Here is a 527,193-nt window from a genome sequence, read left to right as displayed (position 1 = left end):
CATGAAAGCAAGGAACATACTTGTTCTCATTGGGCATTCAATAATTATTTGATGTAGGAATGCATAGATAAATAAATTTGCTCAGTATTTTGAACACTTACTAGACATAAGTCTGGACTAGACAAAGAAGAGAAAGAAGTTAACAAAATATTGTTCCTACATTCAGGAAGCTAACAGGGTAACTGGGGAATTAGAAAAATAAAAGATAATACCAAGGAGCACATGCTTATTTTTTATTACAAAAGGCATAGAATCGCCAGAGGAGCTGGAAAAAGCAAGTTCTGAGGGCCAGCCAAGTTGGTGGGAGAAGGAATCAGGCCTTAAGAAAAAAATATAATTTGGTCAATTAACATCATGAGCCCAGAAAATAAAATGCTTACATCAAGTTCACATATCTGTTTGGTAGAGGTAGAAGTTTATTCCAGAGAAATGTATTCGGGAGCTAGATGGTAAAGAGCCTTGAATCTAGTTTGTAAGGTAGTCTAAACAATTGGGAACAGGCAGTAAGTGAGATAAAAAGTCTTTATTAGATTAAGTTTCAGAAGATGTGGGAGATTAGGGAGCAAAGAGTCTAATTAGGAAAAATTATATCCATTTATGCGTAAGTGTGAAGATTATAGATTAAGGTGATAACAAGGTAAGTTAGGGACTATTCTGAGAAAACAAGTAAAGAACAATAGAATTAAATTACTCCCTGTAAAAGAATCTTTTAGACCCTAGAGGTCATTAACCAGTTCTGCCTTTTTTTATAATTGTCTTCTTTAGTGCTCTACATAATAGCCAATGTATTATATCAAAATGATGGAACACAAAGATAACCCCTGGATAACAACCACATGACAACAGAGTTGGAGACATCTGGTGGATGGTTTAATTTGGGATATCTTGAGTGAGTGTGGGATGAAAAAAAACATTCAAGTAAGCATATCCAGATAGAGATTGATAACAAAGCTCTGTCCCAGGAGAATATTCAATATATGAGAGAAATATTTGGAATATAATAAGGAGATAGTGTATCAATCATCAAGTGTTTTTAAGGACCAATGAGCTATATTAGTCCATTTTGTGTTGCTATGACAAAATACCTGAGGGTACCCATAACATAAACAAAAGAGGTTTATTTTACTCACTATTATAAGGGCTGGAAAGTCCAAAATTGGATAGCTATATTTATTTTGGCCCCTGATAAGGACCTCACTGACCTGATCTCAAAATACTGGAGAAGCAGAAAGGAAAATAGCCCTGTGCAGAAGGGGCCAAGCAGGGGCCAACATGCTCTTGAGAGAACAGCTTGTTCTCACTTTTGAAGACCAGCATAATCGCTTTCCAGCCAGGACCCCCATAACTTAGTTACCTTCTGCTAGACTGCTCCACTTCAATACCACCACACTAGGAAACAAACTTTTAACACAGGAAGTTTGGGGGACACACTCAAACTAAACCATGAACATTTTGCTATACCCACGATTCTCAAACATTGTTCCAGAGAAGGAACATCTAGAAAGTTTGTTAAAAACTGAATATTCATGAGCTTCACCTCCAGAAATTCTGACTCTTTGGACCTGGGGTATGGCTCAGTAATATGCATTTTTACCAGCACCCAGGTGGATCTGATGCAGATAACTAACCCTTTGAAAACACTGATTGATAATGCAGGGAATGTAAATTAAATGTGTGAAATAGTCTATTCCTTCCGAATAGCCTCTTCAGGAGACAAATAGGGCCCAAACAGAGAAGTCTCTTAGGAACAATTCATCAGTTCTTGGTATTACCTCTTTGGGATCTGTCTTCAGTGCAGTCTTAATTGGTAAACTGAAGCTGATGGAATATGATGCAATAGAATTTCCCTTTGTACCAGATAAACATGTAAAGACTGTGTGAAAGTACACAGTCCTTATTAGTTTCTACTGGCAACATCTATTGGGAAAGCAGAAGAAAAAAAGAGGAAGCGTGGCAAAACATGCACACCAAAAAAAAAAAAAAAAAAAAAAGAAGAAGAAAAGGAAGTCAGACAACTTAGGAGACATGCAAATAGAAAAAAAGAATATTTTAAAAATGAGAGTAAATATAAGATAAAACTTAAGCCCAAATAGTTAAAAAAAATTACATCATGTTATTAAATATACTAATCCTATGAACCACAAAAATGATCAATGAAAACATGGTCTACTAGTGAAGGAGTTAAGATTGAAATGGAGTTACCAAGAGGATGGAACTTCCTGGGTATATTTCTCAAGTGTCACATATAATATATACATATAAATAATATAGAAAGGTATATATTTATAATATTTTTGGGAGATAAGTCTGCTGGTTTCCATCTTCAGTTGGTCCTACCCTTTGGTAAACAGTCATCCAAAAGGATAAGCTTAAAAAGCTTATCTGCCTGACTCACCTGGAGGGTTTGCTGCCTGTTTACCCAGGTTGCTCTGCTGTCCAACCAAATCTCAAACAATTGCTTTCTGTTTTGTTTTTTAATTTAATGTGGTTGCTATATTGAAACAAATTAGTGATGTGAAATAAACTAAACTTGGTGTTAAAAAGCTAAACTGAAAAAAAAAAATGAGAAAACATTATTTTTTGTGTGTAAATGAACAAAATAGAGATGTTTTTGTGAATCCAATGGTAAAATAATGCATCTGGCAGAAAATAATCCATAATATATTCATAAAACGAAAAGCTCCAATTTACTCATTTAAAAACATGTAGCTGGGCACAGTGGTACATGCCTGTAATCCCAGCAGCTCTGGAGGCTGAGGCAGGGGAAATCACAAGTTCAAAACCAGCCTCAGCAATGTCTGGGTACTAAGCACTCAGTGAGACCCTGATGCTAAAGCAAAATAGGGCTGGAGATCTAGCTCAGTGGTTGAGTGCCCTTCAGTTCAATCCCCAGTACCCACCCCCCCAAAAAAAGTAAAAAAAATTAAAACAGACTATAGAGAACTATAATATTGTAAGCTTATTATTTGAAGACAAACCCTTTTTCAAAAATGTCTGTCCTACTGTTTTCACTGTATAGTTTCATCATTTCGCTTTTTATAAAATTACAAGCATTTTTAGAGAAGATAAATAACACTAGTACTCTAATAAATCAGTCACTATATTTTTTTAAAAGAGAGAGAGAGAGAATTTCAATATTTATTTTTTAGTTTTCGGCGGACACAACATCTTTGTTTGTATGTGGTGCTGAGGATCAAACCTGGGCCACACGCATGCCAGGCAAGCACGCTACCGCTTGAGCCACAACCCCAGCCCACTCACCATAGTTTTAAAAATTAATTTTCCTTTTTACTTACTTTGCATGTTGCTGCTAGCAATTTTAGTCAAGGCAGTTGCAAAATATAGCTGAAACTAATCAGAAGTATTGTAGCAATAAAGGATAATAGGCAGAGCTGTATGAATGTGAGCACAAGTTACTTAATAGAGCTAGTCAGCTGTAAAAAAAAATCCCAGATTAGGAAAAGTCAACATTAACTGAAAAAACATTTTCTTGTTTTCTATACAGTGAACATGTACATATTTTATGAACATGTAAGAAGGTTTGGATCCACTTAAAGATTATAAGCCAAAAGGTGCTATCATGACGTGGTATCAAAGGAAGAGAAAAAAAAAATCACCTCACATTAAGACAGAGGCAAATGACATCGTTGGTCTTTTGTTCCATGGGTTCAACCACCTTTGGACAGAATGTAACCTGAGTGATCTGGAAAAAAATCTAGAACAAGAATCAAGAAATGTTTAAAACGGTATGTTATTGATTGTAATTTGCATTAAGAAACCTTCCTAAATCATAAGAGATATTTTTCTACCCAGACCCCTGAGAATTTAGGTGAAGTTTCTAGGAAATCCCACTGTAATAGTTCCACTAGTCTCTATATCACTTCTGAAGTTAATCTTTATACTGTGTATTTTGGGCTTAATATAAAATAGTCAAGAAGAGACAACACAATGAAATGATGAAGCCTAGGGTCAGTGCTGTGTGGAAAAGGAAGTGTTCATTATAAACTAACTCTAGTTCCCAGCATAAATCTTATACTATTCGTACTTTATTGGTGTGTTCATGTTTAGTCATGTCAAAAAGATTGTTTTTTTTTTTTTAGTTATAGGTGGAAACAATGTCTTTATTTTATATTTATATGGTGCTGAGGATCAAACCCAGTGCCTCAGACATGCTAGGCGATTGCCCTACCTCTGAGCCACAATCCCAGCCCAAGATTATTTCTTTACATGAGCAATTTGTAAGTTTGATGGTAGGAAACCCACCTGGTGGTAGAGAGAGATGATGTACAGATTTGTTTAAGGATAGGCATGGTTATCAGAGAGAATGAGTTTGAGTATGTTGAGGCCTACACAGATTGCCTTCCAACCCAGTGCCCCTGGACTCATGCCCACGTCCTTGGGGAAAAAAGATTGAAAAAAAAAAGGCTTATATCATTGAGTTATGTAAAAATTGGGGCTGCTAAAGTAGCACTAAATTGTGAAACTGGATTTAAAAAAAAGACCTAGGATGAAAAATGGAAAAAATTTGAACATAACAATGGTAGTTAGATTTATGTCAGCTTAAAAGAGAAATAGTTTCAATAGTTAAACTTTGAAGGTAATGTCATCTAAAACAATCATTCTTCTGATGATATTTTTCCTTCTATTTTCTGATTCATGTAATTCTTATATTCTTAATTTGCTTTATTCAGATACAAGTATTTCTTTCCCAAATCATCAGTTCTCCCATACAGAGCCTGAGCATCTCTCATTAAACCAGTTCAACAGCATTTGCACTAACTAATTTGTAGTGAGATAATAGAAACTGATATTATCTCATTTTCAGTTTGAAAAAAATTAGGTCAGAGCAATAAAGCTGGTGGCTAACATCTTGGCACTCCACCTTCTGTACAGTGGCTGAGGATTGCTGAATCTGACTCTTCTCTTTTCAACTGATACAGGTGTGTATCCTAATTTTGAATCAATTGAAGCAAAGTTACAAATAATATACCAGTTTTCCTTTGTGATATCATACTATATGACTCTCAAACACTTGGTTTGTATCAAGATATAACTAGATGTGGGTAATACTTGTGATGAAAGTACAAGTTGAATTCTATACGGAAGATCTAATGAAGTGTTGCCATCTACTGCAGTACCAATTACAACATGTTATTTTTCTACTGTTGGCATAACAAATTATCACAGATTTAATATCTTAAAACAACAGAGTTTAGCCTTTGCTGGTTTCTCTGTCAGAGTCTCATATGACTGAAATCAGAGGGTAGCAAGGCTGTATTACTCTATACGTTCTAGGGGATAATCTGCCTCAAGATTCATTCAGAGTATTGGATTTGAGTTCCCTATGATTGTAGGATTAAAGTGTCTATTTTCTTACCTACTGACAGCTAAGAGCCATTCTATCATTCCTTGTCTCCCTGCCCCACTTCATTGGCAACAACAGTGGGGAAGCCAGTCATACACCACATCTCTCTAACTTTTGCCTTTTTCTCAATTTTTAAGAGCCTATATGATTACACCAGGCACACTCACATAATCCAGGATAATCTCCTGGTCTTGAAGCCAGAAAATTCCATATACAAAGTCTCTTTGACATATAACATTCATATATTGAGTTCCAGGAATTTGGGCATGAGTATTGTTAGGGGTGGCATTTAGTCTTTCTATCATGTGCAGTGCAGAATATATATTGCTTGATGAATACTCATTGACTAGGTAATATGAAGTACTCTTTGGCTTACCCATGCAGTAGAATAATAACCTTTTTCATCCCTTTGAGTGGTCTCTGAAGAGATAGCCATCCCTCAGTGTCAGTGGAATGATTGGTTCTAGGATCCTCTAAAAGTACCAAAATCCACACATGCTCAAGTCCCCTATATAAAATGGCACAGTATTTGCATAGGACCTATGCATATCCTCCTGTATACTTTGTCATCTATAGATTACTTTTAATACTTAAAAAATGTAAATGCTGTATAAATAGTTTTTATGCTATATGACTTAAGTAATAATGACAAGAAAAAAATTCTGTGCATGTTCATGTAGACATTTTTTTTAATAATTTGAATCCCTGGTTTGTTGAATCTATGGATATGGAAAGCCAAATATACTAAAAGAAAAAATGTGTTCCTTTTCTCACGAGTCATCTCACCCTTCAGATGCTAAGTTTGAGCAACTGCACTCTACACATTACATTTATTAAACATTGAGTAATAACAGCAATACAGATTTATATTGATAGCTAATTTAGATATTCATTTCTGGAAATCATGATTATTTCTTTGTATATCATGCAAAAATTATGTCCTACTTTTTTGATGGAGATATTATTCTCATTTTTATAATATTTAATGTATTTTTATATTATAAGAGATTCTTTCACCCAAGTAATGAGTCAAAAGTCTGAGGAACTTTGAAACTCTTGTTCATTGACCCAGCATATAGTTTATTCCTTTCATTCTACTCTGTACATCAACACAAAAATAGAATTCATGCTAAAATGAAAAAACTCATTGCAATTTCTGGTTCAGGATTGCATGTTTACCTCTTTCCTTCTGAAAATTAAAGGAATAATATCTTTTAAAAGAGTAACAGCAGCATAAACCAGAGGAGACCAACAGTGATCAAGAAAAGTAAATATACATATGTGCATACATATATGTGTATATGTATATATGTATAAATATATATATAATATATGTGTGTATGTCACAGATAGTATACTAATGAACAACTCAGAGTAGAAGAGATCATAGTCCAAAATGTATTGATTTATTGCAAAGCAAAAAGACTTTTTCCCCAATAAAACCCCAAGTGTGATAAAACCCTCTACCATTAATTATAATTATGTGACTTTGGAACCTTTGGTCTAGTTAAGTTCTTCCCCATTCATCTGTGTATTAGAAGGCTATTAGTAATAGTATTTGCGCCTAAGCTAAAAAATAAGAAGAGCTCTCAAAAGCAAGTGAATCATGGGTGCTGTTTAGCTTAATCCCCAGTACTGCAAAAGCAAAAAAAAAAAGGCATTATCTGGATAAGGATAAGTAGGTTTCTAACATGGGTGAGGCTATGGAAAGACATGGGCCAAATAAATCCTGAGATAATTCTGAACTCACGTGATGGACATAAGGTAAGGGGAAAAAAGAAGAAAGATGGAAATTTAACCTTCACTACATAATTAAATGCCATAGAGAATATCACCACTTGAATGAAATCTTTGTCATTTGTGAGAGTCCACCACTTATCTGCTTGCTTCAGTGAGCTAGTCAGCTTTTTTGGCTCTGATCAAAAAACAAACAAACAAAAAACAAGAACAACTTAAAGAAGAAAAGTTCATTTTAACTCATAGTTTTGGAGGTCCAGAAATGAGGTAAGGCCTATAATCGCCTCCACTTACTCCAGAAGAAAGGGAGTAGGTACTTAGGCAGTGCTAGCTGCTTGCTCTCAGATAAGGAGAAAGATGTTGGAGTCTGAGAAGTGACTGGGAATCTGGTGGCTAGCGTTTTCACGGAGGTATCCAAGAATGGAAAAAGCTGTACAAAGAGCTCATGACATCTGAAAGGCTTCTTTCTCAAGCCTTCAACTAGTAACTGAGTGCTGAATGGTACTTTCCTGTGAGGACACTACTTGAGGCTGGAGAAAGCATCCCAAAGCTCACACAAAATATCTGAAATGTGAAGGTTTGTGGGTTGCAGCAACTAGTGTATGAAATTCTGATTCACAAAAATTTCAACATGCTTTTCAAATTCCTAGCAAGAACTGAAAAAGTAAAAGGAATAAGAAGTATTAGACATAAGAGACTGTACTGTCATTAGTCAATAAATAAGGAGCAATTGTCCATTTAGAAGAATAAGTTAAATCCCTACTTCACACCATGCAAAAAATATAGCCAAGACAAATCAAAGTTTCAGATAATAGCTATTATTTTTGAGCTTTTTTTCCCCCTGGAACTGGGGATTTAGACCAGGGGAGTTTTACTACTGAGATACATCCCTAGCTCTTTCAGTTTTTAATTTTGTGACAGGGTCTTGCTGAGTTCCTGAGGTTGACCTTGAAGTTGCATTCCTCCTGCCTTAGTCCCCCTAGTTGCTAGGATTATATATGCATGCATCTTAAAATTTTGCATTGCACTTTGCTCATTTTCATAATCTTATAATATTAGTATACTACAATGCTTAGGTTATAGTGAGTATAATCACAGGCTTTGGAGTAGGGTAGGAGAAGGCTTGCTTACATTTGTGTCATTCCCCCACCCTCTTAGTATTTCAATCTAAAATCAGATTATTCTTTCTTATCTCTTCTGTTTATTACTCTATCAGCCTTTTAAATCTGCAGTGTTCATCTTTATTTTGAAGAAGTTAATGTTTATTCCTTCATCATATATTTTGTCCTTTTTCTTTCTGAGATTTTTATCAGTTGGATTTGGCACTAGTATTTCTATCTTCTATGCCTCTTAGCTTTTTCCTGTGCTCTTCACTTTTTCTTTTCTAGGAGAGTTTCTCTATCTTATCTCACTAAATTGTTCTATGGCTGGATCCATCAGTTGTTCTCCTATTAACTATTGTACTTCTACTAAATAAACTGATAAATTTGGTAGATAACATCCAATAATTATTCATTCAAAAAATGTTCAGTGGTTTAGTCTATGTGTCCTTTAGGAATAATATTCATTCATTCTATAAATACTTGTTGGGCATTTAATTGGGCAAGTATTACCATTCATCAGCTGCTATATCAAGCTGTATACTGATTATAGAAGTTTCCTGCCTCATGGGCTTCATGTCATGCTTGCTATTAGCACTACCCCAAAATGTATATTTACACAGGCAATAAATTTCTTCTGTCATTGTAGTTAGCATGTAAGTTATCAGTATATTTCAACTAGACTGTCAGATTCTTGACTATGTCTTTTCTAGTCTATTCCCAGTATTTGGCAAAGTACCAGGTATATAAAAAGCAGGGTTAATATGTTTTTCCTGAATAGATGTTGAATTAATATACTTTCATATTTTAAAAATTGTCATAAAGATGAATCCAAATTCTTATTTAATTTTGACTATTCTGTACAACATCATGAAGATATTTTTTAGTCTAGGATGAATGCATGACTCAGAGAACTCATTACTATCCTCTTAATATCATGATTCCATATTTTTGGTGGGTGACACCATTTAATACACTCTCAAACATCTCCATAGCAATTAAAGTTTCAAAAATACACCAAAAAGATGTATTTTTGTTCTTGTTAGTTCATATCCTATGTGTCACCTCAGACTAGGAACCCTAGTAACAATCTGCTTTGGAAGTCCTTGTTTGCCTTCTTCCTTCATGGGAATTCTTAAATGTAATCTCCAGATTAATGTTATTCATTGGTAATTTTTTTCTGTCATGAATCTACTGCTGTATGCAATAATGTATGTATCATTAATCTATTGCTTCATAACAACCATTCATAAGCCTTAAACAACATCCATGCACTTAATTCATGACACTACGGTTTAGCAATTTCTACTGAGCTCAGATGGGAAATTCTTCAGGTCTCACTTGGATTCATTATTTTATTCTAACTGCAGGTGCTAAGTAATACTGCATATATTTGTCTCATTATTTTATTCTGAATATTAACCTAAGGTTAAATGTAAAATGTAGAACCCTTAAATTCAAGATGTCACAGAGTAGGCAATACCAAGAAAAATCACTGGTGAAACTGTGGAATAAAAGTTAAATCTGGACTTAATAAGGAGAGACTTGCTTGAAAAAGATTATTGCAACAGGGCCAAGGGACTGTTGTAACAGGGGAAGGAAACTATCGCAATCAGGAAAATGCTTTTTATTTTTTTCTGAGCATTGAACCAGGGGGCTTAACCACTGAGCCACATCCCCAGCCCTTTTAAAAAAACAAAAATTTATTTAGAGACAGGTCTCGCTGAGTTGCTAAGTGCCTCACTAGTCCTCTGAGTCTGACTTTGAACTTGTAATCCTCCTGCCTCAGCCTCCTGAGTTGCTGGGATTACCGGTGTGTGCCACCACACCCAACACAATCAGGAAAATGCTTTGCTGTAGGCCTACAAGTGACTTGAGAGTCAAGCAAAACCTTTTGCTTTTATAGCTAGAAATAAACAAAGATAGAAAGAAGCAGATACCAGTAAGTAGAATGAATGGGTGGTACTTTCCGATGGTAGATGAGAGAATATTTCACCCTAAGATCCCTTTGTTCTCAGGAAGGGCTGGTGATGGGACAAAGTGCAGGGGACTGGAGGAAACAGAGAGTTTAAGCAAAATTTTACTAAGGAACATCATACTCTTCTGACTGACCAAGGTTTTTTTTTGTTTTGTTTTTTTTGTTTTGTACAAGGAGGCTGGAATTGCCTCAGGGTCTGCAGGTCCTGGTGGACAGAAAATGTAATTTAGGAAACTAGATGCTTAGTGCTCAGAAGTGAAAAGGTGTGACAGACTGGGCTTTAAAAGCTGAAATTTTTAGTAGAGGCCTGGGAGTTAGGACAGCCATGAATTCTTGGATTCTTAACTATGTTTCCAAGGCTTCCTTTCAAATGCAAGTGATTGGAGTGAGTTCAAATTACTGTGTTTTGCACATACCCCCACTTTCCACTGTTTAAAAGCTTTACTCAAAAGCAATGTGTCCAAAAAGGTGTTTGGCTTCTGGCTTCAGCTTTAAAATGTAAAGAAATCATTACTCTCTTTCCTTACAACAACAAAGCTATTTTGGCAATCTACTGCCTTCAGCAAATAGAAATAAGTATTCATTATGCCAGTCATCATTTTATGTCCTCGGAATAAAAAAGTGAATAGGATACTTTCTGTCCTCATGAAGAGTTCGTTCTAGTTGAGATGCAAACTTTTTTTTTTTTTTTTTTTGTATTTATGAGGGTTCTTTAAATATTGGGGAAAATGGCTTTTTATGAATTGCAAATTGCTTTTCCCTGCTTTATAGACAGCATTCTTGTTACTGGTTTTAATGAAAGTATTTCTACAGTATTTCTTTATATCGCTTTTTGTTGTAGATGGATATCAGGTAGACACTGAAAAACCTGAATATGTTTTGTTTCTGAGCTGAAAGAGCTTCTGTCAAGAACAGTTGTGCTGGGCCAAATACTTCCTCCACATGTAATTTATCATGTGTTTTTCTCTTTCAATCTGCTAGTTTAGCAAATTTTATCTTTTTTTCTTCCTAAAGTAAACTCTGTCTGATCGTCATCATAATTTTTAAAGTATACTACTAGTTCAATCATCTCATATTTCGAGATTTTTGCATCTATGTTAACAATGAGATTGGTCATGTTTTCTGTTTTGCTATTGGTCCTATATATCTAATTTGGATATCAATTTAAGTTCACAAAAAGGGTTAAATAACTTTCCTCCTCATTTCTCTGAAAGTCTAAAGGAGAATCAGACGTTATCATCTTCTTTTTTTTTTTTCAAAGTACCTTGGCATAGCTGTTCAGTTTATTTTTCTATAATTTATTTTGATAATTTAATCAATAATGTATTGTTTCTAAAATAATTTCTTAGATCTAAATATTAAAATTTGTTGACATTAAGTTGCTTATGATTCTTAAATCTCTACCAATTCTATATTTTGTGCTGTTATATCTTCCACTTTTCATATATGCTTTTATTATTTGTGTATTTCTTCCTTTTCTTTTTTTCTTGGTTGTTCTTGCTATGAATTTGTATGTTTAATTGAACACCGTTCCCCAGTTAATGTCTGATGTGAGTCTCTTTTCCCTTAGTCTATTAAATAAAGAATCAACACCTACTTTATTTGTGTTTATTCTGTTATTCTTCTGAAATTATCATTTATTTATTTTTATTCCTTCTGGTCATAGTAAAAAATATAATACTACTTTAATGTCTACAGAGGACAATTCTATGATGTAGCATGTTTTTTTTATGTCTTATTAGTTTTGATTATGCCACACTTCCTTTTTTTAGAGGGGTGGCTAGTTTATCCTGTATCACTGAGTTGCATTTTAATTCCTTCAACTCATGGGTTATTTATAATATAATATAATATAATATAATATAATATAATATAATATAAAGCTGTAAATATAATATACAACTTGGTAGCATATATGCTCATCTTTTGTTATTAGTTTCTAATGTAATTGTATTATGATCATAGAATTTGTCTGTATAAATCAGTTCCCTGGAATCAGACCTTTGTGTTCTAGCACATGCTTATTGCTTTCAATATTCTGTGTCTTTTCAAGAAGAATATATAAACTCCATATATTAGATGTACTGTTCTATATTAGCATTGTATTTTCAAGTCTTTTACATATTCTTCCTGAAATTTTAGTTTATTATTAATATTTTTTGAGTTGTTGAGGATTGAACCCAGGTCCTGGTGCACGCTGGTAGGTAGTAGCTTTACCACCGAGCTCCACACCCAGCCCCTTCTTACTAAAATTTCATATGCTTGTGCTATCAGCTTCTCAAATCTTTCTTTTTGTGATTTTTATCTGTTTTTGCTTTACATATTTAAAAGGTATAATATTTAATTCATATATAGTTTCCCATTATAATTTCTTCTTGGTGGGCATTGTTCCTTTTACAATGATGTAGTATCATTTTTATTGCTGTTAAGTAGTCTCTTAAATTTAAATTTTTCTGTTAATAATATCTAACCCCAGTTTTCTATTAGTTATTATTTCCTTTATTTTCTACTTTTCATATTTTTTGTACTTCATAGAAAGCATGTAGATGGCTTTAAAATTTAATATGATTGTCTCTTTCAATACGTTTTAAATCCATTTGTATTTATAGTGATTATTAATCTTTGTGGATTTATTAATTATGATAATGTTTTAATTTTAATTTATTCTTTTATTTATTTCATTCTTTCCCCTCTTCTTTCCTATGTTGCATTATTGGAAAAAAGATATTTCTCTATCTTCCTGAATAAGATAAGGATGAATTATATTTTATATACATTCTCACTGATTTGTCCCATTTTCCATGTTACTGATAATCAGAAGCCTAGTATCACTTTCTTAAAACACAAAATTGTTCACTATGATAATCACTCATGGCCGTAGCCATTGTACACTTTCTGAAGTAGGATAGAAAAAATATCTAGGTAAAAAGCAGACAAAGAAAATAGAAGGTAAATATAACTTTAATCTAAAAGCCTGTTCCTCATATCTTCATTCCTCAGGACAGTTTTCTCTCCCAGTTTTGTCACTTCTAAATTTCTGGGAAATATATGTATCTTCACTAATAATCTGAAAGTTACTAGAAATTCACACACTTAGGAAAATTACCCTGTGCACTGTTAATGAACTCACTAGTACATGTATTTTTAGAACAGATTGAATAAAGGGATATGCAAGCCCTATGATATAGGGTACTTTCCCAGATATATTGGGTATTTTCTCAACATGATCTATTGATAATATAATGGAGAAGATGTTAACCTAAGGATCTTGAGAATTGCCAAACCACCATAAACCATCTTGTAATGACAGACTGATGTCATCTCTACATTCCTCCCCATGCCCACCCATCACCAAGTTTCCTTTAAAAGAAGAGCCTGAGAACTCCAAAATCATCTCTGATTCTCCACATGGGCCATATTATCTCTCAAATGTGTAGTCCTTGCTTTCATAAATAAATCTGTGCCTCAAAATCTGATGGACTACAATTCTTTTCTTTTACATATGTCAAGGACCCTGTCATCCTGAATTGAAGTCTTCCTCTCTGCGACATTCTTATATCCCTTCTGGTGTTAGACCAGGATGCAAGAAAAGACCACTGACTCCAATTAAAATCAAATTAAAGCAAGCTTATTATTTCGACTGGCCGGGCTGCCTCTCCCTCCCAAAACGGCGGGAACAAGACAGCACCCCAGCTTTCCTGCAGCCCAGCTTTATAGCCCAGAATGTTACACAAAGGGGGGTTACAGATAACAGAACTCTGACAAGCATCACACACATGGTAGTTTACATTTTTTGCTGGCCCCAACATCAGAATTTATGAGGACCATTAGAGCCTCAGAGAGGGTCGTTGTCTGGCCAGGGAAGGCCAATATTTATGAGGTGTCACTAAGTTTCAGAGAGGGCTGCTATCTGGTCAGAGAGCCAGGCATGGGTGAGTTCAAGGCACAGGCAGGCATTCCAAGCAGGTTCAGAATTTGCAGTAATTTATAGTAAAGCTGAAATTATCTTTTCATGGTTTTGTGGCGAGATGCCCAATTTTAAGAAAAGATCAGGTTGGGTCTATCACTGGTGATAGTGCTTTTTTTTTTTTTTTTTTTATTCCAGACCCCAAGTCTGAAGCTTCATAGGTAGATCTCTGCCCTTCTGGTCTGTTTATGAATCAAAGTAATGCTTATCTTGTTTTTAAGCTCATCTAAGTCCTTTAAATTTTTGTGCACTTTTTTCATTGCCATGTGTTTGCAGAAAGGATGTAAGGGAAGCTTCACCATGTGAATCTCACAACTCACATGCCCCTACTTGACCAAAAGGTTTTCAGACTCATATTTGAGACAACATATGTAGTAATCTGTGTACCAGTGTATTTTGATATTCCCTTTCACTACAATTCACTTCAATATTAATTTATAGCCTTTCAAATTGAATATTAAAGAATTCAGCCTTCAGCTTCTACATCCCTAATTTACTTTTCAGACTTCAGGTATCATGCTACCTTGTAAGAAATTCTTCAATAAAGACAAATATATAACAAATATTAAACTGTTTACTATTGTTGTTATTATTATTATTATTGAAATAAAGCTCAGAAAGTTCTATTTTTTAGGATAGAGAAGTATAAAAAGATTGGGAAAAAGATGATATCTCAACCTGATTAAAAAAAATTGAGTATCAATAAAGGTTTGATTGTTTCACACTTTCCAAAGGAAAGATGGCAGGAAACCCATATTTTACAGCCCTTATTTTACAGAAAAGAATGATAATTTCTGGTTGTTATAAAGGAATAATTTATAAATTTGGACATTCTGACTGCAGTAGGCAGAAGAGAGAATGGACTGAAATGTTCTATTAATATCAAAGGAACACATGTGGGTGTTCATGACACTGCTGAGCTGATGATGCAAGAATGACTTAAATGACTGCTAACTTGGAAGGCAGAGGCTATTGTGTGAGTTGAGAATACTCTAGGACCTTCATCACATTGTACTGGAATACTGGGGCCTCATGGACCTGGAGAGGAACTCAGACTGCTAAATCAAGCATTCAGGTCCTAGAGCATGGGTGTCATTCAGAAAGAAGATTGCCATTGTCCCCAACTCCATTCTAAACCCTTGGCTCAGAAATTTTGCCTGGGAGGAAAAGTAGGCTATAAAATAAATAACTTTTAATCTCTTCCCAAAGGAACTGATTACAAAAACACATAGGGAAGTTAAAGTCTAAGGGCAGTTGGGAGGATATTTATGGATTTAATGGAAAGACAAACTAGACTGGAAACTGGATGGCTTATAAGAGAATTAGGGAGTAAAACAGCTGGAAGGAGTCCTCATGGGTCAGAAAAAATATTGGATATTGACCTCACAAACTATTCCTGCAAGCTGGGTGTAGTGGTGAATGCCTGTAATCCCAGTAACTCTGAGGTAGGAGGATCACAATTTTAAGACCAGCCTCAACAAATTAGCAAGGCCCTAAGAAATTTATTGAGACCCTGTCTCAAAATAAAAAATAAAAAGGGCTGGGGATGTAGTTCAGCAGTAAAGAGCCTCTGGGGTTTGATCCCTAGTTTTAAAAAAAAGGAAAGAAGGAAACCATTCCTGAAAAGGAGTCTTATTTGATTGAATACATTTGTAGAATGATTGATGCTCCCAGGCATTGTTGAAAACAATAGAGCAATCATCCAGCAATTAGAAGAATTTTAGCAGGGATGGCAGAAGACAGGGATAGAGAGGAAGAGAGCAAATGCCATCCCAGTGTGAGAGATTGTACCCAAAGCTGCACCTCTCTAAGGAGCAATCGTAGATTTAGCAGTATGTGTTTATAGGGGGTATATATGTGTATGAGGTGTGTGTATCTGAAGAGCAAAGATTTCATTAAAATAATCAGTAAATAAATAAATTCCTAAAAGATGGTGAGGTAATGCCATGATATGACTATGCCTTGTCCTCTTTGAAACTCATGTTGGAATTTTATCCTGTTAGGCATTAGCAGGTGTAATCTTGATCTTACTATAATAATTAAGAGTGTAGTCTTCGGAAGTGATTAGGATTATATAAGGTCAAGGTGGAGCTCCATGATTTGGTACTGGTGGCTTTATAAGAAGAGAAAGTGTGAGACAAATTAAAAGGGATTATTTCTCTGGCTAATTTATTCAGAGTTTTTATCATGAAGGGATGTTAAATTTCATCAAACTTTTTTTTCTGTATCTATCAAGATGATTATATGGTTTTTGTCCTTCATGCTGTTGTATGTATATCAGAGTTATTGATTTGCATATGTTGATCAATTGTCCCTGGGATAAGTTCCCATTACATGGTGAATAATCTATTTAACATGATGTTGGATTTGATTTGCTAGTATTTTGTTGAGAATTTTTGCATCTGTTTCTCAGTAATATTGGCTATTGCTAGCTCATTTCCTTCCTTCCTTCCATACCTTCCTCTTTCCTTCCCTTTCCTTTCCTTCTTACAGAATAAGTTTGGAAGAATTCCCTTCTTTTCAACTTTTTGGAATAATTTGAGAATAATTGGTATTAGTTCTTTTTAAATGTCTGGTAGAATTCAACAACTTGATCGCAAGAATGAGGGTTGAAGGGGAGGTCTTTGTGCTGTCTGTTTCCCAGAACACTCCAGTCCATTAACATTGATACTTGACATCCTCACTAATGTTTAGGATTTTAGCTGTTTAAATAGGTTTGTAGTGGAATCTCCCCCACCCACACACACTACCTCATCTCTCTTTCTTGCTCTTTCTCTCTCTCTCTTTCTCTGCACAAGGATATACTAAAACCTTTTTGTAATTGCTTCTTTTTTAAAAAAAATTATATTTATTCAATCTGCTGTTTACTTTATTTATTTATTTTTTTATGTGATGCTGAGGATGGAACCCAGGCCCTTATGTGTGCCAGGTGAGCGCTCTACCACTGAGCCACAAACCCAGCTCCTGTAATTGCTTCTTAATTTGAGAATTTTTTAAATCAATTTTTTGGGATTTTTTATATAAGCAACAATGTCATTTGTAAGTAAAGGGTTTTGTTCTTCCTTTCCAATCTGTATGCATTTTATCTCCTTTTACCTATCACTATACCTATTATAGATGTTGTAGACCTTGAAACATCTACAATAGTGTATTTTTCTATTTATTCTTTTAATTTAATCCATTTTGGGGCTTCTGTGTGTTTGTGTGTGTGTGTGTGTGTGTGTGTATTTGGATATAGTGTTGTAGATTTATATACCTTTAGGATTATTGTTTGCAAAATCATCTCCTTTGTTATTATGTATTTATTCCTGATCATTTTCCTTGTTCTAAACTCTGCTTTATCTGAAATTAATGCAGCTACTTTAGCTTTCTTTTGATTTTTTCTAGCATGTTATACTCTTCTTTATTCTTTTGTTTCTTACCTAAGTCTTTAACTTAAGGCAACATATATTTGAGTCTTGTTTACTCATACACATTGGTAGTCTCTATCTTTTAATTGGTATATTTATATTGTAAGAGTAAAAGAAATTGAAGTTAAAGTGTAAAAAACCGGGTATTGTAAAGTTTCTAAGCTGCAAAGCCTGAGTTAAAATGTAAAGGACCAGGTATTGTTAAGTTCCTATGCTACACCCCCAAAACCTGAAATTCCTGTAGCTGTTAAAACAATTCCCGGGACTGCCCAGTAAATACTCCCCCTGACCATCTAGTTGTTTAATAACCTAGGACCCTGTGCAGCTTGGCACGTAGGCATCTCAGGGCCTAAACCAATCAGTTTGAATGTACCCCCCCTTCCCGCCCGACCTGTTCCCGCCAATGAATGTGCTAATCAAGTTTGAGAGTTGTTGTTCAATTTTCCCGTGCCTCATGATGATTTGTTCTGATGTATGCAAAGCCCCAGCCCTCCCCAAAAAGTGTACTTAAGCACTGCTTAACCTCTGCTCAGGGCTCTGGGCCGCTCTCCCTTGTTGAGTGAGCCTGGAGCCCCAGCGCGCTGGATTGGATCCTCAATAAATCCCCTTTTGCTGTTGCATGAGCCGGTCTCTTGGTGGTCTCTTCCTCCAATGTTCGCCGGACCCTTACAATATAATTCACATTTAAGTAATAATGATAAGGTTGAATTAATACTTGTCCTGTTTTTAGTAGTTTCTGTTTATTGCAATTGATCTCTGTTTCTGATTTCTCTTAGATCCTCTTTCTGCAGTTTTAACTGACCCATTTTATATTATTACATTTTATCTCTTAACATATCAATTAAACTTCTTTTAAAAGTCTTTACTGGTTGTCCTAGAGTTTACAGTATATGTTGTTAGCTAATAAGTCCCTCTTAAATTGTACCATGCGACTTCACACAGAGTGCAGGTATCTTAGTGCATTCCCAATTCCACTGACATTACCATCGCTCATTATATTTACCCAGGTGTAACAATTACCCAACATATTATCACTATTATTGTTTTTAACAAAGTTATCTTAATTACCAATAAGTGCAACAAAAAATTTCATTCTACCTTCATTGATTTTGTTTTCTCTGATGCTCTTTCTTTGTTTATGTGGCCTATGTTTCTGACCTATATCATTTTCTTCTCCTGGAAGAACTTGTGTTTAATATATATTTCTTAAATGACAGGTCTGCTGGTGATAAATTCCCTCTGTTTTTATTTATACAAGAAAACCATTATTTCATCTTACCTTTTAATTTTACTGGATACAAAATTCTAAATTGTTGGAAGATTTTTTCTTTCAAACCACTCTCTTGCTTTCATGGTTTCTGATGAGAAACCTACTTTAACTCTTTGCCGCAGTCTGGCTGGGCACAAATAACTGAGCCGCCACAAAGCACTTGTATGTTCAAACAGGAAACTTTATTGCCCGAACTCCACCAGCACTCCACGCACACTCCCCGGGAACTCTCTCTCCTCCACCGGGCTGCGAGCGCACTCACTCTCGGATCCCGTGAGAACTCAACGGGAACTCCAAAGTAGCGGGCGCCTGAGGCAGCAAGAGCTGCCCTATTGCCGGACAGTAAAGGTCATAATTGAATACACAGCTTAACATAACCATCATTATCTCAATGGCTCGCTGTGGACACCTCTCAACCACTCCCTTCTAGCAAAATGCCATGTATCATCCCTACTCGGCTATGGCCCTCAACAACTCTTGTCCTTCTTTTCCTATATATAAGGTGTTTTTTAAAAAACTGTATTTATCAAAACTTTGGTTTTCTGCAGTTTGAATACTGTTGGGAAAAGTATAAACGGCAGCCATACCCCAGAGAAAAAACCCCAACATGGCGCCTAAGGACCTCTTCTTCCTACCTTCTTCTTTTCTGCAGTGGCGCGAAAAGTTCCCGCCCGTGTGAACTCTCCCGCCGGCGCCAATTTCAAATCTCGCTGGCAGGGAACCTTAGCCCCAATGAGAACTAATTCCTGGGCTACGGAGCTGATATCTGGAAGAACTTGCCAATAAACGGGTTGCCTGCCATTTATCTAAGCCCTACCATCTCCCCCTTAGTTCTATGTAAGCACACAGCTTTTTAAAATAAAATTGGAATTCTCCCGGCAAAGTGTCTTTGCATGGGGAATTCTTTCATTCTGGTGCCCCGTGTGAGGATACAGGTGAGCTCTTTCCAACAAGAGCCCCGTCCCCCGCTCTGCTGAGACACTCCGCCCTGGTCCGCTCTTTTCAGACGCCGGCTTCCTGCACTCACCACTGATCTGACCTAGGTAAGCGTCCCCTGACCCCGGCTCGCCAACTCCCTTTGGGCTAATGCTGGTTTTGTGACAGTGATCGTCCGGCACACTCCAGACGCCCGGTAGGGGGGAGGGAATCCCCCCCACTAAGACCTTTACTGGCCGCAGTGGACCCTCTGGTGATCTGTTTCCCTTTGGGGCGTGAGGCTTCTGAGTTTACCCGAGAGGCTCTGTGGTCTTTCCTCCTCCGCTGCTGCTGCCAGCTAGAGTTGCTGTTTCCTGCGGGGCTGCTGTGTCTGGCTGAAGCTGCCTTTCTGCTCGGGGTAAACTGAACTCCCGGCCTGGAACTGTGTTCTGCCAGAGCCAGAGTTCTGTTTTCATTACTGACTTCTTCCACTGTGGTCGAAAACTTTCCTGATGTCAGGTTGCCTGTGGCTCCGACCCCATTGGGTCTCACAGATAGCACTTCACTGATGACGACCGGGTAGTGCCCTCTGATTTCCTCGCGACGGCTGGTCATTTTGGGGACGCCCACCTGACCCCTGTTCGCCCTGAGCCTCCTGGAAGCCGCTCCAGCCCGGGTTTTCTCTTTGTCTCTCTCGCTTACTCTTATTCTCTCTCTCTCTCTCTCTCTCTCTCTCTCTCTCTCTTCCACCTCTCCCTGTGACTATGGGCACCTCTTCGTCTGTACCTGAAGCCTCACCTCTCAAATGTTTAATAAAAAATCTGGCCACACTCTCCCTCACACCAGACATCAAGCCCAAACTTCTAATCAAATTCTGTACCTAAGATTGGCCTACATATCCACTGGATAATGGCAATCACTGGTCTCCAGAAGGCTCCTTAGATCCAAACCTCCTCCGGGACCTTTTTAACTATTGCCAGCGTCTGAAAAAGTGGAGGGAAATTCCCTGCATTGAAGGTTCTAGCCTTCTCGCACAGCACCCTGCTCTCTGCTCCTCCTGCCCTCCCTCTCAGGTCCTCCTTGCTTGCAAACCCCTCTCTTCCCCTACTTCTACTCCTGACTTCGCAGATTCTTCCTCATTAGACCCAGCAGATGAACCCCCACCTTATCCCCCAGCCCCATCTGCCCCTTCTCTCCCGCTATACCCTCCTCTTCCTCTGCCTGATTCCACAGATCCTCAGCCTTCCGTTTCATCCCCCTCCCCTCCGCCCTCTTCTGCCTGCTCCACCTCCTCCTCCTCCACAGAGACACTCCCTTCCCCTCCCTCTCCTTCCTGTCTGCCGCCTGCCTCTTTCAGTCCTCCTGTTACCAGGTCTAAGGGACTCCTTCCCACCCCCAAGACAATCGCACCCCTTCATGAGGCAGCTGGTCCCAAGGGTGTCATCAGAGTCCACGTGCCCTTCTCCATGTCGGACATTACTCAGCTAGAGAGGAAGTTAGGCTCATTCACCACTGACCCCACCACTTACATTCGGGAGTTTCAATGGGTCCTGCAAGCATATAGCCTCACTCATCATGACATCTACATGCTCTTGGCCAATACACTTCTCCCCGAGGAAAGGCGACGGGTCTGGGAGCTAGCCCAAGCCCATGCTGATGAAAATCATAGGACCAATCCCAACCACCCCACGGGCCCTCATGCTGTCCCAGAGCAGGATCCCCTGTGGGATTACAACACCCCTGAAGGCTTACAGTCTCGTGACCTTTTTACATCCTGCCTCTTGGCGGGCCTGAAAAAGGCCACCCACAAGGCTGTTAACTTTCAAAAGGTGCAGGAGGTCATTCAAAGGAAGGAGGAAACACCTTCAGAATTCCTGGATAGACTAACCAAGGCCCTTCAACAGTACACAAACCTCGACCCAGAAACCCCTGATGGCCGTCATGTCTTAATGACATATTTTCTGGCCCAAAGCTACCCTGACATTAAAGCCAAGCTTAAGAAGCTTGAACAGGGCCCTGCTACTCCTCAGACCAAAATCCTCGCTGTCGCTTTCAAGGTTTTTCATGGTAGAGAGGATGAAAGCGAACGCCGTAGGCAGAGGGCTGAAAACGCCAAATTCCAAATGTTGGCCCAGGTCATTCAGAGAAGGCCATCACCACGCCGTCCCAATAAGACACCCCCTGGAGCTTGCTTCAAATGTGGTAAGGAGGGACATTGGGCCAGGGATTGTCCTTCGCCGAGGACACCCTCCACCCCCTGCCCAAAATGCCATCAAAGGGGACACTGGGGGGTAGACTGCCCAACAACCCGGAAGGGAGGTTGGTCAGCCGCCCGACAACCCCAGCCTCTCCTGGGCTTGGCAGAGGAGGATTGACGAAGCCCTGGGCCTTCCCTCCCGACTATTACCATCAAGAAGCAAGAGCCTAGGGTCACCTTCCTGGTGGATGGACGCTTCATTACCTTCCTCTTAGATACTGGTGCCGCTTTTTCGGTCTTGAGGTAGTATTGGGGTCCTACCACACCCTCAAAAACTCCTATTGTCGGGGTAGGAGGTAAACAGATTTTCCCTCGAAATCCCCCCCCTTATCATGTTATATGCAGGGATCCCTTTTGTCCTTCACACACTCCTTTCTCGTTATGAGCCATTGCCCCATTCCCCTTCTGGGAAGGGACATACTCTCACTATTAAAAGTCACCATTCACATATCACCCCACACCTCTCCTACCTCTCATTTCCTCATGATGTTCCTAGGGGCAGATACACCTCCTTCACGCACTCTTCCACAACTATCTAAACCAGTTAACCCTGAGGTTTGGGACACAATTACACCCTCTATGGCTAAATGCAGTCCTATTCATATTGTCTTATGGGACCCTTCAAGATATATTAGTCAACCACAATATCCACTCACAACCACAGCCCTCCTCGGATTAGAACCCATCATCCAGGATTTATTATGAAAGGGGTATCTTAGGCCTACACACTCTCCTTTCAACACCCCCATTCTGGCAGTTAAGAAACCTAACGGGTCCTACAGGCTGGTTCAAGACCTTCGCCTTGTCAACTCCTCTGTGGTCCCCATCCACCCGCTAGTGCCCAACCCTTACACCCTCCTCTCTCAGATCCCTGCCACTACTACCCACTTCTCGGTCCTAGATTTAAAAGATGCATTCTTTTCTATTCCCTTGTCCTCAGAATCTCAGGATATCTTTGCTTTTACGTGGACTGACCCTCACACCCGCCACTCTCGTCAGCTTACCTGGACTGTCCTCCCACAGGGATTTAGGGATAGCCCCCATCTCTTTGGCCAAGTTCTTGCCCAGGACCTCACATCCTTTCACCCCACCTGTCCTGACTCTACTCTCCTTCAATATGTCGATGACCTTCTTCTATGTAGTCCCTCTTGGGAACACTCTCAATCCCACACCGCCCAGCTTCTTAATTTCCTAGCAGACAAGGGATATAGGGTGTCTCCCCACAAGGCCCAGGTTTCCCAGTCTTCTGTCACCTATCTTGGTTTTCGCCTTACACCCGGGAAAAAGGAAATAACACTGGATAGGAGGCAACTCCTCTCTGATTTTCCAGTGCCCCATACGAAAGCCGAAATACTATCATTCCTAGGACTAGCAGGTTATTTTAGGGCCTGGATCCGAAATTATTCTCTTCTAGCCAAACCCCTGTATGACCTAGCAAAGGGACCCCCTAGTGAATCTCTTGCCTCCTCCCCCAACTACCACTTCCACAGGCTTCAGCAACTCCTCTTAAAGGCACCTGCCCTTCACCTTCCTGATCTTTCAAGACCATTTCATCTATATGTCCATGAAAAAGGGGGGCAAGCACTTGGGGTCTTAGGTCAAAACTATGGGCCTACATTTGCACCTGTGGCATATTTGTCCAAGCAACTAGACCCTACCATCCGTGGGTGGGCCCCTTGCTTAAGAGCTCTGGCTGCTGGACAAATTTTACACAAAGAAGCCTCTAAGCTGACTTTTGGGGCCCCTTTAACTATCCACTCCCCACATCATTTAAAGGATCTTTTAGCTTATAAGGGCCTTCAAACCCTTCCTCCATCCAGAGTTCTGTCACTCCTCACTTCCTTTCTGGAAAACCCTAATATTACTTTCCTCCCCTGCTCTGCACTGAACCCTGCCTCACTGCTCCCAACAACTCCCACGTCTGACACACCAACTCATAATTGTTTGGAAACCTTAGATGATTTCCTCCCCTGTCATTCTTCCATTTCTGAGGGACCACTCACCAAGCCTGACCTTATCTGGTTCACTGACGGCAGTTCCTTTAGGCAGAACGGCACTCATTACTCTGGATACTCTGTAGTTTCAGCCACTGAGATTATAGAGGCCAAAGCTCTGCCTTCAGGAACTACCAACCAGCAGGCTGAACTTATAGCAGCCACTCGTGCCTGCCTTCTAGCACAAGGCAAATCCCTCACCCTTTATACTGACTCAAAATATGTCTTCCATATTTTATTATCACATGCTGCAATATGGAAGGAGCGAGGCCTACTTACCACCAAAGGTAATGCGATCACTAATTCGGCTCTTATAACCAATCTGATAGAGGCCTCCCACTTACCCACCCAGTTGGGTGTTGTCCATTGTAGGTCCCATCAGAAGGACGGCTCTCTTATCACTGAGGGCAACGCCAAAGCTGACCAAGCAGCACGAATGGCTGCTACCACTTCCAATTATGGCCCCCCTGGGGGACATATAATGGCCACTTTAGACAGCTCATCTGAAGCCCCTACTTCTTCCAGTAAGAACAAGGATCTTTTCAAGTTCCTTCATACTCAATTCCATTCCAATTCTCAGTCTTTGACCCTCTTTTTACAGAGCTTCTTCTCCCTCACCCCCTCTGACAAAGCCATGCTACAAAATATAGCCTCTAATTGTCAGATCTGTCAGTGGACCAACCCTCATACTCCTTTAAGGCCCAAACCTTTCCCTTCCCACCAAGCCCGGGGAAACATTCCCGCTGCTGACTGGCAGGTAGACTTCACCAACATGCCCACAGTACAGCGCACTAAATATCTCTTTGTCTTTGTGGACACTTTTTCTGGTTGGGTTGAGGCATTTCCCACTTCCAATAAGAAGGCTTCCACTGTAGCTTCAATCTTACTGACAGACATCATCCCCAGGTTTGGTATGCCCACTTCCTTACAATCTGACAATGGCCCTGAGTTTATTTCTAGGATCACACAAAAGGTCTCTCAAGCCCTCTCCTTCAAGTGGCATTTCCACTGTCCATATCGCCCCCAGGCTTCAGGGAAAGTGGAAAGGGTAAATCGTACTCTAAAGGAAGTCCTTACCAAATTGACAATGGAATTAAACTTAGACTGGGTCAAACTCCTTCCCTTGGCTTTGCTTCGAATCAGAGCTCTCCCTAAGAAACCATCTTTACTGTCTCCCTTTGAGATAATGTATGGAAGACCTCTTATACCCCCTGGGTTGGTCATTACACAAGGACCTCTCACGCGAGATTTGTCTTTGCCTCTCTTGTTTCATCTCCGCTCGGAACTCTGGAAATATCAGGACTGGCTTCTTCCGGACCCAGTCTCCTCTCCAAACACTCCTCCCTTAACACCTGGGAGTCTAGTCTATTATAATACCCCAGAGGAGAAAGGGCCTCTTGCCCCAAAATGGGAAGGCCCCTATCCTGTCATTCTCTGTACCCCCACCGCCGCCAAACTCTCCTTACCAGACAACCGTCTCACTCCCTGGATTCACATTTCTAGGTTGAAGCCATATCACCAGGAGGCCCCACCTGCTGACGACAGGACCACCCCAGAGGAACTCCAAGAATCACCTCCTGAACCTCCCCTTTACTCCTGCTCTCCACACCCATCTCACCCCTTTAAGTTGCGGCTCACATGGTGTTCCCCGCAGCCCAATTCCTCTTAAAGAAGGCACAATGAGCTCTCCCAACACCCTAGTCTTCTCTCTCTGCTTGTTTTTTGTGCTCTGCTTATTTTCTGTGCTCTGTCGGGACTGGTCTTTACCCTCCTCTCCTACCATGTATTTATTCACTCTTCGGGAACGATACTCAGAACATGGCATGCACAAGGTCTGCGCAGTGGATGCAACTACTTGCTTCATCCACAACTGCACCTCTATTTCCCTAAAATTGTCACCTTCTAGGACCTTCGTCCCTGGTAGCTGGAACTGGCCTTTCATTTGCTTCCTTTTTGATCAAACCAAAGACTATTGTCATTGGTTGCCTGAGATATATAACGGGTGCCCCTATTGGTCATGCAGGTTCCATGATGAACGTGGTAGCTATTCTTACCACTCACTTGGTTACCCTGAAGGGTGGACTTCTAGTTACCTAAAGTGGCATAAAGGCTCTTCATCTGATAACAATGGATGGTATACTTTAGATATACCTGACCCCAAGGCCAAACGTTGGGATTATGTTGAGTTTGCTGTCTATGCTCCGACAACCTCAGCCAGACCCACAGGGTGGATGACTGTTGGCCGCACCCTGATTACGCCACCTAAGGCAACCATCCAGGTAGTCGAACACATTAAGGAGTCAGAATCAAAACTTCGAGATCTTATCCATAGCCCATCCAAAGAGGATTCAGAGCCTTCAACCCCCTCAGGTCCCCCTCCCACATGGCTCAATTTGCTACACCAAACTCTTCGATTATTAAACTCCACCCCTCTTTCTGTGCCTACTTCTCAGTGCTTTCTCTGTGCTTCACTTAGTCGTCCACTTCTAGCAGCGGTCCCATTAGCTGCAGGAAATATTTCAGCAAAAACCTACAATTTCTTTAAGAAAGGACAACCCCTACATGTGACACGTATCCCACTGTGGGAAAGTTATTCCACCAATACTTCATTTCCTTTCATCTGTTTCCACCTGCCAACAATGAATCCTTTACCCATTTGTTCCTTGAGCTATAGCACCCCATCGAGCCCTGCGTTTATGCAACCTGGACATTTCCTCTGGTATAACGGGTCTTTAAGTACCTCAACGATCAATGTCTCTGGCACCTGTTTCTTGGTTACTGTAGTTCCTCAGCTGTCTTTGTATACTCCCACCGAATTCCGAAAGTTGGCCCTACCTTCCCGCACCCGTAGGGCAGTCTTTCTGCCGGTTCTGGTAGGCCTCACTTTAACAACCTCAGTGGTGAGTCTCAGACTCTCTGGTGGAGCTATAGGTCATGCTCTATGGGCATCCACTGACCTGCAACAAAAACTGCAGGAAGCACTCGATACCACTGCTGAGTCTCTGGGCTCCTTGCAGCGGCAGGTTACTTCATTGGCACAAGTGGCTTTACAAAAACCGAAGGGCAATTGATCTTCTCACTGCAGAAAAAGGGGGTACATGCCTGTTCCTCAGAGAGGAATGTTCCTATTATGTTAATGAGTCTGGGCTAATAGAAAAAAATGTTGTTAAATTGCAGGAATTCTCCACCCAATTGCTCAAACCCACCTCCTCCAATCCCATAACGGGGTTCTTCCAATCCTCTCTTGCCACGTACTTACTACCTATCTTGGGGCCCCTTATTGGGATGCTCCTTTTTTGTGCTCTCTTGCCTGCATAATGAAGTTCCTTCAAACCCAACTGCAAAAAATTTCTAATCAAACTTTCAACCAGCTTCTGCTTAGGCACTACCAGCCTCTGATGACCGATGAACCCCCAACATCTCCAAGAGAACAGTTCACTCAGTGCTGAAGCTCACTACCAGGCACGATGGAATGCAACGGACATCAGACAGCGGGAGACAACGAGCTCGGAGTACCTCTTAATCTGCCATCCTGGATTCATGAGTCTTTATGTCCTTTTAAGCCTCCTCATGGCCCTTGGCCTCTTCTCTGTCAGTCCCCCAACATGGAACTTCTGCCAAAAATTGACCTTTGCTTTAATTTTTATCTTCATTCTGTTTTTATTCGCTCTGATCTTCTTCAGGTGCTGGTGACGCCATGTCCAGGCAATGCTTCCAGTATTTCCTAGAGTCTCTGTTACAGGACCAGTGGCTGATACCAACAATCTCCTCCATCCAGGACTGGTTCCATGCCATCGACAACTTGTGGCTTCAGGGAACTTTCATAGACTTCACCCCTACAGAAGTAGCTGTCTATAGCCACTGGGTTTTATTTCTGGCTGCCATGATATCCCCAGACCTGCCCCCCGAGCATTCCTCCACTTCCCTTTCTAGGCCCCACAGCGCCCCCACACAGCAGGAAGCAGCCGGATCTGACCAACGACGCCCCACTTCCTAAGAAAACAAAAAGGGAGGAATGTTGGGAAAAGTATAAACGGCAGCCATACCCCAAAGAAAAAACCCCAACATGGCGCCTAAGGACCTCTTCTTCCTACCTTCTTCTTTTCTGCAGTGGTGCGAAAAGTTCCTGCCTGTGTGAACTCTCCCGCCAGTGCCAATTTCAAATCTCACTGGCGGGGAACCTTAGCCCCAATGAGAACTAATTCCTGGGCTCCAGAGCTGATATCTGGAAGAACTTGCTAATAAACGGGTTGCCTGCCATTTATCTAAGCCCTACCATCTCCCCCTTAGTTCTATATAAGCACACAGCTTTTTGCAACAAAATTGGAATTCTCCTGGCGAAGTGTCTTTGCGTGGGGAATTCTTTCAAATACAATATGCTGAAATATAGGGTTTTTTTTTCGTATTTATCCTGCTTGATGTTCCCTGAACTTTCTGAATTTGTGCTTTAATATTTATCATTGATTTTGGAGAATTCTTGGCCATTATCACTTCAAATAATATACATATGTGTGTGTATGTATGTGTGTGTATATATATATATGTGTGTATATATATATATATATATATATATATATATATATATATATATTCTCCATTTTATTTTTATTTTTATTTTGGTATTCCAATTACACATATTTTATGCTACTTGAAATCATCTCATAGTTTGGATGTGGTCAAAAGACAAAATTACAACAAATTTAGTTGTAAGTCTAATTGGCCCTTGTATGCAATTCATAAATTAGGGTAGTCTCCATTCTATAAAATATAACAATAACTCCCACTGGGCAGTGGGTTTATGAGATGGGAATAAGTAAAAAGAACAATATAAAAATTTTGATTGGTTAATATTAGGTTATTTCAGGTTACTTTTTTTAAGAGTTAAAGCAAAGGGGACTCCCTTATTATGCTGATTCATATAGATTGGAATCTCTTGTTTTCAGAAAAAAAAAAGCAAAACAAACTCTACTATTAGGGATCTATCTGCTTCCTTAAAATTTCAGTTTGATTACATGGCATTTAGATGTTTCACTTTATTTATTTATTTATTTAGTTGTTGTTGTTGATGATGATGTTTTAGTTGTAGATGGACACAATATCTTTATTTTATTTATTTATTTTTATGTGATGCAGAGGATCAAACGCAGTGCCTCACACATGCTAGGCAGATGTTCTACCACTGAGCTACAACCCTAGCCCCAACTCTTTTTTTTTAAAATTCTTTTTTCTCTCTACATTTTAGTTTGCAAAGTTTTTATTGACCTATTTTTAAGCTCACTGATTCTTTCCTTAACTATGTACAAATTAATGAGACCTTAAAAGGAATTCTTCATTTCTGTTATAGTGTTTTTTATTTCTAGTATTTCCCATTAATTCTTAATTCTATCACCCTGCTCACATTGTTTCTGCATATTTTCTACTTTTTCTTTCTTTCTTTCTTTCTTTATTTATTTGTTATTTTTTTTAATTGGTTGTTCAATACATTACAAAGCTCATGACATATCATCTTCCATACATTTGATTCAAGTGGGTTATGAACTCCCATTTTTTACCCCAAATACAAGTTGCAGAATCACATCGGTTACACATCCACATTTTTACATAATACCATATTAGTGACTGTTGTATTCTGCTACCTTTCCTATCCCCTACTATCCCCCCTCCCCTTCCCTCTCATCTTCCCTCTCTACCCCATCTGCTGTTGTTTAATTCTCTCCCTTGTTTTTTTTTTTTCCCCTTTCCCCTCACAAACTCTTATATGTAATTTTGTGTAACAATGAGGGTCTCCTTCCATTTCCATAGTTTCCCTTCTCTCTCCCTTTCTCTCCCTCCACTCGTCTCTGTTTAATGTTAATCTTTTCCTCATGCTCTTCTTCCCTGTTCTGATCTTAGTTGCTCTCTTTATATCAAAGAAGATATTTGGCATTTGTTTTTTAAGGATTGGCTAGCTTCACTTAGCATAATATGCTCTAATGCCATCCATTTCCCTGCAAAATCCATGATTTTGTCATTTTTTAGTGCTGCGTAATACTCCATTGTGTATAAATGCCACAGTTTTTTAATCCATTCATCTATTGAAGGGCATCTGGGTTGATTCCAAAGTCTAGCTATTGTGAATTGTGCTGCCATGATCATTGATGTGGCAGTATCCCTATAGTATGCTCTTTTAAGGTCCTCAGGGAATAGACCGAGAAGGGCGTATCACAGGTTTTAGCATGTTAATTATAGTTATTTTAAATTATCTGTCTGGTAATTCCAAAATGTGTTATATCTGAGTGTATTTCTGTTGCATTTTCTCTTCAAATTTCTTTCCTTTTAGCATGGCTTGTGATCTTGTTATTGTTGTTGAAATTGGACATGTTGGATTAGGTAATAAAAATTAGGTAGAAGATCTTTTTTCTACATTTTTTTTTAGTTGTAGGTGGACACAATACCTTTATTTTATTGATTTATATGTGGTGCTGAGGATCAAACCCAGGGACTCACACAAGCTAGGCGAGCACTCTACTGCTGAGCCATAACTCCAGCCCTGGGTAGAAGATCTTTAGTGTGAAATTTTATATTAATCTGGCTAGATATTGGGTTATGTTCACATTTGCTGTAGCTATAGGTGTTAGAAACTTCAAATTCTTGTATGTCTTTGTTTTAAATCTCCCTTGTTGTTATTTGGCTTCCCTAAGACCTCTTTGGAGAGGGTTTGTGCCTAGGAACCATTTCAGCTATAACCCACTGTTATCGCACTCAAGGCCTGTGGGTGTGGTATAAGGTATGTGAAGGGCAATTTCTTCTTGAAGATTGTGATTAAATTTTAGCTTTTTAATGGGAATGTGTCAATGGACTATGAGCTGCACAAACATTTCTTGGTGTTTTTCTTCCTATAAGTGAGACAGGAAGGGTGAATGGGGCAAGAGTCACAAATTGCCTTTACCACAGGTGGGATAGGTTTAGTGTACTTTTCCTTTGGAAAGTATGCCTTTATTGTCACAATTCTCTGGATTACATGGTTATTATTCTCTCTTCCCCCAATCCTGCCAGAATCACAGGGGATCTTGCTTGGGTTATTCCCCTGAGAATATAATGGGTTTTCTGGAGGTAAGCCTAATGAAAACATGGAGGTCCCTCCAGGATCATGGCACCTTGGAGCCTCTCGCTTTCACATCAGCCCAAACTTAGACTCTGTCACTTCATCACAATGACTTTATAAATGTTTCTACAAGTTCTGGGTTCTGGGTACTTTGACTAATTGACAATAGAAATGAAATCAAGTTACTTGAGTATGAATACACAGGAAATGTCCCTATTTTGTGGCCTCCACTTAGGAAGGGAGGCACAGTTTCAACAAGAAAGTGTCTTTCTTTCTAGTGAAAGATTTTTACTATAACTAAAAAGAGATATTTATATTTAGTTATAGTACTTAATTACTATAACTAAAAAGAGATAGCATCAATAACTACTTGCAGGGGGGTTATAAATGGTGCCCTGATGAGCTAAGTTCAAGAACCCTAGCTCTAGTGATGCACCTGGTACTGCTTCAGGGTGAATAAATGAGGCTCATTTGGTATCTGACAAATAGTAAGCTAATCTGGGACCTTTCTGTGACTCTCAGGTTATGAACCAAGCACCAGGAGTGCATATATCCTTTGTCCCTACTATCTCATTACCAGATTATGGTTGTGAAAGTTTCTAATTCAGGTCAGAAGTTTTAAACTGGTTTCTTTGGGGGATGTGATTTGTACTGCAACCACCCTTCCCTGATAGGTCCAAGGAGAATTGATTTTTTGGATTTTTCTTCACTATAGAAATAATTACTTTCATGCTTTTTACATGTCCCAACTGGAACTGGAAGTGTGGGGAGGAGTGTTTTATTATTGATATTATTTAGAATGGCTGACCCATACTGCTAATAAAAATATATTTATTTTTAGCAATTTTTAATTTACTTTAAGGTCTCTGTAGATAAGGTATTTCTTATTGAATTTTTTTTGAAAACCTGTCATTTTTCCTCTTCAGCTTTTTGTACGAACTACCATCTACCTGCTTTTCTTCCATCCTATTCTCATCACTTACCCTGTGATTCCTACTCACTCTTTAGGTCTTAAGTCTCACTTCTTCAGGAATATGTCTCCCCAAAAGAAGTGATAAATGCATAAGGTGATGAAATGCTAAGCACTCCGATTGAATTAATATACAATATATAATATATTGAAACATCAAATTATACCCCATAAATAATAGTGATTATAAAGTGTCAATATATTTTTATTCTTTGTTCTTCACATTGAAAGTTAAATTTAAGCTTATATTAATTTTTTTATTCTAGATTATTTTGTCACCCTGTTTGCCACCTTTTTAAATATTTAACTCCCTTGAAATTACTTCTTCAACATCATTCTTGTGAGGGCAGGTATCGTTTCTCTATTTCTACCATCTAACACAATTACTGACACATGTAGATACTCAAGAATAATTTATTGCCCAATATGGTGGGACATTCCTTTAATCCCAGCAACTCAGTAAGACTGAAGCAGGAGGATCGTAAGTTCGAGGTCAGCCTCAGCAATTGAAGCCCTGTCTCAAAATAAAAAATAAAAAAAGGGCTTCAGGGGTATATTAGTGGTAAAACAACCCTGGATCCAATCCTTGGTATTGGGGAAAAAGAGTAATTTTGTTAATTGATACTTGACCGAAAGGAGTAAGCCAAGAATTCTATATCTAAGTTGTCTCCAAATTATAATGAGCAATAACAGAAATAAATTCTTCACCAAAGGATAAAATAAAATAAAAAATTGTGTATAACTGAAGAAGATCTAGTATAAACAATTAGTTGTCAACATGAACTTCAGTAAAAGCAGAAACATTTTAAAGCAGACTGCAGTTATGATTATTTAAACAAAAACTCCATAATACAAAAATAATAATTTGGGAATAATTATATAAAATCTTGGAGCATGACCAAAAATTGAGAGTTGTCATGCTTTTACGATTTTGTTTCTGAAACTGAGGAATATATATATGTGCATTAGTCAGGTTTTTCACTTCTGTGACCAAAGACCTAAAAAAATTTTTTTTAAGGAGGACAAGTTTATTTGGGGGGCTCACAGTTTCAGAGGTCTCAGTCTATAGATGGCTGAATTCACTCTTTGGGGCTTGCAGTAAGTCAGGACATCATAGAGGAAGGGTGTGGCAGAAGAAAGCAGCTGGGAACATGGCACTGAGAAGCAAAGAGAGGAAGAGATTCCACTAGCCACATACAAAATATATACCCCCAAAGGCACAATCCCAATGACCTATCTCCTCTAGCTACACCATACTTGCCTTCAGTTACCACTCAGTTAATCCCTATCAGGGGATTAATTCCTGATTTAGTTAAGACTCTCATAACCCAATCATTTCACTGCTAATCCTTCTTATACTGTCTAACATTCAAGCTGTCAAGGGATACCTAGTATCTAAACCCTAACAATATGTTTATTTAAAATTTTAAAGTTTATAATTATTAAAAATTAAAAATCATAGTATAGCTTCCAAAATTCTTTGTCAGAAGATGGGATGAAGAGCAAACAAATTAAAGAGAAACTATATAAAAGTTATAAATCAAAGAAAATATCAATGAAGAATGAAAAATGTTACAAAATAATACAGAATTAAAACTTGCTTTGTATATATATTCACACATAAACACATACATAACTTAAAATGACTAAAATCATTGGCTGAATAAAGAAACAATCAAATAAAGAAATGTAAAGCAACTATATGCTGTTTATAAGAGAAATATTTTGTGCTGAGAAGGGTATAGGGGAAAAGGAACACTTAAACACTGTTGGTGTGATTGTAAATTAGTACAACCACTATGGGAATCAGTATGGTGGAACCTTAAAAGACTAGGGATGAAACCATCATCTGACCCAGCTATATCACTACTCAGAAATTTTCCAAGAGAATGAAAGCTTGCATACTATAGTGATACATGCATATTCATGATTATAGCAGTGAAATTCACAATAACTAAGTTATGCAACTAGCCTAGGTATCTGTCAACAGATGAATGGGTAAAGAAAATGAGGTATATATAAAAAATATAGAGATTTATTCAGCCATAAAGAAGACAAAATTATGTTATTTTTAAGAAAATGGATGGAACTGGAGAAAAACATGTTGAATGAAATAAGCCAGGCTCAGAAAGTGAAGGATCACATGTTTTCTGTCATAAGTGAAAATGAACATAGCTGAGAGAAAGAGTACAAAGAGGACTAATGAAAAACAAACAGACAAACAAACAATCCAGTTCAATACAGTTAAGGAAAGGTTTTGGTGGGGAGGAAAATAGGAAGAAAAAGGACAATATTAGGAAAAGAAATTGATCAAATTAAGTGCATGTGTGAATATGTCACAATAAATTCCACTATTCCATAATGCACTAATAAAAATAAATAAATAAGTAAAACATTTAAAAGAGATTTTTACAAAGATTCAAATTAAAAATATGAGTGTAAAATGCAATAAAAGAACTTACAAATGTTGGGGCTGTAGCTCAGTGGTAGAGCGCCCGCCTCAGATGTGTAAGGCCCTGGGTTCGATCCTCAGCACCACATAAAAATAAGTAAATAAAATAAAGGCGTTGTGTCCAACTACACCTGAAAAAAAATGTTTGAAAAAAAAGCTATTAAAAAAAGGAACTTATAATCATAATGCTGGAAAAACGAATTCATGATAAAAAGGTCATTTATGATAATTCAGGATATAATCAAAATGAAGATGTTACAAATATTTGAGTCAAAAAATTCTTTTCAGAAATATAGAGAAAATGTATAAAATATAATATTAATAGAAAAATGTTTAACCTCACTATCCTTGTGTGATAGAGAAAAAATATGTAGAGCGATAGGGAGACAAGCAATGAATTAATAAGATTGTTTTAGTTGGTATACTTTTCTTCAGCTCTACACCTAGCAAACAGATAGTGCAGTTTCTTCTAACTCATAAAATATTTATAAATTTTCTCCATGTGGTAGGTCATAAAGGAAACCTTGAATAAATCCAAAATATCAAAAGAATAGAGACCATATTCTATAATTATAATTAAAAATAAAATAATGTTATTTATGAGAGTGGTTGCTAGAAGGATTCAACGAATTGCAGATGAAAATTTTCTTTATATCCTCCATGTCTAAAAGGTGGACTCAGAAGACAATGTATACCTATAATTACTTTCATTAGCAAAGGGGAAATAATTAAAATAAATCCAATTAATATTGATCTTAGTTGTTGGGAAAGAACAAATAACCCTACAGAAAAAAAAGGAACAACTAAAGATAAAAGTACTAATAAATGAGGCAGGAAAAAAGAGTAAATATATAATCTTATTTCTTGAAAACAAACTTTATTAAATAGCTGATCCTCTCAAGAAGGACAGAGGAAATGTAAATACAAAAAACTCAGGATGAAGAGGGAGAAATCACAAGAAACTGAGAAAAGTGAAAAAATATAAGCAATACTTTGCAACTCTGTTAATAAATTTGATAAACTTGTAATGGTATTGAAATTTATATGCTATGATTTAAGTTTTATAAATCTATAGCATTTTCATTTTCTATAAGTGATCTGAATATTTCCATGAACTTAGATCCAAGTGAAAAATGGGAAATTGTATAAATTTACTGATCAGAAAGAGCTCACTCTAATTGTACATAGAAAATGGACCAAGAGTTTCATTATCTATCACTATTGCTTGGATCTTACATGTCCCCCCAAAACCCATATTTTAAATGCTTGTAAGGTGGTGAAATCTTAGGAAATTTCCTCATACAAGGAAATTAGTTCATTGGGGGGCATTGAAGGAAATATGGGGACCCTATGCCCCTTTCTCTCTCTCTCTCTTTCCACATGCCAGGAGTAGTGCGCCCCTTCTCTACCACATGCTCTGGCCATGATGTGTTGTGCCCCTACAGGCCTAAAGCAACAGGGCCAAGTGACCACGGACTAAAACCTGTAAAACTGTGTGCCAAAATAAACATTTCCTCCTTCAAGTTGGTTCTCTTAGGTATTTAGTTGCAGTGATAGAAGTCTCACTAACATTCCTACTGATTTCAGTATTGGGAAAAAGTGAGTTTTAGAGGTTAGTCTAACATCATACATATGAACTCAAGGTACCTCCCTCATTTCTTTAAGGATTATTAAGCTTTCAATTATACCTGATCACATCTGGGGCAAAGGGGTGGACAAAAATTTAAAAAACACTCAATATTTGCCCCCAAAGTTTGTTTTTTTCTTTCCATGGGAGGTTGAATTTGCTGGTTTTTTTTGTTGTTGTTTTTTTTTTTTTTTTTTTTTTTTTTGCTTTGTTTTGTTTTGTTTTGGTACTGGAGATTGAACTCAGGGGCACTTAAACACCGAGCTAGATCCCTAACCCTATTTTGTATTTTGTTTAGAGACAGGGTCTCACTTGCCTTTGCTGAGACTGACTTTGAACTCGTGATCCTCCTACCTCAGCCTTCTGAACCGCTGGGATTGCAGGTGTGCACCACCGTGACTGGCAATTTGCTATTTTAAAGCTTAAAAGACTATAGTTGGAAAGTTCAAATTCCTTTCCCTCACTACCAAGTAAGAGACTCAAAAATGAGATGAATTTAGTTATAGAAAAGTAGAGACCAATAATACCAGACTGTCATTAGGGCAAATGCTTCTATTGGAAAAATCAAATGTATATATATAAAACTGTCCATGCAAGACAATCGACAGTTACAGAACTGAGATACAGGGCAGTCTAGAAACACCAGCATCATGTTTTGCTCCTCTTAAATTGGCAGTTGATAGAATGAACAGTGTTTGGGGGAGTTAAGAGGACCAGAATCAGAGTTTGGGGATATCTTGATTCTTAAACTTGGAATAAGGTGATCCTAGACCACAAGAACCAAGAAGAAGAAAATTAAGTATTATCATGAGAAAAATAATAGCTGTAGTCTTAAATGTGTCTATAAATATGTTTACAAATAAAACATTGAACACTGGTGGGGAGAAAATTATATATTCTTTTGTCCACCTCAGATAAGTCTGTAGATGAGACACACTCCTGGCAGGAAAGACAGATTAATGAGAGAAAGAAAGCAAAGCAAAACAACAACAACAACACAACAGAACAAAACAACAAAAAACAAGCCTGTTTACCAATGTATGCCATGCCCATCAGATGGGAGAAAAGTAACTCAGCTCCCTGGCTTAGGAGCCTGCTTAAATGGCATTTTAACAAAGAGGAAGAACTTAGAATAGTGAAAAGATAAGAGAGATCAAGTATAGCTATCAAAGACAGGGAAGGTCTGTCTTCTAATGAAGTAAGGTCTGCTCTCAGATTTTACTGGTGTCTGCTGGTGCTATCTTTGAACTGATAAGCAGCTATCTCCAGTACTGAAGAATTTATGTCTTGCTGTTAAGCAAACAAAAGGCAGGAAAGTGCCCCCCTGTGTTTTAATTGTAATTAGCTCAACAATCTTTAATATTTTGGGAAGAAATATTTTGGGTTTCTTCAATATAATAAAACAAAACTAGCAGACAGTGGGACAAAATAATTTTGGAAAACTAGCAAAAAGAAATCAACATATACAAACTCTTAGAGATGTGAATATTGAAATATTTTATAGCCTATCATACAATCTAAAAAATAATGATGCTGACTATGATGAACAGAACAGCTAACTCAGAAAAATTTGCCAGAAAATTAAAAGCTGTAAAAGGTGATATTTTGCAATATCTTTTAAACATTTGAAGAGATGATAGCTGATATTTTTTAGAATTGATGAAAGACATCAATACATAGAAGTCCATCAAATCCCATGTTAGCTAAATAAAAAGACACTTCACAGAGAAATTGCATAAATCAAATCAAATGGAAAAAAATCTTTGAAGCAGCTAGAGAAAAGAGGCTGATTACCATAAAAAAGGTAACAGTTAGACTTATAGATGACTTCTCAGAACAAAAATGAAGGTCAGAAAATAGTGGGATGGTATTTTTGAAGTGCTGAAAAAGTGACAGCTAAAATAGAAGGCTCTGCCAACTGACAATAGCCTTTAGATATAGCAATTAAAATATAGAAATTTTCAGATCAACAGAAACTGAATGATGACACTAAAGGAAATTCTGCTAGGTATTCTTCCAATTGAAGGAAAATCAGAGGCAGAAAAATAAATAGAGCCAGACATGGTGGCACATGTCTGTAATCCCAGTGATTTGGGAAGCTGAGATCAGAAGACCCAAAGTTCAAGGTCAGCCTAGCAATTTAGGGAGGCCCTAAGTAACTTAGTGAAACCCTGTCTCAAAAAATAAAAAGGGCTTGGGGTGTGGTAAACTGCCCATGGTTTAATCCCCACTATTTAAAAGAAATGAAAAATGGAGAACATTGAAAGAGGTAAATTTAAATTAAATTGAATAAAATGATAATAAGGCTGTTTTGTGATGTTTAAGCTGACTTGCCCTATGTTATCTGTCTACCTACTTATCTGTGTTAGTCAGCCTTCTGCCACTATAACAAATACCTGTGATAACCCACTTCTAAAGAGATTAGGTTTAAAGGCTGAATGTTTTCTCTGATATGTGGATGCTAACACACAATGAGGGGGATAGGGAAAAAGAGAAGTACTTTGGATTATACAAAGGGGAATAAAAGGAAGGGAGGGGGGATGGGAGTAAGAAAGTTAATTTAATGAATTGGACTTTACTTTCCTATGTTCATATATGTTCATATATGAATACATGACCAATGTAATTCCACACCATAAACAACCAGAAGAAAGAGAAGTTGTACTACATATATGTCTAATATGTCAAAATACATTCCACTATCATGTATAAAAATAAATTAATTAAAAAGAGATTAGTTTTATTTTCAGTCATAGTTTTAGAGGTTCCATTCCATGGTTAGTTGACTCCATTGCTTTTGAATTTGTGGTGAGGCAGCCCATCATTGTAGGGAACATGTAGCAAAACAAAATTACCTCATGACTGTGAAGCAAAAGAGAGAAAGAGGAAGGAACAGGATCCCACAATCCCCATGAAGGGCATATTCCTAATGACCCAAAGACCTCCCACTAGGCCTCAGCTCTAAACATTACTACCACCTCCCAAGAGTGCCAAGCTGGGGAATCAAGCTTTTAACAAATGAGCCTTTGGGAGATAATTAAGATCCAAATTTGCCGCGTCCGGCCAAGGGAGCCGAGTCCGGCGAGGGACGGCGAGGTTAAAAGACACACAGGACACCAAGGTTCTTCATCCAGGAGTCAATAATCTTTATTGCTAACACACCTTGTTTTATACCCCAAGCAGCAGAAGTGGAAAACTACCCAAAAGCAGGAGGGAGGGGGGAGAAATTTAGTTTCAACATCTATTATTGTCAGGTACCGAAACCTCCCTTAACAATAAGTCCATCAGACCAGAAAAGGTCAAGGCATTCCCGTGGGATACATATGTCTCAGACGGACAAGCAGGAACAGAAAAACCGCAAGTTCGCCATGGCCTTGTGAGCTGGCCACACTGGCATGCAGAACAAACTAGTGGAGGTAGGGCTCCAGGGGCCAGGGTGGACCTGCTGCCAACAAGTCCCCCTCTTTTGTTTTTTGCATGCCAGTGGGAATCAAGTAGCCCCTGTCTTAGGTCGTTCACAGCCCTTGCGATGCTTACCCGTCTCTGGGAAGGCCCCGATTCCCTGTCTTAGGTCGCACAGCAAGCGTGAAAGTTGCCCATCACTGGGAACTACAAGATCAGCTCAAGGTGTTATGACCTATCAAGACATTATTGCGGTGAACGCTTAACCGTCTCCACCCACGGGACCCATGACCGTCACCACCGAATGGCAGATGTGATTGGACCGAGAGATTAGACAGCAAAGATCCTAGTACAGGAAAGCAAGAGGGAGAGGTATGCATAGAGAAAAGATATGGCAGGAGTTCTTCTTTTAAGGAGGACACTCATCTTCGGATCGGTCTGAAGTATATCTCAGAGAGGCGATCATCCATCTTCAAGCGTTGATAGTGAACCTGTATCGGCTTAGAGGCTAAGATATTAATTTGATCCTTAATGAATTGTACTATCTTATTTACAATGCAGGGTCCTATTGCCACTACTAGAAGGAGGCCTAACAATGGTCCCAATAAGGGAAGAAGATAAGGCAAAAATCCATTAAGTCCAGTCCAGAGAGGGTTCTCAAATAATTCCCTCCTCCTTTTTTCTAGGTCTTCTTGGAGTTGTTTAATTTTTGTGCAAACTATGCCAGATTTGTTAGTATAAAAACAGCACCTCTCCCCAAGGGCTAAACAAATTCCCCCTTGATTGGCAGTAAGCAAGTCTAAACCCCGCCTGTTCTGAAGAACTACTTCTGCTAGGGAGTCTATCTGGTCTTGTAAGTCTTTAATGGTTCCCGACAGGGTTTGCACATCATCTATAAGCTGTTGAGATAGGCGGCGGTAAGAATGTATAGCCGTACCCAATCCTGCCGTGCCTGTACCCACAGCAGCGGTTATTCCAAGGCCAACAAGGAGTGGTAAGGCCTGCACAGCTCTCTTGTGTCTTCTAACTAAGATGTCTAGGCTAGGAATGGGTAGGGGTTCATCTCCTGAGATAATCGTGATATCAGGAAGCAGTAATGCCAGAACACAACCACCAGTCCAATTTGCTGGGAGCCTGGGAAAAGCTAAATTTCCACCACACATAAAGACTGTACCATTAGGGGGACAAATGGGCGGAGTAGGTGAGGAGTAATTCTTTACTAATGAGCAGTTTCCAAAGGAAGAGACTCCAACATCAACATCATAGGTATTATTTTGCATCATGCCCAGAAGGCATGACATAAAACCACCTAGAGGCTGTACCTTAAAGGGTAGCCCAGATTGACATGTGTTGTCATCATCAATGGTATAATTGATGGGAACCGCCAATGGCATGACTGCACCTGCCGTCATGCAGAGCCAGCAATCACCAGCAAGGGTAGGGTTGGAACTGTTAAGTAAAGAAAAGGTAGTTTCTAGGATATCTAATGTATTGGCATCTAAATCAGGAAACTGGGATTTGGGCAATATCAAGGGGTTGTATGTAGGCTTAGGGATCTCTGGCTTTAAAAGCTTAATCACCTGAAGGTGTTTGATAGCATCAGTGGGTCCCCCTCCGTCAGAGATTCCGATAGGGGCCTGCATGGGCCAGCAGGAGGGTTTACCCACGACGCCCTCACATCCCGCCTCCGTTAACCGAGTCGTGATGCCTTCCCCTCCCCGGTCACCAAGAAAAGGAATATAATTATAAGTGGTCCCCCATTCTCCACGGGTGTTAGTTAGGATGGCCTCAAAATACTGTTTTCCTTGATTATTAACACAAATTGAGGCCGATGTATAACAGGAGATGTGCATTGCCGGGGTATAATGACAAGTGGTGGGACAGCTTCCAAGAGTCTCGGTCGGATTAGGGACAACAAGTCCGGGCTTATTAACACATACCCATTTTGGTTGCTTAAATCCTCCGATGTTTTCATTGAGTTCAGCCGCCATGTAGGCTACTTTAGTCCCACAATCAATGCTCTGGATATAACCAGAGGGGGCCAAGTGCCGGGGCCCTCCCTTACACTCACAAGGGGCTCCAAAAAGATATTCATGAATATTCCCAGGTGGGGGGTCAAGCCCTCCTTCAGCAAACCTGTCCAGAAGGAATGCCACAAGCGGGGTCCAGCTCATGAGGTGTGTCTCGGCACTCACTTGAAGGGGTGAGAACAACAGCGGCAGGATCAGCCATCTTGGGAACTTCATTTTGTCTTGAATTTTCATTCACCGGTTTGGTGCAGCGCTCCGGGATCCAAATGGGCTTCTCAGTTCCTGGGGGAAAAACACATACAGCTCCCCTCACTCTAGCTAAGAGTGGAGCCGGGGGTTGCCACTTTCCGGTGGATAAATCTTTCCACCTTATTTGAGCATCTTGTACAGTGGGAGGGGAAAAGTGGCGTTGTGCAGCCGTGCGCCCTCCAGTGTCAGTGAGTAAAAAATTTAAAGTAAATAAGGTTATGCTTAGAAGTGCTTGTGGTCCCTGACAATTCCGGTATATCTCCCCCTCTTTTGTTTTTTGTAAATAAGTTTTTAAATGTTGATGGGCTCGTTCCACGATAGCTTGTCCCTGTGGATTATAAGGGATTTCAGTCTTATGATTAATTTTTCATTGGGTGTAAAACCGTTGAACCGCCTGACTTACATATGCGGGACCATTATCGGTTTTGAGGCATCGTGGGGTGCCCATGGAGGAAAAGGCTTTTAGAAGATGACTGATTACGTCCTTAGTCTTCTCTCCAGTATGTAAGGTGGCAAAAATGAAGTCAGAATATGTGTCAGTGGAAACATGTATAAAGGAGAGCTTACCAAAGCTAGGGAAGTGTGTAACATCAGTTTGCCAGACATCATTAGGTTGTAGTCCTCTTGGATTAACTCCAAGGGAAGGAGAATGAATAAATGGTGTACAGGTTGGACATAATGAGACAATCTGTAAAGCTTGGTCTCGTGAACATCCTGTGTGGAAGCGTAAAGACTGTGCATTTAAATGAAATTTGTTATAGAATTGTAAGGCCTTATCATATTTGGTCGTCACACAGGAAAGGCCAACAGCATGAGTAGCAGCGTCTGCTTTTGCGTTGCCCTCTGACAAAGGTCCAGGGAGCCCTGAATGGCTTCGGATGTGGCCAATGTATAAAGGATCTCGTCTAGCCCAAATGAGAAGCTGAACTACCTGTAGTTGTTCTGTGATGGTGGATTGCTTTCCAATATATGATGTTGTTTCTATGACTAGAGCCAGATTGGCTACATACAAGCTGTCAGTATATACATTAAGAGGAATAGAACTATAGACTTTGAGAGCTATGATTAAAGCTTCAACTTCCGCCTTTTGGGCCGACTGACCTGACACAGGTTGTCAGAGAATTTGAGATCCATCAAAAACGACAGCAAATCCATTTTTGGCCCCATCTGTATATATAGTTTGGGCCTTTGGAATAGGTTCCCTTTTTATAATCTTTGGGAAGATAATGGGACACCTTTTAAAGCTCTCCAAAAGTCTATGTTTAGGGAAGTGATTATCAATCTGACCCTTGAAGCTGTACAGGAAAAGACACCAAAGGTCATGTTCTTGTTGTAACTTGTGTATCATATCTTGAGTGTAAGGTTGAATAAGTATGTCAAAGGTTTTTCCAAACAATACATCACCCAAATATTTAGCCTTCCAAATTAAGTTAATAACTAGCTCATAAAAGGGAGTCAATACCCGGGGGTTAGAAGCCGGCAAGTGGACCCAATAAATGGGACCCGTTTGCCAGAACACTCCTGTGGGAGTAATTTTAGAAGGTAGAACTATAAATGACAAGGGCAGAGAATAATCTATCTGCGTAATCTGCATGTCCTGCAGAGCCTCTTTTATTAGCCTCAGTGCTCGTAAGGCTTCTGGTGTAGGTACTCTACACGACGTAGGAGAAGGATCTCCTCGCAAGAGGTCATACAGGGGTTTGAGCTCTCCAGTTGGAATATGAAAGGATGGGCGCAGCCACTGTATTTCTCCGAGGAATGTCTGCCACTGATGTAAAGTTTTGAGCTGATTTATCTGGAACTGGGGTCTCTGGGGAAAGATTCCTATGTTATTAATGATGTATCCCAAATAATTGTAAGGGTGTTGAAACTGCACCTTTTTGGGTGCTATGACCAGCCCTGTCCCTTTTAGAAGGGATTGGAGGACTTCATAAGATTGAAGAAGACTTTTTTTCTTGGGCCCTGCCAGTAAGATGTCATCCATATAATGAATGAGGTAGAGCTGTGGGAACTGCTGTCGAAAGGGTCGCAAAACCTCAGCTACAAAATATTGGCACATTGTAGGACTATTAGTCATCCCTTGAGGTAGGACGGTCCATTCATACCGTTGGTAAGGTTCCCTAAAGTTTGTGGAAGGCAAGGAAAAAGCAAAACGCTTTCGGTCTCGTGGGTCTAAGGGGATAGAGAAGAAACAATCTTTTAAATCTATGACAATAAGATGCCAATCTTTTGGGATTGCAGTAGGAAAGGGTAGCCCTGGCTGTAAGGGTCCCATGGGTTGCATAGTTTTATTAATAGCTCGTAGGTCCTGAAGAAGTCTCCACTTCCCAGACCCCTTTTGTATAACAAAAATAGGGGTATTCCAAGGGGAGGTAGAGGGCACCACATGTCCTAACTTAAGCTGGTCTTGAACTAATAGGGAAGCGGCCTGTAATTTGTCCTTAGTTAGGGGCCACTGTTCTACCCACACAGGGTCATCTGATAACCAAGTAATGGACAGTGGAGGTGGCCGCACTTCAGTGGCCCCTAGGATAAATTTCCCAGTCCTCTCCGGTCTCTTCCCCGCCGGGTAACCTGTTCTGCTGGATCCACGGGTGATATTCTGCCCTCATGTCTCTTTCTTAGTCCCCTTCCAGGGATCCATCCCAGGTCTAGCATTGAATCATTAACAAAGTCATTATTTCCTTTCAAAGTCTGGGTAGTGAGAATAGCCTCCATTTGATGAAGCAAGTCCCTCCCCCAAAGATTCGTGGGGAGTCCAGTCACCACATAAGGCTGGAAATGGCCACTATGTCCTTCACCATCTCTCCATTTTAAAAAGGAGGCACTTCTTTTTGGTCGGGTCCGTCCTATCCCCTGTAATAGGGCTGAGGGACTCTGGAGGGGCCAGGCAGGTGGCCATTGTTTTTCAGAAATGACAGAGACATCCGCCCCCGTATCTAGTATTCCCTTGAAAGCCTTGTCCTGTATCTCAATGGTCAGGTTGGGACGCGAATCCAAATAAGCTACCCAAAAGGCCTGGGGAGTTCCAGTGGAGCCAAAGCTGCCGTCGCCCCGGGACCCACGGAGGGTGTGCCCAGGAATGGAAGCTAAGGGTAGCAGCAGCAATTGAGCTATACGCTCCCCGGGGGGAAGAATAACAATTCCTTGGGTAGCTTCTACTACTATCTTTATCTCTCCCTGATAATCAGCATCAACAACCCCCGTAAGAATCTTCAAGCCCCACTGAGTTGCGCTACCTCGTCCCAACACTAGTCCCACCGTCCTCTCTGGCAGGGGTCCAAAAACCCCAGTAGGCAGCATTTGAGGTCCCATTTGGGGAGTTAATACCGCTCGGGAGGTGGAACTGAGGTCCAGTCCTGCGCTTCCTGGTGTTCCCCTGGGGAGTTCCCGGATAGAAAGGGGTTGGTCAGTGGGAGGCGGCGGAGACGCCCACTCCCTGGGGCACTGTTTTGTCCCTGCACTGCCCCGTACACTTTGGCTTCCGGGGCCGGGGCGGGCCCCTGCTCCCGTTTCCCGACGGTATTGGGTTACCCTGGATGTCAAATTTTGACCTGCACTCACTGCTCCAATGATTTCCTTTATGACATCTAGGACAAATTCTAGGCATCCCTCTGCCAGCACCCTCGCTCCTTTCCGGGCAGTTTCTCCTTATATGTCCCTCTTTCCCACACTTAAAACACCCCTTAGAGCGGGTTCCCCTGTTATCAGATTTTTGCATTCCAGTCTTAAGGGCAGCAGCCAAAACCTGACCAGTAATATGAGGCCCATCTATATCTTTGCATGCTCGAATCATGTCATCTATACTTTTGGCCCAGGAGGACTTAATAGCATTTTGGCAGTAAGTGTTAGCGTTTTCATATGCCAGTTGTCTAATAAGTGGCATAGCCTGTTCCAGATTAGGGAATATTTTTCCAGCCGCCTGCATTAGGCGGGCTATAAAGTCCGAATAAGGTTCAGAGGGTCCTTGAGAGATCTTGGAAATTTTTGCTTCAGTCTTAGAAACGGGCAGGGCTTTCCAGGCATGGACTGCAGCTGAGGCTATTTGAGCATAAACACCTGGGTCGTAATTAATTTGTTGGCCTATGGTGGCATACTGCCCAGTTCCTGTCAACATTTCGGCATTTCGCTGTTGATGGCCCGCATTCAGGTTAATCTGAGCCAGCTCGCGGCACCTTTCATGATATTCACTTTTCCACAATAAGAAATCCCCTCCAGATAACACAGCCCTGCAAAGTTGCTGCCAATCATTGGGTATCAGTTGACTGGCTGAGAAAGACTCGAAGAGGGTCAATGTGAAAGGGGCATGAGGTCCATAGTTAATGACCGCCTCCTTAAGCTGTTTTATGTCCTTGAAGGCTAGGGGGACATGGGCTCTGGCCGGCTGTCCATCAGCATCGGCGTTTTCAATCATTGGAAAAACCTGAGCCGCTCTAGAACCCCAGTGGACCCACGCCCATCTAGTAGGGGCGTCCTCATTCCAATCAGGATTATAGGGAGGAGGTGCGGCAATTGAGGGGGCCCTAGGCACCCTCACATTTGCCCTTTTAAGGCGATGTTCTAATTCCTCTATCTCCCTTTCTAATCCCTCCTCTTCCTCAGAGAGAGAACTGAGGTCCTCAGGATCGTTTTTGGGCTTAGAAATCTGGAGGCGTTTCCTACCCTCCGAGCCCGAGTCCTCAAGGGGACCCTCATCCTTCAAGGATTCTGCCATTTGCTCTTCCTGCACCTGATTAAGGGCCTGTTCACACTCAGCAAGCTGATCCTTGATCTTTACTTTATCTGTTAATAAAGCATCCTTTACCAACCTCCATAAGAAAAAGGTGGCAACTGGGACACTGTCCGAGCCCCGGTCCCTCAATAATTTCTGAAGGTCATGCCTCACCAGGTCCCAGTCACTATTATTAAGAAATCCTCCTGTCAGAAACCAAGGACAAGCCTGGGCAATAATTTCAACGAATTCGGTTGCAGTCTTAGTTTTTATTCCTGTTCCTTGTGTATTTAACAGCTCTTTCAGTTCGTTGGCCAGACGAACCTTTGCTGTTGAGTTACCCATGGTACGTACCCTGTCTCTTTAAAATATCTTTAAACCAATCCTCCCCCTTCTTTCTTAGAAGGTGAGCCCCGTCCGCTTACCCCTGCTTTCCGGATCTCGGTGGGAACCTCCAATTGCCGCGTCTGGCCAAGGGAGCCAAGTCCGGCGAGGGACGGCGAGGTTAAAAGACACACAGGACACCAAGGTTCTTCATCCAGGAGTCAATAATCTTTATTGCTAACACACCTTGTTTTATACCCCAAGCAGCAGAAGTGGAAAACTACCCAAAAGCAGGAGGGAGGGGGGAGAAATTTAGTTTCAACATCTATTATTGTCAGGTACCGAAACCTCCCTTAACAATAAGTCCATCAGACCAGAAAAGGTCAAGGCATTCCCGTGGGATACATATGTCTCAGACGGACAAGCAGGAACAGAAAAACCGCAAGTTCGCCATGGCCTTGTGAGCTGGCCACACTGGCATGCAGAACAAACTAGTGGAGGTAGGGCTCCAGGGGCCAGGGTGGACCTGCTGCCAACACAAATTATAACTATCTATCAGTCTATCTATATATCAATTTGTCTATCTATTTTCTATCATTTATCTATCAATCTTTATTTATGATTGTGATTTATAAAAAGAAATACATATTTGGTCTTCATTCCCACTTCCTGTCTCAAAGCTCCTAAAACCAAAAGTGATAAGCATCTTTTTGTATGCTAATGAGATGTCAGATTGTTGGTAGCTGAAGATAGCTTCAGGAAGGGGACTGGTTCCCAGGGGGACCAATCATGTAATTATAGGGTTGGAATTTTCACCCCCATACCCCAAATTCTAGGGAGGGAAGAGATTCTAAATGTGAATTGATTATCAGTGACCAATGACCTAATAAATCTGCCCATATAATGAACCTTTCATCAAAACAAAACCCAAAGAATGGGGTACACAGAGTTGCTGTGTTGCTAAATAGGCCAAGGTGCTAAAAAGCTAATGTACTTGAAGAAGAAATGGAAACTTCGCATCATTTCCCATATATTTTGCCCTATGTATCTCTTCACCTGGCTGTTTATCTGCATTCTTCCATAGGCCATTCCTGAGCTGGCACACCCTGCCCTACCTCTTGGAACACCCCTCATTATGCTCTATCCCCTCAGACATGAGATAAGTCCTTGGCTCTGGCTGTTCTTAGGCTTCTTATGATCCTTGGTAGAAGTTCTCTGTTTTTCAGACTAACTCCAAGTAACACATTACTACATACTCCTCAAACTGGACCAGGCATAGCAAGGAGGATGGAAAAGATTAGAATATCTGTGAAATATCTTTCTGGACCATCCTTTTGACTATAAGATTTGGAAGAAACAAATTTAAGTGACTTCTAAGAAGCATCTCCCCTTCCCACAAATATGAAAGAAATATAGTGAAGAGCAGTTAAAAGAAGGTCCCCATGTTAGGGCACAGGTCTGCAGTTTTCCCAGGCTAGTGCATGGGGTTCCTGCCTCCAATTAGGACCTACTAGTCTCTCTTCTTGTTTCCTAGGTGGCTCCAGGTCATCCTCTATATTTAAGCCCAGCAAATTTTTTTTTTTTTTTTTTTGCATAATGATTTGGATGCCATGGAATTTCTGGATAATCTCTTGACTTGAACCCCACTCAGAGAACATCATAGTCGTTGGCACATATTCATCCTCCTCTACGTAGTATCCTCTAGGCTGGGTGTGCTGTTGTCACGTAGTGGTATGTGCTTGTTGCCCAGCTCCCATTCAAGTTGTTTGTTCCCTACACCTGGCCAGCCTTCTATACTGTGTCATCTCTTGCACCATGTCACAGGGCTCTATGGAACTCAGGATCTTTATATTTCATATAAAGTACAGGGAGTGTGGCTTGACCTCTTTAAATTCTTGAGTTTTATTCCTGGCTCTGCTGCCTACGTGAGATATTGGATCAGCTTTGCTCTGTTTTGAACTGCATGCATGCCAGATTTTTCTGGCTGACATGACACAAAGTTGTCTTATGATAAAGTTCACAAGAGTGGGTACTTGGCAGCCCTGGTTCTTACCACAGAGATGAACTTGGTTCTCAGCATTGAGCTTTCTGGTATAGAGGAGTCCCCTTTGGAGTACACACCTGGAGGCAGTGGCTTCACCTGAGGCTCCATTATACTGCTGGTGCTGTAGATGAAGGAGGAGGTCATTGGCCATACTAAAGGCTGTCCTGGGTGGGGGTCCTTATCTGCAGGTCAGAGATTATTTTTCTTTTCTTTCTTCATTTTTGCCTTCCTTCCTTTCTTTTTTCTTTTTTGAATCTTTGTGGTCACAGAGCGCCTTGATGTAAGGCCTTAATTCCTCTTGCTGGCCCATGTTTATATATAAATGCTTCAAGGTGTTCTCTAAATTGCTTCCCTTACTGGGTTTGAGAATCAGGAAGTTCTTATTAGTTTTCACATTTTAAGGATACGAAGAAAGGAATGATGTACATGACTTTCAGTACTTGTTCCTACAGGTCTTAGAAGTACTCCCCATCAAAAGGTAGGTATTATGGTATTAGAGGAAGACTCTAGACCCTGTATGTCCATAAGGTCATCGTATCATTGGCCCAGGAGAAGTTCCAGAGAATAAGGGAGAACTTCCATAGAAGTTGTCCAGTTTATGGCCAACAGTGAACCTTTTTCTAAAATCCAAAATCTAAAAAAAAAAAAAAAAACAAAACAAATTTTCAAAATCTGCTGTATTTATGTAAAGGTTGATATCCAAAAGGAATTTTTATGACTTTTGTACCCTATGAGTAATATTCCTTCTGGGGCAAATACTACACAGAAGACTTGAGAAATTTTTCTTGGCCCTCTGTCTTTTATTTAGTCCTTGTCTAGTAGACAATTGAATACCATTCCTCCATTAGCATCTTCTATGACCAGATGAAGTGTATTCTGGCTCTCAGTCATCTCAAATTGTTTCACTCTGTTGTAATTAATTAAGTAAAATAATTGCAATGAACAGTAATTCATTCCTGGGAAAGATGTGTAGAACAATGCTACAATAGTAAAATTACAGATGGCATTCCTCTATTCCCTATGCCAGTAAATAAGATGTTGTCAGTATTTCTGTGTTAAGTATAATACTTACTAGAAGTAGATTTACTTTGAGTGAAGCTTCAAATGCAGTCTCCCACTGAATTTGCCAGGTCTGGGCAATGTGTTCATATGATAATATATTTTTGTAAAATTTGCAAAAGTAAAATGTCTAAACACCATCAGATCAAATAAGCATTATTTATTTCTTGCTGGTTTTCCAATATTTATATTTCCACTATTATCAGTAGACATTGGAATTCCTATGGTATATTTATAATTTATTATTATGAAAAAATCCCAACCCAAAATATAAAACAATAAATTTTTACTATTTTAAAAGTCTGTGGGTGGGCAATTTTTCTTGGGTTCTGCTGGAAGTTTCTTTTGGTGGTCTTTCCTGTACTCACTTGTAGGGCAGGTAGATGGTAAGATGCATAGGAGAATGCGGAGTCCCTAATGGATTCACTCACTTGCCTGAGGTGGTGGAGGAACTAGGCTGGGCACATGTTTCCAGTATCTAGCAGGAGAGCATAGACCTCTTCACATGGCAACCATATTCCTTCATTCCCTTTGACAATACCATACTCTCTTTGTTTACTATAACCTTCATTTTACCAACTTTGTTCTTCTTTTCAGAATTGTTTTGGTAGTTGCAGTTACTTTTTATATAAATTTTAGTATTTATTTGTTTAGTGGTATTGGGGATTGTACCCAGGAGCACTGTATCTATAAGCTAAATTCCTAGGCAACCTCCTTTAAAATTTATTTTGAGATAGGTCTTGCTTAGTTGCCAAGGCTGACCTTGAACATGTAATTCTTCTGCTTCAGTTTCCCAAGTTACTAAGATTGCAGGATGTCTAATCACATCTAGCTTCATATAAATTTTAGAATAAGCTTGTCAATATCTACAACAATTCTATTGGGATATCTATTAGTATTGTGTGGTCCTTATGAATCAAATTGGGGAAATTGGTACCTTAATAATTGAGTTTTTCATGAATGTGTTTATCTTTCCAATTATTTATAGCTTTGATTTCTCTTATTGATGATTTGTAGTTTTCAGCATATAGAACTTGTTCATATTTTGCCAGATTTATTCTTAAGCGTTTCACATTTTTGTGATGTGGCAATATCATTTCAATTACTTTAAAATTTCAATAGTTCATTGTTAATATAAAGGAATACAATTGACTTGATATTACTTTGGGCCCATGACTTTGCTTAGTTTGCTTATTATTTCTAATAACTGTTTTGTAGATTCTTTGGAATTCTCGATACACAAAAATATTACATGCAAATAAAGGTAGTTCTTTGTCGCGACCCCTCGCTGGCAAGGGAAAACACGACACAGGATTCTTCTTTCAGCAGTTTATTCAGGCCTTGTTTCATGTATCATCTTCTAGCGACCCCCCGCCGAGCGCCCAAGCATAGCCTAATAAAGCCTCCCGCATACCAATCTTAAGCCGCCACATGGATCTTTCTCATAGGGTGGTCAGGGATTGCGCGCCAATTCTCCATAAAAGGAGTTGTTTATCACAGGCCACAGTGGAAGCCGGCGCCATCTTCTAATGGCGGCCACGGTCTATTGGAACGGCTCACCACAGTTCTAGTTCTCTCTTTTCAATTTGTATGACTTTTATTATTTTTTCTTGCCTTATTGCAATGGACAGGATTTTCTAGATGATCCTCAGAGAAAGCATTGAGTCTCTCATTCTCACCATAATGTAGAATAGGTAGTAGTAGGTATAGATATCTTTAATTAGGTTATGGAAGGTCAACTGTATTCTTTGCTAAGAGTTTTTATCATGAATGAATGTTGAATTTTGCTGAATGTTTTTTTTTTTGTAGCTAATGAAATGATCATTATTTCTTATTTAGTCTGTTAATATGTTGCTTATACTGATTGTTATTTGAATGTTGGAATAACTTTAAATTCCCAGGATGAACCCTCATTTGGTTGGAAAATCATACCCTTTTATTTACTGCTGGTTTTAAATTTGGATTAAAATTTAAGTTCCCATCATGTCTGTTTTTTCATTTACCATCACAGATGTGGATTTTAATTTGGCATTGTTTTTTGGAATGTCCTTGCATTTTCTCATTTCAGTTATCTTTCTTTTCCCTTTACCTTGCTTTATTTATTTTCTCTTATGTTTCTATCTCCTGCTTTATCTTATAGCTTGTTATGGAAGATATGAAATTAGTTTCTTAAAGAGAATATTTTATCTTATCATGAGTAGGTTAGTGTGTATAATCATAAATGTACATAGGAAACATTTATCTTATGCAGGTGAGCTGCATTGGGCATTAGATCTTTGTTTAAGAAGTGGGTTTTTTGATTTATTAAAACATGATATAATATTTTTCTGATGTAGTGTGATATGAAAAATTATATCCCTAGATATACTAATCATGGCACACTTCTGTTTTCTATTTCTCAATGATTTCATGTAGACTTACTTAGGTAACTAAGAATGAGTGGATGCACTCTACCACCAAATACTCTGTCTGTTTTCTGCTTATTTGAGCTCTAGAGAATGTAGTTGTTGAGTAAATATAGAAGAGAAAATCAAAGAGTGTCAGATAACATGGCTGCTTGTGATTTGGGCTTTGACTAATATAGTTGGAAAACCATAATTTGTTTGGCTGGTTTTTATATTTCTTATATTTGAGAGTTGGAGACATGTAGTCAAAGCCTTTTTCTCCCTTTTTTGGGCCTTTCTATGTTTTATTCAGATTGTGGAAAATGTGATGTATAGTTCAAAAATTTTTCTTAATCAATTTTGATTAACAATGTGTCTAAATAGAAATTCCCCTTGGACTTGTAGTAAATTCTTATTTTTAGTTTATAACATTGTGGTGAGTTTTTTTTCTTTTCATTGTTATTATTTCTGTGTTATCATGGATTTTGAATGGTGAATTGAGTGTGAGAAATTATGTCAGGCAAAGTTGGTATATTGTCATTCAGAGAAACATCCTGAAAAAAAATCCTCAGGTTATGGAATAACTTATTGAAGTCATAGGATTGTAAGTGTAAAATTTTATATTTAATTTAGTTTTGTTTAGTGTTCAATTTTTCAAGGTTACATGAGGTTTTAAAAAGAATTCAGTACAGAGCTGGGGTTGTGGCTCAGTGGTAAAGTGTTCATCTAGCACAAGTGAGGCACTGGGTTTGATCCTCAGCATCACATATAAATAAATAAAATAAAGGTATTATTGTATGCATCTACAACTAAAAAAAATTTTAAAAATTCAGTACAAATGAGGCAATGAAAGTGTCATGTAGCATAAATGCTGATTTTATGGTGGTGAAGCATTGATATAAATCCAAAGTGAGGCTGGGCATCTTGTAACTGAAGGGAAGTAAGTAGATGTCCCTGGAGCTAAGGGATGTGATTGCCCAAAAGCTAGTTGTTAAGGTCAGTAAGAAAGGAAGTGGGATTAGATAATGAATGAGATGAATAGGGAGACTAGACCATTTATTGAAGGCATCAGGAATACGACATGACCTGTAAGTACTGGTGATAAGGGTGGTAAAAAGCTGTCACGAGTTGTTGATGGAACAATTTGGAGAAAGAAACATCCAGGGCTTTATCTCTTCTATTTGCTTGGTTACTGGGGCAAAAAGAATGCCTTCTTCTTGGAAGAGATCAGTGGGGTGATTGAATCATCAAAGTCAGCCATGTTTCAGTTGAGACAGCATTTGTGCAAGTTTTGGGACTCCAGAGGACACTCTGTCCACAATTCAAGAAACCCCATGATGCCTCTGTCCCCGTAATGCCCCTGGCTCCAGGTTACACCCACGTCTCTGAGTCAGTGGAATCCTGCACTCCATTCCGGTCCTCTTGTGACTCCATCCGTGGGGATTAGACTTTTTTCCATTTCTTTAGCATGAAGAAATTTACTCAGTCCCATGAAGTGCTCTATTTTTGTCCAGCCTGTTCTGATTGTCCCCAGCTAGCTTTCTTTTTCTGAATCCCCAGAACCTCTCTCATTTTTCCCCCGGGAGCCACTGGGTTGATTTAAATCCATCTGCAAAGTCATTTTATAGTGTGTTTTCTTCATTTGCAATATGAATTGCACCCTCTTAATTTATAATAATTGGAAGATTTCTCTCTCCCTCTCTTCTTTTTCCCCTCCCTTCTTTCTCCCTTCCTTCCTACCTTTCTTTTTTATCTAGTAGAGGGTCAGCCATATCTCTTGGCCTTTGTTCAGGAAAGAAAAGAGAATAATAAAACTCTATCTGTTGTGCTTTCTAATAAGTTGAGAATTCATATAGTGATGCACTTTAAAAATATTTTCTCCAGCTTTATTTATGAGCATGTCCTTCAAGAGACCAGGATTAAAGTCTTTTTTCTTTTCTTTCCATCAATAATGCCTGGCAATCTGTCATAGAACAGTATTACATAGATTTGACTGATTAATCATTCCCAAAGTCCCACTGACTGCTCACTGGAAGACTAATGAAATGATTAATGAGTTTGGTCTTTTCACATGTCAAAGTTAAGGTGACCATGCTATAATTTTGAGGGTTATGACTTTATATTCTTTAGTTGCAAGCCCTGCATGTGTCATTTCTCAGGTTTTAGGCTTCATAGCTGTCCTCCATGTGTTTAAAAAGATTGTTTCTATGGTAAGTTCAGGACCTGTCTTAAATATTCCTGGATCTATCCTACCAGGGCATGCTGATCTAAAAACATCCACTAAATTTATCTTTGACTCATTTATCTCCTGTTCTGGATGAACTTTGTATCCTCTTGCACAGGTGATTGGAACTGTTTATTTGACCACCATTTGACCTTTTTACATGCTTCACACTCAAATTTAGCATTAGGAAAAAAATGAGAGCTCTAAGGTTCTCTCCCAATTCTGACAGTAGATGATAGAAATAATCAGAGCTATTTGAAAAACCTGGTAATGATGCACAATAACGGAGTATATATTAATTTTTTGTGTATTTGTAATCTTCCATCACCATAGATTGTTTAGAAATTGGCCAAGGAGGCGTCGTAACTTTACTTTTTATACTAAAAGATTTTACAGTCATGTCACCTTATGCTCCCTGTAAATCTAACTCAGAAGTTTTCCTAACTCTGGATTTCTTTCTACTTAAAAGAAACTAAACTTATTTAACAGTTTATTTAATGAACTGCCTTCAGTAGAATGAAGCAAAGTATCTTTAATTTATTCTTTTTGTCTTGTTCTTTATACCCCCTAGTATATAATTTATTTGTTTTTTCCTCTTTAATGAAAAACAGTATTGACAAATTTAAAAAGCCCCAAATCTTATTCAGTTTAAAATTTATTTGTCCTCAGCTGAGGCTTGTCTCTGCTTGGGAGAGAAAAGGTAGGCAGGGAGGGACTTTTTTGACCTGACATTTTTTGATTGCGTTTTCCACCTAATAAAATATTAGAGTAGGAGAGGGAGAGGTAAAGGGCAGGAAAGTTCTGGACCTGGGATGCCATAATCTGGGGATGAAGACATCAGGGGAAGGAAGAATCTAGGACTTGCCTTTGCTTTCCTGGGCTGATTCCTTTGATTTAGTGGCTTCCTCTCCAGAGACTTTCATCTGTGGCTCCTGGCAGGAGTGACACTGTTTCCATGTGACTGACTTCACCCACTCTGCCTCTAGGGCATTCCTCCATCCTCCTATTGTTCACCTGCCTCATTCTTGGCAGGACATTTTGGTGGACTAACAGCTGGCCAGTTGACTTGCCTATCAGCCAGCATCATTCTACAGATTTCTATCTGCTCCACAAAACCAGACTTTTGCTTTCAATGGTTGTGTCTCTTGCTACTGGTACAGCCTTCTTTTTCTTCTATAGGCAGTTCTAGTACATTTACCTTTGCTTTTTAAAAGTCTAAGCATATATTTTAATAATTATAATTATTAATACTTATTAATTGTGTGAATTAATGGAATTCACTGTGGTATTTCCTTACATCATATTATCATGAATTGATCATGTCTACCTGCTTTTTTTCTACCCTACCCTTTCCCCCTCTGTCTTCTTTCCCCTCTGTTCCAGGCCTTCCCAATCTCTAAGAGATGAGTTTCTTTTCTACTTCCAGGTCTTGTTACTTGTCTTTCTGTGTCTGGCTTATTTCTCTTAACATCATATTCTCTAGTTCCATTCATTTTCCTGTGAATAACAAGATTTCCTTCTTCTTTATGGTCAAATTGTGTATATATTCCATTTTCTTTATGCATTCATTTGTTGTCCTGAAATTAGGCTGATTCTGTATCTTGGCTACACTAAATGTGGGTATGCATGTATCTCTGTTGTGTGCGACTTCATTTCCTTCAGATATATACCTAGAAGGAGATGGCCAGATCATACCTAGCTTTATGTTTAGCTTTTTGGGGAACTTCTGTACCTTTTTTTTTTTAATAGTGGCTGTACTAATGTATGTTCCCACTTGCAACATAAATAGTTCCTTTTTTTCTCCACATCCTCACCAATCTTTGTTTTCTAATGTTTATCTTTTTTTGTTAGTAGTTATTTTTACTATAGTGAGAAGGAATCTTCCTGTAGTTTGTTATTCAGTAATTGGTCAGATAACTTGCCCCTATGCTCCACAAATTCCAGAGAATGGATACTCACTTTTCAAAGAGTCCTTTTGCAACCTCCCTCAATTGGCTTGAGGTGAGTGGAAGTGTGAGGGAACTTGCAGCACTCTAACAGAAAGTCTCCTTAGGAGCCTTTCCACATGCTCAGGGCACTCTTAGACAGAGCTTAGACAAATTGGAAGTTAATGACTGAAAAACTAGTTTCCCTGTGTCTTCAGATGTCCACTGGAATGAAAGTGGCAACAGAGTGGGTATTTTTTTCTGTCATGGTTAGTGCTATGCCATTGGTTGTAGAAGGGTTCCTAACCCATAGTAGGCACTTGGGAGATATAGCTGCACATATGCAGGAATGAGTGAAAAGGCAGTGTGGCACTTTGCTTTTGTGAGTATATGAGTCATTTTTATGTTGCTCTCAGACTTTGGGATGTCTATGGAACTAAAAACAGAACAAGAAATCTAAAATGTAAAACCCTACTAGGCATATCTTCTTTAAAAAGTGATCTATACAAAGAGAATAAATCCAAAATTTGTGGATTATCTTTTAATGATGATGTTAAAAAATACACGCATCCTTCAGAGAGCAAAGGCTATATAAAACTTAGAGATAGAAGCTTAGCTAATTTTAGGCCATCTAGAATGAATAGAAAATTCATTTTATTTTAGTAATTTGTTCCACTCATATTCAGTTTATAAATTTCAGCTTAAACCTTGAGATTCTATAAAGAGTGAACAAAAGTGAAAATTACTAATCTCTGTGGCTCACAGATGAAGAGACCCTTTTGGACCAGCCTCTGACAATGCTCCTTCCTTAAATTTCTCTGATCTGTGTCTGTGCCTTAAAAGCACAAGTGTTAAAACTTTTTCCCACTATGGATCTTGTTGGAAGTCAAGACTGAATTAAGTTCTACTTTTGGGAATCCAAACATCAGCACAGATGATTCACTAGTGGTGTCACTGGAAAATATCCCTAAAATTATCTGTACAAGTGGCTATTTGAAGCTACATATGAAGGATTTCACAAATGAATTACTTAGTAAGAATCACAAATATAGACCTTGAATGGCAAATGATTCTTGTGTCACGGGCCAGCTTTAGTCAATTGGTAGTGATTTTCAGAAAGTTGGGCTGAGGAGTGTTTTGCAACTGAATTCAGTCCCAGTGCTGTGTGGCTGATGAGATCCCCTGGGAGAGAGCCCATTCCAGTTGCTATATTTCTCATCTGGGTAAAATGAAATGTCAGAGACTGTTCAAGTTGCTAATTATTAGGAAATGTGCTTAAAGATGGTTAGGTAATTTTATCCCCTTTTCATCTCTGAAATCACTTAAAAGGTTAAAGAAAGAGTAGAAGGCATCTTTTTTCATGTAAGTAGGAATCACAACCCTAATGATCATGTACAACTAACATTTGTATAGTCAGATGAAACAAAGGGAAAAGTGAAACGAATCTATATCTCTCCGTTTTTGAGCAGTTTAGAGTTCCCCAAAATAGATGACTCAGACTTGAAAAGCATAAACAATACCCTTAACTGGAATGGCAAAGTCTTAGATGTAGGTAGATTTAGGATGGAACCTGAATTTTATTCTACCCTCATAGAGTGGTAGGAGAGTCAGGACTAAGGAATTTGAAAACAAAGCTACCATTTCATGAGGAAGAGTAGTGCTATGACACAGTGAAGAGATGAAAGTAAGTGACAATCTACTTTGCATCTGCTGGTCATTGAGCAAAGCATGTAGATGGTGTGGCCACGAAGAAAGCACTCCATTTATGTGGAGCACGGCACACTGCAAGCATGGAGATGTACTGTGGAGCACCCAGCATGGTAGGAAGTGTCTGAGAAGAATGTAGTTGTGGACTTACCTGTTTTTCTAACTCACCTCATGGCTTGTCTTCAGCAACCTGGAAAAGGTTTGGAAGTGACTGTCAAGGGCTTATACTTAAAAACAATAAGTATAGAGAGGAACCAAATACAAAGTTGGGGATGAGTCCCATGGGAAGAAGACATGTTATAAGCTGAGCATTTCACGTAAGTATTCGATATCAACAAGATTTTAAGTGTTGAGCCAGGTGTGGTGGAGAACGCCTGTAATCCCAATGGCCTGGGAGGCTGAGGCAGGAGGATCACAAGTTCAAAGCCAGCCTAAACAAAAGCGAGGCAATAAGCAACTCAGTGAGACCTTGCCTCTAAATAAAATACAAAATAGGGCTGGGGATGTGGCTCAGTGGTCGAATGCCCTAAGTTCAAACCCTAGTATCTGCCCCTTCAAAAAAGTTAATACAAAGAATAAAGAATTGAAAATTGTTAAAACAATATGTATATGACAGGTGTATCAGTAAGAGTCCAGTCAAGAGATAAAAACCAGACAGCAATTGGAACTAGGAAAATTTAATATATCGAATTATTGACTACAACAAGAAGTTAGAGTAATAGGGAGTTAGTTGCCTAGTCTCTGCTAGAGCAATGACCTCACAAAATACCATAGATTTGAGGGCTTAAACAATAGAAGTTTATTTTGATTTAAATAATTCTGGAAGCTAGCAGACAAGATCAAAGTATTGGAAGGGTTTCCTTATTCTGGGGCCCTCTCTACCTCTACATATCTTTCTTATCCATGAGTTCACATGGTCTTCTCTCTGTGTCTTCCTGTCTTTTTCTTTCCTTGTGTGTCTTGGTCTAAATTTCTTCTTAAAGATTAGGGTCCACACTTAAAAACTTATTTTAACTTAACTAACATTTTAAAGATTTTCTCTCCAAACAGTCATATTTTAAATACTGGGGTTAACTATGGAAATCAGTATGGACGTTCCTCAAAAGATTAGACATGGAACCACTGTATGACTAAACTATACTATTTCTCAGTATTTACCCTGAAGAGTTAAAGGCATCTTATTACAATGACACATGCATACACATGTTTATAGGAGCAAAATTCACAATAATCAAACTATAGAACCAGCCTAAGTGTCCAACAACAAAAGAGTGAATAAAGAAAATTATATATATGAATTTTACTTAGCCATAAAGAAAACTGAAATCACGGCTTTTGCAGGAAAGTGAATAGACCATCATGTTAAGTGAAATAAGTCAAACACAGAAGATCAAGGGTCCTATATTTTCTCTCATATGCAGAAGCTCGAGAGAAAAAAGGAAAACAAAGATGAGGATGGATCTTGAAAATCAAAAAGAGATCAGTATAGGAAAAGAACCAAGGTGTGGGGAGGAGTGAGGGAGGAAAGGGGAGTCTGGGGAGCCATACTGGCCAAATTATATTGTTATATTGTATACATGCACAAATGTGTAACAACAAATCCCATCAATATGTACAACTACAATTTTTAAAAAGTGAGGGAGAAAAAAGAAACTCTGGGGTCAGGACTTCCACCTGTTCTGTTCTTTTAGGAAAGAATTCAGCCCATAACAGCTAATAATAGCAGATATGGGTTGCAGCTACCACCCCTAGAGAAGAGGTAGATTACTCAAGGAAGATAGGTCACCAGGTTCTGGAAAACCTCTCTTTCCTTTTGCCACCATTTTATTGTTGAATGCCCCCTAAGGGCCATGTGTTTAAAGGCTTAGACCCCACGTGGCCATATTGGGAGGTGCAGTGGACCTTTAAGAAGTAAGGCATAGGGGGAGGTCCTTAGGTCATTGGTGGTGTGCCCTCAAAGGGAGTTGAGGTACCCCAGTCTCTCAGTCTCTCATTGCTTCCTGGCTTGAGACATGAGCATATGCTCCAACGTGGGCTCTTGTTTTGAAGTGTCACCTTTGCCAGAGGCCCAAACCATATTAAACCTCTTTTTTTACTTCAAAAGTGGCCTGCGTCATGTATTTCATTAGTGTGATGCAAAGCTGATTCAAACCTCTCCTCAGGTCTGTGATCCAGACTTTGCAGAGATTGTGTTGTGACTTATTGGAAGGTGAAATTTGCTGAGGCTATGAAACAGTCTATGAGGAGTTACTGGTCTGGCAGAGAGCATTCTAGGGGAAGTTTCCCTTGGGAAGATGCCATGTGCTGCTGGTCCAAGGAAATTGCTATGTGCTTTTGGCCACTGAGAGGTGTTGCTACTACAGAAACCATGTGTGCTGCTGGATCCAGACAGAATCTGCAAGTATGGCAGGAGGCTGCCCAGAGGAACACATTGGATTCAGGATGAGAACCTTCTTTTTAGCATCTCTCCAGTGTCCTTCATTAACATTATGTTAGCTGTCCAAAGAGAAATATTTCAGGGTCTAACTTCATTCTCACAGGCAACAAAGGTCAATTTTATGTGGAAATGTAGTAAATTAATAGCTGGCACAGGGGGTATATCCAACATATTTACCACTAGTATCACTGAGAGAAATTGGCAATAAATAGTACAGAAGATACAGTAAGAGGAGATGCTTATATCCTGAACCTGATAGGGAGAGTCCCTCAGGATCACCAACAAGCTGTGCGTTATTTACCTATGTACTGCATTGAATGAAAACTTTTGTATACAGAAAAATTCTATAAAATTGAATAGGTTATTATTTAAGAAAAGCACTAGTTGTATTTACAAGGCATGCAAAAATGTGGTTGAGGAAGTGGTAGATAGGTTCTCAGACTTTGTAAGTCTTGCCTTGGGCAAGACCCTGACATTGGGGTCTTCAAGGTAGTGTGTCTGTATGGTATTAAGGGATACCAGGTTGCAAACACCAAGCTAAATCCAGTTACTGAATGTCTCTTTTTCCCTTTCTTGAAATTGTTGCAATGAATATCCCTCAGTAAAGTGATATATTTCTATTTATAGCTCTAACTAAATTTAATGACTGTATTACTATGAGCAAGTTTCCGATTATGTTTGGGTACGTAAACCCCTTTCTCCACTCTGTTTCTGTTACCTAGAACATTATTTAGTAGATTATTAATACATATTTGCTGACCAAAATACTTATCAAGTTATGGTTGATGAAAGGAGATATATAGAAAACTCTAAAATTTTGCTTATTACTCAATTCAATTATAATGTTAAGTAGATACTAGATACTAATAGATTTTTGGGAGGGGTTAGATTTGCATGTTACTTTATCAATTATATGAATGTGTTTACAACATTGAATATTAGAATAGAAAAATTTCCACAGACACAGAAGACTTTGAAAGAGTTATCGTAGAATCCTTTGATCAATTCTAAACAAATACATTTGAAAATGTCATTGAAATAGATAGCTTTCTAGGAAACTGTAAGTCACCAAACTTGATAATAGCAAAGATATGAAATATAAACAGATTGATTTTCTTAGAATAGAGAAAGTTGTCTAAGAGTTACTCAGTAAGAAATACCAAGCCAAGAGATTTTTTTCTAATAACTTTATTTTTTTATGTGGTGCTCAGGATCAAACCCAGTGTTTCACACTTTCAAGGCAAGTGCTCTACCACTGAGACACAACCCTATCCCAAGCTCAGAGATCTTTACAGATATTTCTGGACCTCTTAATGTTATTTTAGCTCTTCCAATGCATAGAGAAGGAAAGCTTTCAAATATTCTCTGTGACACCAGAAAACAGTTATACCAAAACACGTTAATGATGGAAAGAAAACTGAAAAATGTGATTTTTGAATATCAATGTGAATACTAACAATTAGTTAATGGCATCCATTAATATAGAAAACAATATATGGGCTGGGGTTGCAGCTAGTGACAGAGTGCTTGCCTTGCACATGTGAAGCACTGGGTTCGATCCTCAGCACCACATAAAAAATAAATAAACAAAATAAAGATATTGTGTTCATGTATAATAAAAAAAAATTTTTAAAAACCCCAAAATATATTAGGCATAGGAATGAACAAATGGCTCAATATTAAGAAATCTATTGATTTAAAACATATATTAATAGTTAAAGTAGTGTGTCTGTAAGGTATTAGGGGATAAATAATTGTGTTATAATTCAATATCCACTCCTAATAAAAGAAAAACAAGTAAATAATAATAACAGCAAGTTGCATTAATTCCCATTTAAAACAAAGGAACATAAAGTTAATCAGTTACCCAAGGTATATAACTAATAAAGATAGAACTTTGAACCTAGATATCTTTTTGCCCAGAGATGACTTAAGCCTACATCCTTACACACAGCCTCAGTGCTCCCCAGCCTTCTTTGGGTGCTGTGCATATAGAAAAGGAAAATATTTTCATGAAATACTGGGAAATTAATCAGGCTGCTTGCAGAGGCAGCTGGCTTAGCTAAGTCTTGGGCGACCTCAGGCCCATAGCTAAGCTGCCCTAGGGGCCACAGGGACCAATTTTTTGGCACCTCTTAGCTTGTGAAGGCTTGCATAGTGCACACTGCCTCTAGAGGATAGCAAAGTGTACAGATAGGCTCAGAATAACACAGGATTACATGTGAATTTCCAAATCAGTGGGACTATTAGTTTGGTATTAGACTATTAGTTTGGTATTAGATCAACTTTATTTCCATTTAGGGAAAAATAATATAGATGAATCTCTACCAATCTTTAAATTGTAAAAATAAGTGTTTCAAAAAGAAGAAAGTATTCAAGAAAAACATGTGCTTTCAAAAATCAATAATTTGGGAGTAAGGAAGAATTTTCTAACCAAGACATAAAAACATAAAGGCAGAAAAAATACTGATAAGTAGCTATATATCAAAGAAAAGAGAAGCTTTCTGAATAGCAACAAATATTCTAAATGGAGTAAAAAGACCACTGGAAAAATTACAATATATATACATACACATATATGTATATGATTATATGTAAACATATATATTTATATGTATATAAACCACTCCAGGAAAATACTAATTTTCTTAACATAGAAGAACTTTTACAAGTCAACAAGAGATAGTCATGCTATAAAAATAAAAAGCCAATAATATAGACATTTCACAGAGAAATAAATGTACCTGACTGTATACTCAACTTTATTCACAATTAAAGAAATGCATATTGAAATTAAAAAAAAAAACAAGAGAAGTATCATTTTTTACGTATCAGATTGTTGAAAAGTTCAGATTAAAAAGTTGACTAATACAAGAATGTTACTGAGGATACAGGGATACAGTGTACTTTCCCTGTATGAGCACAAAATGGTACAAAGTACATTGTGGAGGGCAATTTAGCAATAACCACCCACATAGCTTCTTATCTAGGAATTTCAGGAATTCATCCAATGGGTGTGCACCCATATAATCAAAGAGATGTGTGTGCAAAATATTACAGCATCATTTGTAATGAGAAAAAATAAACACCCTAAGTGTCCAGCAATAGGAGATAATATATGTGGCTTTTAAGAATCATATAATAAAGATAGCTTAGTGTTAAAAAATACAGAACAAGTCATATCTATACATTTGTATAAAGCAAAGGAACAAGCTAAATAGCTATTAAAACACATATACATATGCAACTGCATAGGACTTATGGAAACATAAGAAACTCTTAATAGAGGCAATTTTGAGATATAACTGGCCAAGGGTCTGTAATGGGAAGGAGCTCCCTATTATTCCATTTTAAGGTCCCTCGCCACCACTCTGCATGTACTATTTCATTTTTTTTAAAAAAAATAACAACAAATTACTCTTTATAATACTGATCATTTTAGGAAGTCTGGAGGGGTAAATCATCTTGCTGACCTTTTCTAGAATGGCCGCTTCTCAAATAAAGCATTCCATAAAGTACTCAAAGACTCATTTATATCTTTGTGGTTTTATCCAGGTTGTTATGGCTTCTGTTCTACTTAACCAAGGATGCATTTGTGAGACTCAGAAACAGACTCTAGTACTAGAGCAGACTCCATGCCCCAAACATGTTTCCCCTCAGAGTTACAAAATAAGCTCACTTCTGGTATGGATTTGCAGAGGAAGATTTACCATATATGGAGGGTGAGTACAAGTGCTAACGAGGCCAGAAAGAGAGAGGTGAAGAAAGTCTACATTTGGTGTCTTTATCTGATCCTTTTGCTGTCAGCCCAATGGATCCCATTTCCAGGACCCAGGCAGGGATTGGCCATTGGATTGCAGATGCTGGGCCATCCTTACTAAGGAGAATTTAAATCTGGAATGGCATGGTAAGAGGAGTAATGGGTGTACTTCTGGGAACACAAGTACATAGTGAGATAGTCACATCCCATGGTGTGACAAAGAAAGAACTGAGATGGAGAGGGACATGAGCATTCTGAAAAAGCAAAATGTATCTTAAAACAGCTGTTCGTGGGCAAGTCCTTTTGCCATTGAAGCCTCTTATGTAGAACATAGGCATGTAAAACAATGAGTCAACCATTTAGTCTGAATAAGTGGCAGTTTAGATAGTGTCATTCTTTCTGCTTTCTGACATTTACCCAAGTGCAAGAAGCACAAACATACCCTAATAAGTGTCTTCCCTGTTAAGTTTTCTTCAGGTAGAGCACTTCCTCCTCCTTTTAAAAATCAAATAATTGGTTTATTCATTTTCCTGTTTCATAGATATTGATTTATTATTCAGCTATGTGCCCCATAACCACTCTTCACTCTGAGGACATTATTTGGAGTTGGGTCACACCTTGGGTTTGGAGTCTGAAATTGTAGGTGCCTCCCCCCCCTCACTTTGTGACTTAATTTAGGTGTTACATGACTCAGATAGAACTGGTTTCCTTTGTGCTACTACAGCAGGTGGCCACAGGTAGCATTGATTTGTAGGCTGGAGGTCAAATTATCCTGATAACAGCAATTGGATCCCAACAGAGTGTTGGTAGTTGGCTGATAGTTATAGTGGGGCAGAGAAGAGTTATTGCTAATGGAGGAGTTACTTGTAGGTCTCAGACAAAAAGGAAGGCCTGTGTAGTCAGTGTTTGCTGCTGCAAAGAAAAGGTGAGGTAGTCATCATGGCCAGAGAAGACAGCTGCCATCAGTACCATGGTGATGATTTTGGAAGAGTGTCTTTTCTCAATGAGGACAACAAGGATGTGACCAGGAAGAGTTTAGAGGAGATCTTTCCTCTAAACTAGTTGCAAGTTGATGAACTATATCTTGGTGTGCAGGTCACGCATGCTGACAACAAAGAAAAAAGCAGCAAGGGCATCTCAATTACTCTTAGGGAGGTGAAACTGATTACTGTTGCCAGACACTGAAGCAATGAGAATCAATAGGCACCATTACTCAGAAAAAGGGAAATTTCATTGTATATGCACAAAAAATTGGTGTAGGGTATTGGATTTTGCCTCAGCCTGGGCTGGAATCCTTGGGGGTGCAAGGGGTCTGCTGGCTTTGGTCAGTTTTCCAGGACATGCCAGTGTGACAGTAGTGGCCAGTATCTGCCTTGGAAGGAGGAGGTCCCAGGAAAAGGAAGATTTTTGGTTTTAAACATCCAAACTTTATAGAATGTATGTGTGTGTGTGTGTGTGTGTGTGTGTAGTTTTCTATTGTTTGCACAAATAACATTATAATATTATGTAAAATGCTTAAACACAGCTTCCTGATCACTGAGTAATTTAGTTAACAATTGCTTTGAATGTAGTAATATAAAGTTTGCATACTATAGTATAAACTTTATATTTGAGCAACTAGCAAACTGTAATAAATACATTTGTTAAATTTTATCATGTGTTCTTTCTTTATTCTGAGATGATGATAATTTTTCCTCTTTTGTTAATGTGGTGAAACCCATTCATTGATTGGTTTTCTGAAGTTGACCTAATGATGCATTTTGAGGATAAACCTCTTTGATTATGATCATCTTTGTTCTATTTGGTGGGTATCATTGGCTAGCACTGTGTAGAGGCTTTTTAAATTCTGTGTTCATAAAAAAATGTTAGCCTTCAATTTTCATTTTTAAAAAATGTGTTTTTGGGTTTTGGTATCAGGCCTCATAAAACAAATTGGTAAAATTTCACTTCTGTTTTATGTAAGATTGGTATTCTTTCTTCTTTGAATATATGAAAGAATTCACTTGTGAAACCATCTAAATCTAGAAGGGTTTTTTTTGGGCTTATGTGGGAAAGTTTTAAATTAAAGAATGTATTTTTTAAGAGTTGTTTCCATCTTTTTCTATTCTATGAGGTTCTATAAGAATTATAGAGCAAAATGTCTAAATTTTGTAACCACTTTAGAAGAACTAAAATGTTAGCCAAACTGACATACCAAATTAGGCCTTTTCTACTAGAACAAGTAGGAATAAATGAAATTAATTTTGTACTTCCAGGGGCCATTTTCCCTAGTCACAGGTGAGAAGACTGTTTTTAGAAGAGAATTTTTGAGACAAGCAGAGTCCACATATGGAAGGGAAAGCAATCTGATTATATTGTTTGGACCAACAAGCCATTTGATGTCTATAACTAGTTTTATCCCTCAAGTTTTGTAGTACACAGCCAATAGGTCCTTTTAAAAATTGTATTTTGCTTTAAAGATGGAGGAGTAGAGAAAGGCTGCATTCATAGTTGCTCCATGACTTGGGATTCAAGCAGCAGAGTACTGCTTCTCAGCAAGATGAGTGAAGGAGTGATTTCACTAAAATTCAATAGTGCAGACAGAGTATCTTAGCGACTCAGACATCTGGGTATATTGAACAAAGAAAAAGAGAACACTGGAGCTGAGCTGATTGTGGCAGTGGCAGTGGTGCTGGTTCACCACAGAGGAGGGGAGAACACATAGAGAAATACAATGGATAGGTTTGCTATGGGAAAAACCTGAGATCATAAACATGGCCTGAACTTAACTGATTCAGAGACTGCTCTGTGAACTAAGTTCAGGCCACTGCTCTGTTTCTTGAGGGGACTGGAGAGCTGAGGTAGAGTCATTTGAGGGACCTCTCTGCAGCTGCTGCTGGGGAGCTGGGAGATCAGAACAAACATTGCCAAGGTATCCTGGCAAGTACCTGCCATGTGGCCTAGTGTGTACTTAGCAGAATGTGAGTGAAACTGGCACAGAGAAGATTGTATCCAGGGGAATTCAAGTTGGAAAAGCAAATTTGAGCCTAACTCACTTCTCCTTTGAGTCTGGCAGCTCATGTGACTAGCTGAAGCAGGTTGGAAATCTGAATAGCTGGGTGTGAAAACTCTCAGGGACTAAGTCTGGGAGGGCTGCTGGGCAGCAGAGTATGTGGAGGATTGACTTCCTTGCCCCATGAGTAGAATTTTGGGGAGGCTCCTGAGATTGGCATCTGCAAGGCCCTAGGGGTGTGTTGATCTAATTTCACCAGAGCAAACACCACCCAAAAAAGCCCCTGAGGCCTGATTAGACCTAAGCCCCACCTGCTTGAACTCCACTCATAGAACTCTGCAGAAGCTTCACCCTGGGAGTGCATGGATTGCTCTATGCAGACAGAACTCCAACTGACAGTACATTCCACTCCATTCTACCTCATAGTGGTGAGAAAGGAAGCTGAGTTATTTCAACCAGTGTCAATCTTAGGCCACTCCAATTGGCAGCTTGGTGAGCAACACAAAAATAGGGAAGGAGTTTACAACCCCCAGCCATCTCATTCAGTATATAACCCAAGAAGAAATGGAAAGAAAGACAGTTAAGCATAGACAAGGACCATACATTCTCATAAACTATTTTGACCACGTCAGTAGAGAGGATTGCTTCATTTTTCATTAAGAATTGGCCCCCCCTCCTTGGTGTGTGTGTTCTTGCTATGCTGATTAGTTCTTGGATGTGTATACACATACATATTTGTTTCTATTTTCCTCATTTTTAGCATTTTTAGTGTAGTTGTTTTAATCAAGCAATTCTACGCTAAAGAAGCAATGCTGAAGGCATCACAATACCTGGCTTCAAATTATACTACAGAGCTACAATACCCAAAACTGCATGGTATTGGCATAAAAACAGACACATAGACCAATGGTATGGAATAGAAGATAAAGACAAACTACAGTCATCTGATCTCTGACAAAAGTACCGAAAACAAGCACTGGGAAAAAGAGCGTTTTTAACACACGGTGCTGGGAAAAACTGGTTATTCACATATAGAAGAATGAGACTAGACCCTTATCTCTTACCCTGCACAAAAGTCAACTCAAAATGGAAGAAAGGCCTAGGAATTAGACCAGAACCTAAAAAACTCCTAAAAGAAAGTGTAAGGGGCTGGGAATATAGCTCAGATGGTAGAGTACTTGCCTCACATGCATAAGGCCTGGGGTCCAATCCCCAGCATCACATACACACAAAAAAACTTCTAGAAAATGTAAGGTCAACACTACAGCAAATAGGCACAGGCAGTGACTTTCTCAATAAGACCCTAAAAGCTCAGGAAATAATGCCAAGAGTTAGTAAGTGGGATGGCATCAAATTAAAAAGCTTCTGTATAGTAAAGGAAATAATTAGGGCTGTGAAGAAATAACCTATGGAATGGGAAAAAAATCTTTGCTAGCTACTTTTTGGACAGAGGGTTAATATCTGGAATATATGAAGAACTCAAAAAACTTAACACTCCAAAACCAAATAACCTTATGAATAAATGGGCAAATTAATTAAATAGATACTTCTCAAAAGAAGAAATACAAATGGCCAATAAACATACAAAAAAATGTTCAACATCATTAGCAATTAGGGAAATGCAAATCAAAACTACACTGAGATTTCATCTCATACTAGTCAGAATGACAGTCATCAGGAATACAAACAATACATGCTGGAGGGTCTGTGAAGAAAAAGGACCACTCACACTGTTGATAGGACTATAAATTAATACAACTGCTATGGAAATCAGTATGAAGGTGTCTCCAAAGATTAGGCATGGATCACCCTATGAGCCAGCTATATCATTTCTCAGTATTTATCCTGAAGAATTAAAGTCATACTACTAAAATGATACCTGCATCTCCATGTTAACAGCAGCATAATTCACAATAGCCAAACTATGGAACTATCCTAGGTGTCCACCAACAGATGAACAGATCAAGAAAATGTAGTATGTGTATACACACACACACACCCCACACACAGTGGGGTTTACTCAGCCATAAAGAAAGTGAAATTATGTCATTTTCAGGAAAATGAATGGAACTAGAGATTATTATCTTAAGCAAAAAATGCCAAACTCAGAAGGTCAAGGATCCTGTGTTTTCTCTCATATATGGAAGCTAGAGAGGAAAAAGCAAAAGAAAGTTGGGTGTTGGTGGCGGGGATCTCAATCTGCGTTCTTGTATTTTCAGCCTCACCATGTGGAATTATGAGCTGTGGGAGTGGTAGAGAGGTACTTCTTCCTTTCCTCATTAGGTAGGAGGTGAAGAAAGAGGTGTAGGTGTATAGACAATGTTCAAGAAATACTTTTTGACATAAAATGAACGGAAAGTAAAATGAAATGTGTTGTCCTTATTTCAGAGTCTCAGTGGGGAGCACGTGACTTTGATGTCCTGAATAATCAGTTTGAATGTATTTTACCTTTAAAACATTAGAGTGTATGGCAACTAGATTCACCAGAAGTGTATTGAAATTCTATGTATTTTCTAGCCAATATTTGGTGCTGACCCAGTAGCTCGTGTTAGGATCACATCCTTGTGTAAAATATAATTTCAAGTTACAATATTCTTAACTAGAATATTTTGGGGAAGGTTATTGCAAAATCTGAGAACTACATTATTCTTCTGTATCAGAAGAATCTCAGAGATTGTGTCCTACAAAATAATGAGGAGTGACATAATCAGAGATGTCAATGATTAGTTGTTTCCTAAGAATAAATGAGCTGTATATTCATCTGTCTTGGTGAATAAATAGTCAATAGCATTGTACTTCATGACTTTAAGGAATATACTACCCACCTACATTTCTAAACACCAAATGATTTTAAAAAATTATATCAAGGACTCCAATTTAATTAAATCTCAAAAGCTTCTGCTCAAAATTTCTTTATCATTTAAGAGTTACAGAAATTCAGTGAATTAATAGTTAAAAATAAAGTTTTAAAAGTAAATCAGTCAGGGATGTTATATCATTCTTCAAATTACCTCAACGGATAATATAAATTTTTTTTGTAAGTACATTTGGTATTTAGTATTTCATTTTTAGAAAATAAAATTTTACGTGAGTATGTATTGGACCATTGTGTTATAAAGAGCAAAAAGAAATCCATGTGTAACAGACTGAGCATGAAGATGGCTCCATGACATGGATCCTGAAGCAGATCATTGCATTACTCATCCTTAAATGTCAATGAAGAGTCTATTTCCAGATAATGACATTTACTGGTTTGGAAACTATTTTCACCTTAATATTAAAAAAAAAAAAGATTATTACTTTTGCTAAAAGTCTCTTAGAGGTCTGATGACATTCACTGATTGAATTTGAAAGAATAAGGAGAGATGTTCCCTCTCTTGCATTACGCATGTGGGTTTTAAAATTAGAAAGCTCTGGCTTTAATTCTCAGGCCTGCAAATAATTGGTTGTGTGTGCATGGGGGGAAGTAACTCAACTACTCTGGGTCCAGGACACTAACCTCAGAGGTTAATGTGGGCAGTAGTGATGTTGAGCCTTAGGAATTTATCATAGTGTCTGGAACAAGGTATTCCCTCAATTAGAGGAAACTCTCAAACAGGGTGGTAGAAACTATCAGGTCTGTGTGCAGCTCTGAAGCAGAATGGTTTCTGAGAGAACTCTTCATCTATCTGATAATAGCCACAATCCCACCACATTCGACTCTTTCTGAAAGATGAAGGTTATTTTAACATGGATATAATATTGGGATTTATTTCAGTAAAAATGAGGATGAGGTAAATATAGAGAGAGACCAAAGAGCGACTGACATATGTCTGTGGAGGAAATTCATGTGTATGTGTGTGTGAGTGTGTGTAGAGGGTTTGGAGGATGTGAAGCAGGCAGGTTATGGCCAGAGAAATCAAGCTTCCTTCCTCCTTATGAAATCAGAGAGCATTTCACATATGGTCAGGATTTGTGTGGTTGTGTTTTTTCTTTACTCAATACACATCCAAAATGGGGATTTCCAGAGACTACTAGAAAGTGAAGCATTCAGAAGATAGCCTTAGTGTCATGAGAGCCGTCACAGTGGACAGGAAAGGGATGAGTAAAGGTGAAGGGAAGGGTGATTGGCCTACTTCTTTTACTGATTAGGACACTGGTATCGATTCTGTGTTTTGAAATCAAGATTGCATATATAATTCTGTGCTAGTAGGGTTGTCAAGGTATGTGCATGAAGAGAGAAGTTCAAACAGACACTTATTTTCTACCCAGTATCCTTTTACCCTTCATGGCCTGAAAACTCCTACTTCATTTGGGGCACTAGTGTGAAAATACATTTTTAGCAGACCTTGCAGGTGGGATGGCTGTGTGATACAGTTCTGACCCATAAGGTGCAAGTGTTTCTGCAGGTATATCTTGGAAAGCTTTTACTTTCATAATAACAAAGGACAGTGTTATGGTTTGGATGTGAGGTGTCCTCCCAAAACTCACAATGCAGGAAGGTTCAGAGAAGAAATGATTGCGTTGTAATCAATCAGTGAGTTAATCCCTGATGGGATGAATTAAAGTGGTGGGGTGTGGCTGGAGGAGATGGGAATTAGGGGATGTCTATAGTGTATATATTTTGTATCTAGAGAGCGGAGTCTCTGTCTCTCTGCTTCTTGATTACCATGATGTGAGTTGCTTCCCTCTGCCACCCACTCTGCCATGATGTTCAGCCTCATCTTGAGCCGTGAGAAATGGAGCCAGCCTTCTATGGACTAAGACCTCTGAAACTATGAGCCCTCAAATAAATTTTCCTTCCTCTATAGTTTTATGGTCAGATTCTTTAGTCACAGCAGTGAAAAAGCTGACTAAAACAGAAATAAGTGACTCTTATTATCCTTCTTGTGTTTTGTTCTGGCTTTGATGGTGATGTGTGGAGACTTAGCTTTCACCTTGTGATCATCAGGTGTTCAACAGAAGGATCCAGGGACCCAAAAGCCTGACTCCATGCAGGCACCATGGAGCACCAGAGCCAAGAACAGTCACCTCCCCTTGGGCTTTTTGTTTTGTGAGAAAAGTAAAATCCTTTTGGCTTAAATGAGTATCAGTTCTGACCCTGATTATCAAACACATGTATAACCAACAGTATTGATTAAAAGGTCATGAAGTTACTATTTCTTTTCTTTATTTCTTTTTTTAATAAAGAAATTGACTTTTGTTGAGATGCAACTAACGTACCATAAATTACCAATTTAAAATGTACAGTGTGTTTTTTGATACATAGTAACAGGACTGTGCAATCATTACCACAATCTAATTTTAGAACTCTGTTCTCCCTCCAATAGAAACCCCTTATGCATCAGCAGTCATTCCCTGACTCCTTCTTCCTTCTCTCCTAACTCCTCTGAGTCCTGAGCAGCCAATACTTTCTGTTTCTATAGATTTTCATGATTCGTACATTTCATATGAATAGAATAATACAGACTGTGGCTTTTGGTATCTGGCTTTTTTATTTATGTTTTTATGTTATTTTTTTATTTAATGTTATAGCATGGATTAGTAACTCATTCTTTTTTGTGAATGAATAATATTTTATTGTTAGATCCATCACACTTTATCCATTCATCAGCTATTGACATTTGGGTTGTTTCCATTTCTTGGTTGTTATAAATGGTGCTTCTGTGGACATTCTGTGGACATGCTTCTGTGTGTGTGTGTGTGTGTGTGTGCGTGTAAATATGTGTTCATTTCTCTTTTGCATATAACTAGGAATGGGTTGCTGGATCATAAGATAACATTTTGAGGAGCTGCCTAACTGTTCTCTAAATAAGTTTTCCCATTTAACATTCTTGCCTATAATACAGGAGTTTTCAAATTTCTCTCCATCTTCACCAACACTTGCTAGTATTGGGCTTTTTGATGATATCCATCCTAGCAGATATGGGATAGTAGTTTGTTGTTTTGATTCGCATTTTTCCAATAATTAATGATGTAGGGCATTTTTTTCATGTAATTAATGCTTATTTGTATATCTTTCTGGAGAAATATCTATCCAAATCCTTTGCCTATTTTCTTTCTTTTTTTTTTTTTTTACAAAAGTGTTGAATGTTTTATGAAATTTTAAAAGTTTTACATTTGTAATATGGTAAGAAATAGGAGTGCCACTTCTCATGTTATCCTTTCATATTTAGTTAATGCTGCAGTTTTTATTAAGGAGAAACTGGAAATCCATATGCAGCAAAATGAAATTAAATCCCTATCTCTCACCATGCACAAAACTTAACTCAAAATGGATCAAGGATTTAGGAATAAAATCTACATCTAATAGAAGAAAAGTAGGCCTATCTCCATTATGTGGGATTAGGCCCCAACTTCCTTAATAAGACTCCTGGTGCAAGAATTAAAATCAAGAATCAATAAATGGGATGGACTCAAACTAAAAAGTTTCTTCTTAGCAAAAGAAATAATCTGTGAGGTGAATAGAGAGCCTACATCTTGGGAGCGAATCTTTACCCCTCACACACCAGATACAGCACTAATCTCTAGGGTATATAAAGAACTCAAAAAGCTAAACACACAAAAAAAAAAAAAAAAACCAAAAACCAAATAACCTAATCAATAAATGGGCCAAGGACCTGAAGAGAGACACTTCTCAGAACATGATGTACAATCAATCAACAAACACATGAAAAAATGTTCATCATCACTAGCAAATAGAGAAATTCAAATTAAAACCACTCTAAGATTTCATCTGACTCCAGTCAGAATGGCAGCTATTATGCATACAAACAACAATAAGTGTTGTCGAGGATGTGGGGGAAAAGGCACACTCATACACTGCTGATGGGACTGCAAATTGGCGCAGCCAACATGGAAAGGAGTATGGTGATTTCTTGGAAAATTGGGAATGGAACCACCATTTGACCAGCTATCCCTCTCCTTGGTCTATACCCAAAGGACTTAAAAACAGCATACTACAAGGACACAGCCTCATCAATGTTTATAGCAGCACAATTCACAATAGGTAAACTGTGGAACCAATCTAGGTGCCCTTCAATAGATGAATGGATAAAAAAATGTGGCAGATATACACATGGAATATTACTCAGCAATAAAAGAGAATAAAATCATGGCATTTGCAGGTAAATTACTAAGTGGTCACTTCACCCCTACCTGCAGTTCCAGGCAGCCTGGGCTCTGACCAACATTGCTTCAGGGACTTCAGAACATGTCTGAGCTGTTGTGGAGGGCACCATCTCATCCTTGACTGAGCTCCTGTCTTCTGCCCCTGTGACTGTGTGTGAGCAGGCTCTTGGTAACATAGTATGTGATGACCCAGAATTCAGAGATGTCATTATCTCAAGCAATGCATCCCACATCTGCTGGTCCTGGTTTTATCAACCATACCAATCATTTCTGTGGAATGTCACATGGTCCTTGTTCAACCTGTGCTGAAACAAGAGGCCATATTCTTTCAAGAAAACAGTCAAGCAAATGCTGTCCATCCCCTCCTACCTCTTACCACATTGTAATAGGGAGATTTTCTCAGATACCCACTGGGTTGTCCTACTTCACCAATGGCTGCAATGAGCACACCAGCCAAGAGGTTGACCCAGGAGTTTCTGTCCAGGCTGGTAGAGCTTATCACCAGCTCAAAACTCAACATCTTGACCCTTTCTCTCCATACCATGGGGAATGTTGTCACAGGTATAGATCACAGACCCAACTGGCCATCAATGCAGGCATGCTGAATGTGTTAACCCACCTAATGAAGCGCCTTGAGCGTTCTACCCAAAAGGATGCAGCCTGGGCTCTGAGCAAGGTGGCCACTGGGGCCCATCTGTTGCAATGTTTGATCAGTTCTCTGGATATAGGTGGTGAGAGGATTGGAAATAAGATGAAAACACAAATATAGAGAAAGGGGGACCCAGTGGGAAAGCCAGCCCTGATGAGGCATGACTGTCACCAGAGCAGGCTCACAAGTTTATTATATAGGTTTAAAAATCAAAAAGATTTTTTGTGAGAAAGCTTCTTCAAGATAAACAAAAAAGAGGTTCAGGAGGGGAGCAGCCCAATTAAAGGTTATCAGCTCATGCTCAATCTCTTCTGCTTCCAGGCAGCTGATGCCTCAAGGCTCTGAGCATGTCCATATCTATTTACCTCCGGGCAGCTAGAGTTTGAACCCAGAGGCACAGAATTTTTCCTCTTAACAGGCGCCACCCCGAATGGGCAGTTTTCTTGGCACCTTTGCATCAGAAATTCCCAAGGGGGGCATCCACTGTCCAGGACAGTCCAAAGCAATGATTTATTCACTGCTCTGACACTCATCAGCACATCTGGCAGCTGATGGCTTTTAATCTGCCTCCTCAGTGGCTCTGTTAAAAAATGAGGATTCAAAGTCCAGAAGGAATCTGTCTGGATGGTGGCCGACTTTGCAATGGGGGGCCACTGTGGACCAGTTGTTCCCACTTGTCCACTCTGGAATCTTGGGGCCACAGTTGAATATACTCATTATCCCAATTATGGAAGATTACTCTCATCATCCTCAGTGTCATCTCTTACAGGCTCCTGGTAGAGAAACTGTTTGAGAAGGAAAGCCTATGTGGTAGAAGAACTCAGAAGGTCAACAGAATTAAGGCTTTACAACTTCACCAGGACCATCAGATTGGCCAGACTGCTCTGAAAATCTTTTTTTTTAATATTTATTTTTTTTAGTTGCAGTTGGACATAATACCTTTATTTTACTTATTTATTTTTATGTTGTGCTGAGGATCTAATCCAGAGCCTTACATGTGCTGGGCGAGAACGCTACTGCTGAGCCACAATCCCAGCCTATGCTCTGAAAATCTTTGAGAGACATTTTGGTGAGAAAGAAGATGATGACACAGTTTCCCCATCTACCTTTGCACTAAACCAAAACTGTGAACACATGAAGTACTTAATAAAAAACTGCAGCATTAACTAAATATGAAAGGATAATTTGAGAAGCAGCACTCCTATTTCTTACCATATCACAAATATAAGTTTTTAAAATTTAATAAAATGTTCAACACTTTTTAAATTTATTTTTTATTTATATATGACAGTGGAATGCATTACAATTCTTATTATACATATAGAGCACAATTTTTCATATCTCTGGTTGTATATACAGTATATTCACACCAATCCATGTCTTCATACCTGTTTTGGATAATAAAGATCATCTCATTCCACCATCAAAAATAACCCCATGCCCCCTCCCTTCCCCTCCAACCCCCCTGCCCTATCTAGAGTTCATCTGTTCCTCCCGTGCTCCTGCTCCCTATCCCACTATGAATCAGCCTCCTTATATCAAAGACAACATTTGGTATTTGGTTTTTTTTGGGATTGGCTAACTTCACTTAGCATTATCTTCTCTAGAAGAAGATAACTCTGGAAAAGAGTTCTGCTTTGATAATCAGTCTGAGAGAAGGGCTTCTTTCCTGGAATCACATTTTCCTGGCTGCCCAGATGACATGAAAACATAGGACTGGATTGGAGCTATTCACATCTTTGATTATTTCAATCAGTGTGAGGCTGATGCCTTTGGCTGGTTTTTCAGAAGCTCGGTTGGGGGAAAAATGAGGGGTATTCCTTCTCTTTAACACTTATTCATCTTCCTTGGCCTTCCAGAGATTCAGACTGATTGCTATCTCTGTTGCCACCTCACAGATACATCTTTGCCTTGATACTTGAATTTTCTTAGTCCCTCTTCTGGAGCATCTAAGGTAGGCATACTGACTGGAAGAAAGAAACCACCTGGCAAGGGACGGCTTTTTGCCCATTTTTTAATTGGGTTGTCTTTTATTATTAAGTTGTAAGAGTAGTAGCGATTTAAGTCAGCAATAGTAGCTTTTTCTAAAACAATATACTTTAAACAAAGTAGAAATTTATACAATTGTAATTTTAGTATTTTGAATCAGTCACAGGAGGTATTACATTCTTATTAATATATAGGTCTAACAATTGACTAGTACTAGTATATCATTATTAATACACTTAATTCTAAATCTCTTATTAATTTTAACTGGTACAATTCTCAGTTTAACCAACTCTGGACCAAGTAGAATCAAATTGCTGGATCTTTCCAGACATGTGTCTGGTGGCTTGTTGTCCTAGCCAGTGCCCCAAATGTTTATCTTCTGCCTCAGGATTAATTCTCACAAATTAAACTTATCAAGGCCTTTTTCTCTGGCTCCCACGAAAGTCCTTTGAGTATATGACTTTCTCCTTTAGTGACAGTCAGAATTCACTAGAGTAAAACACTAATTTACTCCAAATCCTCAGACTTGCTCATTAACTATCTTCCATAGCAATGCTGTAGGTGTAAGCATACTCTAGTGATGGCATGATTTTATCTTATCAAGACTTAAGCTTGGGACACAATCTAAGAATATAACAGACAATTTAAAAAAATATTTATAATTGCAACAAATTCAGTTCCTAGTCTCCCACTTCTTTATTTTGTATACTTCTCTGTGGCTATTTCAGATTTCTGTTTTCCCCCAAATTACTTCCTCACCATCTTCCTATGATTGATTCCATCAAATTTTCCTCCTACCTCTTTGGAGACACACAAGCTGTCTTACAGGAGCTCCCTTAACTTCCTGTCTCCCCACCCCAAGAGAACTACCTATTTCTGCCTCTACCCATGCTTGGTCCTGCAACCCCCATGGAGGTTTCCTTTCCCACGTGAGACTCAACCCTATGCTTCTTAGTTCCTTCCATCTACCTTTGCACTGACCTTTGCCGTCAGTTCTGCCTGTTCCTCTCTTTGTAGACACCTTCCCACTAAACTTGAAAAAATACTCATCTTGTCCCATCTTATAAAAACAAGACCTTTTGAATCTCCCATGAGCTCTAATTGCAAATCTAGATCCCTGCTTGCTTTGTGAGCTAAGGCATATGTTTATTTCCTCATCTCCCTTTCACTCCTTCTACCCATTGCATGTTTTCAAATTTTGTTGGAAATGATTATACTGAAGTAAAACTTAAATACAAATAGTAAATATTGGGGCAAAGAAGATGGAATCATATTCTAGGCAAATAGAATAGTGTGTGTGGAGGCCAGGTGTTGGAACCGCAAGTGGTTAAATATATTCACTCTGTAAAATGCAGGAGAGGGAGCACTTAGAGATGAGTCTGTTGAGGTGAGTAGAAACCAGAAAATAAAAGGCCTTGTAATGTGTAGACCCCTATCCTGTGGGCTCTGGCAGCAAACCAAGAGAGATTAAAAAGGGAAGTTACCTCTATGCAGCATGCAGGGTAAGAAGGAGCCAGCCTGATGTGGGTGTAATGAGACAGGAGATGGCGAAGGAGATCCCAGAGAGAGAGGATATTTTCCATGGAACCAGGGTAAAGGCAGTGCAAATAAGGGAAGTAGGCAGATTTGAGAGGCATAGGAGGTAGATGGGGATAAGACTTTGTTACCCATCAGAGAAGAGCAACACAAAGGTGAGAATGGAGTAAATATGATACAGGGTTATGAAATGGTTGGCTCAGTGCATCATGATGCCTTCTTTGACACAGGGAACAGTAGAAAATAGGCTGTGAAAGAGGTAAAAAGTTCCTGTTAGGACACATGATCTGCTTACAGTTTCTCTGGGATGTTTATATGTTTATGTTGAGTAGATATTTGTGCACATACTTGGTCCTTATGAGACAGCTGTAAGCTAATACTTTGGATGTCTGAAAATGGGAAAGGCTAATGATACCAAGGAAGAATGTGAAGTGAAAAGAAAAGCGCCTATTTCAGAACTCTGAAGAACGTCAGTATTTGAAAGTCAAAGCCTGAAAAGGTGACTGACAAGGGACACCCAAAAATGTAGAAGGAAAATAAAATTTCAGTGGTAGGGAGCTGTTTTTAGCATCAAATAATTCGGAGCAGTCAAAGAATTGACGTATGTCTATGAGATTTAACCAGAAAGTTTTCAGTGCTTTTAATGATAATAAATTCAGGAATTTGCTCACACAGCTAGTTAATTGCAGACCTGAGAGCTGAAGCCAGATCTAACTTTAAAACCCATATGTACATAAGAGGGAACCTCTCATTATACTTGACTTTCCAATTCAATCTGCAAATGTCATCAGATCTCCAAGAAATTTTTAATAAAATAGTATTTTTAATATGAAGATGGAAATAGTTTCCAAACCAGTAGATGTTATTATGTCTGGAAATAGCTTTATTGATGTTTAAGAATGAGTAATGCTACAATTTACTTCAGGATCCATGTCATGGAGCCATCTTAACACTGAGTCTATTACACATGATATATATATATATATATATATATATATATATATATATATATATATATATATATTGCTATTTCAAGCACAATGGCCCAAAACTGATTCACATCAAAGTCTACAGCACCAGGGAAAAATGGAGAGTAAGGGAGGTCTCCACTGCCAGAGGAGAGGATGTCGTAGCAGAGCCTGAGTGCAGTGAGGAGCAAATCCATTCACATGTTCAGGGCCTGGTATTTCCTCAGAGAGAACCTTCTTAAATGCAGAGGTCCTAGGATAGAAGTGGCCCATTGTGGGGAAGGTGGAGCAGAAGGCCTTACAGCTCTGGGATTGATTCTTTGTAGAGCTGTTAAATGAAAAGATGCAATTTCCAGGCTGTCTTTTTGTCCCTTTTTCAAATCTGTCATTCAAAAAAAATTTTTTTGTAGTTGTAGATGGACAGCATGCCTTTATTTTATTTTATTATTTATTTTTATGCAGTGCTAAGGATTGAACCCAGTGCCTCACACAAGCTAGTCAAGGGCTCTGCCACTGAGCTATAGGCCCAGCCCTCAAATCTATTTTGAAATGGAAATATTACTTTCAGAAAAGGTATAAGTAACTTTTTCCCTTTGAATCATTTGGGGTAAGACCCTGTCATGGCCAATCACCCTCAATTGTAATGAACTTTTTTTTTTTTTTTCAGATAAAGATAGGTTCCAGAGACAACATTAAAAAAAAACAAAACTATATATTATTTCCTCACAAATTTTATCATTGATTATATTATATATAACTAAGAAAAACAATATTGTTTATTCATTAAAATAGATAAAATGAACAAATAAATACAATAAATTAGTATTTTAATACTTACCAAAAGTTGGGAGTACAATATAATACATTTTATAGATACTCAATAAATATTTGTTGAATGGTTGAACAAATGAATTAAATTAATTTATGACCTTAGTAAGATTTTATACTACAGTTTTAGTTCAGAAAATTTAAGAATGCAAGATCTTTGCTGTTCTAATTGTAACATCGCATAATTCAGTGTTATTATTACTTTATTTTTATTAAGAAATATGTTAGAATGATGGTGTATTTTTATCTTAGTGGCTCTTAATGATAATAAGACATTTATTTATAATTGTATTAGGCTATATATCAATGGAGGGAGCATGGTAGTAAATGTTAAAATACTATTGATGAAGATTTGAGTCAAGAACTTCTTAAAAATAAGAAAGCCTTAAATGAAGTTTTTAATAGTAACTCATGTGTCACCAACAGGTATTATTTGAAGATGTGGTTAAATGTTCTGAATAGCTCTGATTCAAGTATCTTAATGGTGCTTCTAAATGATTAAATATGTTTCTATAATTTGTCTTCCATTTGCAGGTTTAGTTCAATTTTAAATTTTAAATTCTTCCTTTACTCAAATAAATCAATATGAAATATTTGTGGTTCTAATTTGAAACACAGGATTTTAGGTTAAGGCTACACAATCATCTAAGTGAACTACTGAAGTAACTGAATAGATTGGAAATGTGCATTTCATGTGATTATCTTATTGACTGTAATATCAAACCTATATTTTAGAAGACAAGCAATTATTTCACTTATAATGACATGGGCATTGGGGTATTACTCTTCTCAGTGATGACTGTAATGGCAACTGTGACATTTCCCATTGCTGAATAGTCGAATTTTATTTATTTACTAACACTCACTATTTTGAGGCTTTGCTCTGCTCAAAGCATTGATTTGAATACTTCCCCACCTGGCTCTATGAAGTAATCTCCATGAATATTTGTTTCTACCAAGTGAACACAACATGTGATAGGCTCCACCAATCCAGGCATGTCTGGGGGCTGCTAACCACCTCCACCATAGTTAGAGGGCCCATTCTTGAGGGCTGTGTATCATTACCCCATATGTTGATGCAATGAGGAGAAAGAAGAAAGAATGAAAAAATAGAAAATAAGTAAATAGCAAAGGAAAAATTAGCTAGTAATAGAGAACCCATTCTGCTCTTTACTGATTACAGCTCCTCATTGTCTGAAGGATATTTTTGTGCCAGTCATGAATGTAGTTCTCACTCTTTTTTTTTTTTTAAATATATATGACAGCAGAATGCATTACAACTCTTATTACACATATAGAGCACAATTTTTCATATCTCTGTATACACAATATATTCATACCAATTCATGTTTTCACACCTATACTTTGGATAATAATGATCATCACATTCCACCCTCAATAATAACCCCATGCCCCCTCCCTTCCCTTCCAACCCCTCTGCCCTATCTAGAATTCATCTATTCCTCTCATGCTCCCGCTCCCTATCCCACTATGAATCAGCTTCCTTATATTAAAGGCAACATTCGGCATTTGGTTTTTTGGGATTGGCTAACTTCACTTAGCATTATCTTCTTTAATTTGTCAACAAAAATGTACAACTTTTCTAGATGGTTTCTAATGGCTCCCTGTTTTGGAACTGCCACGTTTCACCTATTGATGATGCAAGTATTGTACCATCTCAACAACAGCAGTCTGAAATTAATCCACCAGCTCTGCTTTGCAGTAACTCAGCCTCTTGGATTAGCATCATTCTTCTCATGTGTGTGCCTACCACCTAAGGCTGCTGTCAGGTTTAAGTGATTCATGTGTTGAGGGATTTTGAACAATGCCTGGCACATAGCAAATACTAACTAAACACTAAGTAATAAGCTCTAAGTATATTAAGTAAATAAGCACCAGATGTTACTTGTGCTAAGTTTACTGGTACCAAGTAAAACACTTTCCAGTTTCCTGCACATTCAGTGGGGATTGAGTCTGCAAGGTTAACTCTTTCTTGACTTTTTTCTATTTGTTTCTAATTCCCATCCCAACTTGACTAGGTGTTTGAGACCATGTTTGGAGGCCATATTGTGACTAAACCACACTCACGTCTGACACCAACATTAGCAGAATGAATTAGTGTCAGTGCACATGATCCTCTGTGTTTTTGCCACAGAGTAACTCTTGCTCTGTCTTCTGTGGACAGCAAGCCTACCTGGACCCTGGAATAAGTGGTGCAACTCCTAATAGCTATATGTCTATCCCACAAACATCAGATTTATATTTCCAAGGGTTTAAAGAAGTACAAATATTTTTAAAATAAAAGTAGTTTGGAGAAAATGTAAATTCATTATTATCATTGTAAAACATTTGAACCTTGTAGGAAAAAACCTGAGCAATATTTAGGAAATGGACTCAGTCTGTCTTGGGGAACAATGGTTCCTAATCTCTTTGCAGCAAGCACAGCAACTTTAGTTATGTTTTGTATCAGGAAATGTTATTGCTCCCTTTTTACTTTAGGAATTTAAAAGAAAATCCTAATTAATTTAGTTTTAAGCATTTTATGATACCCTTGGGTATAAATGGGAATAATTGACTTAGGTATCAAAAAATGAGCCTTTGGGATCACTGGCCAATTTTTTACTTAACAGTCATACTTGCTGTCGAAATAACCCCCAAACAATGCACCAACCACACTTTCATCTATGGATTTCATTCCTCTCTGTACCCAGTAAGTTACATTGAATAACAATTTGAATTAAAAAGGACATTTTTTATTAGTGCATTATAGTTATACATAATTGTGAGATTCATTTTGGCATATTTATAAATGCATATAACATAATTTTCTCCATTTCAAACCCCAATGCTACCTCCTTTCTTCCCTGCCTCCCTCCTCTTGATCTCCTTATTCTACTCTATTGGTCTTTCTTCTGTTAGTTTATTTTTCAAATTGGTGTATTGTAGTTCTACATAAAAGTGGAATTCATTGTGATGTATTCATATGTGCACATAGCATTGCTGGGTCAATTTCATCCCTCCACTTTCTCATCCCTCCTCCCTCCCCCATGATCTCCTTCCTTTACTTGCCAGCCTTTATGGTTATTTGTATTCTTGATGATTGGCATTATAACTGGAGTGAGATAAAATCTCAGTGTACTTTTGATTTGCATTTCCCTGATAGTTAAGGATATTGAATATTTTTTCATATATTTGTTGACCATTTACATTTCTTCTTTATAGAAATGTTTGTTAAATTCCTTTGCCCATTTATTATAGAGGTTTTTTGTTGTTGTTGTTAAGTTTTGGATTCCTTTATATATATTCTGGATATTAATCTCCTGTAAAAAGATTTTTACCATTCTGCAGGCTTTCACTTCACAATCTTAATTTTTTCCTTTACTGTGCAGAAGATTTTTTTTTTAACTTGAAGCCATCTCACTTACTGATTCTTGCTTTTACTTCTTCAGCTTTAGGGTATTATTAAGGAAGTCAGTGCCTGTGCCAATGTTTTGGAATGTTGAACCTTGTTTTCTTCTAGTAGTTGGAAAGTTTCTGGACTAATTCCTAGGTTGATCCATTATGAGTTGATTTTTGTGCAGGTTGAGAGGGATCTAGTTTCATTCTTTTATATATGGATAACCAATTTTCCCAGCACTGTTTGTTAAAAGGCTATCTTTTCTCCGATGTATGTTTTTGGCACCTTTGTCAAGGATCAGATGACTGTAAGTGTGTGTGTTTGTCTCTGTGTCTTCTATTCATTGGTCTATGTGTCTGTTTTTATGCCAGTGCCATACTGTTTCTGGTACTCTAGCTCTGGAGTATGATTGGAGATTGTCTTACTGCTCACTGTTGCTTTGGCTGTTCTGGGTATTTTTTTTCTTCCATATGAATTTTAGGGCTGTTGTTTCTAATTCTGTGAAGAATGTCATTGGTATTTTGATGGAGGTTGCATTGAATCTGTATACTGCTTTTGGTACTATGGCTATTTTAATAGTATTAATTTTGCCTATCCAAGAACATAAGTCTTATCTTCTGCCTTCAATTTATTTCTTAATTGTTCTACAATTTTCATTATAGAGATCTTTCATCTCCTTAGTTAGTTTTATTCCCAAGTATTTTTTAAACTATTGTGAATGGAATTGTTTCTGATATCTTTTTCAGCAGATTCATTATTGGAGTAAAGGAAAGCTATTGATTTTTGTATGTTGATCTTGAATTCTGCTACTTTATTTGATTTATTTATGAGCTGTAGTAGTCTTCTGATGGTGTCTTTTGGGGTGTTGTAGTTATAGGATCATGTCATCATCAAACATATAATTTACTTCTTTTTTTCCTATTTGTATTTCTTTATTTTCCTTTTCTTGCCTGATTTCTATGGCTAGAGTTTCAAGTACTATATTGAATATGAGTGGTGAGAATGAACATCCTTGTCTTGTTCTTGATTTTAGAGGAAATGCTTTCAGTTTTTCTTCATTCAGTATGATGTTGGCTTTAAGTTTGTTTTGTATAGGCTTTGTGATGTTGAGGTAAATTCCTTCTATTCCTAGTTTTTTGAGTGTATTTACCATGAATGGGTACTGAATTGTGTAAAAGGCTTTTTGTGCATCTTATTTATTTATTTATAGTAGAATGCATTTTGACATAGAGTACACAAATGGGAGCACAACTTCTCATTCCTCTGGCTATACATGTGCAGAGTCACTCCAATGATGTAATCATGCATGTATATAGGGTAATAATGTCTGTTTTTTGTTTTTTTGTCATTTTGCCATCCTTCTTATCCCCAGAGCCCTATCCCTTCCCTCACTATCCTCTACACAAACCAAAGTTCCTTCATTCTTCCCTACCCCACCTACCCCATTGTGTATCCACTTATCAGAGAAAATATTTGGCTTTTGGTTTTTTGGGATTGGCTTATTTCTCTTAGCATGATATTCTCTAGTTCCATCCATTTGTCTGCAAATGCCATAATTTCATTCTTCTTTAAGGCTGAGTAATAGTCCATTGTATATATGTGCCACATTTTCTTTATCCATTCATCTGATGAGGGCATGTAGGTTGGTTCCATAGTTTAGCTGTTGTGAATTAAGCTGCCATAAACTGATGTGGCTGTATCATTGTAGTATGCTGATTTTAAGTCCTTTGGATATAAACTTAAGAGTGGGATAGCTGGGTCAAATGATGGTTTCATTCCAAGTTTATGAGGTATCTCCATACTGCTTTTCATAGTTGTTGCATCAATATGCAGTCCCACCAGCAATTTATGAGTGTAATTTTCCCCCCACATTCTCATCAACACTTATTATTGCTTCTATTTTTCATAATTGCCATTCTGACTGGAGTGAGATGAAATCTTAGTTTTGATTTGCATTTCTCTAATTGCTAGAGATGATGAACATTTTTTTCATATGTTTATTAATTTATTGTATTTCTTCTTCTGTGAAGTGTCTATACAGTTCCTTAGCCCATTTATTGATCAGTTATTTGTTTTTTTGGTGTAAAGTTTTTTGAGTTCTTTCTATGTCTTGGAGATTAGTGCTTTATCTGAGGTGTGTGTGGTAAAGATTTTTTCTCATTCTGTTGGCTCTCTCATCACATTATTGATTATTTCCTTTGTTGAGAAGAAACTTTTTAGTTTGAATTCATCCCATTTATTGATTCTCGATTTTACTTCTTGTGCTTTAGAAGTCTTGTTAAGGAAGTCAGGTCCTAAGCCAACATGATGAAGATTTGGGCCTACTTTTTCTTTTATTAGGGTCTCTATTCTTTTGTCTAAGTCTTTGATGCACTTTGTGTTGATTTTTGTGCAGGGTGAGAATTAGAGGTTTAATTTCATTTTGCTATATAAGGATTTCCAGTTTCCCAGCACCATTTGTTGACTAGGCTATTTTTTTCTCCAATGTATGTTTTTGGTTCCTTTGTCTAGTATGAGATAACAGTATTTATGTGGATTTGTCTCTGTGTCTTCTGTTTTGTACCATTGGTCTACATGTCTATTTTGGCACCAATACCATGCCATTTTTGTGACTATTGCTTTGTAGTATAGTTTAAGGTCTGTTATTGTAATGCCTACTGCTTCATTCTTTTTGCTGAGGATTACTTTGGCTCTTCTGGGTCTCTCATTTTTCCAAGTGAATTTCAAGATTGCTTTTTCTAGTTCTATGAAGAATGTCATTTGGATTTTAATAATAATTGCATTAAATCTGCATAACAGTTTTGGTAGTATGGCCATTTTAACTATATTAATTCTGCCTATTAAAGAGCATGGGAGATCTTTCCATCTTCTAAGATCTTCTTCAATTTTTTTCTTTAGTGTTCTGTAGTTTTCATTGTAGAGGTCTTTCACCTCTTGTTAGATTGCTTCCCAACTATTTTATTTATTTATTTTTTTGAGGTTATTGTGAATTGGGGTGGTTTTCTTAATTTCTCTTGCAGTGGATTCATTGCTTATGTATAGGAATGCATTTAATTTATGGGTATTGTTTTTATATCCTGCTACTTTGCTGATTCATTTATTAGTTGTAAAAGTTTTCTAGTGGATTTTTTTGGATCTTCTAAATGTAGAGCCATGTATTTGGCAGAGATGACCATATGATTTTTGTCCTTAATTTTATTTATATGGTAAATTGCATATATTATTTGCATATGTTGAACCAACCTTGCATCCCTGGGATGGAACCAATTTTATCATGTTGTACAATCTTTTTAATGTGCTTTTGAATATGGACTCCTAATATTTTTATTAAGATTTTTGCATTAATGTTCATCAGGGACATCGATCTGTAGTTTTCTTTCCTTGATGTGTCATTATCTGGTTTTGGTATGATACTGGTTTTATAGAATCAAGTGGTTCCCTTCCTATTTCTTGGAATAATCTGGGGAGGACTGGCATCAGTTCTTTAAAGTTGTTGTTGAACTAAGCTGAGAATCCATCTGGTCCTGGGTTTTTCTTTGTTGGTAGGCTTTCAATACTGCTTTAATCTCATTGCTTGATATTGGGTCTGTTTGTATCTTCTTGGTTCAGTGTAGAGAGGTCATATGTGTCCAGAAATATGTCAATATTTCTTAGATTTTCCAATTTATTGGAATATAAGTTTTCAAAATAATTCCTAGCAACTCTCTGGATTTCAGAAATGTCTGTGGTGATATCTCCTTTTTCATTTATAATTTTGTTGATTTGAATCTTCTCTCTTTTTATTTTGGCCAGTAAAAAGGGCACTTTTATGGGCATTCCTTTTGTGTTACAAGGCACATAATGAGCAGAGGAATAACAGAGGGAAAGCACAAGATTAAATGTGGATGTTTTTCTATTCAAAATCACTATTGTTAGGAGTCATGGAATTCTTGTTTAGAGTACAGTGGAAATAACTTATCTCATTACTGAGTAGTCTGTTGGAGACTGAGTTTATGGAGAGGGAATAGAGAAGTGAGAAGGAGTGGGATTCAAATGACCGACGTAGTACTATTACTTGTCAGTTCAAGGGGTGAGCAAAAGCATTTCTATTCCTGCTACCATAAATTATATCTAACTATTCAAGCCTGATTCTCTAACCAGGGCACAGAGGAGGTCAGCCTGACATAAGCCCATAGACAAAAGACTTGTGCAGATTTATTTAAAGTTGGGAAGTTCTGTTTTGTGTTATTTCTTTTTTTCACTTTTTCCAAATTCCCCCTGCAGTGCCATTGGGAATCTTAGATAGGTCCCAGGAACTAAGCTTGATATGATGAAAGTAAACTGAAGCTCATGATCTAATAAATAAGTTTATCATGGCTAATGACATGAATTTACATCAGAATTTTGCAAATCTAGCTGCTTCTATATGTGATCTATATATTTCTATATGTGATCTATGTATTTCTCCTGCCATCACACAGCACTAACCAAATATTAGGCTCCCTTTTCTTGTTTAATTCTACTTGGAACTTGAATGGTATGTCATTCTAATTCATTAATATAATAGAGGCTTACTGACACTGTGCTAGTGTGAGTATGTATGTGTGAAAAGTCTTAAACTATCAAAGGCTGACACCCTTGAATATCTTCTGCTCCAGGAGAGGAGCTGAAGCTTCATACTGGTAACTCTCACACAGGCCTAGAAACTCTGATTCTTCAGCTGGACTATGACGATGTATAGGAGGAGGAAAGTGTAGGTATTCAAGTTGGAAGATACTTTAAACACCATGGAATGGGGCAATGAAAGTCAGGTGTTTATAGGAAAAAGTCCACTCATACATTCCATAAATGATTATAGAGAACCTGGTATGCAACAAACACTGTTCTCGACCCTGAGATCCAGCACCAAGAAGGTAAAATCTTCACTTGCATGAGACTTACGTTCTGAGAAGTGAGGGAGGGTGGTGAACAAATCAATTACATACTTTTAGATAGAGACCAATATTATGAAGGAAATAAAGCAAGGTATTTGATTACATGAGTGGGGTGGACAATCTTAGGCAGGGTGGTCACGGAGGAGTTTGGTTTGACTGGAGAGTAGGGTTTGAGTAGGATTATGGAATGGAAAACTAGAAAGTGGAAGGCTTTGAAGCATGCTGAATGTCAGGTCTGGTTAGCTCTTTGGGGCATTTCTAGAAGATACTATGTACTTTAAGTGTTGAAGGCATGAGACTGTTGCTAACTTTCCTGACCAATGGTCTTTTCTAGAACTGTCTCTAGAGGAACAACTGCATCTATGCTTGACAGCTAAGTGGAAATGGTCACTCTGCATTTTAATATTGCTTGGTTATGTTTTGTATCGAGGAATGCTATTGCCTCATACTTATTTCAGACATTTAAAGGCAAATCCAAGTTAATTAGTTTTAAAACCTTTATCTTTGGAGTAATTGGTGACACTTGGAGTTTGGGATTGTTATATCTTGAGTCATTTAACTTCACTCAATTTCTAAATGCCTAAGGCTCATCCAGATAATCTTTAAGAATATTTTCTTTGTTGCTCATGAAATGTTTTCAAATCACATTTAGTTTGAGTTTATTATTTTTTTCCTGTGTTTCACCAAAATTACCTCACTGAAGTCAATCTACACAAGAATCTCCAAGCTTCAATTACTTTTTGGTTGTTTTTGGGAAAATAAGGGTCATTACTTTGTATCTATACCTCAAAAACAAGAAAATAGTGATGATACCCCCACCAAAAATTGCAGCCAAATAGATTTATCTCAAAAATTAAAGTAATATAATTTTTCATTCAATGTAAATATAGAACATATTAAATTATAAGGAGACTTTTTTTCATGTGACTATATGGTTTATTTAATCCAAACTATGATAAGAGAATAGACTGAAAGTTTTAAACACATGATCTGCAGTGGAAACTCTTACTTTAATAAGTGATATTTTTTTTATTGGTTGTTCAAAACATTACAAAGCTCTTGACATATCATATTTCATACATTAGATTCAAGTTGGTTATGAACTCCCAATTTTACCCCAAATACAGATTGCAGAATCACATCGGTTACACATCCACATTTTTACATAATGCCCTATTGTAACTGTTGTATTCTGCTACCTTTCCTATCCTCTACTATCCCCCCTCCCCTCCCCTCCCATCTTCTCTCTCTATTTTTGATACAAAAACCATTAATTGAATTCTATTAGCCTTATTATAATTCTAAAATATATACTTCCTTACCTTAAAGGCCTCAGTTCACAAAGTTTATAGGATAGCTATCAGAAGTATGTCTTATGAGAAGAAAAGAGTTTTCAAAAATTAAACTGAATAGCACCAAAGAAATAGGCAAGATTGAGATCACTGGCTGATAAATGTGTCAGGAAGGAAAAACTTGAGAGTGGAGAGGAGGGACTTGGTTGTGGATCATAGTAAAGATTAGAAAAACAATAAAATATAAAAGCAAAGAAAATGGGCTAGGAAGGGATTGTTTCAAGACTCAGAAAGGACACACAACCCCAAGAGGTCAAGCTGCATTACCATACTTGTTCTAATAACTTTGCCCATTTTATAGAAACATCACTAATAAAACTAGACACTTAAGTATAAGAAGTAAAAACCCTCATTGCTTTACATGAAAGTATAGGGCACACTCTTAAAAAGCAATAGACAAGGTTGACTTTACAGTTGCAAGTAAGTTTGAGTGTGGTTGCCAAATTACTGTGCTAATTAATTACCCTATTTAATTTTATTCAAATTATGAAGTATTTTCTCTAAAGATTTTGTAACTGGTAGGTGGATGGTGGAATATTATTCATCTTTCTGTTACTATAACAAAATGCCTGAGATAATCAACTTAAAACTGGAAAGGTTTATTCCTCTGTGTGTATATACCACAATTTCTTTATCCAGTTCATCTGTTGAAGGGTACCTAGGTTGGTTCCATAACTTATCTATCATGAATTGAGCTGCTATACACACAGATGTGGCTGCTATAAACACAGAGGTGGCTGTGTCACTGTAGCATGCTGATTTTAAATCCTTTGGATATTTGCCAAGGAATGGGGTAACAGGGTCAAATGGTAGTTCCATTCCTAATTTTTTGAGGAATATACATACTGATTTTCAGAAGGGTCGCACCAACTTGCAGTCCCAACAGCAATATATGGGCATTTCCTTTTCCCCATATCCTTGCCATCAGTTGTTGTTACTTGTATTCTTGATACTTGCCATTCTGACTCGAGTGAAGTTAATTCTGTTTTGTTTTCTCAAAATTGTAGAAAGGGAAAATAATTCTTAACTGAGATCCTTTCAAAATGGGAAGTTCAAGAATATTGGTGTGTAAAGGTATAATGACCACCACCACCACCACAACACAAATAAGTATATTGTAACATAAGAATATTTTCCTTAATTCACCCTTTTGTTCATTCAGACTCTGACTGAATTTTCTTGAGGATCTTCTACTCACTGGGATTTTTTTGGGGGGGCTCTGGATAAAAGGGTGAACTTTCAGGCCAGCAGGAAATGCAGGCTATGAGGAGTGGATTAAAATACAGCACTTTGGGGTTGGGGTTGTGGCTCAGTGGTAGAGCATTTGCCCAGCAAGTGTGAAGCACTGGGTTCAATCCTCAGTACCATATAAAAATAAATAAATAAAATACAGGTGTTATGTCCATCTACAAATATGTATGTACTTATGCCTAACATCTCTAAGGTGGCAGCTACAGGGCCTGTGTGATAGCTGCCACCCTAGAGATACGCACAAGTGTTCTTGGAACACTTGCAAGGGCCACCTGTCCTAGATGAGAAGACTCATGCTGGTCTCTGAAGGAAGTGGCCCATGAGCTGAATGAAGGTGAAGAGGAACAAGCTGTGGAAAGGCAGAGAGTTCTAGAAATCATTGCATGCCTAGAAGCAGCTTGTTCAAAGATAGCCACACTTGAGTGACACCTGAGAGAGGGACACGTGGTGTAGTGAAGCTAGAACACAGTGCAGGACAAGAGGTAAGGCCAGGACACGACTCCGAATGCAGTTCTAATTTGGTACTTTTCCCTAAAACCCCTCCTAAAGCTTTGGGAGGGTTTTGATCAGCAGATTGGCATAACCAGGGCTGTTTTTTGAATGACAGTGCCAGTAGGAGTGTGGCAAACGAACTGAGGGTGTGGTGTGAGAAGCCATGGTCCAGGGTCAAGTTAGAAGCTATTGTAATAATCCAGCGGGCAGTGATGAGGTCCTGAGCTGGACTGTCAACGGCTTCCCAAAGACATGAAAACAAATGTCTTACACAATCCTGGGCCAGATGCTGAACGAGTTATTTAGAAGAAAGCAGATCATATCTGCTTGTAGGCAGTGCTAGTTAATTTCTTCTATTAGAAAAACAAAGAGAAACAAAACCTGTCAATACAACTTCAAAAACACATTTTAGAACTCCTCAAGAAGAGAACAATAGATAAGCAGACATGCACTCATCTGTGCTTACAAATAGTGTACTCCCTTTTCAGGAAACTAATTAGAACCAAACCCATACATCTTAATCATCACATGTGTCCTGTCATCTGCCAATGTATTTTCAAGTCTGTGCAGGTATGACCTGTGCTGTGATGAACGAATGAATTGGAAAGATCAAAGTTATTTGATCTGAATCTGTGATTTATAATTTTCAAGTCAACATAAGAGAAAATAGCAGGCATCAAACATCCATGGATGCTTGTACCAGGTCACACACTGTAATTCTATCCCAGCACAAGTTTCCATGGTAAACAAGGCAAGACTTGCCAGTAGTTCACAGGTTTCCAAAAAGCAGCTATGTCCCTCTTGGGAGAACTTTGTAACTGGAAAAGAAAATCTTTACAGATGAAATCTCCAGCAAAATAAAGTCATAGACTGTATTTCTCCAGAAAGCCTTTTGCCAAATGTCTCATCACTGAGTATAATGCTGGCTGGGACCGTCCTCTGGTAGAGGTGGTAAAGTGCTCCTGCCAACACTTATTTTCATTTGCTCACAACTTCCTAGAAAAAAAATAATCTTATTTTGAATTAAAATTTTCCATGTTTCATCCAAGTCCAAAGGTGACTTAAATTTTTTTTTGGAAAGTTGAATTAAATTCAAGTGAAATTTATAAAGTTCTGTCATTTGGGGAGCTATGTGTACACAAAGATCTCACTGGGTAATACAGTAAAACGTAAAAAATTACATTTTCCTTTTTTTGTGACTTTGAAAGACTAATTCCTTCTGACTGTTACTTCTGCAAGGATTTAACCCTGTTAGGGTCAGGAAACCAACCATTTAAAAAATTTATTCAATCAGATTTTTTTTCTATGAAGAACTCAAAAAGTAAGACTTTAAGTATTAAATCCACTAGTAGTTTTTCTAAATTTAGGTTTTTTTTTTGTTTTTTTTTTTTGTGTGTGTGTGTGTGTGTGCCTGTGTGTTTGGGGAATATGAAGATGAAAAGACAGTCCTTAGTCCCAAAAGATGTATATTTTGGTAGTAGATCAGTGAAGAAGTAGAGTAGTAAAAAGGCAGTGATGTGCTAGCAGGAGTATAATAATGTGACATGCCATGCAGAAGTGGGAGAAAAAGTGCACCGGACAGTACAGTTCATCTGGGTCTTAAAGAATTGAGGGGGCAAAGGTCAGTGAGTTGGGAAGAACATTTCAGATTAGAGATGAGGGTGAATGCAACCTTAAAGGTTAGAAATGAGATCAAGCCTGGTGCAGTGACACATGCCTACAATCTGGGCTACTTAGGAGGCTGAGAGGCAGGAGGACCACAAGCTTAAGGCCAGCATGGGTACTTTAGCAAGACCTCGTCTTAAAATAAAAAATAGAAGGAACTGGGATGTAGCTTAGTTTAGAGTGCTCTTGGGTTCAATCTCCAGTACTGCCAAATAAATAAATGAGACTAATGAAAGTGGCTGGAGTGGTATGGAGTATTGGATAGGAGAAAGGAAGGAATAGGAAATGGAGTTGGAAATTTAGATTGTTTCTCAGTGGGTGTGCTACTAATATTTGGGAAGACTGTCCCAGTCTTATAAAAGCTGGTAGTGCTCCCAATCATGGGGATAATTAGAAATAATTCTCCCCCAACATTTTTAAACTGCCCTCAAGGTGAGTAGTATCATCCTGTAGAAACTGATTGAGGGAGCTACCAAGTTTTGGGGCAGCCTTAGTTCTGTAGGTGGTGAGGAACTAGAGAGGTTTGGCTGGAGAAAGGGCATAGTTGGACCCATGTGTCAAGAGGAGGGACAATTGGGATCATAAATTTGTTCTATTGCAAATATCCAGGCAAGAGCCAGTGAGTGCTTGAACTAACAATTTCATGTCTGAAAACATTAGTGTACATTCTTTTAGCTATTCTTTTTGCCTCTGAAACTCCATAGCACTGCACTGCAGAACTCTGTGCTGTGGCTGCTTTCCTGTTTTTTTTTTTTTCTCTCATTCTCCAAATTAATATCATGTGGTAAATTCAGTATTACAAAAACAAGATTCTTAAAGGGTGATCATAACACCCATTCAACAACACACTTTCTAATTATAGAACAAACCATGTGAGGGATGGAGAGCCCTAATTAAAAAAAAAAGCTACTTCTATGTTTTCTTTTAGATAGTAGTTGGATTCTTTTACTGCTTGACTATTTTTACCCCCTTTTAAAAGGATGACTGTTGACAGTAGATTGAATGATTTTGAATCGCAGATGTCAGAGCAGTGGAAACTCAAAGTGAATAGGCAGATGGAGCCTGTCAGAAGCACCATCACTAGCCAAAACAGAAGACAGTGCCCAAGTCAAGGGAGGCAAAGAGATGGTTCCATCAGTCTGATGTATGCAGGAAATCTAGCAGACTGGAGGTGAAGGCCAGAGGAGCATGGATACCCAAACCAGTACCAGGCTGCATGTATCAAAGGGTGTCTTAACTTAACTCAGTAGCTGTGATTGCTTCCTGTGGTGTGTCCTCTCCCAGCTGATGCAACATCGCTGCTTTCCCATTTTCCAGAGGAACTTTGAAAGGAACCCTACTGATAGAAGATAAGCCACAGACATGTTATACTAAGAGTTTTTCCTTAAAAAAAAAATTCTCTTTAGGAAACTTTCAGGTGTGTGTGTGTGTGTGTGTGTGTGTGTGTGTACACATGTGTGTGTTTTGAGACAAAATGAAATCAATAGACAGACTTCTCCAAATCTCTTTTATGGGGCCAGATTCCTGTTAAAGGTTTGTAGAACTGGCTTAAGTTCCCACCCAGATTTTCTGTGGCTATATATTCCCATTAGGTTCCTTATGAAAACTTGTTAATTTTGCTCTTCATTGAGGAACATACTGAAAAAATAATGACAGTGATGTTTTTAATTGTTATGGTGTTTTATATGTTATAAAGCTTTTTTATATACATTGTCTCATTAAGCCCTCAGAAAAGCAGTGAGTTTAAGGGACTAACTCAAGGTCATTGCACACAAAATCCAGAACTCAAGTCCAGGTCTTCTCATTCCAAGTCTGTGTTGTTCCCTCATCTTCAATGATTGTGAAGAGGGCCAGAGACTTCTGAGCAACAAGATCTCCCAGGTTTGACCTAAGTCTGCTGCTTCAAAAAATGAGAGTCAAATCCATTACTAGTTCCTAGCACTGTCTTAGAAGTGCTGGCACTAGCCTTTGTGGATCATAGCCCTCAGTGACAGAGGATGACAGTGGCCTCACTCCTGGTGACCCTTCCTCTCTATATTATTGCATCCAGTGACTTGCAACAGCTGGTCTTTCTGCTGATTATGGTACCTCCTAGTTGCTCTTGTCAACATCTCTTAGAAAGTCATGTGGGTCATTCCAGTCTCTTCTTTCTGGAATAGTTACTTTTCAGGCAGACAGCTCAGTGTCACAATCTCAATAACACCTGTAAGGGCAGATCACAGCTCTAGTGCTCGACTGCTCTTATCAAAACTTCTTCAGATTGGCCTCCAAAGTGACTTGTGGAAGTGAGACTTCCACAAAGGCCTGCAACTTCACACTGCTTCCTGGGATTTTCCGGACACTGAAACAGAGGTGGGTCCATTGGGTATCCATTGGTTTCCAGTGAATGCCTTGATTCTTTCTTTAGAAGTCACATTGTGGCCCATAAATTTTCTCTCTACTTGCTCAGTTTTCTCTTATTATACATTTATTTGACACAGGTCCCAGATACTTATTTCCATTTTCTGACAGTGACCCTGTTTGTATATAAATTAAAAAATCAATCTGCATAACCACTTAGCAATAGTAACAGAGTTAAATTTATTTAGATCTACCATGTATCCAAAACCTATTCAGAAAGCCTTCTCTTGATTTATAATTCTTGAAACACACTCCTGAGTAAAGTCCTATTACCACTCCCTTTTTACAAACATGAAAACAAGGCTTACAAAGTCAAAAGAGAAAAATTGCTCAAGAGGTAATCAATAGGAGATCTGCCTTCGGGTAGTTTCTGAATTCCAGAAATTTCTAGCAGATATGAAATTTATATCACTTTAAAAAATTTGTATGTATCCTTTATCTTCCTGTAGAATGCCACTTTATCTCTGAGGGCAGACTTCTTAAGCCTTTTGCATGATCTGGGCTGAGCTCAGGCTTCTGTAGTAGACACTTCCATCCTTACCCAACAGCTCTTCCTTCTTCCTCACTGAAGTCCTGGATGTTCAGATGACACTAGCAATCCCATTCTCCTTTGTATGAGGTAAAGGGGAGGCCTGTGACTCACTTCTGAATGAGATTCATCCTTCTCTCTTGCTGTGGGTAATGTTGAATGAGGATGGGACACCTAGGGATCAGGACTCCTGGTCATGAGATTAGAAGCTCAAGAACAGAAATGAATATCCTGCTGATGGCACAGTGGTACCATGAAAAAGAAACTTGGTCTTTGTTAAAGGCATTGATCCCAAAATTACTCCTAGGATGACCTCTGGCTTTATCATGAAGTCCACAGTAAATGTGCATGTATTTATGCTGAGACTTTTTGAACTGTGATTAATATGTGCCCGTTCACAGATCGTTTGTTCCTGTTCTATAAAGAGATAAGAAAATAAATGGAGAAAAAGAGCTTAGATCTTTTGACATGTTGCAAAATCAAAACTGGTGACCAGTGGACTTATATCATTCAATAGGGTATTGACTAGGGCAGGATGGATTGGAAAACAAAGCCACAAAGACAACAAAAACAACTCGTCCTGCACCAGAGATAGCTTGGTGGACATATCCTTACTATAAGCCAAGAATATTCTTAACTTAGAGACCTCATCAGAAGATTGTGTCCATATGGCTGACATGCTCTTAAATTTTAGCAGATTTATTATGTCAAGTGGTAGATAACCAGGCATAACAGGCTTTCTGCTTAAAGGCTGTTTTAGTAAGTGACCTAATGCGATTGATTGATTCTTCTGTGCTTGTCACACTCTAAGAGAAAACCAAGTCACGTGAGGTAAGCAGGCTACGCAGAGTGCTCTCTCATTAAATATAATGAAAGTGTAAGTTTGGGAGCAGGCAGCCTAGGGCTCTCTCACACTATCCTTTAGAGATCTTTCACACTCAACTAGTCTGTTATTCCCCACTCCTCTCCTTCTTGTTGCTATCAATCTGACACTATTGATCTTCAATAGGGTTCCAAGACACAAGTTTCCAAAAAGCCTTTTGAGATTTGGGGGCTTCAGGAAATCACTAACTTCTCTGATCTCCATTTCCATACTTGTAACATGGGTATAATGTAACAACCCTAATATAAATAACAACAATAACAGCAATACCTAATGCTTACTGTCTACTTATTCTGTGCTTAGTACAATTTTAAGGCCTTTATAGGCAATATCACTTTTAATTCCCTTAACAATCTTGTGATATACATGTCACAATTTTATCTCTGCCATATGAATGAGGATTGTGACTCATGGTTACACAGCCAGTAAAAGAGTCATGATTCAAACTCTGATGGGATTGCTAGAGCTCTCTCCCTGACCATTATGCCGTAGTTCCTATTGTAAATGTAACAAATTATCAATATTATATACTGAAAATATTGCATCAAAAATACTTATACAGTGATTTTTGTCTGTGTGAACTGCCCATTCATATCACTATGCATTAATATTTCATGTGTCACTGCTTTGGCTTGATTATGTCCTTGGGAGTTCATGTTTTGGAAAGTTAGTCCCTAATGCAGGAGTTCTGAGAGGTAGTGGGACCTTTAAGAACTGATTGGGTCATTAATATATCTTTTTCTTAATTTTTTTTCAGTACTGGATGGAACCCAGGGCTTTGTGCATGAGATAAGCACTTTACCACTGAGTGAAATCCCCAACCCTTTTTACTTTATTCTGAGTCAGGATCTCCTCAAGTTGCTGAGGCTAGCCTTGAACTTGTGATTGTTCTGCTTCAGCCTCCAGAGTAGCTGGCATTAGAGTTGAGTACCCTTGCACCCCACTTGATTAGGTCACTGAGAGGAATGAATCCATTCTTAGTGGAATGGGAGTAGCCACCTCAGAGCAGGTGGTTAGATGTGAGGCTGAGCCTGTGTTTTGCCTCTTCTGCTTGAGCCCACTTTCCTTCTGTTTTTCCACAGTGTGGTGACACATCACAAGATGGAGCCACCTGATCTTGGACTGCCAGCCTTCAGAATTGTGAACCAAAGTAAACTTCTTTCCTTTATAAATTACCCAGCCACAGATATTCTTTCGTAGCTAAGGTATGGACTAAGCTGTTGGTAATGAGCTGCTTTAGAGCAGGAAGGAAGAAAGGAAGGGAAGAAAGAAGAGAGGGAGGGAGGAAGGAAGAAAGGAAGGAAGGAAGGAAGGAAGGAAGGAAAGAAGGAAGAAAAATCAGCTGTTCCTGTTCAGGAGTTTCCTAAAAGAGATCTTACTTATCATATTGACATTAGTAGATTAGAAGATGTGATGGGGGCTGGGGAAATAGCCTAGCACGCACAAAGCCCTGGGTTCCATCCCCAGCACTACCAAAAAACAAAAACCACTAAAAGAACATGTGACTAGCTGTGTATATGTAGCCCTTTTTCACCTTGGTCATTTGGGAGCCCTAGGCAGTGGGAAGATCTCCTGTGTTCCTTGGTCATCAGCTGGTTTGGTGAAGTCCAGGGATGAGTCTAGGAAACATGCAGGACTAGAAATCCGAGAGCTGGCCTTTGGGGCTGGCTCTTTTACCACCTGACCAAGGACAAGTCACTTAACCCTTTCAAGTGTTATCTTCTTTTGAGGTGAGGTGCAAATGAAATAATCAAGGTTCAAGTTGCTAGTACACTGTAAAGCTTTGTGAGCATGGTTGTTATTATTTTATATTTGTATTATTGCCTAATCCTAATGTTGACACTGTGGTATATTTGGATAATGTAGCATGTCTTGGTGAAAATTTTACTGTCTCAGAGACGAGCCATCTAGGTTCCAGCCTTACTCCATCTCCAACCTGCTGATGTTTTCTTATATGAAAAATGAGGGGTGTGTGTGGAGGAGGTTTCTCAATGACCTCTAGGACCTGTGCAGTCTGCCTGTCAGAAATATGGGGACACTTCCTTCAGGTATTTGCCAATAGGCTTTGCTGCTGTCATGCTTCTGCATTGCTGGATCCCATTTTCAAAAGACACCAGAAATCTGGTTTTCTGACACATAGAGAGCAGATTACACAACTGCAGGTTCTCAAGGTAGCACCTGGACACAGTTCAGCTGTCTGCCAAGGGGAGCAGCTTGCCTGTAAGTGTGGAGAGCGTGCCAGGTACCTCACTGGAGCAGACACCAAGTAAACATGCTGCTGCTAGGACAGGCCAAGGTTGGTAGTACCAGCTCTGTTTAGAATATCACAGCTTTAAAAGTCAGTGAGGGAATGAGGACACTGAGGCTGGGAGAAGATGCCACCCAGATAATTAGCAGGCAGCAAAGCTGGATCCTAGTTCACCTTTCCCAAGCTGAGTTCCTTTATTGTCTCTCGAAGCCTCACTTACAAAGCTGACATTATTAAAATAATCCTGAGGGGTTGCCCAAAGAAATCATCACAAAATATCAAAAGAACACAAAAAACATTGAAATATGCAGATGATTTATATATTTTTTACTCACCTTATTTAAGACATGCATAGTTTAGCAATATTTTAAACAGCATATAATTATGCATACCTAATTTCTGAGAATTTTACATCACCACAAGGATAATATTATTAACTCAAACTGATGAAAATTTGTATTTGGAAGATTTCCCTTTGGAGCTTCTGTTTCATAGGCATCTGAGGCAGGTATCTTAAAGGAACCATATGTTCATATGGAGCAAAATGAAAACGCTTATCCCAAATCAACCATAGGGACATGTAGAGTGAAAAACAATGGCCAGGAGAATGGAGTGCCAGACACAGCCAGGCGGGAGGCTGTGGTGGCTGTTAGCCATGGTGAATCTATAATGGCTTACTCTGAAAATGAGCATTTTGTTTGAACATTTAAAGTGGAATAAGCTGAATTATAGCCACAGTTATAGTAATTTTATTAGTAGTAGTACTGTCAGTCCTTCGATTTTGCCTTGAGACTACTTTTGCACTTCTCTTCAAGTAATCTGGATAAATGGCAAAAGGACAGTGGAAAAGAAAAAAACCTTAATAAACATAAAGCAGAAAAGCTTTCAATCATATGAAGAAGTATTATAGATAATGTTTTTTAGCTGCTAGAGGAAGGAGAGTCAGATGAGATATCAAAAAATTATCTAATTACAATATTCATTGAGAATTGGGTGACAAATTAATAGCTAACATTTATTGGATTCTTATATGCCAGGTGTGGTGGTAAGTGCTGTTCATGAATTACACCATTTAAACCTCACAAAAAATTCCACATGGTAAGTACAATTATTATCTTCATTAATAGTTAAGGAAACTGAGGTGGAGAGATGTTTGGTAACCTCTCCATGTTCACACAGCTAGAACAAAGATGAGAAAATACTGTTTGTTAGAGACCCAATAGCTGCTTCCTCCATTTAGTTTTTTTTTCAAGAACACTACTAACATTTTTCAACATTAGGGGACCGGCAGCTCTCTCATGACAACAGGTGCCTTCTAGTTGGTCTAAATCAATCATGGCAAAATCCTCTGTGCTGAATAAATGTTTTAGTCAAGAGAATGAAACAATTTGGTGCATGAGATATGAAGAAAAATGCACTGTGGGGCTTCTGCAAAGTTTATCCTGGTCCTTAAAAGAACACCTTACCCTACTGTCTCTGGATGCTGTGGTGTGAAGCTGTGGCATGGAGTTCTTGAGGCTTCAGACAAACATGGAGGGAGAACACCAAAGAACAAAGGCTCATTCTGAAGACAGCAGCCTAGAGAGATGTGAGGACCCCGACACTGACCCATCCAGACCCCACCCTGTCTCAGAACCTCCCACAGAACTAACAGAATATCAGATATTCTTCAGCTAAGCTGCTTTTAGCTGCTTTTTAGCTGCATGTTGCTAAATGTATTCTCATTTATAAAGTCAAAACACTAGAATTTGAAGCCACATCTCTCAGATTTCAGAGTCTGTGTTCTTAACACTACAGAAAACCGAGGGAGACAAAATTGTGGCTTTAAAAGCAAAGAGAAAATTAGGGAAATTTGGTAGATGAATTTAAGCAGATTGCTTTGGATAGTATGGACATTTTGACAATAACAGTTCTTCTAATTTATTAACACAGAATATCTTTCCATTTGTGTGTCTTCTTCAGTGTTTTCTGGTTTTCAGTGTACAGATCTTTCACTTCCTTGGAAAAATCTATTTCTAATAATCTTATTTTTTGTAGACATTATAAATGATTTTCTTTTCTCAATTTATTTTTTGGATACTTTGTTACTAGTTCCTGCTGGTTTTTGTATGTGGACTTTGTATCCTGAACTTTACTGAATTCATTTATTAATTCTAAACATTTTTGATGAAATCTTCAGGGTTTTCTATACATGAGATAGTGTCATTTGCAAACAGTGACAATTTGGTTTCTTCCTTTCCAATTTGAATGCATTTTATTTCCTTTTTTTTGCCTAATCACTTTGACTGGTACTTCCAGTATTATATTGGATAGACCTGGTGAGAGTGAGCATTTTTGTCTTGTTCTTGCTCTTAGAGAAAAGCTCTCATCTTTTTATTATAGAGTATGCTATAATATAGTATAGTATTGCTATTGATGGCCTTAATTTTATTGAGGTATATTCTTTTTACACTCAATTTTTTGAGAGTTTTTATTATGAAAGTATGTTGAATTTTGTCAAGTACTTTGATATAATTATATGGCTTTGGTTCTTCTCTCTGTCAAAGTGGCTTATGTCATTTATAGATTTTCATATGATAAACTATCCTTGTGTCTCTGGAATAAATCTCTTTTGACCATGATGAATGATCCTATTAATGTGTTGTTCAACTTGGTTTTCTAGTATTTTGTTGAAGAATTTTTCATCTATGTTCATCACAGAACATCTGTGTTCATCACATGTTGATCTTAGTTTTCTTTTTTTGAGCATTTTTGTTTGGCATTAGTATCAGGATAATGCTGGCCTGGTAAAATTAGATGGGAAGTATCTCCTCTTCCATGTTTTTAAAAGAGTTTGAGAAGGACTGGTGTTAGTTCTTCTTTAGATGTTTAGTAAAATTTATCAGTGAAGTCATCAGGTCCTGGGCTTTTCATTGATGTTATTCTTGATTCAGTCTCCTTACTTATTGATTGTTTATCCTATCATAGTTTTATGTTGATATTTTTTTTATCATTCAGTATTGGTAGGTTGTATGTGTCTAGTAATTTATCCATTTCTTCTAGGTTATCCAACTTGTTGATATGTAAATTTTCATAATAGTCCTTCATGATCCTTTGTATTTCTGTGGTCTCAATTGGGATATCTCTTCTCTCTAAAGATTAATTTGAAAAAATGCTCACCATCTCTAGCAGTCAGAGAAATGCAAATCAAAACCACCCTAAGATACCATCTCACTCCAGTAAGATTGGCAGCCATTATGAAGTCAAACAACAACAAGTGCTGGCGAGGATGTGGGGAAAAGGGTTCACTTGTACATTGCTGGTGGGACTGCAAATTGGTACAGCCAATTTGGAAAGCAGTATGGAGATTTCTTGGAAAGCTGGGAATGGAACCACCATTTGACCCAGCTATTCCCCTTCTCAGTCCATTCCCTAAAGACCTAAAAAGAGCATGCTACAGGGACACTGCTACATCAATGTTCATAGCAGCACAATTCACAATAGCAAGACTGTGGAACCAACCTAGATGCCCTTCAATAGACGAATGCATAAAAAAATGTGGCATTTATACACAATGGAGTATTACTCTGCATTAAAAAATGACAAAATCATAGAATTTGCAGGGAAATGGATGGCATTAGAACAGATTATGCTAAGTGAAGCTAGCCAATCCCTAAAAAACAAATGCCAAATGTTTTCTTTGATATAAGGAGAGTAACTAAGAACAGAGTTGGGAGGAAGAGCATGAGAAGAAGATTAACATTAAACAGGGGTGAGAGGTGGGAGGGAAAAGGAAAGAGAAGGGAAATTGCATGGAAATGGAAGGAGACCCTCATGGTTATACAAAATTACATACAAGAGGAAGTGAGGGGAAAGGGGAAAAAAAACAAGGGGGAGAAATGAATTACAGTAGATGGGGTAGAGAGAGAAGATGGGAGGGGAGGGGATGGGGGATAGTAGAGGATAGGAAAGGCAGCAGAATACAACAGACACTAGTGTAGCAATATGTAAAACAGTGGATGTGTAACCGATGTGATGCTGCAATCTGTATACAGGGTAAAAATGGGATTTCATAACCCACTTGAATCAAAGTGTGAAATATGATATGTCAAGAACTATGTAATGTTTTGAACAACCAACAATAAAAATTAAAGGAAAAAAAAGATAATTAAAGTATGTGTTCTGTGTACAAAAAAAAAAGATTAATTTGAATTCTTTTTCAGGAAATTCATAGATCTACTTTTGTTTGGGTTGGTTATTAGAAACATGTTTTCTTCCTTTGATTGTTTTTTTCTTGATTCTTCATGTTTCTCATAGTTTTGCTTTGTTGTCTGAACATTTGAAGAAGCAGCTATGGACTGATTTTGACAGTGAAGATTGAAACTGACCCTTGGGGAGCACAAAAACCATGTGAAAATAAATGATTGGCTGGTGTTTTAGGCAACTTTTTTGTTTCTTTGACCAAAAGTCCCGACAAAAAAGATTTTAGGAGGAAAAGTTTATTTTGAGGCTCATGGTTTCAGAGGTCTCAGTCCATTGATAGCTGATTGGGCCTGAGGCAAGGCAGAACATCATGGTGGAGGAAAGTAGCTAAGGACATGGCCACAGGAAGCAGAGAGACTAAGCTCAGCTCACAGAATATATACCCCAAAGGTATAGCCCCTAATGACCTACCTCTGCCAGCCACATCTTAACTACCTGCAGTCACCACTCAGTTAATCCCTATGAGGGGATTAATACACTGATTAGTTAAGACTGTCATAACCCAATCATTTTACCTCTAAACTTTCTTGCATTGTCTCACACATGAACTTTTGGGGGACACCGAATGTCTAAATCACAACAGCTGGGAACTCCTAACCTGAGAGAATAGCATACAGATTTAGCCTCTCACAATTGGAAAAAAAATGCAAAATTTGTTTGGAAATTCATTTTACAACCCAGAATACACAAGATTTCCATACATAAGTTAAGAGTGAAGGTAAGATCACATTTCAAAATTATAAAATACCATCTGGGTGTGGTGGCACATGCCTAAAATCCTAGTGGCTTGGGAAATTGAGGTAGGAGGATCACAGGTTCAAAGCCACCTTTAGCAACTTAATGAGGCCTTAAGCAACTTAGAGAGATCCTGTCTCAAAATAAAAAATAAAAAGGTATGGGAATGTGGTTCAGTGGTTGAGCGCCCTTGGGTTCAATCCCTGGTGCCAAAAAAAAAAAAAAAAGTGTGTGTATGTGTGATATATATATGAAATAATTCACTGTGACAGTGTATCATCAATAGAAATATCAATGGCACTGTCAAATATGTGTATGCATAATTATAATGACACAAAAGAAGGAATAAGATAAAGCATAAGAGGATTATTAAAAAGATTAGGCATATTTAAAAAATTATTAGAACTTATAGAAATGAAACATGTAGACATTAAAATTAGTGCATAGATTAAACATTAGTTATAGCTAAAAAAATTTATGTAGTAGAAGATAAATCTGTGGATATTATTTGGAAAACACTGAAAAGAAAAAACAATTTGGAAAATATGAACCATCAAGAGACATTGAGCATATAAAAAGTTGAAACAAACATCTACTATGAGTTTCAGTTAGAAAGAATAAAGAGAGGGTGGAGAGGTAATATTTAAAGATAGATCAGATAAGATTTTTTTAGAATTAATGAAAAACAGAGTCCTGTGATTTAAGAAGCACAACAAGTTTCTTGGCAGAATAAGCAAAATAAATCCACATATAGACACATCTTAGTGAAGCTACAGAACAACAAAGGCAAAAAATAACATAAAAGAAACTTTAGCATTATGGAAAAGTTGCCAATAATGTGATGATAATTTGACTGGCTAAAAACTTTTCAAGAGGCAATAATAGAAGTCAGAAGATAGTTGAATAGTATCCTAAACAACGTTAAGAGAAAACAAATATTAACCTAAATTCTATATCCAGCTAAACTGTCTTTTAGGAATCCCCAATCCCCAAACAATATAACAATAAAATCCACAAATAACTTTGTGAATTTAGCAAAAAAATAATTTTGCTGCAGAAACTGCTAAAGGATGTGACTCAGGAAGAATAAGATTGGACTAAGAAGAGAGGTATAGGAAGGAATGGTGAGCAGGTGAACTGCTATGTTCTTTCTATTGCTGCTAAGGGTCCAATGCCTTCATTGAGGTTAGAAGTAGAACACTTAGCATGGAGATGAGGTAGGGAGACATGTTCCTATTCATGCAAATTTATATCTGAGCATTCATAACTCATTTTCCCACAAGAGCAGTGTAGGTTCTCATGCTGGCCCTTCAAGGCCTATTGAACTCAGATACTACCAACATATAAAACTATCTGATGAAAGAAGTATTTGAGTCTACAAAGAATTATCAGCAAAGAAATCAAGGGATTCCTTAATTACCATGTGTAAAGTCTTGGGGTGCTGACAGTAGCAGTCAAGGGATTGGGAACAATGAGTTTCTAAAGGAAATTGTACATTTTTGCAGTTCTCCTGGATTCAAATTATAATGTGCTTTTCAGTGGTTACTGACAATAAAAATGGAAGAACAAAAACCTTGGAAAAATATGTTGAAAAGGGCTGTGATTGCCAGCAGCCTTTGGGTTTCACAGAAAGGGACCTTTTAAGCAAACATTTCTTTAGCCTCCAGGCACAGCTGAGTTGTCTGAAACACACTTTAGTGTCAAATCCTTTTTCTGGAACTAAACTCATTGGCAGAGCAAAGATCAGATGATTCTGTAGACATGCAAAACTTAGAAACCTTCTGGACAGAAGACATGCCTGAGTCCAGCGCAGTGGGCACTGAAAGTTGAGAGAAGGGCAAGGAAACAGCAGATGTTCTGGGTTGGAGCCAGTGGTCTGTGGCAGACAAGCCCATAAACCTCTATGAACTTGTCCCACATTAGGATGGAACATAGATTCAGGGCAGGTACAGCTTAAAGGGAAATCCCAGGACAGCTGAAAATGGAGACATTTTAGGAAGGGAGAATCAGGCAAGTAGGAAAAATTAGTTGCCCTACACCCACCTCCACACCCAGAAAGAGATGAAACATGAACTCTAGGAATACTACAGGGAAAATGTGGGTCTGAGACCATCCAGTTATTTTGTAGGAAATATCAGAAATGAACAAAGTGAAATGATAGCAGAACCAATGGCTATCAAGTTAGTGAGTCCAATAGAAGCTTAAACACACACGCACACACACACACACACACAGTTTTGCTGCAGTACAGTTCATCTTAAACTTTTAATAAGAATATGAGTATTATTTAATATGGTATAGTCAAGGAAATGAGATATCAAGAAGTCCTTAAAATACACTGCTTTTCCATAAAGGATTTCAATTTAATAAAGCCTAAATTTAAAAGAATAAAATAGTTAATATTCTAGAAAGGTGCTGACAAGCTTAATTAGCCTTTAATTGGGGAACAGAGATGTCATAATTAAGCAACTTGGCAGAATGAGAGCTGAAGAGCTGGCTTGAAGGGTTATGTTAATTTGAAAAGTAATTTATGCAGTATGATAATCTTACCTCCTGAGCGCCTCTTTTTTTTCCTTTTCCTTTTTTTTTGATTCAGAAAACGTGGACGATGGATTATTATCCTTTCTTCCTTTCTGTCAACATCACCACTGCTACATCATGGAGATAGTTTTATTATTTTTTCTAATGAACCCTTTTTTCTAGCAAGAGTATTAGTTCAAAAATCCATGGAGATACATCAATTCACTTTAACAAAATATTTATTGAATATCTATGATGTCAGATGACATACCAGGGGCTGCAGCTGCAAAGATGGATTGATGTAAAGATGAGCATGGGAGGTGGCAAGTGATACAGTCAGCTCAGCATTACTCTGGATGAAGGCAGGGGCCAAGTGGGACACAGTATATTGTGCAGTCTGAGGTTCATTACTAATGGAGCTGAATGCTGAGGATGGGAGTCCTCAGTACTGGCTATATATTAGAATTACCTGAGGAGGTTGAAGAGATACATTTACCTATTATATTGTTATTATTATTTAAATTTTTTTTTAGTTGTTGTTGGACCTTTATTTACTTATTTGCAGTGCTGAGAATCGAACCCATTGCCCTACATATGGTAGGCGAGCGCTCTACCACTGAGCCATGACCCCAGCCCTATGTTGTTATTATTATATTATGTTATATGTTATATTATTACATTGTTATTATATTGTTCTTGTCTCCTGGATTCTGAGTTAATTATCTGGGTGGGGCTCAGAGCAAGTTCTTTCTTATAGCTTCCAACCTTAACAATATTGGCTTAACAATGGGCCATTTTATTCCAAAGCCTAGTTTCAAACCCAGTGGTGATAGGCCTAAATTTTCTCATTGCTAAATAGGAACAATGTCAGCATTTGCCTAAAGTAGAAATTTTCCTGGCAGCTTGCTTTCCACTGGAACTCATGGTGCCTGTGGGTCTGCCAGTTCCATGATCTACCTATCTCTAGTGGGGTAGGATGCTCAAGCCTGGCCCATGAGTGTCTGGTCTGTTTGTGGTGCCTAAGACCAGCAAGGCCATTTATAACATTTCCAGGATTGGGAGGAGAGGGAAAGGCAAGGAAAGCAAGAAGGTGGGAGTGAGCAATGATGTTTCTTTTCCTTTTTGACTGTCTTTGCAGGTGTGTTAGATTGGAGCTTCCAGCAGTTAATTTCCCAAGGTATGTCAAGAGTGACTGTAAATGCAGCCAGCAGAGCTGAGAAATAAGAAACATGACAGAATCCTGGTAGCATCATTTGATCCCTTGGTTGCAGCCATTTCTGAAGCCAGGAATATCTGTCCCTGAATTTGCCGGTTCTGCAAGAAATTCCCTTAGTGGTGAAGTTATTTTGAGTTGGTTTCATATAATTTGTTACCAAAAGTTCTAAAAATAAATAGCATGAGGTTTCAGTGAGGATAAACGATGAAATCATGCAGGTAAATCACCGCTCCTGGAATATAATATCACTCATAGATGCTGGTCACCTTCTCAGTTATCGCCATCACTGCATGATCTTCTTCCCCGTAGTGTGCTCTTCTTAACTGAACTGGTGAATGGAATGCAGTTTACAGTGTTTTCTTCTTTCTCTAAAGTTTATTAGAAACAATTAAAACCTTTTTGACACTCTCTATAGTGTATTTACAATTGTTAGCCAGGCTCACAGTTTCCCAAAGGAATAGGGTGGCTGCATCCTTGGGCCTTGCATATGCCCAGACGTCCCAGTTTTATGATGTGGCAGGCAGAGGGCAAGGTACTACTTAAAGGACATCTGGTGTTAATATTTTCACCATAAGTTGAAAAAATTAGCCTCAGCACCCCTCTGCAGTCCACCCGTGTGCCTGCTGCCTTGTTTCTTCTCTATGTTCCTCCTATTTGCTTCACTATTCCTTACCTTTTCTTTGTCTTAGCCTAGTTTCCCTTCAAGACTGCGATCCAGTCCCATGTTCTCTGTAGAGATGTTCTTGAACTTTGAACTGCTCCCCCCACTTTCCTGAGCCCCCTTAATGTCCTGCTGTGGGGTTTACTTCTGAGCATGCAATTGCTTCATCTCCTCAACAAGACCTTTTGGTAAGAAGATGAAAGCAGCCATGCCTGGTAACCAAGTTCCTGCCATCAGTTGGCCTTTGGTTATCCAGGAGCTTTTAACTTCACCTCTGTTCATGAGATTTCTTTGCTTGCAATTTTGGAGTACGTCGGGCCCCTATCTTCTGAGGTGGCTGAAAGGTTTCAATGGTTTGGTCACCAACTCCACTTTGTTGAATTTTCTGTTTGTTCTTTTTGTTTTTACTCTTTTTCTTTTCTCTTAACTCTTTGCAGATCACATATCTTTCCTGGAGAAGTCCTTTCATCATTCCGTCTGTATATTATTCCTGATTGACTTCAGAAATCCTCCCTCTTTTGCTTTCGGGAATGCTTTCAGCCCTTTGAATTTAACTCTTCTACTATACAAAGGTTTTCACTGGCTTTCCTTTATGATTATCTTTTCCTAAAGAAGGCCATTAAAGCACAGCCCCTCCATCCCATAGGACTTAGACTTCAGGACCCGCGCCAGTACTGTCCATCAGTGATTCATCACCTCCTCTTCTCCCACCATCCACGATTCCCAGTTCATATTTACATATACAAAAAATTTCACGAGGTTCTAGAGATGCCTTTATGTCCTATTAGTGTAGGCTAAAAGTGTGTACTTTTTGGAGAAATAAGATAGGTGGAGGTGTGTGAGGATAGCACAAAACAGGACTTTCTTGAGGCACAAGTGGGCAGCACTTGGCAGGGTCAGGAGATTAACTTCAAAATGGGAGTTTGAGAATATGTTTTTGTTTTGTTTTGTTTTAAGATAAGGAAGAAAAAAATATGGAAAGAGGCAGAACTAAAATGGAATGGACCATGTGTCATTGGGTTGGAGGTAAAAATTTTATGTATATCCATAAGTTTATACTTATGGATATACATAAAATCAGTGTAAACATATTCATATATGTGTGTGTTATTTTTATGTAGTATCTGTAGTGTATATTTGTTTATACATGTGCATATATTTTCTAGTTCTGCCCAATGAAAGAGACTGGAAGCAGCATTACCCTAGAAGCTTCTAGCCCAGATCTTGATTTCCAAACATTATCTCTACTTGAAGAAATGCTAGACTCTGGGACTGGGTCAGAGAAAGTAGGCGACCTTAAAGTGGCTTGCTGTGTAAGAAAACAAACAAACAAACAAATGATGGAGACATGGCAAGGGCACTGAAACAGCTGGAAGGACTCCCATGGACCAAATCTAGAAGTTGTATCAAAATAAGCTGATGGTTACAGAGATACTGTACCAAAGAAACAGGAACTGGTGACTTCTCATTGATATACATAAATGGGGAGAAGACAAAGCCCTTCCTTATAATTGAGAGCTAGAGACTGTAGAAGAATGATGGCACTACACAATCACTGTGGACAACCATCAGAGGAATAATTAATTTATACGAGAAACATCAATGAATACTAAAACTAGTGGGTAAAAGTAGGGCAAGAATTGAGATTTTTGTATGGTCTCAAATTATCCTCCCACAAAATATTATTTAATTTCAAAGATGAGTAATAATGTTGCTGTGGAGAAAGCTGGAAGGCACTGTCTCAAGTGATCAAGATGAAGGCTAACGGTTACAACTCTAGCATTGCAGTTTACAACTTTGCAGTATGTCTTCTTAAGTCCCCCTGTATATGATATGGAAAGTAGGTGGGAGTGGAGGAAGAACAGAGTTCAGGAGGCTGGCCAGAAGTCTGTTAAGATGGTAGTGCTGAGAAGGCATAGCAGTGCAGGCATTGAGCAGTGAAAGGGGTGGGGACTTTTGCAGATAGAATTGAAAGAGTTTGGAGATGAATTGAAAGGTAGGAGAAAGAGGATTAAGGACAATTTTTTAAGTTTTGGCCTGAGCATGTAGGTAGCTACTGAGGCTACCTAATAGAATGGGAAGGTCTAAAACAACAGTAAATTGGGAATGGGGGAATGGAAACAGAGTTCTGTTTTGACTATGTTTAAGATCCGTATGTATCTTTGTGCTATGATAGTGTAACCACAGAGTCCAATGGGCTTCTAACACAAAATACCTTAGACTAGGTGATTTATATAAGTAGCATAGATTTACTGTTCACAGTTTTGGAGGTTGGTAAGTCCAAGATTAAGGAGGCGACAGATTTAATGTCAGGTGAGGGTTTGCTCTTTGCTTCAAAGATGGCATCTTCTTTCTGCAGCCTTACATAGCAGAAAGGGCAGGACAGTTCCCTTCAACCTCTTTTGAAAAGGCACTAATCCCATTCATGAGAGTAGAACCATTATGACTAATCACTTCCCCAAAGACCCATTTTTTGTTAATATCACTTTGGATAGTAGGTTCCAAAACATGGATTTTGGGGGTAGACACCAATATTTATTCCCTATCAGTCTATAATGGAAATCTATCAAACTATCTAATATATCACTCTAGGGTTTCTAGGACAGGTAAGAGCTAGAGACATACTGGTGACATTCAAATCCAAGAGACCATGAAAGGTCCCTAGAGAAAGTGTACACACAGAGAATAATGAAAATTCAAGTCAGAGTGCTAGGCACTACAGCATCTAGGATTTCCAGCAAAGGAGACTGAACTAAGAGAACATCAGAAGAGTTTGTATCACAAAAGCCAGGGGAGCAAAATAGAATCAGGTAAGATGCAACAAAAGTAATGTCCTTTGACCTTGTTAACACAGAAGTTGGTATTTATTCACTAAGTTATGCTGAGTACTTGTCGAATGCCAAGTATTCTATTAGGCAACACAGGAAAAGAGACAAGGAAAAGACAATTAGACTACAATAGGAGAAGTGCTATGATAGTGTCAACCACAAAGTCCCATGGCAATTTAAAGAAATATGCCTAAGTCAGTCTTGGAGTGGACAGCAGAGTGTGGAGGCCTCTGTGAGCTGTTCATACTGGTGTTGGATGAGTAGAGAAGTGTGGGAAATTTGCTTTGAGCAGAGGTAACCCATGTAGAAAGGCTTGGAGGCAGGAGAAAGCACTGTGCAGAACCACAGACAGATCTGTTTAGGTGGACTGTGGCATGCACGTGGAGGAGTGGAGGAGAATGAGGTAAAAGACCAGGAGCCAGATGATAAATAACCCAATAGCCTTCAGGAAAGTAGAGAACACAAAGCCAATTAATGATGGTGGAAGATGTGGAGAACTACCAGGTTGACTCTGGTTGAAGGTCATCTTGTTCATGCCACCTTTGGTTCTTGTAGATTCATGCTCAATGTTGTGGGAAGTTGTCCTTGATCACAAAGCTAGGGAGTAGCTTCCTGAACAAACTATTAAGGTTAATAGAGAAGTTGTCAAGGTGACTTGAAGGAGAAACCAGAGGCAGAAACACCAGTCTGTAGCAGAAATACAGGCTTAGAGTAATAAGGGACTAGGAAAATGTCAAGGGGAGTTATCTGGAAGAAGCTGCTTCTTAGAACTTTGTAAGAGCAATTCTCATAAAACATTAAGAAAATAATATTAAGAACTTTTCACTTGGTTCTGAAGTCTTTATACACTTGCTAAGCCATCATAGCATCTCTTATTTTTAATGTATATAGTGCTTTAGTGAATTGCAAGCATTTTCAGTTGATCCTGAGGTTGGCATTGTACATCTATTTTTAATAGCAGTGAGGCTGAGGGAGGTTTTTAGGTCAAGGCTACACACTAGTAAAAAGTTGTGAACCCATACCTTATAACTTTGAGTTCAGTGGATCATTTTGCTTCCAAGAGATCCTGAAATAGCTTCCATCTGGAAGGCTTGGTGATTGAGTCCAGTTAGGAGCATCAATCTCCAGATGTCTGCACAATGCAGACATTCTCCACCAGAGGGTGCTCTTGCCCCAAGAGAAAATTGGCAGTTCTTCCACAGTTTAAGGGCACTGCTGAAGCATGTCTTTCCTGAAGATGTAGCTTTCTTTAGAAATAATGGGATTGCAGTAGCTCAGGAACTGCAAAGTACAGAACAATGACCTGTAGCTTCCCACAGCTTGTGTCAGAGAGGCCAGATTTGGCAGGAAGGTGTTTAATTCTCTATAAAATAATCCCAGATTATGTCTAGGTGGAGGAAAAAGAAGAACAGACAGTTCAGAAATGAGGTTTTTCTGATGATGTTCAAAGATGGAAGAAGCACTTCCTGTGATTCCAGTGCAGGACATATTTCCATAAACTGTAGGGTTTTCCCCAGGAGAGATTCTTAGTTTACTTGTAGTTATAATAGTGGAAGTTCTGATTTTGCCTTAATAGGACAATTTCTTTTGCAAAGTTATGAGCATAATAATGTTAGCCTTCTTTTTTTTCTTTTGTGCACAGGTTCATGCATTATCACTTTGTTTCTCTCTCACCTTTTCCCTCCTTCCTGGCTTCCTTCATGCATCAAAGTTACTTTAGTAAAGGATACAAACTCATTCACCTTATGGCTAAAAGGTTCTATGGAGCTATGTCCAGGGGACCTGGGTGGTAGGGAACTTTGGGAGTATCAGTATTTTCTCCCTGGAGTTTTAAGAAATCCTTTCCTCGTGAACAATCTTGCATTTGATTAGCACCTTATAACTACTGTGAGAACCCCCTTGTAGTGTCATTTATTGCTTTAAGAAGGAAAGTGTAAAAATTGTATAATAATCTGGTTTAGAAAACTTGAAAAACATCTCCCCTACTCTTTATTCTCTCTTCTCTTCATTATCTACTCTCCCTTGACCTCTAGGAAGGCAGTAGGAGTAATCCAGGGTCTAAACAACTGAGATGGTTCTCTCTCTCCCCCTACCTGCTTCTCCCTCCAAGCATGGACTCTGACTTTGGCTAGTACAGAAGTGGCTTCCACCCAGTTAATGCTTACTTTCTGGATGCCCTTTTAGGACTCAGTCTGGGAGTCTAGGTGGGTGTTTAGGTCATCAGATTCATTACATGTGTCCTTTTCAGTGCTTCATCTCTTGAAAGTCTTCCATGGCTTTGCCCTGGAGGAGAATTTGGCCTAAATAAAGAATTTATACCCTCAGGAAGAAAGGATGTTGTTAATAAGAAGCTGGAGACCTGTGGCAATCTCCCGAGTAGACAGTAGGCCCAGGTATTACTCCTGTTTGAGAAGATTTGAGAAACCTAGCCTGCTTTTGTCACTGGGTTCCACTGTCTCTTACCTATATCAGATACTTTTCTTTGGGGCCTGGGGCCACAGTGTCAAAGCCATGGAACAAGCCATTTATCCATTCTGGATTTGGGGCAAGTTCTGGTTCATGGGTCATTCTGTTGATATGAGCTGGAGTGGTGGTAGCTCCTCTTTGGGTAGACTGGGGACCAAAGGTCCTCTTGTGTGGTCTGTCCTGTCCTGTTTCTCTGCAGTAATGCTGTCAATAGCAAATGCCAAGGATGCTGTGATGGATGGGGCCACTGAGATCTCATTATTCTGCCTCTGTAGTTGTGTCTCTTTGATCCTTTAAGGTTTCTTAGTTTTTAGGAATCATCTATTAAAATGAAGCTCCTCCAAGGAAAACTTGGATTAGCACTTGGCAGTCGCTGTTGAAGTTCTAATTAACAATTTAGCAGGTATTAAAGTAAAGAAAGTTCTCCTCTGGAAGAACTTCAAATATCATTCACTTTACAGATGAGGAAACTGAAGCCAAAGAGAGAAAAAAGAGTCACTTAAGGTTAAATGTCTGGACAAAAGCAGAACCAGAGCTTCAATTCAATTATTTTCAACTTTTAGACAAATGTATTTTCTTCCCTGTTACCTGTGAATAAGACTGGGTGGGTGGGTGAAGGTGAGAGAGAGAAAAGGAGGTCAGAAGGGAGGAAAAGAGCACTTACAGAAGTGGTGATTAGCAATACAACATTAGCTCAAGGAGCAGGTACTGGGATTCTAGGCACTGAGGTAGTCATTGCAGGCATTAACCATAAATGCAACTTGGTTGCTTTTCTCCTGAATTCATGGTCTAGAGGCTGAGGTGGGCAAAGAAATCAACAATTAAACTCAGTGTGATGGTAGAAATGAGAGCCATGGGTCTGCTTTGGAAGGATGGTATATTATTAGGATCCTCTTGATTACAACCAACAGAACTCTTGGCTTAAATCAATTTGAATAAAAGAGATACATTATTGATTCATGTGACTAGAAGGTCCATAAGTTAATTCTAGTTTCAAACATAGCTATATTTGGAGTCTCTAAAGCATTTGTCAGGACAGTATCTCTCAGCTATTCTTTCCTATGTGTTGACATCATTTTCAGGCAGTCTATCCCCAAGTGACTCCAAGGATGGATGAGAGTTCTGTGATCTTATATCTTATCAGTTTAGCAACACTAACGGAAGAGGACATTTTCTATTAAGTTGATCTAGTTGGACTGACTTGAATAACATGCCCATCCTAAAGCAACTAGAGAAGATGTGTTACTTTTAGTGGCCAGGTCCGTGTCTAGTACTTATCCTAGAGCTAAAGAAATGAGATTAGTTTCACTCATGCAACAGGGGTTGATTATGGAGAATGATTCCTTGTGATAGTGCAGAGTTGACACAGACTTCTTCACCAGCTGGAGGGGATGTGGAGAGGAGGAATGGGATTTTTCTGTTTCAAAATCCAACCAGATATGTAGTACAGCACAATTCTGATGCCAATCATCTGGAGTTAGCCCTTGGCAGTCACTGTTGAAGTTTCTAATTAATGATTTAGAAGTATTACAGTCAAGAATATTCTCCTCTAGAGCATCTTCAAATATTATTCACTTTACAGATGAGAAAACCAACTCCACAAGTTAAAGGATCAATCCTCTGCAAGACTGCCCTTATTTCTGGTTCCACCTGCACTCTGGGGATCCCTGGATCACCTGCATATCTGACTGACTAGGTATGAATTTGGGGGATTTCTATGACACCTTGCTGAAATAACATGTAAAATTCACCAAAGAGCTATGCTTGTGATTATAGTTTTACTATAATGGATGCACTCAGGGTGAAATCTAGGAGGAAATGTAGAACTTCCTTGGTCTGTCATAGTGGACTCAGTATGTGTTACTTTTCTGGCACCTTAGTGTATTCAATGACCAGAAACTCCATGAGCCTCAGTGTCTGAGTTTTTGTTGGGTTTTCATTGCATGGACATGTTGATTAAATCATTGGCCATGTGATTGAACTCATTCTCAAGTTCTGTTCCCTTCCTTAGACGTCCAATGACTGAAAGTCCCAACTGTCTTCTGATGACCATCCCCATTCTGCAGCTATCTTGGGGACTACTATAAGTCATATTGTTTGCATGACAAAGACACTCTTACCACCCAGGAAATTACAAGGGTATTTGAGTTTATCAGAAATCAAGGACCAGACGAATTATAACACAGGAGTGAAGAACAGATTCCTATTGAGGTGATATCTGAGGTAAGTCTTCACACTGGCAAAGACCATGTCTGTGTGAAATCACCAATGTTTGAGGAAGAAGAGTAGTTTTAAGGCTCTGTAGAAGTAGTGTGAGGTCAGAGAGGGGGCTAGAGTTAGACAGTGTCCATTATCTGGCAGGGCTTTGTGGGTCTACGTTTATCTTGTGTGAGCTGTAGGAAGCTATTGAAGGATTTGAATTTCAGTATTAAGTCTGTAGCTTAGGCATGGAGGATGCTAGGAAGGTAAGCAAGATGGAAAGTGGTGAGGATACTAAGTAAGTGAGAAGTTCAGGTTCCAGAGATATCTCTTTATTATTTTTTCCGGGGACAGTATTATCGTCCTAAGGTGGCTATAACAAATTGTCAGAAACTGTGTGGCTTTAAACAATAGAAGTTTATTCTCTATGGTTTTGAAGGTCAATGTCCAAAGTCAAGGTGTTGGAGAGATTGGTTCCTTTTGAGGGAGAGGGTATCCCATGCCTCTCTTCCAGCTTCCAGTGGTGCCAGTGGTCTTCACATTCCTTGGCTTTCAGATGCCTCATTCCAATCTGTGTTTGTTGTCACAGGATGTTCTCGAGATTCTATATCTAAATTTCCTCATCTTATAGGGACAAAAGTTTTTGTATTAGGGCCCATATTAACTCAAAATGACCTCATTGCATTTGTTTAGGCACTATTTTCTGCAAAGATACTATTTTCAACTGAGGTCACATTCACAGGCACCGGGGTTGGACTTCAGCATATATTTTTAGGGGACTTCAACCTATATCTCAAGTGCTCCTGAACACAGAAAACAAAGTGATGGGTTTTTCTATAGTTTTGTTGTATCATAGCTGTTCCCTTGGCCTCATTCACACAAAGACCATAAGCTCTGATAGCACTCTGGGTGACGGATCTTTTAGTTTGTTGGCTGGGCTGAATTGCCCTTGCTACTGTCCTGGAGAAGACTCTGTTTCTTCTTTCTGCCAACTACATTCTAAATTGTACATTGCAGAATATGAATGCAACCCTCCCCTGCATTAATCCATAATTCTTGTAGCACTCCCATTCTCTAGAGAAACTAAAGAATAGATGATTCTGCACCCAATGAATGTTACTGGAATCTGTTACTGGAAGAGAAATGGTAGTAGGAAAGAACCATAGGATAGCTTTACTGTCTGTTCCTGATTTCTCTTTTTCCTTCTCAACCAATACAACAGATGGACCACCTCAATCCAGTGTTGTCTTTGCTGTATTTAGGTTGTATCACTTGTGATAAAAATGTTTTTCTAATCATGTCTTATACTAAACAATCCATGGCGTATTGAAGTTACAAAATTGGTAGTTTAATATTGATTGAATCAGATATTTACATGTGTAAGCTGTATCGGGGGAATCGCTTAAACATGTTTAGGGAGCTAATTTGTTAAATAGTACTTCATTCCCTCAAAGAGACCAGGTGCACCCAGGCAGAAGCTAAACTGTTGAAGTCATGGATGTTCAGGTATTTGCCAAGGGGTCCAGATTCCCTATCTCTCTGGAGCCAGTATTCTAAGATTGGACCTGGTTGGAATTTCTGTAGTTCTTTTTTTAAAAAATGTTTTATCCATGTTCCTTCTTCTATTTGAATATGGATTACTATGAATTAAGGCAAGGGAGTTAAAAACTTTAATCAATTATTTTAGAGTTGAAAGAAATAAGGTCTATTTAGGGGAAGTGAATTTTCCAGATTCACTTCACAGAGTGGGTAACGCATCCTTGTTTGTCCTGGACTTCCTTCTTTTTTAAAACTAAAAGTCCTAGGTCTTGGGAAGACTCCCTCAGTCAGCCTATACCTTAAACAAGACCATAAATTCCTCCATGGCAGATAATCTGTATTTATCATCTTGCCCCTTCTTCTCCCCCATCACAATGTCCAGTGTACACTTTACCAAGTATTTGTTGTCCAAAAGAATGTCAACCAAGAAATCAGACCTAAAAGCAGCAAAGAAAGTTCACCCAATTTCCAGTGTTTGATTTTATCCCATTAATGCCCCGAATCCTGAAGAGACTGAGAAGGTCAAGAGGGAGAGAGCAGTGAAAATGGAGGATGCAAACTCAGAGTGCTATTTATAGTCTAGGAGGAGGCATTGGCTGAGTTATTGGTTCTTGTCCAAGGATCAAACAGTTCCAAAATTCCAGAGGAAGCCCCTGGAAAGGAAATTTTCAGGAGAAATCACTCTGTAAATTTCCTTAGTGAGATCAAAGCAAATGTCCATTGGTGATGTCCTGTTCCGTTTCCTTTCACCCCTGGAGATCATCTCTCTGATGCAATTTACAGACTGTGATCAACCAAATACTTGTCACAATTTCATAGCCAAAGTATATTTACATGCTTGTTATTATGGCAACCATCAATAATATTACTTAAACTCTGTCTAATTGAACCAGATGAATGGGACGTATAAACACAGACAAGGACAGTCATATCAGATGTCAACATAGAACAACATAAGCACAGCAGTTTGTATGCTGGTTTTCACCTTCCAGGGGACCCTAGCAGCCACATCTGTCTTGTCTTGCCTGAAACACTCACCAAGTAGTAGCTGGGAAAGTGCGTACACAACAGGAAGGGGCCTACTTTGACCTCTGAAGTGAAAAAAAGAAAGATAACTAGCTTAACATGAGTTCAGGACTCCTTGGAACCAGGGGTTCCCTGTATGATATTAGTACATTGTTCACCAATTATGGTCATGATAGAACATATTGTCTACAAAGCTTGTTCTTATTAAGTGTTCTCTTTGTAGATGTTGATGACTTAAGTAGTGGTTGATTTTAGCTAGAGGGTCAATGGACACAATAGCCTGGTGATCTCTTTATGTACTCAGATTATTCTTTTGTAAAATGGCAATCTACCTTGTGGGCTGTTGTAATAGAAAGAGAGAATGTATACAAAGCTACTGGCACAGTGCTTAGCCAGTAAAATCTCGTGGAAGGATACATTGTGTAAGTTAGTTTGAATTCCATCTTTTCTATTCCAGCAGTGTATCATTGGACAAACTCAGATGAGTTTCCTTACCTATATGAATGGCACCCATATTATATGATTATTGTGAGAACTAAGTGACATTATATACCCCAGGTGCTTTTTCCAGTGTTTAAGCTTTGAGCAGGAAGGACTTGGTAAGCAGCAGTGGTTGGTGATATTACTAGTCATGGTAGTACCAGCACTATGAACCACCTAGGGATGGGAAAAGCAGTTGCAGCAAAAAATTGGAACAGTTTTTCATTAGGTGTTGGGGATAGAGTGGGGTTTTACAATTAATAATTATAGTTTTTCTCTTTCTATCTTTGGTAAGTATTGATGCTATATACCCAAGGAATCTTTGGTAGATTCCTAGTGTACTTCAGTGACAGATTGGAAGCACTACTCTTTGAAACTCTATCTACAATTATTAAATTTCACTTTCTAGGTAGGAATTAGTGCTATAAGTCACCAGATTATATTATCATTTCTTCTACACTCAAAGCATATTCTCGAATGTCTAGTTTTCCCCTCCTGCTTCTCTGTGCTGTCAGTCCCCACCTTTGCTCTTCCCCTTTTTTGCCTGTTCACTCACCAAGGCCAGCATTCTGCTAATATTTACTGTTGAGCACTTGGAAAGCTTTACTACCAGGATGGGGATCCAGAAGCCCCTTTCCTGATACCCTGACCCTTTGCTCCTGGTCATAGAAAGATCTTTAATCCTTAATAACTCTCTTTCTTCCCACAGTCTTTCCTTTGCTTGATTAAGACACCTGTTTTTTTAAGAAGATCCTTTGTTTGTAACTTCTTATTTCTTTTGTCAGCCCTCACTGGAAGGGTTCCTAGAGTTCATATTTCTACTAAAAATATGTTCAAGATAATTTCAGTTTTCTCCAGACATGCTCCTCAAAACTCTTTTAATCTCTATCCACTGCCTAGTTCCAAAGTTAGTTCCATTTCCCCAGGTATTTTTATAGTATTTGTCTTAGTTATCTACACATAAAAATTATCCTCAAACTTAATGACTTTTCACAACAAGCCTTCATTATGCCAAGTTTCATGAGTCAGAAAGCTGAGTGTGGGTTAGTTAGGTACCTTTGCCTCAAGATCTCTCATAAGCCTATCAGCAAATTTTTAGCTAGTGCTGCAGTCCCATCTGAAAGCTCAGCTGTGGTAGGACAAGCTCACTGTCATGCATGTGGTTGTTGACAGGACTCAGTTCTAATGGTCTGTTGAAGAGATGGCCTCAGTTCCCAACTGGCCGTGATTCAGAGATCTTTGCTGATTCCTTGCCATATAGATAGCCTCATGAGTCAGGTAATAAGGTAGCACAAGGCTTCAATCAGAACGAACAAGAGAGGGAGAGTGTTTGGGATGGAAACCACATTCTTTTTAACCTAATCTTGGAAGTAACAGGTGAATATATTGGTTGTATTCTGGATTAGAAGTGAGTTACTCTCAATCTTCCAAGTAAAGAGAATTACTGTAATGTGTATACTAGGATGTGGGGATCAATGAAATCATCTTAGAGACTGGCCACCATAGACAGCCATCTTGTGCTATGAGGAAGGAGAGGGAAGAAACAAGATGCACACAAAAAATTGGAGATTAGGTCCCCAATCTGCCTGGACTTCTGGTATCCCTCCAGTTCCTACTTATGGTCCTTCTGAGAACCAACCTCATTACTTGCCCTTGGCTTCCATACATTTACTCAATATATTCTAATTTTTCTTTTTTTTAAATGAGCCTGAATGATTTCTATTACTTGCTACTGAAAAAGCCTTGACTGACACAGGATAGTACTCCATCAGCTCAGGTCTAGTCCATATTAGATTCTCAAACCACAGTTGCTGACCTAATTAAGCAGATCTTTGATTTTTTTTTCTAGGATATTTCCTGTGGAACTATGGCATTCTCTTAAACATAATGAACACCAGCAAGAGTACCTCTTATTTCAATGTTTGGTGTCAAACACAGCTTCCAAGGGATAGGATTTCACACAGACTGAAGACTTAGGCCAGGGCCTGGTGGTGTGAGTTGTTTGTTGTATCTGTTTTTATTCAGTATTACAGTGTTTGTGTGAGGGGTAGACTCACTGCTGTGGGCCTTCACATTCCATGCATAGACCATAGTGCTGAGGGGAGATGACAAGGCTGTAATAACTAGGGAAAGGAATTGAAGGCTGCCCACAATGCATTCCTTGCTCCAAATAGTTGGAGGCAGGGGCTTTTATCATTAGTCTCAGCGTGGTCCAATGTGTTTTAGCGTTTCATTCTTTCAGTTTTTCACCACTACCCCCTTGCAAAGGGCCTGGCTCTGTGGTAATGTGGACTGACTATGCAGTATTCAGAATCCCATGTTTTGGCAAAACGTGGAAATTCCTTTGAGGACAACCATGGCTCATCATAGGGGATAATCCTTTCAGGAATTCCATGTCTGGCAAACATGGCCTTCAATCTGTGGACTCTTGTGGTAGATTGGTATTGTTCAGGCTTTCCAATCCTGAGATTTTTATTGTAGTTATCCTCCCTAATGATAGAGTCTCCATTACTTTTTCTTCCAGATAAACATATTGGTGCCAATGTTCTGCTGTGGTCTGGTTGTGGAGGCTTTAGATATCATTAGCTTTTAAAAATATATACTATACACCTTTCATGCGAGATTGCACATTTGCTGATGAGTCAGCCTATTTACTAATGAAACTACTGAATTGAAGGAATGGGCTGCTGATGGCATTTTGGATCCTTATTGGGACCACGACAGAGTTAGAAAACTTGAAGAGACCATGGAGATTATCCAATTCACAGTCCCCAGTTCAGTTGACCTTAATGAATTCAATGCTTGAACATAAGGTTTGGGATTCTTGCCTTTGAATGTACCACTTGTAACTTGAGCTAGTGTCTCAATTGCTAATTGTACTTATTCAGTCAGGAGAAATACAACTTAACTTTTCAATGAAAATTTTGAGTCATTGTTTATTATTTCTACTAATATTATCTTTCCCCGAAAATTTAGAGATAGGAGATTCACAGTTACTTAGGAGCCAAATGTAAATTAATGTGGCCAGGTTTTCCAGACTCACCAATTTTTTGCATTCTGTAATATTGAATGACAGTATTTGGATCCCCTGAGTTATGTGACTATAGGAAGTCTAATTCTCTAAATATTGCTGGAAATACTTGGTTTGCAACAGAAATGATTGCATATCACATAGTTACTCATTTGCTTTATCCCACAATACATACACAACAGTCTCAGAATAATAGCACCAGGCTTTCCACCAACAATGTAATTTGGATTCTATTTTTGAAGTTCCTTCAGTCTTCCTCTCCATGTGGTTCCGTGACCAGCTGGATACACATTTAGGTTTTTAGTTTCATTTTCTTTTAACATTTTTAGAAATGATTAATTTTTTTTACAACTATGTACGTGATTCCAAGGTTAAATCTATAAAATATGATGTATTCAAAGAAATCCTGAATGGCCCTGCCTAGTCTACAATATTCTTCACTCTATGTAATTAATTTTTAAAATTATGATTCATCCTTCTACTTTGTTTGTTCTGCAAATATATCATATAAATATTCTTTATGTAGTTTAAATATCCCTCTTTATTTTTATTTTATATATTTTATTTTACAAACATATACATGGAGAGAGACAGGGGGAGACAAAGTGAGGAATTTTGATAAAATTTGGTTTAGAATGTGAGCATCTATGTTCATGATAGATATTTACTTTTTTGATGCTACTTTTGTTTAGTATTGGAATCAGGGTAATCTGGGTCTTATATGATAAAAGGGGAATATTCTCTTGTCTTCAGTTTTCTGATAGAGTTTGTATAAAACGGGTATTGATTCTGTGATGTTTGGTAGATTTCAACAGTGAAACTATGATAGCTGAAATTTTCTTTGTGGAAAGGTTTTAGAGTACAGATTCAATTTTTAAAATAGATATATGACTATCTAATTTATTTTTTCTTTATTATTCCATGTAATCTAACTTGTCAAATTTATTGGCATAAAGTTACTAATGATATTTCTTGTTATCTTAATATCTATAGGTCCTATAGTGATGTCACCTTTTTCACTCCTGATATTGAGAATTTTTCCTTCCCTCTTTTCTTCCTTAGAAGTTTATAAATTGTATTTATCTTCTTGAACTACTTATTAATTGATTCTGCTGTTTTTCTCCTATACATTTGATTAGTTCTTATTCTAATCTTTATTACTTTTTATTCTGCTTACAATAGGTTAAATTTGATCTCTTTTTTCCAGTTTGACAAGTTGGAAACTGATGTCATTAATTTGAAAACTTTGTTTTCTAATAAAGGCATTTATTACTATAAATTTTCCTTCAATCTCTGTTTGACTGCTTCCCACAAATTTTGAGAATTTCCTTTTCAGCATCATAAAATTTAAAATACTTCTTAATTGACATTTTTTGGGATTCTTTGACCCAGAGTTTGTTTAGATATTTTCTATTATATAGTTTTATATGTTTTATTTCTAATTTAGTTCCATTGTGGTTTGAGAACATTTGTTGTATTACTTGAATTTTTGTAAGCTCATTGAGCCCAGTTTAATAGCTTAAGAGTATGATTTATATATGCAAAAATTTCATACACTCAAAATGTGTAGTGTTGAACTGTTTCCTAAATATCAATAAGATCAAATTGTTTTAAATGTCATTCAAATCTTCTATATACTTGATGATTTTCTTTCTACTGTTCAATCCTTATTAAGAGATAGGTATTGAAATCTCTGAAATTATGGATTTGACTTTACAGTTCTATTGGTTTCACTACTTTTATTTTAAAGCTTTGTTATTGGCAAATGATCTTTTAGTGTTGTTATATTGTTTGAATGAATTGATCTCTTTATCATTGTCAAGTGAACTTTATGCTTGGTGATATTCTTTGATCTGAAAACAACTTTGTTTGCTATGGATGTAGCCATTCCATCTTTCCTTTGATCACAATTAACATACTCTATTATTTTGTCTTCTTATCCTTTTATTTGTATTTAAATGGATCTTGATAGGTAAACAATAGTTGGGACTGGCTTTTTAATTTGATAATATTTGTCTCTTTTCAATTCAGTTTTTGTGATAATTGAGGTAGTTGAGTATAAACTACCATCTTGCAATGTATTTTCTGTTTGTCCAATCTGGTTTTTTGTTCCTTTTCTGTCGTCTTTTGGATTGATTGCTTTTTATGATTCTATTTAATCTTTAATCTTTTGGGTTTCTTATCCTTAAATCTGTCTTTTTCTTTCCTTTTTTTTCAGAGATTGATTTAGAGATTACAGTATATATTTTTAAAATGTTTACCCTCAAGTGATTTTACACCACATTGTATATACTATAGAACCTTAGAACAGCATATTTCTATTTCTCCCTTTCAGAGCATTTTGCTATTGTTTTCACATATATTTTACAACATATATATATATATATAAAACACATATGTTATAAATTTTATGACACATTGCTTATCTTTTTGTTTAAATAGTCAATGATATTTTAAAGAAGTTCTAAATAAGGATAAAAGTAGTCTTTTAATTTACTCACATAGTTTTCATTTCCAGTATCCTTAATTCTTATAAAATCTACATTTCCATCTGTTATCATTTACCTATGCCTGAAGGATTTTTTCAGATTTTCTTCTGGTATAGTCTATTAGTGATGAGTTCTTTCAGCTTTTAAAAAATGATTGAATATATGATGTTATTACCTTGTCTTTTGCAAGATATTTTTACTGGGTATGGAATTCTAGATTGAAGTTTTTTCTTCTCCCTCAGTTCTTCCGTGTTGCTCTACTGTCATCTGGCTTACATTATTTATGGTGACTCTGTTCCTTTGTATATAATGTGCCATCCTTTTTTAGGTGTTTTTTATTTCTGGATTTAAGTGATTTGGTTATAATGGTCCTTGATGTACTTTCCTTAATGTTTCATGAAGTTGGATTTTTAAAAAATATTTTTTAGTTGTAGTTGGACACAAGACTTTTATTTTATTTATTTTTATGTGGTGCTGAGGATCGAACCCAGCATCTTGCACATGCTAGGCGAGCGCTCTACTGCTGAGCCACAACCCCAGCCCCTCATGAAATTGGATTTTGTCAAACTTTTCTGAACTGTGGTTTTAATTTTTTTTATTAAATTTGGAATTTTTTGGCCACTGTTTCCTTCAAAGCTTTTTTGTTTCTTCCCTTTATGTTACCTGGGGTCTTGACTCACACACATGTCACTTGAAGTTGTCCTATATTTCATGGATACTGTTATTTTTGAAATTTCTTCTTCTCTGTATGTTCTTTTTTTAGACAGTTTCTATTGCTTTTTTTCTAGTTTATTAATATCTTCTTTTTTGAAGTCTAATTTACTTTCATATCTATCCAGTGTATTTTCATCTCACACATTGCATCTCTAGAAGTTTTATATTATATTTCACATTTTTAATGTCTCTACTTACCACAGTTCGTGTTTTCTCTAGCTTCTTGTCATAGTGAATATAGTTAAAATTTATAGTGTTCTGGCAAATGTTTAACAACTGATTCTCTGGGAAAAGAAAATAACAAACCTATAATTTTTCACATTTGCCTTTATCTGTGTTTTAAATGATCCCTCCATGACTGACATGTCATCATTAAATGTATGTTTGGGAGGAGATGCACAATGGTAGCACACTATTACACAATATCTTCAATGATACAATAACCTTAAATGACCTCAGCACCATAGATTATGCTAAATGCAGTAAAATAATAGCAAGTGATGAGTGTTAGTATTTATTGCCTTTTAATTTAATATAAGCTAATTATGAATTTATATAATTTAATTTAAAATAATGGCTCTGTTTAATAATTGGCTTGCAAAATACTCAATTATTTTGAGTAATTGAACAATTGGTTCTTGTGAGCCAGTGTGACATGACATTAACACATCATTGGAAAATAATCATTTTAATATCTTAGTCTATTAATTCTATCTATGACATCATTCGGTTAGTATTCTCCCCCGTCCCTTATTGCAGGTCTTCCCCTTTTTCTAATATCTAGAAACTCTGATTCGATAGTGGTGCATTGTAAATTTTACTTCATTGGTACTGGGTATTTTGGTTCCTTTGTAAAAATCGGCTCTCAGAATTCTAAGACACCATTTAATTTCTTAGAAACTGTTTGATCCTTTTTGGTCCTGATTTAAATTTTTCTTATATGTCCAGAACAGCATTTGGTATAGGGTTAATTTTCCCCAATATTGTGGCAAAAGTCTTTTGACTATTTTACCGAATGCCCTGTGGATTTAATTCTCTATGTTGACTGGTGGGAATCAGAATTACTAATGAACAATGGGTTGCAAAAGACATCAAGGAGGAGATTAAACAATTATTAGAGGTGAATGAGAACACAGATAACAACATGTCGAAATCTATGAAGGCAGTACTAAGAGGAACATGGAGTTCATTCCTTAAAAGAAGAAAAAGTCAACAAATAAATGACTTAACATTACATCTCAAAGCCCTAGAAAAAGAAGAACAAATCAACATCAAGAGTAGTAGAAGACAGGAAATAATTAAAATCAGAGCTGAAATCAACAAAATTGAAACAAAAGAAACAATTTTAAAAATTGACAAAACAAAAATTTGGTTCTTTTTGAAAAAATAAATAAAATTGACAAACCCTCAGCCATACTAACAAAGAGAAGGAGAGAGAAAACTCAAATTACTAATGATGATGAAAAAGGAAATATCACAACAGACACTACAGAAATACAGAAGATGATTATAAATTATTTTGAAAACTGTACTCCAATAAAATAGAAAATATCAAAGACATTGACAAATTTCTAGAGTCATATGATTTGCCCAAAGTGAACCAGAATTATATACATAATTTAAACAGATCAGTTTCAAGCGATGAAATATAAGATGCCATCAGAAGCCTACCAACCAAGAAAAGCCCAGAACTGGATGGATACACAGTCAAGTTCCAGAATACCTTTAAATAAGAACTAATATCAATACTCTTCAAGTTATTTTAGGAAATAGAAAAAGAGGGAGCACTTCCAAACTCATTCTATGAGGCCAATATCACCCTGATTCCAAAACCAGGCAAAGACACATCAAAGAAAAAAAAAAAAAACTTCATACCAATATCTCTATTGAACGTAGATGCAAAAATTCTCAATAAAATTCTGGAAAATCAAATACAAAACATATGAAAAAGATAGTGCACCATGATCAAGTGGGGTTCATCCTAGGGATGCAAGGTTGATTCAACATACAGAAATCAATAAATGTACTTCATCATATCAATAGACTTAAAGATAAGAAACACATGATTATCTTAATAGATACAGAAAAAGCATTCCACCAAATACAGCACTCCTTCATGTTAAAAACACTAAAAATACTAGGGATAACAGGAACATATCTCAACATTATAAAAGCTATCTATGCTAAGCCCCAGGCCAACATCATTCAAAATGGAGAAATATTGAAAGCATTCCCTCTAAAAACTGGAAGAAGATGGGGATTCCCTCTTTCTCCACTTCTATTTAACATAGTTCTTGAAATACTGACTGGAGCAATTAGGAAAAGAAGAACTCAAATTAGCACTATTTGCTGATGATACGATTCTATACCTAGAAGACCCAAAAAATTCCATCAGAAAACTTCTAGAATTGGTAAATGAATTTGCTACTTTCAGCAAAGTAGCAGAATACAATATCAACAACCACAAATCAAAGGCATTCCTGTACATCAGTGACAAATCCTCTGAAAGGGAAACTAGGAAAACTACTCCATTTATAGTAGCATAAAAGAAAAAATACTTGGGAATCAACCTAACAATAGAGGTGAAAGACCTCCACAATGAAAACTACAGAACACTAAAGAAAGAAATTAAAGAAGACCTTAGAAAATGGAAAGATCTTTCTTGTTCTTTGATAGGCAGAAATAATATTGTCAAAATGACCATACTACTAAAAGCATTATACAGATTTAATGCAATTCCAATCAAAATCCCAATGAAATTTCTCACAGAAATAGAAAAAGCAGTCATGAAATTCATCTGGAAAAATGAGAGACCCAGAATAGCCAAAAGAATCCTTAGCAAGAAGAGTGAAGCAGGTGGCATCACTATAGCAGACCTTAAACTATATTACAACTATATCACAGAGCTATATTAACAAAAACAGGATGGTATCGGTATCAAAATAGACTTGTAGACCAATGATACAAAATAGAGGACACGTAGACAACCCCACATAATTACAGTTATCTTACATTAGACAAAGGCACCAAAAACATACATTGGAGAAAAGATAGCATCTTCAACAAATGGTGCTGGAAAAACTGGAAATCCATATGCAACAGAATGAAATTAAACCCCCTATCTCTCACCATGCACAAAACTCAACTCAAAGTGGATCAAAGACCTAAGAATTAAACCAGAGACCCTGTGCCTAATAGAAGAAAAAGTAGGTCCTAATCTCCATCATATTGAATTAGGCCCCTATTTCCTTAATAAGACTCCTATAGCACAAACATTAAAATCAAGAATTAATAGATGGGATGGATTCAAACTAAAAATCTTCTTCTCAGCAAAAGAAACAGTCAGTGAGGTGAATACACAGTCTACAGCTTGGGAGCAAATTTTTACTACTTGCATATCTGATAGAGCACTAATCTGTAGGGTATAAAGAACTCAAAAAACTTAACACCAAAATAAACAAATAACCCAATCAGGCCAGGGCCTGAACAGATACTTCTCAGAAGAGGATATGCAATCAATCAACAAGTATATGAAAAAATGTTTGACATCTCTAGCAATTAGAGAAATGCAAATCAAAACTACTCCAAGATTTCATCTCACTCCAGTCAGAATGGCTGCTATTATGCATACATACAACAATAAGTGTTGGTGAGGGTGTGGGGAAAAAGATACACTCATACCCTGCTGGTGGGACTGCAAATTGGTGCATCCAATATGGAAAGCAGTATGGAGATCCCTTAGAAAAGAGAAATATTCAAAGGACTTAAAAACAGCATACTACAGGGACACAGCCACATCAATGTTTATAGCAGCACAATTCACAATAGCTAAACTGTGGAACCAAACTTGATGCCTTTCAATAGAAGAATGGATAAAGAAAATGTGATAAATATACACAGAATATTACTCAGCAATAAAAGAGAATAAAATCATGGCATTTACAGGTAAATGGATGGAGTTGGAGAATATAATGCTAAGTGAAGTTAGCGAATCCCCAAAATTCAAATGCTGAATATTTTCTGTGATATAAGGAGACTGATTTATAGTGGAGTTGGGAGGAGGAGCATGGGAAGATTAGAGGAACTCTAGATAGGGCAAAGGAGTGGGACGGAAGGGAGGGGGCATGGGGGTAAAAATGAGTGTGCAATGAGATGGACATTATTACCCTAAGTACATGTATGAAGACCAAATGGTGTGAATATACATGTACTTTGTATACAACCACAGATGGAAAAATTGTGATTTATATGTGTGATGTGAATTTTTATGCATTCTGCTGTTATATATAGCAAGCTAGAAAAATTTTTAAAAAATTTCTTAAATATTAAAAAAATAATTACTCCCCAAGAACCCCAAGAACTGTTCCCTATGAGTCATCTAATCCTTTATGGTGGTTTTTTCCCTGGTTTGAGCAGTTTTCTCACATGAATGGAGTGATTAATACTCAGATGAAGACTCAAGAGGGATTTTCTGCACATCTTTAGATCCATTAGTCTTAATTCCTGAAAATATGTATTCTTTTATTTATAATTCTTTTCTGAATCCTATGTCCTCTTTTTCAAGGTTTTCAATTATGATATATGTTGTTTTTTCAATCCTCCCATCATTTCTTAAGTTGATTTTTAGCTCATTTTAAAATATTAGTTTATAGTTTTCATCTGTTTCATAGACATGACCTTTTGGCATGCCTTTGTTTTCTGAAAGGATTTTATTTTGCTCTTTATTTCCTTTTTTAAGAATTATAACATTTTATGGGATTGGACCACAATTCTTGTTTGTGGCTCATTTTAAGTGAAATGAGTTTTTCTGTACTTTAAGGATGGTGGGATGGGCCAAGGTAGCTTTTCATACATCAAGGGTCAGAAGTTTCCTCTTCTATTGTTTTCACGAGGTGAATGACAAGTGGCCTCTTGCTCTCTGAGATTTTTCTCCCCTATACTGGCATGGCTTCTTGCTCTTGCTTATTTTCTGGTTTAAATAAACTCTTAGGGATTTCTTTTCTTTGCTGGGCTTTATCCTGGATGGGCATTTTAGTTTTAGGAATTCATTCAGCCTAGATGATTCAGCTCCTTTATAATTTATGGTGTACTCCTTGCACTTATGCTTCAAACTGAAACAGCTACTGCTCTCGGATCAGCCCATTACCCTTTCCAGTGGGTACCTAGTGAAGACTCAGAAGATCTCATGTTCTTAGATGTATCAGATATTGCCATTTCCCTCTGATTCTTTTGTGCAGATGCTGCTGTCATGAATACCTTGTAGTTGCTGATTTTTTCCCTCTTTCTTTCCCTTTATCCCTTGCTCCCTCCGTCTTTCTGTGTGATTTGTGGAAATTTTTATCATCATTCTGTGGTAAATTGTCAAGGAGCACTTGTTTAGCTATGTGTGGTAGGCAGAATAATACACCCACCCCCAACACCCAAAGATGTCCTTTTCTTAATTCCTAGAACCTATGCCTATGCTTGCTTACATGGTAAAAGGGACTTCTATAAAGGATCTTGAGATAGGGAGATTGTGCTGGATATGCGATTGAACTCATGTAATTTCAAGGTATTCAGTGAACGAGGTAAGAAAGCAGGAGAGCAAGAGCAGGTAGAGCAACGGGGGAAGCAGTGTTAGAACACATTGATGCCAGAGCTTGACTGAGCATTGCTGGCTTTGAAGAGGGTGGAGGGACATGGGTACCCAGTAAAGGGAGATAGGTCTTTGAAACTGTGTCAGTCATTATATTTTACTACACCACTGGGTAAGCATTATGTGACTGCTGCAAAAATTTATCACAAACATCGTTGTTTAAAAGAACAGACATTTATTTTCTCACAGTTCTGGAGGTTGGAAGTCTGAAATCCAGGTGTCCACAAGATTAACATTAATCTCTGCCTCCATCTTTACCTGACCTTCTCTCTGACATTTTCTCTTTGATTTCTTATTAAGATACCTGTCACTGGTTTTAAAGCACACCAATTTAGGATAACCTCATCTTGACAACTTAGTTATATTTGTAAATGCCTTTTGTCCAAATAAATTTATATTCTCAGAATCTGTGGGTTAGAACATGGGCATTTCTTTTATAACTTTCTGAAATAATTTTATTGCATTATCATTTTTTGTTGTCCATATGGAGCAGTGTGATAATCTCATACATGTAAACAATGTGTAATGACTGAATCAAGACATAGTAGGGTGACTATAATTCACAATAACTTGTATATTTTATGTATATCTTTTTTTTAAAAAAACTATTTTTATTTATTTGACATGATTTTTTTAGATGTAGTTGGACACAATATATTTTATTTATTTATTTATTTTTATGTGGTGCTGAGGATCAAACCTAGTACCTCACACATGCTAGGCAATGCTCTACCACTGAGCCACAACCACAGCCCCTTGACTTGGTTTCTTGAGAAGTTTGGGTTCTCCACACAACTGAGTAAAAGGCACAGAGGTTTCCCACTTATTCCTTGCTTCCATATAAGTATATTGTCCTCCATTCTTTTGCTGCTTAGGGCTGCTATAGCAGAATGCAACAAACTAGGTAATTTATAATGAACAGAAATTTATTTCTTACAGTTCTGAATGCTAGAAACAGTTCAAGATTGAGGAGCTGGCATTAGGCAAGGGTTTTCTTATTGCATCATGGCATGGTGGATGAGCCTACATTGACACATCATTATCACCCAGTCTGTAATTTACATTAGGCTTCACTCTTGATATGTTCTATGGGCTTGGATAAATTTATAATGTCATGTGTCCACCTCTGAAGTATCATATAGAATATTTTCAGTGCCTTAAAAAATATTCTTTGCTCTGCCTACTCATGCCTCCTTGGTTTTGACTTCACCAGAATGCCATTTGTTTGGAACCATGCACTACGTTATAGCCTTTTCAGAGTGGCTTCTTTCACTTAGAAATATGTATTTGGGTTTCCTTTATGTTTCTTCATGGCTTGATAGCTCTTGAAGCACTGGATTACATTTTTATCTAGATATAACACAGTTTATTTATCTATCTATCTACTGAAGAACATCTTGGTTGCTTCTAAGTTCTGACAATTATAATTAAAGTTGCTATAAACATCTGTGTGCAGGTTTTTGTGTGGACATGTTTTCAGTTTCTTGGGGTAGATACCAAGGAACTCAATTTTTGTATCATTTGGTAAGAGAAGGTTTAGTTTTGTAAGGAACTGCCAGAATTTGGTATTCCTAGTGTTCTGGGTTTTGGTCATTCTGATATGCATGTGGTAGTATCTCATTATTGTTTTAATTTTTGTTTTCCTGATGACTATAATGTGGAACATCTTTTATATGCTTAATTTTCATCTGTGCATATTCTCTGATGAGGCTTCTGTTCAGGTATTTAACCCATTTTTAAAATTGCTTGTTTGGGTTGTTTGTTTTCTAAATGTTTAGTTTTATGGGTTCTTTGAATGTATAGGATAATAGTCTTATATCAGGTATGTGTTTTGTGAATGTTGTCTTCCAGTTTGTGGCTTGTCTTTTCATTCTCTCAGCGGTATCTTTTGCAGAGCAAAATGTTCAATTAATTAAATCCAGTTAATAAATTCTTTATTTCATAGATCATACCTTTGGTGTATATCTAAAAAGTCATTGCCAAAATTAAATTAATCTAGATTTTCTCCTGTATTAGCTTATACTTTTAAAGTTTTACATTTTGCAGTTAGGTCTTAATTAATTAATTTTGAGTTAATTTTTGTGAGGTGTAATATCTATGTTTAGATTTAATTTTTTTTGTATTTGGAAGTTATCCTAGCACAATTTATTTAAAAGACTATCTTTTATCCACTACATTTCCTCTGTTCCTTTGCCAAAGTTTAATTGAACATATTTCAGGTCTCTCTATGTTATTCCATTGATCTGTTTGACTGTTTTTTCACCAGTACCACTTCCTTGATTGCTATATCTTTATAGTAAGTGATGAAGTTGGGTAGTATGAATCCTCTGGCTTTGTTCTTCTTTTTCAAAATTGTGTTGGCTGTTCTGAGTCTTTTTCTTCTTTGTATAAAATTAAGAATTTGTTTTCCAATGTCCACAAAATAACTTGTTGGGATTTTGGTTTGAATTGTATTAAACATATAGATCAAGTTTGGAGGAATTGACATTGTGTGTATAAATACATATATACATATATGCATAATATATATAAATATTATGCATATATATGCATAATTTATTTTGTGGGTTAATTGAATAACACTTTTATTTTTTTATTTTATTTACTTACTTTTTAATTTAAAAATTTTCATCTTAAGAGCATCTTCTTTTTCTTATTTTTTTATTGATTTAAAAAAATAAATGACAGCGGAATGCATTATAATTCTTATTACACACACACATACACACACACACACACATATATATATTTGCTTATTTGTTTCTTTTTTTGTTTGTTTGTTTGGTACAGAGGACAATATTGTGTCTTCTTATTCATGGATATGGAATGTCTTTCTGTTATTTCATTTTTATTTATTTTCTTTCACCAGGATTTTATAGTTTACCTTGTGTAGATATTGTACATATTTTATACCTAAGTTTTAATTTTTTAGATGCTAATGTTAATGGCATGTGTTTTATATTTCAAACCCCACTTGTTCATTGATGGTATGTAGGAAAGTAATTCTTTTTTGTATACTAGTTTCATATCCTGCAGCCTTGCTACAATCACTTATTAGTTCCAGGAGAGTTTTTTTTTTTTAATTTGTTAGTTCTTTCTGTTCTTCTACATAGATGACAATGTCATTTGCAAACAAGGATAATTTTATTTCTTCTTCCCCAACACCATCCTTTATTGACTTTTCATATCTTTTTGCAAAACTTTCATATATTATTGCAAACTAAGGCTTCTAGTACAATGTTAAAAACCAATGGTAAGAGGGAACATCCTTGCTTTGTTCTTGATCTTGGAGAAGAGCTGTGAGTTTCTAACCATTAAGTATAGTATCATCTCTAGGTTTTTTGTAAGTATTTTTTGTGTCAAGTCAACTGTTCTTTTCAGTGCCCACAAACCGTCTATTACAACTGCCTGAAATAGTTATTTGGAAGAAGGAAATGCCTTCTGTTTGTCAATAATGCTTCTACTCCTGAAGATCAATTATTTGGCTGGGCACCGTGGTGCATGCCTATAATCCCAGTGACTCATGAAGTTGAGGCAGGAGGATCGTGAGTTTAAACCCAGCCTCAGCAACTCAGTGAGGCCCTAAGCAACTCAGCAAGACCCTGTCTCTAATAAAATACAAAAAAGGGCTGGGGAATATGGCTTGGTGGTTAAGTGCCCCTGGGTTCAATCCATGGTACCAAAAAATGAAAAAGAAGAAGAAGAAAAAAAGATCCATTATTTGATGTCCAGTTTATACTGTACAAATTTTAAATACTTTTTTAATATTCTTGTGAATATAGCTAATGATGATACACTGGGACTATTATTTGCATAATTTATTTTGTGGGCTGATTGTATAACACTTTTTAATTTTATTACTTTTTAATTTTTGAAATTTTCATCTTAAGAGCGTCTTTTTTTATTGATTAAAAAAAATGACCATGGAATGCATTACATTTCTTATTACACATATCAGCACAATTTTTTATATCTCTGGTTGAATATAAAGTATGTTGACACCAATTCGTGTCTTCATACATGTACTTTGGATAATGATGCCTATCACATTCCACCATCCTTATTAATCCTCTACCCACTCCCTTTCCCTTCCACCTGTCTTCCCTATCTAGAATTCATCTATTCCTCCTATGCTTCTCCTGCCTACCACACTATGAGTCAGCCTCCTTATATCAGAGAAAACATTCGGCATTTGTGTTTTTTTTTTTGGTGGGGGGGGGATTGGCTAACTTCACTTAGCATTATCTTCTCCAGCGCCATCCATTTACCTGCAAATGCCATGATTTTATTCTCTTTTATTGCTGAGTAAAATTCCATCGTGTATATATGCCACATTCTTTTTTTTAAATCCATTCATCCACTGAAGGGCATCTAGGTTGGCTCCACAGTTTAGCTATTGTGGATTGTGCTGCTATAAACTTTGATGTGGCTGTGTCCCTGTAGTATGTTGTTTTTAAGTCTTTTGGGTATAGACCAAGGAGAGGGATAGTTGGGTCAAATGGTAGTTCCATTCCAAGATTTCCTAGGAATCTCCATACTGCTTTCATATTGGCTGCACCAATTTGCAGTCCCACCAGCAATGTATGAGTGTGCCTTTTCCCCCACATCCTCACCAACACTTTTTGTTGTTTGTATGCATCATAGCTACCATTCTGACTGGAGTGAGATGAGATCTTAGAATAGTTTTGATTTGCATATCTCTAATTGCTAGAGATGATGAACATTTTTTCATGTCCTTGTTGATTGATTGTATATGCTTTTCTGAGAAGTGTCTGTTCAGGTCCTTAGCCCATTTACTGATTGGGTTATTTGTTATTTGGTGTTAAGTTTTTTGAGTTCTTTATATACTCTAGAGATTAGTGCTCTATCTGATGTGTGAGGGCTAAAAATTTGCTCTAAGGATGTAGGTTCTCTTCACCTCACAGATTGTTTGCTGAGAAGAAACTTTTTAGTTTGATTCCATCACATTTATTGATTCTTGGTTTTAATTCTTGCACTATAGGAGTTTGTGCACCATGATCAAGTGGGATTCATCCCAGGATGCAAGGTTGGTTCAACATACAGAAATCAATAAATATAATTCATCACATCAATAGACTCAAAGATAAGAATCATATGATCATCTCAATAGATGCAGAAAAATCATTTGACAAAATATAGTACCTTTACATGTTCAAAATACTTGAAAAACTAGGGATAACAAGAACACATCTCAATATTGTAAAGGCTATCTACACTAAGCCTCAGGCCAACATTATTCTAAATGGAGAAAAATAAAGGCATTCCTTCTAAAAACTGGAACAAGACAGGGATGTCCTCTTTCACCACTTCTATTCAACATAGTTCTTGGAAAACTGGCCAGAGCAATTAGACATACAAAAGAAATTAAAGGGATATGTATAGGAAAAGAAGAACTTAAATTAGCACTATTTGCTGACAATATGATTCTATACCTAGAAGACCCAAAAAGCTACACTAGAAAATTTCTAGAACTAGTAAATGAATTCAGCTAAGTAGCAGGATATAAAATCAACACCCATAAATCAAAGACATTTCTATATATCAGTGACAATCCTCTGAGAAGGAAATGAGGAAAACTACCCCATTTATAATAACCTCAAAAAAAAGATACTTAGGAATCAATTTAATGAAAGAGGTGAAAGATCTATACAATGAAAACTACAGAACACTAAAGAAATCAAAGACCTCAGAAGATGGAAAGATCTCCCTTGATCTTGGATAGGCAGTATTAATATTATCAAAATGACCATACTTTCAAAAGTACTATACAGATTTAATGCAATTTCGATCAAAATCCCAATGGCATTCCTCATAGAAATAGAAAAAGCAATCATGAAATTCAACTTGAAAAATAAGAGATCCAGAATAGCTAAAGCAATCCTTAGCAGGAAGAGTGAAGCAGGTGGCATCATTATACCAGACCTTAAACTATACTACAGAGCAATAGTAACAAAACAGCATGGTATTGGCACCAAAACAGACTGGTAGACCAATGGTACAGAATAGAGAACACAGAGACTAATCCACAAAATTACAATTATCTTATATTAGACAAAGATGCCAAGAACATGCATTGGAGAAAAGATAGCCTCTTCAACAAACAGTGCTGGGAAAACTGGAAATCCAATGCAACAAAATGAAATTAAACCCCTATCTCTCACCATACACAAAACTCAACTCAAAGTGGATCAAGGACCTAGGAATTAAACCAGAGACTCTGTGTCTAATAGAAGAAAAAAGTAGGCCCTAATATTCATCATGTGGGATTAGGCCCCAAGTGTTTCTTAATAAGACTCCTGTATGACACTTTTACAAAATTAATTACTGATGCTGTTTATCACATTTTGGGATCTTTATAAGGAAAATCAATATAAACCAGCTTTTCTTTCAAGCATTTATCAAGTTGTCCTTTATACTGTTCTCCTTAGGTTGAGGGGTAGAGATTTGAAATCTGGATATTTTAAAATAGATTATTAGACTTTTACTTTCTATACAGCTCTAGAAAAGTAATTTGGAGTCACTTTAAAAGATTAGGAGGTGAGGGAAGGGGATAGCACTGGGAATTGAAATGGAGAAAACTATATTATACACATTCATTAATATGTCAAAATGAACTGCACTCTTAAGTACAATCATAATGCACTAAAAACAAGCTTAAAAATTGGGCATCCTACTGAAACTCTAATTTCTGGCATCTGGGATCAAAATGGGAAAACATAACACCTGGAATTTTCCTTAGGTGATTTTAGTTATGGTATTTTAAGAGGTGACAAAGTAAGGAAAAATGACCAAAACCTTTAAGTTTGGGTGTCTTCTTTTAGTTTCATTCCTATCTAATGGTATAGTTAACAGTATAGTTAACGTCTAGTCCCAAGAAATAAACTTGAATCTCATATTATATAGTTAACTTTTTTTGGTGACAATTTCATTAACTTAAAAGAATAAAGGAGCTGGATTAACTCTAGAGAAAATTAACTTCTAGAAACTATGTCTGATTTTTGCCCAGTTATGATAGATCAGCAATGGAGTGTGTTGGAAGTAGACTAGAATCAGTGTGTAGACTTTTAAATACGAGTAATAGAAAGGCATGGATATAATACTAGATTGTACTCTCCTGTGGTTTTTATTTTAAAATACCTTTATCAGAAAATCAACACATAATATGACTATTTTTATGCCCTCATAAATAAAAATCTCAGAGCAAAGATAAAATTAAACATTAAACTGGTTGTTTTAATGACTTTAGATGCCTATTATTCTGTATGCACTAAATTAATTTAATTTCTGGTAGTCACATATTTTTATTGGTCTGCGCTCTAGAGTCCAGAGCCTCTGTGTTTAATCTTCTGGGTGCTTCTCTGAGAACTTGGAAATGGCCTTCTCAAATAGCTGCTTGATTCTGACTGATTAACTCAGAGTTCTATCTCTTCCTCCTTCTTTTGTCCCCCACACCCTTTTATTTATTTGTTTAGTAATTTATTTATTTTTGCCTAATGGCTTCTGTTATGGTTTAGATATAAGGTATCCCCCAAAAACTCAAGTGTGAAACAATGCAAAAATGTTCAGAAGTGAAATGATTAGGAGAGGTATAACCTAAACAGTGAATTAATCCACTAATATGGATTAACTTGGTGGAAACTAGGCAGATGGTGTGGCTGGAGGAGGCAGTTCAAGGGGGTATGACTTTGGGGTGTATATTTTGTCCCTAGTGAGAAGAGCTCTCTCTGTGACTCCTGGGCCATATCCTGACCTGTTTCCCTCTGCCATGCCCTTTTGCCATGATGTTCTGCTTCGCTGGGGCCCAGAGCGATGGAACTTGTTTGTTGACCATGGACTTGAACCCCTGAAAACACAACCCAATATAAACTTTTCCTCCTTTACATTGTTCTTGTAAGGTCTTTTGGTCACAGTGGTAAAAATGCTGGCTAAAACAGCTTCTCTACTTTTTTCTTAATATCTTTATTTTATTTTCATGTGGTGCTGAGGATGGAACCCAGTGCCTCACATGTGCTAGGCAAGTGCTCTACCATTGAGCCACAACCTCAGTCCCTAGCTTCTCTGCTTTTTGACTAAACTACTGTAAGTGTCCAGTCTTTTTTCTTGTGAACATTTTAAAGCCATCAAACAAAGTATCATCATATCATGCAAGACTAAGTAAAAGATAAAATGACTAAATAAAGGTTTGAAGAAACACAATTGGGAACAAGAAAAATACAAAAAGTTTATTCCTTTATTTAAGTGTGTACCAGGCAATATTAATATAGACTATCTAACTCCTATTTTTTTCATTATTATCTATTCAAGAAAAAAATATTAAAACCTGAAATGTAGAATAAAGAATTAGAACCCGAGGTGAATAAATAATAGCAATAGGGCATCTGACTACTTTAAATATGTTGATCTTTATACCACAAGGAAGTAAAAACATGGATAGTATGTGTATTACTGCTACTGATAATCTTCAAGAAAACATGGCAGAGTGGAATGCCTTATTCCATTTTATTCTGCTATAGTAGAATATCAGAGACTGAGTAATTTATAATAAACAGATATTTATTGGCTCATGGCTCTGCAGGCTAGAAAGTTCAAGATAAAGGACCAGCATCTAGTGAGGACTTTCTTGCTATATAACATGGTGTAAGGCAACACATGGGTTAGAGAGGGACAAAAGAAGGAAAAACTCCACTTTCTATAACAACCCACTCCACAATAACTAAGTAAACTTGATAATGACATTAATCTATTCTCTTTCCCTCATAGCCTAATCATTCCCAATAGGTCCCATCTCCCAATACGGTTACACTGAGTGTTGAGTTCTTTTTTCTTTTTTCTTTTTTTTTTTTAAGAGAGAGAGAGAAGAGAGAGAGAGAATTTTTTATTATTTATTTTTTAGTTATTGGCGGACACAACATCTTTGTTGGTATGTGGTGCTGAGGATCGAACCCGGGCCGCACGCATGCCAGGTGAGCGTGCTACCGCCTGAGCCATATCCCCAGGGTTGAGTTCTTAACTCCTGAACTTTTGGGAACACATTCAAAAGTAGCACAAGAGGATAGCCCAAAACATCTCACCTTTCAGGATGGCAACTACAGATTTCAGGAGCTGTAGAGCAGAGATGTTGAAGTTGAATCATACAACCTTCCAGGTGGGCCTGTCCAATCCCATGTTAAAGCATGGTGGATTAGTGGTGCCTTAATGCTGTGGCAGCTCCCGGATTCTGTACTTCAGCCCAATACCAGAGCCTCTTGGTTTCCATTTGCCCAGAAGGGGAGCTAGAACTGTTACATTTTAGAATGAACTGTTAAATAAATAGCTTTGGGAATTTAGAAAAGACATGCCATTTTCACTAGGAGTCAGGACAAGTTCACTGGTAAAAAGTCATGTTTTACTGTCTTAGGAGTTTACAGAAGGATTGTATTCCAAAACGATACCCAGAGTTGTGGAATTGTAGATCTGATAGGGATCTTAGAGATCATCCAGATTAAATTCCTCATTCGTAAGTGAAAAAAGGAAGATCAGAGAGAATAACTATATGACCTAATGTGGCACAGCAGGTTTGTAACAGGCAGAGTAGGAATAAACTCAAGACTCATTCTGCATTCTTTCTAGCACATCGAGCTCTACTCACATTTTCTTTTTTGACAAGAGCAAGTATGAACTGAGTGAAGAAGCACAGTTAGGTGGATTTATAGTTGGTAAAATAGCCATATTCCAAAAATGTTTACCAGGTTTATGTCACTTTGACAGGATATCTATAAAGATATACTTCAGGACTCTGGCTCTGTCACTGTCATGTTTTATACTTTAATTACTGAATTATAAAGAAGACATGCACACACACAAAAAAACCTCTTACAAAAATTTCAGATGTCGCAAAGCTAAGAGGAGTAGCTAATACACTGGATGATAGAATGAAGATTCAAAAGACTCTTGACAGATTAGAACAATGAGATGAAACTAGTAAGATAAAATTTAATAGGGGTAGGAGAAAAGTACTATAATTAAGTTAACAAAATCAGCTGTGTCAATTCAAGATGAGGGTAGTTGGTTGGAGTTTCAGATGAATGTAAGAATAATGTAGGCCAACAGTGTCATGTGGCTGCCAAAACAACTTCTTGCAACCTCACTCTGACTTATGAACGCCACTGAATCCTGATCAAGGTTGCAGATACTCCTTGCACTAACTATATGTAGCCTTCAGACACCATGTGAGACTTTGGGGGACATTCCAGATCCAAACTATGACATTTGCTTTTATTTTTTCCTTCTCCTGTTGAGCAAGTAGTTAGTGTCTGGAATATAGCAGTGAAAGGAGCATATGCTTATGGAGGGTCTGTTCCAGAAACTATCCTGGCCCACTCTGAGATAACATTGTTAAGACATGCTCTGCCTTGCTATTGACACTCACAGGGTGCTGCTGTGCTCCTCTTGGCCATGCATTGTTAGCTGTGTGCCCTCACTTCCTGTGGTGTGACACTAGGCACCTTGGCTGTGGATGCCATGGAGGAGTTGAACCTCTGTTCTCAGCCTCCACTCCACTGATATTAGATAGAAGCTCCTATCTCTCTCTCTCTCTCTCTCTCTCTCTCTCTCTCTCTCCCTATCTTGGTTCTCTGCAGCTTTGGCTGGTGAGGAAACTTGTTCCCACTCCTGTGTCTTTCATCTGTAGACGTGTCCTTTGGCACAACTATTTGGCTCCCTCTTGGTGAAGCCTTTCATTTCCATTATCCAGCCCTCTTTGGAGGTAATTTTCTCATATAAAATGCACGTATTTTTACTGATTCATTTTTCTTCTTTTTGTTTTCATGCAGCTCTTTCCTGCCTTGGATGTACAGATATCTCAGTGGACTGGCTGGGGTAGATGGAGAGTGTTTTAAAGATAACCTCATTTTATACCCAGAATAACTGTTTCCTTTCTTACAATCAGAGCCTGATACTAATTCTATCCCTCCCAGGACTTCTCCCCACTTATGGTAACTTTGGTGTCCTTGTGGCTTTTTAGAGCATGATTTCCCTTGTGACCTCCCCAATCTATCAGAAATGTCTGTATTTGTCTAGACTTCAATTATGGACACAGTTCAAGTTCTTTCCCTGGGGGTCCTGGGCTCCATACCAGTCAAGGGATGCAGCTAGATACAAACATTCCACTGCAGTTACTCTTGATGGCCTGGTGCACACAGATGACCTCTGAACAGGAGGTGCCTAATTCTTGGCTTACAAGTGCCATGGTGGATTATCTGAATCTAAGCCAGAATGCACTGCTACATACAACTTCAGAGTTCTAGAAAGTGGATCTGTGCAATAGGGAGGAAGCTGAACCTGCAGTCAGGAGATCTGGGGACAGTGGTATGCTGTGGACAGTCTTATGCTTTGGACTTCAGTTTCCTCTGTTGTAAATGTGGGAGTTAGACTGGGTTATCTCTAACAGCTCTTTCAGTCCTAACACTTAACAATTCTCGATAGCTATTTGTGTTATCTTTCCACACTCTTTTTTACCATGACTTTAATTGGGTCTGGCATGAATTCCTCTGAGAGACAATATTTCCAAAACAGTTTGCTGCTGGAATGTCGATGTCACTTTTCCAGGGTTGAGACATATGCATTTCTTTGTGTGACCTCTTGAGCCCAGGATAGAATTTCCCACCATAGTTTGCCTGGAATTGATCAAATGCTTCAGGGCGGCCCATCCGAGAGAGCTCCTTTGCAACAGACTCTTGGCAGCAATCATTGTTCACCTTGTGCACAGGTAATGTGGAATTCTAGGAGGAAATTAGTTGCCCTGAGATGTTCCTGAATGCATTTCCTGTCCCTAAACTAGATCCTGAATTTATCAAGCAACAAAAATCAAAGAGCAATAGGAGAAACTGGTACACTCTCCAAACAAGAGAGCCAGTGGTTAGAGTTCCCAAAACGGTTCCACAGGATCAAATACAACTTGTGCATGATGTGTTTTAACACTGGTGGAAAGCCTAGGAACAGTTCACATGGCTGGGGAGAACTGTGCGAAGGTATCTGTGTTGCTATTTCTTAAGGGTAAATGAGCACCCAGCAAACACTCTCAAATGGAAGATGATCAGTGTTGCCACTGAATCCAACAAACTCTATAGACCTCAGGAGGAAGCACTTCACCTTCGTGTTTTTAATAATCCACTGACTAGCAAGTATGCTTGTTCCCCATCTCCATTCAGAGGAGGCATCAGACAGAGAAATAGTACAAAGTTGCCTAAATGTTAACCTTCTCCAGTATCCATTGGGCATAGTTCTGGCCACTCTAATATGTTCCCTGTCTTTGTCATACTTCCTCTGCCTTGGTTCAGGCCCTCATCATTTCTAATCTGGACTACTATAGTTGTCTTTTAATTCCAGTAAGCTCCAGTTCAATGGTGCAAGGGGAAAATGGGACTCAGTGCAAGATCTGACATTCTCGGATCCTTACAGAAGTGCATTATAGATATTCTCATTCTCCTGCAAGCATCAAATTGACTGAAAAATAAGATCCATTAAAAACTGTCTAGCAGTCATATGTCAGAAAGTCAGAGAAGGAGTGAAGACTCAGACACTGTTGGGCCTGAGAGTACTTGAGATTTAAAGAAAGGTACCGTGGGGCTGGGGTTGTGGCTCAGCGGTAGAGTGCTTGCCTTGCATGTGCAAGGCCCTGGGTTCGATCCTCAGCACCACATAAAAAATAAATAAAGATATTGTGTCCAAGTACAAGTAAAAAATAAAAAATAAATATTTAGAAACAGAAAGGTACCATGAAACCATGCATGCTACAGTGTCTGCGTTCCTGGAAGTCCCATAGGTTTGAAGAGAAGGTGTGGAGTTAATTGGGTATGGCCACAGAGCATGTGGCCATACTTCTTGCTTCTATACTGCTTGCTTCTTTTTCCTACCTATTTCTCAACATGTTTTCTTGACCCTGGGATTGAGCTGTATAGGTCTCCTATACTCCTCTACCTCAGAGGCACAAGCTCAGTTTACCTATAGCTTAGTCTTCTCCTTTAGTTCACCCTTTACTTTGCTGTGGAAGTGATTTTTTTAATGAATATTTTACTGTTTATCTCACTTGATATCCTTCCATGGTTCCCACTGCCCTTAGGGTTCCATTCAAACTTCTTGGGATAGACAAGGTTGGCTGTGATCCAGCTCTTGCTTACCTCTTTTGCTTTTCGTTTTGCCTTCTTCCTTCATGCATGCTTGGCCTTCTGTGTTTATACAGCTCATTCCAGCTCATCCCAAGAGTCCCCTCCCCAAATGCTATTCCTCATACCTCTTCCTACTCTCCATTACTCTGATCTCAGTGAGGTTCCATTCCTTACCCCTGTGGGTCCCATAGAATCCTGAGCATGTGTCTATCACAGCATGCGTTATTTTGTAGTGCAATCATTTTTCACCTGGTTGGAAGCTTCTTGAGGCCTAGACTTCTCTTTTATTTTTATGTTTCTTACTTTAGTTGAAACTGGCCTGGAGTATATGATTAATTATCATCTGTGGTGTGTGAAGTTGAAGGATTTCCTAACAAGGATACTCTAAAGAAGATTTTAAAACCAAGCACAAAGCTTAATTAGACAACCCAAAGTCCTTAACTTCAAGATGTTTGATTTTATGATATATTGGGACCTTAAGAGATGAAATCCTCAGAAAGTAGCTGCTTCTGTAGACCAACACTCATTTTTATTATTTGGGTGTTATATTAGATAATTTTGACATTTTTTATGGTCAAATGCAGATGAATCCTATTTTCCTAAGATTCTTCTAATTCAAACACTTTACTTAGATAATTTAGTTCCATTATCTCTGTTCAAACAAGTGGCTCATATTTATTACTCCATGAGTTCTTATGGAATCCAGAGCCAGTTTCCATCACTGCATTCTGCACACTCTGTTGCAGCTATCTCTGTCTGTACCTCCCAGGAGGGATCAGGCAGGACTAAGAAGACTGAGATGGAGATAATACCTGCAGTGGGCCAGATCTAAGGACCAATGTTAAAGCTTTCCAGGAGTCAGAAGCCCATTCAGCAATCCGATCATGTCATGGATTTACTACGTGTCATGACAAGGCAGTGGGATAAACTTAGGCAAAGGGTCTAAAATCAGGGGAGAACAAATCACATAATTTAGGGCCAGGCAAGTGGGATGGGCTAAAGACTGGGCAGAGAGAGAGAGGAGGAGCTAAGAAAGACTGGGTGCAAGAAGGCCTGCCAAAGCAGAGGGAGAGTCGTGGAGGGGAACCCTGATTCTTAGTCATTCTAGCCTGTCAGAAGATTCTTGGTATGCTTTGTATTAGCAGATACTAGTGTCACTGTTAATTCAATCTAGACCTAAGCATGGTATTTACTCTTGGCTGGAGGCAATCTGAGGCTGGCAAAGGAGCAGATATTAACTATTAGCATACTCTGCATTTCTGGTTTGACGGTTTTTGTACTCTTCCTGAGTATAAAGCTTAACTAGACAACCTCTAAAGTCCTCCTAGGTCTTAGATATTTGTCTTCTATTAAATGAATGAATTCCTTCAATTTTCTATCCTCAGACACCCTATCACACCTAGTGTAGTACTTTACACATGGTTGGTAATTCAGCACATACAATGAATTGAAAGAGATAGAGTTATATTATGAATGCTTCCTGGATATAATTGAGAGGCTCCAGCAATTCCCCAAATGTTCATTTAAGCCATGTGTAGATTTGCTGAGTTCCCCTGCCCGCCCTGGATAATTTAATGTTTGAAGTCTGAGTGACTCTGGAGAATAAGTGTTGCTCTGAGAGATGTATTGAGATCTCTGATGAGACAAAGAAAAAGCGAGTTTTCCTGGGACAAGCTCCCTGTGGAACATCTGCTTACTAAGTGAGAGTATCAGGTGATGTGTTCATAAATACATCAATAACTGGCACCAGTGGAATACATTTAACATTCAATACAACTAGCAGATCTTACTGAAGAATCAAGTGCTGAAAACCCTGAAAAACTTAGGAACTCAGTATGCTGAGTTGGCTTCCTTGATTAAGTACCTTTCTGCCTCAGGATATCCCCCTTTGCAGCTGGGAGGATGTTCTCAAAGGTGTGGCCGTAGTTGGAGGTGCTGAGTTTTCAAAATCTTATGCAATATTCACTTAAGATTTAATATCAGATGTCATCCTGGCAAATGAATTCTGGAGTCTCACAGTGGAAGCTTGCAGCTTCTGTGTTTTTTTTTTTGAGTGTGTGTTTTGTTTATTTTTTCCCCAGTGAACCTGTTTTTACACCAGCTGAAGTCAAAACATTCTTCTACTTGCTTGCCTCTCCTAATTGCTTTTAGTTGTTTCATCTTCTTGCTAAGCCAAGAGAATGATCAAAATCTGTTGTTTTCTAGGGTTGATTGGTGGCCCCCCTATGGGGAATGAGGTTGAGATAAGAAAATCAATTTTCAAAACTGTCTTCATTTAATTATAGTTTGATATAGTTCTTCAGTTTACTCATAAGGGAAATTAGTTTTCACCTGATAGGTTTTGCTAACTACCTTTTGCCCTGCCTTGTATTAGACAAATTTCCAAGTGGATTTGGAGTAAAAAGTCTTGGATTGGCATCTCAGCACCAACATTCATTAGCTATGTGAGTGTGGGTAGTCACCAGAGGCTTAGATTTTTTTACTTATAAAATAATAATAAAACCTTTGCTTTGTGTGAATTAGATGAAAAACTCTATGTTGACATGTGTTGAGCCAGGTGCGGTAGTACATACCTATAATCCCAGCAACTGGGGAGGCAGAGGCAGGAGGATTGTGAGTTCAAAGCCAGTCTTAGCAACTTAGTGAGGCCTTAAGCAACTCAGCGAGACTCTGTCTCAAAATAAAAAAAAAAAAATAAAAAGGGCTGGAGGTGTGGCACAGTGGTTTAGTGTCCCTCGGTTCAATATCTGGTAGCAAAATAAAACAAAACAGTGTTGAAAGCAGTGTTATTGTTACCTACTTTTCCCCTTTATTACTTCATGAAACATTTTGAAGCTTATTGCCCCTACTGTTTTAAATTTTTATTTGCAAACCTTTATGTAAAATGCAATAAATTATAATGAAAGACAAATAGAAAATAACAGTCATCACCCGCCCCCCCCCCCCCATCATCAACTTTGTAGTACAAGGTATATAGAAATAAAAACAGTGTCAGGCCAAGAGGAAGCCTTTCTAGGACTTGAGAGAGCAGCTGAACCTGTGGTGCTAATTGGAATGCACATGACCAGGGTTGCTCATTCATTCTGCAGGGAACTCCCCACTTGGGTATGATTTGAAGGACAGTGAAAAACATTTGTGTCCTACAATATAATCTTGCTAATGGCTTCCAGCAGAAAGTGGACAAAACCACATGAAACTGGTATTTACATTCTTTGTTGGGACATCCATCTGTCTTAAGGATCTGGGAATTTGGGAACAATGTCAGAAATGAGATTTGGAATTTCAATGATCAACAACTTTTTAACAATGAGGTTCCAAATCTGACCTCTGTTCTTTTGGCATCTAAGGGAATAGGCGTACATAAGGGAAAGCTGAGAGAAGATCATCGATACGTAGAAACCCTGTGGTGGAACATCTGTCTGCACTCATCCTATTGATTAGGGATTAATTATAGTGGGCACCCTGCTGTCATGGACAGTCATTGGGAGATCGAGAGGCCTGGACTCTACTTTTGTCTTTGCCACTAATAAACTGTGTTTTGACTTTTGGTCCTTCATAACCCTGGGGCTCAGTTTTTATATCTTTAAACTAAAAGGGTTGAACTAATGATCTCTCATTTTCATCTTCCAGAAATTGTTATTGAGCTCCTCCTTTCTGTTGAGTACCACACTAAGACATCAAGGTATAAAATAGATACAACACAGACCCTGTCTTCAAATCTCACATAGACTAATAGGGCAGACGGGAGAGAGACAAATGGATGTAATGAAGGAATGCCAGCCTCCAGGACAGTGTCCCTTGAAGTCTCTTTCAATTTCAATATTCTATTATTTTGAATGCCTCTTTTAAAATACCACATATGGCCTAGAAGTGGTAAGTTTTTAGCAAGGCATAGTTTGACCTCCTTGAAGTTTTGTCAGAGTCCTGTCATACAGTGACCTTCCTGTTAATTAGTGAAAATAATTTCCCACAGTTCTTCACTGCCTGTGTTTCACATAGTAGGACTTTCTAACCTAAAAAGGAATTATTTTAATGTACTAGACTCATATTATTCACATCATTATAGCATCCCAGATTCACCAAGATATGAAAATACAAGTGATAATAATGATTATCACTAATGTCACTATTAATTATTCATGTTAATGCCATCGACTGAGGTCATCCTAGAATTCCCAGGTAGATTTAGGAACTTCTTCTCCTGTCTTACCATATCATTACTTATTTCTCCCTCTCCCCACTTTCTCGCCTTCCCCACAAGGTTATTACAGTTTTGATGTCTTGTTTCCTCCACTCGACTATGAGCTCTTCTAGGGCCCAGGCCTCTTACCGCTGTTAGCACCCTGGCACTGAGCAAGGTCTCTAGGCACAGAGTAGATGCTCAGTACATGTTAGCTGAATAAAGAATGAATTTGATTATCCTTACTATAGCTCTCTAGACAACAGGAACTTTAAATAATAGTTCCTCATGAAGATTCAGCCACATTCTGCCGCTAGGTCCTTAGGCTTTATTGCTCCACTGGATGCTGATGGACTTTACACATCTGTTTGTGTTTAAAGAAAGGGACTCTAGTTGAAGTACAGACTCCCAGATTTGGCTATTTTTTTCAAAAGCATTTCTTTTTTTCTTTTTTTTTAATATTTATTTCTTTTAGTTGTATGCAATGCCTTTGTTTTTTTATTTTTTTTATTTGTTTTAGTTAGTTATACATGACAGTAGAATGCACTTCTATACTTTGATATATCATACATAGATGGGATATAATTTCTCATTTTTCTGATTATACATATTGTAGAATCACATTGGTCATACAGTCACATACATACATAAAGTAATAATGTCTGTTTCATTCTACTATCTTTCTAATCTCCACATCCCCTACCTTCCCCTCCTTTCACTTCCCTCTACCTAATCTAAGGTAATGCTATTCTTTTTTTTTTTTTTTGCATTACAATTCTTAATACACATATATACCACAATTTTTGTATCTCTGTTTGTATATAACTTCTGTTGACACCCAATTCAAATCTTCATACATGTACTTTGTATAATGATGTCCATCACATTTCACCATCCTTCCTAATCCCCTGCCCCCTCCTTTTCTCTCCTACCCATCTTCCCTATCTAGAATTCATCTATTCCTCCCATGCTCTCCCTCCCAATCCCACTATGAGTCAACCTCCTTATATCAGAGAAAACATTCTATATTTGTTTTTTGGGGATTTGATGACTTCACTTAGCATTCTTTCCCAACACCATCCATTTATCTGCAAATGCCATGGTTTTGTTCTTTTTTAATGCTGAGTAAAATTCCATTGTGTATATGCCACATTTTACACTGCTGATGGGACTGCAAATTGGTGCAGCCAATTTGGAAAGCAGTATGGAGATTCCTTGGAAAACTGGGTATGGAACCACCATTTGGTCCAGCTATTCCTCTCTTCGGACTATACCCAAAGGACTTAACAACAGCATACTACAGGAACACAGGCACATCAATGTTTACAGCAGCACAATTCACAATAACTAAACTGTGGAGCCAATCTAGATGCCTTTCTCTTTTTTGAAAGAATGCATTATCTCCTTGACCTGATAAATGCACCTCACCTTGGTCCCCTCCTTTGCCCATACTTCTTTGGGCTTTCACATACATGCATCATGAAGCGCCATTTGGGGGCAGAATTTTATGAAGAGGATGACACCTGAGCCATTTAGGTGGCAAAGAGGTGAAAGAAAGTCTTCCACTTTCTTTGATTGCAAAGAGACTCACAAAGAGAGCAAAGGACTCTGAAGAGTGAATGTGATGCCCAGGGATACCCAAGTAGAAGTGGCAGAGGGAGGGGCTGGATATGAAAATCTGAAGGAAGAGTTTGAATGCAAAGGCATCTCTAGCTCAGTTGCCAGATAATCAAATGCTCCTTTGGTTCCCTGATCTTATCCATGAAATTTCTATCTGGATAAAAGTGTACTTTGTTGGTGGGACACAAATTTATTCCTTTAGAATTGAATTTTTGGTGTTTTGTGTTCTTTGCCCCTAGTGCTCCATGTGTTCTGAATAATCCTACCTTCTCTGCAATTCACAGTAGTGAAGATATATTAAGAAACATTAGCTTTCTACCTTCTCTACTCCCCACACCACCTGCCCCCAACTGGGATGATGTCAGATTCCTGTTTTGTTGTGGACATAGCAAGCCACTAATATCCACATTAATCTTGATTTTGTTGACTTCATACTCTTCTGACAACATGTAACATTCTGTATCTTGTTTAATTCTACAATAGAAGGACAGTTCTCACTGAGTCATTTACGCACCATATTTCAACTACAGAACATTTGATTATGCTTTTAATATACACATGGTGCCATGGTGCCATGGATGCCCATGGTGGGTCAAAGGCTATGCTCTTAGGAGATCATAGACTGAAGGAATGAACTCTCATGATTAGGGAGAAAAATGTGAACTCAGAGAAGTAAGCAGACATATTTAAAATTCATCTTAGAGTAGGAGGTAGTTGAGATTCAGTTAATCATGCAAAAGTATTTATTACATGTCATGGTGCACAATGTACTAGGTGCTGGGGATAAATTCAATCCCCTAGTGGAGCTTTCAGTATTGAACCATGACTATGAGTGTGAAGTGGATCATGAAGGAGGATATGAAGGGAACACATGAGAGGTGCAGGAGACAGAACAGTGGAACTCTACCAAGGGGTCAGGGTGGCCTCCTTGTACCAGTAATAATAAACCAAGGCCTGAAGGGAGAGTAAGAGTTAGTCAAGGTAGTAGAAGGGACAGTTCCTAGAGGGGGGCACTTTGTAAGCAGCAGGATTGGAAGCTGAATGGGAATGGTATGCTAGAGGAACTAAAGTCTAATTCAGCGGAAGCCTAGGGAGTGAGGATAGGTAGGTAGAATGATGGACACTATTCCTTTGAAGACAGGGAGGGATTTCTCCGTGACTAGGAGATTTTTCCCAGTCATGGAAATGGCAGGAAAGAAACCTTATACTTTATAGCAAGGTCCAGGGACTAGTAAGCAAAGTGGGGAGGATCAGGGCAATTTATGGAAAGGAAATGGATTCATATGGTTGGGAGATTTTAATGAATATTTTCATTGTTTTAAGTATTGGGACAGGTTTTGATACATCTTGAAGAATTAATCTTGGAACTATGTGATTGAGGAACTATGTGATTGATACTTCCTTTATCATGGAAACTAGGTAATAAACTCTCTGAGGGAAGAATCACATCTTTTTTTTTTTTTCACTACTAAAGCCCCTAAATTTAACAAGTACCTGGATCAATGCTGGCTTTCAACAAATGTTTGTTGAATGATAAATGAACAAATAAGAGGTTGAATTATTATCTAAAAAATTATTATTCACCTTTGTTTGACTAGATTTGCTTTGTCATTCCCCTAGCATTTCTTGGAAACCCCTGGAAGCTCTGTAGGTCTCCCTTCTTTGCTAAGCTTTGTTCTAGAACTAATCTCATGCACAGCATTGGACCTTCCTTCTAGGTCTGTTTCCACCCTGACTTGAATCCTTAGACCACAGTATGAGTGGAAATGTCCTACATGGAAAAAAAAAAGCTCTGTGGCTTAGGAGTTTAACTTAATAGTGAAGAACTGCTTTTCCACCATGACTCTTCATAACTTCTCTAAATGTTATTACCATCTCTAGCTGTCAGAGAAATGCAAATCAAAACCACCCTAAGATACCATTTCACTCCAGTAAGATTGGCAGCCATTATGAAGTCAAACAACAACAAGTGCTGGTGAGGATGTGGGGAAAAGGGTACACTTGTTCATTGCTGGTGGGACTGCAAATTGGTGCAGCCAATTTGGAAAGCAGTATGGAGATTTCTTGGAAAGCTGGGAATGGAGCCACCATTTGACCCAGCTATTCCCCTTCTTGGTCTATTCCCTAAAGACCTAAAAAGAGCATGCTACAGGGACACCGCTACATCGATGTTCATAGCAGCACAATTCACAATAGCAAGACTGTGGAACCAACCTAGATGCCCTTCAATAGACGAATGGATAAAAAAAAATGTGGCATTTATACACAATGGAGTATTACTCTGCATTAAAAAATGACAAAATCATAGAATTTGCAGGGAAATGGATGGCATTAGAGCAGATTATGCTAAGCGAAGCTAGCCAATCCCTAAAAAAACAAATGCCAAATGTCTTCTTTGATATAAGGAGAGTAACTAAGAACAGAGTAGGGACGAAGAGCAGGAGAAGAAGATCAACATTTAACAGGGATGAGAGGTGGGAGGGAAAGGGAGCGAGAAGGGAAATTGCATGAAAATGGAAGGAGACCCTCAGGGTTATACAGTAGAGGGGGTAGAGAGAGAGGAGGGGAGGGGAGGGGAGAGGAGGGGAGGGGGGATGGTGGAGGATGGGAAAGGCAGCGGAGCACAACAGACACTAGTATGGCAATATGTAAATCAATGGATGTGTAACTGATGTGATTCTGCAATCTGTGTATGGGGTGAAGGTGGGAGTTCATAACCCACTTGAATCAAAGTGTGGAATATGATATGTCAAGAAATCTGTAATGTTTTGAACAACCAACAATAAAAAATAAAAAAAAAAAGAATGACTCTGTTAATCCCAAATTAGATTATAAAGATTATCAGTCTTTTAAGAAGATCTTAATGATTTAACTCATTATGTTGGTGGGAACTAACATTTTCGAAGTAACTTAAGTGTTCTTGGAGTATACTTATCTGGTTTATGGCTTCACTACTTTATTCCACTTTAATAGTATAACTATTCTTTAAATTAATTAGTTAATTAATTAATTTGTTCTAATTTGTTATTCATGAAAGCAGAATGCATTTAGATTCATAGTACACATATGGAGCACAATTTTTCTTTTCTCTGGTTGTACACAAAATAGAGTCACACCATTCATGTGTTCATACATGTACTTAGGGTAATGATGTCCATCTCATTGCATCATCTTTCCTATCCCCATGTTCCCTCTCTTCCCCTCCCTCATCTTTGCCCTATTCAAAGTTCCTGCATTCCTCCCATGCTCTGCCCCCATCCCCATGGATCAGCATCCACATATTACAGAAAACATTCAGCTTTTTTTTTTTTTTTGGAATTGTCTTACTTCACTTAGCATGATATTCTCCAACTCCATCCATTTACCTGCAAATGCCATGAGTTCATTCTCTTTTAATGCTAAGTAATATTCCATTGGGTATATATACTACAGTTTCTTTATCAATTCATCTATTGAAGGGCATCTAGGTACAGACAAGGAAATTGTTGTTCTAAGATAATTTGCCCAAGGTCACAAACTCACAAATCGTGAAGACAGGATACATACTTTATTCTTTAAGGGTATTTTTTCTTAGTGTTTTAGCAAACATTAGGTTTGGGACCTTAGACACCTTATTTATGATTCTTTAGTTTCTTTGTAGCTATGGAAAATGACAAATATGTTAGAACTAGTTCTCATGACTATGGATTTAAGTTTATGACTTAAATACTTATATTTAAAGGAATGGATCTACAGTGGTATAACTTGAGGTGTTATAACATACTTATTAAAGTAATATACCTATGTAGCAGGGCATTTTCATGCTGTTCAAATTTTATAAAGAAGTATATTATAATGGAAGAAGTATGAATTAGGAGCTAGAAATAAAGAGCAATCCACTAAACTCTGTGTTTCAGGAATGCTTCATAAAATTAGACCTGCCATTGTTGCTCCACCTCCTCAAAAAATTGTTGTGAGAATTAAGATCTAACATTTTTTGGAAGACTTTGTAAAACATGTATGATAATGTGTGCTACCAGTTCTTACGGCTAACTGTAAAAATTCATAAAAATAGGCCATGTTAATGTAAGGAATACTTGTTGAAATAAAGAGCTCAGTTGATAAGGATTTATCATGAACTCACAATTTCCTGATGGCTGGCTGGTCAGGTTACTTGTTTGTCTCTTTGTTCACATCAGGTATAATAATAAATGATGCTCATATTCTTTAGGCATGATGTGTAGACAAATGAAAAACAAATTGGAAAACACCTTTGAGGAAGGCTGTGTTATAAAATTATGAGTCTTTTCAGATTCTTCTTGCTATATACAACATATGTATGTACAACATTACCCTTTTAAGGAGAGCTTTTCACCCTCCTTTCATATGTTGAGTGATGATCTGATTCCTTTCCTCTAATAGACCAGAAGGAGAATCAGGATGGAGTCACAGATGTGCTGAAGTAGCATCTAGAGAACAATTTGGTCTTCCATCAAGCACAGCAAATAGAATAAAATGCATGAAACAAAGGAGGCAGAAAAAATATACTTAATTTTAGTATAAGAATTACACAGGAGAGGAGGTTGGGACAAGATGAAATGCATCTAGGAACTGAGTGGGGAAGGGCCTTGACAGGGAGGGCAAGAAGTTTAAATTGATTTTGGAAGCCACTAAAAAGCCAGAGAAGGGGCTAATTGCATTAGAATAATGTAATAATAGCATAATGAGCATAACAGAATGTTACTATGTTGAAGGGTGAGCAGCAGCAAGTGCTAAGTGCAGCATATTCCTATAAAACTTCAATTTGGTGTCATTGTTTTGTAAAAAACTTATTATTTCTCTTCTTCCCTCTCTCTTTGAATAAACTTCCTGTCAGAAAATGATTCGCAAGTATACTGCCATGATGGAACTATAGTAAATTGAAAACATGGCCCTAGATTGGAAACCCTGTAGCAGATGGATTTTAATCAGATAAATGTCCAAGGAAATGATGTCTCCACACCTTTGCAATTCTGATGGGCCAAAGCGTATTTTTCCCTGGCTTCTTTTTACCCCGGGTTCATGGGAAAACTGTAAAAACTGCAATGCAGGATGTTTGAGGGCTTGATCCAAAGCCCAAGACCTCCTGCATCACTGGAACTCCATGTGTTGAGGAGCTCTTGTTCAATGCAGGCAGACGCCTTGCCTGTTACATCTGTCCTGTGTACGAATGCTGGCGCCAATCCCAGGGCTCCTTCCCTTTCCAGGAAGGAGATCCAGGCTGGTGGCACCTTGCTGAGGACATGAGCAAGGCCCCACCCTCCTCTCTCCTGTGGTGGTGAGCCCTTTAGAAGAATGTTGAGGTTTGGGGCCTCCACCCCGAGGTACCCAACAGTAACTTCAAGGAGCTAATTAGTAAAGTACAGTAACAAGAATAAATCCCAATGAGCTTATTAAAAAAATGGAACCACAACTTTGGCAAGGGCAGGAACTATTGTCTGGAACTTGTTTGTTGATTTGCAGAGAGTTACAGGCCTTTATACATCTCCCTCCCTCTCTCCTTTCAGAACAGAGAGATTTAGCAACAAAAGATAGATTTTCAAAGCTTCACACAGCTGTGATTTACACTCCACTTTGGAGACTGTCCGGATGGCTTCTTGTTGGGATTATAAGGGGGACCAGCCAATCTCTGTTCTAATGGGCCTCCTGGGACTTCTGCTGTGGTGTGTGTGGAAAGTGGAAAAGCTCTGATCCAATCTCCATCTCTTGCAAAGTCTTCTTTGTAATTACTTTGGACTTTGTGAAACTTTCCTCCTACCAAGAGCAAAAACTGGTTTCAAATGCTGTAAGCCTTCCATCCGGGTCTCATCACCAACAGCACAGAATTGCCATCCAGTGGCCTTTGTTTCTTTGCTGGGATGAAGATAATGTTTTCAGAGCATCTACAGAATTTAAATACTTTTGGAGACTCCAGAAAATCCAAGTTCTTCAAGGATTTACCTTCTCAGGAAGGGTAAGGCTTAGAGATACAGTTCCTAACTGGCTAGTTCTGTACTGTTTTCCTATTAAGAATGCTCAGGTTGGAGGTGAAAATCACAGGCAAAAAGTGACAAATCACATGTGAAAATACTACCTCAAAGTGTTTGGTGTTATCTGCTAAAACTGAATACATACCTCCACTAGGACACAGCAGTTGCACTTGTGGGTGTGCACCCAGAAGAATTGCACCAAAGTACCATGCTCAAGAATGTTCACAGTAAGATTATTCATAATAGTCGAATCCTGGAAATGTCACCAATGCCCATTGACAGCAGAAAGGGCAAATTGTGGTGTTTTTACACAAGGAATAATATACATAAATTAGAATAAATGATCTACAGCTAAATGCAATGACATCAATGAATTTCCACAAATAATGTTGCACAAAAGAAGTCACGCACAAAAGAATCCATGCTGTACGATTCCATTTATATAAAGTAAAGAAAAAGACTAAACTAATTCATGGTGTTAGAAGTCAGGAGAGTTTTTGCTCTTGGTGTGTGTGTGTGTGTGTGTGTATGTGTGTGTGTGTTTGTGTATGTGTGCAGTTACTAGAAGAGAGCATAACGGGGGCTCCTGCCGTGGCAATTAGACATGCTCAGTTTGTGAAAATTCGTTAATCTCTCTATATATGCACATTTTTTCAAATATATTAAATTGAGTAAGAAGGTAAAAGGAGTTACAGGCTGTTTTGTCATTCTGTTTTGTGATTGCTTAGCTAAACTCCAGCCTTCAAGAGTCCCCTAGGAAAGGTATTGCTGTTGATTGCTGGAAAGAATGGAGTTGGTGGCTAGCTTACTGTAAACCTGTCAGCATTTCAAACCAAACAACAAATGTATGCAAGAGTAAAACTACAGGTTTAAAAATCCCTGTTGACTGGTATCACCACATCACTCCACCACAGGTGCTCTATACCTTTGGCCTGTGTATAATTAGAGGGCACCAGGTGGGCTCCCATAACCTGACAGGAAAGAATGATGGCTGTCTGCTCAAGAGAGCATCCCTGGTAGATGGGTGGGATCAAATGAGGGGATCTGTCCTTTGTGGCAGGAGGTTTTCTGACTGAATTTGGTGATCTCCATATATCTTCTCTGTCATCACCCTTGGTGAAACCAGATTCTCATCCACTTGTTATAAAAAATTCTCTCTGGAATTGTTACTCTCTGCAGGTTCATTTGAATTAACCTGAAAGACAAAAAGCTTTCTGGGTTAGGCTTATCCACATCTATACTGAACAACAAGGAGTTTTTTCAGCATGCCAAACATCTTATTGAACCACTTCAGTGCAGAATAAAATATTATTCCCACCTTTAAGCATCTTGGGATGGGAATTAGACTTGTGTTCAATCAACTTATAAATATTGAGTTCTGCTTGTCAGATGGAGCTCCTGTATATACTTATTTCTCCATTCATTAGCAGATATTTTCTGAGTACTTACCATTCTGGAGGCACTGGGGCAGGGGATCAACACACTGGGCAACCTTTCCTCTTTCCATCAATGGACACTGGCCTAAGCTTGTGTTTTCTCTATCACATCAGTAAAATTGGAAGAAAAATCACATTTTAAATGATAAAATAGTAACAAAAAATTGGTTCTGAGACACATACACCAGAGTTTGATTCCTGGCTCAGGTACTTAACAATATATGATCTTTGGCAAGTTCCTTACTTTCTTCAAGCTTCGGTTAAGACAGGAATAATAGTTGTAACTGTATCATAGCTCTTTAGGTAAGGATTAAATGTATTATAATGACAATTTCATCATACTCTGGATTCAACTGGTAGCTGGATTTGAGAGAACCAGAGGCTTGTTTCTTGAAGTCCATTCAGTGGACACACTTCCCTCTTCCAGATCTCAGATCCCTGCCCTGGTTCTTCCTGGTACACAGGCTTCCAATGACTCACATTCCCTCACCCAGGGAACTGCCCTTGATTTACCAGAGCTACTCAGTTTATGGATGACTAGTCAATGATGACTGGTCAATGGGTGACTTTGTGGAGTCACAGGCTTAAATCCCTGGTCATTCTGAGGTCATAACTCATGTTCCCAGTCTCCTTGTGGGATTAGGTCCACTTTTCCTGCTCACACCCTTGCTTGAACACTGCTGATTCTCATCTTGCTTACTTCATTTTCTCACCAGTTTCTCTTGAGAACATTTCCTTAATAAATTACATGTGTAGGAGCCTTCATTTCCAGATCTGTTTAAGAAGGACCTGGCTTTTAAGTCCTAATGGCCCTAAAATAAAGTAAAAATTTTAGGAGGAAGTAGTTGGATTTAGGAGAAAAGATACAGTTATTGGAGGGAGGGGTATGTATAGATGGATGGCTGCTTGTTTTCCTATAAAGTAGTTCCCAAATGAAATCAAGGTTTTACAAAAAATATTCTGGATACAGCCCCAATTGTCTCATTCAGCAATTGTTGGGTTACCTATTATGTGTCAGACACTATACAAATAAGCTGTGTCTTATAGCTAACCAACAGAAAATGTGAAATAATAAATATTGTTTTAAGACATTAAGTTTGGAGGTAATCATTACATAGCAATAGGTAATTTATAGAAATAGCAAGGAGGCCCATTTGGAAAGAGTGAAGTGGTCTGGGGGCATCGAATCTCACAAAGATGCTGATTGATGGGTCTGATTCTATAAGGTTCAGGTCTGGGCAGCTACATGACTTTAAACAATCTGCAGTGACACTGTCATGTAGCCATAATTGCACACCACTGAGGAGAGGAATTTACTCAGGGCACAGTGACAACACTGAAATGAAGGTTCACTGTATCCCAGGCCAGGTACCTGTCTTCAGAGTGAAAGCATGCAGATGACCAGGGTACATCCACATCAAACATCAGAAAAAAGTACTAAAGGTTTAATTGATTTTTAGATGATTCGTTTGTAATAGTCCCACTGAATGTGGAGAGCCCATAAATTTGAAGATCTTTTTCTTTTCCTTCCTTCCTTCCTTCCTTCCACAAGAAAACTTTCTTATTAAAGTACAATGTGCAGGAAAGAAAAAAAAATACTTCACTTCCTTTTTAATATTGACATGTAATATTTGTATATATTTATGGAGTATAGTATAGAAATTCAATACACGTACAAGATATGTAGCAATCAGATCAGGGTCATAAGTCAAGACAAAAGGACAAAACAAGAGCCCTGCCTTGTTTTCCATCTCCTTCTTGTTCTTGCTGCCACTTTCTTTGTGCAAAAAATTCTCTTGGATGGAAGATCCGTTGAAGTTTACTGTACCAATTTCCTGACCATACTGCAAGGTCACCCCATTCCTAGATCTCTGCATTGTTTTTCCAGCTTCTCTTCATCAGAACCTGTAGTTAACATCCCAAGTGCTCCCTGGAGCTAGGTGGAAGCACCCACCCTCTGCCTATGGCTTAGGGTCTTTGATGAGTCCTTTAAACAAGGTACATTTTCCCAGTTTGAAATTCAAAGAATCTGTATTTTTGTGAATGTCAACAAAGAGTTTTCAAGAAAGGAGAAAGGATTCTCTTGCAGGGTATCATAAGACTTAGTAGATATTACTAATAATGTCATTGTAGTAGCAATAGTGATACTAATATTAATTGACATTTACTGAAAACCATTAAGAATTGCTTTTCTTTATGAATTTGCCATGGTCTCTCTAATTCTGAGGCATCCTTTGCCCAATTATCTTTCTGAAATAGTCTTTAAACACTGTCACCCTTAACCTTGATAATTTTAATTCATCTTTCCAGTTTCATAAAAAATGTCACGACCTCTGGGAAACCTTCCCTAATCACCAGCGACTAGATCATCTAACATTCAGTTCTCCACACATTATGCTCAGTGTAATTCAGTGTTCCTGCTTTTCAATTCTCTCTCCTGAAAGATTCTGACACCTTGGCAGGGGAGCTTGCCTAGTTTGGTTCCTCAGAGCCAACCAGGTGGCCTGGCACAGTAGTTGATTGAATAATATCTGGTACAGCAATGGGTTTCTTTTAGTTTGGTTGACAGGCTGCTCTTTACATACTTATCTTTGAAAATCTTTTAAGATTAGTTCCTATTGGGCAAGAAGAAAACTTGTAGCTCCAAATAATTAAATGTGCCAAGTTCTCATAGCTAATAACTGTCGGAGTTAGGATGGGAACCAGGTGTGTCAGACTCTAAAACTCTTAAACATGATGCTAGCTTCCTTTGTAGCAGGTATTGGGACATTGGGGAAGGTAGTATAATTGACTTAGATTTTATAACCATGTGATAGAGGAATGTTGACCCTTGTCTCTTAGCTCAATGTCTTGGCTTATTAAATCTCAATTTAACAGGTCCAATGTAGTCATTGCTATATTTTTTTCTTTCCATTCAAGATGCAGCCTCATGGAACTTAGCCCTAACCACTATTGCTGATTAGTATTCTTTTATTCGTTCCCTTAATCACATCCAATAAATGTTTGGAATAGCGCCTGACAGAAACTGGGGCCACAGAGATAAAGGGCCACCCTGACCTCAATGAGTTTGCATTCTGGTAGAAGGAATCAGAAATAAATAAGTATAACATATTGTTACAATTTGATAGTTCGTCCTTGGTAAGTTTTTCTTACTCTGTATTTGTTCTTTCAACTAGAAATAGTATTTCTGCTTTTCTTGATGGAAACTCCTCCTTTCCTACTGGTTCGTGTTATCAGATAGGGCTGATCCAGAGGTGGACAGGCAAAGACACAGGCCTGGCCACCCAGGGCCTCCTATACTATGGTCACATCAGTTCTTTCAGGAAAGGTTCGTTTCAGGATAGGATAAAATAGGCCTGAGGACTCCACTGCAACTCTGAAGAAGCTTCCAGGAAAGGAGCTTCTTTCTTCTTGCGTTGCTAGAAAAATAAGATGTACCTGGAAACCTGACTCCAGGAGAAAACCAGTGTGAGATGGAAGCCAACCCAGAGGAAAGCAGAGAAAATAGGTGGAGGAAAAGACATATTCTGGATGATGTGTCCTGAGTGCTTCTTCATTCTTATTATTTTTATCTAAATTGCTTTAAGTTTTGTTTCTATTAATTAAAATATGAAGAGATAGGAGATAAAGGGCTAGGATAGGGATGAATGACCTGGAGGAGGAACAGGAATAAAAGACCATGTTATCTTTCAGGATCACGGAGGTGAAGAAGTCACCCAGAGTTATGTCAAAAATTTTTAGAAATTAACAAATGCCCATGAACTGCTGAGTCAAATTTGGAAAAGAAGAGGAAATGGGAATTCACTGTAACATATATTGAAACATACCATGAACACATATAGTAGTAAAAACTAATGCATTATGATTAGAAGAACAGGAAAATAAATCCACATGACAATATAAAGAATTAAAAGTAGACCCATGTTTATTTGGAGAAGTAGCATATGAGAAGTGTGACATCACAAATAGGCATATAAATAGGTTGTTTAATATACAGTGTTAGGGAAATCAGGGCACCATATGGAGAAAAATAAAGTCAGATTCCTATAAGACATTAATTAATTTTCCAGAAGGATCAAACATGAATGGAACCATAAAGATAATGAAAAAAAGAACATCTTTGTGAGTTAGGAGGGAGGGAGTCCTTCGTGAATAAGACCCAAAGCACAATTCACAAAGCAAACAGCTCACGTGTGTAATTACAACCAAATTAGAGGATTTCTTTTCAATGGAAGTGCCGTAGATCAAATTAATATTCTGGCTACTTTGGGAGAATATTTTTGCATTAATCAAAACAACAAAAATGGATTCATATCTAGATCAGAAAAGTCATTGTTATAGTTCAGCCACACAGACTGGCAAGCTCAATAGAAAATGGACAAAGAATAGGAATGGGCAATTCACACAGGGGGAATCTGAATTTGAAAACAAATACACTCAAACTCAGAAATCAGACATAGGAAAATGACAATAACAGTGAAATGCCATTTTTTAAATATTGATGAGAAATATTGGTAAGAAGCAGGGGTTGCTAGAACTTTTATATGCTGCTGGTAAAATATACATTTGTGTAGCTGGTTTAGAGAATAACCTGGCAGTATCTGCTGAAGTAATGCCTGTGTATAGGTCCTATGTGTGAGCCAGAGCCCCCAGGCCTGAGTATTTCCCACACATTACCAGAGGGGTATGCTTAAGGGGACTCACAAGAGCAGCAGAGTTGGAAGCAGAGAGTTAGAGGCATGAACATGTAGAACAAATGAAAGAAAGAAATAGAGTATTGAAAATTTCAGCATAATACCATTTTAAGTAAATTTAAAACATGAACATACACCATACTACTATTTATTTTTTGAAGGTAAGCCCCACCCCAACACATACATACATCAGTTCTAACACATTAATGTGGGTGCCTTTAGAGTAAAGGAAGGTGTATAAAGTGAAGGAATGAGGGACATAGGAGTGGGATCAGGTATAAAAAGGGAGTATAAATAGAAAAACCTTTATGGAATGACAATGACAGCTTGCTATGAACTAAAGAACATACTCAGTTCAACTCTGTATTTCAGGTTAAAAATAAAATTATCTTTGAGATAAAAATTTGAAAGCGCCTTAGGTGAGCAGATGGTCAGGAGTACGTCACAGAAGTTGTAATCTCATCTTACCTGAAAGCACCACCATGTGATCTGGCCAATCTCCCTGTGACAGGAAGATGATGTCATACTCGCCAACTACCTTTCTGTTGTAATCAGAGTGACGCTGGATCCTGTTTATAAGTCATTCTCCATGTTTTGCAAAGTAAAGCAATGAGAAGTTGGTACTTTTGCATCTAAGATTAGATAGAAAGCAATTTCTATCTTTTAAGCAGCAAACAAGTTGTTGGAAATCATATATTTATTGCCTAAAATTGTTAGCCTGAAATTGGTGCTTCTGTCTTTGTAATAATCCTCCCTTTGGGGTTTCCTGAAATATCCAGTGGTAAGCAAGGGTTGGTTGGCCTTGTGTTTGAGTTGTACTGTCCTTGCCTCCAGGTATGATCTAAGAGTCACAAGTCAGGGGGACTCTTAGGTTGTAAATAATAGCTGACACCCCTTTCTGATTTTTGTACCCCTGGACCCAAACAAGCATATTCTCAGAGGGCACATAAAGCTTTTCTCTGCATGATGCATATCCAAAGATAATACCCCTTTTCAGCCTATGATATTGTAAGGGTCCGGTGAACGACAGAGGAAGAGACCACAAAGAGACTGACTCATGCAACCGCAGAAGGGGGTTTATTGAAGAATCCAGCGCGCTGGGGCTCCGTGCTCACTCAACAAGGGAGAGCGGCCCAGAGCCCTGAGCAGGGGTTGAGCAGTGCTTAGGTACACTTTTTGGGGAGGGCGGGGGCTTTGCATACATCAGAGCAAATCATCATGAGGCGTGGAAAAATCAAACAACAATTCTTAGACATGATTAGTACATTCATTGGCTGGAACAGGTCGGGCGGGGGTGATAGGTCAGTTCTAAATCGGGGTGCACATTCAAACTGATTGGTTTAGGCCCTGAGATGCCTACGTGCCAAGCTACACAGGGTCCTAGGTTATTAAACAACTAGATGGTCAGGGGGGATATTTACTGGGCAGTCCCGGGTATTGTCCTAACAGCTACAGGAATTTCAGGTTTTGGGTGTAGCATAGGAACTTTACAATACCTGGTCCTTTACTTTTTAACTCAGGCCTTGCAGCTTAGAAACTTTACAATACCTGGTCTTTTACACTTTAACTTCAATTTCTTTTACTCTTACAATATAAACTCTACAAACACACATGTAGCATGAAGTTCAAGGATCAGACAAACTATTAAAAGTAGATCCTCAAGAAGTGTTCAGGGAGGACAGGCCTAATATTTCTTGTTCTCCACTGTATCTCTATGCCTGATTTTGTACCTGCTACATAGTAAGTAGTGAACACACATTTATGTAATGAGTGAATACATGATAAACACATACATACATACATACATACACACACACACACACGGCATACCTACTTGGCTGTGGTCTGCAATTAATTGGGACAATTAACTTTTTATTTTACATCTACATTTTTAATTTGAAGTTGTGTGTGTGTGTGTGTGTGTGTGTGTGTGTGTGGTGATGGGGATCAAACCCAGGATCTTGCACATGTTAGGCAAGTGCTCTACCACTGAGCTACACCCACAGCCCTCTCCCTCTTAAAATTAGCCACACAATCTACTCTCCTTTTAATGTATTGATATCATGTGTAACTTGCAAGAGTGGAGGGGAAGAATAAAAAAATGATAGAACAACATTCATGGAGGAGAAGCTTATGGTCTAACAGGGCAAACACAGATGAGGAAGACACTGGAATAACATTGTTTGACAACTTATAAGAAAGAGACAGGGAGGATCCATAAGCAGTGGAGAACTGCCACCCAGCTCACTGACAGGAAGCCCAGGGCCTCACAGCATAGCTTGGGCTCTGGCGGGTGGGAGGGGGTTGTTGGGAGAGCTGGCCCTGGGGAAGAGTCTTCAGGAAGTTCTGCAGGGGGAAGCAGAATGTGTGCATTGGTGGAGGCCTCCCTGTGCTAAACAGCTGCAAATGAGAACTGGCTTCTCTGAGCCAAAATAGGCGCAACACTTCCTGGGGTCCAACTGAGCTTCTGCAGACACAGCCTTGAAGGAGTGGAAAACTCCATTCCAAACCCAAGGAGGTCCAGAGGATGCCCATATACGTGAACAGAAAATTGTGGCAAAAAAGCCAATAATAAAATGATGGAAATCCTCAGCTTTGCGTCCAGGGAAATCTTGGTTTAGCAATCACTAAGCAAGTGGAACCAGCTCAACCAACGTCAGCAATTTGAAGACATCTGGTCTTTATTTTTGGACTTTTGTACACTGAGGAGGATTATGGTTATATGATGTAGAGGCCATTTAGTTTTGTCAATCTACAGAATTTCTTATAATAGGAATCCCTCACACTTAGAATAGAATCTTGCTCTTCAAAGTCTCCTTGAGATTTTCAGATATTAACTCTTTGTCCCCCAGAGTGACTTTCTGACCTCAAAAGAGATTGTCTTGGTAGAGAAATTGAGTCATAGGGGAGATATTTATTTTATCAAAGGGTAATCTAATAGTTGATGGAACCCTCAGAGCTTCAATTTCCTGTGACTGTCAAAAAGAATTCTCTTGCCCCACCAACCCCTTTGACCTTCAGTTCTTCCTCTCTTCTTGGCCCCTCTTCTGGTTTGTTTGTCTGTAACCATCCCCAAGCCAGCATTAGGAAAAGTCCTTCATGTAGTCAAATCACTGGAGATCTGCATTTACTTTTCATCTGCCCTTCACATTGGTGGGCTAAGAACCTGGTGCCCCTCCACCTGAGGGTGTCTTCCAAGGTCCCTCACTTTTTTTTCACCCTTTCACCTCTCTTATTCCTGACCTTCCCTGCTTCCTCCATTAATACCTGTGTTGGGTTCCACTGCCTGGGGCAAATCATTTGCAACAAAGCTGTTAATAGCCTAAAAATGGCTCAGGGCTTCTTCCTGCCAGTTAACAATTGCATTTTCTTTAGGAATTCCAATGTCAAAGAAGTCAACTGAGGATTTCTGCACCTTGGCAGTCTCTCCTGCAATTTTCTACCCACCTGTCTGCACACTGAGACCACCTTTAGCCTTAGACACCTGCTCACATGTTGTTCTCTTGAAAACTGGATGGGCTTATCTCTCTTATTCTAGAGGCTTCCAGTTTATGTGATGTTTTCCAATTTATTCTAGAAGCAAATGGCACAAGAAAAGGCAGGTAGCAAGAAGAGGAAAGGATTATGATTGAGTAAAGGACCAGGCCTCTGGGCTGAGGCACTCAGCCTGTGGAAAGGCCCACTAGGCACCAGTGATATTGTTGTCCATTAAAAAAAAATCCATAGGCTTTTTAAAAATGCATTTCACCTTAATATAGCAGGAACAGGCACCTGGTTGTACAATTTCTGAGGATCTACAAGCTGGCTGGGGTTAGTCGTTTGAGGTGTTATTTTTTCTGTGTTTCCCTGGGAGGCGCTTGTGCTGATTTTCCTGCAAGTGACTGTGGGCCACAGGGGCACCCCACCCCCACCCAGCTCCAGGGGTGAATAGGTTGGGACAGCTCTCAGCTCCCCCTCAGGCTCTGTCTGGACCACCTTGTCCCTCAGAGCCTGGGTTAGTGACCCCACAGATTAGTTTTGGCAGCTCATTTTCTTAGGTGCTGGATTTCTTGATATGACTATATGGCTTCCCCCTTCCCCACCCTATCCCCAAGTTTGAAAGGAGGAAAATTGGTTCTGTCTGAGAAAGAGAAGGGTGAGTGCAATCCTCCTCATTACAGAAAAGACTTCTTGACTAAGTGGGCAAAATGGGAAATGTGACTTTTTCTCTCAGCAACACAACATGCTTTCTGAATGATCAGAATTTATCATACTTTGAGAGGGTGTTAATCAGCTTCTTGTGCTATATATCAAACACCTAAAATGATAAACTTAAGAATAAAAGGTTTATTCTGGCTCACAGTTTTGGAGGTTCCTGTCCATGGTGGGTTGGTCCTGTTGCCTCTAGGACTGTGGTGAGGCAGCACATCGTGTCGGGAGCGTGTGTGTAGCACAGCTGCTCACCTCATATCTGTAAAATTCGAGAGAAGGGGAGAAATGGGGTCCCATAGTCACTTTCAAGATCACATCAGCAATGGCCCAAAGACCTCCCACTAAGTTCCACATCTTAGTTTCTACCACCTCCTGATAGTGCCAAGTTGGGGGCTAAGACTGTAACACACGGACCTTTGTGAGACATTTGAGATCAAACTGTAGAGAAGGAAAATCATAACTTCAAATGGAGGCAAGAATGTTTATAAAGTATTCCCCTGTACCTTTCTGTTCCACTTCTCTTCCTTCCATAAATATCAATTGGGTACTTACTTACTAAGGTGCCAATGTAGATATTGGAAACACACTATAAACAAAAGTTTCAAGGCTCTTTTTTGGAGTGGGGAATGTGTACCAGGGATTGAACTCAGGGGCATTCCATCACTGAGCCACATCTCCAGCCCTATTTTTTATTTTATTTAGAGACAGGGTGTCATTGAGTTGCTTACATGCCCTGCCTTTGCTGAGGATGGCTTTGAACTCATCATCCTCCTGCCTCAGCCTCCCGAGTTGCTGGTTTTACAGTCTTGTGCTATCACGCCTGGCTTCAGGTTTTTTTAAAAAAACTATTTTTTGTGTATGTGTGTGTGCATTTGGGGTATGTATATGCGAGGGCCAGACAATAAACAAATGAATGTTGAAATTTTTTTATACTTCTGTGGCGCAAGCCAGGCAGGTACTTACTTCACAAATAAGAGGTCCAAAACTTTGGAGTAGTAACTTTTCAGAGGAACCAGTTTTATTCATTCATCTAGCAAACAGATTTATCAACTTTTGTCTGTCTTAGACGATCTCCAAGGCTTTTGAGATATAAAGATGATTAGGGTATGAATCTTGCCCATGCCAGGGATAACAGAATATGGAGAAGGAGTTAATTTCATTTTGCTGCATATGGATTTCCAGTTCTCCCAGCATCATTTGTTGAAGAGCTTTTTTTTCTCAATGTATGTTTTTGGTGCCTTTGTCTAGTATGACATAACTGTATTTATGTAGGTTTGTCTCTGTATCTTCTATTCTGTACCATTAGTCTACAAGTCTATTTTGGTGCCAATACCATGCTGTTTTTGTTATTATTGCTCTGTAGTATAGTTTAAGGTCTGGTATAGTAATGCCATCTGCTTCACTCTTCTTGCTAAGGATTGCTTTGGCTATTCTGGGTCTCCCATTTTCCAGTTGAATTTCATTATTGTTTTTTCTATTTCTATGAGGAATGTCATTGGGATTTTGATTGGGATTGCATTAAATCTGTATACTGCTTTTAGTAATATGGTCATTTTGACAATATTAATTCTACCATGTACAAAACTCAACTTAAAATGGAGCAAGGACCTAGGAATTAAACCAGAGACCCTGAGCCTAATAGAAGAAAAAGTAGGCCCAAATCTTCATCATGTCAGATTAGGCCCCAACTTTCTTAATAAGACCCCTATAGTGTAAGAAATAAGATTAAGAATCCAATAAATTGGATGGATTTTAACTGAAAACCTTCTTCTCAGCAAAAGAAACAATCAGTGAAATGAATAAAGAGCCTACAGTTTGGGAGCAAATTTTTACCACCTGCACATCAGATAGAGCACTAATCTCTAGGACATAGAAAGACCTAAAAAAACTTAACACCAAAAAACCAAATAACCCAATCAGTAAATGGGCCAAGGAAATGAACAGACACTTCTCGGAAGATGATATACAATCAATCAACAAATCCATGAAAAAATGTTCATCATCTTTAGCAATTAGAGAAATGCAAATCAAAACTACTCTAAGATTTCATCTCACTCCAATCAGAATAGCAGCTATTAAGAATACAAACAACAATACATGTTGGCAAGGATGTGGGGAAAAAGGCACACTCATACCTTGCTGATGGGACTGAAAATTGGTGCAACCAATCTGGAAAGCCTTAGGGAGATTCCTTAGAAAACTTGGAAAGGAACTACCATTTGACCCTGCTATCCCATTCCTCCATTAAACAGCATACTACAGTGACACAGCCACATCAATGTTTATAGCAGCACAATTCACAATAGCTAAATTGTGGAACTAACCTAGATGCCCTTCAGTAGATGAATGGATAAAGAAACTAAGGAACTGTGGTATATATACACAATGGAATATTACTCAGCAATAAAAGAGAATAAAATCATGGCATTTGCAGGTAAATAGATGGAGTTGGAGAATATTATGCTGAGTGAAATAAGCCAATCCCCCCAAACCAAAGACTGAATGTTTTCTCTAATAAGTGAATGCTGATCCATAATGGGGGTGAGGGGGAGCATAGGAGGAATGGAGGAACTTTGGATAGGGCAAAGAGGAGGGAGGGGAAGGGAGGGGGAATGGGGGTAGGAAAGATGGTGCAACAAGATGGACATCATTACCCTAAGTACATAAATGAAGACACAAATGATGTGACTCTGTGAACAACCAGAGACATGAAAACTTGAGCTCTATATGTGTACTATGAATTGAAATGCATTCTGCTGTCATGTATAAAAAATTAGAATAAATAAATTTTTGAAAAAAGAGATGTTCCAAGGGCTATAAAAAGGCAAATCACACCCTTCCATAAGCTTTTCAGCTCCCCCAAACCTCTCCTCTCTGGAGGAGTCCAGTTTTCTATCACTTTCTTAATAAATAATTAAGAAAGTGATAGAAACTTAAATAAATCTTGCTACATTTGCTTAAAAACAAAGAAGAAGAATGGGGAAGGAAACACATACATAGACCAATATATTCCAATCTGATTCTTGCTATAATGGAAACTTTGCTTGCAAAATACAGACTTGGAAGAAGAGTCTTCCTGAAGGAGTCAGGAAAGCAAGAGAGCTGGCTTGGGACACATCCCCTGCTGGTAGCAGTGTGCAGAGTATGTGCTGCAGAGCATACATCCATGAACCAGGCTCTTCAAGGTGTGGCTTATGGCCTGGTTTAAAAGTGTTCCCAAGCCACTAGAAATCTTATTTTCAAACAAAGCAACAACAAACAACAAAAATCAGGACCAACTTATCATTCCAAATGAAAAAACAGTTGTTTATTGCACTCTGGGCCAGCCTTCTGGCTGGTGTGTGATGAACCAAAAGCAAAGTAGCCACTAAGTAGCGAGGTAAATGGTAAATTCCCCAGGTCTTATTTATCAACATAAAAATGCCCAGAAATTCCTCTTAGAGACTACTGCCTCCCCCTTCATCCCTCCCGGATGCCTCCTTACTGTTCGAAGACCACCCTTACCTGAAGAACATGGATTTCCAACCTCAATGATACCAGTGTGGAAGGAGCTACTGTACCAAATTCAGGAAACCTGGTTTTGTGCCAGGGACCCATCTTTAGTTAAAATTCTGGTTTTGGGTATGTCACTTAGTCTCTTGATATTTCTGTTTCCTAGGCTATAAAATGGGGTCATAATACCTGTCCTTATATCACAGGTCCTTGTGAAGATCAGAAGGGATGTGACATGTGGCAGTGATTAAGGAGCACTCTCCTGTGTAGTAGGGGCAGTTATTACCATCACTGCAATGTGCCTGCCCACTATGCCTGTGGAAAATGCTGGGCATTTGCTGACTTGGTTGTGTGAGGGATGTTTGACTTCTCATCTTCTCTATTTTCAGAGGGCTGAGATGCTCCCCTGGCAAATGAGGCATCAACCTTTCTTCCCATTATTCCCCTACCCTCAATTGTCAGCTTGCCACTTACAGGCTTTGTTCTGCAGTCTAATAAATTGTAACAAATGGTCTCTGTTTTCCTTATAACTGAAGACCCAGGCTGCCACTGCTTCAGCTGGCAACTCCAGTTCTCCTGGGCCTCGGCCAGGCCTGTGCAGGAAGACCATGGGGGGATTAGGATGGGGGTTATTCACATCCTCTGCAGACACCTTCTCATGTTCAGAGTCTGCTTGGCTGCACTGAAAGCAGAGGGAGTGCAGAGGAGGGGTGTGTACGGGGTGCAAGAAGGAAAGGGGGACAGGGAGGATTCTGTTGCTAAGCTTAGAGGGATATAAGAGCAGAAGTGGGTTGAGGGGGAAAGTGGAGAAGGGAGGATATACTAGTCAGAGCAAACATCTTATTGGAATAGACAGAAGGAATGATAGTTCTTCTATATTATCCAGGACAAACACAGAGGCTGTAGAACATGATCTAACAGATATATTGATGAGAACTACAGGGCAGAATAGTCTGGATATACACTGTCTGGAAAAATTCTGGATGGAGGGCTCTTTTCTGTCTCTAATCTCATACTCTCCCTTACTTTAAATCTTGGTGAATGTACTTTTGCCAATAGGCACAATTGGGAAGTTTGTATTTGGGACTCTTCTCTCTATCTCTCTTTTATTTTCTTTTGATGAGTATTTACTGAACCCCCTACAAGGTCTGGGGTCACAGCCAGCCTCATGGGTCTGGGACACAGGACCTGACGTGTGTTTAATGTGCTACTGTTGCTATCTTGAAATTTATAATATTTCTTGAAAAAGGAGTCCTGAATTTTACTTTTGCACTGGACCTCATGAATTATTTACCCAGTCCTGTGTGGGGTACCATATGAAGTGTTGGGTTGCAAAGATGAAAAGATACAGGCTTTTCCTATACTCTTCCCTGGCTGCCACCAGCTCCCTGCAAGGCACTTGAGGTGCCAGATGTAGCTTTTGCATCTAATGGCACAATCTTAGCTCACTGGGAGTTTAAAAAGTTTCTTCTAACTCCCTGTAAAGCATTACAAATTACACAAATATGTTTCTTTTTAGGAGAGTTGTGATAAGAGTAGTATTTTATAGAAATTATTATAGAAAATTAGTAATATGTAAAAAAACTATCAAGAGGAAAATATAAAATCATCCATGATCTCATCTCCTATATGCAGTGCTCATCTCTGGATGGTGAGATTGTAAGTGTTTTCAATTTTAATTATTTATATTTACACTTTTAAACAAAAGTAGAATAAGAATACTCAGGCAATTTTAGGATCCCTCCTTTTCACTTAAAATTGCATTTTTGCCATTTCCCGTGTCATAAAATGACTTCTAGCACATGGATGTGCTACAGTATATTTTCTCTCTCCCCCTATTGTGGTTGTATTGAGGTTGTTTCCAATTTTTTGCTATGTTAAATATCATTTGGATGAACACCTTTATATATAAATTTTTATATGCATCTTTGGTTATTTTCTTTTTTTAAATTTTTAAAATTTTTTATTGTTGGTTGTCCAAAACATTACAAATTTCTTGATATATCATATTTCACACTTTGATTCAAGTGGGTTATGAACTCCCATTTTTACCCCATATACAGATTGCAGAACCACATCAGTTACACATCCATTGATTTACATATTGCCATACTAGTGTCTGTTGTGTTCTGCTGTCTTTCCTATCCTCTACTATCCCCCCTCCCCTCCCCACCCCTCGCCTCCCCTCTTCTCTCTCTACCCCCTCTACTGTCATTCATTTCTCCCCCTTGTATTATTTTTCCCTTTCCCCTCACTTCCTCTTGTATGTACTTTTGTATAACCCTGAGGGTCTCCTTCCATTTTCATGCAATTTCCCTTCTCGCTCCCTTTCCCTCCCACCTCTCATCCCTGTTTAATGTTAATCTTCTTCTCCTGCTCTTCGTCCCTACTCTGTTCTTAGTTACTCTCCTTATATCAAAGAAGACATTTGGCATTTGTTTTTTAGGGATTGGCTAGCTTCACTTAGCATAATCTGCTCTAATGCCATCCATTTCCCTGCAAATTCTATGATTTTGTCATTTTTTAATGCAGAGTAATACTCCATTGTGTATAAATGCCACATTTTTTTTTATCCATTCGTCTATTGAAGGGCATCTAGGTTGGTTCCACAGTCTTGCTATTGTGAATTGTGCTGCTATGAACATCGATGTAGCGATGTCCCTGTAGCATGGTCTTTTTAGGTCTTTAGGGAATAGACCAAGAAGGGGAATAGCTGGGTCAAATGGTGGCTCCATTCCCAGCTTTCCAAGAAATCTCCATACTGCTTTCCAAATTGGCTGCACCAATTTGCAGTCCCACCAGCAATGTACAAGTGTACCCTTTTCCCCACATCCTCACCAGCACTTGTTGTTGTTTGACTTCATAATGGTTGCCAATCTTACTGGAGTGAGATGGTATCTTAGGGTGGTTTTGATTTGCATTTCTCTGACAGCTAGAGATGGTGAGCATTTTTTCATGTACTTGTTGATTGACTGTATGTCCTCCTCTGAGAAGTGTCTGTTCAGGTCCTTGGCCCATTTGTTGATTGGGTTGTTTGTTTTCTTATTGTCTAATTTTTTGAGTTCTTTATATACTCTGGATATTAGGGCTCTATCTGAAGTATGAGGAGTAAAGATTTTTTCCCAGGGTGTAGGCTCCCTATTTACCTCTCTTATTGTTTCTTTTGCTGAGAAAAAACTTTTTAGTTTGAGTAAGTCCCATTTGTTGATTCTAGTTATTCACTTTTGTGCTATGGGTGTCCTATTGAGGAATTTGGAGCCCGACCCCACCGACTGTAGATCGTAGCCAACTTTTTCTTCTATCAGACGGCGTGTCTCTGATTTGATATCAAGCTCCTTGATCCATTTTGAATTAACTTTTGTGCATGGCGAGAGAAAGGGATTCAGTTTCATTTTGTTGCATATGGATTTCCAGTTTTCCCAGCACCATTTGTTGAAGATGCTATCCTTCCTCTATTGCATGCTTTTAGTCCCTTTATCAAATATAAGATAGTTGTAGTTTTGTGGATTGGTTTCTGTGTCCTCTATTCGGTACCAGTGGTCCACCCGCCTGTTTTGGTACCAGTACCATGCTGTTTTTGCTACTATTGCTCTGTAGTATAGTTTGAAGTCTGGTATCGCTATACCGCCTGATTCACACTTCCTGCTTAGCATTGTTTTTGCTATTCTGGGTCTTTTATTTTTCCATATGAATTTCATGATTGCTTTCTCTATTTCTACAAGAAATGCCGTTGGGATTTTGATTGGCATTGCATTAAACCTATAGAGAACTTTTGGTAATATCGCCATTTTGATGATGTTAGTTCTGCCTATCCATGAAAAGGGTATATTTTTCCATCTTCTAAGATCTTCTTCTATTTCTCTCTTTAGGGTTCTGTAGTTTTCATTGTGTAAGTCTTTCACCTCTTTTGTTAGGTTGATTCCCAAGTATTTTATTTTTTTTGAGGATATTGTGAATGGAGTGGTTGTCCTCATTTCCATTTCAGAGGATTTGTCGCTGATATACAGGAATGCCTTTGATTTATGCATGTTGATTTTATAGCCTGCCACTTTGCTGAATTCATTTATTAGCTCTAATAGTTTCTTTGTAGACCCTTTTGGGTCTGCTAGGTATAGAATCATGTCAACTGCAAATAGTGATAATTTAAGTTCTTCTTTTCCTATTTTTATGCCTTTAATTTCTTTCATCTGTCTAATTGCTCTGGCCAGTGTTTCGAGAACTATGTTGAACAGAAGTGGAGAGAGAGGGCATCCCTGTCTTGTTCAGATTTTAGAGGGAATGCCTTCAATTTTTCTCCATTCAGAATGATGCTAGCCTGAAGCTTAGCATAGATAGCTTTTACAATATTGAGGTATGTTCCTGTTATCCCTAGTTTTTCTAGAGTTTTGAACATAAAGGGATGCTGTACTTTGTCGAATGCTTTTTCCGCATCTATCGAGAGGATCATGTGGTTCTTATTTTTAAGTCTATTGATGTGGTGAATAACATTTATTGATTTCCGTATATTGAACCAGCCTTGCATCCCAGGGATGAATCCTACTTGATCATGGTGCACAATTTTTTTGATATGCTTTTGTATCCGATTCACCAGAATTTTATTGAGGATTTTTGCATCTAGGTTCATTAGAGATATTGGTCTGTAGTTTTCTTTCTTTGAGGTGTCTTTGTCTGGTTTAGGTATCAGGGTGATGTTGGCCTCATAGAATGAATTTGGAAGTTCTCCCTCTTTTTCTATTTCCTGAAGTAGCTTGAAAAGTATTGGTATTAGTTCCTCTTTAAAGGTTTTGTAAAACTCTGCTGTATACCCATCCGGTCCTGGGATTTTCTTAGTTGGTAGTCTTTTGATGGTTTCTTCTATTTCCTCAATTGATATTGGTCTGTTTAGGTTGTCTATATCCTCCTGACTCAATCTGGGCAGATCATATGACTTAAGAAATTTATCTATGCCTTCACTATCTTCTAATTTATTGGAGTATAAGGATTCAAAATAATTTTTGATTATCTTCTGTATTTCTGAAGTGTCTGTTGTGATATTGCCTTTTTCATCCCGTATGCTAGTAATTTGAGTTCTCTCTCTTCTTCTCTTCGCTAGCATCGCTAAGGGTCTGTCGATTTTGTTTATTTTTTCAAAGAACCAACTTTTAGTTTTGTCAATTTTTTCAATTGTTTCTTTTGTTTCGATTTCATTAATTTCAGCTCTGATTTTAATTATTTCTTGCCTTCTACTTCTTTTGCTGTTGTTTTGCTCTTCTTTTTCTAGGATTTTGAGATGAAGTATGAGATCATTTATATGTTGTTTTTTTCTTTTTTTAAGGAATGAACTCCAAGCAATGAATTTTCCTCTTAGAACTGCTTTCAATGTGTCCCATAGATTCCGATATGTTGTGTCTGTGTTTTCATTTATCTGTAAGAATTTTTTAATTTCCTCCTTGATGTCTTCTATAACCCATTGATCATTCAGTAACCTATTGTTCATTCTCCAAGTGATGTATGCTTTTTCCTTCCTTCTTTTATCGTTGATTTTCAGTTTCATTCCATTATGATCAGATAGGATGCATGGTATTATCTCTACTCCTTTATATTGTCTAAGAGTTGCCCTGTGACATAATATATGATCTATTTTTGAGAAGGATCCATGTGCTGCTGAGAAAAAAGTGCAACTGCTTGATGTTGGGTGGTATATTCTATATATGTCAATTAGGTCTAGGTTATTAATTGTGTTATTGAGTTCTATAGTTTCCTTATTCAACTTTTGTTTGGAAGATCTGTCCAGTGGCGAGAGAGGTGTGTTGAAGTCTCCCATGATTATGGTATGGTGGTCTATTAGACTCTTGAACTTGAGAAGAGTTTGTTTGATGAACATAGCTGCACCATTGTTTGGGGCATATATATTTATGATTGTTATGTCTTGTTGGTGTATGGTTCCCTTAAGCAGTATGTAGTGTCCCTCTTTATTCCTTTTGATTAACTTTGGCTTGAAATCTATTTTATTTGATATGAGTATGGACACTCCTGCTTGTTTCCGAAGTCCATATGAGTGATATGATTTTTCCCAACCTTTCACCTTCAGCCTATGTATGTCTTTTCCTATCAAATGCGTCTCCTGTAGGCAGCATATTGTTGGGTCTTGTTTTGTGATCCATTCTACTAGCCTGTGTCTCTTAATTGGTGAGTTTAAGCCATTAACATTTAGGGTTATTATTGAGATATGGGTTGTTCTTCCAGCCATATTTGTTTATTTCTGTTACTAAACATGGTTTGTTTTCCTCTTTGATTATTCCCCCCCCCCACTTTACTGTCCTACCTCCCACTGTTGGTTTTCATTGTTATTTTCCATTTCCTCTTCCTGTAATGTTTTGCCGAGGATGTTTTGAAGAGATGGTTTTCTAGCTGCAAATTCTTTAAACTTTTGTTTATCATGGAAGGTTTTAATTTCATCTTCCATCCTGAAGCTTAATTTTGCTGGATACACAATTCTTGGTTGGAACCCATTTTCTTTCAGTGTTTGAAATATGTTATTCCAGGATCTTCTAGCTTTCAGAGTCTGTGTTGAAAGATCAGCTGTTATCCTGATTGGCTTACCCCTAAATGTAATCTGCTTCCTTTCTCTTGTAGCTTTTATAATTCTCTCCTTATTCTGTATGTTGGGCATCCTCATTATAATGTGTCTAGGTGTGGATCTCTTATGATTTTGCACATTCGGCGTCCTCTAGGCTTCTAGGATTTGGGATTCTGTCTCATTCTTCAAGTCTGGGAAGTTTTCTCGTATTATTTCATTGAATAGATTGCTCATTCCTTTGGTTTGGAGTTCTGTACCTTCCTGTATCTCAATGACTCTTAAGTTTGGTCTCTTAATGTTATCCCATATTTCTTGGATGTTCTGCTCATGGTTTCTTAACAGTCTTGCTGAGCTGTCTATGTTCTTTTCCAGTTGAAATACTTTGTCTTCATTGTCTGATGTTCTATCTTCTAAGTGTTTATTCTCCATTGAGTTTTTAAGTTGGTTTATTGCTTCCTGCATTTCTAGGATTTCTGTTTGTTTGTTTTTTATAACCTCTATCTCCCTGTATAGTTGATCCTTTGCTTCCTGGATTTGTTTGTGTAATTCATTGTCGAAGTGATCTTTCATTGTCTGATTTTGCTGTCTAATGTCTTCCTTGATACTCCAGATCATCTGAAGCATGTATATCCTGAATTCTTTATCTGACATTCCATCTGCTGCAGCTGTTACCTCTTCTAAAGTTGAGTTGACCTGCATTGCTTGTGGTCCTTTCTTTCCTTGTCTTTTCATACTGCTTGCGTTTCTTTCTGCTTGGTGAAACTGTTGTGTTTTTGAAATGTTTTTTTTTCCCCTATATATTTATATTGCTCTTGTATAGTTGAAAAGTCTCCCTTGCAGGGTCGGGCGGCGGTCTGCCTACCTTGCAGGCACGGGCGGCGGCTCTGCTCTCTCCTTACTCCAATTGGGGTGTCGTGACTACCACGCCGGCAGGTCACTGGGTCTGTTCTGGGCGCGGGCAGCGGCTCTGTACTGCCCCTACTCCAATTGGGGTGACGAGTGTACCACGCCGGCAGGCCACCGGGCCTGATCCGCCGGTCGGTTGCAGGTCTGCCTACCCTGCAGGCGCAGGTGGCGGCTCTGCTCTGCCCCTACTCCAAATGGGATGACGTGTCTGTCCACCGGCAGGCCACTGGGCCTGTCCCGCTGGTCGGTCGCAGGTCTGCCCACCTTTCGGGCACGGGTGGTGGCTCTGCTCTGCCCCTACTCCAATTGGGGTGACGTGTGTACCACACCGGCGGGCTCCTGGGCCTGATCCGCTAGTCTGTCGCAGGTCTGCCTACCTTGCAGGCGCAGGCGGCGGCTCTGCCCTGCCCCTCCTACCACATCTGCAGGCCGCTGGGCCTGATCTGCAGGTTGGTCATAGGTCTGCTCACCCTGCGGGCACGGGTGGCGGTTCCACTCCGCCCCCACTCCAATTGGGGTCACGTGACCACCACACCTGCGGGGCCTGATCCGGGTGCGGGCGAAGGCTCTGCTCTGCCCCTACTCCAGTTGGGGTCACGTGTGTACCACGCTGGCAGGCCGCTGGGCCTGACCCGCCAGTCTGTCGCAGGTCTGCTTACCTTGCAGGCGCGCGCGGCGGCTCTCTTTGGTTATTTTCTTAGGATAAATTTCAAAAAGCAGAATTCCTGGTTAAAGGGTACAGAGTCACATGACCTGCAGAATCTCCCAGGAGACTGGAGCCATCTTCATTTTGACCAATGGTGGACAACAGGCCTGACTTCACAGATCTCCTAGTACTGCCTATTTTTATTTTATGACTTGGTTGTCTAAGTTGACATGTGACAGGATTTCTTTGATTATCTGTTAGATTTGGTATACTTTCCCTATATTTATGGGCCATATATGCCACCTCTTTTAAAAATTATCTAATTATAGCTTTTGCTCATTTTCCTATCAGAACATTTCTCTTTCTCTTAGTTATCTATAAACTAGTTACCTGCTAACTTCTCTTGGATTTTTAAAAACACATTAGGATATATGCAGAATTAGTGACTGATATTGAAGCATATTTAACATGTTATTTCTGCTAAAGGATATTACATTTAACAATTCTTTAAATATGGGAGATTCTTTTCTGTTTTTGGCTTTTTTGGAAGGGTACTTTGGATTGAACTTGGGGCACTTGACCACTGAGCCACATCCGCAGAGACAAAGTTTCACTGAATTGCTTAGTGACTTGATTTTGCTGAGGCTCGCTTTAACTTGTGAACTTCCTGCCTCAGTCTCCAAATCTCTAGGATTACAGGCTTGTGCCACAGTGCTTAGCTTAGCCTTATTTTAAATTAACAAATAATACATATAATTATGGGCACAATATGATGTTTACATTGGGTAAATACATGTATACATTGGGTAATAATCAAATTAATCCAATTAACATATTCATCACCTCAAATATTTTTTACTTTTTGTGGTAAGAACATTTAAAATCCTCTCAGCCTCTTTAAAATATAAAATATATACTATACAAATGTGCATATAACATACAAATCTATTTTATTTTTCACTATAGTCACCATGCTGTTTAATAGATCAGAATTTATTCCTTCTACTGCAAGGAATTTATTCCTTCTACTGTTATTTTCTATAATAATAATTTAATAGAACTTAGTGAGATCCTATATGAGAATGAGTTATTGCAAAGAAAATAAAATTCCTGTAATTGCAGGAATCACTGCAGGGACTGAATGAATATCAGATGATGGAGAGGGGATTCTTGCATTGGGAAAGAGGTTGGACTCACTGGATAATGGCCAGTCATTTTGACACTCTTTGTAACTCTAATGGTAAAATTTCAAGCACCATTATGTGATTGTGAACGCCCTTTCAATTCTCTATGAGTAGTTACTTGTACCTACACTTAGGCTTTCCTGGGTCAAGTTAAATTATCCCATTAAATAATCACATATTATCTGAGACAAAATGACATTAAGTTTCAAATACTGTGGTAAAGAGGTCTACACTTAAATATCTTCAAAAAAGGGAATCAAAGAAGGAGGAATTTTTTAAGGGTTGTGGAATCAGGAAAGGCCTTGTGGAGGGAGTGAACCTTGACTGAGCCCAGTCTGCCCAGTGGAGGGGCCTGCGATTGGCCATGGGCAAATGGCCCTGTGTGTTCACTGCAGCACAGACTATCTGTTAAATTGAGGCCAAAGGGGATTGATCATCTTGGGAGGACAAATATTCCTTGCAACACAGAGTGAAAAAAATAGTTTCCAGAGCTAAGGGCAACTCTAATTGGGGACTCCACAGTGAAATTTTGGTGTTAGGCTCCTCTGTTTTGTTTAGAAATCCTATATTGTATTTTTGTAGCTCTGAGACTATGTTAGAGGCCCAGCCATCCTGGAATAAATCCAAGAGAGATGAGGGGTTTTTTTTCCTCTTTTTCTTTCTCAATTGTTTCCGAGTTTTTATTCTATTTTAGTTTTAATTGACATATAATTGTGTATATTTATGAGGTATTATGGGATGTTTGATCTATAGATACATTATAGAAATATTCAATCATGCTAGTCAAGAGATTCATCACTTCATCAACTTATCATTTTTTTGTGGTGAGAACATAAAAAAACTATTTTGGAAACTTTGAAATGCACAAAACATTATTATTAACTCTGTGCATATATAACCAAAAATCCTCCAAATTAACTGCAACTTTGTACCTTTGAATCAACATTTTCCCCTTCCCCATCCCTCTCCCTTACTCAGCCTCTGGTAACCACCTTTCTAATCTCTGTTTCTGAGTTCTACTATTTTCCAGATTCCACACATGAGTGAGAGATCACACTGTGTTTGTCTGTGTCTCCTTTTTTCACTTAGCATAATGTTCTGTTCCGTCTACATTGTTATAAATGATAGAATTTTCTTCATTTTAAGATGATATACATACATACTCTGTATGTACATTACATTGTCTTTATTATCCATCCATTGATGGAGATTTAAGTTGCTTCATATGTTGGCTCTTAAGAATGATGCTGAAATGAACACAGGAGTGCAGATCTCTCTGCAAGGTATTGATGTCAAACACTGATAGAAAAAATTGAAGAAGACACAAAGAAATCAGTGTATCCCATTCATTGATCCCATTAGAACTCTTACAACTCCTGAACCCCATATACAATGCATTGGAGGAATAAATATTATTAAAGTATCCATGTTACCTAAAGCTACCTATAGATTCAATGCAATTCCTATCAAAATTCCAAGTCAGTATTTCATAGAAGTAGAATAACAATCCTAAAATTTGTTATGGAATCAGAAAAAATCACCAACTAACAGAAGCAACTTTAAGCAAAGAAACAAATATGGAGGCATCACACTAAACATTTAAAAACATTTTGATTTAAAAACATTTTATAAAACTATTAATCAAAAAAGTATTATGGTACTGTCCTAAAAACAGACTTTTTGATCAATTGACCAGGATAGAAAGAAATAAACTCAAATATTGCAATCAATTGATTTTCAACAAATGCACCAAGGTCACACAATAGAGAAAGGGCAGTCTCTTTCATAAACAGTGTTGGGCAAACCCAGGTATCCACACGCAGAAGAATGAAATGGGACCTTTATCTCACACTGTCTACAAAAATCAACTCAAAATAAACAAAAAACTTAAATTTAAAACCTGAAGCTGTAAAGCTAGTAGAAGAGAACAGGGGGGAAAGCTCCACAACACTGGATTGGACAATGATTTCTTGGGTCTTAGAAGTACCAGCCAGAAGTCAGCATGACGGGAGCCTAGGACAGGCTGACACTGAAGAGCTCCACACAGAAAAGACCATCAGAACGAACAGATAGCCCATGGTGGCAGAAAGTATCTGCAAACATATATTTGATAAGGAACTGATGTCCAAGATACATGAGAATTTAGCTCAACAGCCAGGAAGTAGGCATGTTGAGTAAAAAATGAGTAAGGGACGTGATGGACATTTCTCGAAGGAAGAAGTTTGAATGCCAACAGGTATATGATAAAAGTTCAACATCTCTCATCATCAGGAAAATGCAAATGCAATGAGATTTTGTCTCATTCTTGTTAGAATGGGTATTATTAAAAAGATAAATTGATGGTGGTGGGGAGGTGAAGAAAAGGGACCTCTTGTTGATAGGAATGTAAACTACGACAGCCTTTTGGAGAACAGCATGGAGGTTCCTCAAAAACCCAAAAATAGAACTCCCATATGATCCACCAATGCCACTGCTGGGTATTCATCCAAAGGAACTGAAATTAATATGTTGAAGAGATGCTGTCCCCTGTCTGGGCTTTTAATGTCCTTGTGAGGAACACTGATGACAATCAATGTTCAGCTTAGATCAGGAGCAGCTATGCTACAGGGGACTGACTTCAGTTTCCCCATTTGAACATTTTTTTTTTTTTGAGAGAGAGAGAGAGAGAATTTTTTAAATATTTATTTATTTTTTTTTAGTTTTCATCGGACACAACATCTTTGTTTGTATGTGGTGCTGAGGATCGAACCCAGGCCGCATGCATGCCAGGCGAGCGTGCTACTGCTTGAGCCACATCCCCAGCCCCCCATTTGAACTTTTGAGATGCTGCTTTCACAGGTGGACGATTCTCTTTGTCCCAAAGAAGGGTTCTCTTGTAAGGGCAGGAATCTTGGCAATAGGCTGCTGAGTGGATTAGAGTCAGGGTTCACTTTAGTGTTAGCAGAGCAAGGTGTGGATGAGGTTCAGGTCTGGGATTCAGTACTCAGTTGAATCAATTAACTTCACTCTGTTTCACAAATGGTCCTAAGTTTTACTTCCTAATCTGATCTGTCAGTTTATAAGTCACAAGGATGGGGGCAGAGGTGTAGGTACTTCAGCCCAAACTATATTGTGAACTATGCCTTGCAATTGATATGCTGTACACACAGGGTGTCTTATGTATCCATTTGATAAGTATTTGTGCAACTACTATATGGGCCCAGGAACTGAGTTTCACAGACACCTTTCCTCTGTAATGGTATCCAGTGGAATTGATAAGTATGTGAAGGACAGCATTTGCACACAGAGACCCAAGTGGGGTGGTCGGGGAGGATGAGAAGTATCAGGGGTGTGAGATCAAGGCTGAACAATAGAAAGTGGGCACAATGCAATAGACAGGAATCATCTCCCACAGCTAGGGGGTGCATGTGTTTGGAAGGCAGCCATGTCAGTCAACTGAGGCAGTTCTGCTTTCAGCTTGTCATGGATAGCTTTCCAAGTGTGGGTCCCATCTCTTCTTTCTTACCACTTTTTCAACACTGAGCAGCGTGGTGCTGAGAGCTCCTCACCTAGTCCAGCTCCAACCCTCTGGTGTGTGAAGTTGACTAGGAAAGAACCAGGAACTACCTGGCAGGTGCAGAGCAGCAGCTCCAATGGTCTCTCTTCCCTTCCCACCTTTGTCTCTCATATGAAAGTATGCTTTGTTTCACAACTTGCTGTTCACCCCACAAGGGTTGGCATGCCCTTGAGGTGTCTGCTTTCCTTCTCCCCTCCTGGGTCCCGGTTCACCCTTTCTTTCAAAGAAAGTTTCCCTGTTGGAGGGATATATGAAGAATGTTAGACTTGTTGCTTAGACTTCTTTTTGCCCTTCATAGGTACTGTGAGACATATATCTTTACTAAGTACCTTAATCAATAATAATAATATAGTAATGGATCATAAGCTACCTATCAGGTACACTACAGCCTGTGATTCAAATGTATCATCTCATTAAACACAGTCTCATCAGGTAGACAAACTGTTATCCCACCTTAGGGATGAGTACAGTGAGAGTAGAGAAGTTCATACCTTATCGTAGTTGGTAACTGGAACAAGTAGGGTTCAAGTCCAGGTTGTCTTCAAACTGTTTTTACATGCCCACTGGCTTGCCTCCACATATTTTGGAGCTCATACACACCCAGCAGCATGCCTGTGAAGGCACCACAGGAGGGGAGTGCTGTGGGTCTCAGAGACCAATGCTTCTTTCTGCTTTGATTTCCTTGATATGCTTTTTGTCCAGAAAACCTTTTTTTCTTTCCTCAACTCTTTGTAGTGCCCTCTTAAACCTAATTGCTTGAGAAGTACTTTCCAACTGGAAAAAAAACTGTCTCTGATCTTTCTATTGTCCACCAAATGCGCTTGTCCCTCCTTCTCTCCTTTGCTTGTATTTTCTTCTTGATTTCTGTGAGTGGGTATGTGAAGCCTATGGGTGTGGTACCCATATGTACGCTAAAACACTCTAGCGTCTGTGCCAACACACTCGTGAATGATATGTGGGAGATGGTCCAGAACTAGTTGCATTTAGGGGAGAGGTAACCAGAGCAGTTTTTTTTTTTTTGCTAGACTGTTACTGGGGTGGCACCTGGGAAAGTGCTCTTTTGGGATTCTGTTAGCAGTTGTGTACTTTCTGCCCAGACTGGAAGAACAGCTCCAGTAGAGAAGGAAAGGAAACCTGATCAATGGCACATGAGAACATCCACAGGGTTAAGTGTCCCCAACTCTTTTGTACAAGAATGTTCTCACCTCCCAGGTATGGAAGGTCCCAAGACACTTCATACGTTCCTCAGATGTCCAGGGTGCACGTCATTCTGGAATGCATCAGAGGCTTTCCCACAGCTGCAGAAAAGGCTGATTCCAGGGCTACAAGCACACAACTCCCAGCCACGTGCTGCACTCTGAAGTTAATCCCCATTTGGCATTGATCTTCTTTAACACCTCTGCAAAGGAAGTTGCCAGCTATTTGATAGAAAAATTTATGGGTTTGATGAGGGAGTTCTTCCTCCAAAATACCGTCCAGAAAACATGAAAAGTTTCTCTGACAGGAGACACGACTTTCAGTTTAGTTGGATTCCCAAATGCAAATGCTAACTGAAATTCACAGGAATATACAAACAAGAAGTGGTCCAGCACGTGAGCAAGAAGGTCTTAGATTTAGTGGCAGAGGTGAGAGAGGATGCAGGGGTCGGGGAAACCTCACGTACACAACCACAAGGTTGAGGAGGAGACCTGGCGCTGGGGGTAAGCAGCCTATGTAACTTCTCATTTTGCTCAGGTGGGCATCCATTTCTGCCAATTTCCTCCATCCACTAGAGGTTACATTGAATAAGGAGTAGGAATTCTCACCTCCACTCCATCCTCCAGTGGACAGCTGGAGAAAAAAGGAAAAAATCTCCTTCCTTCAGTTTCCCAGTGCTGGAGTCTCCACAACCATCCACCTTTCTAGACCTGGAGGTTGGGAAGGCCGACAAGAGGGGTGTGTCTAGACCTGGGGACAGGAGATTGATGGAGCTGGGGGATGCCAGTCGGAAGGCAGGTTCACCTGGGCCTCAGGGAACAGTCCTAGACAAAGAAAATAGAGCCAAATTGAGAAAGCAGTGCCTTCCTAAAGAAACACTTCGTGTCCCTGCAGGCAACAAAAAGGAGAATTCAGAGAAATGTTCAACCCCCAATAAAAATGGAAAAAAATGTGAAATGAAAACACCATCATTTTTAAAACACAATTCCGAGAATACTTTGCACTTATCAGCTTTGCGCCAGCCCTCTCCAAGTGGCGTCTCCTCTAATCGTGGCTGGATCTGGTTTCTAATCTGGGGACCACTGTTTTGGGTCATTGAATATTCCTTTTTTAAAGTTTTGGGCAGAAAGAGAACAAGAACTGGCCCTGTGGTTTAGTTCCAAGTCCCCAGGGGCTTCTTGGGTCAAGTAGCACGTCTTCAGAATGTGAGGGAGCAGTTGACTCTAGGGGCTGCCTTCTCTGGCTTGCAGATAGTGGGTGGTGGCTTGTGAACATGATGTGCCTATTGGGTGGGAATCATGCCTTATGTCAAGAAGGACACGGGAATGGAAGTGTTTGTTACCTGGAACAGCAAGAACCCTCAGGGGCAGTGAAACACAGCCACACTCTGGGGAGGAGGTCCATGGTGAAGTTTGAACTTGACAGACTTGGCCTGAGGGATTTCAGGTGTTCCTGCCTCAGTAGGTTCTTTCCCTCTAAGACAGTTTGATTTTCATTCCCAACTCTTATTTGCTCTGTCTTTTTTTTTTAGAGCATTTATTTTTTAGTTGTGGGTGAACACAATACCTTTATTTTATTTTTATGTGGTGCTGAGGTTCGAACCCAATGCTTCACATGTGCAAGGCAAGCACTCTGCCACTGAGCCACAACTCCAGACCCTGTCCTGTCTTTTTTTTTTTTTTTTGCTGTCTTGTTTTTGTTTTTTCAGTGCTGGGGACCAAAGAACCCAGGGCCTCATATATGCCAGGCAAACACTCTATCACCATGCCACATCCCCAGCCCTTTGCCTTATCTTTTAAGCACAACACGTACAAAACTTGATGCATTGTTATGTGGCAAGTAACCTTTTAACCATCACTCAGATTAAGGAGCAGAACTTAATCATTCAGGTTGGAAGTCCTCTGCATGGCCTTGCAATAGCAATTGTTTCCGCTGGTGAAATTATTATACTGACTTCTATAGAAATCACTTTCTTCTATTTTTTTAACCACCCAAGTGGCATTCCAAAATGCAGTAGTTTTGTCAATACTTAAATCTTTTTTAAAATATTTATTTTTTAGTTATAAGTGGACACAAGATCTTTATTTTATTTTTATGTGGTGCTGGGGATTGAACCCAATGCCTCACACATGGTAAGTGAGTGCTCTACCACTGAGCCACAACCCCAGCCCAATTCTTAAATCTTTGATATATTTCTAAAGTCTCTTTAAGCCTACAGTTTTCTGCTCCATATTTTTCTTGTCCTACAATTTTTTCTGTTGAAGAACCCAGGGCTTTTGATCTACAGTTTCTTGCAGTCTAACTGTGCATCCTCTATGTGTGGTTTGACATATTCTTCTAGCCTCTGTATTTCTTGCAAACTGTCAGCTGGTTGGAGGTTTGAAGAGACACCAGGTCTATCCTCTGACAAGATAACAGGTGGTCCATCAGGAGGTATCTAATATCTGCTTGTCTCTCTTTGTTACTTTGGCATATATTGAAGCTGAATGTTTAGATTTACAAACTTATTGTGGGCTACAAATATTCTATTAGTTATTTTTCTTTTATTAGTTAGAATATTTCTATGAAAAAGCATTCATCTATTATTTCATTAACCAGTACTACAATTCAGATAAGAAAGGCAAAGCAAATTCTTGATTCTTTCCTTTTATTTAATAGTTTTCAAGGTAATGAATGTTTCCTATCACCTCTCAAAAATTAGTTTTAATGATCATAAACTCATGTATCCATGTATTTGTACACATATTCAACATATTTGATTTGTTTCAAGCCACTGAAATATTATCTTTATGAACCTAATTTGCTTCATCTTTGGTTAGCAAGAGCCTCTTGCATTGGACTTGAATCCTTTTGATGTGATGTTAGTGGTTTTGACAGCTTTCTTGCTCTCTCACCTGACAAGATGTTCTAGGCTCATCTCATAGACTCCTGTCCCACACCTGCAATCTGCCATTTCTTTAAGAATCACTGGTTTCTTTGAGTGGGAAATGGTATTACAAAACAACAATCTAGGCCCAAAGTATGTTTATTATTACTGTATAGTAATAATAAACTACTGGTCATAGTTCCTAGGACTCTCCAGTGGACAGAGCTACAGAAAGCATTCCCAAAGGTAACTAACATGCCTCATGGATTCATTCAGATACCTCCAATAGAAATTCTCACTATAGGTTTTATGAACACAGAAGACTGATAAGGATAACCACCACCACTAGAGTTACTTACAGTTAAAATTTTTTTCATTTGCTCTCTGAATTTATCTTTATTTTTGGTGACTTTAATTTTTTATAATTTGAATATTTTTTTAGAGTGGCTTTAGGTTTACAGAAAAAGTTGAGTAGAAGGTACAGAGATTTCCCATATAACCCCCTCCTCCATGTACAGTTTCCTCACTCTCAGCAATTTGGAAATTTGTTGTAATCCAAGGGCCAGTGACACATCATTGTCACTCTGGGTCCACAGTTTGTGATGGGATTCATTGCTAATGCTGTACTATCTATGGATTTTGACCAAAAAAAAGTATGTATGCATCTACATATCTACCATTATAGTATCATGCAGAATAGACTCACTGCCCTAAACCATTCTGGTTGTACAAATTCATCCCTCTCCTCCAACCTCTGTCAACCACTGATTATTTTATTGCTCCATAGTTTTGCCTAGACAAGAATGTCAGACTTGGGATCATACAGAAATATGTTTATTTTTTAGATCAGCTTCTTTCACTTATTAATTTGGATTAATATTTCCTGCATGTATTTTCATGGCTCAAATACTCATTTATTTTTTAGTGCTACATAGTGTTCCACTATCTAGATGTGCCACAGATTAGTCATTCACTTTCTTTTTTTCCTGTTTTGTATTCTTATTTCCTCCTTATAGTTAATGCTCTGCCTGCCTCCTTCCCTGATGTGGATGGGGAGATGAATTGTGGTGTGGACCTAAAATAGAACTGGGAGGTAATTTCTGTTCTGTGTATGGGGGTTAATTATTATATTAACCATTAACTTTCTGAAGGACATCTTGGTTGCTTCTAAGTTTTGAAAATTGTGAGTAAAGCTGCAATAAATACCTGTGTTCAGGTATTTTACATATTTTCAAGTTTGGGTAAACACTGAGTGAGACTGCTGGATTGCATGGTAAGATCATATTTAGTTGTGTAAGAAAATGCCAAACTGACTTGCAAGGTTGCTGTACCATTTTAAATTCCCATAGTGATGGGTGAGAATTCCTGCTTCTCTGCATTCTGCTTAGCATTTGGTATTGTCACTGTTTTGGATTTTGACCATTCTAATAGGTTTGTGGTAGTATTTTATTGATTTTGGGGGGGTACTGGGGATTTAACTGAGGGGCACTCAACCACTGAACCACATCCCCAGCCCTATTTTGTATTTTCTATTTCGAGACAGGGTCTCACTGAGTTGCTTAGCTCCTTGCCATTGCTGAGGCAGGCTTTGAACTTGTGATTCTCCTGTCTCAGCCTCCTGAGCCACTGGGGTTATAGGCGTGCACCACCACACCCGTCCTTCATTGATTTTTAACTTGTGATTCCCCAGTGACATATGTTGCTGAGCATCTTTTCATATGGTTATTTGCTACGTGCAAAGTTTCTCTGGAGAATTATCTATTCAGGTCTTTTGCCTGTTTTCTGATCTTGTTTTGTTTTTGCCCACCTATGATTATGTGCCATGCTTAGGGTCAGTGTGTTAAGTTAGTCAGTTGCCCACTGTGTGTGAGCCTAAGCTGTTTCCATTGCAGACTTTAGATGCCTGATGAATTGGTAGAACAGGTGACTAGAAAACTGTTTGCACATTTCCTGGGAGTGAATCCATTAGGACAATTCTAAGAGCAGTGAAATGAGTATTATTTCTGTTGACCACATGTCTGATTTTTATAGAGGGGTTTATCTTTATATAAAAACCTTTTATTTCATTATTTTAATAGACTTTAATTAAAACTGCCCCTAGCATTAAGGATAGACAGTGCTGTGATGCATAAAAAACTAGCATCAAATTCCAGGGGCTTCACAACAAGACTTATTTTTTGCCCACTCTGTAAGTGAAGGTTGGGATGGGCTTACTGGTTCTATCACTGAGGACCAGACTGAAGCCCTCTTGTGGTTGCACTCTCTGCAACACATGGCCTTACAATCAGTGCGAGAGTCTCATCGACTCTTCTGTCTTTGGGACTAGAGGTGACACACACCTTCCCTGTCCACAGTCCTTTGAAAGGCATTTGTCACACAGTTTCCTGACTGAGAGAGCCCTAGGAAAGGTGGGAAAGTAGCAAGAATTTTTGGTGATTTCCATCTCATCCGCTACACTCTATCAGATAATGTGAGCACAGTGGTGGTGACGGCAGTGCCTTGTCTGAGACTGGAGTCCAGCAGAAAATGGCAGCACCCAGCAGACCTGGAAGGGCAGCCCTGCAGACATCAAGAACAGTGGGAACGAGGAGCCACAGAGCCTATCCAAGACTCACATGCTAATGGCAAGCTCCATGATTGTAACAGTCCTTAAATAAAAGCTACAGTTGCCAACTCTTGAACTGGGTATAGTATAAAACTGTGAGGCAGCTGCTACCAGAAAATATGATGTTTTTCAAACTTGAGCGGCGAAGGAGGAAGCCATAGAAACCACTGTGACCTCCCATGATTCTGGAAATACCTGTGCTGTCAAGATTCAGGATTTTGCATTTGGAAAAAATATAATTTATAAATGGGGAAAACAAGAAAGATAGAAAATTGCATGCATGTGATAAATATATATTTACACCAAACAACTAGGTTAAAAACTAGACACCTAAAAAAAGGGAAGATAATGGAACCGATTGGAACTGGTAATATTTTTCTTTTAATTTTTAAAACTTTCTATATGGAAAATTAACACAGTATAAATTTATATAACACACAATACCTGTAAGCCATCTTATAAAACTGTTCCTGGGGATGGCTCATCTAAAACAAGTGCAGTGGGTTTCCTATGGTGAGAAAGCCACACTGTCATTAGCTCTGGGCTGGCATAGAGTAGGTGCTCAATAAATATTTGTTGAATGAATGAATGATTACATATGTGTGTGTATGACTTGGCTCACAAATAACTAAAAGCCTAGTATAGGTGAGGAGTTTTTAATGGAGTGTTACTGAAAATGAAAAGCCCAGATTCTCGGCTCTTGGCCCACCATCAGTTGTTACTGGCCTCAGTGCATCCTAATAGGAGAAAGGTCTGCAGTGGGGAGAGTCGCTGACCTCTTTTAATAAGCTGTAAGAACCCCTTGTGCTGTCACTCCATCCTCCTGATGCCCAGGGATAGCCCTGAGTTGAGAAGTTCCTGTCCTTATGGAGTCCTCCAGGATTAAAACTGGTCACAATTTTGTCAGGCATATTTATTTTCAAAAACTCTCACCAGACAAGTTAAAAGGATTGAAAAGGTCATCTGGTAATATCTTGACTGGGCCAGGAAAACAATCCAACATCTTATATTCTTTTTAATAGAATTTAGCAACTTTAGTATGTTCTTTCACTCTGTTTTTTGGAGGATGGGAGAAGGAAGTGGTTTAAGGATGAGGGAAAGAGTCATGGCCATTTGTCCACTTAGTTTGGAAATTCTGAAAAATTAGAGTGGTTAAATGTTAAAAGGGAATAAGCTGAATTATCTTTATTGAAATGCCTAAATAGAATCTATAATAGAAATGGGAAACAGAAACCAAAAGTAATTACTAGGCTTGTAGAAGTATGCAATTTTCAATGTTAGTAGGGTACTGGCTTTTCTGAGTTATATGGTGCTGTGACTTTCAAAGACTTTTGTAGATTGTGGATAAAAGATTTATATCACTTGCATCATTTCTCATGTCCTGTGACATCATTTCTGATGATCAGACCCATGTCCTTTTAAAAGAGTTACAGAAGGTTAAGTGTAGAAAATGCAGTCTCAAGAAGGCCTCTATCTCATTTTGCCACTATTCCAAAGTCTGAGTCATCTAGTGAGATGAAATGTGGTTCAGAAACTACCTGCAAGCACTTGTGCTTAATGTCAAGAATGTACATTCCATGACAGCGGGGACCATGCTGCTGGAATAGTGTTCAGCACACAGGGGCTTCCCACTGTTTGTTGTTGACTGAATAGACTTGGTTTTCTGCCATACCTGATCCTAAGAACTTAAGAGCTAAAGCTCAAATCCCCTCCTAGATAAGGAAAACAGACTGTGATTGCCATTTTCTCCTACAGCCAGTGACCCTGGTTCCATTTAACTTGCTTCATTGTGATGGGACAATGACAGAGATAAAATCTGGATGGGCAGCTCAGCTGTAGGAGAACACAAGACCAAAAGCTGTGTCTGAGGAGGTCCAGAAAAGCACCATTTGGAGTGGAAATCAGGGTGGCAATAGTCACAGTTCAGGAAGGGAAACACCAGACGCCTAATTCCAATGGAACAAGTTAGAAAACAGTGAGCACTGGCATGGGAGATGAGAACTGGGAACTGTAAGTGGTTCTGGTGAATTTCAATGACTGTTCTTTATGGAAAGGCTCTTGTGTGCTCTGGATTTCTAGATGGGGGTGCTTCACTATCATATGGAGGGTGCTTCATGTGCCCACATGGTTATGAGCAAGGAGCCATTTTGGTTAAAATGGAAATTGTATTTCTATTCAGGAAGAGGTATCTATCCCTCTTCACTTTCAGACTTCTCAGGCACAGAGCACTTAATGCTTATGAAAAGAAACACTCCTCTGCCTCAGGGAGAATGGACTCCTGCTGGGGAATCTATTCTTCATCCAAGCCTAAGATGCAGCTTTCAGAATTATGTAAGCAACAGCCTTTGGAAGAGTTTGCCATGCTCTTGACTGTGGTAATAAGAGCCTTGAAAGATTTCGTTCAGAAGAAAGAAAGGGAACTGCTCTTCTGCCATGAAGGCTTAATTCTTGGCCCCATTCCTTGAACTGGTTTCTTCTAGTAACACTTGTTGGACAAAATATGATTCTTGAGACAAAAGGACTCCTAGAAATCAAAGCATATTTAAAGTTTGCTGAAATTAATGAGTGGGAGCCAAGGACTCTGGAGCAGTCAAAACAGATGCTTGGAGCCTCAGGTAGCCTCAGACTGTAAGTGGAGCTGCAGGCATGTTGCTGTTCTTGGGCACCCAGAGCCAGTAGGCTGGTGCTTCTCAATGCATGGTCATAGAAGGGATTCTGTGGGAGGACTGATCTGTGCCTCTTTCCTGCCTGGACTCAAAGACTCCCAACCTCTCGTGATTGCTGAAATTGGTCCCATGGATGAGCTGCTAAGCCAGAACTTGGACCCTCACTTCAAGGAGTCTCTTCATTTCAACTGTTCTCTTGGCTCAACTGCAGCTTGAGAACCATGGCTAGGTTGACTTTATCAATGCAATTTGGGAAGATTTACAGATTCCTGTTTTTTTTTTCTTATATATATTAAAGGTGGAACTCCTAGAATTTGTTATTTTTAGAAAATATTCTGACGGGAAACCAGTTTGAAAACAATCGCTCCTTGTCCCTCTGTGGACACTTGGATTTTTAACTGGTGAAAACTACAGTCAGGTCTTCTTAGCTTGATGCCATTTTGGTAAAGCTCTGGGGACCTCAAAGCCCTCTGAATGGTTTCACAAGAACTTCTGCTGGGCCACAATCACTGATTTCTTCCCCCAGGCACTTTCCTTATCCTCTTCAGCCTTTTGAGGGCAAATCCACAGAAAAGCCTTCTCAATCCCAGGAAAGGGAATCAGCCCTAACTACTCTTAAGAAAGGGAATCAGCTCTGCACAAGGAAAACAGTTTTGATTCCTTTATTTCTGCCACCCAAATCTAACGTTTTCCCCACTTCCTCTTTCTGTGACCTCCATCTATGCTGGTACTTCCCTGGGAGAGCCAAAGGGAAGGTGAGCTGGGCTTGTGAGGTTACCTTTGTAAAACTGTGACTTTCAAACATTTTTATTTGTGATTCAGAAAAAAATTCATTTTATATTATGATGCATCATTATCCTTACACACAAATCTAAGAAGTTTCAAGGGTCACTATTTGTTCTTACCACATGTGGTATATGCCATTCTTGAATCTATGTTAGTCTATTTAATACTAAAAATGCTGGCTTACACATACAAAAGTATTTTTATGGCCCCTTGAGGGGGCTCAGTCCAATATTTGAAAAACACACACTACTGTAAGGATCCCAGGCTGAGCTTTATCTTCAGCATGGATGTGAAAAAAACAAGCAGCAGTGAAGAATTTGAGCTATTTACAAGTTCTCAGCTTAATTGTCTGCCCTTAAAGACTTGGTACAATGACGCTGCCTCAATGAGTAGCTCTTATTGCCGATAAGAAGAAGCTGCTGGCATGAGCACCTTGGCTAGGATCTAGAGCTGAATATTTTGAGTAGGAAGAAACAGCTGCCAGATTACAATGGGATGAGCCATCAAAGGTGCTTAATTTTCTTTTGATAAGAAGACACTGAGAAATCTTTGTTAAGAATCCATGTTGATTTCATGAAACCATTCCAATGGTATATATTCAGTAATTCTTTTAAAAGTGACTTGAAAGCAACAAGGAGTAAAGAATACTTGTTAAGATCATAGACTCAGGAGGAGTCCGGTAAACGTCAGTTTGCTTCCTGGTTCAGTCACTGATTGGGCAAGTTACTTTCACTGTTTCAGTTGTCTCCTCAGTAAAATGGGAAACACAGAATCTATCTACCATTAGAGAGCTGGTGAGGATGAATTGAAAGAATATAAAATGTCCAGAACATAAAATGTCTGCATTGCAGACAGTCCCAGCGCCATGTGGTGATTTGCGTGGCAGCAGATTCCAGACATGGGTTCCACAGTGGACTCAATGTTGCCTCAACCAGGCTTGATAATGTGTGGACAGGAACCTTATCTTGACCTTCAGTGTTATGCCACCATATTCTCGACCAGTTGGCCATGCAAACAGAAGATGGCCAGCAAGGCTGGTACATGCTCCCCACACTCAGGTTTTCACTCTTGGGTTCAGAGAAAAGGTGCAGTCTTGTCCAATCCTTGATGAAGCCTTTCCAGCTGATCATGGAGGAGGACTGAGTCCTCATTTATAATGATATTTTATATTATACTATAAACAGATACATATTTATGTGTGGATCACCTGTTTATATCACACTATATACAGATACATATTTACATGTGAATCAGCTTTTTATGAAATAGAAGTTGGACTTTGCTGACCAAAGTGGAGCTGGATTAAGTTGCACTGACATAAGATCAAAGTTCTAATGGGCTTTGGGGACTGACATCTAGATCTTTATATAAATCAACTGATGAGGATATTTTCTTGACAGGGACTTGACAAGAATTCCACTCAATAACATTTTGGAGACACCAGTGATATTAATTGTAGCAATATCAGTTACTACTATGCCTATAGGCAATTACTATGTGTTCTACACATTTTTACATATATTAACTCATTTAATTATTATTGCAACAGATAGGATAGATACTATTATTTCCATTTTGAAGATAAGATAATGTGCTGAGAGGTGAAGTAATTTTCCCAAGGTCACACAGCGGGTGCAGGAAAGCATGAGCCAGACTCAATAGGAATAAAAGCAGCATTAGCAACAGAGATAGATATTGGTTCCAGCTGGTGTCGGTAGATAAATGGTGGGTAGTGACATCTTTTAAGGACTCACCAGAGTCATAAAAAAAGAAGGTGTTGGTTCTTGTTTGGCCTTTGCAATTGTGGGGATGATTACACAGCAGACCCTGCATACCAGTGCCTCCAAGACATACACCCTGACTTAGTATTGCCTGAGGAGGGGGGCTATGGAGACAGGTGGTGAGCTCAAGACTCTGAGGGATTCCTTCAGGTGTGTGCCCAGCATTTCTAGAGTGGGCTGCTTAGAGAAGTGTAATGAATAAGGAAAGTCCTCTGTGGTCTCCTCATTCTTCTTTTCATTGTTAGCCTGTCTACATTATTCAGGACCTAATAAGGTTGACCTTGTTCCCTGTGTTGAGTTTAGGAGCTTTCCTTCTCCAATTTCTGGGGACAGGAAGCCTCAGAATGCAAGATAATAAAATGTATGATAGCTTGATTTGCAGCATTGACTGTCATTGCTGTATTCCCTAAATTTATAGCACATCTACCTTAAAGCATAGAAAGTTTTAAAAACAACTTTCACAAGCTTAGATTTGAAGATTTCGCCACGGAAGAGGAATACATAGGGAAGTGCCCGTGGCTCGGGGCCCTGTCTACCTCCTCTGGACCTAGGGCAGGGATTCCAGCTGGCTGGCCACCTTCGAGGCCTCCCCTCCATCACTGGTGCTCATTGGCACCAGCGTGGGAGGGATGCCAACTGGTGGGGAGGAGTGTGTGGAGAGCAGCCGTCTCCCCAGTCCTGCTGCCCACACCTACCTCTCTGGACCTGTGACTGGGCCTCCTCAGTTTGCAGCTTGGCTTGGCAGTACTGCTCTATGCAACAGTCTCCAAGAAGTCTCTGTGCCTCCCCAGCAGCTGGGGCACCCGAAAGGGCAGGCTGGATAAGTCTCAGTAACACAGAGCAGCCCCAGGGAGAGGGCCGCTCCATGGCTCCTGGGCTGGCAGACCTGGAATGAGTTGGCAGGCCTAATTCCAGTCCTGAGGGACAGGTACCCACATCAGGAAACCACCATCCTAACTGGCCCCATTTTTGGCAGTCTGAACTGAGAGTCTAAGAAGGGAAAGGAGAATGTAGAATTCCACCCCACCTCAAGCGCAGGCCTGTGGGTGGCGGGGAATGAAGGGGGCAAGCCTGAAGGGCTAGGTGAGGAAGGGGACACAGAGGAGATATCACGTAGCCCTTGAGTTGCCAGCTGAGCAGGGTCTGTCTTTGTAGCATACATCCAGGCCCTCATTTATACACCCACAAGGGGCACTCAAGTTTGGCAAGAATGCATGGAGGAAAACATATTTTTCTCCAGCAGTAATTTCATTCCATGACACTGGTTAGGAACCCCCTCCATCCGCTCCATTCCTCTCTCACACTCTTGCCAGGAAGGAAAATCCTATGTCCACACCTGGAATCATTGACCAGACGAAAACACTAAAACCACTCACCCGCTTGTGCACACATTCTCCAACTTCCCAGAGCAACCACTCTAGACATGGCTCCTGGTTATGCCTGTAACGACCTCTGGGAGACCTCCCTCTGTGTGACCCACTACACCCTGTGGTGCTTTCCCCTAGCCCACCTGCCACCACCCATCCCATTAATGGAGCAGGATTAAGGAAGAGTGGAGCATTTCTGAAAATAAGTCTGAACCAAAGTGACGGAGGAGGAAGAGAGGCTTCTGAATATTGGATTGAGACTGGCTCCAAGGATATTGATATTCCCATAAGAAAGCAGTTAGCTTGCCCACTACTTTAGATCCCATGAATATTTCATTGGTTGATTTAAGCATTGAGATTTTAAAACACACACACACACACAGCACATTTTTGGTAACAGGGCCCTCCTGCTGTCCTATGGTGCCTGGGCCTCTGACGTGGCTCTGGGTTAATGCCATGTGGTAGTTTTGAGACAGTCATCTGTCTACCTCACAGGGATCTAAATTTATATCTAAGCGGGGACATCTAGTGTGGCCAAGACAAGGTTTCCAGAAGATAAACAGTGGCTTAACTTGCATTTGTGACTCACTGAGGAAGTGCTGACCTCCTTGGCTGCCCACTGCTGGGGTGGCCAGTGTCCTATGAGCTTTCCACTTGCAGCTGAATTAATGAAGGGGCAAATTGGCTTTGATTATTGTATTTGGGGGTATGAGAAATATTGAGGCTATGACTTATGTAACTCTGACCTTGGACAAGATTGGGTTCTTACAAGTTTCCTAATTAGTACCAAAATAAAGAGTTTTCACCCATTCTCTTGAACACAATGTTATATCACTTTGATACTCTGAAATTCTCTTTTTTCACCATGAACTTCTCATATCATAAGGGGAAGAGAGTCATTCAACACCATCCAGAAAAACCTTTCAGTTATACCAAAATCTATAGGTCTAAATCCTTCTCTTCTCTAGGCTGCATAATGGCAGCTTTTAAGTGTCACATGTAAATGTCAGTTGTAACAAATGCGGCTGCTTTCCTCAGAGTAGGGTTTGTGGAGTGGAAGGAAGTTTTGAGTTGGGAGGCCTGGCATATAGACCCAGCGTGGTCATAGGCTTGGATAAATCCCTAAGCTCATCACTTGGTTTTCATTTTCCAGTCACTAATTGACTGTTACTATTTTACTCATGACTCTTGGTTGCAAGTGAAGAACATTAAATTCCAATTGGCATGAAGAGAATAAAGGTTATTATCTCGTATAACTAAAACGCCCAGGGGGTGGCTTTAGGTCCAACTGAATCCAAGGATTCACACAAATATCACAGGAATTTGTTTTTCCCCCAGCTCTGCTCTCTGTGTTGGCTCCATTCTCAGGCAGACTCTGTTCTGTTGGTGAGCTGAGGATCATCTTGCCTATTCTCAGCTTTGTGTCCAATGGGAAATTATTCTTATTCCTGGATGCTCCAGTGAAAGTCTTGGGTGTGAACACTTTTGGTCCAATCTAGGTAATGTACTCATCCCTGAGCTTGTCACAGTAACGAATAGATGTGGCACTCTAGCCAGGCTCAGGTCACATGCCCAGCTCTGGGGCCAAACCTACACAAACCATTTGTGAGGAGAGAGAAGGCTGAACGGCATTCTTGGGGAAGTCAGTGTCCTTGTACCATGAACTGAGGGGAAGACACTGTGCCAGTAAGGTTGACATATGACCTTTTCAGGGTTATTGAATGTCCTTCATATTGCTGAAACACCATAGTCAATTTTTGCTCCTCTCCTTACATGATAATCAGCACCATTTCACACACAGTTCACTCCTGCCATCTTGCATTGGTTTCTTCATTTGGATTTGGATGTTCCCACCCTTTCCTGTTTGTTCTTCATAGACTCTTCCTTTGCTGGTTCCTTTCACTCCCTGGCTGTGTCAGTCAGGGGCCCAAACAGAAACTATACCAGAGATTTGAACAGAAAAAAATAGAAAACAAAGAATTGTCCTATGCTAGTATATTGTTCTTACTAGGGTATTACTTTATGCAATAGTAAAAAGTGGTTAAGAGAAGGGATAAAGAAGACTCTGAGGGACAAAGAGATAGAGTGAAAGCAGCTGCAACTTCTAGGATGAAGGAAATGAACAGGAAGGATTCCTTCCCCAGCTCTAGCTTTGAAGGGGCCATGACTGCTTCAGGAAAGGGAAGCCTACCAGAGGTGGAGAAACTTGCCAGAGAGCGCAGCACTGGTAGAAGCTGAAGGTGTGGCCTGCAGCTGGCCATGATGGCTGGCGAGGCGAGGGCTTCCTGTTACCTGAACCCAGTCCTCAATAAATAGCACCATATCAAACCAGCCTCTCAGTAAATTGCAGCTGTACACTTGAACCTGCTCAGGCCAAACACTGTCGTCAATTTTTCCTTCTTTCATTTTCCATATTTAACCTGTCAGTAACTTCTGCTGATTCTACATACACAGTGCCACCAGGACTGGACCCCACCACTTCTCCCTCCTTGGTCCAGGCCACCATATCTCTCACCTGGACGATGGTATTACCCCCTAGATGGAATCCCCAGTTTGCTCTTTCAAATATTTCTTCTGTTCCTTTCTGTTTTTCTTCTCCTTTGGACATTCCCCGTTGTATCACACCTTTTGCAGTGATCTCATAGGTCTTAGATATTCTGTTTATACTGGTGATTCTTTCCTCAGCCCAGTCCGGCTACAAAGAACCCCTCCAAGGATATTCCTAATTTCTGTTGTAGACTTTTTTTTATCTCTAGGATTTATTTCTGGCTCTTTCTTAGAATTTACAATTCTCTGCTTGTATTACCCATCTGTTGTGCTATTTTATCCATTAGAGTCTTTAGAATGTTGATCACAATTGTTTCAAACTCCTGTTCTGATAATTCTAACATCTCTGCCATATCTGAGCCTGGTTTTGATACTTGGGTCTGTCTCTTCAAACTATGTTTTTGCCTTTAGGTGGATCTTATAATTTTTTCTTTTTTAAAATGATAATTATTGGTGCATATTAATTGTATAAAATAATGGGTTCAGGTGTATCTGCGTAAACTCCCTTTGAAGAGGACCTCAACTCTAGCATCACTCAGACATCCCAAATCTCCATCTCTGCCCAGGGTTGTCTTATCACTATGTAGTCTCGAGTCCTAAGAGAGCTGAGGGTCCCATTCCCTTCTCTGCTGGAGTTCATTTTGACCTCTGCAACCATGGTCAGGTAGTCGTCAGACTCTAAGAAGCAAAAGGATGATTTCCCAAAATGAAAATCCTGAATCATGATTACAAATTTAATTATGAGAAATACTAGAAATACTAAATATTTTGGAAGAATTGATTATTGTTTCAAATTCTTATTATTTTTCCAGTCCCTGAGACTCTGGTTTTGGTCAAAAGTACTCAGACACATAAAGAATCAAGCAAGAAAAAGCCAAGTGGTTGGCCAGGGCTGGGGTCAGTAGTCACAGAATAAACACGACTTAACCCTGCACTCTAGTAGCCAGGCCTGGTGAGATGATTAGACTGGGTTCTTTTCCCAGGAGTTCATTGTTTTTACTCTAATAAGCATTTATTAAATGTGAGTATGTGCAAAAATTTTACTGGGACCAGGTTGAGGTAGAGGTTGGGGCCAAAAAGAAATAAAATATTGTTCCTGCTTCCCAAGGGGTTCAGAACCAAGTAGGATTCAAATGCATTCAAATAACACAGAAGTTAAGGACAAAACGGGCTAAATAAGGGAAGAAGTAGCTGGGTCAAGCTTGGCAGTATGCAGCCTTTATATTCCAAAGGAAACACCAGGTTAGGCAAGAGCCCACGTCTAAATTCAACAGAAGCCATGAGTATGGGAATCTAACTTGAAATTTCAGGCAGGTAAGCGGAAAGATATGGAAGGCATTGCTTTTAAATCCTGTTTTAAGAGTGAGGACAAACACACCTTTGTAGTTATTAAGCCTTTACATTATTATTGCATTCATTCTTTTCAGTATGATTCTGTACTGCTCTTTCTCCAACTGTACCGTGTCAATAGAAAATAGACCCAGGTCATTTCCAGAGTAACTATATATTCATAGGCATCTTCTCTGTTACTTAAAATAAGAGAACAGTAGTACTGGTTTGAGATTAAGTTCTTATTTCCTAGGGATGCTATAGCTTTATCCTATAATGCACAAATTGAAGTGTGGACTATAATGAGGTTTGGGGATAGGTAATATCTATCTATATGTAGAAAGATAGGTAATATCTATCTATATTACCTATCTATATTACCTATATTACCTATATATCTATATATTACCTATATTACTATATTATTATATTACCTATATTACTATATTACCTATATTACTATATTACCTATATATCTATCTATATTACCTATCTTTCTACATATAGATAGATGTAGATATTATATACATAGATGTTGGTTTATAAAATGTATAAAATTAACTTAGAGGTACAGAAAGAGGAAAAATGGTCAAAATATGGGGACCTCTGGATACAGGGTTATGGTGGAGAGAGTATAAAAAGAAATGACTCTGAAATTAGCTTTGAGTGCAAGTCTTGGCCCAACCACTGAGTTCTGTGGCCTTGTTCTCTGAGGTTCAGTTGCCTCACCTGAGTATTTGGGAGGAAAAGATGATCTACTTTACATAGGTATGGTGGAAGGCCACAGGAAGCACTGTGTGACACTACCAATTATTTCTACTCCTCTGGGGATGGAACACGGTTGTGCAAGAGGAAGGACAGAAATCTAGCAAGACCAGTCTACTGGTATAAGGGACCCAAGGGTTCAGCTTCTCTATCCTATCTCTCCCTTTCCATCTTCCCTTCACCTTCTGCCATCCCTGCCCTCCCCATTGCAATCCTCTGTGGATTGCACTAGGATTTGGGGGAAAACACTGAAGTGGGAATTTGAACCTAGCATTGGTAGAACACCAGGCTCTAGTGTAGTTCTTCCACTATGAAAAACATTGTCAATTCTCTGGATCTCAGCTATCATCAGTACAAGGAGGCTAGGCTCCATGCTGTGAAAGGCAGTTTTTCAAGCTATGAGCCACTGCTCTCATTTTACACAGTGACCAGTGTGTACACATGAGATGTATGTGTGTGTGCACGCACACACACATACACACAAGCCTCTGCATTCACAAATGTAATGGAAACATCAGTTTCACAATGTAATGGTTACCACTACTGTGTGTGATATATTCTGATATTTTCTGTCCTGCTCTGTCTGAATCTATGTCATTAAAGCATTGCATGCCTTGGCCAAGTTAATTGATTTCAAAAGCAGCCATGGGTTGGGATTGGAGTTCAAATAACACTGGTCTTAGCACCCTCCCCTTTCTGATATATGGGATTCGAATGCCTAAAGATGCATCCCAAGAGCTGCAGTCTCCAGAGCCTTGATTCAAATTTCCTTTATGAATACTTTATAGCAAGTGGCTTTTACTCAGAAGTAGCATGCTTTGGAGACATCCCCATATTGATCCTATTGGCTCTCTAGGGAGGCTGTTGACACATCCCAATTCGCAGGTGAATGACCTTAGTCTGCAGTGGTTGTATACTTTGAGGTCCCATGGCAGATACTGTAGATGGCTGGAGGAGGTCTCTGACTAAATCGTTTCTGTCTACTCTCTCTAGAGAAGGACAGGGTCATGTTAGACATATTTGCTTTGCAGTCTAGACATTTAGGTCTCTTTTTAATGATATATTTTTGGTGCCAAGACATGAAAGTGTTGAGAAATTGGTCAAGTCCCAGGTCCACTAGTGCCCTCTTTGTAATTTGAACTTTATATTGATCATAGCGTCTATGGCATTAAATGACACTTACCAGTTTATGTATTTGTCTCTCCACTGAACTATTAATTCCTTAAAAGCACAAACTGATTTTCATTTAGTGATTTATCTCTAGATTATTATCAAAGGGCCTAGCACACAGCACGTACTCAATAAGTGTTTGTCAAATCGATTTAAGTAAATTTGTGAAGCAACTCCAGACAAGAGCTCCTTCATCTTGACCTTGTTCTGTGCCAGCTGGACCAGACACAAGAATAGAGGGTCCTTGGCATTAGAACAGGGACTTATTGGGCTATATTACTTTTAGGTGAATCTCTTTGATATCCTGTCTATTTTCTTTGATTCTCTTCTTCCATTAATGATAATATTTCCTCTGCTGATGTACCAGGACCCCTCTGTGCCATCTTCTGTCTCTCAAAGCACTTAATAAACTAACTCATAATATGATTAATGTAGTATCCTTTCTGGGACATTTAATAAAAACAGTAAGTATCAATTCAAGGAATGGTAGACTTTGGATGTTAGATCTCCACGTATCAAGTAGCTTGATAATGGAGGTGTTTTAGGATAGAACTGAGCCAGTGGGAAGTGCCTGACTGTACTAAGGCTCTTTAACACAAGCACTTCTCTATTTGTCTATAAAACCATCCCAGATTATATCTGTGTGATGCAGATGCAGAATCATAAATCAGACAGCCCATTGTACGTTTGGCATGATTTTGTCCTTGGTTATGTATTTCTATGTTTTTTCTTCCACATATTTCCTATGTGTTCATTTTTGTTCTCTAGGGATGTGGAAAGGCTGCCTCAGTCAGAGTTTACATTTGTCTAAGGTGACCAGATCTCAAAGAAGCCAGTGTAGGAATAAGACTCCATCAGGATTCAGTGATTCTTAGTATTAAGGGAAACAGGCCACTTGACTTTCCCTTTGACAATAACTCCACAGCCTTGATAGGAGCCCTGAAGTTTACTTGGACTCCAAGATTTTCAATGCGAAAAATATAGTTGCTTTTTTGTTCTTTTGGGGGTTTTTGATACCATACATTTTACATTAAAAACTAGAGACTATCCTACCTCCTGCAGGGTATCTGATAACTATGTGGTGGTCTCCACAGCCTGAAACATGATTCACAACATGATTACAAGTGCTGGCTCTGCCTGTGACTTCACCCACAGGCTATATAGGTCTTGGGAAGTGAACATAGCTTTGTTCTTATGTCAGATATTCACTACATGCTGGCTAAGGCCAGGCACTGTGGAAAGGCTGAGATGCAAACATGTATGGGATAGTTGCAGCCTTTAAGGGTTGGACAGTCTAGTGGGAGGAATACAGACTGTGAAGATACTTCTGAAGTAGGGCAGACATAATCCTTGTGGATTAGGTAAGATGGGATCCTGGTGTGGGAAAAGTTAGTTACTTGGGGAGAAATTGGGAGCTGCTGTCATAGAGGAGGGGATATCTGTGCTGGACTTGAACATAAGTGTAGAGTTAGGGGAGGGAAGAAGACACTTGAATGAACAAAAACACAGTTATGAATGACATGTTTGGGAAATATAGAAGCTGAATGTACCCACAGCACAGAATGAGCAAGAGTTGATGAAACAGTGGAAAATTAAGTTTAAAAAGTAAGTAGAAAAAACAAAAATCAGGGGGCTGGGATTGTGGATCAGCGATAGAGTGCTTGCCTAGCACGTGTGGAGACCTGGGTTCAATCTTCAGCACCACATAAAAATAAATTACTGGAACAAAGGTATTGTGTCCAACTACAACTAAAAAAAATAAATAAATATTAAAAAACAAAAGAATAAGTAGTTAAAACTAATGAATGCCAAAGGAAGTTATTTGAATTGGTAAGACATATACCTCAGAAAAATAAAGATTTTTGCTTTTTTATATACACAGTAAAGACCAGCATTTTAAGTAACTGTTATTAGTTACTTAAAAGATTAGTGGTTTTATTTATTAATCTATTTATTTATCAATCTATTTATTTACATTTTATCCATAAACCTTTTTCCATATTTTATTGGTGCATTATAGTTATATAATGGTGGGATTTTTTGTTACATATTTATAAATGCATACAATATAACAATATAATTTGGCCAATATTTTCCCCAAATATTTTCCCTTTCCCTCCCTTCCTTTCTCCCTGGGTCAGTCCTTTTCCTCTACTGATCTCTCTTTGATTTTCATGAGACTCACCCCACTTTTCCTTTTCTTCTTCTTCTCTAGCTCCTACATATGAGAGAAAACAATTGACACTTGACCTTCTGAATTTGGCTTATTTCTATTAACATGATGTTCTCTAGTTCCATCTATTTTTCAGCAAAAATGCTGTTATTCCATTCCTTTTTGTGGCTGGATAGAGCACCATTGTGTATATACACCACATATATTTTGCTCCTGTTAACATGCTTCTGTTTTGAGAAATGCAAATGTTCCCCAATTTTTACTCATTGTCCTTTGACTGATTTTATGTCTGGTTTCATCTGATTTTATTGAAAGAGGAAAGTGACATGCAGAGAGATGAAATTAGTTAACAAAGGTCACATAAGAAACTGACAGAACTGAAAATGCGAAGAGGCCTCCCACCCCTCAGCCTTGCACTTGACAGCAGAGGTCAGGCTCTTCTCTGTACCAGCTCATGGTTGGATGCCTGCAGGAAACTCCTGAACACCAGGCATGGAACCCTCAGTCAGAATGCCAGTGGTCAAGTGAATGGAATAGGAAAACACAGGGGTAGGACATGAAATGACAAAGGTCTCTGAAACAGAGTCACTGATGCTCACGGTACATGGGGAGTGCGGAGAGCGGGGCCTCACCTAGGCTGTGCTGGGAAGGTTGAAGAGCTGGCTCAGAGCCATCTTTCCTCTTCTTTCCCTGCTCCCTCTTAGCCCAGGTGGGATTTCTCTCTCTTCAGTGGCACTGTAGGTTCTCCAGTAAAAGTGAAGAAAATTTTTATCCATCTTTACAGAATATATAATAATAATAGCTCTTTTGAAAAAGATGATAATGATAGTATTGATCATATTGATGAAGCTCAGAGAAATTAAAGGATTTACCTCAAGTTACATAGTGAATGGCAGAGCTAAATCTGGGTGGCAGTCTGCTCAACTCCAAGGTGTGCCATAATCACTGTGCTTCCTGCAACCTACAGGAGCTTCCAGAAGAGAACTCCCTTTCTTTCTAAGCCTGACAGATCTAAGATCTGCCCACACCCTCCACAGCATCAGTAACTTCTCAGAGGAGTGAAGGGTAAGTGGGGCTGGTGCTATGGCTGCCCTTTTGTGTGGAAGAGCTGTATAGAACTAAAGATTTGATAGTTCAGACACCTCTCAGACAGTAGTAGTACTAGTACTAGTAATAGTAGCAGCAGCAGAATCATAACAATACCTTAAATATGCATCAAACTTTAAGGATTTCAAAGCATTTCATTTGCATGTTCTCATTATAACCACTTGGCTTGGTGGATGGAATGGGTATTACCCTTAAGGGAACTAAAGATCAGCTTCAAGGTTGAGAAGGAAGTTGGAAAAACTAAATGGACTTCAATATTGTTTATTATAATCTACAATTGAAAACATTTTCTGTTGTGAACCAGAGTATTGTAATGTCCTTTGATCTATTCTATTCTTCTGTTCTTATTCCATTTCATTCCATCCCATTCCATCCATCCATCCCATTCTATTCCACCCTATTCCATTCTATCCTATTTTATTCCACTCTATTCAATTTGACTCCATTCCATTCCTTTTATTCAGAAATGTTGGTCACAACCCAATAAATTGATTTAATGACATGCTAATCACTGTAACTCTAAATTTGAAAACACTGGGTAAAAAGTCTCTCCTACTCTGATGTGTTATGGTTTCATGATACGGTAGAATATGGAATCATGAGTTATTCACTAATTTGAATATAAATATCAGAACAAGATTAGGCCCTGAAGTGAAGTGAGAACAGTGACCTCTTGCCCTGCTCCAATGCTCCCTCAGATGTGATTTTTAAGTCCAACTACTTTTTTTATTCCCATTTATTTTACACACACACACACACACACACACATACAGACACATATAAACACATATATATTCTAATTAGTTACACATGAAAGTAGAATGTATTTGACACATCATACATGAATGGGTATAACTTCTTATTTGTCTGATTGTACATGATGTAGAATTACACAGGTCATGTAATCATCAAGGCACATAGCGTAATCATGTCTGATCCATTCTACTATCATTCCTATCCTCAGGCCCCTCCCCTCCCTTCACTCCCCTCTGTCTTGTCCAAATTACCTCTATTCTGTGCCCCCCCCCCACCATTGTGAATTATCATCCACATATCAGAGAAAACATTCCAGGCCAACTACTTTTAAATCTTTTCCCCACCTGATATTTTCCCCTACCCCACCTTCTAAGTAATGTTCTTAGAAATATAGTTTGTAATTTGTTGGTTTTAAACTTTAGCTAATGCATTTCTGTCTACTAATCATCTCTTATTAAAATATTGGGCCAACAACTTGATATCAAGATAGCAGTTTTATGGCTCCTAAAGTTTGTGGGAAATATGGCTTAGGTATAAATTCATATTACCAATCTCCTAAACAAAACAGACCTTTCCCCCATTTGCCCCCCAGATACAGACAACACTGTTTCCCTTCTCATGAAAAATCTGTAGCAGAGGGACAGAGAAGAATTCATATTCCTCATAAGCAGGAAAACAACCAAAGAGAGTGGGAGAGTGCCGCAGTCTGGCTGGGCACAATCAGGAGCCACTTGTCAAAAGAAACTAACTTTATTTTTAGAACCACACACGCCAAACAAAACAGCCTCTCAGGAAAAACCCTCAGAGCCTCAACTGCCACCACCAGCTTTCCACAAGCCTCTCTCTCCCACACAAGCTTCTCTCCACCTCCCACAATCCTCCTGCTCTTGAGGCCGATTGGCTGGGTCACGTGGGCGGAGCCAAAAAAGTCCCCCAATGAGCAGCTCCGTGGTCTGAAAGGGCAGGGAAACAGCCCAATGAGCATCACCGCAGAGGAGCCAATCAGCTAGATGTTGCTGGGGCCGCTGTGAGCCAATCATCAGCCGGCAGCTGGAAGTTTGCTGGGGCCCCTTCGGCTGTGGCTCTCAACAGGAGAGGAAGGAAGTATTGGATATATAGATATGCTTTGCTCTTGTCCTCAAATGTACTGTTCATAGGCTTCAGTCCTTCCTTGGAGGGAAGAAGGGGAGAAGCAGCTCTGAAGGCTCTGCTGGTCATGTCATCCACAAGGAAACTTGCTGCATGGGAAACGTGCTCAGGCATGCATCTCAGTTCTAAACAGGTCAGGAGACATCTGGATCCAAACCAGAAAGTAGAATTTTGAGCAACTGGTTAAAGGAACCAGAAACATCTTAGTTGAGAATTTTATTTATGAATTTATTTATTGCCACAAGCCTGAATTATATTGCAATTGACTTGTGTTTTACCACTCAGAATCTTATTACCAGATACTCAGGTTTGGGAGACCCAATTGTGAACATTATTGCAAAAAATCATGTTAAATTTTAAAAAACACACAAATATGAAGACAAAGCTATTGATATGATGAAAATGAATTAGACTGAAACTTAGATTGAATATTCCATGAATGCTAAGCCCATAATTTCACTACATACTTACCCATCATCTAACTTGGGGTGTGGAGTCTGCTTGGCACCATTAAATGATTCCAGTGTTGTTATTAAGGCTCAGACTAGAAATGTAATCCTGTGACCGACAATGAATTAGAGCTGTGTGTTAGGATTGTATCTGAAGCCACAGAACTAATCTTGGAGTCCTACAGAAAGGTCTTACTGCAATGGGAGGCTACACACAACACATAGGCATAATAGCATTAAGGGCTTCCAAGTGCAACTTGAAAAATTGGGTATTCACTTAACTCCATGGCCTATGCAACAGATGAGATTGCCAACAGAACAATATTCTGTTGCATTTTTCTGACCTTTCAGGATCTAAATTTGCAACCTGCATCAGCAAAACTTTTGGCACTGAATTCTATTGAAATCAAAGAGCTAAATTTCTGCCTCTTGTTACATGAACAGTTCTTGCTGACGTCAATGAGAGTTGTGCATGCATAACTGAGGGAAGATTTTGGCCTGGGCCATCGACATATGAGAACTGGCACACTAGGCTCACATCAGAACTCTCTCACTGGCCTTCTGATAACATGATCTACTCATCCCTTACTGTCTCCACATTGGGATCTGAGCCTTACAGTTTCAAGCATCATCTAACACAAAAATCGAAGCCAAATACACATGGAGAGTAGATGGGGTATAAGCCACGTGAGTGGGTCACTATTTAACTGCACATTTTACAAACAGATTCTGGGTCACCTCCTCTTGAAGTTTACTCAGCTTCTAATTTAGGCAGCCCATGAGATAGCCAAGGAATCATAACCTACTTCCACCTTACTGTTTGATTTCTGCCCTTAAGATTACACTGCCTATGCTAATGTCAGTCTCCTGCTGCTGGTATAGGAGATGCTACCAACGACATTCTGTGCCTGGGGCTGAGGAGGCAGCCCACAAAGTATCTAATGGATAAATGGATTTTTGTAAGGCAAGAGACAATGGTTTGCGGTTACAAAGTGTGTCAAGCACAGCACTGTCTTATATTTATTAAATTATTTAACCCTCAGCAACCTTACCATGTAGATTTATTCTTTGGTAAATGAGAAGACTATAGTGAAGTTAAGAAACTCAACAGATCTAAGTGGTGGAGCTGGGATTTGAATCCAGGACGTCTGGCTCCAGAGGTCAGACTGTTGTTCACTCTGCTAAGTGGCCTCAGTTAAAATATAGGTATTGTTTATCATTAATTAGTTATTAGTAGAGTAATGCTTATTGATAGCCAGACAATCCCACAGAGAAAAGAACATTTACTAATAAGAGCTTGCCAAGAACATTTACATGGTCTTCATTGTTTGAAAAAGGTTTTCTTTTTTTTGAACCAGAAATTTTTTCTAATATGGGAAGTAATATTGTAATCTCCCAGACTAACCAAGTGTTGTAGTCTTGATAGTTTCAGTAGTAAGGGAGATGAATTTTGCAGTGAATTTTAGAGACAAATTTTACATACAGCACATTGAAACAAATTAACAAAAGTTACACAGCCCATTATCCCCTTTAGCTAATTTTTCATTTGGGTGCCTGGGTGTGTGTGTAGTTTTTTATTTGTTTGTTTGCTTGCTTTTTAAAGTTAAATGTACCTAGGCTATGCTTTGGCAATGTTAGAAAGATTCTCATTACTGCTTTTCTTTTTGGTACTGGAGTTTGAACCCAGAGATGCTCTACTACTGAGTCACATCCCCTGAAAGGTCTCTGGGTTCAAACCCCAGTACCAAAAAGAAAAGCAGTAATGAGGGTTTCACTAAGTTGCTGATGCTGCCCTCAAACTTGAGACCCTCCTGCCTCAGCCTCCATAGTCACAAGGATTCCAGGCATGCACCACCACACCCAGCCTCATAACTGCTTTTTTTCTTTGGTAAATTGTAATTTTAAAAAATTGAAAAACAAATATACAACTTGGAATGGATTTGAGGCAAATTGTGCCATAAGCAAATTTTCTTTAAGTGACTAAACAAAGTTTAAAAAGCAAGTAACAATAAAAGAAAATGTTTCTGGTACAAGACCAGCAGTACAAAAAAATAGTGTATGAGTACCTGGATAATCCACCTGTTTTGCAACAGTGCAACTCTCAAGTGCACATTGTTGACTGTCCTCAGTCAATGCAACATGCTGGCAATTCCTAAAAAAACCTATTTTTAAAAAAGACATAACCCACATGTTCCCTCATTTGACCAACTCCATCTAAAGTTTGGATGTACAGAAGGGCTTAGATATATTCAGAGTAAGCCACATGCAACATGTTACTTAATCAATTTTTCTAAAATAAGGTTTCAGGACAATGACAGTAAGATAGGGAAGAAAAAAAGGAGGAATGAAATCCTAATTACTATAAGGGCATTTTTTTTTTTTGACAGTAGGGGAAACCTTTTATAGATAAATTACAGACAAAGAAAAGGCAAATAAACGATTTTGTACAAGAAATTTAACACATCCTGAACAATGTCTTCACTGTGCTGTCATCATTTGCATAAACTCTTCATAGTTTACTTGACCATCACCATCAACACCTGCTTCCCTGATCAGTTCATCAACATCTTCATCTGTTAACTTCTCTCCAAGTTTTGTCTTTGCGCTGCGAAGCTCTGCTGCACTAATACAGCCATTGCCCTCCTTATCAAACACATAGAGTGCTTCTCTAATTTCTTCTTCACTGTTTGTCTTTCATTTTTCTTGCCATCATTGTCAGAAATTCAGGGAAGTAAGTTATGCCATTACCATCAGCATCACTTCATTAATCATGTCCTGTAACTCTGCTTCTGTGGGATTCTGCCTAAGAGACCTCATTACAGTTCCTAATTCCTTTGTTGTTATAGTTCTATCACCATCCTTGTCAAATAGTGAAAAAGTTTCTTTGAATTCTGCAGTCTGCTCTTCAGTCAGTTGGTCAGTAGTGCTGTAAGCACTACCGGTTTCCAAGACCTGACTATACAACCACTTTTGTGGCTTTCTTGCTCCACTCTGACTCTCATAGCTGCTTTTGAATTTGGGTGGTAGCCATTTTCTCCTTTATAGGAGCATATCTACAAATACATATAACTTTATATATAAATATTCACTCTATATGGAAGTTCAAGAGGCAAAGCTGCAACCAGAAGGTGGAACCATCTTGCTCCAAATCTTACTGGCAAGAGTGGAAAGAACATAATCTTTGTCTAAGAACTAATTCAGTCTCTGTAGAGGAATTTCCAGCTCTGGCTTGGTTTTTGTGTTACCCAGGGTGCACCTTCAGGAGGCTGGTGGCTCAGCAGTAAACCTGCTTCTAATGCGGGACCCCTCATTGTCTGACTTAAGTAGGAATCCCTTACTTTGTCCTCCTGCAATCTGATCCCATCTTTCTCTGTAGCTCAGCGTGCTCTTATCTTGCAGACATTGCTCATGGCATCAGGCAAGTGAGAGGCAGTAGATTCTAGGGAGACATCAACTTTTACTGCTTCCCATGATGCAAGGAAACAAGAAAGGGAGCATGAGAGAAGGGCAGTGGGGGTATTATTTTAGCAATCCTGAATTTGAGAAGATGGTAAATTTCAAGTCTTTGGTCGAGTGAGGAATATGATTTGTCTATGATGACATGACTCATGAATGACAGAGCAAGAACAAGAATCCAGGGTACTTACCCCCCAAATCCTACTCCCTTCATTCCAAACATCCTAAAACACAGAATAGGGCCAGAAGCTTAAAAAACTTCCACATATGAGACATATGTAAAACATAGGACCCTTCACTTTCTGAGTCTGTTTTATTTGGGCTTGTGTTTCTTTTCTTTTTTTTTTTAAAGAAAGAGTGAGAGAGAGGGAGAGAGAATTTTTTTAATATTTATTTTTTAGTATTTGGCGGACACAACATCTTCGTCTGTATGTGGTGCTGAGGATCGAACCCGGGCCGCACGCATGCCAGGCGAGCGCGCTACCGCTTGAGCCACATCCCCAGCCCTGGGCTTGTGTTTCTTAAACTTCTATCCCATTGGCAGGACATGTAACACATCACAACAGAAATAACATAGAAGAGACAATGTGCTTCTTCATTGTCCCTTAAAAATATGTCCAAATTCCAATTAAATTATATAGTTCTTATATATTTTCTCTACTTTTTTGTTTAGTTTTTCTTTTTTTAAGTTTTTTGAATTGATGCATTATAATTGTACACAAAAGTGGGCTTCATTGTTACACATGTGTACGTGAACATAACATAATCTGGTCAATTTCATTCCTCAATCCTTTCCCTTCCTCCACCCTGTCCCTCCTCCTCTGGTCCCTTTCCTCTACTCTACTGGTCTCCCTTCTATTTTTATGAGATCTGCCCCTCCTTTTCCTCCCTTTTCTACCTAGCTTCCACACATGTATAATAGAGGACCCTTCACTTTCTGAGTCTTGTTTTATTTCACTTAACATAGTATTCTCTCAGTTCCACCCATTTTCTTGTATATTTGCCTCTACTTCTGTAGAATCCCTTTTGGAGAACATTTTCTGAGCTTGTTTTAATAATTTCAGAGTCAATCTATAAGACTCATCTTGGGCTTCTTCACCTAATGCAGGATTTATCTGTTATTCCATAATGATGGTCATCAGCTTCTATTTACATCCTTCCCAAGTTGATGCACCTTTTGTCTCACAGTGTATACTATATAATGATTAAATAGTTCCAGTTACTAAAATATGTATAGATTATACTAAAAACCTGTCTCTCAAGAACTTTGAGTCCCTAGATCTAGTTTTACTTTCTAGAGCAGAGATTTCAGACTGAGGTTTCATGGGTATCTCTTTCAAAACTGTGTTTTGTTTAGGCTCATTTTAAAAAATAATGAATCATTATTGAAGAAATTGAATGATTTCACATTAAAAAAGGGTTTCTGGCTCTTGTTGAAAAAGAAGGACCTTGCAATGCTGCACCCACATTCCTATAGGGCAGGGCTTAGCTGGAAGTGGGTGGGTGCTGCCTTCTTTAGATGGACCATAAGTTCTGTTCTCCACAGCCCTCCACTCCCTAGGGGTATCCACATCTTGAGGCTGAGTGTTACTTATTATTTATTATCATGCACACAGTGTTGTTTTTCTAGCATCTAGTTAGCTTCACTCCCTTATGTTACCTTTCTGAGTCCTAGAGGCATGTATTACATTAGTGACCCCTGAAACTAGGCAGCCTGGAGCAAATTGCTTTATCTTCTACATGAAATACTTTTTAAAATCTACTCTGTTTTCAGTTCTCTTTTTCTAGGTACAAAGCTTTAGTTCCTTCCAGCACCATCCCTTCTCTGGACTCTCTGTGGGCACCTTTTGAAACAAGGTACCCAGAATTGAACACAGTGATGGAGAAATAGAACTATTATTATCCTTTTCAAAGTTAAAGGTGTCTTTGGAATCTGTAAGTTGTGTGTGCAAGAAGTAGGGTAGACATTGCCTATTTTGTTTGCAATAACATCTTCTTTCTTCTGGACATAGTTCTCGCCTCTTCTCTGGGACCTATTCCTGGTCAGGCCTACTCTGGGAACTGCTAACTGCTATGAGACCCTCTCTCCTTGATCAGAATGCTATTGCCACAAGCCACAACAGAGTTTTTCTGAGGACTTTTGTAGCTGGAGCTTGCAATATGGTTTTCTAAGACTGTGAGGATATAAATCTGAAGCTACAGATCAGCCTCCCAGCTTGTTAGAAATGCTGGTCAGAAAAAACTACCACACAGAGAGAAGTGGAGAGAAGAGTTTCAAGGACAAATACCCAGTAGCATCATGAAAGTCTCTGGTACCAGTCATACCTTGGGCTATTCTTTCTACATTTTGGTTATTTAAGTCAGTGTATTCCCTTTCTTTCTTTCCCTCTTTCTCCCTATTCTTTCTCCCCCTTTTTCATTCTCTCCTTCTTTCCTCCCTCACTTATTTTCATTTTCTTGATAAAAATTTTCTTATGCTAATGCAAATTGTCTTTCTCCAGCTGGCACCCAAGCAACAAATTCTAGGTAACATATTGGGAGCTTCTCAGGTGACATGACTATGTGAACAATGGCTATCTGGTTAAAAGAGCAACTCATCCCTCAATGGGGTAGGCCATTCATTTCCTACAATTTCTACAACCACAGCAATTAGTTCAGGGCAACATATTTTGGGGAAATAATTGTATACTAAAGTGACTTCAACTATGTTTTCTTAATCTTTATATTTAGCATATACTAAGTTAACAGTAAACAAGGTTTCAGTTTGTTTGGCTGGGATTTTGAGGTACATGTCTAGTCATGCCATGGTCCCAGAGTATATATTAATCACCTCAATTCTTGCATCTTCAGGTTCTGCCTCATACTTTTTCAAAGACCTACAAAAACCTTGAAGACAGTTTATTGCATTTTGGGAAAGTGATTTTAAGTTTACCCTGGGGCCAGGAAACATACATTTAGGTAGATATTAATGAAGAGAAGGAAAGCACTGTTTGCTTCTGACTCTGCTTCCATGGAGTGTATCCGTGATCCCTGATTTTGATTTCCAGCCCAGACCTGTCTTGTGGTTAGGGAGGGAAGACAGTGTTGGCAGCCCCCTTCAACGGCTGTCCTCTACACCACTTCTCCCATCACACAAAGGTCCTGAGGCTAGAAAGACTGATTTGAAGAGGAGAACTTGCTTAAGGTCGGCCTCATCACAGGCTGGCCTTCCTGGACAAATGGCCAACCCATGCTTTTAATTTATTGGGCGACTAATAACCTTTTGGGTTTGAATAGGTCACCATCCTTCTCCAGGCTCATGGTAACTGAACAAATACTTGCAGCATTTCCCTGAGTCGGAGTCAATGATGGGTCTCTGTGTGTATGTATGTATTTGGAGATTATCATGTTCTTTCAATAATAAATGAGAACACCGTGCTCTAGGTTTGAAATATTTACAGCTCTTTGCAATTTAATTAGAAACAAGAATCCTAAGATAAATGAGTGTGTGTGTCTAGGTAGATAAATGCACTCAAGTCAAAGGAGAGATGACACTTTTGAAAATTTTCACATTTAGAAATATGTAAATGTATGTAGAAAGTTGTGAAGCTTCACTAACTCAGTAAAAATAACTTTCTGTATTATGCTTCTTTGCTCATCCCCAAGTTGGATTTTTTTTCTATGCATGTTTCCATTTCCAGTTTTTTATGTTTCAAGAATCAGAAAAACAATGATTTTATGGGTAATATAAGAACACAATTTTTTTTCTAAACAAAAGGAAAAGTGACTTTAGATCACTAAAAAATTCAATTTCCTGATATATTTTATTTCTAATTACTTTTTAATACCACAACAATTTGCAAAGGAAACTTAAACCTCCAAATTTATGTACACCTATGTATAACCTATCATCTCTGATTTATGAGCTTAGTACTATTTTATAATAGTAATTGTAATTTGGGCCTCTTTATCACAAATCTCTTTTTACCATCATGAATTAAAAAAAATTTCTGGCTGAGATTAGAGGTACATTCTGTAGTCATGCAATAAATCAAACATAACCAGATCTTACTGGAAGTAATGACTCAATACCAATTTCCCCTAACCTATGTGATAGCATAGACCCAAACCATGGTTACTGTTGACGTCAGCGATATTAATTGGCTAATGCCTAACATGTCTGTTTAACGTGGCCTTGAGAAATCATCCTGAGGCAGCTCATTTAAAATATTGACTAATATGGCTTTGCTTTGCTAACAGTCTGAGCAAATTGGTTTTCCTTTATTATATATTAGTACCTGGAACACTGCTTGGTTGGCATTAACTGATTGTTGTCAACCCTACTCATTTATAAATGTTAACCATAAAAAATATATATGTGAAATAAATAGAAACCCATTCAGAGGACTGAATCCAAAAGTTAAAAGCACAGAAGGAGCAGCAGCAAAGCAAATTCCCAAAGTCTTTTCTGATTTTATTCTCTTAAAAGCTAGTGACTTCTAACAAATACATGTCTAGTTTTTAGTTATGCCCCTTACTAATTCATTTCTATGACTTTGAATGGTAATTGCAAACAAATAAGGAATAACAGGTCTTTATAAAGAATATATTATTACTGCAGAATTCTTCTAGGTGAAGTAGCCCTGTCTTGCTTCATCCCCATTTCCATCCCTCAGGCTACTTTTTCTCCAAAATTCATACTCTTATATCTGTCCAAACTGATGAAACAAACAAACAAAAAAACCTACAGGAACTTAAAATGGGAGCAAACAAGTTAACAATGAACTACTATATCCCTTGACATTTATAAGCCTTTTCTCTCTGGCTAATGTAATTTTCCAGTCAGAAATGGGGAAGCCTTTCTTGAGGTTATGTCAGTACAAATGGTTGTAGAGGAGCCCGGAGACTCCATTTCATTCTTTGTAAGAGTCAGAAAAGAGTGATTGCTTCCTTGGCTTTGTGGCCCTGCTCATTCCTTAAGTGGTTGAGTAAAACACAACAAGACGTCTCAGGAGGGGAGCTCTCTAATGGGTTTCCTGTGATCCAGTGCCCCAGGCCCTCCCCTCCCAGCAGGTCGCCATGGCAATGCCACACTCTTCAGTCTCTCTCTGAATCTTTTGTGATAGTGACGCCAACTTCTCATTTATAAAATTAATGCACTGTAGTTCAGCCTCACGGTTGCTAATAAAAGACCACCTCCTGTGGTATATACATGGGAAGAAGTGATGCACTTACAGTAGTGTAAAAAGTGGCATCTGGGGTTGTTCTCCGTTAAATCAGCAGGACTGATGCTTTTTCAACAATGTAGGTATGACCTACTAAGCAATAAGAAAAGCCTTGCAAGTTTTATTTTTCATTTTTCCCCCTACCCTCTGACTCAAGATATATTATCTGTCAGCACATTTATCCAGAAGTCAGATAGCTCATTTGAGACCATTGGAACAAAATGGAGATGCCCCCAGAGAAGTTCATATTCACACATCTTTAAATTGAAATGGTGTAGGGGAGTCCATATGAGGCATTTGGTATGGGACAAGTAACCTTTACATAACTCTGAGCACGGAGATGGAGCTAGTTGTATTCTCATCCATTCTGTTATACTTCCTCTATCCAGAACTTCCTTCCCTGAAGTGGTTAATACAATTGGTACAATCAATTATTGACCAGATTTTTGAGGGGAAAAGATTTATTTTGTTGGGTTATGCCAAATAAGCTTGTACATATTTTTCTTAATAGTATCCTTATCCTGCCCTGCTCTACTCTGAATGAAATATATTGCATCTGGTCAAACTTACAGTGAATAACAACCCTGATGGTAAGACTACAGTGTCATCTCTCCAGTTAAAGGCAGGTAAGCAGTATGGAAGACTTGTGCATGGCATGGTTGATCAAGTTCTTTTTCTTTCAAACAACTTGTTTCACATCCAGTTGAAACACGACCTCTTCTTAAAGATTCTAAAGTTCATTTGTGGCTTGATTATCAAGAAGGGTTTCAACATTTAATTGCTTTGAAGCAAAGTGATATAATATGATCAGATATCTTTGGAGTCCATGTCCCATGTTTTTCTTCCAAGCTTGTTAATAAAAGTGGTGTATATCCTGAGTATGAGACTCCAGTGCTTTACACAAAACTAGGGAATAAATACATTGTATTATTTTCATACTATTGTTGAAACAAATTGCTGCAAATTTAAAACAACACAAAAAATATATCATCTTCAATTCCATAGGTCATTAGTCTACATTGGTTTCATTGTACTACCCTGGGCTGAAATCAAAGTGTTGGGAGGCTATGTTCCTTCTAGGGGCTCAAGGAAGCATCATTGTCCTTGCCTATTACAGTGTTGAGAGGCTGCTGACATTCCTTGGCTGTCGGTCCTTGTCCATGTACAAGGCCCGCAGTGGCTGGTCATCAGTCTGACAGTGACTCCTCTTCTGCCTCCCATTTCCATTTTTGAGAACCTTTTGATTACACTGGGGCCACTTGACTTGGATCATCTAGGACAGTCTTCCTATTTAAGTACAGCTAAACAGCAATGGCAATTCCACTTGCAAACTTAATTTTCATATAAGGTAATTTGTTTTTGTAGTTTGCACAGAACATATTGACAGATGACAGGGATTAGGATGTAAGCATTTTTGAATGGCCATTCTTCTGCCTCCTTCCTAAACAGAAGAATTTCAAGAATTTTCAAAAACTTTAAAACATATCCATAGATGTATCTCTGAAAGTTTCTGATTCACACCAAAAAATGAGAACTGCTTAGTCAATGTTTTCATTATTTCAGAGTGGGATAGACTTTATTCTTGAGTATAGGTGTCATGACTTGAATACTGTGAAGGAGGAATTCTGGGATAAGTGGTTCTATGTTCACTGTAAGATGTAGACATGGGATTGACTCTTGGCATTCTGAAGTGTTTCCATTTTCCCTCGCACAGAACGCAGATGCTGCAGAATGGCTCTTCAGATTAGGAAATAGAATAGTTCATCAATAGCAGTTTTCATGAGAGAAAAACCTGATAGAAAAGTAATAGCACAAATAAACATTAAGTCCTGCTTGGTTTCTGTTATGGGTGTGTTATGAGTTAAACATTTCTGTGTGGGACAAAAAGTGCCCACCTGACAAAGCTACTTGACAGTTTAATTTCATGTTTTTTTCTTTTTCATCAGGGAGATCTCTGGAAATGAGGAAGAACTTCTTAAAGTAGCTCTGCAAGTTCACTGTGGATTGAGTCTCTGATTTCCACTGTGGTCTTTCTGTAAGTGCCACTGTCCTTACTCTCTGTGATATACTGGAACATTTTGGGGAAATTGGTCCACGGATATCAAGCTGTCAGCATATGCTAATACAGGGATTTTTAAAAGTCATTAAGAAAATAATGAACACCTTTGAAAAAATTTAAATAGTTGAAAAGGGTGTCTCTCAATCCAGATTACAGCATTAATTTCCAGAAAAAAATATTTTTCCTGAATATTATTTTAGAAATATCAATTTCCTAAGCATTTTTTAATTTTTTTGTTTTAGTTATACATGACAGTAGAAGCACTTTGATACATCATATATAATGGAGTATAATTTCTCATTCTTTTGTTTACACATGGTGTAAGAATCCCACTAGTTTTTTGAGTTCTTTAAGATAATGATGTCTGATTCATTCTAGTATCCTTCCTACTCCCATATCCCACTTCTCTCCCTTCACTCCCCTCTAGGTAATCTAAAGTAACTCTATTCTTCCCTAGCTCTCTGCCCCTCCCCCCACCATTGTGAATTAGCACATTATCAGAGAAAACACTTGGCTTTTGGTTTTTTGGGATTGGCTTGTTTCGCTTAGCATGATATTCTCCAGCTGCATCCATTTACTGGCAAATGCCATAATTTCATTCTTCTTTAAGGATGAATAATATTCCATCTAATATATATATTATATATATATATATATACCTTTTTTAATCCATTCATCTGTTGAAGGGTACCTAGATTGATTCCATAGTTTATCTATTGTGAATTGAGCTGCTATAAACATTGATGTAGCTACATAACTGTAATATGGTAATTTTAAGATTTTGGGGTGTAAACCGAGAAGTGAGATAGCTGTGCCAAATGGTGGTTCCATTCCAAGTTTTCTTAGGAATCTCCATATTACCATCCATAATGGTTACACCAATTTTCATTCCCACTAGCAATGTATGAGTATCCCTTTCCCCCCACATTCTTGCCAATATTTATCGTTGTCTGTATTCTTGATAATTTTGAATGGAGTGAGATGAAATCTTAGAGTAGTTTGATTTACATTCCTTTAATTGCTTAAAATGTTGACCATTTTTTCATTTATTTGTTGATCAATTATATTTCTTTGTGTGTGTGTGTGTGTGTGAAGTGCCTGTTCTGTTCCTTAACCCATTTATTGATTGGGTTATTTGGTTTTTGGTGTAAAATTTTTTGAGTTCTTTATGTATGCTGGAGATGAATGCTCTAAATGAGGTGCATGTGGTAAAAAGTTTCTCCTATTCTGTAGGCTCTCTCTTCACATTATTCATTATTTCCTTTCCTGAGAAGAAGCTTTTCATTTTGAATCCATTTCATTTATTGATTCTTGATCTTACTTCTTGCACTTTAGGAGTCTTGTTAAGGAAGTCAGATCCAAAGCCAACATGGTGAAGATTTGGGCCTACTTTTTCTTCTATTGGGCACAGGGTATCTGGTCTAGTGCCTAAGTCTTTGATACACTTTGAGTTAAGTTTCCTGCAGGGTGAGAGGGGTTTAATTTTATTTTGCTATATGTGTATTTCCAATTTTCTCAGCACTATTTATTAAATAGGCTATCTTTTCTCCAGTGAATTTTTTTTGGTGCCTTTGTCTAGTATGAGATAGCTGTATTTATGTGGATTTGTCTCTGTGACTTCTATTTTGTATAGTTCGTCTATGTGTCTGTTTTGGTGCCAACACCATGATGTTTTTGTTAATATGGCTCTATAGTATAGTTTAAGGTCCGATATTGTGATGCCTCCTGCTTCACTCTTCTTGCTAAGGATTGCTTTGGCTATTCTGTTTTTTTATTTTTACAAATGAATTTCATGATTGCTTTTGCTAGTTCTATGAAGAACATAGTTGGGATTTTAATTGGAATGGCATTAAATTTATATAATGGTAGTATGGCCATTTTGACAATATTAATTCTGCCTATTCAAAAGCATGAGAGATCGTTCCATCTTCTAAGGTCTTCTTCAATTTCTTTCTTTTGTGTTCTGTAATTTTCATTGTAGAGGTCTTTTACCTCTTTTGTTAGATTGATTCCTAAGTTTTTTTTTCTTTAAGCTATTGTGAATGAGGTTGTTTTCCTAATTTCTCTTTCAGTAGATTCATCACTGTTGTATACGAACTCATTTGATTTATGGGTGTTGATTTTATAACTTGCTATTTTGCTGAGTTCATTTATGATTTTTAAAAGTTTTCTGGAGGATTTTTTGGCTCTTCTAAATATAGAATTATGTCATTGACAAATAATGATAGGTTGAGTTCTTTTTTTCCTATTCATATCCCTTTAATTTCTTTCTCCTGTCTAATTGCTCTGGCTAGGATTTCAAGGATGATGTTGAATAGCAGTGGTCTTGTTCCAGTTTTTAGAGGGAATACTTACACTTTACTCCACTTAGAATGATGTTGCCCTTGGGTTTAGCATATATAGCTTTTATGATGTTGAGTATATTCCTACGATCTGTAGTTTTTCTAGTGTTTTGAAAGGGTACTGTATTTTAGCAAATATTTTTTTCTGCATCTATCAAGATGATCATATGATTCTTGTTTTTAATTCTATTGGTGTGATGAATTATGTTTATTGATTTCCATATGTTGAACCAACCTTGCATCCCTGGGATGAATCATACAGGATTGTGGTGCACTATCTTTTTAATGTGTTTTTATATGTGATTTGCCAGAATTTTACTGAGAATTTTTGCATCTATGTTCATCAGGGATATTGGTCTGAAGTTTTCTTTCTTTGATGTGCCTTTGTCTGGTTTGAATGTCAGGGTGATATTAGCCTTATAGAATAAGTTTGGACAGGTTCCCTCCTGTTCAATTCATGGAATACTTTGAGGAGTATTGATGTTAATTCTTTGAAGTTCTTGTATGGCCATTTTGGCAATATTAATTCTGCCTATCCAAAAGCACAAGAGATGGTTCCATCTTCTAAGGTCTTCTTCAATTTCTTTCTTTTGGCTGAGAATCCGTCTGATCCAGGGTTTTCTTGATTTGTAGGCTTTTGTTGATGTTTTATATTTCAATACTTGTAATTCATCTGTTTATATTGTGTCTGTCCTCTTGATTCAGTTTGGGTAGGTCGTATTTTCTAGAAATTTGTCAATGTCTTTAAGGTTTTCTACTTTATTGGAGTATATATTTTCAAAATATTTTCTAATGATCTTCTGTATTTTAGTCATGTCCACTGTGATATTTCCTTTTTCATCATGTATTTTAGTAATTTGAGTTTTTTCTCTTTTTCTCTTCATTAGCATGGCTAAGGGTTAACAATTTTATTTATTTTTTCAGAGAACCAATTTTTGTTTTGTCAATTTTTCAATTGTTTCTTTTGTTTCAATTTCATTGACTACAGCTATGATTTTAATTATTTCCTGTCTGCTACTGTTTTGGGTGTTGATTTGTTTTTGTTTTTTTCCCCTAGGGATTTGAGTTGTAATGTTAGGTCATTTATTTGTTGACTTTTTATCCTTTTAATGAATGAGCTCAATGAAATGAACTTTTCTCCTCTTAGTACTGCCTTCATGGTGTCCCAGAGATTTTGATATGTTGTATTGGTGTTCTCATTTATCTCTAAGTATTTTTTTTATTTCATCTCTGATTTCTTCTGTTATCCATTCATCATTCAATATTACTTAGTCTCCATATGTGAAAGTAACTTCTATTTTTATTCTATCATTGATTTCTAATTTCATTCCACTATGATCTGATAGGATTCAGAGTATTGATTCTCTTTTATTTATTTTTTTTTTGTATTTGCTAAGAGTTGCTTTATGGCATAAGATATGGTCTATTTTAGAGAAGGATCCATGTGCTGCTGAGAAGAAAGTATATTTGCTCATTGATGGATGAAATATTCTATATATGTCTGTTAATTCTAAATTATTGATTGTATTATTTAGATCTAGAGTTTCTTTGTTTGGTTTTTATTTGGAAGATCTATCGAATAGTGAGAGAGGTGTTTAAAGTAACCCAATATTATTGTTTTGTGGTCTATTTGATTCTTGAAGTTGAGAAGAGTTTGTTTGATGTATGTAGATGCTCCATTGTTTTGGGGCATAAATAAAGAAGGGTTTGTTTGATGTATGTAGATGCTCCATTGTTTGGGGCATAAACATAAAGATTGTTATGTCTTGTTGATGGATTATTTCCTTAAGCAGTATAAAATGTCCTTCTTTGTCCCTTATGATTAACTTTGGCTTGAAGTCCACTTTATCTGATATGAGTATAGAAACCCCTGCTTGTTTATACTATCCATATGAATCATATGTTTTTTCCCATCCTTTCACTTTCAGTCTGTGGATGTCTTTGCCTGTGAGGGGAGTTTCTTGGAGACAGTATATTGTTGGGTTTTGTGTTTTAATCCAATCTGCCAGTCTATGTCTTTTGATTGATGAGTCTAGGCCATTAATGTTCAAGGTTATTATTGAGATATGATTTGTGTTCCCAGTTATTTTTTTCTATTTTTTTTCACTTAGTTTCTTCTTTGATTGACTATTCCTTTAGTGTTGTTCTTCTCTTTTCTGGTTTTCACATTTTTTTCTTCAATTCATCCTCACGGAATATTTAGTTGAGAATGTTCTGTTGTGAATTTTCTAGTTATGAATTCTTTTAACTTTTGTTTATCATGGAAGGTTTTAATTTTATCTTCAAATCTGAAATTTAATTTTGCTATAAAATTCTTGTTTAGCATCCATTTTCTTTCAGAGCTTGAAATATATTATCCCAGGGTCTCCTAACTTTGAGGGTCTGGGTTGAGAAAGCAGGTGAGATCTGAATTGATTTCCTCTTATATGTAATTTAATTTTTTTCTTTCACAGATTTAAGATTTTATCTCTATTCTCTGTGTTAGTCTCATTATAATGTGTCTTGGTGTGGGTCTGCTGTAATTTTTGTACATTTGGGGTCCTGTAAGCCTCTTATATTTTGTTTTCTATTTCATTCTTTAGGTTTGGGAAATTTTCTCACATTATATCATTAAAAGATTGTGTATTCCTTTGGTTTGTATCTCTGTTCCTTCATCTATTCCAGTAGCTCTTAAATTTGGTCTTTTCATGTTTTCCCATAATTTGGATGTTCTGTTCATGATTTCTTAATATTTTCTCTCTGTGGTCAACTCTTTTTTTCAAGATTGTATATTTTGTCTTCATTGCATGATGTTCTGACTTCTGAGTAATCTAGTCTATTGGTGATGCTTTCTATTGAATTTATAATTTAGTTTATTGATTCCTTCATTTTGAGGATTTATGCTTATTTTTTCACAATCTTTAACTCTTTATTGAAGTGATTTTTCACTTCCTTATTTTTTCTTTCACTCCTTTACTTCACAGATCTGTTTAACTATGTACATTCTTAACTTCTTCTCTGACATTTGTTCTACCCTGTTGTCAGTGTATTCTGTCATTGGCGCATCTTAGTTTGTTTGGGGCACTGTATTCCCATGTTATTTCATGTTGTTTATGTGTTTTCCAATCTAGCAATATGGACATAAGGCAGCACAAATTCTACTCTCCAAACCTGGGGTGTCCCTGAAGGATTCCAGCACCTTGCCTTCAAGTAGGGAGACCAATATCAACAGCACCCAATGCAAACAAAACACAGCTCCAAACCATCTAGATCCTATCAAAACTTCCACAGTTTTCTCACAACAAACAGAAGCAATGGGTTCAATTACTGTCCACACTAAACACAGCAAATTTGTTATAAGGGTTCACAATTTCAAATGTTGGACAAAGAGAAAATAGAAGTGATGTAGGACATGATGTTTATGAGGGAGCAGGAGAGATGCCAGAAGCAAAAATCCATAGTAAGGTGGAAGAGGAATTGAAAGAGACTCATTGTTATAGGGAGAAGAAAGAGAGAGAGAGTCCAGGAAAACAGACAAGTAAGAGGAAAAATATATATATTAAAAAATTAAAAATAGAAGAATACACATCAAAACTGCAAAATACCATCCATTAACCACAGTTCTCAACAAACTGATGTATGAAATACCTGGTCCCCAAAATAGTAGAGATGTCAGAGAAGATAAAAATATATATATTTAAAAACAAAACAATAAAATGCAGTGGAAAACTGAACAACTGTTTGCTTCAGAGTTCAAAGTTTTCTCAGTCCTGTCTCTGATTCTTCATGGGATTGCCAAGCCCAGACTGGTCCTCACAGACCCAGTTACTGATCTGGGCTTCAGATATTCAGGCTTGGCCATGTTGCAGTCCCAAGATCTCAGTGCCGTTCCAATTTGCAGAGAGACCACCAAGGATGCACTTACATAGAGGAGCCACCCTGAAAAGAAGCTGCAAAATGGCAGTCACCAGCACACCCAACAGGAAGGCTCCAGGCACAGCCAATCCTGTAGGAACTCTGACACTGGACCTTCAGTTCCCTGACAGTGTCCCCAATTAGAGGTGGTTATGCCCTGAGATGACAGTGGTAGCAAACGGCCCCCTTACGACTGGCAGATGTTGGCCCCCTGGCCCTCCAGGTACTGACCAGTGTCCAAAGATGGAGGTGGCTGCCTGTAACCAAACCTGTAGGCATTCTAGCAGTGGATCTCTGGGCAGGGGCAGCAGCAGATCAGCAGTGGGTGGTGGGTCATCAAAAGGGGTACTTGGAGAACTGACTGGTGGCAGAAACACCAGTGATAGTGGTGCCCAGAGAGAAGACCTCCAGGTGCTAGTGGCAGCCATGCTAGGAGAAAAGACCTCCAGGGGATAGTAGGAGGGCATTGGGGTAGCAGTATCTGCTTTCCTATGCATTCTTTTAGAATATTTCCAAGCACACATTTGCAGATATACAAATATATTCTTTTCTTTCCTTTCATGAAAGTACATCATATACACTAGCGTGTATCTTATCTTCATTCAATTAGTATGTTTTGGAGGTCTTCGTATATCAGCAGGCGTAGCTGCCTGCTATCTTTGGTAATGGCCTTGGTGGTTATCTCAGTGCAAGACAGTACAGTTTCTGGATGAAAGCCACATTTAGATGTGTTGATTTACTTCCTATTGCTGTCTAGCTCTTTTGTAAGAACTAATCCAAAATAGAAGATGACATTCTGTGTATAGGAGTACCAGAAGTTGTACAAACATGCGTAATGTATTTTGGCCTCTTCCTGTGGTTCTCCTCCCTGTAGACAGATTTTATATTCTTGGTTTATTTAAGTAATGTGTGACCATGTGAGTTGCTTTAGCCAATGCAGGATAGGCAGATTGTCATTTTCAAGGCAGAAGTTCTAAGGGTCATGTTATGGTTTTCCATGTCTATTTTCCTCAGTCATAAAACTAAGTCTCAGAAGGGAAATACTTCTGCTGAGTAACAGCATGAAAATGGTATGGCTGACTTTTAATCCACCCATAATGAATAGATAGCATGTGTGAGAATAAAACTTGGTTATTTCAAGTAACCACTATTGGTTATAAGAATGATCTTGCCTATCCTACTTGATGTTGGAAGCAACCTAAGGAGTTGCCAAAGAATGTGAAAATATTTAACAAAACAGTTCTTCCTGTTGTGAGATGGTTTTCCAGTGACCTTTTCTTTCCTGATTCCTCTTCCAAAATGTATTTAATCAAATAATTTTTTAAAACCAACCAAAATAATATAACATGATACTCATTGACATCTATAACATTTTCATTCAGTTTAATAAATTCTTTTAAACTTTCCCAGGCTATTTTGTCCCCAGATCAAAGAAATAAATACATTCATGCTTGTAAAACAAACAAGCATGCATTGGGGCTAATGGCAGAATAACTGGGTGCAGATTTCCCCTCTCAACAAAAACAACTAAAAAATTGGATAAAGTACATGAGGCAACTTTTTTGAATGGCAGAAAGCAGGCAACCTGCAGCTGTGACCCCTGAAAGTAGAGAAACAAGTGAAGTAGGCCTAAGATTTCCCAGCTTTATGTCTGAAGGCGCTTTCTATTCCTAGTTCAAAGGTAAGGATCCCAGGCAGAGCATTGCAGAATTGCTCAATTGCAGAGATAAAGAGAGCGGTTGCTGAGGACCTGGAATTATTGGGACCCTATTGGAAAAGAGGGAGTCATAAGAAAATAGGCCCATATCTTTCACAGGGATTCCCATTGGTCTGCTGCTGAATACTTAGCAGTGTACACAAAGGGCAAAAATCCATGTGGTCAGTCAAAGCATGAGGAAGGTGCTATAAGCTGAAAGATTTCCAGAGCTCATACATGGCTGCAAGGTGTCCAAGTTCTGAGCAGTTGGAATGGAGAGAATTTGTTAAAACGTTGGGGCATTTGGTGGTAACCTCAGAGGGGCCATGCCTTAATAGGTTAACATATCTTTGGGTAAAGGCTGCTCAGGACCCACTTTATAAAGCTTAAAAACAACCTTCAAAAAGACCTAGCTGACTTTAAGCAATGCAATTTGTACCAGAATAAAGCTCAACACTCTTTAAAGGAAAACCACAAAATCCAGCATTCAAAAAGAAAGTTCAATATTCATTTGAAAATTAGTAATCATCTGAAGATAGAAAAATATAAACCACATCCAGTAAAAAAGTGACCAGTCACTATAAGCATCCCTAGGATGACAGAAATGATGAAATTAGCAAATAAGAATATTTAAAACAAATACTATAAATATATATAATTATTGAAAGAAAATTATAAACATATCAATGCTAAAAATTAAGTATATAAATAAAAAACTTTAATTTTTAAGAATAAAATACCTGGAATGAAAAATCACTGTTTGGAATTAATAGCGGATTAGGTAGGAAAAAAAACTGAATTTGAAAATATAATAATGAAAACAATCCAAAATGAATATATTTGGAAAATAAACTAAAAAAATAATGAATGGTGCTTCAGTGACTTTGGAAACATTTTCATTCAGTCATATATATTTATATTTCCAAAAGGATGGAGGACAGAAAAATATTTTAAAAAATAATGACTGAAAATTTCCAAATTTGGTGAAAACTATAAGCCTACATATCTGAGAAATTCCAAGAACTTTGAGCAGTATAAACATTGAGAAACCCCTTTAACACATCATAACCAAATTTATAAAAGTAGTGATTTAGAGAAAAACCTTAAAAAGTAGGCAGAGAAGGTAAAGCATGTTATGAACAGAAACAAGGGTAAGTGTTGCCACAGTTTTCTCATCTAGAAAAATTTAAATCTGAAAATTTAAAAGGTGATAGTAGAATACTACCTTTTAAAGTGCTGAAACTTAAAAAAAAATTCAAACAAAAGAAAGTATCCTGTCCAACTAAAATTCTGTATTAAATGGAGATTAAATAATGGCTTTTAGGCAAAAGCTGAAATAATTTGTATCCAGGAGATTTGATCTATAAAAAAAATTAAAAGACGTTTTTGAGGGAGAAATTTAGAGATACAGAAGGAAATAAAGATCTCAACAAATTGTTAATATGTGGGTAAATTAAAAATATTTTTAGATTAATTCAAAAGATAATTCACTATTTGAAGCAAAACTAGAAATACACTGTTTACAATAAATGCAGATGTAAACTATATAATAGTATAATAAATGAGAAGGAGGGATTGGAAGAATACTCATGTAAGTGTTATATAAGCATCTAAATTCAAGCTGTGATAAGTGAAAATATAGATTTCAAGCTCTTTAGCAAACTCATATACACACAAAACTAAATAGCAGAAAGGTAGAACTAATTAGCCAGTAGCAGAGAGAAAACCCAGTTGTAAAAGATATAGTATTTAATTTGATTCCAAAAAAGGCAGAAAAAGAAGAACAGAAAGAGTCAAAGGGACAAAAGCAATCAACTATCAAGGTAGTCAATTCAAACTTAACCGTACAATGATTATTTTAACTGTAAACTTTCTAAACACTTCAATTTTAGGACTAACATTACCAGAATGAATAAATTAGTAAGAACCCACAGTTCCTAATCTTGCTTTATGTTGTCTATAAAAAGCATACATTAAATGTAAGGCCATAAATGTATTAAAAGTAAAAGGATAGGAAAAGATATAATATCCAAACACTAATTGAGTAAGTGCCAGAGTTGCCATACTAATATTAGAAAGAATAGATTTCAGAATAAGATACAATTATGATACCAAAAACATTTGAAGAAATACAAAATGATCAAAATTCTCAACCAACTAGAAATAGAAACATTTTTTTTGTACTTCTGATTTACAGGGCATCTACAAAAAGCCTGTGAGCATCAAACTTAATGGGAAACATTAGAATATTTTCCACTTAAGACTGTAAACAACTCAAGAACGTTTGTTTTCATAACTTCTATTCAACGTTTTAATGTTAGTGCTAGCTGGTTGTGATGGTCATTTTTATGTGTAAACTTGACTGGGTTAATGGATGCCCAGTCAGGTGGTAAAATAATGATTTCTGGAAAAGGTAAGTAATCAGTAGGCTGAGTAACAAAGACTATCCTCACCAGGGTGCATCCTCAAATCTATTGAGGTCTTGAGCAAAATGAAAAGGTGGACAGAGTGAGTTTATTCTCTGCTTGAGCCTAGGACATCCAATTTCTCCTGGTCCTGGAAAATGGCTCTCCTGGTTCTATGGCCTTTGGGCTTGGACTGAGATGTACACTAACTGGCTTCCTTGGTACCCAGGCCTTCAGGATTAGACTGTAATCATACATCAGCTTTCTTGCTTTTCCAGCTTGTGAACAGCAGCCTGTGGGACTCATTACCTTCCATAATTATGTGCACCAATCGCTTACAATAAATCTATTTCTGTTTATCTGCATACAATCTATTGGTTCTGTATATATATATATATATATATATATAATCTCATATATATATATATGTGTGTGTGTGCATATATATGTATATGTGTGTATATATATATATTGCAATAAATATTGCAAAATATATACAATTTTGAAAAAATAAAGTAGAAAGACTTGCATTATCTGATTTTAAGTATTACTACAGAGATGTGGTATTCAGAATATTGTGGTATTCATGTAGAGATGGTTCATGAACAAAATAGAGTCCAGATGAAGAACCCCACATATACGATTGACAAAAGAACTGAGGAAATTGAATGGGAGAAAGAGAAGTCTTTAAAAACGTGGTGCCAGAGCTATTAAATATTTATATGGAAAAAAATATTGTATCAAAAACATTAACTCACTTGAAGTGGATGATAGTTCTTAACATAAAAGCTAAACTATAAAACTTCTAGGGTAAAACAAAAGAGAAAATCCTTTGTAGCCTTGAGATATTACAAATTTTTTGACATAGAAAGCATAAAACATAAAAGAGAAATGATAATTACCTTTATCAAAATAAAATATTTTCTTGAAAAGGCACTTGTGAACATCCATAAATCAAAGGCATTTCTGTACATCTGTGACAAATCCTCTGAAAGAGAACTAGGAAAACTATCCCATTTACAATAGCCTCAAAAATAAAATAAAGTACTTGAGAATAAACTTAATGAAAGAGGTGAAAGACTTATACAATGAAAACCACAGAACACTAAAGAAAGAAATTAAAGAAGACCTTAGAAGATAGAAAGATCTCCCTTGCTCTTGGATAGGCAGAATTAATATTGTCAAAATGATCATACTATCAAAAGCATTATAAAGATTTAATGCACTTCCAATAAAAATCCCTATGACATTCCTCATAGAAATAGAAAAAGCAGTCATTAAATTCATCTGGGAAAAATGAGAGACCCAGAGTAGCCAAAGCAATCCTTAGCAATAAGAGTGAAGCAGGTGGCATCACCATACCAGACCTTAAACTATACTACAGAGCCATAATAACAAAAATGGCATGGTATTGGCACCAAAATAGACTTGTAGAACAATGGTACATAATAGAGGACACAGAGACAAACTCACATAAATACAGTTATCTCATACTAGACACAGGCACCAAAAACATGTATTGGAGAAAAGGTAGCCTCTTCAACAAATGGTGCTGGGAGAACTGGAAATATATATGCAGCAAAATGAAATTAAGACCCTCTCTCTCACCATGCACAAAACTCAATTCAAAGTGGATCAAGGACCTAGAAATTAGACCAGAGCTCTGTGCCTAATAGAAGAAAAAGTAAGACCAAATCTTCATCTTGTTGGATTAGGCCCCAACTTCCTTAACAAGACTCCTATAGTGCAAGAAATAAAATCAAGAATCAATAAATGGGATGGATTCAAACTTAAAACCTTCTTCTCAGCAAAAGAAACAATCAGTGAGGTGAATAGAGAGCCTACAGAATGGGAACAAATTTTTACCACATGTACATCAGATAGAGCACTAATTTCAAGGATATAGAAAGGACCCAAAAACTTAATACCAAAAAAAAAAAAAAACCCAAATAACCCAATCAGTAAATGGGCCAAGGAACTGAACAGATACTTCTCAGATGATGATATACAATCAATCAACAAATATATGAAAAAAATGTTCAACATCTCTAGCAATTAGAGAAATGCAAATCAAAACTACTCTAAGATTTCATCTCACTCCAGTCAGAATGGTAACTATTAAGAATACAAACAACAATAAGTGTTGGTGGGGATGTGGGGGAAAAGGCACACTTATACCTTGCTAATCAGACTGTAAATTGGTGCAACCATCTGGAAAGCCATATGGAGATTCCTTAGAAAACTTGGAATGAAACTCCCATTTGACCCAGCTATCCCACTCCTTGGTTTATACCCAAAGAACTTAAAAACAGTATACTATGGCGATGCAGCCACATCAGTGTTTATAGCAGCACAATTCACCATAGCTAAATTATGGAACCAACCTAGATACCCTTCAATGGATGAATGGATAAAGAAATTAAGGAACTGTGCTATATATATACAATGGAATATTTCTCAGCATTAAAAGAGAATAAAATCGTGGCATTTGCAGGTAAATGGATGGAGTTGGAGAATATCATGCTAAGTGAAATAAGCCAATCCCCCAAAACCAAACACTGAATATTTTCTCTGATATGTGGATGCTGATCCATAATGGGGGTTGTAGGAGCATGGGAAGAATGGAGGAACTTCAGTTAGGGCAAAGGAGAGGGAGGGGGAGGGAGGAGGCATGGGGGTAGGAAAGATGGTGCAATGAGATGGACATCATTACCCTAAGTACATGTATGAAGACACGAATGGTGTGACTTTACTTTGTGAATCACCAGAGACATGAAAAAATGTGCTCTATATGTGTACTATGAATTGAAATGCATTCTGCTGTCATATATAACAAATTAGAATAAATAAGTACATTAAAAAAAGAAAAGGTGCTGTTGAAAATGAAAATTCAAGCTATAGGTTAGGAGGGAATACTTGCAATATTTATGTCAGAAAACTACTTGTACCTGGAATATATAAAGGACTCTTATAAGAATAAAAATTATCCATTAAAACATAGCAAATATTTTATACCACTTCATAAAAGAGGACATTTAAGTAGCTAATATCTTTGTCATGTTAATTAATATCATTTCTCATCAGGAAAAGCAATTAAAACCATAATGGCATTCCACTACAACTCTATTAGGGCTTAAAAAAAAAAAAAGACCACATTAAGTGTTGGCAAGAAGAACATGGAGCTTCTGAAACTATCATACATTGCTGGTGCGAATGTATAATTATACAACCAACATGGAAAACATTTTGGCAATTTATTGTAAAATGATATACACTTATATGACTCAGTAATCTTAGTTCAAGAGAAATGAAAACAAAGATGTGTAGATGATAGTTCATATAACAGTCCCAAACTCATATTCACCCAAATATCCATCCATCAGGTGGTAAATTTTGATATGCCAGGGGTGGAAAACCTCTCATCAATAAAAAGAAGGGAACTACTTCCAATACATGCAGCAACATGGGGGAAATCTCAAAAGCAGTATCCCAGATCAAAGAATGTGGACAGGAAAGAATGCACACTCTAGCACTCCATTTACAAGAAGTTCAAGAACAGGTAACACTAATCTGTAACAACAGAAAGTGGATCATTGGCTTTCTGGAACAAGAGGTGGGGGAATTGACTGCAAATGAGCATAAGGGAGGCAAAATATTCACAATATTTGGCAGACTTTCCTTTTAGCTGCAGTAAAATAGGGAGAATTTAAATATGGACCACCTGGGATTATCTGAGATAGTGCCCATAAAACACTGAGTGTCGTATTTGGTTCTTGACAAGTCTTCAATAACTCTCAGTCAACAGCATCATTATTGCCATTGGGGGAGAGGGACTTATGAGTATTTGTAGAGCAGGACCCAAAGAAAGGAGCCATTATTTCTGATCAGGGTGGTAAGGATAACATCCCAGAAGAAGGGAGAGTTGAACTGGCCTGAGGGATGAGAGGGAGTTTGATGGCCGGAAACTATAAAAGGGCATTCTCATTGGGTAGGTCAGCCTAAAGTCCCTACATGATCTCATCCAGGAGGACTGTGATCATCTGGATGTTTTGAAAACAAAGAGCCCCTAGCTCACAATGGTTGTGACCACAGTGAAAGGACAATTAAGCCGAAGCCTGTCCATGGACTTCCTGATAAACCTAAATGGATGCTCAGACCAGTGACTCATCAACAGGACAAACTACATGTACCTTTGGCATAAATCCGGTGCTTTCTGGTTTATTTTTATCTTGCTTCTGTAACCCCTCTTTGTTCCATGATTAATATCCAGTGCACTGGGCAAGACAGGCTTAGAGATGTAATAAAATCCATTTTGGCTTTTTTACTTATGCATTTTTGTGGCCAAGAAAGTGAGTTTGTTATCTCCCCATCTGCTTTTCTTTCTTCTGGAAAAATGTTCTTCAGTACAACATGGAATAACTGTCACTTCTGCACCTCGGTCCACAGTGGACATATGAGTAGAATTGATATTGACTGAGCCTTGCACTAGGCACTTGAAGGCTTACTCTCATTCAGTCCTTACAATGGTCCCCTGATGGAAATATAGTTATCCCATTTTATGTAACCAGGCCAAAGTTAGCTAGCCTAAATGGGAGGTGTTGCTCTTGGTGACTTTCACTTTCACTAGCAACATGTCTCAGGATAAACCATGATTGGGAAGAGCAACTTGTGGGGAAGGCAAATCTCCAAAGACATTTCTGCCTCTGCTCAACCTAGATTTCCCTCAAGTACTGGTTCATGGCTATGTTTATCACAAATATTGCCATGATTTCTATTTCTATCACTTTAAGTTAAATAGATCTCAAATCTCTCCTTTATGACAGGCTTTCACATATCTGAGGAAACTTTAATTGTGAATGTCCTCATAGCTTTCCTCTGTCCCCCTTCTCCTTTACTGTTTGCTATTAAGGCAAAACAATTTCCATTATGAGACAAAGAAAACTAAGAGACTGCTATGGTTTAAGTGCTGTGTCCCTCCAAAATTCATATTGAAATCTAAGCCCCAGTGCAATAATAGTAAGAGTTGGGGCCTTTAGGTGTTGGTTAGGTCATGAGGGCTCCACTCTCATGAATGGAATTATGCTTTTATGATTGGAGGAAGCAAATTTGGCTCATCCATTTGAGGACACAGGGTATATCCCTCATGGGGGAACACAGCAATAAGGCACCATCTTGAAAGCAGATAGCTGCCCTCACCAGATGCCGAATCTATCCATACCTTGATCTTGAAATTCCCAGCCTGTAGAATGGTAGGAAATAAATTTATACCATTTATTAATTTCCCAGTCTGCAGTATTTTTTTTTACAGCAAGAAGAACAGAGTAAGATAATGACAGGTAAGATAAAAGATGCACCCACTCATCTCACTATCCCTAGCAATCTGATTGGCTTTCAAAGGCTCTAGGTGTGTGAGTCATTCATTTGTATGAGTGGCTATGTGAATGGTTTATCTACTTTCAACTTTATTTCCTTCTTTATTAAAAAAATGTATTACCTGCTTTCTCAAGTTCCTTTTCTGTGATTTCTGGCACAATCAAAACTTGTGAAAACTCTTCAAGATTAGTAAATTTCAGTGTGAGAAACTTAACCCACACTCTGTGTTCAATTTCCATTCTTACCAAATTCTCATATTTATGAAGCCTCTACCTCGCCTTCCTTCATAAGCCAGGAAAAGGTTTCCATTAGTTAAAGTGCCCTTTTTTTCATATAAAAGTTAGTGCCATGATGGCGGTCCCCTTATCTTTCCCCTCCTGCCTGGCTTTGCCTGATGGTGGCATTAATTGGTCCACAATCAATCTGCTAAAAGACAGCAAATCGGGAATGGCAGGTGGAAGGAGGAAAACATGAATATTAATTAGCTAAGATTCCAAACTGAAGCCTTTTAATTATATTAAAATGCATGGGCCTGCAGGCAGTAAGCTAGTTCCTGCTATAAATCTGTCGACAGGCCATTACCTCAGCAACGTCAATGCGTTTTAATGAATGAATATATACATTTCAAGTGGGGAGAGGAAAATACTTTTGTGTTAATAAATATTAAAAAGAAAACTATTGATGTGAGGAGATACCCATGACAGCCCTTCTCAGGTTGAAGGTGTTTAGGAAAGGCTGCACCCGCTCATCCCGACTGTGGAAGGAAAGCCTGTGCTGATATAAGGACCAATTTAATTGTGAACAAATGACTGAGCCAGGGCAGCCAGGGACTCTGTAGCTCTGGGACTGGTATGTACAGGACTTCAGGAAGCTGCACTGACTTTTCAGGTCACTTCAGATCCACTCACAACAGGAAACACGGAAGTCAGGTGCCTTTCTTTGGTACTTGTTAACATGAAGAAAACATTTAAAGGTTGAAAGGTGACTGGCCACCATAACGGAAGGAGCCATAAACTGAGGAGAGCTTAGAATTCCAAGGCAATAAAGATCTGGAATTTAAGAAAGCAAACTTTGGCAGGTCTAGAGTCACCTTGAAAAGATCCATGGAAAAGGATGTCAGGAAGGGGACAGAGAAGGAAAGCAGCTCATGGGTTACTAGACTCCAGGGCAAAGCAGAACTGTTTGCAGAGTTCAACCTCTCTTATTTTAGAGAACTGAAAACTGAGTCCCAGAAGGGAGGTTTGGCAGTGAAATCCTGTTTTACTCCTTACTTACCTACCTGCTCACCTATTTACCTATTCATGTACCACTTCTTTCTCTAAAGTATTTGAGGCCTTCCACAGACCTCCTGACTCCGAATCTGAAGGATTTTCCAAGACTTCTTGCTGCATTTATAACTTTACATAAAAATGCATTTGAGGAGATTAGGAGTACCACATCCTGTGCACACCTCACAGGATCAGGAGAGTCACATAGTGGGGGCTAAACAGTTCAACCCAAATGCAGGGAATTGGTAAGGGCCACACAGATCCATCAGAGTGTCAACAACAAAACTTTGCTACTTTTGTAGGGTTGCCTTTGATTATGGAAAGCTTGGAAGGCAAAAAGAACCTTTCTGGGAGACATCTGAATAGGCTCAAGCCTTGAAGTTTGATGTTGGTAATTTCGACAAGAAGATAAACTAATACTTTTAAATACAGGTAGAATAATTCTATATATTTGAAATCCCTCCAGGGTCCTTATGATTTTGAAAAGCTTCATGTGGGTTTTTGAAGGGTAAACTCAGAAACCATCTACAAATGGATACACTCCTGTTCATGAACCTACCCACGTGTGGAAGTGTGCATCTAAGGGTTGGTGGGGAGAAGGCACAAGGTGGTTCCATCATCCAGTGAGACTGCATTCTCAGAATACAAACACCTGCCTTTGGCTCAGGAGGAATTCGGTAGAGCATGTGATGACTTATCAAAGGATACTTCCTTCTGGAAAAGCCATGCAAGGGGTACCTCAAAAAAAGAGTAATAAAATACTACTGCTAGATTATAGTGATGCAGATGTTCACACACATTGTTCTACAGAGCAGAGACCAGGCGGGCTTAGAATAACTTTGAGATGCACTTAACTTAGCATCATCACTGTGAGGCATATTAATATAACTTCTTTGGTAACATAAAGAAGATGAAAGAAGATGCTAAAACAGCAGCAGAATGTTAAATATCCTTTCAGTTGAATTCAATGTGGTCTTAACTTTCCATGTGCCAGATGTGGGTTTAGAATCTAAGACAATCCTACCCTTTTTCAGCCTTCTCCTCTTGGGAGACACATGCTCAGGCAAATTCAACATCATGGGGTAAGTGCAGTAGGAGGGATGTGCGCAGGAAACAACTGAGCACAGAAGACCAGCACCTGGCCTCACCTATGGAGTCATGGGAGGCTCCTGGAGAAGATAGAGTCTGAGCATGAATTGGACAGGTAAAGAGACAGTGAAGAGGAGAAGGAAGGAGGCGGGGTGGGTGGGGAGTACGTGACCTTCAGACCTAACAGCAATAGCAAAGGTACACGGCATGAAATGCTCTGCTTTTCCTGATCTATACCATTTTTCTCCTTAGAGGAAAACTTATTTTGCTTTCTTGCCTCAAGATAAAGGTCCAGGGTTATCTGAATTAGAAAATTGTTTCTCCATGAGATGATTATAGGAAAAAAAACCAATAAAACAAAACATTTAGCAATCTATCATTCACTGTCTTGAATTGCTTCTATTTTCCTACCTAAGTGTTTGGAAGATTTGGCAGTTGATAATCTCCAGGAAGTGGAAACAACATAAATGCCCATCACCTGTCTGGATAATGAATTGCCATTAATCAATATAAGCCAAGGTATGGTGATTTATTACAAACTACCCACACTTGCTGATTCTATCTTTTCCTTTTTAATATTCATAACTAGATAGCAAAGCTGACAGTTGACAGTTGGCTGGAACTAACAATAGGAAGTAACTCTTTCTTTCTTCCTTGGCTCTTCTTGTCTGTCCTTCTATAAGGTAAGGAAGGAAAAACTTGGCTGGGACAGCTGTATCTTATCTCTGCTCAACTTGTTTAATCAGTGACTGTCCTTGGGCAAAGTCCTAGCAATTGGCCAAGGTCAGATTTTGACTGACAGGAGAGGAGACAAGAAGAAAGCCATCCCTCTGCAGTCTTAGTGGCCTTTTGGCTCACTCTAGATATCTCACATCCCTCTTCTTCCCCACTCCACTCTGCCTCCTATGTCCTGCACCCCGCAGGCTTCTTGCTAGTCTTGGATATATACAAGGCTGGTCAGAGTCTGTACAGTGTTAAGGATTTGTTTTGGAAGGTGGGAAAATTTCATTTTTGGGGATCTCAAAACTACCTGAAAACTCTAGAGCCACCCCCATTCAGCTGAGTTTGAAATTTTGACTCACTGGAAGTCTTTCTAGAGTTTTCTGAGTTCAGACAGTTCAGCTCCACTTTCAGAGAGTAGAATAGTTAAGCTGAGGGTAGATCTGGGGAACTTTCAGGGGTTTATGGCTATCCTGGACACTTTGACCATCTTGTCACCTCTGTGCTAGTATTGTATGAGGAGCAGACACATTTTAGAGTGAGCCCCTTATCAAAGATGGCATATGCATATCTTTCTGATTGATGTTGAATTCATGTTTTTTTTTTTTTTTCCCGTAAGCCAGTGAAATTAAAGCTACAAAAATACAGACCCTGTGATAAATGTGCTGGTCGCAGAGGAAGGGTGGCTGACTGAGAAGCAAGGGAATCTGGGCAGGAGACTGCTTGGCAGGGGATGGTCCTGTGACCAGATTCTCTTCAGGTGGTTAGGGAGCCAATGGAAATAGACCAAGTGGTTCTCACAAGACTCTCCCTCTGCAAGAAGCTGGCATCAGAGAGATGCTCTGGGATTTGATGTAAGAAAACACAGCACTGGAGTAAGTGTGTGTGTGTGTGTGTGTGTGTGTGTGTGAGAGAGAGAGAGAGAGAGAGAGAGAGAGAGAGAGAGAGAGAGAAGGGTGGTGGTGTGGTGAATTCAAGATGACCACAACTTAACTTCTCCTCTTCTCCTCCTTTCCTCTCCACTCTTCTCTTCTCTCTTTTCTTCCCTTCCTTTATTGCCATTCTTCCCATCAGAAAGTGGAGTTTGTTTTCCCTCCTTTGGCACCCTGGAATGTGGCAGAGATCATGCTGTGTGCCTCTTGAGGCCAGGTCTCTTCTCCTTTCACCTTTCTGGGAATGCTCCTTCATGGACTCAGTCACCACGCTGTGAGGAAGCCTGGGAAGCCACGTGATAAGATCTACTAGAGGAAAACCAAAGCCCCAGCTGTGAACTCTGAGGGAGCTCACACCAGCCCCCAGCACTAATGCCAGCTACTGTTAATGAGGCCTGGCTTGATCTTCCAGTCACTCTAGTGCCTCACCTGATAGCAAATGCAGGAGAAGAAATGCTTGGCCAACCCTTAGGATCATGAGAAGTAAGTCATTGTTTTAAACCCCTGAGTTTTGTGGTGGTTTGTTATTCAGTATTCGATAACCAAAATGTTTGGAGTCCCACACTTTGGAAGGAATAATTTAACTGGAGTGCAACTTTGGTCAGGAGTAGGGGCGGCTGCCACTGGAAGCTTCACCTGTGGTAAGAGGTGGTTCAGTTGACAGTGGGGTGACCACTTTCAGAGGGCAAATGGGGAAGGGAAAAAAGTGATGACCACCAAGTCCTCATTCTATACTATGTGGGGAATGTCCCTGAGAAACTTCAGGGGGGATTTGCACAGACTTTGATGTCAGTGAAGGTGAGATCTTGAGATTCCACATTAATGAGTAGACATCAACTAGGGAACCCTAACCTATGCAGGTTTGTTGGGTCTTCTCCTTAAGATCTAACTCAGATTGGTTCAAACCTCCAATTCCACATTCTGTGAAAGACTCTCAAAGATCACTGTGAATTTCTAAGAGAATTAGTTTCTCCTCATTAGTCCTACATCCAAACTCTTGCTTCATCTTTTAATGGATGGTCTTACCCTCTCTTTTATTTGGTTTCTGTTTTATATAATATCAACCTAGACACAAGCCTGAAATATTCCTTTAATTTCCACAGTTTCTACTCATAAAAGCAATTTTTGTGATTAGCAGATTTTAATAAAGAATTCTGGAGTGTAAGAAGAGAATTTGCTATTGTAGAAACATGACCTTCTAACTGAACCTGAGACCATACTCATTCTCAAAACGTCTTTGGTTGCCCTGCCACTGAAGAATGTCCAAGCAATAACTGTTCAACTACTTACTGAACGACTATGCCATGGTTTCTCTCTTAGTAGCAAATAAACAAATAGAATTTCCTTTCCTGCTCTCCTGTTTATTAGTGTCAATGTCTCTTCTCCATCTTGAGCAGCTCATGGAGATATTCACTCAGCAAAAACAGTTCTCCCCGTAGCAGTTTTGCTGCTGGCAGTTATAGTAATAATACAGCAGTCTTCCACTGTCTACTGAACTCAGATTACTATGGTTCCTGCAAAGGTGCCTCCTGTGGCTCCCTCTTCCTCTCTCTGCTTTTCTGAATATTGAGTAGAGGAAAACCAAACAATAAGCCTAGGTCTGTGACTTATCTCTGCATCTGTCCCTTTTTCCTTCTAGAGGGTGGGACAGTGCCCCACCCGGTGCCTCTTGGGATGCTGCTTTCTCTCCAATCCTTCTATCTTGCCTAGGTGCAGAGGGAAGAGTTTTTGTAACTCCCAACACAGGGCCTGTTCCACTCACACCAGACTCCTCTCCTAGATCTGGGGACAGTCAAGATGGGACATCCTTGAGGACATAGACAAACCATTGGAGTGGGTGGGTAGCTTCTTAGGATTAGCAACTTCTCAGCATGACATGAAGTGCCCCAATGGATTCATTGAGTCAAACCCATTAGGCAAAGCTTCCCCCATTCATGGAGCTCACATGACTCATTCTTCCTATGCACAAGCCTAGTGTGCCTGCTTCTCTATGGCTAGGGTGGGCTGAATGTCTCCTGGCTTTCTAGAACACCTTATCCAAACCACATAGACTGGTTTTGATCTAATGAGGCCTGGCCTTTTTTTTTTTTTTTTTGTGAAGTCTAAACACATCTGAGGAATGACTGCTACTATCTTGGATAATGGCTGCACTTCCCACTTCCCCCACCTCTCTGCTTTCTCCTCTGAATGCCAAGGAAGTCTGTTTTCTAGTCTGAACAGGACTACTCTCTTAGTTTGGGGCTAGATTTCCCTTAATTATTCTCATGGATTGCTGGGAGCCATTAGCCAAGTAGGTATGACAATTTCCTTGCCAGCGTACCCCGTGTTGCTTAGTGGAAGGACTCGTGGAAATAGGACATTTTGCAGTGACATTGCGTGTAGGTGACCTTGCTCAAGGACCAGGGCGGTTCCAGGTTTAGGGTGTTCCCAGTTTAGGATAATCGGGTTTAGGGTGTTCCTGGTTTAGGATAATCGGGTTTAGGGCATTCCCAGTTTAGGACGTTCCAGGTTTAAGATTATTCCTGCTGGGAATAGGGCGTATCCTGCTGCCTGAGTTCCCCTTGATGGATCACAATGAAAAAGGGCCCATCTGGGAACCAGGGATGACCTGCTATCTCTAGTCCCAAAAGATGAGAAGGTGACAAACTCCAGCCTGTCTCCACAGCAGAAGCCTGATTCCCTTGGGTTCATCATGATTTGTCTTCCTTCGAAAGCTCTGACACTTGGGAAGCTTCTGACAAAAACCATTCATGTTTGGAGCTCCTATTTCCATTTGCTAAGGGATAGGCCAGAGGTGGTGAGTGGTCTGTTTCACTTAGAAATTAATTCACCCACTGTTTGTATTGGTTCTTTTTAGTTATATATGACAGTATAATATATTTTGATGTAATTATACGATCATGGAATATATCTTATTCCAATTAGGACCCGATTCTTGTGGATGTACATGATGGTGGGATTCACTATGGTATATTCATATATATAACATAGGAAAATTATGTCAGATTCATTCTACTGTCTTTCCTTTTCCTCCCTCCTTCATTTCCCTTCGTTCCCCTTTGTCTAATCTACTGAATTTCTATTCTTTCCCTCCCCATCTTATTGTGAGTTAGCTTCCATATATCATCGATCTTTGGCTTTTGAGGACTGACTTATTTCACTTATCATGGTAATCTTCAGATCCACCCATTTACTGGCAAATGTCATACCAACAAATAAATGGATAAAGAAAATGTGGTATATATACACAATGGAGTATTACTCTACCACTTTGAAATGTTTTTTGGCCTAATTGTTGTAGAAACCTAAGAAAGTCCTGTATGAATGAGACATATAATCTCTTGTTGAAAGAGCTTACAATTCAGTAGGAGAAATACAATAATTGAAACTCACAGGTAACCAGGCTGATGCTCCGATGGATAGAGAAAGCTAACTGAATAAGTGTCACAAGGGCTATCTATGGCGTCATTTGTGGAATTATGTTCCCCCTTTTGTACACCAGCAAGTGGTTCCTCTCTCCCCTTCAAATTCCATGAAGTCATGACCTGCAATCCCTTTCATACAATTGCCTGGCATCCTCTCAGGTGATGTTTTAGGCCCTTTAATACATCCAAAGCTCCCACCAGTTTCTACTTGCTTTCTGTCCTTTACTCTCTGTTTTCTTATGCATGGCCATTCCCTTTCAGAATTCCCACACTGTTTTTAGCCTTACCTTTGAACATCCAGCATGTAGTGCTTTTCATATATTTCTTTCTAGCACTGGTGTTTGCACACAATTTATCAGTCATTATGGCTCAAAACTGTTGTCTATGAACATAAAACAAATGGCAAACAGAAAGAGGATTTGGTGATGCAACTACTTCTCTTGGAATGCACTCAGCTCAAGGTAGCATGGCAGCCCATCTCTATCAGGGAACATTTATGATATGGTATGTTAACTCTTAAGTAGCCCAGAGTGCTAGGGCCAGGCTGCTATGCCAGTAGCCATGGGCTGACACTCAGGCTATGAGAAAAAGAGCTATGTGGCTAGCAAATTTTAGTAGATTTTTTCCTTGAAAGTATTTCAAAGAAAACAAGCTTAAACAAGTCAACACTACAAAGGAGGTTTTGCCTATATCACATCACAACTACCTTGGAAGGAGCTGGTTTCTGGACGGTTGTATGCATCCTCTGTAGGCAGTCTTATCAGGAGAAAAACTTTTACTGAATGAAGGCACTGAAGTTTCTGGGTGATTTAAAATAAATACTGTGGTCTTTCTCCAATAACACATTTAGTTATGCCCAATCTCTTTCTTGAGTGGACATAGGTAACCATTTATTTTGGAATCCTGAGTGATGTGGGTTACTAGTATTCATGTTTTCAGAGGTAGCTCCATGCTCAGGAGGTTATAAAGCCTGCCCAGTGACTTGGAGCAGGAGAGAGAACTTGAGGCCATGTTTGTCTCACTTTTTGCTGCTTCCTCTCCTTGGTGACTACTGGGAGGGCTTACAAAGTCTCTGAGGGTGCATTCCTCACAATAACCATGCAGAGAAAACAGTCTCTGGAGTCCTCCCTCTTGCAGGTGGAGTGTTCCAAGAGTGTATAATCTCCAGGAGATGGCTGCTATTTAAATTCTGGGGCTATTGTCCACTCTGGCAATGACTTGTATAGGTTCAATAAACCCCATCACTGTATCCTCATGGACATACAGCTACATTGCATTGTCCAGCATCTCTTGCAGTTAGATGTGACCATGCCACTAGTTCTGGCCAAGGGGACATGAGTAAAATCAATTCTCCTGCTTCCATGTTCTACTTCCAAGCCTAATGATTGAGCTTCAGTTTAATCCTTTGGGCTCTTTCTCTTTTCCCATCTGAGGCTGAATGTAGCAAATTTAAGAGTCCTCCAAGATAAAAGAACAACATGGAAGGAGAACTACCTTGGAAGGAGCTGGTTTCTGGAGGGTTGTATGCATCCTCAGTAGGCAGTCTTATCAGGAGAAAAACTTCTACTGAATGAAGGCACTGAAGTTTCTGGGTGATTTAATACAACAGTGGTTCTCCCCTGGGTACTAAAGCTGACTCTGTACCTGCAATGCCCACTTGTAATTTGAGAGCCCCATAGCAGTGAGAAAAGGGAAGAGGTCTTTCAAAGAAGCTACTGGAGTGTGATGTGATATAGGCAAAACCTCAGGGCTTGGAGTTGGAAGAAATGGGTTTTTTCTTACTCTCTGATCTGTGTGACCTATACTAATCACTTATCCTGCCAGACATTCTTCCCCTGTGAAATGGGAATAACATGTGATAACATATGTAAAAGAATCTGGCAATAAAACATTAAATCTAAAGACTCTTCAGAAATGCAGTTAGAGTTTAGCAGAAATCGAAGGATGTATCAAAGAGGAACAGTTTGTTGCTTCAAATAGCAAGTCCAGAAAGCCAAAGGATGCTACCAGGGCTTACTGAGTCCTGAACTGAGTCGAGTGGCAGGCTCAACAGATAGTGCTTTACATGCATTATCACATTCAACACTGTGACAACTCTGTGAGGTATGTACTATTATCCCCTGTTTGGAGATGTAGAAATTGAGGCTCATCTAAATAAGGTTTGCAACTGGGTAAACTTTTTTTTTTTTTACAATCAATCTTCCTTCCTTCCTTCCTCCCTCTCACCCTTCCTTCCTTCCTTCCTTCTTTCCTTCCTTCCTTCCTATCTTTCTTTCTACAGGATAATGATAGAATGTCAGTCCAATATGTCTTCTCTGCTGCATGCTGAGCACTTAGCACAGAGCTGGCACAGAGTAGATGCTCCATGTGTATTTGTTTGGCTGAATAATGGATTAATCTCTCAGAGGAGTAAAAGGGTAATCCGACCTTTGCTTTTTGCCCCCATACCTTCTTCCTCTCACCTACAGGTAGAATGGCCACGTTTGTATGTTCAGATTTCTGAACTCCCTTAACCTTGGAATTGTTTTATGATTTTTTGTTTTAAAACAAAAAAGGAAGTTGCCAGACATTTAGAACAAACTCCTACACAAGCTGACATTTTGATTTAGGGGTAGAAGAGGATTTGAGAGATAGATAGCAAGTCTCTTGCAGGCTGACAACTCCTTCTAGCTCTTTCTAGCTCTCCGACAGAGCTCCTGTTGGGGGAAGATCTCTGGTAGGGTAGATGTGATGTCACTGATTTGGACATTGAGTGTAGGCAAAGTGTTGGCTTTTCCAGTTTGCTTTGGACTTTTCTCCTTTTAAAACCCGGTCCCAGGCTGGGGATGTGGCTCAGTGATAGAGTGATTGCTTAGCATGCACAAATTTCTGGGTTCAATCCCCAGGACCAAAAAGCAAACAAAAGAAACTAAACAAACAAACAAACAAAAATTGAATCCAAAGTTTCACATCCTGAAACCCCTTTATCCTGAATAAAGCTAGACAGTTGGTCACTCTCTTCATATATGACTATCCATAGTTAAAGACAGTTATGCCAGGCTTGGCATGGAGAAAATGGAGCCTTCAACATTCAAATGGACCAGCAGGGCTCAGGCATCAAAGATCAGGTTGCACAAAATGAACTGAAGAACAGAGTCTCTTCCCATACTCTCTGGACTGCACAAATCTCCTGAGATTCTTGAACTTTTCCCATGGCGGGCAACTGAATCCCTAACCTTCTCCCACCCCTAAACATGACAGAGAATACATTTCTTACTTTCAAGTGAAGAGCCAGAGTTAATCAGATTTAGAAAAAGAAGACAATGTAACATTTCTTATACCTAAGGAGGTGAGCAAATTCCTATCAGCTCCAAAAGACTTGCCCAGGGGCTCACATCTGAATCATGGTAGAATAGAACAGGGCTGTCTGGCCTGAATGTTTTTTTTCTTTCTCTTTCAAAAGGGAAAAGGCACACTAAATAGAAATAAAAATATTTCAATCATTCAAGTGGACCGTTGGACACACTCTTTTTTTAAATTTTTTATTGTTGGTTGTTCAAAACATTACATAATTCTTGATATATCATATTTCACACTTTGATTCAAGTGGGTTATGAGCTCCCATTTTTACCCCATATACAGATTGCAGAATCACATCAGTTACACATCCATTGATTTACATATTGCCATACTAGTGTCTGTTGTGTTCTGCTGCCTTTCCTATCCTCTACTATCCCCCCTCCCCTCCCCACCCCTCGCCTCTTCTCTCTCTGCCCCCTCTACTGACATTCATTTGTCCCCCTTGTATTATTTTTCCCTTTTCCCTCACTTCCTCTTGTATGTACTTTTGTATAACTCTGAGGGTCTCCTTCCATTTCCATGCAATTTCCCTTCTCTCTCCCTTTCCCTTCCACCTCTCATCCCTGTTTAATGTTAATCTTCTTCTCATGCTCTTCAACCCTACTCTGTTCTTAGTTACTCTCCTTATATCAAAGAAGACATTTGGCATTTGTTTTTTAGGGATTGGCTAGCTTCACTTAGCATAATCTGCTCTAATGCCATCCATTTCCCTGTAAATTCTATGATTTTGTCATTTTTTAATGCAGAGTAATACTCCATTGTGGACACACTCTTTTTCATAACTACTTTTTCTTTGCTTTATCTGTTGATTAGATTGACCCAGTACCAGTTTCCCTTGCCTCGGGTCTAAATTTCTCAGTCTGACATTCAAGACCCTTCTGGTCTTAGCTCTCACCTTAGAGCCCACAATGTTTTCCATGCAGCCTGTGCTTTAGCCAAGCAGGGATGTGTCCCATGCTTCCACCCCTATGCATCTGCCTGTGCTGTGCCTTCCCCCTGGAATGCCCTCTCCCCTAGCCTGGCTTATCAAAGTGCTTTCATCCTTCCAACCCTCACAAAACCTTCCTGGATGCTTTCCTCTTCTGATCTTCTGAAGTTCAATATTTTCTGCATTCAGTTTTCCCCACAATAACTCAATTCAATGTGCTAGATTCCAGGTTCCTTGTGAGCAGGAAACAGGCCATTCACTTTATTTTATAATCTTCAAGATAACCTAGCATAGCAATGTGCACATAGTAGGCACTCTGTAAATATTTATTGAAATGCAGTGGAGATAATTAAGTGGGGTGGAGGCAGGGGAAGAAGTTTTTAGTTTTTCTTTAGAATGTGACTTGTAATTGTGATAAAAGCTAATTTGTTGGAGTGCATTTGAGGAAAATCAGGTGGGGAAAAAATCAAGGATAGAAAGAGATGTAACATCACAGACCGCAGCCCACTTCATTCTGAATGTCCCTGAAAATCTCAGCAGGAGCCAGAGGCTGATCTCTGACATGCAGCCAAGTGTCAGAACACACCTCCCTGTGGTTTGAAAGCCCACTTGGAGGCATTCTGTTGTTCCAGCCTGTCATTAAAGGGATGGAAACAGACAATCTGAAAATGCTCTGGATCAGATCTCTTGGCTGCCGAAATCGCCCAGGTCCACACTTCGGGGTGCTGGGGATGTCAGTTACATAAAGTTGCATGGCATTTTCTTTCATCCTGGGGTGAGAGCAGGAGAGTAGCTATTACTCCAGAGAGCGGCTGTGTGAGCAAGTGCTCAGCAACAGGCCTGCTGTGCCTCCCCACCACACCCATCCTTCCAGAGGTGTCCTGATGTGATTGTGTGGCCAGCTTTATTTTCAATGCTGTGGATGGTTTGCCAGCGTGGTGAGCCTTCACCAGAATTTAAAAAAATATCCCTTTAGGATGTCCACTTGCCTTTTTTATGGGTATGCTTGCATCCATGCTGCTACTTACCTTCTCTTGAGGCCAAGGTTTTCTTTTTCTTTATTTTTTGCCCCCTCCTGATTTTTACCATCTATGCCATACTTCTTTAGAGTGCTTCTTCTCTAATCCCTTCTTTGATGCCAGCAGAAGTAAAACCAATGGGCTGGAGAAGTTCCAAAGCTTGATGCACTGGGACTGACTAAAAACCTCAACAGTATTACTTCACACACATTCTGGAAACTTCTCTTTTTAATTTCTTTTGCAAGTGTGCATAGGATATGGGCCACAAAGGAAGATAAGTCTCTCAGTTCAGCCCTTCTTGGAGGCTGGTGGGCTGTCTGCTTTTAGAACACAGATCAGGAAACCCAGTGATTTGGGATGGCCAGGACTGCAAATCCTGATTTCAAGTAAGAAAAGGAAAACTTTACTCTTTCCTCAAGCCCTGAACTCTGTCTTAAGTTGTAAGCTGTGAAATCTGTAAAGCTTCAGACCCATCTTTATTTTAAGAAAACCATGAGAACCCATAATAATATCCTCAACAGAAGAAGGCCCGTGAGAGCAGAGCAAGAGCCACAGCAACTGGAAGAAAGTTAATTAAAAAAGAAAGAAGAAAGAAGGACTACAGAATGTGTCCTCTCAGTCTCCAGAGATCCTGGCTTACTTGACTTATGTAGGAAAAAGGCATCAGATAAAAATTAGGTGGAGGCTGGAGTGGCTCAGTGTTAGTGTGCTTAGCATGCACACAGGCCCAGGGTTTGGTCCCCAGCACCCCCTCCACCACAATGTAGAGTGTGCCTTGAGAAGACCTTTCAGTGTTGTTCATTTTAAAGTCTTGTCAAGTTGGCAATAAAGCAATCCATCTTCCATAAATTAATAAAAATACATTCATCTCTTTAAAAAAAAAACCTGTTGAAGATTCTCCTTTTCTTCTTAAATTATGTGGTTGAAGGAAGCTGAGACTAAGAAACAGAGACTTCCAGCAAATAGCTTTGTGGTCTTGGAAAAGTCATTTAAAGTCTCTGGATCTTCATTTCTTTATTTGAGCGAGTTAAAAAAAATTGCATGATTCTAAACTGGAGACATGAATTTCATGGGGTTCTCTCAGAGATTGGAGTTGAAATGGTATAGGAAGCAGAGTAAGAACTGGAACCCCCAATTTTTTAGGGCTAAGGAAGTTTGTGCATTTTTTTCTTTTCTTTTTCTTCCCCCTTTCATACAATTTTTTACTCTTGCTTCCAACTGAGAGAATCAATTCTATGACCACATGAAAATCTCATTAGGCCCAATATCTTAGGCCACTTTGGTGGTTCATAAAAGACAACCCAAGTTTTAGTTCCATCTACATGAGGCCTCCAGGCCAAACTGGAACTGAATGTTCTAATTTGTATTGAATTATTTGCCAAGTAAATATGGAGCTCTTTTGATGTAAACAGGAGTATTCACACCAACATGGTTTTTAGCAGCAGGCAAGCAAGCCAGTTCCAACTTGGATTCTGCCTACTTCCAGTAGCTCTGCATTAATATTGATGTAAGTTAGTCCCGCAGGCTCCTGTGGGATGTTTAGGGTTCACCATCATTGGTTTTCAGTGTATTGTATCAAAGGCTAAGGCTGCCAGACACATGATGTCCTGAGCAAGGAAGGGATCTGAGAGGAGCCTCCATCTGGGCACTAGGATGTTTTGAATGTCATGTGCATGGTGTGAAGATGGCTGCAATCCTAGAATTACCATGAGAGTCAAGCAATACTAATTGAAAATCCATCCTAGGTGCTGAGGATAAAGTCTTAATGATATTTACCCATTTCAAGTTATCCCACACAGTCTAGATTTTCAATTATTTTTGTCAAGCAAATTGGCCACTGTTCTACCTTTATAAAGGACAGTGACGAGCATGTGTGGACACTTCTTATGGGGATGTGCTGTGGTTGCTGATTAATAATCAACTCACATCTCACCTTTGATTACAGGGTCTAAATGTAAGCATTTCTCTTTATGCTCATCTCCAGGATTTTCTTTCCCACTGAAGTGTGAATAGTACATAGATCAATTTTTTTAAAGATGCTGATATAATAAATATTCTTTAGTACTTGCTGGAGTTCATACTGAGCACGAGCCGCCCTGGCAAGTTTGGGCACTGAATGATGTTTGATGCTAATGGTAGCACATCTGTATCTTGGGAACTGGGCTCCCTAGAGACTGCCTATGTAAGGGCTGTCTGGAGCTCAAGAACTGGCCCTGATGTTTTGGCAACAGCGCTAAAGAAAAGCTGTCTCTCACTCAGAGGTTTTTCAGTCCATAAACCAGCAGCAATTTGGTTGTGGAAGACCCCGGCAGAAACAACAAGAGAAAATTGAAAACACATAAGCACATTTGCTGGGTTTAATAGCCCTGCTCCCTCTCTCTACCTCCGGTACCTTAGGCATAAATTGCTGACCTCTATTTAATTTTTTGAACTGCAAGAATTATGGGCTCAAAGTTCAGTGAATTGGAAGAGGTAAGCTTTTATGCCTCTGAGCCAGCTTCCCCATAAGCATTAAGTCTACAAATAAAAGCAACATTTCTATTTATACTTCCTGGGGTTTGTGTATTAGGGAAGCCAAGCACGTCCCTGCAGCTCTGCGAAGGTGACTGCGTGGTCAAATCTGTGTCCAGGTAATGCGATGGAGCCTTCCAATCTGGGCCAGAGGAAACAACCAAAGCAGATGGACAAGAGATATTAAAAATAACACACGCAATTTCATTTGGAAAAGGGCACCTGCTCAAACAGTGTTTGTTTGACTCTCCTGCTGGCCACTGGAAATGAATGTGTGCTAGGGAAAATCTTACGTGTGTGCCCTTCCTGGGTCCTCACCTCTAATCAGGGCAGGATCCTGAAAGGCAGCTTCCTGTACCCACATGGCTTGGGATAATGTAGCATCACCTTCTCACTTCAGACACAGGAGTGGCATAATGCTGGCCACCACCAGGCATGCAAGACACTCACATATCCACATGGTGTCTTCTTTGTGGCCCTGCCTGACTGCTCCATGCTCCCTAGATCTATCCGCACTTCTGTCTCTGCCTCCATCTCTGGTGTTCAGCATCAGCATAATCATGGGGCACCCTGACTGAAGCAGCAGCTTCTCTGCTCACTCCTACACCCTCTACAAGGAGGAATTTACATAAACTGGTTCATGGCATGGCGGTGGTATAGGTTGCTCTGGAGGATCCTCACAGAAGTCACTTCCTCACCCCCGCTTCCTCAGGTGCTTGTCTTTCCTGGGCGCCATTCTTCTTGCTTTCCCTATTCCTGAAAAAGCTTTGCTTTTCTACTCGCCTTCTCCTACACCTGTCTTACAAACAGCTTCTTAACACAGGGCATAGGTGAAGTGACATCAGGTGCCCCTCTCCAGGGGTGAGTTTTGTCTGCTGCCAAGGGCTTTCTGGAAATAACACTTCAGTCCAAATGTCTGAGTCAAATGGTGAGGATTTTAGTTCCCTTGGCAGATTGCTAAGGGAGTTATTTGGGGGTAGGCAGTGATTGTGCTTGAAATATTCCCTGTGACTCTGTGCAGAGAATCTGCCTTGGCAAAGGACTAGGTCACAGCCACCATCACTGAAAGCCATTTCACAATGGCTGAGCCCAGGGTGCAGGTCTGCTTCAAGGCCCTGGGCTGCTGAGGAGACACTGAGTTTTGATTTGTTGCTCAATCATGATGTTATTATAATCATTTTTATTTGAGCAATCAGCCAAAAGAGTGAGGACATTTTTCACCCTCTCCTTTCTGCTTCTGTAGCCAAGCATATATTTTTGTACATGTTTGCCACTTAAGTTTTCTTCTAAGGGTAGCCTTTGGCTACCACAGCACTTCTCAAACTTGAATGTGCCTGTCACTGCAGATCTTGTTAAAATGCAGATTCTGATTTGGTGAAAATCTCAGAGAAGGCAATTCTAGAAGGCTCCCAGGGGCTGATGGTCTCTGGACCACACGTTTGACACTTTGAGCAGAAAGGGTGTAGGCTGTGCTGTCCAGCACAAGGACACACTAGCTGCATGTGACTGTTCAACTCTTGAAATTTGCAGCTCATCACAGCAGAGACGTGCTATAAGTGTAAAATATACACCAGAATCTGTAGACTTCGTACATAGAAAAGGATGTAAAATGTTTCCTATTAATTGTTTAATATATTGATTCATGTTTTGAAAGGATGATATTTATATATATATGATTTTATAAAATTTTAATAGTATATTTTATTACATTACAACATTACATATTATTAAGATTTATTTCATTTTTTAACTTTCATTAAACATGGCTACTAGAAAATTTTAAATCAAATATAGGGCTTATATTACATTTCTATTGGATAGCTTTGATCTAGAGAGTTGTGCCAATAGAAGTGACAGAGAGGAGAGGAGTCATCTCTGCCAGGATCATCCTGAAGTCTGGTGCTTTCTTCCATTCCTACCCTGTTGTTCCAGGTTTTGGTTTCTGTTGGCTCCCTGCCTATTTCCCTTAGCTTCTAATGTTAGATTCTAGGCTGATCACTGACTTCTGCGTGTTTTCTGGGTTAGCCTACTCACTCGCTTCTGATCTAGTCCTGACTTCTCTCCCAATCTCCACCATTCATAGCTTCTTCTGAGAAGCTTCTTCTCATCTAGATGGTGACCCAAATATTCCCAGATTGTAAGAACTCACCCTGGCTGCTTAGAACAGGAAAAGAACATCAGGTTAGTCCAGGTTGCCATTAGATAAGAAAAAGAAAAAAAATAACGAACACGTGTGAAGACATTTGATGACTTAAACAGAACTGGTTTGCAGTTACAAGGGAACAGTTATATTTAGGCTTGTCAACTCCAGGAAAGCCCATTTCAACATGAGCTGTGGCTTACCCGAATCTGAGCGTATGAGAGGTATGTGTCTGAGAAAAACAACCCATGTATAACAATTTATTTCTGGGACTAGCATGAGCTCCCAGAGTCAGAGCTTCTTTCTCATGTGGAACCATTCCAAACTGGTAAACTGCGATTCCCGCAATTTTGTTGCAAGTGAGTCAACAACAAACACATGTATATATGACTCTATGGGGCAGGATTTGGAAAGAAGAAGGATGAGAAGAGGGAGGTGTAGCAAATAGTTGGAATGGAAATTATTTGCTCTGGGAATCCTGCTCAAATTACAGTTAAATCCCTTGCAAACTGCTAACTGTCTCATTTAATTGGGTGCAAGAAGATCCCAATCCTCTTTATCATGTCCCTCATGCTTCAGTTTCCAGTGAGAATCAGAGAATCAGAGGGAGACTATAGAAGGATGCAATGAAAACTGTGGGAAAAAAGTGCAGAGAAAGAAGTAAAAAAAGAAGTAAAGAATAAAATATGAGAAAAGGTGTCCATAAATGAAAGGACCACAGCCTCTTATTTCCTCCCACACTGCTGACTGGAGGGTAGATGCTGTGATAGTTCTAGCTCAAGCAGCCCCATTGAACCATGAGGTAAAAGTGTGTGCTGAAGTTGTGCAGCAACAGGAGTGAGGGAGACCAGATTCCCAGTGACTGGGAATCTCACACCTATCCTGTTTTGCTGACCTCTAGATTTCATTTTTGTAAGAGGTAAACTCAACGTTTTCCATCTGGCTTTACCTACCATTCTTCTGAGTTTGCTTTTCCTCACAGTTAAACTAGTTCTCTCATAACAGAGACACAACAGACAAGCAACTTGGGGAAAGGAGCCCAGTGTCCTAAAGGCAGCACCTACCACCATTACAAGATCTGGATGGGACAGACCCAGGTCTTAATCCCAACTGTGGCATTTACTGTAGTCTTGGGAAAGTTTCTATTCCTTCTAGGGACCTCAGTTTGCTCATACATACACTGGGGATCTGACTAGTTTATGCTCTTGAATTTTTGTGGGCATAAAGATGATGCTGCATAGTGCATCTGTGCTTGTCATAGTGCCCTGAACAGAGCAGATATGCCCGTTCAAAGTCTATGGTTTGGATACAAGTATCCCCCAGAGCTCCTGTGCTAATGCAGGACTGTTTAGAGGTGAAACGGTTGAACTGTGAGAACGGTAACCTAATCAGTCCCTCCTAGTTTGACTAGACTGGGTGGTAAATATAGGCAGGTGGGGTGTGGCTGGAGGAGGTGGGTCAGTGGGGGTGTGTTCCTCCTTGTGCCCCCTTGCTCTGCTTCCTGACGGCCCTGAGGTGAGTAGCTATCATCTGCTGTATGTACCTGTCTGCCATGATGTTCTGCCTTACCTTGGGCCCAGACCAATGGACTTGCCCAACCATGGACTAAACCTCTGGAACTGTGAGCCCAAAATAAAGTGTCCCTCCTCTAAGTTGTTCCTGTTGAGTATTTTGGTCACAGCAACACAAAGCTGACTAACACACTAGGGAAGGCAGGAAGCCCTGAGGACCCACTCCATCTTGTGCCTTTGATTTGATGGTCTCCTGAGGCACGCTTTCTTAGGACCTCATACTGGAAAGTCCCTGTGAGAACACATAAGGCGAGAATCTGAGTTGATAGGAGAAAGGTTCTTAACTAATTAAACTAATTAACAACTCATCATAACAGCCTGTGAGGTTGCACTGTCATGGGCATCTCTCCTCACGAGAGAAATTACAGCATCATTAGCAACGGCCTGTCAGGAAAGCAGGCAGAAAGCTTGGAAGCTGCAGCCACCTGCTCATTCTGTCTCCTGCTTTTCTTTCTTTCTGTCTTTTATTTTTTCCCCTTTCTTCAGGAAAAATAACAGGTTGTGAGAAAGATGTTTTCTCTTTGACAGCTCAAGGCCTCAGGGAGTCTTTTTCTGTTCCTCTTAAAAGTAATGATTATGATAATGAGGACAATAGCAAAATCAGTAATAATAGCAAACTCAGTTATCCATGCTGCAATGCTACTCAGCAGTCACATAACAGAAACCTCAGTGGCACACAACAACATAGTTATTTAGCTCAAAAGCTTGTAAGTTAGTAGATCTGACTGGGTTCATCTCAGTTGGACCAGTTCATGTTTCTGAGGCCAGATGTAGGTTAGCTGACTGGCTCTGCTGATCTGGGTTGGATTGCTTCCCTGTGTGGTTGGCTGATCCAGAATGGCCTCAACCATGGCGACTGGGGTTATGCTCCTCTCTTCTGTGTTAGCCTGGGCTTGCTCTCATGGCCAGACACAGCAGCAGGAGAACGGATGCCCAACCCTGTATGGAGTCTGCTTTGGCACTGTACTAAGCTCTGTTCATACATCATCTCATCTAATCTTCCCAGAACTCTGTGAGAGAGATATAATTACCATCCTGATTTTGTGGATGAGGACTGAGGCTTTGCAAGGCCATACATTAAGTGTTTGATAGAGTAGGCATGGAACCCAGTTATCTTACACCAAAGCACAGGCATTTAGGCTGTGTGACAGATTGCCTGCGCTCAGCAGCATTGAGGTAAGGCGACTGTTTTCCTAAAGGATTTATTTCCTAGAGATCTTTCTTGGTAGATCTTCTGGAGCTGGTTGATAATGGGGACAAGCATGTTGTAGGAATGATCCTGTACTATAATGGCTCCTTTGCTCTGAATACACTTGGTACAGACTTGATTCTGTTCCCCATTGTTGACTCAGCAGGTGCCCACTGGCTGCTCCTCTCATTCCACTCACTTCCCAGGCAGCAGACAAGTGAAGGGCCCCAAGTGTTGTCCTCTTTGCCATACTATCTTGCACCTCTTATCAACCACTTTGTAATGGTTCCCTTGGGACCTAGTGATACTCATGCTATTTCATCTGCCATCTATTTTAAGTGGGTCAGTTGATTACAAAAGTGTTCAATCAGTTCCACATTGACTTATTTAAAAATTCCCTCACTCTACCTGGTACTTCAGATATTGGTATTCTAACCTGGAGCACATCTTGTACCTTGTCTATGCACCAAGTTCTGTGTTCTTACATTTATGTTCCATCTCTGTTCGGTGCTTAAGTAGCCATGTCTTGGTGTTCTGCTGTAAAGAGAAAGGAGTGAAGGTGACTATTTTAGGTGCGGGAGTTATGATGTGCATGTGCGTATGCATGTATGTGTGTTCTTTTCCTGACAACAATGAATCCATGAATAAAATTAATTTGGGAAGGATTTAAGTGCAGCATGTCCTGAAGCATAGAAGAAGCAACCCTTCAATTTTGCAGCAACAGCCCTTCATGAGATGCCTTACTCAGGGTTCTCCCCGGCTCTATCTACCAGCCCTCATCTGAGAACCAGGCCTGTGCAAACAGAACAGTAGCCTTGCCCTAGAAGAAGACTCTTCCATTGTTAGTACAGGGATCTCTGGGGCCCTAGTCCTGCTGCATGGACCCATGTGACTTGGGCCTTCCTGCCTTCTAGTCCCTTGGCTACTTGGACCTCTGTGATTCTTTCAGCTCCACCCACTCCTACATGATCTAACCTCAGGTTTCATGGGCTCCTTCTTCCCATTTGAGTTCCAAGTCCTGACTATTTAGGAAGGCCTGCTGCCTGCCGCCTGCCTGCCTTCCTCTCTCCCTTTCTTCTTTCTTTTCTTCCTTCCCCTGCCTCCCCCTCCCCCCTTCTTTCAGGACCCTGAAGCTCTGAGGAAGACACGACCCAATTCTATTCATCATCTCAACATGGTGGGAGGCTCGGAGTATTGCAGATCTCCTCTGGCTCTCCTCTGCCCCTCATCTGGACATCGCTGGACACACAGCTTCTCACCCTCCTATTCTCTAGTTCTGCTTACACTTCAAATGGCAGGGTTGCCTCTTCCAAGTGTCCCTTTGTGGTTTCCCATTCATTCCTGGAGCGGGAAGGGGCATGGGAGCCCTTCCAGTTGTTCAGAGTGAGCCTTCCTCATTGTAATCCTCATGACAACCTGTGAGGTCAATGCTCTTTTCTCCATTTTATACCCTGGAAATCAAGACCCAGAGGGGAGGAGGCATTTATCCAAGGTCACATAGATGGTAATGACAACACCAGGCTCCAGAGCCACATCTCAATCCCTCCAAGGCCTGGCCTTGGTCTACTATGCTCTAACAAACACAGGGGCCTTCCTGAAGCCAAACTGGGTCATGTTCCTCTGAACAAGCTCCCATGATTGCTTTTAGAGTTGAGGGCGGGGAGACACAACTCACAGCCTATCTTCACTCCCTTTTGGGTCACTGTGCTCTTCTTGAGTATCTTCCCTTCACCCGTGGTGGCCCAAATTTCCTCTGCAGAATTCAGATCCAGGCAATCCCTCTCTAAAGTCCCTTTACCTCACCACTAGCCAGCATTTCACAAATCCAAGCCACCTATAAACCTTGCTGCCAACTCTTCATTCACAGGTCTTTGAAAGGCAGACTCATAAAAGAGGCCAGCTGAGATTCTGGTTCTAAAAAGTCTTTCAGTCTGTTTTTGCTTGGCCTCACAGGTTTAAAAAGTTTTGGTTAAAATTATGGCTGTTGACATAACCTTTACGGATTATCCCTTGGATTCTTGAGGAGACTTCAGTCGCCCCTGAGCCCTTTCCTTTCACCTACATACTAATGTCTTGGCTGGTCCTAAAGCTCACCCTGTGATGGATGAAACTGGGATTCAAGCTAAATAGGTGCTAGGGAAAGGCCTTCATTCTCTTCTGGATAAGTTCCTCACTTTCAGTTCAAATGCCAGGGTGCTGGTTCTACTAGGCAGACAAGAACCACTTGGGCAGCAGAGCTCAGAGAACTCAAGCTGCCTAGGTTCCTCATGTATCCACCAAGGTTGGTGTGGGGTATACGGCATGAGCTGGGAAATAATGAAATATATGGGTTCTGGCAGTAAGTAGGTTTCCAAGGGCAAGTTGAAGGCATGTGGAGTTAAACACAAGCTCAGGTCATGCCCCTGACCAGCACGAGCCTCACCACCCCCAGAAGAGCAGATCTTCAGACATGGCCTCCATTTCTGTTAAGTTCTATGAACATTGACTGTAGCTTCCATTTGTTGTCCAGGTTCTATATGAGGCCCCGGGGACATGCAGCTCAATAAGAAAAGATCTGTGAACTTAAACAGCTCAGTCTAGGTGGAGAGAAGACCTCCCAGGAAAAGAGGTGCTATAAGGCTCCCACTGAATGCAATGTGGATTTTTCCCAAGGAGCTGTGGCACGGAGAAGAAACTCATGCATTTGGAAACAAATGCTGCTGCCCTAAGACAGCACTCCTTCCCCTGGGCAGCAGGACTCATCTCCCGCTCTTCATTCTGTGAGACTCCACTTTTCCTTGTTAAGACACTGATGCTGGGCAGGGAAGTTACAGAACTCCTTGGCTGAGGCCACACTTCCCTCCAGCTGTGGTCTCTGCTGAACCTGATTCTGGAAGGAGAAATGAGGAACAGATTAACCTTTGGCTATTTAAATAGCATTTTTCTCTTTCCTTGTCTCTTGGACAGCCATGAGCAGTACTGCAACCTCTGTATGCCCCTTCTGATTTCAGATTGCTGGGAAGGGCTGTATGCTCTCCACCAGGAAGATGAGGAAAGGGAAGGGCTATTTGCCTCCTTCAAACTGTTTCTTCTCTCCAGTCATCCAACTGTCTCATGTTTCCATAACTGGGCCTGTTTTTTTTCAGAGCTGGGGATATGTAGATAATAACAGGTTCCAACCTTACTTTTCATTGTTGAGTGAAAATGTCATAAGTCAAAAAATGCATTTAATATATCTAACCTCCCCAGCATCATTTCTGAGCAATACGGGACTCTCTAGAACATCAATGACTATAAGTAGCAATGTGTTGTTGCTGTCTAGCATCAAGAGAGAATGGCCCACTGAATAAGGGTAGTCTGGAAAAAGATCAAAATTCAAAATTAGAAGTATGATTTCTACTCAAATGCTATCAGTAGCTTTCACATCATCATAGAGAGAAAGATCACAAGTTGAACTGTTATAAGTCAAAAACCATCTGTACATATTCTAGGGTTCAACCAGAATGGTCTGAATGTTTTGGCCTTGGTTTTAGATGAGTGTTTCTCAATGGGGGATATATTGTCCCCAGGGGGCATTTTGAAAAATTTTGAAGTTACCACTGGCATTCAGAGAGCAGGCTCTAGAGATGTTAGATGTCCTTACAGTGCATGGAGAGTCCCATAAAATGCATTTTCATGCATCCTGCTTGACTCTTCAGTGTTCTGCTAACATCTGTGTCAATGCAAAACACATTTATAATGATGTAGGCCTGGGAGCTAATTCTATTTTGGATATAAACTCTTTTATGCAAAATATTTTTTGTACTCTTCAAATATACATTCTTAAGAATGCAGCTACCATGTTATTGAAAAATATTATTTTTGGACTTATTCAAAATTTTTACTGAGAATTTTTCTCCATTTTGGAAAGTCAGGCGATTGATGACAATTCTGCCCATGGTATTTGAGTCACTCATGCCACATACCTGTGTTAGCCACTGTGTCAGCATTTGGAGTTGTTGTGATCATGCTGACTGGACAAAAACAAACTAATGTACTCCCTTGAGTCACAATGTCAATACTGCATTAAAAAAAATCCTATAATTTTTATTGAGTGTTTTCCTATTTCTCCTCCATTTTTTTTTTTTTTTTTTGGCACAAGGTCTTGCTATGTTCCCTGGGAAAGCCACCAATTCCTGAACTCAAACAATTCTCCCACCTCAGCCTCCCAAGCATCTGGGACTACAGGTTTACACTGCCATGCCTGGTTTATATTTCTTTTAAGTCTAAACCTATTCATGGAAAGTAGGTATAGGCATTTGATTATACAACTTGTTCTCTAAAATAGAAACATTACAAATATTGCAAATAATTACAAATCAAAATTTATATTATTTCATTGCAAATTATTTACTTTTATGTTTCTTTTACATTGCTGGTAATGCATTAACTGAAAAAGTAATTTATTGTACAAGTTAGGTTACGCTATGGTTGAATTTTCAATATGAAGTATTTGCTATAAGAATGAGGTTTCTGAGACTGGGAGGATTGCTAACAACAGATTTAGACAAACACAAAAGCAACTGGAACATAGGAAAGGACTAATTACTTTTTGAGTACTCTGAGAAGTGACATCAAAATGGACACTTGGGAGTTAGTGCAAGCTGAAAATTTGAAGGAGCTGACTTCTGTACTGATATTGTTGATAGACCTTTATTTATTTATTTAATTTATTTATATGTGGTGCTGAGAATCGAACCCAGTGCCTCACACATGTCAGGCAAGTGTGCTACTGCTGAGCCCCAGCCCTAGGTTTGTACTGATGTTTCTTAAGTGCTTTCTTTGTGCCAGATCTGTTACTGAAAAATATTCTGTTATGGCATCTTCCCTATGGCATAGGCATGGACTTGTCCTCCTCGGTACCCCTGAGACTTGTCAGGATTCCACAGGCCAGGGAACAGAGCCCAGATTAAAACCCTGTCCGTCAGCCTCTGAAAGCCTGCCTTCTGAACTCTGCCTCATTAGCCAGAGTTCAGTTGTGGATAAGAAACAAACATTTCCTGGTACCTACTGGACAGGGTCTCTGTTGACTACGTTCAAGGTCACTTGACAAGCTTAAGGCCTCAGACTGCTGAGGTTTGACTTCTGTTGTGGCTATGATGTGTGGGCTGGGCTGGGGATAAGAAGGGCACATGTCCTTTCCATAGGCTTGTTCTTTTTCCTAAAGACACATGGAGGCCTATCCATTTTGAAATGATACTTCCACATGGACCATATTTCAACTATTATTTCAACTATTACAAAAAGGAATTCAGAATTCTTTTTCAAAGTATTTTAAATGCCCCAGGCCGTACAAATTTCCCCAAAGAAATTCCTCTAAAAAGACAATTTTAACTTTGTCATCTCTATAAATTCCTGGACCCCAGCTCCTTTTCCTATAGTTTCAAAGCACAGGAGAAGTTCCACAGCCACCTACCACATCTCTGTTTCTCTATTTCAGATGGAGGTAAAATGAATCCCAAATATTTTTTTCTTCCTAGTTATGCTTAAATTATTTTTTTAAAGATATCTTCATTTTATTTTATTTATTTATTTATTTTTAATTAGTTGCACATGACAGTATAATGACCTTGACATATACCAAATATTAATGCTGATTTCCCTAGAGTCCCAGAGTGACTGTCTCAGAGTGGCATTGTCCAGAAGCATACATTGGAAAAAGAAGGGGGAACCATTCTCTGAACAAAAAGTCCACCTGTGGTTCCCTAGACCTCCATATGTGTGTCTAGGGAAAGTCCCTCCATGCCATCCACTCTGCCCTGCCCCTTTCATTAGCCAACTGTCCCCTCCATTGCTTTATATGGAAGCAGTAGCCTCCTTGGAGAAGATCCCTCCAAGTCTTTCCTCCCCGCTCCTCTGGCTGCATTTTCTCTGAACCCCTTGGTCTTCTCTATACTTTCAATGTCAGGCTCCCTGATCCAACTTCACCTCTGCACCTAGCCTCTTGTGTTGGAATTTTTCTGGGGCCCCAGAGTCTCCTTCAGTGCTATAGCTCAGCTGCTCCTATCATTTTGACTTCGAGGAACTGTCTGCCCCAAGCCTTTCAGAACCTCAAAGCCCAGGTCAGGCCTTCTCTCCTTTCTCCTTCCACTTCCAATGCCACATCCTGAGATAGGGGAAGAGCTAGTTAGTATGTCCCTTGTGACAGGACAACTAGCTGTGTGTTGGGAATTTGCGCATCTCCTCTATGGTGGGGGAGTGTCGGGAAGCTGATTTCAGCAAGGGAGCATTTCTAACCCTTTGGTTTCCAGGTGTGGATGCTGACTGTTTTTCCAATGGAAAATAATCTGTGCTACTTCCAAGATGAAGTGGTTGAGAAGTGGTCACCTTTCTTTCCCTACTCACTGGCTAAGGCAGAGGACTCGAGGACTGTAAGGGAGGTTAGAGCCCAGATGGCAGAGACCTGGGGCATTAAATCACCACTTGCTACCATTTAAGCTATTTAGGTTTGGAATTTATCTTTTTCAACTGAGAGCTTAATATATCCCCAGTCTGTCCACCTCTAGATGCAGGACTCTTGTGGAGTCCTGACATTCCAAGCCTACAATAACCTCACCTTGACTACAGGACTCTCAGAGGCACCATGTACCTGAAACCTGCTGATTTACCTCTGTCCTGTCACTTATCATCTATGATCATTTTGAAAAGGTTTCTCAACTAATCCAAGTCTGAACCAACCCCTGCATCCATAAAAATGACAAGATTAGCAGCATCTACCTCTGAAGATGTGATGCATGCCTAGTGTCTAGTACAGGGATGCAAAAGGTTCTTTAGATGTGTTAGTTGTTATATTAACCCTTGGTTCTGAAACAGAGTCAGTTCTGATCCAGAATTTCAGGTTTTAGCCCAGGATCTAATACTGAGTGGTACTTGTGTCGTTTTTCAACTGCTTTTGAGTAGGAAAAAACAAAGTTTCTTTTTTTTTTTTTTTTTTTTGTATACACATACTTCTGGCCACCAGTTGTGTAATTTTTTGTCTCCTTGCACCAAGCAATTCTCTAATTCTGTGTATACACCAGTTGATATCCTACAATTCAGTTCAATTATGACACTATCTACCTGGGGTTAGTGCACACCAGGAGCTCAGGGCTGTCATGCCCTCTCTGGGCCCATTGTTGTGCTTCCGCACTTCCACATGTTCACCAACCTGGAAGTTTCCAAAAGCCATTATTTGTGGTGTTTATGGAAGCTTCATTATGGAGGCATGATTGATTAAATTAATGACAATTAGTGACTGAGTCTATCTCCAGGTTGGTGCCAAAAGTTCCAACCCTCTGCTCCCAGGGATAGGTTCCTCTGGTACTCAGATCTCATCCTCCAAGTCACCTCATTAGCATAGACCAAGGAGTGATAGACAGGGGCTCATTCATTAGAAGGAAAGATATGCCTTTCATTTTTCTCTCTCCAATCACTTGGGGAACCAAGGGTTTGTAGTTCTTCTTCTTCTTCGAGAATGAAGCCCAAACACAAACCCTTCTTGATGTACAATGATTAGAAGTTGAAAATATCATAAGTAGAAAATGCATTTGTTATATCCAACCTACTGGCCATCATAGCTTGGCATATTCTGCCTGAAAATATTTGGAACACTTGCGTTAGCCTGCAGGTGGGCAAAATTATCGAACACCAAGCCTGTCGTATAATCAAGTGTTGAATATGTCGTCTAATTAATTGAACACTGTACTGAACTTGAAAAAGTAGAATAGTAACATGGGCATGCTTTTATACCAGCATAAGGTCAAAAAGTCCTATGTTCAGCCCCCATGAATTGGGGACTGTGTCTATTTTTATTATAAATCATGATACATAGCCTTCTGTATCTGAGATGAAGGGGTAAGCAGGGGAGTGGAGGGAGTGCCCTCTGTGAGTGACAGCATTCTCTTCCAGTGGTGATTTTTTCTTGCTAGTTTGTTGGCATCATGTAATTTTTTCTCAGCTGGCATTCAGCCCAAGGATCCAGTTCTTAATACACACTGATCTTCCTCTTGTAAATGTAATTTGTTTGCATTCTTCTCAAATTAGAAGAGGTGGCAGGCATGTGCAAAGGGAAGGCAGGGACACAGGATGCATAGGGTGTTTATTCCTGGAATACCAATCTTACTCAAAAGCTTATCAATGTCAAAATAAGTATGTATAGATTACGGAGTAAAATGCAAAATTGATTAATTTTTAATTAATTTAACATGAGCTTTACTCTCCCTTGTTCAGGGCTGCTTCCTGGAAGTTGGAGAAACTCTGCTAAAAACCAGTAATACCCTTTGCTGGAGCAAGTTAATTCTTGCTACCCATTTGACCCTATGACTTATGCTGCCTGGAACTTCTTTTTGCCGATGCTTTTGTTTTGTTTCTCTTGTAAAGTAGCTAGGATGCCTCACACAAGGTAATTGGAAACAAGTTAGTTTGGGGATATGATAGGACAATCATTCCTGAATAAGAGAGCAATTCTGGAATATTTGAAAAAAATTGCTCATGTTTTTCTTGTAGATTAGCTAGATAAGTAAATAAGTGAAAATAGTCCAAAAATTCTACCCAACTCATAATGAATATTACCAATAGAAATAATCAGTGCAAAATGAATCTCATAAGGAATGAAACTGCACATGATCAAGTTTACATATAAAAGATTTGTCTTAGGAAAATTGACTCAGTAGCAGTAATTTTCCCATAAGAAAACTCACAAAGAGGAAATTGTAACTGATACAGCTTCATAATCTATAAATCAAATTTTTATTTAAATAAGACAATAGTTAATAAATTATCTGGGTGAAAGTTGATTATAGTAAAATAAACACAAAAATAGAAAATAATGAACATCATTTAATAACACTAATAGGAATTTATCAAAGAAATGAAGTGGCTTAATAAATTTGGCTCTTGACATCTAATTAGTTTTGGGAAAATGCTGATTTCATGTTTATTTTTTATTATCAATGAGATTTAATTTTTAATATTTATTTTCATAATGTGCAATCAGATTATTCCCCAGAACCCAAAATAGGGGCTTTGAAAGCATTTACTGAGTCAAAATGATGAGGTCAAAGTTAATCAGAAGAGTGGACCAAAGTACTCTGGCTTGCATGTGGCGGTCAGTCCGTACAGTGAAAGCTGGTTCACTCTGTGCCAAGTGCTTCAGTGCACTTGGCAGGTGACGTGTTTCATGAGCCCCCAGGACAACCTGTGTGATAGGTGTTAGTGCCTCTGTTTTGCAAACATGGAAGCTTTATGTCAGCAAGCTAACATGACTCTTTTGAAAAGGTCTAGCTTTTTATGGGTTTGTCCCCATCTTCCAAGCGTTCCTTACATTCTCTTTACTGCTGTTCACATAGCAACCATCCTGGGGCAGCTCAAAACTCTCCAGTTTCATGTGCATTGATTGTGTCAATTCAGTTAATAAATTGAGGTAGATTGCATTATTTTTCCCAATAACTTGTTGCCATTCCTATTAGAATGTAATGTAACCATACCTATCGCCACTTGACTTCCTGCAGACTCTCCTTGTATGAGCTGACTTCCCTGCCTCATGGTCTTCCAGCTTGGACATGCCTTACTTTGTTTAGTGGGAATAGACGGGAACGGCCCGTGAAGCACCTGGCAGAAGTCTTCAGAATAAGTACGTGGTTTTGCCTTTGCTCATTTTCCTTCTGCACAGAGTTTCTCTTTCTGGGCACTATTGACATTATGGACCAGATAATCCTTTGTTGGGGTGGAAGTAGGGATGGAGGCTGTCCTGTGTTGGAGAATGTGTACCAGCACCGTTGACCTCTATCTACAAGATGCCAGTGGTATTCTTCTCTCAGTCGTGACCATCAAAGGTATCTAGAGACATTGCCAAATGTCACCGGGCAGGTGCAATCATTCCTGGTTAAGAACTGCTGCCCTAACACAAAATGGCATGTCCCATAGGAGTTGTTCCCTTATCCTTAACTTTAAAATTCAAAAAAATATATATAAGACAAGTGGGGCTGCAGCTGACCACAGCTTCTTGTAACATGTAAGTCTCTGAGATTTGGAGTTGTTTGTTAGCATAATACACTTTAGTTAAAGCTGACTGATACAGAAATGTAGAAGAAATAAGGGGCACATTAGAAATAATTACATCTTCATTTGAATAAGGTAAAAATACAGCATATGATGTATGATTTATGATGGTAATAAACTATAAACTAACAGCTGCTATTAGTTTTAAAGGTCAGAGCTAGTTAAATAGACAAGCTAACGCTACCCATCTGCTATAACTCCATACCCATGGAGTTAATAAGGAGGAATGACTGGTTTTCTGTTTACAATTGGTTGGTTATTTGTCCCTCAGGTGTCAGTGGAGACATGATCGTGGGTCTGTTAGGGAGGGTGGTGGCCCATGAGTTTTTGGACCTGTGGGAAATATCTCATTGGCAGAACACCGGGATGCTGTTACTAGCTGTGATCACATTTCTTGGAGGCATCAGACCCTCACCCAGGGGAGACTTTAAGAAAAGACCTTAGGATAATCTTTCCATTACTTTAGGAAAATCATTAGGAGAAGTTGTTTTTTTTTTAATTTTAGAAGTCAAGTCATAATCAGTGTATATTTATGTCCCTTATGAAAAAGCAGTGCAATATGGTGATTAAGAATGAGGACTCAGAGACAGTGGATGAGTTCCATTGCTTGAACTCTTTGTGCCTTGAAAAATGAGGATTGAGGTGGAGCTATCTCATAGGCCAATTGATGGATTAAATGAGATAATGTTTGTACATTATTTAAATTTACATTGATGCTGCATTGAGCGTTTAATATGTGCTCAATTAATTTTAGCTATTATTTTTGCAAATGGGGATAATAAAAGTGCTTGCCTCACAGAAATATTGTGAGGAGTGAATTAATTAATATATACAAAGTGACCAGAACAGTACCACCATATTATAAGTAATGAGTGTTAGCTTTTACTGTTGTTAATGTTATTTCAATCTTGGGGAAATTACCAAGTTTTAAAATTTAGGTACAGTCCCAAATTTAAAAATTGCTCCAGTTTAAATATTTTTATATAAAAGACATGTGTTCTAATATTTTATTTGTAAAATACATGACAATTATATTTATGTACAGGACATTTTTTTTTGCTAAAATAGCAAAACACTAAAACTATGTTTTGCTTATCAGTGTTTTTTAATTTTGGATTTTAAAAATATTTTAATTGGTGTATTATAGTTATGCATAGCAGTGGAATTCGTTTTAATATAATTGTAAATGCATATAACATAGTTTGCTAATTCGAAATCTCTAGTTCTTCCCCTTTCCTCCCCCTGATCTCATTCTTCTATTCTGTTGCATATTAGTGTTTTAATGAAGTTACATTTAAACATATGGCTGTCTTTAAGGACCAAAATAAATGTCATGAGTGTTCAGGTTTATGTACCCTTGAATCTCTGGCATATTTATAGCAAGTGGACATTGACTGTTTTTGATAACCAAGAATACAGATTCTAAGAAAATTTTGGGCTGAAAATTTAAAGAATCTCAGGTGTAACATAGAAGGGAGGTGTTCTATTCTAGTCTTGTCATTTTAATAAAATTATTTATTATTCATGATACTCGGGACTTAACCCAGGTGGGGTGCTCTATCACTGAGCTACATACCAGTCCTTTTTATTTATTATTTTGAGACAGGATCTGCCTAAATTGTGCAGGCTGGACTTGAACTTGCAATCCTCCTGTCTCAGCCTCCTGAGGGATTACAGGTGTGCACCATTGTACTCAGTTCCAGTCTTCTCATTTTACAGATGGCTCAGAGAAATTCATTAACATGCCCAAGGTCAGACAGCTATTGAATAAAAGAACAGGGTCATAATTGTGACCAATCCTCATTTGCTGATTGGTATTTGACTTGTTGGGATCATCTAAATTGATGAAGTCAGCTTGGTGGTCCATCTAGTCTTGTTCCATGAGGTCCTCTCAGAGTCTAGGTAAGATGATCAGTGGATAGTTTAGGCACAGAGGGGCCCATAACTATGACCAATCAATGCCAAACTGTTCTTAGATCGTTGGGCACCTGCAAAATATAGAGAGAACTCTGTATTCAAAATTCAATGACCTTGCCCCTGATCCCATCTCTTCCTTCCCACTTCCTGAGGCTTTAACTTATAGATAATGACCATTTGTAGGATATTATGCTTTAAATTTTAACAAATGCATAGTCATCAGCACTATAATCAAGATGAAAAGAGTCTCATGACTCCAAAATCTCTAAGATAATTGTATTCAACTTTTCTCCCAACTCTCATCTCCCAGCAGCTACTAATCTATTCTCTGTCTCTGTGGTCTTCCATTTTCTAGAATATCATAGAAATGGAACTATTCAGAACATGATCTTTTGAGTCTGGAATCTTTCCCTTTGTACAATACATTTGAGGTTTTTCCTGGCTGTTTTTTGACTGCCTGCAGCACAGAAGGTAAGTTACCTAGCCTCCTTTATCTTCTGTATCCTGTGTAAAATGATCACTGCACTTACCTTGCATTCATATCCCGTGGTTAGGAAGAAAGAATGCACATAAATATGCTTTAGGGTGGAAATTCAAGATGGTGGAGTAAAAGAAGCCTGCAATTTCAGTTGCTCCATGGCTCAGGAGTCAAGCAGTACTTGCAATATAGTACTTCCAATTCTATCCTACCTTATACTGGTGAGAGGGAAGCAGTAAGTAACATGAAAAGAGTAAAGGGTGAACAACTCTCAGCTCTTACTCTTTCTTTTTCTCTCAATACTTATCCCAAGAGGAAATAAAACAAGTGCAGTTGGGAATAGGCAATGACAATCCATTCTCTTCAACTGTTTTGACCATCACAGTGGAGAGGATTCTTTCATTTTTCATTAAAAATCTGTAGTGTGTGTGTGTGTGTGTGTGTGTGTGTTTTCTGCTATGCTGATTGGTTTGTGGACATATTACATACACTTTTTTTTCATTGTTTTACCATTTTTTAGATATAGTTATTTTTCCTTGTCTTGTCTTTTGATTGTTAGAGTTTTGGTTTGCTTATTTCAGTTTTGTTTTGTTTTTATTTGTTTGTCTTTATCTCCTTTCTTCTGCTAGTAGCCAAATTTTCTTGTTGTCTCTCTCTCTCCCTTTGTTGTTTTTCCTATTTTTTTCCTCTTTCCTTATAAACATTACCTTCTACATCTCTTCTGCATTCTATGTCCACATTTTAACATTGTTAACTCTCTTCTACCTTCCTATAACATTTTTAATGTTATCTTTTAAACTAATGGTTTTATATAACACTTGCGTCCAACATTCATATTGCTTCAGTTATTACATTTGTGAATGACATAGTTAACACCTGTTGTTTGCTTTAATGTCAGATCTAGTTTATGGTTATTTATTGGTTTTGCTGTTGGCAATCAGCAAAACACCATCCCCCTTTTTGTGGTAAAACTGTGTTGTAGATGTCATAGTAGGAAATAGGTATTTATTTTAATACTGTATATTGCTTGCATCAGTTGTTGCTATGGTTTGTTTTCTCCCTTTCAGTGAGGTGCTGGGAAACTATAGGATCATTATTAGTTCACAGGGTAGAGATTCTACTGCTGAACTAAACCCAGCCAAATGACAGTGCAACTTGCTCCACACACAAATTAATGACACTCAAACTTCAGGTATACTTTAAAACAAAGAATAGAAAATATAAAATCTCAAACCAATGACCAGGTCTCAGGTATAAACGGCTAGGGGTGGGCCCTCAGTTTCCCAGTCACAGACACTCAGTACTACAACAAAACCAGAATCAACACAAAGACTGTAGATACAATACCTATGAGAGGGTCTCAATCTAGATCACTCTAGGACACTTTGGTAAGAGAAGGCTGTGCCCTAAAAAGGTCCACACATAAGAATGGAAAAGAAATCCATTACAACTGATGCATAAAACCCAAGGAATACAAGAAATATGAAAAATACAAGGTAACATGATGCCTCCTAAAGTTCATAATTCAATAGCAGCTGACTCCAAAACACTGAAGTAGATCAAAAGAGTGATTCTAAAAATGATCTGTAAATTCCAAGAGAACACAGAAAAACAACTGAATGAATTAAGAAAGTAAAGATATGAATGAAAAATTCAAGAAGGAGATAGAGATATTATAAAAGAACCACAGAAATCTTGGAAATGAAAGACACAATAAAGCAAATAAAATATTCAGTTCAAAGTCTAATAGAGAAGACCATGCTGAAGACAAAATCTCAAAGCTGGAAGACAAAGGTCAGCCTTGAACACTCAGAAAGTATTAAAGAAAAGAAAATAGTAACCATGATCAGAATATATGAGAACTCTGGAACAACATTAAGAGACCAAATTTAAGAATTATTGGAATTGAAGAGGGGTATAAGATGTAGCTTAATGAAATGAATAACCTTTTCATATAAATAATAGCAGAAAAATGTCCAAACCTTGAGAATGAGATAGACATCCAGATACAGGAAACATTCAGAACCACAGTCAGACAAGATAAAAAAAAAAAAAAGGAAACTTTCTATAACACATTAGAATTCAAACTGTAACAAATAGAACAGGGACAGAATTTTAAAACCCTCAAGAGGAAAATTTCAAATTTAGGGTAAAGTCAATTAGAATTACTTCTGATTTTCTAGTACAAACTCTAAAGGTCAGGAGGACTTGAAATGACGTGTATATGTTCCAAGTCCTGAAAGAAAATAACTATAATCCAAGATTGCTATATCTAGAAAAACTATTTTTAAAAATTGAAGAGGAAATGAAAACCTTCCTAGATAAGCAGAAACTAAGCCAGCACTACAGAATGTACTTAAAGAAATACTCTACATGAAAGAAATCAGTAATAAATCCCGGAGCTCACAAATGTTTTTTTTTAAATAAAACTCATTTGAGGAGTAGCTGAGCAAATGAGAAACAGGGCCACACTAAACAAATAAATCAAAACAGCAGAAAGTAATAAACCTTTCTATATAATAATATTGAATGTAAATGGTCTCAACTCTCCAATTAAAAGACACAGGCATAATGCATTAAAAAATAAGATTCAACTATATGTTGTTTGCAAGATACTCACCTAACAGGCAAAGACAGCCACAAACTGAAAGTGAAAAGATGAAAGTTAATATATTACGGGAATGAAGGTCCAAAACTAGCAGAAGTATCTACTCTCAAATCTGACAAAGCAGACTTCAGACCAAAATTAATAAGAAGAGACAAAGAAGGTCACTTCATATTGGTAAAGGGTAAATTCAGCAAGAAGATATAATGATTGTAAATATTTGTGCCCTCAATGTAGGTATAGCTAATTACATAAAAGAGACACTACTTGAAATAAAGCCCCAGACACCAGTACAATAATACTGGGTGATTTAAGCATAGCTTTCTTACCAATATATAGGTCATCCACTAATAAACTCAGTAAAAACTCTTTGGATCTGAAAAATATAAATGAAATGGATCTAACAGACATCTATGGGATATTTTATACAATGATAGCTTTGTTCTCAGTATCCCAGGGAACCATCTTCAAAATAGACCATATTTTAGGCCATAGAGCAATTCTTAGCAAATACAAAAAAATGACATAATTCCTTTCATTTTATCAGATCATAATGGAATAAAGTTAGATATATATAACAAAAAAACCCATAGAAAGATATAAACACATGGAGACTGAACAATACATTTTTTGAATGATAAATATATGATAGAAGAAAAACTAGAAAGTTCTTAGAATCAAACAAAAATAGTGATACAACATACCAGACCCTCTAGGACATTATGAAGCCAGTGTTAGGAGGGAAGTTCATAGTTATGAGAATCTATACAATAAAATCAGAACTATTCCAAATAAAAAAACCAATGATGTTTCTCAAGGACCATGTAAATGAAAAACAAACCAATTCCCAAACCAGTAGAAGGCAGGAAATAATTAAGATCAGAGCTAGAAATCAATGATGAACTTATATGCAAAAATCCTAAACAACATATTAGCAAATCATATTCAACAATAAACTAAGAAGATTGTACATCTGACCAAGCTGGTTTTATCCTAGAGATGCAAGGATGGTTTAACATACACAAATCAGTAAATGTAATTCATCACATAAACAGAATTTAGGACAAAAGTCACTTAGTCATCTCAGTAGATAACAAAGAAAGTTGAATTCAGCACCCATTCATGGCAAAAAACACTGAAGAAACTAGGGATAGAAGGAACTTACCTCAACATCATAAGGGCTATATACAAAAGACCCCCAAACCAACTTCATAGTAAATGGGGAAAAACTGAAATGGTACAAGCATACCCATGTTTGTAGCAGTATAATTCACAGTAGCCAAATTATGGAACCAGCCTAGGTGTCCATCAACTGATGAATGGATAAAGAAAATGTGGTATATATACACAATACAGTTTTATTTCCTTTAAAATCTGGAACAAGATAAGGATTTCTACTTTTACCACTCCTATTTAATATAATACTAGAAATTCTAGCTAGAGTAATCAGGCATGAGAAAGAAATACAAGGGATAAAAATAGGAAAGGGAGAATATCATTGTTTGCAGATGATGTGATCCTGTGCTTACAAGATCCAAGAAACCTTATTAAAATACTGCTAGAGCTAATAAACAAATCCAGCAAAGCAGCAGGTTATGAAATCATCATGCAAAAATCAGTAGCTTTCCTATATACCAAAAATAAATCTGCTGAGAAGAAATCAGAAAAATAATTTTATTCACAACATCCTTAAAACAAACAAACCAACCCTAGGAATAAATCTAACCAAGGAGGTGAAGTACTCTATAATGAAAACTATATCTGCATAGCAAAGGAAATAATTAGAAATGTTAAGAGAGGACCTTCAGAATGGGAGCTACTCTTCTGACAGAGGATTAATGTTTAGAATATATAAAGAACTCAAAAAGCTTAACAAAAAACCAAATAACCCTATGAATAAATGGGCAAACGAATCAAACATTTACCAAAAGAAGAAATACAAATGGCCAATAAATATATGTAAAAATGTTTCACATCATTAGCAATTAGGGAAATGCAAATCAAAATTACAATGAGATTTCATCTCACATCAGTCAGAATGGCAGTCATCAAGAATACAAATAATAATAAATGCTGGAGAGAATGTGGAGAAAAAGGAACATTTTTACACTGTTGGTGGGATTGTAAATTAGTACAACACTATGGGAATCAGTATGGTGTTTCCCCAAAAGACGAGAAATTTCCATTACACTCTATAAGCCAGCTATATCACTCTTGGGTATTTATTCTAAAGCATTAATGTCATCATACTCTAGTGGTACAAGCATACCCATGTTTGTAGCAGTATAATTCACAGTAGCCAAATTATGGAACCAGCTTAGGTGTCCATCAACTGATGAATGGATAAAGAAAATGTGGTATATATACACAATACAGTTTTATTCAGCCATAAAGAAAAATAAAATTATGTCATTTGCAGGAAAATGAGTGGAACTAAAGAACATTATGTGAAGTGAAATAAGTCAAACTCAGAAGGTCAAGAATTGTATGTTTTCTCTCAGATGAGGAAGTTTGAGAGGAAAAAGGAAAAGAAAGGTGGTAGTGAGGAGGAATCTTACAAAAATCAAAGGGAGATCAGTAGAGTAGAGGAAACGGAAAAGGGGGAGGGAGGAGGGGAGGAAAATGGGAAATACTGGGAAACGATATTGAGCCAATCATACTATGTTATGTACATGTAGGAATATGTAACAACAAATCCCACCATATGTACAACTGTAATTTGCCAGTAAAACATTGTGGGGGGAAAAAACAAATATGCTTTAGGTAAGAGGAAAAGCCTATGTACCAGCCTATGTACTGCTCTGGTTGGGGTGTTGCCTTGAAGGGCGACAGGTGAACCCTGTAGAGCTTTTCCTCCTGTGCTGAGCAGGCCGGGGCACAGCATCACTGAAGAATCTCTAACCCAGCTAAAGGGCTTCACAAGCTGGTTCCAAGGCTCAAAATCCTCCAGGAAACACCCACTAAGGACTATCACCAGGGAATATAGATCTCTGGCATATTGCCTTTTCTACACCACTCCCCTGAGGTGCTGGGAAGCCAATCAGGTCTTGATCTATTTGGTGAAAGGCAGTTTTCAAAATACAACCATTAAATTGCCAATAATTTATAATAGTAATTGTATTGTGAAAAAGATAGGATTATCTAACATACGGAGCACCAAACAGTTCTACAGAAGATAGGGCTTCTCTTGGCTCAAAATTCACAAGAGAGGAGAGTGAAATCCACATTTGCATTTTCCTTCTGAGTGCTATGTGAGCTTGAGTTACAGAACACATATGACCAACAAAGATTTCCAGGGCATTTTTGCCTGGATGTGGAACATGGGAGGCCAGTCTCTAGTTCTGCCTTCCCACCCAATGACATGCAGTTAGCTGACCAGAAAGACCCATGTGTAGCTAAAGGAGAAAAAAAAATGGACAATGATTTAGGAGACTTGGATGATGAATCTGGCCCTGCCATTCATTGAGAGTTTACATCACCCATGAAAAAGGCGGCTAAGGTAGGATACCCTGAGGGGATCTCCAGTTACCCCTTGGAGGATAGAGCCACTGACTCCCAGTTCTGAGCACCACCGGAGGGGAGGGCACACAAAGCAAGGATCCAGAGCTTCCCTTGGAGCGCAATCCTTCAGAGGAGCTCAGTCCTTCCAGCACTAGTTGAACATGATTCCAATAAACATATTGCTGAAATGTTTGTTTCCGGTTGTCATTTTAGACTGCAAGTAGCTAAAACAGATCCGGCTCCTATATATAGATCCTGCGTTTGATTGTGTTTTGGGAGGCTTTTATTACTACGCTCCTTGGCTGGTTCTCAGCTAAGCTTTTCCATCAAGGGATCCAATTTTGGAATCAGAAAGTCAAAGGATCAGTGACCATACTCAGGGGTCTCAAACTCTGTCTTTCTCCCTAATGCTGTGTTCTGCAGGTGGCTGCCAGCAGGACTGGCTCCTCTCTCTGCTCAAAGCTTCCTAATAATAATGAGAATGCTAATGGAAACTGACCAGCCCCACAGTGCAGTAAGCAATGCAGAGCACCTCTGACCTTCTGGGCTTAAAGGAAACATCTTATAATTTGGATTGAAATGAAGTACAGATGATTACAAACAGCCCAATCTTGAGAGAAGAGGACCCAAGACTCTTGTGCATAGAACAAAGAAGGGGGCCCTTAAGGGTGGGTGGGTTTCTGGATTTTACTCCTAGATTCTCCAAGGGAGGATTTGCCAGGAACAACAAGGTGAAGGAAGGGAGGTGGAGGTGGGTGTTAAGGAGGAGGTGTGGGCAGGGAGGGAGGAGGGGACTGGGCTTTCCTTACAGAGACAAGGTTGAAGCTTTGCAGTCTGATTTTTTAAAAAGTGACGATCTCCCAGAGACAGTCCCTCTGTGTGTGTCCTTTGTTTTCTCTGTCCCATTTCACAGTGTCCCTCTTCACCTGCCTCTGGGATTTCTTCCCGGTTAGCCATCCTGGTCTAACTGCCTTCCTGGTCTCCATATTTCATGTGCCTCAGCACCTCTCTCTCTTCCCCTTCCTCTCTGTCTCTCCTGCCTCTCTCTTCCCCACTTCTTGCTTTCAGTCCCTTCTCCTCCCAGCCTCTCCTCTTTTTCCTACCCTCCTGCCCTCCCTCTTCCATCCCTCCCCTCCCCCTCGCCTCCCTCCCTTCCTTTTTCCCCTTTCTTTCCTCTCTCCTCCCTCCCTGCCCTTCTCTTTCCCTCGCCCCCTCTCTGTCCTTCACCCCTGTCTCCCCTTGCCCATCTCCCATCCCCTCTCCTTCCTCCTCTCTTCCCTCTTTCCCTCTCCCTCCCTCTGCCTCCCGTCCTGGTCCTTGTTTATCTGTGAGCTCCCATTTCTTGCCTTATACATTTACCTGCAGCACAAGACACCGCTCCTCTTGCAAAAACTGTTTAAGAAATCCACATCCTCTCCCTTCATTCCTTGGGCATTTCAGAAATTATATTCCTCCCCCAACTACCCCCGTCAAAATAAAATGAATGCAGCCAGCTCCTGCTGTGTGTCCTTAAATTCATTCCCTCCAGCTTTGCTGGTTTGAAAGCCTGTACCCTAGAAGGGGCCTCCTGCATTTGCTGGCAACCCTGCTCCAGTCTGATCGCCACAGATAGTGCTTTGGAGTAAAAAAAAAGGGGGGAAAAACCCTCTCGTTGGAGATTTCAAAACAGATTCTACCAGCTTTCAAATCCCTGCACTTGCGGAGTGGCGGGTTTGAGGAAGAGGGGATGGGGACTTGGGGTGTGGGTGTTTGTCACAAACACATAAGCAACAGAATTTATATATGTATAGATCTGGGCTTCCCTTGGCATGTTTTTGGTGTCTTTTTCCCTGGCATGGAGGGTGGGTGCTGTGTAAGTCTGACTTCTCTCACACTTCTCGGGTTTGGGGTGTGTGTGTGTGTGTTTGTGTGTGATGGAATTGAGGAGGGGGTGCTGTGTTTTTGATCTGATTCACTTGACAGATTATTTGAATCCAACCCACCTTTCCGCACATGTCAAACAGATGGGATCATTGTTAAAAGCCTTGAGAGCCGGGCTGAGCGGTGGGTAAGGCAGGGAGGGGGAGCCAGGAGGGGCACCGAGGGGAGGAGGGGGCACCTTCCAGTGGCTTTGTGTGTTCACACATTGGAACTGACAGGAGCCCTTCTTCTCCGTGGGTGGGGGAGTGTTTGGGGGTATGGGGTTGATGAGGGGGGATGGAAAGGGAGAGAGGTGGGGTGTTGGTGGGCAGGGTTATGATGTCACAGCCAAAGTTACAACAGGAGGAAAACACAGACATGGTTCAACATTTTTTTTTAAACTTTGGACTGCCAAGAGCTGAAGGAGAGTGGTGAGCAAAGGAATGAAGGGGAGAGAGAGAAACTAAGCTGGAAGCTTGAGTTTTGTGTTGCCTCTTGAAACCTTATGAATGGATTACCAGCAGCTGGGAGCCAGGAGAGACCTATAGGGGATGCGAGCTGCCTTACACTCTAACAGGGGGAGAAGCAGGCGGAATCCTTCTTCCCTGATGGGTTACCCTCCTTCCTGAAATGAATGGTAGGAAACCTTTTTTCTGAGGATCCTTGGGGTGGCATGGTGGAGGGGGAGCTGGTTTCTTTTCTTACCTGAGTATTTTCCCTCCCTCTTCTTGTTTTCCTCCTCTCTCTTTCTCTCTCTCCCCCCTTTTCTTCCCTGCTTTTCTGACTTTATACATCCCCTCTCCCCACTCCAAAGACTCAGTTTCTATTTTGATCTGCTACAGCGGGGGGGGGGGGGGAAGAAAAAAGAACTGAGTCAGAAAAGTGAATGGAGCTAGAGAAGTGATAAGAGGAAAAAGGATAAGCAGACCAGACCGAGGGGTGTCTGCTTAGTAATGCCCACGTGCCTGGACTGATAGCCTCAAAGGGACTTGCTTTGAGGCTCCAGTAGATGCTTCTTGGGGAAACAAGGTGTGCTGGGGGTGGGGTGGTTAGGACACCGCCTTCTTATAGCAAATAGATTAGCTGGGTAGAGGAGTTTAAAAGACAATGTGGAGTCCCAAGGCTGAGGAGGCAGTGAGGTCTTCCTCCATGGTATGTGGGCTGCATGTTTTGGAATGTGGGCTACACAAGCAATGATTTTAAAAGTGTAAGTGATTTTTCTTAGGACCTGAACGAAGGACCCAGTGTACTGCTCTCTCTGTTTTGTACTACCTGTGGTCAAACGTACCTGGGTTAAGCATGCTCTCTGTGAGTGTCCATCTGTCTGTGTGAAGATGTATACATGTATATAAAGAATGGGGATCCTTTGAGAAAGCTGGTGTGTGAGCATCTAGGCAAACATGACAGAGGTTAGAATCACAGTATCTACCTCCTTGTTTTATCCATTCATTTCAAATCAGTTGAAAAAAAATTGTTGCTTGAGTTTAGCTGTTCATTTTTGTAAATTACTTATTTTGGGCATCTCATTTGTTTATTTGCTCACTCAGCATATGGTGACTTTTACTAACTTCAGATTGAGGAACTTCTGAGAGGAAAAGAAGATCTATGTACTATGAAAGCATGGCATTTCCATTTAATGTTTCTCATAGCAGGATAATTGATTTCTCCTTTCTCCCAATGTTCAATATGAAGTGAATTTAAGGTATTGTTCTTTTAAATCTGAAATGATTGATTGAAATAAGAAAAAATGCAGGAGATTTGTAAGAAAACAAAAGAAAGACATGCAAATAGTCCTAAAAGGCGAATGTGGGCTTATTAGGGAGGTCCTTTCAAAGTGTGTGTGTGTGTGTGTGTGTGTGTGTGTGTGTGTGAGAGAGAGAGAGAGAGAGAGAGGAAGGGAGGGAGGGAGGGAGGGAGAAGGTACACACAGAGTGCTCCAAAACAATATTGATTGTTTGCTATTGATTGTGTAGGCTGCGGCTGCAGAGAGAGAGAAAGCCCAAGATGTTTACTGGGGAAACGGGCTGTCCCCTGTGCCTGGTCGAGATGGGGAGGTTTTCAGGAGGAAGGAGGGGACAGGAGGAGGTGGAGTGATGCACCAAACTTACTAGCTTTGACATCATCCTTGTCTTTAAATGAAAAAACAAGAAGATAATTACAGGCAGAGAGAAAGGGAGAGAAGGGGAGAGGAGAGACCGGAGGGAACAGGTCCTTGAAGTACACACTCTTCTTTTTGCTCTTTTCCCTGTTTTCCCAGGGATCCACAAGGCTCCCAGAAGGTGAAGTCAAGGGCTCTCAGACTCATTTGGTTAAGAGAACAGCAGACTGTCAACCCAGAGAAGAACTTTACGGAGACTTACCACATACCAACAAGTTGGAAGGGGATAAAAAAATACTTTCGGCCATCAACAACCCTGAGCACCAAGTGAGGGTAGTATCCTATCCTGTGCTGGCAGACTGGCAGCTGAATGGGGACCTGGCTGAGGACATCTACAGATGGAAAGTTAAGTACCAGCTTGCTCCCAGATTCTTTTTGCATTTTTAGATGATAGCCATCAAATTGTGTGTCTGTGTATAAATTTGTTTATAGCAATTCTAGCAATTTGTTTTAAGGTGAGCATTATTTTGGGTGAAGGAGTACATAAAAGAAGGCAACCCCAAGGGAAGGAAGAAGAGAAGGAAATGAAAATGGGAAAATACTGTGTTTTTGAATGACTTGGGGGCAGCCAGGGGTATATATAGGTGAGTGTGCTATTTGAGAGACTTTGGTTTATGCTCTACTTTCTAGTATCAGTGTGGGAAGGGATTATTGAAGAAGGAGCAAAAAGAAAAAGGAAAGAAACCTGAGCTCTCTGGAAGGAAAGTCCAAGGAACCAAGAGCAATTAGCTTCATTCTGCAAGGACTAAACTAGAGCTGCATGAGGGAAGCACCTGCCGCGCAGCAGTGGGGAAGTGACTGGCAGAGCCACCAGAGCAGCAGGTCCTCAGGAGAGGCTCTCCACTGGGGCAGCTTGACAAAGTTTGGTTTGTGAGCAGAACAGTTCCCCAGTGACTGCACATTCATTGCAGGCTGTCTCTTCTTTTTCTCCCCATCATCCCAGTGTGGTACCCAGAAGTTGACTTCCGGCTCTGTGGGAGAGCTGAGGGAGGGATGATGTGTTTGAAGATCCTGAGGATAAGCCTGGTGATCCTGGCTGGGTGGGCATTCGGTACTGCCAACTCCGAGCTGGGCTGGACACGCGGGAAATCCCTGGCTCAGAGGGGACACCTGAATCAGGTGCTGTTGGAAGGGGAGCGCTGTTGGCTGGGGGCCAAGGCTCAGAGACCCAGAGCTGTTCCCCAGCATCACCTCTTTGGGGTGTACCCCAGCAGTCCTGGGAACTACCTGAAGTCCTACCCTGTGAGGGATCAGGGAACCTATCCTTCAGGACGCACTAAACCGGACTCCATGAGAAAGGCTGTTTTCCAAGACCTGACTGAAAACACAGTGGGAGTGGGGGGGAAGCCGAGTGAGCATCCAGTAGCCCTGTGGGTAGGGGACAGTCCTATTGGGCAATCAGAGCCTCCGGGAGATGATGACACTTATCTTGGCAAACAAGGACTCAAGGAGTCTCTAGGTGAGGCCGCAGCTCGGGGAAGCTGGACAGTGGCTGCCACCATTCCCACCACCTCTCCATACCTGAAGGATCCTGAAGCGGAGAGCCAGGGAAAGGGCTGGGCCAAGTCCAGGCATCCTCGCCGAGTGGTGAAGAGGCAGGCAGAGGACATGTCTGGAGACCCTGGTATCTCTCCTCCGCATTTCCAACCTTGGCCTAAGCACCCCCTTAGGCACAGGGTTAGAAACGTGTTGAAGGACAGCATACAAGATGGTGGAGGAAGCCCTGACTGGGAAGCAGAGACCTTTAACCCCCAAGGAGGACTGTCTATCTTGTACTTCTCGGGGAGGCGGGAGCGGCTGCTGCTGCGTCCAGAAGTGCTGGCTGAGATTCCCCGGGAGGCGTTCACAGTGGAAGCCTGGGTGAGACCAGAGGGAGGACAGAACAACCCGGCCATCATCGCAGGTAATGACCCACTCCTGGGCTTTCTGATGTCCTGGGGAGTAGCTGGCTCCATTTTTGATGGGGTTAGACCTAGGGAGCAAGGTGGGGAAGAGGTCAGAGCAGGAAAGCTAGGAATAAGGACAGGGAGCTGGCCAGGGACAGGGATGGGCAAGCCCTTTATTTATTAGCACAGTAGGACTCTGGACACCATCAAAGAGAAGATAATGACCTCTGCCATAACAGCATTGCCCCTGGTATAGATCTCATGTAGTTCTGTGCATCCTGCTTGCCCTCAGGAGATCTTGGCTTAGCTCTCTCACCTTTTTTAAAGGGAAAGGACTTTTCATCTTTAGTCAAAGGAGAAGGGGTCTCATACTCTGTTTCTCATAGTCAGTTTGGGATACCCAGACAACTTTGAAAATAGAGGAGAGTCCAAGACCTGCACAGTGAGTCATGCCTGGGCTGGTCCAGGCTGGGAGGGAACAAGGCTGTCAGGCACACAGCCATCTTGTCCTGCCTGGTTGCCTTTTCTCTGAGCAGCCCTGAACGTACACAGAAAGGCACCACCTGTTCCACATCTGGGGGTCTCCTTCATTTTGTCCTGACAGCAGTATACACAGACTAGGAACAGTAAGGTCTACTGGAAAAGGTGGGCACTCATAAGCCAGGGTCTTGGCTTCTAGCCCTGGCTGTTGTAAGAGGGATCTACAAATGAAACCTGGTATAACTCTTCGATATTAATCAGAGACACCTGCCTGGGAGTTTTGCCTATATTTATTCTTCTCTATACCCAGATGTTGGCTTTTTTGGAAAGTCACTCAGAAGGGAAAAGAAGTGAGTGGAGTAAGAATAGCTGCCTCCTGACTGGGAAGCATGATTCAAGAAAGGTGTTTAGGGTTAGGCTTTCTATTTCATCACTTGTATCTCATTATCCTTTTGGATGGATCTCCCATGACAGAACCTAACCCCAAAACAAGACACATAGTAAAACAATTTAATTTTATTAATTTGGATTATCCACAGCACCCTTTGATCTTTGTCTATCCCATTACATTGATGGAGAAACTGAGGCAACAAGACATGCCAGAGGTAGGCTGGGGATGGGACTTCAGAGCCCATGAATTGCTTGACAGTTTTCCAAAACAAAAACTTCTCAGGTTGCTGGAACCCTGCAAAGAAGTTTGAGAAGAGGGAAAGAAATCTGGAAAAGGAAGGAGCCTCTTCCAATGGAGTGTTGCTGGAACATCCCTTCCGGACACTCTCTCTCTCCCCCTTTGGCTGTGATTTCTCTGTTGGAAGCTGGGATTCCCAGACACTGAGCACGCTAGGGTCTTTTGGTTTTGCTTTATTTTGGGGTGGGAGAGGGGGTGAGAGAAGGGGCTGGGCTGTGAGCTAGGTGGGAGCAGAGAAAGAGTAGAAGGAAACCCTTTTTCTGGGGCCAAATGGAAGAAATAATGAGATGATTATCTGATCAGAGCTGGCAGTTTCACAGTTCCTCCCAGATGACTTCTTCTTGCTGCCTGATCTTGCTTCCTAGTACCCATCTGCCAGGGAAACTGCGTGCTTGCCGTCTAGACTGACACCCACGACTCTGCTTACCCCTCCTCTTGCAGTAGCAACATAGAGACCTGGGATCAGTTTCTGACTGTAAAGAATTAGAGAAGGATCCAACAGGAAAACATGTGGGAGGCTCTGAGGGGCTCTTATTAAAGCTCAAACCTGGGGAAGCAGATTCACGATTGTGGTACCTGACTGCTATCCTGTCCCTCCTGTGTCTTGTCTCATGCTCTACACAGAGGAAAGCAGTGATTTGATTTGATTGCAGTTCTCACATTCCTTGATGCACCTCCCGCAGCCCACCCCAATATACCGCTTCCCTCCCTTGCTCATCTGTCTGTTACCCTCAACAGCCCTCACACAGCCACAGCGCACGCTCCTTCTTCAAAGTGTTCATCTGACTCTCTTAACCTCCCTAATCACGTACAATTGGGCAGGAAATCTGTTGCAGACAGTCTAGCTTCTGAGGTTTCTTCTCTTCAAATCAAAGAGGTTCCTGTGGTATACTGGGATTTCCCCCTTTAGGTTCGCTCCAGGAAGGTTGAGGGCAGAGAACAGCCAGGTCCAGCTCTTCTCCACCTCCCACCCTGTTCTCTTCTTTAGTCTTGTGTACATCAGGAAGTACCCCATAAGGATTTAGGGTAAAAGTTGGTAAAACATAGGGGTTGGAAACAAGGTCACCATCCTTCAGGATTCTAGCAGATGGGCTCCTGAGGATTTAGGCATCCTGTCTACTCATACTAATTACCACGGCACTCACCTGTGGACCCTGTGATTGAGAATCATGTAGTTACCAAACAAGGACTCAGGAATTCATTGCACCAAATTACTCTCCTCTATCAACAGGAAGCCGTATTCCTTCTCACCTAGCACTGGTCCTTGAGCTGGTCACTACCTGTTCCTAGGATGGTTGGCTTCCCCTATGCAGAACAACAATACAGAATCATGTCCCTGGGAGCTACAAATGACTCAATTACTGCAGTTCTGCTTTCTTAAGGATAGTCCAAGATGCTGCAAAGATTTGGCTCCCACACTCTTTTACAACAGCTTTCAAAAATCAGCATATGCCTACTTAACCTAATCCCACTTTCCCAGTCTTCATTCTACCAAACTTGAGGTGTTTTCTCTTGGGTAGAGATCAACCATTGCAGAGAAGACCCCACCCCCAGAGGTGGGGCCTTGAGGAATACTTTCCACTTAGGGCACTAGGTGGCAGCGTTGCCTCATTACAGGAGAACAGGAAGCCCCCGAGGGGGGACTGTGATTTCTTGGAGGGCTGTCCTGCCCTGGCCTCAGCATGCAATTTAATCATCCTCTCCCAGAATGTTGTTGGTAGGCACCTCTGGGGTTTAGCTTCATATAGGTTTTTTTTTTTTTTTTTTTTAAGCTAATATGGCATTTTTAGGGGTGGTTGACTGACTTGTATTTGTAGCAACTAGTAAAGAAAGCAAAGCCAACCAGAGTTGTCCTCTCCTTCCACCCCCAATAATCACATTCTTTCAAAATAGGAAGCTGGACTCCAGAATGAACTGCCAGAATAGTTTATTTAGGGTGGAGGATGATGTGGGGCTCACAGACTGTAGGTGCTGAGGGTTTCTCTGGCCCCCAAGTGGGTGGGGCTTCCTGCAAGGCAGGCCTTCTGCAGGTACCTGTTTCCCATGGCTGATGCAGATCAACTGAGTTCTAGGGGAGGGCTGCATGCAATGGCTCCCCTGGAGGGTACCCCCCAGAAGCAGCTGGTTGAGGGCTTGCCATTTAGGGCTGTGTGCCACTAAGAGTAGTCGGAGGCCTGGGGCCCATTTGGTTGGGCCATTGGAACTGAGTAGGGGAATAAGCCAAATTCTGTCCTATTTGGGGGAACACTTGTCGCTCCAGCACTCAACCCTGAAACCATCCTGTTCCCTTCCCGCCTTCTCAACTTCCTTTCCTCTCCTTCAACCCCAACATACACAAAAGAGAAAATTTAATAGGTTCCTCCGTACCCGTAATTGATTTCAAATGTTCCCTGAAGTGGCCCAGCTGAGTAACCACCTGCAGCTCCAAGATGCAGGAGACTGAGTCACTAAGTCCATGGCAGGACTGGAGCCCAGGTTTCTTCATCCAACAAATATTTATTGAGTGCCTGGCCATGTAGAGTGCAGTGAGCCACTGTGGGGAATACAAAGATGTCTAAGAAACTGTCCCTGAGGCGAGGGCAAGTTTTTCTCCTCTGAGGATCCAAGTTTTAGAGAATGTCCCAGTGTGGAATTTGGAAGGGAGACAGATCTGGAATCAGGTATTTTATTGACACTATCAGGGCTATGGTCCTTGGCAGTTCACTGAACGTTCTGAACTTTGTTCAAATTGAAAAATGAGAAAAAAACCCAACAATATATATAAATGTATGATTCCATCTTAATAAGAAAAAAATCTTAAAAAGAAAGAGAAGAAAAACAGAAGACAAATGAGATAATGTCTAGCAGAGTTGTTATGACGTTTTAATAAGTCATGTATATAAAGTGTGCAACACAGGGCCTGACCCAGGGGGCTTATTTATGACATGGCAGGTGTTAACAGTGGGTGGCTCCATTACTAAGAGCTGTGTATCAACCCATTCCTCTTTGGTTCTAACCTATTAGCCTCTCATTTTTCTGTAGGTGAGATATTAGAGATATTAACTTTTTTTTTTTTTTTAAACAGCATGGTCTCAGGATAATTAAGGACTAGAATCAGAGGCCTAAAAGGATCCATTTATTTTATTTTTTAAAATTGTCTTTTTTTTTTTTTTAGCTTGGGCAGCAGTAATATTTCAAATAAATTGGACAATGGTGCTAAAGTTTCTTTGGAACTGTGAGCCCTTTTGAAAAGCTGATGAAAGCTATGCTCACGCTCTAGAAAAATGTACATGTTCACATGGCTTACATAACATTTACGGCTTTCTGGATTTCGATGGCCAGGGTCTGCTGACATTAGTCCATTGTTCAGAGCCTATTGATGGCTTTTCTGTTTTGAATGACATCTAAAAAATGAGATTTTTATCAGATGCCTTGACATCCTCTTCTCTCCCAATGAGGGAGCTTTGTATTCAGAGTAAAGAGTTTTTCAGTGGAATATGGAGCTTTGCAGAAGACAGATTCATATAGATGTAAAGAAAATAGAAAGGAGGGGGCACGTGTGCTGTAGCTGTCTTTACCCAGCAGGACTCCAGATTTACATTCATACTCTTAACAGGGCTCCTCTGAAGATGAAGTTTCTATGACCCTCCTCCTTAGCTCTCTTCCCATATGCAGCAATAGTCAACGTCAGAACGTGTGTCCTCATAGGACCGTAAAGGGATGGCCCAGTTCCTATTGCCAGCTCCCAACCAGGACCTAGCTATACAGTAGGGCCACAGAGCCCTATCCTTGGTGTAGAAGAGCTATGCGAGCCATCGAGGTGTTGTTGGCCTCTGGGGCGGATTTGCCACTGTGATGATGAAAAGATACATGAGTTTTATGTCCAAAGAGGGCATGTGCCTGATGGCTGTGAACTAGCAACTCAGTTTAGGAGGATTCCCATCACGTGGCTTTATGACCCTCCAGAAGAGAGGCAGTATGGGGACGTGAGGTGTGTGGTTAGAGAGGTAAAACAGAGTGCCACCATGACCTTTTGCAGCCCACTGCAGGCCCTTGTCCCTGCAGACTTCTCTGCCTCCCCATTTGAGAGCCATCTCTTCTCTGCTCCAGCGACCTTTTGTGTGCGCTTTCCTGGGGTGTGGGTTGCTTCTTCCTTACTAGGTATATGTGTGTGTCATTTCTATCCACTGAAAATTTCTTGGGAGCCAAATGCATTTATGATTGACTTTTGTCATCACAAAACATCTATCACAGTATTAGAATCTCAGTTAAGTTTGTAGAGTAATGTAGAAATTTAGATTGCTGGATTCCCATCAGGGGTGAGTGAAAGGGAAAGGGAAACTTCTGATGCTGGAGGCTCTTTGTGAGGATCCAGAGCAGTGGCTTTCAAATTCTGCTTTTGCTGCTTGCAGATATGTCTTAGGGGCTTCTTAGGGAAACCGCTGAGCCCAGGGCTCCCCTCCACTTCATCAGGAATAGCCCCTCTCTTACCTATTTCAGATGAGAAAACTTTTGATGACTTTAAGAAAATTCAAACCCTACAACTCTAGAGCAGAGTTGGCATATTATGGTCTAGGGCCACATTGGCTCCAAAGCCAGAACCGCCTTTTGTAAATAAAGTTTAATTGGAACAGAGCCACACATCTGATTATGTGTTTTCTGTGGCTTCTTCTCTATTGAATGGCAGAGTTTAGTAGTTTCAACAGGGACCTTATAGCCTGCAAAGCCTAAAATATTTACTGCCTGGCCCTTTGAAGAAAAAGTTTGCCAACCCCTGCTTCTTCAGCATTGTTTCTGGAGTGTCAATGTGACAGAGATCAGCTGGGACAGCTGCTCTGGGAGTATACCTGGCAGCAGATACATAAAGAACATGGCTTGCAGGGGCACAGCTAAGGAAACTTGCATCCACTAGGGACCCCAGCACTATGCTCTGAAGAGCCTCACTGCAGTTGCATGGAGGCCCCACACCCTGGGGGTGGCAGGGAGAATGGCAGAGCAGGCCCTGGGACACAGTTGACTCTGGCTCCAGGACTCTCCAAAGCTTTGCAGAGCAGTTCTTCGACTGCTCAGCAGTCTACAAGGCTTCCACCCAGCTCCTCTTCCCTCTGTCCTCTCTCAGGGTCGGGCTTGCATCATGGACTGGTGGCTCTCCCAGCCTTTTCTGGCTCCTTCCAGATTTCCTCTCATAGTTGTCTCCTCTAATAAAATCCTTGCATATTTAATCCTGTCTTGGCATCTACTTCTTATGCTAACACAACTTTCTAATCCAAATGCAGTTTGGACTCAGTAGGTCTGGGGCAGCTTGAGGTTCTGCCTAACAGGCTCCTAGGTGCTACTGCTGCAGAAAATGTGTGGAGGGGGGCAGATTTTTTCTGTAGAGGGACAGCCAAAAATTGTTCTGACTCTGCAGACCATACAGTCCTTGTTGCATCTACTTAATTCTGTTATTAGGACATGCAAAGAGCCAAAGAAGGTACATAAATATATTGCCATGGCTGTGTTCCAATAAAATTCCCATTTGCAAAAACAGGTGGCAATAATTGTCCTACCCCTGCTATAGAGGGTTTGCCCCAAATGCCATGCTTTTACAGTTCTCTCTTGTTTTGCATCCTGTGCCACACCATCCAGAATAATGCCAACTGAAAGACTTTGCACTACTAGTGAGGGGAAATATTATTTTTGCTTTAAAAAACAAAATTTGCAAAGTGTTCACAGGAAATAATCATGCTAATTTCTAGGGATGAACACTAACTATGGGTAAAGTTTGTATGTATTTTATTTAGTTTTTAATATTTTTATTGATGAAAATTCATGTGCAGTTATCACCTTAAGGTTCTTTTTAAATAGTATATTGAGATATGCTATTACTTATTATTTATTACTTAAAGTTAGCATGTTTCAGTGTATGTATGCTTAATATTTTTAGCATCTTTAATGTTAAAGAATTATGCAGCTGTTACCACAATCTAATTTTAGGACATATTTATCAGACCCAAAAGAAATACCATTAGCACTGTCCTTCCTAAATTCATCGTAAGCATAGGCACACCACTAATCTACTCACTGTCTCTGCAGATTTACTTGTTCTGGACATTTCATAAGATATATGGCTATTTGTATTTAGCTTCTTTCACTTGAGGTTTGCCATATTGTACCATACATTAGAGCTTCATTCCTTTCTGAAGTTGAGCAATACTCCATAGATATACTCTGTTTTGTTTATAAAGTCATTAGTTCATGGACATTTCAGTTGTTTCCACTTTGGGCTATTATGAATAGAGTTGTTATGAACATTATGCACAGGGGAACATATTTTTTTATTTGGGGTTGGTGGGCAGATAGATATTGGGAGAAGAATTTCTGGGTCAGATGGTAACTTTATGTTTAGCTTGCAAGGCATTGATTGGATTGTTGTAGAAAGTGGCTGCACCATTTTGCAATCCCCACCAATTCATTAGGGTTTGGTTTTATATGCTGTCCCTCGAAAATCAAATGGTCTGCTGTGGCATCACTGGTGAGTAGGACTTTGTCACTGCGAATGTCTGATAAAGCATGAGGTCTTGGAGAAATGTGCTGTTGTCCTGCACAATCAGAAGACATGCCTGGACCTTTGATGCCAAGGCCCCTGCAATCCCAGGGAACTTTACTGGTTGAAATGGGGACTCTTGTCAAGCTCTCTTCTCTAGCTTCTTGAGGGTATCCCAAGATGGATTCTGTCTTTCATGAACTGGTATCTGCATTTGGGGAGCTCATCTTTGATCCAGAGTACATTACTTTATGTTATCTCCCACCTTATGAATGCTGAATTACAGGCTTATGGGAGACACTCAGCCACTCAGAAAAAGCCACAGTGTACCAGATTCTGATACAGCAGAATCACAGTGTACCAGATTCTGATATAGAAAGAAAAGAAGAGAAACAGAGCAGGGAGGAAGATGGAGCCCACATAGCTCACTTATGATGCCAGGGCTTTTTCTGGTCTTGCCCCAGGTGAGAGCCTGGGCCCACTCTGTTAAAGGATTGGTGTCTAAATCAATTGGTGTCCCAGGCTTCTATCTAGGACTTTGGAGTTGAGCTATTTTCTGGGGTGTGTGGGGGGTAAGAGGGATTTCCATTGAGCATGACACTGATCATCCTACTCATCACTCTGCAGCTTCAGTGCCTACCACCTGTAATTAATCTCCCTCTCATCATTCCCCCAACCTTCAGTTACTGTGAAAGAATCTCCTAAGTCCTTTTGATCCCAGAGAGACAATGTAGTGAGTGAGGTTTAACCGACCCAGACCCAGGTGGTAACATGGTTACTCATTCCCCATCCTCTTTGAGCCTTGTATTTACTCTCAGAATTTGGGATGAGATAGAAACCCATAAGGACTCTGGGTGCAGTTCTAGAGTGAAGTACATCTTTATGTTAGAAATACTCAAGAGTGACAGAGGCAGGGCTGGAGAATAGGACTCACCTACTTTCTTTGGGCTTTTGGTAGCCCAAATAAATTCACCAGCAATACTACATCCTTGATCACCTCTGCTTACTCCTCTGTGCACTTCTTTCTTGTTCCTCTGAGCATCTAATTCATTCAGAACGTGTATGCCAGGAGGTCTGGCTCCTTCTCTTTCCTGTTTTAGTTCATGCCTTGAGGAGGCCAAATAAACACCTTATTTGGTGTTTATTAAGAGGAAGGCAACACCTTAGTCTGGATCCTGAGCCTCATATGCTGAATATCCATGCTTTGGTTCCTGATGTCATAAACAAGTACATAAATCCTGGGCTTCTGCCCCGGAATACATGGAATTAGGTTACTCTGGGGGCGCATCAAATCTGTTTCTGCTTGTGTTGTACACACCCTTGTCCTAGCACCTTCCAGAAGCATATTTCAATGCCAAGTTCATGTTCAGAAAGTAACAGCATTCTTCCCTTTCCATGTTTACTACCTGCTTTAAAACAATCCTCCTTTTTGGATTTTTTTTCTTAAGGAGGAAATAAAGCTCAGTAAGCAATCAAAAACATCTCAGTTCTCTTTACGAGTCAGAAGTGAGTGGTAAAGAAAAGTGGTTTTGCTCAGATATTCAATATGGCAACTGGAACCCAAAGACTCAGAGCATTCTGAAGTTGAGGTATTGCCATGACAACCAGCTAGGATATCAAGACCAGTCATTGTGCCACATTTCTGGATTAGAAGTCTAGTTACTTGATTATAGAAGTCACAGAGCTTAAAAGTTAGTGGATCAATCAGTCATCATTTAGGTCCTGACACAGCACTTGCTAAGTTTCATACATGTAATTGGTGCACATTCTGGACAGGAAATTAAAGAAGTACTTTGGTTCTATAATACATTTATTCATTTGCTCAACATTATTGAGCTTCTATTAGGTGAATTATGAAGCACATAATTAGCCACATGCTGGGAAATCAAGAACTGCTAAGACAGAGGCTCACCTGAAAGGTGCTCATGGTCTGGTGGGTGGCTTCCAATAAATGGATTATTACATCCTGGTTTGTGGAAGTGGCCAGACTTGTTTTGATGAGCCCAAGAAGGTAACTGGAGAGACAGAGGAAGGGCTGGAAGATGGTAGAATTGGGGGTGGGGGAGATAAAGGAAGTCAGACAGTCAGGCAGCGCTGGAACACCAAGCAAGCCTGCAGACCTGAAGTGGGTTCTTTGGACCTTGAGTTCAAGAAGCACTGATGACTTTAGAGAGGGCAGTTTTGCTCTAGAGGTGGCAGCCAGGAGGAGAATTGACATTATAGTATATAGAGATATGCAGAAGAGAAGATGGATAAAGACAGATAGCAGGTCTAGGGCACTACATACAGACTTTCAGCTAGGAAGGAAGACATTAGGAATAGAACCAGGCTCAGAGAGGTTTCATTTTGTGGTGAAAGATTCAAGACTCAGGCCTGTTATTAAAGAACTACTAACTCAAGTGGGAGACAGCATAAACCAAGAAAAATATCAGAAGATAAATATAAAGTAAAGCATGCATATGCAAACTCAATCATTCCAAGAATTATTGCAGATATTATTCCTTGACAAATATGTCTGTAGTACTTACTCTGTGCCAGGCCCAACAGCAGTCATTTCACAAATATCAATTCAAGAACTCCTCAAGGGAAGAAATGGAGAAACTGAAGCACAGAGAGAAATAAGACATGACTTAAGGTCACACGGCCAGCCCATGCAGAGCCAAGCTTTGAACCTGGGTGTTTGTCCCTAGAGCTCATGTTCTTCTCTACTTTGTGATACTGTCTCTAATTTTTTACAGCAGGAGAAATAAGGAGTGAAGGGCCCCAACCTGCTCAACTGAAGCCCTCTTATGTCTTAAACCTACTCTTCTGTTTCCTACAGGTCAATGAAGGGCCCTACCATGCTGCCTAGGTCTCTGGGAGTCCCTGTCTTGCTTTGTTGCCCCTCACCCTCTACCACATCACATACAATACCACTAATCAATCACCAAATGATGTCTGGTTTGCCTCTGTACTATATTTTGGCCCTTCTATGTTCATCCCTATGGCCTGTAGCTCCTGGAGAAGTTAATTCATTCTTCATGTATTTGACTGCAAACTATCTGAGCTTTCTCAAAAGCAAAGCAGCTCAAGCTGAAGCTCATGACCTTCATGACCTTCATGTCAAATGGCACTCTACTTACCTCCTCAAGTTCATACTGGCCCCTAGGCTAGGCATACACTTGCACACCTACATGTATACATGTGCATACATCCATGCACATATATATGTATGCACACCCATACACACACACACATGAGCATACACACACTCATGTACATATGTGCACACCCATATGTGTACATATGCACACATATATATACAAGCACACTTTCATATGCTTACTCTCACATACACAGCCTCACACACAAGCAGACATTTACAACCATGATCAAATACATTCACAAGCATGTATCCCTTCAGTTTAACTTCTAACAGCACCAAACCGTTGTTATGGCACAGATATATCATCTCTTTCTGGACTTGGGCTCTGATGTCTGCCCTTTGTCTAACGGTAAACCATTCCCCAAAACCATATTCACCTGTCTGTCTCTTGTTTAACATCTGAGTTTTCAGATATCTCTTCCCAGAAATTGACCTTGATCTTCCTAGAGACTGATCGAGGTTTGTTCTCCAGTGTGTTTTCCTGGGACCCTTACTCTGCTTTATCAACATACTTAGAAGAACTTACCATAATTTCCATTTTGCTTTTGTTCATGAGATACATACTCATTGAGCTCCTGCTGAAAGCCAGGCAACATTCTGGGCAAAGGCATTAAACAGACAGATGCGGCCCTACCTCCTGGTCATTTCTATCCCAAACTAACTCCCCGATCCTCACTATAAGCCTTCTGGGACCAGGGCTGTACCTGGCTCATTGCCGCATCCCTAGCACCTTGTGCATGGTCAGATAGTAACAAATAACTCTTCCAATAAATATTTGACAAGAAGGTGAATGAATAAGTAAGCCACTAAGGAATCAGTCTTACAAACTGTAAAGTGAATTATTCTATTTGAAAGTAGGCAAGGAAAGCCTGGTAATCTTAAAGTTCTATTGATTTGGAAGATGGTCAAGATATTTGAAATTTCCTCACTAATAATTAGAAGGAGCACTTATCCTCTGCCTCAGCTCCTCCCTTTTCACCCAGAATATATTTATCCTTGATAAATATTGACTGGAAACTAATCTAAAAAAATCTCATGTAATTTACAACTAGGCTTAACCAAGATTATTTCCAAAATTTCAGAAATTCGCTTTAAGTGCTTCTTTGGATTTGCATGCATACATAGTCTCTTTCTCATTATCGAGGGGCTTTTGTGTGTGTTTGTGCACTGTTCCCTCAGTGGAAGTGGAGAAGGGCGCCTCTAGAACCAGCCTGATGAAGAAGCCAGCAAGGACCTAGGCATGGTCTTTAGGCTTCAATTCTTTCCAGGGCTATTCCTTTTCTAGTCCTTTTAAAATTTGGGATTTTTATAAATTTTTTTGAGGGGGTAAAATCCTTTTAATGTATTCATTGGCAGTTCCTAGATCAGTTTAGTTTTTATTCAGACACTCACTAGTTCCTTTATTCAACAGATGTTTATTGAGCACAAAGTAGGTATTCAATAACTAATTTAGAAAGGAACTCCAACTGCACACAGAATAATTATAAACACTAACCACAGTAGAGGTCTATTTTAGACATTGTTTGTTTCAAGGCACATTAATAATTTGGAATAATTACACAATAGAATATCCTTATAATCCTGATGGTACAGCTGTGGCATGGATCCTAAAGGAGGAGGTCATCCTAGCAGGATTTCCTTCCTGGGTGTGGCAGTCTTGTTGGGCCTTTGAGCAGAGTGTAGGATGTCACTTGATTGACCTCATCCAGGGGCCAGCCTAGTCCACTGGCAGAGAAAGGGACACTAGGTAGTCATCCCACCCTCTCTGCCTCTTTGCCTGTCTGCTCTCAGCATTTCTGGGGCCTGAACAGTGACAGTGTGCCGCTGCATGCTGCAGAAACCCAGGCGCCAATGGGGGAGGCAACTGCTGCCCTTGCATTCCTGGGTACCTCCGGCAACATCATCCTCCTAGCCTGCCTCCTGCCAGCATGCAGCCTTCCTGCTCTTCAACACAGCATGCTGTGCTTCCCCTTTCAAGCTCCTATATGCAGCAGGTGTAGCCTCTGATCACCTGTAGGCTTTGGGGGGCACCTCTGGCTTCCAGTCACCTCTATCCTTCAGCATGAGGTGCGTTCCTGAGCCAGGCACCCCTTTCTCTCCCCTCCACATGGCCTGCTCATTACCAGTTCCTGATCTTTGTGCAAGCTGTCCCCTTGTCTTCATGTCATGCATCAGTCTCACTGTCTGTCTAAATTCATTTCCTACATGTAGTGGGTAGGAATGCTGAGCCTGGGGTCTGATTGTATTGGGCTCAGGCTTTTTACTAGCACTATTCACTTGGCAAATTCAATCCCCTCATCTGCAAAATCGAAGCAGAGGTGATTTCTGTCTCAAAATTGTTGTGATGTTTTAAATAAGTTAAAATGAATTGGAGGCTTGGAGCAGTGCCTGGCACACAGTGAGTACTTGTTGGATGTTGGTTGCTGTTTTTATCATCTGTAGAGCTCTGTGGCACACAGGGACCAGAGCTGGCTGTCAGGACATTCATAGCCCTGGCTCATGTTACCCTTTCCCGTGGCCTTCCCTGCCCATTCTAGTTCCGCATACTCTCCTTCTCCAGAACTTTTATTGCATGGATATCTATATGATACAATTTTTCATGTAATTGTAATGAAACCTGATTAATTGGATTTCATCTAAGCAGACTCCTTAACTATGTTTTAGCTATTGTGCTTTTTAGGAGACATGGGTACATGATAAAAAGATGAGTTCAAAAGAGGAATCCATTGGGAAAAGACCCAGCCCATTAATATGTGGGTTCAAACCAATCCTTTCCACCTTCTATAGCCACAGCCAAGGAAGGGTGGGGTAGTAAGAAACAGTTCTAGCTATGACCTGAAAACCCTTCTGCAGTAAACCTAGAGACAGAGATTCCAGGCAGTCTGTCCATGCAACAGACAACCCATCCCAGTCTCCACTTTGCAAACGGGACAGTGAGGCACAGAGAGTGAAAGGCATCTTCCTGATGCTACACAGGAGCAGGCTGAGACTATGCTCCCAGGTTTCTTGCCTTCTAATATGATGTGATTTCAACTCTTCCAGGTTGCCTTTGCTTGATTTAAATCTCTCATTGGAAAGCAGAGAAAAATGTTTTTTAGGAAGATTTTTTAGTAAGAAAATGAAACAAACAAAACTGATGAAGACCATAGTCCTCATTTGACCTGAAATGCCAATAAAATTGGTCACTATTTTCCTTTGTTCTTTGTCATTCTTACTCAGGAGCTAAGTGGCCAAGCTATGTCACCACAGGGGGTTTACTCCTGGAGCCAAATTTAAGTGTCTTCTTTGAACACTGGGCTCTGTAGACTCACCTGGGTTCAATTTGGAAACACACACTCTGTCCTTCAGTTCCTCCAGACTTTCACACTGGTGGAAAAGGGGCAGTGAGCATTTAGTATATGACTGCCCCAGTATTTGGTGTGTGTGGTCTCTGGGTCAGCAGCCTCAACTTGTTCCCTAGAAGGCAATCAGAGTCCTCTGGGTTACTTGTGATGGCATAGAGGAGGCAAAAATGCTCAGCTATTATTAAATGAGCAGAGAGGGTATACAGTGGATGACGATAAGACACAGCGGGCTAATGCTGGCAGAGTAAAACAGTGTCTCACTTTAGAAACCCTCAGCCTCTAAGCAATCGGGAGGTTGTTTCCATTGCAAGAGGGTCTCCTGCAGGCTTGCTTTACATAGTGACTCCTATCATTGGGTATGTATGTAATATTATTTAAGCACTTCTTAAGGTAGTGTTGATTCTATGAATTGTACTTGGTAAAATAAATGCCAGAGTAAATTTCTGAGAGTATCCAAATTATTTATTTGGTAGAGGAGCAAAATAACAGAATTGGTGGTGGTGGTGCTGCTGCTGCTGCTGCTTAGTAGCTGTAAGAGAGACTTCTTGGGCAGCCCTTGATAGAGATAGAGTCAGGCTGGGGAAGAAGGGTGATGGCATCCTTCTGTGAGTACCACTCTGTCCTTCCCAGGATGGGCAGGTGCTGGGGTAACTTATCAAGGTGAAGCATATTCTAGACTCTCAGGTGTATGATTTGGTGTGTGATTTGGTGACTCTATCTTCATGATCTACCTTTTGCTTTTGAGGATTTTTCAAGCACATAGTTTCCTAGTTTTGTTAAGGAGGAAAGCCAGCTTGATTGGCAGAGCAGCTATCCATGTCTGTTTCTCTGCTAAGGAACATTAGTTCAACCCTTCCTTCCGGACCACACTAGCTGACCACTGGGCACCAATGTCTTGTTGAAAGAATTCCAGAGTCACAAGACCAGCAAATCCCATTGAGTGCTCAGGAAATTTCATACTGCTTGTTCTCAGAGGTTATATAAAATGGTCAAAATAGAATTACAATAAGTAGATAAATAAATACATATGTAAAATCCATGTTTAAAATTACACTGAAGACTGTTCTCTTTCTCTGTGTCTCTGTCTGTCTCTTTTTCCTGATGGCAATGATTAAACATAAGGAGCATTACAATGCTTATTCAATTTTGGTTATCTATTTATTTTCTTATGTGGGGAAAGATAAATTAAAGTTGCTAAATGTTCTGAGATAATGGGTGATATCAGGCAAAATACTGACTTGAGAGGAAACTGCCCAGAAGAGTCATGAGGTGGCAAGTCTGATGGTGGCTCACTTCTTCTTAGTCCCTCCTAGGTAACAGAGAAGGAGATGGAAAGCCAGCATGGTTTTATACCAGTACTGGGGGCAGAGATGTGCTGGCCAGATTGGTAACTGCTCCTACTATGGGGAGTAAGCGGTATAGAAGGTAGGGGAGGATTAAGAGATATTTTTCTTTGTTAAAGGTCATGGAGTTTTTAGTGTCTTGTGACATATTTTCAGTTGGGAGGATGCTCTTTTGTGGATTTAGTCCATTAATGTATTACTTATTCCTACATGGGCTAGATGTCAGCCTGACACAATGGGAGTGTGGAGAGCATAAGGCTGGTTTACAGCTTTCACCAGGCTTATTAGACTGTTGAAGAGATAGGGCTAAATATGCAAAAAGGCTAGCAATGATATTAGCAGAGAATAATGTGATTGCATGCTTAGTAAGTACTGAGCACTCTTTTGTTTTGCATGTGTGCATTCATTTAACCTTCCTCAAGTGAGGTATGGTTATGACCTCCACTTGCCGTGGATGAGGAAGTGAGGTTGGGAGAAGTGCACCAGGTTACTCAGGGTGGCAGGACCAGTGTATGTGATTGATCTAGTTTCTTGAGCTCCATAGCCTGATCTTCCAGCTACAACAGATTTAGCTATCTTTTTGGTTTTCAGTTGGCTGCTAGGTTTCTAAGGCCTTGGAGAATCTGGAGAATTTGGGAAAGGGGCAGGATTATCCTAAGAGATACTCAGAAAGCTTCTGAAGGCACTGGTCATTCTTGGCAAGGCATGTTACAACTCTAGGTCGACTACTTGGTCTCTCTCTCTGTGGGTCGCTTTCGCAGCAAGAAAACAGTAACATAGGCACGGGGGTAGTCATTGCCAAGCCCCAAAGCCATGTGGCTTCTTGCTTGGTGGCAAGGTAAGCTTCCTGGAGAAGGAGGTTCCTGTTGCCTCAGACTCATTTCAGGGTCATGGCAGCACTGGGCCTGGTTCTTCACAACTATGGGCTTCACAGGGACCTGAGCCCTTTGCTCTATAGATTTTTCTGGAAATGTAAAATTCCTTTACTCAACCTCAAGGTTATGTAGAAATGGAAATGGTCAATTTACTATTTAACTGCTAACTTATTTTTGTCCTTACATTTTTCTTATTCTAATCTTCCAACAAAATTCGATTATCTCACTTTTTCTACTTAAAATCCTTCAGGATGAGCAGACTTAGAGAGGTTATTTATTGTAGAAATTAAAAAATATTTTTCTATGAATCTGAATTTTTGAAATAGACACATTTATTATTTTAAATAATTTGGATTAGAGTATATATGTTGTTTCAGAATTTACCTTGTTTTCTAATAAATAAGCTGTGAACATTTTCCTGGTCCTTAAATATTCTTCAAAAGTATGATTTTTTTTAAATGGTAGGGTGCTATGGAATGTCATTTTTCTGTGATTAAATAATGTTGTGACCATCCTGTAAATATACCTCGCAGACTGTTTTCCTGAAGAGGAGTCTTAGGACTGAAATGCTGGGGCTGGAGGGCCTGAATGTTTTGGGAAATGATTTTCAAATGGTTCTCCAGAATGGTTTACCAAGTTTCTCTCTCTCCAGCAGTGCACGAGTGTGCCTTTTTTCTCCACCGTATCATCTAATCTAGAGACTATTGCTGTTCTTTCTTTGCCAACTTGAGGGATGAGAATTTTTATCTTGTCTTCATTTGCATTTCTTTGACATTGAACACTTGAAATTCTTATTTCCACTTGAAATTTTTATTTCTTATTTTCCCTCTCATGTCTTCACACCCACTATGCTCCCTCCTCCATTGTTGGCACCCAATATTGTGCAGGTAATAAGTAAGCAAAGAGAAGTGTCCCAGTTGATCACTAGACAGACTTGTCCATGGTGTGTGTTTGCATCTCTGTGTGTGTGTGTGTGTGTGTGTGGTGTGTGAAATAAGTGAGGTGAAGCTGGGAGTCCAGGAGGCTCACCTGAGAATGTGAACTGTAATACAGTCACTAGATGAACCTTTATCCATCATTCGCTGCTGACAAGGCCTGTCCTTAGAGACACAGTCTGCTTTGGTTTGGAGTCCTGCTACTGAGGGGCTGGAAGTCGTAGCTTAGCTGCTGGGCATCTGCATGGCATGCGTGTCCTGGGTTGGATCCCCAGTACCAACAGAAAAATAAAACAACAACCAACAAGCCAAAACACAAAACAAAGCTGAAGGGCTAGCTCAGTGGTAGAGCTCTTGCCTAACAAGTGTGAGGCCCTGGGATCCATCTCCAGTACTGCCCCAAACAATCAAACAAAGCAAACAAACAACCAAACAACCACCCCTCACCCCGACCAATGACAAGGGCTATAGCAACAGCTGCTGCTCAAAGTGTAGTCTGGGGCCCAGCACATCAGTCCCCTGGAGGCCTGTGGGAGGTGGGATTTCAGGCACCACAGATTCCACATACTTTAATTCCTGGGCTTTTCATAGCCCTGGTAAAATGAAAGAAGACTGGAGCCTCTGGTCTGAAGCCTCATCTTCCGGGACGTTTGTATGCCATTTCAGCCTGACTTTCATGCGAGTGCTTCTGATACTAGGTAGCACACAAGGTGAGTGTGCTTTGGAGTCAGCCCCTTGCCCTGCCCACACCCCCAATCAGTCACAATAATATCTCAGAGAAGCTAACGCGTAATGTCACCATGTCAGAAACTGTTAACTACACTTCTACAGGTGTCACACATGGGTTGCTTTTCCTGAATTGTGAACTCCTTTAGGTTCTTCTCCCCCATCTTGTCCTTCTTGTGTTTTCTTGCTCACTCAGGCAGTTTCAAAGCAGCCCTGCCCTCTCCCTGCAAACCTGCCTCATGGACCCCCACCTTTTGCATGGGTGGCCTGTGGAAAGCCAGGGAAATCCCCTCCACCGGGTTCCTATCATCTTTGCACACAGGAGACCATGACTAAAGTGAGAAGTGCTCCATAAGGCGAGGATGAATAATCTGTGGCAAAGATGCCAGTGAAACCATCCCCAGGAGGCTCCCACTCCGCGCTCTAATTCTTAAATCCTTGGACTCATAAATGAAAATCTGAGCCTACTCCTGTCTTGAGGGAGAATTATCTAGAGCAGCTGAAAAACACCTCCCTGGGCTCTCTCTGTCCTACTCTTCCTGCTCATGGTCCTGCTCTCTGCCAGGTGTGCGGGGTCTTTGATGGATGGCTTCTCTCCTTCTCCTTTGTCCTTTTCATCCCCCTCATCCTCTCTGGCAGGGGTGGAGTAGGTCTGCAGAAGCAGCGCACTTCTGTGGGGCAGCCCCAGCCATGACATCCTGAGAAAGGACCCTGCCTTGCAGCAGGCTGATTCATGGCCATGACCTACCCTGGCCTTGTTTTTTGCTCATTTTCCTCCTAAAAACAAACTTGCACCACACAGCATGTTTTTTGAGTTACCAGAATGGATGATACCATGTGTGACTACTCTGTTTTGCTGAGTGGAGCCTCTCCTTCTTGGAAGCTGCTGAGGCTTCCTGGAGGAGCAGGGTTCTCACTCCTGACTAATCCTCTAGAGGCACAGAGCAGAGCTCCACTGGGGCCATTTCCTGGATGTGAGCTTCCCTCACTGTTTCTGCCTGGCCTTACCTTCTGTCAGCTGGGCTTGCTGCTGAATGATCTCATCTATCAGACTCTGCATGGACAGATGTTCCCTCGATGGTGGGCCTCTGTCTTACCATGGTGTTGTCATTCACCTGAGTAGGGTTCAGAAGGAAGCAGTTTCTTATGTGATGGCAGGAAAAGCACACCCAACCCTCTGGGCAGTGTCACCATCTGTAGCCACAATGAGAACCTGTGAGACCCTGTGATGCATTTCTCTCAGTCACATGCAATTGCAGGGCAACCAGGGACCTCCAAGATTGGTGGAAACACTCTTCCTCTGGGTCAAGACCCTCATTACTCAATGTGACTTCCATAGCAGAATGGGAGCAATGAAAGAACAAAACCCTGTTCTCCCTTGACCCTGGAGGAAGTCCACTGATGTCAAAGAGAGGCTCTTGTCATCAAGGAACTCTCAACTTGCTTGTTTGAATAATAATAAAGAAAATATCAGCAGGACACAGGGCTCAGCAAATGGCAATAGAAAATCCCTTTGATGAGGGCAATGAGGGAGGACTTCTCAGAATTTTGGAATGGCATGCCTATAGATGGCAGACATTTCAGACAATGAGGCAGACAGGATATCATTTCTGGGGCTGGGACTCTGCTTGGCATGTTAGTGTTTAGGAAAATCGTGGTGCCAGGAGCACATGTAGACTAGGGAGGAGGGATTCAGTTTTGGAGAGGCGTAAGAGAATGGGGCCTCAGAGCACTGGTCTCAGCATTGGGCCCATGTGGCCTTTCAGAATGAGGCAATTTGGCTTTCCCTTTGTTGGAGTTCTTTGAAATAAGCTGAAATACAGATACTTCTCTGCTTTTAGGAAAAGAAAGGGATGAGATGGTGCTTTTCCCTTTTGCATAAAATAAGCATGCCAAAGCTGTGGATTCCTGAAAGATCTCAGATTGTTTTTTCTTGCCTAATAATTGACTTTTACAACTCCTGGAGTAGAGAACGCTCTTCTCTTCATTCTGGTGCCAGGAGCACTGTAGATGCATCACTCTTCCTATCTGGTCTTATCAGGGAACTCCATTCAGACAAAACCAACTGACAGAAGGTGTCAGGAGGGAAGGCGATGATCTGGTAGAGAATTAGGAGTTCCACTGGCAGTTCCGCTAGAGCAGTGGCCAGGTGGGAGCAGCTCCTAGATGGACCATCCTACTTCCTATTTTTATGACATTCTCTTCAAGCACAGATTCTTTTTCTACTAGTTACATACCTAGTGGGGAAACCAAGGACAAAAAGGAAACAGAGATGGCCTGAGGGGAGTCTTCAGTGAATCATCTTCTTGTTACCATCTCCCACTTTGCTCACAGTCCTGGCTTCAGGATAACAAACTCCCTCTGCCTCTGGGTCTCCTAGAAGTAACTACTGACTCTTGTATATCACAAAAGACCCTGTGGGGCCACCCCAAAATTCTACCAAATATTCATTGAGGCAGCCTGTCAACTTAGGCTCTGGCTAACAGGAAGATGTGAACTGTTGTGCCCACCACTCTGTTTTCTTCTCCAAAATATTTTTGGAGAAATATGTACATATGGATGTAAATTTGTGCATTTTTAAAAGATTCAGATCCCAGTTATCTTCCAGTAGTGATGTACAAATTTATTAATGCTACATGTCACTTTTTTAGTTTCCAAATAACAACAGCTAAACATTTTTGGTTTAGTATTTGAAATATTTTAGTGCAGTAAAAAGGACATTTAATTTTTGATCAAATAAAATTAGTTTTGGTCCTGTCTCTGTCACTTGCTAGATGTGACTGTGAGTCACTTGCTCAGTTTTTGGTCTTTAAGGGAAGATACTGAAATCCAGCTCATAGATTTGTGGTACAGTTTAATAGGATTGTTACATGATCAGTGGTTGGAGCATAGTAGACATCCAAAGGGAGACAGTTTGAATCTCTATTTTTTTCTTGGCATAAGCAGCAGTTCTCCTGAGTGCAAAGAAAGACCATAAGAAGTGGAAAGAAGCAAGGTTACTCCCATATAGAAGCCACACCTTGCGATTTCTCCATTTGACATTGTATGTGAACCTCTACTATGACAGTCACACTTCAGTAGAGGTTTTCATAATCAGTCTGGAAGAATATATTCCAATTTTAGAAGAGGACTTTTTCCTTGAGGAAAGTTGACTCTATATTTCCAAATGCTGGTAATTAAAAATAGTAGAGAACTGGATACAAATGATTTTTGTGGAGGACACATATGAGTGTATTATTCTTTTAAGATACCCATGGTCTCTAAATGTGATTTCTGGAGCTGGGGGCAGTAATACAATAGAAGAGATATGCTCACTTTATTTACTTTCTTTTTCTTCTAAACTCAGTTTAAATACAAGATAAGGTGTTAAAACAAGTTTAAATTTAATGAACGTTGACATATAACAGAAGGTAGTTGTAAGCAAGAGATGAAAAAATTATTCTTAAAATTTTAAGATGATGTGGTCCGAATGTTTGGCTTCAACACCATCACCATCTTTTAAGTTACATCATTTGATCTGATTTTTCTAACGATGAGCTATCATAGTTCAGTGTGGTGTTGAGTGATTTCATAAATCATATTCATGATCTGTTTGTTCCCTCTGTTCTTCCCAAGAATGTGGCTTTGATGAATAAACAAGTTATAATGTGCTTGCTTCCATCACATGTACATCCAAAGTTATAAAATCGCAATGTTACACAAGCTCAGAGTTGCACCGTGGAGATGGTGCTGGCTTAAATGAAGTTGGTCTGTCAGCCCTCATAGTACTAGACTGAGAAGTCAGAGAAGTCTCCCGAATGAGGTGATTCTGTAACTTCCCTTTTAAACATATTTTGTCTTGTTTCTGTTTAATGAGGTAGAGAAAGCATGCCTTGGGGTCCTTCTCAGGATATGTGGGGGCTGTGCAGCTGCAGCTGCTGTGACCCTAGCTTGTGGTTAAAGGGTACTGAAAAGCAGGTGTTGGATGGATGCATTTTGTGCCCAGGTATGATTGGTCACTGCTCACAAGTAGATGTCTTATTAAAGTCAAAACCCAGAGTGGAGGCAATATTTACCCTTTTTAAAATCACAGGAAAATCAGATCATCAGAAAAGCAGCCACATCTACTTTAGTCAGAGGGAAAAGGAGACCTCTGGCAGCTTGCATCTGCTTTCCTGTTTAGTCCTGCAGTGCTGGAAATGGCTCAGACTGGCTCACCAGAGCCAATTGTGTGTTTCTCTCTCCAGCCCCATGTCTATGACATCATGTGGTAACTTGAAATTGGCCATTGTGGGAGTAATTTACACCACAGAAATTGGCAAATGTGGCAAATTTGCAACTCAATGGTGAATTTTATAGTTTCCTTTGAGGAAAGTAAGTAGAAATAATTATTTTATTGATAATTAAATAGAAGTTTTTAAGTAAATTAAAGTGCTCAAAATGGTAACTAGATGCCTGGCAGATAATCAAGTCAATTATCTGGTAATTTATATGCCAAATGTAGTAATTTATACCCCAATTCATACACATACCTGTAAATGTAACATATATAAATTGGACTACCCAATTCTTTTCCTAAAAACCAGCATATAGCTGACAAATTAGTACCTCTCTGGTACTTATTTTAAATAATGTAGCACACTCATTCACAAGTCAGCAGACACACATAATTAAGGCTCTGTAGTACTTATAAAAATATATGAACCAAGAAGAAAATATGAATCAGGAAACTAAGTATCCATCTGAGCAGGCTTGCCTTACTTTTTGAAAATCTACCTAACACAAGAATTTTCAAAGCAATATTTTTAAGCTTCTTTAACAAATCTAGTCATAAAAACAGTAAAACCCAAACCCAAACGGGAGCATCTCCATCACATTATACGTAGCTTCTCATCATCAGTTCTACCAAGTATCGTTGTTTGAATCACTGGGTCGGTTAGGAGCTGTCTTTGGAAAAAATAATTTTTATCTTTTAATTCACATGTAATTTACTTTGGGATAAGAACAGATATTCTGTTATTTATAAAAATACAGCTACTGCCATCAGAATGGGAAGCATCCTACTTGTAAATCGAGACCATCCATAGATGAGTAGTATTGGCTTGGACTATATAAAAGATCAAGGATAAATAAAATTCTTGTTCAACAGTCTGGGGAAGAAGGACTCTTGCTACTATTGCTGGGCACATGAATCTAAGGATAGTTGATTTCTCCCGTTGTTTATTCATCAGATTAACAAACATTTATTATATATTTCCATGTCAGCGTATATTGCCTTCATTATCTTACAAATTCAAACCCCTGAGACTATAAGAAGAGGCCCCCCAGAAGACAGGGTGGGTTAATCAGCCACTGGTTGCTGGGAGCACTCAAGGTCTCCAGATTGCCTCTGGTTCCCTTGTGCCCATGGCTCTGACACATTGGACCATACTATTGGACCATACTCTCTTCCTGCCAACATAGCAGTGATTGGGTATCCGCAGGTATTCCTGCCTTTGTTCATTCAAATAGACTTAACAGTCCTGTGCCTGCTCTGAGCAAGGTGGTGAGGCAGTGAATGGCAGGGATCTTCATTTATCTGGGAAGTTCAGCTTGTGGTTATAGTGGGTGGGCAGTTTTGGGTATAGAACAGTCATTCTCATAATCAACTCCATGATTTTTTCAGCTGGGACTGATACCATTTTGCTTTATCTGGGAAACATTTGTTCCCTGGGATTGATAACCAAATGCCAAATGTTTTCTTTGATATAAGGAGGCTGGTTCTTAATGGGATAGGGAGAGGGAGCATGGGAGGAGTAGATGAACTCTAGATAGGGCAGAGGGGTTGGAAGGGAAGGGAGGGGGCATGGGGTTATTAATGATGGTGCAATGTGATGATCATTATTATCCAAAGTACAGGTATGAAGACATGAATTGGTGTGAATATACTATGTGTACAACCAGAGATATGAAAAATTGTGCTTTATATGTATAATAAAAATTTTAATGCATTCCACTGTCATATATAAATAAAAAATCCATAAATTTAAAAAAATTATTTTTGCCCATTGAGAGGTACTGCAAGAAATAGCAGGCTAGGAACAATGTTATGTATAGTCTTTGACAGACTCCTTGAGTCACCAACTCCTTATTTTCTCTATGAGAATTATCATTTTAATGTTCAATAGAGAAAAAAAGACTTTTGGAGGGGACAGGAGATTACTGTTGTTTGCAAAATCAGGGACTGTCCACAAGACTTCTGAGGATTTGGAAAGGAGTTAGGATCAGTAAGGGAAGGCCAGGACTCAGAGTCCAGACACATGAAGAGTGTTCCTGATGAAGTGCTAAAGGATGGTTGTCATTTGCATTGGATACCCATTTTTCAGCTTCCATTTGGTTATTTAAAAATACCAGAATGGGCCAAACTGGGTGGATTCTCAAATCAGATTCCTTCTGATAATGGAAGCTGGCAGATGGTCTAATTTGGGATATGGACCAGCACTCCACGTGGGGAAACTGTATCACTCACTTTTTTTCCATTAAAACTCTATATTCTGGCCATTTACATGGGTTTTCTTCTCCTTTTCTCCATCTCCCTTTGTATCTGGTATGTCTCCCTTTGATTCTTCTTTCCCAGGCGTGTTTGATAACTGCACCCACACAGTCAATGATAAGGGATGGGCCCTGGGGATCCGCACAGGGAAGGACAAGGGAAGGCAAGACGCTCGCTTCTTCTTCTCCCTCCGCACTGATCGTGTGAAGAAAGCCACCATCGTGACTGGCCACAGCCGCTACCAACCAGGTACATGGACACATGTGGCAGCCACTTACGACGGACAGCGCATGGCCCTGTATGTGGATGGCACCCGGGTGGCTAGTAGTCTAGACCAGTCTGGACCCCTGAACAGCCCCTTCATAGCTTCTTGCCGCTCCCTGCTCCTGGGGGGAGACAGCTCTGATGACGGGCACTATTTCCGTGGACACCTGGGCACTCTGGTCTTCTGGGCAACTGCCCTGGCACAAAGTCGCCTTCAACACAGTCCACAGCATCCCAGTGGGGTGGAGGAGTTGACCACCCTAATCCTGACGGCCAGTTTTGATCCTCTGAAGGAACAGTGGGTCCCCTTTAGGGATGAGAAATATCCCCGCCTGGAGGTTCTCCAGGGCCACCAGCCAGAGCCTGAGCTCATGTCACCGTTGCAGCCCCCACTCTGTGGGCAAACTGTGTGTGACAATGTGGAACTGATCTCCCAGTACAACAGACACTGGCCCCTTCGGGGAGAGAAGGTGATCCGCTATCAGGTGGTGAACATCTGTGATGATGAAGGTGGGCATCCCATTGTGAGCGAGGAGCAGATCCGCAGGCAGCACGAGGCGCTGACTGAGGCCTTCAGTCGCTACAACATCAGCTGGCAGCTGAGCATCCACCAGGTCCACAACTCCACCCTGCGCCACCGGGCTGTGCTTGTGAACTGTGAGCCCAGCAAGATTGGCAACGACCATTGTGACCCTGAGTGTGAGCACCCGCTCACCGGCTATGATGGAGGTGACTGCCGCCTACAGGGCCGCTGCTATTCCTGGAACCGCAGGGACGGGCTCTGTCACGTGGAATGCAACAACATGCTGAACGACTTTGATGATGGGGACTGCTGTGACCCCGAGGTGACTGATGTACGCAAGACCTGCTTCGACCCCGACTCACCCCACAGGTAAGGAAGTGGGCTTGGGTGTCCTCTGTATGGTGGGCGTTTCCAACATTGTTCTGCCCTTTGGCTTCACACTTTTTTTTTTTGGTACTGGGGATTAAACCCAGGGGCACTTTACCACTGAGCCATGTCCCAGCATTTTTCTTTTTCTTTTTTGAGACAGGGTATGGATAAGTTGTTTAGGGTCTCACTAAGCCACTCTTTCATACTTTATTGTGCTTTTAGGAAGGACTAGGTGTCATGTTAGGCAATTAGCGCCACAGAAGACAAGGGACAGTCTTCACAGAACTCAGGATCTGTGGAGCAGACAACTGTGTAGCATGTACCTGAGGCACAGGGGAGTGGAAGGACTCGCTCTACCTGACCAGGCCAGGATCTCAAGGAGAACAAACACGGCAGGTCATGATAGCAACCAGTCAATGCACTCCCTTAGGCGGTTCTTCCTGTGGTCACAGGGTCTTACCAAAGTCAGACAAATCCACGGAAACATCTCACAACTGCTTGGTCTTTGGTGAAGTTTGAGCAGTTCAGTGCATTCATGGGCACAAGCGTACTTTACACCTGGCCTCAGGTTCCCAAAGTCTTCTACTGTTCCCTGGTAATTTCCATTTGCCATGTGGCATCTACAGGGATCTTTTGTAGAGGGAAAATCAGATCCTGTAATTCCCCTTCTGACTTTTTCCTCACTGCACTTAATACCTAAATCCTCCTCTGGCTCACAGATCCTGCTGCGATCGGGCCCTTTCTACATGGCCAGCTTCTTCCTCTCTATCACTTTCTTTGCCCACATGGCACAGCCTTGCTGGCTGTTCTGTTCTGTTCTGTTTAATAGATGAATCTTCTTCCCACCCCCAAGGCTTTACCTTGACTATTCTTTTTGGAATTCTCTTTTCCTTGATCTTCCCTTGATGGGTTCTCTCTCATCATTCTAATATCTACCTGATCTACCTTCTACCTCCTGGGGTAGCCTTTCCCAACCCCCCAGTCTAAAGCAGCTATCCAATCATTTTTTTTTGTGGGGGGGGGGGTTACCAGGGATTGAACTCAGGGGCACTTGATCACTGAGCCACAATCCCAGTCCTATTTTGTATTTTACTTAGAGACAGGTCCTCACTGAGTTGCTTATCATCTAATTTTAACCACCTGCCCAACACCACTTCAGATGTTTTTTCTATGCAATCATGTGTTTTTCTGTCTTTCCCGTTTGGATTGCTGATTCCATGAGAACAGGGGCCTTGTCTGTATTGTCTCTATGTTCCCAGTGCCTTGAACAGCCACCAATGTGGAATTATTTGTCTCATGTTTATTTTGATGAATGAATGCATCAGATTTATCTTCTGTTCTGAGACAGAAATAGATAAAAAGCTTCTCATTTGGTGTCTGATCCAGAGGCAGGGGGGTGGGTGTTGGAGAGAGGTTGGAAAGGAGGGAGTTAGGCAGTAAACCTGTTAATCTGTCTATGTGGACAAGGTGTCTCTAGTACAACTGGTACCTTTGTTGGAATTATGAAAAGGAACACCTAAGCTAAAGTGTAAGGCTGGCAGGTGGCAGGAGGACTGGCTCACAGCTCCCAGGGCCTGGCTGGCTGCCTTTCTGTTGGACGTGATTTGTTCAGTAGTTCATGGTGTCTGTATCCACGGGCAGTCCTCCTGCTGTCAGTTAATATTAACAGACTGGCCTGTGGCTCAGGCACATGGTGTTGAGGACAGAGTGTAAGATTTGGAATCAAGGAACACAGTTAAATCCTAGAGCCCTTGCTACTGAACTGGTATGCAAGTTACAAAGGCACTTTTTGAAATTCAGGAGAGTTGCCTGCAAAATGGGGGTGACTACAGTCATACTTTGTATTGCTATTTATCTTAAGTTGTTTTGTGAATCAAATGAAATAAAGCACAGGGAAGTTTTACCTCTAAAATTTTCAAAATTTTCATTAGTTAGTATTGTTAGAACTGACAGATGGAAAGTCTTTGGTTACATAATAATAATGCATAGGGAATTGATTACATTACAGAAATAGTTGCTTAAGAAAATTCTCTTTGGGTTTGGGTTTTAGATTTTGATAATCTTGAGCATAAGTTAAACCTCACCAATAGCAGTGGTTGACAAGTCTTAGGATCCCCAGGGAGATAGGAAAATTGGGCCTGTTCCCAGTTTTCCCCCAGCTCATTATAACAACCCACTGCTGTCCACCACTATAAGGAAACACCTGAGATAATCCCCTTCTAAGGAGAAAAGGTTTGCTTTGACTCATTGTTCTGGAGGTTACAGTCCAAGATTAGGTGGCCTTATCACTTGGGGCCCCCTACAAAGAAGCATATCATTGAAGGAGTGTGTGCCTGAGCAAACTGCTCACCTCATGAAGCAGTAACCAACAAAGGAAGAAGAAGAGACCAGGGTCTCACAATCCCCTCTGAGGGCATACCTGCAATGGCCCCCAGACCTTCCACTAGGCCCTGCCTTCAAAGGTTCCACCACATCCCAATAGCACCACCCTTGGGATCAAGCCTTTAACACAAGGACCTCTGGGGACACCCATCCAGACTACAGCAGTCTTTCAGGGTACACAGACATCATTTTCCTCAGGGTGGCCCTTTCCCTCTGCATTGTCCTTATCTGAGTGTTTACAATTCACTCCCCTCACTGCCTCTGAGTTGCCATGAGGGCTCGTCCCATTCTATCTGTAAAGCCAGAAGGCTTGTGAACATTTCTTCATATAGACTTTATTATCCTGACACAGAATATCTGCTTTGTGGAATTAAAGAAAATATATGATTTATTTTTGGTGGTACTGGGAATTGATTGAACCCAGGACCTTGCACATGTTAAGCATATGCTGTACCACTGAGCTATACTCCCAGTCCTAAATATTTATGTTTTGAGTGTTAAAAATATTAATAAATGCTTATGATAAAAAATACCAAGTCGTACCTAAACATTTAGGAAGAACAAGAGACTCCTGCCTGATTCTCCCCCATTCTTTTCCACTCTCTAGCCTTGATGTCATTGGTCGGCAAATATAATTCTTTTACCTATCTCTTCTGTTGGTTACCTACATATCTCCAAATATATTTATAATGTTTAATTCATCAATATTAAAAATTGACTTGATCTTATGATACAGATGAGACCAACTCTCTTAAATTGTCTCTCTCTTTCTTTCAATATTTCCAATCAAATTATTTTTTTACTTTTAGTTGAGTCAGTATAGTCATCCATTGGTATCCCTAGGGAATTGGTTCCAGGACACGGGAATCTGCAGATACTCACATTCCCCTATACAAAAGGCATAATATTTGTGTATAATATACACATATCTCTAGATTACTTTTAATACCTGATACCATGCAAATGTCATATAAATAATTTATTGTATCTGTTGTAAGAATAATGACAGGAGAAAAGTTTATACATATTCAGTGCAGATACAACTTTTTCTCTACTATTTTTGATCCACTCTTGATTGAATCCACAGGTGTGGAACCCCTGGACATGGAGGGATGTCTGTATGTGTATTAACATTACAGCAGCGATGTAGAACAAAATGTCACCCTATTTTCATTCTTGCACAACCTCTTCCCATCCCCTATCCTATACGTGTGTCTCTTCTCCCTTCTTACTTCTTTTCTTTCCTTCTTCCTTTTCTCCTTCCTTATTTTAGTCTTCCTTGATACCCTTAATTGTTTCCAAATGCTTTATCACACAATCTAATTGTATCTTTTTTTTTATACCAGGAATTAAATTCAGGGGCACTAGATCACTGAGCCACATCCCCAGCCCTATTTTTGAATTTTATTTAGAGACAGGTCTCACTAAGTTGCTTAGGGCCTCACCATTTCTGAGGCTGGTTTTGAACTCTTGATCTTCCTGTCTTAGCCTCCTGAGCCACTGGGGTATAGACGTGCCTGGCAGGGTTTTTTTTTTTTTTTTTTTTTTTTTTTTTTTACACACTTAACCTGAAGCTTTCCCTTCTAGATCTTCTATTTTATTTTTCTAATATTGATTGGCCAGTTATCTTTAGGTAGGCTGCATACTTGTTCTGGGACTTCACTAATTTTTTGAAATACAGCCAATGTGTCCTGAATTACATGAATTTCTCTGAATTTACTACCTTATTTTACTGGAAAATACCCTTACGTAACTTTCTAAGAAAAGATGTTTTGGGCAAACTTCTCTGAAAATGACTTATCAAGAGTGTTTTTATTCTGCCTTTACAAAAAAACTGATAATTTGTCTTTGTATAAAATTCTGATTTAAAAAACATTTTCCCCAAATATTAAAGAAATTAATTTCCTCTAGAATCTATTCTGATAATTTATTATTTGGTCTTTTAAAACATGTATTCACGCATTTTTCCATTTTGGAATCTTAAATATTATCCTTAGCCTCTTACTTTAGGGATCCCATGATAACTTTTCTAAGGGCTAACCTTTTTCTCTTCTATGAGCACTCAGTGTGTTTCTTCAGTTTGGACAACTGTGACCCTTATCTCTGAAAATTTTTCTTAAGTCATTACTTTGATATTTTTTAATTCTCTTTTCTTTGTTCTATATTTTCTCCTTGAGACACCTGGGGATGAATCTCCTGAATTAATTACCTTACTTTTTTCTCTCATGTTCTATCCTTTCTTATTTTGTTCCTTTTTTTTTAATATTTCCTTGATTTTGTTTTCCAATTATTTTATTTATTGTTAAAGATATATGCAAAAATATATAAATATATACACATATATGTGAATAGTTATATTTACATGTTAATGTGTATATGTAAATTTTTTGACAGTTCTGGGTATAGAACCCAGGACTTCGTGCATATTACACAAGTGTTCCACCACTGATATGTACTCCAGTTCACAAACATTTTAAAGACATGGTTTATCTTTTGATTTTTTTTTTTTTAGTATTAGTCTATTTTTATTTGAATGATGTGAACTTTTGTGAGGATAAAAATAATACTAAAAAATTTTCCTACCTACCTTTCAGCCTGGTAAACCATGAACCATGTCTAGTGTGGTTCACAGAACCACAGCTTTAAATATCTATTTATAATAATTCAAGAAAAAAATATCTATAAACTCCTATTTTGGAAGAAGTCTGAAGGTAGAAAGATGGTGGAGGGGAGAGGTTTTTTTTCTCCACTCCCTCATATTTATTTTGTGTATGAATTTCCTCCATCTTCTGCCGTACATTGTTTGTGCTGAATTTTTATTATTAAAAATGTTTTTTATGGCTCTCACTGGCAAATGAGAAGAATATTTTAAAAATTCTTATTTGTCCTTTGCCCAAGCAACTCTTCCTCCTGCTCTCTTCCTGCACATGATGGGGAACCCACTACCTATATGAAGTCCTTAATTTAAATAGTAAGCTCATATCTTCCTTCCCTCATATCTTCAAGTACATATTCTTTGAAACAATCACCATATAATTAAAATCAACAAATATTTATAGTTTCCCTCAATTAAGTATTTTGCTGGGGACATGAGACATATATCTGACACACGATGTGGGATACAGACTCTGCAGTCAGAGCTTAATCTCTGTCCTGCCACTGATGGTTATCTGACTAACTAAATCAGCTTTCTCACATATAAAATGTAGAAGATAAAAACATTTACTTCTTAAACTCCTGTGAGATTGAATAAAGTAACCAGTGCAAAATGCACTTACTATCTTACTATGACGCAAGTGCTTTTAAATTCCAAATCATGGAATCCCAGGAATATAACTGAAATGAAAATTCCTGAGACTTTATATGACCAGGAATATCAAGGTTAAATGTCAATAAAGTATGCTTATCTAGAGTTTAATCTCCAAGAAGAAAATATGATAAACCAGCTCACTCTCCTCAGAGTGCTATACCAGCTGAGATAAGGAGTTGCCCTGGATCCCTTCCCAGCCAGCCTCTTTTGGGCCACAGACAGTTTCTGACACCTGACATTGGCCAGAAGCCTATGGCTTCTGACCTCACACATAATGATGAGTTTGGTAAATTCCCATTGACAGTTCACTGAATTTGAACCAAGATATTGCAAGAGACTGCGGCAATTACCAGTAGAATATGAATCTGCAGTGAGATAAACTAGGAGCCACAGCAAGCTGAAGAAATGTTTTAGAAGCTCTGAGGCAATAGAAACTATGAGTGGCCAAGTAGCTGGCTATCAAGATCTGAGTGGTATAGAGCATTAAGATGTAGAGAAACAGAGTTCCAGAACCTGCCTGTCATGGGCAGCCTTCTGACTCCACTGGCATCCTGTATGTCTTTTTTTTTTTTTTTTTTTTTTTTTTAGGTAACTTCAGCAGTTTCTTGTTTTTTTGTTTATTTGTTTGTTTGTTTTAATTGTTTGTCTATTTGTTTGTTTGGAAATGAGGATTGAACCATATCCCCAGTCCTTCTTACTTTTTATTTTGCAACAGAGTATCACCAAGTTTCATAGGGACTCACTAAATTGCTGACACTAGCTTTAAACTTGCATCCTCTTGCCTGAGCCTCCCCAGCCTCTGGGATTACAGGTGTTTGCCACCATGCCCAGTTGTGGTCTCTCTTCTTTACAACTGCAAAAGCCTAACAAAAATATTTGGTAAGAGTCTTGGCTAACCTGTGACATCATTGTAGAGACCATCTGATCTCTTTTTTGGGGTCCGTGTTTTCACTCACTGTCTCCCGAGGTAAGGAGAATTCATTTTGCTTCCTGGCTATTGTACTGGACTACTTCTCTGCTCATCAAAAGTCACTTCATGTTTCATTCTTTCAGAGCCATCTGGAGTGCAGCTACTCAAAAGTTAAGTAAAGGACCCAAGGGCTTAGTGCTACTCTAACACACTCCTCTCCACAAGCATCTCCAACTACCTTCCCTACTTTCGAATGTGGCAACAGTGATAGATCAGAACAAAAGATTACCAATGGGAGTTCCGGACACCCTTCTTCTTTCAATACAGAGAGGTTTCTGTGCCTTTAAGTTTCTACCCTCCTTAAGCCTTTGCCCAACATTGTCAGTTGTCCTTCATCACTGATTTTCCATTAATATGTTAGGCCATTTTTACTAAGTTAATTGAGCACTTGCTGTGTTCCAAGAACCATGAACTGAGAATCTGAATTCTTGCATAAAGAGAGGAGTGACAATGGATGATTACAGTATATTAAGAAAGATGTGCACCAGGGAAGCAGTAGACAAATGTTTCTGTAAAGGCCCAGATGGTAAACATTTTAGACTCTGTGGACCATGTAGTCTCTGTCTTAACTATGTAGTTCTGCCATGTGACAGTAGCAATAGACAGTTATGCAAACAAGTGGCTGTGGCTGTTCCAATAACATTTTATTTAGGAGAACATAGTGAGCCAAATTTCATCTCCTGGCTATAGTTTGCCAACCACTGTACTGGAGGAGGAACTCTATGCCTTCACTCAAGTTATTTATTGAATATTTAGTCTTCCTTTTTCTGTTCTAGGTGCTCAGATGTGATAGTAACTCAAACACTCAAAAACCCTTTCTTTGTTACATTCCAATGAAGATTGACATTAAGGGAAATAAACAAAGTAGCCTGGTGGTGATGAATTCTAAAAAGAAAAATAAAACAGGAAAGAACATTAAAAGTCAAGGGAATGTGTGGAATTTTAGATGGGGTAACAGGGAAAGCCTCCCTTACGAGGTCACTTTGAAAAATGCCCAGAAGGAAGTGGGAAAGCCGACCGTACAGAAATCTGGAAGGACGAGCATTCCAACCAAGAGCCACTGGAAAGGTCATGCATGTCTGACAAGTCAAGGCCAGTGTGGCTGGAATCTGGTAAAGCAGAACAGAGTGGCAAGAGATGAAGCCACAGAAGTCTCTGGTGCTGGGTGGGGTAGGTCTGTAGAACCCATGCGATTCATTGCCTCTGACTGGGTCTGAGTTACACTCTAATAAGATTACTTTGGTTGTTAAAAACAGACTGGGTGGGAGTGCAAGTGCAAAAATCATGACTTCTCATGAGGCAGTTGCGATGACCCAGGTGAGAGACAGCAAGGCCAAGAGCAGGGTAGTGGCACCTAGCAGATCTGAAGTGATACAGGGAGGGACTATAGCCATATTTTAGGATGAAGGAATGTTCCTAGGAAAGAGGAAATTTCATTCTGACAGACTTGAAGGACAAGTAGGAGTTAGTTATCAGATTTCTGAGCTTCGGAAATCAGGTCCATGGCTATTAGAGCAGTAGAAGAGAAGGGAGAGAAAACTTGAACTTTAGGAAACTCAAGAATAGTTGCCAGCTTTCTCCAGGGTGTGGTGCTCTGATAAGACGCCCATACAGCTCTGATAAGGATGCCCATACCACTCTATGCTCCTCCACCATCCAGCCTATGCTCTGACATCAAGAGAAAGAGGCTGTGGATTAGGGGAAGCCCCAGAAAACCAGATTTTTAGGTTTAGTTTCCCCTCCATTTCTTCAGGCACTATGATAACTCACTAACAAGGTTCTCAGGAAGAGGGAGAAAAGGAAAACATTTGTAACTTTGCAGTTGTCTTTCAGATTCCTAGGTTAAATTCCAGGAAGGGATCCCTAAGTGAAATCAATTGAGACAGGCTGACAGCTGACCAGGGGATCAGGGCTAACAGCCAAGCTCGAAGTAAAATGCCTAGCCACCTTGAATAACTGAATGTGGTTGGAGATTAGGGTCTCTCCTAAAAATTTTATAAGAGGAAATGTTTGTAACCAGACAGACCACATGGCTCACTCACAAGTCTGTATATTTGGCCAGGAAACAAACACAAAAAGGAGAAAAACAGCCTCTCCCCACTCACCTGGAGAAAAAAGTACACACAGCCAGGTGAACAGAAAAATTGAATTTCATTTGCACTCTAAGATGGCACCTATTGGAACTGTGGAGAAATTGGCCTGGAGGAAAATAAACAAGAGATGCTTCTGGGATTAGGTAAACCTTCTGAGCTTATCTATCAGTCTTCTCATTTCTTCCTTCCTATCCTCTTTGCCAGGTGACATAAGAGAAATTAAGACATGTCACTTTAGAATCTGCATACTTCCAGCACACTGAAATGGGGGAATGGGAGATTATGTTGCTGTTCAGGTTTAGTTTCCCCTCCATTTCTTTTCACCCTGCCCTCTTCTACCCCTTACACTTATTTTCCCCATGCATTTTCTTTTCTTTCTTTTTTTTGGCTTCAGGGAACTTTGAATTTTGACTTCAAAAGAAACCTATAATGAAGCCTGGCTGATGTTTAACAGACCCACCACTGCAGGGGCCCAGCCTGACCATTCCGTTCCTTTGGCTCCATAGCCACCAAGTGTGGGAGAACAGAGCACAGTTAATCCTGAGCAGCTAGGTCTGTGCATCACCAGTTTCTCCACCTGTTCCCTTTGATGCCATATGCATCAATCCTCATGTCCCAAGATGAGCTCTCCTTGGATACAACTGCAAGTACCACTCTCTCTTGCCCCTGCTGGGCACCTCCCAGTCTTCATCCTTAAGGTCTTCTTCAGAGAGAAGTGTGTCATTTGCTAGCATCCTCTGTGTTGCTTGAACCCCCAGCAACAAAACTCAGGGACCAGACAGGGAACTGTCAACATACAGAGAAGTTAGCCACCACAGGCTTCAGAAAGTAAACGTTTGAATTTGTTTTAATCTGGTGATTTTTTTTTCTTCATCAGCAATATTATAAAATCTGAGACTCAGAAACCTGAAGACAGAGGGAGGCACATAGTTCCAGACTTAGTTGAATACATAGCTGAACTCTGATGAAAAGGAGAGAAAGCAATGGATGGAAAGGGCGTGCAGCACCAAGTACCTTAACTCTGAGTCCTTGTTTTAAAGAGAAAAATAATGGAAATACAACAATCAAATGAAGGTGAGGCCTGTAAGTCAGGGAAGCCAAGTTCACCTTACAGCACAGAAATTCACTTGGCTTGTCTCCCTGGGATGCACCACAGGAAATGGTCAATGATATTTGTGATTTTTACCTAAGTGAACCCTCAATCCCCTTCCTTCCTTCAACTCCTATGACTGACACACACTCCCCTCCCCTCTCTCTCAGGGCAACTGGTATGTAGAAATAGACATCTGGCTTATGTAGCCCTCCCAACCTCAAGCCAAGTCCTTCTGTCTTGGTAATCCTGTTCAACTGGCTGGGTAATGTATCTATAATTCACATCTCCTCTGACTGGTCCCAAGACTGATAAATACTGTGTTTGATAGGCCCATCTGGGTTACAGATGTTCAATGCTGGATTCCTTAAACTCTCTCCTTCTTTCAGAGCCTTAAGGGAGGAACCTCTTTGGACTAGATTTCTAGTTTCTCACCAGGAGCCGTTAGGAAGGTTGAGTAGGATTTGAGAAGTGAAGAAAATATTTGCACATCGACATCAATTACTAATGCAGGTTAGCTATCTATCTATTGGTCTGACCCCACTTCCTACCTCATTTCCTACACTTCACTGAACTGTGAAGGACTCTGTGCCTGGCACACTCTGTCTGCTCAATAAATATCTGGCAAAGCATTTGTTGAAGTTGGATCCCTTCAGAGTAACAGTATAATAGAACTGTGAATTTAAACTCTGTGACTTAATTGTAATAATAAGGATGCTGTATATGGGTAATTTAGTCCAGAGATGACCATTAATTCCACCATGTCCTAAGGACCTCATAGAAACCCAGATTTCTATGTTTCCATAAATCCAAAGTCCTTTTGAATAATCCAAGCATGGCTCAGAACAGCAGACCATAATCTACATTCTGCTTCTCATGCCCCAGCCTGGATTAAAATCCAGAGATTTCAGATCCTAAACCCTTCCTTGAAGTTATCAGCAGTTACCTTTCATATATTCTATTTGTCCCTCTGTTTAGCTTACCATATCTAGTACATCATAGGAACTTTATAAAGTGACACAAGGTATGCACTGTCACATGCAGATCTATGAAGACTACTGTTAGAATAACCACTGGAAGGAAGTTCCCCAGACAACAGTAAGAAGGAGAGAAACTAGAAAAATTATATTAGGACAATAGTCATCGAATGTTTGGTTAAGGGTGAAGAGTCAGCAGTTGGTAGTCAAAGATGTACAGAGAGATGTATCTTTGTTTGAAAAAAAAAATATATATATATATATATACATATATATATATATATATATATATATATATATATATTCAGTTTAAATAGCTACTCTCTTTAGATTTTCCTTCCAAGATAAATTTTCTTATTCCTGAAAAATATCTTTTAAAATTTCATTTATTAAATGTTTGTTTGTCATATGCTTTTCTTTTTCATCTCTACAGATGTATTTACTGTGCCAAGCTTCTTAGAAGATACCTGTGTTGGGTGTATAGTTTTAGAATGACTGTTTTTTTTCTCTCAACACTTTCTCTCACCAAGAAATATTGCTTTCTGTTTTCATTGACTCTGCTGAAAATTCAGCTAATCATCCTGCCTTTGTATTTATTTGGCTTTTTTTTTTTTTTGGCTGTTTTTGAGATCTCCTTTCTATCTATGATGTTCTACAATTTCACTCTGTTATGTTTGAGGTGATTTTTCTTTCTTAGTGTAGTTGAGATTTATTGTCCTTAGCTAATGTGAGTATTCATGTCCTCATCAATTCTGGGACATAATGAGTCTTATCTGTTCAAGTATATCTCTCTGATATTTCTGTAATCTTCTTCTGGATTTCCTAATAAATATTAATTCTTCCCTTTTCTTTGCCCTCTACATCTTTTGATAACTCTTTGATTTTTTAATATCTTTGCTTTTCAAAGTTGCATTTGAGTAACTATTTTTGAGTTTATTTCACAGTTGATTCTTTCTTCAGGTTTGGTTAACTTGCTCTTATAACCCACCAATAAATTTTTAATTTTTATTAGTATAGTATTTATCTCCATAGATTATATTTGGTTCTTTTTCTTGTTTATTTAGTCATTTTTTATTAATTCTATTATTAATCCATATCATGGATATGCTCTTTTATTTTTAAAAACACATGAATGTGATGGACACACAAACTTACACATGAGATACAATTGCATAGAACTCAACATGTACACAGGAGTGTGAGAAAACCTGGGTACAGCTAAACAAGATGAGTGGGTTGTGCAATGTAGATATCCTGGTTGTGAAACTGCATTATAGTTTTGTAAGATGCATTATTGAGGGAAACTGGGTAAAGTGTATACAGAATTGCTCTGCAATGTCTCTTACTAGTACATGTGAATATCTACAAATTGACTCAGAAGAAAAGGCTCAACTAAAACATATTAAGGCCATCTTCTGTATTTTACAACAGTTGGTCTGATTCTGTTATTCATATCTTCTGGCTCTTCCTCATGGTGTCTTATTTCTTCATGTATATTTTATGATTTATTATTATTTTTTCAATACTGGAAATGAACTCAGGGACACTCTTTCACTGAGCAACATACCCAGGCCTTTTAATTTTTATTTTGATACAGGCTATTACTAAGATGCAGAGGCTGGCCTTGAACTTGAGATCCTCCTGCTTCAGTCTCCTGAGTAGCTGGGATTGCAGTTGTATGCCACATTGCCCAGCCATGCTTTATGCTTTTTGATTGTTAACCCATATTCCTTACAAGTTTACCTGTTCATTTTCTTCTGGGTATAAATTGAAGATATGCTCATTTACTTTTGGCAATTGCTTATAGCACTAGCAACATGAAACCACTTCATTATTAGCATGAAGGTGTTTTTTAGACCATGGATTATTAGAATTGGGGGTACAAATTATTCCTCCCAATTCTCGAGGAAAATTTTACCCATATGTTTTGTATTAAGGCCAAGGAATGAAAGAATTTTTTTTATAAATTCTTAATAAAGTGAAAGTTTTAATTTTTACCATTTTGATACTTATAGACAGTATAGTCCTTGGATGCTCTGATTTTATACAAGTCTCTCTTATTGAACTCCCTAACTTGAATGAGCCTTAAATTTTGATTTTCTATTCAAGATGCTCATGAAGCCATAAAACTGAAGTTTATGAACACCAAGAATGAGCAGATCCCTCAGGGTAGCCAGTGTCTTCAAGAAATGTTTACTTTTCTGTATTCCTGTTTTTACTTTGTATGTGGACTCTGAATATATCCTTCAGTTTCCTCCCAGATTGGCAATGCATGTAAAATTTATTTTTGTATTTTATTAATTGGTTTTTGCTATTTTCAGTGGCAAGATGATCAGAGCTTCATAACATCTTATGCCAGAAAAGGATGTCTTAAGTCATTGAGTATTTGGGATTCTCTAGAAAACAAATGTAGAGGGAGCATGCAGGATGAATATTATGTACCAGGGAGGCTGGAGGCAGGGAAATGTTGGTAAACTCCTAAGCAGGAGAGAGTAGGTTAAAATTGCTTAGGGAGATCATTGTGCCAGAATGGAAAGAACTAGGAAAGAAGAAGCAAGGAGAATTAGATTCTAATCCTTGCTCTGATCTGGTCACATTGTTGAATCATTTGCTTAGTCATATTCACATTCATTCACAGTCAACAAAAATTCATTGAGTGTCTGTTCTAGGCCAGGTACCTTTTGAGGCCTATAGGTATGGTGATGAAAAAGAAATTTTTTCCCTCCCCTCCTGGAACTTACAATCTAATGTGAGAAGACCAGCAATCCACAAATAAACAAGAGAATGCTTGATTTATATATCATAGTAGGTGCTGAAGGGAGACATCCAGAAGCACCCGGGATCCAGAGTATTTGGAGGAAGCGATAAAAGGGTATCCACAGAGTGCCTTACTAAAAAGACGTATTAGAGCAGATATGTGGAGAAATTAAGGCACTGGAATCTGGGAGATTGATTCCTAGCATTGGGAGCAGCAGGGAATGTGCATGGTGGATTAGAAGGAAAGGAGCAGAGATGAGCTGCTAGGAGAGATCACAGAGAGCCCAGGAGGCTGTAGCACATATTTCAGTTTTTCTCTCTGGGAGCTGGCAAACATTAGCAGGGCTTGAACAGCAGAGCAACAAAACAGTAGAATGATATTGTTGGAGGATCCGCCAAGAAGTGCCTGACTGCAAACTCAAAGCCATATTGCAAAATGCAAATGAGAAATGATGGCTCAAAATGATTCATAAATTGAAACTATTTCTTAAGGGCCAGTGTTTGGTGAGGCATTGCCTTGGATTCAGTGGTGAGATGGAAGAGATGGTGGGTGTCCTCAAGGAGATGTCAAAGAGGTGACTGCAAAATAAAAGTGAAAAAGGTGTTCATTTCAGTTTGGAATTCACAGGGAAGGGTTGATTAGTATTCATCATGAAATGAGGCAAGACCCCTTAATCACTCTGGCCCATAGGGAGCTTCTGCCTGGTCTTTCCTCAGAGGCCTCTTTCATATGGGTATAAAAATGCAAAGCTGAGTATAACGAACATCTCCTTTCTACTGTGCTTTCAAAAGGATTTGCTGTTCAGGAAAGCCTGTATCTCCTAGCAGGTAACTCCGAGTTTCATAATGAATTTTGAAAAGCTTTAGGAAGATGGAGGCCATAGCATTGAGAATTAGGACAGAGGTAAGGACTCAAAATTATTTTAAAAGGATTGAGTGCTGGGTTGAGCTCAACACCCTGGACACTTACATGATGAACTTAGAGTTTAGTATATAAAGCATTAGTAAACCAAGAGGATATCCAGTGTTTGTAAACCAAGCTGGTGGAGACTGTGTTTGCTGTCATGGGTGTCAGGGGCCCATAAGCTTAATAGGAATCAAAAGCATAATGAGGCCACTAAAAATATGCCAGCTATCTGGGACTCTGTTGAAAAAGTGTAAAGCATCCAGATCACTGCAAGAGAAGTATCCGGAGACACAGATCTGGTCAAACTGTCTGGAGTCTGTGCTCAGCTCTGGGAAGCTCCAGGTTTGGGAGAGTGGTAATGGTCAGGATGACAAAGTGACCCTGCTCTCGTCAGCTGTGCAGTATTACTTCTTACTTGGTTGAGGAGCCAGTATGAAGGGCACAGGGACCTCTTTTGCATTTGATTCCCTCTACCCATTCTTTTTCACTCATTAATTTATTCAATTCATAGCAAACATTGATTGAATGTGTATTATGGTTTAGACACAGTAGTGGACACTAGGGATGTGATCCTTACCCTCATTTATGTGGGAGAGAGGCACATATGCACATAATTGCAGTATAGAGGAGAATAAAATCAAGAGCTATCTCTAATCATCTCTGGACTCTTAAATCTGAATTTCTAAGGCCAACTTGTCTTTCTATTTCTAGTATCCCTTCACCCTAGCCCCAAATTAACTCTGATTTAATTTTCTGTCATCTGATTGATCACTCTCAGAATCATTTACACGTTTGATGCTTCCAAACTGGAGGGACTCAATATGGGGAAGTTGTTCTTGAAAGATGAGTAGCAGAGGCCAGACAGGAGAGTTTATTAAATGGAAAAATACAGTCAACAGAGAATTGGCACCTGGCATATGGTGTAAGATTTGGAATAATGATCATAGTAATAACTGCCACTTATTCAGCCTAATCATAACTATAAATTAGGAAAACATTGTGGGGCATTCACAGGGCAACATTAGGACAACTATTTAAACTGACTCCCTGTGGAGCCTCGTATTTTCAGCTAAATTTGTTTTATAATTATACCTGACTATTCTGTTCATTAATTTGGTCTACTTTTTCCATAAATTTTAATAAAATGGAAGCAAGTCATTGTCCCTAGTCTTGTCATTCTGGTACCTTTTTGCACTTCCAAAGAAGTAAATAGATAAAATCACATTTTTTCCTTTCTAAGTAGCCTAAGGTGGCTGTAGGTCACCTATCTTTACAGATCTTGGGGAGCAATCCCAGCATCTATATGCAAGCGATGTGATGGACCATTTATTTCAAGACATGTGAACATTACTAAACCTTAAGTTCTAAGGAATCTTTTCCCAAGGCTTACTCCTTTGTCTTCTTGGTTTTACTTTCTTATATATTAGGACTTTATTTCTATTTATTTCTGGCTGCAGAAATCCGTATACATTTTGCATCTATATTTCTAAATGAAGGGTCTCCGAAGAAATTTTTATTCATTTGTTTAGGTGCTAGTTAATACTACGCCTTACCGCAGGTAGGGCTTGGTGGATTTATATTTTCACATGAAGCAACATTTAAAATAATAAATATGGATAAGAAAAAAAATCAGACAGATAAGAAAAGTATGAATTCAATGGTGACTTTGTTATGCTAAATGATTGCATATGTATTAGAGTGCCAGATTTAGGTCACATATTTAGCTCTGACTTTACCAAAATCAATACAGAGGGAGATAGTTACATTGTTCACCCTACTTCTAAGATGAATACAAAGCTGCTCAAGAGAACACTTGGCACGAGTAATTCCACTGGATAGAAATTTCTCCTAGGAATCACATACAGAGGAAACTATGGGGTACGATGAATAGCAGTTTGAACAAAACTCTTATGCAAAAATCTAATATTCTGTTAAAGAGTCAGTCTGGTATCTGCTTGTAAGCACAAGTAAACAACACTTTATGTACTCAGTTTCAACCTTTTAGAGAGTTGATGGAATACTTTTATCCTGGAACAGGTTTTTTTTTTTTTTTTTTTTTTTTTGTACCAGGGATTGAACTCAGGGGCACTCAACCACTGAGCCACATCCCCACCTTATTTTGTATTTTATTTAGAGACAGGGTCTCATTGAATTGCTTAGCGCCTCACTATTGCTGAGGCTGGCTTTGAACTCGTGATCCTTCTGCCTCAGCCTCTCAAGCCAATGGGATTACAGGTGTGCACTACCATGCCCGGGTATCCTGGAACAGTTTTAAAGAAGAATAATTATCTAGAGAGTAGGCTACCTATGGAGAGAAGGGTGGAAGGGACTCAGAACTCAAGCTCCGGGTGTGAACTGAAGGAAGCCCATGTTCTTTCAGAACCAGGGGGAAGGACAAGAGGGTGGACATAGAAGCATGAGTCCAGGCAGGCATGGAGCTTGATCTTCCTGATGAAGAAGGAAGCAGCTAGCAGGGAAGGGGCTGGAGGGAGGTGGAAATTGTTCCTAATTAGTCTTCTTGTACTCAAGTGACTGATATGAAAGAAAGTGATTCAGAAAACAGCTGCTACAAATCTGTAAGGAGATTCAGTCCAGGTAAATTTGGGAAGATATAATAAGCCTACTTAGATTCAGAGCCATTAAATGTCACAGATGGACTTTGGAGATGATATAGTTCAACTTTTCATTTTATGTTATGAATGAGGAAGCTTGTCTCCAGACAGAGCTAGCCCCACTTGTTTCCTCAGTGTCCCTAAACACCCAAGGTATTAGACAAGAGGCAGAGGACACTGGGTCTAAGTCTCTGCCCCAGATTTTCCATTTTCCAGCCTCTGTCTCACTCCAGAGTCTCAAAACTATCCTTTGAGGCTCGGAAGAAGTTGAAAACATGGATTCCCTTTGCCTATGTGGTCACATGTTTTTCTGCCCTGCATAACACAGTCATTGACAGCGTTACATTTCATAGTTGTTAATAGAGTAGACAGGACTGGAGAAGGAACAAAAATATACAAAGGATGATTAGAAGAATATGTGAAAATAAATTCAGAATAAGATTAAAGCCCAGAACTGACTCTCAGGTAATGTGCCTCCAGGAAAGCAGAAGGGCTGATTGTGCTGGCCATGGCTGGGCCCCTGAGAGGCTGCTGGATTGGCAACTAAACAGCATCTCCTTTTGCAGTGGGCATGAAAGCTTGCACTACTTCCAGGGCCACAAGCCATGTTGTGATGGCCAATCTCTTCTCTGAGGTTAAGGACATCTGATCAATTCAGTTGACTGAGATGGCTTTACAAATAATTTTTAAAACGGTGTGAAACTATTGTCTCTAAACGAAGAAGTCAACTAGCAGGCTCTTTGAGGCTTTGTGACCATTCCCATAAAGCAATGCATTCTGAGGGCCAGTTTGTTCGATGAAAATGCTTCCTGTTAGCCCTCACAAGAGTTTGCTGAGCATATGTTCCTGGAATTTTTATTGCTACATTTCTATCAATACCTCTTTTGGTAAAGAAGTAGCTCTAGGGAACACATTTATCCAATTTATTCTTGACATGTCAGGTGAGTGCTGGCAATATCAAGCTCTCTTAGACAATAGAAGTCAACGGGGAAAAGATGGAAAATGAGGCTTAATTACAGAAAGTCACTCTATTATAGAGCAAATACTCTCAGAAGGGATTGATAGCAAGTGAAACTTCTATTTGCATTAAAATTCATGTATATTGCCTTAGATAGATATTACTTAATTTCTCCTCATTGTTTTCCTTATAAAAATGTAATACATCTTCATGTGCTCTATACTGAAGGTACACTCTGTCTCTAGGTAGACAGATGCTGGAGATGCCAGCAAGATGTAACAAACTCCACAGAGCAGGATCATGGGGGAGGTGAGCAGATGCCCACAGAATGGCTCCTAAGAGAGAAGACAGCAGCCATGCAAGCCCCAGGCTGGAGGGAGCTCTGAAAGGCTCAGGGAAGCATCGCTCATCTGTTTATTATAGGAACAACTGCAGCTTCATGTGTGTCTTTAAAAGCTCAATTTGTTCTCTGAAAATTATTGATTGGAAACTTCATGGGGTCTTCTGAGATATCCCCAGACTGAGTAGTTGTTTTGTTTTTTAATCTAACAAACACTCATTATAATGGAAGATAGTAAGTCTAACATCCGGAAGGATGAATGGGTTCATCCAAAAACCTAATGAAGCTTTGAGCACAGTCACAGACAGTACCAAAGCCACTGTTCTCACAGTAATTGCCTTTGGCTTCCTGGCTTCTTTTCCCAATGTCTGTAATGATAGACATCTCAGTAAGTTTTAATCTTTACTCACCAAACAAACTTCATTTTCCCAAGTAACCTAGCATAGTAGGTCCTATGTTTGAAAAAACACTTGAAAAAGAGAAAGTGGGTGGGGGGAGGAGAGGAGAGAGAGAAAGAGAAGGAGAGAGAGAAGCAATGGAAGTTGTTTTTGACAAAGTCAATTTCTTAGGATTAAAGATTAAAATTCTATTAAAAGCATTGGGAAGGACCAGTTGATGGCAGTGATTTTTCTCTGGCACAGAAGACTCCCTCGAGGCACCTGCTCTGTCAGTGAGGAGTCGAGCCGGGTCAATGGCCTGTCTGTTGTAGTAACTGCCTCTAGTAAATACAACACCACCACAGGCCAGGGAACATTGCTGTCTCTGCCTTTCTCTCTTAAAAATAATAATTAAGGAACTATTTTTTTCAAATTATGAAGTGTGTTGGGCCAGAGCTTTTATTCATGTCTGTCATCACTTGACAGCACCTCCGTGGTGTCCTCATTAATCAGTTATACTTAAATATAAAATATTCCACAGTTTTCTTTTACTTTAGTACCTAAAGTGGGTGGCAGGATTGGGACTGGAAGGTACACAGGATAAAACATCTCGTGGGGGTCTCCCTGAGAATGCTGGGAATTAAGCTTAGACCTGAGTCAGGAACTGCTGTCCACCTCTAGCTCACAGTACTTCAGGACACTGCGAGATTTCTCCTGTGAGTTCCCCAAGGAGAAGTGTACCAATTTATCTCTGCACTGCCATAAATGAAGAAAATGACCATTAAGACCTGCTTTTGTGTCAGGCATGAAACCAAGTATTTTACATCTATTTTATCATTTAATTACCATTTTGAAAAATGAGTTTGTCCTCATTCAATAACTGAAACAGCCAATGTGCTCACAGTTTGCTTATAGAGTCTCATGTAGAGAACATGGTAGGTACTCAAGAGATAGGTGCTACAGAAATGTATTGAAAGTATAAATGTAAAAACTCTGACTTTAGGAGGCAGAGGGTGATCTCTAAAGGGCTGAGGGTCCTAAAATGATCAGCTTAGGCCGACAACTATCCCCAGAGGTCCCCTATTAGCCAGTTTTTGTTTGTTTATTTGTTTGATATCAAGCTGTCTTGAAGCAAATGCCATTGCTACGGTGATGCTGATGAATCATAGAATGCATGATCCCTTCTGAGGTTGGGATGGTGACTTTGGGCACAATTGAGGTACAGAGAGCTGGTGAACCATGATGGTACAATTGATTTGCCAACTTCTGTTTGCTTCCCAAAGTGTGTACTCCAGGTATACCCACCTCAGTCCAAGAGAAATGATAATGGCCCATTTGGGCTGCTGCAAGAAAATGCTATAGACTAGGCAATTAATAATCACCAGATATTTATTGTTCACAGTTCTAGAAAGGTCAGGATCAAAGTGCTGGCTTATTTTGTGTCTGGTGAGGCTTGTTCCTCATAGACGGTATCTTCTGTGGCCTCATGTGGTGGAAGGAGCAAGCCAGTTCTCATCTGCCCCTGTTTTAAGGGCACCCATCCCATTCATGAGGGTGTGGCCTAAATTAATCACTCTTAACCCTATCACATTGGTAATTAGATTTCAGTGCAGTAATTTTAGAGGAACACAAACATTTAGACCATAGTAAATGATGAGGGAAGTCATTGACCAAATTAATAGCTCAATATATTTTGTTCTCTTTATGATTATTATACCCATTCCACGTTTGTCCCCAGAACGTCCATTTTCATTCCTACTCTCAAGCCCAGTGTTTTGCCCTTTCTCATTTTGTTCCGAGCAATCCTTTTGGCTGACTCAGTGTGCCTCTAATACAGAGGGGTGAACAGGTCCATGTGTGTCTCCGATGATTCACTATTGGCCACATGGATTGTTGGGCAGCAAAGAGGATCTGGCAGTCAGGAGGCCATTGAAACGAGTAGTGTAAACTCCAGCAACGCCAGGAGGAGCTAGAGCCAACCTTCACTGTGGCAGGGCCAAGAAAACAGCCAGTCCTCATTTCACCTGGGACTGTCCCTGTTGAAGACTGCCCTCCCTGTACAGCTGGCTTTCCTACAGGGGACTGTCCTGGATCCAGCTGTCCTGGATCTCCAAGAAATAGAATTGGGGATTCTGAGGAGTTCCCAGAGGATCTGATTTTGTCTGATTCAGTTTAATCACACTCACTAGCAGTTAGTATGCATTTCCTCTCCCACTTCTTTTGTTACCTTAAGTAAGTCCTTTTACATAACTGCACATCTGGGCAGTGGACTACCTACTTCTAGCCCCTCAATGAAGAGATGGTACCTATGACCTAGGTTGGTTATACTCTCAACCCTGTCACATTGAGAATTAGAGGTCCTTGAAAACTAAGCCTTTTACATTATGACTGAGTGAATTCATACTGATTCCCAAATAGCAGAATGCATTTTTGTGTTTCAGGCCAGTTACTGCCTCATTTTAATGATCAAAATTTCCTAAATGCACACTAACTTTGAGATATTTTTACTAGCAATGTATTTAAGATCTTTCTTTATTTTCCTTTTATCCATTGTTCTATCCTTGTCTTTCACCATTCCACAAATGCCAAAAACATCTTATTGTTTTCCAAACATGCCAGGCTTCTTCTCTATATTTGTGCTTTTGAACATATCCTTTGTTCTTTTTTTCTTTTTATTTTTTTTAGTTGTAGATGGACACAACATCTCTACTTATTCATTTTTTTAATGTGGTGATGAGATTGAACCCAGTGCTTTACATGTGCAAGGCAAGCAGTCTACCACTGAGCTAAATTCCCAGCCCCATCATTCATTCTTGCCTGCTAGAATTCCTCTTTCTTCCTTCTTGGTAAACTTATTAAGACCCAGCTGAACTATCCTTCTACTCTCACCCCCAGTCTGTTCTGCTTTTGCATCACTCTATAGGCATCTCTATTGCTTCATTTGGAAGGCTGTTGTCCTGATTTTAGGAGGCTTTTGAGCAGATCCACCTGGGACTGTTCAGGAGAAAGGTGGGGAAAGTGAGAACTTGGCAGGGCTGGGACTGAGCCCCTCAACGGTTGCAGAATGGACTCCTGTGAGGGCAGGTGGAAGGGTGTTGGGTGGGCATAAGCAATAGGCAGTCCTAGCAGCTAAGGGTCCTGCATTCAAGGATCACTGAGCCATTTCAGAGTTCCTCTCTGAGAGGAGGAACCTAGGGTCCACATTCTGGGAGATCATTCAACTGAGAATAGGGCCAGGATCCATGGCAGTCCAGCCTGCAGAAGGAATTCAGACCAGTGCTTGGAAGGGAATTTGTTCAGTAGATTCAGTCAGCATCACAGGGGTATGAAGGCCAGGGCTCACTCTGACCTGCTGGACACTGAGTTTGACAACTTGGTCAGTTCCACATTCCACCAAGTGATGGGTCCCAAGGCTGCCTCCCCCCAAAAAGAACCCACAAAATACAAAACACATACACACAAATAAAAAAGCACATAACAAAACACACACACACACACACAAAATAACACACCAGCAATGGAAACAAAACAAAAACCCCTCCTGTCCAGATAGTTGACTTGGAAACTGGAGATGAAGAGACAATAGGAGGAGGATGTCAAAGCCTCCAGCTGAGGGTGGGGATGAACCGCAGTGAGAAGGTCACGTTAGTAAATCTCATACTCACTTTCTGGGGGCGGATTACACAGAACAGCGTTTTTGTCTTGTTCAGTTTTGCATCGCTTGTGCCTAATATTGGGCCTGACATGTAGTAGACTTTCAGTAAATGCTGATCAAAGCCATGAATTGGTAAATGCACACATAATTCTCAGCCTCTGAGAAACATACCTCCTTTCTCTCTTATATAATCTACTACAGTTGAATAGAATACTAACCCAACCCAGTAGATCCTATAGATACAATCTGAAATTGTTTAGTATAATTTCTCTTCCCATCTCCTCATCCCATTGTTGAGCCAAATCTTTGAAAAGTATAATTTGAATTTATTTCATAAATAGAGTTGGTATTAATTTACTTGTTATTGTAATCCCCCAAAACCAAATGCTGAATGTTTTCTCTGATTTAAGGATGCTGATTCATAATGTGGTTGGGGAGTGGGGCATGGGAGGATTAGATGAACTCTAGATAGGGCTAAGGGAAAGGATGGGAAGGGACGGGGGAGAGGGGTAGAAAAGACCATGGAATGAGGTGGTCATCATCACCCTAAGTACATGTATGAAGACACGAATGGTGTGACTCTACTTTGTGTACAACCAGAGATATGAAAAATTGTGCTCTATGTGTGTAATATGAATTTTATTGCATTCTGCTGTTACATACAACAAAATAAAAAAGAAATAAAAGAAAAAAAGTCATTATAGAGAAGAGTATATAAAATATACATGAGCTATTTAAAGAAAAATTACAGAGTTGGTGTCTACCCCTCATGACAGTACAGAACATCATCATGCCTTAGAAAAGACCTGTGTACATCCTTCTGTTTATGATTTCACCCTCCTCCTTTCCCTGATAATTTTTCTGATAATAATTTTTTATTTTTTAGTTTTATCATCTATGCATACATTCCTAAGATTTATATAGTTAGCCTTCCTGGCTTTGAACCATGTTTAAATAGACTCTTCCTATATATTTTTATATGTCACTAGCTTGTTTAGTTAAATTTTATATTCATAAGAGTATTTTTTTAACATCTAATTCCTGGGATGATTAGAAAGAATGTCTGTCTTTCACCCTTGGGATGGAGATTTCTGAACGAGCCATAATGTACAGCCATGCCCCTCTTTCAGAAAAGCCAAACTAATAAAGCATATGTCAAGGGTGGTTATTTATTTGACAAAAAGTTTTAAACTATGATTGGGTTAAAAATAAAGGTCTTATCAATGAACTTATACCTGAATTGGTTTCACATGGAGATCAAATTGATGGTATTTGAAGGATGAAGAAGAGGGGAGAATGTGTAATTAGCTTGAGATTGGGGAGGACAGCTGGAAACTTCAAGTTCTGACAGTGCAGTGTGATGAGAATCTTGCTGCATTTCTGGGCCAGGTACTCAGAGAAGAAAATCCTGTAATTTTTGGCAATAAGATTGGGTATGTGGATAGTTGGCAAAGCACACCTGTTTTTCCTCTTGTGTCCTTTATTTTTTCCTATTTCTCTAATGATTCAGTCCTGTACATCCAGACTTATATTGTTGGCACCAAAAGAAACATTGACACTTTTTTTAAAGGAATTTTACTGTCAAGAAGGTACATGATTACTCAACTAACTTCAGTTGTATAGATTTGATCTAAGACCATGTCCAGGAGTGTTCACTGATTTGGCATCAAATCCAAAATATTATCAACTGACCAGTTCTGAAAATAATTGTCAGATTAAGTTCACAATATTACTCATAATTTTTTTTTCAAAAAAGCTGACTAAAAGCTTTTAGATAAGAATTTGAGAACTGAATGGAATAGTAAATATCTCTGTGTCTGACCTCCAGAGGGTTCAGTGAGCTGCCCAGGAGCAGTTACTTAACCCGGGTCTCTTTGTTTCCAGTCCAAAGATCTTCCTGCCGCCTCCAGGTTTTGATTTAATTTTGTTGGTGTCCTAAACTGAATTTTACTTTGATGTTACGCTTTTAAAATAACCTGAACATAGATGTTATTTTCACTATTTAATATCCATTTTCACAGTGTAATTTATCCTTCCTTGCAAGGAATACCCAGGATATGCTCTGAAGTGGAACCTGTTATTTTTAAACTTAATCTTCACCATGGACAAAATTCCTGAGAGGGTCCCAGGGAAGGTGAGAGGGGATGGAGTGTGGTACACACAGGAGGATTGGTTTGGGGTCAGATGTTGCTCAGTTCCCTTGCCTAATAGAGGAAGCAAGGAAAGGGTGTGCAGGATGGAAGTTAGATGCAATGGAGAGACCTGGTTGAATCTTCCTCTCATGCTTTTTCACTGTGGCAGAAGCTTGAAGGTAATTGGCTTAGAGGAAGTTGCAAGGAGGTAGGTGATGAAGGTTTGAAGAGCAGAAAGGCGTAAAGTGATTAAGAGGAAAATGAACAGACCAGGGAATTGCAATGGGATCTGGGGGCAAAGGAGCCCACTTTAGATTATTATCATGCCTTTAAATGGAATCCAGAAAACATATTTGTGTTTTTCTCTGACCATTTTAAGCTACTTGGGTGTAGGTAGTCTTCTGAAAAGTTGATTTAACTAGGGTTGGGGTTTGGCCAAGGGAGTACAAATAAATAAGAGAAGGTAAAGTCAAAGGTGTGCTGGGTAGAGGTCTAATGATGAAAATCTTTCATGCTGGTGCCTCAGAACTCTTCATCTCCTTGACACCTATTTGCCAAGTTCAGAACTATCTTCAGACAGAGGCACAGTGGTTAAATGTATGTATGACTTTTACTTACATTCATTAATCATAGGTTTGCCCTACTGCCCTAGGAGTAGGGAGGGAATGTGATGGACACCCAAAGATATATTCCATGATTTATGCTCTAAAGTGCTTTATAATTTAATTTATTAATAGGACATAATGTAAAAATATAATGAGATAGGGAATTAAAGCCTCTGTGAGTGTTCTTATGTTCTATGATACTGTCATCTAATTACTCTTAGACTTTTTCTTTTAATAATTACTCTCTTGAACACATGTAAGTACAATTAAATCTATGGTTAATAAAATCAAGCCAAGTAGAAATATATATGATTGGCCTATGAAGGCTGGCTTTCAAAGTTTCCTTTAAAAAGATAATTCTATATTTCCCTTTTTATTCAGTTTATCATCTGGAATTGAAACTGTTGCTCAGTGTTGAATATGGATTTGCAACCTCCTATTTTTAAAGGCCTGCTTACAGATAAAATTCAATCTTCCTTTCTGGTTCAGCTCTTTACAAGATGTATTGCATTTGACAGGTCTTTTATGTTAACAGCTGAATATGGAATCCTAGGCTGAAGTGGCGATTTATGCTACCCATAAAACACAGGCCTTCACCAGCAATGCAAAAGCAATCAAGAAGTGGTGTAAACAGACCAACCTGACCCCCATCTGTTGTAGTTTATTATTTTGCCAGAGGAAGACATTTTCTTCAATAACTCCTTTATGCTAGTAGGAGGTCACACATAGTGTCAGGGCCAGGTGCCTTCTGAGTAGGTCAATAAAAGTAGACATACAGGTAGTATGATTTCTTAGTCTTTGAGAGAAACATAGTCCATCAAAAGCTGCTTCCCCTTTATTGGGTTAGTATTGCCTGAAATTATGTAGAACATGATTTACATAATTTTAGCCAAATAAGAATATATTTCCTGTTAAAAGGAAATGTATCCTGTTTATCATTAGTGACAGATTAAAATATTGAATAATGGGGTCTCCATGTGGGTGATTACAGTGATGCTGGAAAATTTTGTGTATGTTTATCCCAGATATGCAGGTTGGCAAGTGGCAACTGGCAATAGATGGATCTGTCAGAGCCTCAGATATCAAGACATATTTAGAGTGTCAGACCCTAATTTTGTGGGATCTAATTTTGTGTGGGCTGAGGGTAGTGAGCAGGTAATAAGGAAAGGTACCTAGGGATGATGATACAGGTCCAAGTTCAATGCTAGGGCACATAGCAGTAAAAGTCTTAGAATGAAGGCTTTCTTTCACGGATTAATTCTCTTCCATATATTCTTTAATCAGGTAAGTGTGTATTGATTATCTATAATGTACCAGGCATTGGAGAGGACACTGATACTGGGAAATAAACAATAATGGTTGTACAATGTGATGGGTATCACAACAAAATATATAGGTTAGATTGTGAAAGCACATAGGTCAGTTATTTAAAATATACTAGGTAGAAGGCTTTCTAGAAAATGTAAGACATAAAATTCTAAAAACATAATTGGCAGTCAAACATACCAGTCAAACATACTAATGTGCTAAGCAGTCAGGGGCACAAAGTTCAGTGGAAGTGAGACTTTATATCATAATGTCATCAGTATTTAACCAGAGGCACCAATGAGCGTTATCTACACTGACCAGGAAGGTGAGCAAAAGCATCCCTACGTAGTGAACTTTGAGTAATGAGAAAAAGTTAGCTAGGTAAAAGTGATAATAAAATAATGTATGTAATATATTATTTGCTAGAGCAAATAAATTTCTACAAAAGCTCACAGGGTTAAATGACAATAAAGACTTGTGAGGCTGGAGCAAAAGGTGTATTGGGGGAAAGGCTATTGATAACACTAGAGAATCAGGCCAGGATAATGAAGGGGAGCCACTGAAGTTTACTTAAATAGACAATATTACAAGACTGGCATTTTGTAGAAATATAGAGAATAATTTGGGGGGACATTATGGAGATTATTTTGGTAATTTACTCCCCTAAAATGACAAGTGGTTAAACTATAAGATGGCAGTGGAAGTAGAAATGTAGAAGAGAAAATGGATGTGTGAGGGACACTGAGGACTGTACTGGCTTCCGGAACTGATGGAATCTGGGAAGGGGCTGAAGGAGGGAACAGAATGGTTCATGTGCTTTTGACCTAGATAACTACACAGTGAACACTCTTCACCATAATATAGAACTGGTGAGAAGTAACTTGCATGGAAATGGGGAGTGGGCATAGGAAGGAAATTAGACTTTAAACCCCCTGAATTTGAAATACTTAGAAGTATAGCTAGATAAAATGTATCTGTGAAAAATCGAATACACATTTTGAAACTTAGAAGATAGTGTGTGGGTCAGAAATATTGTTTGGGGAATCATTAAGAAATTGGTAAGAATTGATAAAGTACATTTGGACAAATTCATCCAGGGAAAGTCTCTTGAGTGTTAACAACAGATAGTTAAATGATGAGGAGTTGGAAGAAAACCTCTTTGAAGAAACTGGAAAACAACAGAGATGGAAGGAAGCCAGAGGGTATGTTGTCTCAGAATTTTAAAAGAAAAGAATTGAAAGAATATAGTAAATAAACAAAATATAGAATCTATACAATGGAATATTATTCAGACACACAAAAGGAGCCCAGTACTGATAATGTGCCAGAACATGGATGAAGCTTGAAAACATTATGTTAAGTGAAAGAAACAAGACATCAAAGACCACATATTGTATTATTTTATTTATGTTAAATGCCCAGAATTGGCAGATCTATTGAGACAGGAAATGGATTAGCAGTTTCTTAAAGCTGAGTAAGATTGGAGCAGGGGATAATAGCTAAAGGACATGGGGATTCTCTTTGTGATATTGAAAATATTCCCAAATTGTCTGCGTGGATGATAGCACATATCTTTGCCTATACCAAAAATAACAAACTGTAATGAGTGAATTGTATATGTGTTCCATCTCAATAAAATGGAAAGAAAAGGGACACAGTATAAAAATCAAGTACAGTGGGGAGGTCTAACAAAATCAGAACAGAAAAATCTCTTAGTATATCACAATTTGGAGAAATCATTTGCAAATATAGTGGGAAGTTAAGTGATATGAGGGAGTAAAATGCAGATAATAGTGGGAGAGGCGCGAATGGCAGTGAAAAAGTAGAGATGAATACTTTCAACATTGAGACATGAATGGGAGACTGGAAGCTCGGGTGAAGGCAGTATTTCTTTGCAGTGAGGAAGACCTTTTTGCATTGATATAGAAGAGAGTATGAAAGTTTCAGGATACAAGCATGAGGAGGGGTGGCTGGTGAAGGAAATTTGGTGAGGTAGAAGATAATAGAACCCATTACACAGGTGGAAGGGAAACGAAGGGAGATAAGCTATAGGAGAAAGGAAACAGAAGACGGGGGGGTGGGGGGCGTTTGTTGCTGGGCAGGAGTAATTTTCAGGAAGCTCTGCCATGTAGATTCTATTTCCTCATTAAGTTGAGAAGCAAATCTGTAGGGGTTTAGCTTGGCAAGTGGTTCAGGGAGGGAAGGGGGATTTTTAATAGTGAAGGAAGTGAAGGAAGGAGATTACTAGAGACATGTTGGACTGTGGGCAGCAACAAGCATTCAACTGAGGTCAAAGACCAAGAATTAGTAGTGACACCAATGTGTGTGTGTGTGTGTGTGTGTGTGTGTGTGTATGTGTACAAGTGCTAGTAATTCTCAGGGGACTGGAAAGAAGAACAAATGCTGGGATTGATTCAAATTTGAAATTTTGGGGGAACACTGCATGTAAAGAGAACCAGAGAATCAAATATTGAGATGAATGGCTGACCACCATGACCCGTGGTGTGACCACTGGTGAGAAACCAAAGTCTGGTCATGCCAATAGTGGTCCAGTCGTCTGGGAGATGTTCCAAACCTTGTTTTAGCAATGGAGCTATTCTGTTTAATGGAATTAATTCAATAACAACCTCCAATGGCAATAACAAAGCTTCTAGTAGAAACAGGACAAGTGGTTGGAAGACACACCTCTCAGCAGACTCCTTCCTGCTTCAGAAGTTACCGAGTTGCCTCCTAAGGTCCTAGGACTCTTAGAACAAAAATTAAAAATGTATGTTCTATGGAGGATGTAATTCAATGGTAGGAAAAAAGAAAAGAATCTGGGAGAAAATATTAACCACAGTAAACAATAAAATGAAGATAAGGGAGGATGAGGAGAAGAAGAAAGGAGAGAAAGAGGAGAAGGAGACAACGAGGAAGAAGAGGGTAAAGAAAAAGAGGAAGTAAAGAAGAAGATGACGAGGAAGGGGAAGAAGAAAAGGAAGAAAGGTGAGGAGAAGAAAGAGGAGGAAGAGGAAAAGGTTTTGAGCTTACTTTGTATTAGGCTCCAGTCTTAGTGCTTTAAATCTAATACTCACAGAAGCTTGATGAGTTAAGAAAGCTTATTATCTCAATTTTCATAAATGAGAACACTGAAGTACAGAGAGGTGAGTCACTTGCTGAAGGGCGCCTGCAGTGCCAATCTCTGATATGAATGATTTCAAGCCTCCTACCTTTGTCCATACAGATGGGAGCTGTGGATGGGTCTATTTGGGAATAAAGTGGAGCTGGCTCTGGAGAAGATGAGGAACGCAAAGGTTTGTGAACAAGTTGCACCCTACAGGATTGGAGGGACTCAGTGAGTGGCAGGTGGGCCAAGGGAAAAAAGGGGTCCTGAACTGTTCCAATAATTCAGGTTCTGGAAAGGTGTGACATCTTGTAAAATTTGGAAATCTGATGAAAGATTGGGCTCAAGGGGGCAGGGTACTATTAATTATTAAAAAACCTAGTGAGCACCAAGAACTCTTACACTTGGTATGCATTGTTGTATGAATAATTTGAGGGATTCAACCTGAGGCTTTCAGGAATTAGATCATTTGCATGAAGTGATTGTACAGGAATCACTTTTAGTTTCATGATTTTAGTTTTGTAGTTTGGAAATAAAGAAATTCTGGAGCTAGAAGTTTCATGTATTTCTACTTGAGGACTAAACTTTTGGGGAATGATTACATATTAGAAACCAGGAGAAAGCAAAGAATCTATCTAGGAAGACAGAGGATGATTTAAGAAGAAAAAATACTCATGTAAGTAGAAAATTTCAATTTGTTTTTATCTGACCACCAGTTAGAAAAACATATTTTATGACAGCTGAGTTTATAGATCTGTGTGTATTTATGGACATGGATAACCAATAAGTTTCCAGATACTTATTGGTTATTGTGAGTAGTGTATGAAATGTGCTGGTATTTCCCCTTTTCTTTTCCTTTTTTATTTTTTAAATGCATGCTGGTTAGCAACCCACTAAATTTATTTCATAATTCAATACTAGGTCAATCCAGTGCTTGAAAACATTTCCCTATAGCTACCCTCAACACTCCATGCCATGAGGAGTGCTGGGAGCTCTTAGGCTTGGCCAGTCCATCTTAGAGTAATAGCTAATAGTAATGACTCTCAATTGATGGCCTTCCGTAATGTGTCATGAGAATTGTGACAGTAGCCCCACCTTGAAGGTCCATTCTCTTTCTGTTTTTCTGACCCAATATTTGTTTTTGTCTCCCTTAATTTCCTGTTTTTCACTCAACTTTCCTTGGTCCCTTTGGTTTGGAAATTAATTCTTCTTGGGTTTGTTCTTCTTTTTATTGTTTTTTTTTTCTAAATGAATTAAAATAATTTTAAGGCTGACCTTTCCATGTCATTTCCAATCCTCCATTGTGGTTGTTTTATGCTTAAGTATACTGTACCACAATATGAGAATGAACATTTTATTGTGTGGTACATACTTTTCATTATATAATAATTTAATTATATGACAAATGAGGTTGCAAAACTGATATTACTCACAGCACCTCGTACAGAGCTGCCAGATGCCCTGAGTTAACCTGACATTACCAGGAATGAATCCTGGAGACCCAGAACCCACAGATCCTGGAATGCCAGATGAAGTTTGTCTTCAATTCTGAAACCAGGAAACCAGAGTCAAGACCATGAAACAGCCATGTCTCAATGCTCTTTCTTCCTCTGTGACACCCACATAAAATAGCATACTGTGGATGCATTCTGCTTGGAGATTTTGAAAGGGACACTGTCAGTAAACACAATAATAAGGTGATAGTCATAAGTTACCAGAGACTTCTCCTGGAACTTCTTTGATTTGCCAAGATAAATATAGAATTTTAAGTAGTATTGGCTGTGCTTTTTGGGGGGAGAGGTGTTTTCATATCTTAATTGGGGAAATTGGGGCTTGAGAGTTTAAGTGGCTTAAACTAAGGTTGCTCAGCTATTAATTTAGATCTAGAGCCAGGACTAGGTTTCAGTAGTGGAACTGGATACACTATTAATTTAATTAGGTGTCAAATATCTCTGAATTATTTTTTTTTCTCAGAAAGGTTGGCTGTATCTGTTAATAACTTTGAGTGATCAATTGAGTAGAAAGTCAGAATGGGTACTTTGAGAAAATGATTTTGATTCTGTTAACATGCCTTACAGTGAGAAAGTTAGTATAACTGATGGACTGAGTTCAACTTCTAAATTTGGGATCACTTGAGATCACTGAGTCAAATGGTCTTCCATCATCACACTTTGTGGATTGCCACCTTGCTTGTTTTGTTGAGCATCAGGATCATCAGCAGAACCACCAGCCTTTTTGAAAAAAATCCTGGGTACTGAACATTGACAAGTCTCAGAGGTAGTTGTGATGCTTAAAATATTTGGAAATCTGTTTCAACAAGTGCTACATTCTGGCACATGAAGACCTTGGTTTATTCATTTATAAAATGAATACTTATTTAGTATAGTCTTCGACAAAAAGGAGTAAATCATGTATGAAAAGAACTCACAATGTGCTGGTGCAGGGAGATACACAGATATTAATTCTTAACAAGATAAAAAAAATGGTTACATGTTAAAATGAGGTAAAAGATTTTACTGTATATATAGTACAACCCAAGTGAGGAGGGAGGAATGAAGCTGCACTTCTGAAGGTGGCAAATCCACCAATCAAGAAGACTTGTGAGGAGCAGGTGTAACATTGCTGGGAGTAGGGGAAAGCATGCATAAAAGTTTGAAGAAAATTTCTAGGTATCATCAGGGAATAGAAAGTAAAACTATTCCACTGATTAGGGTACTTGCTGAGGGCTAAAGAACAAGAGTACAAAAGATCTTTAACATAAACTAAGCATTTTGAGACTAGTTATTGGAGAATAAAGAGCCATGGTTGGTTTTTGAGCAGAGACTGATATGACTGGTACTCATTCCTTGAAAAATTAGCTTGCAGTGGGGCACAGGATGGTGGAATAAAGGAGGATACAGATGAGAACATGTGGACTCGAGAAGACACACTGTTGAGTCAGGTCAACGCATGTGTACAGACTCTCTCTGGGACGATGCACATAGCAACATTTCCATATTCTCCTTCCCTGTCTTTTGAATCATTATAACAGTGAGACATATACTAGGAGTTCTGAGTGCTTGTGAGCAAGGTGAACTCATGGAAAGTGGCATTATAGCTATTTTAGATGTCATGTGAGTCCTAGTAGAAACAGGGAACTCGTGTAGTTTTAATAAGAATTGCACTGGATGAGAACACTTGAAAGCAATGTTTCAAATCACAGTGACAGCTTGATGCTTTTGAAGGAATTTTGAGAGAATTGGATAGCTTTCTCTTGATAATTTGAAGTTGAGAAGGCATGGATTCTAATTCTGTCTGATTTTAACTGCTATTCTTACACAAGGTAGACATAGGTGGACAACATGGCTCTTGATTCAATAATTGGTGCCCTTGTCTTATTTGAACATTTTAGTTTTCTCCTCTCTCACATAATCTTTTTTTCTTTTCTTATTTTATAGTCTGATCCTAAATTCTGTTTTTTAATTTTTTTCCTTTCTCATTTTTCCCTCTTTTCTCCTGATTCTTCAATCCCTAATTTAGGTTTGCTTAAAAGGGTCACCATAACCCTTTTCCTTGGGAAAAAAGAGGGTGGGGTCCACTTGTTAATTATTGTTTAGGGTGGAGAACTTGTCATTTTAGTTGAAACATCTCAGAATCTTCCCAAGTGACTTGCATAGTGGTAGAAAATAATAAATTGTCAAAAAAATATTTTTTAGAGAAAATGTGTCATGCAATTTAAGGCATGTTTATGTCCTTAATAATGAAGGTTGACCCAACTTAGACATGTTAGGATGTGCATGGCTTCAAATATCCTATCCTATTGTTTCACAAAGTACCTTATACTATAAAACCATGTTCTGACTTCTGGTTTGAAAATATGGTCACTAGACCCTGCAAAATAAACATGCATTTGTACCCCAGACATAATACATATTGAAAATAAAAACATTTTTTGGGTATCTTACATACTCCACTTGGAAAAAACCAAACTGGAAAAAAATAAGAAAGAAAGAAAGAAAGAAAAAAAATGAAGTGGCAGGAAGCACAAGGTGGTGGGTAGAGATTTGGCAGGTTTTGTTTAGCTCCGGTAGAAGGCTCTCTGGAACAATTTAGCCAGCATTTTCATTGGCAGGCCCCAGCAGAACCATTAGAGGTATTAAACAAATGTATTGTTTTGAGTTTTTTTTGGCCCAGTTTCCCCTATTATTTTGCACATTCACAGGGAAGAGAGAAGACTGAAAGCCCACAAACTTGAACCCTCCCATGGTGCACTGCAGATGAGCAGGCTGCAGAGTGAGGAGCGTGGCGAAGTCTTAGCCCCCAAGAGTCCCATGTGCCAAGTGCAGTGTTGGAGCGGATCAAGATTCTTGTATATTTTTTCTCTTTCTGGTTAAAAAGTAATCAGAGCTTTCTGAAAGTTCCTCTAATAAATTATACAGCAGCCTTTTTATATCTGGCAACAAAGCTCTTTTAGCATGTCTGCTCAGGAGCAGAAAGCCTTGATCTGGAACACTGAGTCTCTGGCCTAAAAATAAAAATGGGTCCTAAGAAACTGTGAGTGCATGTGAGTGTGCACTCACACGTGTGCATAGGGCAGGCAAATGAGAATGCATCATGTCAAAAATACTTGGTGAATTGATCTTGGGGGGATGGGAATGCTGAGGTTTTTTTTTTTTTTTTAAATAACACATGAGGCTAAACAGACGACTCATCCATCCTGTGTTTAGCTTGTCAAGCATGTCTTGGGAGAAATGCCAGATTGAAAAAACTAGGATGAACTCATTTGGTCCTTTCCCCTAATGTTTCTATTTTCTGTTAGTTATTATTGGTTGACCTGACTTTTCATTCCAAATACTAGAGTAGAGTGGGAATAATAGAGACTAAGAAGATTCTGCCTCAGGACACTCTCATGTGGAGAAGCTCAGCCTCCAAGTCTTTGGCAGCTGGGGGCCCTCTGCCTGTGCATCCTGGCCCTACCATTGTGAGGCTGCTTTTGGGATATCGTCTAAAAATATTTCAGAGTATAGGGTGAATATTCCAACTAAAATTAAATTTACCCTTTTTATTCTTTAAACATTGAGTTTTTCTAAAATAATAAATTCTCATTGTGAATTTGCAAGCAGTTAAGAAACAGTAATAAGTTCTGTCTTTGTTTCATTTCCCTGTCTACTTTTTTTCCATCTTTTCACTGACTGTCATTTTCAAATATGCTTGAAAAATATTAGATTAAGTAGCAATTGCTTTCTAAATATTTAGTATTTGCCATGTGCTTTACATATGTTGTTTCATTTAATCTGTGTAGCAATTTTAGAAGGTAGATACTATGTTTATTCTCATTTTTATACTATTTTGATTGTTTTAAAAATGATCATGGTCATTTTCATATCATGAAACTGATTTTTAGAGATAGGATATGATGCCCCAATCATTCAAGGAGAAAATGACAAACACTGGTAAACCTGGGTCATTTTAATCCAAGCTCAAATTTTTATCACTAATTATGCTATCTCCCAGGATTTGCTGATTACTTTTTAACCAGAAAGAGAAAAAACATACAAGAATCTTGATCGGTTACAACATTACCCTTGGCACATGGGACTCGTAGGGGCTAAGACTTCGCCACTCTCCTCACTTTGCAGAAGGTTTAGGACTTTTAACCATCTGCATTTAGAATAAGGCAAGGAGTATGTTCCCCTCCTGTTTCACCAACAGCACTGGAGGAACCTTTGCTTCTCATAAAGCTCAGTCTAGACCAAGCAGTCTCATCCCCATGCTGGTCTTTAGAAGCACTTGGTGACAGAGGCTGAGACCCTTGGAGCATATTAGGAGCTCCACAGGCAGTTAAGGAGGTCTCTGTGATCATGTGTGATTTTACCTCAAAGCCAGCTCAAAGGTGTGAATACATGACCTCAGAATTACTACTTGAGTCTATAACCAAATTGCTGCTTTCCTCTATAAGCAAATTTAGATAAAATTTTGAAACCGGAAGAATTTCCTTTTCATCCCATGAATATTTCGCTTTTCTGGGCATAGCCTAAGTTGTCCTTTCTTTTATGGGAAAGACTCTGAGTGATATGAAAAAGTATTTTGTCCTAAAAAGTAAAGGTCTGAGGAAGGCATTAGTGTTTGATGTATGTGGTTTGTGGGTATTTACATGACAATAATTGAAAGGATGGTTGATTGTGCATTTGGTTAATGAAAAAAATTGTGTAGATCAAAAAGGATAAAATACCAGCAGATCAAGATAGAAATACTGTACCCCCAATTATGTCAATTATTGTGTAAAGCACACATAGAAAAACGATAGAAGCAAATGCATCCAAATATCCATAATAGTAATTTCCAAGGGATTAGAATTTGGGTACTTAATAATTTTCTTGTAGTTGTTTTTTGTATTCTAAGTTATTGATAATGTGTAGGTAGTACTTTTATAAAGAGGCGTGCTTAGTTAGGAGGCATACCACAAGCAAAATGACAAGAGCTCTAAACAGAGAAGCTGGGTGGAGAACTCTAAGCTGCTTGATGTGGCTGGAACCTGAAACACAAGTGAGTCTGTGGCGAGAGGTGAGGTGGCTGGAAGAGGACGACTACTTGGTCAGATTTATGGCTTTGATGGGTTGTTCCAGCAGCTATGTGGTTAATAGTTTGGAGAAGACGAAACTATGGCAAGAAGACAAAAGACCATTGCTATAGGCTGGACAAAAGGAAATGAGGACCCCTGGCAGTGACTGTGAAGTGAAGGGGATGGAGTAGAAAATAACAGGTGAAATAGGTGAGCTCCAGCAACTGGGTGCTCGTAAGTGGTGAGAATGCACATGGAGGAAAAAAGACAACTCCTGACTTCCTCCCTAGCACAACAGGAGAAAAGCTAGCTTTGCAGGGACGTTGTGGAGTCAGGTAAACAAACATTGCCTTACCTCCACTCCTTACAGAACCATGTCATGACACTTGTTTGAGAGCAAAGAAATTAAATCACAGGTCAGCTGAGAGACTTGGTTCACTCATTGGTTTGTACACATTTTGCTTTACTTGAGTGTTGATTTTTCCTGAAGGAACATGAAACGTATATTAGACCTCACTGAATCAAAAAATAACAACAACAAAAAACTGCTGTTTATTCTTCCCTTTTTTATAGGCAGGTACTATGCTAAGTGCTCCATCTAGCATACCATCTTTGTCTTCACATCAATAAGAAGATGAGAAGCTCAGAGAGGCTAAGTGTATGTCCAGATCACATAGCTAGTGAGTGGCAGAGCTGGACTTAACTCTGTCTGACTGAATTCAGACCCACACACTAGAAACATACCTTAGTGTAAAGTAGGGGTGCACATTATTTTTATGTAAATGACCAAATAGTAAACATCTGAAGTCTGTGGGTTTGTGCGTCACATGCAACATATAATCTCACTTACATTTTCTTCTTTTTCTACATTTTTTTTTTTTTTTGGTTCTTGTTGCAACTCCAAAATTTAGAAAAACCAGGCTCAGTTTATAGGCCATACAAGACTAGTCACAGGCTGGATTTGGAACCTCAGTCCAGATTTTGCGGGTGTTTGGTCCAAAGTGCGTACACACACACACACACACACACACAGGCCTTTTAGAGTATATCAGTGGTGAAAGGATATGTGGGTAGAAGGAGAAAAATGGAGAAGTGACTTAGCTGTAGGTTTCATGGGCAAAGGGAAACCCAGCTGGAATAAGAACGTCCATGGTAAACACAGGGAGACCACAGAGCATGAGTCACCACCCACCCATAGTCTGAATAGGATCCCTCAGCCAAGAAGTGATCCTCAGATTGCTTCAAACATGACTGTCAGGGGCGGGAGAGGGTGAAGGTTTAGGAGAAGAAATGTGCTCTCTAGATGGAACACGAGCCTGTCCTAGAAAAGGAACATGGCAGAGTGGCTGGAAGGATATGCCTTTCTGGCCCCTAACTCTCAAAGGACAGGAGAGGAAAAGAGAAAGCCAGGAGTTGGGAGTGCAGGAGGGAGGATATGGAGCGTGTCCCTGTGTGCATGTGGAATTCTCTCTGCTGGGTCACTACCACAATTGCACATTCAGACAGGCAGGGTTGGTCTAGCAGCCTTCTGGAAAAGAGTCAAAGTTCACAAAAGACAATGGAAAAAGCAAACAAAATTTTCCCCATCCAAAGCTCAGTGTCTTCATCAGGAGGCATGGAGCAAAATTTTTGAATAGAGTCTGGGGGCTTCTGAAAATTTATCAGGGGAGAGGGTGCAGATAGGAGTCCTCTGTCTCCTGAGGCATGATGACCAGTGAGCCTCCACTGCTGGTTCAGGCAACTTCTGGCAATTCCTAAGTGCCATTGGATCACACCTGCAAGCGCCGTAGTGCAATGTCACCTCCGTCCCTTCCTCTCCTATTGTCTATTGTATGGGCAAGTATTCCTCTTTGTCTTCAAGAGGATTTCCAACAAGGGGAGGCTGAGTTGGGCGTGTGGCTCCTGGTGATTTACTGAGGGATCTTTTAGTGGATAGTGAGAGAAACAGGATGAGGCATGGTAAGGAACTAAGCAAAATGTGATTTCAACTGTGTGCCTCTTGGATCTCAGCAAGTTCTGAGGCATGAATTCACTGTGGATTCAGTTCCACAATCGGGAAAAGGATTGGCTTTTTGTACCCTTCTTTAAGTTAGTCATTGGCTACATGCTGCTGCATAACCTCCCGTAAGCCAGTTGCTGTTTAACTCAGGGATTCTATAAGATGGGGCAAGAAGTTAGCTACCAGTAGCAAGGGACTGGGGTGCCCACTTGGGTGACACCCAATAGCTCCACCACACTCCTGTCTAAAGTGCATCTCTCCTGCTGGCTCTGAATCACATTCTCTTGATTTTCTGCACTCTTTCCTTACTCTTCATTCTTTTTTTTTTCCTTCTGGCTTCCTCTGGTTCAGCAACTTTGGCGATGCTTAAGTCTCCTATGATAAAAACTTTCCATCCTCACTTATCTCTGCCGGCCTCCTCCCTGTCTTCCTTCCCTGCAGAGACTCCTGTCCAGACCCACCATTTCTTCTGCATGCCCTACTCACTCCAACCCACTACAATCTGGATTCTGTCTCCACTATTCTTCTGAAATTACTTTTGCCAAAGTTATCAACCGTCTCCTTATTCTACTTCTGATAGACACTTTTCTGTTCTTCTCTCACTTACATTGCCAGGAACATTTGGAATGACCTTCTTGGCTTTGGAGAAGCCAACTCTCCTGGATTTCTTCCCACTTCTTCATTGCTCCTTCTCAGATGTCTTTGCCAGTTGCTTCTCTTCTGCCTATTCCTTAAAATTTACTATTCCTCAGACTTGTCCTGTGTCCTCTCTGCTCTCTCCGTATACCTTTTCCTTGGCCAAAATGGGCTTTTGAGAACTCAGAGAAGATCTCCTCCTTTGCTGTTCCATGATGCACAGTTAAAAGATGAACTGTTATTTATTTTATTTTATGTTATTTACTTATGTATTTTTTCACAACAACATAATTTATTAAATTTGTATTCTTTGATTTTATAAGAATGTATAGCGTGTTTATCCAATAGATACCATGCTAATCACTACACAATAAACAGACAAATAAACACATATGGTTCCTGACCTCAAGTAGTACACAGTCTTCTAGGGAAGATGAGCAAATACTTAAAATACAAGATGAAACATGCTATAATAAAAACACATACCACACATACTATAACTCTACAGAACAGTAAGCTCCTAATTATTATGCTGTTTTTTATTCTAACTTTTTACATAGTTGTCTCTCCCACCAAGAGATAACAAACCTCTCTGAGGCAGAGATGATTATATTCTTGGCATTTATTTGTACAGTACTCTACATTAAAAACAAATGATGAAACTGGATCCCAGCTTTATCTCATGTTTTTCTATCCTTAAAATTCTGGATATTCATGTATATTTATTATCTTGTATGCATTTTTAAAAGTCCTTTCAGGTATTGTGAAGAAGTTTGTTTTTAATTTGATGAAACATCCTTTTGATGTGCATAAATCCCTTTAAATTTAGTACTCTTTTCAGTGAAATAGGGCCTTAAGCAATGATGTACACTAGTTATTCTTTGCTACTCTTAGATATCATTTACTCCTAAGTGTGATTTAATCTGTTTTCCTTCTAATTTTGAAATTCTTTTTTTCTCATTACAGGACCCTACTTACTGCCCAGCAGTATTACATTTTAAAATATTGCCATATTATTAGGAAATGTACTATATCAGGGGATGATCAAGTAGGCAATGTATTTTGGTCTACATCTTTTGCTTAGAAATATTTTTAAGCAGCATTACAAATATGAAGAAAAGTGGCATACACAATAGATTTTTGGTTTTGAAAGGTTGACATTACTGATTTCTAAAAACAGACAGACCTGATATTTCCTCCCTGAATTTTGCTTGAAAAAATTTAGCTAATTCCAAGAGAGTAATTTCTCAGCTCCAAATTTTCATCTCATACATACCAATTCCTCTATAAAGATTTTCCTTTTTGATGTTAATTAGTAGCTTACTGTTCTGTACTGTTATAGTATGTGGTATATGTTTTATTACTTATGTATTTTTAATGACAAATCTTAAATCCACACCTAGATTTTACTGGTGTTTTGGGGAGACTTAGGGAGAGAAACATTTAAGAATAAGCAAGTTCTCCACCTTATTCTGGTACACATACTTCACAGAAATATCTTAAAAAGAATGTGGGTGATCTGGAAGACTCATCATCTTCATCATTATAATTTCTAATCATGCCATGTAGGCAGGTGTCCATGTAGAAGAGATGCCATTAGCTCCCAGATTAGTAGTTCATCAGGGGCTGGAGGGAAGATCGAGATTCCTAGAGCTTCATGCTTCAGTCACAGTGTTCTCCTCAAGGGTCATTAAATACACAGCAACAGTTAGCGTTTTAAACAAAGAAAGATTAATATTGCCTCCTTCTAGATGTTCAGGTTGCATAATTCTGGGTATGTTTTTGAAAATGAACTCTCTCTCTCTCTCTCTCTCTCTCTCTCTCTCTCTGCTGGTTTCCTAAACATTGTGTGGTGCTGAGTATACCCATCAAGAAGCCAGTAATGACCTCTTCATTTATCCCTAACCTTTCATTATTATCTACATGTTATGGCTTTCTAAACTTACATTCTGCTCACATCTACAACTACCTAAATGCATCTCTCACTTGATCATCAGCCAAACCTTGACCTCCTGGGTAACTGAGCTATCCTGTTGTTAAATTTAAAAATTCAGGAATAATTGTGGACTCTTTCTCACTCTACCTCATCTAATGAATTTCCAATTTCTGATGGCTCTGTTTATAAATATCACTCTAATTCAACCACAGCCTTTTTGCAGCGTCTCTGTTTTGTGGGCTTGACCAAACCCCACAGACTCTCAACACTCATCTTTCTAAAAGGCAATTTAATCATGTTGCTTCCCTTCATGAAAGAAGTCTGAGGTTGGGGTTGTGGCTCAGCGGTAAAGCACTTGCCTAGCACATGCGAGACCCTGGGTTCGCTCCTTAGTACCACATTAAAAAAAAAAAACAAATAAATAAAAAGCCCTTTTGAATTAAAGGGAAATTTGAAAAAGAAAGAAAGAAAGAAAGTAAGTAAGTCTGAATGTCTTTCCGAGGTTTGTAAGACCTTTCAGGATCTGACTGATGCTAACCTCTCCAGCATCCGTCTGTCTACTGTGTATAACTCTCATGAACCAACTCCTTGGACCTGGGGATTATCCTTCCTCCTCCCCTGCCACCTGCACCCAGGAAAACCCCTTTCTATCTGCTAGGTTTTGGTGTAGGTGTCAATTCTGGGAAGACCTCTCCATACCCTAGGTCCTGACCAGGCGCTCCTGTCCCTGGGCTCTCAAAGCACTGTTTGCTTCTCTTACCAGAGAGCTCCTAGTCTGCTCCACTATTAGCCATAGATTCTGTTGGTCAACATGCTGTCTGGTCTTGTCCATCTTTGTCTCCTGGCCATTCAGCACAGGGCCTGAGATGTACTTGTTCAATAAATCCTTTCAGAATTAATGAGCATGTTGTTCTCTTTTCTAAAACCAAAGCATAAGGGATTTTCCACCATTGGTGTTCTTATATGATCCATTCACTTTCAGTAAAAAAGAGAGTTGGGAATTTAATTTGTTGAGTTTAATTTGGGAGTTTTAATGTTTTTTTTTTTCCAGAAGAAACTGACTTCTGGGGGTTGTATGCATATACATGTGTGACATATTAACAGGAGGAATGCCTTGCTAGCAAACAGGAGTGGAAGAGAACCTTTTAAGATTGTCTAAATGGAGGGAAGAGCTTCAGGAGAAGAAAAAATGGCACAAAAGAATGAATAAACTACTGAGTGACTTCATGGGTTTTTACTATTATCTGAAACACATTGTGTCTGCTCCACTTACCCACAAGGGCCACTCCTCCTGGGAGAAGCTTTCTATTTTTAAACCCAGTGTCATGCCTATGGAATCGCACTGCCCATTTCTGCCCAAGCCCTGGGAGTTTATCATGCTAGAGTGTTTGTTCCAAGAACCTGCTCTGCCTTTAGTCACTGTACAAAGCATTGTCAAGGACTGAGAGAGAAGAGTTTGGGCTTGGGTGTATTTTTTGTCCCTTGTTGCCTAACAGAGGGGGCAGGTCCTATATATACTCCTTCAAGTTCAACTTTTTTAGATAAAACTGTATTGTCTGGTTTATGGGGATTTTACAGTACAGCAATATCAGTGAACTTGGGATAGGGGTAGAATGAGGGTGTGTTCTGCTTTATTTTCCACTTTGAGTTCATCTCTATCACTATATAGTCAATCAATATTGAATAGACACTTGATAATATGCAAGATGATGTACTAAATTGTTGTCACACTGACAAAAGCATAGTAATTGCCTTCTGGGAATGTTGTCCAGTTAATGAAAGAATGAGTGCTCTAACTTTATATATACATATTTTTAGACTATATATATACATACACACACACACACTTATATATCTTACGGAAATGCATTGTGTTTTAGAAAACTTTTTAAAAGATACACAGAAGTGTGCAAAGCATAGAAAATTGCCTCAGATCCCATTACCTGTTTGATCCCCTTCTAGAGATCTAGTTTGATAAATGAATATGGCTTGAAGAGATAGGATTTCATACTTACTGTTCTATCATCTGCTTTATCAATCAATAATATGTTGGGGGTGTCTTCATCTCTTAGTGCTGCTATAACAAAGTGCCTGGGCCTAGGGAATTTATGAAAAATGGAAACCTATTTTTTTTTCTAGTTCTGGGCTGGAAATCCAGGATCAGGTAGAGGTGTAGTGAGGGCTGCTCTCTGTTTCCAACATGAAGCCTTGTTGCTATATCGTCTGGAGGGCAGGAAGCTATGTCCTCATGGTAGAAGGTGGAAGCCTTAATCCTACTCATAAGAAGGAGCCCTCATGGCTTGATCACATCTTAATGGCCCATCTCTTAAAACTGTCACATTGAATATTAAATTTCAACAGCTGAATTTTGGAGAGGATGAACTCAAACCGTAACAGGGGTGTTTTGCATTTTAATAAATATTGATCTAGATCATCATTTTAAATGGCCACATGATATGAATGTTATCTTTCCAGATCCATGTGAATGGAAATTTGCTGTTTGTATTTTGCTAGTATATTCTCTTTTGCTATTATCCTATTCTGTTAGCATAGTATACTATATTATGCCATTATACTATATATTTTTAAAATTGTCATATTCTTTTTGATGTGCATTTTAAAAATACAAATACCTTTTTAAGATAAAGATGTAGAGGTAGGATCTCTCTTTTTTTCTTTTTTTTATTATTAGTTGTTCAAAACATTACAAAGCTCTTGACATATCATATTTCATACATTTGATTCAAGCAGATTATGAACTCCAATTTTTACCCCGTATACATATTGCAGATTCACATCAGTTCCACATCCACTTTTTTACATACTGCTATACTAGTGTCTGTTGTATTCTGCTACCTTTCCTATCCTCTACTATCCCCCCTCCCCTCCCCTCCCATCTTCTCTCTCTACCCCATCTACTGTAAATCATTTCTCTCCTTGTTTTTTTTCCCATTCCCCTCACAACCTCTTATATGTAATTTTGTATAACAATGAGGGTCTCCTTCCATTTCCATGCAATTTCCCTTTTCTCTCCCTTTCCCTCCCACCTCATGTCTCTGTTTAATGTTAATCTTTTCCTCCTGCTCTTCCTCCCTGCTCTGTTCTTAGTTGATCTCATTATATCAAAGAAGACATTTGGCATTTGCTTTTTAGGGATTGGCTCGCTTCACTTAGCATAATCTGCTCTAATGCCATCCATTTCCCTGCAAATTCCATGATTTTGTCATTTTTTAGTGCTGCGTAATACTCCATTGTGTATAAATGCCACATTTTTTTTATCCATTCATCTACTGAAGGGCATCTGGGTTGGTTCCACAGTCTAGCTATTGTGAATTGTGCTGCTATGAACATCAATGTGGCAGTATCCCTGTAGTATGCTCTTTTAAGGTCTTCAGGGAATAGTCCGAGAAGGGCAATACCTGGGTCAAATGGTGGTTCCATTCCCAGCTTTCCCAGGAATCTCCATATTGCTTTCCAAATTGGCCGCACCAATTTGCAGTCCCACCAGCAATGTACAAGTGTACCCTTTTCCCCACATCCCCGCCACACTTGTTGTTGTTTGACTTCATAATGGCTGCCAATCTTACTGGAGTGAGATGGTATCTTAGGGTGGTTTTGATTTGCATTTCTCTGACTGCTAGAGATGGTGAGCATTTTTTCATGTACTTGTTGATTGACTGTATGTCCTCCTCTGAGAAGTGTCTGTTCAGGTCCTTGGCCCATTTGTTGATTGGGTTATTTGTTATCTTATTGTTTAATTTTTTGAGTTCTTTGTATACTCTGGATATTAGGGCTCTATCTGAAGTGTGAGGAGTAAAAATTTGTTCCCAGGATGTAGGCTTTCTATTTACCTCTCTTATTGTTTCTCTTGCTGAGAAAAAACTTTTTAGTTTAAGTAAGTCCCATTTGTTTATTCTTGTTATTAACTCTTGTGCTATGGGTGTCCTATTAAGGAATTTGGAACCCGACCCCACAATATGTAGATCGGAGCCAACTTTTTCTTCTATCAGGCACAGAGTCTCTGATTTGATATCAAGCTCCTTGATCCATTTTGAGTTAACTTTTGTGCATGGTGAGAGAAGGGGATTCATTTTCATTTTGTTGCATATGGATTTCCAGTTTTCCCAGCACCATTTGTTGAAGATGCTATCCTTCCTCCATTGCATGCTTTTAGCCTCTTTATCAAATATAAGATAGTTGTAACTTTGTGGATTAGACTCTGTGTCCTCTATTCTGTACCATTGGTCCACCCGCCTGTTTTGGTACCAGTACCATGCTGTTTTTGTTACTATTGCTCTGTAGTATAGTTTGAAATCTGGTATCGCTATGCTGCCTGATTCACACTTCCTGCTTAGAATTGCTTTTGCTATTCTGGGTCTTTTATTTTTCCATATGAATTTCATGATTGCTTTATCTATTTCTACAAGAAATGCCATTGGGATTTTGATTGGCATTGCATTAAACCTATAGAGAACTTTTGGTAATATCGCCATTTTGATGATGTTAGTTCTGCCTATCCATGAACAGGGTATATTTTTCCATCTTCTAAGATCTTCTATTTCTCTCTTTAGGGTTCTGTAGTTTTCATTGTATAAATCTTTCACTTCTTTTGTTAGGTTGATTCCCAAGTATTTTATTTTTTTTTTTGAGGATATTGTGAATGGGGTGTTTTTCCTCATTTCCATTTCAGAAATTTTGTCGCTAATATACAAAAATGCCTTTGATTTATGCGTGTTGATTTTATATCCTGCCACTTTGCTAAATTCATTTATTAGTTCTAGTAGTTTCTTTGTAGACCCTTTTGGGTCTTCTAGGTATAGAATCATGTCTTCTGCAAATAGTGATAATTTAAGTTCTTCTTTTCCTATTTTTATGCCTTTAATTTCTTTCGTCTGTCTAATTGCTCTGGCCAGTGTTTCAAGAACTATATTGAATAGAAGTGTTGATAGAGGGCATCCCTGTCTTGTTCCAGATTTTAGAGGGAATGCCTTCAATTTTTCTCCATTCAGAATGATGCTAGCCTGAGGCTTAGCATAGATAGCTTTTATAATGTTGAGGTAAGTTCCCGTTATCCCTAGTTTTTCTAACGTTTTGAACATAAAGGGATGCTGTACTTTGTCGAATGCTTTTTCTGCATCTGTCGAGATGATCATATGGTTCTTATCTTTAAGTCTATTGATGTGGTGAATAACATTTATTGATTTCCATATATTGAACCATCCTTGCATCCCAGGGATGAATCCTACTTGATCATGGTGCACAATTTTTTTGATGTGTTTTTGTATCTAATTCGCCAGAATTTTATTGAGGATTTTTGCATCTAGGTTCATTAGAGATATTGGTCTGTAGTTTTCTTTCTTTGAGGTGTCTTTGTCTGGTTTCGGAATCAGGGTGATGTTGGCCTCATAGAATGAATTTGAAAGAGCTCCCTCTTTTTCTATTTCCTGAAATAACTTGAAAAGTATTGGTATTAATTCTTCTTTAAAGGTTTTGTAAAACTCTGCTGTATACCCATCCGGTCCTGGGATTTTCTTGGTTGGTAGTGTTTTGATTACTTCTATTTCATCCATTGATATTGGTCTGTTCAAATTGTGTGTATCCTCCTGACTCAGTCTGGGCAAATCATATGACTTAAGAAATTTATCAATGTCTTCACTATCTTCTATTTTATTGGAATATAGGGTTTCAAAATAATTTCTAATTGTCTTCTGTATTTCTGTAGCATCTGTTGTGATATTGCCTTTTTCATCTCGTATGTTAGTAATTTGAGTTCTCTCTCTTCTTCTCTTTGTTAGCATGGCTAAGGGTCTGTCAATCTTATTTATTTTTTCGAAGAACCAACTTTTAGTTTTGTCAATTTTTTCAATAGTTTCTTTTGTTTCAATTTTATTGATTTCTGCTCTGATTTTAATTATTTCTTGCCTTCTGCTACATTTATTGTTGTTTTGCTCTTCCTTTTCTAGGGCTTTGAGATGAAGTGTGAGCTCATTTATTTGTTTTTTTTTTTCTTTTTTTGAGGAATGACCTCCAGGTGATGAATTTCCCTCTTAAAATTGCTTTCATTGTGTCCCATAGATTCCGATATGTTGTGTGTGTATTTTCATTTATCTCTAAGAATTTTTTGATTTCCTCCTTTATGTCTTCTGTAACCCATTGATCATTCAGTAACATATTGTTCATTTTCCATGTGATGTAGGATTTTTCCTTCCTTCTTTTATCATTGATTTCCAGTTTCATTCCATTATGATCTGATAAAATGCATGGTATTATCTCCACCCCTTTATATTTACTGAGGGTTGCCCTATAGCATAATATATGGTCTATTTTTGAGAAGGATCCATGTGCTACTGAGAAAAAAGTATATCCACTTGATGATGGTTGATATATTCTATAAATGTCAGTTAAGTCTAGGTTATTGATTGTGATATTGAGTTTTATAGTTTCTTTATTCAACTTTTGTTTAGAGGATCTGTCCAATGGTGAGAGAAGTGTGTTGAAGTCACCCATAATTATTGTGTTGTGATCTATTTGATTCTTGAACTTAAGGAGAATTTGTTTTATGAACATCGCAGCACCCTTATTTGGTGCAAAAATATTGATAATTTTTATGTCTTGTTGGTGAATGGTTCCTTTTATCAGTATATAATGTCCTTCCTTATCCCTTTTGATTAACTTAGTCTTGAAGTCGATTTTATTCAATATGAGGATGGCCACCCCTGTTTGCTTATGAGGACCGTGTGCGTGGTATATTTTTTCCCAACCTTTCACCTTTAGCCTGTGTATGTCTTTTCCAATCAGATGTGTCTCCTGGAGGCAGCATATTGTTGGATTTGTTTTTTTAATCCATGTTACCAGCCTATGTCGCTTTATTGGAGAGTTTAAGCCATTAATGTTTAGAGTTACTATTGATAAATGGTTTGTACTTCCAGCCATGTTTGATTATTTATCTTTTTTTTTTAATTTGGTTTGTTTCTCCATGATTAGCTTTCCCCCCACCCTCTGGCTTTACTGAGGTACTTCCCACTGTTGGTTTTGGTTATTGTTTTTCATTTCTTCCTCGTGTAGTGTTTTGCTCAAGATGCTTTGCAATGCTGGTTTTCTGGCTGCAAATTCTTTTAACTTTTGTTTATCATGAAAGATTTTTTATTTTGTTGTCGTACCTGAAGCTTAATTTTGCTGGATACAAAATTCTTGGTTGGCATCCATTGTCTTTCAGTGTTTGAAATATGTTGTTCCAGGATCTTCTTGCTTTCAGCGTCTGTGATGAAAAATCTGGTGTTAACCTTATTGGTTTACCCCTGAATGTAATCTGCCTCCTTTCTCTTGTAGCTTATAATATTTTTTCTTTTTCTGTATATTGGATATCTTCATAACAATGTGTTTTGGCGATGGTCTACTGTGATTTTGTATGCTTGGTGTCCTGTATGCATCTACAATTTGTACATCCGTTTCCTTTTTTATTTCTGGAAAGTTTTCTATAATTATTTCATTCAGCAGGTTGCTCATTCCCTTGGTTTGAACCTCTATACCTTCCTCTATCCCGATGACTCTTAAGTTTGGTTTTTTTATGTTATCTCTTGGATGTTTTTCTCGTGATTTTTTACCAGCCTTTCTGAGTTGGCTAGATTCTTTTCAAGATGATATATTTTGTCTTCATTATCTGACATTCTGGCTTCTACTTGCTCCACTCTGTTAGTGATACTCTCATTTGAGTTTTTAATTTGGTTTATAGTTTCCTTCATTTCTAGAATTATTGTTTGATTTTTTTTTATAATCTCTATCTCCTGATAAAGATGCTTATTTGCTTCTTTTATCTGTTTATGTAATTCATTTTCAATGTTTTCTTTCATTGCTTGAATTTGCTGTCTCATATCCTCTTTAAGATTTCATTCCATCTGTCTAAGGTATTCCTTGAGTTCTTTATTTGACCATTTTTCTGATGCCTCTAGGTCCTCCTGAATATTTAGGCTGTCCTGCATTGTTTGTACTCCTTTTCTTCCTTGCTTTTTCATGCTGCTCATGTTACTTCTTGTTCTGTTTGACCGCTGAGTTACTGTTTACTCCTATAAATTTATGTGATGCTTGGGAGGAAAGGTATTAGAATGAAGGGAAGAAGTCACTAAAGAGAATGAGAGGAAACAGGTAGAATTCAAGGAAGGGGGAATAAGGAAATTGAAAAGAAATGAAAAGACAAAGGGAAAAAATAGAAAATAAAAAAATAAAAAAAATTTTAAAAAATAATCAAAAAAATAAAAATAAAAAAAATATTAAAAAATAAATAAATAAATTTAAAAAATAAAAAAAATGAAAATAAAAAAAAACCCAAATTAAAAAAAAATTAATAAATGCAGTCTTAGAGTTTGATTAACTTCTCTTCCAGTAGGTGGAGCTGTGCCCACCGGGCCAAGCTTCTCCTCCGAATACATGGGAACCAATCACTGTGTAGCAGCTCCTCCTCCCAGACTGGGCGGATCTCCAATCCTGAGTGCCTAGGGCCTTTTCTTGTGTCTAGTCTCTTCCCCACTTTTCCTCCAGCCAGGCGCCGCTCACCGGTGATGCTCACCACAATACTGGCTACACACCAGGTCTGCTGCTCCCGGGAGCCCTGTTTTCATGAACGACTGGGCACACTCTCCCTGTTTGCCATTCCCTCAGACCCTAAGTTTGTGGAGCTTGGGGCTGAGAACCCTCAGCGTATTTTGCTTGCCCTCCGGTAGCCATGCCCCCGGTAGCTGGTGCAAGAGACCTCAGTTGTCAGCACTGGTGGGAGCGGTAGCCGGAGTCCTGAGCCGCGGGTCCCGCACCACTCCTGATTCCCTCGGTCTGACTATCGCACTCACGGGAGAGCTGGGAGGGGCCCTTAAGGTTTCCCCGCTGTGTGGAGAGGGAAGGCTAGGGGGTTACACACCTGTCGCCGCCGGTTTCAATGAAGTTATCTCCTCCGACGCATTCTGGTGATGTCAGTTCTCTGCCATGGTGGTATCCCATGCAAATGGCGACAGTTCGTTCCCTTTGCTGGGTGACCAATGCAACGGGTGGGTCCTGACTGGCTGTCCCAAGCTCCGTCTCAATCCTGTGGCCACTGCCTATGAAGGCTCGGCTGGTATTAACCTCCACAGGTTCAGAAGGGCCGACCAGTTGTTTCAGGGGGATCATTTAGTGCTGAGTCACAGAGGTTTGTCTGTGAGATGCAGGCGAACAGGAGCTTGAATTCAGCTGATCCGTGCTTGGTGTGTGTTCTGAGAGGCACAGACTGTTCGCCCCAGATCCACGTCAGCTCAGAATTGCCTAGTGATCCTGAGCAAACAGCATTTAGACGGTTTAAGACTCCCTATGTCCGCGCAGCTGAAGAAGTCAGAGACTTGATCTCTCTGCACCTGCCGCCATGTTGGATCTCTCGAGGTAGGATCTCTATTGTTGACAATTACTATCAAAGCAGGCTTGCATGTCACAATTCTATTGTTTGTACAGAGAAGACTAAATGATAAGGAATCCAGATGTAGGGGCTCAGTTTTAGGCTGAAGTGATCAGGGAGGGCTTCCTGGAAAAACTGAGATAGGAAAAGGAGTTTGAATGTGGGAATTTTGATAATTGAAGAAGTAAGAGGAGGACAAAATAATCAAACAAAAGGGGGATAAAAAGCAAAGTAAATGATTTATTTCAATCCATGCCATAGCTGTGCTGGGGCGAGTCTGGAGGTAGGTTGGGGCCAGATCAAAGGGCCTTGAGCAGCAACCTAAAAAAAATGGACAGGACTTTATCATGTTCACCACAGGAATCCAGAGTGGACTTGGCCATCAGTTTGATGTTGTTCAGGGGGGCCTAGAGTGGATGTGATATTAGAGAATGGAAAAGAAGAAGACATTTCAAAACATCAAAACTAAAGTAAAAAGCATCTTTTCTAGGAGATGGCCACAAGAACAGAAAAATTGGGATGTATTTTAAAGACTTCATGGAGGAAGATTTGATAAAAGTTGGCAACTAATTGAATAGTTAGGTTTCTAGCTGTAAGTGTAAAGCTAAGCAGCTAGCAGAACATTATAATATGAATAGAAAAGAAAGTTAAATTCAGCCAGAGATCTGGGTCAGGTGGGAAGATTAAATCCATGTGGTAGACCATCTGTTGATTGGAGGTAATGTTATTTCCTGGGCCACCATAACAAAGTAACACACACTGACTGGCTCAAGTTACAGCACTTAATATTGTCTCTCAGTTCTGGAGGCCAGAAGTCCAAGATCAAGGTGTCCTAAGAGCTGGCTCCTTCTGAGGGCTGCCCTCATGAGCCGCTTGCAGGCCAGGTGTTTCTTGACTTGCAATCGTCCCTCATGTCCCCTTTTATAAAAACACAGTCATAGTGAATTAAATCCCACCCTAATGACTTCAGCCTGGTTACTGCAAATACCCTATTTCCACATAAAATCACACTCACAAGTACGGAGTTTGGACTTCACCAGCCATTGGCAGGACACAACTGAATCCACAACAATGGCTATCCCAGGGCACATATTCAAAAAGTGCAAGGAAATAAAAACGGAGATACAGATGTAGGAATCATTTGAATTAAGATAATCATTAAATTAATGAGAAAGCAATGGATTTCCAAGATTGTGATAATTCAGAGCTGTGAGGGATGATTCAACTTAGTATTCTGTTCAATATAAGATTTATCCCTTTACCATCTCTAGAAAGTGACCCTTTAGCTTCTGCTTAGCTATTTACAGGGGACTAGAAGTCATTTCTTAATTAAAATTTAGTAAGAGTTTCTAAATACTGAGACAAAATATGGCATCCCATACTTTCACCCATTGATCTCAAATCTTTCCTCCAGAGCAAACAGCCAGGCTCTTACATATAATTGAATTGCAAATTTTCAGACAGTTCTGTAGCTGTCCCTGACTCACCCCTGCCATCTAGACTAAATATACTCAATTTCTTCTGTCATTCTTCACCTGGTGTGGTTGCCAGATCTGCCTCCTTTTTCAATGATCTCTTCTGGGCAGGCATCTCAAAGTTCCAGTATCCTTACAGAAGGTTGCACTGATCACACATAGATCTGTTCATGGCTGTGCACTGAGTCTGTGCCTAGGATTGAAGCCTAGGAGTCTACATCTTGCCCCATGTCACACTGTTGGAAACTGAAACCTATAGGTATTTTTTCCTATTAGTTGTTGTTAAACAGACACCCTAATGCTGTATTTGGGGGCAATTATTATCAATTTTGCATGTATGCTTAAATAGATTTTACCTGGAAACTTTGGAATTTTATATTTTGTGTTTAATCCCCATTATTACAGCTTTTGAGATATACTTGAGCCTCCATTTTGACATTAAATATTACCTCTCATGTTTTTGTCATTTGTGAGTTCTATAAACTTACACAGTATGAATTCTTAGAAGATATTGAATCAGTTACTGAATGAAATAGGAATAAACCCAGAGATCTGGACTAAGCTATCAAAATCTCCCTTTGGGGAAGTCCCAAGATTGGGTACTAACTATTACAAATCTGTACTTATACACACTTTCTACCCATTTTCCCTACCCTCTTTTAATAAGATCTCATAAGATATTTATCAATGTCTTGTTGAATTAAGATATACTCTCACTATGGAATCATGCTGTTCTAGGGAATTCAGCAAAACAACAACCAAAGAATTGTATGTGTTTTTACATCTTTCTTTCTGATGATTTTATGGTGGACCCAGTAATCACATCTTATTTAAGTAATAGAAATTATTTATTTAATAATACATTTAAAATATTTCTGACAATTGACATTGAGCTCACTAATCTGTAATATCCAAGTTTCTTTTTTTCTCTACAGGAAGTTGAGATATTTCAGTCTTTAGCCTTTTTACATCACTCCATTGCCTGCAAAGATTAGTGTTAATTGTTATATAAGCACCAAAATGGGTCCTTTTACGACTTGAGGCTGTTCCTCTTCTTATTCTGGAGGCTAACTCATTCACAAATCATTCTTGCATTATTTAATCAGTTAACTGGAACTTCTAGTTTCAGTCATGTGGCTGAACAGCTGGAATTTATCTCCTCTGGTTTTCCTACTTTGAGAACAAAAATCAGGTATTGACAACACACCTGGAATACTGTCTCTGGGTCAGTCCAGAGTTAATTGCAGGAAACAGAAACCACTATAGCTATTTAACAGCAATAGCAACAACAAAAGAAAATTTAATACAAAAAAAATCGAGTTAACTTAAGACAATTTTTGTAGGAGCCAGAGTTGCAGGTTTGAGGCTGGGTATCCAGGAACATCTATCAAGATGAAGGGTGGAGACTGACCTGCCATGGAAGCCATGACTACTGCCACAGACATCTAGAGATCAGGAAGCCACCGATGCCATTGGTGAGCCATGCTGTGTCTGCTAGATTCACACCGGTATAGTACACTGGCTACACAGCCTGCTCCTCAAGACTCACACTGCTAATGGCAGGGTGCCAGAACACTGTATTAGTCCAGCCATGATTGCAGACAGAGGAAATGAAAACAGTCAGAAGTAAGGTCCTCCTCTCATAGCCACCTTCTAGCTATAACAAGAGCACAACGGCAGGCAGAATCTAAATGGCATGCATATCCCTGGGTGTAAGAGGCTGGCAAAAAGTAAACTGTAACTGTGCTATTTTATAGAATAGCTAGATACTCTAGAAGGAGGCTAGAACAGACACACACCAGCCAATTCACAACATTCATCATGAGCATCTTCAACGCCTTATTCTTGTCGCATTCTCTAAGCATATTTTCCATTTCATCCCCCATTCTCTCATATAATTTTGTGCACATTTTTATTATGGTGCCTGTCACCTTGTATTTTAATTATTTGTTTACACGATTGACTTACTCACTAGGATGAGCGTCTTGAAAACAAGAGTCATGTACCTTTTCATTACCAGAGCCCAACACAGTTACTCACAGATAATAAGGAGAACCAATTAAGAACAGGAAAAAAAAAAAAAAAAAAGAACGCATTCTTTGAATTTAGAGGAATTTGAGTTTTAAAATTTTCTCCAAACTTGCAGGGTGTGTGGTTTTGTGTAAGATATTTAATCCCTGTAAGCTTTATTTTCTTATCTGTAAAATTAAAAAAAATTATACTAGTCACATAAGGTTATAGTCAGATTTACATGATATATATATATATATATATATATATATATATATATATATATATATATATATAGCATCTGGCTATAGCTGGGACTTAATTAATCATGATAACTATTATTTTCAGAAAGAAATAAATGATTGCTAGGTAAGTGAATTATTGAACACATTTCCACTTTAGGCTTGCAAGTGCTCAGCTTTTTTCTTTCTGATTTTTTGTCTCTTGTAATTATGATTTCTCTTTCTATTTTGCTTAATATTCTGAAGAATATAAATTTTAAAATTTATTCTTCTTTGCATTTTTTCCTTGTTTATGCTAGCTCTGAACTTTGTATTTTTTAATCTTTTTTCTTTTACTGTCTGTGCAATTCCTCCTTCCAAAATCTACATATGTTCTCATAAAATTTTAGTTCAGCAGATTCTCTTGCAAAATATGGTTCTCTTTTGGACCCTTTGCATCTCCTCTCTAGCTTTGTTAAGATGATCTAGAGCTAAATTGATTTTAAAGGTTTACAACCTTCCACTTCCAAAGGGCCTTTTCCCCCTTGAGTGTTCCAGGACATGGAATCATTCCTCCTCCTTGGAAGTTTGTTTTACTTTGGCCTGGGACCTTGGTGACTTGTCTAGCTTTGGCTATTGGAATAATAAGGTATCACCTTTTCTTTTATTGAAGGAACTCATTCATTCCACGTCACGAAAAAATATAAAATCAAGCTATCATACCTCTTTGTCATTTCCTGAAATTTGCAAAAGTCAAGAAAGTTTACTTATGAGAAGTGGTGCTATTGCTCTGGGCAGTCAGCCTCTGCTGGTGAGAGCCTCTCCTGAGGTTCTCATTCTTCTCTATGCAATTGTTCTGGGTCGAGGTTGGACCCTGCTTTTGGGAAGTAGCAGCATTCCTCTTTGTCTGAGTAGCCAACTGTGCTTCCAAGAATTTCCTTTCTGTTCTGTTTTCACTAAAGGTTCCTGTTGTGAGCTTACCTGGGTCTGGGACATGTGTTTGCGTCCTTTTATTCCACCCTCATGAAGCCTTTATTTCATTTTATATTTTTGTACCAGGAATTGAACCCAGGGGTGCTCAACCACTGAGCACATCCTCAGCCCTTTTTATTTTTTATTTTGAGACAGAGTCTCACTAAGTTGCTTAGTCCCTTGCTAAGTCGCTGAGGCTGGCTCTGAATTTGCCATACTCCTGCCTCAGCCTCTGGAGCTGCTGAGATTACAGGTATGGGTCACCATACCCAGCTTATTTGCTTCTTTTAAGCAAGGCCTGCCCCTTTTTAGACATAGCCATGATTAGTTTTCCACCAAATCTCTGAGATGATGTTTGCTTTCCTGTATTTTGATTTTTGAACTTTGTTGCTGGCTGTGTGAACATTCAAAGCCATAGGTATTGCTATTTATAAAAAGGTTTGTTGGATGCTTATGTGTGACACTTGATTAATGTTGCTCTTTTTTCCCCTCCTGATAATAATACAAGGTAGATCCTTTTATTTTCCTCATTTTACAGCTGAGGAAACTAAGGCATAGTAAGGATAGTTTCCTTGTGAATACCCATGGAAGCAAAGAAAGGATTTAAAAGGATTTAAGAAAAAATTCTCTAAAACATCTTTAAAAGCCTGATGTCTGCTTCCTTTATGCTCAATGTTTAAGTTTCTAGTCTTGCTGTAACAAGCTGCCACATGCTTGGTGGCTTATCTCATAGTTCTGCAGGTCAGATGTTTGACATCCTGGGTGATCAGGTGGCAGCAGAGCTGCATTTCTTTCCCAGGCCTAGAGGAGAATTCGTTTCTCTTCTTTGACCAATTTCTACAGGTCGTCCATATTTCTTGGAGCATAATCCCCTTCCTCCTTCAAAGCCAGCAACATAGCTTCTCTCTGACTCTCCTTTCATAGCCACATCTTTTCCTCCACCCACAGGAGGGAGAAGTCCTTTGCTTTATAAGAATTCACATAATTAGATTGGGCCTACTCAGATACCTCAAAGTACTCTCCCCATCTCAAAGGCTATACTCTGTAATATATGCAGAGTTGTTTTTACTATGTGAAGTAACATATTTATGGTTCTGAGGACAAGGACACGGACATCTTTGAGGGCATTATTCTGCCTACCCAGAGATATTATGGCACTAGATTTTAGTTAGTTTTATTTAAATCTCAAGTTCTTATAAAACTTTAACATTTCCAGAGGGGAAAAATCCATTTTCCTTTTAATAGTGTTTGTTCTCATATGAATTAGCAAAATGAATTAATAGTTTAGGTATAATAAGTCTTGTCAGATTCTTCATATAAATTTCAAGAAATAAATATATTCCCATTGATGTTGTCTTAGGGATTATGATATCTGTCCTTTTATGTGGTCTTTGGGAGGAAAACAATAATCACCAATATGTCTCTTCTTCCCGTAGTCATTGTCAGATGGATGCTTATTTGGAGGGAGTGAAGGGGAGGGAGAAATCCTGGGTTTTCTAGTTTTTTCATGGCAGGGTAATAAGAGTACTACTGATTTAGAGGGGGACCCAGCAGGAGAAATGGGCAGGGGAAGCTTGTGAATTTAGTGTTGGAAAGAATGAATATACTCTAGTCTACATAATCTGTGGGTATGAACAAGTTCATGCCACTATTAACCATCAAGTTACATTAGCTCAATGCACAATTACAAAATCTTATCTTCATACAACATCCCATTCCTCTAGCAGTTCTTGGAATCCCCAGAAAAGTGGACCTTAAAGATCTGTGCCCTTAGCTGTCCTGCTGTTTGCCACTGAACTCTGCAATGGTCTCTACCTCATCTGCTGACACTCAGTTTCCAGATGGTATTCTGCCCTTGCATTTATTCTGGGGAAAAGCTGTCCTTCTCAAAGACTGGCTTCTATGGCAACTCAAGGCTGTAAAACTCCCAAGTGCCAGAATGGTGCTGATAGCCCTTCTTTCTTGCCAGCCGTGGTGAGAGTGACCCTTATCCTCAATTGGTTGTAAACTTTTTATTAGGCCTTAGAGCAGAATAGCTGTATATCCTGGGACTCATAAATTTCTTATGAAGACTTATTTTAGTTTCTTCCCAAGGAGCTCAGAATCCAATTTGTAAAATTAGGTAAGTGACACAAAATGCCATTGTGTTCTTTCTCTTGTCTTTGACCTTTTATCTTTTCATGGACACAGGCATGCACCTCCTCTGCATGTAACCTAAAATTCAACCCTTCTTGAAAATACACTTATGGAAAAATATGGCTACAACAGCTTTGCCAAAAGGACCACTATTCCAAATGCACTGAAATTTTCTGTGTCTGAATTTGTTTCGTGCTTAGGTAGAGCCATTCATCACACTGACATGGCGATGTCAAGGTGTCTGTGGGTAAACTAGGTAGATATTCACTTATTGGTGGAAGTAAGAATCTACTCTTGGAGCGAGAAGTGGGACTGGGTACATTTACATATTTAGAGCCATCCAAGCAGTGATGTTGCTTGAACATTTAAAATTGAGGAGTTCTCAGTGGTGGACACGGAGAACAAGAAAAGTTTAGGTCACACACAGGACTCTGGGGCATAACTTAAAGGTTAGAAGGGGGAAGAAGAGCCCCCAAAGGAGACTGAGAATCTATGGTCTCAAAAATAGAAGGAAATCAGGAAAGTGCACTGCAGTGAAAGCAAAGGAAACAGAGAGCTTGGGGAGGAGGAAGTAACCAATAATAAAAATGCAGCATTCTGTGCCAGTAAGAGGGTGCCTGAAATTTTTTTTTTATATTATAGGGAGGAAAACTTAAGATGTCACTGACAACTATAATAAAAACAATTTTGATAAAACGATTCAGATGAAAGCTGGGTTATAATGGCATTATAAGTGTAGATGGAAAAAAGAAGCAAATGGGAGATGGGGAAATTATTCTCTTAGGAAGTTTGAATTGGAAAGGAAGAAGGAAAAAGGCAGGGTGTTAGTTACAGTTTGCTCAGAAAACCTCATCCTGTGGGATCAGAGGAAAGAGCAAAAATAGGTAAGGAAGTAAATAAGTTTAAGCACATGGGTATGGGGTGTGGGAGGGAGTGACGAGTCCATGACCAGTGGCTTTGGTTTTATCATCAAAGAAGAAGGCATGATTATCTAGGGAGTAAGAGATTGAGCCCACAGGGGCAAGAGAAGAATATGGAAGATTTCAAGCAATCCCTGGAGAGGACATGATTATAAACAAGTGAAAGTATAGACAAGTGAAACGAAAAATCTGCAGGAGATCACAAATCTAAAAAATTTTTTTGAGAAAGAGTGGAGATGAGAATAGGTGGCCAAAGGAGAATGCGGTGCAGGTCATCCGAGGCAAGGAAATCAAGAATACGACTATTCTCAGAGGTGTTTCACATAAATGTGGACATTTCTAAGGGGTATGATCAGAGCTGGGGTGAAAGGGAGGATGGAGCCAGATGCTGAAGCTCTTCGTGTATGGAATAACCAGGAAATGGGAAATGAAGGGGAGTGGAGCGGGTATGGTGATGGAGAGCAGAAAGAATTTGGAAGGAAGAGAGAAAGCTAAGTCTCTGAAATTGCTTTGGGCAGCTGGGAGAAGCCAATTGTTGTTTTGTAGACACATAAGCCCTAAGGTGTGGGCACAATGCAAGGGTTCAGGGAGAAGTCTAGGTGATAGGAAGCCGAGTGGCAGATGGGATGAGAGGCATGGCAGGAACCCTTCTGTGTGTTTTGGATAGAGAATCATAGTTTATAGTAATGACGGGAAGGTTTAGATTTAACTGAACCAAAACATCCAGCTTTGGCACAAGTTGTTTTGTGAGGACCTATGGAGTGCCCTTGGGGCATGTGTTTTTGTTTCCTGGAGGCCACCTCCCCACCTGCAGAGGGCAAGCAGTTCCCAGTGAGGGCTTGCTCTGCCTGGTCTGTGGATCTTGGTCTTGGGTGCACATTTATCCCTTATGTCTTAATTTTCAGCATGCCAGTTTTTGATACTGGTTCATCTTCCTTCAGATAGCTCAAGATCTTTTTCTTCTTTATGGCTGCCTTCTTGAGTTATTTCTATCAGTCTATAAAGGGTTACTTAATGGATAATAAACGAGAGCATAATGAGTCATTCTTCATGCACTTTTACATAGAAACTGAACAAGCTTTGGGACTTGTGTGTGCTCTAAAAGCCAGCATGTGGCTGGGGGTCTGTGCTCAGGGTGCATGGCAGCAATCAGAGTGACTGCACAAAGCCCAGGAGATGGTAAGACACAGTGGAGTGGAAACTGGGCAAGGGCCTATCCTAAATTAGCAAATCAGTCTTAGAGTGGTCAAGCAGCATATATTCTTCCTGGGACTCATCAGAAATAACAGGCTTGAGCCATGGGGCAAAATGACTTGATGCATCAGCCTTGGGGAGGGCTGGTTTCTGAGACAATTTTTATGAAACTTGAGATGCAACTTCACTTTGCGTGGTCCAAGTCCCTCAGACAGAAGGGTGAGTAAGCAGCATCTCCAACTGGAGTATGGAGAGAGTAAGAAAAAGGGGGATTCCAGCAGAAATTAAGCAGATAAAATGCATCCCTTTGAACGCATTGTTCTTGTCAGTTCATGACCTATGGACATTTTACTCCATTTATGTATTTCATGTTGTTCCCTTGAATATTAAGCTTATTTGTCCCTTAACAAATCAGAGCAAGTTGTTCAGCTTTGCATTTAAGAACTGTATTCATTTTTGCCCTACTCTAAGTCTGAGTCAGGCTCTGGTCACATTAGTTGAGAAGCTAAGACTTTTATCTGGATTTGCTCTGATTGACTCTGAAATGGTTACATGGGATCTAACAGGAAGGGACTTCTGCATGCAGAGCAGTCACCCTGACCTCACACACTTTTATCCTCTCTGATTTAGAGAGTAATCTAGATCACAGTCTTTATTCCCAGCAAAATAAGTTTTTTGTTTATCAATTCAATTAATGCCTGTCCGGCGCCTCTAGCGTTTACAATGCATTTTCTCCCTTGGACTTGCTGTCTTCCATTATTTCTGTGGCACTCAGGGATCCGAGCACCACACCCTGTTTGCCACCAGACTGACATGTGCACTGTCCTGGGGAAGGGTAATTTATAGCCTGGACAGGAAGAAAAGAGAGATGAGTAGAACCAGCTAATGAGGTTGGTGGAGGAGGAGGCCTCTTGGAAGGTGCTCAAGAGAAATGAGCAGAACTTCTGGGTAGAGGGAGGACAGAGGGATACCAGCCAAGCCTGGTAAATGGTAGACAGAGAAGCCAGTAACACGGAGATAGCCCAATCGACCATGCCAGGCCTCAGGGGATTGGGGGAAAGTGAGGGAGGCTAAAAGAGAAAACTGTTCAGGTTCCAATTCCCAATCTGAATTGGGAACCTGGCTCAGAACAGAGAAAGGGTGCAGATTGCCTTGGTCCCCTGGACTGAGTGTAGTATTGGTCTTTAATTCCCTCCTTTCCTCTCCTTCTTACCCCTCCCCTCTCCTGACCTATTGAAACATCTCCACATTGAAGATTGACTTGATGTCATCACTCCAAACCATCAGTAAAGTTATAATTATTTTAATAAAGAAGAAAGGGAATGAGAAAGGGAATGTGACTAATGTTCAGGGAAAACCAGGCAACAGCCCAAAAACATTGTGTCTCCAGGAAGGCAGTGGAAGGAATATCCCTCTGATCACATCTGATGTCACCTCATGGAGCTTGGATGATTTCTTGGGGCTGAGAATTATTTTTCCAAGATATTATAAGTTAATAAAATGCTATTTGAAAAGCCCTATCCCTTTTCTCCCAAACATCTTTGGTTCTTATTTTTCTTCTTCTTTGCTTTTGAACTGGTCTTCTCTGGGATCTCTATTTCTCTAATGCTCCTTGCCAGCACATCCTACCCATGGGTGAATAGATGGCATCGACAGCATGGTAGAGAGGCAGCGTAGCAGAAGAAGGGTCATGTATCCTAAAGTGAGCTTCTGAGTTGGAAGACTTCAATGCCTGGTGGAATAGTGATCGCAAAGTGAAATCTATTAAGGAAATTTCCAGTGCAGATTGAGGAGGCTATCTTCCCTGCTGATGTACAATTGGAAGGTCCCTTCATTTGCAATAGTAGACCATGGCCACTGTGCAAAACAACTAGGGAGGTTAAGGGGCTCCAGGGCTCTGATTAAGTTGTTCCTTCTTAAAACCACTCTTCAGTGAGGATGATAAAACTCTATTTGCTTATGGAAAGTTTTAAATTTCACTGGTGCCAGAAAGCTGAAGGTCTTTGACTATATATGAGCTTCTAAAAGAGGCTAAATGCATGTTTCCTTTCTTGTGGTCCATGAGGCATGTGTTTTTAATAGAGCTTTAATTCTGTGCATAAGTATGCATGTAATATTGCCTAGTGCTTTGGAGGCCACCAATAAAGATATGTAGTAAATATCACAAGGCAGTAGGAGTAGGGGGTGAGTTTCTGTGGATTCAGGGGTGGGAGTGGGAAATGTACATACATTTACCATTATTTATAGTGGCTTTATGATGTCCTTCACACCTATAAATCTTCTTTTACCACTTTAATTTTCTAGCCACTATTTTCCCTTTTCCTTAAAAAAAAAAAATGCCATGGGCTGGGGATGTGGCTCAAGCGGTAGCGCGCTCGCCTGGCATGTGTGCGGCCCGGGTTCGATCCTTAGCACCACATACAAACAAAGATGTTGTGTCCGCCAAGAACTAAAAAAATAAATATTAAAAAATTCTCTCTCTCTCTCTCTTTAAAAAAAAAAAGTGCCGATAGTAAACATATGCTTGAACAGTGACTTCACTAGACTTTCTGTTGTAATAAGTCTTCAATGTGAGGAAAAGTACCAGAGACCAAGAGTTGGAAGTTGCTCTTCACCATGACCTGGGGATAATTCTGAAGGCAAAGAATTAGTAATATCATTGAATTTTTTTTTTCTTGAAGAAATAGTTGGGGTGTAAGTGGAGAATTAAGAATGATGTCAAATTCTGAGTATCCATACAGATATCATAGTGTTATGAAATGTAGCATATTATGTAACTTGGAATAATACCACACAGGTGTATTAACCCCTCTCTTCATATCTTCATGGTAGCCTGCTCTCTGCCTCTGCATCCCTCCAAAAGGCCATGCTGGCTGGGAATTCCATCAGAGTGCTTAGGTCTGGCCCTCCTTTTCTCTAATTACCTATGCTTTGGTGTGACATTTTCTCTTCTTTCACGCTCTCCAGGGCATACATGAGTGTGAAGGAGCTGAAGGAGGCCCTGCAGCTCAACAGTACTCACTTCCTCAATGTCTACTTTGCCAGCTCAGTGCGGGAAGACCTGGCAGGTGCTGCCACCTGGCCTTGGGACAAGGAAGCTGTCAGTCACCTGGGTAAGTAAAACAAAGGCCAAATATGGCAGAAAAACAAAACAAAACAAAACAACCCCCCCCCCAAAAAAAAAAAAAAACCCAAGGAGGTCTGAAGGAAATTTGTGAAAGTGAGTTTGGGGAAAGAAGAAGGAATGACAAAATAAATTTACTCAATGAATTAACTGCTTTGGTTGAGGATAGGTTTTTGGAGATTCTATCAAAATATCTCAGTGTAGGCCAATAAGAGGTATTAGAGCAAACAGTGGCAAACACCCAAGATATTCTAGACTGAAGCTATAATTTAGACTCAAATAAATTGCTGGCATGAATAAGACTCATTTTAAGTCTTAGAGAGCCCCAAGAGGAAAACTAACCAGAAGGGACTAGATGATGGGACCTGCTTTACAGTAATCACTGTACCAGAAACTGGTGGGCTTCTTGTGTGAACTGGGCTTTCAAGGAGAAACTGTGAAATTCCAGAAGGTGGGGCATGCCAGCCCACCTAGGAAGAGCAGACACTGAGTACAACAACTGTATACTTAGGAAAGATAATTCCTTTTACAATGTCTTTTTATTCTATAGGGAATCATACCAGCTAATAAGGGTCATTAAATTGGTTTATTTATCATGTGAAAGAAAGAACAATTATCAAGTACAAGTTGTATGCATTTTCAAAGAATATTAGAAATAATTATACCAAAATTTGTTTTAATAATGAATTATCATAATTAGGAGTAATATTTCAATATTTCAAAGAGAATGGCTAGAATTTAGAAATCATTTTATAGGTGACTTAAAAGAGGTCATGTAAAGCTACTCTTTTTGGTTATAAAATGTGAAGCAAAGAGTAATAAATTAAAGGAAGATTGGATAATGCTGTGTCACACACCAGGTATAATAGAGTCATTGTGAAATCGAGTCTAGGACATCTTGAATTAACAAAGAAAAACTGAGAAAGTGTCCAAAGATAGCTAATGTTGTCAATTGGAAAAGAGAAAGATGTTGAGTCAATTAGCAGAGGGGCTGGGGTTGTGGCTCAGTGATAAAGCACTTGCCTCAGGTGTGTGAGGCACCAGGTTCAATTCTCAGCACTGCATATAAATAAATGAATAAAATAAAGGTCCATAAACAACTAAAAAAATATATATTAAAAAAAGAAGGAAGCAGAACATGGAAAACCATGAAGTGAATCAGGTTGCTATCTTGAGGTATACACACACACATATATACACACATCTCAGGCAATGAAAGGGAGGATAAAATTAAGTATATATGGGTCTAAATCAAATGCTTCGTTAACATGTGTGGCTGAGTTTTATTGGCTCTGTTGTATCTGAAACAGTTTTCCAGTTCTAAAGCAGTTCTTTCATCATGAGCTTCATATTTTTAGTTCTCAGTACATGAGATACCAGAAATTTATGATGTTATTGGTGACCTGAGGCCACTAAGGCAAGAGCATTGTTTGTATTGATGACCTATTTTCAAGTACTCCAATTAAGAACCTGGTATTTCCAGGGATCCAATACAAACCAAAAATGTGTTCAGGTTCATTTGCAATTATTGTAAGTGGATAGATCACCAGGGAAAGAGGGCTGGCTGGGGCATAGATGCCATCATAAAGATGACTTGTAGGCAATGGGCAGCAGTATGTGGCTGATAGTTTTAGCAAAAAAAAAAAAAAAAATCTGAAGGATTATGGTGGGGCTGACAGAGAAGGGTCGTGGGTTTCTTTCACACATATCCAAGATGGTCAGGTAAACTGGAGAGGACCCTGTGCTCCAGGTGAAAGCCAGTGTGAACCAGTCTCATCTTCATGATGGCAATGAGTGGACTAGAAGGTCATGTTCAAATAATCCATGGAATAGTGAGTTTTCGAGACTTGAATTATCCTCATCAAAAGTGACAGTTGCAGAGGGTACTCATCATGCCGTAAGACAGCACCTCCCAAATCACCAAAGGTAACCTTCTTGGTGCACCTGTAAGGGGTCCTGACAGCAAAAGTTACTCAGAAGCAGTTTCCCTGGGCCTAGGAATATTGTTGCTAACTGAACCTTAAAAAGTGATCTTCCTGCCCATCACGGAGACAATATTGCCTGATAAGAATCACTGGGCTGAAGCAGATCCCTAAATGTTTCCTTACTTTATCAGAGCTAGGGGCATTGGCAAGATTCATTTAATGTTAAACAACTAAATAGACCAGTTAAAACTTAACTATTTGAAGGCGTCAGACAGAGGCCAAGGCACAAGGATTTCAGGAGTCTAATCCCAGAGAGAAGAAAAACACATCGAAGTGAGCCCTGTATATAACTCAGGAACATTGTCAAATTTCCAGTGAAAGGAATAAAAGCAGATTAGAGAGAAGCAGCTGGGAACTTGCTTCAGTCTCACTAATGGGGAGACAGAAATTCAAGTTCAGGCCCAAGATTTCAGAAAAACAGAAAGCACACAAGTGAGCCTGATTTCCTGTTGTGATTTTTCTTACAATATTTGCTAGATATTAAACTACACATTCTTAGGGCCAATGGCCAAGAAAACAAGTAGAAAATAACTTCTGAAAGATTAAAAAAAAATCTAAACATTGATCGCAGGAGTCTCATGACAGGGGGAAAGAAGATGGAGCAGAGGCCCTGTTGAGGGGGCACTTGGGTTTCCCTCTATGCAAGTGAAACAGAAATAGCCTAGTCACACAAAGGAGCAATACACTTAACCCTTATTTGGAAGAGGCTTAGCTTCCTATATGCTAAGTGCCTAACAAAATAAAATAAAAAATTATCTGGAGGAAGACAATACCATCAAGGGCCTCTACAAGTTTTCATGTACAATGTCCATCCGTTAATAAAAAATTACCAGTTATTCCAGAAGACAGGGTCAAATGATGTAAACAAAACAAAAATAAACTATCAAACAATAGATTCCAACCCTAGGTTATTCAGATGTTGGGATTATTGGACACAGGTTTTAAGATAATTATAATTAACATGAAAAAATAGATAAAAAGATGAAGAGTTTGTTCAGAGAGCTGGGATCTAGAATCACGAATCAAGTGGATATTTTAAATCTAAAAGATAATACCAGTAACTCAAATAAAGAAATTAGTAGATGAGTTTATGAGCATAAGAATTAAAGGTCTAGAAAGTTTACAAGCTGAAGTTCAGAGAGAAAAAGTGATGAAAAAAATAAGAGAGGTTGATCAATATTTGAGAACTAATAAAATGTTTCTAATATAAGTTGGAGTACTAGAAGAGGAGAAAGAAATTGGGGGCAGAAGCAATATTCAAAGAGATAATGGCCAACATCTTGCAAAATAACAAAAGAAATCAAACTACAGATTCAAGATTTTTTTTTGTTGTTGTTTTTTTTTACCTTTTTCTTTGGGGTTGCTGTGATGGCTCCTCTGACCTTAAGGGTCCGCAGAAAGAGAGAGAGAGAGAGAGAGCACGCGCTGACCCCTTTTATTGAGGAGAAGCTATTCAAATGAGGCAAGGGGTCAGGTTTCAGGGGGCTGAGTCTATCTTCATGATGTCCACTGTCAGCAGGTTGACTGACACCTGGGTAGGCCACACCCAAGGGCGCAGTAAGAGGAGGGGACACACACAAGGCACTTCCATGGAAGATTCTATCCTAAACAGGGCAAGGGGTTATATTACAAAGTAACAGGTGAAGCATAGCTTCACCCATGGGGCTGTAGCAAGACACACCCATTTCTGTGACTGAGCGCCTCAGCACCCAGCTGGGGAGTGTAACTCAGTCACCGGTAAGGTTGGCCTCCCACATATTCCCCCTTTCTTAATATAAAAAAAAGAACGTGGGAAATTTTCTTTCAGTCACTTGGCTATTGGTCCAAGGTCATTTGCAAACCCCAAACAGGATCGACTGAAAGAAAATTTTGTCTAGGTCCATTACAAGCTAAAAACCAAAGACAAAGGCAAAAATCTCCAAAAAAGAGAAAAAAATATATGTTACCTTAAAAAGTACAATAAGTCAGACCTGCTGACTTCTTAACAAAAACTGAGTCATAAGACAACATACTTATATCTTTTTTAAAATGCTAAAAAGTAACTTACAATTCTATATTTGGTAAATATCTTTTAGAAAGAAAGAAGTTAAACATACTTTCAGACAAATGAAAGCTGAGATAATTTATGCCAATGCAGAAGGAAATGCTAGAGAAAGTTATGAAGGCAGAAAGAATATAACCAAAGTTAGAAACAGAGATATGTCGAAAGAAATTAATAATGCTGGAAAGGATAAAAATATTAAAAGCATGATAATAATGTCTCTTTGGCTTTAAAATATTTGCATAATTAAATTATGCCAATAGAATCAGAAAAGACAGGAAAAAAGCACGTGAAATCACAGCGCTTCTTTGCCTATATCTCTAGAAAAGGTACTAATTTTAGTAATAAGTTAAAAATTAAGTTGTCATCTTTAGAGATCTATTGAAGACTAATTGAATTATCTCTAACTAGCTAACTAGAAAAGCAGGAGATAATCCAGAGAAGTTAATAAATGATAAGAAAATGGTAATAAATATCATGCAATAGAAACAAATTGTAAGACATTGATTCAAATCTGTTAGTAATTATGTTAAATATAAATGGCCTAAACACACCAATTCAGAGCCAAAAATTGTCAAACTGAAAACAAACTCCAGCCATGTGATATTTCTAAGAGACACATCTTAAATATAAGAATTCTAAGGATTGAAAATAAAAGAATGGGAAAATACATGTATTCAAATAGTAATCCAAAAAAGACAGTGTAACTTTCTAACATCAGATAAAGTACACTCTAAGGTAGTATCATCAGAGCTGAATAGAACTAATTTTATTATAAAAGTAAATTCAACGGGAAAATGTAACATGACAAATTTGAGTGTAGCCAAGAACAATACCTTGAATATATATAAACAGCATTTGATAAAAATGTTATCAATGATAAAAAGATAATAAAAATAAAATAATACACAATCATACTTGTTGGTTTAAATTAATTTTCTCAGGGGCTGGGGATGTGGCTCAAGTGGTAACAGCTCACTCGGCATGTGCGGGGTGCTGGGTTGGATCCTCAGCACCACATAAAAATAAAATAAAGATGTTGTGTCCACCAAAAACTGAAAAATAAATATTAAAAAATTCTCTCTCTCTCTCTCAAAAAAGTACTAAAATAATTTTCTCAGAAAATGATAGAATAAACAAACATTCAGTACATATATTTGAAAAACATGATTAAAAAACTTGACTCAGTAACAAACTTAGACCAGTGTATTAACACAGAATAGAATATACATTCTTGTCTTATCTTTTTATGGTTTGAATACAAGGCATTCCCCAGATGCTCATGTGTAAGACAATGAAGGGATGTTTAGAGGTGAAATGATAGTTTGTGAGAGCTATAACCTAATCATTAACCTAATCATTGGATTAATCCAATTGATGGATCAACAGTTTGAATGAATTAGTGCATAGTAACTGGAGGCAGATAAGGCATGGCTGGAGGAAGGAAGTCACTGGGGATGTGTCCTTGGAGATGATAGTATCCCTGGCTCCTTGCACTCAAGCTCTCTGCTTCTTGGATGTCATGAACTGAGCAGATTTCCTCCACCATGTCCTTCCACCGTGACGTTCTGCCTCACCTTAGATCCAGAGCTATGGAGTCAGCTGACCATGGATTGAAACTCTGAGACTATGAGCCAAAATAAACTTTTCCTTCTCTAAGTTATTTGTGTCAGGTCTTTTGGTCACAGTGACAAAAAAGCTGACTAAAACATGTACCGTGGAAAATTTACTAAGTGTATCTGTACCAAAAAGTAAATTTTAGAAGATTGAGACCACAAAATTTGTTCTCTCCTCTCACTGGAAATAAGCTAAAAATCAATGATAAAAAGATAATAAAAACAAGAAAATCCCCAAGTATTTGGAAATTAAACAGTATACTTCTAATTATCCAATGGCTTAAGGAACAAATCATAATGAGAATAGGAAAAAATTTTAAACAAAATAAAGAAGACTTATATGGGGAAATTTATAGCTTTGTATGTTAGAAAAAAAGAAATTCTGACTAATTACCTATCTACAGAAACCAACAAAGAATAAATATTGAACTAAAAGAATAAGGACAGAAGGAAGTAATAAAAATAAGAGAAGAAATAAATAAACAGAAAATAAACTTTTATTAGAAAAAAAAATAACAGAGCAAAAAGCCTTTCAGGGGAAAAGGATTGGTAAATTCCTAGAAAGCCTTACTTGTCAAGGAAAAAAGAAACTTGACCCCAGAGGAATATATTACTATGCTGGGCAGTGAATGGGGTAACATCTTCACATTTACTATAGACATTAAAAGCCAACAATTAGTGTCAGCAAATGGTATTGGAGCAAGTGGACATCGGCAGGCAAAAGAAGGTGGACCTCAACTGAATTTCAGGACTCATATAGAAACTAGCTCAAAGTACATCATAAATTTAAATTTAAAAAGTACAACTCACAATGTTTAGAAGAAAACAGGAAAACAACTTTAGGGCAGGGCTAAGCAGAGAGTGTTTATATGATACCAAAAGCATGGTTCAGAAAAATAAAAACTGACCAATTGGACTTTGTCAAAATTTAAAACTTTTTCTCTAAGGACTCTATTAACTTGCATAAAGAAACAACAGATGTGGAGGAACTATTTGTAAAGCACAAATATTGGCAAAACTTAACAATAAAATGAAGTAGAATGGTAGAATGGACGAAGACATGGACAGTTATTTTACCACAGAGGATACAGAGATGGAGAATAGCCCCCGTTAGAGGAAAGCTCATTAAAACACCATGAGGCACCATTATATACCTGCCTGTAGAAGTGAAAGAAAAAATTAAAAACAACGCTAAATGGTGGTGGGGATGCATGAAAACTGGAATTCTTACGGAAAATGATATGCCACAGGCACTCTGATAATTTCTTGTGAACCCCTTACTATATGAGCCAGTAATTGTACTCCTGGTGATCAGTCCCTGAGACAGGAAAATACAGGTCCACTCAAGCACCTGTCCATGAATCCTCACAGCAGCTTTATGTATAATAGCTCCAAACTGGAAACGAGAAAATATGTCCTTCAGTACTGGCTGCTGGACAAACTGTGGTACATCCATACGGTGGAATACTGCTCTGCAGTAAAAACAAAGTATTAATGAAAGCGACGACTTGGACAGACTGGGCATCATGCTGAGTGAAAAAAAAAAAAGCCAGTCTCAAAAGTTACATACTGTATAATTTCATTTATGGAGTGTTCTCAAAATGACAAAATTAAAGAGGTGGAGAACAGATGAGTAGTTGTCAGTGGGTAGGAATGGGGCAGTGATGGCCAGGAAGTAGGATATAGGGATAAAATTATGAAGGACAACTGGAGAGAGATCTCAGTGATGGATTAGTTCTTTAAGCTGATTGCAGTAATGACTACACAAATGTATACGTGTGATAAAACTGCAGAGAATTTCTCTCACACACGTATACATATACAGAGTACATTTAGAAAGTGATGAAATCTAAAGTCTGTGACCTCTATGCATAAGCAGAGTACTTTGCATTCAGCAGGCGCTCTGTGAGTCTCATTGACTGAAAGGGTAGGTGAACAAGTGAGAAGGTATTGCATGTAAATGGCTTCTAGTAGTGTTTCCCTCCTCTCATGAGTTTTTGACTCATAATGAATTGCAGCAGCAGCTGAAGGTATTTATATTTTATTTGTAAACTTTTGAGGGATAAAAGTGCTTCCTATGACCTGGTTCTTAATGTTGCTTTTCAGGAGTAGAATACTAAACTGAACAGCTCGCAGATCTGAGTTATATGAGATTGCTCAGGCTCTTATTTATTTCTTCTTGTTCAATCCTAACTGTGATGGAATAAAGGAGTTGTATTGACCTAAATCAGGTATAAAGTAGTACAGACAGCTGTGATAACATGTTAGAGAAGACATTTGGAAGTTTTTAAATAGAGCTTTTACAGGATTCAAGATAGTGGCATCTGTTTGTGTCAACATGCAAAGCCCTACATTTTGAAGGTCAGCTGAATGACTTACAGATCAGCGTGCCAGCCCAAAAGTTGGAAAATTAAATCTAATTCCAACTACTATTGGCTTAAGTCACTCTGTAGATACATGGAGGTATTTGTTGACTGGTCTTGCTTTGCCATCAACACCATTTCTACCTTTTAGCAGATTTTGTACTTCTAATGCTGTGCAAATGCAGGGAAGAATTTTTTTTTTTTTGTACATGGATCAGTGAATGAATGGGATCCCCTTAACCTCTAATGTGCAGTGGTTTGAACATCGTTAGCCACAATAAGCAGCACAGAACTGAAGATATATCTTCAAAGACAGAAGATATGAATTAGTGGTGACCAGGCTCTTTTTAAGCCACTAATAACAAACTCATGAGAACACATTCATCATTCATTCATTCATTCATTCAAGGAACAAATGCAGAATGTATTTTGTGGTGATGCAGAGATAGAATAATGAAAGGGATTCACTCTTGTGGGATGCACAGTGTGACTGGGAGACAGACCAGTGAGACACATTGAAAACCCTGTGTGCTGAGGCCAGGTAGGTGAATGGAAGAAAGTGTGGTTGATTGCACTGATGGCATCAGGAGGGGGTTCCTAGAGTGTTGAGGCTTGAGGCGAGAAGGACAAGCAGAGTTCGTGCGACAGGCAGAGGAGGGCTTGAGAGTGAGAGGACTGGCTCCTGGCATGGCTGACAGCTGCTATTATCTTGTTTTAAACTGCTGACAATTTTAAAATAAATCTTAAATTTACTTTTGTAATATGTCCCCAGAACATTACTGATTTGTTAATCGCTGTTATTTTTAAATATTCATGGTCATGCACTTATTTTTAGCAATTGGGGAATATTTATTGTTCCTGTTTTCTCTTTGAACTTATGTTTTTGTTCCAATTCTCCTGTAAAATTTTTACCAAGGTAACTTACTACATTCTTTTCATTATCTTTAGTTTGTCACCTGTTTCTCAGCTTAAAAACATTTTGAATAAAATAACTCTTTGGAGATTATAACTTTTTCAAACCAGACTTTTAATTTTTTGATATAATTATGGATTTACATGTAGTTGTAAGAAATGGTACAAAGATATTCTGAGTTACTTTTACCCATTTTACCAATGTTAGCATCTCATATAAGTTATAACATATTGAAAATTTCTGCTCCGTTGGAAAATTATTTGAATGATTAATTTCTACAGTTGGACAAAAAGCATTTCAACTGGTTGTTGAATTACTGGTCAACAACAACAACAAAATACATGGAAAATGTGCATTTTAATGAGATGAGTGTGGCTCCCCCCACACAAAATTAGTTCTCTTATCTGTGGATGGATAGTAAGTATTGTTATAATGAGATAGGATGTAGTGTCATTTATAGTGCTGGTTTTTTCTTCTATACCCCTATATACTGAGAAACTTTGTTCACATAAATAAGTGGATGGGAAAAGAACTCTGTTTGAGAATGGATGGTAGTGCCATGGTAGAAATACATAGGAGAAGGAGCAAGTGGGGAGCCAGTTTAGTTTTGGATGTATGAGTTTGAGGATTCTACAAATCTGGCTAAGAAGAAGCTTCCACAGAAGTGGGAAACCAAAGGAGAGGGGGTTTTGAGGAGGCCCCCATGGATTATCCATCAACCAGTGTATAGATGAAGTATGGAGACATTATGGTCAGGTTAGAGGGCCGTGTGGGTCATTTGGACAGAGAAGTTAGACATTCAGAGTGCTCTGGGCTAACATCTTCCTGATTGTTCAAGGAAATGTCTGTGCTGCCACATAATGTCCAGGACCCAATGAGATCACAAGCAGTAGGCCTCAGTGTGCAAGGGGCCCAGCACCTGTGGAAGAGGCTCACACTTCATGGGGGTTTAATTATAAAGAATTCTCTAGAGAATCCAAGTAACATGTCTTGTAGGAAAAAGCATTTTCCTGAGTGACAGAGTGGTCCATGGCTTCAAACAGATGACAACAAATGGGTTAGAGATCAGGTTACCTCTCTAAACCTTAGTTTCCTCATATAAAAAATGAGGATAATCAGCTGAAGAAGAATGCCTTGCCTATAGTAGGGGCTTAGCTTTCATAGTCATAGTAGAAGTTCAAAATGTTATATGTCTGTAGTGATCCTTCGTGGTTGTGCCCCCAGCTGCACACCTCCAACCCAGAGATCTTTTAATACTCTGGAAAGATGTTCACTCTTTTATAGAGGGAATAAATGTGTTTTTAGAGATCCAACTGCTTGTAGAGGTAGAGCTATTCATAAGAAGTAACAGGAGATTCCTTAGACATGAGAGAAGGGTAGGGCAAGTGACTGTGGGCAGTTTGGGGGAGGTGGGCAACTGTCTGGGCAAAGGCTGTGAAGGACTTGGATTCAATGGCCTGGAGGAGAGCAGCTAGTCCAGGAGTGATGTGGGTGTGGCAGTTCTCAGGAGGAAGCAATGCAGATAGGAGACAGGGAAGAGGATGACAGCAGTAACTAACTTAGGTACCTTTCCCCCACTTAGAACTTTTGTAGAGGAGCCCCCAGGTTGAGCCTCAACTGTCTCCTAACAAATGGTTGGACACTGAAATTGTTACATAGATTGTGGTACACAATGTGGGAGAGCAATAGGTGCTAAGAAATAGCGACGGGTTTGACAAGAGGGAAGTCTGTAGTTGTCTCTGCCAGATCGCTTCTGTAGGGCACCAATGCAGAAACCACGTGGCTAGGGGGTGAGTCTACCAAAGGTGGAGAAGGGCAGGTGCATCTTTTAAAAAGCCTGGCTGTGAAGTCATCCAGTCCTGGTATGCAAAGGGTGAGAATTAGACAGTGGTGGTGAATTAAAGGAAGTCTTAGATTGAAAGGGACTCGGCATGTTTACAGCCTGTGGAAGAATGCTGAGGGAGAGGGAATCCTGAGAGGTGGGCCCTCTCAGAGGCACTCCAGCAAGCATGGATCCTGAGGATGTTCACAAGTTCATGTACTGATGCGGCCATCACTAGATGGTCGGGCCAAAGAAATGCCAATCTCATCTGCTATCCATTGTTCTCCTTAAAATGCCACAGCTCAGTGACTCTTCCTTGAGAGAAAGAATATCTGGAGTAATTGAGCTGCAGTGCAGCATCTATGTGGGGACCTCTTAGAGGTGGGCTGGGTGACGTGAGCAAGACAGGACTGCTGCCGGGAATTATCTCACTGGTCGCTATTGTAGATTACTTAATTGTTAGAAGATAATATTCATCAGATTGGATTACTCTGGATGCTTTAGGGTTTGGAAAACAGGAAGTATAAAAATATTGGGCAAAATAATCCTAGCATTTGAACTTCATACCCCAGAGTTTTAGACCCCAATGACTGGCTCATGTATTTATAAGTATGAGAAGTAAATAATTACTTTTGTATGTGGATATTTGAAAGGTTTCTTTATAAAGCACCTCTTTGAATCTTTAGTGGTCTAGAACAGTGCCTTGCAGAGAAATGATACTTAATAAATATTTAACAAGTAGATAAATTATAGAAAATAGCTTCACCAATGCATGCTCTATAGTACCCAAAATTCTGTCATGAGGTTTTGTGTGTGTGTGTGTGTGTGTGTGTGTGTTTGAAGCATTGCCCCCATGCAAAAGCCAGGGAATGATAATATATTAAGTCTCCAGTGCCTCTGTAACAGCACTTTCAGTACTAATTAATCGGATTACTCTTCTCCCATGATCTGAGGTGTCTAAGAGCCCTGAGTGCTTTTTCAGGTGGGAGTCAGTGAAAGAGTACACAGGAGACAGAAACAATGCCAGGCTCTGCAAATCTTCATCTTCCACGCATTCTTGTCCTGGTTCAGTCTTGTGTGGAGCATGGCCTTCCATGCAGTAAACCAGAGGCTATAAACCCAAGGCTTAGGGATGCACCGTTCCTGGGCTGATTCTGTTAAAGGTCTGCTCCTTTTTCTAGCTCCTTTGACATTCTTCTTTTTTATCTTTTCCATTTCCTTCTCCCTTTGTGTTTGTATTCACCTATGCTGCTTTCTTTCCTTGCCCTACCCCAGAATGCTCCTCCTTCAGGTCCCAAGGCACACAGGTCCCTTCACTGTTTGGGAAGTGCATGTTCACCAGTAACTGGAAGTAATTATGTAGACCCCTGCAGGCCAGTCCTCGTTTATGGGCATATAACATTTGGCCCTAAAAATTTTGCAGAATCATTTTAAAGTCATTTCAACCAGTGTCCTTTTCTCAGATGGCCCAACTGAGGTGTTTTTTCTTTCTTTCTTCTTTTAATAGAAGTGGCTTTGGGACTCAATCTTCTCACTAGCCACTAGCTAAATCCTCTTTTTAGATTTTGGGCAATAAGTCTTTATGCTTAAAAAGAGCTTTATGAGTTTTGTGTTAAAGTCACAGCTTGGAAATCTACCATCCCCTTGAAAGTTTGGCCATCTGCTGCTAAGATCTCACCCTTTACTCAGCAACTTCTCTTTCCTTTTTCCCTCTGCACCACTTTCTAGACCACACAACAACTCTGCCTTACTGCTTTAGCTTGTCCCTCATAATCAAAGCTGAAAGATCTTCTAGGACAGTGCGTTTGTATTTCCCCTGCCAGTCCATTAAGGAACAGCTGTGCCACACGTGGCCACCAGTTGCTAAATCCAGGGAGCTCCATTCATTCTGTGTTCCATATGCAATCTGATGTTACTGGCCTGCATTAAGTTCAAGTCTCAGCGCACACATTCAGGCATGCAAGAAATGTAACTTTATTCTTCTATCATTCAACTTAATTTCTATTTTGAGCCCCCATGTTGCTGAGTAGCAGACATTTACTCCAAGTCAATTGAGCCTACCAGTGGTGATGGCTTCTACATGCCGAGACCACAGGGAAAATGGCACATTTTATATTTAGTCCTCAGATGGTTGCTGGTCAGCTGAGATGACCCTTGATTCCTCGCCTTCAGAGAATCTCTGGCAGGTCTGTGTCGCCTTTCTGCTTGGTCTCACATCAACCATTCTTTAGAACTAGGCTACTTATTCAGGAATCCAACACTACCATAAGTCCAAATCCCTCTGCTGTTTGGGGTTCTTATTCTATTGGCCTGCAAATATTCTGTATTGGGAACAGAATAAGAACCTCTTTGGGGTGAAGACCAAGGAACCAGTATCTATTTGAAAATAGAGAGTGGCGTATATTTCTATTTCCTGTTTCAATGTAACAGGTGAGAGCAGAGAGCATAGTACAGGTGTCCCATTAGAGGAGGGAGTCCCATCCCTACTGCATCCCCCTATTCCACCACCACATTGTACCCTTTACCTGTGGTTTCATTTTATCCTCCAAGACAAAAGAAAGACAAAAAAGAACTGTGGTTTGGAGTATAAGAAATGATAATTATATCCTATCTAAATAACCACATGAGAAGGAAAATTATTGGTACTATAGAACAAGGATATCCTGTGTAAATTAACCTCCTATTAAGATCTATGAAGAATTACCCTAACAGACCCAGTTCCATAAGATTGCGTTTCATTCCACAGTCACTTGGTTCAGGCTGTGAGGGATGATTTGAGTGATGTCTGAAGGGAAGGGAACTTGTCTATTTTCAGGCCTGACCAAGGCCTGCCTGTCTTCTGGGTGCCCATGAGTCTAGCATCAGAGCAACCTGGAAGCAAGGTGAGCAGCTTAGGGGCAAATCGAGCTTTTGTGAGGCGTTTTCCCACCTTCCCTGGAATGACTGCCCTCCTCTTGAGAGATCTGTCCTGCCTGTAGCCAGGCCAGCCTCCATTCTCCTGATGAAGGAAGCTGGTTAGGTAGGAGCCCCGGGGATGGAACAAATGAGCACTTCCTACCTGGCTGCATCATGGAATTATAATCATGTCAATGAATGTCTAATATATATTTTATGTTGCTTTGCTCTAGGAAATAAGCCTAATGCTCATTTATTAACATTACTACTTTAATCTTCTCAACAGCCCTTTGAGATAGGAACTCTTGTTATTACTATTGAATAGATCAGGAAATAGCTCCAAGAGCTTTTAAGAATGTCGCCAAAGGACATTAAGAAGAATCAATACATTTCCACTGAATGTTTACAGCCAAAGAAGGGACTCTGATCACTCCAGCAACCATCTGTGGAAGAGCCTCCACACACTGATGTAAAGGTTGGCTGGTCACTACTGAGGCTGGCCTTGCAGCTGGTGGAAAGCATAGGCTGCAGGTGTTGGCGTTGAGGGGATGGTGGTCTGTGTGAATGCTGATATCAAATGGTACTTGCCAGAGGCATGTTCTACTGTTGTTCCATCATCCCCAAGCCCCAGTATTGCTTCTGGGAAAGGATTATACTTTTCCCTGAGAGGGCAGAAATGCACAGCCCCTTAGACCCTCCCTGTGGACCCAGATGGTGGGAAGACAGGAAGAGGTTTGCTTCTGGGAATTTCATTTTTATTTATTATTTATTATTAAGTCTTGTTCCTTCTTTATTATTATTATTTTTTAAATAATTAAGAAAAGAAGTTCCTTCAATCCTCTTTTTAGATTTTGGGCAATAAGTCTTTATGCTTCAGTCAGCTTTTGGCATGGATACGTGTGTGTGTGTGTGTGTGATATTTGTTAAAACATGAAAGAACTTTTCTAAACTAAATCATCACTTTTCTCTTGCCCACATGGATATAAGTGTGTGTGTGTATGTGTGTGTGTGAGTTTGTGAGGGAGAGGGAGAGGGAGAGAGAGAGAGGGAATGATTTAAACACACTCTCCTAATAATTCAACAAGGGTGGTTTGTTTTGCGGGGGAGGATAAGAGGTGAATGAGCACTGTGTGGGACCCCTTCTCTCAGGAGAGGAGATGGGAATATAAAGGTTGGAAGGGGATAGGATTCATGGGCAGCCAGTTGGGGCCACTAGAAAATCTTCAGCAGACCTGAAGGTAGAATTGTGACATCTCCTTCCCAGCTTTCTACTTCTATCTGCTGCTAAGAGACGGGAGTTTTGGAACACAGACTATAAGGCTGAGAGGGCTGATGGTCCATGATAACAGACTTCTTCACGTGGTATTTATGATGGTCTCACAAAGTCCTGCATGTTAGCTCTTGGCATGAGAATAGGGAAAACTTTAACAAGTCAATGTAGCCCCTCTTGTTTTAGCTGAGGAGACCTAGAGAAAACTGAAGCATAGAACCAAGGCCATTAAGCTTGTCAGGGCAAGACCACACTCCCAGTACCTTTATCTCTAGTCTGGTGATTCATGACTGTGTACACTAACAGGTAGAATGGCTACAAGAGGCCCAGGATCTTGGACGTTTTTCTTAAAATGTACTGATGTGCACAGCACTTATCCCTAAATTAGAGCAATATTTTGTTCTATATTTCACACATTTCTAAATTTTGTGCATTATTCTGTATAACACATACAGCTATAAGCTCATTATTAAATGTGGCACACTGATGACTTTTTAGCAGAAACCCTATAGCTCTGACATAAAAATTATAGCTGTTGCAAGTATGTGTTAAAATGCTTGTTTTTAGTTGAAATTTATGTCCTGTCTGCTTAACTCCATATTCTCCTGTTTAGGGAAGGGACATCAAGGGTGCATGGAAGGGAACCTGGCCTGCTCTCCTGGGTGTGAAGGGACCTGCAGGAGTATCCAGGGCTTGCCTTGTCAGGCTCTTGCTCCACTTGTATACACGCTGGCTATTGAAAGCTGTCTCTAAACCCCCTCTGCAAAATATCCTTAGACTAGGAAATATCTCACTTGGAGTTTAGGCAGAAACTTCTGCCATTAGCAGGAAGCCCATCATTGTAATGGCCACCCCTATATTTCCCCTGACTGTCCCTAAAGCCATACTCTGGGGCATTCTTCCACTGTGGGTTCTGATGCTTTTTCTATTCCTTGTTTCAGGAACCTCCTATCTGTTCATCTATAATTACTTTCTCCACAAAAGGACAGGCTGGTCCAGGAATAGCATGAGGGAATGTTTGAGGTTTTCTCTGAGATAAGACACATGTGAAAAAAAATAATTATCGATGGGAGTTTGTTCATCTTTTATAGTGTTTCCTGAGTGATGCTCTAAGAAATCTGTATTCTAGAGACATCAAAGTGTATTCTACCTAAACAGGTTGTATGTTCAAATAAGTCTGGTAAGCACAGTGTTAAAACAAAATCACTGCAGTACTTTTCAGAGCTTTTAATACAAATTTTCATAGAAGTTGTAAGTTTTCAGGAGAAATATGGCTCACTGCATTTTTCTTGAATGCATTTCATCAACAATGCTGCTGTTTTCAGAAAGTATCACCCAAGACCAGAATTTATGAACCCAATTTGTGAAAATTTGGGGTAGACTTTTGAAGTATTATTTCTGGGAAAAAAAAGGTTTTTTATTGTTGTTGATGTTGTTTATTTTATTTTTTTATCCAAAGCTTACTTAGAGATGGTGGGGGCGGAGGAGAGAAGGAGGGGAGGAGGTATGAAGGATCATGATGAGGCAGAAGGGTGGGGAGGAAGCACTGGAAAGGCAACTGGGAGAAAACAGAAGTCAGTCCCCTCAGGTGACTCGCATGGGTGTGAAGGTCATTTGTGCAGTTCAGTATTGAACATGTCATTGTACATAAACTTGGGTGATGGGCATCCCTGCAATTGGGTATGGAGACATGCAGGGCAGGCATCTTGGAAAGTAAGAGTTCAGCTTTTCACTAGGTTTATTCAAATACTGGATACTGTGGATGTTCCAGAAATAGGCCTGTTTTCTGGTTACTTTGATCTCATGATACAATAATGATGGTGCATAAACTAAAAGAAATGTCCAGAGAATAACCATGAAGAAGGAAAGACAAAGGGGGAAAGGATAACATTGGAGAATCGAATTTTAATTGCAACTGGTAGACATGATAAAAACAGAAGGTGATTGACATCTGGTTCTGGGATTAGATGGGTAGATACTATCTCAGGATCTGTTGCACATAGCTGGGTCACTGTCACGTGTCTGAGAACACCAGGAAAGACTAAAACTTGGATTTAGAAACTGCCCTTTGCAGCAACATGGTTACCTGAAAGGCAGATAAGTCACTCATTTGATAGAACCCAATGGCCCCCACGGGATAACCTGTGATTACATTCTGCCTGTGAAACTGTGTCTGTCATTGCCTACTAAACATTGCACAGAGCTCAGCAACAGGGCATAGTTCTTGGTATAGAACATGGCAAAGGGAAGCCTGGGCTGTCCTTTTGGAGGGCCTACTCTTCTTAGGAGATTATTGATGTAGGGAGTGCTTGGTGATAAGGAAAGAAGCCAGCGCAGAGATGAGGTTCAATGTGATCCTGACCCGGTGGAGGGCTGAAGAAAACCAGTCAAGTCCAACGGCTCAATCCTGGGGAGAAGAGGGAAACAGGGATTAGAGTTTTAACAACCAGACAGAAGTTTGGACACTCAGAGGGCTTTTGCCTTTTCTCTGAAAGGTGACAGTGACACATTGTATCGTTCATCTAAGCCCCGCTAAATGTGATACCTCTTCTCAAAAACACCTCCCTTGGTGTCCTCATGGAGGTCTTTGGGGAGTGAGTTTTGGCCATGTGCCTGCAGTGCCCAACATTCTGAATGTGGGGTAGTTCCACGGTAGCAAGACTCAGCTTTTGTCTCTCTGGCTGTTAGGTCCTTGAGAACAGTGGTGATGAAATCAGAAGCAGCATAGGCAACTGTCGTTCACTAACCTCTAGAATGTGCCAAATGCTTAAAAAAAATCCAAACAATAGTGTGATCATCCCCATTCTAGAAACAACAAAGCTGGTTCTCAGAGGCCAGTTAGATGTCCTCAAAGCAGGTATGGAGAGGGCCAGTATCAGACATTAATTTCCATTAAATCCATGAGCTTTTGCCTGCACATGGCTCTCGAAAATTAAAAACAAATACTGATGCATGAATTATATCCCCAGATATTTAGATTTAATTTCTTGGGAGTAGCATTTGAACCTCTGTATTTTTTGTTCCAGTCTATTTTATTTTTCTTCTCCATTTTTGTTGGTGCATTATAGTTGTGTGTATAATGGGATTTGTTGTTACATATTTGTACATACATAATAAAATGGTATAATTTGGCTAACATCAACTCCCTAGCACTTCTCCTCCACATCCCTGCCTCCCATCCTTGCTCCTTTTCTTCTACTGATCTCCCTTTGATTTTAAGGAGATCTATCCCCACTTTTCTTTTCCTTTTTCCTCTCTAACTTCTGCATATGATAGAAAACATATGACCGGTGACCTTTTCAGTTTGGCTTATTTCACTTAACATGATGGTCTCCATTTTCCTGCAAATACCATAATTTCATTTTTCTCTATGGCTAAATAAAACTCCACTGTGCATATACACTACGTTTTCTCTATCCATTCATCCATTGATGGACACCTAGGATGATTCCATAGTTTGGCTATTGTATATTGTGCTGCTATAAACATGGGGATACATGTATCACTGCAGTAAGATGACTTTAATTCTTCAGGATAAATACCAAGGAGTGGTGTATCCTGGTCAAATGGTAGTTCTGTGCATAGTCTTTTGGGAGCCTCCATACTGATTTCCATAGTGGTTGTACTAATTTACAGTCCTATCAACAGTGTAAAAGTGTTCCTTTTTCTCCACAATCTCTCCAGCATTTATTATTATTTGTATTTTTGTTGACTGCCATTCTGACTGCCGTGAGATGAAATCTCGGTGTCATTTTGATATATACATTTGAACCTAATATCTGCAGTTAATGCTAATGATGAACATTTTTTCAAGTTTTTTAGCCATTTGTATTTCTTCTTTTGAGAAGTATCTGTTTAATTCTTTTGCCCACTTATTAATTGGGTTATTTGATTTTTGGTGTAAAGGTTTTGAACTTTTTATATGTCCAGAGGTGATTTTAATGTGCTGACTGGGCTGGGAATCCTGGCCTTTCTTCTTGCTGTTTGGTTCATTCTGATATCCCTGATATCTAGGACTACACTCACCTAGATAGGGGATAAAGAAATGTGTATTGATTAGTTCTGAGGATATTCATGACGAGAGGGAAGCACAACACTTGGATACCACTGGAAGTTATTTATTAAGTATCTCCCTGGAGACTGAACTGGGAGATTTGATCAGAAGACATGATCAAAGACTGGAGGGAGGACTGATGTTCATTCTCTGCTGAGCGATGCTTTTCAAACCTTCCTTTGCAGGTGGTGTTGTCCTCAATCCTGCCTACTATGGCATGCCTGGCCATACCAACATCATGATCCATGAAGTGGGGCATGTTCTGGGACTCTACCATGTTTTCAAAGGGGTCAGTGAAAGAGAATCCTGCGATGACCCCTGCAGGGAGACGGTGCCGTCCATGGAAACCGGAGACCTCTGTGCCGACACCGCCCCCACTCCCAAGAGCAAGCTATGCCAGGACCCTGAGCCTGCCAATGACACTTGTGGCTTCAGCCACTTCCCAGGGGCTCCATTCAGCAACTACATGAGCTACACAGGTACCCCAACAGACTTGGTGCCTTTGTTTTTCATTAAGATAACCTGAGGGCTTCTGGGGGGTGGCAGGGTGGAGGAGTAGGGGCCAGAGAGATTACCAAGCAGTTAGAGAGTTGAAATGTTAGAAAACTGAAGTGTACTTAATATGGGATGTTCATTTTTCTTCCATGTCCTTGAAGAATCTCGTTGAAATACTGAGATACTAAGGGGTCTTGTTGAATGGATTCTTTTTCACTAGAGAAAAAAGAAAAGCACACTTCTTTCTTGGACAGTAAAAATGAAACAAAGCCAAAAGCCCTCTTGAGATCTCTTCAACTTCTAGAACTTGGTGATTCTTGTTCTTGTTCATGTTTTGGGGCTTTTACTCCAAAGAAGAGTCCAATAAGGATGGATGAAAGATGTTTCCGGGTCAAGTTGGCTCTTTGTACTACTTTTACAGTTGGCCAACAAGGCCATTTAGTTCATTTAAGCTCAGGATTCCTTTTGTTTTGTTCTTAAAAAAAATCAGATTCTCTTCTCAAACCCTGGCTAAACACTGACTCTCAGCTTGCCCTCCAATACACTGCCCAGAATGTTGCATTTCATTTTTAAGATGGTATCTTCATCCTACGAAAACTGTATTGTATGGCTTTTTTTTTTTTTTCAATTTAGCTCCTTGATTTTCCTTCTTTCCTGTCTCTCACATCTTCCTTGTTTCTGGCAAAAAGTAACACTAACATATGAAATAGACTATAATGGACTGAAAATTTGTCCCCAAAAATTCAGGACTAATTTGATTTGATGACCTATTTTATGGTGAAAGAAGATAATTTTTTTTTTTTGAGTTCCAGGTTCTTATTTCTAGAACTATGCATAAGAGGATCATCAGACCCTCATCATGGCTTTGAAGGGAAGAGTGTTGCACCAGTTCTTCCTGTGACCCACCAAGATATTTCTATCCAAGTTGCATTTTGGTGAATAATTCAGGTGTATTGAATTTATAAGCACTGACACCTCTGCCTTCCCTTGTTGCAAGGACATAGTGGCCTTTGCCAAGGCAAGAGACTGGATGATGTGGCGCAGAGATAAGAGCTCCATATAAAGTTCTCCATCTTTGAGATGGGCAGGGGAAACACTGAGGAAGCCAGATGGTGTGTGACTGGTGTTTTAAATGGAAAGGTTCCTGAAACTGAGAGAACTTCCTTTGTAACTCTGTGAGAAATGTACCTAGTAGGAAGAATTTGTTGGTTCCAAAAGTAAGACTGGGCCACCACTCCCATCCCTGTTGCTCCCTTGACACTTTAGTTTTCTTTTCCTCCAGCGTCTCCCCTGAGAATTCATTAACCTTGGCTAATATCACCGAGCAATAAAGCAGGTGTCTATAACTTTACATGCTCCCCAGGCTCAGGCCCTCTGCTGAAACACTGCCATCTTGTGGTTTGCTGAGTAAATAATCTTTGCTCATAGCAAGCCTATGCTCCAGGGTGCCAATCTCACCTGGGCCAGCCCAACATTAGTTGACGGCCTTGCTTGCAGACAAGGAGGTTCTTTCTCTCTTCCTCTTCTAACTTAGTTATTTTCTGGAACAAAATGTATTTATTCTTTCAACGAGTGTTTTTTGAACCTAACAAGTGCAAGGTGTTGGGTTAGGTGCTGGGAACAACTAAGAAGACAGGATTTGTCCCTGCCTTGGTGGTTTGCAGGTTGAAACCTCTATTACTTGTGTTTTTCTTTTTTTCCCCACAGATGATGACTGCACTGACAGCTTCACCCCTAATCAAGTGGCCCGAATGCACTGCTATTTGGACCTTGTTTATCAGCAGTGGAGTGAAAGCAGAAATCCCACCCCCATTCCCATCCCACCCATGGTCATTGGGCAGACCCACAAGTCCCTCACTATCCACTGGCTGCCTCCCATTAGTGGAGTTGTATATGACAGGTGAGAGGGGTGCTCACCAGAGGTGAGCTGCAGCATTTTCTTTGCAGTGGTTTGTAGGAGAGGAAGAATGTAAAGCAAGGGGAATCCCCACATGGGACTATGTATGTGGGCTTCTCCACTTGGGGCTGCCTCTTCCAGCCTGCTGCATTCTGGCTGCTTAGTAGAGCACCCGTTCTTCTAGCACTTGCTCCTCAGGATGGGGCCTGAAGAGGCCAGCCAATGTGATCAGGATAAATGGGAGGAACTGAGAGGACATTTGCCCCCTGCCTCCATGGTGGGACAATGCATCAGTAGCTTGCTACTTTCACAGTGGTGTCTGGGGAGGGGGGAATGCATGCTTCCAGTGGGCGGGTAGATGGGTGAGTAGGAATGTACAACATGCCACAGGGCACTGCATCAGGGCTCAACTGACATATGTGGCATCTCTTCTACCATCTCTGCCTCCTGCTGCCCTGTGTCTTCCTCCCACCCCCAGAACCACTAGCTTATGGAGCTCTTATTAGCTGTGTCTTCCTGTCAGCCTCACTCATCTAGCAATGACTAAGAGTAAGAGAGGAACTTTTTTGTTTGTTTGTTTCTTGACCTGCTGCAATAGACACCTACTACATGCTTATTGAAGAAAAACATGAGACCTAAAACTAGATTATATTTTTTTCTTTTGTGTACTGGCATAAATGAATGTCAGGGTGATTATTTTTTAAAAAGCCAAAAAACAAAGCATAGAAAATGAATGACATCTGCGTGGGGGATGGGAGAGGCATTTATGTAGCTATTTTCTTGTACTTGTCCTATGTAGTCCTTGTGGTAGGCTCAACTCCTACTTAAAAAATATAGGCTTAGAGAATACACACAACCAGTCTGAGATCCTACAACTACAGAGAGGTCAACTGGGGGAATCCACTGAAAATTCAGAAACGAGGGACACGAAATAGATGATCTCTCTGAATCCTTGTGCCATACTTCCCCGCTGGGTGTCAGGGCCCAGCTACAGAGTTGACTATCCCTGGAGCTTTACTACAAGCCTGGGAAAGAGAACAGGGAGAGATGAAGAAAGGACAGAGCTGCTGAGGACTTTTTCAGTGTTACTCTCAGCCTCCTGGGATCTTGGCCCTTTTCCCTGATACCTTGATCCACACTCAGTGCATGACATCATTGAGATCTCACAACCCTACCAAACGGTCTGCATTGCCATCAGAAGCCAGGCTTCCCCGAGCTGCTTTGGGTGATTCAGCTCACATCTATGCGATGTGTCTAAGAATCATCCTTCTGCAAGTGTGACCTTGTGCAGCCTCGGTTGGACTGGCTGAACAGTAAGTCCTCTGTGGGTACGCGCAAACCGGAGTTTTACATCAGTTTATGTAACACATGTAAACAATTTAATCTTTCAGTTCTCTCTCTGGTACAACCGTTACGATAAAGCAGACATCAGAGCTGGCGTGCTGAGAGCCTGTTGGCAGAAAGGACTGCAATTTGCTTCCTTTCCTCAGCTAGGTGGGCTAGCTTTGAGGCCTCCCAACACGCGTGTTGGGGGGACTCACGTCACATGCCCGGTGATTTGTGTCATTCCTGGAGTTATGTTTACTCTACCCCAGTAGGTATTTGGAATCCTTATGTCAGAAAGGAGCCCCAGCTACGCACTAGGAGCAGCTCCGGAAGGGCCAAGTGCATCAGGGACATGTGGTTTGGAGTCGCATCTGCGTTAGGAGTGAGCTCTATTTGGAGTCAGCGGGGGCCTCAGCTACACCTCTTAGTTGCCAAAGCACCAGACACTAGACGGTGTTTGGGAACTTGCTCTTGCTTGAAAGAATTAAGGAACTTGTGACCTTGAGCAATTTACTTAGCCTCCCTGAGCCTGAATTGTCTCCCTTGTAAACAGAGGGTTGTTACAGGGATTAGAAATAATTTATGGGAAGTACATGTGGCACACAGCCAGGTATGGGAGGCATTTGATACATGGGAGCTGCTGTCATAACTATGCCCTTTGTTTAACAACACTGTTTCTCTAGCACATTGTAAGATGTTTAATATGACATTAATATATGCTATTAACATGCTACCTATTGAGTGTTCCTGATTCAGCGCCTGCATTTCAGACGTGTTGTTCAAAATTGGGCTTCTAAAAGCAGTCCAAGTACCAAAGACAAGCCTTATCAAGTGATTTCCCTTTGCTGTTTAGTTATTATTATTTCCACTTATTCTGCCTACCTCAAATATGGTGCTTGTATTTAATCATTAACCAATAATTATTTCATAGACATCTATAAGACAAGCACTTCCCCAAACTACTGAGCTGGTCCATATGCTGACTGCTGGGGATGGAAAGAGAATAAGCCAGGACTTGCTTAGCGGCAAAGGAAAGAAGTTAAATGGAAATTCTCAGCACCACGGAGCAGACTCCTAGGAGAGGAACCAGTGGGTGCCGTGGGTGCAAGAGGGAGAGCTGTCCGCTTAGAGGAAACAGCCTGTGTACTCCTGCAAAGGCTACATTAGAATGGCCCCTGAAGAATAGGAGTTTGCCAGACAGAGATGCTCGGAAAGGCCATGCGGCATTCTGAGTGGGGGACAGCGTGTTTCATGGAGCTATGTCTTTGTGGAATAATGATATGTTCTTTGGGATGGAAATATACCATTCCTTCATTTCTAATGAAGGAACTGCAGGAGGGGAGGCTGGAGCTGACTTGTGCTATACCTTGGATTGTGGGGAGGGGTTCAGATATGTCCTCATAGGCAGTGGAGAAATGAGGGACATTATATTTCACAGACTTTTATTTTATGTATGTAATTAAAATAGGGAGTCTGAAACAATGTTTACTCTGAAAATTACTGTCTGTTTTAGTGGGGAAAATTCAAGGGGTCTTTAATAATTTATCAACAGTCAGTATAGAAAGAAATTTTATATCAATTCAGATTGTAATTGTTTTGTGTTTAGTGTTCCCAAGACACAAGCTACCCACTTACATTCCACAGGCCTCCTTTATGACTTAAATTTTTCTCCTTCATGGCCTTCATATTTTGATGTCACTATGAATTTTGCAATTTTGATGTCTGTATAAGGAGGAAGTTGAGTTGACAAACACTTGTGCTTCCATTGCCCTCTAGGGCCTCCCACAGTAAGAGGCCCTTCCCCTGGGTCTTCTCAGTTTTCTTGTCCCAGCTCAGCAGAATGGATGTCCACCTTCACTGCTTCCTCTCCCCAGGGCCCCAGGCAGCGTGTGTGGTGCCTGCACAGAAGATGGGATGTTCCGTCAGTACGTGCACAGGGCTTCCTCTCGGCGAGTGTGTGATTCCTCTGGCTACTGGACCCCAGAGGAGGCTGTGGGTAAAGTACCATGGCTTTTCAACTTGAGCCTTAGTGGCCATTGACAATGGGGGTGAAAGTAAAGGAAGGGCGGAGCAGTGGCATGGTAAGGAACAGGCAGTGAGTGAGAGAGAGAGAGAGAGAGAGAGAGGTAGAGGTGTGTGTGTGTGTGTGTGTGTGTGTGTCTTGCTGGGTGTCTCCAGGGCCTTAGGTAGACTGCCTGGTGCATCTGTGTGCCAAATGTCTCATAAGCACACAACATGAGGCCCAATGGCTGTGATAAAGCAGAGATTAGCATACAGCACACAGGGACAGAGAATTCTGCTGAACTAGGGGTGACTTCAGGTGGGACAGGGCCAATGGTGTTCCGCATGCCTATTGTCTCTGGAACAGCCTTGTCATATGGCAGTGTAAGCTGATCTCTTCCTCCTCTGTATCAGGAGACTGACAGGGGGCACGGCAAGTTGCTGGGAACTAACACTCTGGCCCTGTGCATCGGGTGGGGGTGGGGTGGACTAGGTGTTCCACACTGATAGTTCTCATCTATGCTGTTTTACGAGTCCATTAATCACTGGTACTTGTTGTGCTTTGGATATGAGCTAAGCTCTACAAGAGAGATGTTTTTCGTTATCTCTTTTCCTGTCCCTCCTCCAACTTCTCAAAAAGTCACATACGCACTCACATAGGCACATCAGGGCTCCAAAGACATATTTCAGCATGGATCGTTTTCTAGTTCCAGATCAGAAAATGCTGTTGACATGACTTTTAGCACCTCCTGATGGATGGCTTGACGTCTTCTGACATCTGCAGCAGCTTTCCTAATAGTTATCTTTTGTCTTTGCTCCCCCCGCCCACTTATAATTCTTAAGACCCAAAAAAGTCTCCAGTAAGATGTGTTAGACATGGCTTATTTAAATTAATTTGCAATCTTGACTGTGACAAGAAATAAAGGACAGTGGCCTAAGAGTATCTGCATGAGGTCATCTTGGGCTTCCAGTTACCCAAGTGACAGAGCCTAAAGGAGAAAGCTGGAGGGAAGTGCCCGCAGGATGTATTGAGTGGCTTTTCTCAGATGAGAGATTTCCTTGGAGGATGGAGAGCCACCGTAGGATTGCTGCAGTAGACTCGTTTAGAGTCTGGCATTTCATAGAAGTCCCCTTTCTGTGGCAAACTGATCTAGTTTGGGACTTTTATATCTGTTGGACTCATTAACTCAGAATTTTTTTCATTTCAGTTTTTGGAAGCGTTCTAAATTTATCTGGCATAGGTGAAAGAATTTGAAGTTCTGGGTCCTAATTCTTATATCTTCAGGCAAACCAGGTCAATTTTGAGAGCCTTTATTTCACCTTTCATATGAAATTATAATAAAGAGCTTCTGACAGTCAGTGCCACCCCTGGGTTGGCTTTCAAGGCCTTTTCTTTACTGGCATTTGAGATAAGCACTGGAAACTTAGGATGAGAAAAAACTGATCTTCCTTTACTTTGAAAGAGTGAAGGACCTGGTCGTAATTAAAATACAGGAAGTAAAAGTAATTGAACCCTCAACAGAGCAAGCACAGACATTTAATGCAGGCACAAAATGTATTTCATGGCACTTACTTAACTCTTCTTGATCACCATTTAATTTCTAAATGCTATAGGGAATAGAGAATTGAATCAAGTGCATGCCTTCCTTAATTATCATGTTCTTGGTCAAAACTTCTCTGGCTTCATAATCTAAAATAGCTCCCATCCCCACCTCATAATTCTCTATTCCTTTATATTCCTTCATTTTTCTTCAAAGATGCCATTACTGCTTGAAGTTACACTTTATGTCCTTCCATTTAATAATTGTTACATCTATCACCTGTTGTAAGATGGGTGAAGCTTAGACTGTTATCACTCTTGTTCACCACTTGTCTCCAGCACCTAGAATGGCACCAGGTGTAATGCAAAACATGGTTTGTAATGAATCAATCAATCAACTCACAATGTTGGCCAAAAAAACAGTAAGGACCATCTTACACACATACATACATGTTTCAACTTATTCTGCTGGGCTTTTGGCCATTCTTTATTTTCCGAATTCTGAAGGACTAAATAATTCTACTTTTGCAAATGTAATTACTTCATTTCTATGAAATATTGTATAGATATTTTACACTCCCCTAATAGGGCAGAAGTTAAATATTAGTGCGTATTTTGTAAACAAGCAAATCAAAGCTTAAAACACTGTGCCTACTATGGCTGCCTAGCTAAGGTAAGGGTACAGTGCCCGCTGGAGCCTAACCTGGCTGATCTCTAATCCAACACATTTTCTTCAATTCCCTTCACATGATATGAAATAAAACCCATTCTTATGGATTATTTCCAGAGCTGACCTTATTGCATTTTATTTTTCACCATTACATTTTTTCTTGGTTACCAAGTTCCACCTTTCCCCACAGTCCTCTCTCTGTGTTTGCATTTCCTCCCTGCAGTTCCCACCTGCTCACATGCACCTGACCTCACAGGAGAATTCAAACATGGTTTTAGAGTCTGGCCAGCAGTTGAGAAGATGAGGTGCCACAGTGGGGTCTTAGGGAATGGGAGAAGTCTTATGAAGTACACCACAGAGAGGATAGTGACAAACTGAAGTTAACCTTGGGCTTCAGAAGCACTAATTTTACCATACATTATTAATGAACTCAGTATGCAATTCTCCTCTGCCCAAGAATTTCTGGAGAACATGACTTGACATCTCTGCATCAGTCTCAGGGTTCCACCTGGGATCTGATTGTCCCATTCCCAGGTCCTGCTGAATCCCTTAAAGGACACCAGGTGGAGGTGACAGTGACAAGAGCATCATTCCTTTTACTGTTACGCTTTGCCCTTATTAGTCCTTAAGTCACAACCTGCTATGCTGGCCAACTTCCCTAGGAATTCAAGGCTCTCTCCTCCTTCTTTCCTCATTCTGACAGCTGATACGGGCTACTCATTCATTTTCGGATTAAAATTTTTATTTTATTATTATTATTATTATTATTATTATTTGGGGGGTTCTGGGTCATTTTCAGATTTTAGTAGCAGTTCCTGATGTGCCTTTCTGCTCCCCTGCCTCAGGGCCTCCTGATGTCGATCAGCCCTGTGAGCCGAGCTTGCAGGCCTGGAGTCCTGAGCTCCACCTGTACCATATGAACATGACGGTGCCCTGCCCTGCAGAAGGCTGTAGCCTGGAGCTGCTCTTCCAACACCCAGTGCAAGCCGACACCCTCACCCTCTGGGTCACTTACCTCTCCATGGACTCTTCCCAGGCACTCTTTGATACAGAGATCTTGCTGGAACACCAGGAGTCTGTACATCTGGGTCCCTTAGACACTTTCTGTGATACCCCACTCACCATCAAACTGCACGTGGCTGGGAAGGTCTCAGGGGTGAAAGTCTACACCTTTGATGAGCGAATGGAGATTGACGCGGCCCTCCTGACTTCCCAGCCCCATAGCCCCTTATGCTCTGGCTGCAGGCCTGTGAGGTACCAGGTTCTCCGGGAGCCACCCTTTGCCAGCGGCTTGCCCATGGTGGTGACACACCCTCGCAGGAAGTTTACAGACACGTGAGTTGGGTTGCAAGGCCTTCCAAATCATGGGGCTTCCTGAACCTTGGGAGTCAATTTGATTACCACTTTTTAATTTTTTTTTTTTTTTTGATTTCCACTTTTTAATCTTCTGATATGCATTTAGCTGGAGAAATGTTGAGAATCTCAGGGAGGATTTTATTCTCAAGTGGCATGTCTGAGATGAAAAATATTTCCCAGAGAGGGACAAGCAGATGTTCTGATTGCTGAGGCCATCATTATGATTAAGGGGAAAGGAGGTTAGTATATGAGGTCTTTGAGTTGGACTGAATGTACTGGCCAAGAGTAAGTTCATCAGAATTAGATTCTTCGGTCCCATGACAATTTGCTTTCTGATTCTTGCTGTAGCTTTCTAACAATCTGACATGGCTTCTGTAAAATTCACAAGTTACAGTCTACTCTGCTATAGCTCAGGCTACAGGCCCTGCAGGCACCAAAGTCTGCCCCATGACTCACTCACAACGTGTGTTTCATACTTTCCCCCTTTTCTCATCTCTCCCTCTCTCTTCTTATTTTCTTCTCTTCCAAGTCTCCTTTCTCTTATTTCTGTTCTTTCTTCCTATGCTTAGTGAGTTCTGCTGTGTTCCTGGCACAGTCTGCTCAGTGCTGGGGACACAGACTCAGATAAGGGGATTACCTACGAAGAATTCAACATCTGTACTTGGAGACGGGTATCTCCAAAGACAAATTCCCTTCACCTCATAATTCCTTAGAGACTGCCCTGAGGGCAGAACAAGGGTAAAATAAAGTTTTGTCAGAGGTGCTATATCAGTTTTTGCCGTGGTAGAAATCATGACAAAACATAGTGACTTAGAACAGCTAGCGTTACTTCTTATGATGCTATGGATGGGCTGGGTGTTCTAGTCTGGATGGACTTGGCTGGAGCCAGATGGCCTGGGATGACCTCGTGCACACATTGGAAGCCTCAGCAGAGACAGCTGGCATGCTGGGAAGATGAGGGCCTCTTTCTGCCTGGTCTCTCAAGTCCCAGACTGGGCTGCTTCTCATGGTGGTGGAAAGGTTCCCAGCAGCAGGGAGGGCAAGCCCCAAGTGGCCTGCATGTCTCAAATCTCTGCTTTATGTTGCTCAAGACAATGTTCCACTAGCCCAAGTGAGCCATACAGACAACTCCAGCTTCAAGAGCTGGCAAAGTAGACTCTCAAGAGGGGCATCCTGCATGGGGTGGCCTTTGGCACACTACCGCAGCTATAAAATCTAAAGAAAATGTTCATCTTAAGCTCCAATACATTTTTCTTCCCATATTTGCTCTTTTAATTAGACTCAAAGAAGGTAAAATGATGAAAAACCTAACGCAAATGGGAGAACATATAGACATATCACAGGTATATGTACAAAGAAAAATATCACTTTTGAACTTCTCTAATAAGGCAGTTCACATGGTGTTACATGCATATGCACATAGTGTTTAAGGCTAGTGACATCCCATTTTATCAATAGAAAACTGAGGCTGAACTTCAGTTTGGTTTGCAAGCTGGTGAATGGCAGACTCAGGATTTAAATTTGATTTCCCAACTGAATTGCATTTCCACCCTGTTTCCTCAGTTAGGACACTGCCTTTTACAAACTCAGAGCACTGAAGGCCTGCTGCTAAGTTTTCCCCCAAGAACAGTAAACACAAGCCTGTGTTTCCATCCATCCTTTTCTCGGCCACATAACAGTGTCCAACTTTTATTCATGGTTGGACAAGAAGTCCCACAGAAAACCCCTATAAAGGGAAACCATCAGCATTGATTAGAATATAAAATAAAATTGATTTTGCTTTAAAAATATCCAGCACTCTCATGAGAAGCTTGCTCCCCCACCCCCTAAAAGGAGAGCTAATTTGAAAATTTAAAAGTCTTTAACATTTGAGTGTCTTTTCTATTAAAATTCCTAAAAACCAGTACAGAGGTTTTTAAAGGTATTTTTTTTTAAATCCCAAGACATTTCCTGTTTGCTGTTGCTACATCAGGTGAGGGTGGGAAATCTTTGTGGTTGAGTTGAAGAGTCTGTTAAAGAAAAGAGGGTCTGAACTGGGGATATAGCTCAGTTAGTAGAGTGCTTACCTCATGTGCACAAGGGCCTGGGTTCAATCCCGAGCACCACAAAAAAAGCAAAGAGGGTCTTGGCTTTATGGCTGCCATGAATAGCAGTCCCATGAAATCCTGTCTTCCTAGGTAGTCTCCTCCTGCCTTGACTCTGGTGGTAGATTTCCAATCCGGGAAAGCACTGGGCAAAATTAAGATGAAAGCAGAATTTGTCTTTGGAACTAGAAGCTCCCTTCCAGAACTTTCCCCCTTCTAAGTGCCCTGCCTCTCACTTTCTCCACCTGATATGTGTACTTAGGCTTTAGATAGTCTGAGAAACTCCCTCCATCTCTCATGTCAACTGCTGCAGCCACGTTCCTGGTATTGTAGATAGACATTAATTTAATGCATTCCTGACCATGAATTTTTGCCTCCTCAAAATGGTGATGGGAGGTGTTCTTACCTTCTTCTCTGAAATAGTTGCTCTTACCCCTAAGGGTTCGTCTCCTTAAGACAAGAATTCCTTTGAGAGCTAAGAGAACTATAATCCACAGACCCAAGAATGGCCTCAACTGAGCCCATATTCCCCAGCTTTCCTCTCCAGGCTGATTACTTTGAAGATACAGAACGCTGGTTTTCCAATGGTTGTTTTGTTTTGACTTGGTTAAAACACTCTTCACATACCCTTCTTCTAGATTGTCTGGGACATTTACCTTTTGTGTTAATTCAGCAGACATTTATTGTACATCTACTATATGAATATTAAGGGAATATAGAAATAAATATGGATTCAAACATGCTGCTTTATACAATTTTCCCCTGATCTTTGCTTCAGATAATTGTGGTATGTTTAATACTTATGTTCCCCATAACATTTCACTTACATTCTTGAAAAACATCTGCAAAAGGCCCATTTTTAGGAGGTCATGGTCACCAACCCATTGGTTTCCACAGGGAGGTTATACCTGGGCAGATGTATCAGTACCAAGTTCAAGCTGAGGCTGGATCAGAATTGGGAGAAGCTTCACCTCCTCTGTACCACATCCACGGTGCTCCTTACTGTGGAGATGGGAAGGTGGCAGGGTAAGTATTACGTGTGTGGGAGTATGTGAGCGAGGTCATAAAAGGTTTAGCCTCCAGTTTGAGCTTGGCTTGTTTAGATATGTAGAGACAAGGCCCTGGGTGGTTCTAGTGTTAAGATTACAAAATCTGGGACCTGGGATGAGCTTGAGAAGCCACTGACACCTCTTCACTTTCATCTAGAGCTCATCCCAGAGCATTGGGATATTGGAGTTGATTCTCCAGGGCTCCCCTTAAAGCCTCAGTGAATAACTGTGGCACTTATTCAGGGGAGGAATTTATGCAGAAAACTCCATGTCAAATGATGATGAAGGGGATATATTTTGGACCAATGGCCCACCCTTACTAATAACCCTATACTAATAAGTTGTATGATTTTGATTTTACCAAATGGCTTTGAGCAAAGTGAGTTGCTCATTGGACCCCTGAAAGAACTAATTAAAATGTAATTTCCAGCCTTTCTGTAAACATCACCAACATAAAGATGGAATACACCTCTTTGGTTTCTTAACATACCATGTTACTTTCTTGTTGTCCTTCAATATCAACATAGGGAACTAATTCATTCTGTTTTCCAATTTTAGCACTGAAAAATCTTCAGTCCCAGGAAAACCGGGGCAGTTTGTCACTCTACATCAAAGTATCCTTAATGCACATGTAGCCTGATTTGTTAGTTATGTAAATCTTCTGGGAGGAGGAGGCTGGAAGGCCAGTTACTATGATTTGTCTTAGAGTCTGCATTCTATTAAGGTAGCCTATTTTTAATTTCCCAAACCAGGTGAATGGCCCTAATGGGAATCAATTCTGAGATCCCATCCCATCATTTAGCAATCACTGAACATTGTTTATCTTTTCAGTCTTCTAAGATCCTTAAGCTGTATGTAAGTTTACTCCTTTGCATACAAGTATAAACACTAAACGTTTCCAGACCTCTTTCAGACATGGAAGCAAATGAGGTCACTTCATTACACAAACCTTGCTAGTGCACTGCCTCTCCCACCTCAGCCTGCTATCGCATCTCCCCTGCTCAAATCCAGTTTCTCCCTGGGGATGCTTCCTATGCACACAGAATGAGACCAACTGTTGCTATTGGTTTCCATGTTCTGGCTATCTCATTTCAGGCCTACAGCCCATAAGTCAAGGTGTCTGGGTGGCTGTGTTCTGACTGCTGCATTGGCAGAGCCCTCCTTGAACAAAACACTCTGCCTTAAGTAATAGGCTTGTGAAGGCCAATCTCTTATGTAGCCACCTTGAGGCCCCAGGGTGTCACATTTGCTAGGTGTTGTGGGGCAGAACAGTGTGCAGGACCTTATTCCTAACTTTATGTATTCACATTTGCTCCTGTGTCTTGAAGTAGCTTCAACTGAGGCAGCACTTTTTGACTACTGGGTTGTATAAGTTCTTTGTCAAAATACACTTTTCACCCTATGCAAGTACCCTCCCTCTGTGCGGAGGAAGGACTGCTATGACACCCAGCAAGAAGATGATCACTGAATCCTAGCTCTGCCTCAGCTGGAAACACCCATTACATGTAAATCAGACAGGAGCCAGACAAACCATCCCACCCACCTGGTACCACTTGTCAGCAAGACTGTCAAAATAGGCACAGCAAGCCCCTCGGAATTTAGAGCAGCCCCTCAGAAGATGATCCCTTGGTGTGTGTTTCCAGCACAGGAGCTGCCAGCCATATGTGGCTCCTGAGGCTGTGAAATGTGGCAAATACAACTAAGAAACTGAATATTCGATTTTATCTAACTTTAAGTAATGTAGTTTAAAAACTGGAACTCAATTCAGTTATTAGAAAACCTTTAATTTAAAGACTTGGGATAACTTGGGTGGGTGAATCTACTCTTTCAACTACATATTTTATGAGTTCTACATAAAGATCAAGTATTTAAATTGGAAAAAGAATGTAACATACCTCAATAATTTTATACTGATTACATATTGAAATGATAACATTTAGATATGTTGAGGTGGCTGTAATATTACTAAAAGTAATTTACCTGCTTCTTTTTACTCTTCATGGCTACTAGACAATTAAAAATTATCTGTGACTTTCATTATATTTCTATTGGGCAGCACTGAACAGGAATACACAATATGCATAGATTATCTTCAAAACAGAAATATAAAAGTACTGCCCTTCAAGATTGTGTTCTAGATGCCATGTAGAGAAACATTGATGTGGGTCAGTCCTCTCTCTATAGATGAGCTGACTAAGGTGCAAAGATTTCGGAGACTTCTCAGGGATCACTCATCCGATAAGGTCCCTAGTGTAGCCTCTTTTCATTGAACTCCATTGCCTTATGTAGAAAAGAGTGTTTTCTTAAATTATTTTTTAATTTTTATCCTTTCTTCCCTTAAAAGCTTACCATTTAAAACATGGTTGTTACACTATTGCATCCATTGTACACTTCAATTTCATTTTAAAGCATTCTCATAGGTTATTATTTAATTGTTAATCCATCCCATGAGATATATTTTAAATAATGGTTGGAGCTACTAATGATGTCCTGTGTCTGAAAGTCTTTACATATTACAAAATTTATTTTGATGGGTTAAAATACGTATTCACTTTGGGACATGATGAAATCAAGGAGAAAAATGGCACCATTTAGAACAGTCAAATTTTAGTTCTTTCAGAAGCGCTCAAACCACACATGTCTTATCATCAGACATGCTTCATGTTTCCTGCACTCTAAACTATTTTACCAATCTCAATCCCGGTGTAGTTATATGAGTTGTATTAGCAGGGAGGTCCAAAATGACGTTCTTCTCTCAGCCTTGTTTCTCCCTTGAAATATATGGTAGTTTCCACCAGGTGGTAGTAGGGAGTTAGAACAGAATTTGAATCTTTAACAGATGTCCTGGACTAAGATATAGCTGCAATGGGGCCACCACCTAAGTCTCTGGGTAGTAAACAGACCTGAGATTTGAGTTCTGCAAAACTGCGACTTTTGCAACTACATCTAGATAGAAAAAAACAATGAGATTAAAATATAAAGAAATGTCAGATAAAAATGAATAGAAAAAATCCACATGGGATTTTTTTGAACCCCTCCCCTTTTCTTAATGGTCAAATGATTTTTTAAGTTAAGTTTATTTTTAACTGATACATAAAGTATAAAATGTACATACTAATGGGGTACCATGTAATGTTTTGATACATGTACACATTGTGTAGTGTTTAAGTCAGGTTAAGCATACTTTTATCATTTCCTTATGGTGAAAACATTCAAAATCCTTTCTTCTTGCTTTTTGACTGTAGAGTGCATGATTATTATTGATAGTTACTCCACTGTCAACAGACACCAGAACTTCTTACTGTAACTAGTGCACACTGATTGACCTCTCCTATCCCTCCCTCATCCCTCCATTGCTTAGCCTCTGCCAACCACCATTCTATTCTCAACTTCCATGAGATCAAATATTTAACTATTTTAGATTCCACGTATGAATGAAATCATGCAGCATTAATCCTTCTGTGACTGGCTTATTTTATTTATTGATCTCTAGTTCTATCCATGTTACTGCAAATGACAGGATCCTGTTCTTCTTTATGGCTGAATAATATTCCCTTTTGTATATGTACCATATTTCCTTGTTCTTTCATCAGTTAGTGGATACTTTGGTTGTTTTCTGTTCTTAGCTGTTCTGAATAGTGCTGTAGTGAGCACAGTGGTACAGATGTCTCTTTGGCATACTGATTTCATTTTCTTTGGATACATACCCAGTAGTGGGCTTGCTGGGTCATATGATAGTTTTATTTTTAATATGTTGAGAGACCTTTGTACTTTTTTCCTTAAGAGGTGTGCTAATTTATATTTCTACCAACGTTGTGCAAGGGTTCCCTTTTTCCATATCTTCACCAGAACTTTATCTTTTGTCTTAAAAAAAATAATACTCAATCTTACTGGAGTGAGGACATTGTGGTTTTCATATTTTCCTGGTGATAAGTGATGTTGAACATTTTTCCATACAAGTTGGCCATTGGTATGTCTTCTTTTTAGAAATGTCTATTTAAGTCTATTGCCATTTTAATCAACTTATTTGTTTTGGATATTAACTCCTGGTCAGAAGCATAGTTCACAGATATTCTCTCCCATTCTGGAGGTTATCTCTTCACTCTGTTCTGATTCATTTACTCTATACCAGTTTTCTTTTATGTAATCCCATTTGTCTATTTTTGCTTTTGTTTCCTGTGCTTTTGGGGTCTTGTCCAAAATATCCTCACCCATTCCAATGTCCTGAAGCATTTCCCCTATGTCTTCTTCTTGTAATTTTATGTCTTACACTTGTCTTAATCCATTTGGAGTTGATTTTTATGACTGATGAGGGAGAAGGGTCGAGTTTCCTTCTGCCTGGGGAATCCAGTTTCCTAGCACCATTTATTGAAAAGCCCTTTCTCCAGTATGTGTCAGCACCTTTCTTGAAAATCAGTTGGCTGTGTTGTGTGGGTTGACTTCTAGGCTCTCTATGCTCTTCCATTGGTCTGTGGGTCAGTTTTATGCCAGTACCATACTGTTTTGTGTAGTATATTTTGAAGTACTATGCCTCCTGCTTTGTTCTTTTTGCTTAAGATTTCTTTGGCTATTTAGTGTGTGTGTGTGTGTGTGTGTGTGTGTGTGTGTGTGTTTTCAATTTCTTTCACCAATATTCTATAATTTTCATTTTAGAGACCTTCCACCTTTTTGATTAAATTTATTCCTAGGTATTTTATCTTTTGGTAGCTATTGTAAATGTCATTGCTTTCTTGATTTCTATTTCAGATCATTGACTAGTAGTGTCTAGCAATGCTACTGATTTTAGACTGTTGGAACTAATAAGTTTAGCCAAGTTGTAGGTTACAAATGAATAATTTCTAAGACTATTCATCCTGGGGTTAGTAAGCCTTTTCTAAGTTCAAGATCCTCTACCAGAAACACAATAAGAACTCTCCTGGGGATTTTCTAGATGTTTCTGAGACATGGGCTACTTAACTTCTAGGAATTTCCACAACCCACTGAGCATACCAATAAACAATTTTTGCTGAAATTGTATCACTTTGAATGCATTTTTTCCCCGTAAAACAATTCTCTTAACTCCTGCTGTACCCAGCTTGACTTATTGTTATGTAATGGGGAGATTTAAGAAATTAAAATGATGGTAACTGAACAGGAAAGAGCATTTTGAGTGTGTATATATTATATATATTCCTAGGAGCCTGGGAGAGGAGTGTGACGATGGAGACCTGCTGAATGGAGATGGCTGTTCAAGGACATGTGAACTAGAGAAAGGCTTCAACTGTGTTGGTGAGTTCAGGGGTTCCTGGCAAGAATTATAACTTGTTTTTAGAGGCATCCCTGGGAATTATTTTTGTGAGTCTCTAATATCTTCTAACATATAGCTTAATGTTAACAATAATAGCAATGACATTTGATATTTCCATTGTATCCCAGGCACTAAGTATTCCACATATATTATCTCATTCAATATGTAGCATGATTATGAGGGAACTGAGACATAGATGGCTTAAATAACCTGCATGTGCTTATTTGCTAGAAGTGGTCAAGTCAGGATTTGAACCAAGGGAATACAGCTCTAGAATTTCAATTAAACCACATTAGTTTTTTGTTGCTGTGACCAGAGTACCTGATAAGGACAACTTAAAGGAGGAAAAGTTTATTTGGGGCTCACAGTTTCAGTGTTCTCACTCCACAGTAGTCCGACTCCTGCTCTGGGCCTGAGGTGAGGCTGAACATCATGGAAGAAGAGGAAATCTGCTCAGCTCAAGGCAGACATGAAGTGGGGGTGGGCACACTTGCATGAGGAGCTAGTTACATAAGGCATAACCCCCAAAGGCATAGCCTACTTCCTCCAGCCATGCCTCACCTGCCTACCACCCAGTAGGCCATTCAAATTATTAATCAATAAAATGGGTTAATCTACTGAGGAGGTTATAGCTCTCATCATTGCCTTAAAAAAACCTCAATAATTTTATACTACTTACATATTAAAATGATAGCATTTAGATATGTTGAGGTAGCTATAATATTATTAAAAGTAATTTACCTGCTTCTTTTTACTCTTCATGGCTACTAGAAAATTGAAAATTATATCTGTAACTTTCATTATATTTCTATTGGGCAGCACTGAACAAGATGATACACAATATGCATAGTTTATCTTCAAAATAGAAATATAAAAGTACTGCCCTTCAAGATTGTGTTCTAGATGCCATGTAGAAAAACATTGATGTGAGTCAATCCTCCCTCAGTAGATCTCTTTATTGGGGACCATGTTATCAAAACATGAGCTTTGGGGGGACATTTCTAGATTGAAACTATAGCAAACTATGAGGTTTTAGTGTTCCCTGGCTTAATGATGCCAAGGATTTTTCTTTGGCCCTCAAATGTAACACTAAAATGTCAGATAAGTAGCACAATGACATGGATTCTACATACAAATAGGGGTAGGGAAACATTCCAAGCCAAAGAGAGTGCAGGCTGACTTCCTGAGTCTGTACTTAATGGATAAGCTCAGAAGGACAACAGAAGGCCATATCATTTCAGTCCAGGAGAATCTCTGGTGATAGATCATGGCGAGATGACTCTGACTCCAGACCCTTGGGCCCGGGAGCCAGTCTACAGCACTTCTCCCAATTCTGATGCAAGCCATTGCTGAAGGTTTCTTCAGTGCGGTATTTTCCATCCCCAGAGGCATGCATTACAGCAAGTCTGTGAAGCACAACCATACAGCAAAGTTATTTTAAACAGCAGTGTGTTTAAAAACACTTCAGTGTCTCCAAATCTCAAGATGAAGTAGGCTATGATTTCAATTATGTAGAATTTATTAAGGTTTCAGGTACATATAGAACATATAAATATCCTTGCTCTCTTGAGCAAGAACTAAATTGTAGAATGTTAGTAACCATCCATCCATCCATCTATCTATCCAAACATTTGTTCAACAAACAAATGCCCACAATGTACATGTATTCAGTAGTAACACAAATTCAGTGCCCGTCATATGCAAGAGTCTTGAAGAGAACTGATACGTTAATGATACTATCTAGCTTCACGCTCTTATAGAAACCCCTTCTACCAATTCCTGAGGAAGAGACCCCTAGCTTTTACTTACATAATTCAAGAGTGCAGAATGCCTTTAGCTTTACTATTATAAATTTTTCCCTTTTCCAGTCTGTAAACTGAGGCTCAGAACATTTAGGTGACTCATCCTAGGGCATACAACAAGGTCTCTGCAGAGCCAGCCCTGGAGCTCAGCTTTCCTGTGTTCAATCAAGTGCATTTTCCTTGCTATGAGACTACAGAGGATACATTTTTTCCCTGTTTTATTTGACTACCATTCAGATATTTCAAATGCCTCCTCATTACTCTCCTTGCCAACCCAAACATCCCCTCATGTGATTAGGTTTCCAGACCCTTCCCTCTCTACCCCAAACTGGCATGCTTTGTGTGGTCAATGCCCAGAAAGGAATCCAATACTCCAGATGTGGTTTGGCTGTGCAGACTACCCTGAGCTGATTTCCTCCCCCTTGTGCACAAGTATTTGTTAATGCCACCTCTCTTTGCATCGTTTCTTTTTGGTAGTTACATAGTGGTCTCATATTGAAAATAAACATACATTCCCCAAACACTGTGCGGCTCAAGTCTCATTTAACCTAAGAGTAGATTTTACTTTTTCTATCGCATTGGATCCCATAAAGTTTGACTCATATTTCCTCAGCTTTTAACTCCAGTAAGACTATATCTAAATTATTTTAACTATACTTAAATACTATATTTAAGACTATCTTTAAATTATTTACTGGGTAAACTTACAGCAGTGTGTTCCACCATTAAACATCTTTTTCAGGGAATAATAAGCTCATTTTTTGTTAAGCATATAGTTCTATCTCATTAGTTTTTCAAAAGATTAGATTTGAGGGCTGGGGATGTGGCTCAAGCGGTAGCGCGCTCGCCTGTAACGCGCAGGGCGCTGGGTTCAATCCTCAACCCCACATAAAAATAAAAAATAAAGATGTTGTGTCCACCTAAAACTAAAAAATAAATATTAAAAAAAGATTAGATTTGAAGCAACCATTGGAAATATGTCTTAAAAGTAGTCTATTGTTTTCAGATAGATTTGAAAAAACAACATGACAACAATTTTAATTCCATGTTTAAAAATAATAGACAACAGGAAAAAAGCAGTCACTGGGTTGTAAATAGAAAAACATTGTGTGTGTGTGTGTGTGCATGTGTGTGTGATTACTATAAATAAAGAGAGAAAGATGGGAATTATATGGGAAAGTCCTTCCAAAGGTACTTTGGGGAGAGGCTGGGGTAGGTCATAGGTTGGATGGAATGCAGGAGCAGAGGGCCTCAAACAGCATGGCGTCCTGTGTAGTGTTCTGCCTGGGCACAGACATAGAGTCACCATGGAGCTGAGCTGCTGACAAATCACTGGAGTAGCCCCATGGGCTTGCCATGAGGACATACAGACAGAAAGCCTGGTACAGTAACAGTGAGCTTTAGTAGTGATCTTACTGAACATGCATCTTGGTGTTGATTTTGTATCAATCTTGATCTTATTTTAATGTCTTACTATTTAGGTAGGTATGAGAAATAAGAACCATGCACTTAATATTAATTGTCCAGTATCTTGGTTCAAGAACAACAGAACTTAATCTATGGCTTCGTAACTGTTTCTCAGCTTTCCACCTGTGGAGAAAACAAGCCTGCATGTCTGTGTGGAGTCAGTACTCTTCACTTAGCGGGAGTTACCCTGCAAGTGCGGCGCCTGCCCAGGGCCTGCAAGCTTGCTCTGCAGCCACCAGCCCCCCCACAGTCCCCTCTCACTTGTCTGCTGCCTCAGCAGGAGACAGTACAGAGCCACAGGAGGAAGTGAACCTGCCCCCAGGGGCAAGCGTGCCTCAGCAAGTCACATAGATGTGCTGAGACTCAGGTTTCCCCCTAAAGAAACACGCAGAAACCGCACACCTCACATGGTTGTCCTACATGAGAGAAAGAAAACACAGGACACCTTATAAGCTTCAAACCCATGCATCTAGTTTCAAAGCAATTACATGAGAGAAGCACTATCCAAAAAATGATTAAAAGAAATAATTCAATGGACAACCCTCTTAAATATTTTAATATTTCAAAGACTATAAAGGGGATTTAAGCATATAATACAATACTCCACTTTTTGAATTCTTTGTTCTTTTTCTTCCTTCTTTTGTACCTCCAACTTCCTCTAAGTATTTAACTTAAAATTTCTTCCCACACTCGACCTACAGCTGCTTTTGTTCTGCCTGTCCTCTCTTCCCAGTCCCTACTCTTTCTATGACTTTATCATGAGGTGGATTCTAATGAAAGGAATGAGAAAGGAGCCTTCTCCCTTGGAGAGGTGGTATGTGTGTTTGGGGTGGACACTAGGCTACCTGGCAATCACCGGACCTCAGGGGGCCACAGGAGAAATGCTGCAGCACTCTCATGTTGACTTTTTCCCCACGAAATATAAAAACACTGTGTCATACACATTTCTCGGCAGGGGAACCAAGCCTTTGCTACACGTATGAGGGAGATGGGATTTGTGAGCCTTTTGAGAAGGAAACCGGCATCAGGGACTGCGGCCTCCATACTCCTGAAGGATACTTGGACCAGTGGGCCACCCAGGCTTTCTCTTCTCGTGAGGACAAGAAGAAGTGTCCTGTCTCCCTGGTAACAGGAGAGCCTCATTCCATGGTAAATGAAGCCAGATGAACTGTTTTATGAAGTGAGGCTTCCACATACTTAGTGGGCACTCACGTTGTATTCTGGATTTTTTTTTTTTTTTGGTACTGGGGATTGAACTCGGGGGCACTCGACCACTGAGCCATATCCCATCCCCAGCCCTGTTTTGTATTTTATTTAGAAACGGGGCCTCACTGAATGGCTTAGCTCCTCTCTTTTGCTGCGGCTGGCTTTGAACGGGGGATCCTTCTGCGTCAGCCTCCCAGTGCCACTACGACTGGATATTCTAGATTTTGACACCAAATTTTGTCCTCACTAATCTCAGAACATGTTAGGTGGAAAGATTCCAGATTAGCCATGAAGTCCCTCCCTTTGCATTCACCCCACTTAACCTCCCTGGCTTCATCTAGGGACTTCTGATTCCAAGGTAGACATGCATCTCACAATTTCACTCATGAGTACACATGTCAGAAATTATAGTTGGGTTCTGTGTTTGAGACAATTTATCTCAAAATAATAGAGAACAACAGTAAGGAGTCAGAGGACCTGGGTTACACTATTGGTGATGAGTAATGGCAAGTTACTTATCTTCTCGGGACTCAATGAATATGTTAGTATCTGTTGCATTTAACTGAAAGATTTAATATAAAGATCCAATAAGATTTAAAGTACATATTAAAGATCAAAGTACACTGTTATTTAAATGATAATCATTATTATTGGAGAAATCCTGAAGGCAAATCCTTGGGTATATAGTTGCTGAATATCCACCTAAATAGATAGGACATCCTCTGTGGACTCTTAAGATGTTATACTGACCTTTATAAATTATAGTTGAATACTAAAAGAAGATTAAAGGTTCTTGACTCTCGGGTATCATTCTAGATGCTTCCACTGCCACATAGACTCCTCTGGTCATCCTAATGATGGGCAATATAGTCTTTTCACAGAAGTGAGAGAGTCCTTCAAGCATTTCAGGCCAGAATGAAATCATTGCATTTTATACACAAGGAGACATCCCCACAGAGACTGTTCAAGGCCCCACTTGCCTCCTAGATTGCAGATCTTTCATCCTTGGCTTGCAGTTTTCTTCCTTCTGCTCTTATCATGCCTGCTGCTCCCCCTCCACGTGAAGTCAGCATTTTAAGCAGAAGAAGGCTGCTGGCCAAAGGGAAATCGGCACATGCCAGCAGACCTTTCCATTTGCAGGGGAAATGGCAGCTTTTCTGGAAGTTCAACACTGTAAGCTTTCACCCATGTTATTGGTCAGATCTAGGCCACTTTGTCAAGCTTAGTGGTAAGGAACCCTGAGTATTTATGAACTAAATAAACTTGAACAAAATTGGAGTTGGTTAATAAGAAGGTAAAGGGAAATAGATCTGATCAGGCAACTAGACTTTTCTGCCACCCTCTCTTTGCCTAATTTGCCATCTTTCTCCTTAGATTTCCTGCCTAGTGACAGGAAGCTAGGGAACTTGGAGATTCTAAGTTAATGACAGCTCTCTCAAGTGGCTTTCAGTCTAACCTGCTGTCTTTCCTAAGTGAAGTGGAAGAAGTGTCCTGGAGTTTTGCTTCTTGTCTGCTTTATTCAGCTGAATGCTCAATGACTCCCTCACTCATTTGAGGGCCAATGGGTACTGCATGGTGAAGACCTAACCATTATCCCTGAAAGACTTCTATGGCTAATCTTTGGAACAGTTACCTGAAATCTGCCAGAACTATTATTTGGGCAAGATCCCTAGTGCATTGAGAGTTGTCATTATGTTTTTCTATCCGAGCAAGTTATATCTTGAGGCTAACAGAGAACATTGAGAAATTCTACATTGAGAAAAGTTTTTCTTCCAATAATGGAACTATTTCCTAATAGTTAGGAGGAGAGTAACAACTTGGTTTTGCACTGAAGGCTTTTATTGTCTTTCCTTCTCTTTTACATTCCACACTTAAGTTTTGATTGAAATTGCATTTCAGATTTGCACATCACACCATCCAGATTTACCCAAGCAACATTCCCTTCCTGGCTGGTTTCCCTGTGTTACCAATGGAAAAAGACCTCAGGATGAAGGGAGTGAGCAGCCAGAAGGTATCCTGGAGAAGGAAGATGAGGTTTGGCTTAAAGTAAGTGGCCCCGGTGCTTTCTGTGAAAGTTATAGATAGGAGTGCACGTGTATGCACTTACACACCCGAGTGCATGTGTGTGCGTGTAAAATTGCCATTTGAATTGTTTTTCAGGAAATTTCCTTTTGTTATCTCCAAGAGTTTATATCTTGAATTTGTTTTCACCTCTTTTTTAATTTTGGACTTCGGTCCACATGATCACTGTATTTAAGTGGCATGCACACAGAAAAGTGCAAAAATCAGAAACACACAGCTCAGTAAATTTGGAGGAGTGGAACATGCTCTCTAGCCACCCCATGGATCAGCTATTCCCAGCTCTCTTGTGGCCTTGTCTATTGTTAGGCTATAGGAGTGTCAACTACTTTTATTTCTATCACCATAGATTAGTTTTGCCTATTTAAACTTTATTAGAAAAACTTTACCTCAATATCCCTTGTGTATGAGTCTTTCTCATGCAACTTAATTCTGACTGCTTGCCCTGGTGGTAGTGTTCATTTTCAGTGCAATGCAGTCTTCCAATATATGAACTTGTGATACATTTTATTGTTCTAATGTCCATATTGTTGGTTATCTTCATATATTAAATACTTGGATAATGCCTAGTTTTTCAGTTTTTACTATTAAAAATTGTTCTGCTATAAAACTTTGCTGTGCATTTCTTTTAGTGAACATATGTAAACTGATGAATATATTTAGAAATGATAGATCACTGATAGGCCAGCTTTGGTAGATAATCCCAAATAATTTCCCACAGTGGTTGTACTAATTTGTACTCCTACCAGAAGTTTATGTTTTAATTACTTCACCTTTTCATCAATACTTAGCATTTTAAGTATTAATTTTAGCCTTTTGTTGAGCATGTCAAGGTATTCCTCCATGGTTTTCATTTGTATTGCATGGTTAATGAGATTGGGAACTTTTATATTTATATTGGCCATCTGTATATCTTTTTCCTTTGTTTTCTGAAAGGCAAGGTCAGGTCTTGTGCTCAATTTTTTATTGGGTTGTGTGTCATTTTCTTCTTAGTTGATATGATATTTTGCCATTTTCTACGTATGAACTCCTATGCAACTCTTTGCTCTTTAGTATCTTCCAGCACCTCCTGAGAACTGTACCTCGCTCTTAATGACGTCTTTAGACAGTCTTTTCTTTTGTGGTAGGGTTGAAGTATTTTGCCTGTCACAAATTACAAAAGTTCTGCTTTCCCATATTGTCTTCTGGAAATGTAATTGCTTTACCTTTCATGTTCAGGTTTACAATTCATCTGGGATTTCTGTGTGTGTGTGAGGTAGGGATAAGCTTATCAATTTGCACATGTGAAAAAAAATAAATGCAGTTTTGTCTGGGATTTCATTAGAGCTATAAATCCATTTGGAAAGAATTTTCATCCTAAAACATTGAGTCTTCTAATATAGTCCTTCAGTTGTTTAAGACTTTAATTTCTCTTATAAACATTTATGGTCTTCTGAGGAAGAGTCAAATTTTATCAAATGCTTTTTCTGCATTTATTGAGATAATCATCTTATTTCTCCTTCTTTCTATTAATATCCTGGCTTATACTGATAAATTTTAAAACATTAAACCAACCTTAGATGCCTTAGGAAAAAACAAACAAAAATCAATTTAGAGGTGATGTATTCCCCTTTTGAAATTGTGCTGAAGTCTGTTTGAAGGCATTTTGTTGTTCTTTCCCCTGAGAGCTTGGCTCCTAATTTTCTCCATTCTACTGTTTTATCAGGTTTTATGCTCAAGACTGAGTGTGACTCCTAACATAAGTGTCTTTCTTTCCCACTCCTCTGGAATATTTTGTGTAAGGTTTTTGTTGATTTTTAAGGTACTTACTCATTGAAGCTATCTGAGCTTGGAATTTTCTTTGAGGAAAAAAAAATTAAATAATAAATTAAACCAACCCAGAATAAAATTCTGCATCTTAAGAAGATTCCCAGGTGATCCACATGCACCTTCAATTTGGAAAACACTGTTCTGTGATATATTTATCCTACATTTAAATACAACTAGTCATCTGAAAATATTTTTTTATCACTTCTTGGCCTTTGGCTAAAATCAAGTGAAAATATTCTCTCAAAAATATCTACTAGACAAACTTTAGATAGGGCAAAGAGAAGGGAGGAGAAGGGAGGGAGCATGGGTGTAGAAAAGATGGTGGAATGAGATGGACATCATTACCCTAAGTACATGTATGAAGACACAAATGGTATGACTCTACTGTGTATACAACCAGAAAAATGAAAAATTGTACTCTGCTTATGTAATATGAATTGAACTGCATTCTGCTGTTATATGTAACAAATTAGAATAAAATTTTAAAAATTAAAAAATAAAATAAAATTATCTCTGATATCCTAAAAAAAAGTTTTAAACAAACATAGGAAATTTTAGGTTTTCTATATCTTCTTAGACCAATTTTTCAAGTTGAATTTTTCAAATCATTGGCCTATTTTTCCCCCTAAAATATCAAACTTACTAAGTTTGTTATGATATTTTGCTATTTTTTGTACTATTTCTATGTCTCTGGGATATATTTTTTCAAGCGTGCTATTATTAATTTGTATGTATTTTTGTTCAGTCTTGCTAAGCATTTATCATTTTAATAAGTTTTTCATCAATGTGTCTTTGCAATCAAACAAAGGTATGTATGCTCTTATTTTTCATTATTGTCTTCCCCTTTGTTGTTGCTGTTGTTTATTTTTTTCAGTGTCTGGTGCAGGATATGCAAGTGCTCTACCTCTTAGCTCCATCCCCAGCTCTATTGGTTTTCCTTTTATGTTTACTTTTAACTTGCTTTCTTTTTCTACTACCTTGAGATTATGCTTAAAATACTGATTTTTACCCCTCCCCTTTATATGTCATTCCTTTAAGACCTACATTTCTTTGGAAGCACAACTTAGCTTCATTCCACAAGTTTCCACATACCTTATTTCTATTACCATTCAGTTCAAGCATGTTTTAAAATTTTGATTGTGATTTCTTTTATGACCCTTGAATTATTTTTAAGTGGGTTGTTTAACTTGAAAACATTTTTTGGATTTTTGGTTACCATTTTTTTGATTTGTCTTGGTACTGGAGATTGAAGCCAGGGTGCTTTGTCACTGAGCTACATCCCCAGCCTTTCTCATTTTTCATTTTGAGACAGGGTCTCACAAAGTTGCTGAAGCTGGCCTTGAACTTGTGATCCTCTCTGTCTCTGCCTCACTAGCAGCTGGGATTACAGTCCTACACCACCATGCCTGGTTACCTTTTTGTTTCAATTACAGATATTCTATAAATCAGTCTTTTTAATATGTTTCAATCCTTTGAAATTTGTTGAGACTTGAGTTATGGCCAATACTTGCAAATGCTGTTTATAAAGAAATATGTAGTTAGCAATTGTCAGACGCTATGGCATTCTGTGTATTTGGGAGGTCAAGTTGGTCCATCATGTTCTTAAAATTTCCTATATCATCTTCATTTTATATATATATTTCCCCAATATTTTCTGCATTGTTTCCCTCAGTCCCTAAAAGATGTATGTTAAAATCTTCCACCAAAATCTTGGGTTTGTCTATTTCTTCTTTAGTTTTGTCCTTTTTTAACTCATACACTTTGAGGTTATCTTAGTGACTATGCAGGCAGTCCTCAATTTACCTGATGGTGTGGGGGGACCTCCAAATGACTATGAGACGGAAACTGTGCAAATCAAATGGTAGTCCATGGGAGAAGCACAACCATTTCATGACCTATAAGTTTTTTCCACAACATGAAATGCTCTCTTACTTTTCAGTTATACATATGGCAGGCAATGAGAAAACAGTGAAACTACTATTTCTTTAGTTTACCATCAGTCAAAACGTTAGAAACATGGAGAATTTAAGCGTTGCATTTCCTTGTTTAAAAAAGAAAAGTTCTGTAAGTAGCTGGAACACGTCCTGCCTTTTTTCTTATCATGCAACATACATTGCAAAGCCAGCAGTGTCCCTGTGCCTTGGTGAATCATCATATCCCTTGCTACGCAGTTTTTGGCCCGCTGTTCTTCACACTTTCACTGTTATGCATCATCTGTGAGAGTTCCTTTAACATGAACTTTTCAAATTGACATTGTTTCCTCTGGGATGTGTTCATTCTTTTTGTCAAAACTGCTTTTCTGGTTCGTGATGATAATTCCACTCACTGAGTCTCTCAGGCTGTGTGTTGAGAGTCTCTTGAATGGCACCAGTGTCAACATTCTCAGTCAGTGATTCCTTCTACGATCTGTTTGCCATGGATCACATTTCACTTGTAGCATTATCAAACTTTGCTACAATTTCATCCTTATTGGTCAGTTCTCTCTTTTGATTATCCATGTTCACAGTATCTAGCGGTGTATCGCTGGGAGCAAGAAATCAGCACAATGATATATTTAGTGTCTGTGTGACCCAAATAACAAATACCTAATGACCAGTCAGTGACAGACTCTGAAAGAAGTGATGAGATTGGTCAGGGGTCCTGATGCCCATTTGTTATTTGCATGGAGATATTTGGATTAAGAGGCTAGAAGTGATGTTCGTACTTCATTCAGTTGCAGTTCATATAATGTGCTAACTGAAGTTTGAATCATGCTGTTGAGAGACTGGTTTTAGTTAAGAAAATTGTTATTAATGTTATTATGGATATGGGAACTGTGTAAATTGGAAACAGCCTGTATATAATTTTAGAATTTCTTTATTTTCCTGGTGAATTTTCTCTTTAAAATAAGAAATAGATATTTTTAATATCTAGTAATACCTACATATTTTTCTTTTATATTTTTATTGTTTTTGAAGTTCTTCATTCCATAGTCTATTAAAAATAAATCATAATCATTTTAAAATCTGTGTCTGAAAGCACCAATATCTTAGTGACCCGAGCTCCACTTATGTTGACTCTTTCTCTCTTAATTTTCATTCATCTGGTCTTTCTACTATGGTACTGAATAATGTTTTAACTGGCCCTTGGGCACAAAATACACTGTAGAGATTCTGGTTAATAATACCTTTGAGATGATTTTTTTTTGACATGTCTTAAGATTCAGAAAAGATCACCTTAGTCCAATAAGTAATTAAGAATATTGAACTTGTGCTTTTTATTTATGAGACCTAATAGGTTACAGCTTTCTCTTCTGCTGTGGCCTAGCCCTTTGGGCCTCCACTGGAAGCTGGCATTGGGCCCTCCACCTGGACAGTCCCCGAGTTGCAGTCTCTTTCTCCAGCAGTGCATATCTGCCAGAAGCTCCTCTTGGCACTTGGGCCTCTCTCCAGCCAACTTTTGCTTGGCTTCTAACAACCTATTCTGCTAGCCTGGGATATGAAAAGTGCCTCTGAGGCTGAAGTAGCACAGGACATTAAGCTCCTCAGTGTGATTTCTTTTCTTTGGCGGTATTAGGCTCTTAGGTCTTGGTTGCTCTCAAATGCTTTCAAACATTTTTTAACTTAATTCATATTTTATGGTTATTCTTGTCAGGAGTGTTTGTTCTATTATAAGCTACTCTATCATAGCTGGAAGCAGAAATCTCCAACTGGAATTCTACTAATGCACATCAATTTGCTACCTCATCTATTTTAGGTTTGTACCCTATTCTTACAATTGATCCAGGAAAAGTCTTTATATTAGGGGAAAAAAATCTTGAATATCATTGAAAGTCATGCTAATACATAAAATCTATTTAGAAAATATAAATTTCACAAATCCATTTGATACCAAATAAAAATTAGAATGTGGTTTTAAAAAATAAGCTGTTAGGATTTTTTTTTTTCTTTTTAGAAAAGTTTTCTGAGGACTACAAGAATTTCTGATCCTTTCTTCTTCCTTTTAGTATAATTTAATCTTGATTTGATTCACAAATATGATTTGTATGCAGTGGACCAGAGACAAACTTATTGCACAAGTGAGAAACAGCAGTGATGGAAAACATTAGTTTTGAAAATATCTTTCCAAAATCTTTCATTTGCTAAAATGCTACTTGCCCAATAAGAATTATATCATTGTAGCCCATATTTACTGAAGTAACATTTTCTGTTTTCATTATTTTCCTCTAATCTTGAGCCAGTAGGCCAAGAATATGAGTTTTCTTATATAGCATGAAGCCTGGATTCCTTTTTATTATTTATAATGATACACACATTTTGAAGTCATTTATGGTTTGCAAAGTCTCATAGACTAATTTATTTGGTCCCTACAATAGCCCTATGTGCTTGACAAGGCAAATGTTTTCCAATTTTACAGATGAGGAAAGTAAGAATCAAAGATTCAAAAGTGCTTTTTCTACATGACTGAAGTACAAAATGGTAAACCTAAAGCTCAAATTCAGTCCTCTGACTGGTCCTGTGTTCATTCCTCTATACTCTCTTGCCTCATACCATCAGCATTCATTAAACACCTGCTTTATACCAAGCACCTCAGAACCAAGCACTGAGGATAGACAGGGAATGTGACTCAAACAAGGAGACAAATGTAGACTCTAAAGGTAAGGCTTCCTCCCTTTGTGAATTCCTTCTAAATCCTTGTAGGACCATGTTTCTATGAACTTAGTTTGTAGCATTTATTAAGTGCTTATTGTAAACTCTAGATACAGCAAAGGACAGGGGGGGGGGAGCGGAAGCATTATTTCTTCCAGAAAGTGTTTTGAATGCAAGTAACATGGACAACAAATGAAACAATTTGAGAAGCAGACATGCAAGAGCTACTTGTTTGGTTCACAGGGAGCCCATCAACATATACAAGATCGTATGTTCATGTTTATTTTCATGGTTGTTCTAAAATGTCTTCAATTTAGAAAGGTCTCACTCAAGCTGGACTGGTTAGCAATCCTAACAGAAACCACCACATGCTCACAGGGCTTTAAACACCAGGGTCTTCCATATCAGTTACCCATTATGGACGTCTGCCTGGAAACCCTTGCTACATGAAGTCTGAAGTCTGTTAACTGTAATTTCTTTCTTTTTTTGTTTGGGTTCAACTAGATAAACACTGAGTATGATCTTAAGCAGAAAATGCAATTCATGTGTCATTTATTGGACTTAAAAGATGAGTATCCCTGACACTATGCAGGAAGGAAGAAATACCTATATTGAAATTTACTGTGTTCCTGATATTTTATTATTAATTCTCATAAAAATTATCTTTTAGAAATATAATTTTCTTCATTACTAAATGGCTATCTTAAAAATTAGAGATGATTAACACTTTAGATAACTTAAAATTCAAATTCAGTTTATTCCAAAACCCGTGATTCTTCCTCTCTATACCAGGGGTTGGGAAATATTTTCTGTGGAGAGCCAACTTAAGAAAATTTTTGGGTTCATGGGCCATACAATCTGTGTCACATCTACTTGACACTGCTGTCAGTATGAAGGTAGTCCTGGATAATAATGAACTAATATGGCTGTGTTCTAATAAAATTGTATTTATGGACACTGAAGTTTGAATTTTATATAACTTGCACATTAATCATCATTTTTTCAAACATTTGAAAATGTAACAATGACAAAAATATTATATCATAGGCTATACAGGCAATGGGGTCAGAATGGGTTAGATCTGGTCCACAGGCAGTAGTGTGCTAAGCCTGGGTCTATATCATGTTTCCAATAAATGCTATAAGGTATTTATGAGTACTTATTTCCACACTGTGACAGTGTCTACTTTTAATTCAATGTAATGAACACTGCCATATATAAACAATATACTGTAATATGGGGGATTCAAAGATAAATGAATTACCATCTTCATCTGTAAGGTGCATATATGGCAGTAGACATATGTACACAAATATTGTAGAAGACAGAATGTCATAGGTTGTGCTACAGGTACAGTAAAGTATAGAACAGACTCAAAAGACATGGCAACTAATCAGAAATAGGGAGGTAAGATAAAGCTCATGTTAGGCTGAGTTTTTCTATTTATCACATCTTAACACACACACACACACACACACACACACACACACTGCTGTTGTCATAAAATAGCTTTCAGTTTTTGGGGTTTTTTTTTAGTCAGTTTTTTCACTGCTGTGACCAAAAGACCTGACAAGAACAATTTCAAGCAAGAAAAGTTTATTGAGGGGCTTGTGGTTTCAGAGGTTCCGTAGACAAACAGCTAGCTCCATTCTTCAGGGCTGTAGGAGAGGCAGAATGTCATGGCGGAAAGTGTAGTGGAGGAAAGTGGCTCAGGATATGATGATCAGGAAGCAGAGGGAGAGAGCCCTACTTTTCAGGGATAACACGCATACCCCAAAGGCTTGCCCCCAAGGACCCACCTCCTCCCCAGCCCCACCCTACCTGCCTACAGTTACCACCCTTGGTAGGGATTAATGCATTGATTAAGTTAAAGGTTCTCATAACCTCTGAGCTTTCTTGAATTATCTAACATGAGTATTTTGAGGGACACCATAACATTCTATCCTGGCCCCCAAAAGCTCATGCCCATCTCATAGTACAAAATAGAGTCCTCAGTCTCAAAAGTTACAAGATTGCCCAAATTTCAAATCCAAAGTCTTCTCTGAAACTCAAGGCAAACTTTTATCATGAGCTCCCATAAAAATCAAAAGTTACATGTATGCAATATATAAAAGTACAGAGTAAATATTTCCATTCCAAAAAAAGAGAAATAGAGGCATAGAAAGAAGGGACTGGACCAAAACAAGATGGAAATCCAGCTGGGCAGGCAAGTCCGGCACCCTCGTCGGCAGCCCAGGGGTTTATTCAGCTCCACCCTATGGCTTTGCTTGTTGCAGTCCACACCACTCTCCGTTGGCCTTCTCTGATTCCGGCAGCTTTTCTCAACAGGTATTCCACAGTACTGGCCTTTCTTAATCTTGGGGGAGGTCTCCACTGCAGCTTTGGCTTCTTCCTCACATCTCCTCACATTGCGCTCTCAGGGGCAGCTTGCAGGGATCTGACCCTGTTGTACTTTGCCTGGTCTCCCAGGCTTTCCTTTGAAATCTTGGTGGAGGCCTCCGTGACCCCCTAACTCCAGCACCCTGCATTCCAGCAGAACCAGCGTCTTGGGCAGCCAAGGTCTACCACCATGTTGAGCAGTAGCCCAGCTTCTAGGGACCTTGGCTACAGCAGGCTCTGAGTGCTTGGGTGGCTGAGCATGTTGAGAAAAACTTCCTGGGCACCCCTGTGTAAGCAGGGTGCCCTATGGTCTTTTCTGAAAGGAATTTTTACTTTACAACCTTGAATCAATCTGAGATGGGATGATCTTGCCATTCCCAAGATGCCCTCAAGCCATATCTTCAGTGGCAATTAATCTCTTTAACTACCACCACTTCCTTAGCCCCAGTTTTACTCACAGTTTCTGGCTAAACTGCACGTTTTTCAAATCTGTGAGATCTATTTTCCGCTCTTGGTGATCTCAATAAACTTGGCTAAAAGCTGCCAGCAATATCCATGCCACCACTTGAATACTATGCTGCTTAGAAATTTCTTCCACCAGATTAAGAAGTCCATTGTCTTTAAATTCAGCCTCAGAGAAAGTCTCTGGACACAGGTAAAAGGCAAACAACTTCTCAGTCAGAATTTAACATAAATGGCCTCTAGTCAAATTACCAATACAGTTCTTCTCTGAAACCTTCTGACCCTACTCTTTACTGTGCACAGTCCTATCAGCATTCTGGTCTTCTGAGCTCCCACCGGAGTCACCCTTTAAGCTCCATTTACAACAATCTAAACTTTTCTAGCTTGAGTCACTGAACTTTCCAAAATTCCTCCCACAAACTCCAAAAAGTTCCTAAAGCATCTGAACCACATGATCAGGTTAGACACAGTAACAACCCCACTTCTTGGTACCAATTTCTGTTTCAGTCAGCTTTTTCACTGCTGTGATCAAAAGACCTAACAAGAACAATTTTAAGGAGGAAAAGTTTGTTTAGGGGCTCATGGTTTCAGAGGTCTCAGTCCATAGACAGCTCCATTCTTCAGGGCTTGAACAGTGGCAGAACAGTGTAGGAATATGCCAGAATTTTCACATCTCCATAATTTCCTGGGTAGAAAATTCCTGTTTTAATTTTTCTGTAAATGTTTCTCCCACTTGGTTTCCCCAATAAATGCACACTTACCTCTGAAGATTTAGCTGAAGGATAGTTTCCTTTATAAAGCCTAGTCTTTCCTGAACTTCCCTCCTGAACCCCAGCTGGCATAGTCCATCACTCCCCACTCAATGCACACGTATCATCATTTCTGCATACTTCACTGCTCTTGTCTGTCTGTCCCTCCTGTGAACTATATGAATCTTGTAGGAAGAGATCATGTGTAGTCCTGGAGCTGCGCCCAGCACTGAGCAGAAAACCTACTTGCAATGTTCAAAATGTTGGGTAAATTAAGGAATAGGTAATGAGATATTAGGTCTTAGCCTTGGCAATTGGGAGCATATTGATATTACTCAAGATGTAGAATAGAGGTGAAGATGTAGGACTGTGCCTGAGCTGGATGGAAAAGGGGAGGTGGCTGAGGCCCAGAATGGGGGAAAGCACCTTTATCCTTTGGATCTGGAATGTCCCCTCAAAGGCTCACAGGTAAAAGCAAGGGCCCTGTTATAGTTTGGATATGAGGTGTCCTCCCAAAGGCTCCTGTGTCAATGCAGGCATGTTCAGAGGTGAAATGATTGGATTGTGAGAGTTGAAACCTAATCAGTCCATCCTAGGTTGATTGCACTGACTGGGTGGTAACTGTAGGCAGGTGGGGTGTGGCTGGAGGAGGTTGGTCACTTGGGGTGTGCCCTGTGAAGGTGCATCTTCCCTGTGACTGTGTGCATCCTCTCTCCCTCTCTGCTTCCTGACCCCATTGTGAGCTGAGCAGCTTTCTCCTCTTGGGCCCTTCCCCTGTGATGTTCTGCCTCACCCTGGGGCCAAAGTAATGGAGTCAGAGATTTATGAACTAAGACCTCTGATACTGTGAGACCCAAATAAAATTTTCTTGCTCTAAGTTGTTCTTGTCAGGTGTTTTGGTCACAGAAACAAAAAGCTTACTAAAACTGTCCCCAGTGCTACAAAATTCTGAATTGGGGGTTTAGGCAATGATTGGATTGTAGGGCTATAACCTCATTGGTGGATTAATTCATTTGATGGATTAATAATTTGAAAGAACTATTTTGTTGGGAATTCTAGGAAGTTGGGGCATGGCTGGAGGAAGTAGCTCACTGGAGGTGTGTTCTTGGGGGCTGTATCTGTCTCTGCCCCTCTCCCTCTCCCCCTCTCTCTCTCTCCCTCCCTCCCTCCCTCTCTTTTCTTTTTTCTTCCTGGCTACTGTGAGTTGAGCAGCTTTCCTCTGCCATACCCTTATGCCATGATGTTTCTGCAGTGGAGCTGTCCATCGATGAACTGAGACTCAAAATAAATCATTCCTCTTTTAAGATGTTCTTGTCAAATAATTTGGTCACAGCAGCAAAAAACTGACACAGAACTTTTTTTTTTTTGCAAATTTCTAAAAAATATGGAATATAGGTTGAATAAAAAAGCACAGTCAAAGGGAAACTTTCAAGGATAGGGAGAATGAATGGTTCTCTTCGATTGTGTCAGGTTGGTTTCTTCAGAGTGAGCTCTGAGGCAGAGTTGAGCATGCAGGGTAATTGTAAAGGAGGGACCTAGGAATCAACATCTAGGGGAAGGAAGGAAAAGAACAGTGAGCCGTGAATGGGTGAAAAAAGAAGGTGAGCAAGCTCAGCTACCCCTCCTAGAACGTATATAGAGGACCACAAAGGACTAGGCAGGAGTAAGTGGGAAAATGCTGCTTGCCATAAGGTCCTTACATTATTCATAGGATAGTAATGTCATTTGAATGTATATTAGAATAAGTTGGAGATATATTATAATCTCTAGAATAATCACAAAAAGTACACATAAAAACAAATAGCTGTAGGCAAGAAATCCAAAGAGGGGATTAAATGGAATAATAAAATAACTCGATTCAACCAAAATAAGGCAGGAAAAGAGCCAAAAATAAACAGCAGATGGATCCGAGAGAACACGAGTACTTAGATGGCAGACTTAAGCCCAACCATATCATTAATTCTGTTAAATGTAAATTGTCTGAGGATGCCACAAAACAGGCAGAGATTGTCAGATTATATAAAATAAAAAAAACAATTAATGCTGTCTACAAAAAGTGCACTTTAAATATTAAAGACATGCTGATTGAAAGTAAAAGGGTAGAAAATGATGTACCATGTAAACTCTAAGCCCAAGAAAGTTCACGTGGTTTAGTAATATCTGACAAAATAGAGTTCAAAACTGAGCAGCCAGAGAGATAAAGAGGGAAATTTAATAACAATACATAGTCAATTTATCAGGACATAATAATCTTGTTATTAAAGGAAGCACTTAAAAACAGAACTTCAAAATAGATGAATTTAAAATTGAGAGAACTGATGGAAAAACAGCCAAATTCATAATCATAGCTGGAATTTATCATCCATTTTCTAGTAATTGATAAGACAAGAACACAAAAGAAAATCATGAGAGATGTGTCAGGTTTCAATATCACCATACAATGTTTTGGCTTCATTGACATTACAGAAATACTCTAATGAACAACTGTGGCAGGTGAATATTACATTTCCCAACACCGGACATATGCTGGATCATAAAACAAGTCTCAATAAATTCATAGTGATTGAAATCATATAGATCTTGGTGTTTGATAATGTTTTCTTCTAAATTATACAATAATTGTGCCCATAATTTTGACATATAGAGCTTTCAGTATCATTTGGTTACAAGTATGTTGTAAAAACTCATCATTTCTTTTTAAAACCTGTTGGAGTTTAATTTTATTTGTTTGTTTGTTTCCAGCATGGATTTTTCAGAGCATAACAACTGTGCCAGTTGTGACATTATTAGAGGGTGTTTTCTTCCTCCTCCCTGTGGCCCTTTATTTTATTAGGAAGCACTTCAATGCTGAGTCTTTATTCATTCAGAAGTTAAGGACTATCCACAATAAAATGTGTATTCTGCATCAGATCATCAAAAAGCATCTGCCACTTTTACTAATTTTCTCTGTATATAATTATAAACAAAATCATCTACAAAGTTCTTTCCTCCATTCTCTGTTCCCTGCTCCTTCCCTGTCTTTATTTTTTTCATTTTTTCTAGTTTGACACCTTTTTTTGTTTTTAATTACTGACAAATTAAAATTGCATGTGTTTAGCTGGGTGCGATGGCACATGCCTGTAAGTCCAGTGGCTCTGGGATTGACTGAAGGATCACAAGTTCAAAGCCAGCCTCAGCAACGGCTAGGCACTAAGCAACTCAGTAAGACCCTGTCTCTAAATAAAATACAAACTAGAGCCAGGGATGTGGCTCAGTGGTTGAGTGCCCCAAGTTCAATCTCTGGTACCCTCTGCCAAAAAAAATTGCATGTATTTACAGTATGTACTTGATACGTATATATGAGTATACACTGTGAAATGATTACCACAATCAAACTTTTATAAGTGAGTTCTAACACTGGATTAAAGATGAGGATATCTAGTTATACTTCAATTTCAAATAAACAGTGCATGATATTTTAGTATAAATATCTATCAATACTATATTATTTACTATGTAAGTAGAATATCTTCATGTAATATTTGTGCAAAGTAATATTAAAAATCCATTGTTTATCAGATATTCGAATTGAAGTGAACATTCTGTTTTTTTATTTGTTTTTACTAAGCCTAGAACTCTTCTAATTTTTCTTTAGTCAGTCAGATGCTAATCACTTATTCAGCAATGACCACAAATGTCTCAGGAATTATCCAGATTTTATTGTTTAGCAAAAGAGAAACAGTCACATGTGGAAGGCAGTTAGTAATCCAATCATTACTTTGGATTTTTTTTAAGATAGGTGAAAATACCCTCCTTTAGAGAAACTTCTCTAACAATATTAGTTATCTGAACTTTCAATCTCCTATAGAAAGGGAACAACAAACTAAAAAGTGGTTTCAAAACTGGAAGAAAATGTGCATTTTAAAAACAATACTGCAAACTCTGCTTTTTACCATGAACTGGTCAAGTAACCTTATATAAGTCAGGTAATTTCTCTGGATTTGAGTTTTCTTTAAGTTTCTTTCAAATGTGTGTTTAGACTGGATGATTCCTTCCAGGTCTGCATTTAAACTTACCCTTGATAGTGAATTTTTAAGAGAAACTAATAAATGAATATGATAAATAACAGTCATCGACTACTAACTGCTAAGGGCAAGGGTGATGCTATCAAGCGATTTAAAGCCTGTTACTTCACAATGTCATTCCCAAAAAGCTTGTTGGAAGTATAGGGTCTCAGCTCTACTCACGCAGGATCTGCATGCTAACAAGATCCTCAGTGAGGTGTGTGTATGTTCACTGTGTAATGCACTACTTCTAGGGATGGTTTTCTTAGCATTCAGTGAAATAATTGATTTTCAAATGCTCCCAAACTCCCTCTAATTCATCAAGAGAAAATTCAGTTGAGTACAGAATTCTCTGTTTAAAAGGGCAGAAAATTTTCTTAGGTATATTAGAATTTTTTCTATATGCATGATTGAAATTTCTAAAAAAGTTCTCGTGCTTTGAAGATTTTTCAAAGAAAAATATTCTGTTGTTCTGAACATTGACATTTTTGGATACCTGCCTTCCCTGGGAATCTTGCAAAAGCAAAGAGATGACTACATGTATGTGATTTTCACATACATCAAAACCTAGCCTAGTACACTCCAAAAGTCAATGTCACCATGGCTGAATAGTTTATTCCCCAAGGGTAAAGCTCTGGCTTCCCCTTTCCTGTTTGATTGCTACTAATCTCATTCTTCATTGATTTTACATGGAAGCTTTTGCCAATCCCAAACATGGCAGTTTCACAGCTATTCACTAGTCCAGTTCTGTGAATCCTCGGGATAGAATATTCTTCATGCAGGAAGGACACTTGCTTCACCCAGCAATGCTCTCATTCCTCCCTCACTTATGCATTCTTGTCCCAAGAAGACCTTCTCCAGTTGTTTTCCATAGCATTATTTTTTCTCAATTTCAGGCTTGTTCTTAAATGGGGTTTCCCCAGAATTCAGGATCTGAATGAAGATCTGCATGCAGAATTCCCCTGAGATCAACATCTGTGGGTGCTGAGGTAGCCTTTCAGAGTTGTCTTACCCTGTCGACCGCCGCCACTACTACCAAAAGACATCTTATTTCATTAGACTTGACTGCCCCCCCCCCACACCCACTCCAGGAAAATGCAATGACCTTGCATATGGAGGTCATTTTCCAGAAAAAGACTTTGCTGTGACCTGAGTGGCCCGAAAGAAGGGGTGGGGTGTATCACATCAGAGCATCTACTTGGTCCTCTCCCCTTCTGACCCTCTTTTGAGTCCCAGAAACTTCTAACAGAGTCTCTGTAGATTTAGTATTGGTGTCTAAAATCATGGTTTGCTCTTAGAAGGAATTGAGGCATCTTAACTGGCAAATAACACATTTTTTAATGTGTACCCCTGGACAGTGAGCGCAGGCCTTAACAATGGGAACCTCTTCGTTCCACAAAATAACAAGTTGGTGTCATTTTGCTGCTCATGATATTTATAGCCTTATCTGAACCATGAAAGAAAAATGCAGGAAATCATCTGGGCTTTGATCAATTCAGAGAAGCAGGGCTTAGACATGGGGAGGAAGTAGTCAAAACTCCCCATGCCATTTGACACATCCTCCATATAAATACAGCCAAGATGACATGAAGACAAGAAGTTGATTGCCTCTCAGCCTTTTTCCCTCAATTAGATTTGGACTTTAGGGAAGAGCCTTTGAAACTCTGGGAGTCAGTCTTCACATTGTCAAAATTTCTGAATTCCACACAGTTGACAATATTATTAGGTCATGCTGGGCACAGTAATTCCAGTGGCTCAAGAGGCTGAGACAGGAGAATCATGAGTTCAAAGCCCAGCCTCAGCAATAGAAAGGTGCTAAGCAACTCAGTGAGACCCTGTCTCTAAATAAAATACAAAATAGGGTTGGGGATGTGGCTCAGTGGTTGAGTGCCCCCTGAGTTCAATTCCCAGTATCCCCAAATATATATTATTAGATTGAGACATGAATTTGGCAATATTTTATATCCTTCCACCTATCAAAAAAGCATTTAATGTTTTAACCAAGAGTACAGGTATTCTTAATCTGATTTCTGGAGACCCTAATTGAACCACAAATGCCTTTTAAAGTTATCTCTCAGCTCCCTAAAACTGTATAAAGCTGTTAGCTAAGTGTCTACATGATTTCATTTTGGGGGAAAGAGAGAGGTCTCAAAGGTCAACACATTTTCTAAGGAATCTATGTTGTCCTGCTCACCTCAAATTAAGAACAGTGGTGCAGTCAGAAGAATGCGAACCTTAAAATGGGAAAACCAAGTTTCTTCCTTCCCCTCTAGCATTTGCCCTGGCAAAAAAAAAAAACAAAAAAACAAAACTTCTTTTTGAGAATCTTTGTTTTCACTTCTGTAATACAACCTTTTTATCCTGAGGATAAAAATGCTCAACTCAGAATAAACCCTCATGAGCCTCAGGAGGCAGTGGGGGCTCCGGCAAAGCACGGTCTGCAAAGGGAAGTCAGGCCGCCTGTTCTCTGCTGGCCCAGGGCCTTGCTTTCCCTCTGGAATCAGGAAGTGCCACAGAAGAGTAAAAATGGAAAAGCACAGGAAAACAGCAACCCAGTCACTAACCAAAAGCATTTTAAAACCTCAGTGAGGATTCTTTTCAAGTTTGTGGTGTGCTTTTAGGGTCTGCTATCCAGTGACCACCACAAAGGGTGACCTGGAAGTTGACATGCTTGACTTGGGAGCATATCAAGTGTATCGGTGCCCAGCAGGCAGCCTGGCGAAGGATTTCTTAAGCCCAAACCGTTCAGCATTAGAGAGATACTCTTTCAACCTTACCCTTCTCCAGTGGCCAGTGGTCAGATGGCGTGGTTAATTTGCAGTCTTTGAATGAAAAAGCAACTTAGTGTGTGGGGCTGGCTTTCCCCACTATCAGTGTCTTTCTCTCTCTCTGTGGTAGATCTGTCTGTCCATCACCAAGTTCATCATATCTAATATCTTTTTCTTTCTCTATAATATGTATCTATCCATCCACCCATCTCTTATCTTTCTATAATTTATCTCTATTTCTACATAAACTATCTAGATCTACCTAATTTTCTCTTTATCTAGTCTATTTCTCTATCTCCTTAGAAACTCTATCTTTTCCTATATATATCATCTATATCTACCTATCTATATCTATCATCCATCACTGTCATCTTTCTGCTCTGTGTTTTCTCTTTGTTTCAAAATACATTGTGACAGGTTTACTGAGTTGATTTCACTGACAATCTCTCTATCTTGGAACAATTTCTTATACTTTAGAACTGTTCGCTTTTCTGAGAGACCTTATCTCCTTCCTGATATGTATTTATGCATTTTCTTCCTTGTAAGAGACATGATCAAATCAATTTTATATTGCCTATGTAACCTATGGTGTAGTCTCCTTGTTAGAACAAATATTGAAATGTGAAAGATAAAACTAGCAATGCTTTTGACTTTCTAGCATTCTGGATCTTTCACATACCTGGTCTGAACACTCCCTGTTGTACTTCATGTGAACTTGGTCCTGGAGGGGATAGCTATGCAGAATCACACATTAAATGTGATCAGAGGATGTCACCCTTGCAGTGGCAGAGGTGATATGGAGGTAGAATAGTAGTGCTTCCTGTTGCCAATTGTTCTACTCCTGCTACTACTTGTCTTTCATGTCTAAGAATGTAAAATTCACTATTTCACATAAAGTGAAAATACTCCAGGCTACTAACATATTCAAATAGTTGTGACTTGACTCTTTAAATATCTTTAAATAAAGAATATACTTCTAATTTTCTAATTCCACTGTCAATTCTGGAAGTTTTTATGTCTCTAAGCACAGCAAACTAGAAATTTTCTAAATTTCTCTAATTAACAGAATCATATATAAAATGTATTTTATATATTCCATTTATAAAATAGAGATACATAATATACTAAGAACTTCAAATATTGACAGTTTCTATGAAACCAGAACCTGAAGTTCACATTTCACATTTCCACAGTCCACATTTCCACAAGTGGTAACTGAACAAAGCAGAAATAAAACTTTTTAACTTATACATTCAGAAAAGTATAATTCTCTATATTTCAAAACATGAAAATGTTTAATTTTAAAATATTGTCCTTTCACCTTTTCTTTTTACAATGCAACTAGGTGAAAAACATTGTATAAAAATCATCTAACACTAGACCTTACTATGCCATAGGCATGCCTCCCTTGCTCTCACACAGTTTCATCTAGTCTTCGTAGTAACCTGTCAAATAGGTAGTCTCTTTCTCAGTTATGGGGAAACAAAGGAACCTCAGGCTCATACAGGAGAGATGGATCACTCAGATTTATCCAGGTAGTAGAGATTAATCCAAGAGCCACATACAGGTCTTCTGCCTGGCCAGCTCCCTCTGGTCGGTAGCTTTGCTTCATTCCTCTTTCCTCTGCTTGGACCGGTGATGCACGTATGTGCAGATTCAGGCTAGTCTGTGCTTTGAGATGCCAATTGTTGTGTGAAAGAATTTACAGTTTCTTGTGCTTCTAGTTGCTGCTGCAGGGCATACTTGGGGTAAGAACGAACTGCAGTTTTCTTTCCTATGTCACTGAGGGAGGAAATATCCAAGACTCAGCATCCCATAACTTGATCAAACTCTTGTCCTTCCGCTTTGTGTAGCCTGACATGCCTCGGCTTGCATGTGCTTTGGAGGTCCCACATGTGGTTTTCCTACTTAAGCCTCTTCTCACAAACCATGGCACAGAGACATTGCCATCAGGAGCAGCCTCTGAGTTTCAAGGGTGTGGTATTCAAAAAGCCTTAGAACACAGGGGCACATTGCTAGGAGATGCAACAGGGGTTGGAAGCTTTGGGCACAGGCTCTCAGGACAGAGATGCTCACAACATGAGACCTGCCTCTGCTAACTAGTTTCAGTGGGTGGCATTTATTTGGGGCCCAACAGAGGCTGGGAAGACTGAGCTCTCCTGTTCCTGTTGAGGCCGCCCCCTCTTTAGGTCTGAGGCCTATTGAGGGAGACCCACCAGGTACTTGTTTGGATTCGGTCTGTTCCTGGCTCAGGAAATGACCCAGAACTTTCTTCTAGTGCTCAGGTCTCTTTTGTGGTATATGAGAAGGAAGAGGTTATGGGAGTTCCCAGGAGGCTTTGATGTCATTTGCTGTTGGAGTGGAGAGCATTGCCCTGGGCTCCTGGTTTCCTTCGGGTGCTTTCATGTCTAGCCCTCACTCAGACAGGGACAGAGGACTTCCTATTGGACCCTATAACCTATGGGTCTGGATGCTTCTGAAGTTATGAAGGAATATTTATTACTTCAAAGAGGGGAAATAAAAAGAGTATAAAAAGAGTGTGTGGCTGGTCTTTCCCTCGAGGAGGAGAGGAAGAAGGGAGAACTGTGCTGTCTTGACCACTGCAAATCATAAAACCACTCTGATTAAGCCAGCAGTGCAAATGGACACTAAAAACACATTGCCAAGACTCAGGGGACACCAGTCTGTGGACGAGAGGGAATTCTCATTAAAGTGGAAAATGTGTTTTACTCTTCTGCTCCCCACTTTGTAGGAGGTCCCTGCCATTAGAAGCAGTGTCCTGTTTTCACACTGAAAACAAATTTCCTGAGTACCTGATAAAAAGCCAAAGAGATGCATACAGAATTTCATTAAAATCCTTATTCTATTAATATAACATCCATGTGACACCAGGGAAAAATGGCACTATTCTCTACAGAAATCAGGGGAAACACACAGATATAGAAAACAAAACAAAAGTAGAATTGTTGCATCAAGAAAGTCCCTTGGGGAAAGTAAGCATTGAACTCCTAGGAGAGGCCTGTGGAAAGGCTCTATTCCATCCTCGAACCTCTAAGATGTTTACCTTTCTATTAAAAGATTCTCAGAGACAAAATTTTCATAGTTTACTTTGAAAGTCTGTTATAGTATTAATCGACCTAACCATCTAGGAATAGTCCTTATAAATTATAACAGAGTAGTTCTATGTCTCAGCGTGGGTTTATTTTCCAGGCAGGGACAGGGTGGATGAGCATGGGACACCAGGACAATTGCATAAAAATAAGGAGTTTGTCAGGCTTTAATCTCAGAACCAATCGCCTGCAGCAACCTCCTTCTGTGTCATAGTTCACATGGTGACTTACAGGTTCTGAGAAACATTGGTGGTGGGAGGCAGGGATAGAGAGGGAGATGGGGAAGGATAGCAAGGTGTGGCCATGCAGCACACACGGTAGTTCAGAGCCAGTTGGCTTGCTAACTTGGATATTGGCTCAGTGATCTCCTGGTCTACTTCTCTCACTTTCCTGAAAAGGAGAAATTTAGGGCTCCGTGGAGTTTATTATCTCCAGCAAGCTTGTCTTTGAGTGATCTTTTTGGGAAATTTAAAGAATGATGGGTCTAAGTAAAAAAGAAACAGTTATGGTAAACAGTTCCAGAAAAAGGTAGATAGGATGCTTGGTAGCTGAAAATTATCTTCTTTCCATCTCTTCTTGACTTTGGGTGTGACCTTGGATGCTCTTCTGTGCCTACTCTATATTTTTCCCATTTGTAAAGGAGAAGAAATCTCTTACTTTATAAATGGTGAACCATCTGAGAAGAAAAGAGATGACACAGCACATGCCTTGATTGCCACAGAAATAATGACTCGTCCATATATGTGCTTATGCCCAGGTCTGTTTCAATAGACCAGGAGTTGCCGCGGCAATTTTCATTTTCTTGACGTCTGATGGCCTGGCCCCTGGGGAGCATCAGCGGCCAACAGTGACCCTCTACCTGACTGATGTCAGTGGAAGCAACCACTTTCTTGGTGAGTCTGAGAATAGTCCATTTAGAGCCACTAGAGAATGATCCATTGACCCAGGAGTTGGCTTGATGTCTATCTCCAAGGTTGTTCAGGAGCGCGCCTGCCTCACACAGCTATGGAGAAGTTGGAACAGACATAGGTGTGGAAAGATGGTGCTGGCTGAATGGCTGGAGGGATTATTTCTCATCTCCTTATTTCTCTTCAGGAACCTATGAACTGTTGTGCCAGCATAACCCACTGGTTGTCAATGTGAGCCATCACACAAATGTACTCTCCCACCATACCACGTCCATGCTGCTGAACTTCTCATCCCCACTGGTGGGCATCTCCGCAGTGGCTCTAAGGACATCCTCCCACATCAGTCCTTCAGTTCCTGATAACTGCATGGCAGAGCATGAGGGGCAGAATCAGGGACAGAGGTACCAAGTCCCCTTTCTTCCTTTGTCCCCTTTTTCCTGTGGCTATGAAGTACTGCTACCATTTAGGTGCACAGTGTTGTGTACACAGTGGCTGCTTGATATTAATATCCTAAAATTTAGGATTTAGAAACTACTAAAAAGTCCCCAGGAACTTTTTAGAATAATTTGTAGAAGGTACATATGGGTTTTAAATTTTTCTGTTCTTTTCTTAGCTGAGCTTAATTTTTGTATAAATATTTAACATCTTTACAAGGTCTTAACATCTTTTTTTACATATAAAACCACTAACTTCAAATCAACATTGTTATAAACTGCCAAAAATTCTTTGCCAAAAACTCAATGTTCCCTAAGCAATGTATATTGTTCCACTTGCTCCCACCTGGACAGTGTAGACAGCAAGTTTAACAACTACTAGCTGAAGCATGTCACACAATTATTTAGTATTACCTATGGGGGGAAAAAAGAATATATTCATGTGTCTGTCTGTGGACATCTGTGATCGTCACCCTCTACACATACAAGAGTCACTGAATTCTAGTAGTAGCTTGTAGGAGACTACTTCACAGCACTGGCCTGCCCAAGATCAGGGGTAGGGAGTATACATACAACAGTCTACACTGCGATTGGGGTTGACTCATCCCATCAGTGATCGGAAGGGAACTGAAGGTAGCAGGGTTCATCCCCTCAGAAGAACCCTGTTGTGAGAAGAATGGGGAATAGGCAGCACAAGAGTATCTTGATTATGTATTGCTCGGAGGCAAGTTCTATCAAAATTTAGTGGTCTAGCATACACATGTTATCTCCCAGTTTCTGGCGGTGAGGAATCTAGATGCAGCTCATGTGGGTGCCCCTCGCTTGGGGTCTCTGATGACGCTGCAGTCAAGCTGCTGGCCAAGTCTTGCTGCTCCCTGGAGGGGCACTGGAGAATTCACTCCTAAGCTCTCGTGTGGAGCTCTTGGTAGGCCTCAGAAGATCCCCACCCATGGTCCCTCACATAGGTGTTGGCAGTTGGCATTATCACTCAGCTGTGGCTCAGTTCCTTGTCATGTGGGCCTCTCCATAAGCTGTCCAGTGTCTGAGACTTGAAAGCAAATGATCCAAGAGAAAAAGTAAGCCCCAGAGGGTGAATGCATGATAGACTGCCCAGAAGGGAAGCCACAGTCTTTTTATAACATGAGATTGGAATTGACAGCTCATTACTTCTGGCATATTCTATTCATTACAAATGAGTCAATGAGTCTATCCCATACTCAAGGGAAAGGGTTTTCACAATGCACAAATCACTGAGGACCACCTTAGAGGCTATCTATCATGTGCAGTATTAGTAGTTTGTGTTAGTTGAACACTTACTATGTGCCAAGTATTGTTCTAAGTACTGGGAGAGAAACAGTACGGGACAGAGCCTGGATACTGGGCATTGTAACATCATCTGGTTCATCTGCAACTTGTGAGTTTTCTTAGTGAGAAAACACCTTTAAACATTCACACAAAAATGTCGACTATTAAAATAGCATTGCTTATTAGAGTTATTGCCTCTTTCTCATGTGATTTCAAATTACTTTCTCTACTGGCTTTACCTCTGGCCTTGAGCCATGCAGAATGTCTTTCGGGTCCCTGAAGTATGTGTTCTTGATGAGCTTCGCACACAATGTTCCCACTTTCTGGAATGCCTTCCAGTCCTCCTTCACTGCAGCTCCTCAGGTTCACCTTCTGGGAAGTTTTGGCAACTCCCTGTTTCCATAGGACATAATATATAACCCCAGCTCTACAAAAGTGGCTGTCACATTGGGTGGTCGCTATTATTTACTTCTTGTTCTTTCCCGTTAGCCTATGAGCTCCCTATCGTGGGAGTTCTGTTTAGTATCTCTCGGTGATTAGAAGAGGGCCTGGCACATAGTAGGTACCAGAAACTGTGTGTTCCATGATAGTTGCTGATTTTAAATGCTCTGTGGAACAGAATGGAGCAAGCAAAGTAGAAGACACAGCTGTAGACATGAAGGACAAGAATCCCCCTCAGCATCACAGCTGTGAAATGTCAACAGAGACATTGATTAATTGTGATCATTGCTGTTAGTTCTTCACTTATTTTCATGTGGCACTGTGGGAAAATAAGTTTTATATGCATGCATGCAAACCAGTGGAAATAGAATATGATTCTCCAGTTTACACTGAGAGTATCTGGAATGCGTAAGTATTTCCAAACCACATATGACAGACAGGAGCCATGCAAATTGGCTTTTCCCTCTCAGCCAGCAGATGAGTGCAATATAGTGAATTTTTATACACAAGAAACCTAATAAATCTCATATATTTTGTCATTTAAAGTTTGACTCCTTATGTACTTTTGAAAAACAGAAGTCTTTTTGTAGCTTTGTATCAATTAGTTTTAAATGTAGGTATGCCATAATATGAAACTCTCAAAATTTGCACATGGCTACCTCTTTTTTACCCCATGACCTGAATTTCATTAGTAATTCCATGGGTAGGGCAGATGCCTGGGTATAGAAGATGTGTTGTTTACTTTGTATTTAATTATTAGTGACTGTTGCTCTGTCCCTACTTTAACATTGCATCTTTAACCAACCTGACTGACCCACAGAATCTCAATGGCATGCCAATAAACATAGGTCTGGCTCTTCAGTGACGGTCATATCTTTGCCTTGGACAAAGTAATTTCTCCCTTCCCATTTAGATACTAACACTACAGAAAAATTCTTAGCTAAACCAAAATCCAACCTGGCCATGAGAATATCTGTGAGGGTTTCCTCCTAATTGCAAAAATGTATTAAATTAAGAAACATTGTTGGAACCAAAGCATATACTTGTGTTCTGAAAAAAAGAAAAGTCAAGAAAGGAATAGAGAGATACGGAAAGAAGAGAGGGAAATAAGTCATTCCTTCTTCATTTCCTTGCCCCTTTGGCTGTTTTGATTTTTAGGTGAACAGTGGGATCATTTATTTAGATGGGCAGTCTGAGTTGCAGCCAAGTCCAAGGAGAAGCAGACCAAGGCATTAGGGTTGGATCATTTTGAATCTGTCGTCTCTACCAGGCATCCGTGTCAGAAAATCCACCAACAACTGCTCTCTGTGCTCCTGGGTGAGAGAGAATCTGGGATGGATACGATTAAGAATTAAGGCCTTAGAAGTAGATTAGATCATGTGGAGATTTGGAAGGAATGAAGGGGAAAGGACGAAAGGAGAAAGGGGAGGAGGGAAGGAAGGGAGAACCCCTTTGGTTCTGATGTGTCTTGGTCTTGTTACCCACTTTGTTGGGATAGTTGTCCAGTTTATGGTCTACTCCACTGACCACGAATCCCATGAATTTCGTGGGATTTCAAACTTGGTGTTTCTGATTTTGGCTCTTATGCTCAAGAAGAACTCAAATCATTCTTACTCACCTACCATTTCCAGCCGTGCCCACTTTGGGGAAAGATCCTGCACAATCTGCGTAGTGTTAGCACCAGACAGACTTTTAAATATCTCGGATGAGTTCTTTGAGAAGTGGAAACCATCTTTTTTGTTAGTGTATTGGGATTTGGAGCGCTTCTGATAAAGAATCCAGGCCACTAGTGTGTTAATTTACTTACAGGAGTGGATTGGTTTGCAGATAATCAGGACTTCATTTTCTACTTTAGAAATTTACAAGGTCAAATCTAGAAGAACTGACCAATAGGAAATTGCTGATGGATATGAGGCGTCTCCTACAATGGGATTTTGTTCTTCCAGTCACATGAATACTTTGGAAAAACTGATGGTTACTCCTCTGACCTGTCTTATGGCATGTTCACAGGGTCCCCAGTGCTGGGTTGCTGGAGGTAAAGCCCTTTCCAGGTCCTGGCTGACGACAGTGGCTGAAATGTCTGTGATTACTCTTCTCCTTACAACATTTACACTTTCCCTTCTGTTTACCCAGATTTCTCTAAGTGCAAACATCATGCTTCTTTCAAATTTTCCTTGCATTTCAAACAGCTTTTGTTTTTTCTAATTTGATGTAACACAGTTAGGTGTAAAACTTTTTGCGATGGTTGGTCTTTATTAGGATCCTACTTCTTGCCAAACCTTTTGCCTCCTTAAATGCTTTTGGCTTTGAATTCTACTGTGTCTGGAATGAAAATGTCCATCTCTGCTTTCCCTCTGTTTGTATTTGTTTGATGAATATTTGCCTTTCTTTTATTTTCAACCTTTCTTTATCTTCACTGCCAATGAGCCCGGGGCACATTGCTTCACTGCACTGTTTAGAGAGATAGTAGCAGTGTGTAAAACTAATCCACAACTTTATTCTGAAAATTTATCTCATGAGCCCTAAGCGTCCTTTAGGGCTCTATAACACTGTTGCCTTTGGGATGTTTATCTCCCAGGATGCAATGGCTTTTGTCAGTGGCTGCACACCCCCACTCTCCCTCTCCCTGCCTCACCAAGACCGTTATCCTTTGTGACCTGAAGTTTTGAAACGAGTAAAGGGAGGGTGATGAGAATAATGGATAGAGAACAGATCTCAGACAATAAAAAGCAGTTCTCGGTGTTCTGTTCTTTACAGCCGCCAGGGAATGAAGAAAGAATGACTTGTTTACCTCTCTTAGTAAGGAGGAGAGTGTAGGAGAAAGAAGCAAAGGTACGCCTTCTTTCCTTTAGAGGAATCCATTCTTGGTTTCTCCCCTTCAGAAAACAAATGTATGCTTTAGTGTCCAATGATGTTTCTGAGTTTTACTCTAATAAATTTTGCAATGAAGAAGACATTCTTATAGAGTCTAGCTCTCAAGTTTGGTTTTGGGTATTGATAAGAGTTTCATATTTTTCAATTTTGCTGATCTTTGAGTAGGAAACAGAAGTTATTGTATTATTCTGAGGTTAACTGAAAACAACACACCTGGAGTTGTAGAACATTCTAGCATCAAGAGGGAGCAGCACCAATGGCAGTTTCCATGCTTTCCCCCTCTTTATTTATTTTTTAGTCATCCTCCTTTTAGAAGGGGTGCCAGTTATTCATCAATCTATTGACTCTCAGCTCCAAATCTACCCCTATCACCCGCCTTACAATACCAGAGCTGAGTTTTGCTAGTGTTTATCCTTTGCCAACCAGGGCCATATTTCTTAAGCATGCTTTGAGTATGAGAGGAAGTGGCTCTCTTCCTGGCTTCTTCTTTTTGTGTGTGTGTGCTGCTTCTCTTTTGCTGTGGTGACGTGTTCAGCCAGTGGTGCACATGACACCTACAGCTGAGCTCCACGGCCACTTAGGCTTCCAAGGCATTTGTTTTGGTTGACTTTTCTTCAAAATCAACCAAAGATCATGGCTGGATCTATTGTGATGTCACTGTGTGCCATAGATTATTAGCATCCCATGACCCATCAACAAGGAACTCAGTACTGTACTTAAGCCTAAAGCCACAGCCAAACTGATCCCCAAATCCCATCTCTGTGAATGTCTCCTGCCACCATTTCAGGACACAATAATTAGAATAGGAAAGGTTTAATATAGTTAATAACTAGCAACAGGGGATTAACTCCTAAGGGGTAAAGAAAACTTTAAAGAATAGAGGAATAGTTGGAAAAGGAAACAATCTTAACTTTAGAAGATTAGAAGAGTATCAAAGGAAAGAACAAACATGGAAGAGGCTCTCCATTCCAAGATGGAATTTAGTTCTTGTTGGAGAGGGTATGTGGCACAGTGGATGTAGAGAAGTCTGCTGGGTTTCTGCAGGATGGAGCTGGCAGTCAGGAAACCACCCAGTGGGCTGCAGCTGAAAGCTCATTACAAAGCTGCATTGTGGGAAACTATTGGAACTTGCTAAGCAAGAAAACTGCCATTAGGATGTAGCTAAAACTTTCTGGGAGGCACATGGAGCACTGATAAAACTTGATGAGAAGGTACCCACAGGGGTCCACTGAGACTCGTTAGGGAGACAGTGGCTGCTGGTGGAACTTGTAGAATGTGCAGGGTATACTGTGCCTTATTAGGTGGTAAACACCACTGGCTACTCCCCTACAGGACTGCAGGTTGGGTGCTGTGGAAGGGAGGGGTGGAAAGCCTCACAGGTATGAAGAGAGGAACTCTTGCATCAACAATGTCTCTCCAGTGCTGGCTCCCAAGTAAACTCCATGCTGGCTGTCAATAGAAACGTTAGCATGGTCTGTCTCTAGTGTTACAGAGTAGGGCAGTGAGGTGTGGATTTGGAACTGAGCAGCAAGAAGTTGATAACTGGCAGACAGTCTTGTCAAATAGCCAAGAAGGAAATCCTCTTTCATCTGCCTTTTGTTCAAGACAGGATTTCCTTTAAGTTCCTGGGCTTAATATTAAGATTATTTAAAAATATAACTTCTAAATAGATTGAGCTAATTAGAAATGCGTATTTTCTTCTTTTAATGTTTTGAACTTATTGTAAGTCCAAGACAAAGTATAAATATATTGGCTTACTTAGTATAAGTACACATTTTGATTGAGATGGAAAACAAGTAATGGATACTCATAAAAGTATAGCAAGTACTGAGGTTTGCCTTCAACTATAGCTTATTAAGGCCCAAAATTGAATAGGATATTAATCTTTTAAAATGAATATCCATGTGGAAACATGAGTTCTTTCTTCTATCTCTTGCCTACCCCGACCTATATACTCATATTTTGATTCTTTTTATCATGGTGGATAATTGAGAATTGATATTCGTAACAATTTAGGTCTAATATGGATAGATAGATGGGTTCTCATGTTTCATAAACATTGCTATATTTTACTTCAAGTCAAAGAAAGCCTTCTTTAATTTCAAGTAACTTTCTGAGAAGTTTAATGTAAATTAAACCATGAAACTAATTATTCTCCAGGTGTGGTGGTGCACACCTGCAATCCCAGTGGCTCAGGAGACTGAGGCAGGAGGATGGCAAGTTCAAAGCCAGCCTCAGCAACAGCAAGGCACTAAACAACTCCGTGAAACCCTGTCTCTAAATAAAATACAAAATAGGGCTAGAGATGTATGTAGCTCAGTGGTTGAGTGTCCCTGAGTCCATTCCCCAGTGCTCACCACCAAAAAAACCTAATTATTCTATATGGTGTGTGTGTTTGCCACTGTGTATAGAAAGAGATAGACTCATCATCTAAAAAACTTTTAATTGCCACAATATGACAGGAATCATTTCCCTTTGAGGAAACTGAAACTTACAGTGCACAAATTTGCCTTAGTTGAGATTAGCAAAACCAAAGCTAGAATCCTCTTCATTTGTTCCTAGAAGGGAAAGCTTCCTCTCAAACAATGGCAAACTCTTAGAAATATATTCATATCTACTACCATCCAAGAAATCCTACTGCTGCCTCAACTATATCAGGATTGGTGTAACAAGAGTTTAACTGGCCCTAGAATAATTAAGAGCACCTGTATTTTGGATACATTGAAGTAACAGATGTTATTTTGAGGAAATGGTGAAAGGCAGATAAAGGCAGTGTGTGAAGCTGGTAAGGTGGAAGGATTCAGTGGAGGGGGTTACGAGGGATGGAATTGGAAAGATACTTTGGACTTTGAGGCAAGTTTAGGAAATGTATAACCCATACCAGGATAATTTCATAGGCAGAATCCAAGGGCTTGGGGTCATTAGGAAAAGAGGTTTTACCCAGCTCCTATGTGGTCTTAACCCAGACAAAAAGAATCTTTTTTTTTTTTTAAGGAAGAGAAAAAAAAATAGTCTGCTTTGAGATAATAAGTGCAAGCAACCCAGAAAGAGGAAACCCCAAGTTTGAATACCTGGTTTATGGGTGTGTCAGCTTTCTATTGCTGAGTAGCACTGTTACCACAGTTACCAGCTTAAACCAACACATTTATAATCTCACTGTTTCTGAGTCCAGAGGTCTTGGCAAGGCTTGACTGGGTCCTCTGTGAGGTCACAATAAGGTGTCAGCCAGAATTAAATTCTTATCTGCAGGCTTGACTGGGGAAGTCTACTTCCAAGTTCACAGAGTTGTTGTTATTGCTTCTGAAAGAACTCCCCCATTGCCAACATCTCCCATCCAAACTTGTTACAACTGATGGACCTGCATGGACACCTAAGTCACCCTAAGTCAATGGTTTACGTTAGAGTTGACACTTGGTGTTGTACATTATATGGGCATGGACACATGTATAGTGGTATATGTATGCTATCGTAAAATCATACAGAGCATTTCACTTCCCTGAAAATCCTCTGTGCTCTGCCTATTCACCTTGACCACTACCCTCACTGCCACCCCAATTCCTTGGCAACTGCCCATCTTTTTACTGTTTCCATATTTTGCCTTTTCCAGAATGTTGTGATGTTGGATTCACAGAGCATGTGGCCTTTGCAGATTGGCTTCTTAGCAATATGCACTTAAGGTTCCTGCACGTCTTCCTGTAGTTTGATAGCTCATTTCATTCTATTGCTGAATAATATTTCATTGTCTGAGTGCACACAATATTTTATTTTTCCATTTATCTACTGGAGGACTTCTTGGTTTCTTATAAGTTTTGACAATTAGGAATAAAGCTGCTATAAGCATCCATGTGCAGGTTTTTGCATGGATATAAGTTTTTAACTCCTTTGGATAAATACCAAGAAGTGAAATTTACGGATCATATGGCTGAAAGTATGTTTAGTTTTGTAATAAAGTGTGTAATTTTTTAAGCAAAAAAATTTTTGTAAATAGGAATATCATCCCCAAATATCTTCTTTTTTATTCTCTCCTTTTCTTTATTTTCAGCATAAATCTGTATTTTTCTATAGAAATTATTTATGAACACATAACATTTGAATAAAGGAAAAACAATGAACAGCTTGTTGTACTCTTATATGGTTCTATACTCAAGCAATGATCCTTAAATTGAGAATTTACCTTTTACATTAATAACGTTTATTCTTAGGTTGATATTTTGGACAGCAAATGGAGTTATATATGTAACTCCAATTGCAATTATATGTCTTGTATATTTATTGTAAAAATGCTCATACAGCTACATAATTAATATACCTGCCACAGTTGCATAAAGAAGAGAATCAAGTAATTTTTTAAATAAAGGAATAATAAATAAAAATATTATGTTTGGTTTGAATGCCTCAGGACCACAGGTAGAGAGAGATCTGTTAATTTATGTGTGTGTATACTACTTTAGCCACCTTTGTAGTCTTTTTGTAGCCTCAGATCTGGAAAAATAAATAATCCAGGGAGAAAAATCAACAGTCAGCTCCCATGAAATAACTCAATTTTATATTCACAATTTGTGAAGTTAGGTATCTGGCAGGTGCTTCTTCAGTGGACTTACCCCAGTCACCTGGCTTCTTCAGATAGCCTTTCAATGGCACCTCCATGCTTGTGACTCAAAAGATGAGTTTCACCTTCGAAAGCTGTTGGGTCTGCTGGTTTAGGCTATATAGGTCATATACAGATGATTCATGTGTTACACTCCACTGTTCATGGAAAATTCCCTACAGACGTGGGATTTGGGCTGGGAGTAGAGGGATGAGGTAGAAAGAAAAACAGTTTTCCCATTGTCCTCTACTTCCATGACTTTAATAATGCACAGAAAATTTCTGGGAGGAAGTAGTGTGCTTTCTTTTTAGTAGCTGTAAGGGCTCAGGTGTGAAAATATTTCTTTCTGATTATGCTTGAAGTTCTCAGTAGAGCTGGGGCCTGGATATAGTCCCTGGGAACCCCACCCAGGGGTGGGGAGCTGGAGTGTGCTCAGTGCCTTGGTGCTCCATCCTGCTGGAATCAGGTCTCAAGCCCCATCCTGGTAATAGGATCATTCCATCTCTATTATCTGCCCCTCCACCTTCATGCTTCAGGATTCACTGGAGCCCTCATTGCTGATGCTTTACCAATTCCTATAGTGTTTTGATTATTTGGGATCAGATTTGAAATGACAATTCTTTCCCTTCCTCCTCTGGACCAGATCCCAGTACCTTCCCAGACCTCTCCTTCATCTGTTCAGCCTTATGTCTTCAGATTTCCTCCCTTTGACAGCCTCATGAAGTGAAGGGCTCCATCCTTTCTTTTGCTTTGGGCCTGCAAGTTAAGTTGTGGCTTATTCTTTGGCTCCCCATCTTTTATTTTTTAGCAGTGGGGGGGTTCCCTTTTAATGTTCCAGGGTAGTGGGAAATGTTCTTGCTGCTGGGAAAGTCACTGTAGCAATGAAATGTGTATTACATTTCTACTCATTTGATTATCTTCTTCCCCAAAGCAGTTTAGCAAATTAGCATTGAATCTGTTTTTGTTTCTGCCCAGTTTTTTTTTTTTTTTTGAGCAAGGAAAGAATTATAGCTGCTCAGTTGTTCTAACTTTCTTGCCTAACTTTCTTTTCCCAGAATGATTTGCCTTTAAAATAATAGGGAAAGGGGAGACCCCGCTAGAGAGAATTCTTATTCCCCTGGCCAATAACAAATGGCCCGGTGGCCAACAGGTCTGCAGTGGATGCACAGTGAGCCATTTGAGTCTTTCCTCATGGGGCTGTAGAGGGACATTTAAATGGCCATGGCATGGTCTCATTTGGGGGCTTAATGGAATGTGGCTAAGACAATTCTAGAATAGACTTTACTAAATCATGACCATATCTGAGATTATTCTGTGTGGGATACACTCTGAGAACACATTGGATGATAGCTTTCAATCAAAAGCTAGGAACAGGTAAAACTCTTAGGGAGACCTATGGCCAGGGTCCAACTCAAAAGGGTAGATGGATTTCAAAGCAAGGTCTTTGAGTCAGTGACTCCTCATCTCTAAAATTCCACCATAAGAAATTATTTTCGTGAGGTCTTCAAAGTCTCCAGAGGTCTCTTTAGAATAGTAAATACTCAAAAGTAAATGTGTTTTCTGTCTTTATCAACTATTTGTACCAGATGTGTTTTCTTATGGAGACATTGATAACTCAAAAGGTAGGCCAGGGACCTGCTGGAATGTGACCTAGTTCAGGCCCCTGGAAGTTCTGGGAGAAGAGGAGCAATAGAAAACGTGGTGCTAATACAACAAACACTAGTATGGCAACATGTAAATCAATGGATGTGTAACTGATATGATTCTGCAATCTGTATATGGGGTAAAAATGGGAGTTCATAACCCACTTGAATCAAAGTGTGAAATATGATATGTCAAGAACTATGTAATGTTTTGAACAACCAACAATAAAAAATTTAAAAAAAAAAAGAAAACGTGGTGCTAAAATGAGGGATTAATTAAATATGTCACCTACTTCTCAATTTTGCCCTGGGTTGGCCCTGTCAGTATAGTCTGTATTCATGGCAGCTGGTGGAAATAGTACAGAAAATAAAAACAAACCAAATTTCCAGGGTCCTGTCATTTTGCCAGCCTGCCAGGCAGACAGACACCATCAATGGATTTGACCATAAACTTTGGCTGGACCCACTCTGAGGCCATGTCTGGTTTGTGTACAGCCAGAGCCAGGGCAGCAGAGGAGGTCTGGCAATTGGGGAGGCAGCCAGCCCACTCTCCAGACCCCTGCCTCTCACTTTCACTGCATTTTCTAGGCTCAAACATGGCTTTAGTTTCTTCCTTTCTTTGAGCCTTTATTTTTTCATAAGCAAGTGAGTTACTAATATCACAAGGCTTGAGAGTACAAGAAACAGAGGCAATAATATTACAAATCTGAAGTCAACCAAGGACTGGCAAATTTGGGGATTAAGGGATTATGGGAGCAGCATGAAGTTTCTGCTGGGGAGTCCAGAAACTTTAAGGAAAGGAAGGTAAGGGTGGAAGTAGAGAATGAGAGCTCCAAAGGGGCCTGGCACGTGTTTTATGTCCTATTTCTCTGTGTGAATTTGGGACTCAATCAAACCTTCAAGCCCTCTACTGATCCACAGTGTATAGAGAAGCCAAGCTGCCTGATCTCCTTCCCAGCAGGTCCTGTTCTAGGACTGATACTGTGGGAAGCTCATGCCCACTAAACTTTTTCAGTGTTGTTATTCACAATTTTTACAATTCCCCAGTCACAGGTCAGGCTGGGAAGTGTCACTCCCAAATAAATAGTTTAACTGGTATCTGGGTATGAATGGTAGGTAGGAAGGGAATCATTTGGAGGACTTTAGTGACCATTCATTCCCCTTTAGGAGATGCTGCTTCTGAGATAGCTCCTGTCTTTGTAGATCCTGGTGTATATGATATGGATATATCTCTTTTTGCTGTTTCAAATGGGTAATTCTGCTTCCCTGGCCAAGTTCTAGGAAGCACAATTTCTACATGTTAGTCAGCAATTGAATTATTTTGACTTTTTCTTTGGTATCCCACATATTTTATAATCTACATGAAAAACATGGGTTCTACAGCTTGGTGAAGCAGGGCATTTGACAGGGAGTGCTTTTGGCTGTTTGATGTAAATCTGTTTCTCCTTAGGACAGGGGCATTTGGATGGAACTTCTAGTGTTACAGCCAGACATGGTAAAAACCATGCCCAGAATTAGAAATGAGCAAAGTGAATTACCCGTACTGGGGCCACTAGAGTCCAGTCCTGAGCTTACACAGAGGTCATTGGAGGGGACTATCCTGAAGAGTGAAATCTGTGCTGAGACTTAATGGAAGGGGCATGGTCATCCTCCACTTTCTCAGCATAGAGGAATTGAAGGCAAAGCCTGCTGGGTGCAGTAATTTGTCATTTCTCTGTTATATGAGGGAAGAATCAGAATTACTTCTGAGATTCCTCTGTTTCCCTCAGATGCAAATCCTTAGGGGAGAAGAGCTTGAATCAATTTTTGCTTCCCAGCTGGCATGTTCCTTCTGTAAAATTCCTCAAGGTACCAGCTTTGGTTTTACCCAAGAAAGCTGTTAGGAATGTACCTAGCAGTTAATTGATTCCTACCCCTCACAGCAAAGATGAAGCCAGAGGAGAGAAGTGGAAGGGAGAGCCAGAATGGATCCTTTATTTTGCTCTCCAAGGATGGATGCTATTGTTGTTACTCTTGGTTTTGCAGTTGGTAGTGGGAGGTTCATGAGGACTCTGTGACTTGCTGTCCACTGTGTATTCTGTATATCCCACTCCCAGCTGCTGCCAAATCCAGAGCATGCTTTCTTTCTTAGCCCACACCCTCTTATTTCAATAAGAATCAATAAAACAGAATTGGAGAATAGAGGAAAAATATGATCCTCTTTTACTGTTTAACCTTAAAAAGCTGGTTTAGAGAAACCACTGGGATTGTGAGTTAGTCAATGGTGGCACTTCTTGGATAGAGGCATTCAATATTTTGTTTAACTAAACAACTGAAAAATTGGGACATTAAGCAAATGATTTATACTGAGTAAGAAGGCTTATGAGAAACTGTTTCTTGGGTTCTCCACCACATCCTGTCTATTCATGGATTTTCTGTACTCCCACCCCCAATCCACCATCACCTCATCTATGAAATTAAACACCATGTTAAAATTGCAAGGGATCTTTGTTAGAACATGGTTCGACCCCGTCATTTTTTTAAATTTGTAAAGAGAGAGTCAGAATGGTGGAGACTTGTCCAAGGTCATAAGGTCAGGAGGGGCAAGCTGAGATCAGAACTTGGGTCACATGGCCTCCGTCTATTGCTTTCTCCACCACACCAGGCTATTTCTTGAAACTGTGGCATGAATGCCAGACAGTTTCTCCTAAACTGATCTAGATTCTAGGAAAAGAAAAAAACGTTTATGGGCAGGCTTTTCTGGATGCCTCAGGGAGGATGAGATATTGACTTTAGAAAAATTCATGAACTGATGTCATCTTATTTTGAGATTGGGTCAAAGATGAATTAAATGCTTGTTTGTTATTATATTACAGCCTTAGCGCTGTAGAAAATTCTGGAATATTCCCACATTTCTTCTGGACCCACTTCTCTCATGTCCAAAATGAGGAATTCAGGTTGAATTATCTTTAAGATCTGTTTCAGTTTTAGCAAGTTTGCTATAAGATGGCTGTTAAATGTCTTGCCACCCGCAACGGTCACAATAGGAAGTGGAGTCTTTATTCCATAAACTTCCCCAACTCTTAGCTCCGAGAAACAAAGGTTTTAGTGCTGATTCTGATCATCAGTGGAATATTGTCACAGACTCTTGAAGTCCTTCCACGGTGGCCCAGACCCTCAGAGGGACCATGGACCAAAACTGCAGGGCAGCTACAGGCAGAACAGCCAGGACTTCCTTCATTTGTTGGGAGCTACTGGGATTCCCCAAGGTGGACCTGGGCTAGAAGCTATGCCAACATCCCTGAAGTGGCCTCAAGAACTGCAAAATTTAAAAGAGACATCTGGATTGGTGTACTCTGGGGAAGTTCACATGTCAAGTTTGTTAGTGGTTCTGACCACTTCATCAGCAAAGAATGATGTCTTTTTTCTGGTGTCCCCTTACCCATCTCCTGGTAACCAATGAAAGATATGGGAAGGCTTTTAGGACCTGCCTTTAAGTCTGTCTTCAGATATAGATTGATTTCTTTCAATATAGAATGCTCTGTTCCGTTAGTAAGATTTTAAGAGATCCACACATGCTATTCTGTTCAGTTCCCCATAGTAGGGGGAGGTTTCCAAGCATGCTTTGAGGTTGCTGCCTTTCCCTGTGTCCTGTCGGTAAAGCCTTGAAAGTAACTTTCCAGGGCATTTCTTGCCTTTCTAAATTCTGCTCGTTCACTGAGATCCAGTCAAAAGCAATGATAAAACTTTCTCTGAAGGAGTCATGAGTTCATAATCAGTAGCACATGATTTAATTATTTTCTCTCTTTAGCTGTATTTAAAGTCTCTTCAGGTCAGGGCAAATGTTTTATGCTTTTGATCTACCCTGTGGCTTCTATGTGATAATTCATATTTACTGCATTAAAACACAAGGATGAAGCGGGGGCCCTTTCTCCTTCTGGAGTCAGCTATGCTATTTTATAGTCTTGGCCTACAGAATTTATTGACATATCTTTCAGGTTACATATATCCGGATCTTCATGGGGCTGGGTTTCACTTTTGGTAAACATCAAAAACTTTGAAGCTTAAAAATATCACAGAGACTAGATCACACCATGGGATTACAGAGTCGGTATTCCCACAGGATAAGGCCTGGACATATACATTTTTTAAAAGCTGTTTCAGTGAGTCTGCTATACAGCTCTGGTTAAGAAAGCCTGCTTATGCCAATCAAAATCCCAACGGCATTTCTTGTAGAAATGGATAAAGCAATCATGAAATTCATATGGAAAAATAAAAGACCCAGAATAGCAAAAGCAATTCTAAGCAGGAAGTGCGAATCAGGCGGTATAGCGATACCAGACTTAAAACTATATTACAGAGCAATAGTAACAAAAACAGCATGGTACTGGTACCAAAACAGGAAGGTGGACCAATGGTACAGAATAGAGGACACAGAGACTAATCCACAAAGCTACAACTATCTTATATTTGATAAAGGAGCTAAAAGCATGCAATGGAGGGAGGATAGCATCTTCAACAAATGGTGCTGGGAAAACTGGAAATCCATATGCAACAAAATGAAACTGAATCCCCTCCTCTCGCCATGCACAAAAGTTAACTCAAAGTGGATCAAGGAGCTAGATATCAAATCAGAGACTCTGCGTCTGATAGAAGAAAAAGTTGGCTCCGATCTACATATTGTAGGGTCGGGCTCCAAATTCCTTAATAGGACACCCATAGCACAAAAGTTGATAACAAAAATAAACAAATGGGACTTACTTAAACTGAAAAGTTTTCTCTCAGCAAGAGAAACAATAAAAGAGGTAAATAGGGAGCCTACATCATGGGAACAAATTTTTACTCCTCACACTTCAGATAGAGCCCTAATATCCAGAGTATACAAAGAACTCAAAAAATTAAACAATAAGGAAACAAATAACCCAATCAACAAATGGGCCAAAGACCTGAACAGACACTTCTCAGAGGAGGACATACAATCAATCAACAAGTACATGAAAAAATGCTCACCATCTCTAGCAGTCAGAGAAATGCAAATCAAAACCACCCTAAGATACCATCTCACTCCAGTAAGATTGGCAGCCATTATGAAGTCAAACAACAACAAGTGCTGGCGAGGATGTGGGGAAAAGGGTACTCTTGTACATTGCTGGTGGGACTGCAAACTGGTGCGGCCAATCTGGAAAGCAGTATGGAGATTCCTGGGAAAGCTGGGAATGGAACCACCATTTGACCCAGCTATTGCCCTTCTTGGACTTTTCCCTGAAGACCTTAAAAGAGCGTACTACAGGGACACTGCTACATCGATGTTCATAGCAGCATAATTCACAATTGCTAGACTGTGGAACCAACCCAGATGCCCTTCAATAGATGAATGGATAAAAAAAAATGTGGCATTTATACACCATGGAGTATTACGCAGCACTAAAAAATGACAAAATCATAGAATTTGCAGGGAAATGGATGGCACTAGAGCAGATTATGCTTAGTGAAGCTAGCCAATCCCTAAAAAACAAATACCAAATGTCTTCTTTGATATAATGAGAGCAACTAAGAACAGAGCAGGGAGGAAGAGCAGGAAGAAAAGATTAACATTAAACAGATACATGAGGTGGGATGGAAAGGGAGAGAAAAGGGAAATTGCATGATAATGGAGGGAGACCCTCATTGTTATACAAAATTACATATAAGAGGTTGTGAGGGGAATGGGAAAATAAACAAGGAGAGATATGAATTACAGTGGATGGGGTAGAGAGAGAAGATGGGAGGGGAGGGAGGGGGGATGGTAGAGGATAGGAAAGGTAGCAGAATACAACAGTTACTAATAGGGCATTATGTAAAAATGTGGATGTGTAACCGATGTGATTCTGCAATCTGTATTTGGGGTAAAATTGGGAGTTCATAACCAACTTGAATCTAATGTATGAAATATGATATGTCAAGAGCTTTATAATGTTTTGAACAACCAATAAAAAAAAGAGAATGTAAAAAAAAAATAAAAAATAAATACATTGAAAAAAAAGAAAGCCTGCTTCACAGAACATGAGGGCCACTCTTCGACAGAGCCATGCCCACTGGGGATCCCAGACTACAGTGTCCTGTATGTATCCAACTACCGACGGAAAACTGCATACCATTGTTGCTAGGATTGACCTAGGGGCCCTGGATGAGTTCCAGAAATGAGGTTAATCTGGGGTTAAATTATATTTTGAGCAGGGATTCCTCCCTCAAAAACAAAACAAAAAAACCAAACCAAACAAAAAGCCTTCAATGCAACGGCTTTGGGAGTAAGGAAGGACCAGAAGAAAGAGCACAGAGGCTTCTGAGAGAAGTGGTGGGACAGGACCAAAGCTAGAATTATAGGCAGGTGGCCATCTATGTAATGTCATTTTTAAGGGCCTCCTGACTTAAAATTCCATCATGAAAAATTTAATCCTTTTGCTTAAAACTTTGCCCTTGCTAAAATTTTGGAAGTGCCCGTGAATCACATCTGATTGGGTTCATCATATCCCTACCTGAGAACTCATTGCAATGAGGCCTGTGGAAAGATCTTGAAAAAATGAGTGTCACTAAGGGTGGAAATGCTCTTAACAGGGGTTCTTGCAGCTGGACAAAGATTGCTACTTTGATTTGTATAAGGAAACTGCAACAAACAAAGATGGACAGATAAGCAGTCTATATTTTTGCCCTGCCTGTCCTGCTGAGGAGCTCCTGGGAGGCAGAGCTGCCTGCTCCTGCCCTAGAACTGATGCATCTCAGCCCCAGGGAGATCGCCTCAAGGCCTAGGCTGGTCCTGAGAGAGGGGCTCTGAGATCCTGGCTGAGGACTTTCCCTTGACTCTGTGTGGCCTCCAGCCAGTCTCCAAACTGCTTCCAGTTTCCTAGTCTGTCAAACCAAGAGAAATGCCTCTCTGGGGCATCGTGAGAGCCGCTCCTGCCACTTTCATTAAGTTTGTCCAAAAACCATAGAAAGAAAGCTTTGAGAAGTTTTAAGATGAATTACTTTTACTATTCACATTGTCTTTATGACATCAGGACTTACGTGGCATTAGGAGAAAGGAGAACTAACAGAATAATGGAGAACACAACCACCTCTCTCAGAAAGGCAATGTTTGTAGTGGAAAAAGAAACACTAAAGGGGCTTTGGGGTTGGGGTGCAAGGGAGAGAAGTCTAGAATTAGTACCAGATGCCACCAGAAGCTAACGACCCGACAAACACCGTCCTCATAAAATAAATTCCTTAAAAAGGAAGCAAATGGAAATATAAGCTAGTGAAAGAATTTGCAGCAGCTGCCCTAAAACCATTTCTCACTTCATAAACAGGTCTGGGTTGGTCCCTTTTCTTCTTTTTCCTTTTTCTGGCCTTGGTCTCATTGCATGCCACTTCTCCATCCCATGTGCTCTCCTGCTGACTCCTCCTCCCACTGTCAGTGCTAGATGCGCTTCTTGCCCTGGTGGTCACAGCAGCAGTGCTCCATGCAGTCACCCCTCTGAATGGAAGGAGACTCACTCAAAGTATTTGTTCACTGTCTTGGCTCAGCATGTTTGTCCTCAGTGCTGATGTGGATCAGTCAGATACAGTCACTGAAACCAACTTGGTGCCCTCTTCCATGATAATTTCTTGGCAGCTGGCCAACATGAACCAAAGTGCTAATGAGTCTGTTTTCCAGTACCTTCTGCTCAATATGCTGAAGAAGATATGTATTTTGGACAGCAGTGGCATGTAGCATCTATGGAGCTTGGAGTTCTTTAGCACCACTAATGAGGCACTCTCATCCTGTAAAAGATGGTCAGGTTTTACCTGCCTTTTTCAGACATAGAATGAAGACTCAGAAACAAAGACTTATTTCCTGTACTGCATACCCAATACTCAGCATTGGACCTGGGAAGTCATGCTGATTCTTAACTCTTGTCTCCTCCCTTGACTCATCAGGTCCTGTAAGGGATGCCATGTCATCACAGGGAGTAACTAAGGCATAAAGGAGTAAAACAGCTTCCTTCATATCACCCACCTCCACTTCCTCCAGCTCATACTAACACACATGAATTTAAAAAATGAGAAGGTCACAGGCATGTGATTTAAATCCCAAAAGTATAAGATCAAAAACAGCAAATTTTTCAAAGTTATATCAAATCCACCCTTTTGGGGCTAGTGCTTTTTTAAAATCAGCTCTCAATTATCCAAGATATTGTGTGCATATTCAATGACATTTTATTTCCTGCTTTCTTATTGCATTACCCAGCTCTTTGATAAACTCATTGACCTCTAACACAATCCAAGGGCAATCAGAGCCCATTAATGGTGAAGAGATTCACAGCAGTCATTTTGGCTAATAATTAGCACCACTGGTAACACATGCAAAAAAAAAAAAATGTGCTCCCTGCTGGGCCATGAGTTCCTTAAGGGCAAGGTTCTTATTAATCTAGCAGCACAGAGACCTGTGTCTTGCAAAGAGCAAGTGCTAGTAGATGTTTAATAACGAGTGATTAAATGGGACAAGATGGTTGACACATTGTTGGGTAATATTTTGTATTTCAGATCCCGTCTCTTACTATGTAATTTAATACTTCTTGACAGGCATTGACTTACTTTGCTGTCTGTAATACTAACATATTTAACTTAGCAAACTTACTGGGTCTACTGCAGCCAAGCCTAGGTGAACATAAAAGTGGATAAGAGGGAGTGTTTCTCTCTAGGAAGCAAGCTCTACTTGGGAGACTTAGTATTTAGGAGACACTCAGATACTAATTGTCTTGTAGATAAGAGATTGAATTAATTAATTAATTAACAAATTTATAAACAAGAAAATATATACATAATACAAAATAGATTAAAAGAAATGTTACAAAGTAGTTATTGCCATAATTTCACTAAGAAGTTTAAATGAAGATATCTGGAGGTTTTTTTTTTTTTCTTTCTTTCTTTCTTTTTCTTTTTTGAAAAGGAAGGCCTTCTAGAAAGCTCAACAAATAGAAGTGGGAGGACTAAAAGGTACAATGGCCAACAGCAAAACAGAACACTGAGGGTATGGCCCCGGCCACTGGCAGTAGAACAGTAGAGGGAAGTAACCTGGAAACAATAAGAATCTGTGAGAAGTTGGGTGTGGTGGTGCACACTTATAATCCTAGTGACTGGTGAGGCTGAGGCACGAGGATCTAAAGTTTGAGGCCAGCTTCAGCAACTTAGTGAGGCCCTAAGCCTCTTACTGAAACCCTCTCTCAAAAAACAAATAAACAAACAAACAAAAATGAAAACAGAAGGGCAGGGGATGTGGCTCAGTAATTAAGTGCACATGGGTTCAATCTCTGGTACCAAAACAAACAAAAGACCTTATGAGATATGGATCATTATTGTCCCATATAGAAGGAGTGAAACACTAGGGAAGGAATAACTCACTTCAATCACACAGATAGTAAATGATGGAGCCAGGATCTGAGCCCTTTGGTCTAGGGCTAACACTTGTATTGTTTCTCCATGGCAGGCAGGCCACACTCTTCTTGCCCCATTGTGTCCTTGCAGCTGTCTGGGTCTAGGCCCAGGCTGGGTCTTCTTGAGCCCTGGGTAATTTATATAACCTCCTATTCCTGATTGGTTGGCCCTAGCAACTCAGGAAGCAGATCTCTGCTGAGAGGATGTCTCTGAAAGTACCTAACACAATGTCAGATATATGATAGGTATCCAGTGAGTGTGTTTCCTCTTCCTGTTAACGGGCCACTGTACGATCAGCCTATGCTGATATTCCGTGGTGTGTACTTCTGTAACTGAGCCTGTATCAAAATATTTTCATACCAATCATTAAACAGACATTGTGTTTTCTGTCATCTCAAATACCCAGGCCCTTCATACAGGGCCCCCTTGGACCTCCTTGTGATCAGGCATCTGGAAGGTCCATGCCTGACCTCCAGGGGTCTCCAGGATTCACTTGTAAGCTTTCCCCTGGGTCTGTTGTGATAGTTTGGGAATCAGAAGTACTGTTTGGTCAGTAATTTGAGTACTACCCTCTTCTATTCATTTACCACATTTCCAAAGCTCTTGAGATCCATTGTCCTTTTTATCCCATTCCATTTGATTCTTCTGGAAGGGCCATAGAAAGTTAACTGTTACTTGTTGACTATCCTTGTTTGTTTCTAATGCCCCTTAATTCTAAGTAATTCAGAAGAAAATGGTGTGTGAAATGTAAGTTTTGAGAAACAATTCTTCTCTCTGGTCTAGGAGGCTTTCCCAGAGTGGGCTGTGGAGTCATTGCTGCTGCCTATGGCTTCTGAACTAGTGCTAAGATGCTTCTGTTTCTGTCATCCCCAGCTGCGTCCGTCGGCCCTGTGGGGAGCAGGGCAGCTGTGCACCATTACTGCTTGATCACGTGGATATGGTGAACTGTACCTCTAGCGGCCCAGGTCACATGAAGTGTGCTATCACCTGTCAAAGGGAGTTTGCCCTTCAGACCAGCAGCGGGCAGTACCTCAGGCCCATTCAGGTGAGTTGAGAGCCACAGGTAGTAAGTGATGGAGCCAGGGCTCCTGGAGCAGGAAGCTATTCATATTTTTCTCCCTGGCTGGACGAGGGAAGGGTAGGTGTTTGTGAATCATTTGAAAGGAGAATGTGGGGCTCTAAAAAGTGAAGAGAAGCGTGTCTTAATGGAAAGGGGGTATAGAAGAGCATGCACAGCTTTCATGAACTGGGATGCACACTTATTCTGTAGGTGGGCAGTGGGTATTAATTCTTTTTCTGTTCTTCTCTCTGGTTTCTGTCCTTCTCTCTGGTTTCTGTCTTCCTGACAGAAATTATTTTCCCTGCTTTTGCCTTAGAGATGAGAATGCCATAGGGGAGAGTTGTCCCATTAGGTGATCTTGGTTGTAAGTGGCTTGTCTGTGGTACATTGTCCCCTACCTGCCCCAGCCCTTCTTACCAGAGGATGGACCCTTACAGCCTGCTCCTCCCCAAAGCATCAAATCTGTTACTGAGGCAGAGATTCCACCATGGTGCTGGATTTGGCTGAATTTCCTACGTTTCTACAAGCCCCGTTCCAAGTCTCTGCAGCACCAGTTCCAGGATTGCAAGGTAGTTTGGAGGTAGTGGAATACATTGGTTAAGAGCAGGCTCCAGGGACAGATCTGAATGAAATTTTAGCTCCACTCTGTATTAGGTATGTAACTTTGGATAAAAGCAAACAAAATAAAACTAATCTCTTTAAGCTTGTTTCCACATTTGTAAAATCATTGGAACAAAAAGTACTCATCTCTTTGAGTCATTATAATGACTGGCTGAAAATCATTTAAAAGCTTCTAGTAAAATGATCAGCATATAGCACTCTAGTGTTCAGCTGCCATTATTTCAAGCATGGTAATGAATTCCCAACTAAGAGCTTAGTTAGCACTCCATCCTTCCTTCAGAGGGTTTATAAAACTATAGAAATGACCTGTAGAAAACATGGCCATGTTTTGGTCATGATAGAGATCATTATCATCCTTTGGAACCTTCCAGGTTCATGCTCAAACAGAACCAAAGGATGATGGTGCTTGAGGAAAGATGTTATTATCACAAGAAAAGAGTAGAAATGTGATTGTTAGATATCAATGGTTTAGAAGATTGGAGTGGTTTTCATTTTGTGCCATTTGATTGCTTAGCTGGTAGTGAGCATGTAGTAGCATTTCACTTGCTTAAAGAGCATCAGAATTTAAAGACACAATCTTGAGTTACAGAGGGTTCAGGTTCTGCCTAGAGAGAAACAATTTTAATGAACCTTGAGGTACCAACTTCACGGTCCCGGATTCTTTGGTTAAAAGGCAGAGCACTTGTCACCTGTTCTTAATTCATCCCCACTCAGGCAAAGCTATAAAATTAAGATATAATTTAAAAGAATGGAAAAAGGTAGGTAGTGAATACACTTGTGTGGTAGATAAAGAAGGAGAGAGAAGAAAAGCCACTATTTGAGGTACATACAAATTAGGAGCCCATCCAAGGCAAAATGTACAAAGCCAGGGAAAACCCAGGCAATAGATGCAACGTTCGAGAGCATTCTTTAAATGATTAGTGGCTTCTTGTGGTTTGAGCCAGATTTCTTGGCTAAGTGTGTAGGGGCAGAACCTGACTGGGAGGGGAAGCTGGGAGCTCAGCCTTTGCCAGCCACTGGGTGGAGTGAGCAACAGAGCGCCTGTCACCTGAGGCTGCCCCAAAGAAGGGAATTACACAATCCCAGCTCCTGATCACAAGACAGTGGGGATGTTTGGTCTTTGTTGACACAAGAACTGAAGCTAAACAGAAAAATGTGTCTGGCTTTGAGTTGGGTTCTTCAGGCAGGCAACAGGAAAACATTGGGGTACAGGGAGGAGCAGCTAGCCAGGAGTTGATGTTGGGGTGACAGGTGCCTTTGGTTTTTGGTGCCACTGTGGTCTCTTGGCTGGCTGAGACATAGAAACTCCCCTCTCTGTCTCTGACCTCTAACTCAGTGTCCAGAGTGACTGTTGGCTGTGATTTTTCCACATAAGCCAGGTTCATGTTCACTCCATCCCCCTGCTGTGGAAACCTTCTTCTCCCCCAACACCCCCAACACCCACTTCTCCACCAACACCCCCCATCCCAGCTGCTTCAAAGTTCTATCATCTGTCAAGGCCAGTCTCTGTGCTGCTTCCTCTGTGGACCTTCCCAGCCTGTCCCTCCCTGCCAAGGCTGGCAGCCCCACCTCCATCCCCTGTGTGCCGCCCACTCCACCCCACACAGTACCATAGGATTTGGCTTCACTTTCACATGTTTATGTTTTCTTCCTTCTGAACTCCAGCTTTCTAATTCTTTTATTTTATTATTTGCATTCTTTATATCATATTTTCTCCAATCAATATAGAAGTAGGTAGTGGTGTATTTTATAACAATAACAACAAAATCCTTAGCATTTCCCTTCTTTACTTCCTTTCTGACTTCTTCGTTCCTTTTCTCCTCCTTTCCATTCTTCCTCCTTTAGACACTTTCTTAGCCACTGTTTTGACATACAATCTGCTCCCCCAGTGGATTTTAGCTCCTCGATATCATCTAGTTTAGTACAGGACTGGGCCCTTGTGGGCACTCACTCATACTTATTCATGAAGCAGCAGCCCCCAGGAAATGACTGGACTCTCCCAGTTAACCACAAGGTACCTTGTGTGCATTGACTGTCAGCTCTTTTTAGATACTATGCACCATTCTCAGGGGAGGTAGTTATTTTCAGTAATAATTTCAGTTGGTTTATTAATAAGTATGGCAAAAAGAATCAGTTGATTTGCTCGAAAGTAGGATATTCGAGAGAATTTAATGCTGGATACAGGGAGACCATAGGAAATGGTGCAGTTTCCCAGGGTAAAGGGGATAAGCTGTCACTCTCAGGCCTAAAAGGTTATGCAGGGAGCAACAGGACCCATAGGGAAAAGGAGCAGAAGCTGTATGAAGGGGGAAGCTGAGTGATGGGCAGCCCCCTCTGTCAGAGGGAGCAGAAGGATTAAACATGAGGCTTCCCCTCCTCTCTCCCTCTCCAACCTTCAGCCACTGCATACTAGGGCAGAACCAAGCACAAGTCAGAGGCAGGAAGTCCACAGGGGCCAGTGTTCCTGGTTATTGTCCCTGAGGCAGAGAACAGATCTGGCAAATCAAGGGGAGATAGCCAACCACGATGGCCTGGAGGAGCAGGTCCTCTGATATGCAACAGGCTCCTGTCAGCATCACATTAAAAACAGTGAGGCAGAAACAGGGAGCAAGGCAGAAGAGTTTTACCTGTTTTAAATGTTTAGACAAATGACCACTAAAACTTTACTGAAACCTGTGACCTTGACAGAGACAAAATCTCTGTTTCTAGAAGGAGATTCTGCTCACATGTTCCTCTGGGCACTGGAGCCAGGATGTGAGCTGTGCACCCCTCGACTGTGGCACTCCTGACTCATCTTTGGTGAACTATGCCACCTTCTCCTGCCCGGAGGGCACCTATTTCCTGAGACGCTGCTCCATCTCTTGTGTCCCACCAGCCAAGCTCCAAGGTACTGCCTGGTCAACCAGCAGCTGTGTGCAAGTTCTCCTTGGTCCCTCACTCTTTGGGGTAGCTTGAGGCTCTCTGCATTATCCCTACACCCTTCCCATTTGCTCCATGGTGACACCCCCTCCTGATAACAGAAAAAGTCCCAAAGGGCACCTCCTTTCTTAGTCCTTTGTTCAAAGTTAAAATTTGCAGCTATTCTATGGATTCGGGTTTTGTTCTATTTTCTAGAAGAGACAAACACAGTTATGTCACTTTTCCCTGACTATACCACTAATTAGAGATGAAGGTGGGATGGAACCTGCTCTCACTGACTCCATGCCTTGCTCTTTACCTCACCAGGCTTCTTTGGCATGTCTAGCCATTATTTGTGATGAATGCAGACTTCAGGCCCTCCTCTGTGAGATGCAGATGTTGTCGGTCTCGGGTGGGCTGGGGATGTTACTTAGCCATGGATTGCACTGGAAAAGCAGAATGACACAGAGGCCTGAGCAGTGTGTTTCAGTACAGAACTCTGCATCCAAACTACTTGCATTCAAACCCTAACTCTGCCCCTTTAAGCTTGGGCAAGTTATTGAACCCCACTTTCCTCATCTGCACAAGAAGTAATAACAACAGACTCTATTTCATAGGGTCATTTGAGGTTTGAAGTTTACACAAGCTAACAAATGTAAAAGGCTTAAATCAGTGCCTGGCATTGATAGCCACTGTAAAAATGTCATCGAGCCTGATTTTCATGTTGTCATTGCTGTTTTTTTTATAGTCTAAGTAGGGAGGGAAGTCAGGAGTTGGTTGATAGCTTTTCTTTCGTTCAAATGTTTATGTGACCTCTGTTCTATATAAGAGACCACACTGGGTTCTTTGTCCTATAGTAACAAGAGATGCCACTCCCCAGGGAATACTGTGTCTGTTGAATAATGTAACACGTTGGTGGGTTTTCATTCTCTCTGCTATTACCATCTTCTTGGACTCTCCGTTCTAAGCACCCTATGCTTCTCTTTCCTGGAACCAGGACCCAGCCCATGGCTGACCTGCCTTGAAGATGGACTCTGGTCTCTCCCCGAAGTCCACTGCAAGCTGGAATGTGAGGCTCCCCCTGTTATTCCCAATGCCAACCTGCTGCTGCCTCACTGCCTCCAGGGCAGCCACGACGTGGGCAGCATCTGCAGATACGAGTGCAAACCCGGCTACTACGTGGAAGGGGGTGTGGAGAGGAAAACCAGGAAGTAAGTGGCAGTGCCGGGGCCTTCAGTCTTACCTGCCCTCCCTCCTTGTTCCTCTTCCCCATGGACCAATCCCAGAACTTTCCTTTGGAAATCACAGAGAGCCCTCTGGCTGCCCACTGTTGGCCCTGTTTGCTCTCTGTACAGTCCCTCCTCCCCTGAACAGGAATGTTCTCCAGTTACAAAGGCAGGTGACCTTCTGGGTTTTCTTCACAGATATTCTCTCCATAGGAGACTCCAGTCTCATCCAGGTGCTTTTTGAAGAATGTCTGCCCTAGTTGCCATTTTCCTTGCAATCACGTGTTGGGGGCCCCCCTGTCATGCATGTCACCTGTTGCACTGCCTCTATCAGTCAACTTACAACTGAGGGGCAGGTGGACTGCCTGGCCTGGTCCCCATCCAGACTCTTACCAAATGCGTAATGGTCAGAAGGTTCTTCCTCTAACTTAGTTTTCTCATCTATAAAATGAAGATGATGATGAAGGCTACCTGATAAAGCTGATATAGGGATGAATTGAATTAATGCATGTAAAAGAAAACAGGGAGCTTATTTTTAAAACAGACAAGCAACACATTTTAGCTGTTATTATTGCTGTTATGCTATTTCCACTTTCTCCTCCCTGAACCTTATGGGTGCTCACTCCTGGAGCCATAGCCAGGGGGCCCTCCTCTACAGGCCTGGGGGATAAGAAAGCACAAGCTTTAAGGCATAATTTTAAAAGAAGAGCTTTAAGAGTCATGCTGAGGTTCAGATCCCCATCTCTTCTTTACCAGCTGAGGAACTTCAGGTGAGTTACCTAACTCTTTGGGTCTCGATCACCTTTGTAAATTTTGTATAGCACCCACGTCAGAGTGATGCGTTGAGGATTGAGATAATGAGTATCACACTGGGCCAGCTTGAGCCACCTACTCAATGGTTTCAGAAAAAGAGGCTTTTTCTGAACAAATAAAAAATAAGCAACAACAAAAAGCTTTCAGAGAAAAGAAACTCCTTGTATTTAGGAAGTAATAGGTATTCTTTCTCTATCATTCATAATATAAGCACAGGAAGAAAATAAATCTATTTCTTACCCAGGATTTAATTCAAAGCCTGACCACAGTTTTTTTTTTTTCTTTCAAGTTGTAGATGGACACAATACCTTTATTTTATTGTGTACTGAGGACTGAACCCAGGGCCTCACACATGCAAGACACAATGCTCTACCACTGAGCCACAACCCCAGACCTCACAGCTTTTTTTTTTCAAGAACTAGCAAAGCCCAGCCACACCACACCAACAATGCCAGGAGATGCAAACTGGACTTGTGAACTTGACTTCTCTAAGGGGACAGAAGAAAATCAGGATTCTTACCATCCTACTGCCTGGTTCCCATGGGACTACCATTTTAGTCTGGGGCCTGTGGCGCCCTGACCTTTCCCAGGGCTTCCACGCCAGGAAAAAGCTCAGGCTCAAATTGGAGAGAGCAGGCATCCTCCCCACCTGTCCAGCAGGTGAAGAGCCAGGCTGACTGGAACACAAGCCACACTGATGAAAAATTCATAGGAAGTGGCACCCTCTGCAGCAGGGGACTCCAGCAGGTGCAGTGAATAGTTTTTGACAACCAAGAGCACATCTGCAGGTGATTTTCCTAGGATCTAGGTGCCATTTGCATAGACACACCTTGCCAGGCAGGAAGCACACGGGAGTCTCCAGTGAGAATGGTCTTACAGAGAGCCCGAGGCTGCTGTTCCCTGGCTTCTCCCCGCTCTCTTCTTGCCTGCCTGTTTACATAGTGGCAGCCCCTGGGATCTCTGCAGAACAGTGCTGTGAAGAATGATCTAGGGGGACAATAATGTCTCAGGACAGGAGGAATTGAGGGTCAAGAGGTGATTTCCAGCTTTCTGGGCCAATGGCTGAGCTCTATGTTGGGGAAAATGAGGTTTCACCCAGAGCTCTGGTTGTTCTGCCTGTCCCCAGTCAGGGGCACTTGAAGGCCATATGTGGACTCAGCTTTTCTGGCTGTGAAACTGGACACTTTCATCGCAACATCAGCATCAGTGTTGGCTTAAACATTTACATTCGCCAGCACTGTGCTAAGGAGAGATTAAATTATTTACTGTGCTGTGTAAACTGATTAAATCTTAGTTTACACCTGTTTACATAGCAGGCAACGAATTGGTAATCAGAAGTTTGCAAGTCGGGTGTAAATCACTGTCCCTTGCCACTTGTGTTTACCCAACACACTGTGCTGACCTTGTTTCTCCCATGTGGGAAAAGCCCAACATTGTACAAATGGGGCCCTAAGATTCTTCCTGGGACTTGCATGCATGAAGAGAAGAAATGGAGAAAAGCAGGCAGGGCATCAATCCAGAGAGAGCAGGGACATGCTAATTTTATGCATTTGTACAATGTAGTGTGGAGAAAAGCCCTATTACTTGATGGTTAGATTTGCAACTTGTTGGCATGACTCGGAGAAGCAGAGTCAACATCTTTGTTGGGTCTTAGTTTTCACATCCATCATATGAAGGAAACAGCACTGTTTTGAGACTGAAAGTTGGGTAATGTATTGAAAGCATTTTGTACAACCCTGAAGTTCACTGCATATACTATGCCAGGTCTTACTTCTTGTTTCTTTTTTTTTTTTAATACTTTTTTAGTTATAGATGGACACAATATCTTTATTTATTTGTTTATTTTCATGTGGTGCTGAGGATCGAACCCAGGGCCCCACACCTGCAAGGCAAGCATTCTACCACTGAGCCACAGCCCAAGCCCCCTTGTTCATTTCATTTTAAAAGAAAAATACACAGAGGCAGGCTCTTGTGAGACCATCGTGAGCCACAGTCCGGCTGCAGCACAATAACTGGGAGGTGACGAGCAACTTGTGTACATTGATACAGCAGGAGTGGGAGCCGTTTATTGTAGGACAGGAGGGGTATATATACATTACACACAGCTTATCTTACTTAACATAAACTAGATACAGCAGTCAATCAATAAGGAATCTCCACACTTAATGGCTCTCTGGCGTTACTTCTCAAACCACTCCCTCTAGCAAAATGCCAGGCGCCATCCTGACTTGTTTACAGACCCTAACAATCGTGGGCCACACCCTCCTTCAACCATTCCATCTCACACCCAATTTCCCTTCTTCCTCGCTGTCTCTTGTCAATTTCTTTTCCTGGCTTCCCCCCTATGCCCATATCTTCCATTTTGATGCTTCTCTGAGTTCTCTTTTCTCTCTTGACATAAGTAATTTTGAGGGATGGATTGTGGTTCACATACTAATGACTTCTAAATGCTTGCCTGCCACCATAGATTCTTGCCTTTGAAGCTATGAGGGCTGTAAGGCCAAATACCTGCAGATGTGGCCACTGGGACATCCCAGCTGCCTCTCAAATTCTTAACTACATAAAACAGACCACTTAATAATTTCTTTTTTTTCATTTTCTTTATTTTTTTATTTTTTATTGATTTTATTTTTTAAAATACATGACAGCTGAATGTATTAAAATTTTTATTATCCATATAGAGCACAGTTTTTCATATCTTTGTATAAAGTATAATCACACCAATTCATGTCATTATATGTGTACTTTTTTTTTTGCATTACAATTCTTATTACACATATATACCACAATTTTTCATGTCTCTGTTTGTATATAAAGTAGGTTGACACCCAATTCATGTCTTCATACATATACTTTGGATAATGATGCCCGTCTAATAATTTCTTGCAAATCTGCACATCTGTGTTCCACGAGGCTGACAGGAGCCCTGGGGCCTGTCACCTGATTCTTCGGTGTCTCTCACCCTCATCAGTCATGAACTCTGACCGAGTGTCATTATCTTACTGACTCACATATATCCCTAGCTCCCTATCCCTGCTGCCACTTCTCTATAATGGGCCACTATCATTTTTCACTTCTGATGTGATATTTGAAGGAAAATAATAATGTCTTCCAAAAAACTCAAATTCAATTATGGTAGTGCCCACATAAAACTGAATAAGTGTCCTCTCTGCCATTCCATTTAGACAGGGAAAACAGCTTAAAAGGAAATGGCTTCCTGTCATGTGTGATCTGTGTGGGCCTTGCTTACCTCCCCAGCTTAGCTCTCACTGCTTCCCTGGGGCCACTTCTTTCCAGTCCCACTCACTCCTTCTGGACCTTGGGCTTCACAGCTACTGAACTTCTTTTGCTCCTTTTGAGAAGCTTTGTGGAGCATGCCTCGGGGCCAACCCACAAGCTCTTCCTTCTGCCCAGAGCTCTTCCCAGTAGTGACCTTTTGCCTGACCAATTCTACTGTCCTGTGTTTCGCATGGGTATGATTTTTGTCCAGGAGCCTACCAGATGCCCCAGACTGTAGGAACAGCTCCTCTGTGGACTTGCACAGCAAACAGATCTTCCTCAGTGACATCGACCACCCCCTGACTGCCAGTGTTCCCGTTGCTCCTTCACATTCTTCAATAGACCATGAATATTTTGCTTCACATTATGTGCCCACTACTCAGTGTGCTCACAGGTTGGAACTCAGGAAATACTGTGTGGATGGAGGAAAGCACTGCATTCGTAAGAAAACCCAGGGTAGGATTTTGATGTGAAAGTTAATTTCAAAATGATGGTAAAAGAAAGAGACAGATTCTCATCTGAGTTGGTAGAGAGCTTTATTTCAGGTGCTTTAATGGGAAAGAAAACTTTAAAATTTTATGTGTACACTTTTCTTCTAGTAATTTTTGCAGTATCAGAGAAGGAATGGTCATTTCTCCAAAGACAATTTTAATTTCATTTACCCACTGACATTTACACTTGATGAGCACAAGCTAATAATAACAGAGGAAGGCCAGGCTCTCAGTTCACTACATCAGCCGTCCTCACACTTGGCTGCACATGAGGATCACCCAGAGACATCTTAAAATCCTGCTGTCCAGCTCATGCCCCAGCCAACAGAGGGCCCTGGATTATAGTGGTTCCACTGTATGATTTCTTGACTTTTCCGTGGTGCATTAGAAACTGTACTTCAAGTTTTGAATTTTGACTTAGCAGTCTGTGGTAGGCACCGTGGCTTCCTGTCAGCCCCATGACCAGAGCCCAGGAGGGTGACCTTCTGGATATGTATATGTGTGTGTATATATATATATATATACACACATATTAGTTTATAAAGGGCTTATTAACCCATCCCAAGTTCAGGGATATCAGTACATCAGTGTCTCCAGGGGTGGAACCAGGAGGCAGTGTTTTGAAAAGCCCCCCCATGTCACTCCAGTGCACAGCCAGGGTAGAGAAGCCCCGGTCTAGTGGAAACTCCGTACCTGCTCAGACATTATTGTGGTGAGATTTTGGACTTCCTAACCAATAAATGAATAAAGTAAAAAAGTTCTCTTTCCAAAATTTGTGCAAGAGCTCTTTTGCTTGGCAGATTTTTCCATGTCACTTTGGGAATGATTTATTTTTGAAGACAACAAAGATAAGGACAGAATTGCAAAGAGCCTGTGAAGGGTCTATAGTCGCAGGTACACTTTCCTCTTGGCAGCACACAACACACTCAAACCTCCTTTTCCTCTTGGACAATTAACTTCCACATACAGGTTTTCATTAATCACTCCTTTGTTCTTTCATTATCCTGACTTCCTAGAAGGCTAACATAAATGTGTTTGACTTATATGTTATCAAAAGCACCATCTCCTATTCTCCCTTATCTTTCCTGGCCACAGTGGCCTCTTTCTTATGACATGTTATCTGTATGAGTACAGTTTAAGTTAACCTCATTAAGGCTGACAATTTAACTTCTAAACTATTCCAGCCATCCAGTTTTGCTCAGGCAACCTCTCCTTCGACATGCCATTTGAAATGCCATCTGCAAGGTGCTGGAGTAGACAGAGATGCTTGAACATAATTGGACGTAGCCATCTTTTCTGAGATTACCCACGGTATGACCTTCCCAAAGCACATACCTCAACTTACCTTCTATAACACATCTGCAGATCAAGACTGTGATAGGGAGGCCTCACGCTGTGGGTGTTTTCTGTTGATCTCATGCTTGGTTGGTGAATGCCTTCAGTGGAGCCAGGCCTGCTCTGACTGGGGGCAGAATCAGGGCTGGTCTGGAGTTGGGTGTGCACACTAGACCCCTCGCTAACCCACAACAAGCTCTTTGGCATGGAGTCAGAAAGCCCAAGCCTGGCCCTGCATTAGTGGATGCCTCACCACCACTCACCATATGCCAAGTATTTTGCATATATAACCCCATTCAGTTCTCATGACAATAATACATTTTAGCACTAATATAATCTATTGTGACACAATAATATGTAATTTGGCATATTATAATCCATTTTAGTATATGATTATCCCCTATTACAGATGAGGAAACTGAGACTCAGATGTGATTATGACCCTCTGTTTATTGCTCAGCCAATTAATGGTGAGGCTGTGGCTAAAACCACTCTAACTCCAGAGCCTGTGCTCTTGGCTAACATGGCTTTTGATCTTGAAATCATTTCACTTCTGTCAGCCTCCTTTTCCACATTCGTAAGATAAAGTCTGAATGTTCTTTAGCTCAAAAAGTCTGTATTTTATTTTCTGTAACAAAACAGCTAATTAGAAGAACTAACACTTTGCTCCCACACGGTGGAGAGAAGTGATATATAGCCAACTTATTATCACCAGAAAAAAAAAGGGGGGGGGCGGCATCATTATAACACAAATACCACCCAGGCATGAAGTTAGTAGGAAATGCTGAAGGTGATCTTAGAGTGACTTTCGGAGAGCTCCTAGTCTGAATGGGCAGCCAAAGTTCTATTCTCCTTTCTAGATGGGTTTTGGTCCATCATTCTCTCAAGAGGACTTAGATCTATGTCTCCTCTGAAGATAGTTAGGAAAAATATTTGAGAGTTGTAGAATTGAGCTTAAAAATCAAGTACTTCCCTACAATTTCTGAAGAAGGCAGTTCAGTCAAACTACTGACTCAGTCTAAAATTTATCTCCTGGCTTAGTAATCATATAGGCTCTGGGCTTGGTGATATCTCAATCTGAATTCCAATTCTTCTATTTCTTAGCTCTTTGACTTGAACAAGTTACTGATCTGTAGTGAACATTACTATTCTTATTTACAAAGAAGAGCTAATAGGAGCACTTACAGGTTTTTTGTGAAGATTAAATGAGATAATAGATACAAAGAACTGAGCACAATTTCTGGCCATATTCAGTTTTAGTCCAGCAGTAACTTCTGCTGTTTTCCACTGCCACCACCACCCCCACCACCATCAGCACCAACATGTCTTCAAGGAGCTTAACACCCCTTGCTGGCCTGGCACTCTTCTGGTATGTTTAACAGGACAGCTCGGCCATTTCTTACCAGTGGCTGATGGCTCCTATCTGTGGCTACCTCCTGTACTTCAGAAAAAGAGCAGAGAGACCAGGAAGACTGGAACTGGCACATACAGTGGGAAGTACAGGTGTTCAATTACCAGATGGCGGAGAATCTATTCCTCTGCCAATAAAAGAAACACACACATCAAAACAGAAATTTCATGAAATAGTAAAACACACACACACACACACACACACATCCCTCCCCCAGTCAAAGCCCTGTCTGTGTGTTTCAAATCATGTCACTGCCACCCAATGAGTAATCCAAGTGCTACAGTGGCTTCAAGTAGACCATAAAAAGAAAAAAGAGGGACATGGGAGAAAAGAAATGGAAATAAAAAAGCAAGATAGAGCTGGACATACTTCAAAAGTTAGGCTGGGCAAATCAGGCTGGTCTGGAAGGAGAAGCACCAGGGCATGTACTGCAGATGTTACAAATACTTTGGTTCTTAATTTTTTTGAACAATAGCTCAAGAACTTCTGAGATACAATTGATGTTATCCTTCTATAGGAAGAAAAAAATAAGACTCAACTAATGAACTGCAAATGTGTTACTACATTTGACAATGGACTTACAACTTTTAAAAATCACTAAAATAATCAAGGTAATGTTTAAGCTCTGAGTCATAACATTGTACACATATGTAAATGAGTAGGAGCTAAGCCTATGCTTCACCTGTGCTATCTACAATTTGCCAAGAAGGGTAAACACTTTAATATCTGTGTACACTCTTGCGTCTGAGAGAAATGGGAATTTGTTTTCTTTCCATTAAGGATTTTTCTGGCTTTATAATTAGTGTTTGTAGTAAATATATTCAAAGTTTATCCTGAGAATCTTCAATTCTCTTGCCATTGAAGGATAATGTGAGCTTTAAGCTAATTTATTACAGCTTCTTTTGGCTCCAAAATGACTGAACCTCCGCTCTGAGCCTTGTCCATGCAAACACACCTGGGTCCAGGCCAACTTGTGGCTGCAGACTTTGCAGGGCTGGCAATCGACACAAAGACCCTCACTTCAGATACTACTGCTGGACTCACAGGTTTCCTTGTGACCTTTGATCCTGAGCAAGGCAGCACCTTATCATGAAACTCCCTGTAAGACTCACGCTGTCTTTTCTTCCTTCCCCCACCCCACATGGAAGGCTCTGTTCACCTTGTCTTCAGCCTAGTGGGGAGCATGTTCATGGTGACCTTGCCTTGCTCTGAAGGGATGGGGCGGGGCCAGGCCCAACTGTCACATGGGGGACTCTGGGGCAGCAGAAAACTGAAGAATAAGTAGGGTGGCAATACTGATAGTACCCCACACTCTGCACACAGAGAAAACTGGAGTGGGCTTGGTGAGGGAGCAGGTCTTTTGTGGGACATTCCTTTCATGACATACTTTAAATACAACCATTTATATAATCTGATGATGCTGTGAGGGATGTGTGGTTATCTCCATTCGTCAGATAGGGAAACTGAGGACAAGAGGTCAAGTAATGGATTCCAAGTCAGGGATTTCTTGGCAGTCAGGGCTGTAGCCTGGTTCAGTCCCCTGGTTCTGCTGCATCTGCTCTCAGCCACTCTGCCACACTCGCCCCTGAAGAGGGTCCTGGTACAGGCACTCCTGCCAAGGGCCCTGTGACTTCTCACTCTTCCTCTTTGGGCAGGGACACTTGGCAAGGAAAATGTTGACCAGCACTCTTCCCTTCATCTCACATCAAGGGCTGTGATGTCAGGAGTGTGGCAAGCACAAGACACACCTGTGTGCAGTCCTCGTCCTTAGGGAGGGATGCTGGCTTTCCAGGTGCACTGACAACACACTAGTGGGCTTAGGACTCATTGCTGTGCTTCTGGAGTGGGGACCATGCCAGTGGCTGGTTGGTCAACTCTGGGCATGAGCGTGGGTGTGTGCCTGCACCTGTGAGTCGGACCGAGCTGGACTAGGGACACAGCAATACCTGGAAGAATCCTTGTACTGAGAAATTGGTACTGAAACTTTTGAAGATGGCAAGGGATTTCTCACAAATGAGAGAAATTGCTCTCTAAAAATGAGTGTACACAGTGTATTACCCTTTTCTGTAAGAATTTTGTCCTACTGGACCCCCACCAGGCTGTCCCCTGCACTGACCCCCCCGCACTACACGAGGGAGGGAAGAAGAGCCAGGAAGGCGGACACACCTTTCTCCATTCACACTTGGCAAAGGCTGGAACCTGTGCTTCCTTTACACCACTGGGCTCCACTGGGCACCATTCCTTCTGCCTGGCACACCCTTCTCCTTCTGTACCCAAGAACCACCTCAGACTACCCCCTTCCTGACACCCTGCAATCTGCAGGCAATGTTGCTACCTCACTTTTTTGGGCTCCCATGGGTTCTGGCCCTATTGTAGTATTTACATTTGTTTCTCCAACTGCAGGGCCCAATGCAATGAACAGGCATACACCAGCAACTCATGAATAATTGCTGAATGGACATGGACGTATGAATGGACAAACAATTTAATGGTGAAAATGGTGAAGGCCAAGAAATCTCCAGTTTCTCAAACACACACAGATAAGAGTTGATAGTAGGATCTGAGGAGTAAATTGTATGTAGTATGTGTTTCAGTTTAAATCACATGCCTTGGAGAAGCTTCAGATTGATTTCAATCCAGGGAGTAACTTGAACATGTTGGTAGGAAAAACTATTGTCCGTCATATGTGGAAAGGACCAGAAAGTCATGGAGAGATAGAACAAGGGCAGCTGATGTTGAAGTGAGAAAGGCTGGGAGGACAATGGCAGTGGAAGACGGAGAAGGGACCCTAAACTTGGGCTTAGGTGGTTCAGCCTGGGGCACAGGGTGTTACTGCACCCGCCAACCTGGAGACGAAGATTTAGCAGCAGAAAGTCCAAAGATAAAAGCAAGGAGTGGGATGAAGAACCGATAGTCCCCACTTACAGGAGGTAACTCGCTCTTCACTCTGATGGACAGCTGTATATTACATACAGAAGAGTTTGGAATGGGACCTTTTGGGTTTTTTTTTTTCCCTTGAGTAAAAGTGAAAAGGAAGGCTAGAACCAGTGTGTTGGACTGGGTGGCCTGGCTGATGCTACTTCTTGCCTAGTGGAAAGGGCTGGGGCAGAAAGTGTAGACCACTCTGAGCAGCCTGGGCTAGTCAGGTCTGGGGTCTGCCTGCTGCTCTTTTAGGATACTGGTGGCTGGAGAAACCAGGCCTGCGATTTGCTAAGAGGAACACTGGCGTGGGGCTTGGAAGTGCTGGTGGTTCTCTTTGGGGTGGGTTAGAGGACTATGCCTTCTAAAATGGTCTAGATCAGTTTGTCTCAAACTGCGACCTGCCTAGGAATCACTTAGGGCCTTAAAATACAGATTCTGATTGAGACACCCTGGGACGAGTCCTGAAATTTCTTTCTATCCAGCTCCCAGATGACTGTAGCACTGCCACACTGCACAGCCGCTCTGAGTGCTAACTGTCCAGTCCATCTGCTGAGCAAAGAGGTTCTTTACTTTCAGTTCAGAAACTGGCCATGTGTCAAGCCAAACACTTAACCAGTTAACACTTCCATTGCTTTTTTTTTAAAAAAATAAATGGTGAAAGTTTAATGTTTTGATATTATTTTCTGGTACAATTTATATGCAGAAACATTTTTTGGATAATACTTCCATTTCTTAATCTGTGTAATAGGAATAATGCCATTGGCTTCTCTCCCTTTCATCTCTCTTTGAGGGTAGGGCAACTGCACAAATGCACTAAGGGGAGGTAAGGTATGTGCAGCTCCATTTCTAGGGACACCACAGCTTTCATCCTGGGATATCAGACTCATTGTGGGGTTTCATCCTGGGATATCAGACTCATTGTGTGGCTGTGATATCAGACTCATTGTGGCACACTGACTATTTCCATAACCCCAGGAAAGTTATTTTAATTATCTGCACCTTGCTTACTTCACCTATGAAATAAAGTATATTGAACCAAAACTTATCAGTACCTATTATATCCCAAGCATTGTTCTGGACACTGAAGATCTTTAAATAAGGTCACCAAGCTTATATTTCTGTAACAGGAGACTGGCAAGAGATGAGAAAAGCCAAAAGCAAAACAATTATAGATTATACATTCTATGGAAGGAACAACGATGCTTTGACTTAAAAAGCAGTTATAAGTATAAAATAAGGATGCTCTGGGGGTGGTGAAAATTATTCTTGATAGAAAGAAAGAGAAGGAGCTAGTCAGGAGAATAACAAAAAGAAAAGGATCACAAGCAGAGAGAGTAGCACTCAAGTCCCATGGAAGGAAAAATCTTGGGTTGTATTTGGAATTCTAAATCCTGAGTGTGTGAAGTGCATTAAAGAAAGTGAATATGGCATGGAATGGGGACAGAGTGAGGTCATACCATGCAGGGCTCACAGACTAACATGAAAAGTTCAGATTTTTATTTTTCTTGCAAGCAGAAGCCACTGAAATGTTCTACACAAGGAAATGACACAATCTAATACATTTCTTTATTTTGATGAAAATTCCCTCCAGTTGGTACTTGCTGACTAGATGGAAAGAGAGCCAGAGGACAAGTGTGCTGTCCAGGTGGAAAGTGAGAGATGGTAGCTCATGGTGACTTATGTGACTGTGGAAATGTGGAGGTATTGGGACAAATTCCAGAGATATTTGGGAGGTAACAGTGACTGGACAAATTGATGGATTACATTAGATCAGACGGGACTCAGGAAAAGTAAGATTGAGAGAAAGGATGAAATCGGGATGTCACCTAAGTTTCAATTTTGAGTGACAAGATAAGTAGTGGTGTCATTGACTAAGCTGGGATGAAGGAAGAGGAGCATATGTAGAGAGAAGGGAACCGAGCACTCAGATGATAGTAGTCCCTATAACACAGGGTGGGCTTGAGATAAAATTATTTGATATACATTCTTCTATACAATGACTCTCTGAAGTGCTCAATATTTTTTTCTGTTGTTGTTATTATTCATGAAGGACTGCCCATTGGAGACACCAGATGCCCTTGATTGGCAAAGACATAATTCTCTTGGACTCAACCAATCATCTGTTTCTCTAATGGAAAATAAATATTTCTTTTGAAAACTCTTTAGTGGTGATAAAAGAATGGGGTAGACACATGTGTGCTTCTAAGCAACATCAATCAAACTTGCAGCCAAGTTTTGATTACAAGATCTTTTTTTCTGGCAATGAGGTAAAAAGTAGAAAAAGCACAGCTGGATTTTCAGCACTAGGTGGATACCACAAGTTCTGGAAATTGGAAAAAGCACCTTCTAACTTGGAAATAGTGGTGATTTGTCTGGAGAAGTTAGAGGGAAAATAAATGCAAGCCTTACCCTAACCCGAACTCCTCATGCTACCAGTGGCAGAATGAGTAAGAAGTCAGAGAGTGAGGCTGCCCAGCTAGCAACCCTGCCCAAAGGCTGGACTTAGCAAAAACCAAACAGGGTAGTGACTGACTTGCTGGGTGACTGATTTGAATCTCTGTTTTTCTCACTTGGGGCATATTTTCACTAGCATGGGAAGGAGTAGATGGTTTACCAACCTGACTGCATATAAAAAAAACTGAGGCAGGGGATTTGGTTCAATAGGCTTGGCAATCTACGTTTTTAAATAGCACCTATGGGATTCTGATGGGGCTGGTTAAGAAATTTCACTTGGAAACCATTGGTCTAAAGGTTGAGGTATTTTTGCTACAACTTGAAACTTTGAAATCTATTTTTGATTTTGCTGGTGACTTGCTGGCTAGGTGATATTGGGGGGCTCACCTACTTGGTTACCAATGTGCAGTTTCCTGCCCTTAAAATGAGATATTTTAGCTTCCCTTGTTTCACTGGGATTAAGAATGGGTTACCCAAGAGATACTTGGAGTGAGCTTTCAGAAAAGTCTTGGGATCTCTGTCCTGGTAAGGGCCTGTCTTGCATTGGCCTTGTACACAAACCAAAATCTTCAAGATGCAAAGTCATTCACTATATACCTTTAAAGAAACTCTTGGCTCCTGACTTATACATATGATCTAAGGGATTGGGCCACTGTGAATGAACACGGTTTCTTCACTAATGATCTTAAAACTGGTCAGAGACCAGTTTTCAACATCACCAAATTGGAAGAAACACGAAGGCAGCTGTAGCATTGTTGGAGATCTAAATAGGGCCATGGTTGCATCCTGGTCAGTTGGGGCTGCTATGGCAGAATACCATGGAGTAGGTTGTTTAAACAATGAGCATTGATTTCTTACAGGTCTAGAGACTGAAAAGGCCAGGATCAAGGTGCTGGCGGACCCCTTATTTGAGAGCACTTTTTCTAATTCGCAATGTCCATCTTCTTCTGTGCCCTCTCAGGACAGAGTGCAGAAGGCAAACTCTTGTGTCTCTTCTAGGAGAACTAGTCCCATCTTCGTGCCCCCCCCCCCCAAGGACTCTCTTCCTAGTACCATCATCTTTGGTTTGAATTTTACCACATGAGTTGGGGAGTTTGGGGAGGGGCACAAACACTTGGTCCGAAGCTCTGAGTAGCTAAACAGTATCAATAGTGCGATTTGGACTTCAGTCTCCTTCAGCAGCCGCAGAAGGAAATCAAACCTCCTGAAACTGGGAACCATCTAAGACACTCTGATTTCCTGATATGGTCAAAATGGCCAGAATAAGCCCTGGCACTCATGCACCAAGCTCCATATCATGAGTCTCAAGACTGAGACCGTAAGAATCAGCAGGTGGGCATCAAGCAGAATGAAACAGCCCTTGCTACTGGACCTTGAGGAACCAATTAGATGCCTTGGAAGAAGACTGAGGATAGGACCTACAGAGCACCCTTCAAGTGGAGAGAGGTAGAGGCTGTTGGAGAGATGTTGGTACAAGACCATCCTCTTCACAAGGGGGTTAGAAACTATGAGGAAGGAGACTCCATGAAATTGAGGGGGCATAGGAACAACTGTGGAAAGGAAACTGGATCCGTAAGGAAACTGGATCTTCTAAGGAATCAGAACACTCCTCTCAGCTTCTTCTCATTCCCTCCCAGAATTCTGCCCCTTCTCTGGCCCAGAGACCCCGGGGTGAATTGTGGTGCTTCTCTTTCTACCATGTAAGAGTCTCCCTCCCAGTCTTGCCAGTGGTTTCAGCACAGGGCCTGTCACATGGTCTGGGTATCACCCAAAACACCCAAACTCACTCTTCCCCATCCAAACTTGATCTGTCTGCCCTCACCCCTGAGGTTATTAAACTGGCAAGGAAATATATAAAATTGGCATTCTTGAATGGTTCCTCACTCTGGGCAAGGAAAAGAAGGACTATTTCCATGGTTGAAGTGTTCCAACCAATTCAGAGAAAAATATCACATGAAGTAAAAATATTATCATCCTGGCCAAGCAAGGGTTTTCCTTTATAACCATGCTGACATGCAGGGATCTTACAGCCTCGCCTCTCCCCTGGTGATAGCGGGACTGCCTGCTCTCTCCAGCTGGGGGATGTCAGTTCAGCAGAGGTAGGGGAAGGATGTCATCTGGGGGAGGTGGTAGAAAGGAGAGAGTCCCTGGGAGGGTTTAAACTATAGTGTGAAGGAAGAGTTAATATCCAGTTTAAGAGAGGGACAGAGGGAACCTTAATACAGTGAAAAGAATTGCAAACCCCTCACTGAAAATAGATTTGAGAAGACATTTTAAAATGACACCTTCCTTGAGAGAAAGAAGCCATTTTTAAAGAATACATAGTGTTCTGTTTCATTTGTATAGCACTCAGGAGCAAGCAAACCTAATCCATGCTGTGGAAGCATATTGCAGAATACTGTGTGCTGTGGGTGTTGGGGGGGTGCTACAAGGGAGAATTCTGAGGGGCTGAAAATGTTCTGTATCTTGACCTGAGCCATGGTTACCCACCTGTATTCACATGTAAAAATTCCTCAATCTGTATACTAAGATGGGGGTGTTTTTCTATATGTCATTTATCATTCAAATTTTTTAAATGAATCTTCTTTTGCCACATGTATGGATATAGCCTTGGGACAAAGAATATCTGGAAGGTTCAACAGAATGGGGATGCTATTAATAACCACAGCAAACCATAGAGCAAGGTGGGAATGGCCCCATCCTGACACAGCGAGGGACCTTGGGCTTCATCAGCTGACAGACCTAGGTCCACATCCTGCCTTAAGGTTTTACACTGGGTCTTTGAGTAACCTTTGTTTCTCTCAGTCTCAGTTGTCTTCTCTAAAATATGGGTAATAACATGTACCTTTAAGTATTCTTTGGGGGATTCAAATAAGTAATGTTCATAGATCTTTTCCCAAACATGTGAAATACAGATGAAAATGCTATGTGTTATTAACAGTAGATACATGTTGACATGGACTACAGTGCTTAAGAACCCCAGTCATAAATCATATATATAAACTAAAATATTCCTGAAAACAAGGGGAAGGCTTTAAATAACTAGTGATAAATAAAATACTCCACTTATTTCTAAGTAAATACTATTAAAATATCCAACTTTTAAAATATTTCATTATTAAAATTATTTGAAATCAAATGCATTCTGTGATATGTGATCTTGAAAAAGGAACTTAACATCCCTCTATGTGTTTCTGTCTATAAAATGGGTATTAGAAACACCATTTTATCTGAAGTGTTTTGATGATTCAGTTTATGTGATGTGTCTTACAATGGGTCTGATGCTGTTAATTTCGGTTCAATGATCAATTTCACTAATATTTATTTAAAGTCAAATACAAGCCAGATATTATTTTAGTTCCCAAGAATAAAAACAAGAATAAGACACAGCTTCTGCCCTCTGGAAGCCTCTAATTTAATGGGAAAGACTGGCAAGTGGACATTCATAAGCCCATATTGGTGTGAGAGACGGGCACACGGGGGACAGCTGACAGGTATAAGTTACAAGCATGCATGGAGGGTGCGCATATTTAAATTTAAAATGATACTAAAAACTAGCACTTTAAGGCTACCATGTGGTTGAGAAATACAATGGCCACAGGGTTATTTATATTTTAGGATCACAAGCTTATCTATAACCAGTAGTGTTCTGAATTGGGTGGATATGTTAAAACAGGAAAACTAGAAAGCACCTCCAAACTGCAGTGAGTCAGAAGCAAAGTGGAACAGAATTTGTGGTGATGAGAACCCTGATTCTTTGGATTCCCATCTACCTTCGACACTGTCTGGTTGGAGGCCATGTCTGTGCGTGGGAAGGAGAGGAAAGAGGGAGAAGGAGGGGTGCTTCCTCCAGGACTGCATTGAGTTGTATCTGTTTGGGGGAATCTGATGAAAGGTTCAGCCCCTTTCCAAGGAAAACTGGACTTGAAAGCAATCAGAGTAGCTGCAGTAATGTTGGGAGGTTAGTCCTTCCAAAGGCAAGGTGGGGTCTCTTCTAAAACCATATTCATCTTGCTGCACCTTCTCTCCTCTCTGAAGAGATAAATATTTTAGCAACTTCAGCAATTAGGTCACCATTCCAGCACTGATGATCCCCACTTCATGTCTGATTCGTCCCCTGAAAGTGTATGTGATAACCTCTTCTGTATCCCACATTTCCTGGCATTCCCCATGGTACTTAGATGTGAGACTTCTCCACATGAACATCTCAAAGAAACCCCAGCTATAGGCAATCTAGATGCTGCACTAGTTACCCAACTTCCGTGAGAGTAATACATCTAGTGTCACTCTGCAGCACCTACTCCCACTGCTACTCCATGAATGTCACTATTTTTAGCCTTGTGACTTTGAGACTGGACTGGCGTGGTGGGACATTTGGCTGGCCAGGACCATGTGATCCTGCCTGTTTGCTAAAGCTTGGCTCATATTGCTGAGGATCCAGTTTTCCCACGACTCCTTGAGGGATTCTTATAGGCTGTTTTTTTTCATGTCTCTTCAGCAAGTTCCTGAAGATACAGTGCCTGGAAAGTGGACTTTGGGAGCAAGCCAGCTGTACCCCGGTAGTGTGTGAGCCTCCTGCTCCTGTTTTTGAAGGCATGTACGAATGCAGTGATGGCTTCAACCTGGACAGCCAGTGTGTGCTCAACTGTAACCAGGAAAGTGCGAAGGTAATGAAGGCTCCTTGAACTTAGTTTTGAATGAGGCTATAATCTGATCTTGATGACCATGACAAAAATGTTGAGCAGAAATTATCCCAACAAAGATTCTTCTATCCCAGAAAGGACCAACAGACAGGGCCTTACTAATTGAGATTACAAACAAGGGTGTTGATATTATTCACAAGGGGATAGAAGGTACCATGTTTTTGGAACATTCTTTTCCAAGTTCAGAACTTCCTCTGGAATAAGAAGAAAAACCTGATGAGTAAGGCACCAGGGGACATTCCAAACAGTTCTGGGATCCTCATTTGGTAATGCAGGCTCATCTCATGCATGGCCACTGACATAACTTGGCTAGGAATGCTAGCTTATATGTTTTTTAGCAGAACAGAGTCCTGAACAGAAACACAAATTCCTCGGCAAAGCTCAAAGTGTTGTTTGACTATTATCCTCCCTAGGATTTTGGCACAAGAGGTCTCAAATGAAAACCACAGTCTTATCGTGGTTGTGTGACTAAAATCAATTTTGTCTTAGAATCTTTTCAAGCACCACACACATCCATGAGACAGGAAGTCGAGCAGACTTCCTAGGCAAAGATCAATGGCTTGGCTCCTTTGGCACATGTCTTTAAGTTGGTGTCCAGCACTCCAAGGTAAGCACTGCAGAACAGATGTGCAATGAATAGGCCACAAATGAAGACTCCGAGAAATCCAACACATCTGTGTGCATGGACTGGGTATGGAGCCAAGGAGGCAGCCAGAGAAAGGAGAGTTATCTACATTTCTTATTTTCTTGGGTTTGTTAGTTAGTGCTCCTCTCTCTGTTCTAGGTAGGGCATTCTTTGTGACTACTGGGGGTGTGAAGCTGAGGGCTCCACAGCCAGTACATGCACAGAGGAAAGGAAGACAGCAAAGGCAACTGTGATGTCTTCATTCTAGTAGATAGGCCAAAGCACACCTCCAGGGAAATCGTGAATTACAGTCACTGGATGATGCTCGTCTTGAAGGAAATGTGACATTTGCCACAACCAGCATTTATGTGATAGTAGGGATAATCAGTGTCAAAAACCCTACTTGGGAAAATTCCCCAAAGTATCTCAGAATACATGGGCTACAATCAAGAGCTCATCGTATCCTGATATCCAAAGGGGAAAACATTGTTGGTAAATTTCATTAGTGGCAAAATTGTCTATGACTCCTTCACATGATTTGTATTCACTGCTTTCAACATACTTCTTTGTCTCAATAGCATCTCTTAGTCCAGGTTCTAGAAGTTGAAGGACATCATCATTTAATCAGACCCCTTTCCCCGATTCTGAATGAAGTAAACGGTAATAAAGATGCTCTTTGCCTTTGGTGTCCTAGCTCCCCATCCTCTGTACCAAAGAGGGACTGTGGACCCAGGAGTTCAAGTTGTGTGAGAACCTGCAAGGGGAATGCCCACCACCCCCCTCAGAGCTGAATTTCGTGGAGTACAAGTGTGAAAAGGGATACGGGATTGGTAAGGATGGGAAGGGAGCTGGAGGGTGTTCCCAAGTCATCATCTTATTGGGCCTGGCAGGAGCAGACGCCCTGTTCCCCTGAGTAGTGGATGGAAATGCAAACTGACTGTTAACTGCTTCTTGGGTTTGTTAGTTAGTGCTCCTAACTAACAAAATTCACGGCAAATTTGTTCCTTTTACTCTTCCACTTGTGTATAACATTGGTATAGCCACCAAGATGGTCATGTTACCCATTCTGCTGCAGGGCTGAAAGTGGATGGATTCATGGCAGGATTTGTAATTCCAAGAGGAAAGAAGGGTGGCCACATCCACATATGTGCTGGACTCCTATATATGGAGAGTTCGTGAAGGAGATTATTTGTGATTGTAGTTGCCTGGCTTGCTCATCATTCTACCTCAATGGGGATTAGGCTCCAGAGCCTGTGGGCAACTTCTTATTCAAGTACTTGCAATTAAGGGTCTTAGAGGCCAGAGCTCACTTATAGTAATGTTGACCCAACTTTGTCCTGAATGGCCCTAAATATCATAAAAGAGAGTCATGTTTGATATGTAACCTTGTAAGATCACTCCTAAATTCTAAATTGCAAAAAGTAATTCTGTAGGGCAAATGAAAGGGCATTTTAACCTGTGTAATGCCAATAAAGATCATTTGAGTTCATCAGAAACCTCATTAGTTTCTGAAAGGGCTCTTTACCATTTCAAGGCGCTGTTGGCACTGTGGCATCTGTGGTCAGGCCTGAAGTACAGGAAGCTTGACATGCCTCTTGAGTAGAGTCTTCATGAGCAGACTCATCTTCAAAGCTTCTGATTTCTGCATTAAGATATCACATACTCACTCCAAAGTCCTAAGAAGTGATGTGATTTGTTATTACCATAACATTAACTTAAAAACAGAAACATGGAGCTGGAAAGAAACTTAGAGATCATCAGACCTATCTATGAGGAATCAGAAACCCTGAATGTGTTTCCTTGAATAGAATTTTAGGAGCTACTCGGACCCCACATGCAAGGGAATACAGAAAGATTTTCCTTTGAGAGACCAGCACATGACCAAAATCTCTGCTTCTGATTTTTCCTTGCTTCCTCCTTTAATCACACAGGGTTCCTGGCTGCCAATTTCATGATCTTCAGTGTAGCAACTGACAGGATATTCCCTGGAGTAATTTCATAATTTCTGGGTCATGTTTTTTCCCAGCTAATCAAGTTCTCCAATGGTAGATTCTGCAGTTGTTAATTTACCAGGAGACCATACAGCAGGAACGATAGCAAACATACTTCAAGGCATCGGATAATCAAGATTGAGTTTGGCCAGCTAAAATCCTGGAGTGCGAACTTGGATATCTGCTGGGCCAGGAATCAAGCCTTAATTTCTGGGCCATGGAGAAATTCAGAATCCTAGAAGAGAGGGCACATTGGTCCAAGCAGAGAAGGGTCACTTGGTGCAAGGAGAGTTACCTTATGACCATGGCTGTTGACAGTGAGTGTGGATGAGTATCAGGCCTGTCTGTAGTGACTATAATATGCAGACCCACCATGGAGAAAGCAGTTGCTCCTAGAAAATCAAAGCTGCTGATTGCAAGATGAAAGAGACCGAGATCAGGAAGTTGAAGTCTTTGTTGTCAATTTGTGTTCCTACAGGTGCAGTTTGCACCCCGTCATGCGTAATCCCCCCCAGCGATCCTGTGACGCTGCCGGAGAACATCACTGCTGACACTCTGGAGTACTGGATGGAGCCTGTCAGAGTCCAGGTGAGAAAAGGGATGTTCTGATGTGTCCAAGACATGAGGTTGCTAAGTGGCCCTCAACTGACAGGATGCTCCCTGCGGGCACTTAGAGGTTTTCAAAGCAACCTTGAAGCAAACAACCATGTGGATCATTCACAGAGATAAGGATAAAGTGCCAAGTAGAAACAGGAACAAAGCTTGAGAAGAAAGTGGTCCGTCTAAAGGAAGGTTAAAGGATGAGAATCTACGAGAAAGAGATAGAAAAGGCTAAGCAAGCGTTAAGTGGGACGATCTTGTAAGCTCATCTGTTCTTCTTAGGATGGGAGGATAGGGATGTTAGAAACCTGGGAGTTTGGATGCTTCATGTATGGGACTGCTTTAGCATGACAGTGGTATTCCTATAGAATCACCAAAATATGCACTCCAGACGCATACGTTCCACTCCCAACTCCCCTTTTTGTTCTCAACTCCCCTTTTTTATCACTGGCTAGTTGGGCTTTATTGTTGGCAGAGATTTGAGTTAAACCAGAAGATCAGGGAAAACATTCTCTAAGTGTGATTTGGGATGAGAGGTGGAGAATAGCACAGCCCTATCATTTCTATTAGTCCTTTATTCAATAAAAGATTTTTAAGCCTCACTCTGTGCCATGGAACTGTGCTAGGTGCTAGGAGAAGAAGATGAAACATGGTAGTCTGTCTGTTTAGAGGACTTACAATCTGGCCTTGGAATCAGATGCTTATGATTGTGCCACATGGGGAATGGTTCCTTTGTGGACTTGCTATGGGAACACCAAGAGGAAGCAACCGACTCTTCTGCCCCAGAGCCAGGTGGAGTTGTGGAAGGATAAACTGCAGGAGGTTTCCCTCTGAGTCTTTAACATGATCCAGAGGAAATTTCTAGAGGGTAAAGAATAGTGAGAAGTTCCCTGTGGCTGAAACAAGGTATGTGTGATCGTGTCGGAGAGGGGAGATGGAGGGAAAGGATGAGATGAGGGAGAGATAGGCCGGCAAGGTCCTGCAGGGCTTCTGAGAACTTCTCCAGAGGAGAGGGAGCAAGCCACACGCCTGAGGGCAGTGTGCAGGCTGCTCGGGAGTGGAAAGGAAGGCCAGAGAAGCCCCTCGGCGGCTCCCCTCCCTGGCCTTCTAGACCTTGTCCACTCCCCACGTGTGCTTAGGTGTGGCTGAGCTGTGGTGGTTAGAGGCGTGGTGCCCTGGATAGAGCCACTCCTCACGTTCTGTGGTGCACAGGGGGTCTTGGCTCTCTCTTCTGGTCCACGAACCCTGTTTCCTATGACGAAGACTTCTCTGTTAACAGCCAGATGGGGAGAGGCTTGGACAGATGAGAGCTTTTCTTCCTTTGGGGATACAAACTGCTGCAGAAATCATTCCACTACTCTTTTACTGTCTACCCCACAAGACACAGATAGGAGCCATCCAAGGGTGGGCACAGGGTTAGTGTGGCCTGAATTCAAGTGTCCCAGAAAGTGCGGCTCCTTTACCTCTGCTTTGCAACTGAACATGCAGAAGAAGATGATTCATTTGTCTTCCTGAAAACAACAGAAATGCCAAGTATAGAGACTGCCATTTCTAAACTGTAAAACAATTTTCTCTATTTTACGAAAGCCTGCCTTGTCCACCTATCCTATAAGTGAGTTATTATCATAATTATTATTATTCTTTACTGTGATCCCATAGTATTTTGTTTGTGTTTGTATTCCTAGAGCTTTTTTTCAGTGCCTGGCACTATATAAGTGTCTTGTCAACATTGGTGGAATGAGCAAAGAAATTGTTGTGGTACCATTGTTTTTTCTACTTCAGAAGTAAATGTGTATTTTCTCTTCCAACTGAGTGCAGCTTCTTACTCACCAGCTTCTTACTCCTGTGTAATTATATCCTTGTCTAGTTTCCTACCCCAGGAAGAATATGTAGCATATTTATTTCTCTTCCAGCCAGTACATGAAACATTTTCATTTGTATTATTGCATTGGTGATGACTCTTGTCTACACTGTCAACTCTTGGTTTGACATTCATTGTCCATAGCATCAGAGAAACACTATAAGCCTTGAAATGAAAAATGTATTTGTTAAAAAATGAGTTTCTCAGGACTGGGTTGTGGTTCAGCAGTACAGTACTCACCTAGCATGGGTGTGGCACTAGGTACCATCCTTAGCACCACATAAAAATAAAATAAAATTATTGTGTCTAATTACAACTAAAACAAAATATGGTTTAAAAAACGAGTTTCTCTTTACAATCTCTGTTTTCTACGAACTGCATAGCCTCAGGCAGCTTGCTTTCCTGTTCTCAACATCCTTTCCTCAGTTGTAATTGGAGACACCTATTTCCTTGGGTTAGCATGAGTCAGGGAGAAGCGTATGGGTGGAATTTAATTGCTTAGTGTGTAACCGTCCTTCTGGATGGGTTTCCCTTCTTACCTGAGGCAGGTTGCTCCCCTCACTTATGCCGACCTCTTCTCACCTGTGATGATACTGCCCTGCTCTGTATGGTTTAGGGATACCCCTAAACCACATGGCTGGTCACAGTTTGCAATTTTGTGAGGGGCACAATTACTTCAGTGGGAACTCTTTAGATGCATGTCGTATTTCTGTGTGAAAACAAAGTGAAGTAAATGAGCTGTTTCCAACATTGTCAGGGGAAAAGTGAGGTAACTCAAAATCAACCTTTTCCATACCCTGTAAGAGTCCTGAAAACAACCAGAAGTTATAATTTCAAAGGCTTAAAATGTAATTAACATTTTATGTGTTCCTGAACCCCAAATAAATATCCCTTATGCCAAAATAAAATCAAATAATTAAAATTAGCAGTTAACAGAAATTGTCAGTGTGCTTACTGACACCTGTGCTTGCTCAGCTTTTGTGTAGATAACACAGTGAGGAGTCTTGCTCAAAGCTTGCAGGGATGCTCTGCCTTTAGGAAGTTGAAACTATCATTTAAAAAAATAAGGAAATGAAGTTAATAGAAGCAGTAAAAATGATGACAGTTGAAACTATCATTTAAAAAAATAAGGAAATGAAGTTAATAGAAGCAGTAAAAATGATGACAACACCATTGCCCTTATGTACCTCAGGTCTTCTAGGACCAGACTCTGAACAACTATGAATGATCTCATGGTCTCCTTTTGTGGCACTTAGTGGCACATGAGGGATGTTCAGGCTAACCCTGTATTCATAAACAGGAAGAAATGTTTCCTAAACCAAAGCAATTGTGTTAGCTTGAGTAAAATTTACTCAAACTGAGTAAAATCCTTGCAACTCAAATAGACTCATGTTGGAAATCACTCCATATTGTACTCAAAACTTACATTTTTGTGTCCTTAAGAATCGTTTGGGCAGTGTGTAAGAGTAATATAGCTTCCACCCTCCAGGAAGACTGGGACTGCCTTGGAATAGGGATCTTTAACAAGCATCCCAGGTAATTCCTCTGTAACACTTGGAGGAAACCTACTGTCACAAAATGAGATACTGGCAAAGTGAACAGCTTAAGGTGCAAGCACACCTATGTGGTGCGTGGTTCCTTTGTTTAGCAAGTGATCTTACCTATGTCACAAGCAAGTGATGCTTACCATCTGCCATATTTCAAATACTTCATATCTGGCAAGAGTACAGAGCATGGATTAAATCGCATCATTATCTTTATTCTACTTCCAATGACTTCATTCTTCGTAATAAAAAAAAAATTATCCCTCACATTTGGTTAACACTTTATTGTCTTCAAAGTTGTGTCTGTGTGGATGTCTGGATGTGTGTGTATGATTTCATTTGAATCTCATCACAAACCATTATCTAGGACAGGAGATTTTATTATCTTTATTTTATGTAAACATTAGGCAGATCCTTGAATGATGTGTCCAAGATTTGAGAGCTAGCAAGAAATGGAGAAAGAAATGTCATGAGCTTTTCTCACTCCTAGTTCAGTGTGATATCCCAATGGTGCCTGAATCCTAGAATTATATATATATATATATATATATAAAATTAAAGGAAGTATTTCTGAGAGCTTAAGTATTATGGAGTTTCAATGAAAAATAGCTCAAACTAGAAAATGCCATAAAAGAATAAAGTCCTTCTGGATTCAAATACAATATGACCTACTCTTTAAAGCCTCATATACTCAACCCAAGGGTGAAAGAAATATTATTTATCTTGCAGTATTACTATAAAACTTTAAAATAACACATGAAATATCTTGGGAAGATTTTAGCACACATTAAGTTAGAAAGATGTTTGGTTCATTTAGTACAAATTTTATCCATGGACATATCCTCCATCTCTGTAAAGATATCACCACCTAACTGTATGAGAAAGAAAAATATTCTATTGTTTGTTTCTGTGTGTGTGTGTGTCTGTGTGTGTGTGTGTGGACAATGCCTAGATCATTTCTCTTTATTCAGTCCCTTTGACAACTGAGCTTGCAAGAAAGAGAATTAATCCATTATTCAGCATTTCCAGTAGGATTGCCTGGGACTAGAGAAGCAATTTCTAAAAGGTTTTGTTGTGAGACTGAGAGGGATAAAAATATGCTGTTACTTTTAAGTGTTTCAAGGGTGTGCTGGCTGTGAGAGACAACAGTCAAGTTGGAAGTTCCCAAATGATTTCTGGGCCTTTGTTATTGTAACGTTGTCTTCTTCCTTCTCCTGTTAAACACCAGGATCTAGACCTTTCTGTGACATCTGCTTCCCTGCTCTGCTTAGCTGCTGGGCTCCTGATAGTCTAGAATTGAAGGTGTGGGAGAAGTGGGATTGAGAGTACTTCATCATTATCTTATCCCTATTTTTTCATTCTTGATTTTTTTTCTTCTGTTTGTTATTCTAATCCCCGCTAAGCTGTGAGGTTCTTCAGGGCAGCATACATCTCATCCTGCATCCCCAGGTCTCCTTGATGTCTGACCATACCCCATGCTGCTCAGAGCATTTGAAGCCAAAAAGCTCAGAGAAGAGAATGGCTCTTGCTGAGCCATTTCTCAAAGAAAACCTTTTGGTCATTCCAAAGACCTGTGTAAGGTTGGACTTTTATGACTCTCCTTACCCACTGTGTCAAGAGAGTGTTTTATTATATCTTGTGTCTAAAACAGGAAAATTAATATTTCAACTTTCAAAATAGTAGTCTTTCAGGAAACTGATTTTATGGGGAGATTTTTTTTAACATAATGTGGCAATTGTTTGCATGTAAGTGAGTTTTCTTAAACTATATTTTAAAGTGTTTCCTTCAGAAGTTCAAAGTCATCTATCATAACATCTTACTTTCTCCGTTATTTTGCTTTATAATTCCTTTCTCACAGACTTAAAATGCTTTTCTTTTCTTTTTTAGTACTATGGTAAGTATAAATTAGTGAGGTCCAAATTAATGAGGTTTCTGGTGGTGGCACAGGACCACCCCCCCTGGTTGCTCAGTCATATCAGATCTCACAATTTCTGACTGTGTGTTCCCAAATTTGTCCCCAAGAATCAGTAGTCCTTTAACTGAAAAACAGAATGGTTTAATGAGAAGAGAGAACAAGCAGTAGCTTCCCACAAAGTGCTCTCACACTCCCTCTGGCTCTGAAGGCTCAGCCCTGACCCCAGAATGTCCTGTTGGTGGTACAACCCTGTGTTACAGCTGCAGTGACACTGCTTCAAATTGGTGTAGACTCAGGCATGGTGACATTCCATGTCTCTTTCTTCATCTATTCTGAGCGTGGATTTGTTCCCTGTAGGCACTGAGGGTCTCATTACGAGGGAAGAGAGAAAGAGAGTCTTGGGGTCGGGGGAGAGGAACCAAAGCAAATTGCTTTTGTCCAAATAAACATACAAAACAATGCTGTTTTATTTAAGGAGCCATACATATACAGCAAGGAGGACATTGTCACAAACCTGGGCGGTGGCAGAACTTTGTGACCTGATGTGATCAGCAGCCCCTTCTGCCAAGCAATTATCGCCAATTAAAAAAATAATAATAACTGGGTTTTTTCTGTTGGCTACTAGCAGTTTCTAACCCTTTAATAAGAAATCAACCAGGCAACAGCCTAACATAGCCTAAGGCCATCCGAATGACCCTCTGCTAAGTAGAAATGATTTTTTGTATTTCAAAGCAGATTTCACTGGAACTCTATATAGCAGTGGTTGAGACTTTTGTTATTTAAAATATGGGTGTTTGACATTTGTTTGCTGTCTTCACTTAGTGGTGACTTGGCAAAACACATTAACTTGTCCCTTGAAAGGCTGTGGCAACTTGAGGCCTTCTTTTCTGCTACCTTCACTAGTGGTCATTTCTACTTAGCATAGCAGTTGTTTATATGCAGATGTTTCTGTTTGAGTGACTCCATTTGCAGGAAAATAGCATTTTCTTCAGTAGTTTGAACACCCCTGTTGTGTTTACTTTGTATATCTGCTTTAATAATCCTTTTTTATTGAATTGATAACTTAAGTCAAATCACCTTCTAATAATATAGAGTTTTGGACATCAAACTTTTTGAATATTTATTCTATTTATTTCCCTCTTTAAGGAATCTGTGAAAGAAGAATTTTAGTTTGCAGTAGCAATGACTCCAGAAAAATATTATAGATTACCAATCTCATAACTGACCATAAGTATATATTCATATTTTTGCATATTAATATATATGAATGTCTCCAATCAGATTATTGAACAGCATTCTGGATGTATAATTTCACCCCCAGTTGCTGGAAGTACTATGTAAAGCTTCTCCCTCACCTTGTACTGTTTTTCTTCCAATCATACTGAATTCTTATTGCATTGAAGTAAAACGTGAGAATGAGTGTCTGCCGGTGGGCAAGTTGGTAGGAGGCTCCAGAGAGAAACTGTATTTCTCTCTAAAACTTATTATGGAACTTTCTCTTTTCCTGCAGTGTGTCCTTTGAAATTTTAAAATATAAATATTGAAAGGAAAAGACTCATTGAAAATGGAATTAGACTTAACAAAGAACAGATGACCGTTAGCTCACCTGCGTCACTGGTGTTTCAGTATGAAAGTGTTCATGTTCCCACCGCTTCAAGCATTTTGAGTTCTGGTGACTTCACATTAGCTTATTTACCCATTTTGTGTGGACATGATTCTGTCTCCTAGAAGGAAGAGTTACATAGTGCTAACAAGAGTTGCAGAGAATGCTGTTTGGCCTCTGGTCCTGGCTTTACACACATACACAGCACAATCAAGGAATTCTAAGATCCATTGTGCTAGTCTATTTTCTGATGCTATTCCAAAATACCTGAGGCTGGGTACTTTACAAAGTGAGGAGGATTTTTGGCTTATGATTTGGGTGGTCAGGGAGGGCTTCCTGGCTGCATCACAAATAGCAGTTGGCATCATAGCAGGAGAATGCTGGAGAAGGAGAGAAAATGGTGAGAGATTCAAGGGCCAGTCTTGCTCTTTTTATAATTCATTCTGCTGGGAACTAAGTAGAGAAGTGGAGTCCCAGAGAACTGTGTTCATCCCTCATGAATGGACCCCCATCAGGCTCCACCTCCTAAAGAACCTTTCACTCCACACCCCGAAGCCTCCAGCACCTGAGCTGTGGGCACACCTCCAAGCCAACCGGGACCATCACATGCACTGTAGTTAAAGACTTCTATTAGTCAGTGTTTGAAAACCCGTGGTGCTGCTTCACCAACACAACTAAGTTACCTTATCATTTTTTATAATGTTTAAAATTTCAAAACAAATGCAATCAGTAGTGTGCCTAAGGACAAACTGAGCTCATTATAATATTGAAGGTGATTTTTGAACCACACTCTGGACATTTGGAGAGGGAGGAAGAGATCATCTCCATCGAGAATTTCTGCCTTACTCTATCCAGCAGGCTTTAACAGGAAGGGCCGGCAGCCCGGGTCCTCTCTAGGGGCATAGTCAGGCTCTTGCTACTTAAGGGATGGAGTTGGACTGGTGGGCTAGCTCAGGATCCCCTCCCTCATAGACCAGGAGTCTCTGTTCACGTTACTGTTTTTTCCTCCTTCCTCTTTAGAGCATCGTGTGTACTGGCCGCCGTCAATGGCACCCAGACCCCTTGCTGGTCCACTGCATCCAGTCCTGTGAGGTAAGTCAGCCTCTTCTTCCCCAAACCCAGCTGAAGAGCTGGGGTCTGTAGGATTCACTGAGTCCCTCTAGCTCAGGATCCTGTCCCCCACCCAACTCCTCTGTCCTAATTTTTGTTTTAGCCAAATCTTGGAGTTCCATTTTAAATGGCTTAATAAAAACAAGTTAAAAGGAAGGTCATAATTACTGATATGTTCGGGATTCTAACTAGATCGTGTTGCAGCTTAATTAGATCAGGATTTTGCAGACAAAGGGCCCACAGACAGTTTTGTTGAGCCAGCACAGTGTCTAAAACCAATTTTGTTTTGGTTGCCAAAGTTTAAAAATTGAGATTTTTACATAAAATTCTTATGTACATATGTAACATCTCTCACTCTCTCTCCCTCTCTCTCTCTCTCTCTCTCTCTCTCTCACACACACACACACACACACACACACACTAAATAAATAAATAAATAAATAAATAACATTCTTTGTGCAAGATTTTTCTCATATAGAACAAGATCATCCAGCAATCATGGCAGCAACTAGCTGGATCTGCATAGCATCCACTACCCCAGAGTGCAGTCCTTCCCCACCCCCACCACCATGTCCACTCACCGGGGGCTTCACTCAACACTTCATTGCCTTCATCTCAGGGGACCCAGGGTTGTGGCCTCTTGGGTGGACCTGTAACCCACTGTTGAGTTGTCCACACTGGATCATTGCTCCCTTCGGGAGCCCCGTCTATGTCTTCACACAGTGGACTCCTACAGTGGTGCGCTTCAGGGGCTGTGAATTCCTCAGCTAGGTTAACTGCAGCTAACCTAACAATGAAGGGTCAAGAATGGGGCAGAGCCTTGCAGAGGAGGGTGACAGAGAAGGGAGACCCTCCCACTTAAGCACTCCTACCCTAGGAGAAATACAAATATTATATTCTCAGTCACTACAGGTTTTGTCATTCAGTCCTCTCTCTGGAAGAAAATAAGTCACTTAGTAGCCATGCCATTCCTGGTGTGCTAGAGAAAGCCGTTTAGCTGCCCTCTATTTCCAACATCCTCCCCGAACCCACCCAGGCCACGTGCACATTAATCCCTCTGTTCTTCTTTATCTGTGTCCCTTGATCTAATTCTGGGAAACTGCAATGCACATGAGGCCAGAGAGGGGAAAGGGTGGGGTTTTAGAGAAAAGAGAAAACTGGGTGGGGAAATGATACCCATAAAACAGCGTTCTGAGAAGCATGGGGAAATGCTAGCGTGGAGTGCGCTTTGTTACAGCGCAGGCCAACAAAACAGCTCATCCTGGGCCATCATTAGGAAAACACATGGCAGAGGGGTGGGGAGGCAGAGAGGGGAGTGAATCATCCACTGGGCAAGGGGAAGGGGCAGAGGAGGCCAGGGAAGGAGGAGATAAACAGACAGAGGCCTTGTGGAGCTGGGAAGAGATCAAAGGGAGCCTGAGAATTCCCTTTTGCTGGTTCCACAGGGGATCAGGGGATTGCAAGTGGGAGCACGGATGGCAGGCCTGGAGCTGGCCCTGGTGGTTCCCAGGGTACAGTACAATGCTTTCCCTGCTGTCCTGCCCTCCCTGCACCCAGCACACCCTCTTGATCCACAGCCAGGGCTTCCTGGGCTGCTGCAGTCCCTCTGTCAGATGTGACAAGGAACAGACCTCCCTTCCTCTGTCATCTCCCTGTCCCACTTCCATCACACACAGCTGATCCTTGACCTTCTGAAAGCTGCTAGTTTCTACAAGGACTGGCCCCTTCAGCACCTCCTGGGAACTTATTAGAAATGCACGTTCCAGGCCTGCCCAGCCCTGCTGAAGCAGACACTGTGTGCAGGGGGCCCAGCAGTCTGGTTTACCAGGCAAGCCCTCCCTCCAGGGGATTTGGAACCACCACCCTGACCACTGAAGTTTCCCAGCTTGTATATTCCTATTCTGGAGCTTTCTTTGTCCAGGAATAATTCCAACCAACATTATTTACATTCTGATTATCCTACACTGTTCTGATTATTTCACAGTATCATTCCCAGATTCTCTGGGTAGGGCGAGATTTTTTTAAAAACTAGTTATTGTATTCTGTTCCTTCAAGCAAAGGGTGAGAACAAGAAAGCCCACAAAGAGGGAGGAAGGAAGACAGAAAGAAAAGGAAAATCTAAACTCAAAGGAAAGGGAAGGGAACCAGACAGGGTGGGGGAAGGAGACACAACTCTGCGAAAATTAGCAGGAAGACATGCAGAGAGAGAGAGAGAGTGGGCATGGAAAAGAAGGGAGAGAGCCGAGGCTATTGTCCTTTAGGGTCAACCTAGCTGATAACTCATTCTTTACTAGAAAAAGTCAGTTTAATATGTAAGGGTCAAAGACAGTCGGAGGAAAAATGGACCCAGAAACAGGAGAAAGCACAGAGGGCCTGGGGGTGGGAGGAGTGTCTAAAAATGCAGGGTGGAAATCTGTGCTCAAGTGGGACACTTTGCTACCCAGTGTCTAGAGGGGATTCCTGTTTTGCTTTCTTGTCCTGAATATAATTCTAAGATGTCCCTTTAGCCACTCAGCCTTGAAAAAGAAGAGTGCTTTCTTTGTTATTTTTTTCCCAACAAGCCCAGGGCAATAAGCCTTCTCCCTGTCCCAGCCCACAGCTCGCCTGGTGCCTCTCCTGCGCCTTGTGTCATCTCTCTCTTGCCGCAGGGCTGTCTTCAATTCTCCACTATTCTTTGCTTCTTGCATTCTTTAAGAGGCACCTTCAGGGTGTCCTCTAAAAAAGTCTTGCTGGAATAATTTTGTCTCCATATTGTCACTGTGTCCCCACTGTTCCAGCAAGAACACGTGTGTACCATGCATCTGCAACCCAAACTTGTTCATACATTAAATTCGATTGTTTTAGTTGCTTCTCACATTTGACCTTCTTGACATGAAGACTTGCATTTTCTGCTTCATGTTTAAGTTAAAAATGGACAAGGGATATCAACTTGGTCAGAGGAAAGGCTAAACAAATCTAGATTCCAATCCTGGGTCTGTGAGCTTCAGTGTTGTGTCTCTCCTGGGAAGTGGGTGAAGGAAGCTGCTCAGGAAGTCCCTGGGAGGGATTGAGGTGATAGTGAACGTGGAACAGTGTCACGCCTGGCTGTAACACACTCTTAGGCCTGGAGTCTTCTCGCGAGTTACTGGCTGCTGTGGGAATGTTCCCTGAATAAGTGAAGCAGAGAGCAGGGCCACTGTTGCTGATGTGGCTTTAATATGATCAGGTGCATATTCAGAGGATGGGGAAAGGGAAAGAAAAGAAAGAAGGGAAATGGGACATTCCCATGGAGACCTGTTGGGATCCGTAACTCACAAATCACTTGGAGACAGTTTGCTGTCCTGCCTGGTGGGCTGCCAGGCCTGTTGGTGACCAGAGCATGATCTGCATAGCTCTACTCATTCCTGCTCTTGCCCTCCTACTTGAGGTGGTCACATTCTCTGGGCTGTGGCAGTAGGTTCCTCATTCTTCTGCCTGCCCCAGATCTGTGCCAAGCAGCTGCCTGCAGAGTGTCTTTTCCTATCACTGGGCTCTTAAGATTGTGTCTCTCTTTCATGAAAAGAAAAAAAAAACAAGAAAGAAAGAAAAATTATCAGAAACTCCTTTTCTCTCTTGTCCCCCTTGATTTCATATTTCTGTCAATAGTCAGTTTGTAGGTAGCACGGGACCTCTGTATTTTCAAATCCTATGTGCATTCTTGACTCCAGACAGGAAAAGCCTTTGACCATACAATAGTGACAAGTGAGTGGCTTCACCCTCTGGGTCCTCCTGGTGTGGTATGCATGATGGTTCCACTACTGGATGATACGGGGCAAGTTACTTCACCTCCTGTGCCTAACTACTCTCCATGTTTTTATAGGGTTTGTAAAACTGTTTAATAGTAATGCCCACTTCATACAGCTTTTGTGAGGATAAATGAGGTATCAGAGGCAGTAAACTCAGCCTAAGGTCCTGTGCACAAAAATGCAGAATGAATATTATCTCCCTCTATTAGCTTTGGTGTTGCCCATGTTATTTCATGCCCTGTATCTTTGTACATATTGAGTTGTATTCCTGACCCACCCCATGTTTCTCTAAGCCAGTAATTCACAATCAAGGGCAGTTCTGTCCCCCTTCCCCTCACCAGGAGGCATTTGGAATATCTGAAGATATTTTTAGTTGTCATGCCTAGGAGAGTAGCAGGAGTTAGTGACCTCTTGGGGGGGTAGGATATGCTGCTGAACACCCTGTGGGGCACAGGACAGCCCCACAAGGCAGAACTCTCCTGCCCCAGATGTCAGAGGTACCATTGTTATGATCCCTTGATGCATTTTCCTGACCTCTCTCTTCTGGGACTCTTTACTGTCTAGCACCCACCCAGTACTTGCCCCACCACACCTGAGCTATGTCGATGTGCTCTGCTCTTTATTTTACTGTTTATCACCCTGGGGGAAGCATTGGTTTTGGTGGGTCTGCCTCACATACCATGGCTACCTACCTGCAAGTTGGAGTCAGTGTGTGAAGTAGCTAAAGTACAACGTTGTCAGAATCAGCCAAGGTTCCAGAAACATTCATTGATTGAAAATACAATTTCATTTACAAATTGCTTATAAAATTGTATATACAAATATTCTATGATAACTGTTTAGAAAAATAGTGCTTATTCCATCCAATGTTTGTCCATCAACATATACTCTATTCCCAGAGTAAAGAGAGAAAGAGGGAATACTGTAACATCAGATAGAAAAGTATTTTAAAATAATGTTATTCTCTCTGTGTGTCTCCTTCCTTCTTTCCTTCCTTTCCTCCCTCCCTTTCTTTCCGCCTTTCTCTTTCCACCATTCCTCCCTTTACTTTCCTTTCATAAAGCTGCATTTATTAATTGTGACACAATCCCAGGCTTCCCTGGAGCATCTCTAGGGAATGCACCTGGGATGGAGCCACATGCCACCTCCTTTGCTGACCACTGATGCCTCTCCTTCCCTCAGCTGGTGGAAATCCACCTCCTTCTTGGCTCTGTGTTTTCTGGCAGCCGTATTCTTGCAAGTCCATCTTCTTCTTCCTGGCAGTCTCCATGTTAGACACAGTCTCTCACATTCTCTCTGTAACCCTTTGCTGGTTCTCGTAAGGTTGTACTTTTTTTTCTTTTTTGAAAGAAAGAGCTGTGGAGGACAAAGGCAGAACTATGTTGAAAGAGTAAGATTCAAATTCTGACTCGACATGTGTTAGCTGCTTGTAGTACCCATCTGCTTTCTCTCGGAACTCCTGTGAGGCTCAGGTAAAATAATGAATATTAAAGTGTTGTATAAAACTGCCAAATAATATAACATATTGGTAGCAATATTGCCTAAGATTGGCATAACTGTTAAGATATGATCATAACAGTGTATTAAGATTTAAGAATCAGCTCACTTATACCCAGTTCATATCTTTATGACTCTTTATTAAATACTGCAGATAGCTGTGGTTAATTTATGTTCTTGAGATCATTGATAAAATTTATGAAGACTTTTAAGATTTTTTTTCTCAATTTCAAAAAAATCTCTCTGGGTTTTAACTGCTATTTATTCTATAAATTATTTATATTCCCTTGTAAATGTCCATGGGGTCTCCTAACACACTATTTCAAGATTATCCAACGGGTCTATGCCGCCAACAATACGCAGCCTCCTGCGTGGCAGGAGGCATGTTCTATTCACTTGTGTGTCCCCTTCAAAGGACTCAGATCTGATTCTTCAGGGACACCTGCCTCTGTTCCCTGAAGAAGGAGATGGAGAATTGAAGACAGAACTTTGACTCTCAGAGTCCTGGATTGCCGAAGACTGAGCCAGTGCTTTGTGAAGTAGCCCAGTGGAATGACAGCAGGGTTGGAACAGATGGAGAAGCGGACAGTAAAGCCCTGTCAGGGGTAGGATCCGAGGCCATGCCCCTGCAGTGAGGGTGGCAGGAAGAAGAAGAGGAGAGTGCTGGGGTGTGGAGGCAGGCCAGAACCTTAGTCCCACTCCTTACGGATGGCTCCTCGGAAAATGTTGTTATCTTCTCTGAATTTAAGTTTTGTTAACTTTTAAATTAGATGAAATGGATCTCTTTAAGTTGTCAGATTCCAGATTCAGGAAATAATGGAGTCACACAATAATGACTTGGGGACCTCAGGAATAACAGCAAGCCTGCCCACATTATTTTTGGGGAGAGGTCTGCCATCCACATAGATCTTGGTCTTTATTTACAAGTACAGGTCCTCTTATAGGGCTCTCCTGTTCAGAGATGCCATCTTCATGATTCATCTTGACTTATTCCCAGGATGGATTATTCGTAAACCTATAGTTTCTTTGTAATTATTATTCGTAAACCTGTACTATCCTTTCTTGGTATCTGTCCACAGCCAGTCCTGACCTGAATTTGGTTGTACTACCTTCAATCTGTCACTAGCTTGCAAGAAAAAACAGTTTAAGATACGGTGGCGAGGAACATGGGAACATGATAAAGGGTATGCGGTACATGATTGTCCAAGAAACAGTGAGTGTGAGATAGAAATTAGCCAACTCACAGTAATCAGTAACACTTCTATCATTCAAAACAAAAGTGATACTTTCCCACTATTCATTCTCACAAGACAGTGACCTGCAGTACACAGGTTCGTGTGTATATGAGAGATCAAGAAACCAAGCAGGGCTGAGGGAACCTCCGATTGAGGATGCTAAATGAACCCATTTGGAGCTCCAGCTTCATTAGAACCCCAGAAGAATGTGATTTTCCATCTCCATCTTCATGAAAGAATAAAGAAAAGCCAAGTAGCACCTGTCATTTTTAAAGACAAAGGAGTTGAACAATAACATTTCCATGTATACAAGTTTGATTTTGCTACTTGAAACAGTTCTAGGACAAATTTCTTTAAGCCCAAGTTGTATATTGGTGAGGAATACTGAGGTTATGTCCTGTGACAGAATGATTGGTTCATGAGGCAAAGGAGACATCCTTTCTGGTCCAAATGCACTCCTGCAGCACCCTGCACACCCTGTCCCCTGCAGCACTCAGGACTTGTTCTCGTCACCCCTTGTCTTTAAACTTTTGCCATGGGCAATGGGTTTAGCTGATAGGGTTTTTTAAAGCATGCTTAAGCTGGTATGCCTGTAATCCCAGCTACTCAGGAGGCTGAGGCAGGAAGATCAATGCCAGCCTGGGCAACTTAGTAAGGTCCTGTCTCAAAACAAACAGAAAAACAACAAAAAACTTTTAAAAAGGGTAGGGATATAGCTCAGTGGTAGTGTGCCCCTGAGTTCAAACTCAGTACTGCCCCAAAGGGAAGGAGGGAGGAATGAAGGAAACCTGCTTAAGAATCACACCTTGTGCTTATTTTTAACATGCAGATTCATAGGTTCCTTCCTTGTTCTTATATGTCAAGACTGTTTCGAAGTCCAAGAGTTCATATTTGTTAAACAAGTAATCCTTGGAATTTCTTTTTTTAAAAAATATATTTATTTATTTTTATGTGGTGCTGAGGATCAAACCCAGTGCCTCACATGTGCGAGGCAAGCACTCTAACGCTGAGCTATAACCCCAGCCCCAACCCTTGGTATTTCTAATGCAAGTGGTCGTCAACTGCACATTGAGGAGCACTGCACAGGGATTTGTTCATACACCAGCAGAGGGTTATGTATAGCAGTGCCCAGCTGGCACTGTGGGAGAGAAGGATAGCTCTGCCAACATTCTAGGGTAAATGAAGGAATCACTTGAGATAAAATCAAGTTCAGAAAGGTAGAAATGTCTGGCAGAAAGTGGCAAAACTACAATTTTCATAAACCAGAAAAGCCTAGATTGTTTTAAAATTATAGCAAAATATTTTTAAATTATGGTTCATCATGAGTAAAATAGCAGTACGGCTCTGTCCTTGGAACAAGCTAATATGAGTAAGTGGGCCCCCAAAAAACTGAGCATTTCCTTGTTTTCTCATCAATCTGATTCTGTTTTCACAGTCACTGGAAAATACAGAACATGCTGAGGGGTGACAAAAAAGGCATCAAAAACTGCATGAAAATACCTTTATCCTTTATGGAACAATCAAAAGAGCTGGGATTGTTAAGCCTAAATTAAGAAGGAAAAAGACTAATATATTAAATATTTTCATGTTTTAAATATTTTACATAGAGAAAAATTAACACTCACCATTGTCCAATGAAAACAGGATAAATTATAGGCTTAAAATGCCGAATGAACTATTTTAAGTAAATCCATGGAAGAATGACCTGCCAGTGTTTAACTTTATACAGGTCATAAAGGGAAGTGTTTAAAAGGCATATTAGTCTTTGGAGAGTTTCAAAGGGGTACATTTCCTCCTCTCTCTGACATGGTTAAACATTTTTCCTGTATTAAACACCAAAGATGTTTGGTATTCTCTTTCCCTTTAAATCTAGCACTCCTTGGATTTAAATGTGGAGATTTTTGTGTTTTCTTAAAGCACAGTGTAGATTTTTGTTTAATCTGTCAGTCCTATGAGTGCTACTTCCATAGGAATTGATATAGGAGGGAATTGGGAGTGGGAAATGAGTCCTTAGGGACAAACTCAGCTGCATTGGAGGGGCTGTGTTACTGAAAGTAGGGGGGAATTGTGCTGTTTTTACACTTCTGGTAGCTAGTACCAACGATGCTTCCATCACTAATTCACTCCATCTGTGGCGCCATTCCTTGGATTCTTTCTTCTCTGTTGTCTTGGATCTCTCTCTGCCTCCCCTTTATTATTTATATTCCAGATGGTAGCCCTGTTAGCTGTGTCTGGGACATGTGCTTCTTGATCTCTCATGGGCGCTGCATGGGTTTGCTGCTGTAATTCTTTGGGATGCAGGGGCCAATATGTAATTCACGAGGTGGAAAATAGTGGCATGAAAATTGAGTTTTATTACAGAATTTTTTTTCCTTGCCCAGAGTTTGAGCCAGAAGGGGTAGAGAGTAACTAAAGTCTGACTAATGAGTCCCTATTTAGGGCATGTGTTTTATTTTGGGGTGTAGAATACCTACATACAGTTTGGAAATGAGATGCTCAGAGAACTGAGGGCAATGGAGATTGGCAGTTTGGGCTGCCTGAGACAATGCCTGAGGCATACTTATGGACATGGGCCTCCAGATCCTGTGGGACCCCTTTTGGAAGAAGGGCTTTTGCCTTGCTAGCGATTTATCCCCTTATTTTAGGACAAGATGTTGTGTGTCTGTGTGTGTGTAATAGGTCTTCCTGCTTGACCACATGAGACTCCACATCAAGATGCTACAACCTGTTAGCACAGCCATGAATGTGAGAGCTCTTTGTTCTAGAAGGTGGAAAGAAATGTGTGAGTGCATAGCAGACTCCAGCGCAGACTCCCTGCATTCCTGTGGCAGTGGAAGTAGACTCACACCCACCTGTAGGAAAACAGGAAGGGGGTTTTCTCTCAAGGTCAATTGCTTAAGACATGAGAGGTAGATGGTTTGGCATTTCACGTATGGAACTCAAAGCCTCGGGACTACAGAATCAGAGCTGTTGAAACCTGGGCCTGCAAAGAGCCAGAATGGCCCATGGTGTGGGCCTAGTCCCAGGGCAGCAGCCCCACTGGGGACTTGCTGGAAACACAGGATCTCAAGTGAGTTGGAAATGCTCAGCCAAGGTCCAGCAGTCATTCTTACCAAGCTCTTCAGGGATTCCATGCACTCTTGGGTTTGAGATCCACTGGTCCCAGAAGTGGGACAGTGGCAGTGGAATAGAGCCAGCTTTGAGGGACTTGGAGAACATCCCGATGCTAAATGTCCCTCACTGTTCCCAAATTATCCTTCCTTTCTGTTGCCCTCAATTGTGTAGTGAGAGCTGCTCCCCACTTCTTTTCTCAATATTCCTGTCACTGTGCTCTAATAACATGGCTTTCATTGTTGGATGGCACAGATCACTCTTAATAAATGCCAACTTGATAGTATTAGAACAATCCAATATGAAATTCCAAGTGTGACTGGATGGAATTTCTGCTGATCTTGATCACTTGAGTACGACTTTATGAATTCCGTCTTAAAAAGAGCAAAGTGAATTCTAGTTGTGATAAAAGAAAATGAACTTTATCACTTGAGCATCATGTGATTATGAAGTTTTTAAACTTCTCTTATTTCCTTTTAATTCATATGTTATTATCTATATAATAGCCAATAATTAAACTTCTCTTTGTCACAATTTAATTATTTACAAAACAGATATCATAAACATTCCTTCACTGCTTCTCAAAGGACAGATCTTCTGGGCTTACATTTCTTTTAATTCTTTCCAGGTTCTTTAGGATCCAGGGTTGAGAGGGAATTATACAAATGATCCTTCAGGTGGGGGTCATCATGTCCTAGAAGCCAATAAAGGCAACTGATACTGGACTTCTGATAGGGATACTGTGGTGTACAAATCTAAATCTAAATATGTGTTAGACATGTTAAAGTCCATAGAGAAATTGAAAATTAGCTTAAGTTGGACTATCTTCCAGGCTCACTGCCTGCCAAATTCCAACCCCACTTGAGATTTGTTTGTGAATTTTGCTGCCAATTTTGTGCAATATATGCACCAGCCTAAAAATCCAGGCCTGTCTTTAGGCTTGTTCAGAGCCCCATTTGGTTCAGGGCTTGACTTTAGAGTCTCCAGCTGGAATCTCTGAAAATCAGACTCCAAATGTTAATTAGGACTAGGTTTTCACTTTGAAAACTAAAACCATTATTTTTTTTCTCTCTGCTTTTTAAAAATGTAAAATATTAAAAGCACAACCATGCAAATTGTAAAACCTCATTTATATTAACAACATTCATGAGAATTTATGCTTGTCTGAAGCTCTCCTGGAGCCACCACGCCATCCTGGTGGGCTATCTGACTTCTGTCCTCTGTGCCTCTGGGCAAGCCACTTGCTCACACTGCTCATTCTCTCTACCACATTCCTTCTCCCTTTCCCTCCTCCCACCCCACCCTTTTTCAGAAGTATTTTTCCCTTTTGGGGGGGTGGGGTGAGGTCTTTCTGGTTTTTATAGCCTTTCCATTTCTAGCTCAGGCTTGCAGATAATTTGAAGATTACTCGCCTGCAAAATGGGCATCCTGGAATTGCTACCTTCTTTTCTTCAACCCACCAGTCCTTCCATTTCTTCCCAATGATTATGCTGAGGTTGTGAGAGCAGTAAGCAGAGCTTAGTCTATAAATAACTCCCTGCTCTGCTTTCCATAAAACTTCTTGTTCTGAAAATGTGTTTTAAATACATTTTAACCATGACACAAATGCAGTCACTGAGACTATTCATGAATTCTATAGGGCATTGATTATTTTACTGTATACCATAGTGATATTTGGTATGACTCCTTTAATAAATAGTTATGTAGGCAAGCTCTTTGGGAAATTCATGCAAGTTGTCTTTCTCATTCATCCTACTAAAATGAATATTCCTTTAAGTGGAATAATTTTTATTAAATTCTTATCTGTTACAATAACCGTGTACTACAATACTTCCTACTAACTTTCTTATACCTTATTTTCTAAGTATATAAATTCTGTATATGTCCACCTATAAATGTACATATACATACGTGTGTGTATGTGTGTACATTGCGTATCTGTTCTTTAGATGAATCCAACAATAAAGTGACAAGAGAGAAAGGGACACCACTCCTGAAATGATTGATTACAACTATTTTCAAGTTAAGCAAACAATATTTATAATGGGAAAATGTTCATATAAAATCTTAACTAGTAGATTCAAATCTCAACTCCACCCTCATTAGGTATGTTTATTTGTAATATTTCTTAAACTTAATTTTAATTCTATAAAAGTCATACATATGCTGGGTGTGAAGAGCCCTTCAACACCCTGCATTCATCTGGAAGGTCAGCAGTTCCTGTCCCTCTGCCTCCCTCCCAGAGGAGACGCTGTCTATTTTATTTCTGTGGCATTCTATTTCTTCTAGAATTTGCATGTATATTTAATACATATTATATATGTGCATATATATGATTACATAACATATATGAAACACTTCTACTAAATTTGATTATTTTGACTTAGGACATTACTGACTTTCTAATGTAAAACGTGATTTTAACTGTGAGATCTTCACACACACACACACACACACACACACACACACCTGCACCCTGCTTGTATAGGTACCCAATGTTTCTAATTCCTGAGAGTGGGACAAGTGGAAGTACCAGGAGAAGCAGGAGAGACAGGGACAAGGTTGGAAGTAATCGTGAATGCTGTCTCGCTTGGGATATGAACATTTTACTGAAAGCATTTCACAGCCTCATACATTTCTCCACCAGGAAGTGATGAAATCAGATGTGATACATTGTTAGAGATAAGGCCCATGGAGAAATGACAGGAGACCCAAAGTGATTATAATACAGTGAACAAATTTCAAAGGATAGATGGTGAGGGCCAGTCTCACAGATACCTGCAATACAGAAAGAAGTCATCTAACTACCTGGTACATGTATGCTTAATACCTTAACCTCCAAAAAGAAAAGGAAGCAGGCCGATAGGAGAACAGAATGGGCCTGGCTTTAGGTTGAGTGACTTCAGCAGAACTGGAAATAAAAGCCTGGAGTTGAAGAATACAGTCTCTATGGGGACTTACCTTGAGAGTTGAGGGGGGTCTAGGTGGTCACTTAAGGCAGCTGAGTGAGCCAGGTCACATAGGGAGTGTGAGCTGGGAGAGCAGACGGGGAAGGCAGCCAGCAGAAGGCAATATCAGGGAATAACACAGAAAGCAAAGCTGGTTAAGGAGGCAGAGGAAGAGTAACTAGCAAGCTTGAAGAAAACAGAGGAGTGTGTGGCCTTAGGGAAACAAGGAGGGAGGCTTTGGGGCACAGTGTTCACCGTAGCACAGTGGACACACAGGTTCACGATTCAGGCACTCAAATTCCTGGCAGTGCAGTGAGGAGAAGCAATTATTTGACAAACAGATAAGACACAGTATGCAGCAAGTCAAAATATTATTTCCAAAAGTCAGGCAGCACAAGGAGGTGGTGACCTGAGTGGGCGCTGCCCATGGAGAGACCAGAACTGTGTGTTGGCTGTGAGAGAGAGTTGGGGTGAGGGGATGGAGACCCCAGTGAAGGGGATAAGAGGGCTTTCACTACTGTTGCCTCTGCATCGAGTGGGAAGGGAATAACAATGGCTACAGACAAAATCTGTGGGGTGGAAGATGGAATTCGAGATATTTTGCATGCAGTGGATTTTCATTTCTATGTATAGACTTCCCATTTCTGTGGATGGCAAGTTCTTCCATCCTGTTGCTCAGGACAAAATCCTCAATGCCATCTTAATTCCTCTTTCCCTTACCCTCCACACCACATCGTTGGGCAATCCCATTGGCTGTACCTTTAAAGTGTACCCACAAGCCAACCCCCTTGCACCATGGCCCTTGTGGCTGCTCTGGTCAACCATGACCATCAGCTTCCAGGACTACTGCCACAATCCCTGGCTGGTCTTAGCACTGCCCCTCCTCCCAGCCTCTTCTTAACCGCAGCCAGAACATCCTGTTGTTATACAAGTTAAATCATTGTTCTACTAAGGCACCCAACAGTTCCCCATTTCACCCACAGCAAAAGCCAAAGTCCTTACAATGGCTTACATGACCCCTCCAATGTCCCCTTTCTGACCACTGGATTGAAAACTACAGCTCTCCTCTGTCCCTCCTCCTCTGCCCATCCCCTAGCACAGGGCCCTCCTGACTGCTTTACACTGCCATCATTTCTTAGAGAATCACTGCTTTCTAATTTGCTTTGTAGTATTTGTTATGTTTAATGCCCATTTTCCCTTCTGGGATGTGAGCTCCACAGGGAGGGAATGCTGGTGTATTCTATTCATCATTACAGCCCCAGTGCTCACCACAGTGAAGTGGCAGTAGATCTGCAGTGAGGGATGAGGCAGGAAATCCACAGGTTGAGGAGAGCATCAGCAGTGGGCTGGGGGCGTGAAGAAGCAGCCTCACCACTGTGGGGAGGGGGATTTTTGCCAACATGTGCAGAGTAAAAAGATTCACAGAAGACCCTGAGTTTTATGACTCCTTCAAGAGTCTTTTCTAGTGAATGCTTTTTTTGTTGAGCTTATAGTTAGCATCTCCCTGTTTTAGGGCTTTTGGTGTGGTGGAAGGAATTTAGACTCCCATGGTCCCTTTAGCTCTTTGAAGGCTGTTTGTGCACTGGACAAAGAAGACTTAGTTGCACATATTGCTTTTCTTCTCTTTAGTTGTGTGACCTCAATCAAAGTCTCTTAACTCCTATAGGAAAAAAAAATATCTCTCTAGGTTGACTTATAAAGTTTTTTTCTGTTGAGTCTTAAAATAATGCTTGCGAAAGCATCTTCAGACAAGAAAATGCCACACCCATGCATGGGAATGGCATCCTTACCATGGAGCCCGAGGGGTGGGGGCGGGTTCTGCAGCAGGCCTAGCCTGGACATAGCAATACTGCAGGTGGCTGTCCCTTAGTGCCAACCCCTGGCAGTCCCCGCAGAGGAAGCTGAGCCTCTCCCAGGAACTGTGCAGGTAAAGCTGCAGCAGAACTAAAACTAACTCTAGATAGGGCAAAGTTGCTGGAAGGGAAGGGAGCAGGCCATGGGGTTATTAATGATGGTGGAATGTGATGATCATTATTATCCAAAGTACAGGTATGAAGACATGAATTGGTGTGAATATACTGTGTATACAACCAGAGATATGAAAAATTGTGCTCTATATGTGCTGTCATATATAAAAACAAACAAACAACAACAAAAAAAAAAAAAGAACTGAGAGGAGGGACAACTCTGCTCTTCTTCTTTCAACTCCACCTGGTCCTTTCAGGCCCACAGCTCTGAGGGAGCTTTTCCTCTCCTGGGTTCTTCCTCTCCAAGCTGGTTTCAATGCTTCAATGGAGGAAGTCAACTACAGCTCCATCCTGGCCTCCCAGCAGAACGCCCCAACCCGACTGGGGAGCCTTCCTTGGGAAGCTCTCCTAATAGGAGTCACCCTCTGTAGAGCAGACACATCTTCTGCCACATTTTGACTCTATTCATTGACAGAGTGACTAGAAGACAGAAAATGAGTCCTTGAAAATTTATCTAAACCAAACTGAACCCAACACGACCAAAGAACCATATACCTCTTTTGAAAACAGACTTGTTACCTCACGCTTGTCTCAGTCCCCCTGGCCCAGTGACTCTAAGACATTTTCCCAGGAGAAATTCTCCATGGCCTCCTCAGCCTTATGCATGGCTTTCCTCCTTATTTAAGATCAGCCATGAAAATTTGGCAGGAGAATGATTCAAATGGGTCAGGAGGCCCTTGTGGCTCCTGTCAGGCTTGTTTTCCACCACCCATTCTAGCCTGCAATATACTTGCAAGAAGAAGTTGTCTGGAGATCTAAGCCATGGTGAGGCCGCCACTGAGGCCGCATTCCACCCGAGCAAGGCTCCAGCCAAGAGCCAGCTTCCTGAAGTGCAGACCCTGGGTGTCTGCTCACGTGTGCACACGCACACACTCACACACACACACACACTCACACGCACAAACACATGCACACACCGGTGTCCTTGACAACAGAACTTGCTGTCCCTTGTGCCAGCCGTGTGTCTGCCACACGTGGTATTTCCTTCTTTTCACCTCATGGCAACTGTTTTTCCTTTCTTCTCCCCACCCTCACCTCCTGTTTTCTGCTCCCTACACCAACTGATGTACAAATTTTCTCCTGGTTCATACTGGAGTAGACTTGTATTGTTTTGTTTTGTTTTGTTATTGCAAACACAGATACTTCCAGTGCTAGGGAGAGAAGAGTAAGAGAGAAATATGGAGGGGGGTGGGGAGAAACCACAACACCCAATGAAAACATGTTCTAACCCAGGAATGTACAATACTGCATGCACGCGAAGCATCTTCCCCCTCTCCAAGTTTAGCTACAAAAACCAGGTCTCCAAATTCCAGCACACAAGAAAACATTTTGTCCAGCTTTTTTTGTATCAGGCTCATACCATTTCTCAGTCTCCAAGTTTGCCATTCACCCCAGTGACTAAGATTTGCAGGCATGTCATAGACTCCTTCCCAATGGACACCACAATAACAAAGCTTTGGTCACTCCTACAGGGCCGTTCACTCATTTCTTCTCTTAAAATTATATTTTTCTGAGTGCCCACCATGGGTTGAGATTGCGAAACTCAACAAGGAGCCCCCAAGAGAGTGAATACAACAGAGACCAAAACACAAGTTCCTGTCCAAGGAACAATAACACAAAAGATATGAGCCAAGTCATATGGGGGTCACAGAGAATAAAGCAAATAACTTTGGTCACGAGTGAAGATTTCGTAGAGGGCAAACATTTGAAATGGGCTTAAAGGAGAGAGAGGAGTGTGTGGAAAGTCAAAGGTGCAAAAGGAAATGCAAGAATAAGCTGGCTGGAGATAGCTATTGGATTTTCTGCAATAATTCTGCATAACAAGGAATCCACAAGTATCAACGTAATTAGGAGCAAAATGTTTTTCCCACCCTTGCACCTGCAGGTTGGGTAACGTGACTCTACATTAGGTTATGGAATGCATTCAAGGATACTCCATGAGTTTCCTCTCAGGCACCCAGGTATCCAGGTTTCAGGCCAGCAGCTACCCAGGTTTGTTCTTCTCATCCTGGAACACCTGGGCACAGAAGGAAGGGCTAAGGCATGTCAGTGCATTTAAATCTTCTTGTTGAGCGTAGCCTCTGTCACTCATGTTCCATTAGTCAGGAAAGCCACATGGCTAAGTCCAAAGACAGTAGAACATACTCTAATAGTGAATTCATGGCAAAGAAAGGAGCATCCAAAGAACTGTAGATCAATACTAGTCAGCCCTTCGAGTCACAAATTCAAATTCACTCCACCTTACTCCAAGACTTTGCAAAAGTCATATTATCATTTGTAGTATCAAGTTTAGAATCTGGATTCTCATGATTTATATCAGATTGCAGTGAAGCTTTTCTTAGTCTGAGCCCCACACAGTAAAATAACAAACTCTGCTTCTCCTACTCATCTCATGTACAAAGTGGAGCAGAAACAAAACAACCCCAATAAACATTCCCATTCAAGAAGAATAATGAGAGGCACATAAAAGTCACTGATGCACAGCAACTCTGAAATCCCTTTGAGCAAGAGTTGCAAAAACCTCTGCCATGAGGAGCGGGAGCACTTCTTGTGTAGAAACTTTTGACTACTCCCTGGGCCTAGCTTCCAGGGAATCCCTCTTCATGGCCCTTGCTCTTGTCATGGAAGTCCTGTCCTCTTCTTTGGTCACACATAGGGAGCACTAGGGAACGTTCCCTTTTGAAAATTGGCAGCTCTGTCCATCTGCTTTCTCCTGGTAGAAGATAGTGAGTTCAAAGGTCCTTTTCTGTTCTCTAAAAAATAAGTCTCTTTTAATCCAAGCTAATGGTGCTTTTGGAAACTCAACTCTTACAAGATTTGTGGTTTTGTATATATTTAATTCTAGTCGAATTCATATGTCAGGCGCTATCCTCACAAGTCTTTTCAATCTGCGCCTCTTTTTTAATTACAGCTCTTCTGAATTTGCACAGCTTCCCTCAGACAGAGGTCTTGGTCTCCCCTTCAGAACTTTCTTTGTTGGCTTCATGGATCTCCTAGGAGCCATGTGATCCAATTAGAGGTCCTAACAAATGGGGTCCTGGTCTACCATTGGCCTGTTTTTATTTATTTATTTTTTGTTTTGTTTTGTTTTTGCCTGAAGTTGTCTTCTCTTCAGTCCTAGAAAGCTTTTCTAACACAAGGCATTACAATTGACCTTCCACATCCACGTGTTCCACATCTATGGACTCAACTAACTGTAGCTTAAAAGTATTGGGGGAAATAATTGCATCTGAACTGAACATGTGCAGGCTTTTTCTTGCCGTGATTCCCATACAATATAATATAGCAGCTATTTGTACAGCATTTACATTATGTTAGGCATTAAAAGGTAATCTAGAGATGATTTAAAGTATGGAGGATGTGTGTATATTAAATACAAACACTGCACCATTTTATAAAGGGATTGAGGATCCATAAAGCTTGGTACATGTGGGGTCCTAGACCCATTCCCCGTGGGTCCTGAAGGTTGATGTACTATTTTATCTTTGGCTGGCTGGAGCTGAGAAACAGCTTTATTGTTTTAGTACTACAAGTCATAGAATTTCTAATATTTGCTATTCCCTGTCAATTGTGCTGGCAAAGCAGCAGCATTTTCTGAGTTCATCTTTTCTTGCAATATCTTTTCAAATTAATGTGATAACCACCAACTAATCCTAGTGACAGTCTTCTTCAAAGTCTCTTTACTCAAAGCCAATAGGGTATTAATAAATTTTCTGACCTGCAAATTATAACAGTTAGCAATGTAAATTACTCACAAGTAACTATAGGAAACATTTTATTAAATATTTTGCTGCTGCATTAATGAGGAACATCAGTTTTCCAGCCTTCTAAGGCAGTTCCTTTGCTTCTTGCTGCTCTACTTGAGATCCAAACCACATGTTTTAGTTCTGTTATGGTCACATCCACCTCTGATACTAATCCCTCTGTCAATCAGCCATTGCTGCAATAATGTCACATGACAACCCCAAAATATCAGTGGCATATAACAGAAAATATTATTAGTTTTCTCAGTGAAGCAAACAAATATCATCTTGGGGAAGTGTGCAATGATTCAAAGTCAAAGAGGTGACTACGGGGTAGATCACTGAGTCTGTATACCTTGCACCTAACGAAGGTTATACATAGGAAAATATGGATTAACCAGGATGGGCTACAATCTCAAATTAACCATGAAACCTCTGTGCTTTAACACCACAAAGGATTTACCTCTCACTAATGTGAAATCTGGTATCTTCTCTAAAGAGGCAGAGAAGAAATACAGATAGGCTAGTAACTCTTTGAGTCCCTTGGGCCAAAAGTAAAGCATGGGTTTGATTTTTGATCCCATTTCCCAGAACATGGTCACAGAGCTCAATAGCGCCATAAACAAGGCAGGGAAACATACAGAAACATATGGCTAACTGGTGAGCTTACGATGTCTCTATGAGAGAGAAAGGGTGAGAGGACTGGTAATTCAGGAAGGGATCATACTGGCAAATTGGGACCAGACAGGTGAAACCTTATCATTACCTTCCTGAACTAATGTTACAATGGAGGGCCACCTCACTCAACTGAGGAAGTGGAAAGGGAGGGGAGAAAAGAGGCTTAATGAAAAACCATTTCTGCAATGGAAGGACACGTGTTTGATTATTGGGCATGGTAATGATAATGGAGGTGGAGAGAAAGTAACTGGACTGGAAGGGCAGGGGTGGTGTATTCCAATGCTATGGGCTACCCGCCACACTAATATCTCAGTTTGCTCTGAAATAAGTGCAGTCAAGAGCTCCTCATTATACATGCTTTGAACAGCCCTTGTGGGAAGCAAATGCCTGGCTCCTGCCTGCACCGTTGGAGGGTGAGTGCTTATGAGTGTGCTGCTGCTGTACCTATTCTGGATGCTCAGGAAGACCAGCTTCTGGAGAGCAGGCCCCATGTTCCATCTCCTGTGCTTAAACCTCACCCCATATGTACAATCTAATTTAATATTAAACATTCCATAAATAGTTAATAAAAACTTACAATTGGCTAAGTGATACTCATTTTATTCTCATTTGGCTGTTCTTGTCATATATTTTTTGGTAACTTCCTTATGCATTAAATATGGAATATTGGGGTTCAGAGCTAGAGCTAGAAGTAGTGCTTTGCTTTTTACTTTATTTTTTAATCAGACACACCAAGTAGTAAATTGAATGTGTATTCTGCAGACGTGGAAGACCCTGAACAAACTGAGATGAGCCCTACTCCCCGACGTCCTCTCCTGTGCTGGTTTGGAAATTTAAAATGCTTAAGTTTAATTTTTGCCTGTATTGCTCATTCCCCAAGTGACCTTGGGACATGACCCTTTGTCTCATTTTCCCCATCAGTGGAATATGGATAATCATATTAATCTACCTCACCAGGAGATGTGATGACTAATTGAAAATGAGATTAAATTCAACCGAAGTCTTTCTAATGTGAGAAATATGAAACTTGGTGGTGCATGTCTGAAATGCATTAGATTTCTGGAAATGGTCTCTGCCTTTGGAACCACATGTGACCCCGATGGCACTGTAGCTAAGGAGGGGGTGCCTGCAGCCTGGCCAGGTTGGCCCTCTCTCCCCTGTCCTGGTTTCATGCCCCATGTGCCCAGCCTGAGGGCCAGACCTATCCAGAGCAGCCCGGGAACTGAGGAGGAGAGCTGCCCTGCCTGTGCTCCTCGGGCCCCCTCCTCATGCCTCTCTTTTCAGATGGGAGCTTTGAAAATTGTGGGTTGATGAATCAGCAAAATAGATCAATTGATAAATTCATGTATTCTGCTCATTCTCACTTCACCTGGGCAGAAAATGCCCCATTCATTAGAGTTGGGTTTTCCAATTCTGTTTACCAGATCTCTACCTCCACTAGGTCATTTTGGGGTGCTATGTATGTTCTCATTTTTCCCTCAAATACTTGTCTGCTCAGTGTGGTTCATAAAGTACCAAGCTTCTCACAATTGAAGTTTCATTTTGCCTTGATATTTTATATATATATATATATATATATATATATATATATATACATACACACATACACATTAGTCATTGGCTCCTAGTATATCACCTGCTTTCCTTGGGAGGAGGAGAAGGTGCAGTCAGCTGGTGGGGATGGGTAAGCTGATCCTGGGTGGGGAGTTCAGCATAGGTAGGGATGATGGATGAGAAGGAGAAACCAGGGAAAGATATCAGCTGTGGCTCAGCATTGCTGCTGCCCCTCAGTTACCAACAGCAAAACCCGGGGCTTATGCTGTGTGCTTCAGGAAGGTTTGCAGAGATTCTCTGCTTGCCCTGCAGCCGCGTTACATGTGATCATTCTATCCCATAACTGGGCAAGGTAAGTGGTAAGATTCGCTGGGTTACAGAGCATAGTTAAAAGAGGAAGAATGACTAGGTTATCTGATAGCTCTGCTTTCACAAGCAAGGAACCACTGATATCCAGAGGTTCCAGGCTGTTGCTCATGGGGGCGAGGTGAAGTAGCTGCGGTTACATGGTATAGTTAATAACATTACTGAGTGCTTACTGTATGCAAGGTGCACATGGTGAGGAATTATTACTTTTATAACCAATCTTGTCACACTGAAGAGGAAACTGAGTGGCCAATAAGGTACTTGACTTCCCAAGTTCCCGAGCTAGCAACCACAGGGCCAGTTAGTGAACCCAGGTAGCCTGATTCTCCAATCTGTGTTTTTAAATTGGTAGGAAATCTAAAACCAGAGAAACAAATACATGACCTATATACTAGAAATGAAAGTCTTTTAAAAAAACCTAAGAGAGGAACATGGGGGGCTGACCACCTATTAGGACACCTCCCTAGTAAGATTTAAGCCAGAGGGAGAAGGGAAAGAGGTGTTCCAGTGAACCCTGCTTAGTGAGGGTCAGAGACTCAGGAGCCACATGCGCTGGTCAGCAGATGAGAGCATAAGGTACACAGACAAGCAAGAGGAAAGGAGACGCGAATGAGACACTTGCGCAGAGAATAGGTTCCATGTGGGTGAGAGCGAGTCTGGATGGATCAACAGATTAGTGAGAACAGAACAGGCAGGCTGACAGCCCGAGTGCATGACATCCTGGGGATGAGAACCACAATAATCAGCCACACAAATTGAATTGTCCATAGATACCAGATCTGAAAACTAGACGGAGGCTAAAAGAAACAAGACAATTGGCAAGAAAATACTGTAGAATAAACATGATACCCCCCTCTTGTCATTCCTTAACTCAAGTGGGCCTGGTTGTTGCTGGGGGTGATAAAATAGTTGTGGAGAAAGCTTGCAAATCAGGCAGGACAGAAATGTGCTGAGACCCTCTATGTTTATGTGGGAAAAGAAAATGTATGCAGCCTCTCACTGTGAGCTACGACACACTTGCTCCCTGATTTTGATCTGCATCCTGTAACTTAGGCCTTGGATGGTGGTAGAGATTCTTTCTAGCTTTACAATGAGCAAATTTTTTGAGAAAACCGTATCATGATTTAAATAGTCAAAATGTCATTAACCTTCATGTCTACCCATCTTCTCCCCAAATATAACCACTCACCCAGTACCATCAACCTTCCTCCCTAATGCCATTTCTGTTTGCCCTTTCTATTCTGTCACAGACGGCCAATTCTGTTCTCAGTTTATGTTGCTTGAAATCAACTTCTTCCTGCTCTGGGGCCCTCTAGCTCTCTGTTGAACCTTCCCTACATTGTCCCTGGAGTCAACCTTTGAAGCATAACTTTGTCATGTTCTTTTGTTCAAAAAAATAAACAATCACCTTCAGTTGTTCCTTGTTGTCTTTAGGATATGGACCAAATTCTCCTGGATAGAGATTTTGACTGAGTTCCAAACTTGGATTGCTAACACTCAAAGCAGAAAACCACAGATATATCTTTTCTTTTCCCATCTCAACTCTTGGCTGGTATCTGGCCTTCCTGGGGGGATTATTCTCCCCACTTCTCTGCCCAAATCCTATTCATCCTTCAAAGATTAGGCCTAATCCTGAGCACTCCATAAAGCTCTTCCAAAAAGCGCCTTCTCCTTCCCTTTCGGCATTTCTGTAGCTCTCAGCGTTGGTGCCATCAGTGACTCTGGGAATTTTCCCTCCATTTGCCTAGAACCACAGGAGAGACCCTTCTCCACTGTCTCACATGTCAGAGTTCGGTCCTACTCAGTGCTTGTCCCACAGAAGCCTCTTTAATGTATAGACTGCATCATGCATGGAATCTACTGGTCCCTTGTGCATGAGACGCACTAAGTATGTATGGGGCAGGAATCCCAGAATCTAGCCAGGAGCCTGGGCCTGGCTCTTACGAGCTGTTTGCCATTTCGTGTCTGATGTGATACACTTACACATTTGTGTGACACCAAGTTTTCCTGAGACAGAGGGTGGCTGCCTCCTGCCAGTGGTGTCAGTGAGCGTGCCCAGGCGAGCAGGACTGAGAGGCAAAGTGGAGAATGTCACTTACAAAGCTGGAGGCAGCATGGGCAGGTCAGGCCTGGGCCTCAGAGAGCGGCTCCACCTCCTGTCTTCAGACTCATTCCTTTACAGCTCCAGTTTTTGGACATTCCCTTAGAACATAGCCAGATAATGGAACCTACCCCAATAGGCCATTACGGGGATTCAGTGAGATCATGTGCACAGGCCTGACTGTGCACATAGGAAATAAAAGGATAGTGCTTTGCTTCTACATGATGGTTTATATTTCATAAAAAGTTTTACCTGCAGGTTTGCTCCCTGTACCTGAAACTTCCTGAGAAACTGTGTGTGTGTGTATGGGTGAGTGTGTATAAAAAATGTTTGTTGTATGTAATATAATTATGTATTAGTAATTGCTATTCCTATATATGTCTCACATGTATGAGAGGAAACATCAATGTGTGTCATATTTGTACTATGCATGTGTACGGGCATATATTCATACATTAATGTAAGCACATATGTATACCCACATGCACTGTATATATGTGAAAGGGAGTGGGGAAGAGAGACAAGTGCCCTGAGCTACATCTCATGAACACAGATGAAGCCCAAGAGCCGAGGGCGCAGGTCCACCTGGTGAACACTTCCGAGAGAGTGGGCTGTGGCCACGGCCGGGAAGGCCTTCGCCAGCTGTTCCGGTTCTGAAACTTCTCTGGCCCTGGGAGTCTCGGCTTTCTCCTCAGGGTTTCCCCAGGGTATCTGGCTCCTGAGAAGGGGACAGAGGGAGAAAGAGGGAGAGGTGGAAGGAGGGAGAGGATGAGAGAGATTGAGAAAGAAAAAAATACTCAGCAAGCGGCAGAAAGGCCAAGAAAAGTAGTAAACCAAACAGTGAATACCGTGTTTCCTCCCACTGTCTGTGTCCCTGGGCACCTTCCACCACGGATCTGGAAGCTCAGGAGCCAAGAAATGCCGAGCTGCCCGGCAGGTGTGCGAGTGTGGTGTGGGTGGAGAGCACACAGGTTGGGGCCGTGGTGGGACCTCCGGTGGCCAGCTCGGTCCTGCCTCCACCTGCCATAAACTGAAGGCAGGCCAAAAAGCCAGCAGACGGAGCAGAGGGAAGTACAAGCTGCAGGTGCCTGCGGGACCCAGAGTCCCCAGAGGCTCCATCCTTGCCAGGGTCCACCTGCCTTCCCTGCTCTTGTCCCAGCTACAGGTTTTCTGTCATCCCAGCCTCCAGAACCATGTGAGTTCTTGAGCAAAGCAGGTACCACTAAATGTTCCACACAAGACAACTGGTGCAGGGCCCAGAGAGGAGTGGCCAAGGCGTGGCTGTCTAGGAGGTGCAGGCCCAGGAGGTCCTGCTCCAATCAGCTTGGTGCCTACGGTGGCCTGAGATTCTGCTCTGTCTTGTTGGTCTGGATCTTTAAATTTGGTGTCTGTTAAAAGCCTACGTGAGCCTGTTTCTGGAAGGTCAGCTAAGCTATTTTCAGGTGATACTTTGAGGTCAGTAATTGCTAGAACAAATACTTGCGGCAGTTAGAGAACAAGATTGGGGAAAGGTGACCTAATCTTGGGGGAAAGGCAAGAAGAGTGGGAAACGTTCTCACTTCTTAGTTTACAGAGTCAATTCTGAGGCGGCTCCACCAGATGCGCTCCAAGTGTTCATTAGACACTGACTGGTTTGGGAGCTGTGATGGCGCGCAGCTTCCTGCTGAGGGAAGCAGGGAAACAGAAAGCAGGACAACAAAGAAGCGCTCTTTCCTTCGGTCCCTGCAGAGTTGGAACCTCCTGTGTTCCAGGTTTCTGTCTCTGACCTGGAGACCCAGTAGGCTGGCTCCAGTTAGCTGGAGAGGAGTCAGAAATGTTCCCAAGCAGACAATTGCTAAGCTTTTGCTCTTTTAAAGAAGAAAGCCAGGTGTGCTGAGCAAGACTGTATCAGGCCACCTTGCAGCCACCTATGCCCACCATTCAGGCTGTGAAAGCAGGACAAGGAAGTTCTGAGAACAAGGAGGCCCACCCACCCACACTGGAGACATCAGCAAGGGGAGATAGAGTGTCCTTGCTCATTCCTGAGGGAGTCCAGGCTCAGACTCTACTGCACCGTGAACGCCATTCTCTGGGGTCCCAGAGGTCAGCTGCCTGCTGTTGCTGGAAAGCATTTTGAGAAGTGTGGTTCTGTGGTTCCAGAAGGAGGGAGATGAGGCTACCATGAAGTTAGATTTTGACAGCAAAGGACAGAGACCCTGTGTCCTTTGTAGAATTTGGATTGAGTGTACCAGTGACCTGATGGAAGGGAAGGGAAGGTTTTGTTGGTGGCTTTGTTTGTTTTAAGACGTGGAGTTGGGGTTCGATGCAGAAGGCCACATAGTGACTCAGAGTGAAGGAATAAACAGGGTGGCTGGAATCCAGCCCAGGGAGCACCCACAGCCTGCAAAGGTTTCTATGCTCTCTTGGTGGCAAGAGGGGAGAGGGGCAGGGCAAGAGGTCCTGAGCACCTAACCTCACTGAGGCCTCTGGGCCATCAGAAGGCCAGGACACCTGCCCTAGTCCGGGTGGCTGATGCGGTGGCTCTCGACAGAGGGGCAGGTGGCACTTGCCATGGCTTATGCAGGACCCAGTGGAGGTGTATGCCTTTCTCCTTGAGAAGCCAGGTTCTGACTGAGCCAATGTTTCCTGGCACAGATGTACGCAGACCTCACCTGAAAATTCCCCTGCCCATCCTCGCTTTTTGCAACTGTACCTCTGTCCCCCCTCCACTCCTCCCATGCCTTGGGGTAGGCACAATTCACTCGGGTTGGGCCATGTTGGGCCTAGAGGACAGGTAGGTGGGCCACAGATTGGTGTCCTGAGACTTAAGGTGGACAGTCTGTGACTCTGCAGCTTCATTTGCAGCTAAATAAAAGGGGCTGTGAGGAAGTTCATTTTGACTGGAAAATCAGTCCCCAGGATTCTCTCACCTTCCTGTTTTTCTGTGGCACATGTCATAGAAGAAGTACCTGTAATGGTTTGGGGTTTTTCAGAGGCTAATATGTGCAGGTCACCACTCTGGTTTTGAGGAGTGCCCTAGTTTCTGGAAGCTAGAAAGGCCCATGTCTGTTCTCACATGCCTCAGGCCCACTTCCCTCATCCCTTTCCCACTCAGATGTACATTTGTGGTGAGGGAATGGGCAGGAGGCTCTCAGGGATGAGCGCACTGATGGTTTTGACTCTAAGGTGTTAGAAGTTTGAAGTTTTTCTGACCAGAGTCTATGCAGAGAACTTTCCCACCAACCTGGGATGGCTAGCATGATGGCAGACTCCTGCCACCTTCAAGAAGCCATGAGGTACTGGGCTTACTGTGGGGCAGGCACGGACATTCACTCCTTCATAGGTTCACAACAATCCTGTGAGGGGTGTTATTCATTTTCTCACGAGGATGCTGCTTGGATCTACGTGACTTGCCCAGATTCTGGTAGTAGATAAGGAGCGGGGCTGGGCTCTGCAATGGTCCAACTAGCACACCTCCAGGTCTTGATGTTTTCCTGGACAGAAGCTGTTAAGCTCTGGGCACCTTGAAGGAGATGGGAACATTGCAGGTAAAGGAAGTCACTCCATCTCGTTTTTCTTAGCTTTTCTTTTTCCAACTCAATTCATCTCACCTGTTTTTCCAGTGACTATCATTTGCACCCTTCAGGAATTTGCTCTGGTCCTAGTGTCAGACCCAGGAGAGCTGATCACAATCAGGCTTTGCCTTCGGCCCCTGAAAGATACACTTTTGCCATCTTTGTGGGTTGGGCATACAGCACAAGTGGAGGTTGGAGGCCTCTTAAAGAAGCTGCACAACTGCATATGGGTCAGAAACCCTCTGCAGACCCCAAGACCAGACCTCACGTCTGCACCCTCCCCTGTCCAACAAGTGCGTGTGTCCTCATTTTCCTTCTTTCAACTACTTTTGCTTATAGCTGTTTGCACAATTGACCTTTGGCCTTCAAGGAGATATTCTGCAGTTTCACCTGTCAGCTTGTAACCCAGAAGTCCTTGGCATCTTAGCAACTAAAGACTTAGCCAAGGCCTGGATTTGAGTCATGAAGACTTCGGGGCTGATGAGCAGATTTCCTAGCTCCCAAGTGAGCCAGCCAACCTGTGCAGCATTAGCATGACTGTGGCATTCGCTATCAGTCCTTGCAGAGTCTCCATATGAAATATCAGCCAAGTTACTTATAATTCCCTGCCTTGCAAGGGCCAAAACCTAGTCCTCTGTTCTTTGATTATGGATTTGCAAACGTTCCCAGGCTAGCCCTGGTTTGCTGCCTTCTTTCTGCTCGAGTTTTTCATCTCTTTCTGATTTGGGTCCCTCAGGAGTTTCCCTTCCTTTCTTAAGATCCCAGCTGTAGAACCGAGGGAATGTTGTTAAATTTTATTCAGCATTTTTAGATGGTTTATAGAGGGAGAACTTTCAGATGGTGTATTCCTATTTCTTTCTACTTCCATAAATGGATACATACAATACTCTGTACCTAGTAGAAATATACAAATCTGCATATATATACATTATTTATAGATATATGTATACAAATCTTTCTCAGCTCCAGTGTGCACGGTGTCTATGTTTATAAGAAGAAAGAGGAGCTAGGATGTAGCTGTATATCTGTATTCCATTCCCAGAAACACACAAAAAAAGTAAATATAATAAGAAGAAAAGTGCTAGATGCCCTTAAAAGTAGACCTGAGTCTAAATTATGTAATTCTTATAGAGTAGCATGCCTAGCAGATTTTCTAACAGTAGAGGAATAATGGAAAGGAAGGGGTCTGGACATAAAGAGTTCTCCTGCTTCATGATGAAGTTAACTTCCCCCTTCAAATAGGGCAATCCTATTAATTTATCTGTTGAAAAAAATACTACATCAGGCACTGAACTAGAGGCCTTTGATAGTGTATTTGGATAGTATAGCTTGAGCTTTTGATTGATAGTATATTTGGACTATGAAGTTCGGTAATGCACCTACATGAACTAAACCATAGAAACTGGAGGCAGGAAAAACTTTGGATCCAGGAAGATGGATGAGATATTCCAGAGGAAGTTGTAGCTAAGGAAATATTCCTGCCCAATCTACTCCAAGGTATCTATTTTAATCATACGTTTTCCAAGATGGCAGCAAACCCAAAGATATGACTTCACGGGACACTCCCATCCCATGGGGTGAGCCCTGGAAAAGTGCAAGAGCGCCATCCCTTTCTTCCCTCAAAGGACTGCAGTGAGCAGCCAGCACCTGCTTTGAGCATTCTGAGGCCCAGAAGTAATGCTCTGGGTTGCAAGCAGCTCTTGATGTGCATGGAGCCCAAGGTTGCTTCTTCCTGGAGACATGGGTCTCTAGAGAACGATGGGTCTACCAAGTCCCATGCCTCAGAGAAACTAGAATGCCAGGGAGCTTATTTGGGACAAAACTAGACCCACAACTGAGGAAAAGAGAAATGAGGCTGTGAGCCCCAGGGGAATTGAGATTATGATTTTTCTTTGTCTCTGTGTTGGATTGCTAGATTCATTTTGCACAAATGCCCCATGTATGTGTTATTCATCACAACCAAAATACCTGACAAGGGGCTGGGGTTTTGGCGCAGAAGTAGAGCACTTGCCTAGCATGGGTGAGGCCCTGGGTTTCATCCTCAGCACCACATAAAAAATAAGTAGATAGATAAGTAAAATAAAGGTAATTTTTTTAAAGCCTGACAAGAACAATTTAGAGGGGAAAATGATTATTTTGAGCTCATGATTTCAGAGATTTGGTCCATAGTCATCTGACTTCATCACTCTGGGCCTGAGGTGAGGGAAGCATCATGGTGGAAGGGTGGGGTAGAAGAAAGCTCCTCGGCTCATGGTGGCTTGGAATAAGAAATAGTGCTAGGATCCAGGGAGGAATATAAACCCCAAAAGTATTCTCCCTCTAGTGACCTACTTCAGTCACACCCCACCTGCCTACAGTTGTTACCAGGTAGTCAATCCATATGATTAATCTATCAAATGGATTAATCCACTGATAAGGTTAAAACCCTCACAATGCAATCATTTTGCCTCCTGCATTAACACAGGAGGTTTTGGAGAGTACCTCATATCAACTTGTAATGATTTCTAAATCCCCTTTGTAGAGACACCAAAGGAATTTAAGTTGCCCTTTGTTCCCAACAAATTAAATGCATAGTGAAATCATCAGATGGTGTTCATGTGGCATCACAGAGAGAACACCAGACCAGGAATGAAGGAATTGGCTCTGTTCCCAGGTTTGCCACTAATTATCCTTAAACACAAGACAGTTCACTTTTTTAAGACTCCATTTCATCATTTATAAAATGAAGGTTTTATACAAATAGTCTTCAAGGCTCATCTATTCTTAGAATTTCATTTATCTATGTCCCTTTGGAGTGCAGGGAGGACAACTCTCTTTGACATAATGATTTCATTTCATTTGGATATATACCCAGTAGTGGGATTGCTAGAGTGTATGGTAGTTCTATTTCTATTTAAAATTTTTTAATTAGTGTACTGTAGTTATTCATAATAGTGGGGTCCATTTGACATAATCATACATGCATGGAATATAATTGCATCCTCTTTCCCCTCCTCTCCTCCCTCCCCCTTTTCCACTTCCTCTACTACTACTGGCCTTCCACTTCTTATTTAGTGCTTTATAGATATACATAAAGTTGGAATTGACTGTTGTACATTCATTGCATAAGTTTGTCAGTTTCATTCTGCAATTTGTTCCTTTCCTGTTCCCCTCCTCCCCCTCAGTCCCTTTCTCTACTCCACTGATCTCCCCTGGGTCTTCATGGGATCTGCTCCCCCCCCCCTTATTTTGCTCTAGCTTCCACATATGAGTGAAAACACTTGACCCTCACCTTTCCATGTCTGGCTTATTTAAATTAGCATGATGCTCTCCATCCATCTGCCAGAAAATGCCATCATTTCATTCCTCCTTATGACTGAGTAAAACTCCATTGTGTATATCACCACATTTTCTTTATCAGGTCATCTGTTGATGGGCACCTGGGCTGGTTTCATAACCTGGCTGTTGTGAGTTGTGCTGCTGTGGTCATTGATGGGCCTGTGTCCCTGTGGCATGCTGAGGAGCCTCCATGCTATTTTTCACAATGCTTGTACTATTTATATTCCTACCAAAAGTAAGCAAGGATTCCCTTTGCTCCATATCACTGCAAGCACTTGTGATTTTCTGTCTTATTGAGAAGCAAGTAGTGTCCCTGAAGGCCCTCCAAGGTCTCCCAAGTTTTGCCTGAGATCCTAAGAGAGGTGCTGTAATAGGACTCCCCCTTTTATATTCTTTGCTGTCTTTGGGTAGGAAGCCCAGGCAGGACAGACACAGTAGGCGGAGACATGGTGTCTGTTTTGTGCTATTACAGCAAAATACTTGAGCCAAGGAAATTTAAAATGAGCAGAAATTTACTGGCTCACTTTTCTAGTAGCTGAGAAATCCAAAGTCAAGGGGCCAGCATCTTGTGAGGCTTACTCATGGCAGAGGTGGAAGGATAACAGAAGGTAGGGTAGGGCAAGGGAGAGGGCAAATGTGTCCTTTCATGAGGAGCTCTTTCCTTTGATAAAAGCATTAATCCCTTCATGTTTTTGTTAGCTTTATTTCACTGTGACCAAAAGAACTGACAGGAACAAAGTAGAGGAGGAAAAGTTAATTTTGGCTCATGGTTCCAGAGGTTTCAGTCCATAGATGGTCAACTCCTAGCTCTGGGCCCGGGTAAGGCAGCACATCCTGGTGGAAGGGCGTGGTGGAGGAAAGCAGCTCACAACGTGGCATCAGGACGTAGAGGGAGCTCTGTTGTCCAGAGACAAAATAAAGGCCCACCTGCCTTGACCTGCCTCCTCCAATCAGGCTACCTGCCTACAATTTTCACCCAGTTAATCCACATCAGTGGATTTTCCCACCAATCAGGACACAACTTTAATACTTTAGTCATTTCACCTCAGAACCGTCTCGCATTATCTCACATAAGCTTTGGGAGACACCTCATTTCTAAACCACAACACTTCATGAAGACAGAATCTTCATGCCCAATTACCTCTTAAAACTCCTCACTTCTTCATATTGTTGCAATGGCAATTACATCAACACAAGTTTGGGAGCATAGATATTCAACCCACATGGGATGAGAAGGAGAATGACAATCAGACAGAATGTCACCATTCACTGGAGCACTGAAGAAAAAGGGAAGAAGTGCACAGATTCATCTACTGTACCTAGAGCTTCATCCTGCTGCAAGGGCTCCTCCAGGTGCCATGCCACAGCTACTTTGGAAAAGGGCTTCTTTGGGGCCTGCTGTAGCCTAGTGAATGTGAAGAAATGGACGTGGGTCTGATTTGTTACTCTCAAAATTGGGAAGTTGGATAGAAAAACTGGTGTTTGGCATCAGGTGAAGATATGCTTAACCTCTCCTTGTCTGAAACACTCTCTGACTAACAGAACAGGATTCTCCCCCACACACCTTACCTACAGGGAGACAGTTCCTTTTGGCTGAGATCCCAACCTGTAGGTGAGCAGAGCAGAAGGTCTGAAGAGCAGGTGGCCTTCCTAAAACCTCAGTGTAGTCTCCAGTGCTATTGCAATATGTGGAAGAAAAATGCCCTTAATCTGATTAGAGTAAGGGCGGCTTTATTAGCCAATCAAAGTTTGAGGAGCTTCCCTGAGGGTGGGCTCTGGGATGGGCAGCCTGGGACTCCCCCGCCCCTCTATTTTCATCCTCTCCTCCCTCTTAGACCACCTCCTCTTCAGAATCTCCCAGCCCTAGGCAGAACCAACCTCTGACAGCAGACTCTCCCACCCCCAAGACCCCAATTAAGTTTTCTCCACTTCTTGATGCTTGCTCTGAGCTACCACACTTAGCTAAAATTTCTTACAGTGGGTTTCCTCAAGGGGCAGAAGCATGTTTTAATTATCTCCGTGTCCCCATATTAGTACCTCACCCATGTAGGCACAGAGTAAAGAACACAGAGAGATTAAATGAATAGCTACAACCACAGGCATCACAGAGGACACCATCTCTGCCCTCACCTTATGACAAAGAAGCTTTAAAATAGGAACTGCCACTGGGCCAAAGGGGCTGCCCTTGCCCTGCTATAAGGATGCTCTGCTGTGGGAATAGCATTAATACATAAAGACAAAATTATGTGCACATTTGGGAAGTTTCCAAAGTGGTACAGGTAGTGTGGACGGAGAGCCTTTCCTGCAAGTGCGCCGTGATTCACACACAGCCATCCATTTGGCCACCTTGACGTCCTGGAACACAGCTAACTCTGGAGGCTGGCATGACAGGCCTTCCTGTGACAATTGAGACAGGTCTCCTGAAGCTCATGCCCCACAAGAAGGGCAGCCCAGGCTGTCTCTCAGATTTAGATATTTAAATGAGTTATAATTCTAAGGGCTTGAATGTTTGCCTCAAAGATAAATCAGACCTGAATAGTGTGTGTGTGTGTGTGTGTGTGTGTGTTAAGGAGGCACATTTAGGAAAGAGGAGAGCTTTCCCGTGCAGTGAAAATAACAGTCTTTGTGTTGATGCCTATGTGTACTCTCAGTGGTTAAAAGGCAGATAAACAGGTATTTCCTAAACATTTTTTCCTTTATCAAGATAATTGAAATAAAAATGGAAAAGGGGCCCATAAAGAATAAGTTTCAGGTATTTGAAAAATGCACTTGGTGTTATGGGAAAAAGTAAGCATATGTTTGTGTGGCGAAACTCAGCCACGTACACAGTGTGCCTAGAGAGCAAGCCCAGGACCCTCCCTCGGGATGTTTCCTGGGAGCAGTGGTGGCCCAGATCCAACACCTTGCAGTCACTGAGGTTGGAATCTCCTACTCTACATCCAGTCTTCAGAGGCTTTCAAACTTTGGATCAATTAGTCATTTTCCCTCCTAGTTTTCCATTGTAACTTTGTACTCAAGCTGTCAAGAGTCCCAGGCACATGTTGCCATAGGAGACTCTGTTTGTTGAGGGTGGAGTGGTTGATTTTGGCAGGTTGGGGAGGAGCAATTAATTCTAATAGGTATAGAGTACATTAAATACATGGGTCTTTTCAACCTTTTCTCTGAATTTCTGCTCCTTTTCATAAATTTTCTTCTCTTCCCAAATGATCATTTAAAAGCTGAAAAGAAGGAGCTTCTAGAAATCATTTGGGATCATCACAGTAGAAGTCTAATGGGACATAGAAAAGCTCACATTGACCATGACTGCCCTTTTCAAAATACCTTCCCTAGTGTTCTTGCGATAAGAAGCCCTCTGTGGTGAGGCCTCTGCAAATCAAGATTTCCAGGCATTCCTTACTCAACCCATTCAAAGTGAAGGTTGTTTTTATGAAAAGGAAGACATCTTTAGACTCACCTTTAATTCTCCATTTGAAGAACATACTTACATGTGTATAAGAAAACTGTTTTGGATGTTCTTTAAATTTTTATAGAAAAATACATGGAAAAGAAAAAAAGGAACAGATGAAGTTTTTGTCAATGTGTCAGTCCAGGTAGGAGGAAAAGAAACAGATGTAGTGTTAGATGAGAAAAATATTCTCTAAACACTTGAAAAAGGCCTAGGAAACTCTGGGGAATCTCAGCAGATATCTGGTCCTCCCAGGAGGATCCAAGAGCATCCACAGGATGTGCCAATTGTATTTTAACTCTGACTATTTGGCTGCAAGTTTGGACCCAAGTCCTGAATGTACATTTAGTCCAAGTTCTCCAGAACTGTAGGGACAGGCTCCAGTGTTAAAGACAAACGCCCATCTCGAAATCTTTGTCTTGCATCCCAGAGCGCCCTGTGTTGAAAACAGAATTCATTCTCACTTCCTGCTCTCCGCTGACATTGCCATACAGATGTGCAGCAGCTGTTGTGCTCCACACAAGCGCAGCAGCTTCGCAGAGGTTGGCAACCTGGTCTGCATGTGGAATGGGCTGTGCAAATGAGCTCAGGGCCCCACCGAATACATCAAAACGTTGAAGTAATCGCTGGGACGAGTCTGTTCTGACATAGCTCAATTGCTGAAAATTATTTAATGATCATTTCTGAGTTCAGTGATCTATCTCATCAAAGCCCAGTGAAATAGGGAATAATCCTTCTATTTGACATTTAGGGAGGCCACGGGGAGAGAAAGTGATTTGAACATGGAAACTGGGAGGTGACCTTAGAATCCCAGAGTTTTGTGACCCAAACAGTTTGTGTGCGAGATGTGCGCTGAGGCTTTACAGTTGGGCGTGAGCTCAGGACAGTGAGCAGCTGCTGCACCTGAGAAGGTGGGCTGCCTGCCTGCCGCCCAGGGTGCTGTGGGCCGTGCTCCCCTCAGAGGTGGTTCCCTGGAGAGGCAGTTGTGGGCTGCTGAGCTATTTGTAACTGCTCGTTGCTGTTCTTATCACACATTCCCTTCGAGGGTGAAACACTCCATTAACTCTGGTTTCTTCTGGGCCCCTTTCCCATTTTGGTTCCTGTTAACTGGCAGCAGTAACAGCAGTGAGTGAAACAGTTTCACTTTCTCTGCTCTAACCCTGGGCCAAGCTGCTGGGCATCAGGTGGCTGCGTGTGTGGGAACATTCCTGTGCTAGCCCTGGTGTCCTCAACCCTAGGACCACTGCACTCCGGACAGACATCCTTGCAGTCTTTAGAACACCCAAGGACTGCTAGAGTCTCTAAGCACCAGTCCTGAGTACACCAGGTGACAGGCCGGGGATTGTGGTTCTCAAGGTGGGAGGAGCTGCAGAAAGCCAAGCTATGTGCCAAGCGCTGCCTGAGCCCAGCTGCTAGCTGTGTGACCAGACGATTCCTATCATCTCTATGCACCCCTGGTTTCTCACTGACAAAGTGGGACTTTTAAAGCGAATCCTGTCTAATACACAGACCTTTTCTGAGGTCAACAAAGCTAAAATGTGTGAACCTTTTTGTAACCTACATATTATAAAGACCTAGTATTTATAAGAAGGCAAAAAAGTTGATCAAGGAATTTAATGAGTATCCCAGACCTTACAGTAGGCCAGGAGCAGGTTCTGCAAGAGCAATCTGACAATTTCTTAGGCCCGATGGTCTTATCTCAAGGTTTTTCCACCTCTTGAGGATGTGTCCTGCTCCTGAGGTGCTCATCCATAGTCTCTCTGGAGCTCCATGGGGGGCTGGGGTCGGGGAGTGGGAAAGAGGGCCAGAGATAGCAAAACTGCACTGGACTCTGACCTCAGCCTCCTTACAGCCTTTTCAAGCAGATGGTTGGTGTGACACGATCAACAACCGGGCCTACTGCCACTATGATGGAGGAGACTGCTGCTCTTCTACACTCTCCTCCAAGAAGGTACGTGAGGGTGCCTGGGGACAGCATGGGGACAGTGGAAGGAAGGCAGGTTCTCTGGCCAGCTCTGCTTCACAGTGCAGCAGACTTGATGTTTTAATCCCCAAGAGAATGATAATGACATTAGAAGTTATAAACATTGGAATGTCTAAAGTGACAAGATTGAGGGTAACAGTCTTTAGTATAGGGTCTTAGAAAACACCAGTCCTTTAAATTGTCAATCATAAATGCAATGGCTTTTTCTAATGAAATTCTCATATCTGCTCATCATTGTCCGGGAAATTCTTCTGTAGGCAGGAAAAACAATGGTTTCTAGCCCTTAAGGATACTAGGTTACCAGTGAAATGCTTCCCCTCTATCATTCATCTTCATAATTAAATTAATAGTCAGATGGCGTCATACAGCGGTATTGCAGGCACATGTTCATCAGCTGCTGAGCACCACCTGGAGTGCTCTCTGAACCAGACCACAGTCGTAATCCCCTTCTTGATACCTCTGATTGCTGTTATGCTTGGCTCTGTTAAATTTATAGACAGGCTCAAGTGAAGTCTATAAAATTAAATAGGCTGAAATTTTATAATAAAATAGGTGAAAATCCAAGTGCTCTGAAGATATTTGAAGCTAGTTGGCGAGCTTGATGAATCAGAAAAATGCAGCCATTATTTCCTTCCTCCCTCCTACCTGTCTCCACAATAAAGCCACGCCTACCAAGGTCACCTATATGTGGATCTGAATACTTTCTCTTTCTTTGCTAATATATTTTGCTGAATCTCTGTGTGCTGGGCACTATTTTCACCATTTAAATGAACTAACTTATTCAGTACAAAGCATGTAGGGGCTCATCATATCACTATTCAATTTGGCCCTCATTTGCTCTAAAAATCAATAAATCCTGAACTAAGACAAACAGGTCAAGAGCTTGGGCCACAGGTCAGAAATCAGGCCAGCTGGTTCTGTTCCATCTTGTGAAAATAACTGTGGACAGAGACCATCTTTCTTATACAGGAAGCTTGGATTCTGGAGGAAGAAGGCAGGCAGCTCTCCCCCTCTCACTCTGCAAACCTACGACTTATCTTTAATGGACGTCAGTGCCTGTCACTCACAAGAACTGGAGTGTAGAGGAACACCCCCTCTGTTGACTACTACAACACACTTTACTTCATTTGTGCAAATATGCTGGGATACTTCCCCAAACAACCCCACCCATTCTCTAATCCACTTGCCCAATCCCGAGCCCATCTCTCCAGTGTACTAGGACCAGTCTTGTATATGATATGTCTATTCAATTTTATCTCATTTGATTGCCAGTGGCCAGAGGGTAAAATATCTAACTTTTTAAAATTAATTTTTATTTGTTTTAATTAGTTATACATGACAGTAGAATGCATTTATGCATTTTGATCTTTTACACCATGTTTCCAAAATGTCCAGTTCTCTTTGATGCTGGTTATAGACACTCAAATAGGGCACTCATCTGCTGGTATCAGTGAAAGCAGGAAGAAGACAACTTTTGCTTGACCACTCCTGGCACAAAGAAGGGAGAATTACACGAAAGGAAGCAATACCACCACAAAGAGTGAGTGGGTGGCACCATGCCAAAGCATATCCTGGGCTCAGGAGAGCAAGACTTCATGTGTTCAGAAATGTCAAAGATGATCCTAGTGTCCCAAGACCACTGAAGAGTGGAGCCAGAGAGACAATCTCCAGAGCTGGCTTTCCACATAGTCCTTCCACTGTCCTGAGTTAAAGCAGGTAGCCCTGCCTTCCATAGGAGGGAATGAGCTAACATCAATCCCTCCAACACACAGGAATATTGTGACGATGTTAACAGCAACAAAAACAATAGTGTAAGACATACGAGGTATCATTAGAAGTAGTCACTTTAGGTGTCTGGCCACGATGAGCATCTCACACCCATCAGTTCACTTAAACCACACACTCTGTTTATGTTGTCCTTCTCACTCTCTGTATGGAGAAAGCAAAGTGAAGAAGGACGATCTTGTCTGAAATGACATGGTGTGTGAGAACTGAGGGTTCATTCCAGCTCTGTGATACTGAATTGTGATCCTACTTCCTCCAGGACCGAGTGAGAACCGTGGAAGCCAGTGGAAACATGTGGCACCTGGCACGCACACCCATTATTTCAACTTCTCTTTCCTTCCCCTAGGTCATTCCATTTGCTGCTGACTGTGACCAGGATGAGTGCACCTGCCGAGACCCCAAGGCAGAAGAAAATCAGTAACTGTGGGACCTGGACTGAGCCCATCCCTCCTCTGCCCTGGAGGCAGGCAGAGTGAGAGGCCTCCACAGGAGGAAACACAGGGCAGGTGAAGGAGAAAGGTCACCAAGTGGAGGAAGAGAGCGTGTGGACCATCTGTTGAGAAACACGAGAGGATATCTATAGGTGTCAACTAACATATCAACTAGTCCAAGTAGGGAAGAATTATAGGCAAAAGTTTCTTTAAATTGGCAGTTGATTAAAAGAGGAAGGAGAAATCAGATAGATAAACAAGGACCCTCCTCCCCATCAATATTCTAGTCCACCCACCTTAGCTCCTGCCTGACTCCCCACTCTGCACCCCACTGACTGCTCAGCCCCACCAAACGTGTAATCCATTATCAGAATGCTAGAAGGAAACTTGCCAGGGACACTCTGTCAATGCCCATTTCAAATGGATTGTCACCTTTCAGGGCTTGTCTGCTCTAAACTGGCCTTTCCCTTCCTTTTGTGTAGTCTCTCTTAAATAATGAGGTTAGTTAATAATTCTTTATAAGTATTTAAACATAATTATATAAATATATTATATATTATATTTTTTTGCTGTTTACTAAGCTGAAAATTACCCATTGTTCCACACATGCTGCTGTGAAGTTCATGTCCAAAATGAATGCTGAGGCTTTGAGGACAGACACACAAGTTCTTCTGCCATATTTCTATGTGTAGGGATTGGCAGGTTAAATGGGAAGTGGAGGAGAGGGAGATCAGATAGGATTCTGTATGCTAGCGTGCCAGCTAATCATCTTTTTATGCCCTGGGAGCTGGGCCCACTTAAAGGGGATGGGAGTTGGAATGATAGCACTAAACGGCATGGGAAGTTGGGCGTGACACCCACTGGGGGTGGGTCCAGGGGAACAAGGCAGTGGTTCTTAAGCACCTATCAAAAAAGAATGTAGTGTTTCCTCCCCAATTCTCAGAACTGTCAACTGGATTTTCTGCACTTTCATATGTGCCTATTCCAATGTGGCCATCTACCAGCTGGTCAGCAAGTTTGTGTTCAGGCTCATCCTCTGAGCACCAGGATCACAGAAACTCACACGCTTTGTACTTGGCCTCTTTGTTAGAATTCCCCAAGCCTGTTCATCATGCACACCCACATCACTAGCTGTTGATCTTGCAGGGGAAAACGTTTTAAAAATGACCCAGGAGAAGGATGGGAAGAGATGGAAGAACAGGTGGGGATGAAGGAGCCAAAGGAGGCCATGGAGAGGTGAGGGGTCAGGTTAAATCAGGGCCAAGAGTGACAGGATGGAACAAGTCAAGGAAATTTGGTCCTTGTTCCAAGACTCCAAAGTTCACAGTGGATCCTTTGAGCATTGCGGGGTCTGCAATGAATTTTATTCAAGTGGGTGCATAAAACCTGTGACCAGAGATTTCAATTGGGCAAGCCATGGAAACAACATGGAGCAAGGCTGACACTCTGTGGGAGAAAGAAGAATTTCAACTATTTAGGGTCCATTTTGTTGTCTTTCTCCTTTCCTGGTGGATAGATGGATAGCACATGGAGTGATTGCATTGGCCCTGCCTTTCTTTGCATCCTGGACTCTTTTATTTTTGCACATGGCCTGTGGTAGTTATTTTTTTTTAATAGTTTCTGGGTTAGGCCTTGGGGAAAGAGAGGAAGGAGCCAATTTCTACTCAATGCTCAGTCTTACCTTAGGAAGGGCCTTGAGCCTGTTTCCTTCAAAGTTTCCTCTCCAGGGAAAACCAGGAACAGGCAAACCTTAGAGTTCAGCCATGGCCTCTACACCATTGCTTTCTGTTCTGATTAAGTCTTCTACTCCTCCCATCAACACTGAAGCAACGGCTTTCCAAAAAACAAGAAAAGGAAAACATGATCCACTACTATCAAAATCTTATCCATGCTCAGCACAAGAAATAATATCAGGAATGGAAAAAATGAGGATAGAGCAGTCCGCACACATCGGTCTGTGTTGTGTGGAACAAAGGCTGCAGGCCTTGGGAAGTGGTGGGCAGAGTTTGCCCACCCAAAAACCCCTTGTCCCCAGTATTCTAGCCACTAGGGTAACTGTAGCCTAAATACCACTCACTGCCTAGGTCACCCTTGGTGCCCCAAGGAAGACAAGAAATAGTCCTGATAGGTTTTAATATGGAAAGGACAATGGAAAAGTTTAGGTTCTCCATTTAAACACACAGACACACAAACGCTTTGCAAAATTGTTTTCTTGGGGAAAATATCCAAATTTCTCGACACATGTCAAGCTCTGTTGTGGGCAATCCTTCTTGCTATTGAGGCAGAGTCCTCGTTATCTTGGGCGTTACCCAGCCCAGGGAGACCTGACCTCCAATAAGAAACAAGGAGCCTGTGAATCGGGCCAGCAGGCGCTGGGATTCATCTCTCCATAAGACTAATGGTGAGAAGGTTTCTGTCCTATACTTCATTTTAAAGTACTTTGCTCTCTATTGGTAACATCTGCAATTTACTCACCACCGCCCTGGGAAATAGAGAGGACAATTCCCAGTGTGAGCAGGCTGAGGCTGAGGCTGCGCAGCCATAGTCAGCTGTGGGCATTCAGAGGTGGCAGGTTCTCCCAGTCCTTCTCACTGGCCAAGTGTTGTGAGCACCTTAGGTCATCGAGAGTCAAAGGACTGGTATCATGGCCACAGATCCCAGGGACAACTCACACTTGCTCTATTTGTTGGTCTTTCTGCTGCTCTTACCCACCCATGAGGTCATTGAAGGCCTTTCCCAGGGACTCTTCTGTTTCTTGGTTCCAAAATCACTCTCTGTCTCTTCTTTTTCCTAACAGTAAGGGGCACTAGTGCCCAGGTTGCCTAGGGCTGGTTGACTCCAATGACTAGCATGGCAGCCTCCAATCAGAGAGAGACAGAGGAGAGGTCAGAGTGGGGAGAATGGACAGAGCCCAACAGGAAAGGACATCAGGAGCCCTTCTCGATGCCCCCTCCCATCCCTCCACTGTACAGCATTGGACTTGACACTTCTATTCTGTGTGATCACTATTGAGTGTGTCAGTCAGCACCCAAGGGGACAGTTTGATTGAAAACATAGTGAAAGGAGCTGATCTACTGTATTGTAACGTAAAACAGCTACAGCCAGTTATTTTGTAAGATTATAAGACGTTCATTAAAAAATCAGCACACAAAATGTAAAGTGTGTTTGGTGTTTTTCTCTTTGTTTGAATCATTCCATCACTTCTGAATCACTTTCCATTGTCCCCTGCCAGGTCTGGGCATCAGTCATTGGTTATGAGTGGATGGATGGTTCCTTTCAGTCATTTAAAAACTATTTTTTTTAAGTAAATAGGTTGTGTAAGGAAAATGAACATGAAAATTCACAAGAGGTGATATATACAAAAGTCGAGTACTTAGTGATGATGTCAAATGCCTCAGGAGTTGTGAAAAAATGTGCAAAAATTGTTTACAGTTCAGTGGAAATAATCCTTGCCCCTAGATGCCAAAGGTAGGAGGCATTTGGAGGCTGATATGTGAAGGACACATATAATTTGATAGGCAGAAATTGGGGGTGAAGAATAGAGTTGAAGATGTGAGAGGGTTGTGCATTATTGGATATCTCTGGAAGGTAGAACCAACAAGTTCACATGTATCCTGTATTTGGTAAACACAACCTGTTTAATTCCCATGACAGTTCTGAACATCACAAAGTCTCACTTCACAGATGAGAACAGCAAGCCCCAGCCTAGAGGAGAAAGTTCTCCTGGGTCACATGACTAAGTCAATCTAGCCTGGTCTGTGGAACTCCAAGATACATGAAGAGAAAGAAAACTGGTGATAAGTAA

General features: G+C 40.0%; 1 protein-coding gene and 2 pseudogenes across 1 annotated transcript; 2 read left to right on the top strand and 1 right to left on the bottom strand.

Moving 5' to 3' along the window:
* The first annotated feature begins 27,460 nt into the window (after positions 1-27,460).
* On the top strand, positions 27,461-88,571 carry LOC124083372 (importin subunit alpha-8-like; annotated as a pseudogene).
* A 121,602-nt stretch (positions 88,572-210,173) lies between these two features.
* On the bottom strand, positions 210,174-225,078 carry LOC124083371 (calmodulin-like; annotated as a pseudogene).
* A 50,040-nt stretch (positions 225,079-275,118) lies between these two features.
* Positions 275,119-526,547, top strand: Pappa2 (pappalysin 2). The gene is made up of 23 exons (XM_046430234.2): positions 275,119-275,348; positions 276,969-278,772; positions 303,392-304,463; positions 366,462-366,607; positions 385,763-386,056; positions 387,780-387,972; positions 391,170-391,291; positions 394,352-394,841; positions 397,844-397,972; positions 403,172-403,263; positions 407,507-407,700; positions 409,657-409,803; positions 430,542-430,677; positions 430,880-431,093; positions 452,259-452,430; positions 455,776-455,953; positions 456,962-457,175; positions 474,394-474,562; positions 475,918-476,053; positions 477,693-477,802; positions 485,758-485,829; positions 521,041-521,139; positions 523,304-526,547. The coding sequence occupies exons 2-23, from the start codon at positions 277,863-277,865 to the stop codon at positions 523,376-523,378; spliced, it is 5,364 nt and encodes a 1,787-aa protein (XP_046286190.1). The 5' UTR covers positions 275,119-275,348; positions 276,969-277,862; the 3' UTR covers positions 523,379-526,547.
* The last annotated feature ends 646 nt before the right edge of the window (positions 526,548-527,193 follow it).

Source organism: Marmota monax, unplaced genomic scaffold (genome assembly GCF_021218885.2).
Source record: "Marmota monax isolate L192 unplaced genomic scaffold, Marmota_monax_Labrador192_F-V1.1 WCK01_AAM20220418_F8-fsc00055, whole genome shotgun sequence".
In the NCBI taxonomy this organism is placed as follows: Eukaryota; Metazoa; Chordata; class Mammalia; order Rodentia; family Sciuridae; genus Marmota; species Marmota monax.
The sequence above is the reverse complement of the archived record's forward strand: the minus strand, read 5'-3'. Positions and strand labels throughout refer to the sequence as shown.

Coding starts and splice junctions, on each gene's coding strand:
- Pappa2 (XM_046430234.2), top strand. CDS start 277,863: ATGATGTGTTTGAAGATCCTGAGGATAAGCCTGGTGATCCTGGCTGGG. Junction 394,842..397,843: donor CGCAGGAAGTTTACAGACAC/GTGAGTTGGGTT, acceptor TGGTTTCCACAG/GGAGGTTATACCTGGGCAGA. Junction 397,973..403,171: donor GGAGATGGGAAGGTGGCAGG/GTAAGTATTACG, acceptor ATATATTCCTAG/GAGCCTGGGAGAGGAGTGTG.